General features: G+C 43.5%; 5 protein-coding genes across 7 annotated transcripts in view; 3 read left to right on the top strand and 2 right to left on the bottom strand.

The window, feature by feature from the left end:
- POGLUT2 (protein O-glucosyltransferase 2) overlaps positions 1-23,339 on the top strand; it is a 23,996-nt gene extending 657 nt beyond the window's left edge. Inside the window, exons 2-10 of the mRNA XM_056862042.1 lie at positions 5,355-5,560; positions 7,187-7,392; positions 10,602-10,679; positions 14,211-14,383; positions 16,879-17,116; positions 18,873-19,082; positions 19,852-19,941; positions 21,424-21,528; positions 23,264-23,339. Of these exons, the coding sequence (XP_056718020.1) occupies positions 5,355-5,560; positions 7,187-7,392; positions 10,602-10,679; positions 14,211-14,383; positions 16,879-17,116; positions 18,873-19,082; positions 19,852-19,941; positions 21,424-21,528; positions 23,264-23,281 (1,324 nt within the window). The 3' untranslated portion in view covers positions 23,282-23,339. The remainder of the gene's footprint in view (positions 1-5,354; positions 5,561-7,186; positions 7,393-10,601; positions 10,680-14,210; positions 14,384-16,878; positions 17,117-18,872; positions 19,083-19,851; positions 19,942-21,423; positions 21,529-23,263) is intronic.
- Positions 23,340-27,064: 3,725 nt separating this feature from the next.
- On the bottom strand, positions 27,065-31,903 carry TEX30 (testis expressed 30). Its single transcript, XM_056862044.1, has 5 exons — positions 31,886-31,903; positions 30,540-30,770; positions 29,774-29,822; positions 28,529-28,731; positions 27,065-27,357 (listed from the first exon to the last, which is right to left on the bottom strand). Exons 1-5 carry the CDS (start codon positions 31,901-31,903, stop codon positions 27,196-27,198), a joined length of 663 nt encoding a protein of 220 aa, XP_056718022.1. The 3' UTR covers positions 27,065-27,195.
- A 40,508-nt stretch (positions 31,904-72,411) lies between these two features.
- On the top strand, positions 72,412-78,060 carry METTL21C (methyltransferase 21C, AARS1 lysine). Its single transcript, XM_056862043.1, has 4 exons — positions 72,412-72,529; positions 74,126-74,265; positions 75,164-75,281; positions 77,656-78,060. Exons 1-4 carry the CDS (start codon positions 72,412-72,414, stop codon positions 78,048-78,050), a joined length of 771 nt encoding a protein of 256 aa, XP_056718021.1. The 3' UTR covers positions 78,051-78,060.
- A 1,735-nt stretch (positions 78,061-79,795) lies between these two features.
- TPP2 (tripeptidyl peptidase 2) lies at positions 79,796-126,529 on the bottom strand. Of its 2 annotated transcripts, XM_056862046.1 has the most exons (30): positions 126,358-126,529; positions 121,313-121,441; positions 119,576-119,671; positions 118,491-118,595; positions 115,923-116,047; positions 113,844-114,007; positions 113,064-113,218; positions 112,049-112,125; positions 109,830-109,957; positions 107,058-107,157; positions 104,973-105,121; positions 104,582-104,697; positions 102,601-102,769; positions 102,247-102,404; positions 100,344-100,420; positions 98,871-98,977; positions 98,009-98,163; positions 97,051-97,167; positions 95,380-95,480; positions 94,475-94,571; positions 93,626-93,763; positions 92,892-93,136; positions 91,771-91,849; positions 89,082-89,120; positions 86,627-86,778; positions 86,004-86,100; positions 84,288-84,418; positions 82,021-82,228; positions 80,898-81,017; positions 79,796-80,106 (listed from the first exon to the last, which is right to left on the bottom strand). In XM_056862046.1, the coding sequence occupies exons 1-30, from the start codon at positions 126,517-126,519 to the stop codon at positions 80,017-80,019; spliced, it is 3,786 nt and encodes a 1,261-aa protein (XP_056718024.1). In that variant the 5' UTR covers positions 126,520-126,529; the 3' UTR covers positions 79,796-80,016. The 2 variants fall into 2 exon arrangements, with proteins under 2 accessions (XP_056718024.1, XP_056718025.1); XM_056862047.1 differs by lacking the exon at positions 89,082-89,120.
- A 47,814-nt stretch (positions 126,530-174,343) lies between these two features.
- FGF14 (fibroblast growth factor 14) lies at positions 174,344-526,811 on the top strand. Of its 2 annotated transcripts, none has more exons than XM_056862112.1 (5): positions 174,344-174,754; positions 442,452-442,562; positions 449,723-449,826; positions 521,963-522,161; positions 526,009-526,811. In XM_056862112.1, the coding sequence occupies exons 1-5, from the start codon at positions 174,664-174,666 to the stop codon at positions 526,143-526,145; spliced, it is 642 nt and encodes a 213-aa protein (XP_056718090.1). In that variant the 5' UTR covers positions 174,344-174,663; the 3' UTR covers positions 526,146-526,811. The 2 variants fall into 2 exon arrangements, with proteins under 2 accessions (XP_056718090.1, XP_056718089.1); XM_056862111.1 differs by lacking the exon at positions 174,344-174,754 and adding an exon at positions 412,480-412,673.
- Positions 526,812-538,083: the final 11,272 nt, after the last annotated feature.

Below are 538,083 nucleotides of genomic sequence, written 5' to 3'. Positions count from 1 at the left end.
ATCAACTCACCCTGACCTGGATGGCCCAGGCTAGCCTGATCTCGTCAGATCTCAGAAGCTAAGCAGGGTCGGCCCTGGTTAGTATTTGGATGGGAGACCACCAAGGAAGTCCAGGGTTGCTGCGCAGAGGAAGGCCCTGGCAAACCACCTCTGTTCGTCTCTTGCCATGAAAACCCCAAAAAAGGGGTCGCCATAAGTCGGCTGCGACTTGATGGCACTTTACACACACACACATACATCTCCTATGTAACAATTCTCAGGTAAGTAACAATGCATAGGCAAGTGTTACAACGTTGAAACTACAAGTTCTATTTAGTATCCAAAAATATTAATTTAAATTTATGTTCATGGTCAGTAACATAAAGTCTGTAAGTATGACAGCGTTGAAACTACAAGTTCTATTTAGTATCCAAAAATATTAATTTAAATTTATGTTCATGGTCAGTAACATAAAGTCTGTAAGTATGACAGCATTGAAACTACAAGTTCTATTTAGTATCCAAAAATATTAATTTAGATTTATGTTCATGGTCTTTTCCAGATGTCAGGTAGAAGACCTCCGGATGTCAGTATTTTTTTTTTTATTAATACGGAATGGTTGTGCAGTATTGAACTGTGTTTCTGTGGTTTTTCGGCTGCAACTATTGTGTCTGTATTTGCTAACCTCCAGGTAGTAGCTGGAGATCTCCCGCTATTGCAACTGATCTCCAGCCGACAGAGATCAGCTCACCTGGAGAAAATGCCCGCTTTGGCCATTGGACTCTGTGGCATTGAAGTCCCTCCCCAGACCCCAGCGTCTTCAGGATCCACCCCCAAAATCTCCTGCCGGTGGCAAAGAGGGACCTGGCAGCCCTAGAAATGAAGGGCAACTCAGTTGCCTGATTTTATTTATCAAAATAGTCAGACCCCTGCTTTTCTCCCGCAAAGTGTGTTGCATTCTTTCCTCCTCGATTTTAGACTCACAGCAATCCTATAATGTAGGTAAGGCTGAGAGAGAGTGGTCGGTCCAAGTTCTCAAACACTGGTCTCTCAAATCCCAGTCCCCTATATGATGCTGCCTCTCTGATTTTGCAGATTTGAAGACCACACATTTCAATGCCCCCTATTAGCTGGGTCAATTTCCCCAAACAACTATTTTTGCCTTTGGAGGATGCCCCTGGTGACATTTTGTTACTGTGAATTGCTAGAGTTGCCCTTTTTCAGAAGTTTGCTCTTTCCTTCCTTAGGGTCCTTCCTTAAGTGAAATATCTGAATGAAGAACGGAGGCATCTTTTATCTTGCACATATTCATGTACATGTACACACATGACTAGTAAGGCGTTAAGCAATGCATACCCTTCAATTTCACAAACACTACCCACTGAGGTTTATTTTCAACTGTTGAAAATATTATCTTTAACCAAAAGAAGAAAGACCCCATTTGTCTATCCTAACACTATTTAAAACATTTTGCAGGAGAAACAAATACAGCAAACATTTTGCAGGAGAAACAAATACAGGAAGAGCCCTCAGCAATGTGGGACTTGGTTATGGGAAGAGTCTGGGTGGGGAGTTCAGATTCTTGAATTTGAGTGTTTTTACCATTGAAATGCTGAACATTATGAAAAATTCATTTTTATGACCCACCAGATTCTGGAGGAGGCCCTCAACGTTTTAAAAGTTGAAATAATGCTATTTTCCAAAACAACTTTGTTAAATAGAGAAGAAACTGAAAGCCATTCAGTCAGCAAGGAGTTGCAGCCAGTCACAGAAGTCTCCCTGTATTAAATACTTAAGAAGAGTCCTGCTGGATCAGACCAGTGGTCCATCTAGTTCAGCCTTCTGTTCCACATAGTGGCCAACTAGTTCTCCCAGAGGGCCATCAAACAGGGCATAAAGGCCCAGGCCGTCCCCTGATGTTCCCTCCTAGCACTGGTGCTCAGAGGTTTGTTGCCTCTGAATATGGAGGTTCTCTTTAGTCACAATTATATGTGATTTTTTGCAAATACACTTTTCTGAGTTTTCCCAGTTTACACTTCTAGTTGTACACATAAATATCCAGTGTGTACAGATAAAAAGGCAGTGTGTCAAGCTGTCATGAAACTTGCCTTCGTTTGGGGGAAATCTCAAGTGCAGCAACATGATTGTACCTCTTGTGCACTTGGAGCAAAACAAATCTGAAGTGCAGAGTTTCAAAGAGGAGACAAGATTCTGTTTCTGCATCTGTTACCCAGTCACTGAATGCTTTAGACCATGGGTGTCAAACATAAGGCCATGGGCCGGATCCGGCCCCTTGAGGGCTCTTATCCGGCCCGCAAGGCAGCCACCTCCCCTAGTCCCGAGGTGTCAATGATCAAAGACTGTTAAATAAAAGAAAATACTGTAAGAAAATTATTGTTTTAAACATGTTTGTATTTTAAGTAAAAAATAATATCATTAATCGACTTTGCCTGTGTCTTCTATAAAGTTTTATCTCCGGTACCTGGCATTCAATTTTATGGTACACATAACCAAGTGACATGTATGTAATATCCGGCCCTCGTAACAAATGAGTTTGACACCCGTGCTTTAGGCTGTCCTCGTCCTTTTTTGTGTGTGCCATCAAGTCACAACTGACTTATGGCAACAAAGGAAGGTTTTCATGGGGACATAGGAGGGTTTTCAAGGCAAGAGACCTGCGGAGGTGGAGTACCCTGGTATTCCTTGGAGGTTGTCCATCCAAATACTAACCAGAGCTGACCCTGCTTATCTTCTGAGATCTGAAAAGATCACGCTATCCAGGTCAGGGCTTCCTCCTACACAGTGTTTATGCCTCCCCTAACAAGCCCCGTGGTGCAGAGTGGTAAGCTGCAGTACTGCAGTCAAAAGCTCTGCTCACGATCTGAGTTCGATCCTGACAGGAGTCGGTTTCAGGTAGCCGGCTCAAGGTTGACTCAGCCTTCCATCCTTCCGAGGTCGGTCAAATGAGGACCCAGCTTGCTGGGGGTAAAGTGTAGACGACGGAGGAAGGCAGTGGCAAACCACCCCGTAAACATAGTCTGCCTAGTAAATGTCGGGATGTGACATCACCCCATGGGTCAGTAATGACCCAGTGATTGCACAGGGGACTACCTTTACCCTCAAGTCAATCCACATGTAGAAACCCAGTTCCCAACAAGGATGGTTGTAATTTCATTGTTTTGATTGTGCATAGCTTTGAATATATCAGTGTGTTAATGACACCTATACAATTCTTGCTTTTTAACCTTTTTTTTTTTTTTGCTACTTTCCCTAGTGCTGTTGGAGCCTACAAACATGTGTGTGATTTTCTAAACAACCAGTGTGGCTTAGTGGTTACAGTTACCAAAAAATCGGAACTGGGAGCTCTTGTTTCGAATTCCCACTCTGCCATGAAGGTTTGCTGAATGAATTTGGGCTAGTCACACACTCTTGGCTTAACCTACCTCATGGGGTTGCTGTGAGGATAAAATGGAGGAGAGAAAGATATAAGTTGTTTTGGGTTCTCATTTGGGAGAAGAGTCTTGGGCAGCCTGAATCCTTCTATGGAGTAATATGGTGACTGCAGTGCTGCCTAAGGAGCCTTAAATCGAACCTGCTTGCAGGTTTGGAGCCTTTATTATTTAAATAAGAATGTCATTTGGCTGAGACTGGGGGTTTTAGCTTTGCAAAGTGTACCATTCTTCATTTAAACTTTATATTTTGGGGTGGAGTTCTATGATGATTTTTTGTTCAATAAAATAATCAAAACCAAAAAGAAATAAGTCTGGAGTGGGGAAATGGGGTGGGAGGACTTCTTCAGTGAAGTGAGCAAAATCACTCCACTGGTTTTGTTACAGATCCTACAATTTTTCTTATCCATACAGTAAACTGGGCTAGAAAGTTTTCACAAGCTTCAGTAGGCATTTTAATTGTTCCACTCCCAATATAATTCTCCGCTAAAGTAAATAGTTTGGGAACTGTAATTTGATTTCTCACTTTTTCTCCTTTGGCAAAAAGTTGAGCCTTTAAATCAGTCTGTTTTCCAAGAAAACAAGGCTCCTATAAAACACTTAAATGTATGTTTTGCTTTTTGGATATCACAAAATATTTACATACTTCTGTGCCATGTTTTCAGTTAGATCATCCAGGTCTCAGACAGCAAAGAATAGTAGCTTCCATAGAGTGTTCTGGAAGATGCTGGGGTACCTGAGAAGCTTATTGGGGTTTCCACATTGAGGAACCCAGTTCACAAAGGTGAACCCGTTTGATTAGTGCTGCCAATGTTCTCAAGCAACAAGCTGCTGAAGGCACGTTGTACTGACTAGTTAGTTGTACTGTTGTTAGTTAATGCGGATGAGTACTAACAACTGTGACCAGCACCTCACATTAATTGAATAGGCATCCTATAACAGGCTCACAAATTCTTTACCATATGCATGAATTTCCTAAGATGTGGAGATAAAATGGAGTGCACTGCTTGAGAGCCAGTGTGGTGTAGTGGTTAAGAGCAGTGGTTTGGAGTGGTGGACTCTGATCTGGAGAACCGGGTTTGATTCCCCACTCCTCCACATGAGCAGCGGAGGCCAATCTGGGGAACTGGATTTGTTTCCCCACTCCTGCACATGAAGCCAGCTGGGTGACCTTGGGCTAGTCACTCTCAGCCCCACCTACCTCACAGGGTGTCTGCTGTGGGGAGGGGAAGAGATGGGGATTGTAAGCAGGTTTGATTCTCCCTTAAGTGGTAGAGAAAGTCGGCATATAAAAACCAACTCTTCTTTTTCTTGAACTCTTCAAAGGAAGGACAGCAGAAAAACACAATAATAACTAGAAAACAACAGAAAGTCAAATACAAACAGCCCAATCCTGAAGGCGGGGCAGTTCCATGGCAGCTGGGAAGGGCACAGCCACGATACCTCCTCCGAGGCTTCCTGGCCTGAAAAAGGTGGTGCGGCCCCACTGTCGCTCTAGGGGGTACTCCCAGGGCGAAAGGGCAGTGGAAGCTGCCTAAAGGCAGCACCACCCCTGTGAACACCCCGGGAATGCCCCCCACATGGGGCCAGCGGTGCCCAGACACTGGCATGTTCACCCCCACGGCGGTGTAGGTGCCACTGTATTCCATGATAAGGTGGCACTTATGCTGGCGCGGGGTCACGCTGGCACCAGAGGAGTTTCACTCCCCCCCCCTTTAGGAATGGCCTCAAAGTGGCATAGAGCATGATATGAGCATTTCAGCTTTAGATGAAAGTCATTCACTTCTGAGAAGCTTTTCAGCCCTGGGCTGGTACTGTAGTGCTAAGAAAACGTTTTAATTTTTCCCCCTTCAATATTGTCTTTGTTCCATATGCGGGAAGGCTGGTTTGAGCTGTACTTCACCACTGTGTTTGTCCTGTACATAGGTTCACTGTCTCTCCAGGTGAAAATGCATTCCAGGTGAAGATCACAGCTCCTGATGAGCAGTTCACACGGGTAGGAGTGCAAACGTTGGACAGGAAAGATGGCTCCTTCGTTGTGAGGTACAGAATGTATGCAAGCTACAAAAGCCTGAAGATTGAGGTCCAAGCCAAAGACAAACACATTGCCAAATCTCCATATATCTTAAAAGGTACAAAAATGGCATCTTACAATTGGACAGTGAGTTATTTCAAAATCACAAATCCCACATTTAAAGTCCCAGTGATTCACCAGTTACATGTTGGGGCACCCTGCTGTGTTGCTAGAGGGCTTGAAGCGTGTCTAGAGAAATAAAGAGGTGGGAACATAAGAACATAAGAAAGGCCATGCTGGATCAGACCAAGGTCCATCGAGTCCAGCAGTCTGTTCACACAGTGGCCAACCAGGTGCCTCTAGGAAGCCCCCAAACAAGACGACTGCAACAGTATTCTCCTGCCTGTGTTCCACAGCACCTAATATAGTAGGCATGCTCCTCTGATACTGGAGAGAATAGGTATATGCATCATGACTAGTATCCATTTTGACTAGTAGCCATGAATAGCCCTTTCCTCCATGAACATGTCCACTTCCTTCTTAAAGCCTTCCAAGCTGGCAGCCATCACCACACCCTGGGGCAGGGAGTTTCACAATTTAACTATGTTTTGAATCTCTCACCCTCTAGCTTCAGCAGATGACCCCACGTTCTAGTATTATGGGAGAGGGAGAAAAACTTCTCCCTGTCCACTCTCTCCATAACATGCATGATTTTACAGACCTCTATCATGTCTCCCCTTAACCACCTTCTTTCGGAGCTAAACAGCCCTAAGCGTTTTAACCGCTCCTCATAGGGCCGTTGCTCTAGTCCCCTGATCATTTTGGTTGCTCTTTTCTGCACCTTCTCAAGCTCTGCAATATCCTGTTTTAGGTGTGACCAGAACTGTACACGGTATTCCAAGTGGGCTGGATCCCTCCTTCTGTGCCCCCTAACTGGAGAGGTTCCATACAACACTGGTCTGCCAAGCACCGAGCAGCTTTATAGTTCTGTCTGCCAATGTATGGACAGTGACACACCATGGTATTGCTCATGCAATAGCTGATGTGCGAGGGAATCCCAAAAACCTAATATTAACCAGGGAAGCATAATCCAGCCCTAAACCTTGGCTGACAGGAGGACCTCAAGTTGCACCAGTGGGGAAAAAGTATCATCACATTGAGTGAAAGTGTTGAGTGAACCTCTAAGCTACCTAGATACCTGCTGCAGAACTTGTGCTGTAGGACAGTCTCCTCCATCTCTTCTTCAGCACCTTGGAGACTCACAGCCTTGTGAGAATACGGACAGCTACCGCCTTTTATTTGTTTTTTTAATTAATCTCTGTAATTTAGCTTCCAGCCACCAAATGTATTGGCCTCCCATTAACTGCTGAAATGCTTAGGACCAGGTTTTGGAGATCCTTCATAAAATGCATGTCACTTCATAAAATGCATGTCACCTGAAACATCTTTTTAGCTGTTAAGATCAGCAACTACATAACATCTTAGTAAGTATAATGTGGCGAGCTAGACTTTATTGTTTTCTTTGCCGGTTTGCTTATTTGACTATGTAACTTGTATTTTAATCTATTTTGAATTTTTTTCCTACTAATAAAGCTTTTTTGAGCTTTAAGGTTGTTGTGTTACTGGTCTAACCCAGTGCTTCAGTTACTCTACTGGTACAAGACTGGGGCTCAGTCTGCACACCAACCTAGGACAATAAAAAATGGCTTACTTTATACATTTTAAACCTGTTTATTGCGTACAGGTCCTGTTTATCATGAGAACTGTGACTGCCCTCAGGAAGACAGCGGTGCTTGGCTGGAAGAGATGAGCTGCCCTCGGGTCATTCCACAGATCCAGAGAGACCTGGCTCAGTTTCCTGCCGTAGACCTCGATAAGATTGCCAAAGAAATTCCGCAACGGTTTGGCCAGAGACAGAGCTTGTGCCATTACACCATAAAAGATAATAAGGTATGACCCAGAAGGTCAGATCACAACCAATGGGTTGAAATTAAATCAAAAGAGTTTTCGTCTAGACATTAGGAGGAATTTTCTAACAGAGCGGTTCCTCAGTGGAACAGGCTTTCTCAGGAGGTGGTAAGCTCTCCTTCCCTGGAAGGTTTTAAGCAGAGGCTAGCAGGCCAACTGTCAGCAATGCTGATTCTGTGACCTTAGGCAGTTGATGAGAGGGCATTTTGGCCATCTTCTGGGCATGGAGTAGGGGATCACTGGGGGTGTGGGGGGGGAGGTAGTTGTGAATTTCCTGCATTGTGCAGGGGGTTGGACTAGATGACCCTGGTGGTCCCTTCCAACTCTATTCTATGATTCTACGCTCTGTCCCAAGGCCTGTGCAACCTCTGATCAAGTGGCTGCTCTGCGAGTAAATGTGTGGTAAATTCCTTGGAGAATGACAGAAGGTAGTCCTTTTATGGGCCTTGTTTACAGCTAATTTGGGATTTCAGCAGGATAGAAGGGGCCAACAAGTGACAGCTAGTTGGAAGGAAGAATGAGGAAAAGTAGGAATGCAGGGAGTCAGGCAAAGAGGTAAGTTACATTAGCAAATGTCAGTGGGAGCATCTTCTCTTCTGCCAGTACTGCCAATAGGGAATTGGTTTGTTTATTTATTTAAAACATTTTTATGCCACCTTTCCACCAGATAAGGCTCACATTAAAACACTTGAACACTTAAAACCAACATTTAAAATTATAAAATATTATAAGATAATTCAATAAAAACGCATATACAAACAATTCCAGAACCAGGGAGGAGGGCCAATAACTATTATTGTGTGTGTGTTAAGTGCTGTCAAGTCATTTCTGACTTATGGTGACCCTATGAATCCATAGCAGTAGAAAAGAGCGAGAGTCCAGTAGCATCTTAAAGACAAACAAAATTTCCGGCAGGGTATGAGCTTTCGTGAGCCACAGCTCACTTCTTCATATACAACTAGATTGTGAGTCCATCTATCTTTAAGTAGAGAAGAGTGAATTAGACACACAATAGCAATGTAAATGTCAAAAGAAAGTAAATTACATTAGCAGGCATGATTGGATTAGGTATGATATGCAGAGGGATAGTAGGCATGGAGAAATTAGCATTGGTAATGCAACAGGAATCCCAGATCTCTGTTCAATCCAGGAGAATGCATAGTCTTGAGTTTCATTATTAGTTGTAATTCAGCAGTCTCTCTTTCTAATCTCCCTTTGAAATTCCTTTGTAAGAGAACTACGACTCTTAAATCAGCAACTGAATGTCCTGGGAGGTTAAAATGTTCCCCCACTGGTACCCAAAATGCCCTCTCGTTAACAGCCTTGCTCAGGTCTTGCAAACTGAAGGTCATGGCCTCCTTTATAGAGTCAATCCATTCCACGTTGTGTCTTCCTCTTTTCCTGCTGCCTTCCACTTTTCCTGGTATTATTGTCTTTTCCAGTGACTTTCTTCTCATAATGTGACCATAAGTATGATAACCTGACAGTGCATTCCTTACTCCAGTCTAAGCCCATTGAAATGAATGGCCTTACACTGGAGTAACTCTCCTTAGGAATGCACTGTTATTTTAGTAATTTTAAACTCTTGGGAGAGCTCAGGGTTGATTTGATCTAGAACCCACTGATTTGTCTTTTTGGCAGTCCGTGGTATCTGTAATCTCTCATCCAATACCACATTTCAAATGAATCAACTTTCTTGGACATGTGTTGTTGAAAGGGAGTGATTCACATGAATCAACCATTATTGGGGATTTGCCAAATGAAACAAAAAAATCTTCACCCACTGGCAGAAGACACCGAAAGAGGGAGACAGATGCATCTCCCTGGGAAGGGAGTTCCAGAGTTTTGGTGCCACAACTGAGAAAGCCCTTTCTCAGGTCACCGCCTGTCTAGCCTCAGATGGCGGGGGCAACCGAAGCAGGGCCTTCAAAGATTACCGGACTGGATAGGTAGATTCACATGGAAGAAAGTGGTTTCTCTAGTTTGAGATTAAAGAACCAATGTCTACTGATCCAGCCTTTCTTTTCAAAGACCAATCAGCTACATACCCCTAGAACCTCACAAAACGTTTATAAAGAAGATGATGGTTGTCCTCCTTTTGTGGTGTTCCCAACTACTGGACCTGGAGGTCTTATTTCAATATCATGGTTAAATAGCTGTTGATAAACCTATCCTCACTGAAGTTCCCTAATCCTTTGTGTGAAACCTGTCTTGGATTGCCCTGAATGTATAGTGGTTTGTGTCGTAAGAAAGGTTGTATTAATACTGCACAATAGGCAACATTACAGTCTGTCCAGGGCCTTTGGCACTCTGACTTGGTTTCGTTCCCAGGTGCCTGAACATCCTTCACAGTTTATGAAACCACTGACACTGTCATCCCAAAGATTGCTTGTTAATTTATTTTTATTTTTATTGATGTTATTAATCCCATAAATTCCAGCTAACGGTGCGAAACGTGCCAGTCCTGTGTGCTAAATCGTTCCTGGATCCTCCTAATTGGAACTAGATTTAGTGTGGTTGTTAGCCTAGTACTCTTGTTAAATAACAGTGGCTGACATCGCAGCAGTGGCAAAATTCTTGGTTGCCCATATATCCTGTGTTGTTCAGTTCCACAGACTTGTAGTTATTACTCTCCTGGAAGGCAGGTATCTCCGTACTCCCTTCTATCAAAGATTATGCCCATGCAAAACAGAGAAAGTGGAAACAATAGAACATGTTCTGCTGCAATGTCCCTTCTGAAATGACTTAAGATCGCAGTACATTCTCCCCATGTTGTCATCCTTTCTTGGGAGATTGGAAGAAGCTAAAGTTCCCCTTCTCTTAGCAGACTCCTCTCGGGAGATTACCATTCAAGTAGCCAAATTCTGCCTCCGGTCTAGTGGGATTCGTAAACGGCTAACTGAAAATGTTTCCCCATAGAAGGTCTTTCCTCCTCTTCTTCAAATCATCCCTCCTAGAATCATCAACTTTTTATTATTTTAACTTTTATTATTTTGTTATTTTAACCTGACTTTGATTTTTATTCAGAGCTGATGTTGTATCGAAATAAGATTTGATTCTGTTTGTAGTTATAAAAAGTAAATCTAGATAGTTCATTTGATTTGTTTGTTAGAAAACAGGAATGGTTGTAAGTCATATTTGTTTTTGAAAGGAAAAAGAAAACTAATTCGACATTTCCTGGTTTATTTTAGGTTTATATAAAGACCCACGGTGAACACGTCGGCTTTAGGATTTTCATGGATGCCATCCTACTTTCTTTGACTAGAAAAGTGAGTGTCTCTCAATTAGCTTCAAATACTTTCCGGTAACACATTCTGACATTTGTTTAATTTATTTAAAAATAAATAATCCACATTTTCTGTCACAAGGTTTGTTCGTATATATGTGTGTGTTGTACATACAACACAGTAAAATAACAAGAATATCAAAACAAATGATACAATTAAAGGCTAGAAACGCACATTAAAATTAATTAGCAGTATAGCGTAGCCCCCAAAAATTCAACATGAGAGCCAGCAAAAAACAAACATCCTTTCTCTGGCCACCATTAATTTGCAGAAAGGACTCTTTAGAAACTCCACATTTTAATTGAATGTGACAAAGGCGAAGAAGAAGAAGAAGAGTTGGTTTTTATTTGCCGACTTTCTCTACCACTTAAGGAAGAATCAAACCGGCTTACAATCACCTTCCCTTCCCCTCCCCACAACAGACACCCTGTGAGGTAGGTGGGGCTGAGAGAGCTGTGACTAGCCCAAGATTACCCAGCTGGCTTCACGTGGAGGAGTGGGGAAACCAACCCGGTTCACCAGATTAGCGTCCACCGCTCATGTGGAGGAGTGGGGAATGCAGATCAGAATTCTCCAGATCGGTTCTCCAGATCAGAGTCCACCGCTCCAAACCACCACTCTTAACCACCACACCACGCTGACTAAGATGTAGCCAGTCAGACTGCATTTGTCAGTGTTCCAGCGACTGGCTGCCATTTTAGGATTCTGGCCCAGTTCAAAATGCTGGCGATAACCTTCAAAACCCTCCATAGGAGACCATGGGTGAGATCCAAAGCATTTCCTCCATGTGTCAAAGACTTTTTCTGTTCACACATGGAGGGGTGGCCAGCTCTCCTCCTTGTTGCCCCAACTTGTTCCACCCTGACCGCTGCACCCTTGGCCTTCAGAAAAGATTTTTTTTCCCCCAGGGGTTGCAATGGGAATGGGGAGGGGTCTGAAAAATCACAGCACACACAAAACAAGCTGTACATGGTCGTTTTATGTCCTGGCACAAAAAATAGATGCCTGAAAGGTGTGTCATACATATAAGCGAAAACAAAACCAGATGACTCCAGCAAACTAACTGTGCTCATGAGATTAGGAAAAGCAGAAAAATCTCCAGGATGACTAGCATGAGTAATAATTCCTGCTTGATTCCAGACTAGAAGAGAGAAAGAGCTTCCATTTGCTGCAGGGATGTGGAAGGAGCAGAAGACGTTGCATGCACAGAGGAGGCAATTTAAAATCTGCCAGATCTTAGGCACTGCCTTCAAGACAACACACGGGTTACCCTTACATCCACCCCCAAATAAGGGAATCAGCAAGACGGTGTTTAAAACTCAGACCTATCTGCTTAACATTTTCCATCAAAAAATTCTTGGTGGCTGAAAGTGCTGTCAAGCTGCATCAGAGTTATGGCAACCCTCTAGGGTTTTCAAGGCAAAAGACAAACAGAGATGGTTTGCCATGGCCTCCCTTTGCATAGTAACTCCTTGTCAACCTTATCATCCTTGTCGCAAGGCCTCTTTCTTGGTCCCATATCAGTCCTCTGTCGACTTCACTGTCGCAGACCCAACAGCAATTTTCACTGGGACCTCTTCACATAAAAGTAAAATAAGCAGAAGGGAAAGCAAGGCAATCTAGGAGTCATAAGCAGCGATTCCACTTCCAAACTTGGCCGACAGATGAAAAGGATGAAGTAAAATATTTATCTTAATACCACAATGCAGGCAGGAGCAACACGCTGGTGTGTCTGCTCAGGATGCTCACAGTACAATCAGATCTGATAAGATTGGGCTAGTCTGGGCCATCCAGATCAGGATTCTTAGTAAATTCTTAGTATGCCAGAATCTACCCTGTCAACTATCCCATTTCTAGGTGGTGCCATCTCTGTACAACCTGCAATTATATCCTGAAGTTATAGTGGCACTTTTACATTGTGGGTCATAAACCAGCAGATGGCATTGTTCTCTTTAAAAGTTTGCTTCCGTTTACCTCAAGCATTTTAAAAACAGTAAAATATAGGGGCTAATCTGCTTCCCTGTGCCAGCAGCCCAAACCACTTCTCTGGGTAGCTTAGCAACATGGCTAATAAAACAAGCTGTGAGTTGGGAGTCTTTGTTCAAATGGTTACTCGGGTGCTTAAGCACGCCCCCCCCCCCCCAGCTTAAGTCACTCTGGTTTCAGTCCTAAGAATACTTTCCTGGGAGCAAGCACCAAGGAATAAAATGAGACTTTCATCTGAGTAGATCTGCTTAGGATTGCTCCCGCTGGCTCAGTTTCAGCCAGCCAGCAAAAATAAAGGGATAGCAATACCAGGTTGTTGTTAGACTAATATATGCAGAGAAGCAAATGCTGCATACATTAATATGCATAATAATTAAATACCTGTGGAAATTCAGAGATTTTTGTGTGTGCATGTATCTCGCTTGTAGCTGATGCTGCTTGAGTGGTCATGTGTATATGGATTTAGTCAACTCTCTCTCCCCTCGTGTTTTTCCTGCATTTTCAGGATGCTGTTTTACCCTGACTTTAAAGTCTGCCTCTCCCAAATTGAAAGTTGGTTCTGTGCATACTTGTCACTTCAGGTTTTTCTCCTCGTGCCCGTTCTTGTTTCTCCCTCCCACATGTCTGTCCCCCTCATCCAACCCCTTCCCTTGAAGCCATTATCGAGTGGACTAGCAAGAGTATAATGTTGGAATGCCATGAAGCTGCTTATTTGTTCAGTTTCACAGCAAGCATGGGTCAGTTTCACATCAAACAGTTGAAAGAAAGCTGAAACAATCACAAAGGACCTATGCTGCTGCTTATTTGGTCAATTTCACAGTGAGTGTGGGTCAATTTCAGTTCTTGACAGGATGGAACAGAGCCAGGCTGATTTGCTGCCCTCCCCTTATATGCGTCCTCTTATAGGCATGAAAGCCTCTCTTTTTTTGCAAGTGCAAGACTGCCGATGGAACGATAAATGTAACAAATGAGGCTGCAAGTGTTTTATGCGTTGAGTTATGCAGAAAAAATGCGGGGGGGGGGCATTGTCCAGACCTTTCTCTGTTTTGGCTGTAAAATGGCAACTCGGTTTAGATCAAATGAAAGAATCCTGTTGCGGGATTGGCAGGGGCTGGTGAAATATTTTTTAAAAATACACCACAGCCAATTACAAAGCAGCGCTTTTGCAGGCGGGGGGACTCACACGAGGTTCAGAAGCTCCACATTTTTGCTGGGCATGCATAATGGATCACAAGGTACTCCTGGAATTTCTTCAGGTCAAAAAGCCCCTGTGCATAGTGAACAGAGCAGGCGCAGAGCAGGGACATAGGAAGTGAGGGGGTAGCTGTGAATTTCCTACATTGTGCAGGAGGTTGGACTAGATGACCATTTTGGGTCTCTTCCAGCTCCACGTTTCTATGAATATGGGTTCAGGGGAGAGTTTTCCTTAAATTGTTTACCCTGTCTGTTCCATATGACCTGTTCATTGAAAACAGATGGCACTTTTGACAAAGTAGTTCAATGCAGTAATGTATCATGATGTCCTAGGTAAAAATGCCAGATGTAGAGTTTTTTGTCAATTTGGGAGACTGGCCTTTGGAGAAGAAGAAATCCTCTCAGGACATCCATCCTATATTTTCCTGGTGTGGATCCACCGATTCAAAAGATATCGTAATGCCCACCTATGACCTGACAGACTCTGTTTTAGAAACAATGGGCCGGTAAGAATTTTTCTACAGTTTTGATTCACTCAAATGTTAGTGATTTTTTTTACTTTTTTGAAATGATCCTTCTTATTGACAATGGGATGGATCCTGCAAATCTGTGTACATAAGGATCAGGGATTTTTCCTATGTTTCTCTCTCCCCAGCAGCCCTTTCCCTTCCCCGCTGCTGTCTCCCAAGCTGTGTGGCTCTTAGTCCACACGGGTCCCCACAACCCTGAAAGGACTGATGCGGGAGGGGAGCGTGGGAAAGATCCACGACTGTTTACACTTTCCACTGGGTCCAAGCTGATGATAATTGGTGCTGGGGCCAACAGTAACTGCTTTGCCGATGGAAATTGAGAGTCTGTGAGCGAGGGGAGAGCAGCAAGAGAAATGGGAGGGATGGGTGTCTTGGAGCTCCTCCTTGGAGGCGCTGGTGAAATGAAACAATGAACTCAATAAATCAGTGCATTTTAGTTTATGCAGTAAATGGCATTTCTAAAATTATTTTCCCCAAGAAATCAAAAAGTTGCACAATGCATGTTTACGGCAATGTATTATAAGCCTGTTTCAGGCCCCTTTCTTGGAAAACAGCTTCAACTTGCCACTTTTTGTTTGTTTTCCTGCTCCATTTTGTGTCTGTGACATTGATAACATCTGCCTTGAACACATGAAGCTGCCTTATACTAAATCAGACCCTTGGGTCATCAAAGTCAGTATTGTCTACTCAGACTGGCAGTGGCTCTCCAGGTTATCAGGTATAGGTCTTTCACATCATCTACTTGCCTAGTCCCTTTGACTGGAGATGCTGAGGATTGAACCTGGGACCTTCTGCATGCCCAGCAGATGCTCTACCACTAAGCCACACTCCCTTCTTTTTCTCTATGATGCCTGTACTTGTTCCATGTATCAAACAGAGCCATTCCAAATCCAGGTATCAATGGTCCAGTCCTATAGTCTGTTATGCCAAAAACTGAGTTTAATAGAACTGGGCAATATTCTTGTTCACACTGTATTGTCGACCAACATTGGATTGTATTGGATATACCGGACAGCTACTGCTATAATAGCCATGTTAGGCAGCTATTGATTGGCTACCAGAATAGAGACCCATGTCCCTCATACAGAAGATATTTGGGAGGAAGTAGTGAGGTCCCAAGAGAGCCTGAGTCATCTCCAAAATTCATGGTAGTGGAGCTTCAGCACCTCTGAATGCCGTTTGAGGAGCTGGCTGACCAGAGAGGCTTTGTAGAGCTGTACGGTTGCAGGTTCTGAGGGGACAAAGTGAAATAGCTTTAGGTTCCTCCCACTGATGCCATTTTCTCTGCTTGCCTTGGAGGAAGGGTGTGTGTGAAGTACTGAGACCGGAATAGACTTGAACCCATTCCACAATACTGAGCAGAGAGGGAATGGAATGAAGGTGGAGAGGAGGAAAGGCCCATCTCCCCAGTGTGCCAATTTAAGGCCATTCCAGCTCCTTCAGGAAAAGCTGTGGTGCAAAAGCCATGTTTTCAGTATGGATGGGAGTAGTATAGCAAACATCAGATCTAGAGGGTCCTTGTTCCCTTAGGTAAAGGTCCCCTTTGCAAGCACTGGTTCATTCCTGACCCATGGGGTGACGTCACATCCCGACGTTTCCTAGGCAGACTTTGTTTGCAGGGTGGTTTGCCAGTGCCTTCCCCAGTCATCTTCCCTTTACTCCCAGCAAGCTGGGTACTCATTTTACCAACCTCAGAAGGATGGAAGGCTGAGACAACCTTGAGCCGGCTACCTGAAACCGGCTTCTGTCGGGATCGAACTCAGGTCGTGAGCAGATCTTGGACTGCAGTACTGCAGCTTACCACTCTGCTCCACGGGGCTCCTGCCTCCTTCCCTTGCTACCTGTCAAATACAGCTTTGTATATGTCTTGATGTCCCTTAAAACAAGGAATGGACAAATTTCAATCTGGTTTTGTCTTTTTTTTTTCTTTGCCTCCCCACCAGTGTGTGTTAAATTTATTACTTAGAGTACATTCTCTAGACCAGTTCAGTTGTACCACAGCAAGCCTAGGTTAAGCAAACTTAAGTTCTCAAGAGTCGCCTTAAAAAAAAAAAGCTGCATTTTCCCCAAAACACAATAACAATGAAAACATTCTGGGCCGATCTCTTCTCATAGCCAGGCAAAATATCTTTCCAGGGAAATAGTCCAAGAAATGCATCTCTCTAGTTGGACATAATTAATGCTCTGGAAAAGAGAATTTCATTACATTCCATTGGAATAGGCAAGTTAAGAACAGAATAATTTTTTATGACTCAGTTGTGAAACAGACATAGCAGGCTTGAATGTATGCGTGAACTGTGATAAACTGCTGCTTTACAAGATCATTAAAAATCTGTTTTAAGACTAAACTGGCCAGAACAGAGAGCCACTGGCCAAGTTCTACAGAACTACTTAGTGCCTTCTGAGGTTCTGACCCAGAATATTTTTACACAAGATTGCATTCATAACATTTGCTCCATTTCCTCCTTTAGAGTAAGTCTGGACATGATGTCTGTTCAAGCAAACACTGGGCCACCGTGGGAAGAAAAGAATATTACGGCAATCTGGAGAGGTCGAGATAGCCGTAAAGAGAGGCTCGAACTTGTGAAGCTAAGCAGAAAATACCCAGATATCATCGATGCAGCATTTACCAATTTCTTCTTTTTCCAGCATGATGAAAGCCTGTATGGCCCTATTGTGAAGCATATATCCTTTTTTGATTTCTTCAAGGTACAATATTAATAAATATACAACAGTTTTATTTACATTTTTAGAGAATTTAGGTTTTGAAGTTGACCCAGGTGTTTGGCAGCTGTTCAGATCACAGAAATAGAGGGGTCGCAAGCCAAGGATGAATGGTATTTTTGTTGTTTTGCTTGGGCAATTGCTCCATTTCTGTATTCTGAGGCTATGCATAGAGTATGCTATTTCATAAGCTTCGAGGGTGAGACAGCCATTGTTGCTTGAGGTAAACACATTCATAAAATCATACAGTTGGAAGGGACCACCAGGGTCATCTAGTCCAACCTCCTTCACAATGCAGGAAATTCACAACTACCTCCCCCGCCACACCCCCAGTGACCCCTACTCCATGCCCAGAAGATGGCCAAGGTGCCCTCCCTCTCATCATCTGCCTAAGGTCATAGAATCTGCATTGCTGACAGATGGCCATCTAGCCTCTGTTTAAAAACCTCCAGGGAAGGAGAGCTCACCACCTCCCGAGGAAGCCTGTTCCACTGAGGAACCGCTCCAACTGTTAGAAAATTCATTTTTTTCTGACTTGCTATATCTGGTCAAGTGTATCAATAAAAATTTGCAGATGGGTTTTCCCCATACTTCTATACAGTTTTGTGACAAAAATGGAAGGAACAATACTAGTTAAAGTACATGTTTCTATCTATCACATTTCTGTCTGGCTCTCCACAGAACTCAGCGCAGCATCCGTGGTTCTCCATATCCTCTGTTTAGTAGTAGAAGTAGTAGTACAGATTTATTGCATATAGCCAAAGGCCGTTACAATCAAATAGGCACAAGATATCCTCTTTTTAAAATCATCACAGCCACCCTTATTGGCTTGGAGACAGCAGAGCTGGGTCAGAGCTGAGCTGCTGAGTGAAGAGGGCTTGTGGGACCGAGGTTCATTGCTGACCCCCCCTCTGCTGTTGGAGACAGTGGGTTGGCCCAAAGTCTTTTGGCGAGCTTCACAGCTGACTGTATATGTTTTAACCCTGCCTCTCCATTTCTAGTCTTCTACTCTTAACACCACACGACAGTAGCTCAAGGCTGGTTTATACATTATGCAAAGTTCATGCCTTCCTCTTGGTTGGTGGTCCTCTTGCAGGAAGAACATTTGGAATGGAACTACAGTATCTATGCCAGTTTAGCCTGCCCCGGATGGCGGCTAGGGCTGATGTGGAAATATTCCCTGCCCCTAAATTGGTTGATGCTGTAAGTCCATTATTAACGTTACAGCTGCTCTTGGCAGCCTTTCGGTTAGAGATTAATGTCTGAACCGCACTTCATCTGTGCTATTGACATGGTTGATTTAGATATTTTTCTCTGCCACTACAGACCACACTTATCAGCAAGGATTTTTTTGCAAAGACAACCTGGATTTTCTTTACACTTAAAAAAAAAAAAAAAACATAAAACGTGTCCACTTTTATAAGATTTAAGCTTTGATGAGTTTTAGCCTCAGAGTTATATAAGACAGCTGCAATTAATCGAAGTAGAAAAATAACCAGTATTTTTAAGATGTAGAAATCTTAAGAGAAAAGTAAATGAGGGAGTCAAGACTGGCTTCAACTCCCTGTCAAGTGTACGTTTGGTGGGAAACCAGGGTTGTTGTTATGTGTGAAATGACCACAGGGTTGTCTGAAACACGCAAATGCTTACTTTTGTCATAGTCTAATGCCATGTGGAGGAAAGCAGAATTAACAAAATCGACAAGCTGTGTGTGTATTAACCGTCATTCTTTATTTTGCAGTATAAATACCAAATTAATATTGACGGCACAGTGGCTGCGTACAGGATGCCTTATCTTCTAGCAGGGAACAGCGTAGTGCTGAAGCAGGATTCCATCTACTATGAGCATTTTTATAACGAGTTACAACCTTGGAAACACTACATTCCATTTAAAAGCGACCTGAGTGATCTCTTGGAGAAACTGCAGTGGGCCAAAGATCATGATGAGGAAGTAAGATATACTTTTTAAAAAAAAAACACTTAACAATCTGCAAATTGTCCACAAACTCTTATTTATTTGGGACTCAGGCAAGTGATTATTCACAAGTCAATAATGACCTTGAATGGCATTTTTAAGTCCAGACCTCATTCAGACACAGATTTCTCTGGGGGGCGTTCTCAGTGGTCGCGCATGGATTTTTAGAACATAAGAACATAACAAAGGCCATGCTGGATCAGACTAAGGTCCAGCAGTCTGTTCACACAGTGGCCAACCAGGTTCCCCAACCAGATTCCCCACTCATGCACTTGAGCGGTGGACGCTAATCTGGTGAACTGGATTTGTTTCCCCACTCCTACACATGAAGCCAGCTGGGTGACCTTGGGCTAGTCACAACTCTCTTAGAGCTATCTCAGCCCCACCTACCTCACAGGGTGTCTGTTGTGGGGAAGGGAAGGGAAGGTGATTGTAAGCTGGTTTGATTCTTCCTTAAGTGGTAGAGAAAGTCGGCATATAAAAACCAACTCTTCTTCTGGTCGGGCCAGATTTCAGCCACTTCTTCCCTCCCACTATGGAAGCCGCCTGTGCCGTTCCTGGGTAATCCTCTCACCTGCTCCGTCCCCAGAAGCAGGATTCCTGGAAGCACGGCAAAGATGCCGCAGTTAGGGGGATGTGGGGGGTTGCATTCTGCACATGCAGCTGCCCTTGTGGTACACAGGATCCCGCCTCTAGTCTTGAAATATTAAAATAGTTCTAATTTATTTTATTTTCTCCTTGCCAGGCAAAGAATATTGCGAAAACTGGGCAAGAGTTTGCAAGAAATAATCTCATGGGGGACCATATATTTTGTTACTACTTCAAACTTTTCCAGGTCAGTTCCTCTTTGACTACTTGAAATTTTCATGCCGCCTTTCTGCCCAGTCAAGGCCACCAAGGCAGCCAACAGTTAAAACATTATTTTTTAAAAAAACATAAAAGCAATTAAAACCAAAATTAAAATAACATTAAAAGCACATAAAATGATAATTAAAACATAGGGCAGGAAGAAGGGATCATTGTTGGAACGCTGGCCGAAACAAAAAAGGCTCCACTCACTTGCAGAAGGCAGTGACAGAATGGGACAGGCAAATATCCCTGGGGAGAGAATTCTATGGTTGTGGTGCCACGGCTGAGAAGGCCCTGCCTTGCTTCCCACCCTGGGAAGCTATATTTGGGGGACATTTGGGGCCACAGTGGGAGAAAGAAGGTGGGGAAGTTGCATGTCTGCTGGTGGAAATCCTTCCACCTCAAGAAATTTTCCATGGGATCCAAGCCAGGTGACGCAGGTAAAAGTGGAGTTGACACACAATGGCTGTGTTCAGTGGAGATCACCAGGCAAGGTAGGTGAACGTGTATATGTGAATGACTGCCATTGCTTTCTGTGAGTAAAAGCAAAGCACAACATAACATATAAGCCCCTCTATCTCCATCATATTTTAAAATGATGTAGATTTTGTTGTTCAGCAAAAGCAAACCCAAGACGGTGATTTGATAAGATGGTGGTTTGTTGGCTGAATTCACTCAGTGGTTTTATTTCTATACTACACAGGTATCCACACAACCCCCCAATTCCCTCTATATATGCACTATATCAGCCTACTCCTTGTTTAGCTACAACTTATTTTTTTAATATTACTTCATTTATACCCTTTCTCTCCAGTGGGGAGCCAAAGGACTTTAGATCCTTCTCCTTTATATTTCACTCTCCCAACCTTGTGAGGTAGATTAGGCTGCAAGTGCATGAATGGCCCAGCAAGGTCACCCAACAAACTTCATGGCAGAACGGGGATTCAAACCTGGGTATCCTGGATGTCCTAGCCTGACATTCTGATCACTACACCACGCTGGCTCACACCAGACAGTTCAGATTAAAGGGTAGCAATAATTAAATTTCTGTCAATGCAGTTTAATGGTCAACTCTGCAATTAGATTTGTAAGCTCTGTGAGAAAGGCATGCCCTAAAAATCAGGCTATCATTTTGCTAAAGATGCATTCCAGATTCCACAAATGCTTTTCTAATGTAGATGGATATGTTCCTCAAAGCAGCAATCAACAATGATCAAAGAGCGCAGCTGTAGAAAGCCACTCTGAAAACACAGCTGAAAATGTCTGTGCATTAACACTGAGACACTAATATTTCAGCAAGTCACCAGATGGGGCCATGTCTACTTACGGTCTCTGGGAGATTGTGTGTCATGTTCCTCAGGTTTCTTGCAGCTTGGGAAATTTCATCAGCTGCAGATTGGGCAATGTGAATGAGGCTGTAGATGTTACGTTTGCAAGATTAAAACAAAAACTCTTTATTTTCAAGTAGGAATATGCCAAGCTACAAATGAACGAGCCAAAAATTAGAGAAGGCATGGAGAAAGTGGAGCAACCCAGTGAGGACCTCTTTCCTTGTAACTGCCACAGAAAAAAGGTACAGAAAGGAGATTAGCTTCACAATGTAGGGTTGTCAGTTCCGTCTTGGGAAATTCCTGGAAAGCTAGGAGTGGAACTTGGGGAAAGTAGAGTTTATGGAGGGGAGGGAGCGCTGAGGGGGCACAGTTAGGGTTGCCAGGCCCCTCTTCGCCACCTGCGGGAGCCTGAGCAGGACAGGGTTTTGGGAGGGGAGGGACTTCAATGCCATAGAGTCCAATTGCCAAAGTGGCCATTTTCTCCAGGTGACCTGATCTCTATTGGCTCAAGATCAGTTGTAATAGCAGGTGATCTCCAGTTAGTACCTGGAGGTTGGCAGCCCTAGGCACAGTGCCATAGACTCTTCCCTCCAAAGCTGCTATTTCCTCCAGGTGAATTAATCCCTGTAGTCTGGAGATCAGTTTTTCAAAAGTGGGGCAGGGCCAGTTGCAACAACTGCCACCACAGCACAAGGATCTTCACTGTCGGGCAGAGCGATCCTAACAGGGGGTGGAGAAACAGGGAGGGGCAAATGGGATAGGTACCACCGTGACCCCTGCACCAGCGTTAGTGCCATTTTCACCAGATAAACTGGCACTAATGCTGGTGCGGGGCCACTAATGGCATCTCCAGGGAGCAGCGCAGCAGTGGGCGCTGGCACAGCCTTGCTGGCAGCATTTTTCCAGTGCAAGGGCTTGCACCGGCGTCAAAGGGGACGTTACTGGGGTGTTCCCGTGGGTGGCGCTCGGGAACACCCCTTTTTGCAGACGCCAAGTTTATGAATGAATGGTTTTATTTGCATTTAGCCATAGGCCATTACAAACATGTCAAGGATACCACAGATACATAATAAAAGGAAATACTAGGTTAATAAAATTCTGGATTAATAATAAATATGCATAATAAAACTATGCTAAGTCGATGCATACAAAAACAACAACAACAAATAATAATAACTAAAAATTGTGGTGGTGTCCCAATCGGCCAATGGGACCTAGCGACCGTTAAAATCAACTTGAAGGATCAGCTCCCTTAGCAACCATATTGGACCTTATTTTCTTTGCCGCCAGAGCACACAGGGCAGTCCTATAAGAAACAAACCCATTGGTATCTTTTAACAAAAATGCTAGTTTCTCAGCACTAGGACAAACGTTTAGGCCAGAAACCAACCCAGCAATAAATTTAGCCCTGGGTTCCACATATAGAGGGCATTCAAATAAGTAGTGGTATAAGTCCTCTAGAACAGATGTTCCATGGATGCAAAAATGTTGGGTCTTTTGGAATTTGGCAATAACGCCCGGTCAATACAGCCGTTGGCATTGTTTGAAACCATAGGGACATAAGGGCTGCTCTAAGCTTTGGGTTTCACATGCAAAAGGCAAGCGTAGCCCTGTGGAATTCAGTGGAGAGTTTCACGGGGTTTTCTTGAAAAAGGCTCAGGAGGAGGCATGGCTCGCTGTCTCTGCGCGCTTCTTAACCTTCCCCCCACCTTAGGATTGCGCAGTTAATGTATGTGTTCATTTCAAAAGGCATCTTGCTCTACAGAGCTTCTGCTTGACATGTTGAAGAGTTCCTGTTGGAGTCATGTTCCTTAACCTTGTTCCCTAACGTTTTGTGGTTGGCGCCACCTCCTGTAGCAGCCTTTTTGTAGTTGCGCCCAGAACAGCATGACTCAAACAATACTAAAATGAAGCAAAAAAGTATTTGTGGCTTTCTCAACAGTAGAAGCACCAGCTGAGTTTCCTTCTTTCTTACAGGTCAAAGAAGAACTTTAGCAGGGAGAAAGAAAACAGCTTCTCGTGATCCTTGGGTATCTTTGGATTTTAGATATCTGTAAAGGATAGCAGAAAGACTCGGGCGGGAAATAGTCTGAATGCTTCCTGTTGTGCAGTATTATGACTTTTTTAAAATAACTTTTTAAAAAAATAAATATACTTTCCATAAGTGTGGTAATGTTTGTTAGACCTCTCCAAAGCTTTGAGCCTTCTGTTTTCTTTGACAACCAAAATATCCAGTATGTGGATCTAGCAATCCAATCTTTACTCCTAAAAGATTTCTAGTTTCCAGTTGAAGTGGGTGCCATTACCATATGCACAAACCGTAAGTGGTCGCTTCAGGCAATCTTTTATAAATCTTCTGCAGTCCATGTCTTCACTAACATTGTGAAGCAGGACTTTCCTGCTACAGTCCCCTCAAATTTTGTTCCTGGGGTTAGGAGACCCTCAGGAACACTGTCATCTGAAAAAAGGGGGGGAAACTATAGTGGGAAGGAGGAAACTGGAAGAAATTTCATCTGGAAAGTGCCATTAAGATTCCAGAAATGTACAGCTGGATACATAGGGGAAAAATCAGCAGCGTAACCAGTAACCAGTTGGAGGAGAGTGTTATGGATACTGTAGACTGCCAAAAAAATCAGTGGGTTATAGATCAAATCAAGCCTGAACTGATCCCAGAAGCTAAAATGACTAAACAGGCTATCTCACTTTGGTCACATTATGAGAAGACGAGAGTCACTGGAAAAGACAGTCATGCTAGGAAAAATTGAGGGCAGCAGGAAAAGAGGAAGACCCAACAAGGAATGGATTTACTCTAGTATAAAGGAAGCCACAGCCCTCAGTTTGCAAGATCTGAGCAAGGCTGTTAAAGATGGGATGTTTTGGAAGAGATTGATTCATAGGGTTATTATGAGTTGAAAGTGACTTGACGGCACTTAACACACACACAACCAGTAAAAGCTATAGTAACAAGAACTATCTTAACCATTCAATGAACAGCCAACAAGGACAGGGATAAGGGAGCTTCCTTGGTGGGGGGAGTTCTCTGTATCAGTGTCCTGGTGTTGGAATTCCCTCTCCCTCATGGGAACCCACTGTACTGCCAGCGGTGTAGGGTACATGGGAAAAGGCCTGTGATGCTGACCACTGTGCCCAGATTATATAGGAAATGACAGTCCCTGAGATACTGTAGTCCTAGCTCACAGTCTTGTGAAAGGGACAAGGGAAAAACCTGGGAAAACATTTCCATTTCTAACCATCTGCAAGGCTGAGAAAAATTACAAGCGAAAGTGCTGTAAAATAACTGTTAAGATAATTGGCTGTAATGTAATGATAGTGTGCCAGCTCCTGGTTAGCGGGGTTAATAATAAGCTTGCTTAATTCTGTATTCTCTTTTAAGCCTCTTTTGTTTGGAACAGCTGTTCAAAGAAAGCCTCTTTCATAGGGATGGCAGACAAACTGCACTAGGCTTCTTCCAATTACCCGCCAGCTCTCAAGCACTTATGAGCAGGACCAGGAGTTGCTGGATATTTTTTTAATTTGAAGAAAAATTGTTCCTATAAGTCACAGCAAAGGCATTCTTTAATTTTCTTTGCAACTGAATTATTGTTCATATTTTCTATGTGTAGTGGGGAGGGGCTGTGGCTCAGTGGTAGAGCATCTGCTTGGCATGCAGAAGGTCCCAGGTTCAATTCCCAACATCTCCAGTTAAAAGAGCTAGGCAAATAGGCAATGTGAAATACCTTTGCCTGAGACCCTGAAGAGCTGCTGCCAGTCTGAGTAGACAATACTATGATGGACCAAGGGTTTGATTCAGTATAAGGCAGTTTCATGTGTAGTCCTAGCTAAAGGTAAAGGTCCCCTGTGCAAGCACCGGGTCATTCCTGACCCATGGGGTGACGTCACATCCCGACAATTACTAGGCAGACTATGTTTACGGGCAGGTTTGCCAGTACCTTCCCCAGTCATCTACACTTTACCCCCAGCAAGCTGGGTATTCATTTGACCGACCTCGGAAGGATGGAAGGCTGAGTCAACCTTGAGCTGGCTACCTGAAACTGATTCCCGTCGACATCGAACTAAGGTCATGAGCAGAGCTTGGACTGCAGTACTGCAGCTTACCACTCTGCTCCACAGGGCTCTATAGTCCTAGCTACACTTCAGCAAAAGCATGTGGTTTGATCCCTGTTCACAAGTTACAGTGAGCATGTGTACAATGTGCGTGCAGTGTAACTTCATTTTTCTTTATATGTGCGTTGACGAATTCTCATGTTACATTCAACGCACGTTCAGTTCAGTGGGATTGAAACCCTACGTTTATCCATGTAGTGGTCCCTGGTTTCATTTGCAAAGTGAATGTGTGTTGGCTTTTTCTTACAAAGAGATGTACGTAGAAGAGACACGTGTTCACTGTATCATGAACAAGGCTATATAGTCTTTTGGAAATGCAGATAACACGCTTGAACATTTCCTCCTGTCAGTACTCTCCACCTCCAGAGAAACTAGGCTGTTAGGGCAAAACTTAGATCTTTTCTCCATCCCAAGTTTCTATTGATATTTCATAGACCCAGAAGCAGAGTACCAGATGCTTTTCCTGAATATATTGATTCATTATAATGTAGCTGCCCCCACACATGTATCACCACCCCCATCTCACCTCCTTCTTTGTGTACTACTCTTTCTCCGGGTGGTAAATATGCTGACAGATTCTATTTAGCTCAGTAAGTGCAAAGTCCTTGCCTGAAACCCTACACTACTTGCAGAGTACAGGATCAAGCTGTTAATATAATTCTGATTTAACATAATTAAAAATACTTAACAGACTTTTCAGTGGAGAACTTAAGAAAGGCCCTTCTGGATCAGACCAAGGCCCATCAAGTCCAGCAGTCTGTTCACACAGTGGCCAACTAGGTGCCTCTAGAAAGCCACAAACAAGACAACTGCAGCAGCATTATCCTGCCTGTCTTCAAACATTCTCAGGATAAAACATGTACAGAAACACTTGAGAAATGTTCCACATGTATGGAAGTCTGTCCAGGTCTGCATCATTTCTGTTCACCCATGAAGTTTTGGGAGACATTTAAGTATCATTGTATTTTATTTCTTGTTCATTTTGCAAAGAACAATTGGGTAGAGAAATGCCAGATACAGGAAAGTAAAGACTAAAAAGCCTATCAGGAAGAAATCACTTAGCTGTGAAGTGCAAAGTAACTCTGAACCTTACCTACATCTTTCTTTATTCCCAATACAAGATACTTGGTTATCGAACAAAGAGAGTTTTACTACATACAAAGCATACATTTTATTCCAACAAAAGTGTTCAGGAGATAACTGTCCCTCTAACATCACATGACAATCTAAATTTAGAAAGCATTAGAAAACGAAAACATACACTGTTGTAAGTTTAATTTTTACAAATCTGCAGTTTTGTTGGAGAAGCTGAACAATATCTAAGTAATTTAGGAAAACATTCATACCTTAAGCACTGAACATTCAAGAGACCTTTTTCTGCATATGCAGTTAAAATGCTACACAATGGATATCCAGACACAGGAGAGTTATCAATGAAAATGCAATCAGGCTCATGAAAATTCGACTTAACTGACAGTTTTTGCAAAGAAACGCTGCTCTGCATAAAGTAAAATGCATGGAATGTGAACATTAGAATATCTTTAGTAAAAAATTAGAGCAAAATTTTTCTTAGCATGGAACATAAACTATTCAATACAGAAAAAGGCACTAAGGCAAAAAGTATACGCCATTACAATAGAATCATGACAACATCCAGGTTATTCATCAATACATTTTTGGGTTGCTGAAAGCTTTTACTCCTATTCAAAGCTGTTATTAATCACTCACATATACAGACTGTCACTGGGCAGATGCTGCATAGTAGGTAGTAATAGTATCAGTTCTTATGAAATGACTTCTTTGATCCAAGACAAAACCTGCATGTTTATTTCCAACAAGACATCTTCTGTAGTTCGTCCTTTTGCAGCCATGCTATGATTTGCATTTTCAATCCAATGGATTTTCTGAGGTGCTTTCATTTTGATGGCAACTTCTTCCAACAATGTCTATTTAAAACAAGGAAAGAACAAAATAAGAGTTATCTTTTTTATCCATGAAGAACTTGGATCCAACATAGATGAAGCAATCGGTAGCTCTGGACATAGGATAGATTCCCCTCTAAATGCTGCCATTAAAGATACTAACAAAAGCAAAATATATAGTGTTGTAGATAACGATGTACAATAGAAAATGACAACACCAGGCTAAAGAATCTAAACAGTTTATAAAAAGACTAACATCAAAAATTCTGAAGCTTACAACAACCTATATAAATCACCTAGATACATTCAAAAACTGTAACCCAACCCCACAGCAAGGTTAAGAAATAAGTCCAACAAAATGTGGTGAACTCCATGGGAGAACTTCAGCAAAGAAGAACACCAAAATAATTAGGTGAGTTTAGATTCCTTAGCCTGGTGCTGTCAGTTTCTGTGTGTGTAAAGTGCCGTCAAGTTGCAGCTGACTTATGGCGACCCCTTTTGGGGTTTTCATGGCAAGAGACTAACAGAGGTGGTTTGCCAGTGCCTTCCTCTGCACAGCAACCCTGGTATTCCTTGGTGGTCTCCCATCCAAATACTAACCAGGGCTGACCCTGCTTAGCTTCTGAGATCTGATGAGATCAGGCTAGCCTTGTACATTAAATATACTACAGCATTACTTCAAAAGGAAGCAGCATGCAATAAGGTATGGTTTGGGGAACAAAGAAACCCTTGAACACCAGCAAGATTAAAGACAGAGCCATGCAACACTGTCAAATTGCATTTTGGGGGACAAAACACAAGGAAGTATTCTGAAAAACTGCTTCCCCCCCCTCTGGAAAATATACTAACCACCTTAGTAATGAACATTCATAGCAGCCATAGTGGTAAAGAAGTAAAAGCATATGTTCTCTCAGTTAAAACTCTAAAGGGACAGTATGCCCTTAGAGAATTCCAAAGGAGGAAAATACACTTTTACATTATTGGCTACTCAATACTGAGAAATAAAACTTAGCATGAAAATAATGAAATTAAGTTTTCACCTCCCACTAATTTAACATGGTAACTCAAAATGCAATTTTTTTGGTCTAATTTTTCTTTCAGTTCAATATCTGGAAAACCTTTCTCAGTCTTCATTACTGCACAATTAACTAAGGCTTTTTCCTCCCCTTCAACTTTGATGCATAAAGGAACTCACTTTATCACACATCTCATCTGCGCCGCCTGACACAAAAAGCACAGGGGACTTGATCAAACACAAATCTTCATCTCGAAGTTCGGACTGAAGCTTTGGTCGGTGAAGTGGATAAGAAAGGCATATCAGGCCGAGAACGAAGCTGTCATTGCCTTGATCAGCGTGACGAGTCACAGAGGCTGCGGCACGGGAACCCATTGAACGGCCTAGATTCCACAAGGAAGGAAAATGGAGGTGGGAAGTTAGGAGAAAAAATTAGAGAGGAACAGTAGTACAAGCAAGCCGTCAAAGTCATATTCAAGAACATTCATTCATTTATTTAGATATTAGCAGAAAGATAAACAGGTTAATCTAGATCAGTGGTTCCCAAACATTTCGGGCCACCGCCCCTTGGTTCCACAAACTCAACCCCAGCGCCCCCTCCCCTATCCTATAAAAAGCATTATTCAAAACAGGGGTTTGCATGATTTACTAAAGATAATAACAATAACGTTTCAAAACAGTAATAATTAATTGCACATCTATTCAAAATCAAAATTAAAACTTTTTAGTTGAAAGTTATTCAACAAAACCGATGAACTTGATCCAGTGGTACCGGCTCTTCAAAGAAAAAAATTCTGATCGTTTCCATCAAATTTGCCAGCATGGTGCCACAGCTTGATCTATTGTAAATTAGTGAACAACACAGTTGAAGGGGCCCACCTCTAGCGCCCCCTTGCCTCTTAGTGCCCCCCTAGGTAATCCCACCGCCCCCCCAGGGGGTGGTACTGCCCACTTTGGGAACCATTGGTCTAGATCAAATCAAGCCTGAATTCTCCTCAGAAGCTAAAATGACTAATCTGAGGCTATTGTACTTTGGTCACATTATGAGAAGACGAGTCACTGGAAAAGTCAAGAATGCTAGGAAAAGCTGAAGGTAGATGGAAAAGAGGAAGACCCAACATGAGATGGATTGACTCCATCAAGGAAGCCATGGCTCTCAGTTTGCACAACCTGAGTAAGGCTGTTAACGATAGGGTGTTTGAAGGACACTGATTCATAGGGTCGCCATGAGTCGGAGGTGACTTGACAACACTTAACACATGAACACAGCGTATGTATGAAGTTTAAAGATTCTAATGGAAATCTTTCCACTTCAATTAAAAAAACTTCTCAACTCCTTATTTTCCTAGAACACAAAACAGCACACGGTGTAATTTTAATTTGTAACCCAGTAGAATTTTACAAAAGACTAAATGCATTTCTTACCTGCAAGAAAAACACCTGAAAGTTTATAGCCACTAGATCTTAAATATTCCTAAAAAACACAAATTGTTAATAGCTTCAACAATTAAAAAATTAAATTAATAGGACTATCAATAAGTAAGAATACAAGCAAGCCATAGCATGTTTCACCAGTAGATAGAGATCCCTCTAAAAGATGGGCTTTAGCAAGATACAAAACACAAAGTCTGCTTTACAAACCTTCAGCTTAACAAACGGAACAAGGACGTGCTTGCAGTACATTCACTTTCGTACATTCACTTTCTTATGCAGTGAAATCTGAAACAACTCAGATCAGACCATAGAACAGAAGGTCTGGCCAGTTTGCCTGAGTCTCTCTCAGTTATATGGGAAGTAGGTGGATGCTTTTAAGAACAAAAGTGGTATGCAGGTAAGGAGAGCTGACTACTGGATGACCTAAATCACACAGCAAGCTTCCATGGCAGAGTTGGAATTCAAACCTGCGTTTCCCGATCCTAGTCTAACCATTACACCACACCGCCTTTCTTATTAATATAACCATAACTGAAACAAAACCTGTTTATATTTATTCCTTATTAGTCGCGCCTATTTCTTCCCTTCTGTCAACATTTATATTTTAAGCTCCTTGAGATAGGGGCCTATTTGTTTGTTTGTTTTCTTGTTTCTTTGTAAGACATAATTTGGTCGGATGCTTATACAGAAGCAACAATCTGTACACCTGAAACCTCTGCTCATCTTGGACTGAAAACCAAACATGGGTCTTTCGTACCAGAACTGCTGTATATGCTCTGGTTCGATAGGCGAGGTTAAGGCCTTTGCAGGTAAACCTAAGGCACAGAAGTCCATGAGAGGCAAGGTAGTTCGCTAAAGATTTTAGATGAGAAAAATTCATATCGCCAGATGCTCCGTGAGTAAGAATCACAGAATATGGTAGTATCTTGCCAGGGATGGATAAAATAGCATCGAGATATTTGTTTCCGAAAGGTATTTTCACCACAGCCTAGAAATAAAAATACTGAAATCAATAAACAGATTTCTTTTCTTTTTTATTTAATTAAATTCAACACTAATACAAAAACAAAAGCCACCATCACAGCAGCAATCCATGAAAAACTAGTAGGCAACCGCCATCTGTCTGGCCCCACACAAACCACTGGGGCATCCAAACAATTCCCAAAATAGGCAAGAAAATGAATCCCAGCAAACGAAATAGAGAATCTTGTGGAAGAATGCTGGATTCAATTACCCCTCCATCCCACCCCCATGCAAAACAGCAATTGTTTCCCAGGCAGCCATAAGTCTTTGGGTGTACTGGCAGGCTGCCGGTGGCAAGATGAGAGAAAAGAAAGCTGAGGTCGGGGATATGAAATCAATAGATTTCTATTCAGACCACACAAACAGCAATATGGAAGGCTAGTCTAATCCTGAGCTTTGACATAGGAGAAAACTAATGTGAATGAATAAAAAATGTCAACAATGAAATGAAAGCATCTAAGAAATGGGTCTATTCAAGCTTTTGGTGGAATGGCAAAATGAAATTCTGTAAGTATTTCTGCAAAAATGCAATTGTGCAATTGAGACACATTACTACATGTAATAGTAAAGTGACTGTCCCCACACCAATCAGAAAAGCGGCAAAAGTACACATGAGATATACAGGAATGCAGAAAAATAAGTCTTAGTTAATCAAAAGAAAGACAAAACCCCAACTATAGCCAGAATATGCTCCTGAGGCACAGTACATTGAGAACAGTTAAAATTAGTTAAATAGGAAAAAGGGGTAGGAGGAGAAATTGGCTTGCTCAAACTCCTGAGATGTTATAAATTCCTGGAGAGTAATGTTTTTGGAATGGGGGGAAAAGATTTGCAGATTCTCCCCTCTGCAGATTCTTTTTTTAGTCTACTCAGAAGAACTAATTTTTCTCTGTTCCCGTCAATCACATACTTTTGCCACTTCCTGCTCTACAAATTATTAGTGTCTCTTGGCATGCATGAAAATACCAGCGAGTAAGAATTTTTATGTGCAACTAATTTTTGTAATTATTTTTATCAACACTGTTTTAAGTAGGGTCTTTACACTTAATATCATCTACATGAATGGTGTTATAAACATACCTCTGTACAGTCACCCATTTTTAGTTTTTATAAACTTGTAGCGCCCTAGAAACCACTATAATAAAAGAAACCAAAAGTTAAAATGACTATACATTTAACAAGACAGTTCTGTATGTGCATATGTGGCAGGTTGCCCCATTTCATATTATGGGAAGATGACATGATCCTCTTGCATTCCCTAATCATCCACAATTCAGAAGTATACTGTGCATGACAATCACAACCTGACAGTTATCACAGTCCTTTGTCTAGTTCTGTATGCAGCAGAGAAAGTTACTTATGGCACAATTAAAGAGCCCCAGGTGTCCTTAATTTTAAAGGGAAGGTTAAGCCCTGCTGTCCCAGCAGTCTAGCCCTGAGTAGCACCCCCCCTCAATGCTTTTAAATGAAATTGTAAATTTCTAAAGATTAGATCATGGACCTCCAGCTTATCTCAGAATCCCCAAAGGCTGAATTAATGCCTCTCCACCTGTCAGTATAGATTCTTCCTCTCCTATGCATAAGATTTTCCCCTTGGGGAATAAAAGGTCTTTCCTACACATCACAATAATGTAGTAAATGTATATATGCACTAAAACGCAAAACAAATGCATCTTTCACTACAGGTGAATTAGGCACACCTTCTAAAAGAAAGGTCTCTCAATATGAGCAGAACGCTACCTGCTCCCCCATCAGGCAGGCTGAGGTTGTAGGGTTGCCAACCTCCAGGTGGTGGCTGGAGATCTTTCACTATTACAACTGAACTCCAGGCAATAGAAACCAGTTCCCCTGGAGAAAATGGCTGCTTTGGCAATTGGACTCTATGGCACTGAAGTCCCCTCCCTCTCCAAACCCCAGACTCCACCCCCCAAAAATCTCCAGGTATTTCTCAACCTAGAGCTGGCAACCCTACCAAGGTGCCCAGATTCAATAATTAGGTGCTCCCTGAACAGTCACACATATCTCTGTGTTTGAGATTTTCTGTGCCTTCTGCATTTAGCTGAGGCTTCAGGCTTCATCGCACCTGAGGAAGCGGCCTCTAATCTATCGACAGCGCGAGACAATAAACTTGTTTAAGATGCTACAGGAGCCTACAACATGGTTTGGGTTTTTTTGCTGTTGCTGCACACCAAAGCAACTGTGCAATTTGTGCACTCAGTCTGCTACCATTTTGCTGTTGCTGCACACCAACGCAACTGTGCAATTTGTGCACTCAGTCTGCTACCATTTTGCTGTTGCTGCACACCAATGCAACTGTGCAATTTGTGCACTCAGTCTGCTACCATTTTGCTGTTGCTGCACACCAACGCAACTGTGCAATTTGTGCAGTCTGCTACCATTTTGCTGTTGCTGCACACCAATGCAACTGTGCAATTTGTGCACTCAGTCTGCTGCCATTTTGCTGTTGCTGCACACCAACGCAACTGTGCAATTTGTGAACACTCAGGCTGCTGCCATTTTGCTGTTGCTGCACACCAACGCAACTGTGCAATTTGTGCACTCAGTCTGCTACCATTTTGCTGTTGCTGCACACCAATGCAACTGTGCAATTTGTGCACTCAGTCTGCTACCATTTTGCTGTTGCTGCACACCAACGCAACTGTGCAATTTGTGAACACTCAGGCTGCTGCCATTTTGCTGTTGCTGCACACCAACGCGACCGTGCAATTTGTGCACATTTAGGCTGCTGCCATTTTGCTGTTGCTGCACACCAACGCAACCGTGCAATTTGTGCACACTCAGGCTGCAACCACTTTCATAACAAACTGACTTCTTTTCAAAACCCTTCCCCCCCCCTCCCATTTTAACTAAGCAAACTTCCCTGAGCAACGGCGACAACCACACCTTCCCCTCCGCCCTTGCATTCGCCTCTCCCTCCCGGGCTTCCTTTTCCTGCGCGGGGCTAAACAAGCCTACACCAAGTGCATGCTGGGAGTTGTAGTCCACACTTCCAATTGCAAGTGGTGCACTAGCAGCGCATGGTTAGAGCAGTTCCTCGGTGGAACAGGCATCCTCGGGAGGGGGTGGGCTCTCCATCCCTGGAGGTGTTTTTTATATATATATATATATATATATATATACATATATACATATTTTTATTGGTTTTCAATAATAAATAGGGGTACAAAAGGAAGAAAGGGAAAAAGGGAAAAAACATTACATAAATATTGTTTGACATTGATATGCCTAGTACTACCCCCTTGCAGAATATAGTAATATATTAACTTACTAGCAGAGTGGATTTAATCTCCAGTTTAATCCTGCTGTAGCTCATAGAGTTTAATTGCTATTTTTTTGGTTTTAAGATATTCACAGAAAGATTTCCATTTGTCTCTGTTTTGTTTTTGAGTATCCTTTTGTAATGTTTCAGTTAATTGTGCCATTGTTATGTATTCGTAAGCTTTATCAATCCAGGTCTCAGTTTTTGGTATTCTTGTTTGTTTTCCGCAAAGATGCTAAAACTACTCTTGCAGCTGTAATTAAATGTTTTAATATATCCTGTTGGTCCTTGTCAATGTTATCTGGAGTTTTACTCAGTAGAAATAGTTTGGGATCATATATTATAGTTTGACCGATAATCCTTCCCTGGAGGTTTTGAAGCAGAGGCTAGATGGCCACCTGTCAGCAATGCTGATTCTGTGACACACGCATGAATAAGCCGCTGCCTTATACTGAATCAGACCCTTGGTCCATCCAAGTCAGTATTGTCTACTCAGACCGGCAGCGGCTCTCCAGGGCCTCAGGTAGAGGTCTTTCACATCACCAACTTGCCTAGTCCCTTTCACTGGAGATGCCAGGGACTGAACCTGGGACCTTCTGCATGCCAAGCAGATACTCTACCACTGAGCCACGGCCCTCCCCTCCCTCCTTAGGCAGATCATGAAAGGGAGGTCAGGAAAGTTTGCATCAGTGGTTGGCTCTTGTGGCCCTTTCTTGCATGCCCAGGGTAGTGCCGATTGCCACTTTGGGGTCAGGAAGCAATTTTCCTCCAGGACAGATTGGCAAGGGATCCTGGAGGGTTTTTTTTCCTTTTTCTTTTGACATCTTCTGGGGTCACTGGGGGTGTGGGGGGGAGGTAGTTGGGAATTCCCTGCATTGTGCAGGGGGTTGGAGGGGTCTGCAAACCGGCTCCCGAGCCGCATGCGGCTCTTTGGCCCGTTGAGTGCGGCTCTCCAAACTTGGTTCGGAGCCCCTGCTCTCGCGCCCGCTCGCGCCGGCAGCCGGGCTGCAGAGCCGGCGCACCTGAGAGAGAGAGAGCAAGCAAGCGGGCGCGCTGTCTCTCCCCCCCTTCCCGCCTTGGAGAGTGGCCAGGTCCCCCTTTCCCTTGCCTTCAATGGTTGGGAGGCTAAAGCCTCCCCTCCCCTCTAGCCGCGCGATTGCTGGGCGGGCGGCTCAGCGGTTCCTGCCCCCCCCGCCTATCAGCTGTTGGGCAGGGCGGGCTTCCTTTGGTAGACCTGGCCTCTGGCTGAGTCCCATTGGGAGGCCATGTCTACCCACTGGCTTTCTTGGCGGTAGACCTGGACTCCGAGGAGGGGAAAAAGTCCCCCTTCAGAGGCCAGGTCTACCCATTGGCTTCTATGGGCCTCCGGAGGCCAGGTCTACTGCCAAGAAAGCCAATGGGTAGACCTGGCCTCCAGACGGGGGAGGGGGAAATGGCAGGGACTTACAATTTAATTTTTATCAATAAATAAGATCATTATTAAGTATGATATGAAGTTTTATTCAGTGTACCTATAGTTTAATTAAGACTTAAAACTTTAATTAAAGTTTATTAAGTTAATAAACAGTGTACCTACCTATATAGTTTAAGAAATTTGGCTCTCAAAAGGAATCTCAATCGTTGTCCTGTTGATATTTGGCTCTTTTGACTAATGAGTTTGCCGACCCCTGGAGATGACCCTGGCGGTCCCTTCCAACTCTGGTTCTGTCCCACCCTCCCGTTTCCCACAGCAGCTTCTACTGTTGCCACCATGGTGTGAGTTTTCTGGCCTGCTAAGGAGAATGGTGGTTGTCCAAAAAAAAAGGCCGTTACCTAAATCATGGCCATGCTGCTCCTTCGCACGCGCGGCTTTTTTTTTTTTGCTGTGCGTTGTGATTCGGGACACCCTTTTCCCGCCACAGAGCTTGCGATTGGACTAGTCGATATTGATCTTGAAGGGTGGGAATAGGCAGAGGGTACAAGAGCATTTTTAGTTACTGGTTGTGGAATGTATATCATTTCACTTTTGTATTATTTATGCACAGAAACCGCATGTACTTAATATCAAAAGTCATAATAAACGCAGTCAATAAACAGGGCTGCTAAGATTGGGGAATACTTGGAGATGTCCACCCTCCAAAGCAGCATTGTTGTTTTTTATTTTGCAGGGGAGCTGATCTCTATTGTCTGGGGATCAGTTGTAATAGTGGGAGATCTCTAGGAACCACCTGGAGGTTGGCTACCTTAGTTTTAGTTCTGGTAGGCTTCCAGGGCCCACCTGCAGGTCGTCAACTCTAATAAATATGAGTCCTTAATATCTAAAATTAGCAAGGTTTGTACAAAATAAATTGGGATCATACATTCTAAAACATATCTAACAGTTTTGCACGGTTTTGTTTTATTTCGATATTTAATAAATGGTTGTCAACTTTGAATATAAATCTCTTGAGACTGTTTCCTTTGCCATAAATATTCCTGTCTTAAGCTTATCCATGGGCATAGACAAATATATACTGAATCACATTTCTATCCCATATTTTATCAGAGAATCATATATGAACTCCTCTCCCAGTCTTTGAAATGCACAACAACCCAGGGAGGTTGGCTTGATCAAAAATGACTGCCCATTAAACTTTGATGGCTGAATCTGCAATCACACACAACCTCCCTGATCTCAGATATGCATTTACTAAGTTCGAAGAAGCTGGCTACTTGGGATGCATAGACCCTTTGTCAAACAGTGTTACATATATAGCATATGGATGTATGAAGTTGTCTTACATCAAGGGGTGTAGTAGTTAAGAGTGGTGGTTTGGAGCGGCGGACTCTGATCTGGAAAACCGGATTTGATTTCCCGCTCCCCCACATGAGCAGCAGACTCTAGTTTCCCCGCTCCTACACATGAAGCCAGCTGGGTGACCTTGGGCTAGTCACAGCTCTTTAGAGAGCTTTCAGCCCCACCTACCTCAAAGGATGTCTGTTGTAGGGAGAGGAAGGGAAGGTGATTATAAGCCACTTTGATTCTTCTTTAAGTGGTAGAGAAAGTCGGCATATAAAAACCAACTCCTCCTTTTCCTCCTCCTCCTTCTCCTCTTCTTCTTCTTCTTCTTCTAAGTCAGACCATTAGTGAATTTTGCTTGATACTATTTATTGTATTTGGCAACTCAGGACAAAAAGGTTTTCTACCTAAGATGCTGAGGATTGGACTGGGACCTTCTCCATGCAGAGCGTATGTTCTACCACTTAACCATAGTGCTCTCCCAAACATTTTTAATTCCTTGAAAAAAAACATAGTAAAGTTGATTAAATAGAAATCACAAATTGATCGACTTCATCAATAGGACGTTATTTATTTATATTATTTATTTATTTACATTATTTAAAGTCTTTCTTTCCCGCTGGAACTCACGGTGGACTACATACATGGTCAGTATGAACACCTTGAACTGAACAAGACTATTTTACTCCCTAGTGTAAACAATACATAACAATACAGAATACTTTACTGCTTCTTCTGGAGTAAACTAATGGTGTTTCGCAAAGCTTGTGCAAGCTAGGGGTAAAAAGAACCTTGCTGCTGACTCCAAGGGATGTAGATTGTGAAATTAGATGTAAAATGGGTGCATCGCTTTAAACCTTTTTAAAAAATGAAGGAATCTATTTTCTACACAAGAGGAAACCATTAGCACCCCGCCATCATGAGCTCCTCAAAGAGCTTGCAGAAATTGAAGTGGCATCTCAGAAGTTTTTTGTGAAGGGCCTGCTTAAAATAAATAGTGTTTTTCCAATCACCATTATAGGCATATGTGATAAACAAGGGTTTATAGATGCAGCTATTTACATATCTCGGAAAGTGTGCCTAGAATTTTCTGGAAGCTTTCTTTGTCAACATTTAAAAGGTAATAGGCCATGTGACGAATCAGCTATTTTGGGATGCGATCACCCATTGGAATTCTGCTTAGGTCATGGTTTAATGCCTGCTAGGAAATAAACTTGTCCAAAGATCTTCATGTCAACTGACTTCATAGTAGTGGAATTTGTCAAGACTGAGGGTTAAAGTCGAAAGTCCAATGGGAAGTTCATCCATAAGACCAACTCTGTTGCTATCAGTCTCTTTAAGATGATTTTTGCTAAATTAATGCGGCTGAAATATCAAAGAAAAGAATCTTGCCAGGGGGAAAAGAATTATTAGAAGACGTAATTATTTCTTATATGGAGAGAGACATATTGATATTGGAAAAATTGGAAAAATCCAATCTAGCCTTTAGTTGGCTTTTTATTTTTTAAATGGGGCATTTTGCCCCATTGAAAACAGCGAAACTGCACCAGCAAAAAGCTGGCGCAGCAACGCTGTTCTCAACAACGGCGTACCTGGTTGAAAGGGGACAGGAAGCTGCCTACTGGCAGCTCTGCCCCCCGGCATGCTCCGGGAACGCCCCCCGGCCCACTGGTGCAGGGCTTCGTGCCAGGGACACCGGCAGAAGGCGTCCAACAGAATGGCATCCGGGTCTCCCTGCCAGCATCCATGCCATCCTGGACGGCGTAAGTGGTACTGGAGCTGGCGGCTGTCCCACTTATGCTGGCGCTGCCCATTTCTGACCTCCAAAGGACTTTTGTCCTTTTAGGTCAGGGATGGGCTGTAACATGGCTACGCATCGTGATCTACATCTAAAATAAATATACTTCCCTCCCCAGAACAATTGTTGTACTGAGTAGTTCAGGATTTTTCTATCCAATATCATTATCTCTCCAAATAAGCAATAATTACATGTTTTGGGTCTCAAGAATTTAACCAACAATATTCCCCATTATTTTCACACTCTGGACATCCCAGCCCTCTGCAGAGGCTTCTCTCTCGCTAGGGTTAATGCCTTTCCTTCAAGGATGCTATATGGAAGGTATCAACAAATACCAATCCGGGAAAGGACTTGTCCCTGTGATACCCGTTCCCTGGACTCAATTGATTATATTCTGTTGGTCTGCCCTCTATATGAAGCACCCTGTGGGAAATGGTTAAAAAATTGGCTTCTTTCCAAATATCACCTATCTACCCAAGCAAAACGTCAATTTTTGTTAAATGATTCTGATCCGGAGGTTACTGTAGATGTGCCAGTTTTCTAGTGAATGTGATGAAAGTTCAAAAAGCCCAACGTTTGTAATTTCTATTTTTGGAATTTACTGGACTATGTTTTTATCTTAATGACTGCATATTTTATGTACCTTCTGTAACAACTGTAATATTACTTATGCCATTAAAGGTTTTTCATTTCATTCATTCAAATTACATGTTTTCTAATCATCCTTTTTTCCCCTGGCAAGATTCTTTTCTTTGATATTTCAGCCACATTAAATGGTATCTTTTACTTAGCAGACAACCTTTTAGGAAAATGTCTAAAATTTAACTTGGCACTCTTCGAATGTCTCGATAAACTACAATAATATGCTGCTAAAGGCCTGAGGGGGAAAGCAGCACTGACTTTTACAACTTCCGTTGATAATGAGCGTGATCCATCACTAATCTAATTTGTAATCCACTTTAAGTCTCAGTGAGAAAGGTGGACTATAAATAAAGGGAATCATCATCCCTTCATCAACTGGCAGTCATTATTTCATCAGATTCGGTCCATTCTGTATGAAAAACTGTGCTGGCAAAATTCTCTCTCTGCCTTGTATTGCATCACCCCGAAAGGATTTCAGTAAAGTCCCCTCCAAGAAACTGTAATCACTCTGCACGCTATCTATTTCGATCACCGATGTGTAGACTGCTCCCATGGTTATATTTAGTTCTAAGTGTTTATAAAATCCCTGAAGAGTTTCCAGGCTCTAGTCATAAAATAATGCACATTCTCACCTTTAAAGAATTATAATCCAAATACTAACATACCATACACAGCGGAAAAAAGAGATGGGCATAGAATACTAATCCAGATTTTTTTTCCTGGCTAAATAAAGATTGAAGAGTAACTTCTGGATTTTTTAGGTTAAAATAATAAGTATATTTTTATACATCTGAACGTAAGTGGTAGTTAGAGGGAATGAAGTGTTCGGATTTGTTGCTCCCTGTGGGAAAAAAATGTATCAATGAGAATGATTATTTATCTAATACCTCCATGCCACATCACTGAAAATTAGGGTTGCCAGGTCCCTTTTCGCCACCAGTGGGAGGTTTTTGGGGTGGAGCCTGGAGAGGGCGGGGGTTTGGAGAGGGGAGAGACTTCAACGCCATACAGTCTAGTTGCCAAAGCGGGCAGTCATTTTCTCCAGGGGAACTGATCTCTATCGGCTGGAGATCAGCTGTAATAGCAGGAGATCTCCAGCTAGTACCTGGAGGTTGGTAATCCTACTGAAAATTGATTTTCATGCAGTGGTCCCCAACATGCTTTCCTGCTGCCCACTTCCTTCTTCCCTAAATGTCTCTTCTCCAAAGCAAGTAGCCCCTCTTTGCTTTCCTCCACTTCATAGGACCAGAATGCGCTTCAGAAAATGAACCCTGCAGGGAACACCTATGCCTCCATCATAGGAGGATGCTTGGCTTGGAACCGCCTACGTTTTGTAGCTGGTTGAGCACTCCTAGCAGCTGGTGGCACCCACTCCTTAAAACCCCAAACTACTCACATAGTCAGCAAAGCTGACTCCTGCTTTAATGCACATATTTCTTATAGGGAATAAATTACCTAACAAAAATATTTAATAGTTGAGATTTTTAAAAAATTCACACACTAGATTTGACTTTCTGATATCAGATCTCTCTGACAGGCTTAATGGGCCAAAGACACACAAAGATGAAAAAGTGGCACTTTATTAAAGGATAACATTATTTGGGATTCTACATTTATTACTAGGCAAATAGTGTGCATGAAGACATCATGATAAATCAGCTGTGATGCAGAGAAAGATCTATGTCTGTCACTGAAGTAAGCTCAACTCAGTCGCTTAGGAAGTGACACATTTTGAACAAGCCTGCCAGTCTTGCAAGTACGTGACAACTTTACATGAGATAGTTTTGTTGGGGGGGGGGGGGAGATCTACCTGAGAGATGACAAGGGCAAAATAAAAAAGGTTGCTTGTTTAATTTCTGGAATTCCTTACAAAGCTTACCCCTGATCGAGGGGCTCATCCTAAAGACAGCTGTGTGTGTGTAAAGTGCCGTCACAAAACACCCTTCTAAATCCCATCAATCTCTGCACATATATCTGAGTTTGCAGGAAGCAAGCAAGTGTAAAGCTTACAGTTGCCAACTCCAGACTGGGAAATTCCTGGAGATCTGGGGGTGGAGCCTGAGGAGGGCAGGGTCTGGGGAGGGGAATCACCTCAGTGTAGTATAATGCCAAAGAGTCTGCCCTCCCTCTCATGATCTGCCTAAAGTCATAGAATCAGCATTGCTGACAGATGGCCACGGAGCAGCTGCCCACCACTGCATGAGCAGATGGGCAGGTGCGGAGACCGTAGCCACTCAAGCCGACCAGCCAGGTGGGCAGACAAAGAGGAGCGGAAGCTGCAGCAGCAACCCCCCCCCCACTGCCAGTGTCCCCCCACTGTTTCATTCCCTGCCCTGCCGCCGTCCCATGCGACCATATCCACATGGAACCAGGCTGGCAGAAGCAGCAGCATTGGAAATCAATGGGTTGGCTGGTACTTAACCAGCCAGGCGAGAGAGCAAGGAAGAGAAGGAAAGGACGGGATCCCCCCAACCCCGCCACCATCAGCCTTGTGGGTCCTCCACATGTTCATGAGAAAACAAGGACGATGACCAAGTGCCATCTTCTGTATACTTCAAAAATGCAATATCATATGAGAGTATTGTGTGTGTGTAAAGTGCCATCAAGTCGGAGCCGACTTGTGGCGACCTCTTTGGGGGTTTTCATGGCAACAGACTAACAGAGGTGTTTTGCCAGTGCCTTCCTCTGCACAGCAACCCTGGTATTACTTGGTGGTCTCCCATCCAAATACTAACCAGGGCTGACGCTGCTTAGCTTCCGAGATCTGATGAGATCGGGCTGTACCATACTGCCTTCCCTCGTATGAGAGTATTACCTAGGAACTAACCCCTACAAACTGCTGAGTTGCCTCAAGAACAGCACAGCTTCTGCTTGCGCAGGATATTCCTGTAGTACCAGAATGTAAAAAGGAGCTGAAGAGCAGATACAAATGCTTTGTGAAGGAAGCAAATTAGTTTTGCCTGGAGATTTTATCTTATCCATCGGATTTATTTCAGAGCAAGCAAGCCGGGGCGAGTACTTTTATTTCTTTAACTAGCCTGGGTGATGGATATGGTTCTGCGCTGCTTTTTTGCAAGGAGAGAGATTTCTTTTTGCTGCTATAAATTTGTCACTCCCCTATTTAAGGGTACTACATTCCTGTGGGGGGTATTATATGTCACGATGCACCCATTGGTGTGCCCGCAACAGCTGTTATAATTCACTGATACCATGCACTAAAGAGAAGCGAGAGTTGTTGGCAGCTCACAGCATTTCATGGCTGTTCCCTCTTGTACTCTGGGTGAGCTAATCGGAGAAAATGCCAGTAAACAAACCTCTCTGGATGGCTGCCTCTGCGAGATAAGTGGCAAAGGCTCAGGGATTTCCACATAATTCAAAAACAGAGTTATCCGCCCCATAACATTTTTGACTTGGGCCCTTGGTGCAACAGCACAGTTGGTGCAGTTGTATCCTCCTCCTCCTGTGAAGCTAATAAGAAGTGACAGCAATGTTGCTGGTGTCCTGCGGGAGTCGATGCCCCTCGTCAACCCAAAGTACAAAACCTTTAACATTTAATTGGACTCAGAAGCCTGATGACATCCATAGTCCTGCAGTGACTCACGGCCTGATGAGTAAGTCTCAAGAGGTGATTTGCCATTTATAATGTAAAAAGGAGTATAATGGCAAATAAATATCACCTTAAGAGCATCTAGTAACAGGAGGGTCAGTGTCCTTTTATGATTAAAAATTTAGAGCAAGGAGTCAACCTAAGGCCATTAGACAAAAGCCCAGTTGTATAACAGAAACAGTACAACTTAACATTACTGATAATCGACATGCTGATTAACAATCCATAAAGTTTCGACAACGTGTGTGTGTGTAAAGTGCCTTCACGTCACAACCAAGGACGATAACCAAGTGCCATCTTCCGTATAATTCAAAAATGCAATATCATATGAGAGTATTGTGTGTGTGTAAAGTGCCGTCAAGTCGCAGACGACTTATGGCGACCCCTTTGTGGGGTTTTCATGGCAAGAGACTAACAGAGGTGGTTTGCCAGTGCCTTCCTCTGCACAGCAACCCTGGTATTCCTTGGTGGTCTCCCATCCAAATACTAACCAGGGCTGACCCTGCTTAGCTTCTGAACTCTCACGAGATCAGGCTAGCCTGGGCCATCCAGGTCAGGGCTTCCACAACATAAACATTATTTATTGTGGGTCCTTTATTGAGAAGTAGCACACATGAGATCTTTATAAATATACACCCCATGTGATTGTTCTAGTACACTGGCGTAAATCCCTGCATGGTTTGAACTTGGATCACTGGCAATTGTTCACATCTATCATTTCCCTTTCTGTCACGTATCTTAATCCCATAAAAACCTTTCAGAATCCATCTTTGGTTCCACACTGAGCCATGTTAGTCTCTACAACCATAGATCACAGACCCCTGTTCTATAGGGTTGCCAGGTCCCTCTTCGCCACCGGCGGGAGGTTTTTTGGGTGGAGCCTGAGGAGGGTGGGGTTTGGGGAGGGGAGGGGCTTCAATGCCATAGAGTCCAATTGCCAAAGCGGCCATTTTCTCCAGGTGAATTGATCTCTATCGGCTAGAGATCAGTTTTACTAGCAGTTGTACTTGGCATGAGCGGTTGTACTTGGCATGAGCGGAGCCATCTTTATTGTCTGCTAGGTTTCTCTGGTTGAAAATGGGCCTTTGCACCCTGACAAGTTTTTATGCTGGCTTTGCTATTCTAAAAGGGCTATTGGCAAAGAAAACAAGGCCTCCGTCCTTGGGCACTGATAAGATGGTACAGAGTAGAATTTTGAGTTGTCCTCCCTGAAGCTATAAGAAGCTCGATACAATTTCTAAGCTGCATGAATGCGTCAATACTTTCTTATGCCTAATTGGATGGGATAATTCTTCTTTTGCCCTTAGTAACGCTGTCATGTCATTAAAACTATAAAAGTTGTATGCATAATGAGCTCATTAGAACTTCCTTGTCTTTAAGTGACTTAGACTAGGTGAACTTCTCAGCTCGAGCTCTTAATGAAGGATTACTTTAACGGCTCTGTTTTGTTTGGAGTGCATCATTGGGCAACCCTCCTTGGAACCTTCAATACATTCCCCGTCAGTGGGAATGTAAAGCCTGAAGATGGGATTGGGGATAGTGAGCTGCCATTCACCATTTTGAAAGCAGTGCTTCGTTTCACCGTGTTTCACTGCACCAGAATTGACTCTGCCGTCTGTCCAGGCTTAGAGTGTCACTACCATGGCTGCTACCATTAGTTCATAAGACTGGGCTGCTGGGAACTGCATGAATCATTTTAATTATTCTGTGTGATTCTGTTTCTGATTGCACTCTGTCTGAATTCTTCGTATTCCTTCCGACTTTGTGTAGGCTTCTTGTGACTTTGTCAGCAGATCCTGTAATGTCGGTGTTTCTCTGCCCAGGTTGGGAGGCCATTTATGCTTGGTTACTTAGCCTCACAATCCCCGCAGGTCCGCTCCAGGGCTTCGTTTGGATAATTCAAGATTTTTCCGACCTTCAGAAGTCACTTCGCAGCCACCACGCACTTGTCACGCGTTATCAGGAACCTGTTTTTATCACAAATTTAATTTTTTCCTCAATCCCAAAGCGAAGCTAATTAAGGCAATTTCTGTGAATATTCTTAATTTCGGGTTTCTCTTTCCCTGCCCACTCTCACTTGCCCCTCCCTCATCCAACCTTTCCCAAAAAGCCATTTTAGTCGGTTTTGGCAACAGCGAGTATAAAGATTTCAGGAATGGTGCTGGCTGTGTTTCCCCACACACACACACACACACCTCATAGGCTTCCTCTCTAGTCTCTCTGGTCAGTTTCAGCAGTGAGTGTAAAGATCTCAGAATGGAGCCAGCTGTTACCTCCCCCCATCCCGGCTTTATTTCCATTAACCATTTTAGCATTTTTTTATTTTTTTTGCTAAAATAAACTTTCAATCTTTGGAGCAAAAAGCCCCTATGCATACAGTTTTGAGAATTGGATCAGAAAACTGCACATCTGCAGAGCTACAAATTTTCTCTGCAAAAATGGCCGGAGTGATCTTTTAATTCGGATTAGCCAGCATCTCCTTTAACACAGGAGTAAAAGGCAGCAGCACCTGAAGGATTTTCTTCCTTATACTCAGAATATTTAGTTTGGGTTTGAGCTCAAACTGTAAAGTGGGTCACATTCTCACCGACTGTGTCTAAGGTACCTATTTTTTCTGTCTTCACACCTTCTATACAACTTTTATCTTATTTTCTGTTCTTTTAATTCATCTGCTTTCCTGTTCTATTATTTTTCCTTATGCAAAAAGAAGTTTACCTTTGCAATTTTTTCAGGTTTTTTGAAAGTATTGCATTTGACAACATGTTGTCTTGTCCTGGTCCATTTGATAATATCCCCCTAACGACTGCTTATTTCTTTGCTTATCAAGTTGGCTAAATGAGGTCAACTGTCAGGTGCTTAAGCCTCCATTTTAGGTGCCGTATATCACAACATCGCCCTTTATCTACAAGAGTTTGTTCGGTGCCAAGTCAAAAACCTGCCACAAGATGTTACATGGACAGCAGATTTTTGAAATACCCATGACAGCTTGGAGCATCAGACGTGTTTGGCACTCTTTTTCCTGTCCTTATAAATCAAAAGTTTATGACAAGCACGAGTTCATAAGAGGGTGGAAACTGGTCTTTTTCCAAAGAGGTATGCCACTCCAGATGGCTCACTATCACACCACTCTTATGTATGGGGGATAAAATATGTCCATTTTTAACCTTTGACTTCACCGGAATATCCTCGGTCTTCCCTAGATCACCTGGTTGATCTTATGCATCTCATATGTCTAACATTCACCTCTCGAGCAATTGAACGACATGCCAAAGAGGGGAAAAAAAGAGCTACCCTTTGGTTTCCTGGGCAGTTGCCATGCAAACTGATACTCCAACTCAGAAAACAGATAAAGCCTTCCCCCCCCCCGCCGCCCCTCGACTATGTCTGTAATTTTGACCAAGAAATTTTGAGCAAGTCGTTCCACAGAGAAGTCGATCTGAGCTTGATGTTAATGTCAGAGGGACACTAACTCAGCTAACTTTCTCACACATGTTCCACACTCCTTCGGCTTGAAGTAATGCATTTTATTTTGTCTGGTACTTTATGAATGATGGACAGCATGGGGAAGGTAGCTAGTGCCTTCTAGGGGAAAGCTACATTTTGTGAATGGATGATTTCACCATGATAGTAGTCTAGTAATTGCTGCACTAAGGTTTTTTTAATCTCAAAGTGATTATCTTTCACTGGGGTGTTTTATTTTGACATTGTGAGATTGTGGTCTTGTTTGGGAATCTTTTCACCAGGGTAATATATTTTAAAAGTTTTGAAAAAAAAATTTTTACTTAGTATACATGAACATGTGAGGCTGCCTTATACTTAATACACCAAAAGTTATAGTCAAATTACACCTAAATGCTCTTTTGCATACAAGCACTCTTTTTTTGCACTGGAACTGGAACTTATACTTAATCAGACCATTGGTCCATCAAAGTCAGTATTGTCTACTCGGAGTGATACTGGCTCTCCAGGGTCTCAACCTGGGACTTAGATGCTCTACCACTGAGCCACGCCCCCTCCCCACACCAAAGATAGTACTTCTAACTTCAAATATACTGATTTTTTTTTCAGCTGCACAGAACATTGACCACTCCAAAGAAGAAAACTTTCTTTCCCTCTATCTCCCTATTCTGTTTTTCGTCCAAAGAACTTGGGGATGCATCCAGGGAGCTCTCCTACCCTACCAAGAACCCTGTGAGGTCAGGAAAGCTGAGATACTGAGTTAGGTCTGAAGTGTTTCTTCTTCCAAGTGAGTGTCTTTCTGCAAAAGAACCAAATTTGACTTCAGTAATACCTTCAAAAACCAACAAAATGTTGGTATAAGCTTTCATGAGTCAAAAGCTCCCTTCATCAAATACAACTAACAAAGTGAGCTTTATCTGCGTGGTATAGTGGTTAAGAGCGGTGGACTCTAATCTAGAGAGCCGGGTTTGATTCCCCACTCCTCCACATGAAGCCTGCTGGGTGACCTTGGGCCAGTCACAGTTCTCTCAGAACTCTCTCAGCCTCCCCTACTTCACAAGGTTTTTGTTGAGGGGAGAGGAAGGGAAGGTAATTGTAAGCCGGTTAGATTCTCCTTAAAAGAGAAAATTAGCATATTAAAACCAACTCTTCTTCTACCCTGAAAACCTCTGTTGGTCTTTAATGTGCTTCTAGATTTGATTTTTGTTCCAGTACTGTAGTCTAACATGGCAGCCCCACCTGATATTTTCTTCTAAAGAGGAAGCCTTCCATGAAAGGACGATTTGCATACAAAGCAAGGGAGTCTTTAGATCCAACCAAATTAAGGTCACCCAATGGCTGAGTGGGATTTGAACTTCAGTCTCTTTAGTCCAACACTTTCAGCACAATCCTAAGTAACCTTCTATCTATCGACTACAATGGACCAAGAAGGGCGTAACTCTGTTTAGGATTGCACTGTGAATCTAGTACATCGTATTGGTTCTCACAGGTTTAGCGCTGATGAACTTTCAGGACAACACAGATTTTGATAGTTGCAGGAAATACCCATGTTACACTCGGAAAAGGCGAGTTGCTGTTAACGACATTCCTAATAAATGGGAATAATAGCAATCATAGTAGAAACAGAAGAAGAAGAAGAAGAAGAAGAAGAAGAAGAAGAAAAAGAAGAAGAAGAAGAAGAAGAAGAAGAAGAAGAGTTGGCTTCTATATGCCGACTTTGTCTGCCACTTAAGGGAGAATCAAACCGGCTTACAATCACCTTCCCTTCCCCTCCCGACAACAGACACCCTGTGAGGTAGGTGGGGCTGAGAGAGTGTGACTGGCCCAAGGTCACCCAGCTGGCTTTGTGTGTAGGAGTGGGGAAACAAATCCAGTTCACCAGATTAGCCTCCGCCGCTCATGTGGAGGAGTGGGGAATCAAACCCGGTTCTCCAGATCAGAGTCCACCGCTCCAAACCACCATTCTTAACCACTACACCACGCTGGCTCTTTTATAATATATAAAAATCAATAATAAGTAAATCAGAAACTACATATTTTATCAAACTGATAATCTAAAAGCTTCACAGTAGCAGCATATGAAAGGACCAGTATGTAACCAATCATTGTCTTACCATATGCAAGTTTTACTAACATTAAGCTCTTGGCATTTTTTACCTCCATAGTTGGAAATAAAAGAAAATGTGCAAATCAGAACTGGCTAATTTTGTCCCCCTTTCCTAAAGACTGGTGGCGTCTTTTATGCACATGATGAACTGAGAAAAACTCTTTTGGCAGACCTTAAGAAAGTTTCCAAAGACCTGATCAACTTACTGTCACAGCAGGAGGGCAGTACAGAATGCGACCAAGGTTGTGTTGCTCTTTCAAGGAGCTGCAGCTGATTGAACTGGGCTCAAGAACTGTCAGAGCAGACGTCGTCCACGTTTTAGCCATTTCTCTGCCCTGTGCAGGTCCTTCCTTTGCCTTTTTTTTCTTTTGGTGAATGCGTTTTAAAAGATCATAACAGAACAGGGTTGCCAACCTCCAGGTACTAGCTGGAGGTCTCCTGCTATTACAACTGATCTCCAGCTGATAGAGATCAGTTCCCCTGGAGAAAAATTGCCGCTTTGGCAACTGGACTCCATGGCATTGAAGTCCCTCTCCTCCCCAAACCCCACCCCCCTCAGGCTCTGCCCCAAAACCTCCCGCTGGTGGCGAATAGGGATCTGGCAACCCTATTCCTGAGCTGTTGGAAAGCTTGAAAACATTCCATCATGTGTGTCAGAGGCTACAAGTATGCACATGCTATATCTTTTAACATGCTATGCTTATTGCAGTTTCTACTACATTGCTCAATAGATGTCTCCTCATACTAATTGTATCGACCGACACTGTGCTTGTTAGATAGGGTGGCCAACCTCCAGGTGGTGACAGGAGATCTCTTGGTATTACAACTGATCTCCAGCCGATAGAGATCAGTACACCTGGAGAAAATGGCCACTTTGGCAATTGGATTCTATGGCATTGAAGTCCCTCCCCTCTCCAAACCCCACCCTCCTCAGGCTCCGCCCCAAAAACCTCCCGCCAGTGGCGAAGAGGGACCTGACAACCCTATTGTTAGATGTCTCTTTCTATGGAATATTATTGCATTTAACTGTGTAATCTGCCTTGAGTCTCAGTGGGAAAGGTGAATTAAAAAAACTGTAAATGTATGTATGTATGTATGTATGTATATATGTATGGATGTGAAAAGAAGAAGACCCAACAAGAGATGGATGGACTCAATAAAGGAAGCCACAGCCCTCAATTTGCAAGATCTGAGCAAGACTGTCAAAGATAGGACATTTTGGAGGACAATGATTCATAGGATCGCCATGAGTCGGAAACGACTTGACGGCACTTAACGGATGTATGTATGTATGTATGTATGTATGTATGTATGTATGTATGTATGTATGTATGTATGTATGTATTTGAGGGACATGCATACTGGATGGGGGATACACTTCTGGGTAACAGTGTGTGTGAACAATAGTCTTGGGGTACGGGTGGACCATAAGTTAATATGAGCAGCCAGTGTGATGCAGTGACAAATAAAGCTAATGCGACCTTGGGGTGCATCAACAGAGGCATAACATCCAAATCGCAAGATGTCATAGTTCCGCTGTGTACAGCATTGGTCAGGCCGCACCTGGAGTATTGTGTGCAGTTCTGGAGGCCTCACTTCAAAACCGATGTGGACAGAATGGAGAGGGTGCAGAGGAGAGCAATGAGGATGGTCAGGGGCCTGGAGACAAAGCCATGAGGAAAGGCTGATAATGCTCAGTCTGGAGAAGAGGAGGTTGAGGGGGGACATGATTGCTCTCTTTAAGTATTTGAAGGGCTGCCACTTAGAGGAGGGCAGGGAGCTGTTCCTGTTGGCAACAGAGGATAGGACTCGCAATAATGGGTTTAAATTACGAGCGGAAAAGTACCAGCTGCATATTAGGAAAAAGATTATTTGCAGTAAGAGTTGTTCGACAGTGGAATCAGCTTCCTAGGGAGGTGGTGAGCTCCCCCTCACTAGAAGTCTTTAAGCAACAGCTGGATGAACACTTGTCAGGGATGCCCTAGGCTGATCCTGCATTGAGCAGGGCTTTGGACTTGATGGCCTGTATGGCCCCTTCCAACTCTATGATTCCATGATTCATTTATACCAGTGGTTCCCAAACCTTTTGGGCCACTGCCCCCTTGGTTCCACAAACTCAACCTCAGCGGCCCCTACCCTATCCAACAACACAGTTGAAGGGGTCCACTTCTAGCACCCCCCCCCCCGCTGCCCCTTTCCCTCTTAGTTCCCCCCTAGGTAATCCCATTGCCCCTCCAAGGGGTGGTACAGCCCACTTTGGGAACCACTGATTTATACCACCACCTTTCTTCCCAGTGGGAATCCACTCTTTTATTCTGACAACAACCCTGTGAGGCTGGGGCATTCTGGGGGTCCTTAGGAGAAGGCTGGAGCTCAACTCGGATACATTTGGCACATGCTTAGGGTTGCCAGTTCTAGGTTGGGAAATACTTGGAGATTTTGGGGGTGGAGCCTGAGAAGGGCAGGGTTTGGAGAGGGGAGGGACTTCAATGCCATAGAGTCCAATTGGCAAAGTGGCCATTTTCTCCAGGGAAACTGATCTTTGTCGCCTGGAAATCAGTTGTAATAGCCACCACCTGGAGGTTGGCAACCCTACACATATTCAAGGATTCGCATAAAAAAGGTCAGGTTGGAGAAGGACAATAAAACACTTAAGATGAAGGAATGCAGACATCTTGTCTCTACAACTAGATAAGCTAACTCTAAATCCTTCTCTGACAGTTTGGCCTGTTTCAAGGAGAGACCTAGAATTTATGTATATGATTTCTTTCTCTTACTTGTTTGAAGTTTAAGCATAACTGGGCAACAAAGCCAATAGACCAGAGAGCACTAATGCAATGTGGCTACAGCTAACTTTTATTTACAACTTTAATAGAAGAAATAGTTTTCCCCTCAATGCAACATGGTAGTGATGTTTGACTGCTGTTGGAAAATCACAAGTTGGGGGATCTCCTAGGTCCATTGTGGCCACCTTGCCACTTCTCACCCTCTTTTACCACCCATTTACTACTTATCACCCCCTTTTCCTGCCCCCTTGCTGCATTCCCTTTTCCTCAATCTCCATTTTTCACCCCTTTCTAGGGTTGCCAGCCTCCAGGTGGTAACTGGAGATCTCTCGTGATTACAGTTGATCTCCAGGTGACAGAGATCAGTTCACCTGGAGAAAATGCCCATTATTTTTTTCTTTTATTTCTGCTCAGGACAACTTGGCATCCGTAAGGAATGTAAAAAAGTGCAGTGCTGACCCAGAATAAATCATGATTTACTCTATCGGCTGGAGATCAGTTGTAATAGCAGGAGATCTCCAGCTAGTACCTGGAGTAGGGTTGCCAGGTCCCTCTTCTCAACCGGCGGGAGATTTTGGGGGCGGAGCCTGAAGGGGGCGGGGTTTGGGGAGGGGAGGGACTTCAATGCCATAGAGTCCAATGGCCAAAGCGGCCATTTTTCTCCAGGTGATCTGATCTCTATTGGCTGGAGATCAGTTGAATTAGCAGGAGATCTCCTGCTACTACCTGGCAGTTGGCAACCCTAACCTGGAGGCTGGCAACCCTACTCAGGGAACAAAGCTAACAGAGCATTTGCAGTCCAGCTTCTATCAGGGAAGGGAGAATTGACAGTTTCTATCCTGTCTGACTCCCTTCCCCCTACACTAAATTTGCATTATCTGTCTTCTACTCGCAGCCTAGGCCAAGTTCTCAAATAAGCTAAATACTGCAGTAGGCCCAGGCAAATGTTACCCACCCTTAAAGGATGAACGTTATTAGTGAAATGAATTGCAATTCCTTGTTCCATTACCGAAATACTCGGTGTACTTGGAAATGGTCCAGGGAAACATATGCTCTCTTCTAGTCACACTCCCCAGATCACTTGCTCCTTGGTCTGCAGTATTTATTTTAACAACTATGGAGAGGCTGTGAGAGATGCCATGATACAAGCAAGTCCTGGCACGGTTGCTCCTGATCTGTAACATGGACTATAGAAGCATTGCAATTTGACCTCATTAAACTGGGTTTCAGTTTTCATGAGAAGAAGGCCGCCAAGGAGTTTTCCTGTTTCGGCCCCTCGTGGAAAATCAGAAATTCGTTGTTCCATCCTTATGACTTGGAGGTAAAGCGCCTGCTGATGCTGAACTAAAAGGACTTCCAAATGCAGAACGTATTTAGCTTCAGTTTTAGACTTTTGATGATGGCAATACATAAGGGCTGGTTCACACCGTCAGCCACGACTTCCCATGAGATCATGGGCTTCGTTTCATCCACATCAAGGCAAGCATGCAAGGACTCTTGTGGAGGATATCTCACACCATTTGAAGTGGAAGTAGTCATTTACACATAGGGTTGCCAGTTCCCTTTTTGCAACCGGCGGGAGGTTTCTTGGGGGGCGGAGCCTGAGGAGGGCGGGGTTTGGGGAGGGGAGGGACTTCAATGCCATAGAGTCCAATTGCCAGAGGGGGCATTTTCTCCAGGTGAACTGATCTTTATCGGCTGGAGGTTGCCCCAAAAATCTCCCGCCGGTTGCAAAGATGGACCTGGCAACCCTAAGCATAGTTGCCCTGCTTCTTCTTCTTCAATGCAAGTTGCATGTGAAACCTAGGATCGTTGACATGTCTGCTGCTCACCATTTCCTGTTACACATGTTTAAACATGGCTGAAAAGCAGCAAAGAAATTAACTGGACAAATATGGATTTTCAGTTCCCTGCAACTGTTGTATTATGGGAGCCCTTTCAGGGATGAAACCCAGGAATCCTCTGTGCTTGCCAGCCCTCGAGTGCCTCTAACCCAATAAAAAAAGAAATAATGCGAGCCCTTCTGGATGTCATCTACTTAAATATCATTCATGGGGTGACTTTCCTTGACAGTAAAAATTTCACTGCAAACTTGGCAAAGCGGGATCTACCATCTTAATCTTCCTTAGATTTAAAGAGATGCTCAGTGTAGTGATTAATGGGGAGAAGGAAGAAGAGAAGATTAAGACTATGACTACTATGACAAAGTCACCCTTATGATTTGTGTGTGTTGGGGGGGGGGGTTTGCGCACAGAGGGAAGTGAACACTCCTGGGCTTATTGCAGCTGCTGCTACCAAGAGATGACAGAGCAGCCAGGTTGCTTTGCAAGAAGCTCCTTCGGAACGGGGGTCTCACTTTCTTGACATAAACACACAGCTGCCAGTGAGTCTTCTCTGCTGCTCTGGGAAGTGTGTGAAGGTCTTGCCAGGGAAGAGATACCTACAGGTAGGCCTCTTAGCTTCTCCTCTCGTAGTGACGCTCTGCATGCACTGTACAGATTTATGGCGGGTCAGACTCACTGAGTTTCAGAATCATGCTGGAAAGAACTGCTAATAATCACAACGGGCTACAGTTTGAATGTAGTCCTGTTCTGAACACTGTCCTTGTGCTGAGCAAGACAGCAGACAAGCTACTGTTGGGGGCGGTGTCGGGGGGGGAGAGTGCATTTTACTACTGATTCATGCTGAGTCTACACCAGGGCCAGATCTACATTTTTGAAGGGGGGCAAAAGTACAAAATGATGCCCCACCGAAGAAGAAGAAGAAGAAGAAGAAGAAGAAGAGGAGGAGGAGGAGGAGGAGGAGGAGGAGGAGTTGGTTTCTATATGCCGATTTTCTCCACCTTTTAAGGAGAATCAAACTGGTTTACAATCTCCTTCCGTTCCTCTCCCCACAACACACACCTTGTAAGGTAGGTGAGGCTGAGAGAGTTCAGAGAGAGCTGTGACTAGCCCAAGGTCACCCAGCTGGCTTCATATGTAGGAGTGGGGAAACCAACCCAGTTCACCAGATCAGAGTCCGCCACTCATGTGGAAGAGTGGAGAATCAAATCCGGTTCTCCAGTTTAGAGTCCACCACTCTTAACCACTACACCACACTGGCTCTCCATAAATACATATTTTTTTCTTTAATCTACAACTCTTTTAAATTATATAAAAAATTATGTTGACCTCTACGATCTGTTAATGAATAATTACACTTTTTACATTATTTTATCTATCTATAAATAGATTTGAATATTCTCTCTACTCCTCTGCACATATAAAAACCCACTATATATGTAAACCACCCTGTAGAGAAAGAGTAAGCTAGACATGTGAATTAATATAATCACAAATGTGATTTAATAAAACGAGGGCTGCAAGATTGAATCAAGAAGACCTTTGGAACAATTCAAGTCTGGGCACCCAGAAGGGTTGCTCCTAGGGTTGCCAGGTTCCTCTTTGCCAACGGCAGGAGGTTTTTGGGGCGGAGCCTGAGGAGGGCGGGATTTGGGGAGGGGAGGGACTTCAATGCCATAGAGTCCAATTGTCAAAGCTGCCATTTTCTCCAGATGAACTGATCTCTATCGGCTGGAGACCACTTGTAATAGCAGATCTCCAGCCACCACCTGGAGGTTGGCAACCCTAGTTGCTCCGACTCCTGCGCTGCAAAAAGCAGCCTGAAACTCCACAGGTGATATTTTCCTAGCATCGCGATACAGTTATGAAAAAAGTGTCCACCTAGGCACGGGGCAAATCCAATAAAATAATATTTTGTTTTAAACTCTGTAACCAAAGCTATATGACATTTGCTGGAACTTCTCTTGCAAAGCAATCCCCAGCTGAGAATTATGAAGCACACAGTGATTAGATCATTACTTTCCACTTAGTTTGGATAGAAGGCAGTGAAGAATGAACTTGGAATGAGAGCCTGTGCTGGGCAAGAAAGGCGACTTTCTCCCACTCGAGGCCACGAAGTTATCTTTGCAATGTCAAACTTGGCTGCTCTGCTGAAATGAAAAACCAGCCCCCTCACTTTGTAAATATGCTATCACACTCTTTATATGAAATGTTGGATTGGGCTCCTAAGACTGTAATTTGAGCAGCTGATCATAAACTGTCTAAGCCATTCTTCTTTCCTGGGATTCACTTGCTCCGAATCTGAAGATTGACTTACAGACTGTTACATAGCCGAGGATACCCAGGACAGATAGAAAGGTGCTTCGTAAATTTTGGCAAATCTACTTTCTTTCAAAGAGAACGAACCTATATCTTATAAGAGGTGTGGGGAAAGTGCATCATTATTTCAGTTTACAATCACCAGATCTCATCAATCAATCAATCCCTTTATTGGCATATTGGTTACAAAAGCAATCGTATAATGGATGTGAGGGCGATCTGGCTGCGACGTCTGTCACCCCATTGATCGCAAGGGTTGATTCAACTGATCTGGCTGGCTAGGCGGGTGTCCCCTACCTCCCTCACCGCTCCATGTGCGTCCCTCCCAAAGCTGCGCACTCGGTGGAAGAGGACGACCATCCCAGATAGAAGGAGTGTACCGTTCTTCGGTCAAGGGTATACGATAGCTTCGCTCCCCTGCTTAGAACCACCAAATCACATATAACGTTCATTTAAAAAAAAAAATCTGTTGTGGGATTGGGATGAGATTGCCAGGTTTGTTTTAGATTTAGAAATGCATCCCTTTCATGCTAACAACCCCTGACAGTGGAATCAGTTCAGTAAAACATAAACTTATCATTAGGGTCAAGCAACACATTACAGGGGAGATCCACAGTTGGATTTCATGTTTATGGCAAGTCATGTTTGAGACAGTTTTCTGTTTGCGTTGTTTCCTAACTTCTGCAAGCCTTGCCTGATTGCATTGTTATGGGATGTCTTGTGCTGTCTGATTGAATTGTTTTCTATGGTCCTTTATGCATGGGTACTTGGACTCATGTTCACCTCCAGACAGGCTTGGTTGTTCCTTGGAGTTATGCATGAGTTATGAGAGATGGCCTCAAGGCCAGCCCTCACAAATCTCTGGTCTTCCCGTTCCTGTTAAAACCCAATTCTTCGATCTCCCCTGAGATCAGCCCGGGTGAAATCTCCATGCATAAGCCAAAGCGCGGGACAAGGAAGCTGGGTGTGTGCGAAGACATTTTTTTCACAGTAGGCACTACAGCCAATTACAAAGCAGTGTTTCAAGGGACACTCAAATGCTTTCTGATTTTTTCTCCCACCTGGAGTTCTTTCTGAGCAGACATTTGCCCCAGTACTGGGTTTTAAAACGACACTTGAGTTTCTCTCCCCCCACCCCACATTCTGTTCCTTTTAAAGAGCCCCATTTGTGGTTTTTAACACACCACTTGGGTTTCTGCTGGAGGGAGAGGGCACCCGGGAGTTTTTCTCACAGCAAGCACCACAGCCAATTACAAAGCAACATTTTCAAGGGGCAGGGACTCATGTTTCCAGATTTGAGCTGATGAATTTGCTGGTGCATAGAATTTTTTGAATTCGCAAAAGAAAAGTGTTGGTCAAGCAAGCATCGAACCCCTATTTTTTTTATTCTGGTTTGAGTCTCAGTGAAAAAAGGCAGGAAAGAAATGAAGCAAATAAAATAAAATACCTTTACAAAGAGATCAGGAGAGGGATGGAACCAGGTGCCACGATAAGAGAAGGTGGGAAAGGCCATGTGTGAGGGTTTGTCTTTCCTGAACCCCACAAATTTGCTGCCACCAATAAATGTGAGGGTTTTTAATATTTCTTAAACCCCACACCTTGTCACCTTGTTTGTGTGAGGAGAAAGCTTCCCTTTCCTTCCCCCTGATGAAATTGAGAGGCTTGGAGGCTGTAGCTGATTTTATAAGAATGAAGATAAATTGAAGTTTATTACTTACAGAGAGGTAGATAGATTGATTGCTTTACTTCAAGAGAGGCACAAAGCTTAGTTGTTCAGGAACAGTTTAAATCTTTTTTTTAATATAAATTTTTATTGAAATTTCAAAAAGGACAAAAACACGCATAACAACACGATCATTCCCATTCATACAATATAATCCATAATAATAAAAATGCTGCATTTCAGCAGAGCAAGGCGCTTCCTACCGATACAATGTTGGAGGTGTGCACCTTGCACTTATAGAATGTGCCATCCTTAACTGAGCAGAATGGCCTGGTACTATGTACCTTTTATAGGATTGGTTCAAAGTATTTTGCCACCCCATGCGGTGCCACAAGAGATAACTCAGTCCTGGCCAGCAGTGGTACAGATCCAGACAGTGACCACAGATCCAAGCCATGCCCACCACCTTTTTCTGCTGTTCACTTGGAGGAAGCCAAGTCCCACTGGTGCTAAGAGTCCCTTCAGAGTTCACTTGGACCTAGCCAACAATGGTACAGGTGTGAAAGGTGACATCAGGTGTAAGTCATACTTATTATCTCCTCCCATGTGCTTAAGTCATACTTATCTCCTCCCATGTGCTTAAGTCATACTTATCTCCTCCCATGTTGCTTTCTGGAAGCCCCAGGGGCACTGCAAGCAACCTTAGGGACTTGCTTCAGACCCAGCTATGGTGATTTTTACCATAGAGATCTGGAGGATTCGTAGAGTGTCACACAACATGTATTGGTTAAGAGTGGTGTAGTGGTTAAGAGTGGTGGTTTGGAGCAATGGACTCTAATCTGGAGAACCGGGTTCGATTCCCCACTCCTCCACATGAGCAATGGATGCTAATCTGGTGAACCGAGTTGGTTTTCCCACTCCTACACTTAAGGCCATCTGGGTGACCTTGGGCTAGTCACAGCTCTCTCAGTCCCACCTACCTCACAGGGTGTCTGCTGTGGGGAGGGTAAGGGAAGGTGATTGTAAGCCGGTTTGATTCTCCCTTAAGTGGTAGAGAAAGTCAGCATATAAAAACCAACTCTTCTTCTTCTTTAGCTGGAAGGTGCGTCGTGAGACACCATTTCCCCTCACCTTCAGCAGCATGTCAGCACCCTCTCATTATAAGAAATGGCCCTGATCTTTTTAAAAACCATATTTACCACTGACTTATTTTGTTCATTCTCTTGTGGAATATGAAAAAGGCTGTAAGAGGCTTTGTGTGTGTCCATACCACAGTCCTAAAAATGTTATGTAAATAGTAGTTAGCGTTATGATTTGACTTTGACTTTCTTAATGGGGATATGTGACTTCGAAGGAAATTCTGTTACAAGCTCGCTGTGTACGACGAGAGAAAAATGATATTTTGCTGCAGCCTGTGTAACCATTTATCTGGTAACCCTCTGGTAACGTGAATCACAAAGCTCTAACCTAAGAAGTCTTTACGGCTATCTTGAGAAAGGCTTTTCACTTTCCCTTTGCAGAATTTTGCTGCATATGCAACATGCCACACACTGTCTTATTTTTAAAAGCAGGTCTCTGGCAAAACAGGGAAGGGAGGAGGGAGTCTGCCAAACTGATAGTATTCCTTTGAATGGAAACGGGGCGTTGACACAGAAGAAGGGGCAAGGCAACTCAACACCTGATTAGTACAAGGGATTTTATGCCGCATTCCAAGAATGTCTCATCTCGTCTTTCTGGTTCATACTCCAGAAATACTTGCAGCCCTGTGAATCCTGTTTCGATTGCAGATCTGTTTATCCATGCAGAATTCATATAGCTTAGGCCATCTTCAGGTTTTTGTTGTGGTAGACATGATGAGGACCCAGCTTGCTGGGGGTAAAGGAAAGATGACTGGGGAAGGCACTGGCAAACCACCCCGTAAACAAAGTCTGCCTAAGAAATGTCGGGATGTGACGTCACCCCATAGGTCAGGAATGACCCGGTGCTTGCACAGGGGACCTTTACCTTTAGACATGATATATTCATTCTGGTTTATAAACATACTGTCCTGTTGGAATGCACCTGTCCAAAGGCTTTATATATAGCATGATATGAAGAAACTCACCTAGAAAGCCATGGGTAGTGGCAAGCCAAGAGACTAACGTGTGCTAAAGCTGTTCATTTTTCTTGGCTTATTTGAGGTGGGAAAGTCTGAAGAATCTGGGGTTTGACACAGCACCTTGTTTTGGAAATGAAACACCCTTGGAGGCTACCTTCGGTTTCTGTGCCTTTTGCAGGAACTGCTGGTACTTTCCAGACTCTGTACTGTCATGAAAGCTGTACATCTATTGTGTTATTAGGAAGTAAGTAAGTAAGTAAGTAAGTAAGGAAGGAAGGAAGGAAGGAAGGAAGGAAGGAAGGAAGAAAGAAAGAAAGAAAGAAAGAAAGAAAGAAAGGAAGGAAGGAAGGAAGGAAGGAAGGAAGAAAGAAAGAAAGAAAGAAAGAAAGAAAGAAAGAAAGAAAGAAAGAAAGAAAGAAAGAAAGAAAGAAAGAAAGAAAGAAAGAAAGAAAGAAAGAAAGAGAAAGTCTAAACTTTTGGTCCTCCTTAAGTTTTGCAGCTGCTTCATTCCAAACGGGGTACATATCAAGTGATGGATACATTATCACATTCCCAGCCCTAAGTCCAACCTATTTTCAACACTAGGAAAAGAGGAGTTTGCAATATGCAACACTTCATACTTTAAAACCTGTGAATGTGTTTCCATTTAATACTTTCCCACAACAGCTAGCCATATGTAAGACAAAATTCATAAATTCACCAGGCCCCAACACAGGCAGGGGATCATAGTGGGGCTGGCACAGGTACTGAGTAGCTTGTGCGGATCAGGTAGATTAAATAAGCGCACCCAAGTCCCCCCCCCCAAATCTCTATATGGAAGCCCCTTTCAATAGCTCAGAGGGCGTATGCATTTCAGTATTTGCACATGTGGTTGTTTCCTAGAATGCTTTACAAAACCGATGAAACTTGTTCAGACACTCTATCTTACAGTCCTTCACCTTGGGAGAAACTTGGTGGAGTCGTCGCTTCTGTTTATGCATTTTCATACTAATGCTGTAATTTAATTACCTCTCTGTGTTCCCCTTTTATCTGCCCAAACAGCTGTTGGGATAACAGGCCCGTTTTCCATAAGCTTTAAATACCATATTGATGCTCTTTGCCAGATTAGAAATACTAGGATCAAAGAACAGCATATCTGAAATGCACATTGGTTTACATTGTTAGCTCCATTGGTAATATTTCCACAGACGATGGGGGTTGGGGAGAAAGGGAGAGACACTAAGGTCTTTGTGAAACACCTTATCACACAACACCCAAAACCTTTTTAGGAGCCTAGGCTTACCTTATCACACAACACCCAGAACTTTTTAGGAGTGTGGCCTTCTTTTTATCTGGCAGGGCTCCATTGCCTTCTGTACCTGCAACAGGCCAAAATTCATCAGGTTCATCTTTTCATGTCAATGTATCTCTATGGCAGAGAAAGAGCCGTAGAGCATTGCGTGCTGGCAATTCTAAAAATTAGGCCTTAATTATATGGATCGTTTCTTCTGATGGGATTTCTGTAAGTAGGGTGGATTTTCCTCGCCTCTTTCCTTCTCCTTTCAATTTAGTACCTGAGGCTAGTAGGGCAGTATTGGAAGAGTGGTTTTGAAAGGCTTCCCTTAGAGACATTTCCCTGGTCTAAATCCCCTTCCACAGCTACTATTACTTCTGCTGAGGAGAAAAATGCACCTGTATCCGTGGGGGAGAACTTTAGGTCAGAGAAATGGCGCTAGAGGATTTTCGTCGATCAGATTAGCAGACCCAAACGACTCCTTGGAAATTAAGAAAATATGTCCTGTGATGTGATTATGGATCTTCCACACCACATACATTTGTCCCTAGGATAATTATAGGCAAACGTCTTCTGCTAGTTTGTGTCACAGCCTTCAATATCATTTGAAGGACATATCAGAGACATGGGATTACTATGAACCAGTCCAGACTTCATTTTGGCTATGAAAATCTGTATCCCAGAACAAATCTCTGACCTTCTGATCACAGATAGTAAGTTTTCTCACTCTGATCTATGTTACTGGTTGCCAGCAGTGGGGAAACTCATTATGTAATGTCCCTCAGTCATAGGGTAAGCCTTGTTTCATGATATGGCCATGAGATTGGAAACTTGCTGCAGGGGTGTTGAGCCCTGTGGTGAAAATAAAATCTAGATCAGTTTTATATCTGCCTATGGGAGAGACATTTCCAAATAATTCAATAATGTGGGATTATTCTGCCAGTCAGTTTTGTTTCCTATTCACATGCCTAAATAAGGAATTGCACTTGATCGACAGGAGATGTCTATTCACAGCCTTCAATCCATAAACACTGGCATTAATTCAGGAAACTTTTAAGGCTTTGATCTCAGGCATTTAACTCAGGCTCCGGTAATATGACTTGTTTATTAATTCATCCCCAGTGTAAATTTGCCATTGCAGTATCCGGCTGAGTAAAGGTCTAAAAAAGACTGCTTGTAGGAATCTAGTATATATGCAGCACAGCCTTCTTTCTATAAAGATTGGATCCAGATACAATATCATTCACCAATAACATCCCTGTTTTAGCTATTAAGATTCAGTCCTTGAAATGAATTCCCTGCATTTTGCCCGTGTTTTCAGAGACCTGTTTTATCTCGAATTTCAAAATGTGGATCGCTGGTATGCCACAGCAGGGCACCTTTGATGTCTTAAATATTCTTCTCCTAAAATAAGAATGTCGCCGATTGTTGCTGATTGCAATTTATCTGGTTGATAAGATGATCAACCAGACAATGTGAGTGTGTGGGTTATTGGTACTTGAATAGTCATTGGTCTTTTATGGAGGGCCACTGCCGGTCTGAGTAGACAATATTGACTTTGATGGACCAAGGGTCTGATTCAGTATAAGGCAGCTTCGTGAGTTCATGTGTTCATGCATGGCTGTTTCACTCACCGTCATCCCTCCGATGACTTCGGGTCTTTGTGTTGATTATGCACGCCGTTTCCAACCATCAGAACTCGCCTTGCTTTCCCCCTGTGTTTCCCTGTGTTTTGCTCGTGTTTTCAGAGACCTGTTTTGTCTCAAATTTCAAAATGTGGGGAAATGCAGGGGGAGAGAGAGGCAACCTCTGATAGTTGGAAACGGCATGCATAATCAACACAAAGACCTGAAGTTGTCAGAGGGTTGACGGCGAGTGAAACAGCCATGCATAAAAGACCCATTGAGAATGCATGATTCATTTCAAGGATTGAATCTTAACAGTTAAAACAGGGATGTTATTGGTGAATGATATTGTAGCTGGTCAAATTGTGTGGCTTGGAAAAGCTTTCTGGGAAATCCGTCTCCACCGCTCCTTTCCCCCAAAAGTTTTGGGGTCGTCCCCCCTTATCATTTCAGTTGTATTTATTCTGCATGGTACTGCAAAAAAAAAAAAAAATAGTATTCCTGGTGGGGATCAGGTGTGACTCGTGATTTGGCGGGTGACAGCACTGGACAGTCCCTCCTCTTTACTTTTTGCGCAGGCGCTTTAGTGCTTCTGCACAGTCACATTAAACTCCCAACTCAAAATGGATGCTCAAATCCAGAGCACCTACCTCCATATGTTTAGGAACACCAACATGTATTTAACACCAACACCAGCACTAAAATCTAGTAATACAAAATGCATGCTTAGACCTGAGCTTTTGCTCATTTTCTGATAGGCCATAGTCTCAATGACAGCCATTTTGTGGTTGGATACATCCCCGAGAACCATGGCAGCATTTTGTGGAGGTGCCCACTAACTGTTCTCAAAATACTACAATAATCCACAGCCTGTGGGTATTCCTGCCATAAATGAGTGCAGATATTCTGATCTTAACTCTGAATTATATTTAACTATTGTATTAAGAGAGTCAAACTGGTTTCCGATCAATGTCATGAGAGAATTCACACAGAACTTGAACATCCATACAGAGATGCAGGACAGAGATTAAATATCCATACATATCCATACTAGTGTTTTCCAGATTATGTAGTCGTGGCCTGTTTCATTCCTAGCATATTATGCTCATGTTCTTGCTTCATGCTCTAATAGCATGACAATGTGAGGCTTGCCAAGATCTGAGCTAAACCCTTGGGACATCTTTCCTGGGTGGTGTCTATCATCACCTCTAAAGAAATATGCTCCACAGAAAGCAAATATTTTTATAGGCAACAATAAAAGTAAATGTAGCGTGCATTTAGGTTGAAATAATCCCCAATAAAAGAATACTGACAGCATGATCCTGTGAAATGGATTTGCTGCCACTCAAGGTTTAAGTGACTTCCCATATGCAGGGTCAAGATTTTGTTTTCTCCCAGGATACAGAATGGGTTGTTTCCTCTATAGCAGTGGTTCCCAAAGTGGGCAGTACCACCCCCTGGGGGAACAGTGGGATTACCTAGGGGGGCACTAAGAAGCAAGGGGGCGCTAGAGGTGGGCCCCTTCAACTGTGGTGTTCACTAATTTACAATAGATCAAGCTATGGCACTGTGCTGGCAAATTTGGTGGAAACTATCAGAATTTTTTTCCAGTCTTTGAAGAGCCGGTACCACTGGTTCAAGTTCATCAGTTCTGTTGAACAAATTTCAACTAAAAAGTTTTAATTTGATTTTGAATAGATGTGCAATTAATTGTCACTGTTTTGAAATTTATTGTTCTTATCTTCTTTAGTCATGCATACCCCTATTTTGAATACCCCTCTTTTGAATAATGGATTTTTATAGGGTAGGGTAGGAGGCACTGAGGCTGAGTTTGTGGAACCAAGGGGGCGGTGGCCCGAAAGGTTTGGGAACCTCTGCTCTATAGCATGTGGATAATCTGGAGATATGTATTCAAGATGTTCTCTTTCTAGGCTTATGACAAATATTCAGGATGCTGATGAGTAGATAGGTTGGTTTCATGGCTAGGGAGTTAGACTAGACAATATGGTGCTTTGTTGTGTGATATCTTGGGAGCCCTGAGTGGGTGGAAAAGCAGCATAGAAGTATTTTAAATAAAATAAGACCAACAAACCCCTCTGCGGGCTTTAGTCAAGAGTCCAAAAAGGGACTCTGCTTCCAGAGCTGACAATAGAGACTTATTGCCTTTAAGCTAAAGAACAGTGTGGGGTGGTTCTGTTTTTTCACAGCCGGTATTGTTTTGTCTGTAAATCAAGAACCAGATATGGAAACCATGTATTACATTGGCTGGCTTACCTTGGTGGAAATTCTTGCCAAGTCCAATTTCTACGTACCCTACAGATGGTTGGTTTTCAGTGCAGTCCTAGGCAGAGTTGAAATTAGTGGGTTTAGGATTGCACTGCTAGCCTGTATTGATTGAGTTTATGGCCTTTTGCTCCTTGAGTACATAGGATGGGATCTAAGTCTCTTTCTACTGATTCAGCAACCCAAGTTACAGCATTGTAACTTCCCTTCCCCACAACAGACACCCTGTGAGGTAGGTGGGGCTGAGAGTGTGTGACTAGCCCAAGGTCACCCAGCTGACTTCAAGTGTAGGAGTGGGGAAACCAACCCGGTTCACCAGATTAGCCTCCACCACCCACGTGGAGGAGTGGGGAACCAAATCCGGTTCTCCAGATCAGAGTCCACCGCTCTTAACCACTACACCACGCTGGCTGGGTTCACTTTACAAATGAAACCAGGGACCAGTCCCCAGATAAACGTAGGGTATAAATCACACATTTAGCTGTACGTGCATTGAAAATAATATGAGAATTACTCAGTGCATATATAAAGAAAAATCAATTGTACGCTGTACACAGATTGCATCTGCATTCACTGTAATTTTTAAACAGGGCTGTAGAGAGCCACAGAGGAACAAATACTCTCCAGTGAGGATGTGAAGACAAGCTGCCATTCACTCAGATAATAGCTGTAGTGTTTGGGTGATATGTGCCCATTTCCTGGTGAAGCTCCAAGTGGTAATCCCTGGCTGAAGATCCTATACCCCACTATATGTGGAAAACGAAATGCACATTTGCTTGAGCTCTCCAGGAACATAACACTCTGCGGTCCAAAAAGCCAGCACACTCCCTGCTCCTTGTTTCAGTACACATTGTGCACCCCAGCATTAAAAGTGCCCCATTCTTTGTTCAAAGTAGACGAGATGAAGCCTTAAGGGCACTGTGCATCCAAACAAGGGCCATTACGACAGCCTTTGTTCATCATTATATTTTTAACTAAATGCCGTGGAAGGCAAAAGTTATAGTGCTATGAAGGTGGCCCTCTAGACTGGATTCCGGTTTCAGTGGCGTAAATGGAAACTTCAGGCTAGTACAGATTCCACTTTTTATTGAAGTTGGTTGAGTTCATGGAATTCCTGCACAAAATGCCAGAGGCCCACAGAGAACCTGGCACTAGGTCCAAAACTGGCCAAGCTAGGAGCCGTTTTGTTTCTACCCAGAAACAGTAGACTTAGGAAAACTATGTGATGGTCAAAGAGTAAGAAATGGCTGTCGTAGGTTACTTGCTTACATGTGGTATAGTGGTTTGGAGCGGCGGACTCTGATCTGGAGAACCAGGTTTGATTCCCCACTCCGCCACGGGCGCGGCGGATGATAATCTGTTGAACCGGGTTTGTTTCCCCGCTCCTCCACATGAAGCCAGCTGGGTGACCTTGGGCTAGTCACAGCTCTCTCAGCCCCACCTACCTCACAGGGTGTCTGTTGTGAGGAGGGGAAGGGAAGGTGATTGTAAACCGGTTTGATTCTCCCTGAAGTGGTAGAGAAAGTCGGCAAATAAAAACCAACTCTTCTTCCCACTTCCAATTCTTTCCATTGCTGCTAGAAGACATTTTTCTTTCTGCTTTTCTCCTTCGCCCACATACGGCTTTCCTCAGACTATCCTCCAGCATTCAGTTTCTACCCTCAAACTGTTACTTTCCAGAGATTTTGGAAATAAATTGGGTTATAGTCCCAGAAATTCTCCAGGTCCTCTTCATAGCCTACGGATTTCATCGATACTTATTTAATCCCAACTTTTCGTTGAGGAGATCAGGGCACCATTCACACACACACCTCAATTTCAAATCCCTTCCCTTGGATGCTATTGTATAACACACAACATTAATAGCACCATGAAGCAGAGTAACGTTTCTGGTAATAGTCCCACGTGAGGTTTTCCACTAATAAGGAGAAAACTATAACAACAAAGAGGCAGCTCAACTTCAGCAAAAGCATAAATCGCACGAATGCATTAAAAACGATGAAATGTCCTTACTTTATGTAGTTATAGAAAGGCAATCTGGAAACTACAACTGGTTAAGAATGGAGCAGCCCGATTAATATCAGGGGCAGTGTATGAGAACACATTTCACCAATTTCAAAAGAAGAAGAAGAGTTGGTTTTTATATGCCGACGTTTTCCACCACTTAAGGAAGAATCCAACCGGCTTACAATCACCTTCCCTTCCCCTCCCCACAACAGACACCCTGTGAGGTAGGTAGGGCTGAGAGAGTGCGACTAGCCCAAGGTTACCCAGCAGGCTTCATGTGTAGGAGTGGGGAAACCAATCCGGTTTACCAGATCAGTGTCCGACACTCATGTGGAAGAGTGGGAAATCAAATCCGGTTCTCCAGATCAGAGTCCACTGCTCCAAACCACCACTCTTAACCACTACACCATGCTGGCTCTACACTGGCTACTAGTTTGCTTCAGAGTTCATTTGGTTATGACTTTTAAAGCCCTGCATGCCCTGGGGCCCACATAACACATCTCTCCCTGTCTCTCCATGTATGTCCTTGTGAGCCAACTACAGTCTTCTGGTTTCCACCTCCACTCACGATGACCTACTTGGCATCTAATGGAGCTTGTTCCTAGAATATACACATGAACACATATGAAGCTGCCTTATAATGAATCAGACCCCTTGATCCATCAAGGTCAGTATTGTCTACTCAGACCGGCAGCGGCTCTCCAGGGTCTCTGGCAGGAGTCTTTCACATCCCCTACTTGCCTAGTCCCTTTAACTGGAGATGCCAGGGATGGAACCTGGGACCTTCTGCATGCCAAGCAGATGCTCTACCACTGAGCCACAGCCCCTCCCACCTTCTGAGGGGGTGCAGGAGACTGTCATTTTTAGGAGTTTTTTTTGGAAGTGTGTTAATGCTATTTTATTGGTGAGGGTTTTTATAATTGGGTTTGAACGGCGGGCATGTCTTTGGGGTTGGGTGAATGGGGGTTTCTTGTGTTTTGTGTGTTTTAATTTTTTTAATTATAAGCCACTTCGAGCCACAAAGGAAAGCCACGGCCCCATCACAGGCTGCTTTATGTGCATGAAATGGGCTACAAGAAGGAGGAGGAGGAGTTGGTTTTTATATGCCGACATTCTCTACCACTTAAGGAAGAATCGAACCAGCTTACAATCACCTTCCCTCCCCCTCCTCACAACAGACACCCTGTGAGTCAGGTGGGGCTGAGAGTATGTGACTAGCCCAAGATTACCCAGCTGGCTTCGTGTGTAGGAGTGAGGAAACAAATCTACTTCACCAGATTAGCCTCCACAACTCATGTGGAGGAGTGGGGAATCAAACCCGGTTCTCCAGATCAGAGTCCACCGCTCCAAACCACTGCTCTTAACCACTACCCCACCCTGGCTCTCTATCATTTTTTTATCCATACATTAAAACGTATGTATCTTACTTTATTTAACAACAGCATGCAGCATAATGGAACAGACCAGCATAAAATCTGTCCACTGTGAGTGAATAGGGTTATCCCTCTGATACATACACATCAAAGCAATATTGACTTTTTAAAAAGCTTAAATATAACCATGAAGATGATCCCATTTGTTCCCAACCGTTTGTATGCAGAGGGAGGAAATCACAGCTACTACTGTCTTTGCTTAAATGTTTTTTTTTAATCCCTACATGGTCTGAAGCCCACCCCCTTCTCCCAGTTCCCATCCCACTGTAGAGAACTGTTAGCACACCTTCTTTATAAAAGTCACCAAGCTGCTTGGAAATCTTTCAGTTTAGAAACTGGATCACTGGTGTCTGGATTTATTCACTTCCCAGGTAAAAATCTGTGATACTTTTTTCCCTCTTTGCAGACAAGCGGATACGCCGAGGCAGTAATCTGATGGGGACTTTAAAATGCATGCTTATTTTTAATGTGCATGATGTACCACGTTGAACAGGTGGTTGCAGGGTCAGGCAAGAAGTGTAACAAGCCAGTAATGTATCACTTGCGGCGCTAAGCTTAAATCCGAAGGGTCTGAAAGATACTCTTTCAAAAGATTTATGGAGAACCGGGCAATTCCGAAGGGTAGGCCTCGGATGATGGAAATAAGAGCTTCCGAGTATCAGAATGAAACAAACCACACTCGTGTGGACGTAAAGAAATCAAAAATGGAAGGCGAGAAGTCTGAACGGCGATTAAAAACAGATGAAGAGGCGAATCTACGGAGGATGGACAAAATCCACAGGGAGGTTTTTTTATCTTAGCCCTCTCCTGCACAGATTCCATTCATTTCCATGGATGTCCACAGCAAAACGACCAGGTGGATAGTAGCCAATGTTATTCATGCTTCCGTAGGGAGAAAGGTATGTTGCAGCCAAAATAAATAAATAAATAAATAAATAAAAAAGCCAAAGCATTGTAGAGCTTTAGTAAGGAGAGCCGGCGTGGTGTAGTGGTTAAGAGCTGTGGTTTGGAGCGGTGGGCTCTGATCTGGAGAACTGGGTTTGATTCCCCACTCCTCCACATGAGCGGCGGAGGCTAATCTGGTGAACTGGATTGGTTTCCCCACTCCTACCCATGAAGGGTGACCTTGAGCTAGTCACTCTCTCTCAGCCCCACCTACCTCATAGGGTGTCTGTTGTGGGGAAGGGAAGGTGATTGTAAGCCAGTTGGATTCTTCCTTAAGTGAGAAAGTCGGCATATAAAAACCAACTCTTCTTCTAACGAGCAACTGTATTTTAGTGTAAGTTACACACTGTACATTGGTCGACGTAGTTTCTGCTAGAATCAATCTAAGTTTCTGCAAGAATCAATAGGTGTTTCAGTTGATACCTTTTTGCTAGTTTATGCTTTTCTGTTCGGTATCACTGACAAAGGAGAAACTAAAGCCAACATGGTGGGGTGGTTAGAGTGTCAGACTACAATCCGGGGGACCCAGGTTCGAATCCCCACTCTGCCTTGGAAGCTCACTGGGTGACCTTGGGCCAGTCACACACACACTCTCTCAGCCTAGCCTACCTCACAGGGTTGTAGCTACGAGTTCAAAATCGAGGACGGAACAACGATGTTGTAAGCAGCTTGGGGTCCCTGTTGGTTTATCAGTGGAGACAGTTTTAAGAAATGGCAACATACATTCTGGGAACCAAAGCAAAAATTGATTTTTCAAGACTGTGCTTCAGTCTGGATAGCGAATAGATAAGTAATCCAATTGTGGAAGCAACTATGAATTCAATCCAGAAAGAAGTTGTGTTAGAAGCGTGTAACTCTGTTTAGGGTTGGGCTAATAGTTTGTTGTAGAATAGAAGATCAGAGTCCCATTGTGAGGCATTTTCAAGACTGATAGTTTTATTCTGGAATAAGCTTTTGAGGACATCTAGTGGTCATCACAGGAGATCAGAGGCTTAGAATCTGATAACCTAAAAAAGGTTTGTGTGTGTGTGTATGTGTGTGGGGGAGTGCCTGTGTTTTCCTTAAGGAATGGTTCTGAATATCCAAATTGTTTCCAGGGAGACCTCCCAAAGCTTTCATAAATGTGTTCATTATTACACCACCAATGTGTAGCGGTTAAGGGCTTAGGAAATATAAAAGTATACTTATCTGACTAGGAGCCAGCGTGGTATTGTGGTTAAGAGTAGTGGTTTGGAGCAGTGGACTCTGATCTGGAGAACTGGGTTTGATTCCCCACTCCTCCACATGAGCGGCCGATGCTAATCTGGTGAACTGGATTTGTGTCCCTACACATGAAGCTGGCTGGGTGACCTTCGGTAGTCACTCTCTCTCAGCCCCACCTACTAGTCATGATGCATACCTATTCTCTACAGTCTCAGAGGAGCATGCCTATTATATTGGGTGTGGTGGAACACGGGCAGGACTATGCTGCAGTCGTCTTGTTTGGGGGCTTCCTAGAGACACCTGGTTGGCCACTGTGTGAACAGACTGCTGGACTTGATGGGCCTTGGTCTGATCCAGCAGGGCCTTTCTTATGTTCTTATGAATGGCGCCATATGAGCACCATCCCCTGCTATTGGTGGCTTTTGAGGAGAAACCCACAATCATGAAGAAATATTGCCATTCTTTGTGTTATGGACTCTGCTCTCCTCAGTTTAAACCCATAAGGCGGAGGCCATTCAGAGAAACCAAACCCAGCTTCCTGCTCTAGTGAGGATTTGAACTATCAGCTAGGCTGATAGCGGAGCCCATTGGGGCTGCTATGCAAAGCTGCAGCATGAGAATCCTTAGGACAGGTATCCTCTAGCATAAATGGATAGTACAGAAAGGGTTTGGATGGTGATTTGTCATGTCTCCTTTTCTCAGGGAGGATCTTTTTATTATTTACATACTAAAAACCAAGAAGGACCAATTTAACTTCTTGATGTATGCACAGATACATGGCATCAAACACTCATGTATAAAGTGGAAAGCCGTTAACGCGTGGCCGTTGTGTCCTGCATTTCTCCCTCTCCTGTCCCATGCTTTTCTAGGCTGCCCAAATGCATTTCCCCACAAACCGGACTCCAGAAGCACCAGCCAGGCCTCCCGGACCACTGCTCTGTGGCTCTGGATGCTGAGCCCCACACAAAGCCGCAGGAGGGCCAGGCGTCCAGCCTCGGGAGACTAGAGTGGCATCTGGATCCAGAGGTGGAAAATTGCCACCGCTGCTGCTAAGGCTGGGCAGAGGCTTCTCCCGACCCCTTCCTGCTAGGCTCCCTGCTCCACGACTCTCAAAAGCCACCCATCACACTGAGGATGAGGGGAGAGGGGCGCGGGCTCCTGGGGGGGGCAGAAAGTTGCCGCCACTGCTGCCGCTGGGGCTGGGCAGAGGCTTCTCCTGGCAGGAAGTCGACCCGGGCACAAAAATGCACGGGCAAACACTGGCGGCAGCTGCGAGGCTTCAAATTAAACCAGGACAAAGCAGGACTTTGAAAACCTGGGGAAGTTGCGGAAGGAGGTGGGTTGATCCCGCATGTGGGAGATGAGCATGCATGTTGACAAGGGAAATTCGCTACAATTGCCGGAGAATCACAGGACAAAACAGCCATGTCTTTTTGACTTTTGATTCATCAAAGCTTAGTGGTGATAGTGGGTGTAAAGTAACAGTAGTTAGGGGCTGATAGGGACACGGAGAGGGGTAGATACTGATGCTCTGTCAGCGGCAACATCTTTGCATTCAGGATCTCACTCTTATGCTCTGATGGGACTGCCTCTTCGTTTCTACCTGTGCTCTATAGAAAATAAAACTGAGGCATAAATCTCCAGAGCCGTCTGATGCCGAGGAAACAAATCCAGGTAAGCGCTGACTTGGGAACTTCATTGCTCTGGAAATTCTTGCTCATGACCACACACATATATATCGCATACAGGAAGAGTAACATTAGTTAAACAGAGAGTTAAGGACATTGGACGACAATTAGACTTGGCTAGAACACCATCCTTTATTGCCTCAGTCACAACTAGATACCTGTTGGCTCCAGCCACATATTTGCTTTCCCTTGGAAGCAAATAGACATAGAAGAGTATTCACACTTGCCAGATGCTCAGCATTGCCCTCAGCCTTACAAGAGGGTCGTTATAAAAAAAAAACCAGGGCTCAAAGATTTTGTCTGTGTGGCAGTGGGCAAGTTGATACCACGGAACACATCTTACTATTCTCCCCTCTTCATGAAAATGCTCGTGCTGAAATGATTTCTCCGTTGTTGGTAAGATTCCCAGGCCAGGACTCAGCGGATAGGATCACAAAACTGTTAAAGAGGCGAGAACCCTCTGGTTACAACTCAGGTTGCCAAATTTTGTGCTGTCTCCATGAAGCTTCGTAGACTTCTTCTAGAATGATGCTATTGGCCCTTACAGCACTTTTTTCTACTCCATCCACTTTTATGTAAAGTGTTCTTAAAATTTATATAATTATGTCTCAGTTTTTAAACACTTTTAAAAATATTGTTCATGCGAGGTTTATTGTTGTATAGCTTTTACTGGTCTGATTGACTGTACCAATAAATAATATTATATTACAGGAAGAATAAAGGAAGCTGCTAAATATTCTTTAGCAAAGAATGCCTTACACTTTCATTGTTTCTTCCACAGCATTCCTATTATGCTTTCAACCCAGTACCAGTTGTTTCCCAAAGATACCCAAGTAACAATGGAAGAAGAGGAAGGCCTTGAAGAAGATTCTGATCTGTGCATCGACTGTTCTCCAACATCTGACTCAGGTTGTACTTGGTTTAAAACAAACAAAACCAGGAAAAGCACACATACACATCCTGCCTAGAGCATTTGTTCCCCCGTGTGTGTGTGTGGGACAACTCTTCATGCTTACATTAATGCGACCATGAAAATGAGCAGTCTTGGGTTTCTTGTCATCTTTATAATTATGTCTGAACTCGGGTCTTTTTTATATGCCAAGTAATGCCTTAAGCAATTTACAGCCCAAAATAATGCACTTTTCTGGGAGAGGGGGCTAGGATTCCAAACCAACTTTTGGCGAGCAAGGCTGAGTCCAACTCAAAGTAAGTAAAGTTCGTCTCATTAATTTAAACTGGACATCAAAGCATCCGTGTTGTAATCAGAGGAATTTTATGGGCTCCACTTTTCCTTGATCATTTTCTAGGGCTGGGATCCACCAGAGCTTTTCAGCGGCCAGAATTATTCCTACAAGCATAGCACAACTTTCTTGCCTCCCCTTCCCTGCTGAAACCCAAAATGCCCCCCTGAAATACTGTTTCTGGGGTCTCCTAAGCCAGAGGAGCCTCTTTTGGGAGACATTTTGGGTTTCAGAAGAGGTGGGCACAGGCAGGAAAGTCGCACCCCGTGGGTAGAAAACCTTCCACCTGTGGAAATGCTACAATGGATCCAAGCCATGACAGTTCCAAAAAGACATGTATTTAGGCTTTGAATTAAACTTGTCACACATGCAGAGACCACAAAAGAAATCTTTGCCACAATGCCACTGGAGCAGGCCACCCCGCAAATGTGCCAAATAAGTTGGAACAGGCAGTTTAAGAGAGGAGAACAACCAGATTACCGTCTCCATACTTGCACAAGCCCTTGCTGGAACCCTCCCTTACATTCTCCAGATTTAGCCCCCCTCCAGACGCCACGGATTGCCTAGCAATTCTCAGGATCTGAGAAAGAGCCATTTTTGTATGTACCATTATGTGGTATTCCACATAGGGACTCTCTCAATGCTAACCAAAAGACTTTGAAAATTTCATTAAGAACCAGTTTTCAAACCCTGCAAAGAAGTATTGTTGAAGGCTTTCACGGTCAGAGTTCATTGGTTCTTGTAGGTTATCCGGGCTGTGTAACCGTGGTCTTGGAATTTTCTTTCCTGACGTTTCGCCAGCAACTGTGGCAGGCATCTTCAGAGGAGAGACACTGTCCTTCAGTGTTACTCCTCTGAAGATGCCTGCCACAGTTGCTGGCGAAACGTCAGGAAAGAAAATTCCAAGACCACGGTTACACAGCCCGGATCACCTACAAGAACCTGCAAAGAAGGTTCACTTTTTTTCAACCAGGGGTGTACAATCTTTTGGCTTCCCTGTGCCACTTTGGAAGAAGAATTGTCTCGGGCCGCACATACTCTAATACACTAACACTAACCTGGGCAAAATACACTAACGATAGCTGATTCATAATGTTTTAAGTAAGTTTTATGATTTTGTGTTGGGCCGCATTCATAGCCTTCCTGGGCCGCATGCGGCCCATGGGCCGAAGTTTGGGCAAGCCTGGTTTAAACCCTCTTTTGTGAGCCAGTAACTGTACTGTTGCATCCATAGATGATAGATTGTTTCTTTCGGTCTCCCCAGGACCACGTATTTTTAAAATGTTGGAGAAATGGGTTCCCAAAGCATCTCATTATTTCGACAAAGAACATTACTTTTATGCTGGCAATCAGATCACCATTCAAGAGTCCATTGAAAACTTTGGAGCCATAGTATGGCCTGGGGTAAGTTTTGCATTGGAAAAGCAGCATCACCCCTAACAAACAAAAATCTCTAAGGTTGTTTATGCTTGGTAATTAGCAACGAGTTCCAGGCTCCGCATATTTTTTTATTTCTTCATGCTGAACCGTCATTCCAGCCAACTCTGCGACGCCAGCGCATACCTGCTTCGCATTTCTTAAGAGCCCCTTTAAGGTGACCTTTTGTGTCGATGCATTTACTGAAGGAACCATGAAAAATCACAGCCGCAGTTTAGCTATGCAAATGACCATTGCTAATGGCTATGCAAACGAAAGAACAGGCGAGTGGGGGGTGGTGGACTTTCTCCTCTTGCATTGGGACGGCGAATAGTCATTTGAAAGGGCGGATTTAAAAAAGCAGCTTTGAGCGAGCATCAAAATCAACCCTGCATAAATGGCCCAAGACAAGAAGTCTGATAGGGATCATGTGATTCCCTTTAATGCCTTGCTTTCCCTCCTCCTCATTGCAAGCTCTGTGACACCACAATCTCCGTGGCTGGCCTGCACATGTGCAGTTCCCACGTGGGACTGCACAGAAGCCACGAAGATGAACGTGGCCGTTTTTATCCCTGTTCATTTTGGGAGTTTTGAGTGCAACAAGCCAGTGGCTTTATCCATATCACAGTATACTGCCAGTCTGTGACTAAGGATGAGCACAGAAAGGAAGTCTGAGCGCAGATAAGTCTTTAAAAGATCCGTTTGGAAGTGATAGGCCTCTCATAACCCTCAATGATTTTTTGGACTTATACTAAAAGCCACCCCCTCTCCCAAGATTCATTACCAGCAATGTTGCCTATTAAAACCAGCACATTTGCTGCACGCCAAGTATTGTACAGCTGGATTTTTTAAATGTATTACTAAAACAGACATTTATTGTCTTTAGGCTCTTGCTCTGTGTCAGTACTTGGAATCAGATCAACAAGAAATCAGTCTCAAAGACAAGAAAGTGATTGAACTTGGAGCTGGGACAGGCTTGGTGTCCATAGTGGCAAGTATATTAGGTTGGTGATTTGTGACTGCATACCGGTGGTGCCCAAACATTTCGGGCCACCGCCCCCTTGGTTCCACAAACTCAACCCCAGCGCTCCCTACCCTATCATATAAAAAGCATTATTCAAAACAGGGGTTTGCATGACTCACTAAAGAAGATAATAAAATTTCAAGACAGTAACAATTAATTGCACATCTATTCAAAATCAAAGTAAAACTTTAGTTGAAATTTATTGAATAAAACTGATGAACTTGATCCAGTGGTACCAGCTCTTCAAAGTATGGGGAAAAATTCTGATAGTTTCTACCAAATTTGCGAGCATGGTGCCATTGCTTGATCTATTGTAAATTAGTGAACAACACAGTTGAAGGGCCCCACCCCGTGTCCCCCTGCTGCCCCCTTGCCTCTTAGTGCCCCCCTAGGTAATCCCACCGCCCCCCCCCCCAGGAGGTGGTACTGCCCACTTTAGGAAACACTGCTGTAGATCAAAAAAACATTCTGGTTTTTTTTTGGGGTGTGTGTGTTTTAGTACCTTCTGGGCCCATTCTTTCTGTCTCACGTATTTCCACTCAGTCATACAAATACCCTTTCTTATTCTCCCTGTCTGCATGCAATAAATATTCTGTCTTCATGTCAGCCAGCATGGTGTAATGGTTAAGAGTGATGGACTGTAATCTGGAGAGCTCTAATCTGGGTTTTGTTCCCCATTCCTACACATGAAGCCTGCTGGGCGACCTTGGACTAGTCACAGCTCTCTCAGAACTCTCTCAGCCCTGCCTACCTCACAAGGTATTTTGTGGGGAGAGGAAGGGAAGGTGATTGTAACTAACTCTTCTTCTGTTCCTCTGCACAATTATTCAGTTTCCCTCCGCTGAATCCCTTTCCACTAACAGTCCACTGATTTTAGGTAATGCATAGTGATGCTAACAATTGAAGGTTCTGAGCAACTGAAATTTTATAACACTCAGTTACACTTCAGTGGCTGTGTCTGCAGCTAAAGAGAGCTAATTTCAGTCATCTGAAACCAGAGCTCTTACAGACCATAGCTGCACAAAAGCTCCAAACCCCGCAACGCACATTAAGATTGGTTCTTTTTCTTCCTATTTTTACATCTTTACCTGACTAAATGGGCGAAATCATTTTTCTGCAAGTCTGTCTTGTTCTTTGATACCTTTTTCACCTCACAGTGACCACAGTAAATGCCATAAAATTACCCGAAGAAGGCTTTTACACCCCGAATAGATATGCTGGTTATGCCATTGAGAACCAAAACTCAGAATGCCTGCATTTATTAAACTTACAGGATTTAGCCAAGAAAGATCCTAATTTGTGACCCTGAAAATAAAACCTTTGAAAAATGTTACTCAAACAAAACTGCCAGCAGTCTTGAGCGGGAGGAAATTTTAATTAGAAAGTGCAAATTCACACGTAGACTAGTGGCTCATTACGATGCTAATAATTTTACTCAGCCCAGGGGCCTTCTGCAAACTCTTATCCAGAGGCTGCGGTATACTCATTTGAAGAATGATCCCTTATGAGTGGTTTGCTCCTGTCGTGGACAGTTAAGCAATTATTACAACCGACTTATAATCACCTTCCCACAACAGACACCCTGCGAGGTAGGTGGCGCTGAGAGAGCTCTAACAGAGCTGAGACTTGCCCAAGGTCACCCAGCTGGCTTCGTGTGGATACATGACAGGAAGCCAGTTTTCAGAGAAAGATGCACAGTGAGGCAATCCAAGTAATTTCATTAACTAAAGAAAAAAAGGGGGGAATTAAGTTTTCTTTTTACTTTTATATTCTGTGCTATTCTCCCTAAAAGAGATGCTAGAATCCTGTAAATCCATGAAAAATAACACCACACCAGAAGCTGGTAATATTAAACACATCCAATTTAATATAGCTCTAACTACTGGGGAAGGCACTGGCAAACCACCCCGTAAACAAAGTCTGCCTAGAAAATGTCGGGATGTGACATCACCCCACGGGTCAAGAATGACCCGGTGCTTGCACAGGGGACCTTTACCTTTAGAAGAAGAGTTGGTTTTTATATGCCAACTTTCTCTACCACTTAAGGGAGACTCAAACCAGCTTACAATCGCCTTCCCTTCCCCTCCCCACAACAGACACCCTGTGATGTAGGTGGGACTGAGAGTGACTAGCTCAGGGTCACCCAGCTGGCTTCATGTGTAGGAGTGGGGAAACAAATCCAGTTTACCAGATTAGCCTCCGCCGCTCATGTGGAGGAGTGGGGAATCAAACCCAGTTCTCCAGATCAGAGTCCACTGCTCCAAACCACCGCTCTTAACCACTACACAACACTGGCTCCCGTGCTTTGTTCAACCAGATGGTACAGTGAACAGCCTTCCGTTCTCCTCCTTCAGGTGCTTTTGTCACAGCCACTGACTTGCCTGAGGTCCTCGAAAACCTGGAATTCAACATTGCAAGAAACACACGGGGCATGAAAATCCACAAGCCCGAAGTACGGAAGCTGGCATGGGGAGAAGACCTCAACCGAGATTTCCCCAGGTCAACCCACCGTTACGATGTCATTGTGGCCACTGACGTTGTGTACCACCACACCGCTCTGGATCTCCTGTTAGCCACAATAGACTACTTGTGCCGGCCAGGGACAGTTTTGGTGTGGGCAAACAAATTCAGATTCAGCACAGATTATGATTTTTTTGACAGACTCAGCAACATATTCAATATCACACAGCTAGCTGAGTTCCCAGAGTCAAACGTCAAATTGTTCAAAGGCACAGTGCGAGAAAATTAAGATGGGAAGGCATACCAGAACTTTAATTCAGTGTTGGGCAATTTAAAATTTACAGAGCATTGCTTTTAGAAGTATCTTCTCTGCTTTACTATGGTCTAGTCCATTCAAAAAAACTTTGAAGCTCTGTTTCCTGACCTGAAGGAATGAGGAGGCAATTAGGCATTTATAACTACCCACATGAACACAGAACGCTTAATTGTGACTCCCTGTCCCCATGGTTTTGTACAACAGATTGGGCTGAGTACCAAGGGAGCAGATGCTTACGACTAGCAGGCATGCATGCTACCCAACTGCATCCTTCCATTACAAACATTGTCGCACTTCAAGCCTTGGACTGAACTAGCTCTAACCATTCATTGTTGCTGAAGAAAGACTGGAAAGGAGAGGCCTATTTTTACTCTATATAATGTCCCATCTGATGGCATAAAGACATTAATCCAAATTGGCTTAAGTACAGGGATGTGGGGAATGCCAAAACCTGCGTGCGCCATGTTTTTAAAACGCGAGGACAATCTAACTGCAGACAATGGGGACACTGTTATTTTTGTAGTTACTACCAAATAACCAACCTGTTGTTGTTGGAAGTGAACAATAAGTATTTACTCAGGGGTGTCAAGGTGGGAGGTGTGTGTGAGAATCAGAACAAGACCACAGTGTCCTACATGAGGGACTGCTCAAGTTTCAAGTTACTGTTGACCAGGTAACAGACTTCTCATGAACCACTATGGTGTACAAAATAAGCTGTCCCCCATTGTTTGCATCACTGCTTAAAACATTAATTTATACCTGACCTCCATGAAGTCAAATATGCTGCTAGATACAAGGCTGAATGCAGAAATTAGAGGGGGGGGTGGGTTTCCATAGGAATTTCCCACTTCATGTGGCAGCCTCCCCTTTGTTATCCTTTGCTGTTCTCCAGGGTCTCCCCCCAACCCTCAGAAGCACTGTTTTAGGTGGCTTTAGGAGACGGAGAAGAAACAAAGCAGACTTCTACTCTGGACTCCCCCACCCATGCCTTTGAGCCAGTTGCTATAAAATTAACAATGAACTTCTAATGTCTCCCTGACGTACTCTAAAAAACTAGGACAGGCCTCAGTTTTGTTCATTGCTTTATTTTAAAAGTGTTTTTTAAAATGAAATATGAGAAAGAAAGTTTTTGATGTTGAAATTTGCACGTTTATTCTGCAGTTTTACATTTTTTCAAACATTATTAAACATATATATATATATGTATAAGTTTACAATACCTGATTTAAGTGTTAACTGTCTGACACTTTATACACAACGTATCAGTTTATCCCGACACTGCTTCACATGGATATATTTGAGTATATCTCCAATTTGGAAGATATTCAAGAGCACCTTTGCATCAGCAATTCAGAATACACTCCTTGTGGATTTGACAGGTTTATTATTTTAAAAATTCAAATTGTAAACTCTTGCAAATGATAAGCTGCGTTACTGTTAAATCTAATAAATAAGGTTTTAGCTACTGTTGACGTAGCTTTTTTTTTTTAAGGCCTTCATACAATTGAAAACTTGTGTTTAAACATGTTAAAACCCCACTGCTCGTTGTAAAAAGAACAGCTAGTACAGGCTCGTGGTTAAAAATACAAACAGTTAAGAACCACATACACATGCAAGAAACTCATCCTAATTTCCTAATCTTTCATGCTGGCTATACTAAAACATCCATTGCCAGCAATGTGATGTACACAAAGGGTTTTTGGTTGGTATGCTTTTTAGTTCTAGGGTAACCCCAACAAATGATGCGTCAAAGTCTAAACAGACTCCCTGTCGTCAGGAGTCAAAGTAGCGCACACATATACTGCAATTCTTTGTCCTTTTGAGTAATACACACAATTTAAGCATTCAATAATGGATGAAAACATGCATTCCAGTAAGATCATCACATATCTTTATATCTGGCCAATAGGAGCACCTCAAATTTACAACTGCAGGTATTTCAAAACACACAATAATCAGGTGGATACATGACAGGAAGCCAGTTTTCAGAGAAAGATGCACAGTGAGTCCATCCAAGTAATTTCATTAGCTAAAGAAAAAGGAGGGGGGGGAAATTAAGTTTTCCTTTCACTTTCATATTCTGTGCTATTTTCCCTAAAAGAGATGTTAGAATCCTGTAAAACCATGAAAACTAACACCACACCAGAAGCTGGTAATATTAAACACATCCAATTTAATATAGCTCTAACTAGAAGAAGAGTTGGTTTTTATATGCCGACTTTCTCTACCACTTAAGGAAGAATCGAACCGGCTTACAATCACCTTCCCTTCCCCTCACCACAACAGACCCTCTGTGAGGTAGGTGGGGCTGAGAGAACTCTAAGAGAGCTGTGACTAGCCCAAGGTCACCCAGCTGGCTTCCTATGGAGGTGTGGGGAAACAAATCCAGTTCACCAGATTAGCGTCCGCCGCTCATGTGGAGGAGTGGGGAATCAAACCCGGTTCTCCAGGTCAGAGTTCACTGCTCCAAACCACCGCTCTTAACCACTACACCACCCTGGCTCTTAGTCAGATAAGTATACTTTTATAGTTCCTAAACCCTAATCTGGATAGTCCAGGCTAGCCTGATCTCATCAAATCTCGTAAGCTAAGCAGGGTCAGCCCTGGTCAGTATTTGGGTGGGAGACCACCAAGGAATTCCAGGGTTGCTATGCAGAGGCAGGCAATAGCCTGCCTCTGAATGTCTCTTGCCTTGAAAACCCTACGGGTTGTCATAAGTCAGCTGCGACTTGACGGCAAAAACGAACAAAATCATTTCTTTAAAAGTAAGTGAAACTGGCATGCAGCTTTATTTTAGAGGGTACAATGACAACCGCTTACCTGGATACAGTTCTTCAGGTTCTCTTTGGTTGGTTTCTCCTCGGCAAGTTTTGTGGCAAATTTGAGGCCCCTCCCATACATCTTATTTACCAGCGCATGTTTATACGCAAAAGGCAAAACCTATGGAGTGTGCAAAATAAAGAGGAGTCACAAGCTGAATCTCCTTCAGATACTATAGCACAAGGGGAAAAACCGGGAGCACAAGATTGTGGGTCTCGCAATGTCTCATGTAACACTAAGGTTCTCTCGTCTAATACTTAACGCTGTGGACCAGGTCTGCATAAAAAGTCAAAAACGGAAAGTGCTGTGCAATACTGTTATTTATGACCAACTCCAACATCACTACACTATGCAAACTTCTGAGCTCTCCATAACTCTTCATCGGGCTCGATGCCCAGCAGAACAAAAAAAAAGGGGGGGGGGAGGAGAAGAAACAGTAAGATATGCATTGGATATCCAAACACATTTTTTATAGTAATATAACCTGATGAAGTGTTCTTGACCCGGTGCTTGCACCTTTACCTTTTTACATTTAATATTTTGTTAGTCTCAACAGAAAAAAATATTGATACTGTAGAAGAGAAGAAGTGAAAACCACTGGGTCTCTTCCATGATTCCAAATTTTCTGCCAAGCAACCGTTTTAAGGATCATTCAGATGTGTTTTGTGGAACAGAGGGAATTCTAATACAGTTACAATTTTTTTGCTTTATGTTTATAGTACATGCACAAAGGCTGTGGCCTATAGCCTATCACTCTTGTCAGCAAAGTTTAAAGCCTCCCTCCAGCCTTCCTTCTGAAGAAGAGTTGGTTTTTATATGCCGACTTTCTCTACCACTTAGGGAAGAATCAAAGTGGCTTACAATCACCTTCCCTTCCCCTCCCCACAACAGACACCCTGTGAGGTAGGTGGGGCTGAGAGCTCTAAGAGAGCTGTGACTAGCCCAAGGTCACCCAGCTGGTTTCGTGTGGAGGAGTGGGGAATCAAATCCGGTTCTCCAGATTAGAGTCCACCACTCCAAACCACCACACCACAAGCAAAGCGGTTTATAAGCATAGCACACTAAGGATCCTTCTCAACTGTATAAAACTGCCACTCTGCTCCCTTCCATTCTTCCTACCTACCTTGGTGTCCAATAAGTCAGTCCATTTTGTTGTTTCCCAGAAAGTTTCCGTCAGAGCATCTAGGCAGCTCTCCTGGACGTCGTCTTTACTTTCCGTATCACCCGATTCTGCCCCGGCTTGGGCCTGCAACTGCAGAAGCTGGTCGGCCAATGCACTCCCTTTCCGACAGAGAGCATCTACCAGAGTCGATTTCTGCTTGTCCATCTCACTTAGTGGAAAAAACACAGAAAAAAGACCCATTGCATTTACACTGCAACAGAATCCCCTGTTCTCAGCAGACTTAAAACTCACAAACGGGGTCCCTCACGATGCAAATGCCAACCTGTGAGCGAATATACCATTTCCCTCCATCACTGCAAATGCAAACAGAACCTACAAGCCCAACAGAACCAATGTCAAACCAGAGAATCCCAGCAGAGCCCAGGGTTAATGTGGCAAGCCCCACATAACCGACAGCCCTTCATTGCTGGTATTCCTGCTCTCTCCCACCCCAGTAAAGAAGAAACAGCAATACAAGCATGCATGAGTTTCATTTTAGGTGGTTTTGTTCTTGTTTTAAACCGAGATACTCGTTAGGAAAGTAAATATTTCTTGATTCAATTATATTTGTAGGGTCTCCCCCCCCTTTATAAGAGAATAACACTTTTGGCACTGTTTTTATTTTCTGCATGTAATTTACCCCTTATCTCGTTCCGAGTGGCTTTCCCTTCCCCCTTGTTTTCCAGAAAATTTGTAAAATTGATTTTTAAAAAAAAAAACAGCCCTGGGAGCCCTCACATGCTAGCCCTGAATATTCTCGGATATTCCCAAATATTTCTGGATTTTTTGGGGGTACTGATACCCAGTATTCCTGAGAATCCCAAATATCACCCGGATACCCAAATACTGATAATGTCCCACCCCAGGTATCTGTTCAGAGCAGAAATATCCAAATGCATACCCTCAATGGAGAACTCTGAACGGGTGTGCACCACTGCTCAAAACAAGTCTTTTTCAACCTTAGAGAGTTTGCTTCAATGGCAAACGATAGCATCTTTGGAAAGACTCCCTCCACCCCGAATGGAGATTCTACATGGTCCAGCAAATGCCAAAGCAACCCCACTCATTCTAAGGACTTCCTTTCTTCAAAAGGACTTCCTTTCCACTGACTATCTCCAAGGAGATTGATCAGAGAGCTAGTAATAGTTGGAAGCGGCATTGTAGCCTTCTAGTCTGAACTCCTGTTCAGTGCAAGGAAATACAAGCTAGAGTATTCTGAATGGATAGTTTTATCTGCCTTCCCCAGTGAGGCGAACTCCCCACCCAGTTATTTATTCAACTGCCCTTAATTCTCTCCAAACACTCAATCGTAATCTACTCTGCAATTGCTTAAGCCCATTAGATCTGATTTTACCCTCTAGGGCAGCGGAGAACAAGTCCTTGCCCCAGTCAACAAGAATTTGATAGCTGGGTGATGGGAGCAAAGAGAGGAAATGCCTGCACATCCATATGCTGTGTGTTACTACTTGTAGAATACTGTTGTTTCATGAATGACATAGTATCTTGGGGAATTGCTGACTTAAATACTAGTACCATTTCATGTTTGCAATAAAGTACAAAAAAAATCCCAAACACCATTCCTAATGTGTGTGTGTGTATGTTAAGTGCTGTCAAGTCGCTTCTGACTCATGACGTCCCTATGAATCCATGTCCTCCAAAGCATCCTATCTTTAACAGCCTTGCTCATGTCTTGCAAATTTAGGGCTGTGGCTTCCTTTACAGAGCCAATCCATCTCTTGTTGGGTCTTCCTCTTTTCCTGCTGCCTTCAACTTTTCCTAGCATGATTGTCTTTTCCGGTGACTCTTGTCTTCTCATAATGTGACCAAAGTACAATAGCCTCAGTGAATGGAATATTCATGTTCTTAATCTCATCGTTCCACTATCCTTCTCAAATGTCTCCATTTCAGTAAGCATGAGAAACAGACGGTACAAAAACATCTTGCCAACCTCAATTCTGGACTGAAGACTTGCCAAACATCACCACCCATGTGAACACAACCCCAGTCTTCTGCCATTTCAGGTTGCCATCAAGAGCGGCAGCTTTGAACCAAAGCATTATCCATCTCTGGCTAGAAGCCGCACAAGATTAAATGTGTTTAAGCCCATTGTCAGGAATGGCTTTGAAGGCAGAATCGCTTTTAAAAATCTGGAAGCACAAGAGTAAGAGAGTCCAAGCAGATTGCAGAAATAAGATGCGAGGAAAAAAAAGTATTTACTGGTTAGGTACTTTTTTATAGTAGCAGCGTCAGGCCTGGGATCGGTCTTCATAGCAAGGTAAATTGCAAGCGCTGTTTGATCGATGTGCGAGATAACCATATTGGCAGCCTCAATAATTTCAGGCAGTCTTTTCATTCGTTCCTAATTGAAACAAGGTTACCATGAGTCTTGTCACACACATGTAACACAACATTAATGTCACAGAAGACATATAACACTTAAAACATAAACATGAACCATGCATAGAACAGCTGCTTTGAGCAGGTTCTCTTGGGAGATGGCACATCAATTTCCTAAACATGGTCTGATGCCCGCCTTTTGGCAGTACCCAAACCATATTACTACTCGTGTTCACAACTGCAGATTCTTCAATTGCAATCAGCTGAGATTTGAAGCCAAGGGGAGGGATGGTAAGCTAGCATAAACAAGGGCATCTCACAACCTGAACACAGAAAGCAGAAATTGAAAAAATTCCCTTAACAAATCTAGTTTCAGAGGGTAGCCGTGGTGGTCTGCAGTAAAAGAACAAGATTTAACTTCAACAGCACCTTAAAGACCAACAAGATTTTTGGGGCACAAGCTTCCGAGAATTTAAGCTCCCTGATGAAGGTGTCTGACAAAGGTAGCTTTGACTCTCGGAAGCTTATTCCCCGAAAACCTTGTTGGTGTCTAAGGTGCTACTGGACTCGAATCTAGCTCTTAACAAAGCTACCAACTGATTTTGCTGGAAGACATAGCGGGTTACCGCACTTGTATTCCCAGCAATGTATTAAGAGTTTGAAAACGTTATAAAAAATACTGTTCGCACTTTGTTTGGCCCCTTTAGCTGTGAAGACGTCTTCCAACTATTTATAAGCCGTGGCATCCAAAAACCCTTTTAAACCGATGTTTTTTAATAACATTTTCAAACTCTTAATACATCGCTGGGAATACAAAGTGCGGTAACCCCTGTACCCTACAAACCACAGCACCGTGCAGTTTTAGACCTTTTGCCTACAATGACATCAGTGATTTATTTATTTATTTTGTAATTTATAGCCCGCCCGAAGCCAGCTCAGGGCGGGTAACGTCATACAAAAACATTAATACATCAATAATAAAATTAACCACAAAACCTAAATTTAAAACAATACAATCCCAATTTAAAACTTAAAAACTACAAAACTACAGATATGGCGCCTAAATGCTATTCGTGTTGCCGGTATATGCAGCAGGTTACCCCTCCGTTGACATTAATAATATAACAGGAGGGGGGAGAATAGGGAGGCCAGCAGATGACATTTGCGGCTGTCCTCAACCATAGGCCTGGCGGAATAGCTCTGTCTTGCAGGCCCTGCGGAACTCTTTAAGGTCCCGCAGGGCCCTGATGTCACCAGACAGAGCATTCCACCAGGCCGGTGCCAGGGCCGAATTGATGACTGCTGAGGGAATGCAGCAGGCACTGTTCACCTCTAACAGGTACATTGCTTTGGGGCTTTGACCACCCTCAAACCTTGACAAACTCCATATGCAAAGTCTGAAAATCTAGCAACCAAAACCATCAAGTTATTTTCCGTCCAGGGTTGTAAGGGGAAAAATAAAAATAAAACTGTACCAAACTTCCAAAAGCACAAATTTCAAGGCAACGAAGGCTGAAGGATATAAAAGGAGTCATCTTCGGAGTCCAACTTGTTTGGCTGACTTAACTCTACAAGCCCGCTTAAAAACAAAAGAAGAGAGAGCTCACCTTTTCAGAATCCAACTGATGAAGTCTTGCGACATACAGAGGAAGGTGTTTAGGAAAGGCCTCTTTCAATTCATTATACATGTCACTGGTATCAAGCCTAGAGAAGAAGAGTGGTGGTAAAAATGCTGACCGAGCAATTCTAGAATGGGAGACGATGAGATACAATGTGCATTAATAATGCCTGGTGGAATAGCCTCGCTAGCGAGACCAGGGCCCTGCGGGACCTCAAAGAGTTCCACAGGGCCTGTAAAACAGAGCTATTCCGCCAGGCTTATGGTTGAGGCCAGCTACAGTTCCTATATATAGACTGGCCTCCCTAAGCTTCCCATTGTGGTTAACACCTTTTATTCCATCTGGTGCCTTCCATCTGCTCGCCTAGCTGGGTTGTTGTATTGTATGTTAGAGGCGCCTAGATAAATAAGTATGATTATGATTTTATAGGGCTATTTTAAAATGTTTTAATGCTTTTATTGATTAATATGACTTTTATATTCTGTAAGCTGCTCTGAGCCTGGCTTTGTCCGGGAAGAGCGGGGTAACAAATGGAAATAATAAATAAATAAATAATAGTATTTATTCTGTGAAGGATGCGATCCGACACTAGAAGAATTACAGAAACCTACTTAGTCATCCATTGAATCTTCAGGTCCCGTAAAGCTTCAGCAAATTCATCCTTTGCATCTTTTTCTTTTTCGGGCTCCTTCTCCTTTTCTTTGCTGCCGTTCTTATTTTTTATCGGTGATGGGATCAGATGATAATGAACTGAAATGACATCCTAGAAGGGGAAGAACGACAGCAATTTGGTTAATACCCCTGGCCGCATTCTATCATACTGCAAACATCCTAAAGTGTTAAAAGAGAGCAGTTATCTACGTAACAGCTCGCAGTATCTGCAGGGGGAAAAGATTAATTTTTTGCAGTCAAAGAACAGTCCAACTGAGCAGGTGTTTTCATCTAAGGATTTAAAATTGTGAGCAAGTAATTTCGAACTGTAGACTACGGATGAATTGTCAGACACTTCAAAAGGTCAAAGCCAGTTTAAAACATGCTCTTTTATACTTGGTTTGAGGATCATGCTTTCCTCCCAATCTCTGTTTTTAAAGAAACTGCAGAAAGAGCCATCTAAAGCAAAAAATTAAAGCAAACTCCTGCAGCATCCATACAGTAGTATTATATTCAGAGGACTGGATAGGGAGGGGAGTTAGCAGTCCATATTAAAACCCCTTCTTTATTGAAGGTCAACAGTGTAAGATATGCTTTTTGCTTATGGCTTCATAATGGACCCCCAAAGAAACAAAGAATCATAATTCTCTCCCTAACTTGTGCTACTGTGCACTCCATAGCATACTACAATTTAAAAAATAATTGTATGTGCCCTAGCCTGCAAAGAAACCTGCTTTAAAAAGTGAGCATTAAAAGCAGGTCTAACTGACAGCAATGAATGAACAGGGCAAATGAAAGCCTGAACATCTGAAGCAAGTGGATTCACCAAAAATGGTAAATAAGAGTATTCACAGCACTTTAGCTACTAACTTACTTTAGACAGCAAGTGTTAATTATTAGTTTGATTTTATTTATACCTCCAGAACATTTGAAGCCAAAGGGAGAAATTCACGAGAAAATCAGAGGTCTGTTTATGGTGCCCTTGTATCACAAACAATAATCTTAAAATTTGTGTACGTGAAAATGGAGTAACTGTGTTTTTTAAACTAACTTTCCCAATATACATTAGTACTTTTTACAAGCGCAGAAAAGATCAAAAACAACATATGGTTATACAAACTTCTGAATATTTGGTGAGCCAGAATGCTGCTACAAGGTTGACCGGATCTGCTACTGTGGCTTCGGGCTGGAAGTGTGCATTTTTAGCCCCAAGCCTCTCAGTCACCTGGGCTGCGTGCCCCACTCAGACTTCAGAGTCCAGGCAAACAGGGAGGGGCCGTGGCTCAGTGGTGGAGCATCTGGTTGGCATGCAGAAGGTCCCAGGTTCAGTCACCGGCACCTCTAGTTAAAGGGACCAGGCAAGTAGGTGATGTGAAAGACCTGCGACCCTGGAGAGGCACTGCCGGTCTGAGTAGACAATACTGGCTTTGGTGGACCAAGGGTCTGATTCAGTATAAGGCAGCTTCATGGGTTCAAGCTACTTTGCGGAAGTGCCTGCCCTAAGAATGGCTCTATGATTATCTTTTTTCACCTTAGGGCTACCCGTTGGTAAAAAATCACTGCAATGTGGCTACTTCGAAAGGACAGAAAAGCAGTGCTGGAAATGTGGGGGGTGGATCCATCTTTCCCTTCCATGCAGTTTCCCTGATGTAAATTCTACCTCCACTCTAGCTGCAATAGGTTTTTGTGGAAGATGACAGCCAGGTACAATATCTGTACCCCTCTATCCGTCCCAACTGAGCAGGCGAAGTAAAAACGCAGATACCAACTGACTAACACACAAACCCTCCACGTTAGTGGAAGTCCCAACCACAGAATGAACTCTATGCCTCTGAACTGATGATTTACACAGAAAGCACGAGACCTCAGCTCTTCATTCCACAATTAACCCACATTTCGCTACGCCCCTAATCGCCGAAATGTGGTCCCAAGATTCCACGTGGAGGACAATGCAAGGTTAAATAAATGATGGTACAAGAGAGGAACACAAGCCTCAGCACATGAGCACCCAACATACTACACCTGAGAACGGTAATCTTAACCTTTAAAAAATTGAAGGTGTTAAAACTACTGCAGTTAGGCCTGCCAAGTGGCTACCAACGGCACTACCTTTATGGTGAAGGTGAAGATAACCAGGCCCTGCTGAGTCCTACAACGGAACACATGACTGGCCACAGTGCACAGAGCATGCTCAGTCAGCACCCAAGAAGGGAGTGGGCACATGCGCACAAGGCATATGATCATCTGCTTAACCAAACACTAGTCTAACACAGAGGAACTGTTCAGGAGTAAAACACTGTTTGAGTTGCATTTCAAGACAACTGAGGACAAAGAAATTTGTTCTGTATAACACTTCCAAGTCATATGCAAAAAAATAATAATTAAGTACATCTTGCAAAAACTGACATTCAGTACCTTTTTAAACTTTCCTTGCCGCTTTGCTGAAGACTGCCCCTGGGAGTTAGAATAACACACTGTAAGAAAACATGCACAAACTCTACAGGACGGAGATGCCTCCTCCTCTCATGTTCCTGCTCCCCCATGAGGGGATTTTTAATCTAGCATCCCACTTAACAAAGCATGCTCGGAAAACACAAAAGTTTAGCTTTTTTAAAAATATGAAATATGGGTGGACCTATGAATATAGGTTGTTCTTTTTAAGAGAGCAGGCAAGTGGTAGTCACTCAGGTTACAAACTGAACAAAGTTACATTGACCATTTAACTTAAAGATGATGACAACTAAGTTAGTGTGGCAGTCTTGATATTTATAGCTAATTAGTAGGATTTATTGATGTATATTTTTTTTGCTCAAATTAACAATCACTAAATTGAAATGCTGGTTTTTTCTTCTTCCAGGGTCCATAGAATTCACTCCTGATTCGCACAAGAACACACCACTGTATGGTGATACTCAAACTGTACCTCAACATACTACAGCATCACTTGAAGCGTGACAAGCCAACCTGAGTTGAGTGGTTATTGGCAAGTGTGTGTGTGTGTGTGTGTGTGAGATTGCTTTAGTGCACAAAAATGGAACAGTGATCCAAAGAACAAAGTTCTGCTGTCAAAAAATGCTGTTTCTGAGTTGCAGGCGGAGTTTACACAGGGGATCCGCCTCCACAAATTTTTTAGCTTAGCTCTGCCCACTGATGGACCATGGGTCTTTCCCGCCTCCCCCTCCCTACAGTAGTGCCCTGTCCCCTTAGCTGTTCCTAATGGTCAGTGGGTGTTTGGAAATGGGTCGGATGTGACATGAAAGGCTGCAGCTGAAAGAGGGCATTCTGCAAAAAGAAGTGCCTTCTTTTTGCAACAGCAGCAGGTTAGATTCAGCCACTGGCATGGCATTGGTGGAACCCTTCACTTTGCCTTTGGCAAGCAGTATTGTACTCCATGGAAAAAAACAGTGGTGGAAGGCACCCCCCTGTTCCATCCATCGCTGACATTATTTTCTTCCCCATCTTGTCCCCCTGGGTTTTTTTTTTGGGGGGGGGGGCTACATGAATGGCTAGCAGAAATGACAAGTGGTTCGTTGCTACCTAAAGGATATTATGATGCTTTCCCCACTCCACACACACACACACACACACAATGGGGTTGGCCCTTTTGCACAGCAAATGCAGAAGTCTGGTATGAATTCGATAGAATTTTGGGATAGCTGATGGATTTTTGAAGTTATTGTTAGGCTCCTGAGCTCCTGACATAGACTCAAGCAAAACTCTGTGGCAATTCAACTATAATTCCTACAACCCTATAGTAATACATGCAGAATTTGGATGACCTAAGCAACAATTAAGCATGAAGGAATTTATAAGGACAACTTTGTCCTTGCTTGGCATTAACAGAGGTTTAAAGAATAACTGAACAGCTGTGGAAATCCCTCCAAAAATGTAGCATTAAGTGAAGAAATGAGAAACCATTTTGCCTTTTACAACCGCAGATCTGGGCAAAATCCAGATAGCACATCTCTTTCATGTTCAACATTTGCTTAAACTGGTTTTGTACCAAATTGGTAAGAACATTTGTTCAACAGCAGTGTTTAATAGTTCACATTTTGAATGCTGAAAATTCGGAACAGAATACATGAAGGGACCCAGGATCAATTTATGAAGCCTCTATTTAATATACAGCAGAAGAGATCTCATGCTGGTGCAGCATCAAACAAAAGGCATACTAGAGGCCAACTGCTGATATTTAAGAGATGAGAATATACTTTGTGTTCTGAGTATCTTCTATTGTTTTACTGGAAGCTGCCTGCTTACGCATCAAGGTAAGTGTTGACTACTCAGACTGGTAGCAGCTCTCCAGAATGAACACATGAAGCTGCCTTCTACTGAATCAGACCCTTGGTCCATCAAAGTCAGTATTGTCTACTCAGACCAGCAGCGGCTCTCCAGGGTTTCAGGCAGAGGTCCTTCACATCACCCTACTTGCCTAGCCCCTTTAACAGGAGATGCCAGGGATTGAACCTGGGAACTTCTGCATGCAAAGCAGAGGCTCTACCACTGAGCCAAGGCCCCTCCCCTGCGTTTTTCAGTTTTAACGGGAGGATGAGAAACATAGTGTGTGTGTGTGTGTGTGTGTGAAATGGGGCATTTTACCTAAGAATCTTAGGTAAAGGTCTTTTACAGTACCTACTACCTGGTCCTCTTAACCGGAGATGCCAGGGATTGTTGAACTTGGGACCTTCTGCATGCCAAACAGATGCTCTATCACTAAGCCATGGGTGACCCACAAAATATTTTTAAAGCAAGACACAAAACACGTGACGCAGTGACAAAAAAATATATAGCTGGACAACAGAAGAAGCCATGCATTAAGCTTGCCGTGTCAGTGCAGCTGCCGTCACTGTACTGAAAGTGTCGGGAGTGCTATAAAATGCAAAAATGCAAGTTCAAAATGAATTTGAAGGCTAAAACACCTAAAAAAACCAAAACCACACACACATGTATGGCAGTTGGCACTAGACCATCCTTACAAAGGTCTAGCAAAAGAAAGTCCTCCCAAAATCTTAACAGATATTAGTTTCACAAAGGATTTATAAAGAGGCATTTTCGTTTGGAGAAGAAAAACCCACAACATTGACCTTGATGTACTTTTACTCACCGCTTTCTTTCCAAGCTCTGTCTTTGAAAGCGTCAGTGATCCTGCAAGGTAGCACCCCGGGCTTGCTCCTTTAGGTACTCTAAGGGTCGGGAAAGCACAGAACAATGAGAACGTTACACGCTGTTCAGGTTAAATACCGAAATAATCATTTAGTATATTAGGGTACCGATACATAATTTAGTATATTAAACCCAAATAAACTGGTGCATTCTTCAATCCAACCATTTTACATTATAGTTCTAGACCTCCCACCCCCCCCCCCAAAAAATCAAACCATCACTTATGTGCATTCTTAAGAATTTGTCTCTGAAAGTGTCACTGCTCCTGCAAGGTATCTTAAAGGGAAGTGAGAGCATCTAAGACAGCTCAAAGGGGCTAAGCCACTGCCTCTTCCCTTTTTGCAAGAGGCAGATGACCAATCTGTGGTCCTGCTTGAGCCATGCTGGTGGAACTCCACTAGCCCAGGATGTCCTCATCATGGCTTATCACTAGGGTTGCCAGCCTCCAGGTGGTGGCTGGAGATCTCCCGCTATTACAACTGATCGAGGCGGTAAACATCAGTCCCCCCGGAGGAAATGGCCATTTTGGCGATTGGACTCTATGGCCTTTAAGTCCCTCCCCTCTCCAAACCCTGACCTCCTCAGGCTCTGCCCCCAAAAATCTCCAGGTATTTCCCAACCTGGACTGGCAACCCTACTCATCACCTAGTTTATGTGTGGACTGAGGGCTTGTTGGGTTTTACAGCTTCGTTTCCACGTGTTTTGTATTTGCATTTTACTTCGTAAACCACTTTGAGTCCCTAATGTGGGAAAAGAGCCGGATATAAAAAAATAACTAGGAGTGAAATAGCCACCTCCACCCACCCCCACAACTAAACTCAAGTATAAACTCAAGTATAAATTACCTTGCTCTTGCTAAGCAAGGATGGTTGCTTTCCTTTTATTAACATCTTCACTGGGGAAAAGCGTCATTTTTTGACTGTTAGCAGGTCACCATTATGAAATCTGAAAACCTACATTCTTTGTTCTTATTGCCTGATTTTTTTGAAGGTTTAGAACAGTTTACAACATTTAAAGAATGTTTTACACTGCAGATTTGAATACAGAACATGAGCAACTCACTTGTCGTCTGGCAAAGATGTAACAAAGAAAGGCTGGTTGTGTTTTGGCGGCAGGCACAGACTATTTGATTTCTTCTTCCCTAAGAGGGCCTGGCTGTGGTTTTCATAAATATCTAAACTCAGGGCACTAGTTAGTCTGTGGGAGATAATAAATGGAAGGTCTTTGATACGATCGAGTTCACTGCTCTGTTCATGACGAATCTGTAGCCGAACTGTATAATCTCCCTTCTCCAGCTTCACGGAATACTAAGGAAAGAAATTATTCATTATTGGAAAGACCCAATGAACAACAATATTCAGTTTCTACAAAGTTAGCATACCATTCCAGTTAGAAGAAGAGTTGGTTTTTAGACCCAAGTTTTCTCTACTTTTTAAGAAGCCTCAAACCAGTTTACAATCAACTTCCCTTCCTCTCCCCTTGTGAGGCAGGTCGGGCTGAGAGAGTTCTAAGGGAACAGTGACTAGCCCCAGGGTCACCCAGCAGGATGAATGTGGAGGAGCGGGGAAACTAACCCGGTTCACCAGATTAGAGTCCGCTGCTCATATGGAGGAGTGGGGAATCAAACCCGGCTCTCCAGATTAGAGTCCACCCCTCTTAAGAACTACACCACACTTGGAGGTGAGCAAATGGATACTGCCAGCCTGATACAATGCCAAATACCTAAAACCTGGTAGAGGAAATAGCATTTTCATGGACTAGAGAATCCATCTACAGTAGCAGACATCCTTGTGTACCTGGTGCGGATAGGCATCCCCTGACCCCGTGTGTCTTTTATTTTGGTCAAAGATCATCCATAACTGGCTGTCAAATTCCGATTCATACAAGAGTTCACAAAGCAAGGGACAGCTTGGAGTAACTTCCCCACTCTTTGGCTGGAAAAACAAAACCAGAGTGCATTTCAGGTATGCAGAAGAATTACTTTGAAAAAAGCCTGTAATTAACACACATTCACATTTTAAGTATTACTTCTTTAGCTAAAACCCATTCAAATCTAGTCTTAAACAACATACTATAGCCTTATCTAGGTTTGAGTGTAAGGATGCGTCACTGGACACCAAGATTAGGTTAATTCATCCCATCGTATTCCCTATTAGTACGTATGAGTGTGAAAGCTGGACAATGAAGAAAGCTTACAGGAAGAAAGTAGACTCCTTTGAAATGTGGTGTTGGAGGAGAGTGTTACGGATTCCGTGGACTGCCAAAAAAACAAACCAGTGGGTTCTAGATCAAATCGAGCCTGAACTGACCCTAGAAGCTAAAGTGACTAAACTGAGGCTGTCATATTTTGGTCATATTATGAGAAGGCGGGAGTCACTAGAAAAGACAGTCATGCTAGGAAAAGTTGAGGACAGCAGGAAAAGAGGAAGACCCAACAAGAGATGGATGGACTCAATAAAGGAAGCCACAGCCCTCAATTTGCAAGACCTGAGCAAGGCTGTCAAAGACAGGACATTTTGGAGAACACTGATTCATAGGGTCACCATGAGTCAGAAGCGACTTGACTGCACTTAACACACACACACAGGTTTGAGGACATGATTTGATTTTGTGGGGGGGATTCGAGTTTAAAAACACCAACTTACCTGATGAAAGTTGTATGTCAAAATCATCTCATACAACTGTCGATTATTTGGCAGAACATCTCTTGGTCCTAATGGTTTTATTTTAGCACTCAGAGGTCTGTAAATCAGCAACACAGTGATAAGCATTAAAGGTAGCTCAAGGTGTAAACATGGAAACACAAAAAAAAATCAGAAATGTCACAACATCAAGGTGTGTGCACATGTGAAGCCATTACGGTTTATGTCAAGTTAGAAAGTTCCCGATGTAGCCCTCACTGTCCAACAAGCAGCAACACTTTACAAGTGAAGGGAACTAGGATAAGCATCAGAACATTTACTGCATTCACAGACAGGGCCCTCGTACACATGTTCAATATTTATCCTTCCAATTTAAAAGACAAATAATTCTGATATGCCTTACTTTGCTAAAAAAGAAGAAGACACAATTCCATTAGCCTTCAATTTACAAGAGTCCCAAGGTTACTCGCACTTAACATTTCTGACAGAGTAGGATCCAAGGCCCGTTTCTGACAACAGAACACCAAGATGGTTTTTGCCAATTTCCCCTTTTAATTACACATGCACAATTAGCTCCTCATGTTGCTCCAGGATATCTCCTCTCCCCCCCACCCCTAAGGAACATTTCAGGAACATCATTAAAGCTGCAGTGAAGGGTGGTAGGCAAGAAAGTTCCACTGAGCTGACAGAAGCATCTTTTGATAGTACATTGAACCCAATCCCACGTCTGATAGTTTCTACCATTACCCACTTTAAGATGTATACGGCATGCATACAGAGCTCAAAAGTGCACCCTTTCTCAGGTATCTTTTTTTAAATACATATTTTTACTGTCACCCGAGGACTTGTTTTTGCCTGGACCAAACGACTACCTTTAAAAACAACAACAACAAAAACTAACACTGTACCTTAGTGTCTGAACCCAACTTTTAAGATTTATGCTCGGAGCAATGTCTTCGTACTTCAACGATGACTGGACATCAAAGCGGACTATGCCTTCTGAAGCGTGCTGAAAGAGAAAAGCATTTATGGTTTGTTTTCTGTTCAACAGAACTGTGAATTTTAGGTGACATATACACGATCATCTAGACAGAAAGGCATTTCAACTGAATAACAGACGGAAAGGCAAGTCTGATAAGGCATTAACCGTTGGGTAAAGTTACAAATCGCTACACAGTCATTTTAAAATCACATACATATTTCATATTTCTAGGGGCATTCAAGCCAACACCCAATTACCACTTATAAATATGTCATCTGTTTGTTCTGAAATTGAAAAATTTAGACTCGACAACTGATAATATATATGAAACAGCTAGAAAGATAAGGTCTTTGCAAGGAAAAGCTGGTATGGGGAGGAGTGGTGGCAGAACGCCGGCCCTGCATGCAGAAGGTGCAAGGTTCGTTCTCCAGCATTTCCAGTCAAAAGGATCAAGTTGCAGACGATGTGAAAGACTTCCATCCGCGTTACTGCCAGTCAAAGTAGACAGTGCTGACCAAAGTCTAAGGTAGCGTCATGTGCTAAGTCTAGAGCAGTGGTTCTCAACCTTTTTTGCTCCATTCCCCCCTTTCACCATTATTCAGGATATAATTCCCCCCTTCCCAAGATGGTCTAACAGTTATTAAAAACAAACTACAATTTTACAGTTGAAATAATCAGTGGTCCCAATTCCCCCCCTTGGAACCCTAAAATCCCTCCCCCCGAAAGAATTCCCCCCTTGTTGAGAACCCATGGTCTAGAGAATAGATTAAAAGTGGACATAACCATGTACACAATAAACAGCTTATACCCCACCTTCTGACAGAAGCTCAAAGAGGTTTCAGAAGAGGGGCTGTGGCTCAGTGGTAGAGCCTCTGCTTGGCATGCAGAAGGTTCCAGGTTCAATCCCCGGCATCAACAGTTAAAGTGACTAGACATGTAGGTAATGTGAAAGACCCCTGCCTGAGACCCTGGAGAGCCACTGGAGACAATACTGACTTTGATGGACCAAGGGTCTGATTCAGTATAAGGCAGTTTCCTGTGTTCAAGAGGGGCAAGGATTCAAATTACTTACGAAGCAAAGTTCAATGAGCCCCTTAAAAAAGGTAAAGGTCCCCTGTGCAACCACCAGGTCATTCCTGACCCATGGGGTGATGTCACATCCTGACGTATATTAGGCAGCCTTTTGTTTACGGGGTGGTTTGCCAGTGCCTTCCCCAGCCGTCTTCCCTTTACCCACAGCAAGCCAGGTACTCATTTTACCGACCTCGGAAGGATGGAAGGCTGAGTCAACTTTTCGTTGGGATCGAACTCAGGTCGTGAGCAGAGCATGGACTGCAGTACTGCAGCTTACCGCTCTGTGCCACAGGGCTCCCAATAAGCCCCTTGGGAAGGTGATATTTCGTTCTGCACCAGAGCAGGAAACTGGGTTTTACGAGCTGCTGCGGTTCCTCTACAACTCAGACTCTCTGAAATGTTTACTTCAAACACAGAGCTTGCACAGTAGCAAGTCACCGTTCTCCAAAGTACCTCCAACTACACCGTCCTTTAAACCAGCGCGTTTCCCAAAGCAAAATGGAAAGCAGGAAATGAGACTCACGATGTTCAGCTGAGAAGGAGCGCAAACTATGCCGTGGAAAGAAATGGTGTAGTCAATGCTGACATCATGGAGGCTCGCCCACCAACGGGCAATACAAAATTCAATAGTTCTTTCACCCTGTGGAGTACAGAAGGACACATACTTTGGCTGCCATTCCAAAAAAACATTTAAGGTTGGCACAGCTATTCTGGCAATGACTGAAATAAATAACTGAGGGCACTGGGCATTAGTCCAGAAAGGCTAACCTGCCTGGGGGCTCCGAGTGAGATAAATCATAATCTTTTCATGAAGTGCGGGCAAGACGAAAAATTATTTCAAAATGTTATTTAAAATAGAAGCAAGGAAACTGAGTTAAGTATGGTTGAAGGTCATCTGGAAAATACATCACACACAATGAGCCTTCTAAATTTTGATAATGTTTTCAAGTACTTATCGGGGAAACTGCCCTGTTGATCCCCATTTCAGTCCTCAGATACATGCTGGTTTCAGGGAGAGGAGACTCTATCTTCAAATAAACTTAAAGCATTTAACGGTACAATACTTTTTCAAAAAAAAATGTGAGACTATTAAGACTGTTAAGTGTAAGATCTTTGCAGAAACATCCTGACAATGTACCTAACTGTGTTTACTTGATTGGTCCTCCACAACTAACTTGCCGGTGGCCTATTATTAAAAGATAAAGGTCCCCTGTGCAAGCACCGGGTCATTCCTGACCCATGGGGTGACGTCACATCCTGACGTTTCCTAGGCAGACTTTGTTTATGGGGTGGTTGGCCAGTGCCTTCCCCAGTCATCTTCCCTTTATCCCATCCTTCCCAATATTCTCTGTAGCTAAGGAAAATTAAGACCACTGCTTATGTCCTAATCCCAAGCCAAGTATAGCATTTCAGTGAGTCAAACTAGCTTTCAGTGCTGCAGTCCTTATAACTGTTTCTATTCTCAATTCAAGGAAACTTACTAAGACAGGAAATGCTTCGGTTACTGATCCCTTTTCTGGTACAGAAGAGAATTTGTAGAACTCATAGCTTCGGTATGCCTTCTGTTTCACTAGCTGAACCGCATGGAGAACGAACTTGGCAGTCACGTCAGGTGAGGACGAACACACAGTTACTTCTAAATAGAAAGAGAGTCAAAACATTAGTACTCGAATTTTGTGGGACCCCTGGAAACAAGCCTAATTCATTAGAACCAATGGCATTTTATAGGCACTGTATGCTTAACACCTTGATTTGCTAATAGTTGTAAAGGTGAAGTGCAAACAAGCACTGAATTCATGATATCAAGAAATACAACATCAAGAGGAGGAGAGGGAGGAAGACAGGAAGGAGGAGGAGGAGAGGAAGGAAGACAGGAAGGAGGAGGAGGAGAGGAAGAGTTGGTTTTTATATGCCGACTTCCTCTTTTTAAAAAAAGGAGAATCAGACTGGCTTACAATCACCTCCCCCTTCACTCACACAACAGACACCTTGTGAGGTAGGCGGAGCTACGAGAGCTCTGAGAGAACTGTGACTAGCCCAAGGTCACCCAGCTGGCTTCATATGTAGGAGTGCGGAAACCAACCTATTTCATCAGATTAGCTTCCACCGCTCATGTGGAGGAGTGGGGAATCAAACCCAGTTCTCCAGATTAGAGTCCACCACTCCTAACTACCGCTCTTAACCACTACACCATGCTAGCTCTCTTTACAAGAATATATATACAAGAATATATGGAAAGCGTCCCATGAAGAGCTTAAATGTACACAAGAACCTTCCATAAAAAAACCATTTGTCTAGTCAAATTTTCAACTTCCATGAAATATGGCAGATTATTTTCCTTACCAGCCCATGTTGCTCCTGCAGGAACTTCAATAAAGTGCCTTTGAATCTGACCAGGTTTAAAATGAACATCAGTAAATTTCAGTTCATAGTGTGAAGCTTCATTTGTTCTGTGAACAGAAAGCATGTTTTAGAAACGGCAAGAAACTCTCATGGAGATCTACAGCGTTTCAGGACGCCTTTGTGAATGTGTGCGCCATTTTAAAGATACCGGAAGCTATCAATTTCATTTCACTTTAAATCACAACCATACGAAAAGCATGTTTTTAAACGGGCTTTGATTGTGACTACAGCAACTTCACGACACCAATTCACACTGAGAAGTCTCTATAACTGAAAAATAAGAAAGGAAATTGAATCTTTTACACCACAGGCTTTTGGCACTCTTCTAGAATATGAACAAAAACGTAAAGGTTTTCCTTCTTCTACTGAAAGTCAGATGCTGAGAAATGCACTGCTGTGAACTGAATGCTCATCTACTGTGGGAATGAAGTAGAAGAGTTGGTTTTTTATATGCCGACTTTCTTTACCACTTAAGGAAGAATGAAACTGGCTTACAATCACCTTCCCTTCCCAACAGACACCCTGTGAGGTAGGTGGGGCTGAGAAAGTGTGACTAGCTCAAGCTCAGCTGGCTTCATGTGGAGGAGTGGGGAATCAAACCCAGTTCTCCAGATTAGCGCCCGGCGCTCATGTGTAAGAGTGGGGAATCAAACCCGGTTCTCCAGATCAGAGTCCATCGCTCTTAACCACATTACGCTGGCTCTCTGAGATGTATGAGGTCACATCCAGCAAGATTCTTGTATATTGTTAATTAAGTGATTATTAAGTACTGTTAAGTAACTACATGTGATGTAGATTATTCTAAATTCACAGGTGGGGAAAAGGAGGCTGAGATGAAGTGACAAGCTGCCCTGTACGCTCTGGCAGCAAAGAAAATAAGGGCCAACACGGCTGCTAAGGGAGCTGATCCTTCAAGTTGATTTTAATGGTCGCTAGGTTCCATTGGCCGATTGGGACACCACCACAATTTTTAGTTATTATTTGTTGTTGTATGCATCGATTTAGCACAGTTTTATAATATGTATTTATTATTAATCCAGAATTTTATTAACCTAATATTTCCTTTTATTATATATCTGTGGTATCCTTGACATGTTTACAATGGCCTATGGCTAAATGCAAATAAAACCATCCATTCATGAAGCGATGTGCTCAAGTTCATATAACGAGCTTACGGAATCCTGTTCTCTTGCAAGCATGCTGAGCTCTTTGTTCTGGAAACCAGAGGGTTCCCACTCCTGTGGTGCAACTACTACTGGATGTAAGCAAGGACATTTCCCGTCTTCCCCGCTGACAGCGCCAGACATTTACAGACAGAAAACATACCACAGAGTATAGGAAGTCAGATGGAAGAGCAACCCCACAAGTTTTCATATGCTCACAAAGCATTCCAAGCAATCAGACCTCACTTACCTTCCTGGTACGACAACAGTGACTGGAACTCGAAACAAAGGTCCTGCGTTAGGCATCGATATTTCATAACCGCACACCTTTTTTAAAAAATTGAAAAATGCAGTAGAATTGATTATATTTAGAAAGCATGCTTCAAAACACTGTTAAGCTGCACCTGTCAAAACTATGAATTGAGAAGAAAATACATGAGATCTTCCCCCCTTTTTTCATTTTGCTGGACACACTAGGGGCTTTGGAAGGAAAAAAGGAGGGGAATAAAACCCAACCTAAAAACAAAAGCTGGGTACCCAAGGTTGGTTGAAAAGAAAATATATATAAGTATGTATAAATACTGAAAGTATAATTTATTAGAAGCGCTATATAAAAGTTAAAATTATTTAAAAGCATTAAAATAGCACAATGGCATTTCCTGTGGTTGATAACTATAACCACATACCAAACGCGTTTCGGCCTATGGGGCCTTCATCAGTGGTTAATTAAAACCCTTTGTAAACCTGCACACATTTACAGAAATACATTAATGAATACAAATACAGACAGTTCAAACCCAACCAGGCATGTGTATATGTTGTAAATTCTATTCTCAATTACTCAAACATCTGGTATAATAGGTTCTTGTTGTAATACTGGTTAGTATAAGTCTCTCAAATACTATGTGTGCAGGTATCAACCTAGTGGTTATAGTTATCAACCTCAGGAAATATATACTTATATACTTATATATATTTTCTTTTCACCCAACCTTGGGTACCCAGACCACTAGGGGCTTTGTCAGTTCACAGGGCTGTCATGATGCTTCCTCACCAATCTTTCCCCTTACAAAGATACAGAGATAATGAGGAATTGATGCATCTGCACACAAGCCCTTGAAGTGGTTGAACTGGAAGTATGAGATGTATAGTGAACAGATGACCTGCTGCATCAGAAGGTAAAGGTAAAGGTCCCCTGTGCAAGCACCGGGTCATTCCTGACCCATGCGGTGACCTCACATCCTGATGTTTCCTAGGCAGACTTTGTTTACGGGGTGGTTTGCCAGTGCCTTCCCCAGTCACCTTTCCTTTACCCCCAGCAAGCTGGGTACTTATTTGACCGACCTCGGAAGGATGGAAGTCTGAGTCAACCTTGAGCCGGCTACCTGAAACCAACTTCCGTTGGGATCGAACTCAGGTCGTGAGCAGAGCTCGGACTGCAGTACTGCAGCTTACCACTACAGGAGGGAGAAAGTGGCACAGAGAGTAAGCTGCTCTATCAAGAAGAAGAAGAGTTGGTTTTTATATGCCGACTTTCTCTACCACTTAAGGGAGACTCAAACCGGCTTACGATCACCATCCCTTCCTCTCCCCACAACAGACACCCTGTCAGGTAGGTGGGGCTGAAAGAGCTCTAAGAGAGCTGTGACTAGCCCACGGTCACCCAGCTGGCTTCATGCGTAGGAGTGGGGAAACAAACCCAGTTCACCAGATTAGCCTCCTCTGCTCATGTGGAGGAGTGGGGAATCAAACCCGGTTCTCCAGGTCAGAGTCCACCACTCCAAACCACTGCTCTTAACCACTACGCCACGCTGGCTGATAGCAGCTGACAGTTACAGTCCATGGTGCTTAGAAAATTTTAAGACAGACAGATATGAAGACCATGTGGTACAGAAAATCATGTGGCATAGAAGTTCCATCAACAAGACTAATAGAGCCAGTGCGAGTGTCAGGTATGAATCCCCCTATGCCACTGACGCTTGTTGGAGGACCTTGGGCTAGTCATGTGCTGTCAGCCTAGCCTACTTCACAGGACTGCTGCTGTGAGGATAAGATAGAGAGGATAACGATGTGAGCATATCTGGGTTTCCTTGTGGAGAAGCGCGGGACGTAAAATGAAGCAAATAAATGAAATAAGGTCAAAAGACAAGTACCTCTGTATAGTGAACTCCTTCACGCAGACCACGCGGGTCGACACGAATGTTAATATGTCTACACTGATTCATGAGCTCCAGGTGAGCAGGACACTGAACCCAGGGTGCACTTGAAGTTAAAGCTAAATGAAGCTGGAGAGATATCCTTTCGGTGTTTTCTGAAACAAGAATACGCAAATTTGGAATGTTAACCCATCAGTTCAACAACTGTCAGTTTAGAAACAGTTACTGAATTAATTGCACTTCAAAGTTCCTTAGTTCTCTTGCGCCGCGTGACAAATTTGTACATGAGCCCGCTCCAAATCCTCCTCACGCACTGCTGAAAATACATTATGCAAGCAGTTCCTTCCTTACCTGTATTCTCAGGAAAGAAGGGCTCTATGCCAACTCCATGGTCTGAAGGAGCAGCGACCTGCACAGGATCTCTAAGGTAAATTCCACGGTTGTTGCCAACAGTAACTGTGAAACCTATGCTGTTAGCGAACGATGAATTCTGAATGAGGTAGTCATAGGCTTTATCTACCTATATATATATATATATATAAAAAAACAGAAAGCAAGAGATAAGATCAAACTTTGGGAAGTTCAAATTCATCAAAACGATTCTTGTGTGTGTGATATCTGTATCCTAGCTGCACAGATGCCGCCCTCAACAAGTATTCATGATGATGATGAAGAACAGTTGGTTTTTATATGCCAACTTTCTCTAACACTTAAGGGAGAATCAAACCAGTTTAGCCTCCACCGCTCCTGTGGAGGAGTGGGAAATCAAACCCGGTTCTCCAGATTAGAGTCCACCGCTCCAAACCACCGCTCTTAACCACTACACCACGATGCAGCTCTATAGGAAAGTCTACCCAGGGAATGCCCCTTCTCCCAAGTCTTTTGGAAGTATTTCCTATTTGGGTCACTGTTTTCAGACTGTACAGACTGGATGCTTTGAAAGTGTTGGGATTTTGTCAGTTTTTGACTCTGCTTTTCATATCTTGTTTTTAGAGTAAAGTTTACACATGTACCACAACCTATTAACTGTCGGCACCTTTTAAGAGCCAAACCTTTGCTGCGGAAAGATTCTTTATTTAAAACAATTCTATGCTGCCTTTCCACCCAAACATGATCCCCAAGGAGGCAAACCACAAAACGTTAAAAGCATTTAAAATGGGTATAAATCAGTGAGTTATAGATCAAATCAAACATTAACTGACCCTAGAAGCTAAAATGACTAAACTAAGGCTGTCGTACTGTGGTCACATTATGAGAAGACGAGAGTCACTGGAAAAAGACAATCATGCTAGGAAAAGTTGAAGGCAGCAGGAAAAGACCCAACAAGAGATGGATTGACTCTATGAAGGAAGACACGGCCCTCGATTTGCAAGATCTGAGCAAGGAAGTTAAGGACAGGAGTTCTGGAGGACATTGATTCATAAGGTGGCCATGAGTCGGAGGCGACTTGACAGCACTTAACACACATAAAACATTTGAACTATTCAATAAAAACATACAGACTAGGGGTGCAAAAAAAAAAAAAAAAGGTAGTTTTTGGGTTCATTGGGCCCGATTTTTTCCGGGAAACCTGAAATAAGCCAAATACCCATACTGGTAAATATGGGCATTTGGCTTATTTTTGGGTTTCCCGTAAGAATTCAGTTCGGGGGGTGTCATTTTTCGTGGTAGAGCCCCCAAATTCCCAGCATAGCTTGAAGGGACTCTCCTTGCATGACCCCCAAAGTTTGGTGAAGATTGGGTCAGGGGGTCCTATTTTATGGGTTCTGGAAGGGGTTGCCCCCCCCTCCATAGAGGATCATTGCAAACTTATAACAGCCAAACCAACACGGTGAATTTGGAAACGTTGTGCAGAGCAGGGCTTCTTGAAACTTTTTCCACTCGCGATCCCTTTTCGCCCAAGAAATTTTTACGTGACCCCGGGTACGTAGGTATATAAAATAGGTATACAAATCAAACATTTACTGATAATAAATCATAAAGAAACCTTCTACTGTTGCCAAATTTTTCGCAACCCCCACCTTCCATACGGGGTCATGACCCACAGTTTAAGAAGCTTTGGTGTGGAGCACAGTTCAAACCATCATTTGTTGCGCTACTTATTCCAACACTGAGTTGAAAACTACCATTCCCAACTAAAGCCAGCTGAAAGAAAAAAAAAAACCAGGAAAAAGCTACAAGTTGTAACAAGACGTTTGCAGGTGCAGACGACAAAGGATCACAAAGCATGGAGGTAAACAGCAGGGGGAATATCTATTAATTATAAAAATAGATTTGTTAGCAACATGCCTTCGAAAGATACTATTCCCCCCCCCCGTTTCATTTTAAGTACCTGAATAATACCATGACCTTGAGCAAACACATGAATGTTTTCCACCTTCACTGCAGTATTTTCTAATGCTCTCCTGACTGAATGAACAGTGTAACGCATGTCGTTAGCTTTGAGTCCTGCAACAGAAAAAGGGTGGTCGAAGATGAAGTCACAGAGAGATCAGCTCATTACCACTTCCTTTAAATATTATGAAATGCACTTTCAGTGTGATGAATAGGGTTGCCGATAGAGATCAGTTCACCTGGGGAAAATGGCAGCTTTGGCAATTGGACTCTATGGCACTGAAGTCCCTCCCCGCCCTGCCCTCCTCAGGCTCCACCCCAAAAATCCTACTGATGAAACATAACTTCCTCCCACCTTGTGTACAGAGAACCATTTTTTAAAACATTACCTGACAGTACCAAAGCAATACCCCCACATGCATTGGGTGATGACATCGACGTGCCATTCATGAGCTGTGTTCCTCGTAAAGTCCAGTTAGGAACAGAGGCAATAGCCCCTCCGGGAGCACTGATGCTCACTCCTAGAGCTCCATCCGTACTGAAAATTGCAAAATGAAAAGGCAACTTAGTGCAGTAGAAAACCCCCAGCTGCCTCCCAAGCTACTCAATTAATTGTCTTTAGAACTAAGTGAAGAAAGCTGTCATTCAGGATCTTCATCTAACTCCCTTCAGGTACCACCTCCAAGTTGTTTCCTAAATGTATGAGCCAAATCCCCACTTGGCACGTCTAATCTTTTAATAAAGGATAATCTACGTTAAGTAGTAATTCACCGTGGTGTGCTTATAAGCCTTTGTCAAGCTAAGTATGAGGCGTAGCTTTACTTAATTTTGTAACAATCATAGATCAGCTACAGCAAAACAGCCAGCAACACATAAAAGGAAAGATGCGCATACAGTAAAATTTGCAACCTCATTATAAGCTAAACTCCATGTTACACTCACACAGCCCATTCCTGAGCCTTTGGGCGGCCGGCGATGCTGGGGCTGAGGTGCTGCTGCAGCGCCTCCAAAGAGGTTCCCCGGCCTCCAAAAGGCCTCTTTTAATTTAATTTTTTTTTAAATGGGGCATTTCCCCCCCACTGCGGCAGGCAACACTGTTCCTGGAGGGGTTGTTCCTGGTCTGGAAGGGCGGTGGAAGCTGACTAATGTCAGTTCCACCCCTGGGAACGCCCCCCCACACACACACACATACCAGCGCCCCATGTCTCTCCCGGGATTTACGTCCCGGAGAGACTGTGCCGCCATGGAAGCGGCGTACAGCTCAGCAGCACTCAGGCGCCGATGGAACTGCCCCTGCCGCCAGCATCAGTGCCTCTTATCCCAGAATAAGGGGCACTTACGCTGGCAGCGGGGTCACGCCGCCTCCTAAGCCCAATTGGCCCATAAGCTCAGAAATGAGCCCATAGTTAATAAAATAGTTAACTCTTCCAGGAAAATTGGATAGAACTGGAGTGACGTATAAGGAACAAACATCCTTATAAAATGAACAATACAATAGCACACCTTTAACCATTTCAACTGCTTTTGATTGGCAAACATGTTGAGAATTGGGTGTGTGTGTGTTAACATCTCCCTACTAGACAAGGGGAAAGCAAGACATTCCAGCAGGCCAAGGCGAAGGGCTCTCTGATATTTAGGGAATTCTTTTAGGGAATTTTTTTACTGTGATTCGCTACTGCTGGATAGCTTTGAGCCTGCGCTCAACCAGGCTGGAGGGCTGTATCCCAACTTTGTTGTTCATCATATTTTTGTTCCCTAAAACCCAAGACGCTGTAGGATTAAACCCATAAAATTGTACTCTGAGAAGGGCATTGGGAACGCAACATGGGATGCCAAATATGGATCTGAGAAATTTAGATTGAATTGCTTCCAGGGAATGAAAATCTTTATAGGGACACATCTGTGGGCCATATAGGAGTTGAGGTGTCGCCTTGCCCCGGAAGACTTTAATCATATATGGCATATGTGAGCCTCCATTAAAAAATAATAATCTCAGGGTAGCTGATAACACTTTTGGGCCGTTCTCAGTGACATGGGCCATCTGAGCTCTCCATGAGCTAGACGATTGAAAAGCTACACCTAAATATTTTAAGCCTTCGCCTGGTCAATATCATGGCCGGGTGAAGACAAGATATTAGCCTTTTTGAAAGTTTATTGTTAACTGTTCCACCTTGCAATATGCACTGAGAGCCCAACAGGTTCTTCTAAGGCCTTCTTCAGAGCGGGATGAAATGACCGTGCCATCCACATGGAAGTAACGTGGGAATACGTCTGTTTGCATGTCTAGGCGGGTGAAAGGCTGGCTTAAGCTAGTGCTTGTACCAATGAACTGATATACAAATTGAGTAACAGAGGGGCCAAGACACATCCCTGTTTCACACCCCTCCTGATGTTATGTCGCATTTACATTTCATTACTGCCTCCTGCGAGATAACATGATGCAAACCCCCCTCTAGTGAGCGCACATCACTTACCTAGGTCCTCGAGACGACCACGTGTACTGATTTGCAGGTAGCTTCTCTCGTAACGAGTACTCAGCAACCATCATTTCAGGCGACACATAAGCACCAACACCTGCAAATTTGGACAGGCTTCTAAGCATAAGCTACCAGTGTCTGCTACAGTCAGTTCAAGGATCTCTCTACATCGGGGTGTCGAGCTCATTTGTTACGAGGGCCGGATATGACATAAATGTCACTTGGTTGGGCCGGGCCATGCCTCACCAGCCCAGATCGGGAGCGGAGGCTGGCTGCCTTGGCTGGCGAACCCAAAGCAGGCTCGTCACCCCAGATCAGGACTGGGGGGGGGGGCGTGGGTGGCTGCCTCTGCTGGCTCATTGGCCACATAAAAGCTCTTAAGGGGCCAGCTCTGGCCTCCAGGCCGTACGTTTGGCACCCCTGCTCTACATAGATTCAAGAGAGTGTTTAGACGTTAAAGACCACTAACGGTTCTGACAACAGTGGCCTCCTTGAGAAGTCTCCAGTCTAATTTTATACATCAGCTATATAGAACAGCTTCTTTCTGCTCAAACAGTACAATGTGAAAAACCAACAATAGCAACATTACTAATGCAAAGATTCTTCACGTGTTTGGGCCCATTTGATACAGCCACTTCTTGGTCTTTTAAAAATGTACCTACACAGACTACCAAGGGGCACTACACTTCCATCTAGGCAAAAAACAACAACAACCACTTGTGAGATTCACCCATGCTTTAACAGCCTCGGAAAATGATTATTACAATGAGTCTTTTATGCCTGTTGGTTGGGTTTAGGTATAGAGAATATTACACAAAATTTGTCCAGCTACATTAGCTACCAGTTTGCTCCCAGGGACAACTAAAACTGCTTATCATGATTTATGAACAGCTTGACCCAATGTTATTAGGAAATCTCTTAAACCATGTAAGCGTTGATATTTATTCAAGCTTTCAATAGTTTTGCTGTAGATCTCTCATATAAGGCTGGATGGGGCAGGGCTTTGGCCGTGGTAGTGTGACTACTAAATTCATTTTCAAGGCATTACAGCCTTAGTGCATAATTTTATATGCTAAATTACGATTTGTATTCTGCCATGCCCTTAGCACTACATGCTTCTGGAATGAGTAGGCAGAACATTAAATATTTCACCTTTTTTATATTACCACTAAAGTCAGGGGTGGGGAACCTTTCTTCTGCCAAGGGCCATTTGGATATTTGTAACATCATTCGCGGGCCACACAAAATTATCAACTTAAAAATTAGCCTGCTATATTTGGTCGAACATTTGGCCAAGAGGCATGACTGGAGACTGCTCCGAGTGTCTGCCACATAGAGTGGCTCACTTTTGAGCTCTGCTGTCCCCAGCTGGGCCCAAGAGATTCAGGCAGGGCAGCATCCTTCTGAGCTAGAGATCTGCTAGGACCCATGAAGGGCCAGACCAAATTATTTCGCGGGCCTTATACGGCCCCCGGGCCTGACGTTCCCCACTCCTGACTTAAGTGATGCATGTGGTTATTTTATTCTGGCTGGATACGGTTGGAGGCCCTCTCCACGGAAAAGAGATTTAGAAAATAGTTTTAAAACATGCATCTTTTGTTCCATTCCTGAACATGTACTTCAATAATCTGGCGGCAGGCTCGTTCCAGAACTCTTGACAGTTCTGACAATACAATGCCTGATAACCAAAACTTCTCAGTTCATTCTACCAGGCTGCTAAAACTGACAAGTCAGGGAAGAACACTGGCATTCAGCAGCAACACTGGGGAATACTTAATTCCATGAGTACTACATGAGAAAGCCCATAGCTCCAGCCTTGGTTAAAAGTGAAAAAAAATAACCAAAGAATGGCAAGCTAGCACTGCAAAGGGAGCTTTGACTCTCAGAAGCTTATGCCCCCAAAATCTTTTTGGCCTCTAAGGTGCCACTGGACTCAAAATCCAATTGTTCTACTGCAGACCAACATAGCTACCCTTTGTAGCTATATATAGCGAATACAAGTGTAAGATGTTGGAGATCGACAACCAGGCGTCCCATCTCTAAGCTTCCATAAATAGCCACTGTGGAGGGACCCAGACAGCAGGGGTGAGCAAAGATCGTTTCTCTCAGTATCCTTCCCTATTCCCCCCCCCGCTATAAATTGCCCCCATGATAGTGCTGTTTGTCCCAGTAGTTAAAAAACTACAAAACCCCCCCCCCCACATTATTTCACTACCCGGACAAACAGTACCTCAAGGGGGCAACTTAAATCAAGAGAAGGGTTAAGGAGCAAGCCCCCGTCACAGCCCCTAATCTCCCCCACACTTTTAGAGAAGACACAGGTGTTCTGAGCGCAGAATTCCAACGACTGCAAGTTTCGTTTAAGCTTTCTATTAGAAAAATGTATCTTAAAAATTGCATCCTCTTCTGGTTAGTATAAGGGGAGGGGCTGTGGCTCAGCAGTAGACCATCTGCTTGGCATGCAGAAGGTCCCAGGTTCAATCCCTGGCATCTCTATTTAAAGGGACGAGGCAAGTAGGTGATGTGAAAGACCTCTGCCTGAGACCCTGGAGAGCCGCTGCCGGTCTGAGTAGACAATACTGACTTTGATGGACTGAGGGCCTGATTCAGTATAAGGCAGCTTCATGTGTTCTTGTGTATGCAGCTTAGATAAATATCTTCGACTCTCGAAAGCTTACACCCTGAAACTCCTGTTGGTCTCCAAGGTGGAACTCAAATCTAACTGTTCCACTGCAAACCAACATAGCTGCTCGCTGAAACGATACTTGCCTATGACACTTGATGTAGTCCCACCAGGGCACCCAACAGTAGATAAGCAAGGTCCATTATTCCCTGCACTTGAAACATAGATTACATTGTGTTTCCATACGGCTTCGTTAATCACTTCACATATTCTCCTAAACGAGAGAGAGAGAGAGAGAGAAAGAAAATGGTTCAATAATTCTATTATTCCTTCTCCACCTGTGAAGCAAAAGCATTTCTTGATTACTCCAGTTCACTCTAAGAGGCTGCTGTTTAACAGCAAAAAGAAAAAAAAAGCTTCAACTAGTTTTCTTCCATCCATACTGTCCTGCCAGGACAGCCTCTCTGCTGTGTCGCTTCTCTATGTGAAACAAGAATAATTATCGCAAGAGGGGTCCTTCTCTGTGTCGTTCATCCATCCCCCCACCCCCCTTCCCTGGTCTTCTTTTGGCAGCAGTGAAAACATGCGCCCATTAGGACAAGCATTCCACTATTTTTACTCTCCATCAGACACGAGCATACTGGAATGACTTTTGCCGCTGACTGCAGCTTTCAGCCACGCTGCAAAGAGGTGTGCCGTGCATATTTCAAACTAAGCGGATGACTTTAATCCCAGACTGTGCTGCGGCCTTCATAAACTTCCCTGCATGGAGCTACCGGCCTCCTTTGTACTTTGCAATATGCTGCCCACTTCTTGGCACTTAATGCCATCCGCTCAGCACTGCAGCATCACCATGTGGTGCACAAATGGGTAGGACTTCCCATGGAAAGCAGGCAAACTTTCAGGAAAATGATGCTAGACAGGTGGGCTGACCTATTAATCCAGAAGCATTTGGGAACACAGTTCAACCCTGTTCAGCGAGTTGTCCAACACTTATATATTTCTCAACCCAGAAGACACTGATTAGGAGTGGACCCAAAACTCTATGAATCAGCTACAGCAGTGGTTCTCAACAAGGGGGGAATTCCCCCCCCCCCGGGAGAAATTTTAGGGTTCCATGGAGGGATAATTGGGACCACTATTCAGCAAAGTATGATGTCCTGTAGATTATGTACAGAAGAGTTCCGGTTCGGGTTGAACTGAGAGCAGCACTGTGACTGAGCTCCGCTCTGCAGAGCGTTGATTATGTACAATCTGTAAAATTGTAGTTTGTTTTTTTGAGTTAGACTATCTTGGGAAGGGGGGAATTATATTCTGAACAATGGTGAAAGGGAGGAATGGAGCAAAAAAGGTTGAGAACCACTAAGCTACAGGATAAACTTCTATTGCCAAGAACCTTTTGAAGAATACACCAAGACAATATTTAAACACGATGTTATTTCCTACACAAAGCATTTCAAGCCAGAGGGCTACACTTTATGGGCTCAACTGTTGTACTGTCAGTTCAGTGTCACCGAACCAGGCCAATAACAATCCCGTAGACCAGGGATCCCCAACGCGGTGCCCTGACAGCCACGAACACCTTTCCTGGTGCCCGCCAAGTGCTTTGTAGAAAGTGGGTGGGGCCAGGTGGAGCTTTTGCCCAGCAAGGCTTCTGACTGGCCACTGGAGATTTAATTGGCTGTGCAGATTTTTTTAAAAAAACGTTGCTTGGGCAGCCACTGCCACCACACCACAAGGATCTTTACTGAAGGTAAGCTGCGGCAGCCATTTTTGTGGCTAGCTCCACCTCGAGCGTTTTGTGGCTGCGTTTTGTGGCTGCACTCATCAAGCCATGCCAGAATTCCAAAGGTGCCCCCACAGGCTCAAAAAGGTTAGGGAACCCTACAGTAGACCAAAAATCCTAAATTATATAAGCACAGGAGAGCCAGCGTGGTGTAGTGGTTAGGAGCGGCACACTCTAATCTGGAGAACCGGGTTTGATTCCTCACTCCTCATGAAGCCTGCTGTGTAACCTTGGGCTGGTCACGGTTCTCTCAGAACTCTCGCAGCCCCACCTACCTCACAAGGTGCCTATTGTGGGGTGGGGAAGGGAAGGTGACTAAGCCACTCTGAGACTCCTTAAAGGCAGTGAAAAGCAGGGTATAAAAGCCAACTCTTCTTCTTTTCAGGTATCTGCGGCCAGGTGACACACCTAGAAAACCCATGCCTCTCCTTACTGTTTTGCTGCAGCTCCTTCTTTCACTTACTACCTCACAGTCACCCAGAAGATGCACAGTGGGAGCTCAGTCCTATATCCCAGGCTGAACGATTTGGCGATCCCCTGGCAAAGCACATAACAGTAACAAGAACGAGATCTACTCACCCAGCATTCGGCCAGTGTGTCGCCTCTCCGTAACTGTAATTCACAAGGTCACACTTGTATTTTATTACTTCTATCATCTGTTTAAAAAGGGTAGACTTGATCAATCAACACCGCAGTGTGTTCCATGACATCACCTGCTTACAATGAGCCGCAATACCATTACCTTTAACAAGGTCAGAGATTACTCATTAAAGGAGCAGACAAGACCGTTTACCACTACTTTCCTAGAACGCTACTCGTTTAAAAAAAGAACTTGAATGCGCTCCTAGTAACGGTCAGCTAGTAAGAAATTAATTGCTCAAGTCAGTAATGCTCAGCCATTGACTCCCATGTTGTACACGGTTTTCCTTGTCTGTTTTTCTCTGCCACTCATGTGGAGGAGTGGGGAATCAAACCCGGTTCTCCAGATCGAAGTCCACCGCTCTTAACCACTTCACCATGCTGGCTCTCAGTGTGAGGGAACTGTGCGAGTAGCACCAGCAAGGCAAAGACTGCAGTACCAGCCTGCCTTTCCTCCTAGGTGGTTGGCACTTCTCTCAATTCTAAAAGAGCTATAGTGCTTGAGCCTGGGGTTCTAGATTCTCCCTGGCCAACGCACATGGTACAGAAACGAAGAGACAAAAGGGATGCATGCAGCCCTCTCCCTGAGCAGCTTGACTAGTTAAGTCCCTCCCCTGAGCCCCCACCACCACAACGGTCCCTCTGCAACCGAAGTTGGACATCTGTGCTTTAAACTACGATGGTAAAGATTTTTAATGCATTGCCATGTGTTGATGCTGGTCATTTGGCAGGAAACAGAGTTCAGAAAGCTGAGCGTGGCAGGGGACCCTCTGCACCTAGGGAGACTCTTCATGGCATTATACATGCAAGCGTGACCCTGAGTTGCTATTTTAATTCCAACGATAAACAGAGACATAATGAGGAACCTGGGAGCAAGCCACCACCCCGGAAATGGATTTAATCATCATGTGTCATATAGCTATATCTGTAATCGATGAACCCAGCCAGTACTTACGGCTCTAATGAGGCCAGTGCCCGTCTCCATTGTGCTCAGCCTTGTGTCACCGATCTTGATTGCAAGAATTTGCGCGCCAGGAGCCACCCCATTGCGTTCAGGGTCATCAGGAAAATAGCCAGCAGCTATACTAGCAACATGTGTTCCATGCGCGCCTAAAAGAACACATGCGTTAAGAAGAGCTCGACATATCACCTTGGAGAAAAGCAACTGCCCAATCTCATCTGCCGGCATATGAGTTCTCTTCCTATGCTTCAAACTCTTCTGAGCACTGAGTTTTCTGTGGAGAAATCCTCTCTTAAGGAGGTAACATAGTCCCAACATCTCCCTTTCACATTCACAAAGGCAGGTAGAAAGGCATTATTTGCAACTAGTAAAATATGAGTTTCTTAATTGCATATGATTTTCTTAATTGGACTGCTTACTGCAGCCATGGAAATGCTCTTAACACTAATGAGGGGAAACTTCCATATTTGAAGAAGCTTATAAGCAATTCCCCATTGTAGTCTGAACATATTTAACCACGGCCATGTAATGCATTGGTGTAGCCAAAAAGTGCCAGCACCATTTGTGAAACTGCCCTTGAACATGGCACCTCAGTTATGGACTGGGCCCATGAAGCCAAGAGTTAAGACAAATGTTTTTAACCGATTAACATATAATTGATTTTTTATTGTTACCTCATTCTTAAATGTTACCCACTGTAAACTTTCACAGTACGACAAGATATTTATTAACATGAGAAAATCAAGGTGACTTGAGAATGGTTTTTAGGCTTACCTCCACTGGTGACAATTGAGAGCAGGTTTCCTTCATCATAAATATTGACAGAGTAATTCAACATCTCCGATGTGCCAAAAGATCCATATTCCTGACCTTCTCTGTAGTTCCGTAAAACCGTACAGTTGGAGAGGTCATCAGATTCACTTGAATCTATGCACGCTCTATGGAAGAGAAGAGGCCCACCCGCTTCAATTACTAGTTTTTTCCCTAGAAGATCACAGACATTTGCATTCATCTTCTGCAATTCAGTTACAACGGTGGCTCCTAAAAAAAGCACCACCATTACTGGAATCACTTGGCAGGGATGCAAGTTGATCTAACACAAGTGTGCCGCTGCCCCTGGTACTTTCTTGGACCCCCCTAGTCCAACAGCCAATTACGTGTAAATCTTGTCCCCAAACTGCCGTTTGGAAACAAACACAGAACATGGCAATTATCACTTCCATGCACCTATCTGCACTTTGGCTAAAGAACAACAACGCTTCAGCAGGCCAACTGTAGCATAAAAGCAATCGGCATTCTGGTGAGTTCCTTGAACTGCAAGCAAGCAGCAAACTCAAGAAAAGATTCAGCAGTGTTCTCAAGCATATGGTGTAGTAAACAGAATATGCTCAGTAGACAAAGCAAAATATGCATGACAGCCTTAAACTAGAGGCTTACACAGTTTGGTGGGTGTAATCCAGTGGTTCCCAAACTTTTTGGGCCACCACTCCCTTGGTTCCACAAACTCAACCCCAGTGCCCCCTACCCTATCCAACAATACAGTTGAAGGGGCCCAGCTCTAGCGCCCCCTGCTGCCCCCTTGCCTCCTAGTGCCCCCTAGGCAATCCCAACCCCCCCAGGGGGTGGTACTGCCCACTTTGGGAACCTCTGGTCTAATCTAAAAACCCCTCTAGCTACCGTTCATCTTTATGGGCTCCCTGGCCCAGAATCCCTCACAAATTTCCTGTGAGTACTGAAGCCAAGCAGAGAGAGAACTCCTTCTTACTAACGGAGTAAAAGGGGACCCTTTTGTAGGGGAAAAAAACAACTGCCTGCAAACAGGAGGCAAACTGGTTATTCTTCCACAACCATAGATAACAATTAAAGTTTGATCCTGTGCACACTTGCTCAGATGCAAGTCTGATTAAATCAAGATGGATGTACTCTGCATAGGATTGCAGACTAAGGCTCCACTGAGCCTACTCCCGGATATAGATATATATATATGCATATGTGTGTCTGATCTCACTGGAAAAAACAACAGCTAAACAGGTATACATCTGGCAAAGAAAGAGAAAACACTGAAAACTGCTGCCTCACTTTTAGGCACAGCTCCTCCCCTTTCATTCCTTTTAATGGCTGTGGCTTTAATGCAGGAGTGTCAAACATTAGGTCCAGGGGCCGGATCCAGCCCCTTGAGAGCTCTTATCTGGCCCATTACCCAACTGAAACAGCTGCCTCCCCCACTCTCGATCAGGGCTGGCAAGGTATGGCCCGGCCCGACCAAGTGACATTTATGTCATATCCGGCCCTCGTAACAACTGAACTGTACACCCCTGCTTTAACACCTACGATTCTGAAAGAGAAACAGAACCGAGTGAGGCAACCTGGCAGGGTAAGAGTGAACATGGACACACTGGAGCGAGGCTACCCGGTGGTGCTCTACTAGCTGGGTCTCCAGAAGCAGGTTCTTAGCTTGCATTTTCCCTTCCCGCCCCCCCATCCAACACACACACCAAGACAGTGAGGAACCTTCTGCTATGCGTGGACGTCCAAGAGAGGAAGCTGGGACACATCCGCACTTCCAGGGCATAGAAATGGATTAACGCCCTCCCTCCTACTTTGTGACATGCAGGGAAGGCCAGGATTGCAAACCCGACCTTTTTACTTTTGCACACAGGGAATGGACTGAAGAAAGCAGCCTCCTCCTGCCTCATGCATCCTGTACATCCTGCCGCAAGGTGCTTTCTTTATGGCCTCCCACCGCTCAAGCGTGCGCTATTTATGGCAAGCCTCTACGGCCATAAGCACATCAGAAGGCAGATGTGCAAGTCCAAGTTTATTGTTTCACAGCGCTAATAAAGGACCACTTACCTCCAGGTTTCACCATCGTGCCACACCAAGCAGTCATAAACAGGACCAGGATCGTTGTATTTTTTCTCAAAAGAATTCAACAACTCCACTTGACTCTGGAGCTCTTCCTTCATTAATTTGCTTTCCTGAAAGATAACGGGCTCCATAAAGTAGGCTGCAAAGAGTTGCCCAGATCCAGCCAAGGAGAGCCATACGGCTATGATTTGCTTGACTAGCAAATACTGGCATAACTAATATGTAAGATTTCTAGACACTCTGAAAACATAGGAAAAAATTCCAGACTCTATCCCCCCCCTTTTGGGGAACACACATCAAACATTTAGGGGGGGAAGTGAAATTTATTTATTTTACTTATTAAAACATGTAGATCCCACCTTTCCACAAGGTTCAGGATGGCTTACAATAATAAGTTAAAAACATTTTCAGTTCAAAAGCAAACATAAACTAACGAATTCCAAATTTCTTCCCATTCCTCCCCTTAAAAGATGCCTGCTAATTCAGGCTCTCTCAAAAGCCCCTGGCAAACAGGCAGGATTTGCATCACCTCCTGAAGCTCTCCAAGGAGAAACACAGGAATCATTTTGAACAAGTAAAACTTTGTCTTAAAAACCATTTCACTCATTCCAAAGGCCAAGATATCACACTGAAGATCCCCCTGCCCCAATATTGCCAACAATTGTAATTTTTCTGCTGAAAAAAATTATTGGAAAAAAACCTGTTTCTCCCCCATGAAATATTCTGAGGTGTTTTTTTCTAGGCCTCATATTTCTAACAATGCACATCTAAATGAGGCAGTTTAACACTCCCTGCAGGCCTACGTTTTTTTGGGAAAGGTGAGTACAGGTCTTAAACATAGGAAACCAGTATCTACTTACATTGCCTCGAACAGCAGGCCATAAATAGAGCATACAGGATACCTTTACCTTTAAGAATGAAAAGATCCAAACCAAGGGATCTTATGATAGTTTTTTATGATACCAGGATCAAAGACTTGATTATGAAAATTCACTATGAGAATCCGATCATTGTAGGAGAGACTCCTTTGATACTTCTTAAAGATATACCTCGGCATCTCCTCTCTCAAAGAAACAACTACAAAGAATTTGTTACTGTTCTGAAAGCTAATGGTATCAAATACCATTGGATAATGCCACAAGGCTTGGCCTTCACATATAAAGAGATAAGAATGACAATTACATCACTGGCCGATGTGGGAAAATTCTTGAGAAGATACAAGAAAGAGTTAAAGGGATTAACTCTGGAACAGAAAGAAGAGGAAGGAAAAGATGAAGAAGTACAAGGTGCAGAAGGAGGTTCTGAATTATAAATTTAAGACTTTGTTTTAATTACAATATCGTCATGGCAAAGGTAATTTCATGGAATGTGAATGGTTTGAATGAAAAAATTAGAAGGGCTAGAATTTACAAATATTTACAGAAATACAAATACTCCCTAATTTGTTTACAAGAAACTCATATTGCAACAAAAGACAAGAAATATCTAGAAAAGCAAATGCTAGGACAAGTATCTGTCTCTTCAGCCAAAACGAAAACAAAGGGAGTAGTGATTTATGCTCATCCTAGCCTGAATCCAGAGTTATTATATAAAGATGATGAAGGCAGAATTATAATCATCAAAACAAAAATACTGGGACAAAATACAATTGTTGTAGGTATATATGCACCTAATGAAGGGAAGGCCAAATTTTATGGACAATTACATGACATGATTTCCCAATATGCTAATGACCAGATTTTATTAATGGGAGATTTTAATGGAAGGTTACTCTTTACTCTGATCCAAATGATAAAACTGATTTGGATATTACTTTTAAATTGTTGTTAAAAAGATGAAGATTTATATTTGAAAAACCAATAAAATTTATTAAAAAAAAAAACAGAGTGTGTCCCAACAGTCAAGGAGGAAGAGGGTTGGATGGTTTTGCTCTGGCAGAACCACACAGCCAGGGGAAGCTGAAGCCTATTTAAGAGACATCTGACCACATTTCTGAGGCCTCCGGAAAACCGCTGTTGAGGCAGAAACCACAACAGATGGACGGTGGGCGGGGGAGGCACAGGACACGCCTCACATATTAGGTGCAACTGGTAAGAGGCACTCCGGACCCAGGGCATGTAGGGGCGTAGCCAAAGCCAGGAGTATCACATATGCAAGAAAAAAAAATAAAACTGAAAAGTTGCTTAAACAATCTCATCAGAGCTCATTATATTACACAACCTATACTTTGTAACTGAAGAGATAAATTGTTCATGCGTCATAATTATGTCAAGAACTACCTAGTATTTAACTATGACTTAGTTTACTTAATATGATGCTAAATATGATACTACTACTAAATCATCCAAAGGACACACTGGCCATATCGAAGCGGACTACAGATCAAGGATTCAAAATGTATGTTTAAAATGAATAATGCTTAGTAAAACGTAACAGTCAATATACAAATGTATTCTTTTACTACAGAAGAGATTACGTAATAAGAAATGATGGTTACTACTGATGAACATTTTAAAATACAGCATTTACTTTAAAATGGTAACTAGTGCAAACCTGTGATGGTGAGTTGTGAGCAGCTTCAAATTCATCTTGTTTCCTACAGGCTTCTGCCAGTACCAGTCTCTGTACGGGATCCCAAAGCTTTTCCTTGCGCTCTTTCTAGAACAGATGATAAAGCGATTCTGAACATGAATACCTTGATGCATCTCCAGCACAGACAAGCATCCTGTGGAGGAAAGAAGACCCGCTTGCTCTTAAAATCCCCCTTGGAGAGCCAGCGTGGTGCAGCAGTTAAGAGGGGCGGACTCTAATCTGGTGAACCGGGGTTGGTTTCCCCACTCCTACGCATGAAGCCTGCTGGGCAACCTTGGGCTAGTCACAGTTCTCTCAGAACTCTCAGCCCCACCTACCTCACAAGGTGTCTGTTGTGGGGAGAGGAAGAAGAGATGATTTTTATATGCCAACTTTCTCTACCACTTAAGAATCAAACCGACTTACAATCACCTTCCCCTCCCCTCCCTTCAACAGACACCCTATGAGGTAGGTGGGGCTGAGAGAGCTCTAAGACAGCTGTGACTAGCCCAAGGTCACCTAGCTGGCTTCATGTGGACGAGTGGGGAAACCAACCCGGTTCACCAGATTAGCCTCCGCTGCTCGTGTGGAGGAGTGGGGAGTCAAACCCGGTTCTCCAGATTAGAGTCCACCACTCCTAACCACCTTACTACGCTGGAAGGGAAGAAGATTGTAAGCCGGTTTGATTCTCCCTAAAAGGTAGAGGAAGTCAGAATATAAAAAGCTAGTTGGATTCTCCTTAAAAGGTAAAGAAAGTCTGCATATAAAAACCAACTCTTCTTCTTCAACCCCCTTAATACCACTTTTTGCTAAGGAAAGTGGTGAAGCTCTAGAGCTTGCGGAAGGCTGCCATATTTGCACCTACATCCCTCTCTCCTACTCCTAGCACAAGGAAAGAACTTCTGGAACCAAGGCTAAGGGTTAAAGGCTACAAGGCACTAAGACAGTAGTGACAAAAGCACTACAGTGAAAACAAAGAAATCCCCCCGCAATGTATCAAGTGCACAGTTTGTGAACCCAGAATAAAAGAGCTAAGATGAGGCACTATCAAATAAAGGAGGTATTACCTGTATTCTCTCCTTAAGAGCTTTTGGATAGAAATCATAGCCGTTTTTCAAACCAATGTGATACTTCCCTGATGGATTTATCCAGTCAGCTGGGATCTGGAAAAAAAGATGCAATTTAGAAATCTCTATGTTTAGTCTTCTCCATCAAGTCACAGCTGGTTTATGACAACCTCAGCAAGGGGCTTTCAAGGCAAGTGAGAAGCAGAGGTGGTTGCCATTGCCTTCCTCATCTGTCTTCCTTGGAGGTTTCCCTTCCAAGTACTGACCCTGCTTAGCTTCTGAGATCTGACAAGATTAGGCTATACCATGTTGTATTAACAATGCACAATAGGTTTCAGAGGAGGGGTACTCCCTCTGGAGTTTGTGGAGAGCAACAGTTGCCATTAAAGTCAACCAAAAGAGCCACATGACTACTGTATACCCTGAACATCACCCCACAGACCCACACACAACATCATAAAACACAGCTGTCACTATCAGATATCTAACTATAACCTTTTCAATCACCAGATTACTTTTGAGAACGTAGAGTTGTCTCTCCCCACCATAGCTGACCCTTAGCCAGCCCTTTATCTGGCATGAGGGTACAGGGTTTCCCTCACTGCCTTCTACCCTCAGCATGACAAACAGCAGCTCAGGCGACAGCGCAAGACTGCCAAAGCTCCCAGAGCAGAGAAAGCAGTCTAGAAAGGGGAGTTAAAAACACCAGCATCCCATTGTGGCCAGCTTGTTCTTTGCCTGGGTGGCTGTACCTCTCTCTCCTCCCTCTGCAGCCGGATTTGCTCTCCTCCTGGAAGCTGCTGGGCTGAGAGCGCAGAGGCTGTGGAGATGTCTGGGAGTCGCTGGAGAGAACAGGTTCTTTACTTCCATCCCTGGTCTGAGGCCTACAGCTTACAGATGCTCCAGTCCCAGAAGCAGCAGTGGCTACAGGGTCATGCCCTTGCTCACTATCGTAGAACATGGGGGTGGATTCCACAAGGGGGAACAATATCCAAAGCAGCCACATATGGCTCCCAAGCCACTGAACATCACTGTTTTAGAGATTCTTATAAACGCACATACATTTCAGTCCTGTGCGCATTCATTCGAAAGCCCCAAGTACTCACTTCAATTTAAGAACTAAGTGAGGCTCACTTCAATTTAAGAACTATACAACTGCAGCCTTGGCGTATTTCTGAAGTGATCAGAAAATTAATGTTTATAGAATATGTATGCTGTGCTTGGTTTCAGCAAACACTGCTCACAAATCAGTACGAGAATGTGTATCTATATAAGACTATGCTACTTTGGTAATGTTACCTCTAATTTAGCAATAATATCTTTTGCTCATTGAAGATACTGCTTGAAATTGTTCTCTCAATTGCAATCCACTGCTTTGAGTTTTAATACTTTTTTTTGCCGTAAAGTCACAGCTGACCTATGGCAACCCCGTAGGGTTTTCAAAATAAGAGACATTCAGAGGCAATTTGCCATTGCTGGCCTCTGCATAGCAACCCTGTTATTCCTTGGTGGTCTTCCATCCAAACATAGACCAGGGCCAATGCTGCCCAGCTTCCTAGATGTGACAAGATCAGGCTAGCCTGGGCTTTTTAATAAATACATATCTACAAATAAATATTAGTGAAACTAAGAATTTTGAAGAGCTATGCCACTCCTGATCACTATATTTTAAATACATGTTTAAGTGGAGCAGGACACTGAAGTAGGTCACAAGGCTTAATTCCAAATATCCTTTACCTTAAAAGTTCTTCCTGAAAGGCCAATGATTTCGCCATCTTTCGGTTCTACAACAGTTGAGGTATTTACATCACCACTTCCGGTTGTATCTATTATATCAATTATCTTGGGTTTCCCATCAGTGGTAACCTAAAAAACAAAAACAAGGAAGATGCTACTAACAGAACTATGAATGGTATGAATGCACTAGAAGTCCTGACAGCCAGCTTTTCTGACCACTTCTGGTGGATTTGGGAAGAAAGCAGTCAACGACTGCATTCGGAAGTAATGACAAACCATGGTTTGTTGCTGCGAGAAAAAGGCTTGGAATACCTCCAGCTCATAGTTTAACTCTGGTTTGTAGGCAAGATGCAACCACAGTTTGTGATTCAGAAGTAACTACAAATTATTAATTGTTGTGAATCAGAAAGTCTCATTTCCAAGCCATATGTGGGGAGAAAAACCAGAGGGAACACTTCCGAAGCTAATTTCCCCCCCCCCCAAAAAAAGTTTGCCATTACATCTGAATGCAGCAAGTTTCTCACAGCAAAGTTAAGGTAGATTCAAAGTAGGAGGAAGATGGATCAAACAATACTCAAGAGTAATACCCATGCTGTATTTTCCCTGGAGTATTAATTAACAAAAATATTTTCCTCCTTCATGATCACCCAAGCATTTCTTAATAATGAGATGGCTACAGATATGGAACAAGTATTACATGTAAGTCAGATGGAATAGGAAGTGATGTAACATTCAGGGAAATAGGCAACTAGGACACTGTCACACATGTCAACATCAAGTGAGGACAAGTACCATGACATAGCAGGATCCTCGGCTGGGATATAAGAATAATAGGTAAATAAATAAAAATAATACCGTCACAAAGTTTTCTAAGATGGCAAGAGGATATAATGGACAACTGACTTAGATCAAATGGACCGTGGAAAATTTGAAGTTAGTGGTAAACTTCTCATCATTAGTTTCTGATCAGCCCAACATGTAGGTAGATAAAAGTTTATTTTGAAATAAATAGAAGTAAACCACAAAGAAAGAGAGCAAATTAGTTATATAACTGGGGCAAAGCTTAAATTCACTATGGAAAGTCAGAACATTTAACAATTTGAGCATCATACAGGGACTCACATATTTCCACCCAAATGACCACCACATATTTCTTTTACCTTATAAATGTTATTTAGAGAAGAGAATAAGAGGATACCTAGTTAAAGATTAACAATACTCTAATCTGGCTAGGAAGATTAAATCTTGTCTACCAATACGATAAGGAAAAATATGATATGATAGAAATTTTAATTTTGTGGGTTGCAACAGTGGATTTTCACCAAACCTTCACAGCAAATAAAGTTTACTAATTCCCTAAAAAAGTATATTAGGGAACCGCAAACTACCAAGGAGCCCTAAACTATTGAATAAAAATATGGAAGAAGAGGATTTTACAGAACATCAGTATTTCCCCTCATATAACTCAGATGCTTAGAAAAAAAATCATTTTTACCTGTGAGTAATTACAGCACACACAAAATCAGGCTGCTAGATTTGAATAAGAACTCATTAATTATCTGATAAGGAACAGGTTTTCCTCAAGGATAAGATTTAACAATACAGAATGACACTATGCCCAACCCACCTTCACTAGAAGCTCGCAATACTTGTTCAATGGTTATCGTTTAACTTGCTGGACTGGTAACTTTCACGTGCTAGTTTATTTACCAGTGATCTAGACTTAGGGAAAAGCATCCTTGGATTCTGGAACAATTATTACAGGGAAAATTCAATAGGAACACCAGAAGAGTTTTTGAATTAGATATAACCATGCTTCTGGTCCACAAAAAAAAAGAAAAAAGAAAATTCAATAGGAACACCAGAAGAGTTTTTGAATTAGATATAACCATGCTTCTGGTCCACAAAAAAAGAAAGAAAATTCAATAGGAACACCAGAAGAGTTTTAAAATTGGATATAACTATGCTTCTGGTCTACAAAAAGCAGAAGTCACACCCATATGCACAGTCAGTCACACCAGCAGCACAATTCCTACGGAGAGTTACTCCAACCTAAGTTCATTTATTTCAGTGGGCTTCAACAGGAGCAACTCGGCACAGGATCACCCAGCTGAACTCTGGGTTAAGTCAATGGGAACCTAATGCTGGGCTCCATTATGACCACTAGCTTTAATCTGATTTGTCAGAGACAAGAAATGTAATACACTCACAATTCACACAGAGCAAGGTCTTTCCTCTTCCTGCTTATTATGAATTAAGGTGTACCTCTAAGATGTAATTCTGATTAGCAGACACACTTCTGAATAAAGCTATTTAAACACAGTAAACAACACTATGTTATAGAATATTCCCCAATCTCTTGCAAAGCAGCACTGATTTCTTTATTCTTTATTCACTGATTTCGTTATTCTTATTCCTGGAATCTAAATCTAGCATTACCTTTATTCTTCTGAACCTTTGATTAGTTTTTAAAACACAAACAAATTCCTTTGAAATGCTGACATCCTTGAGCTTTGTTCTGTATCAAACCTAACCATTCAAGGAGTGGGGCATTTGTATGATTAAAGCCAGGACATGGAGAACTGCATTTCGTTCTCGTTGACATCTTATCCAGTTGCATCAACTACTTTTAATACTATGCCTTTAACGAAAATTATTCTGCACATATATGCAATTGCCTTCCATCCTCTAAGGCAAAGATTCACAATACTCCTTCCCTGAGACTGCTGTATGTTCCAGGTTCTTTCACTCTGAATTAATTCGACAGAGCCCTTCAAATGTTTATAAAATATACAGGGCATAGAATGCTACTCTCCAAACAAACATAAACCAGAAATACTTCAGGTTGTCTGACTCTATCAAGACAAACCACATAACCACGATTCTACTCTAATGTATTTCTGTATAGCCAGAAATTTCTATCTCTTCAACACTAACAAATGTTCAGAAGTGTTTGAAAGACACATTTAGTAAAATAAAATTAATGTGCCTCTATAGAAAGATACACCTCACCTTCCCTAGAAGAACAAAGTATAGAAATGTCTGATAATTTCCCCCTTGTCCCTCTCCTGCACTCCCCTCTGTTCTCCTCAATACCAAAATGAAGACTGTAAGCTCCATGGGGCAGGGTCCTGTGACCCCCTCCCCCCATGTTACTCAGAAAAAATTACCAGATAACATTTGCTGACCTGGGACTACAACAGTAGGGACGTTTTCACACATGCCAAATAACGGACTGTCAATCCATTTTCAATGCACTTTGCAGCTGGATTTTACTATGTGAAATGGCAAAACCCACTTGCAAACAGTTGTTAAAGTGCACTGAAAGTGCATTATTCAGCATGTGTGAAAGCACCCTAGTAGTCACTAACAACAAACTCTTACGACTCCAGTTCAAACCCGGCAGCGTTTGAAGCTGCTCTGCATCGAATTGCACCGCAAATCTGTTCACACTTCAAGGGGCTCCAAGGAATTCATTATGTTAGCTTGGATAATATGACTATGTTTTTTGCGAGAAGCACAGACTACACTCCCAACACAACCTTGCACAGTGACACCAGCCTAAACCCACAATAAAGCTGTTAGCCTTTTCAACGGTGCCACAAACGGTTCACTATTGTTTTTACTGAAAAGGGCAACTGCTTTGAGGACATTTTCTTCCCCCCCCATTCCATCACAATTTGTCAACCTTCCTTTCCAAAACGTCTTACACATCTACTCCCTCCCCGCAACCCTGTCACTTCATTCCCCTGTTCAACATTTTACACACAAATTGCCTTTCCTTCCAGGGACATTAGCCATTTACGCATGGGAGGTTTTGCCTTGGATTTGCTGCTCTCCAGATGCACATTTGTGTTTGTGTGTTAATTGCCGTCAAGTTGCTTCTGACTCATGGTGACCCTATGAATCAAAGTTCTCCAAAATGTCCTATCTGACAGCCTTGCTCAGATCTTGTGAATTGAGGGCACATTTGATGCACATTTCCCCCCCCTCCAAAAGCTCAAAACTCAACAATAAGACCCCATGCAGAGTTGTGAGAATTCGGATGGTGGGGGGGAACGGTAACTCTAGAAAGTACAACTAGAAAATAGAAAAATGTGCACCTACAGAGGGCATCTAGAAAATAGAAAAATGTGCACCTACAGAGGGCATCTAGAAAATAGAAAAATGTGCACCTACAGAGGGCATCTAGAAAATGGAAAAATGTGCACCTAGAGAGGGCATCTAGAAAATGGAAAAATGTGCACCCAGAGAGGGCATCTAGAAAATGGAAAAATGTGCACCTAGAAAATGGAAAAATGTGCACCTAGAGAGGGCATCTCGAAAATGGAAAAATGTGCACCTAGAAAATGGAAAAATGTGCACCTAGAAAACGAAAAATGTGCACCTAGAGAGGGCATCTAGAAAATGGAAAAATGTGCACCTAGAGAGTGGCAAATCCAAGGCAAAATCTCCCATGCATAAATGACCACTGACACCACCTCTCCCCGCATCTACCCTTTCCATCACCAATGGATCCTCCCTTCTCCCATTCCTTGTGTGTGTGTGCGTTAAGTGCCGTCAAGTCGCTTCCGACTCATGGCGACCTCCTCCAAAACGTCCCATCTTTGACAGCCTTAGCTCAGACCTTGCAAATTGGAAGGCTGTGGCTTCCTTCACTGAGTCCATCCCTTAACAACCCCAAACTCCCTACCCCACTAAAACAAGAGAATTTTAAAACAGGAGATGCCGTTTGCAAGATCTGAGCAAGGCTGTCAAAGACAGGGCGTCTTGGAGGACTTTATAATATGGCCATTTATTCATGGGAGGTTTTGCGTTGGATTTGCCACTCTCTAGATGCCCATTTCCCCCATCTGAATTCTCAAAACTCTGCAGGGGGGGGGGGCTTATTGTTGAGTTTTGAGAATACGGATGGGGGAAAAGTGCATCTAAAGAGTGGCAAATCCAAGGCAAAACCTTCCATGAATAAATGGCCACACAACAGGAGAAAGAAGCCAATGAAACGAGCCTGCATTCGCCCCGTGTCTCCCCCCCCCCGCTCTCACCTGCATGCCCGGCGCTCCAGGGTCCACCCCCGTGTCTAAGACGGCCAATAAGACTCCCCGTCCGTCATATTCGGGATAACGGGTCAGGAAGGAGGCAGCGCCGGTTTCCTTCTTGGGCAGGAGCCCTTGGAACGGGAACTGCTCGTCTCCGGCCGCCGCCATGTTGGGGAAAACAAGGCAGGAACGAGGAGGGGAAAGAGCGGCCGGTCCGTCGCACACGCGACGGGGGCGAGGGGCGGGGCCGGTGGGGGGGAGAAGGCGGCCGCGAACCAGAATGACGCAACGCTGCTCGGGGCTCTACGGAAAGGCGTCGCGCATGCGCCTCCGCGGAGAACGAAGCGCGAGGGCCGCTCTCCCACGGGCGACTCGCTTACCGGCCCAGGCGGAGGCTTAAAGAGGGAGAAGGGAGGGGAGGGTTAACGCCACGGCTCGGGGCGAAAGCGAAACCCCAGCGACCTATCAAGGTGCGGGCCGGCCGGGAGCTGAGATTCGATTGGTGCTCCGAAGATGGGCGGGGACTTCTGATTAGGTCCCTCCCCCCCCCTCGGTCCGCTCGCCGTCACAAACAAAAAAAACCCTTCCTGGAGCCTTCGTGCCTGCCCACGTGGCTGCCCACCCTCAAATAGCGCGAGATTTGGTTGTTTGCTCAGCGCTGCGTGTTTGAGACGAACGGGTGGGGCAGAGACTTAAAAGCAAATAGAGGAAGGGATAAGGAAAAAGGCGTTGGCGAAAAGTCCCTTCCAATAATAATAATAATAATAGAGGAAGGAATAAAGCTTGAAGGGTCAATGCATTGGTGGAAAGGATAAGGTGTGAAGGGTCAATGCAATGGTGGAAAGGAATAAAGCGTGGAGGGTCAATGCATTGGTGGAAAGGATAAGGCGTGAAGGGTCAATGCATTGGTGGAAAGGAATAAAGTGTGAAGAGTCAATGCATTGGTGGAAAGGATAAGGTTGAAGGGTCAATGCATTGGTGGAAAGGAATAAAGTGAAGGGTCAATGCATTGGTGGAAAGGATAAGGTTGAAGGGTCAATGCATTGGTGGAAAGGAATAAAGTGTGAAGGGTCAATGCATTGGTGGAAAGGATAAGGTTGAAGGGTCAATGCATTGGTGGAAAGGATAAAGTGAAGGGTCAATGCATTGGTGGAAAGGATAAGGTTGAAGGGTCAATGCATTGGTGGAAAGGAATAAAGTGTGAAGGGTCAATGCATTGGTGGAAAGGATAAGGTTGAAGGGTCAATGCATTGGTGGAAAGGATAAAGTGTGAAGGGTCAATGCATTGGTGGAAAGGATAAGGCTTGAAGGGTCAATGCATTGGTGGAAAGGATAAGGCGTGAAGGGTCAATGCATTGGTGGAAAGGATAAGGTGTGAAGGGTAAATGCATTGGTGGAAGTTCCTTCCAAAAAAAGTTAGAGGAAGTGTTAAGGTGTGAAGGGAAAATGCTCTGTTGGAAGCTCCTTCCAAAAACGGGTTGGGGGGCAGGGCCACCTTAACGCATGGGCCCGATGGGCACTTGCCCGGGGCCCCCTCGAGCATAGGGGCCCTATGCTAATCTGTGTATGTTAAGTGACTTGCCATAAATAAATACTACTACACAGTAGTCTAGACTGCTGTACAGCGTGCTTTTAATGTTTTAACACCAGTTTTGTTGAAGTGCCAATAAAATAAATATGTTTAATACTATCGACCATTTACGTTTTATTCCTGTGAGTGGTTGTTGTAGAGGCCCCAGCACACTGGTTTGCCCATGGGCCCATAATGCTGTTAAGACGGCCCTAGTTGGGGGGGCGGGGTAGTGGAAACTAATGGCAAAGGTGAAGCTTCTCTCCCCACCACCACCATAATACTTTTGGTGTAGTTTTGTCTCAGTAAAATAGGTCCTCACCACCTAAACGGTATAAACTATATGGTGAGCCAGTTGTCCTGCCCTGCGATCACAAACATAAAACATGCAGTATGCTTACAATAAGATATATCTGTCTACTTAGGAGTTTTGCATGCATGTGAAGTGCTGTCAAGTCGCTTCCCACTGATGGTGACCCTGTGAATCAATGTCCTATTGTTAACAGCCTTGCTCAGGTCTTGCAAACTGAAGGCTGTGGCTTCCTTTATAGAGTCAATCCATCTCATGTTGGGTCTTCCCCTTTTCCTGCTGCCTCCAGCTTTTCCTAGCATGATTGTCTTTTCCGATGACTCTTGTCTTCTCATAATGTCTTTCTGGTGACTCTTGTCTTCTTATAATGGGACCAAAGTACTCAGTTTGGTCATTTTAGCTTCTAGGGAGAGTTCAGACTTGATTTGATCTACAACCAACTTATTTTTCTTTTTGGTGGTCCACAGTATCCAAAACACTCTTTTCCAACACCACATTTCAAAGAAATCTACTTTCTTCCTATCAGCTTTCTTCATTGCCATTGCCAACTTTCACACCCATACATAGTAAAGGGAATACTATAGTATGAATTATCTTGACCTTGATTGCCAGCAACGCATCTTTTAACCTTAAGAATTTTTTTCTGGCTCCTTAAACTAGCAGAATATGCAGTGATGGCTAAGCTGACAAACATCAGGAATAGAAGATCGATGGAAGATTTTCAAAAGAATTGGAAACGATTATGACAATGTAGCAAAGTAATGTATGTGTAGAGGGCTTGGTAAAGGAAAAGCAATTGCAGATATAAGAAAAATGATAAGCAACTCTTTTCTTAGCTCAGAAAACCATATATTTTAGGTACAATAAAAAAGTATATTGTTTATGTTAGAAGATGTGCACAGGCATAGATATATATCCATAGACTTAATAACAGTACACATGTAGTGCTATACATTTTCTAGATATACTGGTTGAGAGGCTCAGTAACTGGTATTAGTACAATACAATAATAATTAAGTTTTACAATGCTACATACTTTGTATGTAGGCTTGACTATAAATTTGTATACTTTTTGTTCTGTAAATGATTTATCTATTTGTTAGACTTAAAGACTAGTACTAGACAGTATAAGATGATTTAGATCCGCTCCACGTGGTATTTGAGTAAGATCTTGCCACAGGCATGGAGTATTGATCATGTATGAGGAGTGTATGTTGCATGTTGTATACATTTTATGTTTTGAAAATAAAAATGTAATTTTTTTTTCTAACTCCTTCATGATTTCATGGTCTCAATCTCCTTCTGTTTTCTTGGCTGCAGTATCCCTTTTGGTTGATGATTGAGCTCAGGAATAGAAAATGCGTAACAGTTTTGATTTCTTCATTATCATCCTTAAAGCTGTGTAATTCCCCAGTAATCATTACTTTTATCTAGTTCAGCTGTTATCCTGCTTCGGCACTTTCTGCTTTAACCTTCATCAGGAGTAATTTCAAATCTTCACTATTTTCTGCCAATAATGTGGTATCATCTGCGTATCTCAAATTGGTAGTGTTCCACCAATTTTCACTCCACCTTCATCTAAATCTAATCCAGATTTCCTTATGATATGTTCTGCACATAGATTGAACAGATAAAGTGATTAATACAAGGACAATAATGACACTTACATCTTTTGGGGGCTTATGTAACAGAGCTCACAAAGCACAAAAAGGTCATAAAACTATAAAGAGGGAATAGTGTAGCCGCTTCCGTTTTTGTGCTGATGACTGATACACTGCCCCAGTAAATACTCCCTAATTTTGAATTCATAAAAGCACATGCAATTTTAAAGGTGTTTTAAAAACCACATCACAGCTCAGTGAAGCAAATCTCTGGCTGGCTTACTAATTCAAAAACGGGCTCTAGCTTGGTGTGTTTTTGGAAGGCACATTTAATTAAAGTATAATAGCAAAAATAAAATGAGTAAACATATAATTATACAGCAATTTAAATAGCCTGTTTACCTACTTGGTAAACCATTTTCTATGGTGATCAAATAAACCCTTAATTAGCCCTTAATTAAATACACCCTTAAATAAATATAGTTTATTAGTAATCATGTTTGCATCTTATAACAATGAGCTGCTATATTTTTATTCTGCCCTTCTTTTATGGATATTAAAATGGCATACATAATTCTCCCCTCCTCCAGCATATTCTCACATCAATCGTGTGGTGTAGTTTAAAATGAGCTTAAAGGTGAGCTGTCATTTTAGGACTATATATATTTTGTTTTGCAATCTGGAGGATGGGATTGAGGGTATGTGGATGAAAAAGGAGGCTGTCTACACTAGAGATTGTACAATATCTTAGTGGGGATATTATCCAGGGATTGTAATGTCCCTCCACACACCCGCACTTACCCACAGCCCTGGGCACGGCATGTTATCCGCAACAGTGGCAGAGCTGTTGGCACTGGCAACCCTAGTAAACGGTGACTCAATGCCATATAAAGGTAAAGGTCCCCTGTGCAAGCACTGGATCATTCCTGACCCATGGGGTGACGTCACATCCCGACATTTCCAAGGCAGACTGTTTACGGGGTGGTTTGCCAGTGCCTTCCCCAGTCATTTTCCCTTTACCCCCAGCAAGCTTGGGAGGGTGGAAGGCTGAGTCAACCTTGAGCCGGCAACCTGAAACCATCTGCCGTTGGGATCGAACTCAGGTCGTGAGCAGAGCTTTTGACGGCAGTACTGCAGCTTACCACTCTGCGCCACGGGGCTCCTACTCAATGCCATACAAAGCTGACAAAAATCAGACACAAATGATGAATGATAAGAATGTTGGTGTAAGATCTGGGAGGCCCAGGTTTAAATTTCCAATCTGCCATGGAAGCTTGTTAGGTAGGGTTGCCAGGTCCCTCTTCGCCACTGGCGGGAGGTTTTAGGAGTGGAGCCTGAGGAGGGGAGGGACTTCAATGCCATAGAGTCCAGTTGCCAAAGGCGGCCATTTTCTCCAGCTGAACTGATCTCTATTGGGTGAAGATCCGTTGTAATCCCAGGAGATCTCCAGCTACTATCTGGAGGTTGGCAACCCTATCTAGGTGTCCTGTAGGGCAAATCACACATACTAAACCTAATCTAAATAACAGATTTGTTGTTGCGGGGTTAAAGTGAAGGAAAGCTCTTTTGGGTCCCTAGTGCAGAGAAAAGAGAGGTAGAAATATTTAAATAAAAAAATTAATACAGCAGCAGCCCCTATATCCTCCGCAGATATAATCAGAGTGTGGTCCACTAATGGCTTCCTGAAATGGGCTGCCATGATACAGTGCCTGTGGAAGTAGACCAAAGAAAGTGCCCTCTTCATTTATTTCAGTAAATGATTCCTGAGAGGCCAAAGTGATGCTGTAAATGAGTTAGTAGTGGACTGGCGAATGACTCTGATGGGACTCTAATGAAAGACCTGATGAAAGTGGTGCTGGAAAGAGCTGGTCTCGTTACGTTTTTTATAAGAATGGGAAATGGCAGCCTCCAACTAGGGTTGCCAGGTCCCTCTTCACCACCAGCGGATTTTTTGGGGGAGAAGCCTGAGGAGGGCGGGGTTTGGGGAGGGGAGGGACTTCAATGCCATAGAGTCCAATGGCCAAAGCGGCCATTTTTCTCCAAGTGGACTCATTTCTATCGGCTGGAGATCAGTTGAATTGGCAGGAGATCTCCTGCTACTACCTGGCAGTTGGCAACCCTACCTCCAACTGAAAATATAGAACCATAGTGGCTGATCAAAATCTATACCAGTGTTTGGATTCTTCTTCAAAACCCTGTGAATATTGATGATGGACACACAGTGGATGAGGAGAAAACCCACTCTTTCAATATATAAACCACAGACATGTAGCACGCTGACATAGGAAATCTGTTAAAGAAGAAGGAGAGTTGGTTTTTATATGCCGACTTGGTAACGGGCAAATGCACAAATGCAGAAAGAATATAGAATTTTCCCATTTGAAATCCATATAGACTTCATATATAAGGAGAAAACAGGCTTTTCAGAAGCCTGACTCTCAAAGGAAATGACTCAGCTTAAATGTTTTTTGTCAAGGAGCTGCAGATCCGTCCTTGACTGCTTGCCCTCTTAGAAAGGCGCTTGTTTCTGAGGATATTCAGAGTGACCTTGAAGCCGGTAAGCCAGTCTGTTCTCCACTGAAACGCAGGCAGCATCAAGGTATTTCTAACTTTTGCTCTGTATTCTGACAACATTTGCTGACTGAGAGCTATGATGTAATGAAATTACACAATGTGATGTTATATGAAAGTTAAGAAGATCTATTAAAGGTAAGACAAGAGTAAAATAAACCGTATTCTTAACAAGAAGAGAATGATGGGAAAAGTTATATTTAAAGAAATGTCATAAAGCCATAAACTGACTGTTTAGTACATGGCCAGGTCAGCAAATGACTTAACAGGTAATCATTATAAGGTGAGAGCAACAACGCTGCTGCTCGAAGTTCCAAAAGTGCTGATGCACTGGAACAATCTTAAGATCATATCCTACCAAGTACTGTCAAGGGTAGGGAAGGATACTTATCGTGGAAGGTATAAAAGGAGGAGCTTCCTAGCTGAGAGTTAGAGTTCCTAACAGGTTGATACCCGTTGGCCTGAATGGATCTCTCCATCCCTTACCTGGGATGTAAAAGCTTTGAACCTTAATTCTTGAGGCTCTCAGGCCTTCCATATGGGTTAAGACTTTCTTGCTTAAAAATCTCTCTAAGTGTTTAGTCCTTGCGTGGACTGAATACTTACAGATTTCTGCAACATTTACAGATCTTCCTGTGAGGCTGGAGAACTCCCTAAAAGGGGATTATTTTCAAGATAGCCAGCCCTTGCTAGGACTGGATGTCTGAACTGAATGCCTGCAGTCTTCTCCATCTTATAAATAAGATGGAGATTCTTAGAATCCATCAACCTTTGTGTAGAGTCTAAGAGTTTAGATCTTTCCATATTTAATATGGAAACACTGAGATCTCATTTATTCTAGCGGGGATTGATGAGTTTTCACTATCTAGCCTTGTACAGGCCTCCCAGTCCTGACAGACATGGAGATTGTAAAACCTATAGCTGTGTTGGCGAACCTATGGCACTCTTGCCGTAGCCGGCACGCCGAGCCCTCTCTGTGGGCACATGCGGACCCATCGCGTCTGCCTAGGGCTGTGCCGTGTTGCAGTGGTGAGGGCACTGAGGGCGGTGCTCCTTCTCCCCAAGCCCATGCTCCCCAAGCCTGCGCTGGCGCCCTCCCTCTCTCAGCTGAGCTGCCGCTGCAGCTCAGCTGTTTGTCGGGGCCCCCGCCCTTCTTCAGTTTGGACCGGGAGGCTGTGGCCGAGCACCTTGCCACGCCCCCTCTCAGCTGAGCTGCGGGGCCCCGCCCATCTTCAGTTTGTCTGGGGCCCGCCCAAAGAACTGTCTTTCCCCCACTAGGGGGTAGGTCCATCATGAAGTCCATTGCAATCACTTCCCACGTTTTTGAGGGAGTCTCTAATGGTTGTAAAAGTCCGGGCTGCTTGCCCTGTGATCGTTTGGCCGCTGCACATATGGGGCAGCTGCGAATGAAGGAGTCCACATCTGATTGCATGCCTGCCCACCAAAACTGTCTCCGTAGCAAATGCAATGTTTTGAGGAATCCGAAATGTCTGGCAGTCTTGGCGCCATGGACCAAACCCAAAACCTCCCCCCGCAACGCTGCCGGAACATACAATTTAGAATCTTTGCACCAAAACTCCCCGCGTTTAAGTAAAGTAGCTAGGAGGGTTTGCGAGGACAGTTCTGCTTGATAACTGCGGAGGAGTGTCTCCTTAAAGGAATCAGACAGTCCTTCCAGCCCCTCCGGAGAGGAGGTGGCAGGCAGCTTGACCGGGGACGGAGCCGATACAGGTGCAGGGAGCAACTGAACGGGGCGCTGGGATCCCCGCACCTCGAGACCGTGGCTGGCAGTCGCTCAGGGGGAGGAGGAAGCAAGGCGGGTGATGCTGTCGGCTTAGCCGGGCGTGGGGCTAAGGCCGCAAAGGCGGCGGCGATGGGGATCGGGTCTGAGAACAGGTTTGCACGGCTAAAGTGGGCAACAGACCTCATTGGGCAGGGCTGAAGAGCGACTCTGTGGGCCGATCAACCTTGGTGGGATATTGGGGAAGTCTGGATAGAGTGTCAGCCAGAAGGTTTTGCTTCCCTGGTACATATTTTAGGACAAATCGAAACTGGGCAAAGAAGTCTGCTCAGCGCACGAGCTTCGTAGACAGCTTGCGAGCCCCCGTCGCTACGTTGGAAGCGTCTACATGCACTACAAATGGTTGATTGCAGTCCGGGTGCTGCAAAACAGGTTCGGATGTAAAAAGCTGCTTAAGACTATTGAAGGCGGCTTGGCATTGGGGGGTTTATTCCACCCGGGTGTTGGGTAAGGTGGCTGTACTACCCTTTCCCTTAGTCTTAAGAAGGTTCGTGATGGGTAGCGCAATTTGAGCGAAATGTGGGAGGAACGCTCTGTAAAAATTTGCGAACCCGAGGAATCTTTGGACCTGTTTACGAATAGAGGGTGGTTCCCAATTGAGCACTGCTTGCATCTTTTCAGGATCCATAGTCAGTCCCTGGTGTGAGATAATGTATCCCAGGAAAGTCAATTGTTTTTTATGGAACTCGCACTTAGATACTTTAGCATACAGCTGATTGTCTCTGAGACGTTGCTACACTTCCCGAACCAAGGCAATGTGCTCATCCATGGTTTTAGAGTAAATGAGAATATCATCTAAATAGACCACCACTCCTTTGAACAGTAGATCATGGAGGATCTCATTAATGAGTTGCATGAAGACCCCCGGGGCCCCTTTTAATCCAAAAGGCATTACCATAAATTCGAACATTCAGAGATTCATCCCCCTCCTGGATTCTGACTCTGCAATAAGCTTCAACTAAATCCAATTTGGTGAAAATGTGTCCCTCCTTCAACTGTCCCAAGAGATCAGAAATGAGGGGGATGGGATAAGCATTTGTTTGGGTAACCACATTGAGTTTTCGAAAGTCAATACACAAACGTAAATCTCCTGTTACGTACGAAGAAAGCCGGTGCCAAATAGTGGTGGAGGGTCGGATGAAACCGCGAGCCAAGTTCTTATCTAAGAATTCGCGGAGCACCGCCCGTTCCGTAGGATTCATCGGGTAGATTTTACTTTTGGGCAGTTTTTCATTCCCCACCATTTCAATAGCACAGTCCGTCCGGCGGTGGGGTGTGTGTAACACATCACACTCCTGCACATTAAATACATCTGCAAAGTCCTGGTAATTGAGTGGCAATTGGGTCGGACTGGAGGTGTCCGAGACCAGGGCAGGAGTTGGTTGGATTACGGTTTTAACGGCCACTTCGTATCGGTGCAATTTACATAGTGGGCTATTGAACGTTAAGGTCTCAGCTTCCCAGTCTATGGTGGGACTGTGCCCTTTGAGCCAATTTGCTCCCAACACCACAGCATATTGAACATTGGGTACAATAGGGAAGTTGATTTGTTCCCAATGGTGGCCAGTTCCCATTGCCACTCCGTGAGTGTGACAGTCGACTGGCCCCCCTTTGAAATCACTGCCATCCATTTGAGCAAAGTGAACAGGTGCCGGTAAAGGGACTGACTTCACTTGGAGCACCTTAAAGGTGGTTTAGTTAATTAACAAGCGGGCACACCCTGAGTCTATTAAGGCTTTAACTTGTAGTTGAGGACCTTTTCTATAATGTCGTAATATCACATCTACATACACAGTCTCTTCTACTTCACTCACCATGACAGGAGCCTCGGGTTTCACAGGAACACCTGCGGAGGAGCGGCAGGTTTGGGAGGGTTTTTCTGGCTTCCCCCCTCCCTGGCTTGCTGTCGGGCAAGAGAAATAAACTGGTGACAGCTTTCCACTTCTTCCGCCAGTAAGATTCACTCTTCCAAGGTGGCTGGGTTTCGCTGCATGTATGCCCAGTTTAGAATCTCAGGATGCAATGCCGCTCTGAAGTAGTGCACCCGGGTGGCTTCAGTCCAGTCCACTATTTTATTAGCGAGTCTTCGGAACTCGTCCGCAAATTCTCGGACTGAGGAGGATCCTTGACAGAGTTGTAGGAGGGCCGCTTTGGCCTTCTCTCCTTGAAACGGGTCCTCAAAACGCCTTCTCAACGCTCGCATGAATTCATTAAGCAACCGTATGGAGCGGGCCCAGGTATCAAACTGGAGGCTGCTGGCCGGGGGGTTGCTGGCCTGGGACCTGTGCCGGCGTAGGCGCCACTTGAGCTTGCTGTAGGCGACCGTACTCATGCATCAATATGTCCATTTCGTCCTGCATACGGGTTATACGATCCAACAGTTCTCGGTTTTGAAAACGCAAGGCATGGATCTCCTCCTCAGCCCCCCCAGTCCGTCGGGCTTGGCTGACTCGGTAGTTTGTATTCCAGTCGCCCTCTTCTGCATACAAGTCCTCCTCATCGGAATATTCCTGTATATCAGGAGCAAAAGTGAGCCGTTGCCTGCGCGCTACTTCCCGGGGTAGACCAAGTTCTGGGGAGCCCAAAGAAAATGGGGGCAACGACCAGTCCATTCCCCCGCTAACTTTAGATCGCGCTCCAGTTCCTGCTGCCGCCCGCACCCGAGCGGCGGCCGCATCTGCCAACAGTTGTTCCTGCGCCCGCCTCTGGTCAGCGAGCACTCGGTCCACCTTGAGTTTGGCGACTGCGGCAGCCATCACAATTGGTTCAGCCGCTTGTTCCAAAAGTGTTAGGATCTCCTTGTGTTGGCCCAACAGCAGTTGGACCTGTTGAGCAAGATCCGCGGAGGAAGGACCAAACTCAGAGTTTATTACCTTCTCCACATCAGCTGCCATTGCCATGGTTGGTGGTAAGTCCATGAGGGCCAGGACTGTCCGGGCGGCAACACTGTGCTTCCCGGTGGCATAAGGTGGGATCCGGAACAGTTTGTGGAACGTCTCCCTCTCGAGCCCCTGCCATTGGGAAACAGAGCCCCTGGACTGGGGCCATCGACTCCTGTTGTGCCCTGCGGAGCGTAAGCTCAGCCAATAACTGAGTTAGCAGAGCAAAGTCCTTCTGCGCCAACCGGGACTCCTCCAGTAAAGTATCCAGTCCCAAAAGGTCATCGCGGGCACGTAGATCAGCGTCCTGGGTCCTCCAGGGGGTCGTTGGTGCCAGGCGACGCCACTGATCAATCACCAGGCCAAGCAGCCAGGTGGCCTCCGCGTCAGTTCGCAGCGTCTCCTCCAATACGGCATGCAGTAAGTCGGGGTCCTCGGGGAGCTCGTCCTGCGCCCCAAGCAGAGGAGACGAGTGTCCAGGCGAACCCTCCAGGGCTCCAGCCAAGGGCAATAAGGAAGATGTCTAGTGTCCTAATGTGAGCTCTAGCCCTGCGGCAAAACCATAAACAGATTCCAGCAGACGGCAAGTCCACGAAAGCAGTTTTATTTGGTTAGAATCGACAGGTTTCAGAAGCCATATTCAAAAGGACACTAGTAAGGGGCAAAGGCAAGGTGCAGAGCATATATGGAAAAGCAGCAGGAGATAACTGGTAACCTAGGCAACCCCCCTCCCAGAGGCAGGAAGGAGCACTTGGCAATTCCCACACAATGGGAATTTATGAAGACTAAACACGGGGCACAGATTGGCCTTGGACAGAACAGCACCTGGGAGCAGCAGAACCGCATACCATCCTTCTGGCTTGCTCCTGACATGGTGCCCTTTCCCTGTCTTGAAAATTACCAAAGTATTCATAGGCTCCACAAGAGTGGGGACCTCTGAATTAAAGATTAAGAAGCAGTTGCAGTCTTTGATTTTCCATTCTTCTTTCTAGATCCTACATTCTGAGTCTCCAAACACTAGTCTCTGAAATACCTGTACAGTAGTTCAATTGTGCCCTCTTGTGTTTATTGATAAAACAGCACTCTTTGTTTTGTTTTTCTATTGTTAATGCCAATAAAGGTACTGTTTACTGATAAAACAGCAGTTCTTAGAAAGTTTGGGTTTTTTTTTTTTTTACGTTGTTTCTTTGATAAGGGCTGTGTTTTGGATGACTGGGGCAGTCGCATGCATGTATTCATAGGTACATCTGACCTGTTCAGTAATAAATCAAGATATAAATCAAGAGGTCAGGGTGGATGTCTGTGGGCTGGATCCAAACAAAGTACTCTGAGCAGAGTGAAGCTCACGTTTTCTCTCTCCTTCTGAGCCCTCCGCTCCTGGGGCCCAGGGACCCTCATTATAACAGAAAAGGGAACATAGTGGTGGGAGGGGGGTCTGAAGCGAGAGGGGGGATCAGCAAACATCAACCCAACTATGCCAATGGAAGGGACTGTAGCTCGCTGGTAGAGCATCTACTTGTCATGCAGAAGGTCCCATGTTCAATTGCCAGCATCTCCATGTGAAAGACACATGAAGCTGCCTTGTACTGAATCAGACCCTTGGTCCATCAAAGTCAGTACTGTCTACTCAGACCAGCAGTGGCTCTCCAGGGTCTCAGGCAGAGGTCTGGTCTGATTCAGTATAAAAGCAGCTGCGTGTGTTCATGTGCCATTCCCCCAGCGTTACCGTATGTGCCATTATGCCAGCTGAAGAATACCTTTGGAACTGACCGTTTTGGTGGGGGGGGGGTTTACATGAAAAGGAATGTGCAGGTGAGAGAAGCAAACCCTTTTGCTGTCGAATCTGGCTTGGCTCTGCTCCTTTGGGTTTATATTTTCCAGGCCAAATGCCTGGAACAGCGAACCTCTGCCCCCACCCAATCTAGAAATTAATTTGCTTCATATGGACAGCATTGTTTTTCCTATGTACAGGCTTTATTTCCCCTTTGTGGCTAAATACTGCAGAGTCTTGAATCAATAATAAACGTGTTAAAAAATGCCTGTACATGCTAAATCTCTCTCTCTCTCTCTCTCTCTCTCTCTCTCTCTCTCTCTCTCTCTCTCTCTCTCTCTCTCTCTCTCTCTCTCTCTCTCTCACTCACTCACTCACTCACTCAATTAACATGGTTTTAAATGGGCAAATTAGCCTGGATTGTAGTTTAACATTTGTATTGTTTAGTGGGAACAACACTTTCTCTTGCATACTTTTATTTTAACTGTTAGCCTGCATGTCACCATGAGGCTTTTCACATATTTGTCTTCTATGCAATCAGCGCAGCACATGGATGCTTCAGGATTTTCAAGACAACCCGCCGCTTCCCCTGTCTGTTTCTACATGCTGCTTTGATTGCACAACTGGTCTTGAAGATGTCATGCTTCCCCTGAGGAGCTCATGGTTCTTCTCTCCTCCATTACAACAACCCTGTGAGGTAGGGTAAGTCAGAGGGAGGGAGAGATTGACCCCAAATCATCCAGTGATCCACTTTGTGGCTTCGGGGGCATCTGAACCAGGGTCTCCCAACTCCTAGTCTAATAATCTCTATATCACACAGGATCTCTGACTTCATTTGAAATGGGTGGGTTGAGGCTCCCGTTCAGTTGAATCCTACAACTTTTGTCTGTTAAGGGAGGGGTTTTGCTCTTCTGGAAGGAGAAAGGTGTCTTTCATGGGTGGAAGAAGTTTGCTTCTCTAGAGGAAATCCTCCTTATTTTGTGGTAGGGAACTGTAGGTTAGAAGCCTCATCTCCATACAACAACAAAGAATAATAGAATAATGGAGTTGGAAGGGGCCATACAGGCCATCTAGTCCAAGCCCTCTGCAAACATCTAGGGAGATAATCACAGAAGTGACTGGATGCTCCATGGAATATCCTAAGTAATGGAGAATTGTTACCAAAATAATCCGAGCTCAGGATTTCTGGATCTTCTGTCTTCAGAGATGAGATCCAGAAGCTACCAGTAACAAATACCCTGAGATGAACAAATTTCAAGTCCATGCTCTTGATGAAATAGTATCTGGAGGATGGTAAACTTGGACAATATATTACTTCAAAGAAAACCTTTACACTCAGCAGCTGGAGGCATGGGAGAAAGATAATAAAAGGGCTAGAGAAATTTTTCCTTGAACAAAGAATTCAGAGTAGGGGACCTTGGGCTAGTCACAGTTCTCTGAACTCTCTCAACCCCACCTACTTCACAAGGGCCGTTTATGCTTGGTCATTAGCAGCGCATTCCAGGCTGAAGTGCCCCGCATATTTTTTTGATTTCTTCATGCTGAACCAACATTCCAGACATCACTGCAAAGCCGGTGTATACCTGCTTTGCGTTTCTTAAGAGCTCCTTTAACGAGACCTTTTGTATTTGCTCTGCCCCGTATTGAAGCATTCACTGAAGGAAGCATGCAGAATCCCAGCCTCAGCTTAGCTATGCAAACGACTATTGCTAATGGCTATGCAAACAAAGGAACGAAAGAGCAGGCAAGTGGGGGTGTGTGGAATTTGTTTGACTTTCTCCTCTTGCATCGTGACCGTGAATAGTCATTTTAAAGGTCAGATTTAAAAAATCAGCGTTGAGCGAGGAGCAGAATTGACCCTGCATAAATGGCCAAGGTGTCTGTTATGGGGAGAGGAAGGGAAGGAGATTGTAAACCGTTTTGATTCTCCTTAAAAGGTAGAGCAAATCAGCATATAAAAACCAACCCTTCTTCTTCTTCTTCTCTCATGCGTTTACATTTAATTAATTATACCAAAATGATTTCTGGCCTGCATCTCTCCAGGGATATAACTTCTCCTCTGTTATGAGCAGTGAAAGCAATAAATTCCTCATCAATTATTCAGGTGAGTTTGGAAACCTTTTAATATCTAATTTTGAAAGGAGGAAGCGCAGCACAGAGCAACATCAATCCTCAAACTCCAAACGCTGCATCTTTTATGCAGCAGTGTTAACACATTGAGCCACTGTGGAAGTAAACAAAGTTGACCAGTCCTCTGATATCCTGAGTGGTTTCAAGAGAAAGTTATGGTATAAGACTTACCATTGAACTTGTTTATGTCCCTGTCTCATATTCTTTTGGACTGCCAGCTTTATGATTCCCCAAGAGGAAACCTAATAAAACCCATAGTTTTGAACTTCTCACCAAATAAAACGAAAATACTTTACAAACTATTAGGTGATAATGATCCTGAGATAACCAAAAACGTGGCAAAATTTTTGACGATAGTAGTCAACCGATGGGAATCTAGTCGGAAGTAGAATCACAACATTAAGGAATGATTTATTTTAATTTAATTTTACTCTGACTTTTATCCTTTTATATACTGCAGATTGTACTATGTCAATAAAGGTATATGAAATTTGAATTTGAATTTGAACTTGTTTATGTGATGCTGAGATTCCTCATTCAGCGGTTAGATGAGTTAAGATAACCACCGAATGAGGCATCTCAGCATCACATCAACAAGTTAGATGAACTTAATACCCACAGTGGGTATAAATCACAGTCTTGTAGTCCTCTTGCTCACATTGCTTGAGATTCTTGAGTTGGACAATCAAGTAAGAAGAATCCTGGATCACATCTGAGGTCCATCTCACCCAGTGGCCAAAGCGCTGCTCGTGGAAGCAGAACTCCCTCCCCTACTTCTGTCTATGTTTGTCATCAACGGGGCGGGGCGGGGGAGGATGACTGCTTCTTCAGGCCACTACGGCGTTATGCGTTTAGGATGGGCACCACTTGTTTTTAATTGTTTAATTGGTTAGATATTGGGAACTGTTTTAACAAATTTAAAGTTATATTTATGGTTTTATTATTTGCATTTTCTGTTGATGTTAGCCGCCCTGAGCCCAGCCTCGGCTGGGGATTGAGGGTGGGGTATAAATTGAAATATAAAATAAAAAAGCTTGAAGCCAATAGCCCTTCTCCTGTGATGTTGCCCCCCAGTAGGTCTCATTCAATAGCATACTGTCTCAGACCATGGAAGCTCCCTTTAGCTATCATGACTAACAGCCATTGTTGGAATTATCCTCTATGACTATCCTTGTGAAGTTATCTAAGCTTGTAGCTACCACCTCCAAAAAAAGTATGGAATCCTGTCAATCAATCTGTAATGTGCCACCAGGCCAGTCTTTCTGGACTGAGATTTCAAAATGAGATGGTCGTAGGGAATCAAATATTTTCAGCTCTGCTGAGAGGGAATTGCTGTTCGCATGTTCTGCCTCTCTATCAAATATCCTCAAAGGGGTATAAATTTAGCAGCTCTTATAATCCTTTCAATTCCTGCCAGATTGTAAAACCAGGTCTGGCATCTATCTATCTATCTATCTATCTATCTATCTATCTATCTATCTATCTATCTATCTATCTATCTATCTATCTATCTATCATCTATCTATCTATCTATCTATCTATCTATCTATCTATCTATCTATCTATCTATCTATCTATCTATCTATCCATCCTTAAGGTCACCATGAGTCGGAAGCGCCTTGATGGCACTTAACACAACATAACACACACATATATATCTTAAAAAAAGATGTGGACAGAATTGAGCAGGTGCAGAGGAGAGCAGCGAGGATGATCAGGGGCCTGGAGACCAAGCCCTATGAGGAAAGGCCGAGGGAGTTGGGCATGTTTAGTCGGGAGAAGAGGAGGCTGAGGGGGGACATGATTGCTCTCTTTAAGTATTTGAAGGGCTGTCACTTAGACGAGGGCAGGGAGCTGTTCCTGTTGGCAGCAGAACATAGGACTTTCAATAATGGGTTTAAATTGAAGGTGGAAAGGTACCGGCTGGATATTAGGAAACATTTTTTACAGAAGAGTTGTTTGTGGCCCTTGATGGGTCAGTAGCCTTAACCTGGGTAGCACAGTCAGAGTAGCTGTGAACTCTGTTTCTCCGAGTTCATTAGACATCTTTGTGCTGCATATCTTTTTACCATTGATTTAAAAAGAGATCATTAAATGTAGAAATAAATGTCCTCAAAATAAAAAAGAGTACAGAAAAGCTCTAAAAATCTCCATGCTAACTGTGAACAGGAAGGGGGAAGTCAAGATTTTCTCATTCCATGAAAAATGCCTCTCATCGTAAAAAATTTTCTCCATTGAAGAGAGGGAATTGTTGGATCCAACCCATGAGTTCTTGATATCTGCAACAGTGTTATCTTCCTAAATTATACAGACAATGGCTAAATTGACTTCTGTAAAGAATATACATGATATAATTATTTTTTCCCCCAAAGAAATACTATCCCTCAAATCTGTTTTCACAATCTTTGTTGATAGATTCACCAACTTTTCTGTCACTCACAGTTTGACTATAGCTGATTCTGGCATGTGTCATCTGTTCCTAAAATGTGATTGACAGCTTGATTTTTCACAAAATTAACACCCAATCCCCCTTACAACCAAGATGATTATAAGAAGCAGTGTATAAAAGTAGTAAAAGAAATTTCACCGGCAATTTTTTCAAAGCCCTTCCATTTTAAATTCTGTAACTGGCTGTTGCAATGTGTATCTTTAAAACGGTTTGCATTTTATAGGAATTCCTTTACAGCTGCAGCAGGTAAAATGCTGTTAGAAACTTGTCTAGCACATAAGATTCCACTTGCGACGGAACATTGATACAGTTTTGTTTCTATAACCTACACTGGGCTGATTGTGCCTTTATTATGTGAGGTTCTAGGATGAATAATCTTTTCCTTAGACCACCTGGGCTGTAAATGTGAGGTGGGGTCTCTTTCACAGGTGGGTTGTGAGGCCAGCAGGACGAAACTGTGTATGTAGGAGGAAATACTGGAAGGTTTGTATTCTTCTGCTTCTATGGATTCTGTAGCAGACATGCTCCTGGAATGTCGTTTTTATGAGTATCTAAGATCAAGTTATATTATTCCTCTTCTTGCACATTGGACTAGTATCTCTGTGTCTGAGTTAATACTCTATTAAGTGTCAGAGATCCTAAGGTTACATTGGCAGTGGCAAAATTTTATCTCAGTCCTTATATCCCTTGAACAATAGATTTAGAATTACGCTGCTCAAGATATATGAATCAAGGAGATTCTAACGAGGAGAGGAGAGGAAGGTTTATTTGCAAATTTGGGTTTGCCTCTGGATAACATGTGAAATGGTCATGAATTACAATATGTTGTTCAATAATGCTATTGTGGTATCCCCTAGGGGGACATCATAGAACTGGGTCTTCATTTCACAGGAGCAGAAGTAACCAAGGTGATGTTGATCATCCTCACTTTATTTTTTTTTCTGAATACACACACACAATCCCAGTTAACACCACTGGGCTCTTCAGAGGATCAAGCCCCGTAATAGCCATGAAGCCTGCCACACTGGATACATCCTGTCCCAGGGATCTTTCTGTGACTCTCTTTTCTCCTCCTCCTCCTCCTCCCACTTTGACAATCTCTGTTCTGCTGCGCTTTCACTCCTTGTCTTGTCCCTGTGTAAGTGTTCATTCCCACCTCTGTGCTTATACAGGACTGGTAAACTCTTAAAGCATGGGATGAGTCTGGAAAAAGGATGTCCCTGGAGACATAGGGTGAAAGCACCAGGAACCAGGGTTGTTGCTACAGCATGGTAGAAGAAGGGAAGATTTTTATACCCCGCTTTTCTCTACCTTAAGGAGTCTCAAAATGGCTTACAATCACCTTCCCTTCCTCTCCTGAGAGAGTTCTGGGAGAACTGCGACTGGCCCAAGGTCACCCAGCAGGCTTCATGTGGAGGAGTGGGGAATCAAACCTGGTTCTCCACATTAGAGTCTGCCACTCTTAACCAGTACACCACACTGGCATGGTGTATTGGTAGGAACAAAAAGGAGGGCATTGAGTTGGCTTTGTGTGCATCACTATCCAAGGGGCTGGGAGGCACCCCCTACCTTCTTGCCAGAACAAGATCTGCAATTGTGGTCGGTGCAGATGATCACAACTGTGCATTTATGGACACTAATGGTAAGAAATGAGAAATACAATACAAACTTCTTCGAGATTCTTACATTTTATGTTAGCGACAAGGGAAATAGTGTAGAGTTACTTTGCCATCGAGTCCTGAAAAGTAAATTAAATTTGAGAACCCCAGTGGCTTAACAGGCTCCTCCATATGTCGTCACATGAGGTTTTGATCCGGACACCATCTTGTTCGATAATGCATTTTGGCAGTCCCTTAACACTGATTGTTTTTGGCTTCAGTAAAAATTGTATTTAGAAAAAGCAGGATAGAAATGATTTTAATAAATAAATGCCCTGGGACCTGGTCAAACCTCAAACCTATTTGAGCCTGGAGTCCTGATGCATCTGTTTCTATGTCTCCTTCTGCACCCAGTCCCGAAATTCTGTTTCATTTCCCAGGTTCTAGCCCTGGTCCCAAAACTACTTTCTATATTTTAATCCCTTTGTCATTCGTCACCCCTGAGTCATGTGCGCTACAATTCTGCTGGTGTACAGAAAACCCACAGAACGTGGTACAAGGTTTTACAATACATCGTCCTGAGAAATTGTAGGTTTCTGTGTAAACGAATGAACCTAAATAATTGTTTCTAGTAATTATGGCTGCAACAATACTCTTGGAAGTATGTGCTCAAATATTAGAATCCAGGGAGGTAGCAGAGAAGAATTTCAAGTGCTATGGGGCTAAAACTTCAGTTCTCTGCCTATTTCCTTGTTCTTCCAGTGCAAGCAGGAATAAATTATGTAAAAAAGTGGAAGATCATAATTATACAAGTATTCAGGGTGCAAAATCTAGCTTTTCACGGTGTAGAATTTGGCTACCTAGAATTTTATTTTATTTTTATTTAGTATGTACTACAGACAGTTCTGCCCTGAACCAGTCTTACAAATGCCTGATCAATGACAGAGTTTTTTTTTCCACATAGCCAAGTTGATTTTTGTAAAAGATAAATTTGAATTTGGGGTTGCACATGTCATGGATCTGGAGATAGTTGACTTCAAACATTTATCTCTGTGTCAAATTTTGTACCTAACTGACATGAGATTAGTGATTTTCTTTGAAAAATGCCTGCCTTTAAGGAACCCATCTCTTCAGACAAGATGAAGTATGGGAGAATCTTACCGTGGAAATGAAGATGGGCTGATAGATGAGCTAAGAAATCTTAGTCTCAAATTTTTGCTATTATATGAGCTTCAAAAATAATGAAAGGGCCACTAAGGACTGGAAATCCAAAAATAAACTGGGAATAGAACTTTCCATTTCAGTGGTTGGCATGGCTCCTTTTCCCTCTTCTTTGTGCAAGGCAGAATCAGGAAGATGTTATATTATGGACACCGTGACATCCATATATATCTAGGAACTACTGAGCTTTACAAACCTCTTCCCCATCTAACAAAGGCATCTTTCACTTAGCATCCCTTCTCTGTGTTATGTGCCATCAAGTTGCTTCCCACTTATGGTGACCCTATGGCCTAAAACGCATGGCCACTTACCGCGGTTTCTGCTCAGGCTCCTCCCTGTTGATTCCCAATTTCACCCAGGATCAAATCCTTGCAAACGAACGGCACTTGATTTGCTGCTGGCCGAGCAATGTGTCGACCCAAAACGAACCCGGATTTGCTCTCGAGGAGCCAAAACGTTATCCCTGGCTCATTCAACTTACCAGGAAGTGGGGCGTGGATACCAGAGGCTGTGGTTGGTCAGTGAGAGTGAATTGACCAATCACCAGGGGGAGGGGGCGTTGCTGGACGACCAGGAAGTTCGTTGCTCCCTCGTTTTCTGTTTGCACGGACGGAGCAGCGCACAGTTTCGCCATGGGTCATGCGTACAGATACTCCCCCGGCCCAGGTTCATTTAATCCTGGCTGGAACGGGGAGGGGCCTGGGCAGAAACCACAGTAAGTGGCTGTGCGTTTTAGGCTTATGAATCAGTGTCCTCCAAAACATCCTATCTTTAACAGGCTTGCTCAAATCCTGCAAACTGAGGGCTGTGGCTTTCTTTATGGAGTCAATTCACCTCATGTTGGATCTTCTTCTTTTCCTGCTGCCTTCCACTTTTCCTAGCGTTATTGTCTTTTCCAGTGAGTCTTGTCTTCTCAAAATGTGACCAAATTATGACAGCCTCAGTTTGTCATTTTAGCTTCTAGGGAGAGTTCAGCCTTGATGAACCCACCTATTTGTCTTTTTGGCGGTCCATGCATGGTATCCAAAAACTTTCTTCCAACACCACATTTCAAACAAATCAACTTTCTTCCTGTCAGCTTTCTTAATTGTCCAACTTCCACACCCATACATAGTAATGGGGAATACTAAAGTATGCATCTTAGTCACCAGCAACATATCCTTACACTTAAGGATCTTTCCTAGTTCCTTCATGGCCACCCTCCCCAGTCTCAATCTCCTTCTATCAATTGACCTCCAAAACATCCTATCGTTAACAGCCTTGCTTAGGTTTTGCAAACCGAAGGCCGTGGCTTTCTTGATTGAGTCAATCCATCTCATGTTGGGTGTTCCTCTTTTTTTATTGCTTTCTGTTTTTTTCCTGTCATTATTATCTTTTCCAGGGATTCTTGTCTCCTCATGTTGTTACCACAGCCTTTGTCACTTTAGTTTCTAGGGCTTTCGTTTAGCCACTTTAGCTTCTAGGGCATCCCTTAAAAGGGACAAATTAGGATGGATGTGCACATCAACAGAATGAGGTTATAGAATCCTAACTTGGTATCATGGATTATACCACTTCAAAATCTTAGTGGATGATTATATTTGTAAATATCCCTCCCCCCTCCCAATGCCACAAATAAAGCATTATCACCCAAGGGAGAAGCATAGGATAAAGATTTTTCCTGATGCCCTATATTTTCAGTGCAAGGTAATTTTTATGTGGGTAAGCATAAAGGTGATATTCTCCACCAGCACACTGAAATAGCACTGTTCAAGCTATTCCATGTAATTTATGCATGGGAGTTTTACCTCAGGTTCGTTGCTTGCTGGAACCACACCTTCCTATGTGGGAATCTCTGCACCAGCAGTCTCCAAGCTCAAATCAAGTCCCCGCCCCTTTAAATACTACTTTGTAATTGGCTTACTTTGTAGAGCTTACTGCAGCCAATTGCTGCATAAAAAAGCATTTTAAGATCATAAAACGGAGCAATCTGAAAGGGGGGGGAGAAATCCACGTTTTGGTTTTAAAAAGCCTTTCTTCTGCTCAGAAAGAGCTCCGAGGAAGCAAAGTATTTGAATCCCTGCCTCTTTACACCCTGCGTTGTAATTGGCTGTGAGGGAAACCATGCTTCTGTGTCCCGCACTTTGCCTTATGCACAGGGATTTCAAGCAGGCTGAGCTCAGGGGAGAGGGAAGAGTCGGGTTAACAGAGGAACGAGAAATCCCGGGATTTGTGAGGGCTGGCAGTGAGGTCATCTCTAATGGACGGAAAACTCATGCATAACTCCAAGGACAACCGAGACAGACCGGGGGCGAACATGAGTGAATGTACCCATGCATAAACAACCCCTAACTCAGTGTGCTGTTTGTGTTGATCTGGCCTATGACAGAGCCACAAGGGAGAATTTTCTATTTCTCTGCCTATCCTGCCCCAAATTAGAATGAAGGTATGGGCATCTGAAATTATAAAGCAAAGCAAAGAAATTTGCTTTCTCCTAGTCCTGCAGGGATTGTTCCTTGTCCAAATGATGGCAGTTGTGAGTCCTCACCAAAACTGACTTGCAATGTGGGTAGGGATATTTACTTGCCTGACTTTCTGTAATGTCAAGGAAACCATCTCTGTTCAGAAATGGTGGGCAAAAGTAAGCCAGCTCTTTAAACATAACTGAGAAAGAACACGAGGGTGGTTTATGTAACGAACGGTGAGACAAATACATTTTCAGAACGTAATTGTTGTCCGTCCTTGACTGACTATTTCACAGAATGTAACAGAACACTCTCGAAGAAAGAAATCATGATTTAGCATTGACAGTAGGGTGGGAAGAGAAAGGAGTTATAGGAGGGTTCTTGGCAATGAAGAAATAAGACTGTGTTCAGCTTAGCTCTGTCATTTCCATCTTTAAGGCTTTAACACTCATCATTCTCTCTAGTATCAGAGGAGCATGCCTATTATATTAGGTGCTGTGGAACACAGGCAGGATGGTGCTGCTGCTGCAGTTATCTTGTTTGTGGGCTTCCTAGAGGCACCTGGTTGGCCACTGTGGGAACAGACTGCTGGACTTGATGGGCCTTGGTCTGATCCAGCAGGGCCATTCTTATATTCTTATGTGTAATGAAAATCAGGACCTATTTCTTTACACAACACATAGTGGAACTCCCTGTCCCAGGATGTGATCGTTCCCAACTTGGAAGGCTTTAAGAGGGGAGTGGACATGTTCATGGAGGATAGGGCTATCCATGGCTACTAGTCAAAATGTATACTAGTTGTGATGCATACCTATTTTCGCCAGTATCAGAGGAGCATGCCTAATATATTAGGTGCTGTGCAACGCAGGCAGGATAATGCTGCTGCAGTGGTCTTGTTTGGGGGCTTCCTAGAGGCCCCTGGTTGGCCACTGTGTGAACAGACTGCTGGACTTGATGGGCCTTGGTCTGATGCAGCAGGGCCTTTCTTATGTTCTTATGACTATACTTGTAGTGAGCAAAAGTTAGGGACAAATATTATAGCAGTCACTGCCAGTATCACTGGCTGGTATGTGGAACTGACAGAATCTAGTGTTCCCTTCTCCGAGAAGCAAGAAATCCCCGAGGCAGTGCCTGCCTGGCTTGCCCTCCTTTGGAGGAAAGAGCCCTTTGAGACTTAGGGCATTGTGTGTTAGCTTGAGCTGTCTGTACGCAATTAAAGGGGAGGCTGCCTTAAAATAAAGGCCACAAGAGACTTGTTTTAAGGAAGGAAAGGATGTTCTTTATCGGTATAGAAATCCATACTGTGCTGCGACAGGCATTCTAATTCGCTGTACGTAGAGCTACCCTTGAAAACGCTTCCCTTTAAAATGCAGGTGGTCCAGAATGCCGCTGCAGGTTGCTGACCAGAGCATCACGGTCAGCTCACATTACTCCAATTTTGCGGCAGCTGCACTGGCTACCAATTAGTCTCCGGATCCAATTCAAAGTGATGGTGTTCACCTTTAATACCCTTAACGGTCCGGGACCCTCATACCTATGAGATCACCTCTCCCATTACAACCCCCTGTGCTCCCTTCGATCATCCTCTAGGGGCCTCTTGCAGGTCCCTCCCTGGCCCCAGGATGGTTCGGTTAGCTGTCACCGGGGAAGGGCCTTCTCAGTTGTGGCCCCTACCCTGTGGAATGAACTCTCTCATGACAACCATGCCCTGCTGGACTTGTTTGGTTTCCTCAGGGCATGCAAGGCTGAATAATTTACATTGGCCTTTGGACTGTAATCTACATATTTGGGTTGTTTTGTTAGTGGTATGGTGCTAGCCACATATTTTAATAGCTGAACATTTTAATGTTAATATTTTATCTCTGCTATCTGCTTTATATTGTTTTTAACCCATTTAAATTGTTTTAATGTTGTAAGTCACTGTGAGACCCTTTGAGTGAGCAACGACAAAAAAAATTCTAATCAATAAATCGCTAGGAAAGATGGCGAGTGCTTGCTGCGCTCTTGGAGGCTGGAGAGAGGGGCAGCTAGAAGGAAGAAAGTCCCTGAGATTAGCAGCCTGGGTAACAAAGTGATAGTGGCAAGAGGAAAGCGGGCAGAAGGATTTAACCTGTCTATCCCACAAGTTGTGTTGGCCACGTCCCATGGTACTGGTGTGCTTGCTGCATCGTCATTCACTTCCAACATTAAAAGTTGCATCTTCCTTCACCTCCACCGTTAAGTTCCCCCTGAAACTCTTTTCTCACCTTTTATTATCATTGCCAGGTGCAAACTCATATTTGCATCAACAAGTCCAGAACTCTACCTGGTGAGGTGAGAGTAGGGAGAGGTAGAAGTACATTCTTCCAAGGGTACTTTACAATGTAAACGCAGCTTTCGGGCTATTGTTGGCTGTGTGAAGACCAGGGCCTGGCAACCAAGAGGAGGACTTACTGGTGGTAGATGGGCGTAGCCAGCCTCACCTGCCAAAATGCCAGGTTTTTTTGCCAAATGGTTTAGAGCCGGAAGTGCCGTCTCGCAAGGGGCTTTATACCTCTTCATTTGAGTGGTAAAGCGCCCCTTTACCACTCAAACAAAGAGGTATAAGGCCCCTCACGAGGTGGAACGGCCGGTTCTAAACCGGAAGTGACGTGTGCGGTATGCACGTCAGGGGGTTGGCGGGCGGAGGGGTCAATGGCCGGGGGGTTTGCCCGCCAACCCCCTGACGGCGCCTGGCAACCCTATGCAGCAGCCATTTTGTGGCTGGCTCTGCCTCCTGCGGCAGCAATTTTGTGGGAACCCTTTTGTGGCTGCGCTAGGGTTGCCAACCTCCAGGTACTAAGCTAAGATAAAGATAGTACGAGGCTCTCAAGTAACTGCAAAAACATGTATTGACAAGTGAGACGATGAACATGCAAGCACGTATCAAAGGAAACTTAGCAAAGACACAGAGAACGGATCAAATACAAGAACTACACGAGTGTCAACGAACTGCTATGTACAAAAACCAACAGTAATAAATATGATAATAAATAGTGATAGTATAAATAGTGCAGTTCATATATCTCGAATATTACTGTTTATTACTGTTTTTGTATTTGATCCGTACTCTGTGTCTTTGCTAAGTTTCCTTTGATACGTGCTTGCATGTTCATCGTCTCACTTGTCAATACATGTTTTTGCAGTTACTTGAGAGCCTCGTACTATCTTTATCTTAGCTTGTCTATATTAGTACTTGTGCAACTTTGCTTCAGTTTAACCTCCAGGTACTAGCTGGACATCTCCTGCTATTACAACTGATCTCCAGCCGATAGAGGTCAGTTCGCCTGGAGAAAAGGGCCGCTTTGGCAATTGGATTTTATGGCCTTGAAGTCCCTCCCCTCCCCAAACCCCACCCTCTTCAGGCTCCACCCCCAAAACCTCCCAACGATGGCGAAGAGGGACCTGGCAACTCTAGGCTGTGCCCACCATGCTGTGTCAGAATTTCAAAGGTGCCTGCAGGCTCAAAAAGGTTGAGGACCGCTGGCCTAGCTCTTTGCTTTTGGGACACATTGTGGAGCATTTATAAACCAGATTGCACTTCTGAAGTAAGAAAACCATCAGCATATTAGCATCTCGTAGAAAGAAAGAAATGAAGCTTCAGCAAAAGCACTGCTAAGGAATAAAAGGGGAAAAAGTATTTTCAAACATATACAGACAAAACAATGATTTGAAAATAGATTTCTGGGAGAAAAAAATACAGAAAATATATACACTATGCATTTTTTCTGTTGTTAAATCCTTAGGGAGCCAATGAATGTTGTCTATCTACTTCTGCAGCAATGACAAACCAGCTTTTAAGTACAAAAAAACCCAAAATGCATTGGCTGAGGAACGCAGCCTCTGAACTGAATTATGGTGTTTCTGCCTCCTTACTTGCTTACAGAGAATAGTTCATAATACCAAGGAATACAGCTTGTACTTGCCTAGTGGTTTTCACAGCGTTGCAAGTAAAATTACCTCAAAAGAACACACAAACACCAATTTGTTTCATTCAGTGAAAGCCAAGAGTGGCAAAGGAGATCTTGATCCAGATTTATATGCAGAAATGGAATAAATAGCACAGATCTTGGCGAGTAGTGAATTCGATACAAGTTTTTCAACGCCAATGCAAAACACATTGGATCCCAACAAAGCTTTTATTATTTACGATTTTATTAAAAGAACCCTAGATTCAAGGGCAAGTTCAATGTGTGTGTGTGTGTGTGTGTGTGTGTGTATTTCAAAATTTGAATGGTAGAAAAAAGCAGAATTTTATTTTTAAACCAAACAATATAATGTCGTTGTGAGTAAAGATAGGGTTCCACAAATCATAGCAACTTCTAAATCATTTTCTGCTAAGCCACTAGTTTGGACTTGTCTTCTGCAATGCTGGAGGCAGATGTATGACTTTGTAGCTAGGGTTGCCAACTTTGGGTTGGGAAATGTCTGGAGATTTAGGGATGGAGCCTGACAAGGGCAGAATTTTGGGATGGGAAGGAACTCAGCAGTCTTATAGTCTTATAGCCTGCCCTCCCCAGCAAGAACCAGACTCAGGGCAGCTCATAATACATCAACATCTTATAAAACCAATGAATTAAAAACAGCCCTATAAAAACAGTAAAAATCACGTATCTACAATGGCACTTTGGATTGTAAGGTTGCCAACTTCCAGGTACTAGCTGGAGATCTCCTGCTATTACAACTGATCTCCAGTCAATAGAGATCAGTTCACCTGGAGAAAATGGCTGCTTCGGCAATTGGACTCTATGGCATTGAAGTCCCTCCCCTCCTCTTAAATGCAGAGGTATGCATTTAAACTGTTTTGATTTTTCTTTGCTAGTCTGTTGTGTTCGCCTACGCAGTTACTTATTAAATTCCTTTTCATTTTAAATACATTCTGTTTGGCCTCTGTAAACGACACTGAGCCCAGTTTGGTCCATACTTTCCAGGAGCATGAAAGGAGAGAGGGCAGCTGTCAGGCCCTACTTTCCTAGAGATCTTACTTAAGGAAGTTTGAGGACCCCTCTGCTGAAATTTGGAGAAAGATGGTAACAGTGTTGCAAAGATTTTTAAGAGACTACGGGAGCAACCCTAACCAGTTCTACTCAGAAGTCCAAGGTTATTCAATGGGACTTTCTCCCAGGATGGTCCTTTCGGTTGCAGCCTAAAGGCAAGAAGAATCTGGGTGCAGATCCTCTGGCTGGACAAAATGTCTGAGAATTGGTCTGCTGGTGGTGATGTATCCTGAGAAAAGTGGGGAGTGGAGGAAGAGAAGCCATGTTGGGGACCAATGCCTAGAAACCTGGAATGGCTCAGTAACTTCCTCCTGTAGTGCAGAAGCAGGTGCTGGTGAGGCCTCTTTCACCAGTCTCATCCCAAGTAAGCTTTACATATACTTTGCAGAACGAGTGTGATTGTTCAATATACTGTCATTTGAGCTTAGCAAACAACTAGTCATTACGTGTGACAAAAGTCAGGTTGGGGGTGCCCAACTTCATTTGCAGTCATATGCATGAACTGAAGAACTCACCTTAACGGTTGTTCATTGATCTGTTCCACTTAAGGTTGCCAGGTCCCTCTTCGCCACCGGCGGGAGGTTTTTGTGGTGGAGCCTGAGGAGGGTGGGGTTTGGGGAGGGGAGGGACTTCAATGCCATAGAGTCCAATTGCCAAAGCGGCCATTTTCTTCAGGTGAACTGATCTCTATCGGCTGGAGATGAGTTGTAATAGCAGGAGATCTCCAGCTAGTACTTGGAGGTGGGCAACCCTAGTTCTGCTCCACATTGGTTGGCCACTGTGTGAACAGACTGCTGGATTTGATGGGCCTTGGTCTGATCCAGCATGGCCTTTCTTAAGTTCTTATATTCCACAGCACTGTGGAGGCGGGACCCTGGGTTTCAGGCTTCCCTCTTGTTCCATTTTCACCACCAGAAATGGCCATGGAGGAAGTTGTTCACCCCTCTCTTTGGCTCTATATGTCACAGGATCCTTGGAAATGTGGAACTAGAGAAAGGGGCAAATAGCCCCCCCCATGGTGGTGGTGATCCCCCCCCCCTTGGCAAAAATGGCTTAGGGGGAAAGCTTGAAGCCTCTCCTCCCCCCCTTACAGCCATATGGAGTAATGGAGTACTTTCCAGGGTGAGTTCCCAGTTCGTACATGTGACTGTGAGTTGGGTCAGATCCCTTCTTTATGCATATCTTATATGTGGTCGTTGAACTAACCTTAAATGTCCCGGAGTGCTTTTCTTTCATAAGAGTCTATTTAAAGTTTATCTCCAAACTGTGTGTAAGTTAGGCTGTTTGCATGGTTGACAGCTTTTATTGTCCCTAAGAAAGTCTGATGGTAACTTGAACTTAATGCTAACTCTCCTACTACCAGGGTAAACAAATTGTTCTGTATTTCTGCCCAAATTGGTGTCAACTGTTCTGGGTCTTTATGCCAATATTGTGATTGCACCAGGAGATGACATTATTGATAAACTTGAGAGTTCTTTAATTGGAATCTTCCACTTTCTGCTGACATTTGTATTTTATTTAATGCGGTTTGGTGGCAAATTACTTTTCCCTAGAGAAATTCACCAAAAAAAAAATGTGTCCAGAGGGCAAAAATATTGCTGTAGCATGGAAACAAAAGTACGCATACACTATTTTGAAGAGCAATGTTCATTTTAAGAATGTCAACTTTCTCTCACAGATATCACTGTGAGACCTGTCTTTAAAAAAAAAAAAACTTGGTGAAACTTTTCCAATATTGTCTCTAGATTTAATATAGCCATATTTTTCAATTGGAGGAGTACTTAAAAATGCCTAAATAATAATAAATTTTATTTGCGGCTAATATGCCAGCTAAATCAGGTAAAACAGAAACTGACCATACAGAGTAGATGTTTACAACCAAGGCCAACAAAATTAGGGATCACCCAATTTTACATTTCCACAGATTAAGTGCACAATATCTATATAAATTTAATACAGGTTAAAATCTAATCCCACATATAACTCATATACAGCCCTGCCAGGGTTATCAGGTCCCTCTTCACCACTGGCAGGAGGTTTGGGGGGCAGAGCCTGAGGAGGGTGGGGTTTGGGGAGGGGAGGGACTTCAATGCCACAGAATCCAATTGCCAAAGCGGCCTCCTTCTTTTGGAGTGGTGGAGTCTGATCTGGAAAATCGGGTTTGATTCCCCACTCCTCCACATGAGCGGCGGAGGCTAATCTGGTGAACCGGGTTGGTTTCCCCACTCCTACACATGAAGCCAGCTGGGTGACCTTGGGCAAGTCATCTTTGTCGCCTGCTCCGAAAGGGGCTAGATACCTCCCACACGTCTGAGGACTGCGGGCACCGCCCGGCCCTTGGCCTACGCCGGCACACACACACAAGTCAGGGCTCTCCTGCCGGCACAAAGTTTCTCCCCGCCTGTTCCTCCCTTTCTCCTGCTGCCGGGGTGCATCCCTGCTCTCAAAAATTTTTTTTTAATGTGCTTGACCCAACGAAAAAATGCAAGATCGTTGGACCAACGCCCGAAAAGACAGCAGCTCTGTGATTAGCACTGTGCAAGGAACGGCTCATTTTGGTTTTTTTTTTGGGGGGGGGGAGAATGCCTGCATAGGTTGTGATTAGGGTTTCCCTGCCGTGCAAATGAGGCAATTCTTAATGGTATACAGCGCTCCTTTGGATCAATGATATTGCGCATGCGTGGAAAAAAAGGGGAGGGGAGGCGGGGAAGCATCGGCGACGTAGACATGACGCAGTGCTCCCCCACGCTCCTCCTTGCAATATGACAATATGACGATAAACTGTCTTGGGAGCAGTCTTAACAGGCACGGTGCAATCGGAAATGAAGAAGACGCATCCAAAACACACACCCCGAGCACGATGATAATATGCTGTAAATTGTTGGTGCGATAAGCCTCACTGTTGGCATATAAAAACCAACTCTTCTTCTTTTATTATTTGTTCTCTCAATTTTGATGCCATTTGGTGATGTAATAACCATGGAATATCTTTTCCTTCACCTTCAACTGTTTGCCAAGATTTTATTTTTCCTTGTTTATCCATCATATTCTCATAAATTATATAATCAGCTTTCATCCATGTATACTGTTATCATAATATACGTCAACTAGAGATGTCATTGGTGAGGTTGGTGGACTTATTCTACTTCTGCATTGAAACTTCTACTTCAGCATTCTTAACAGAACATCTCTCAACATACCGTATGTCTTCCATCTTGAGTTTGAATTGTTCTTAATGATGTCTTACTCCACAGATAATTGTGTATTCCTTCTTTAATATCAATTATTTCCAGTTTTACGTTCCTCTGTTTTGGGTCAGTAATCCAACCTGCCACCCAGACTACTGCTGCAACTTGATAATACAATTTGATATGTGGTACAGCTAGACCTCCTCCTATTTTTTCATCTTGTAATACTTTAAACGTGCGATACTGAAGGGAGGGGCGAATGCCCATAGGAGCCAGCAGGACCCCTAGGCCAGCACCTGTACCACCTGCACCATGCAAACTGGCATGGATGCCAGCGTAGAGTGACTTATTCCGGCCCTTTTGGACTGTGGCAGCAGCACAGCTTTCAGACGCTGGTGCAGCCTCCCACTGGCATTTCTCCCCATGCCACCATCCTAGGAGGTGTTACCACAACATTCCTGGGGGCAGAGCTACCTTTAGGCAGCTTCCTAACCCCTTTCACTCCAGGGATGCCCCCTTATGCCACGGCATTGGTACACCAGTTGTTTTGCTGGCGTAGCCTCGCTAAAGTGAAAGTGTATGGTCGCCAACCTCCAGGTACTAGCTGGAGCTTTCCTGCTATTACAACTGCTCTCCAGCCGATAGAGATCTGTTCACCTGGAAAAAATGGCCGCCTTTGGCAACTGGACTCTATGGCATTGAAGTCCCTCCCCTCCCCAAACCCCACCCTTCTCAGGCTCCCCCTCCAAAACCTCCCACCGGTGGCAAAGAGGGACTTGGCAACCCTATGAATAGGGCTTTTAAATGTTTTTTTTTATTCTTCAATCAATTTTCCTCTCTTTTTTCTGGCCAGGAAATCTTACAGGAACAGTGCGGCTGTGCTATCCACAGCTGCCAGTGTACCGTTTCCCTCCACCCCCAAGATTGCTCTGCCCATCTTACTCTTGGCTTCTTTCCATTCCATATAAAATTATTTATCATTCTCTGCCATTTTTAATGTCTTTTCATCTATATAAATTGCTAAGGTTTGGAGAAAGAAGATCAACCTTGGTAATATATTCATTTTGACAGATCTAGTGGGTTGCTGTTGGAAACAGGAGTGCTAGACTAGATAGACCTTTGGCCTGATCTAACTTGGACATACTTATTCATAGAAGTAGCCAGCCTCATGCTCAACTATACTAGTTGTCTAGGCCAGGATTCCTGTTTTTCTGGACAGGCAGGTGAACTTTCAGTTTGCACGACTGCTAGACATTTATTCATCTCCTGATCTATCAAATGGTAGAAACTGTCATGGGCCAATTTATACTAAATCATCTCAAAGAAATTGCACCTTCAAGAGGCTTATGCAGGAACTGACCTATGGAGGTTAGGGAGTCAGGAAACACTCTTTATGAGGCCGTGTGTGAAATGCTACTTGTCCTGCAGAAATTCTGCCATGAACCTGTGAGAAAGAAAAGCTGCTTGTACCTTCCTGTTTTTGCCATATACTCAAACTAAGCATCTTTACAGTTTTTGAACTGTATACTGATTGAACATTTTGTCCTTGGATTTCATGATAAAGAATATGTATGGGCTACTTTTTTTTTTTTTTTAAGTTTACCAGTTCCACATGCATACTTTCTCCTTTATAGTGCTCTTCAACTGACTGATTTATTAACTGTCTTGGATAAATTCCATTTCACTAAGTGAATGATGAATATTAAAATATGCTGGCTGACCCAGTATCCATATAAAACAGGTTAGGAGACATACAGGCATGATTTGCTTAGGGGAAATGTAAACAAAAGTGAAGAGCATTAACAGCCCATCTGTAGGGTTACCAGGTCCCTCTTCACCATTGACAGGAGGTTTTTGGGGTGGAGCCTGAGGAAGGTGGGGTTTGGGGAGGGGAGGAACTTCAATGCCATTGAACCCAATTGCCAAAGAGGCCATTTTCTCCAGGGGAACTGATCTCTATCAGCTGGAGATCTGTTGTAATAGCGGGAGATCTCCAGCTACTACCTGGAGGTTGGCAACCCTACCCATCTGAGGAGGTTTAAGGGCCTAAGTACATGTTAGGCTCTCCTTGGGTGTGCGCAATCAAATCTGTATTGCAAATTCCATGCTGGATATTTACTATTATGGGTTTGGCCTGTCAAGATAGCAAGTCATTGCATATCAGGAACTGTGAGGTTGGGAACACACTGCACTGTGGAAACTGGGTTCAGCTGGAGAGAGCAGGTGTTGCTCATGAGCTGATGCAAGAAGGTGCAATGACTAAGCTAAATGAGTCAGCTGTGTGCTGATTGGTTCCTGTACACCTGAAATGTATAAAAGTACTGGAAAATGTAACCAACGCGTGGGAGATAGTTGGTGGAGTGTCGAGAGTGTGTAAGTTGGATTTTATGCACTGTAAATAAACAATCACTGGCTGTTGTAGCTTGGCTGTATCTGAATTCTATTCTAAGGACTCTTTAACTAATCCGCCAAGCTCCTCGCGACATGGCCTTCTGTTGGAGTTTTTTTGGGGGGACTACTTTGGTCTTGAGAGGGAGCCATAGGAGGGTTGTGAGGAAAAAGAGAGTTCTGCGGGAAAACAGAGAGCTGGGAGGAGAAAAGTGAGACAGAACCCACAGGCGGACCCTGGAGATCTCCCAGGACGACAACTGATCCCATACTATAGGGATCAGTTCCCCTGAAGGCAATGGCTGCTTTGGAGGGTAGAGTCTGTAGTATTATACTCTTCTAAGGTCTCTCCCCAAACCCTGCCCTCCCAGGCTCCACCGTAAATCTCCAGGGATTTCCCAAACTGGAGCCAAACATACCTCAAAGGGTTGCTGTAGTGAGCATAAAATGGAAGAGGCGAGAATGATGCCGTAAGCTGTTTTTCTCTGCTACTGTGTTCTAGCCTCTCCCAAAGATGTAGCCCTCTTCCAGAGCCAAGTGGAGCACAAATAATCTCGTTGGACTTTGCCAAACTTTCTGGTCTGATAACAGATGGTGCTCCTTCCGTGGCTTGAGCAAAGGCTGGCATGGCAACATTTTTTCATTGCTCATCTTTGTGATTGCAGGGGGTGGGGGAAATGCAGTTTCACTGAAACACAGATCAGGAAAACCGTCTGGTAACGAATTAGCTCTGAATGCCGAATTGACAAGCCTTGTTATTAACTCTATCCAGGACTTCCCTCTATGTACAGTATCTTCAGCGAGACCTTAGAATTAACAGTTCTTACAAGCTAACTTTAAATAATAATATATCCCATTCCTGAGCGAGGCCATTTTTAATAGATGCCAGTGGATACATTCATGCCATGGCTCAGTGGTAGACAGAGTTGCCAACCTCCAGGTACTAGCTGGAGATCTGCTATTACAACTGATCTGCAGCCAATAGAGATAATCTACATCTGGAGAAAATGGCCGCTTTGAACTCTATGACATTGAAGTCCCTCCCCAAATCCCACCCGCCTCAGGCTCTTCCCCAAAAACCTCCCACCAGTAGTGAAGAGGGACCTGGCAACCCTAGTGGTAGAACCTGGAGTCCCTGGAGAGATGCTGCCAGTCTAATCTGGATGGCCCAAGGGTCTGATTCAGTATAAGGCAGCTTCATGTATTCAACCTGAGACCTGATATGCATCTTCACAAAATATGAAAGTTGCTGAAGTCAAATTAAACCACATCTATTTGAGCATTTGAGCTAAACAAGCATTTAGGTCACAAAACAAAACCATGACCTGAGGGGTGTGGCATAGCTCTGTGTTTCCTGTAAGGGCCCCCTTGCTCAAATTTGGGTATTGTGTCAAAAAAGCCTGTGTGCCCCCCCTCACACATGACCTTCCAGCAGTCTTCTTTTATTATGGGGTGTTGTAAAGACCCGTCCCCCCCGTACCGTTAGTTTATCCATGCCTGTGGTACTCTGTATGATGTTTTATTATGCTGCTGCTAATTTTTCTTAATTGTTTTATTTATTGTAGTCCCTTTTTTGGATATATTTGATTTCTGTATAACGATAGCTGCATTGAGCAGTAGCAAAAGGTGGAATATGAATATTGTAAGTAAACATTTTTTGGAAAGGAAGTGGTGCCTCCTTCTCCAAGGTTTAGGGAGAAAGACTATTCTTTCAGTCCTCCACCTACTTGATAGTCAGCAGCCTTAGGGGCACTAAATGATATGTGTTGCCACGAACTGTGTCAGCCACACTGATCTTCTCACAATGGCAGCTGCTGAGAACTACGTTCCCAAGACTGCCAGAACCCAGTTAGTATCAAAATCATGGCACCGGGGGGTGGGGAGATGCCCCTCCACCCATACCATTTTCCTGACCCAAAACAGTACGGTTGCTAGGGTTGCCAGGTCCCTCTTCGCCACAGGCGGGAGGTTTTTGGGGCGGTGCCTGAGGAGGGTGGGGTTTGGGGAGGGGCTTCAATGCCATAGAGTCCAATTGCCAAAGCGGCCATTTTCTCTAGGTGAACTGATCTCTATCGGCTGGAGATCAGTTGTAATAGCAGCAGATCTCCAGCAAGTACCTGGAGGTTGGCAACCCTACAAAACAGCTTCAGGGGCATTATTTGATTCATTGAGGGGCTGTACATGCAGTATCCAATGCACAGAGCACAAGATGTCCCTTGGAGCGATTTCAGGAAGGGAAAACACATGAGGAGGGAAACTGAAGTGCATTTTCTTCCTGTATGGTAATCCCAATACATATTGGGCCCCAGCACACTTGGAAAATTTGGTTCCCAGCATCTGCCGTCTGACTGAGAGGATCAGGGGTCCCCCCAAACTACCTTATGGCAAAATGTGTGTTTTGGTTTGATCTTTACAAGGTAATGTTTCTGTGGGCATCTCAATATATATCTTTGCAGAAAAAGATGAGTCAAACCAGTTTATTTTTATAAACATTGATGTGCGAAGGAGTTGTGGATCTGATCTGGGGATCATTTTTGCATTAGCCCTTTTTGTTTTAGGATTTCCATGGTGTTTTGTGATTTTCATGACTGTAAACCATTTCAAGTGCAGAGGGAATGGAAGACAGAAATATATTGAGTATATAAAAATTATGGGGGTTCTGGCCTCAGCACTTCCGAGAGTTCATTTTTAGTGAATACACTGACATATAATTCAAGTTATCTGTTTCCAGGACAATAACAATTAGCCACTGGATGTAGCATGAGAAGTAGGTCTCAGGTCAGAACAAAACATTATGGAACATGCCCGGCTGCCACTGAAAATGGCAGCTCTACATCTCTTTCTCCCTAGTAATACAAAATATGTGGGGCTGAAATCATTGTAGAGAAAGTGTCCATACCCCTATAAATAGGGTTGCCAACCTCCAGGTGGAGGCTGGAGATCTCCTGCTGTTACAACTGATCTCCAGCCAATAGAGATCAGTTCCCCTGGAAAAAATGGCAGCTTTGGCAATTGGACTTTATGGCATTGAAGTCCCTCCTCTCCCCTCCCCAAACCCCGCCCTCCTCAGGCTCCGCCCCCAAAACCTCCCTCTGGTGGCAAAGAGGGACCTGGCAACCCTACCTATAAACAATAACCTGTGTATGATGGAATCACATTTTATGTTACATGTTACTGAAGCAGAAAGGGTGGGTGAAACATGGGGCTTCTATGTAGGGTGGCAGCCATAAGTTGCCTATAACATCTAGTAATAGCCTACATCAGTTAAAATTTGCTAAAGATCGCGTGTATAAGCATTTACTCAGGGGCGTTAAACTCAATTGTTAACAAGGGCCAGATATGACATAAATGTCACTTGGTTGGGCAGGGCCATGCCTCGCCAGTTCAGATTGAGAGTGGGGTGTGTGGCTGCCTCACGGACCAGATAAGAACTCTCGAGCGGTCGAATCCAGCCCGTGGACCTTATGTTTGACACCCCTGCATTTACTGGTACCTTTAGAAATGCAGTGTAGTTTGTTTTACAGTTCTCTGCAGTTATACTCAACCCATCTTTACATAAAAATAAAACTAATTATAGCTTTTTATACAAACATTACTCTTCAGAGGAAGGCATAGCACCGTGCAAGTTACCAGTAGCATGAGTGTTATCCCTCATCTGGGAGCTTATTAAAATATTGATTAGTTATCTGCAAGTTAGATTGCCTTCTTGCAGACTTACTATCTGTTCAGCATGGTGACTGCAGTTATTGATCTTAAGTTTTTATATGGTTGTTATTACCATGGTATCTAGCATCTGAGAAAAAACTCTGTCGCAAAGAAGAAGAGACATTTTTCTCTCTGTTCTCCCAGGATGACAGAATGTGGCTTTGGACTGTGTGGGATACTTTCAATATCAATATATTATTTTTAGCAACAGAATCTAGGTCTAACCAGATTCACTACCAAGAGATGCTTCATTCTCAGTTTGTGATCCTAAATCTAGCTAAACAAATCATCTTTGTGAACCAGAGATGTTTTGAGGCAAGAACATTCCCTATGTACCGACCTATTCAGCTGGGGTCAGCTGACTTACAGGAAGCCCCACATGACTCAGCCAAGTGATCAAATGATCCATAGAAGCATTGTGTGGGTGGTTTTTGCACATGGTCAGGGCACTGAACTGAATCAAGTTTGTTTGTTTTTAAAAAAAGGAAAATCCTTTTCCCATTTAGGAGTTCTAATTCTGTCTGCCTTTGAAGAGAATAGAAACTGGGGTCTTGTTTCGAAGATTTTTGCTGCACAGAAAAAGTAAGACTTAGGCTTCGTTTCCAATTGCAATGTTGTTACTCAATGATTGCAAGATTTGCATGGATAGACTTGTCACATCAGTTCGGAATCAGTGCCTTTCAGTGGAATCAGTTCACACATGCAGGTATCAGTTATCGAGTTCTGGGACGTCAAATTATTTGCATGCATGTGTGAACCAGAAAACAAGGAATCCCAAGAAAAACATTTGGCCTGTAAAACGAATGGATTTAGTGGAATGTGTTCAATAAGGGCAGATTCCACCCAAATCACATCCAGAGAACTGGATCTTTTTGTACCTCTGAAGTGTAATAGAAGAAGAAGAGTTGCTTTTTATATGCCGACTTTCTCTACCACTTAAGGGAGACTCAAACCGGCTTACAATCACCTTCCCTTCCCCTCCCCACAACAGACACCCTGTGAGGTAGCAGCAGGTGACCCCTCAGGGTTATCAAGGCAAGAGATGTTCAGAGGTAGTTTGCCATTCCTGCCTCTGTATAGCAACCCTGGACTTCCTTGGTGATCTCCCATCCAAATACTAAGCAGGACTGACCCTGCTTAGCTTCTGACAAGATTGGGCTATCCTGGGCTATCCAGGTCAAGAGCAGGGTCCTGTGTGAAAATATCACAGGTTACATAGAGGCATGCTGGGATAGAAAAGCAATAGCAGTTTCTCTTTAGAAGCACCAGCGATTAACTGTTTTCTGCCTCTAGCACTACATGGAAGCCTTATAAGGCAGAGAATAAGCAAAATTGGGGGGGGGAATGTGGTGATCAATGTATCAGCAAAGCCAATTTTAGAAAACACGCTGTCCCCAAAGGTGTTAGAAATCAAATAGCACAGGGGGGACGGAGGCCTGGCTTGAACGGCTTCTAATGATCCGTGTACTTAAACACTTTGTGGACTCTCGGTGAAGGCTGAGCATCACACCCACTAAATGATGTGGTAGGATTACAAATGGAAAATTATGCTCCGTTTCACTGTACTTATTACCAAGCATCTCTAAGCCTGCATCATGTGAGCTTCGGGTGCTTATGCCTCATACAATGTCTGAACACAAGGATTATATTGTATTGTTTTTACACTTCAGGAGTCGGGAGCTTGAAGTCGCCTGTGCCTTGCTGCCGCACACGGTGCAAACCTTGTGTCCTGATCTACTTTGCCAAGTGCTATTTTTATTTTTCTGTGGAATATTCTTGGCGTTGTTTTCTAATACCGTGTTTCTCTTTTGGTTCCTGTGGGAAACTGCCTTCAGAGCCCTAACAGGGAGGGAAAGAGATATATAGAAACAAAATTAAGAAGAGTTGCATAGATGGTAGGGGATGCGCTGCTTTTTCCTGATCCACCCCACCCCAGCCAAATTCCACGTGGAGTTCGGCTGGGGCGGGGAAGAACAGAAGGTTGGGAGCCAGCAAAGTCTTCAGTTTTTTTGTCCCGCTGGGTCCGAAGCGGGCAGCGGACCTGGCCAGCAGCAGGAAAAGGAAGGAGGTTTTTTTGTTTTGTTTTTTCCGAAAGTGGTGGGGCCACTTTTAAGCTCCCTTTAATTGCTGTCATTTTTTTCAATACAACCTCCCCCCCCAAAAAAAATAATACTGAAAAAGTATTTTTCGGGGATGGGGGTTCAGTTCGGCATATTGATATGCACACCCATAGTAGATGGCCCTGTTGAAATGGTTCATAATGTAAGAAAGACTTATCTATCCCCTTTTCATATTCCTGGGTTTGTCTACCTTTTTCTTCTGGAAAACAAAGAAAATGGGCTTGTATCCTATGGGTTGGATCCAGACTAAATTTTCCATCAGTGGAATGGAACATTCTTGCCTTCTCTGCTCCCACTATAGCCCACAGAGCTCCATGAGGGGCCGTGGCTCAGTGGCAGAACATCTGCTTGGCTTGCAGAAGGTCCCAAGTTCAATCCCCGGCATCTCCAGTTAAAGGGACTAGGCAACCTGGAGGTTGGCAACCCTAGGTGAAGCTGACTGGCAAGCTCTGGGTCAGCCACTGCTACTCATCTTATCCTTCCTCACAGGGTGGCTGTGAGGACCAAACTCTGAGATCCTTGCAGGGAAACTTGGCTCATACAAATGTTTCAGACAGATCAGAAATTCTCCTTTTGAACCAGGCTAAATAATAATTTAATAAATACCGCTAATTGTGTGCAACTCTATCAACACGTATTTAAAGATCCTCCTGTTTCCAAGGGCTATAGCTGGGGCCACCAAAGTTCCTGGATCTAACTCGTATTCCCACCGATGTATTAAGAGTTTGAAACTGTATAAAAAAATACTGTTCGCACCTTGTTTGGCCCCTTTAGCTGTGAAGACGTCTTCCAGCCATTTTTTAGCAGTGGCATCCAAAAAACCTTTAAAGCGATGTTTTTTGTAACATTTCCAAACTCTTGATACATCGCTGGGAATACCTAGTGCGGTAACAGCCACAGACATAAACAGTTACATTGGTTTTAATGTCATTTGTCCTTTTTGTGGTTCTTGTGAGCTGCCAATTTGTCTGAAATGTTGCATAGAAATATAACATTATTATTATTATTATTAAATAACAACAACAACAACAACAGGCAAGGAGTCCTAATAGCCTTGGCAAAAGAGGCAGCCAAGGAATTTGGTAAGTCAAGAGCTAGTCACCAGCCACTTATGAGAGGAGCAGAAAGGAAAGGGATGATGGCCTTTTCTGCACAGTCTGTTTCTGCTGGATCTGCTGCTTTCTAACTGCACAGTACTTGCAGTCGAATTCTCGAAACACTATGCACAGGGACTTTCCCCCCCTGAAGAAATTCTAAGAGTACCATGTGAATAATTATGCATCCCCAGCGAAACCTGGATGGCCCAGGCTAGCCTGGTCTCGTCAGATCTCAGAAGCTAAGCAGGGTCAGCCCTGGTTAGTATTTGGATGGGAGACCACCAAGGAATACCAGGGTTGCTGTGCAGAGGAAGGCACTGGCAAACTACCTCTGTTAGTCTCTTGCCATGAAAACCCCAAAAGGGGTCGCCATAAATTGGCTGTGACTTGACGGCACTTTACACACACACACACACACACACACAGCGAAAATGCGGAGCTTCTGAACCACGGGTGGACTCTCCCCCCTGCTTTGTAATTGGCTGTGTATTTTTTTGAAATACGTCACCAGCATCTGCCAGCCACACAGCAGGATGCTTTCATTTGATCTGAACCGAATGGCCATTTTATAGCCAAAAGCAGAGAAGGGTCTGGCCAAATAACACACACACCCCGACAAATTTGTTTCTGCATAACTCAGTGCAGGGATCATAAGAAGATAAAAACACTCGCTGGGTCATTTGCGCCATTCATGTTTCCATGGGTAGTTTTGCACTCGCAAACAAAATAAAAGGCTTTCATTGCTTTAAGAGGACGCTTATAAGGGCAGGGCAGCAAATCAGCCCAGCTCTGTTCCATCCTGCCAAGAACTGAAACTGACCAAATAAGCAGCCGCATAGGTCCTTTGTGATTATTTCAGTGTTCTCTCAACTGTTCAATTTGAAACTGATCTACACTCACTGTGAAACTGACCAAGTAAGCAGCCTCATAGCATTCCAGCATTATTCTCTCACTAGTGCACTTGATAATGACTTCGAGGGGAAGGGTTAGATGAGGATGACAGACACATGGGAGGGAGAAGTGAGAATGGGCATGGGGAGAAAAACCCAAAGTAACAAGCATGCACAGGACTGGGTTTCGATTTGGGATAGAGGCAGACTTTAAACTCGGGGTAAAACGGCATCCTGAAAACATGGGGGAATTGCAAGGGGAGAGCAAGGCGACTTCTGAAGGTCAGAAAATACATGCATAATTTAGAAGAAGCCCCAAAGTAGTCAGGGGGTGACTGCGACAGGAAGACCCCGTGCACTAAAGGCTGATGCCCATACATGGAGAGCGTATAGCAGGCCTGTAATCCACCAGCCCAATCTCAGCCCATCATCTATGTAAGCTGTCATGCTAGGTCCTAGATAACTCTGTTTTGCAATCCTAGGAAGGTAATAAAACCAGTTTTTCAAGGCAGTACTGGGCTGCTGGGATTATTCTTTACTTTTTGGCGGCCCACCCATAAATGGATTTCAGCTTAGATATTCACTCAGGGTGTAACAAGCTCTATAGACAGAAAGGTGAAATTAAGAACTTTTTATAACCCAAAATTTCTATGAATAGGTCCAGCCAGCTACTACACACATACCCTTGTAAGAGCTCAATTTATGCAAAACATATCATGTGCGTAAACTTCCCTGTTTCTTTATCCCATAAAATCTAAATCCACTAATCACATGGGCTAGGGTTGCCAACCCTGGGCAGGAAAATTCCTGTAGTTTTGCAGGTGGAGCTGGGGAGGGGCGCGACCTCAGCGGAACATCATGCCCTAGATTCTACCCTCCAAAGCAGCCGTTTTCTCCAGGGGAACTGATTAGTGTAGTCTGGAGATCAGTTGTAATTTTGGGAGATCTCCAGGCCCGAAAGTAGCTAACGTCGAAAGTAGCTAACACTGCCTCTGAGGGTAGGGACAGATTTTCAATCTTCCTAATAAATTCCCTAGAGTCTTTAATGTAAGAGATAGTTTGCTTACTAAAAGGTTGTAAGAAAAAATCAATGAACCTGGATATAGGTTCAAGAATACTCCCTATAGCCGAAATAATTGGACGACCCGGAGGGTCAACGAGGGATTTATGTATTTTGGGGAGGGAATAGAAAATAGGAACACGGGGATATTGACCATAAGAAAATCTGCAATAGCCTTGTCTATATAGTTGAGAGATAAACCCTCATAAACCACGGTTTTAACAATGTTCATGACTCTCCTGGTAGGATCAGAAGCCAGTGGTTTATAAAAATTCTTATCACTTAATTGTCTTAAGTTCTCTCGGTCATAAGCTACAGAGTCCAAAATGACCAAGGCACCTCCCTTATCAGCAGGTCTGCATATGATTTTAGGATCAGAGGAAACATTCTCCAAAATTTGAAGTTGCTCCGTGTTAAGATTGATCCTGTTGCTCTGCCACCTTCTTCGTTTTTCTAGTCTGTCCACATCCCTTAACACTAAAGTTTGAAATGTATTAACCTGAAAGCCAGTGTTTTTAGGAATAAAGGAAGATTTAACCCGAAACTGACTGTATTCATTCTTAGTCCTATCTTGTCCTTTAAAAAACTCCTTCAGTTTAATATTACGAAGAAGCAATCGCGAAACGATAACGTGATCCGGAAGTATCGTTTCATTATTGGAACCACGGTGAAGCAACCGCTTATCATTTGATTTTTGAACTCATTACCTTATTTGGAACCACGGTGAAGTAACCTTTTATCACATTTCTTTGGAAACATACGGTGGAGCAACCGTCAGATCCCCTACTTTGCTTTACAGCACAACGACGGCAGAATATTGAACACGGACACTTATCTTGAACTTAGCCGCCTTCTTATGACTATTGGACTATTACCGGGGGGAACCGGTAATTTTGTGTGAATTGGACTGTATATGAGGTTCCAGACTTGTTTTCATACCTGCGTTGTATGTTTATAGATGTTTTGATTGATTGTAACAACCTTCAGTTGTAAATTACTAAACTGTTTCTAGTTATTATATTGAGCTGTGGTGCTGTTTGTTCTCTCAAGTACCTGGAGGTTGGCAACCCTGTACACACACAACTTACCTTCAGAAATGCAGTGAAGTTCCTTGTGCTCCAGTGGCAGCTGCTGCTTAAGCAATGTTTTGTTTTGCTTTTTAAAATCTGCACAGCCAATCAGAAGCCCTGCTGGGCAACAGCCCCACCTGACCCCATCCACTTTCTAAAAACAGTATTCGGGCACTAGGAAAGGTATCATCAGGCACCATGCCACCCACAGGCACCACACTGGGAACTCCTAGGTTATATTGCAACTCCCCCTCCCCAACACACACCTAGGGTTGCCAGCTCTGGGTTGGAAAATACCTTGAGGTTTTTGGGGCGGAGCCAAAGGAGGGTGGGGTTTGGAGATGGGAGGGACTTCAATGCCATAAGAGTCCAACTGCCAAAGCAGCCATTTTCTCCAAGGGAACTAATCTTTGTTACCTGTAGATCAGTTGTAATAGTGGGAGATCTCTAGCCTAGGGTTGCCAACCTCCAGGTACTAACTCAAAACAAGAAACAGCATGTAGCATCTTTAGAAAACCTGTTGAAGAAACCCTCTGTGTTCATATGGAATGCTATAGGCTGAAGAAGCCTTATGGTGAAACGTGCTAAACTACCTAGGATACACGTTCCTACGTTATTCGTCTGCTTTTGACCCATAATCCCAGTGCTAGTGATCCGGGCAGTATAGCAAGACACTTGATTTGCAAGCTGGATTCTGCTACACAGCATGGTGACAGCCGACGAGTCTTCTTGCATGTCACTGAAGACCTTGCTTGTTGGAAGCAAATTGTTTACAAATTTATTGACACAGACTATCTGGGAAGAGTATTATTGTAGTTGGTGTTATAGGGTTGCTGTGTTTCGTATGTATCGTGCACTTGGGAATTTGGTATCTGTTTCTGTCTGTACTGTATGTTGATAATATATTGCATATTTGAGCTACGTGCTGTTTCTTGTTTTGAGTTAGTCTCATTACAGCATAGGGTATTATTTTTGGGTTTCAATCTCCAGGTACTAGCTGGAGATCTCCTGCTATTACAATTGATCTCCAGCCAATAGAGATCAGTTCCCCTGGAGAAAATGGCTGCTTTGGCAATTGGACTCTATGGCATTGAAATCCCTCCCCAAACCCCACCCTCCTTGGGCTCTGCCCCAAAAACCTCCTGCCGGTTGCGAAGAGGGACCTGGCAACCCTATTAATGTGAGTTAGTCAATCCAGTCATTTGGCAATGATAGCACCTGGACTAATTAATAGATTTATTAAATTGCCATTTGCACTTGCACTTAAATTTATTTCTGTCAAGACTTTGATAAACTCATGTTCATTTTTTAAAGTGATACAATACAGACATCCAGTAAGGTATTATATTGATAGTAAAGATTTGGCCACACTTCACCTGTGTATTCGTGGTAAAGTTTGACTCTATGGGTTTGCTTATGCTCACAAATTGATCTAGAAAAAGTCACCTTTAAAACTTGTTCTGTGGATTTTTATTTTTGCAGCCTGACCTTAGCAGTAAGCAATAGGCACACAATGAAATAAGATTGCACTTAAATAATCATGTACAGTCAAGCTATAACTAGCTTGTCATCTGTCCAGTTCTTCTCTCTGTTTTGTTGACTGAATATAATTCCATTATAGATTTTGTATCCATTATAGATTTTGTATAATTCCTGACTATATATTTGTTTGTTTATTTTTTATTTTATTTAAAACATTTATTAGTCATCTTTCTTATAAGGTTGCCAGCTCTGAGTTGGGAAACACCTGGGGTTTTTTGGGGCGGAGCCTGAGGAGGGCAGGGTTTGAAGAGGGGAGGCCCCTCAATGCCATATAGTCCAATTTTCAAAGCGGCCATTTTCTCCAGGTGACCTGACCTCTATCGGCTGGAGTTCAGTTGTAATAGCAGGAGATCCCCAGCTAGTACCTGGAGATTGGCAACCCTACCTTTCTTCCTTAAGGAGCTTGAGGCAGTTTACAATGTCAATAAAGTACATAACATAGAATACATAAAATACATTTAAAACTTTAAAATCACAATTTAGGACTGCCAGTAAACCAAATGTTAAAATAAAAAACATATAAGATTGCCACATTATAAAACTGTTCATTGGATTAGGTTTGCAAATTATATGGACACTTATTTATGTAGGCTTAAATCCCATTGAATACAATGGGACTTTTTTCTGGGTAAACCATGTTTACGGATTCTGTTTCCAATTCTGGAAATTCCTATATTAATGGATGTGCAGGTAACCCCATGCAAATCTTATTTTGCTTATCTTATACTACCTCCAGATGTTACAAGAACTGTCAACATGCAGATGCATAAATTTGTCTTCAGTTTTTTGCCTTTGCAGTGCAATGCCCAAAGAGAATCAACTTGGGGAATACAAACACTTCAGTCAGTTCCATTTGAGCAAGCACCCCTACAGATATTAGTGAGAGCAGAAAAACAAAATGTAATAAGTGAGAGAAGGTTCAATGGAACATGACTCCAAAGGGCATCATTACCAATGGTGCTTCATCTGAAATAGTCCAAGGATTCTGTCCTTTTAGACAGGGGCGAACCAGCCAGATAGTCTCTATGCGTCTTGTCTTGATCAGAATACTTCCACCCTTCCTTTCTTTGTTTTGCCATTGATCTTGCCCTAAACACCAGGGGAAGGATATGTATGAATAATGATTTATGAGGAACAATTAGGATGCCAGTTACTTAAGAACATAAGAAAAGCCATGCTGGATCAGACCAAGGCCCATCAAGTCCAGCAGTCAGTTCACACAGTGGCCACCCAGGTGCCTCTAGGAACCCCCCAAACAAGATGACGGCAGCAGCATTGTCCTGCCTGTGTTCCACAGCACCTAATATATTCGGCACGCTCCTCTGATCCTGGAGAGAATAGGTATGCATCATGACTAGTATCCGTTTTAACTAGTAGCCATGAATACCCCTCTCCTCCATGAACATGTCCACTCCCCTCTTAAAGTCTTCCAAGTTGGCAGCCATCACCACATCCTGGGGCAGGAAGTTCCACAATTTAACTATGTGTTGCGTGAAGAAATACTTCCTTTTATCCGTTTTGAATCTCTCACCCTCCAGTGAGGACAGCGAGGGTTTTAGCTATTCCTGTTTTAAATATGGGAAAGGGTTGGACCAGTGACCAGTCGTGTAAGTGGAGAAACAAAGAAATTATAAAAAAACAAAAACAAACCCCAAACGCAGCATCCTCTAAATGTTTAATTCATACTATGATCTGTCCCCTTTATTTGTGTGTCTCTGTGTGTGAAGTGCTGTCAAGTCGCTTCCGACTCATGGTGACCTTATGAATGAAAGTCCTCCAAAATGTCCTATCTTTGACAACCTTGCTCAGATCTTGCAAATTGAAGGCTGTGGCTTCCTTTATTGAATCAATCCATCTCTTGTTGGGTCTTCCTCTTTTTCTACTGCCCTCAACTTTTCCTAGCATGACTGTCTTTTCCGGTGACTCTTGTCGTCTTATGACGTGACCAAAATACGATAGCCTCAGTTGAGTCATTTGAGCTTCTAGGGTCAGTTCAGGCTTGATTTGATCTAGAACCCACTGATTTTTTTTTTTTTTTTTTGGCAGTCCACAGTCCTTCATTTTTAGGGGTCTTTTAAAATTGTCAGGATGCGTTGCAATGTTAATCTTATTTATTTGTCACAATAACTCACTGAAAAGAAGTCCATTTTATTTCCATTATACCAGTCCTGCGAGTTCTCATGACAGTACAGAGCTTGGAAAGCAGCTCCAGATACAGACTCTTTTCTGCTGGGTGGACTGCTGGACCACACAGCAGGGACCTTTCACTGATTTGCAAGAATGCTTCTCTGCTTTTTGAGGCGAGAACAGGGAATGTGGCAGAGTTGTAAATTCTGCGCTTGAGACCAGCCTCTGCTTGTGTGGGCTGTTCCTCTCCTGGCATTTTCTCTCAGGATCTTTATGAAGAGGAAGCCTGGATGGTGGTAGGTATATTTTATTCTGTCTTGGGTTTTTTTGGGGGGAGGGGGGGTCCATTCCGTCTTTGAGCCTTCCAGTTTGGTCCTTGAATGACATGTTCTTCCAATCATTCCTTTAATCAAGAGGGTCAGCAGATGGATGTCTCACAATGCAATCCTAAACAGAGTTTACCCCCCCCCCCAAGCCCATCAGTTTCAGAGGATTTAGAAGGGTGTAAATGTTGGCTTCAGGATTGCACTTGTTAGACACCTGCCCTAGGGGGATGTTCCTTATCTCTCCGGTTAGCATGCAGGGAGGGCGCTTTCCCCTGGAGTATGCAAGTGGCAGGCTGGGTTCAGTATTTTAAGCTGCAGCACGCTAGGTGAGAGGAAGGGAGGGGGAGAAAGGGGAGGGGGATAGGCAGAGACCGCAGTGACACTGCCTTCCCTGGGCTGGCTTGAAGCATCTCACTGGTGACAGGCCTGGAAGCACGTGGCTACGTCATGGAAAGCCAGTCTCTCAATGCAAATCTCAACTCCTCCTACTCCCGTTGAATGCCTGTAACTCATATCCAAGGCTCCAGGAGCAAAATCCAGTGTGTGTGTGTGTGTGAGAGAGAGAGAGAGAGAGAGAGAAGGGGGAGGATATCTTTCTCCCCCCCCCCCATGCATGCCAGTGTTGGACGAAGCAGGCAGAGAGAGAGAAAGGGAGAGAGAAAAGGAGAAAAAGAAGAGACCTGCCTCTGTCGTGTGCACGTTTCCCTGCATGCTAAGGGCTAAGATTTGCATCGAGCTTCCTGGGAACTGCAGGTGCCACACTGTTACATACATCAGTGAGATGATTTGATGGTAAAAGCAGCACTTTCAGAGTGGAGCGTCTGCCTTCATCCATCAGACTTGAGCTGGGTGGTGGTGTTGGTGGATACGGGCTGTGTGTTCTCTTTTCCAGGGTCTGCGCTATGGCAGTCTTTTAGTAGGATGCATCCTCTCTTGGCTTTGTTCTGCAGATCCACCCATCTTCCTAACAATCAAGTAACAGGCTATGGTTTCCTCTTGGAGGATCTTTCGTGCTTTACTGTTGCCTCGGGTTAGTTTTTGGCCTTGGCTGGCATTTCTTCGCCTTATGTTTTGGTTGGTTTCTGTTTGAAAGGGGAGGACAATTGTTTTTTGTTTTTTTTAAACAAAGGAAGGATCTATGTATATTTTTTTTCTTCCACAGTTTTGGGTGATAATCCAGCGTCGGTCTGGAGTGGGGGGATAACCATTCACCCTGGCTGAAAAACGCATCCATTGAGAAGTCTGAAAGAAATTAACCACGTGAGGGAAAGGGGGGGGGAAACCCTGGGAGATCAGGATTTTATCTTCTTTTTTTGGTCTATGATAAAACTGGTGCCCCTCTTGAGGAGAACTGATCTCAATTTATTATTATGCAACAACCACAAGGATCTCATCTTTCTCAGGGTGTATAAGCGCTGGATTGCTTTTCGCCCAAATCAATGTGGTTTCTTTGGAACATTTTCAGCAAAGGATCGCATATGCTGCAGTGTCTTTGTGGCAAGAGTCTTAAGAAAAACAAGAACCCAACTGGTAAGCGATACATTGCATCACACTGTTTTCCTTTTTTGTGTTACTCTGTCTGTTGCTTGCTGGAGGTTGGTCTGCAGTCCTCTCCAGGGGAGAAAGGGGGGGAAAATGCAACCAGGCCATGCACAGATATGCATGCGGCGCCGTCTACAAATAAGCAAGGATCCATTCGGCTAAGATTTGGCAAGTCTGCTCTCTGTCTGTCGTTTTCAGGGGGGAAAAAAGAGGGAACTTAGATACGTGTTGACATTTTGTACAGTGAAAAGGAAATTGTACCAGGGTATTTAAACCCTGTTGCCCCTCCATCATCTCCAACTTCTCCCCCCCACCCCCACCCTCTCGCAGATGCAGTTAAGTCTCCGGGCCTTGTTGTTACTCCTGTGATCCTGCAGTTGGCAGGTGGACCTGATGGCTTTTCCAGTGTCCTGTGTGATACTTCTGGTTCAACTTACAAATGTGGGTGGCGCTTCCAAAGTGTTAAAGAAAAACCCCAAACAGACCCCACTACGAATCCGGTGGCATGTGCTCTTCAGTAGATTCTGTGTCAGCTGCCCTTCGCCATCCCTGCCCCACAAGCAAACCCTGGCGACAGGGGCAAGGGAGAGACTTTCATGGAACTTGTGGCTGGAAGGGAACTGAGGGAAAACCCACCTGCCCAAGAGCAGCAGAGGCGTGTGTCAGCATGTACAGGTTCATTTTTTTAGTGCCTGGCGGGCCCGGGGTGATCAGCTCCTCTGAGTGTGATTGTGTCTGCCTCTCTCCCTCTCTCTGTTGTTTCGGTGCAATGATCATGCGCCTCAATCCAAGCAGGCTCCGACGGGGAAACTTGCAGTACATTACATAAGGCAATGCAAATGCTGGGGCTTTGGGCTGCCCCAGCCCCTTAGGGATCACTTCCTCCTCGGACCTGCCTGTCCCCCCCCTTTCTCTTGTGTCAGGGCTGACACTGGGGGCAGCCCTGACAAATGGAGAAGGATGGGGGGGGGGAGGAGGAGGCCAGGGAGAACCCTGGAAGCCAACCAGACCCAAGAATGTAGAGTTGGATAGTTGGGGACCATCTGTGGCAGCAGGGTCTTGGCAGTCACTTGCGTGCTTTGTAGGGTGGGAGCCTGGGAAGGTGTGTGGTGAATCCAGAGAGAAGGGGAACAAGACTGTGTGTGTGTGTGTGTGATTGCATGTGTGTGGTGTTGTCGCCCCTGCAGTGGCAGCTTCTAAGCAGGAGGCTCCTGACGCTGGCACTGCAGTGTAGTAGATCATAGACTTCCGCTGACACCCCAGCATCAACAAGCTGCAGCAGGGTTGGCAGCTTGTGCTTCTCGTCTCTTTGGGTAGCCGTGCTCCCCCCCTGCTTTTTGGTTCAGCATCCAGAGAGAGAGAGAGAGAGAGAGAAAGAGAGGTTCCTCCGTCCACTGTGGGGTTTTGGCTCCCCCGGCTTCACCGCTGCAGCAGACTCTGCCTGCTTCCTGGAATACCAAAGAGGCTAGAATGCCCCAGCCCCACTAGAGGAGCAAGGTGGGCAGGCTTGGTGCTGTCTCCAAAAGCTTCCATGGGGGTGGGGATGGAGGGAGAGGGTTTGTGAATGAGGTTGGATTGGCCCTGATCCTTCCGGAAGGCACCCTTGACTTTCTCACTTCCATTAGCTGCAGTGGGGGGAGACCCTGCTCTTGCTGTGGGCGGCGTTGAGAAGGCGAAGCAGATTCCTGCGGAACGAACGAGCAAAACCCCGCACGGGTACTTGGAAACAAAGCAGTTTTTAGAAAATTCACCTCCTTGACAAGTTTGACACAGTGTTTTTGATGCCTGGAGGCTGAGGCGGGGAGGGTTCCAGCGGGTCATAAGTTGACCCAAATAGACCCTCTTCGGTCTCCAAAGATGTTGCAGTTTTGAGGGATCAGGGACAGTTTCAGTCACCTTTATTGGCACGATAAGGGCCAGGGACATAAAAGACTGCCCTTTTCTCTTCTTAAAACCAACAGAAATGCACCACTAACACGAATGTTTTAGATTCCTTAGACCTTTCCAGGCATAGCTGAGAGAGAGAGACACACACACACACCTTCTTGGGACAGTTGTCCAGGTTACTTTTTGACTCTTTCCAAGAAAACCGCCGTGTGGGGCTTCTTTCTAGATGTTCCAGCGGGTGTGGAGAGATTATGTTCTTCGGTACCCCCCAAATGCTGCAGATTCCTTATTGTTAGAGGCTTTGGAAGAGTCTGCAGCATAAAGCAGTGCTATCAAATGCCTCTCCCTCCCACTCCACCTCCCGCCCCCCGCATTTCATTATCCTCAGTTTGTTTAAGTGAATTTGGAATACTTTGCTGCTGTCTCGTTCCACACCGCGAAAGAAGTAATTCCGGGTCTGGCGAGGTGAAGCATAGTTCAGGAAAATGTTCTGTAGCAGGGCATGCACTTGGATAATGATGAAGCGTTTGACGGACGTGGAGGAAGGGAACGAATTAAGTGTGGCCAAGAACATCAGGTGTTCTGTTATCTTTCAGCCGTATTAGCAATGCAGTAGGCTGAACCGGGGGATTTTGGTATATACTCTCGAGCGATGTACTTTTCAAAAGTTGCTGAGTTTCACGTGCAAACCACACATAAACCCACAACATTCCTCCAGCCTCCAGCCTTTGGCCCTAAGGTCTCTTCCTCAGCCCTCAGCTAAAGCATTTAATCTGTGCCATTAAGTACTCTGTGGTCCTGAGGTACACAATGTCTGTGAAATTAATTGATCAATTAATGTGAAATATTGGCAAGCCCCTCTAAACCATAAAACATCCCAGAGGTACAGTCTGAACATGATAGATCATGCTTTCTTTGTTATGACTCAGAACCGAGACAAATAGGTTATACTTTTAAGACAAGAAAGGCTTGGCAATACATGCAGAAGCTATATTAGTGAATTCCTTAGACAGTGGCTCATGTACTATCTCAGGTCAGCGGCTGGATCCTGTTCGAAAGTTTTTCTGTGGCAACATTTGTACGTGATCTTGTGAGCGACTCTTGAAGAAAACAAACTATGCAGGAGGCACAGAGGTTGCCTTTTAGGAGAAAATAGTAGAGCTTTTTCCAGGTGTTTCCGGATAGGTTCTGTGTTGAGAACAGATTAATTATGCTTAGCCCTAAGTGCCAAGGAGTATACTTCATTCAGATTTATTTATGTATGTTGCAGTCTGTTGGTTGTGGTGCTAAAGACTTAAAGTGGTTTCCTATTTTTTATTATTTTTTTACGAAAGGCAGTCCTAAGCACATTTACTAGTAAGTCCCACTGAACTTCAAGGGGATTACTTCTGAGTAAATGGGATGAAGCACTCTCTGTACAAACTCCTATGTTGCATTAAGCCAAATGGAAATTATATGCCTTTGAAACAGTGTAATGAGATTAATTTTTTGGGGGGGGGAACCTACTAAATTAAATCCTCATAATGTCAATTAGATTTGTTAACAGGCCTTCTGAAAGAAAACAGTGAGACAACTTTTTTCCATTAAGGGATATGTTATTAAATCATATTTTGCCTTTGTTTCATTGTCCAGGTATCTGGTAGTCAACATACTCCTCTCACATACTGAAAATGAACCTGTAGTATAGGTAACACTCATTTTATAACCAGAGACAAGTCACTTTTGGTTTTTAAGTCTGTGGTACATCATGTTAAATATATAGTTTTGTTCTGTTTGACTGTCTAGACAAATGAATAGTCCATGGTAATAGCTGACGTATTCATCATGCTCTGAATGATGTACCAATTTGAAATATTGAAAATGGGTACAAAACAAGGAAAAAGTGAACGCTTCTTCTTGTAGCTGGTAACACTGATGTGTCTGAGCAGTTGAAACCATTGGTATGTTGATGTTTTCCCAACTTCTTTCAACTGATGTCATCTTCCTATCTCTGTTTTTCCTTCCTTTGCCTTATTTACTTCTGTGGACTCCCTAATTTCTCTTGTATTCATTTTCAAGAGGAAACGTTTTGAAATGTACTTGACTTGCTTTTTCTTTAATACGTTAAAACGAGCATAGTAAATTTTAGCTTAGAAGTGTGCTCATTATCTCTTCTCTAAAGTTGTTTTTCCTTGCTGCCTTGATTCCCCCCCCCCCTCACTAAATTGCTGTTCAGTCATTCTGAGTTTTTGCAAACTTGGGGGAGCGGTGGTGGATCTGATTCCTCTGTGGATCAGACATGTCCCGAGAACTGTATCCTGGATCTTTTCTAATAACACTGGGGAAACTGGACTGTAATTTATGGATCGTGTTTGACTGCACACAGCTCAAGAGAGTCCCGGCATCTTCTAGGGCCCTGTAAGGGCTCCCGGGAGTTGCCACTCAGATTGCTGCTTGCACCCCTGAAATCTTGTCATCCCAAATGTATGTTGGGTCTGCTTGAACTGTTGAGGCAACACTGGCTTGGATACATAAATGAATCAGAGCTGTATACAGTTGGAAACGGGTAAAAAGCAAGACTTGTATATCTCTCATCGATGATAAAACTCAAGTTTCTCATCTCCTGGCTTTGCTGGCCAGGGGAGCAGACAGAGGAAATCTTTTTGAGAAAGGGGGACTAATAATAATGCAAAATAAATAAGTTTGAGGAGCAACTCCTCACTTAAATGTTTTTTTTTTGTGTGAAAAGTGAAATCCTGGGGTGGGGTGGGGAAACACTTTTGAGGGGAGGGGGAAAGATAAACAGTAACAAGTTAAAAAATATTTTCACTTCAGTGGCAAAACTGACTACAACTTTGTAGAAACTCTGCAGCATACTGGAATTAGGAAATGTTATCTTCCATGCTCCGTAGGTCCAAGGACTAATCGCATGGGTATTTGTGAGGGGAAAGGCAGTCACTTGGCATGCCAGCCTCCAGGTGGGACCTGGGGATCCCCTGGAAATACAGCTCATCTCCAGACTACAAAGATCAGTTTCCCTGAAGAAAATGGAAGCTTTGGAAGGGGGACTCTAAGGCATTGTACCAGACTGAGGCCCCTGTCCTCCCCTCCATCCCCAACTCTCCAGGATCATGCAAACGTGGATCTGGAAGCCCTACCCGCCCCCCAATACCTCACCGGTGGCCGGGGGGACCTGGCAACCCTAGCTGTTACTGAATTTGCTGAAATACTTTATTTGATGCATGGAAAGTCAGTAAGCAACCTAATTGACAGTGGGTAGCCGTGTTAGTCTGTCTGCAGTAGTAGAAAAGAGCAAGAGTCCAGTAGCACCTTAAAGACTCACAAAAATATTTTCTGGCAGGGTATGCAACCTAGAAAGAGATCTCTGAGACCTTTCCTAGCAAGAGAATAGTAGCAGGTTTTTAGGCCCAAATCCAACTCCCAGGCCTGGACTCTCTGTTCTGGAGGAGGAGCGGGGCCATCAGCAGCTGTGTGCAGAGCCTTTGTACTCTATCACAGCTTCTGTTTGACTCCAGTAAAGAGCATAGAGACGGGGAAATATGTTTGCATAAAGATAGCCTGAAGTATGATCCTTTACACTTTGGTTTCAATTTTCCTTTCATGGTAACGGGCTTGCAGCAGCCCTCTCCCTAGTTTCCCTTGCCCCCTGAACTTTAGTCAATTATACCCATTTTTTCTCTGCCTTGACTTGTTCCTCTGCCCCCCCCCCATTTTAAAGTCTATTTATATGATTGTTCCTGTGATATTGTCAATTGCTTACTTCAGTTGAAAGCATTGCATATTTTGCTTGATTTTACTCTCAGGCTGCATATTTTGCTTGATTTTACTCTCAGGCTGCTCTCATTCTGGGTCTTCCTCCATCTCCAAGCAGACCTTGAGAGAGGGATGCTTGTCTCAAGGTTGGGGGGGGGGGGGAGAGCCAGTTTTCTCCTGAAATTACAACCAGGGCTCCAAGCCACAGGTCCTGTTACCTGCCACTGCTTCCAGCTTCTGGATAGCTCTAGGAATTGCCAGGAACTCTGCGGCAGGAACACCTGGCAAATATTTTTCTTTTTAATTTTTCTCCTTGGACACTAATTCCTTCCCCGCCCAACCCTCCCGCTGGTTGCCAGGTGACATCTAATCTCCAGACTAGAGAAATCAATTTCCCCACAGAAAATGGCAGTTTTGGAAGGTGAACTCTGTGTAGGGTTGCCAGGTCCCCTCTTCACAACCGATGGGAGGTTTTGTGGGCGGATCCTGAGGAGGGAGGGGCTTGGGGAGGGACCTCAGCGCCATACAGTCCAATGGCCAAAGCGGCCATTTCCTCCAGGTGAACCGATCTCTATCGGCTGGAGAACAGTTGTAATAGCAGGAGATCTCCAGCTATTACTTGGAAGTTACAACAAAGTAAAGACCAGCACGCTGCTCAGTAAAGAATACGCAAAAAGTGTATTACAATGGACAAGGCATGACAAGGCATAGAACAACAAAAAAAAACAACAACGACAAAGACAATAAGGTGTACAAAACAATCCTAGGGAACCTAGGAACAATGAAACCCACTTAATAATCAATGTCTGAAAAGACTTTGAGCATGGGTAAATTCTGAGTTCCACGGAGGTGGTATGGGAGAGAAAGCTTCTTGGTAGAGTGAAAATTCGAAAAAACCAAGCAAAGCCCCGAAGGGCGTTGGAACGGAATTGTCCAAGAGCCACAAGAGCGAGGAGGTAGAAGGGAAACGTCTTCTGGAATTGTAACGCTTTTCGCAAGTTACATTGCTTCTTCAGCCTAGGAAATATACATATCCGTATACATTTTACTCTCTCCATATATAACAAATATCACAAATACCTAATGATGTTACCTGGAAGTTGGCAACCTTAGGAGGGGAGGGACTTCAGTGGGTTATAATGCCATAGAGTCCACCTTCCAAAGCAGCTATTTTCTCCAGGGGAACCAATCTCTGTCCTCTGGAGATCAGTTGTAATAGTGAGAGATCTCCAGCCACTACCTGGAGGTTGGCAACCCTAACTCTGTGGCGTCCCATCCACTGCTGAGTTCCTTCCTCTCCCCACACTCTGCCCTCCCCAGGCTCCCCCCCATATCTCCAGGAATTTCTCAACCCAGAGTTGGCAGCTCTGGAGATCAGCACCATGGTTTGCCATTTTAGATCTCCTTTAGAGCTCATCACCAGCAACATGTAAGAGCTGAGAGGGGGCTCACAAGATTGCCAACTCCAGATTGGGAAATTATAGACTCATCGAATCACAGTGTTGGAAGGAGCCATACAGGCCATCTAGTCCAACCCACTGCTTAATGTAGGATCAGCCTAGAGCATCCCTAACAAGTGCTTGTCCAGCCTCTGCTTAAAGACTGCCAGTGAGGGGGAGCTCACCACCTCCCAGCTGATTCCACTGTTGGACAACTCTTACTGTAATTTTTTTTCTAATATCCATCCAGTACCTTTCCACCCACAATTTAAACCCATTATTGTGAGTCCTAGCCTCTGCTGCCAACAGGAACACCTCCCTGCCCTCCTCTAAGTGTCAGCCCTTCGAATATTTAAAGAGAGCAATCATGTCCCCCTTCAACCTCCTCTTCTCCAGACTGAACATTCCCAGCCTTTCCTCATGGCTTTGTCTCCAGGCCCCTGGTCATCCTCGTTGCTCTCCTCTGCACCCGCTCCATTCTGTACACAAAATACTCCAGGCGTTACTGGAGATTTGGGGGTGGAGCCTTGGAAGAGAAAGATTTGGGGAGGAACCTCAGTGGGGTATAATGCCATACAATCCATCCTCCAAAGCAGCCATTTTATCCAGGGAAACAGATCTCTGTAGTCTGGAGATACTTCTGGGAGATCTTCAGGCCTCACCAGGAGCTTGGCAGCCCTAAGTGTGAAAAATGGCTGTTGTGTTCAAACTGGGTTTGTGGAAATGGTGAAAAAGAATCCATGCACGGGCATGGAGGACAGTGTGGTAGGATGTGGCCATGAATTGCTATTTAGGTTAGGTGGTGGAACAGAGAGATAGTGGAGGTGGAAAAGATGGGCCATGTTGGTTAGCTATTGACTCTGGGATCTTATCACATATATTCAATCTGTCCTGGGTAAAATTAGAAATAAGGATACTATTGATCCAACATATTTTTAAGATTTTCTTTTGAAGAAATAAAAGCCTCTTAAGCATAGGTTAGGACAGGGTACGTAGTTGGGGTAAAATTGTTTGGGGCAGATAACAAGCCTAAGCAGGTCTACTCAGAAGTAAGTCCGCTTTATTCAGTGGGTCTTACTCCTAGGAAAGTGTTCTTAGTACTGCAGCCTTACTTACTATTTTTTTTAAACCTTTTCAATATATCAATAAAATTTAAGTAATAAAGGAAACAATGGTTTGTGACATCAGTGGTTCAATTTATTGCCATGCAGCCTATAGACTAACTGTTTTTTTAAAAAAGATTTTCCCCATCCATGCTAGACATATTAAAATATTTTTAATGCTAAATGAAAACCATATTGCATTTTTATAAATATTTCCCTTCAAACAAAAAACTAGGTCACTTGCATTAAAAATATGGGTTATTAGGTTTGGTGGGCATTTCAGTAAATGGGGGCAAATGCCTCAGATGCCTAGGGTGGAATCTGCATACTTGTTCAGGATCCAGCAGACAGTATGAATACAAAACTGTGTATGGATTTGTGCCCAAATCCATGTCCAAACCTGTCAATTCATATTGGCTTTTACACATGGTCTTTCTTAATGTACATTTCCAACATATCCAGATATCCTGGTACCTCAATTTCTATGTTTTCTATAGACCACTGTATTAATGAGATTATATGTATGTCATTTCTCTACAGCTAACTGCAGACTTAATGATATGTAGGATTTTATGCTGGTATCAGCAATAATGTGTCATCAGGTAAATAGTAAAAAAAGTATGAGTTGGTTCGGCCAACTGGCAATGAAACAGTGTTCTATTCCATGATTTTTGGTTCAGATCTAGTTCAAGATTATTGGCAACCATAACTGGGGTTATCCAGCCAGAAAATGTGGGATAGTTTTAGTTATATACATATGTGTGAGATCACTTACAGAGTGAGATATATGGGGCAAATATAGAAGTGATTCCAGTCCTTTTTCAAACAGTCGGGTGTCTTTATTACGAAGCATTCATCATCATCTTACAGTAGCTTCCATGACCTTCTGGTGCTCTATGTTAGTAAAAAGGATAGACAACAAGATGCATGCAGAACCTTCACATCTGGCTATTATCTTTGTTGGAGAAAGGAAAAAACGTTCATTGGATCTTGCAACATTTCTCTGACTGTACTTAGAAATTAATCTTGGATATGGGTTTGACAGCATATGATGCAGTAACCTTACCAATACCTGAACGTGAGATCACCTGGAGACCCTTGTATATACCACATTGAGTGCCAAGGAAGTAATAAATATTAAAAACTTCAGTGAAATCTTAATTTTGCTTATGTCATCTGTAACGAATGAAAGCTCAGAAAAAAACCCAGCAGGGAATGGGCAGAGTTAGGGAGCTCACTCTCTCTTTTCTGAAAACAGGGAGGGAGTCTGTTTTTGGTAACCTGCATGATCAGCAGCTGTTTTTGACTCTGGGAACCTGAGGGTTCACATTTGCCTAAGTGGTTGTGAAACAACTCCTGTGGAGTGACAGGCAGAGATTGGGAGGAAAGGGACCCTTTCTCAGGTCACTGAAAGGGAATAGGCTCTGGGAAGGAGATATTCCAGATAACGGGGTTTTGTTAAGGGATTACTGCCAAAAAAGTGGGGTAGATCTATAGAGAATTGGAAGAGAGATTTGAGGAACAATCTCCATACTTCTTTGTTCTCTGTGGGGAGAGAGATTGTATAATCTCCATACTTCCCTGTTAGCTAGGCAGCAGAGTCTGAATAGGAAAATCTGTAGGAAGTTCTGTGAACTGAATTTGGGAACTTATTTAAGAATTGTAATTCTGTACTAACTAAGCCATCCAAGATCTATGCCTTCTCTGTAGTAAAACTTATAAACTAGCTCTGGTACTATGCCTTTCCTACATACCATTTCCCCTCCAAGTCCATCCCTTGTACAGTGTTTAATAAATCTCTGTTACTTGGTTGTTAACTTAAAAAAATCCTCTGGTGTCTCATTTCTACTGAGGTAAAATAAGTAAAGGGACTAAGGAGAAAAATTAAAACTCCAGTCAAACATTTTGGAAAGCAGTCTCTCTCTCGCTCCGTACATACGGATCGTGATATCATCACCCTTACAAGCCTTGGTTTTAATAAATCAGAGTTCCCAGGTCCCTCTTCACCACCGGTGGGAAGTTTTGGTGGCGGAGCCTGAGGAGGGCGGGGTTTGGGGAGGGGAGGGGCTTCAATGCCATACAGTCCAATTGCCAAAGCGACCATTTTCTCCAGGTGAACTGATCTCTATCGGCTGGAGATTTCCAACTAGTACCTATGGCAACCCTATCTGCATGAGGTGCGATAGCCACTGTGGCATAGCAATCTCACGATTTTAATCACTGCATGAGTACTGCGAACTGACTTGCCATGCTACACTGGTGCTGCTGTGGGAGTCTATGCTATTGGGCTGGTAATAGCTGGCTTTTACCAGGTAGCAGGGCCCAGCGTAGCTGTTGCCTACATGCTGAAAATAAATGGGAATGAAGAGATAATGGGAACGGTACTGGGGACGAGTCTCCCAGTGTGCCACTCTGCAAACCTTGCAGCAAGCTTGGCTGACACAAAGTTTTGCACAATGTGTATTCCAGTAAGCTTTTACTGTTGGGTTGAAACTGACAGCATTGTAGGACCGCATTGACAAGCACTGTAGGATAGAGGACTGAATCCTCTGTTTGCCTGACATGAAACGCTGTGATGGGTACTCATCACATTTATGGCAGTCATGCACACACATACATAGATATAGATAGATTCTAGGGGTCTGGTGAGCTGCCTTTAGGCACACATTCTCTTTCTTTGCATTCTCTCTTCGCTGTGGTTATAAGTAGGAATGTAGGCCATTGGGTGGAGCAATGCAACTACTGGGTGTGTTGTGTAGCATTAGGGCTGGGTCATTCCTGAATTGAGAGGGGAAATGGTAAAGCTTTTAGGAGCCCGCGTTTGCTGTGACTGCCTTATTGCGGAAAGGTCTCAGCTTAGGAAGCAATAGTCAATCAGCTCCACGGGAAGAGACTGCTTTTCACAATTCAGAACTGCTTTTCACATATAAGACCTAGTTCTCAGCTTCCAGGACATTACCTACATGACTGCACCTACTATCTACCAAACCAAATTTCCCACATGACGCCACTTTAAAAACCAATGATACTAGCTCAGAGCTGCACACTTGTGTGTGTGTAAAGTGCCGTCAAGTCGCAGCCGACTTATGGCGACACCTTTTTGGGGGGTTTTCATGGCAAGAAACTAACAGAGGTGCTTTGCCAGAGCTGCACTCTTAAGCAACCATAACTAGGGTTGCCAGCTCTGGGTTGGGAAATACCTGGAGATTTTGGGGGTGGAGTCTGAGGAGGGCGGGGTTGGGAGAGGGGAGGGGAGGGACTTCAATGTCATAGAGTCCAATGGCCAAAGCGGCCATTTTCTCCTGGGACGCTGATTTCTATCGCCTGGAGATCAATTGTAATAGTGGGAGTTTGCCAGCCACCACCTGGAGGTTGGCAACCCTAACCATAATATCCTAACACCCTTGAACACATGAATCAGACCCTTGGTCCATCAAAATCTGTATTCTCTACTCAGACTGGCAGTGGCTTTCCAGAATCTCAGGCAGATTCACACCACGTTCTGCCTGGTCCTTTTAACTGGAGAGGCCGGAGATTGAACCTGGGACCTTCTGCATGCAAAGCAGAGGCTCTTTCACAGCCCCTTCTCTTGTGTTCATGTGAACATGTATTCATGAACATGTGTTCAACACCCTTACTTCACTTCAGACTCTGGACCTTTGGTTTGGGGAGTAAAAGGAGTTTGGGGAGTGGGGACTATCACATCCAATAATGCAAATTGCAATTACCTCCCTTACAATAAATACAGCTATTTTGCTTAAACCAAGGTGTGTGAGTTGAAAGGGAAGGCTTTAAGAAAGGAGACTCTGGACCTTGAACTTGCCCTTCCTTCTAACCTCTGGATTACATTTTCGAGCAGTTTAGGAAAGAGAGATTTCAGTAGATGTGGTTCCATTCATTCCTTCAACATTGGGAAAAGCTGTGCTCGGCATAAGTCTTTCTTCCATTCAAGGATATAGGAAACTCCCCAGGATCTGGGCCTAGTTGTTATACAGGCAAGATACATTCCCATCAAAGCACAACAGACTGTGATTGACTTTCATGCAAGAGTCTGTAACAGCCCCAAAATACCTATGCAGAAATTATACATGAATATACATGCGCAGTTTGTCTATCGCTTATGTAGCAAACACATGCCAGGCATTGGCACACTCCTTAAAGAACTCCAATAGAAATTATATCTCACCTACTGAAATACTTGTCCCCCACAGAATGTATTTTCCGAATTTATACAAATTAATTTTTTCCTTGATCATATTGAAAAGGATCTGCCTTTGCTAATAGAAGAAATGCTTTCCTGCTCATGACTTTTTCTGTTTGATACATGCGCTTATACCCATCTCAGTGTTAGCTGATTTTTTGAACATGTACAAATGAATTAATACTTTTCAGAAAACGATTGGCATTGGTGGGGCATAAGTAACATGCATGTTTAATTGTGACAATTTAATTTTTGTTTTTAAAAAAATCAGCCGACTGGGGGGAAATTGTTCAAAGCCAATAAATCATTAATTTGAAGTGTAGAAAAACCAGAACATCGACCTAATGCCTGAAAACAGAAAGAAACTGATTACATTTCTAAATGCATGAACTTGCAAAAAAGGTGTCCCCCCCCCACCAAAGGAAAAAAAAAACAATAAAATGAACCAAGAAGAAAAAATCTTGGAGGACTGTGTTGGTCTCATTTGTACTACAGGCTTGACTTGATTTCATTTCAGCACCACAGAGGTCTCATTCATACATGCATGAACACCATTGGCTATCTCTATGCTTCCTTTTGTGCATTTGAGGAATGTGACTTGAATGTGGGAACTGATTCCAACAAGCAACATTGTGTTTGAGGTGATATGCAAGTTATCTATGTCTATCTTTACAACCCACTTAACTCTACAAATCATGCATTTGAACCTGTGCAGATTACTACTTTTAAATTAGGAATTTTAAATTACACTCCTGATTGCCCTCTCTGTCATAAAACAAATGGATTCTGATTGCAGTGCAGGCAAAATCCCTCGAAGACTGGATATGCACGAGGGTTTATTGGAGCACAACAATATGTGCAGTAATGCTGACCTGAGAAAGTTCTTAAAGCTAATGTGGCCATAATTGTCCATATATATTACATAACTAGCATGTTGCATAATGTGCAATGTTGCTGTATTATTATGGCAGGCCGGGATTAATTGGGCTGATGGGTTGACATTTTGCCATGACTGAAAAAAGCTGAGGAATAAATTAATCCCTTCACCCAGAATTTCTGGAATGCATGCACAGGTAAATCCAGTTTTATTTATTTATTGAGATATTTATATTCTGCTTTTCTCTCCAGTGGAAACCCAAAGTGGCTTACAACATCATTCTCACATCCTCCAATTTTTTCTCACAACAACAAACCAGGGAAGTTTTAGATAGCTTTTTATAGTATATTTCAAGTTTCAGTAATTGGCAGATAGTTAGGGTTGCCAACTTCCAGGTACTAGCTGGAGCTCTCCTGCTACTACAACTGATCTCCAGTTCACCTGGAGAAAATGGCCACTTTGGCAATTGGACTCTATGGCATTGACGTCCCTGCCCTCCTCAGGCTCCGCCCCACAAACCTCCTGCTGGTGGCAAAAAGGGACCTGGCAACCCTACAGATAGTTAGCTATCAGTGGGAGAGGCCTACCTGCTTGCTTATGGTGCTTACATTTGTGGGCTCATGGGAAGAATGTTATTCATTGAGATATTAGTTGGAGGTGCATAGATAGCTAGCTGGTGCCTACGACCCCAGTGGCTGAACTTCTAATTGTAGATGTGACTGGGAATTTTTAAAATGTGGAATATGGCATCTGTCATTAAGAAAATGGTTCCAGTGGTGAGTTTTGCCACTAGTGTAGAAACTGTGAGGAATGTGGCTGTCCGAAGGGTATCCAAGATGTCATGGACTTTGTAGTTAATCCTTTCCTGCAAATTAAGTAGCACAGGATCCTTCACATAAATTGCTTCTAGCAGAATTTGACTGCTTCATGATCTCAAAAGTGAGTGAAATATGAGGATAACCGAACGCTGGAAACTGGTCATTGAAAGAATTCTGTATTTGAATAGTGGGGAGGGAGTGGGGAGACAAGAGAAAGGAAAATTCTCTTGTACTTATCCTGGTAACTTAATTAATGATGGTGTAGCAATTATACATACTGTCAGCTCATAACATAGTTTGTTCACACATGCTCATTTCTTGAAATATTGTCCCAGAAATGAGGGAAACAGGCCTACTCACCCACTGTCATCATGTAACAGGCAATGCAGGGTATATGCTCAATTCCAACCAAGATTTGACCTCACAAAAGGATGGAAGAATTTACAAGCATTTGGGTGTATACATATTTTGATGGTTATTTATTTATTTATTGGCTTAATTTATACCCTACTTTTGTCCCCAATGGGTACCCTAAGTGGCTTATAACATTTTCCCCATTCTCTCCATTTTTCCTCACAGCAACCCTGTGAGGAAAGTTAGGCTGACAGTGTGTGAACGGGCCAAGGTTACCCAGCAAGCTCCCATATCAATGCGTCCACCCCTTCTCATATTATTCATTATATGCCAGCGTGCACATTTACCTGCTGCTTCACCATGCATATGGTATTTCTGAGATTAAACAAATGCAAATGGATCTGAGAATCTGATCACAGCAAGGTACCAGGATCTGTTTGATCACTAATGTGAAGATTGAATGGGATATTATGACAGGCCAGGGAATGAAATTAACAATGACGTTTTGAGATACCGATGGTGCTACCTAATCTAGAAGTACTAAGTACTCTGTGAAAGGACGGAATAATATATTTGTATACAAAGAGACATCAGTATATCTACCAATAAACTAGTTGGCCCCTGTGCGAATGACAAAAAAAGCACAACGCCACCCACAGAAAAGCAAGGGGTTGATACCTGCTTATGGAACTCCGCAGGTATGCATGCAGAAAGAGGTTACTGTAAATTAGCCAAAAAGAAACAAACATTAAAAGTTAATCTGATGAGACTGGAAATGGTTGAGAAGAAACAAAAGATGGAAAAAGAGTGGAGGAGAGAAATCGACCAGTTCAAGCCACACAGACCCTGTAAATCCTGGAGTTGGCAGTTTGTGAAGCACAGGATTTCCAAATTGTCTCCCTCCATGATTCCTCTTGGACTGTATTTTTTTTATTAACTTTGGCAGTACCGTACCCTTTTGTGAGTTGGGGGGAGTGAGTCCCAGGTGACGGCTGAGCGCTCCAACTGGTCTAGCCGAATATAAACACAGCTGGCTGCAAATCGTGCAATACCACAGTGGATAGGTGGTGCCTGTCTCTGTGGTAGGGTTGCCAGGTCCCTCTTTGCCACCGGCGGGAGATTTTTGGGGTGAAGCCTGAAGAAGGCAGGGTTTGGGAGGGGAGGGACTTCAATGCCATAGAGTCCATTTGCCAAAGGCAGCTATTTTCTCCATGTGAACTGATCTCTATCAGATGGAGATCAGTTGTAATAGCAGGAGATCTCCAGCTACTACCTGGAGGTTGGCAACCCTACTCTGCAGCTCACCGCTCAAAAGAAGGTGGCGAGGGGATGTCAGGAGCTCAACAGAACTTGGCAGAGGACCTTCAGAGGCAACGTTGGCAGAGGACCTTCAGAGGCAACAACTTTGGAGGTTGTGTTTACCTTGTGGTAAGGCATCTGTCTGGAGAAAGGCACAGCAGCTGAGAAGGATAGAACTGGTGGAGGTGCGGCAATCACCAGGCAAACCTATACGAGAAAAGAAACAGTACTGTGAGAGCCAAGGAAGAAGCAAAGGGGGGTACCCACAAAGTCCACCAAGAGACCAAGGGCCCCAAATCTGAAGCTCCATTAATCCTAAGGACATCTATATATTTAAAGTTAAAGTTTTATTCACTAGGGCATCTTTTAATGTATTCACTGATAATGATATCTGTAGAATTCTAAGGCAGTATCAGTGAACTAGGTGATTCATAGAATCGTAGAGTTGGAAGGGGCCATACAGGCCATCTAGTCCAACCCCCTGCTCAATGCAGGATTAGCCTAGATTCCCTGTAATGTTTTTTGTTTTTTTTTAAATAAAGAATACATTTCACTATATGAGGCCTTTCAATTACTGTTGCTAAGGTCCAGGCAGTGGGTAATGTTCAGATTTATCCTTGAGTATATTAAGCAGATGTGAAAATACTGTATAGAATTCCCTAGTTACCAAGTCCATTGTTAGAAATACTACCTGTTTCTTATCGTAGGATTCGAGTCATGGTCCTGAATGTCAAGGCCTCATGCTCCCAATATATACCCCCTTGTTTCAGATTGTTCCTTTCCACTTCTGTCTATAAAAAGCACTGGTGTTTCTACAGAACTTCTTACCTTTTAAAGTTTGACATGATAACTACTGTTTCCAGAACTGATTTAGTGCAACGTTTAAATAGATGTTTAGCTTCGTAGAGGTAGTCCTGCTGAAGTGTGTTAGAAAGTCTCCTTGTATACAACATGTGGTTTTCGTGTTTTGTTGCAACTCATACAATTACTGAGCCATTATTTATTACAGAGAGAACTTGCTCGTCACAAGATTTGCAATGTGATGGTTAGGTCATATGAAGGTGTTAAAAATGACAGAGTGAGAGGGAGGTAAATTATTTTTATCTGAAAACGTGTAGTGCCACAGGGCTGGGAAGTTTATAGGAATTGGCCACAGTCCAACATGAAGTTAAACCCACGGAAAAGAATAGGATTAAGCACCTTAAATTCTGTTAGGTTGTGTCCATCCTCCATTTATTGGGTATTAATGAGCAACTTGCAGTGAATGTTTAAAAATTTCATTGGACCTATTCTTTGTACAAGCTTAACTAACTGAAAAGAAGGGATGTATCTCTTCACTGATCTCATAGAAATACAATGGCAGAAGAAAAAAGTATATGATAAAGAATGGCACAACCATTAATTAGAACTGGAGCACTCTCTAAAATGGAACTCATCCTTAAAAGGCATCCATTTTATAAAAAGTGCTTTGAAATAATAACTTTGAAGTAATGGGCACAATCCAGCCATAGTTATGTACTTCCTATTTCAGTTTTTAAATGCTACCACTGAAATCAATGGGGCTTTCAAGTGCTTCCCTTTGGGTCATGACCCATATTTACTGTTACGTTTACTGCCTTTAAAACGTTGATGGTCTAAACACTACCTTTCAAAAACTGGTATTGTGGAATCAGCATAGAAGTTTAATCTAATACAGTATTCTAAAATGTCAGGGACAGATTGTTGGATACAATAGATTTTTAAAAAAGAATGGAATGAAACACTGCTTATGGGACCAAAAATGTAGTGACAGAAACTGGAATTAGAAACTGTAACCACCTACATGTATGTTTGAATTTATTCCCCCTTTCAAATATTTTAATTTGGGGGAAGGGTGTGAGGGATTTGCATTGCGCTAGGTTAACATTTGCATATGAAAAGCAGTCTCTTGGAAATGATTTGACTTAATCAGTTTGTGAAGTTAAAATTAAAGAGGTCCCTCTTGACGTTAAAGTAGTTCCAAGGTTAAACACTTCAACCTTGTTGAAATTGCCTTTTGTTATTATTAGATTGGACACACAGGTGAGATGCTATGCTTTGAGAAAGCTTTTGTTTGAAAGAGATTCCAGGAAGATGGAGTTTCAAGGTAGAAGCATATCCTATTATTAGCTGTGTTATTTCAACTGTGCAGTATGGGAAAGAGCGCTTGGGAACTTGCTCTCATCAACGTGGAAACTATGATCATAATTCATTGGGAAGCCTGTCTTGCAAGCCTTGCTGAAATGATTGGAAACTGATCAGGAGTGTACTGAAACTCAGAAATACAGTAGAGCTCTTGTACATTCATTTCACCAGGTCTTGCTAAGGAGAATTCTCCAAAGGTTTGACTAGTGGTTCCCCCCACCCTTGGTGTGGCCCCTTCCTTCTTTGACTGTTCATGCTCACTGAGTTTTATCTTCCCGGACAACTGCAAAAATGCATTTCTGTGCTACAAAACTATGTAGGTTTAGATTCATAGAACTAGTAGCACCTTCCCCTAAGGAATTGTGGAAACTGTAGTTTGGTGAGAGTGTTCAAATAATCAAGAAAGGGGGAGATGGTTAGAGATGGTGTTAGTGATTTCTCAGGTCCTGTTGTTCCCAGGAGTGGATGGAGAGAATGAATTATACACATTTTTAATATTTTAGTACTGCACTAGTATTAGCCCCCAGTCCAACACCAGTAGTGAAATATTGCTTCCCTGCATTTGTTTTCGGGTACAATTCAAGTTTCTTACCTGTAATGCCCTAAATTGGGCCCCTGGGACCAAGGTCCTTGAAGGATAATCTCCTCCTGTATTGTCCAGACTGCCAGTTAAAATCCTCCTCACAAGGCCAAATTTTTGTGCCCCTGCCTGAAGAGTTGAGGTGGCTGGTGACCAGAGACAGGGCTTTTTCAGTGGTGGCCCCTCATCTGTGACATGCCCTTCCCCTTGAGGCTCAGCGGGTGTCAACTGCATTATCGTTGAGGCAGCAAACTACATTTTTTTTGCTTTTTGCCTCTGCGTTTAATTAGGGGGGTCGATCTTTCAAATTGTTTTACTCTGAGCTGTTTTATGTGACTCTTTTAAACACTTTATATTACGCTTTACACTCTGGCTTAGTTTTTGGCCAGGACCTCCCATCAGCCAACTGGAGCTCCTATTCTTCTGGGTGGCTTGGAGGAACAGAAGATAACAACAGCAGGCGCTGCTGCCCTAAGGTGAAGGAGAGGGTGAGCAAGTGATGATGGTAGCTGAGAGAAGGAGGATAAACTGAGAGGAAGGCCTGAGTGGGCCACCTGATATTTTAGTACAGTCAATTGTGATTCTTGGAGAAGCAGAAGAAGAAGTTGGTTTTATATGCCAACTTTCTTTACCTTTTAAGGAGACTCAAACCGGCCTAAAATTGCCTTCCCTTCCTCCCCCCACAACAGACACCTTGTGAGGTAGGTGAGTAGAGTAACCAGGTCTCTTTTCGCCACTGGTGGGAGGTTTTGGGGGCGGAGCCTGAGGAGGGCGGGGTTTGGGGAGGGGCTTCAATGCCATAGAGCCCAATTGCCAAGGTGGCCATTTTCTCCAGGTGAACTGATCTCTATCGGCTGGAGATAATAGCAGGAGATCTCCAGCTAGTACTTGGAGGTTGGCAATCCTATCGGTGAGGCTGAGAGAGTTCAGAGAGAACTGTGACTAGCCCAAGGTCACCCAGCTGGCTTCATGTGTAGGAGTGGAGAAACCAACCCGGTTCACAAGATTAGAGTCTGCTGCTCATGTGGAGGAGTGGGGAATCAAACCCGGTTTTCCACATTAGAGTCTGCTGCTCTTAACCACCTCACCACGCTGATGAGGATAGTCTTGCAGCCAGAGGATAATTTTCTCCACTGATTTTCCAGTGGGGAGGGAACGTGCATATCTGTGCAGAAGGGCCAGAGCATCATTTTTTTTTAAAGGAAATAAAGTATTCAATAGAAGAGCATTCTTGCAGGAAGAGGGGTAGCCTTGTCAGCATTCTCCACTTTTTAATTTTTTTATAAAGAACTCATGAGATTATTTTTGTGCTTTGGGGGCAGTTCTTGCCTTCTAAAGCCAAAGGAAGATATAAAACATATAAAAGGTCCCATAATGGTGCTGGCATAAGACTAAAAACAAAGCAAATAAATAAATAAAAACAGGCTACAGATTTCACAGATGTGAGCCAGTAGATAGCCAGGATACTTTCTAAATCAATGCAAACTGTATAAATAGCCACAGTAGACATGCTAGCTGTAAGGGAAAAGAGATCTCACTTTCTCAACAACAAATATTTTGAGGAAATAGAGAAAAAGGAACACCAAAACAGAATGGCTTCCTTTGGATAATTACTCATAAATGAATAATAATACACATTACCTGCTCCCGATGTTTAAAAAGGGTATTAAAAGCTTCTGCTCTAGCAATGAACAGTTAAATTTTAGATAGTTGACATTGCTTTATTATGAAGCTGATACCAGGTTAATTTATGATCAATATTGAAACAACATTGTAATCCATTTAGTGGCATCCTTTGCTCCTAGACTAATGGTGTACTACATATAGGGTTGCCAGCTCCAGGTTGGGAAAAACCTGGAGATTTCTGGGGCGGAGCCCAAGGAGGGCGGGGTTTGGGGGACGGACGTCAATGCCATCGAGTCCAATTGCCAAAGCGGCCGTTTTCTCCAGGTGAACTGATCGCTATCGGCTGGAGATCAGTTGTAATAGCAGGAGATCTCCAGCTAGTACCTGGAGGCTGGAGAGAATAAAGGCTCAGTGCTGTATAGATAATGGAAAAGATCCATGGACATGGACAGTGACATTGTTCCTAAGTGACTCATTGAACATTTTTTTCTGTCATATTGCATATTTTGCTGGACTGTTTTGCATACTGTATAGATATTGCTGTTTGTGTTTCCTTTGTATATAGTTTCACTTTTTTGCACTTCTGCACTTAGATAAACTTATTTCTGGTTAAAATTATTTTGTAGTGCTGTTTGGATCTTTTCCAGTACCTGGAGGCTGGCAACCCTAACTACACATGCAGTTGGACTATGGGTTGTGTATTAGGTACCAGCTAGCATCTTTTCCTACCTAATGTTCCTGTTGTAGGAATAATAGCGCCTGAGCCACACATCAACCATACAGCAATTGACACTATTGTAATCTGAAGAATTCTGCATATCTGCTCTGTGGAGATCAGGAATGAAAAAAGCAGAATTTCACGTTCCTTAAGTAAGTCATCTGGATGAATTCTGATCGTGCATCTGACTCAGCTTTGTTGTGATTTTTCCCACATGTACCTTGTCAAGCCAGGCATACTGTTGCCAGGCAATCAGAGCTCCAGCTACTGGCAGAACTTAATGGATGCCACATTGACTTGGAAGTGACATTGGATCTACGAAATTCCTTGTCTACCTGGGTGTTCTCACTCTGTGAAGCAGGTCCCTTAAGATCTTATGTGGACATCAATGCTCATAGATGAGTCTGTGGCTTCAGAAGGCAGACAGTCTCTAGGAACAGCATGGTTCTGAGCCAGATGGAGCCCAGTTCTCACTTAAAAATAGGCTATGGAAAATGGGTGAGAGACATCTACCATTACCAAAGAGGCTTACACAGCTTGTGACTAATGAATTCAGGAGGAGGAGGAGGAGTTGGTTCTTCTATGCCGACTTTCTCCACCACTTATGGAAGAATCGAACCAGCTGACAATCACCTGCCCTTCCCCTCCCCACAACAGACACCCTGTGAGGTTGGTGGGACTGGGAGAGTTCGGAGAGAGCTGTGACTAGGCCAAAGTCACCCAGCTGGCTTCATGTGTAGGAGTGGGGAAACCAACCCGGTTCATCAGATTAGCGTCCGCCGCTCGTGTGGAGGAGTGGGGAATCAAACCCGGTTCTCCAGATCAGAGTCCACCGCCCCAAACCACCGCTCTTAACCACTACACCACGCTGGCTCTCACATTATAAGTTCATCTATATACATTCCCATGGGTCAATTTTGTCCTGATCAGTTATATTTGGAAGTCACAATGGGCGAAAACACATGGTCGGTTTAGCCTCCTTTGTTCCCTGTTTCAGCCAGGATTTAGCCAGGATCGAACGCACGTTCGGGCGAAACACATGCATTTGATCCTAGCTGAATCTTGGCTGAAACAGGGAATAAAGGAGGCTAAACCGACCATGCGTTTTCGCCCAATGTTCAAAGCCTTCTGAACATATGTCATCACAGCAAATAGGTGTTAAAATTTCTTACAGGGTAGGGGTCTGGGTGCATTTTTTTCATACATGGGAAAAATATTCTGCATTTACTTAGCTTTATATGCTGGAACTGATATGAGTTGAGGCCATTTAAATCAAGCCTCACACAAGATTGGAATAATGATGTTAAGGAGGCTTTGTAATTTGGAGGGTATTCTAGGGGCATTCTCGTCCCTCCTCATCCTGCCACTTTTAAGGACTGCAGTAACATTACTGGATGCAATTATGTTCACAGCTCCCTCTTGGATTTGTGTTTACCTTTCTGGCTACGCTTTGGTGATTTATATTTTCCGATTACAGCTCCTCCTTGCCTTTTCTCAAAGAAAATACTAATCAGTTTTATTTTGTTCCTGGAAAATCAAGTGGGTTTTGTTTGTTTGTTTTTGTTTTTTGCTATTTCTTCCATGTCTAGGGTACAAATGCCACAAGGAGCGTCCCTTGTTGTACTTTGCTGCTAATGAAATTTAGAAAAAATTGTGTAGAACACCGAGGTAAACTGGGCCTTTTCTAATACTGCTTTCTACTGTGGCTGTAATGAATTCTCTCTTTTGCTGTAAATCAAACATAGCAATATCAGCAAGCCTTTAGGAAAAAAAAGGAAAGGCAATGTTCATTATTAGAAGAACCCATGCAAATGTCTTCTCTAGTTTAGAGAAAAAGGCTAACTTAATTATCCCATTCTGTACATTGCTCTTTGCTTATATAGGACACATTTACAGAGATCTGTTCTCTTTTGCTTCCTGGTTCTCCTTGGCTTCTCTGCTAAATCAGGACTCTTAGCTGAGATAGAAACAAAAAGGTCAGCTATGTTAAGAATTTCCAAAAGGCTTTGATTCGGGTTTTTTTTAAATCTTATATCAGAATATTATTTTGGAATGGGGTGTGGTCTTTAATTAGTTGTTTAATAATGCAAATTAGATAACGGCCAAAAACAAATAAAGGACTCAAAAAAATAATGAATAATTGTGTCATCCTAAACAGTCATGCTAGGAAAAATTGAGGGCAGCAGGAAAAGAGGAAGACCCAACAAGAGATGGATTGACTCAATAAAGGAAGCCACAGCCTTCAATTTGCAAGATCTGAGCAAGGCTGTCAAAGATAGGACATTTTGGAGGACTTTCATTCATAGGGTCGCCATGAGTGGGAAGCGACTTGACGGCACTTAACACACACAAATAGAGTTACAGCTTTCTAAAGCCCGCCGGCCTCAGTGGTCTTAGATGGGTGCAGCTCAGCACTTAGGGTTGCCAACCTCCAGGTAGTAGCTGGAGAGCTCCTGCTATTACAACTGATCTCCAGCCGATAAGAGATCAGTTCCCCTGGAGAAAATGGCCGCCTTTGGCAACTGGACTCTATTGGCTGGAGATCAGTTGTAATAGCAGGAGATCTCCAGACACCACCTGGAGGTTGGCAACCCTGCTACAAGGATAGGGTTGCAGGTCCCTCTTCACCACTGGCAGGAGGTTTTTGGGGTGGAGTCTGAGGAGGGCGGGCTTTGGGGAGGGGCAGGACTTCAGTGCAATAGAGTCCAATTGCCAAAGTGGCCATTTTCTCCACAGGAACTGATCTCTATTGGCTGGAGATCAGTTGTAATTGCAGGAGATCTCCAGCTAGTACCTGGAGGTTGGCAGCCCTATACAGGGATCGATGTAGATTGTGGCCTTAATTGTATATTAGATCCGGTATATATAGTTGGCTAGGTTTAATACCGCAGAATGGGATGGGAGGGAGAAGCATTGTTATTTAATTGCTTGAAACGTAATTGAATCAATGAGATATACCCATAGGGTTGCCAGCTCCATGCTGGGAAATACCTAAAGATTTTGGTGGTAGAGCCTGAGGAGGGCAGGGTTTAGAGAAGGGAGGGACTTCAATGCCATAGAATCCAATTGCCAAAGCGGCCATTTTCTCCAGGAGAACTGACCTCAGTTTAATAGCGGGAGATCTCCAGCCACCACCTGGAGATTGGCAAGCCTATATACCCATCAGAGTCACAGGTCCTCTGAGCTACTAGCCTTTATGCTATTCTTACTTTGTGCAAAACCAGGCTGGGAGTGGGATGTTTACGGAATAAGGTGGCACCTGTGTTTCTGCTGGGGCAAACATGCCAGCGTCTGGAAGGGAAAGCCCATGCCAATGTGTTGGGGGGGGCATTCCTGGAGCGTTCCCAGTGGTGGAGCTGCCTTTGGGCAGCTTCCCCAGCCCTTTCGCCCCAGGAATGCTCCCTTAAGTGGCGGCAGCACCACACTACCTTTTTTGGTGGCACAGTCTTACTGTTTTTAATTGGGCATTTCCCCCATTTTTTTCTTTTTTTAAAAAAAAACCCTGCTTTTTTAGGCTCTGCAGTGGCCGGGAAGCCTCTGAGATTCAGGATTGCTCTCTTAGAAACTGAGATGGATCTGGGGAGGGGCCGTGGCTCAGTGGTAGAGCATCTGCTTGGCATGAAGAAGTTCCCTGGTTCAATCCCTGGCATCTCCAGTTAAAGGAACCAGGCAAGTAGGTGATGTGAAAGACCTCTGCCTGAGACCCTGGACAGCCGCTGCCAGTCTGAGTAGACAATACTGACCTTGATGAACCAAGGGGTCTCATTCAGTATAAGGCAGCTTCGTGTGTTCATGCGCAAGGAGCAACACTCGAATGGTATTGATCTTATCTAGCTGAATGTAAGCAGAAGATGGTTGTTACTTATACCAAATCTCTTATTTGGGACTTATCTTGTGGGATCCCACTAGGATCAGTATTATTCCTGATGTGTTTTAATATCTATGTTTTCTCAGTGCTTCTTAATGCTTTTTAGATCAGTTGAAGCGTTGGAGTTGTGTGTCATCGGTCTCTATTTCTGAATTTATTTCTTTATATATTTCTTTGAATAAGCCTTCAGAAGCTGCCATCTGCATCCTGGGTCGATGCCTGGGTGCTGTAATCAAGCAGCTTAGGGAGAACAAGCTAAAACAGATAAGATGGAGGTGATTCTGGCAGGAGACACGGATGTCCCATAAGGGTTTGCATTGCCTCTTTTGGATGAGGCGAGCCTGATTTTAGGAGTTCAGGAGTATTTCTTAATCCAGAATAGCAAGAGTTCCCAGAGTTCCTCTTTTCAATTACATCTGGTGTGGAAACTGCGCTACCGTCTAAACTCAGTTGACCTGGCCACACTGATCCATGCTACTGTCATCTCAAGGTTGCCCAGGAGAGCAAGCGTGGTGTAGTGGTTAAGATCAGTAGTTTGGAGCGGTGGATTCTGATCTGGAGAACCGGGTTTGATTCCCCGCTCCTCCACATGAGCGGCGGAGGCTAATCTGGTGAACTGGATTTGTTTCCAAACTCCTACACACGAAGCCAGCTGGGTGACCTTGGGCCAGTCGCACTCTCTCAGCCCCACCCACCTCACCGGGTGTCTGTTGTGGGGAGGGGAAGAGAAGGTGATTGTAAGCCTGTTTGAGTCTCCCTTAAGTGGTAGAGAAAGTCGGCATATAAAAACCAACTCCTCCTCCTCCTCCTCCTCCTCCTCCTCCTCCTCCTCCTCTTCTTCTTCTTCTTCTTCTTCTTCTTCTTCTTCTTCTTCTTCTTCTTCTTCTTCTTCTTCTTCTTCTTCTTCAGTTTCTGACAGAAGCTAACTGATTTGCACACCCTGGGAAGAGAGATTCTTCCCCTGCAAATCAGGGGACTTAGAAACTATTGAGCATGCCCTCCTGAACTGCAATTTCTATACATTACCCCGTTCGAAGTTTATTGAGCCCCTCTTATCGAGACTGAGACCTGACAGGGCAGGTGAAAGGTTTGAGATGCTCCTACAAGGGGGTAATCCTTCAACCACTCTTCAGGTTGCGAAATTTTGTTTAGCAGCAATGAAAATTCGTCACCTTAGAACAGCGCAATTGACAGATGTGTCCCAGCTGTAATTCTTTTTAAATGTTTTAAGACTTGGAGTGTTATTCTTTGATTGTAAGAATCTATTAGTCCATGCTTTCCGTTTTATTATGTTTTGACTGGCTAAGTGCCGCAAATAAATTATCTATCTATCTATCTATCTATCTATCTATCTATCTATCTATCTATCTATCTATCTATCTATCTATCTATCTATCTATCCATCCATCCATCCATCCATCCATCCATCCATCCATCCATCCATCCATCCATCCATCCATCCATCCATCCATCCATCCATCCATCCATCCATCCATCTGATTTGAACACAGGACACCTATTTGGGAACAATGTTATTGGCTCTCATTCTGTTACTAAGTTCACTTTATGGTGCTAGTGTTTACCTTTACAGCCAGTAATGGCCTAGGTTCTATATTCTTGACATATCATCATTTTCTACTCATACAATAGCTATGCACTGCCCAAACACCATTTGCTAGAAGTATTCTCATGCAAGCTATGATTCAGCCAGTCGTGGGTTTTCTGCCTAGTCACTCCAGCAGGAAGCCTGCAGGTCTTGCTCCATGTTAATTTTTAGAAGGTTTTTAAGGATGGAAGTTGGTTTCAGGTAGCTGGCTCAAGGTTGACTCAGCCTTCCATCCTTCCGAGGTTGGTAAAATGAGTACCCAGCTTGCTCCTGGGGATAAAGGGAAGACGACTGGGGAAGGCATTGGCAAACCACCCCATAAAACAAAGTCTGCCTAGTAAACGTCGGGATGTGACGTCACCCCATGGGTCAGGAATGCTTGCACAGGGGACCTTTACCTTTATGATGGGCATAAGTGTCTTTGTTTTTGATTGTGTGGAGCCTGTTGATATTTTATTGTTTTATATTTCTGGACTATTGTGAGTTGAAGGCAGCATGGTATAGCCCGATCTCTTCAGATCACAGAAGTTAAGCAGGGCCGGTACTTGGAAGGGAGACCTCCAAGGAAGACTCTGCAGAGGAAGGCAATGGCAAACCACCTCTGGAAAGCCCCTCGCTGGGGTCTCCATAACTCTGCTGTGACTTGATGGCACTTCACACACACACACACACACACACACACACACTGTGAGTTGCCTTGAGAACTCCATTGAGTCCCCTCCAGGTAGAAAGTGTGGGATATAGGTTTTGAAAATAAAGACATAAAGAAAAATAATAATGGAAGGGAAGTTGATTTCATACAGGGAGCAAAAATTCCTTTCCAAAAGTAACACAGTATATGGGGAAATAACTACATGCCCCTCTCCGGATCTCTTTTAGGAATCGGAATAAGAATATATTGTGTTTGTCATCTCCTGCAGGTTTCAGCTGTTTCTGTTATTATATCTCAAGAGTTTTAGATAACGGGCTATTTTTAGCGCATTTAACTGATTCCCCAGTACAGAAGGTTCATGCTGAGTACTTTTTAAAAAGGTTTTCCGTAGCTCTTTCTCTGGCTCCTGAGCCAATTATTCTGTGGCTTTAAACGCACGCATCTTGATCCATTGACTCTCTGATGCACACATGGGGGCTCTGTGCAAGAAGCTCTGCGTGACTCAAAGCCTGCATGCCTTTCCAGTTCTTCTGTAGCTGCTGCATTCTTCCTTCTATTGCACGGGAGTGTTGTGTCTGCTCAGGCCTTAACTTGCAGTGCTTGACCATATTTTTCATACTAGGGATACTAATGCTTTAGTCTCTGTTTATGTGACCATCAGCCATAGGCGATGATCTCATTAATAAACACAATTTTGGTACCGTGGGAGGGGGTGGGGGAAAGCATTTAAAGTATAAGACTAAGGTGAATTGTGTAGTTCTATACTAAACTTCAAAGCTAAAAGAAAGAGGTTGCTCTAAACTTCTGCAACAAGGAGATCAAAAAATTGGGTTGCTTTTTGCTAGCAGGAAGGCACACTATCTCTTACTGTTGCCAACTTCTAGGTGGGGTAGGGTGGTCAACTGTCAGGTAGTAGCTGGAGATCTCCTGCTATTACAACTGATCTCCAGCCAATAGAGATCAATTCACCTGGAGAAAATGGCCGCTTTGGCAATTTGACTCTATGGCCTTGAAGTCCCTCCCCTCCCCAAACCCCGCCCTCCTCAGGCTCCGCCCCAAAAACCTCTTGCCAGTGGCGAAGTGGGACCTGTTAACCCTAAGGTGGGGCCAACTGCCAAAGCGGCCATTTTCTCCAGGTGAACTGATCTCTATTGGCTGGAGATTAGTTGCAATAGCAGGAGATATCCAGCTACTACCTGGAGGTTGGCAACCCTACCTGGAGATTTTCCTGGAATTACCACTGATCTCCAGAGGACAGAGATCAGTTCCCCTTGAGAAAATGGGAGGGGAAGGGAAGGTGATTGTAAGCCGGTTTGATTCTTCCTTAAGTGGTGGAGAAAGTTGGCATAGAAGAACCAACTCCTCCTCCTCCTTCTTCTTCCCCAGCTAAAGCCAAAGATAAAAATAACAGGCACAAATTTTTCCCCCTCCCCCCTTAAAAGGTGACTTTTGTTCAAACCCCCTCAGCTGCCCAGGAAACAGGCAGGCCTTGTGGCACCTTCTGAATATCTCCAAGGAGAGGGCCCCTCTCACCTCTTCAGGAAATGCATTCCACAGAGCTGGAGCCATGATGGTTGATGCCAGATAGGCCACGCAATGTGGTGGGATAACTAACAGATGGCTGCCTGATTACCATAGTTGGTGCACAAGGACACATGGAAAGAGACAGCCCTTCAAATATGTGCGTCCTAGGTCATGAAGGGCTTTAAAGGTCATAACCAGTGCCTTGAATTGAACTCAGAAACAGACTGGCAGCCGATGAAGCTGTTTCATAATAGACAACATAAGTTCCTGGGCGCTAGCCCCTGATAGCAGTCAGCCTGCTGCATACTGGAGCACTTGTAGTTTCCTAATTGTCTTCAAGGGCAGCCCCACGTAGAATGTGCTGCAGTAATCCAGCCATGAGGTTACAGAATCATGGATCAGCTTGTGTATGTGGACATCGCCATATGGCCAATACAGAAATCAAATAGGTTACATAATCGGAAGCAGAAGATACAAAAGCTCTATTCTCTCTGCTAAAACAAGACTAGGAGCTGATTGTGGGACAGACCATGAGTTGTTAATATTGAAAATTAGAATAAAGGTGAAGAAAAACACCATAATATTCATAGTGCCAAAATACAATCTAAACAACATTTCTGAAGACTTTAAAGACCATATAAAGAATACATTTGCATTATTAAGTTCAAGTGAACACAAACCAGAAGAACTATGGGTTGAAACGAGGGATGTTCTCAAGGAAAAAATACACAGACTATTCCAGTAACCAAAAGAAATGAAAAGTCTCAATGGATGACAAATGAAACTCTTAAAATTGCTAAAGATAGATAATAAGTAAAAGGTAACAGAAATAGAATCAGAAGTCTAAATTTAGCCTTCCAGTGACTGGCATGTAGAGACAAAGAGAACTTTTATAATAACCAGTGCAAAGAAATAGAAGCGAGCGACAAAAAAGGAAGAACAGGAGATCTGTACCACAAGATCCAAGGAATCAAAGTGAAATTTTTTAAAAGGTTAGGCGTACTGAAAGATCAACACAGAAATACATTAACTGAATAGGACAAGATACAGAAGAGATGGGAGCCGTACACTGAAGAACTGTGCAGACGACATGGGGTTTATGCAAGAGACCTTCTTGATATTCTTGTTTCTGAAATACTTAAAACAAAATATGAAAATATCCTGTTTTGTTCTGCTGCCTGATTCCAAAGTTAGAGTCATGAACTAGGGCTAAAACCTTTTCCATTTTAACTTTTGGATTCAGTTGTTCAGAATAACAGATTTGTGGAGGTATGCCTTCTCCGTTTAAGAATAATCCTGGCTCACTGTTTACTGCTAATAGCCTTGGCCCTGAGTAACTATCTACTCTCTGTATAGCTCTGGTTGTTAGCCATTTGACACAATGTTCCAGAGAAACATAGGAAACTCTCCTTTGTGTTTGGTATGCACAGAGTGTTCCCTTCCATTAAATAAAGAGGTCACCGAAATGCTGGAGAAATTACGGAAGGGGCGACACTAAATTTTTCGGCAAACCTAGCTTCACTTTTGAAACCAAGTCGGAACGTCGTCTCCCTGGATATTTCTCCTGCACTTTTTTAAAATGCCCAAAATAATCTTGGGCATAATGTCATTACTCAATAGAAGAGTGCCATTAGGATCTCAGATGGTCATTACTTCCTATCCTTACACCCCAGCAGCCAGTTACCGACCTAAAGTCAACTGCACACGCAAGGGATAATGCTCCATTTTAGGCTTTCTCTGCAGTTCTTCTGAATTGTTTCCATAATGTCTCCATTTAAGATTCAAATGCAGCACTAAAAATGCATGCGGATGGCCCCAGAGGCTTTTGATTAAATACCACAATTATCTGGTGTGTGCTAATTTTAAAACTGGACTACTCACTCGCACCATTGAGGGATAGATAATGCTCTGTTATACATAGGATTGCCAGGTCCCTCTTTGCCACCGGCAGGAGGTTTTTGGGGCGAAGCCTGAGGAGGGTGGGGTTTGGGGAGGGGAGAGACTTCAATGCCATAGAGTCCAATTGCCGAAGCGGCCATTTTCTCCCGGGGAACTGATCTCTATCGGCTGGAGATCACTTGTAATAGCAGGAGATCTCCAGCTAGTACCTGGTGGTTGGCCACCCTAGTTATACAAGAAACATGAACCTTGAGAACTTACATGCTGGTGTGGTCCTAACTACAATAACATTGCGGACATCCTGAAGTAATGAGGTCAGTACCAATTAGGTGAGGTGAGCTGGTGCATTCTGGAGTTCTCTAGTAATTAGGCTAGGGTTGCTAATCGCCAGGTGAGGCTTGGCAGTCTCCCCAAATTACAATTGATCTCCAGACTACAGAGATCAGTTCCCCTGGAGAAAATGGTAGCTTCCAAGGGTGGGCTGTATGGAATTATACCCTGCTGAGCCCCCCCTCTCCCCAAACTCCACCCACCCCCCAGACTCCACCCCCAAATATCCAGGAATTGCCCAAGCCACACTTGGCAGCCCTAGGCTGAAGCAGCTAGAGTAAACATGCAGTGAACTTGGAGCCCAGTTATGTTGTGCCTGGCTTCTTTGGTGGATGGCTTCCCTTGCTCATGGTTTGACGCTGTGTCATCAGGGTGGCCAACTCTGGGTTGGGAAAGGCCTGAAGATTTGGGGGTGGAGTCTGAGAAGGTTGGAATTAGGGGAGGGTCTTCAGTGAGGTATAATGCCATAGAGTGTAGCCTCCAGAGCAGCCATTTCTCCCAGGGCAACTGATCTCTATCGGCTGGAGATCAGTTGTAGTAGCAGGAGATCTCCAGCTAGTGCCTAGTTGCAACCCTGCGTGTCATACTGTTTGAGGATAAGAGGGCAATTAGCCCTTGACATAACCATGAATTTGGATCTCCCCAGATCCAATCTCAACCCACTTCCTCTGCAATACAGGGATGATAATACTGGCTTCTGTAATATTTACTGAGATTACATTAAAAGTGCTGTATAATTACTTAGTAAACAAGGATACAGGAAGTAACCCAAGAGTGAAGCTGGCCTCTGAATTTAAAGAAAGCATTATGAATAGTAATGGATAATGAAAAGAGGATGTTTTTGTGCCACTCCAGTAATATAGCAAACCTTGCTTCTCTCTTTCCTACTGCACCGTGGCAGCGGCTGTATTAGCTGAGAGAGAGAGACTCTGTGAATCATGCAATGTATGTTTTATGAGTTGGAGTGACCGCATCATTTAGAGCTGGAAGGGGAAAAAGAAGAAAACTGCAAACCTGTTATTAGCAACACCCAATGGGTGTGAATAAAATAGCTATTAATACCACAGGAGCTGATATTTTTTTAAAGAAGAATCTGTGAACAGGCTTTTAGTAATTATGGAAATTTACACTGTTAAGGTAGAAAGGACTTCATACTAGCATTAGTGGGGTTGCCAGGTCCGGGTTGGGAAATACCCGGAGATTTTGGGAGTGGAGCCTGAGGAGGCTGGGGCTTGGCGAGGGGATGGATTTCAATGCCATAGAGTCCAATTGCCAAAGCGGCCATTTTCTCCCGGGAAACTGATTTCTGTCTTCTGGAGATTAGTTGTAATAGCAGATCTTTTCTTTGTCACAAGTTCATGGCAGAATTTCTGCAGGACAAGTGTCATTTCACACAATGGCTCATAAAGAGTGTTTCCTGCCTCCCTAACATTAGGGTTGCCAACCTCCAGGTAGTAGCTGGAGATCTCCCACTATTACAACTGATCTCCAGCCAACAGAGATCAGTTCACCTGGAGAAAATGGCCACTTTGGCAATTGTACTCTATGGCATTGAAGCCCCTCCCTTCCCCAAACCCCGCCCTCCTCAGGCTCCACCCCAAAAACCTCCCACCAGTGGTGAAGAGGGACCAGGCAACCCTATAAGTTAGGGTTGCCAGCTCCAGGTTGGAAAATACCTGGATATTTTTGGGGTGGAGCCTGAGGAGGGCGGGTTTGGGGAGGGGAGAGACTTCAATGCCATAGAATCCAATTGCCAAAGCGGGTATCAGTTAAATATTTCATATTAATTTTCATTGCTTTAAGCCCTGCGTGGCAGTTTTGTTCTTTGGTGGGTGTGTCCAGCAACACGCCAGTTCATATAATTGGTTTCCCTTTGGAGTTGCATATATTAATTACCTAAGAAAATAAAAATTTTACTCCAATAGCTAATTCTGCTTTTTCATTTTGTATAAATGAGCCACGTGCTGCTTTTTCCATTAGACTGCCTGGAGGTTGGCAACCCTACCTTAAGTGGATTTTAATGTCTTTTTAACTGTCTGCTGCCTTGAAGGCCCTAAATGTGTGGAAAGGCAGGATACAATTATTTTACATGAACAAACACAAAGTAGTGTGTGTGGGAGGAGACCCTGAAAGCTGTAAGAACATAAAGGAAGTTACTGTAGTATGTTTTTAATTGCCCAGAGTTCCTCTGATGGCAAAACCTTTGAACAAAAGCATAAAGAAACTAAAGCCCCAGCTTCCGTTTCACTGTAGCTAAAATTGCAGGTCTCCTACTGATTTTTAATTGGAGTTGCAATGCACAACAACACACATTTGCTACTCGGATTGAGATGTCACTTCTATGCAGAAAATGGTACGCATCCCATCTGTACACTGCACTGTATTATGTCCGCAGAACTATATTAATTAATTAAACAATTTCACCTGCATATTAGTAAGCAGCGTCTCCAAAGTATAGCCAGTTACTGCATACAGTTTTCTTTGTGAAACAAAAGGCACTGGGGTATATAACAACTCCAGAAATCTATTGATGTTTCCATTGGAGTAAACAATGTCCCATGATATTCTTCAAAGGAAAGCTAACCCAGGGAACCATTGAAGTGTTACCGTTGTCAGTGGGTTGGTTAAAAGAATAGGCTTATGCTGGAGAACAGTGACATCACCACCAACACCAGCGAGAGACGAGGGTTGGGGACATGGAGGGCCATCATTGGTGACATCAGGTCTCTCTAGGAATTACCACAAACTCTGTGGTTTTACCTGGATTTCTAGAGAGGACTGACATCACTTCCAGGTTTTCCCTAGAAGTGATGTCACACAGTTGTGTTGACGACCTTTTTTGGTTTATTTTTCTCCAGTCTCCAGAGCAGTAGCTGAGGGTTGGGGGAATCATCCGCCTCCACTGGCGCCTTAGCAGCCCTACCGACCACACAAAAAGATGTTCTGGGGGTAGAAAATTATCCCCCACTGCAAAAAAAAGTTAGCGGTTTAAAATGTTTTCCATTTAAATGTATTGTCACATTATCCTGTAAACATAGTCTGCCTAGTAAACATCGTGATGAGACGTCACCCATGGGTCAGTAATGACCCAGTGCTTGCACAAGAGATTACCTTTACCTAGTTGTCTGGGTCCTTCATACCTTCGGGACTGCCTCTCCTGGTACATCGCCCAAAGGACATTACATTCTGCAGATAACAACTTGTTGGTGTTCCCTGGCCTTAGAAGTGTGCAGCTGTCCTCGCCGAGAGCCAGAACATCAGGACACTGTGGGACCTTAAAGAGTTCTGCAGGGCCTGTAATATGGAGCTATTCCACCAGGCCTCTAATTGAGGGCAGCCGTGGGTGCCATCTGTGTTGGCCTTCCTATCCCCCCCCCTTTTCGATTCTGTCTGGTTATATACCTCAGGGCGGGGGGTCTGTCTGGCTGGCAAGTGCTCAGCAGCTATTATGTTCCAACTGAGCACCATCTATTATGTTGATATTGTAGGGTAAGATTGTTTTATCTTGTTTTAATGACATTGGATGTGTATTGTTTTTAATGTATATATTATGGTTTTATATCTATGATTTTATTGTAGTTACCCTCCCTGAGCCTGGCCTTGCTTGGGGAGGGTGGGATAGAAATTTAAATAAAGAAATGAAGAAATAATCACAACTAAGGGCACCCAGTTGTTAGCTGAAGGCCCAGTTACCTAAGCATACTGTAAGCCTTTGATCTACTACAAAGGGGAGAATATTCATCTAGAATATTTGCTCCAAAGGGAAAAATTGGGTCCTTAGGCAACCGTGTCTTTCTACGTTTTATAAAGGTTAAGGATGATAGAAAAACATACAGCCATAATCAAGCATAGTTAGGCATGGTTAAAAGTATAAAATCTCTCTGTCCTCCAAACTCAATTCCCCCCTCCCTATTTGAATAGAAGAAAAACAGATTTATGTACTTTTGGGCAAATCTCTTTGTTCCAAATAGAAATTTCAAAACACGGGCAGTTGAGACTGTCAACTCCGTATCAAGAAGGAATGCAAAACCAATCAGTTCTGATCAGTAAACATGAATCCTCATGCAGACATATTAAGTCGGCTCACAGATATTCTTTAAATGGTCACAAAGCCAAGGAAGCAAGAAGAAGTTCATACTGGAATGTTCTGTAGGCCCATGAACGCATCAGCAACTTACCTCGCTATTTACACGCGTCCAGTACGAAAGCATCCAAGACGAGTTTAAATTTCTGCTCCCACCGCGCCGCCTTTGTCCGCTGCTTTTGATAAGCCCAGACCGGCACGCTCCCACGCATGCCCAGTCGGCTTCTCCAAGCAAGGATGGCGTTTGGTCCAGCGTGAGTAAGGGAGGCGGGGGGAGTGCGGGGGTTGGCTGGCAGCAGGAAATGGATCGAACACAGTTTGCATGTTCCCACTGTAAGGCACCGGGTGTGGAGGACGTTTTATTTTTTTAATTCGCCGTATAAGCGGATGCGCTTAACGCAGCGAAATTGCGCTCTGGAGACATCCTCGGAATCCTTCGGGTGAGTTGCAGTGGGAACGTGCAAGGAAAGCCCGTGGAAGTCGGCGCCGCAAATGGTAAGTGCGGACATGGCCTAGGAGGCATATCCATTTAGTTTCCTAATATCTTGGGTTCCCCAAATAGTTTTGTCAAGCCAGAGATTTGGCTCCTTGCCCACCCAGGTGACCAAGTGAGCCCAAGTTTTGCAAAAAAGGGTAGGGTGCTGGAAAATCCATAAACCTCCTATACAAGTCTACTGAGAATTTTGTACGTCTCAGACTTCCCTGCTATCCTGCTTGCTCTGTCCCCATGAAAGGACAAGTGTTTGAGGGAATTAAAGGGGAGGGGGAAGAAGACCTTTGGCTTCTCTAAGTGTAATAGTTCCTCAATTCTCCCAAAATACTGTAGATGGGGGCAGTGATCTACAAAACCTCCACCAATGCAGGGATGAAACGGAGTAGGTGGAAGGAGGTAGGGGGTATGAGAGGGTCCCAGGGCACTCCACTGCCCAAGAGACTCTATGGCTGACTTCTCCTACTCCAAGTACCATTCTGAATCATAAGAACATAAACCCTGCTGGATCAGACTAGTGGTCCAGCAACCTGTTTTACACAATGGCCAACCAGTTACTTTGGCCAACGAACTGGGCGTGGAGGCCTGATGTTGTCTCCCAGCACTGTTTTTAGCACTGCCTCTTAGGTTTGCCAGGTCCCCCTTTGCCACTGGCAGGAGGTTTTTGGGGCAGAGCCTGAAAAGGGTGGGGTTTGGGGAGGGGAGGGACTTCAATGCCATATTGTCCAATTGCCAAAGCGGCCATTTTCTCCAGGTGAACTGATCTCTATCAGCTGGAGATCAGTTGTAATAGCAGGAGATCTCCAGCTAGTACCTGGAGGTTGGCGACTCTACTGCCTCTGAATATAGAGGTTCCCTTTAGTCACCATGATTAGTAGCCACTGAAGAAATTATCCTGCACAAATGTGTTGAACTGCCTTTTAAAGCCATCCGTGCTTGAAAGGGATTAGACAGATTCAGGGAGGATAGCTTCCGCAAACACTTGTGCTTAACAGAGAACTATTCTCTCTCTTGAGGGGAGGTGTTAACCCTTCTTTTCTCACTAGCACCATCCTATGGTAAAAAACCTCTCAGAATTGATCCTTGCCGACCCTCCGTGAGAAAATAAATCCCAGTCCTGCTCAAGGGGCAGACACTTTGCAGCCTTTCGTAAAGCTTTCCTCCCTTACTTTGCACTGACTTCTTATGCGAGCTTTCCATCATTTTTGAACGGCTTTCTTCCCTGCAAAGTAACACCTTTTAGACCTTTTGCCTTTCTGTTAGAATGTGCTCGTTTAGCAAAAGCTTTTTAAAACTCTGCCAGAGTATAACACATCTCAGACTCGCCCACAATCCAGTGCAGCTCATCCTGCAATAAAGAACATGCTGCTATGGGGAAAAAGAGGGAGGGAAGAAGACCTCTGGTGTCTTCCAAATGAGTGTCTACCTAACAGCCACAGGTTGGTGAGAGCCTAAATACATGTTTAAGGGGTTTGTTTACATTTATGTACTGCTTCCCAGTCAAAAATTGGTCCCCAAAGCAGCTTACAATAAAAAAGAGAGAGAAAAAAACAGAAGTTAAATAACAAAATCAATGCAAACAGCAAAACATGGCTAGAACTCCGTAAGATGAATTGTACCAAGACTTAGAGCGAATGGAACTAGCAATTGCCAACCGTTAATCTTTCTCAATAGAGAATTGGGAAAGCTGATATTTGGGAAAGCTCATTGGAAAAGCTAGTGTTATTGTTTTCCCTTCACACATGCAAACCCCCCTCCCCCCCAAAAAAAGATTCTGTAATTGGAAAGAAATATTTCTGCAGAGAAATATTTTCTGCAAAGAGAAGTTCAAGTATGCTGAAAACTAAAATGGTAGTGTGTATGCTACCAATTTTGGAAGTTGTCATCCATTTCTAAGAAATATTATCAATTGGTTACTGTAAGCTGACAATCAAAGTAAGAAAGAAATGCTGGGAGAGACATTTTTCTAAATCATGGTGTATTTATTTTCAGCTGACTAAAATGAGGGCAGCTTACTGCCAGTTCCCAGTTCCTTATCTCAATAAAAATGTTCTATATTTGCTACGTTTTTTTTGTTCTGCCATAATAATAGGGTTACTCTACATGCCCTTCCCTATCAGATGTTCTACTATTTGCGACATACAGGTCTGCTCAAGTTGCACTTTCTCTAGCAAAGCGCAACAATTCTATTGAAGTCATCCTAGGCTCCTTAGTTGTTTAAATTTTACTAGAAATGTTCTCCACATGCTATTAACTGAAAAGGTGAGATTTGTCACTTGGTATATTATTCCCTTGGTGTGAAAGCTTTTACATATTGATTTTAACTGCAGCGTCTCACTTTACCCTTTATATCAAAAACCACTGGTTGGCTATAATCACAGGGTAGCATGCACATATACTGTGCGCCACTCAAGGGCTTTGTATATACCGTATTTTTGACCAATGCACCATTCTATTTTGCCCATGTAAAGAGATGCAATGATTTTTTTAAAATTGAAATGAAGATACCGCAATTTTATTATGAGTATAGGTGACAAATCATAGTAATGCTCAGCAAAGCACTCTTATCCTTTTCCGCAGGATTTCTTTTATTAACCTTTTATGGGCCAGCCAGAATATTTTTTTTTAATCATTGGTACCAAAAGAATCATGTTATGTTATGTTAATGGTATTGCAGTTCAGTCATGAGGCTCTTGCCAAGCATCTACGTCCTATTTGGTAAACAGAAAATCATAAACAAGTTAGAGTCTGATATTCAAAGAGTAAGGATAAGGGACCGCCTCTCAAGAACAGCCACAAAAAGTACTGATGAAAGAAGGTGACAAAATCGAAAACTGATTTAGACATGTTTGTAGAAGAGGCATATGAAGTTTTCTGGTTTTATGTTTTTAAATTGTATTGCGAACTGCTGCGGTGATTGGATATGATTGTACGGGGTGGGGGTGGGGTTTCAACCATTCTGCTAAAGAAAGAAAGAAGCCTCAATCTATAGTACTTCATTAGGTAGATACTTACTGAGGGCAGGAGAGAATTTGATCTCTAAGTTTTTACATAGGGCTATTCTATCTTTCCTCAGAATGATCAGGACTGGTTCATGCTCATTAATTAGTTGCTTATTTTCTCTGTGTGGTCCCTGCTGCTTGCTGACCACAGAATCTTGAACCCAGAACACCTTTCTCCTTTCTAGATTCACGTGTGTGCCAGGATCTGCATGCATGCTCTGCCGCCGGGAGCCACCAGCCTCTTTCCCCCTCCCTCTCGCTGCTCAACAGCTGCCAGTCGGCGAGAGGAGGTCCAAAGGGCGCCGCAGCACCGCTGTAAGCCATGGCGCCAGCAACACTCTCTGGGAGGGCCCCCCTGCGCCCCGCCTCTGCAGCAGGGCCCCGGAGCTCCCGAGGGCCACAAAAAATGTCCTCGGGGGCCGCATATGGCCCCGGGCCCGAGGTTCCCCACCCCTGATTTAATCCAACATATACAACCCAAAGAGCCACTTCTTAGAGTTGAGGAGGGGGCATGGCTTAGTGGTAGAGCATTTGTTTGGCATGTAGAAAGTCCTGGGTTTAATCCGTGGCAGCTCCAGTTAAAAGTATTGGGTTGTAGATGATGTAAAAGTTATCTACCTGAGACCTGGGGAGCTGCTGCCAGTCTGAGTAGACAATACTGATTTTGGTGGGGCAATAGTCTGACTCATTATAAGGCAGGTTCATGTGTACCTGATTAGAGTTTTTATTCTTATATGATAAACCCAGGAATGTTTTTGGAATAGTCCTAGTCAAGGTACATGAGATCATTCATTAACTTAATAGTATCAAAAGGAGAAAAGTTCTCAACCATACCTTGGTCTTGAACTGATGATTCTATCAGAAATTAATCTTAGCTTCCCACTAAATATTATTTTCTACTCCTTTGAGATGATTACATCAGCTGCAGCTGTGAGCCTGACTGACCTGTTAGCAAACTCTTGTGTGGGTGAAGTTTCTAATAGGGGATTTTAAAGTTTCAATAAAGATGATTCATCTTTCCAGAGCCTCACTGCCACATCAGCCTGTATGAATCTTTAATTTCATTATCTTAGGCCCTTACATTTTTCCTTAGGCTTTTATAATAATAAAACAGAAATAGTTTAATATGTTCTACAATGGCTAACCATTTACCTGAGGCAACATCCCCCTGGTAAGGAGAAATTTGTGTGGAGAAATTTCACTGAGAGTTGGACTGTACATGGATAGTTTTTAATGAACAATGGTCGGTTCCATAAATTCAGTAATTTGGAAAAATACCACATGATCATAGAATTTGCTGGCCACTGCGGGCTGTGTACTGTGTACTGTAAGTGGTGGCTTATATGTATGGATCAGCCATCAGCCACATTGAGTGATATTGAATAGATGAGAGTTGTATATTGTGAAAGTGTTGTAGGTCTTCATTTTATGATTGTAAAGAATTTCCCTCTAGTTCAAGAGATGACTATTTATTTATTTATTATTTAGGTTTGTATCCCACCCTCGGCTCAGGGTGGCTCAAAGCATATACTAATAGAAAACCATAGCTGTCCCCAACCACAGGCCTGGTGGAATAACTCCATCTTGTAGGCCCTGCAAAACTAGGAAGGGCCCTAGTTTCGGTGGAAAGGGAGTTCCGCCAGGCTGTAGCCAGGGCCGAAAAGAGCCTGGCCCTGTTGAGGACAGCCATGCACTCCTCAGACCGGGGTCCACCACGAGATTGTTATTTGCAGAACATAAAGCTCTCGGCCCTGGCTCTGGCAGGCCATGCAAAGTGGTGGGGTAGCCAACAGATGGCTGCCTGACAACTATAGTGGTCAAAGTAGGGTTGCCAGGTCCCTCTTCACCACTGGCAAGAGGTTTTTGGGGCAGAGCCTGAGGAGGGCGGGGATTGGGGAGAGGAGGAACTTCAATGCCATAGAGTCCAGTTGCCAAAGCGGCCATTTTCTCCAGGTGAACTGATCTGTATCGGCTGGAGATCAGTTGTAGTAGCAGGAGATCTCCAGCTAGTACCTGGAGGTTGGCAACCCTAGGTCAAAGGGATATATAATCTGATAAATCCAAAATTTTCACTTGTACAATGAAGACCTGAGTCTAGAGTTACAGATGATATATCCTCAGACTATGAAGTCACCTATCGTGTTGGGAAGTAAAATTTATTAGAGAGAGAAATGGACTACTGAGCTTTTCTCATTCAAGGTTTCTTTTTTTAAAAATCTGGCTAATTTACTCCCTCCATCTTAAATGATTTTTTAATTCTTCTTTATGGCATTATTCTGATGAAGCCCAAGGTGGAAGTGTATGTTACCTTTTCATCACTCTGCTGGAGAGCCTACTTTGACATACTTTCAGTACTCTTGGTTCATAGAATCATGGAGTTGGAACAAGGCATTTAGTTCTGTTTTACTCCATTTCTAGTGATGTGTCTGAAAAAACTCAAGGGTTTCTTGGACCAGTGGTTTACCCAGGATATCTTCAAACACCTTGTCAAATTGCTTTCGTGTGAGATATTCTACAGTTCAGTAACACAGTTTTGTTCTTCAGGGATTCCTATGGTTTTAGCAGGTAGGTTAGGGTTGCCAGGAGCCCGGTGGTGGTGGGCAAACGCCCGGCAATTTGCCCCTTTGCCCACCGACCAACTGACGGTCGGCTGGCAAATGTGCACGCGCATACACACCGCTGCAGGTCATTTCCGGTTTACAACCGGAAGTCCTGCCTCGCGAGGGGCCTTATGCCACTCAAACGTTTGAGTGGCATAAGGCCACATAAGACATAAGTCTCACAAGGCGGGACTTCCGGTTGTAAACAGGAAGGGATGCTCATGTGCGTTGACGCGTCCATGCGTTGCTGCGCGATCCCGAGATGTGCCTTAAAAGTCTCCCGCCAAAGGAGAGGTAGGACCTGGCAACCCTACAGTAGGTACAGTGCTTTAGTGCAGTTGGATGACCTAAACTGCTTTAAATGTTGCCTGTAGATTTTCATGTTTCTCATATGTAAAGAGGAAAGGAAGGGTAGGGAGAAAAGCTATTATGGGGTATACATAGTGGGTATTGTGTGTGTGGGTGCTTTTAAGATTCCTCTAGACGCTTTGTAAATCCGCTCTGTAAATCCTTTGGCTCCATCTATAGGGGACAGCATTTGGCGAAACTATAGGGGGAAATATATTTATAGTTTAAATGATAAAAACTGCATGCTGATTATATGCTTTTCATGCTTTGATTTTAAAGAGATATTTGAGCAAAGCCTATTTGCATTAGACATGATGATGAGGTATATTGATTCAGTCAAGAGATAAAAAAAATCATGATTCATGGGCCCCATCAAATTAGCTGTAATCGTGACTTGTGAATATTGAATATGAAAAACAGTCTTAGCAATCATTGTATCATGAGTTATATATGGATTGCAATATGTTGGCTGGTCAGGATCAGAACAGTGAGTATGTTAACAAATGAGGCATTACACAACCACAAAGCAGAAAAGAAATCTGTTGCCGTCTTATTTGCAAAACAAACAAATGGAGAACGGAGTAGTATCCCACTGCCTCCACTCTGTTCCCACACGGTACAGACGAGAAGAAGCTAATGGATGAGGATGCGTATCCCATTTGCAGTAACTAATTCAGCTATAAGAATGTAAGAAAAGCTCTGCAGAATAAGACCATGATTCACCAGCCTGGCAAGATGCCCCAGAAGGCTCACAGTGGGGGCACAAGACCCACAGCCTCCAGAACAACTGCGCAACCCCCCCCCCAGCAGCTGGCCATCAGTGGTATACTGTCTCTGAACCTGGAGGTTTCATTTAGCCATCATGGCTTATAATATGAGTTTTGAGGGGGCCAAATGACCATTATTATCAGCATTCACAACAGAAATCTCTCCCTTGCCAGATCTGAGAATGAAAAATTGACCACTAAACAGCATGATCCTAAACAAACTTTCTCAGGAGAAAGTGTCATTGAGTTCAATGGGGCACTCACAAATAAATATGCCTTTTTTGCAATGCAAATGATCCATATGTAGAGATGGATTGCATTTGCCTTAGGATTTACACATCCCAGTGGTGAGTTTCCAGTACTTTTATAATGTTTTTACAGGCCTCACCTTATGATTTACTAGCTGGAGATCTCCTGCTATTACAACTGATCTCCAGCTGATAGAGATCAGTTCACCTGGAGAAAATGGCCACTTTGGCAACTGGACTCTATGGCATTGACGTCCCTCCCTTCCCCAAACCCTGCCCTCCTCAGGCTCCTCCCCAAAAACCTCCTGCCGGTATCAAAGAGGGACCTGGCAACCCTATTTGGAAGAATCACACTGAGTTTTTCTGCCTCTGCTGCCAGCTACCAGTGATATAGAGCATGCTGAAGGAGGTCAGTTAACTATAATAAGGCCTGTTCACTTCGTACCCTAAGAACATTTTGTAACTGAGGGAAGGTTTACAGTTTAAAATAAATGTGGTCCCCCCAAACAATAAGAGGCTGTGTGGGTCCCCTCAGCTGGTAGAAAAGGCATGTCACAAGATTTTTTCCTTAAAAAAAAAATTCATTTCAGAATGCTATAAACATGTTAATGTATGTTTCAAGCATGAAATGCATAAGCCTTTCAAAATAGGCAACAAAGCTGTTTAGGCAGCTAGCAATTCCTGAGTAAACAAACAAGCGATAAAACAAACTACTAATTGCAAGGAGGTAGCCATCAATATGTCTCATTCTCAATGTCATCCCATCTGAAGATACTTAAATTTGGAGACGAGAGCCATGAACAAACCATGTGTGTGTGTGTGTGTGAAGTGCCGTCAAGTCGCTTCCGACTCATGGCGACCCTATGAATCAAAGTCCTCCAATATGTCCTATCTTTGACAGCCCTGCTCAGATCCTGCAAACTGAAGGCCGTGGCTTCCTTTATTGAGTCAATCCATCTCTTGTTGTGTCTTCCTCTTTTCCTGCTGCCCTCAACTTTTCCTAGCATGACTGTCTTTTCCAGTGACTCTTGTCGTCTCATGACGTGACCAAAATACGACAGCCTCAGTTTAGTCATTTTAGCTTCTAGGGTCAAACCATATCTTTTTACGAACCTGAGAAAAGCCCCAGGTTTGCAGGACATTCTGAAATCTAAAAAGAATACACTGGAAGCAGCTAGTGTACCTTTTGAGAAACAAATACCCTCTCAGTGGCTGCTCAGAGGCGGTTGCTATGCAACCACAACAGTATAGGCAGCCTTTAAGCCTTGCTTTCTGTAAATAAAAGGCAGGCGGTGGCCAAGGCCCTTTCCAAAACTGTTTCGGCATTTGAAGGAGGACTTGTCAAGGCCAGGCCCGCCAGCAACCACTAGGCGACTTGCTTCCGCATAATTTGCATGACTCAGTTAGGCCTGGCTGCTTGCTACTGCTCAACATGAAAACCAGAGTGGAGTAGTGGTTAGAGTTTCAGATTAGGGTCTGGAAGACCCAGATCCCATTCCTCACTCTGCGGTGGAAGCTCACTGGGCGACCTTGGTCCAGTCATACATTCTCAGCCTGACATACCTGACAGGACTGTTGTTATGAGGATAAAATGGAGAGGAGGAGAATGATGTAAGCTGATTTCAGTGTCCATTGGGGAGAGAGATGGAGTATAAATTAAGTAAATAAATAAAGGCCACTTTGCATACTGCAAAGAGTACATCTTCTTTTTACCTCTTCTAATAATGTATCAAGGAGCCCCAAAATCAGAATCTAAAAATTAATGGTAAAAACCCTGAAGTAACAAAATCCAAGATGGCTTCCTCAGGCCTCTTTCTGAATTTAGTAGCTAATTTAGCACAAGTGGGTATTGGTTGCATTAGAAAAAAACAATCTCTACAGAGCAGACAGCGTATTTGTCTAGATTGCTGTCTCTCTGTGTGTGTGTGTGTTAAGTGCCGTCAAGTCGCTTCCGACTCATGGCGACCCTATGAATGAAAGTCCTCCAAAATGTCCTAACTTTGACAGCCTTGCTCAGATCTTGCAAATTGAAGGCTGTGGCTTCCTTTATAGAGTCAATCCATCTCTTGTTGGGTCTTCCTCTTTTCCTGCTGCCCTCAACTTTTCCTAGCATGACTGTCTTTTCCAGTGACTCTTGTCGTCTCATGACGTGACCAAAAGATTGCTGTCTACTGTCTGAAAAGTCACCACATTTTCAGGCCTGTGGAACAGTGATTAAGTGAATAAAATAACAGAATAAACGGGAGACTTCACAAGTGCGGGGGTCCAACGACATGTTACACTCAGATGCTGACGATGGTAAAACACACAACTGGAACTCTGTACATGTGTGGGAGTTTCTCAGTGGGGACAGTGAAATATGAACTCTGCTGTGTGCTAAATTTCAGCCTCCTGTGAAGTGCTTTTCATTTACAAGAAACCTGTCAGAGTTTTCATTCATTTGTGTGCGTGATTTTGCCCCAGCTTCCATGCAAGAGAACTCCCATACTGGTAGGCCCAAGTATTCAACTGTTTTTCTTTTCTTTCTTTTGATTATACCTGGAAGTGATCATTTATTGCTGAAGTAACAAAGGGGGAATATAGATTCTCTCTGCTGCTTCCCAACTGCCGCTGTCCAATCTAACAGTGCTGACTAGTGTACATGGGTTATCTGTTCAGTACCATGTCTTGTTGCTGCACCTTATATTTTGTGTATCTCTTTTATATCTACTTTAGTGTTCCTGTGCTCATTCTCTCACTCTACAATATGTTCAATCAATCAATCTTTAATTTACAGTCATTTGACCAAATCAAAATAACATACGATCACCATAAAATAATATTAATTGCTCAACAAATCCATAGATAAAGATTACCGACATGATCCCAATAAAATCCCATTTATGAAATTGACCATATTCTAACTTCTAAAAGGTTTATCTAATAGCATTTACTATTTATGACTGACTTCTTTCCGTGCCTTATATATAGCGGCACAATGTTCAGCCACACATCTCGAGATTAATAGGTTACTATCTTCCAACATTACAAAATGTTCTTTTCCCAGGATTTCAGAATTAATAGTACGAGTTGGTGGCCTGTGAGGAACTGAGGGAGGGAAAAACAGTTTCTTTCCCATATTGATAATATTCCCATTATTGCATAAACTCTCAGGGGCTTTAGTAGGTTAATTTGACCACCCTTCTCCCAAACAGACTTGGATAGCCCCAGGCTACGCTGATCTTGTCAGATCTCAGAAGCTAAGCAAGGTCAGCCCTGGTTAGTGTTTGGATGGGCGATCTCCAAGGAATAACCAGGGTCATGATGTGGAGACAGGCGATGGCAAACCACCTCTGAATTTCTGTTGCCTTGAAAACCCTATGGGGTCACTATAAATCAACTGTGACTTGATGGCAAAAAAAAGGATCCAAATTGCATCCAGCTTTTGAGAGCCAGCATGGTGTAGTGGTTAAGAGCTACGGACTCTAATCTGGAGAACTGGGTTCGATTCCCAACTCTTCCACATGAAGCCTGCTGGGATGACCTTGGGCCAGTCACAGTTCTCTCAGAACTCTCTCAGCCTATGGAGTGGCAGGCAATGGAAAACCACCTCTGAATGTCTCTTGCCTCACAAACCCTACGGGGTCGCTATAAATCAGCCATGATTTGACGACATATACACACACACCCATACAGTTTCTGTGAGTCTGCTGGTGAAAATTTCTTCCGTCAATGGAGATTGAAGGCCATTTCATACATTATATTCTCAGATATACACCCAGATATATAAAATATGAACGAGACCAACACAGGTAATATGTTTTATACCAGTAGACTCATTTAAGACCTAAGATTGACCTCAGAACACACCTGGTGACAAACCTCGGTTTGCTGCCATGTTGTTTATGTAATGATCCTGAGAGTTTGCACCAATGCATCCTCGATTTAGGCCAGCCCAAATGTGTACCAGTGCTCAAAGCTACAAGAAAAGCTGCATGAAAGAAGTGTGTATGTGGGGGAACTACTTCAAAAACTGGAAAGAAAGCTCCTTATATACCCTTAAGTTCTAAAGGAAGTAATTACTCCAAATATACTTGATTATGTTTGCTATGTCGAATGGTGTGGTAAATAGGAAGGTTTTCAGATTTGCTATTTGTGGCTGGTGAGGCTGAACAAGAACCATGCACGCTTTCTATTAAATTTTATGTACCTGAGCATGCATACCTGCTGTTTTAACAGAAGTGAATGTAGTTTTAAACTAAAAGCTTTTTCTGTGATAGGTTGCTGTTTTCTCAAATAGAATACAGTGCTAAAGACTTTGATGAACATCATGTATGTCTGCCTTTGAAAGACATGCTCCTATGGGCAGAAGGATTCTACGTTTTGCCACTGTATTCAGTGCAATATGCTAGGACGTTTTGGATTGCTTCAAGCAACTGGTGGAGACAGTCAATTCTTAAATGTTAGTTAAATGAATGTAATTTCTTTGTATATCTTATGCCCATCTTTAAGCCTTTTACTAGCATTGAAACAATATTTCTAACCAATACGAGGCCCTGAAAAACCAGTACATTCCAGACTCTGTCATTAGGGTTGCCAGGTCCCTCTTTGCCACCGGTGGGAGGTTTTTGGAGCGGAGCCTGAGGAGGGCAGGGTTTGGGGAGGGGAGGGACTTCAATACCATAGAGCCCAATTGCCAAAGCGGCCATTTTCTCCAGGTGAACCGATCTCTATCAGCTGGAGATCAGTTGTAATAGCAGGAGATCTCCTGCTACCCCCGGAGGTTAGCAACCCTATCTGTCATAGATTAGCTATTGACCTATCCGATTTTGTTCCAGTTCTGCTATTGATCTTCTAGGGGAGGGGCTGCAGCTCAGTGGCACAATATTTGAGGTTCCAGGTTCCATCTCTAGCACCTGCAGTTAAAAGGATCAGTTAGTAGGTGATGTCCTCTTCCAACTAGCGGTCAGCTTTGGGAGGGATGCACATGGAGCGGTAAGGGAGGTAGGGGACACCCGCCTAGCCAGCCAGATCAACCGAATCAACCCTGGCGATGAATGGGGTGACAGATGTTGCAGCCAGACTGCCATCACATTCTAGTAGGTGATGTGAAAGACCTCCACCTGAGACCCTGGAGAGCTGCTGCCAGTCAGAATTCACCATGGTAAACTGGTGGCCTGATTCAGTATATGGCCGCTTTATGTATATGTATTGTGTTTGCCAGGTTCTTCCCTACTTTTGCCCCTGATGTTTCTGCACTGATTCTGTCAACTGGAGTAATGGGTAAAACTTGGCGTAACTACTTCACTCAAGCAGTTAACTTTGCGGAGATGTGTACATAGTTTGAGGCTACACACCTGTGGTACTATCACAATGATCATTGATTCCAGACCGGTACTAAGTGCTATTAATTCTGGATTTCTGGACTCCACTCAAACGAAAGTGGTAATGTAAATTTTTAAATCCCCAAAGCCACTTTGAAGATTATAAAGTTGGAAAATAACTACTGGGGGGGGGAATTGAGGATGCTACCTTTTAAAACACAAGAATGTATCTCATCTCTTTCTTTCACATTCAACAGCGAAGATGTAATAACTGTGAGGTCAGTTGTGACCAGCAGCACCGTGGCGCAGAGTGGTAAGCTGCAGGACTGCAGTCCAAGCTCTGCTCACGACCTGAGTTCAATCCTGACGGAAATTGGTTTCAGGTATTCGGCTCAAGATTGACTCAGCCTTCCATCGTTCAGAGATCTGTCAAATGAGTACCCAGCTTGCTGGGGGTAAAGGGAAGATGACTGGGGAAGGCACTGGCAAACCACCCCATAAACAAAGTCTGCCTAGGAAATGTCGGGATGTGACATCACCCCATGGGTCAGGAATGACCCAGTGCTTGCACAGGGGACCTTTACCTTTAAGTTGTGACCAGAAGCCATATAGGCTGCTTGAGAGAGAAGAACGGTGCCCCTGGAAAATAACTAATGAAAAAAAAATTGAGGATGCTACCTTTTAAAACACAAGAATGTATCTCATCTCTTTCTTTCGCTTTCAACAGTGAAGATGTAATAACTGTGAGATAAGTTGTGACCAGAAGCCATATACGCTGCTTGAGAGAGAAGAACAATGCCACTGAGATTTCTGAGCATTGCTTCTGTGTTCTGTGAAATCTGCTTCTGCACATACTGACAAGATAAATTTCTGTGACTAAATGTACAAGGGGAAACATGGCACGATGGGGGCGATATTGGAAATCTGCTGCCATTTCAAAAACAAACCATCCTCCATTGGCATCTTCATGCCAAATCAAGATAGTGAATTATGGATCTCATTCTGAAATAAAATGTGCCCTCATGGCCCTTTTTGTGACCCTAATCTTATTTTTATGAGAGTAATTTATAAATGTCACGATCCCCAGAAGAATGAAATTGCCTTGTCTATGCCTTGTTTATAGAAGGGGAAAATTGCAGACAGAGAACTCTACATATCATTATTTTTTAATTTCTTCTGGTGTGTTGAATCCTAAGTCTTTATAAAATAATTAAACCATGAGGCTTATATCCAGCACATGAATATGTAGGTCCTGGAAAAATACTTCAGCATGTACCCAAATGATTAAAAAAAAAAAACATGTGTAGTCCATACATGCTTCATAGATCATAAAGTTGGAAAGTTTCCAGATCGCTTAGTCAAAGCTTCTGCTTGAAAAAAAGAATAACCCACCTACCTGTTCCCTACTCTACAATTTGCATGACTCAGATCACATTGTAGGATTGACAGAACAGAAACCAGGGATAAGTGCCTGTAGATATCTCAAGCAAACAAGCTACATTGTTCTCTAGAAGTGGTAACTTTCTTTTCAAAGCTGAATATTTGAATAGATTCACACACAAACACACAAAGCTGCCTTCTTTTATTACAGACTATTAATATCTAGATTCTTTAGTGTAAGGATGTGTCACTGGCCACCAAGGTCAAGTTAATTCATGCCGTCGCATTCCCTATTACTATGTATGGGTGTGAAAGTGGGACAATGAAGAAAGCTGATAGGAAGAAAGTAGATTCCTTTGTAATGTGTGTTGGAGGAGAGTGTTACGGATATCGTGGACTGCCAAAAAAAGAAAAAAAAAGAAGAAGCAGTGGGTTATAGATCAAATCAAGCCTGAACTGACCCTAGAAGCTAAAATGACTAAACTGAGGCTATTATACTTTGGGCACTGGAAAAGACAATCATGCTAGGAAAAGTTGAAGGCAGCAGGAAAGAGGAAGACCCAAAAAGAGATGGATTGACTCAATAAAGGAAGCCACTGCCCTCAATTTGCAAGATCTGAGCAAGGCTGTTAAAGATAGGATATTTTGGAAGACATTGATTCATAGGGTCACCCTGAGTCGGAAGCGACTTGACCGCACTTAACACACACACACATTAATATCAACAGTCAGTACTCTGACTAGGGTTGTCAATTCCGAGTTGGGAAATTCTTGAAGATTTGGGGGTGGAACCTGGGAAGGGTGGAATTTGGAGAGGGCAGGAGCATGGCAGAGATGAAGCTGCCATTTTCTCGGGAATGGCAAGTCTTAACTCTCCAGGGTCTCAGACAGACATCTTACCCTGCTATTTGGTCCTGTTAACTGGAAAGGTCTGAATCTGGGACCTTTTGTGTGCAAAGCAGATGCTCTATCACAGAACCGTAGAGCCTCCCAGATGATCTGGCAAATAGCTCTGGCATGCTTCTCTGCGTTGATTTGCTATGTGTTTTCTTGGCTCAGGGCTATATTCTCTACCCATATATCAGTTCTGCTAGTACAGAATTTCAGCTGTACATGCAGTAGTCGAATTCTATATTTACCTGTAGTCCATATTCATGCATGCTATAGTCAAAGCAGTACAGTGATAATATCCTTGCAATTGTTTTCTTAAAGAGAAGACAGAGTCAAACAGACCCTCCAAGTTAGGATGCCATGGCAGCTGGACAAGACTGGACTCTAAGCCTGCCTTACTTTGACAGTTTATCTCAATTGTTTCCTTCAAATATAATGTTCATTATTGAACTAGAGTGTTGCTAAACACCAGACACTTGTGAGTAAGTAATACACATGAAGCCAGCTGGGTTACCTTGCGCTAGTCACACTCTCTCAGCCCTGTGATTGGTAGGGTTGCCAACCTCCAGGTACTAGCTGGAGATCTCCTGCTATTACAACTGAGAGATCAGTTCCCCTGGAGAAAATGGCCACTTTGGCAATTGGGCTCTATGGCATTGAAGTCCCTCCCCTCCCCAAACCCCGCCCTCCTAAGGCTTTGTCCCAAAACCTCCCGCTAGTGGCAAAGAGGGACCAGGCAACCCTAATGACAGAGTCTGGAAGATTTAGAATTAGATAATTTATTTGCGGCACTTAGCCAGTCAAAACATGATAAAACGGAAAGCATGGACTAATAGATTCTTACAATCATAGAATTACAGTCCGAGTCTTAAAACATTTTTAAAACATTTAAAAAGGAATTACAGCTGGGACACATCTGTCAATTGTGCTGTTCTAAGGCGACGAATTTTCATTGCTGCTAAACAAAATTTCGCAACCTGAAGAGTGGTTGAAGGATTACCCCCTTGTAGGAGCATCTCAAACCTTTCACCTGCCCTGTCAGGTCTCAGTCTCAATAAGAGGGGCTCAATAAACTTCGAACTGGGTAATGTATAGAAATTGCAGTTCAGGAGGGCATGCTCAACAGTTTCTAAGTCCCCTGATTTGCAGGGTGTCTTCTTATATTTCCCCTCAAGCAAAGCAGATGGTAAGGCTGCACATCTGGCCAGGGTAAAAGCCCTTCTATAATTGTTTATCTCTAAATAGTGGAGATAGGCTGCTGGTGCTAGGATGTATTTAGTACAGAGGGGTGCAGTGAATAGAGGCGCCCTTGCTAGATCTGTTTGTCTCTCGATGTCTTCGATCCTTTGGGATATAATTAACTTAGCTTGTTCCCACCCTAACTGAAGGAAAGCTAGGGGTGTAAAACCCAAGTTGTGTAATTTGACATCTATGGCTGTCACCCATCTGGATCTAAAGGAGTCACATAGGATCAGTGGGAGAAGACCATTAGGGTTGAAGTTAATTTTCAGCCAGAGAGAGATCGAGGACAGGACAATCCTTGCCTCCACCTTCATTATGCCAGTTTCTAAACGTATCAGAGCATTTGGAACACATCTTGGCAATTGCAGGGCACTCTAAGGAACTTAGATTGCACACGTTCAATGGGAGTAAGACTAGAGGATGAAGAGTCAAGTTGTGTTACAGAGTCTGGAATGTACTGGTTTTTCAGGGCCTCGTATTGGTTAGAAATATTGTTTCAATGCTGGCAGAAGGTTTAAAGATGGGCATAAAATATACAAAGAAATTACATTCATTTAACTAACATTTAAGAATTGACTGTCTCCACCAGTTACTTGAAGCAATCCAAAACGTCCTAGCATATTGCATTGAATACAGTGGTAAAGCGTAGAACCCACCTCACAAGGTGTCAGCTGTGGGGAGGGGAAAGGAAGATGATTGTAGGCCTCTTTGAGACTCCTTAAAGGTAGAGAAAAGCGGGTATAAAAACCAACTCCCTCCCTCCCTCCCTCCCTCCCTCCCTCCCTCCCTCCCTTCCTTCCTTCCTTCCTTCCTTCCTTCCTTCCTTCCTTCCTTCCTTCCTTCCTTCCTTCCTTCCTTCCTTCCTTCCTTCCTTCCTTCCTTCCTTCCTTCCTTCCTTCCTTCCTTCCTTCCCTATTCGGTACAATGCCTTTTAGTGAGTTTTTAAATGTTCCTGTCCCCAGTGCCCTTTTTATTCATAAGAAGCTGAGCTCTCAGCTTTGCGACGTGCCAATATTATTTAAAGTAATAACGTGAACCTTCAATGCAATACAAAGTTCTTGGCATGTTTTGAAAAGAAATTGCTTTCATTTTGACTTCTGAATTGAACTCACGCTAGGGAGATGGTTGGAAAAAGCCTTGCAACTTTTAGCCTGCTGTTGCTGTTTGCACTGTTCTCCCCTTTTACCGGTGTCATTTTATTTAAATCTAAACGTTGCCACAGGGTGTTCTGATTTGTGCTCACGCCTGTACACTATAAATAGCTTTCCTGCCAATATTTAGTAATCATGCAGATTTCAACCTCCTTTTTCCTTTTGCATGTCCAAACTTTTGTGCTAATCTTTCAATCTTTGTCTTTTGGGGGGGGGGGAAGGGAAACCTGACTTTCTGGCTCACTTTCTGATTGGGTTCCTGTGCCGATCAGAAAATAAGAGTTCAGCTCTGTTGCCGTGGATGAGTCAGCGCTTGCTGTTGAGAAAATGACCAGCAATTATGCAGTTGCAAAAACATTCCCTTCAGGGAGACATGATGGCCTGTAACTGAGAAGAGTGTTTGCTCCTGAGAAGCCTCAAAAATAAGACTAGGGCTCTATCCTAAATGTGCCTTATCTGTGGGAAACTAGAGAACTGTGTTCAGTTTTGGGCACCACAATTTAAGAAAGATGTAGACAAGCTGGAACGTGTCCAGAGAAGGGCAACAAAGATGGTGAGGGGTCTGGAGACCAAGTCCTATGAGGAAGGGTTGAAGGAGCTGGGTATGTTTAGCCTGAAGAGGAGACGACTGAGAGGGGATATGATAACCATGTTCAAGTACTTGAAGGGCTGTCATATAGAGGAGGGTGCCGAGTTGTTTTCTGTTGCCCCAGAAGGTCAGACCAGAACCAACGGGTTGAAATTAAATCAAAAGAGTTTCCGTCTAGACATCAGGAAGAATTTTCTAACAGTTAGAGCAGTTCCTCAGTGTAACAGACTTCCTCGGGAGGTGGTGAGCTGTCCTTCCCTGGAGGTTTTTAAGAAGAGGTTAGATGGCCATCTGTCAGCAATGCTGATTCTGTGACCTTAGGCAGATGATGAGAGGGAGGGCATCTTGGCCATCTTCTGGGCATGGAGTAGGGGTGGGGGGGGGAGGTAGTTGTGAATTTCCTGCATTGTGCAGGGGGTTGGACTTGATGGCCCTGGTGGTCCCTTCCAACTCTATGATTCTATGATTCTATGTCTGCACATTGAGTATACAGCAAAAGGCCAAATTGTGACATTTGTGGCATCACCTCTCTCAGATAGCTGGCTGTGTTTTGGGAATGGTTCCAGCCATGTGCGTTGCCAGCCAGTATGTGGAAAAGATAGTTGTCAGATTTAGTACTTCCAGTCTGAATCACTGGCACAGTTTTTTGATGTTCAGCTTTGCTCTGTTTGGTCTCCTAGCTTATTCCACATAGAAATCGAGAGTGCCAATATTTAATCTCCAAGATACTCGAAAAACAGGCCTACGAGCAAGCAAGCTAAATGGAGCCCACCATTCTTGGATGATATATGATGCTGCCTTATACTGAATCAGACCATCAGTCCATCAAAGTCAGTATTGCCTACTCTGACCAGCAGCGGCTCTCCAGGGTCTTAAGGCAGAGGTCTTTCACATCACCTGCTCGCCTGGTCCCTTTAACTGGAGATGCAGGGGGTTGAACCTGGGACCTTCTGCATGCCAAGCAGATAGGGTTGCCACCAGCTCTGGGTGAAGAAATACCTGCAGATTTTTGAGGTGGAGCTTGAGGAGGGCAGGGGTTGGGGAGGGGTGGGACTTCAATGCCATAGAGTCCACTGGCCAAAGCGGCCATTTTCTCCAGGCGAATTGATCTCTATCGGCCGGAGATCAGTTGTAATAGCAGGGGATCTCCAGCCACCACCTGGAGGTTGGCAGCCCTACAAGCAGATGCTCTACCACTGAGCCACAGCCCCTCCCCTGACAACTTTCATGCTTGTGCAGTCCTGGTTTATTTAGGTCCTGCTTGGCCACAATGCATAGGATGGTGGACTGTGTTCTGCTTGTTGGGTTGTGACAGGTTATGTAAGTCTGTGGTAAAATAATTTATTGGATTTGTATAGTCTAGGATTGGCAGCCTCCAGGTAGGGCCTGGACATCTCCCAGAATTACAACTGGTCTCCAGACTACATAGATCAGTTCCCATGGAGAAAATGGCTGCTGCAGAGGGTAGAGTCTGTGGCATTATATCCTACTGAACTCCCTCCTCAAACCCTGCCCTCTCCAAGGCTTCACCCCCAAATCTCCAGGAATTTTCCATCACAGAGTTGGCAACCCTAATATTAGGCTTTAAACTACACTGGATGGTTTTTGATAGTTTTGAATAGCCTAAAATTAGGTTTTAATTCTTAATGATGTGACTGGACTAAAGCCGAGAAGATGTTCAGTTTTTGACGTGAATGGATGTAAAAGGAAAGTCCAAAGCTGTGTTCAATGCATATAATAGGAACATGAAACGTGAGAAGCATGAATCAAGGTAAGCTTGAAACTGTAACACGAAAAATTGAATGTTTAAACGTTTTAATCCTGGGAGTGAGTGAACTAAAGTGGACTGCATTAGGACGTTTTTAGTCAGAAAATTACAAAGTGTTTTACTCAGGGAATGACAAAAACAGAAGAAATGGACGAGGAGCCAACTGTGGTACAGACCATGAATTGTTAATATCAAAAATTAGAATAAAGCCAAAGAAAAACACCAGAACTTTCATAGTGCCAAAGTACAATCTAAGCTACATTCCTGAAGAGTTTGAAGACCATGTAAAGAACAGATTTGCATTACTAAGTTCAAGTGAATGTAAACCAGAAGAACTGTAGGTTGAAACCAGAGATATTATCAAGGAAGAGTGCACAAAGACTATTCCTGTAATCAAAAGAAATGAAAAGCCTCGATGGATGACCCATGAAACTCTTAAAATTGCTGAAGATAGATAACAAGCGAAAGTAAAAGGCGGCAGAAACAGAATCAGTCTAAATGAAGCATTCCAGCGACTAGTATGTAAAGACAAAGAGAACTATTTATAATAACCAGTGTAAAGAAATAGAAGCAAACAACAACAAAAAGAACAAGAAATCTGGTGACAAACAAAGACTTTACTGAATTAAGAAACTAACGTTTTATTAGATGATAATTTGAAGTGATATACAAGATGTTTAAATGCTTGAAGTAACTGATAGAAGTTACGCCCAGGTGGTAAAACACTTACTTTTACTTTTTATTTTTTCTTTCTTCTTAGTTAATTTAAGATGTTGTATTGTTTAGGTCAAATGTTAGAATCTACGGCAATATTCTTCTTTACCTTTTTTTTTTTTATCTAAACCATGTTAAGGCTCAGAAGATGAAATTCGTACTTTATTCCCCCTTTCCCTTTTTTCTCTTTTCTGTATCCCCTTTATATAAATTTTTAAAAAAGAAAAAGAAAGAAAGAAATCGGTTCCACAAGCTCCAAGAGATGAAAGGGAAATTTGAAGTGTGGTTAGGCATGCTGAAAGATCATTGAAATACATTGACTAAACAGGAGAAAATAAAGAAAAAGTGGGAACAATACACTGAAGAACTGTTCAGACCAGATGATAGGATGACAGATCTTTGAAGAAGAACCTACAGTTTTAGAAAGTGGACAGAAAGCTGCACTGAGAGCAATTGGGAAAAACAAATCAGAAGCAGATAAGATATCAATAGAGCTATTCCAAGACACAGAAAATCTAACTAAGAATATGCCAACAAATATGGAAAACAAAACAGTGGCCTGAAGAATGGAAATGGTCAGTTTACATTCCAATTCCCAAAAAAGGAGACGTCAAAGACTGCAGCAAGTAAATTGGTGCTCAGGTTTCCCAGGTCTGTCTTCAACACCCTAACCAGTACACCACACTAGCTGCCTATGATAATCTGAAAGTGATACTTTCTGGGCAATCTCTTGCCAGACTGTAGACTCCCTAACACTTAACACTGAGACCTGACCATTTGTTCCCTCAGGGGGTGCTGTTCTATAGAATAATATCTTTGTGTAAATTGCTGTCAAGTCACAGCTGACTTATGGCGATTCCAGCAAGGGGCTTTCAAGCCAAGTGAGAAGCAGAGGTGGTTTGCCATTGCATTCCTCTGTAGAGTCTTTCTTGGAGGTCTCTCTTCCAAGTACCAACCCTGCTTAGCTTGTGAAATCTGACAAGATCGGGCTATACCATGCTGCCTTCCCTCCCCACATAATAATATAGGTAATAGAAAATAAGAAAGTATCACAGTGAAATAATTCAGTGCCCCTTAAACTGTCTTTTCCAGGAATAAACACAAGGTATGAAAGTGATTTAAGTGCTACAGGTAATCTAATTTCAGCATGGAAAAATACCAGATCCCTCCAAATCTGGTATAGCTGTACAAATGTCCCGTCATCCATACCTCTGCCTAAGGCTTATAAAAGCTAGGGATGTTTGAGAGATGCTGAAAGAATGCCTAAGGCAGCTCCTGTTAGGTGACTGGAGTTTTGTTTGTACATAATCTTTACTGTACATTTGAGTTAAAGCACAGGAATAGTTTCAGTAGAAGGGTAAATAAACATGGCAACAAATCAATTGTGTGGTGCTTACTACACTGTGACCACTAATTCAAAATGGCATCAAAGACACAGCTGTCTGAAAAGAGAATTGATCAGAGGCCATTATTGCAACAAGCTGTTTTAAATATGTCAAAGCTGCTCGGCACCATGTGTTTATTTCTGTGACAAGAACACTGACACCATTTATTGGGCAAATTTCTGTTGGCAAGAGATTGCAGCATTTGAAGAGCCACAGAGGTCTTTGACATTTGAAGCATTCAGAAGATTAATGAAAAGAAGTTCTGTTCCAGAAGCGAGGGAAAGAAGAGGTTAACAGTGGTTTATCTCCTGCGGTTTGTTGAGGGACATGTGAATTGTGTCCAGAGACTCCAGGGCATGTCTGAAGGTAGGCCCTAGCCTAATAAACTATCATAACTAGGGTTGCCAGGTCCCTCTTCACCACCGGCGGGAGGTTTCTGGAGCGGAGTCTGAGGAGGGCATGGTTTGGGGAGGGAAGGGACTTCAATGCCCTAGAGTCCAATTGCCAAAGCAGCCATTTTTCTCCAGGTGATCTGATCTCTGTCGGCTGGAGATCAGTTGAATTAGCAGGAGATCTCCTGCTACTACCTGGCAGTTGGCAACCCTACTGATCTTGCTTTTTCGACTCACAGGTCTTGAACAGATAGGAGCCCTTTTTAATGAGGCTGTCTAACCCCTGACCTGGGTGGCCCAGGCTAGTCTGGTGCCATGTTCAATCCCCAGTTTAAAGGATCGAGTAGTGAAATAAACACCTCTGCCTCAGACCCTGGAGGGCTTCTGCCAGAGTAAAAAATCCCGTCCTGGATAGACCCATGGTCTGACTCAATATAAGGCAGCTTGCTGTGTAATGTAATTCATTCCATTATAATCACAATCCTAATTTTGAAGAACTGGTGAGGGAGATGTTATGTGCTGAGTGATAGACTTCTGCCTAAGTGCCTATCTAAAGCTCAGATATCGTTAAGATCTTTAAAATGTAATGTGAAACCTATCCAAAGACAAGTTTGTGGAAAAGTTTGTCTGATGTTTGGAATCAGGTCTGCAGTTGAGCCAAACAAATGATAACAGTTGGATAATGTGCACAGTTCTATCTCTCCCCCGCCCAGCTTTTCTCAAAGAGTTCATCTATTTTCTGCTTTCCTTTCCCCCCCCCATCTTCTTGACTGCTAGTAAAGTCATTTTTCGCTGTAAGTTCTAAAAATAATCTCCAGTAAACGCTGAGTAAGTAGAAGTGTAATTCATATCGGCAAAAGGAAGGGACATTGTGCTAACTGAATGGATGGCATGAAATAAAGCGGTTTGTTAACAGCAGAGGGTGTTCTTTGATGCAGAACAGACATTTCCAAGAGGCGTTATCTTTCTGTAATTTGGGGTAGTGTAAACTGGTTGCAGGTTTCTCTGAACGGAACAGCAAATTTCCCATACAGAATGTGGAGAAAATGCTGTAGACTTTTTGTTTATTCTTCTCCTTTCTATCCCGTGTTGCTGCTCACATGGAGTGTCATAGTTTCAGAACATGCAAGTACATAAAACAATTAAAAACAATAATAAAATACAATAAAACTAATAATTAAACTGTAAGCATAATCACTCAACATATCTGTTGAATTTTAAACCTGTCCTTTATCCAAGGAGCCCGGGGTGCCTAAGTCCTAGTCTGAAACCACTTCACCAGCAATATGTATAGGTAGCTGCATCTTTTAGTCAATAAGATTCCCATGGATCCTCAGTGTAAAAAGACTGTCGGGATTAAGATTTCCCCCTGAAAATACTAAAGAGCTTGCTTTCTGGATATTCCTGGGGTGGGAAATTCAGAGGGAGGGGATTTGATTCTCCCTTAAGTGGTAGAGAAAGTTGGCATATAAAAACCAACTCTTCTTCTTAAAGTTTTGATTTGTTAGTTGTTGACTATGGGCCAGTTTACATATTCAAGTTTATCATTTGCTAGTTTTCATGTGTGAGTGAATCCTTTCTTTTTAATTCTAATGGAGATAATTTGGCTGAAAATAATTTAGCAGTGAACTATGGAGAACTGCACATCCCTACTTCAGTTTCAAAGGCAGATCTCTATTGGTTGTGCTGTTTTTGGAGTATCGATTGCACTATGGTATCGAGTGCACATGCTTCAGAGTCCCTCCTGAGAACTGTGAATCAATTTGGGTCAGTGGCGGGATCTCAAAATGTACAAGGGAACGAGAAATAGCCTAGGAGAGAAAACAGATGACTTTGAGTTGCTGAAGAAGAAAAAGAACAAGCAGTGGTCTCTTAAATGAAGAAGAAAGAGTTGGTTTTTATATGCCAACTTTCTCTACCACTTAAGGAAGAATCAAATCAGTTTACAATCACCTTCCCTTCACCTCCCCACAACAGATACCCAGTGAGGTAGGTGGGGCTGAGAGAGCTCTAATAGAGCAGTGACTAGCCCAAGGTCACCCAGCTGGCTTCATCTGTAGGTGTGGGTAAACCAACCCGGTTCACCAGATTAGCATCTGCTGCTCATGTGGAGGAGTGAGGAATCAAACCCGGTTCTCCAGATTAGAGTCCACTGCTCCAAACCACTGCTCTTAACAACTATACCATGCTGGTAGGTGTAGGTAGGGAATGGTAAAAAAGGTAAAGGTCCCCTGTGCTAGCACCAGGTCATTCCTGACCCATGGGGTGACATCCCATCCTGACGTTTTCTAGGCAGACTTTGTTTGCGGGGTGGTTTGCCAGTGCCTTCCCCAGTCATCTTCCCTTTACCCCCAGCCAGCTGGGTACTCATTTTACCGACCTCGGAAGGCTGGAAGGCTGAGTCGACCTTGAGCCGGCTACCTGAAACCAACTTCCGTTGGGATCGAACTCAGTTCGTGAGCAGAGCTTTTGATTGCAGTACTGCAGCTTGCTACATCTGGAAGATGAGTTGCTCAGCCACTTCAGTGAAGGAGGAAACAGATAACCAGTTGAGAGAACCAGGTTGGTCTAGTAGCTGAAGTGCTGGAAACAGATAACCAGTTGAGAGAACCAGGTTGGTCTAGTAGCTGAAGTGCTGGCCTACAGCTGGAAAGACCTCCTGAATTCAACTCCTCACTCTGCCAGGAAGTTCACTGGATTGCCCTGCCATTCTCCCTCTTCCAAATCTAACTGTCAGAGTTGTCGTGAAGATAAAATGCCCAGAGGGGAAACATGTGGCCTCCCTGACCTTTCTGGAGGAAGAGGACTGGATAAAAATGCGGTGGACAGATAAGACCGTATGGTGCAGAATGAAATATCATACCCATGAAAGGAAATATCAGGTATGATACAGACACTGGTGGCTCTGGGAGTAAAGCTCTAGCTTCCTGTCTACAAGGAGTTTCATTCAAGATTCTCAGCACCTGGTACTTCGTTGGGTGGTGACAATTGGCACAGATTGCAGCTGTTTTGATTGTACTCAAAGGTTGTTTTGTTGTTAATTTCTTAAGTACTTTTGTATTAACCATGGCTTAAGGATGATCTATTCAAATGATGTTAAGATGAAAATATTTCTGACACTGTGTTTCACCTACCAAATCCACATGTGAGAAAGCTTAAGGATAAGTAGAAAAGGTTTTTTAATGAATTATTACAAGTAAGATTTTTTTTAAGCTCAGAAAGATTTGTTTTATTCGTTGTCATCTTATTTACTTTACATCTGTTCGTGCAACAATCAAGTGTATACTGAATAACCCCCCGAGACTTTGCCTTCAAGACCTTGCCTTCAATACCTGAAAAGAGCTTACATGTATGGGTGTGCATTCGGTAAACTCGAACCAGGGGGTGGGGGCGGACCCAAAATACCTTTTTGGTATTTTTCAGGGCGGGGGTGTCCATTAAAAAAATGGTGGCAATAAAGGGGAGCTGAAAAAGCAGGTCCTAAATAATGCTGAATTTTTTTGTATTATTAGGGGCCGCTTTGGCCCTGCTGCTATTTTTCCGCCTCCCTTCTTTCCTCCTTCCCCCCTAACTTATCTGCTGGTTCTGTCTCCTACCTGCACAGATGTCAGAGACTGCAGTCAACCGGGATCTGACTCAAAACGCCCCGCCCTCGCCAAAGTGCACTTCTGCACATGCTGAATAATCCAGTTTCAATCCACTTTCAATGCACTTTAACAACAGTTTGCAAGTTGATTTTGCCGTTCCGCACAGTAAAATCCAGCTTCAAACTGCATTGAAACCGGATTGAAAGTGCATTACTCAGCATGTGCGGAAGTGCATGTAAATTTTGGAGGGGGGGTGCATTCAGAGTCAAATCCTGGCCTCCTACAGTCTCTGAAGTCCATGGACTCCAGAGACTGTAAGTGATGACCCTGCATTCCTCCATCTGAAGGTGTGAATAGCCCTTTTGAATTGTCTGGAGCCTAAAGAATAACTGTTCTATATACTCATCTTTTCTTAAAATTGCATTTATCTCCTGACTTTCTTCCCTCATCTAGACACTGACCAATCCAGACCTGCTTAGGATGAGGACAGTTGCTGTATCAGGAGCCTTCCAGTCATACTTTGGGATCTTGCCCCAAACCTCTGTCATTTGGGAACTGTAGACCTAATAAATTATTCTCAAGTACAAAGTTCATAAAGTTTTACCTGCTTGATTCCAAGCTCTGTGCTACTGAATATTAACTTTAATATAATTTGTATGCCGATGTAGGATTGTAGGAACCCCAAAGAGGGGTTGTTACTTTTATCATATTAGGCAGTAGTTCTCACATGGTGGGTCTCATCTCTCTCTTAGCTGGGCCAAGAGGCCAGGAGGGAGGAAAAGGGTGAACTAGGAGAGGAACCCTGGGAGGATCAATGGCAAATATGGGTTTGCTTCTGCATTACGTGCGAATTAATGACCATGAAATATAGTCTGTTGCTGATGCATGCTATATATTTTTAAACACTAAACATGAAAAGTAACATATAATTTGTTCATTGTTCACAGATATGAGATTCATGCGTTTTGTGTTGGGGAAGGGAAGAGTAGCAGTGGAGTTACTTTGTGAGTCCTGAAAGCCACCGTTGATTTAGAAATGAGTACTACTTCAGAAAGTTTGAGAAATGCTGGTAGAAGGCATTTATGATCTGGTGGTTTATCTTCTCCTTGACATTCAGAATTCAGACCAAACCTGGTATGAAGATAAAGCACAGGTTCTCCTGTCATCCATGCAGTTTAAGGTACTGTATTTTGAAAATTCTATCATCATTAAGTAGGCCATTACATCAGGCCTCATTATTAGCCGAAACAAGTATATCTCAAGAGATCCCTGTCAAGGCATCAAGGCTGAATACATACCATTGGACTGTTTCCACTGAGAAAGCCTGCCAGCTTAAGTTATATCAAGTAGGTTTCAGTGCAGTTGGAAAATGCCAGTATGTGGGGTCCCTCAGGGGGCAATCCTCTCCCCAATATTTAACATCTACATGCGTCCCCTCACCCAGCTGGTCCGGAGTTTCGAGCTGGGCTGTCATCACTACGCTGATGACACCCAGCTGTATCTGTTGATGGGCGGCCATCCGGATACCACCCCAAATATATTGGCCAGTTGTTTGGAGGCCATAGCGGGATGGCTGAAACAGAGTCGTCTGAAATTGAATCCATGGAAGATGGAAGTCCTGTGGCTGGGCCGCGGAGATATGGGGCTGGGGGGCCAGCTCCCTGCTCTTGATGGGGTGCAATTAACACCTGCATCTTCTGTCAAGAGCTTGGGCGTGGCCTTAGATGCCTTCCTTACGATGGAGGCACAGGTCATGGCAGTAGCCAGAGTGGTGTTTTATCATCTTTGCCAGGCAAAGCAACTGGTGCCCTACCACTCTCGCCCACACCTACTTACAGTGATCCATGCAACAGTCACCTCCAGACTATACTATTGTAACTCGAGCTCTGCAGGGCTGCCCTTAAGACTGCATTGGAAACTTCAACTGGTCCGGAATGCAGCGGCGCAGGTCCTTATGGGGACCCCTTGGAAAGCATATATTCAACCAGGGCTCCGCCAGTTGCACTGGCTTCAGATTGAAGACTGTACTGACTTTTAAAGCCCTTAATGGTCTGGGGCTGTCATTATCTGTGGGACCACCTCTCCTGTTATATCCCCCAAAGAGCACATCGCTCTGCTGGAGAAAATCTGCTGGTGGTCCGTGGACCGAAGGATGTCTGGCTGCCCTTGGCCCAGGGCCTTTTCGGCTCTGGCCCCAACCTGGTAGAACAGTCTCTCAAGTGAGATCCAGGCCCTGAGGGACTTAAATCAATTCCGCAAGGCCTGCAAAATGGAGTTGTTCCTCGTATGGTTGAGGACAGCAGTGGTTTCTATCCTGCTGGCCCCCTCCTCTTCTTTCCCCCTTTTCTTCTATTGCTGGATTAATATAAATGAAGGGTACGGTTGATTTTAACTGATGTTTTAGCTTAACTTATGTACTGTATTGGGTTTTAATTGTATAACAGTGTTGTAAGCTGCTCTGAGCCTGACTTGTCAGAATAGAGCGGCCTAAAAATTTAATCAATTATTATTTATTCATTTATTTAGAAAATTTCTTTGCATGAGATGGCTTACAAAATAAAATATAAAACCATAAACCTTCTTTAATACTTTAAAAACATTTTTGAAAGCACTAGAAATCCAACCAGAGCATTAAAACCGCTTAAAAGATAGACACTAATTTATAGAATTTGCTCGCCCCAAAATTTGACAAAGTGGAAGTAAATGAAAAATGATTAAACTCCAGAATTAATAAAAGGCAATTTATATTTATAACATGTTTGCATCGTGGAGCTTACAGTCTAAATTTAGACAATGTGGAAGAGATCTGAGGGAAAGCAATGGAGCAAGTGAAGAGACAATGTAAGAGGGGGAAATATGAGTACATCTCTATATACACTTCATTTCACTTTAGAAGGTTTGTTCAGGAAAATGATACTGGTACTTACTAGTGCTGGCAGTATTTGCATGTGTATATAAGCCCTTAGTACATGTAATTCTGATTGCTTTTTAAGCTAAATGAATCCCATCATTCATCTATCTATCTCATTTCTTTCAAAAGCAACATTGCAGGATTTTAACATAACAGCCCTTTGCTCCAGCCACTTTCTGATTGGATCCTGAAGATGAATTTAGATCATTTACAACAGTGCAATCTGTTTGCTCTGACATTTTGTATGCATAATACTAACCGAGATCAGCTTCCAGGAAACTGGCTAACCTGGGGAAAAACGATTCTTACCTTTTTGTTTATTTATTTATTTATTTGTTCAGGGCCAAAAGAATAGTCATCGTCTTCCTGGTGACGTGCGCACTCTCCTGCTAAATAGAGAAGAAGATATTGGTCTAATGCCTTAGAGAATTATTTTTGGACTTTTGCAATACCCATGAGGATCACTTATGGACTCTCTGATGTTGCATTGAGAGTATTTCTTGTGTGCCATGCATCATTTATGTTAGGCTATTATAAGAATTGAATTGTGAGACACAATATAGATGGTCAGTTGCATTTTTGCCAAACTGGGTTAACTTTTGATCAGCTACCTGGAGGTTGGCAACCCTAACTGCAGTACTACGGCGTACCACTCTGCACCGCAGGGCTCTATGTATATTTATTAGAACATGTTAAAATATGACACACATTGATGACACCAGGATCTATTCCTTTCTCAGTTGCTGCAGGGCAGGTGCTGGTTTGGCAAGACTTCTTGCACCCTCCTTTAAAGTTGCTGGTTATGACCAGCATTTAAACTGGTTCTAGGAGTCAATATTGCAAGAGGAACACTAGTTTGATTTGGTCTGATTTCTGTGGCCGCAATTTGCAATCCAGTTTCACTGTGTCGGAAGAAAAGCACCCTAACGCCCAGGCCCCTGGGTTGTTTATTTGATAGGAATTTAATTGCCGCAGCCTCACAAAAGCTCCTTGTGCTTCAGCTTAAAGAGAGCTGACTCAGCGCAAGACGAAATTGTTTGACATTATTGCAGTGGAGGAAAAAAGCTGCGACTTTTCAGATTACTTGGCCGGGTGTTTCTTTAATGAATGAAAAGGTTTCTAGAGGTGGCAGCGTACAACTGGCTCGCTCTGCAGCACTTTGAAAATCATATATCACCACAAAGCCACATCTTAAGAATCATATATAAAAGTCTTCAGGCTTTTTTTTAAGGATCATATCTCTAACCATTCACCAGGATCTGGCTAGAGTCCAGCATGCAGTTCTAATAAAACAGAGACCGAGGAGTGGCAAGATATTTTTTTAAAAGATGGAAAAAGAAAGCACCATCTGGGCATTAAGCATGTTTCTCGGAAGCAATTCATGCATTACATAGCAACATACTGGGATTTGCCTAGGGTTGCCAACCTCCAGGTACAAGCTGGAGATCTCCTGCTATTACAACTGATCTCCAGCCGATAGAGATCAGTTCACCTGAAGAAAATGGCAGCTCTGGCAATTGGATTTTATGGCACTGAAGTCCTTCCCCTCCCCAAACCCCGCCCACCTCAGGCTCCGCCCCAGAACCTCCTGCCGGTGGCAAAGACCTGGCAACCCTAGATGTGACTGACCACACATTCAACAAAAAAATCCTTTGACTTAGGGTTGCCAACCTCCAGGTACTAGCTGGAGATCTCCTGCTATTACAACAGATAACCAGCCAATAGAGATCCGTTCACCTGGAGAAAATGGCCACTTAGGCCATTGGGCTCTATGGCATTGAAGTCCCCCCTCCCCAAACCCCACCCTCCTCAGGCTCTGCCCCAGAAATCTCCAGGTATTTCCTAACCCGGAGTTGGCACCCTCCTTTGATTGTACCTGTAACCTGTAGATGTGTTTTAAAACAAGAGTTTGTTACATACTTTAAAATAGTTACTTACATTTCTAGGTGAACATCTAAACAAAATGATTTGTGAAGCAGCCTCTGCAGTGGTGCGGCAGGAGGGCTATAAGGGACCTCTGAGCACCAGCAGAGAGGGTACCAGACATACTGTATGTACAGAAGGAAAATTTGATCTATACTCCCCTCCACTTGGCCATCAACATGGTGTGTAGTCCAAGAGCTGTTTCACACCCTTTTTTGTGTGATATGGGTGATGCTTTATAATAGGTTATTCCAGATACATTTTTTACTTTCTAAACCTTTACGTAAATTAGTGGTTCCCAAACGTTTCTGGGCCACCGCCCTCTTGGCTCCACAAACTCAACCCCAGCGCCACCCAACCCTATTCTATAAAAAGCATTATTCAAAATAGGGGGTTGCATGACGCACTAAAGAAGATAATAACAATAAAATTTCAAAACAGTAACAATTAATTGCACATCTATTCAAAATCAAATTAAAACTTTTTATTTGAAATTTATTCAACAGAACTGATGGACTTGATCCAGTCGTACCAGCTCTTTAAAGTCTGGAAAAAAATGCTGATAGTTTCCACCAAATTTCCCAGCATGGTGCCGTAGCTTGATCTATTGTAAATAGATCAACACAGTAGCTTGATCTATTGTAAAGTAGTGAACAACACAGTTGAAGGGGCCCACCTCGAGCACCCCCTGCTGCCCCCTTCCCTCTTAGTGCCCCCCTAGGTAATCCCACTGCTCCCTAGGGGGTGATACCGCCAACTTTGGGAACCACTGATGTAAATAGTAACTGCATGTAATGCATGAAGCAGCAATCCGGTTTGACTCCAATATGTGCTGTAACAGGTTCATATGTTAATGTTCAGAAGCTGCATTTGCAATACAAACTGTATCCTGGATCCTAATAGTAACTTTTAGTTTGTTGATTGATATGCTACAATATATACCTCTTTTCTGTGAACCTCATTCTTAAATGAAAACCAAAAAAAAAACAACAACAACAAAAACCAACACAATTTGAGGTGTGTTTCAAAGGCTAATCTAATTTTGAAAAGCCCAACCTGAATGTTTTTTGGGCCAGGGTTGTCTCTTTGACCTGTGCAATTGTTCAGCTTGATACATATGAATGTTATTGCTTTCCTACGAAGAGCAAACCCTGATTTATTGCCCGGGGCAACATCACGCTGCTGACTAGCTTCTTTTAATTGGCCACAATTTTAGCTGCAGAAACAAAGGGCTGTGAGAATCCCTGTATCTTTGTCTTCCCTGGTTGCCTCCTGACAGTTCAGATCATTTTGCAGGATGCTGTTCATCCTAATGGCTTGATACATTTGGTGCGAACAGAGAGAGGAACGTTTTGTAAGTCATAACCACAGGATAATTTATTAATACGGAGAAGACATTGTATTTGATAACTGATGAATTTTGTTCCTGTGTTTTGTTCTATGGCAAAAGTGAGAGAGCAAGGAGCATGTAATATCAAGATCTCCTCTAGTATCTAAGAATATGCTTCCATTTTTAAAAGAGCAACCAGATGTTGCATGTTTCGCAGAGCTTAGGGTAGAATGATCCACAACGCTTTGGGGGATCCCGTCTTGTTCCCGGAAGCTAGATTCACACAAATGGACAAAATTGCCCATTTGAACTGGGAGAGAAATATCAGTTGAAAGATTAGGAGAGCTGTTTTCAGTTTTAGAAGGTAGCAGTGATTCCCAACATTTTATGTTTTCATACTCAGGTCCTTCAGAAAGTTCTGTCTGGTCCATGGATGGGAGAGTGGAAATGGGAATTAAAGTGTCTTCTGCAACTAGAGTATTCATTTCCAAAGTAGACAAAGCTTTAGTTCTAGAGTTCTTTTCAGAAGGATGGTGTGGAGAATGACCAATGGTTTGATTGTTCCTCGAGGTGGAAGTTTTGAGGAAGAAAATCTTCATTAGGGATGGTTACTAACGACTCGATTCGTTTTGGTGCAAATAGAGAGAGAGGAACGTTTTGTAAGTCATAACCACAGGATAATTTATTAATACGGAGAAGACATTGTATTCGATGATGGACGAATTTTGCTCCTGTGTTATGTTCTATGGCAAAAGTGAGAGAGCAAAGAGCAAGGATGCCGCTACTAGGTTAATAATATGGATGATGGCTGCTGTCGCCGATCCTAGCGATTGGCTTGAATGACCAAAGTTCAGACACTGACAGTGTGGTCCTGTGCACAGTTACTCCGGTCTAAGCCCTTCCCCCCTTTTTTAACGTTAGTAAAATTTTATTTGGCAAGTATCATCTCAATTTACCTAGCAGAGTGCATAGAGCATTATATCTTATATACATGACAGCATAAACAGCATTTATCCCCAAACAGGAAAAGAAAACCCATTGGGCCTCTGGAGATCACTCTCCCCCGCAGGGGCTTCGCCAGAGTAACCAAAAACGATACATCATGCACGAGCTTTCTAGCCGGTGATTCAACTCGGCCTGCCTTAGAGAAACCTTTTCCAGGTGGGACCACAGAAGAAGCTTGTTTTCTAGGCTTTTGTACCAAAGTTGTTCCTCCTGCCCACAAAGGATGGATGAACATGAAGGGGACAGCTGTGTGTGTGGGGGGAATCACAACCCTCCGTTGTCTCAGTGGAACGCGATTGCAGAGCTTCATAACTCGCTGGCTAAAATTTGTCCTATTAAAAAAGCCAGAACGAATCCAGCGCACATAGATGATTAAGAAGGAAAAACCTCCGAATCAGTTGTTGACGTTGCGTGCATCGATCAGGTGTGCCAAAAGAACTATTTGACGTAAAAGTGCTAGTAAATAAAGGGGGGGGGATGGTGAACAACTTTTGTTGTCCAAAATGGAGATTAGTGTTTTTTCGGTGGGCTTAGACTAGAGTAATTCTGCATAGGATTGAACTGTGACTATAGCTGCAGCATCAGGGTGGAATCACCCTTCCTGTAAGCAGGAAAGGGCCATCACATTCAGCTCCATAGGTTGGAATATGCATACAAAAATGGACAACTTATATCAAAATACAAATGCATTCCTACCTAGGGTGAAGGTGGGATTCGTGTATTTTCCAGTGAGATTTGAGTCCAGTAGCACCTTAGATAGCAATAAGAGTTTCAGGCTGTAGGTCTGTTTCACTCGCCGTCATCTCTCCGACAGCTTTGGGTCTTTGTTTGGATTATGTGTGCCGTTTCCGACTGTCAGAGGTCGCCTCGCTCTCCCCTGCCTTTCCCTGTGTTTTGCCCGTGTTTTTAGAGACCTGTTTTATCTCAAATTTGAAAACGCGGACAAAACACGGGGAAAGAGCAGGGGGAGAGCGAGGCGACCTCTGAAGGTTGGAAACGGCATGCATAATCAACAAAAAACCCCGAAGTCGTCGGAGGGGTGACGGCAAGGGAAACAGCCATGCATAAAAGACTGTAATCTTTCTAGAGTCAGAGCTCCTTTATTCAGACACAGTAGAATAGAAGTAGAGATCCTATTCCTTTTATCGCAGTCAGAAGGTGGGAGGGGTGTTGTAAAGAATGCTTGTGAAGGATGGAAAGATACTATGTATATTGTAATCACCTTGATTAGAGCAGACGGGAAATGCTTGGGGGCAGAAAATTAGCATCTGTAGTGAGATAAAAATCCTATGTCCCCATTCAGCGGGGGGTGGGGGATTTCCATTGTTCTGAGCTTGTGAATTAACTCGTGTTCAGCAATCTCACGCTGTAATTTCCCTTTGAAATTTCTTTGCTAGGGGACTGCTGTGTCTGACGAAGAGAGCTTTGACTCTCGAAAGCTTATACTCTGAAACTGGTTGGCCACTAATTTTCTGCCTTCAAGCATTTCCCCTCTGCTCTAATCAAGGTGATTACAGTATACATTGTATCTTTCCATCCTTTACAACAAGAAGAGTTGGTTTTTATATGCTGACTTTTTCTACCACTTTCCGCCTGGCGCAAAAAAAAAAAAAAAGTGCAACCCTCATAGAGTTGCACGGGAGATACACCACCTAAAAGGTGGCCTATCTCACGAAAAATAAAAAGAGGGCGTTCCCGAGCTGAAATGGCTCAGGAGGCCGCCTAATGGTGGGCCTGCCCCCCAGCCGGCACCAGAACAACCCAGGAACACCTCCTGGGGTGCTGGAACACCTCCAGGACGCTGCTGCAGCCTGTGCTGGCAGCCAGATGCCGGCAAGAGGCTCTAGCAGCGTCCGGGCCCAGTGCTGCCATGGCGGTGGCCGGGGATCGGCGGCCGGGCCTGCACACCGGCATTGGGGCCACTAACGCTGCTGTGTGCCTTCCAGGCACTGGCGCTGTGGGCCCTTGCGCCAGCGGAGGCCTTTGTCGGCCTCCTAAGGGCTTTGGTAAGTGCCGCCAGCGCTTCTCAGGAATGCGCTGTTAACCACTACACCACACTTGTTCTCTTGTGTAATAATTTAATGTGAAAGAACTGTGTGTTTTGCTTCAGTCAGCTTCTTCTCTCTTATAGTATCTGAAACCAAGCGTATGCATTAAAATGTAGCTTATGGTTGTAACATTTCTCATTCTGCAGTAAATAATCCTAACATGTTTTGTAGAAGACAATAATTGATATTTGGCACTAGACAAGAACCACCTGTATAAAAATGTGAAAATCTGGAACCTCACATTTATATGTAGCATACCAGTAACCATATACACCATCAGAAACATGTCTACTAAGTGGTAGAGAATACAAATATTTTTCCAAGTTTATTTTTAAACTACCTCCTTCCTTTGGAATGCCTTCCAAGGTTTTTTTTCTGGAGACAGAAGTGTATACATGATGCAATCATAGAAAGATTGATACATAGATTCATAAAATATAGTTGATATAATGCCTGTTTATTCTGTGCTTTGTCATGTATACTAGAGTACAAAATTATTATAAGAAGAGGACCAAAACATTCAGTCCTCTAACTTACTATTTATCTATTTAGAATCCTTTTTAAAACCTGCTCTTTTTCTATATAAATTGCTCTGTGTGGCTCACAACAGACCATTAAATGCGTATCAGTAAAATATCAAGTAAAAAATGAAATGTCTAGTATCTTGTTACAATAGATGCTAATTTTTGTACTTTGCTATGCAAACCCAAGCACAAATTAAATTAGCACAGCATCAAGTATATTTTATCTCTCTGTGCAAGAAAATAAATGGACGCATATCAGACATTAGAAATTGAAATCCTGAGAAATGGAAGTACTCCGAAACTTGGGGGGTGGGTGGGAGTATTTCAACCTCTAGGTATTCACAGATAGATTTAAAAGTTGCAGTACTTCATCAGAAGAGCCTCCAATGAGAAGCTGAGTTGGAAATTGGAATTCATTTGCACATTTGATACTGTCGGACCAAGGCTACATTCAAAATGACAGGCACCTTTTGTTCCTCTGGGCCAAAGTAGATGTTATGTATGACACCAGCCATGTTGGGGCTGCCTGGCCCAACTCACAGTTATGGGTATGAACTGGGCAACTCACCTCAGAAGTGCTTCATTGCTAGGGTTGCCAACCTCCAGGTACTGAGCCATAGCTATAGATAATCTGGAGAAACAACAGACCTATGCTGGATACTAAGTAATTGCAATTAACAATAACAGCACGAGGCTCACTCTATATATCACGTTACATTTACTGACTGAATTAATGGCAATGAGTTATAACAGAAATTATTACAAAAATTATAATATGACTACAGAAGTGTATATAAACAATTCCCAACAGGGTAATGTTACCCAAGTCCAAGGTGCTAAGTCCGGAAAATGGAGGGTACTTCACCTCGCAAGTCCAAGTCCAAATCAAAAAGGGTAGAGTCACCTCACTATGGTAAGTCCAAAGAAAAAACGGGTTGCTTCACCCCAAACGAAAAATAAAGTTGTATGGCACTGACGGAATCGACTCAGTCCGGGAGACAAAAGGAGTGGTAAGTCCAAGGAGAAAAAGGGTTGCTTCACCCCAAACGAAAAATCAAAAATGAAGTTGCGTGGCACTGGCGAAAACGCCTAACTCAGCCAGAGAGACGGAGAAAGGAGACAACCCCTCTAGATCGAAAGTAGTTTCGCAAAACGTTGCTTCTTCAGTCAGTCTTCTCAATGCATGTATTATTGGGCATGTAAGCCTCTGCAATAACATACACACACATATATATACAATTCTTACTGAAATAAATATTTATAATGAAAAAAATTTCCAAAAATGTTATATCTTACCACTACATGAGTTCTCACGACCCACACAGGTTCTCAATCCTACAGAGAGGTTATTGGCTTGCCGCATAGTCACTGATTAAATGCAAGTGCAAACGGTGGACCAGCTGTGCCGAGTTGTTCGTGGTCTTAAAGTCACAGAAAACACGCCAGATCAAACTTATTATTCAGGCCAGCAGGGGCCAATGTTTTAAATAAAAATATCATTTTCATTTCCTGTCTGTGAAGTATTTTGTTAATGTCCTGTACTTTGAGTGGTTGGTGTTTGTATTTCCACAAAACAAAGAATCTAATGTCATCAGCAGAATGTCCCTTTTCCAGAAAGTGCCCAGTTAAAGGGGCATCCATTATTTTTGCGAGGACGCCCGGCCTATGCTCCCCTATCCTCAATTTTAATTGTCTAGATGTTGACCCAATGTAAATTAAAGAGCATGGACAAGAAATAGCATAAACAACATTAGAAGATAAACAATTGCTAAAGAATTTAAGCTGATATTTAAAATTGAAAGCTGTAGAGCTGATTTCCTTAACAGGCAAGCTAAGTTTGCAGACGGAGCATGCGCCACATCTATGGTGGCCTGTAGTTGAAATAACAGGTTTCCTTTGAGGGTGATCAGTTTTAACCAGATAATTGCTGAGATACGTGGTTTTTTTAAGGCCAAAGAGCGGTAGCTGTTGGCAGCCGGGCACATCCTGGAGTATGTGCCAATGTCGTTTAATGATTTTCTTGATGTCCTCAGTTAAATGATTAAATTCTAAAGAAGAATAAATCCTAGAAGTTGGAACAGTGTTAACTTTATTTTTCACAAAAAGATCTTTTTCACAAAATGACTTCCGATCTAGAGGGTTCGTCTCCTTTCTCCATCTCTCTGGCTGAGTTAGGCATTTTCGCCAGTGCTACACAATTTCATTTTTGATTTTTCGTTTGGGGTGAAACAACCCTTTTTCTTCTTGGACTTACCACTCCTTTTGTCTCCAGGACTGAGTCGATTCCGTCAGTGCCATACAACTTTATTTTTCGTTTGGGGTGAAGCAACCCATTTTTTCTTTGGACTTACCATAGTGGGGTGACTCTACCCTTTTTGATTTGGATTTGGACTTGCGAGGTGAAGTACCCTCCATTTTCCGGACTTAGCACCTTGGACTTCGGTAACATTACCCTGTTGGGAATTGTTTATATACATTTCTGTATACACTTCTGTAGTCATATTATAATTTTTGTAATAATTTCTGTTATAACTCATCGCCATTAATTCAGTCAGTAAATGTAATGTGATATATAGAGTGAGCCTTGTGCTGTTATTGTTAGTTGCAACCTCCAGGTACTAGCTGGAGATCTCCAGCTATTACAACTTACCTCCCGCCGATAGAGATCAGTTCACCTGGAGAAAATGGCTGCTTTGGCAATTGGACTCTATGCCATAGAAAGTCCCTCCCCTTCCCAAACCTTGCCCTCTTCAGGCTCCACCCCAGAAACTTCCCGCTGGTGGCAAAGAGGGACCTGGCAACCCTATTCATTGCTCCGTTGGGTTCTGGAGTACTATGTGGGAGGGGAGCTTCTCTCCTGTGCCATTTGGTGAGCTGTTTGCTGCTTTCTTTCCACTTGTTACTAGTTATATGATCCCAAGTCATGTGGAGCCAGAGAAAGTGCAAACAGGCCCATTCTGTGGTCTCGAAACTGAGCCTTTAAATGTAGGAAGCAAAACACACTCAAGAAGCCACCTAATACCACCTCCATCTTGTCAGGTGTCAGCTTCAGTTTGTTCAACTTCATTGACCACAGCTACGAGACACTGTCCCAGGACAGAGATTTCAGCCTGTGGTATCTTTGATAATGAAATACACATTTGGGTCATATTAGTAAAATCCACTTGGGGAAAATGTAACATCCTAAATTTTCAAAATTCCTGGGTTTTGACGGCCTAGATTCTTATCAGACTTGTGTTTCTGACTTCAAGTCAACTTTTGTATATGTCAATTTAAGGTTAAGTCAGTGACAGGCCAGCTCTTATTGTAATGCAGGCTGGCATTAAACATAGATCCACAGACAGAAATTATATTGGAGGCTGGTCTGTTAAGTCACAGCTTTTAAAGCCCATATGCTCTAATTTGCTTTCTCTGTGAACATGTTTTTCAGGAGGCAGAAAATGACATGATTACTTATAAGATTCCAAAAACAGTTAGATAGGATGTCTTTCACTGCAGATTTAATCCAACTCATTTTGGTTGATTCTTCTTCTGATACACCTGAGAATTTTAATTCTGTAGATGAAAATGTCAGACAGATTTTTCATATAGATATAGACATGTATAGATATATAGTGTAGATACACCCTCACACTTTGCTGGTATAACTGGTAAGGTATATATGGTTTTGACTGAAAGATGATTAGTTTAGAAGCTCCACTCGATTTTGTGTTCTCTCCTTAGGTGGCTGCATGGTGCTTTCTGTAAACATTGTATAAAATTAAGTAATATCTTGCCTTAAAGCAGGATTCCCCAATATAGTGCCCATGGGTACCATGGCGCCCACCAGTACTTCTCTCGGTGCCTATCAAGATGTTCAGAAAGTGGCAGGGACCATTGTAAGGCAGGGCTTGTTATTAGCGTCCCTCATTCAAATGAAAGAGTTTACAACTGGAGGGTGAGGAGAACTGGGATGCAACTGGGCTTTCCTTAGTTATTGTGTGGTTCCATTCTGCCTTCAGGATTTCCCTCTTCCCAGAAGGTGCGAGGAGGGAGGTATTCTGTTTGGCTCTGCCCCCAGGGACAGCCGTTTTGTGTTTGTCTGTAGTAGCCACACTCTCTCCACCTTCCCAAGGCGCCCGCAGCCTCAAAAACATGAGACAGAAACAACAGGACGCTCATTTGTATTAGTGTAGTAACTACTGCCGTTATTCCTGCAAAGCAAAGTTGAAGACTAAAAAAAAACCCAACATTGCTCAGGTTTGTGAGCATAACTTTGAAGTCTGTGCATTGATAACTGCAGTGCGATATGTGGGTTTCAGAAGAATTCCGCTGCTTTTCATGATTGTATGGTTTCAGGAGAGGAGAAAAACAGATCAGCTACTTGAGGAAAATCAGATCAATCACTAATCTGATCTTGCCTGTATACAATTTGATTTCGTTTCGACTCTGAGGAAAACATTGGAGAACAGCAGCCACATCAGTCTCTGTTTGGTTTTTTTTAAAGAAAAAAAAATTAAATCCAGTTGAGGCAGCTTTCACAAAGGTACATTATAAAAGGGCAGCAGACAGTGGAAAGGCAAGTCAACAGCCTCTAAAGGATTTTAGTGTCTGACCAAGGCTGCCGATGTCTTGGCAGGTACAGCATCTAGGGGAGCCAACCTCCAGGTCCTAGGTGGAGATCTCCAGCTGACAGAGATCAGTTCACCTGGAGAAAATGGCTGCTTTGGCAATTGGACTCTACAGCATTGAAGTCCTTCCCCAAACCCTGCCCTCCTCAGGCTCCACCCCAAAAACCTCCCACCGGTGGCAAAGAGGAACCTGGCAACCCTAATAGCATTCAAATTATATAATGGGAAACACTCGGACGGTTTCTTATAGGAACAAATGCCAGTGGATTCTCAAGAGTGTTAAATGGTCAGGATCTGGATATAACAGGTTGCAACCACAATCCCGTGGGACTTTCAACTTGCTTTTCTTTGTTAAAAAAAATGCTTTCCCTTCCCCACCAAACAGCCCATTCAGGTAGAAATTTTACAACTCTTATGCTGTAAAATACTTTTCTATATTAGCCCTTTGACATAATTTAGACAGAGAAAGAGAGAACATGACCTTCCCACGTTCACCTAATGCTCTCCGTAGATGGAGAGGAAGAAGAAGAGTTGATTTTTATATGCTGATTTTCTCTACTTTTTAAAGGAGAATCAAACTGGCTTACAATCTCCTTCCCTTCCTCTCCCCTGAACAGACACCTTGTGAGGTAGGTGAGTCTGAGAGAGCTCGAAAAGAGCTGTGACTAGCCCAAGGTCACCCAGTTGGCTTCATGTGTAGGAGTGGGGAAACCAACCCGGTTCTCCAGATTAATGTCTGCTGCTCATGTGGAGGAGTGGGGAATCAAACCCTGTTCTCCACATTAGAGTCCACCGCTCCTAACCACTACACCATGCTGGCTCTGAACGTCAGTTTCTCACAGCCAAACCCAACATTAGTCCCATGCCACACCGATCTAATTGTTAGAAGATGGTTACTTGCAATTCTGCCATAGCTACATTCTAAAACTGTTAAACTTTCAGGCTTGAAGTTTGTATGAACAGAACTCTATTCTTGCAGTCTTTCAACTTTTCTAAGATTCAATATGCTGTATTGTATTGGGTGTTGTTGTTTTTTGCATCAAATTACTTTTCTGAAATTGTCCTTTTCATTCTGACAATGCAGTGCAAGCTTTAATTTCAATGTCTGCTAAGCAATGTTGCTTTTTTGATCGGCATATTAGATATTGGTGAAAAGACTTCCAAGCAAGTGGCAAAGCCCACACTAATGAACTAAGCAGTAGGGAGTTCTGTAGTTGTGATGAAATGGGCGGTTGTTGTAACAGATTGTTAGTGAGGTTTTCCAAACAATGCTCTGGGCTTCCAGGTGATCCTTTGGGATTAGTGACTAACGTATCTTTAGAGGGTGCGAGGTGACATGCAGCAACATTCTGCAGCATTTCTTTACCCCCTGGGAATGTGCTGAACTCTGATGTCTTACCAGTCATAATTTTTAACAAATGACATCCTGGCAGCTTCTCATTCCATCACAGAAAGATCAATCTGCCAAAGAAGTAAGCATCACTTCTCCCCCCCTCCCCCGCTGCAATGCCAATAAGATTTATATGATCAAATAAAACTAGCCAGCCAGACAGTTCTTTTTCTCTTACATTGACCTTATGGGAGCCTAATATCAGGAGTGCTGGGAAATGCTCCATTATTAGATAGAAATAATTCTGTAAAAAGAGTGTCTCCCTTCAAAAAGCAGCCCAGTTCTCCTTTGAAAGGCTAGCATGCTGCTGTCTTAGTGTGCCGGCGTAGGTCAAGGGCTGGGCGGTGCCCGCATTCCTCAGACGTGCGGGGGGGTATCTAGCCCCTTTCGGAGCAGGCAACAAAGATTATGCTATTTACCAAGGTCAGAAGTCAGAGGCGTCGTCAAAGCAGGCAGGAGTCCACGGCCAGAAAGATCAATCATGAGCGGTAGCAGGAACACAGAGAAACTGCACAGTTGCTTCCGCAAAGTGAAAGCATGCCTGCACTGCCCTTATCAGTCAGTGCACTTCCAAGCTAGGCTTCATCCTGAAACGACTCAGCACCAGTTCTCTGTCTGCTTAGCCTCTCCAAGCGAGCACTTCTCCTTTTACCCTGCAAAATCACATGCTGCCGAGTCCTGATATGCCTATCAGGTTCAGGTGAGCTTGGAGGGCTGCCATTCTCAGCTTCTGCTGCAGGGGTTGGGGGAAGAGTAGCGTCTGTCTGCCCTTGTTCCATCTCTCTGCCTAGCTGTGGTTCCTGCTGAGTTGTTTCAGGCTCCTATGCTACTGACTGCAATGAAGGTACTGGAGGCCCAGAGGCAACCTGTTCCTCCACTTCAGCTTCAGAGTCCTCCGAGTCCTTAGCTCCCAAGGCAGGGCCCATGACACTTAGATAGATAAATTGAACACTTAGGGCTGTTTAGCTTGGAAAGAAGGTGGTTAAGGGGAGACATGATAGAGGTCTATAAAATTATACATGGTTTGGAGAGAGTGGACAGGGAGAAGCTTTTCTCCCTCTCTCATAATACTAGAACACGGGGTCATCTGCTGAAGCTGGAGGGTGAGAGATTCAAAACTGATAAAAGGAAGTATTTCTTCACACAACACATATTTAAATTGTGTTCTTAGGTGCTGTGGAACACAGGCAGGACAATGCTGCTGCAGTTGTCTTGTTTGAGGACTTCCTAGAGGCACCTGGTTGGCCACTGAACTTGATGGGCCTTGGTCTGATCCAGCATGGCTTTTCTTATGTTCATATATCAACTAACTGTAGGGCAAATGAAAGCATGAGAAATCATGAAGAAATGGCTACAGAAGGGAAACGGAGAGGAACAGGTTTTTGCTAGGAATACGTTTTTGCTAGGTCAAATTGGCAGTATAGCATCAAGGAAAATCAAATTTCACTTCTCCCCCTTTTTTAAGTGTGAAATGGTAGATGAATAGCCAATGGCTGTTAAATCTAGGGAAAGGAATTTAAAAATGGCAGTATCTTGTTGCAATTAACTTCTAGCAATTCAGCCAGAAAATCCCTCTTGAGATGAAGGGGGCTGTGGCTTAGTGGCGGAGCACCTGCTTTGGATGCAGAATCAATCCCTGGGATTTCCCGTTTTCACAGGATGAGATAGTAGGTGATGTGGAGGGTCTCTGCCTGAGACCCTGGAGTGCCGCTGCCGGTCAGAGTACGCAATAACGACATTGGTAAGCAAATAGTCTCACTCTATATAAAGGAGTTCCATGTATGTCCCATGCGGTCAAATCCATTCAGTGAGTAGAAAGGAAACTTGAGAGGAATAAGATCATCAAGCAAACCCAAGAGTACTCTATCCAAGCTGAAGGGTCAAGCAGCTAAGGACCAAAGTACATGATACGTTTTTTAACAAGTTGGATTCAAGAACTTGTGCAACTTCAGAATGGGCAAAAACCCACCCACCCCGCCATTTCATGAAAACAGCACAAGCTTCTCCTTTCCCCCACACTGTGATCACAAGTAGGGTTGCTAGAAATACCTGGAGATTTTTGGGGCGGAGCCTGAGGAGGGCGGGGTTTGGAGAGGGGAGGGACTTCAATGTCATAGAGTCCAGTTGCCAAAGCGGCCATTTTCGCCAGATGAACTGATTTCTATCAGCTGGAGATCAGTTGTAATAGCAGGAGATCTCCAGCTAGTACCTGGAGGTACAGCCAAAAAAGTTAGTTTAAAAAGTTAGCAGCACAGTACCTGGAGGTTGGCAACCCTGGTCACAAGCCAAATCCATCCCACACAGACTTGGAGTCAGGTCCAGAAACATATTGCATACTTTGTCCCTTCGTAGACAAGGATGCGAAGGCAAAAACTGAGGAGAAGGGTGCCCAGAATCACACAGGTCACAAAGATAGATTCCAGGATCCCCTGAAAGTATGGTTCCCTTTTGTGAAGCAGTGCCCTGCTTTTTGTGTTAACCCTGGTCCTATATGCCTCTGTGGCACACCAGGTCGCTTAGGGCAGTTTGGGTGCCAACAGATTCATGTGCCAGTTACACTGTTAGGAAACTAATGCTTAAAATTACTGTCTTAAACGATCAGCTATGTTGACAGCGCTTTTGACTTGTAATGCATGTTGATAACGTGGCAGATTAGCATCAATATTACGCTATAGCTTTGCTGTAGGTCAATGATAGCCAGACATCAGCTGTCCTGCAGTGACAGAGTCCCTCCAGTTCCAATTTCCAGAAACATAATTTCAGTCCTAGACCTTTGTTTTAAACTAGAGAAATACAAAATATAACGGGGAGCCAATGCAGCTACATCTATTATTCGTACAATTCAGGAAAGTGCAGAAAATACTGCAGGATAATAGCCAAGTCTTTTGTTGTTGTGTCTGAACACTGTCTGGAGACCCACATTCCTTTTCTGTCCTTGGAGCAAGTTTCTGCTCTGCTTCATTGGCGCTCAATAAATGATATTAGCAGCTTAGGCGAAAGTTCCATTTGGAAGAGACTTTTGATGCAGGGCTTTCTATATTTTAATTGTGAACGGGGGAACTCAATCAGCAAAAATAGAAAGGATGAGATTTGTTCTATTATTTTGATTCCAAAAAGTGGGCGGAGGGGGCGGGTGGGGGGAGGAGAAACAAAAGGACAAATATAATGAAGCAATCCTGCCACATCTGTCTTGACCTACTTCCTGCCGGAGAAAGGTAGGTAAATATTTAAAGGCCTCTCTTAACAGACTCTCCAGCATGAACTATGTGTTTGAGATTAAAGCAAACATCCCAGCCACCAATCAGAATGGAGTGAGGCTGCAGTTACTGCTGTGTGCAATAGCCATGCAAGCGCCTTCGCTCTGCTTTTGAACATTGGAGTCAACATATGCGGCTGTGCGGTAGCGATTGCCAAATCTGGTTCAGTGGGTTTTGCGATGTCGTTGAATGCTAATCCGACTCTGTTCCCAGTTCACTAATTGTTTACTAACATCGTGCTTTCTTAGCTGTTTTAACCATCTAAGCTAAACTGGCAGCCAGTTCTGCTAATTTCCTTGAATAGGTTCACAGCCTGGGGTGAAAGATAGTTGCACTTGCTGTTGCAGTTGTGGTTATATATATATTTATTGATTTAATCAATCTTATAACCCCAGCAAGTTGGGCTTGGAACAGTTCACACAATCTACAAGCATACAATAAAACAATAAATAAAATCACATAAAACAATGCATTAAAACAGCCCTAAACAGATTAAAATAAATTCTAATTCCAATTCCTGATGGCGCATAGAGTTGCAATGTAAGGGCCACAGCAGGGCCTGCAGTAGGGTTGCCAACCTCCTGGTGGTGTGTACTGAAGTAGAAATTATGCAAAAATCCCTAAGGAAAAATTATCAGTACGCAGCCACTAGAATGCTAATTAGTTTTACTACTCTTGAGGTACTTTCTTATACAAAAACAATTATGCCAACATACAAAATAATGGTGCAGTGAGCTATTTCTCATACAACAAACAGGTATTGATTGTAAACAATACGCACAGAGTCCCCTGAGATCAACAAGATCCCATGGCATTGCAGTCCCGTGCCGTTTGCAGATCAAAATCTTAACTGTATTGTAATCCACTGTATAATAATGTGGTTTGCCAGGGGTTTTTAAACATTAAATTCAACGCGGCTGCGTGGATCCTTCGCGCCGCGAATGCCAAAGAGATGCACTTGCTCCTGTAGTCAGCTGATCATTGCTGGCCAATCAGGCAAGGTTCCTTAGAGATATCGCTGCTGTGCCCAGCTGAGCCTTGCTGTCGCTGCTGCGCACAGCTTGAGCGTTGCCAAATATAATATGACAAGACCCTGGTTTTTATCTTGTTTCGCTGGCTTCTTCAGATTATCTATTCCTTAATCTATAACAATAATAAAATAAAATAATATCTACATTCCCATCTCTCAACAATACTATGAAACTGACAGCAATATTTCTTCTTACAATTTCTACTCCTGGTAATAGCTGGAGATCTCCTGCTATTACAACTGATCTACAGCTGATAAGAGATCAGTTCACCTGGAGAAAATGGCCGCTTTGGCAATTGGACTCCATGGCATTGAAGTCCCTCCCCTCCCCAAACCCCCCCTCCTCAGGCTTCGCCCCAGAACCTCCTGCCGGTAGCAAAGAGGGACCTGGCAGCCCTACCAGTCCTAATTAACACTTTAACCAGCCCTAGGCCTTAATAATGGATCGGGTAAAATTGCTAAGTATCTAGATAACCTAGAGATACCTTCTCAACGCCGCACTTTTCTATTAGCTAGGGTTAATTCATTCCCATCTAGGATGCTCTTAGGCCGATACCTCCAGATCCCTAGGCATGAACGCCTATGCACATGCGGTTTAAACTTGTTAGATACAATTGACCACATCCTTTTAGATTGCCCCTTCTATGTGACTCTGCGGGATAAACTGCTATCTACTTTGCTCCAGTACAAGACATACAGGAGTAATGAAGTGAAATGCAAATTTCTTTTGAGTGACCATGATCCTAAAATTACGGCTACCGTGGCGGAATTTCTTACAGGAGTTCTTAAAGAACAAGAAAAGTTTTATTAACCCGACTGTAACTTATATGTATAGCCCTTTGGAGGTATATTGTTTTTTTTTTCTATCTCTGTCTTTTGGTATGCCAATAAAGGTTAATGAAATGAAATGAAAATGAAACACTTTAACCATTACATCAAACAGTCTCTCTCTCTCTCTCTCTCTCTCTCTCTCTCTCTCTCTCTCTCTCTCTCTCTCTCTCTCAGTTGGTACATGACAATTTTCTTCAAGGCTTCTTTAAAAAGTATCTTTGTTTTCATGTTTTTCTCTTCACCTTTTCAGTATTCTCCCATATGTATTTCCCTTTTTTGTTTAAAGGCCGTACAATCCATAACCTTCCTTCCTTTGCCCAGCAGCTAGTAGGTTTTAACAGTGCAAGATCATTGCTGTGGAGTACAAACCCCTATTAATTGCTGTCAATTTCATGTTTTATCAGAATTATATTTTAGCAGAAAATAAGCCTGTTTTATTAGGCTTATAACTTCCTAGAGACCAATAAAACCATTGGTAAAATTCCACACACACACCCAAATATGCATGCAGCCATTTTAACTCGCAAGCCAGTCAGTAGATAAGTGATGAACATACCTTTAGGGCTGTTTTCATACCACATTCCCTTCTTTTTTAACCTTGCTTTGTACCTTGATTTATGACTCTTTGTTCCTGGGCTGCTCTGCATGTTTGTAGAACACAGGTGCAAAGATCAATGCAGAAACAATAAAAACAGGACACAATGGGGGGGGGGGAATGAATGGCAAGCATATTTTTTTAAATCTCAAGTAGTCCTTCTTGTCAGTAAATGTTCTAGGTTGCCACTTCAAGTGACAGGCTGGGGTACATCCTTGTAAGAGCTCCTTGAACGGAGGCATTTCAATTGGCAAGCTAGTTGGGTACACTGAACCAAACATTGGTTGCACATCCTGGCAGCGCCATGCTCCAAAACTCATTTAGTGTTGGTGATGCTCAGAAAATGCGTCGTTCCCAAGTGCCTTGTGAATGTCAGGTAAACCGAAATAAGGGCCTTAAGCTCCAAAAGTCCTTGTCTAGAAGTACTCTTAGTGCCTCGTCAGTTAGATGCTGATTTTCCTAGCCATTTTTTTTTAAGCTACCATAAGTTCTAAAAAGAGAAACCTCCCAGGGCCAAAGGCAGATAAAAATCCTGGAATACATAATCCATATTAAACAATAAATACTAGAGGATAAAATACAGGAGTGATAGCTGGGAGAAGTAACATGGATAGTTCAACAGTTTTAATATAGTTGTTTAAGAAAGTTAAGTATACTAGGAAGTTTTATTAATACTACTGTGCTGAAGCCAAGATTTGTCAAGACAAGGCGGGTTTTGCTGATCATCTGCAAGCTTATTCCTGGCTTCACTCACCAAAATTATCCATGGTTTTGCGTTGCATCTGAACTGCCCATTGAGTCAAGATTTGTAAAGACTATTTTTTCTAGGGTTGCCAATCTCCAGGTAGAGTCTGGAATCCTCCAGGTATCACAACTGATCTCCAGGCTGGATGGACTCTGAGGCCTTAATCTCCACTGAGTTCCATCCCCTTGTTTCGCCAAGCACAGAGGGGGTCTCCTTTTATTTTGGGAAATTAGCTGGAGACTAAATAGAGCTTTGCAAGAGGCTGGCTTGGGGATCTTTCTAAACCAATTCTGTCCCTAGGTGAGCAAGCTAAAATGGAAAGCAACCCAATAACGAGGAGGCCTTTATGAATTTTAAGGGTTTTATTAAAAGTAATCAAATAGGGTAAAAAAACACACACACAAACAATTAATTCCCAACACACAGAGAGCGATCCAAGATGGAATTCAGGTCCCCTTCCCCTCTCCGGGTCCAGGTGTTGTGTGCCATTCGCAGGGCCCTGCTGGCTCCATACAGCGATTTCCTGTGGGGTGTCTGGGGTGCTCCTGTGTCTTGGAGTGTGGTGCTGTCTCTCTCCATGCCTTTCCTGCCATTCAGCAACAGTCCCAATGTACAGACACGAGAGTTCAAGGGTGTCCATATTACAGGGGGTACAGAAGGGTATCGTTACTCCCTCCCCAAACCATGCTGTCCCTGGGCTTCACCCCCAAATCGCCAGGAAATTTCCAACCCAGTTGGCAACCCTCACCTTTGCCCTGCTACTACCTACCTTTCATTCAACTTTACCAACCACTGAGAGAAGATATAGCCTGGACATAATGCTGGATATCATGCAGAATGTGTGGAATGAAGTTTGACAAGTGTGGAATGAAGTTTGCTGCATGACAAAGACAGTTCACAGGAGCTTTTAGAGATACTCGACCATTAAGGTTGTGGATTCAAGATGGCAAGGAGTCACTAACACTGTTCTCTGCACTTTGCAAGTTACTTTTATCTTGTTTTACTCACTTGATGGGTTGCTTCTGCTCTTTGTCACTGTCCTCCCTTATCGCTGGATGAGTCTGGACATTATGTTTAGACAGTGCTGGGAAGCAGTCTGTTGATTTTATTCTGTGGCGTTTTTCTTTTTCTTTCCCTGTGGCTGAGAGAGGCTGGAACGGGATGGCTACTGGATAGAAATGTTGCTCTCTACATTTTGCAAGCTATTCCCCCCCTTTTTTTGGTCCCACCGTGTGGCTAACTTATTTGATTTATCGTCTGCTGCTGCTCTCTTCCTCACTTGTGGACATTTGTGGATAAATGTTGATATTTTGTGCCTATTTCATTTAAACTTTGCTTTGAAGAGATACTCAATGAATGTACTGGCAAACATATTTGTGGTTTTTGGTAGGCACAAGGCTGCTTCATTGGTTGGGTGATTGAGGGTAATAGTGGATGTAAGTTTTATGTTTGTTTATATGCTACTGCTACTGCCAGCGTGGTGTAGTGGTTAATAGCGGTGGTTTGGAATGGTGGACTCTGATCTGGAGAACCGGGTTTGATTCCCCACTCCTCCATGTGAGCGGCGGGAGTTAATCTGTTGAACTGGATTTGTTTCCCCGCTCCTATACATAAAGATGGCTGGGTGACCTTAGGCTAGTCACAGCTCTCTCAGCCCCACCTACCTTACAGGGTGTCTGTTGTGGGGAGGGGAAGGCAAGGTGTTTGTAAGCTGGTTTGATTCTGCCTTAAGTGGCAGAGAAAGTTGGCATATAAAAACTAACTCTTCTTCTTCTTTAAGAGATAACCAAGTGGCATTCTGAACCACTTGCAAGTATTTGTATATCACACACCTGGTGAGTAGGGCTGCCAGGCCCCCTCTCTCCTCCGGTGGGAGACTTTTGGGGTAGAGCTGAGAGGATCTCTTTGCGCATGCACACGCATGTGTGCCGACGCATGTCACTTCCGGTTTACAACTGGAAGTACCACCTCACAAGGGGCCTTATACCACTCAAACTCCCAGTTTGAGTGGTAAAGGGCTGCTTGCGATGTGGCACTTCTGGGTGTAAACACATTGCAAGGGGCCTTTTACCACTCAAACTGGGAGTTTGAGTGGTATAAGGCCCCTCACGAGGTGGCACTTTCAGAAGTGACGTGCCGCGATGTGTATGCACGCGTGCACATTTGCCCACTGACCCTCAGTTGGTCGGCGGGCAGAGGGGTGAATTGCTGGAGGTTGGCCGCCACCACTGGGCACCTGGCAACCCTACTGATGAGGAAGGCCATTTCCTTGAATACTCATGTCACAACTAGTGTGACCACCGTTAAAGTACCTCAGGATGCCAACTGGTTTTGCTACAACAAAGTAGCACAGCTACTGCTCTCAGATGTGAACACTGATCAGTGTTTCTGTGTGTGAGGAAATGAGAATAGGAAAAAGACATATGGGCCCAGCAAGGAATACTACCAGAAGTCTTTTAAGGAACAAAAATATCCATGTGCTCGAATTAGGTCATGCCCCTCATCCTATTTCCGGCAAACAATTATCTGACCCTGGCACGCACGCCAGTGCCCCTAAGGGGAGACGATCTGCTAAGGCATCTGCTGTAGCATTTGAGGTTGAAGATGAAGGACTTTGTAGTTTGGGAGGGGGCATGACTTCTAGCAGCCTCACATGATCTTCACTGCCTGCCTCAAGGCAATTTACAGTTTCTGCTACATTTACAGTAATTATGAAGTGTTTTTTTTAAAAAGATTAAAAGAAAAGAAGCAGCAGCTTGATCTATGGTGTGAGAAAGTGGTTGGTTCCCCACCCCCCTTCTTAGGCTATATGTGAAAGCAGTGTATTGGGGAGAGGAGTTCCTCCTATAAAGACCAAGGGCTCCATTGCTACAACCTACTAGCTGTATAGATAAAGGAACTTTGGTGTGTACCAGCGATGAGAAAAGCCACATCAACCAAAGTTATTTCTCTACACAATTGTTGAAGATACAGGGAATCTCCTTTGAATCTGATCACTGAAGAAGAAGGAGGAGGAGGAGGAGGTTTCTTTATGCTGACTTTCTCTACCTTTTAAGGTGAGTCAAACCATCTTACTCCTTCTCTTCCTCTCCCCACAACAGATGAGGTAGGTAGGACAGAGAGTTTGGAGAAAACTGTGATTAGCCCACAGACACCCAGTTGGCTTCATGTGTAGGAGTGGAGAATCAAATCAGTTCACCAGATTAGAGTCCACCGCTCATAGGGTTGCCAGCCTCCAGTTTGTAGCTGAAGATCTGCTATTACAACTAATCTCCAGCTGATAGAGATCAGTTCACCTGGAGAAAATGGCTGCTTTGGCAACTAGACTCTATGTCATTGAAGTCCCTCTCCTCGCCAAACCCCGCCCTCCTCAGGTTCCACCCCCAAAATCCTCCTGTGGTGAAGAAGGACCTGGCAACCCTAGCCGCTCATGTGGAGGAGTAGGGAATCAAACCCGGTTCTCCAGATTAGAGTCCACCGCTCTTAACCACAAAACCACACTGGCTCTCTAGTGAAATGACCCAGAAAGCAGAGGGGATACTGAAGAAATGTTTCTGATGAGTTTGCCTCGATTGAGATGCATTTGGTCACCCACGCGGAGTCTGCTGGTCATAGCAGAAATCATAGCTACCCAATCAGGCAATCCCTTGGCAGTATCAGGCTGAGAATGGCTGACTTGCGTGCCTCTGTAGCCAGTGCGATTTTACCTGAGGCCATCAACAATGCATGAAATCCAATTGGGTCTATTAAGTTAACCTTATTAAAAGTTTGTCTTCCTCTTTCTCTTCTCCCTGTCCCGTTGTAGCCCCAGGCTGATTTGAGAGCTCTTTATTGGGAATAATTCACAGAAGTGTCTTTTTCTTTTTCCTGTTGCCGCAGTTTATGGTACTCACTTTGTCAGTTCTTTTTGCCCCATTAATCTTCTGGTTTCCATAGATCCAGATTTTTTTTAATGTACCCTTTGTTAGAATACTTCAAGGGAGCACAAGGGATGGCAAAGTCAGCGATGCTGCCTTTTTCCTCACGATTTAACTTACTCGGGGGGCCAAAATCCCATAAATTATTTACCATTCTTAGCGTTTATGTGCACCATGGAAGGACGCCTCACGTGTCAATTATTTACTAACACAGTAACATATTACATCCTTTAAAAAGATAAGTGAACGGTTTCATTTTTCTGTCAGCTGAGTAGCTTGAAGATAGGAATAATTTCTGAGCTCTTTGTAGTGTCAGGCTGTTTGTAATGGGAGCATGGCAGTTTTTTAAGTAGTGCACCGTGCTCTGTGAGGTTGGTGCAGTGCAGCAGACTTGTATAATATTAGTACTTCCTTCAAGCAAGGTCTGGATCTTAGCACCACTTGGAGACATGGAAAGCATCCAGGATTTCATGATGCTGGGGGGTGGGAGGGGACTTGCTTCAAGTACCAAGTTTGTAAGACAAGTTTCTTTTCTTCTTTTTTAAACATTTTTAATAGGATTTTTAGGGTACAGAATTAAAAAGGAAATGAGGAAGGGAAAAATGGGGAAAAGAGTTAAATTTCTGTGTCCATGTTTAGTCAATACATTCATAATATATCTCAAAAGTCAAATTGGGTTACAATGCACCCTATTGTTTCTCTAACATTAAAATATAACATTAAAATATATAGTATTCCATCTAATAATCATTACATAAACCCATACTAGTATTAGCTCTGGCGGTATCAATTATAAAACTTCCTTCCATTAAAAACTGTTCCTTAATATAAAGGTAAAGGTAGTCCCCTGTGCAAGCACCGGATCATTCCTGACCCATGGGGTGATGTCACATCCCGACGTTTACTAGGCAGACTTTGTTTATGGGGTGGTTTGCCAGTGCCTTCCCCAGTCATCTTCCCTTTACCCCCAGCAAGCTGGGTACTCATTTTACCGACCTCAGAAGGATGGAAAGCTGAATCAACCTTGAGCCAGCTACCCAAAACCAACTTCTGTGGGGATCGAACTCAGGTCGTGAGCAGAGCTTGGACTGCAGTACTGCTGCATCTTACCACTCTGTGCCACGGAGCTCCTAGTTCCTTAATATATCTAATGCTTATTTAGAATTTTAGTTATCCATTACATGCAGTTAGTTATATTCAATAATAAAGCATATTTATCATAAAATGGTTGGAGACATGGAAAGCATCCAGGATTTCATGATGCTGGGGGGAAAACTTGCTTCAAGTACCAAGTTTGTAAGACAAGTTTCTTGTTGGGAAAGTCTGTTGTTTCTTTCATTGGGAAATGCTTTAAGCTAACTGATCACAAATGATTGAGGGTACTTTGCAGTGAAAGCAGGAACAACTCAGTGGTTCAAGAAAGACACAGTGCAGAGTAGTGAACTGAAAAGATAAAATGGCCATGGAACAAAAGCATCAGGGTGCTCCCATGTATGTTTCTGGTCAAGTAAAGCAGGTCAAATGGTACAGAATGGATCTGGACCAAGCATTTTGTCTTCCATTTTCCATTCATGTTTTTTTTTTTAATCTCCCCCTTTCCACAAACAGACATACTTGTTGGTTTATATATGGTGGTCTTCATTTTTAAGTAGTGAAATGTCTATGAGGATAAGCAGGTTGTTCCTGGATTGGGGGTTCATACCATGGTTAGCCTGCAAAAGGGTTGTATAAAACGAGTTAACGTATTAAGAACATAAGAAAGGCCATGCTAGATCAGACCAAGGCCCATCAAGTCCAGCAGTCTGTTCACACAGTGGCCAACCAGGTGCCTCTAGGAAGCCCACAAACAAGACAATTACAGCCTGTGTTCCACAGCACCTACTATAATAGGCATGCTCCTCTGATCCTGGAGAGAACAGGTATGCATCATGACTAGTACCTATTTTTACTAGTTGCCATGAATACCTCTCTCTTCCATGAGTATGTCCATTCCCCTCTTAAAGCCTTCCAAGTTTGCAGCCATCACCACATCCTAGCTGAGGATTGGAAGTGGGGGGGAGAGGGTTGCCAGACCCAGGCTGGGAAACTCCTGGAGATTTGGGGGTGGAGCCTGGGGGGACAGGAACCTCAGTGGAGTACAATGCCATAGAGTTCAACCTCCCAAGCATCCATTTTCTCCAGGGAAACCGATCTCTTTAGTCTGGAAATGAGGTGTAATTCTAGGGAATCCCCAGGTCACACCTGGAGGCTGGCATCCCTACGAACAATCCAACCTGTAAATATAATCACATGACTTATGAAACAGAGCTTCTCTGTTGTTGTGGAGAAATGCCCTCCATCCTAGAATTCACCCCACTATTTCAATGACTGTGACTGCAGTCTATCTGCGAGGAGGCTGCCTTCAGCCTTGTAGGCTTGTGCAAAATTTTTTTTTTGGGGGGGTAAGTTTCAGGTTTGGACTTATTGGGCCCAAATTCTTTCAGGAAACCCGAAATAAGCCGAATACCAATACCAGTAAATATAGGTATTCGGCTTATTTTCGGGTTTCCTGAAAATATTTCAGCCATTCACTCCTATGGGGATTTTTTTCAAAGCTCCTGTGGGGGCATTTTTGGAGGTAGAGCCCCCAAATTTGCAACGTAGCTGCAAGGGACTCTCCTTGCATGAACCTCCAAGTTTGGTGAAGATTGGGTCAGGGGTCCGGTTTTATGGGGTCTGGGTGGCCCCATCCTCCTCCATAGAGAAAAATAGTGACGTGATTGGTCAGATTCTCTATTGCAAACTTCACTATGTTTCTCTATGGAGGAGCCTGGCCAACTTTCCCACCATTGAAAGCTTGGTTTTAATGGCCACCAGCAGCACTGTGGAAAAGAGCAGAGGAGGTGGCATACACTGTTCACAAGTGCACTTGAAGCATCAGATGTCATGTGAAACCATAGTTAAGGCTAACTGTTTTTAATAAGACAGCTTTAAACCGTGATTTCAAATTCTGATTTAATGTTCCCTAACTATACCTACTGGACTGGCTCGCTTTCAGATGGTCACACTAACCATGGTTTCCTGAGACATTTGAGTTGAAGTGTTGTTAAGGGCTAGTGTTGCAAGAAAGCCACTGTCCACAGCATTCCTAAGGAAAAGCAAAACTCTGATGCTAAACACAGTTACTGACAGGTAAGGGCTAGTTTCTACATGCTTGTTCATCAAACGTTTTCTATAGCAATAGCTATGACAATGGTGGGGAAAATGTGACATAAATTCCAGCATAGAAACATGTCCTACCCCCACCTCCCTGATTCTGGTGAATGAAGTCAGTGTTTTTCACAGCTTCCAGAGCCTGTTTCAAACATTCAAAGATTTAATAACACTTTCAGATGTGGAAGAATTTTTGGGGGGATGAGTATTAGATCCCCCCATTTTTGCATAACTCACACCAATTCTGTGAAATCTTATTAGGTCATCTTTCTATGTCATAAGGGAGAGGCTCGATCTCTTCAGAGTACTTAGCAATGTCTTCCTGGGCCAGTGTTTTCTGACAAAAACTCATGAGACTTGTACCCCCCCCCGATATCTTTGTATGGGTTAAAAAAACTACCCAAGTTGCAAAAATCAGCTGATTTTTCTGACTACTTGACTACTGTGACTTGCCGTACTCAGGTCTTTCCTTAAGGCTGGGTCAGAAACTTCAACTGGTTCAGAATGTGACAGCGTGAGCCCTTACAGTGAACCTCTTGGAGAGCACATATCCAACCAGTAGTCTGCCAGCAGCACTGGCTCCAGATTGAACACCAGGTCAGATTTACAGTTTTGATATTGACCTTTAAAGCCCTAAACGGTCTGAGACTGTTGTCCCTGTGGGACTGCCTCTTCCAATACAACCCTTGAAGAGCTCTTCACTCAGCTGGAGAAAATCTGTTGGTAATCCCTGGCCCGAAAAATATGTGGCTGTCCTCAACCACAGCCAGGGCCTTTTTGGCTCTGGCCCCGACCTGGTGGAATGCTATCCCTAGTGAGGTTCAGGCCCGGTGGGACTTGAAACAATTCCACAGGGCCTGTAAAACTGAGGTGTTCTGCCAGGCATATGGCTAAGGACAGCAATGGTTTCCATCGGACTGGCCTCCCCTCCTCCCTTTCCTGCCCCGCCTCTGTTGTGCTTCCTGCTATTGTTCTGCCTTGTTGTTTATTACTTGTTTGGTAGGGTATTGTTGCTGCTATGTTGAAGGTGCCTAGATTTTATTACTGTTGGTAATTTTATTGTAAAGGATGGCTGTTTAAATTGTTTAAAATGACTCTGAGCCGGACCCGGTCAGGAAGAGCGGCCCAGAAATCCAATAAAATAATAATAAAAATATCACAGGTTCATGTTGTTTTCAAAAAACAAATAAACAAACAGAAACAAATCCTTGTAAGCCATTAGTGGCTGTACTTTGGATATGATTCACCATTTGAGTCGAGGATATACCAGTCTTTGTTCAGTCAGTCTCATGTTTTGTGGATCTAGATTATCAGTGTTAGAATATTATAAGGAAATATTTTAAGGGATGGAAATGGGGAAGTAAATGACACATATGTGATAAACATCTACATATCAATGACCCTTAGTTTGCTCTGATTTCAGTTTTATTTTTATGAATGATGACCTTTCTTTGTTAGGCCAGGTATTCCTGATCAAAACTGAGTACCGCTTTCATAGACCGTGCTCTCTGTTAATCCCACACATTTGAGTTGCAATAGAGCCATACTCTATGCAATCAGATAACAATTGGTTTTAAATCACAATGCTGCACAGTATCAAAATGAACAATCACAATTCAGACAGTATTAGATGTACAAGTCCCGTTGAGAACTATAGCTGCTTCTCTGCTTCAAGTTCTGTTGATTTCTGTGAATAGGATTTATTGAACAAATGAATAGCAAATAATCCTAAAAAGTCCCCATCCTATTATGGAATGTCAATTTCATATCCAGATCTGCAGGCTTGAATTAAAAACAAACACAGCATTCAAACGAGCTCAAAATGTTTCAGCCGTTTATTCCACAGATATATTTATTCCCGTCCCCCATTCTTTAATGATTAAATATCTAAATGGTTAGTTTGCATATATTCCAGAAGTTTGTTCAATGTAGTTGGGAACCCTTTATATCACTGAAGTGCCACTCAAAAGTCCTTGAGAGTTCCCTACCATGCAAGTGGGCTTGGCCCAGTGGCCGGTGGAACACAACTGAGCCATAGTTAGGGTTGCCAGGTACCACTTCGCCACCACCAGGAGGTTTTTGGGGTGGAGCCTGAGGGGGCAGGGTTTGGGGAGGGGAGGGATTCCAATGCCATAGAGTCCAATTGCCAAAGTGGCAATTTTCTCCAGGGGAACTGATCTCTATCGGCTGGAGATAAGTTGTAATAGCAGGAGATCTGGAGGTCGGCAACCCTGACACAATTTTCCTAGGTAGGGGCTTCCAGGGGAGGAGGAGAGGGAAGCTTAATACAGAGATGCAGATAAAGGTAGGTTGGCTGTTGGGTGGGAAGGAGATAGGGTTGCCAACTCCAGGTTAGGAAATTCCTAGAGATTTGGGGGGTGAAGCCTGGGGAGGGTGGGGTTTGAGGAAGGGAGGGACCTCAGAAGGGTATAATGCCATAGACCTCATCATGCAAAGCAGGCATTTCCTCAAAGGGAACTAGGGTTGTCAACCTCCAGGAAATAGTGGGGGAAGGGGCAATGAGATGCCTCCCGGAAGTCCTTGTGGGTTCCCACTTGTCACAATCTATTTACGAAATGTCCAGATTGATCAGACGTTATAAGGGTGCAGGCAGAAATGCATCGGCAAGCATTGCCCCCTCATAAGTCTACCCAATCAGAAAAGAGAACTTGTTTTGATACAGCAGGAGGCATATACATAGAAATAAATACAAAGAGAAGACCACTAATAATTAGAAGAACTGGTAAAGACAAAGACATTTGGTAATCGATTTATAAAACCTTGGCATCAAGAGAGGTGGCCACCAAACATGCCAGCCCAGTCTGGGAACATTCCCCCCCCCCCGATCCTTGCAATAGCTGGGCGTGTAATTGTCTTATATCCAGGAAAAGAAAAAGGATACTGCTCCAAATTTTCCTGCAGAAGGATCACCTGGAATTCTCTTAACCTATCTACACTCTCTGAATCCAAAGAACGACCCTTCCAATCCACAAGGTTACAAGAAAGTACCCTCAAAACCCCATTCTCATTGTTCAGTAGTCAATTATTTAGTGATGGTGGTGGGCTGACTAACTTAGAAGAACACTTCAGAAAAAGGTTCAAGTTAGCTTTAGTTAGGCCTAAAGTATGCCAGAATGGAACAAAACCATTGAAAGGATAAACTTTCAAGGTAATCTGAGTTGGCTGCTTAACTGACAATTTCTCTTTGTTAGGACTCCTTCTACCTTGCAAGGCTATACCTTGCAAGGGCTTCATGCATCTGATAAGGCTGCCCATGGAAGTCTGCAATAAATATGTTGTCATTTAAGACGTCACAAGACCCCTTTTTTTGCTTCTGATAATTACCAGTATGATTTTAGGAGGGCTTGGGGGTATTCTATTGCATTTACCTATAGATCAGTTACAGAGCACTTAAATGTTGAACAGATCACAAGTATGCAAATCAGCTGCTATTTGTACATTAGCAATATGAGTTTGACATGTCAGTCTGACACTTTCAACTCATTAGTGTAGGAAAACGAGAAAAAAACAGTGTAAAATTAATGGTTAATGTGCAAATAAAACTGTAGCTAAGCCACCACGTCATATTTTGTAAAGAAAGAACAATGCGCCAATTATGTTCCTACTCCAGAAACATCTGGCTCCAGTCCTGATCTCATCATGTACAAATGTTTAAGTATGTTTAAAGTCCTCTTGATATTAGTGATAGAAGAGATCCCCTCATCTTCAGTCATTATTGACTCGTTTTTTTCGTGAGTTTTCTCTTTGAATTCTTTATGAGAGTTCTTTCCTGGTTCATAATGTTAGCACACACACACTGCATTGCTTTGCGCTTGCTACTACACTACCCCATGGGAAATCTGGTGCAGGGACTGACCTAGCACGGCACAGCCTGTCTGAGTACCCAGCAAGTCCAAGAACAAGATACCCTTTCCAGTCCGCTTTGTAATTACTGTTTCACTGGGGATACTGCTGGCAGATCTCAAAGAGATGCTCGCTGCAGTTGCTGCTGTATGTCTGGTTACTTTGACTTTTCCATCCTATTTTTAAAATGTGCTGTTTCAGGAACATATCAGTCTAATCCCCAACAGTTCTTAATCAAAAGTATTGTGTAGGCACAGTTGCAAATGCTGTGTGAAAATCATTATAATTATTTTCTCTATCCAGCTGTTACACAGGGTTTGAGTTTGCTTTATGAGGGAACAAGATTAGATAGATAGATAGATAGATAGATAGATAGATAGATAGATAGATAGAGAGAGAGAGAGAGAGACAGACAGACAGACAGACAGACAGACAGAGAGAGAGAGAGACAGAGAGAGACAGACAGACAGACAGACAGACAGACAGACCGATATAGGATGTAGGAGTGCTGGCAAATTCCTTCACTAAATGCATATTGTTAATGTTTAGGGTTGCCAACCTCCAGGTAGTAGCTGGAGATCTCCTGCTATTACAACTGATCTCCAGCTGATAGAGATCGGTTCACCTGGATAAAGTGGCCACTTTGGCAATTGGACTCTATAGCATTGAAGTCCCTCCCTAAACCCCTGCCCCTAAACCTCCCGCCATTGGTGAAGAGGGACCTGGCAACCCAACCTATGCAGGTCCCATGATCCTTAACATAGCCTTTTTAGGTGGTTAAAGAGAGTCCCTCTTTCCTTTTTTCAATGGAGGAAAAGCTAGCTGAATCTAACCAAATGAGAAGAAATGGCTACAGATACAGCCATAACAATGCCTTCCAAGGAAAAAACCACTTCATTTCAGATGGAAATTTAAATTTAAATAGTAAAGTTTTGTTTCCATGAGCACGTCTGTTGCATAGCCAACCTTTAAATAAGGTCCATTAAAAAAGGCATATATGATAATACGTTCCTTCAACATTATACCCAAAATTACATGTGTCAGTTGTTCACTGTATACATAGTTTTGTTTGAGCTGCTATTTTTAATGTCTTATGGCAGTATTATTATAAAAATATCTGATACAGACTATGAAACTTTCCCCATGACCTAGAAAATGATCTGTTTTCTTGGAAGAGGAATATTTGTATTCCAAAAAAAGCAATGTCTCTACCTCACCCTTTTTCTTTCATCACTTATCAACACTGGAATGACACATGTTAAAAAGACTGCTAAATTTAGAATTTATTTTATAAGAACAATAACATGAACAAACTTTTGATATCAGTTTTTTTAAAAGAAAAACCTCAAAATGTCTTGCCTGATGCTCCTGTTTATAAACAGAAAGTGGTGAATAAATAAATCATTGGTGGTGAAAACACACCAAGGAAGAAAGGGCAGCAACTTAGAAAATGGCAGAAAAAGTGAATAACTTGGATGAAGAAGAAGAGTTGGTTTTTATACCCTGATATTCTCTACCCCCTCTCCTTCTTTTTCCTGTGCCCCTCCCTGTTACCCATTGGTCCTTTATGCCTCTCCTTTTCCTTAATATGTTTTAATTTGTGGTCATAGAATCACAGAATCATAGAGCTGGAAGGGACCACCTGTCAGGCCTCAGCAAGTCGATGCGTTCCTGGCTTAGGTAGGATTTGGGAGAATCTTATCATTAGGGTTGCCAACCTCCACGTGCTAGCTAGAGATCTTCTACTATTACAGCTGATCTCCAGCCGATAGAGGTCAGTTCACCTGGAGAAAATGGCCACTTTGGCAATTGGACTTCAATTGGCAATTGGCAATTGGACTTCAATTGGCATTGAAGTCCCTCCCCTCCCCAAACCCCTCCCTCCTCAGCTCCACCTCAAAAACCTCCTGCTGGTGGCAAAGAGGGATCTGGCAGCCCTACTTATCATGTGGGTCAATGCATCACACATGCAAAAATCCCCTAAAAAGGACATGAGAAGGAATCCTAATAAAAGAAAGAAGATATTGTTGCCTGGTTAGCTGATGACTAGGGTTGCCAGCTTCGGGTTGGGAAATACCTGGAGATTTTGGGAGTGGAGCCTTAGGAGGGTGGGGTTTGGAGAGGGGAGGGACTTCAATGCCATAGGGTCCAATTGCCAAAGCGGCCATTTTCTCCAGGTGAACTGATGGCTATCGGATGGAGATCAGTTGTAATAGCAGGAGATCTCCAGCTACCACCTGGACATTGGCAACCCTACTGATGACATGTAAATAGGAGAAAACCCAAGGAGAAATCTTTTGCTGCAGATACATACATTTCTTCATCCTAGACTTTTGCTAAACTCAGCTAGATATAATTCATTTGTTTGCTGTAAATTGCAAGAGAGGATTATTGTGAAAACCCTGTATGCTTTGGGCATGTGATCTTTCAAACAGGGAATGGCACCTGACTGATGGTTAGTTAAATCATGGAGAACCAGTTGTTTTTTTGTAAATTATATGATACTTTCACAGAGGTGAGTTTCAATTCAACTTTCAACAGGAAGTTGACCTGGAGAAAATGTCCACTTTGGCAATTGGACTCAGTGGCATTGAAATCCCTCCCCTCCCCAAACCCTGCCCTCCTCAGGTTCCGCCCCAAAAACCTACTTCTGGGGGCAAAGCAGGACCTGGCAACCCTAACCTCAGCACTTTGCAACAATCCCTGTCCCTTCCCCCCTTCTGTTTTATCTAGAGGACACAGTATACACACTCACAGGCAGGCTCTGAATGGACTATCTGTGGATAAATACCTCTAGACAAAGTAACTGCTTTCATTAGGAACTTTTTAATTGCTCTGCACTGCATTTTTTGAATTGTCTAAAGCATCTTTTCATTTCTTTACACTGCATTTTTCAATGTGTCCCTCTTTCTTGCCTTTTCTCTCTACTGTTGAAGCTAGTAAAGATTGAATCAGTTAATTAGGACTCTCTCTTCTTTTCGCTCCTTAAATATCTCCCCAAATATGCTGTTGTGTGTACACTGACTTAGGATCTGAAAGGTATGCATGGAAGGAGATGTGTAGCTCCCATTCCCACAATATTCTGTAACTCCCTGATTAGTGTTTTCAAGGCTTCTTAACCACCCGCCCTCCAACCATACCTTATTGTGTAGCATTTGCCTCAGTTAGGGTTGCCAACCTCCAGGCAGTAGCTGGAGATCTCCTGTTATTACAACTGATCTCCAGTCAATAGAGATCACCTGGAGAAAATGGCCGCTTTGGCAATTGGACTCTATGGCATTGAAGTCCCTCCCCTCCCCAAACCACGCCCTCCTCAGGCTCCACCCCAAAAACCTTCTTCCTGTGGCAAAGAGGGTCCTGGCAACCCTACGTACTGTGGCACTGCTCAAGAATTTCTGATCAGTGTCTGAACTTGTCTCTCTTTCTTTACTTTTTCTTATTGGTTAAGTTGTTCAGTGCAGGTGATCTCAAAACATGCAGCTACAAAACATAAAAACACTTAGGGTTGAAGAAGAAGAAGAGTTGGTCTTTATATGCCAACTATCTCTACCTTTTTAACGAAAATCAAACCGGCTTACAATCTCCTTCCTCTCCCCACAACAGGCACCGTGTGAGGTAGGTGGAGCTGAGAGAGTTCAGAGAGAACTGTGAGTGGCCCAAGGTCACCCAGCTGGCTTCATGTGTAGGAGTAGAGAAACCAACTCAGTTCACCAGATTAGAGTCCGCCGCTCATGTGGAGGAGTGGGGAATCAAACCCGGTTCTCCAGTTTAGAGTCCATCGCTCTTAAGCACTACACCATTCTGGCTCTGTGGTTGGATCCCATAGATTCATTGCATTAATGGCACTGCCTTCCCCTGATACAAAGAACATCTCTTTGGCTAGCAGAAGAATGTCACTGTTAATGGAACAAATCTATAGGATTTGACCCAATATGCAAAACAAAGAAATCCATCAACATAAATGGAAGGAGATGAGCCAACAAAATAAAACAAAGACACATTCACTTCAGAGAGTCTGCATGCATAGATAAATATTTAAGGCCTTCTTTAAAAAATTGCAGAATGGCAAACCATACTTCAGAACTTGCTCTGTAGCTTCAGGGTTGTTACTGATAATGTCTATTCAGCAGCTGCTACCAAGTCGCCGTGTATTAAGATGGTAGCAACATTAACATGATCTCAGTAACAAATCTCAACTAGCTGCTTGATTCCTCAGTTCCTAGAGGTTGGCAACCTTACATATATCGTACACTCAGACCAAAAGAGTCAGCACAGGCATAGGCATCTTGAATGTAGCCTAAAATCATATTGGCAACCAAGGGACCTGAAACAAAATTGGTGTTATACCCTCCAGCTACACTTCCCCCATGTGATTTAAGCCCCGCACCAGCACAGACAGCTTGTATATTTGTAGGCTCTGTGCTGATATTAGGCAAAGTGTGAATCAGTAGGGGGTGAGCAGATTTGGAGCTAGCAGCAAGCATGATCCTGCCCTTCTCTGCACATATTGCCTGGACACACAAACACACACACACAGGCTATTCTGTGCTTTTTGTGTTGAATTGCCCTTTGACCCCAGTGTTTATAATTTTTGTCTGCATGTCTATGTGTTTTTAGAAGCCCTGTGGCGCAGAGTGGTAAGCTGCAGTACTGCAGTCCAAGCTCTGCTCATGACCTGAGTTTGATCCCGACGGAAGTTGGTTTCAGATAGCTGGCTCAAGCCTTCCATCCTTCCGATGTCGGTAAAATGAGTACTCCGCTTGCTGGGGGTAAAGAGAAGATGATTGGGGAAGGCACTGGCAAACCATCCCGTAAACATAGTCTGCCTAGTAAATGTCGGGATGTGATGTCACCCCATGGGTCAGGAATGACCCGGTGCTTGCACAGGGGACCTTTACCTTTACCAATGTGTTTTATGGCGTATCTGCCAACTCTGGATACACTTCATGTATCTCATGAAGGGGGACCTAGTCCATGGAAGCATAATCTGGAAAAAATGTGTTAGGTATTTACTATATCATGACAAGACTCTTTTTGTTTGTGCTCCAGCAGTCTAATATAGCTTCTCCTCTGGAATAAGCCTTAAAACGCTAGGTAGGCCAATCTCCAGGTTGTGGCTGGAGAGCTCCGGGGATTTCAATTACTCTCCAGGCAACAGAGCTCAATTAACCTGAAGAAAATGACCACTTTGGAAGGTGGACTTTAAGGCATTATACCTCATTGCAGTCCCTCCCCCCAAACCCACCTTCCCCAGGCTCCACCCCCAAAATCTGTTGGTATTTACCAACCTGGAGCTGGCAACCCTGTAAAACACTCAGCAGTTAATCGGTGCAAATAAGCAGTACACTATTGCAGATCCAGGGCTAAGATGTGGGGAAGCTCTAGTCACAAATTACCCTATATATATATATATATATATATATATATATATATATATATATATATATATATATATATATATATATATATAATTTTTTTGGAATATATAATTGGAATATAAACGGATATGATTATAAGATTGGAATGTAATTGGCCACAACTTTCTTGTAAACTGCAACAGCGGAGAAACATTGGCTTGGCATATGGGCTGGATCTGAGGACATCAGCCAACCCCGACGTGGCTTGATGTGTGAAACCTACTCCCAGTGGGCCCGCTGGGAGTGACTAGGAGTGGCAGCCCCAGGATTCTCCGGGTCGTGTGCCACTTGGTGATACCCCTGCCACCTGGGAAGGGCATTTGGAACCACCCATGAGCTGGGCCTATCCCGTAGCATGCCGCTTCCCAAATCCCTTCTTGGGATCCCTAAGCGGAGAATAGGGGGTTCGCAGACCACCTTTCTCCCAAATAGATCCAGCCCAAATGCTCTCCTAAGTTGTGACAAAGAACAGCAATAAACAACATGTATCCTCAGGGAGTGGTGGGTGGGAACAACGTCCCGTGGCGGTCTGAGCTGCCTCCAGAGCCGGCTTCCCTTATTTGCAGCCTGGGCGGACCGGAGTGAAAAGCTCTCTTCCCGGCCGCCCAGCTGCAGCCCACACACCCCTCGCTCCCATTGGCTCTTTTAAATAGCCAGAGCCAAGCTGATTGGGGGAGCTGCTCCCGGCCACCAGCACCTGTCTCGGAGCGTGGTGCAGCTCCGGGACCTGCTGCGTGCGCACGTGTCGGCTCCTTGACCTTTTGGGGAGACGCCCACGCTTCCCCCCGCCCGGCGCTGCAACAGGAGGCTCCGGGTAAGTTCCGGAGCCCATTGTTTTTAGCCAATTTGAGTTGTTTGCATGGGTTGTTTTCATTCTAATGAATAAAAAGTGTGCAGATGTTGAGGGAACTCAGTTTTCTTTTTTCTTCCCTAGAGGGTTGAGGTTCTTTTTTTGTGCTGTGCTATTGGGTACCTTCCACAGATATTAAAACAAACGAGTATTGCTTTTCCCCTTTATTGAATCACTTCTCTGCTGTTTAATAAACGTATACCGAAATCTACTCACATCATGATTTCAATTAGATTTTTCCTCACTGTCTTTTTTGTTAGGTTCAGTCGGTAATAATATGAAATTGTCTGATTTTAATAATACCATGAATTAATGCACAAGCAGCACTACTGGGAATTATACACCAGATATTAATTGCAGAAAAGTTCCCACTCAGATGCTTGGAAATGGGGAATGGTAGAACATTTTAACTCTTCCTTGGTTTCTCGTAGTTTACTCTAGTAGCAGAGTAAACAATATCCTCTGGCAAAGGTATATGCATCTCAATGTAACATCAGTAGAGTTGCCAGATCCCTCTTTGCCACCGGCGGGAGGTTTTGGGGGCAGAGCCTGAGGAGGGTAGGGTTTGGGGAGGGGAGGGACTTCAATGTCACATTCTCCATGAACAGGCTGACATCACAATTATATTTGATTTTAAAAATATTCTAAATGCCAGCTTTTGGGGGGTTTGAGTGCTAAAGCGGCCGTGGCAATGCGTCGCTTCCGGGGATAAATCCAAAAGTGACTTAATCATGTGTGTGGACGCGCATGAACGATCGCCCCAGCCCTGCCCCTAGGGTTGCCAACCTCCAGGCACTAGCTGGAGTTCTCCTACTATTGTAACTTATCTCCAGCCAATAGAGAAAATTGAGAAAATAGACGCTTTGGCAATTGGACTCTATGGCATTGAAGTCCCTCCTTTCCCCAAACCCCGCCCTCCTCCGGCCCCGTTCCAAAAACTTCCCACCGGTGGTGAAGAGGGACCTGGTGACCCTCCCTCCCCCCCAAATTTCCCACCAATGGAGAGGGGGAACCTGGCAACCCTACCTATTTGTGAGGAATACCTGAATGGATCTGAGAGAATGGAGAATCAGTTCTGGAGTCCTGGATAAAAGAATGAGAAACACACCTTGAGTGGGTAATATTTACTGTCTTTACTAAAGATATATTACTATATTTACTAAAGGTGAACTGGTGAGTTTTGTGGCTGGGATTTGAACCCAAGTCCCTCTGGTGCAGGTCCCATATTAACTTGTACAGCGGGCTATGGCTTTGACAAGTGCGCGACTCTTCCTGACTAGATGCACAGCAGTTTGTCTGCCACCGGCACCACAGCTTAATTTCAGAATGTAGATTCGTTTTATTTGATTCCTCCCCTTTCCCCGCTCCTGTATTCAGATCTCGTACGTCTCTTCAGGGGGGATAAGACACACGAAGCAATTGCGCTTCCTGACTTCCGTCCCGGCTGTGCCTCTCTCACGTCCATCGCCAGCCTGAGATGACATTTTCATACCGAGATGAATTTCTGTTTATAGGTTGTTTTCTTTGCTTTCTATTACTGTGTCAACGGATTAATGATTTCTTTATGCAATTTTCATCTTAAAGAGGCTTGCTGCTAATTTTCTTCCTGTAGCAGTACTGTTTAATTAGGCAATCACCCGTGTGTCTGCATGCTGGTAGGAAGAAAAGCGACAGAAATAACACAATGCATTCATTTAAAAACCGTGCGAAAGATACTCTTTAGCTAACAAATTAAACTAGGGAAAGAGAGCGTAAATAAAACACAGATGAAGCTTCTTATCGGAAGCTTCTTATTTAGAGGTAACGGGGAAATATATTGGTTAATGCGTACCTATTTTTAGAATTGTGCCTTCTGAGAAGTACCGGGTAGATTTTACACATGGCTTTTTATAAGCTAATTGAATACACTGTGCCGATTTCTTACCTTACTGTTCCTTGTCTTACTCATAAGGGAAGGGCACAGCCAGCCGTTCTTGTACTATCATTCTGTCGTTTTCACATGTCTAATTCATATATATTACTTTCTCAGTGTACTAAATGCATCAAATTGTTATTTTTACCTTGCCACAGGCTTTTATGTGACTACAGCTAGATTACGAAAACTCCTGTACCTTTCTGAGCAAAAGAGTATTTCCTTCAGATTTTACACTACTCACAACCAGGACTTTTTTTGTTTTTGTTTGGTGGTACTCACTTGTACAGAGATCTGGCACCTTTTTTGGTGTCCTGAGGGGGGAATTGCTGGAATCGGGTGCAACCTTATATATGAGTACCGACTAGAGTTGCCAACCTCCAGGTGACTTTGCAGTATCCTTAGGAAGATTAACTCCTTAGGAACTAAGATCCCTGCCCTCATCCCTCTTTTCTGCAAGTGCTTAGGTAGGATTTGGGAGAATCTTATGATTAGGGTTGCCAACTTCTAGGTACTAGCTGGCGATCTCCCGCTATTACAACTGATTTCCAGGCGATAGAAATCAGTTCCCCTGGAGAAAATGGCCACTTTGGCAATTGGACTCTATGGCTTTGAAGTCTCCCCCTCTCCAAACCCCGCCCTCCAAAATCTCCGCATATTTCCCAACACTTTTTTTTTTTTTACAACAATGGAAAAGCCACTGGACTGTGCTTCTAGCTAGTTGGGATCAGGGTTTGCATCCTATTGATTGGATATTGTTGCTGCCTTTCAATTAATAAAATACATAATATAATACGCTTATTCAAAGTACTGACCAAGGTTCTCTGTATTCCTAAGAGGCTTGACAGCATTAGCTGAGACTACTGTCACCTCTCCCCATATGAAACTATCTCAGAGCCTCCTGTGTACTTTATTTATTTTATTTAAAATACTAGCACCCTCCCCCCCCCCCCGGCTTATTCCACTCACCAAACCTATAGCTCACTGTGCTGGAAATATTGTTTTGTAGGTGCTCTGCCCCTGCATGTTTCATGGGCTAACCCCCAAAGTGGTGTTTGGCCATATAAAGTATTAGCATTTTCAATACATTTTCTTCCTGTAGAGCTTCCTCTAGAGTAATATTCTACAGCATCATCCTCAGGAAGACCTCTTAACCAGCAAAAGATTTGCAAGTTTATTTGCCAGTTTATTTTGTGAAGGAGGGGATATATTTAGGGTTGCCAGCCTCCAGGAAATAGCTGGAGATCAACTGCTATTACAACTGATCTCCAGCCGATAGAGATCAGTTCACCTGGAGATAATGGCCGCTTTGGCCATTGGACGCTATGGCATTGAAGTCCTTCCCCTCCCCAAACCCTGCCCTCCTCAGGCTCTGCTCTAAAAACCTACCGCCACTGGTGAAGAGGAACCTGGCAACCCTAGATATACTCCAGCCTCCCTATGTGTACTGCACTGCTGTCCCCACATTCCTGGCTTTTAGGGAGTAAACCATCAATAGGAGTAGGGTTTGGGGAGGGACTGCAGTGCCATAGAGTCCAATTGCCAAAGCAGCCATTTTCTACAGGTGAACTGATCTCTATCGGTTACAGAGTAGTTGTAATAGCAGGAGATTTCCAGCTAGTACCTGGAGGTTGGCAACCCTTCTTACATCGCATTGAATTTAGTGAGATTTTCTTCTCAACAAATAGACATGGGATCAGGCCTGGAAGCCCCTATTTCAAATCTTGCCTTGGCTGTGAACTGATTAGATACCCATAGGCAAGCCATTCTTCTTGTCCTACCTCACTCCCATCTGCAGTAGGGTGAGTAATAACACACAGTCTAGGATCATTTATTTATTTCAAGGTCTGTCTGTTTCACTCCTGGAGCTCAGGGCAGCTGAATGGAGTTTTGTGATATGTGTGGGTCCTTATCCAGATCACAATAAAAACAGAATGTCAGTAGGAGAGAAGTAGGAGCGGAGACAAAAGGAGGAGGAATAGGAGGGCGAATAGAATTTGAAAACATTGCAACTCAACAAAATTCCTCCCACATTTGGAGAAGTGTGAACATGAAGCAGGCAGCAGAAAGGGCCAAACTAATCCTGGAGCAGAAATGCAGTGGTGCCTTTGCCTCCCTCCTGCCCTCTCCAGGTTTTAAATTCTCAAGAGCATTTAATGCCGTAGTCCCATGTAGAGAGGACCCAGACAGTCCAGATGATCCAGGAACAATCATGTGATGGTGTACTTGGCTGTCTCCCTCCTCTCTGGACTCTCACTGGAGTTGCCAAACTCCAGGTGGTTATGGCAAAAAAAGCTGCTAAGCCAGTCACTAGATTATGCAATCTTTTATGTCCTTGAGTTTTTCAATAACTTATAAGGACAATTGGTAATATGCAGTGTATATAAAACTAGCAGGATATACCTTGCCACTTAACAATTTATAACCATGGTACAATCATTCCAAACTTCACCATTGTAACTTTCCAGTTTTGCAATACATAATTGAATATAATAAAGATTAAATGTCCATTCAGGCCGCCAACATTAAAATGGGCTTCCGGTACATGATCCCATTTCGCGGTGGCTTCTTCATTTGTGGCGATCCTATGATGATAGTTCTGACAGGAACTTTGTTCCGTTCCTTATAGGGCTGTCAAAAAAAAAAAATTCGGTACAGTTCGGATTCGGCCGAATTTGGCCCTTGTGGGTTCGGTACGTGCCGAAGTCCGAACTCCCCCACTTCGGATCCATTCAATTCGGCGGGAATTCAAAGTTCGGGAAAAAAATTCGGCCGAATAAAGCCATTAAAAACACAACCGCGCCTTTCCGCGGCTCTGGGGGGGGCATTTTTGGGCTTAGAGGTCCCAAACTTTCAGCAGAGCTTCAAAGGACGTATATTGAAAGACTCCCCAAGTTTTGTAAAGATTGGGTCAGGGGGGGCTGAGATATGGGCCCTGAAAGGGGTCCCCCCCCACCCTTAATGTGTATCTCTCCGCAGAGCTTGCGGCCCACGCACAAAGCTCCCGGCCCGACAAACAGCTGATGAGAGCAAGGGCGGGGCAGGTGCTAAGAACTTTGCAAAGCAACACAACGGCAGAGCAACCCCTTTGCAAACATGCAAAGGGCGGGGCAGGTGTGAAGAATTTTGCAAAACAATACAACTGCAAAGCAACACAAGCACGCAATGCAACACCTTTGCAACAGTGCATAGCAACACCTGATGCCTGGGAGTTTGCATACCATGGAAAGGGACAGAGGCAGCTAGCTATGCATAATGAGCAGGAGGGGGTGGAATTTCTCCTTTTGCATTGGACTTGGGACCAGGCAGATGCATTCTTTAAGTCACCATTTGAAAACCAGTTTTGAGCAAGCATCAAAATAACCTAACTGATCTTATGAATGAGGAAAAACCTGAAGAATAAAAATGAAGCCCCCCCTCAAACCAGGGAGAGAGAGACTGAAGGGGGAACGCACACCCCAGGCAGAACCGGCAAAAGCCCCCTTTGGCTTCCCCCCCCACAGAAACTGCTCCCTCCCCACACACACACACAGACTCTGCTTTCCCCCCCACACACACACAGAAAAGAAAAAATATAGATTAAAGCCCCCAAAGGGGTCTTACTGTGGCTGTCTTCTGTTCCAGCAGGAGGGGCTGGGAGGCTGGGTAATCCAATATGATTCCATTTGTATCCAATATAAGATCCATACGTATGCATCTCTCGAGGGTGATCCATTCATCCCAATAGGGGAAAGGGGAAAGCCCATATCTCGGGGGGCCCTGACCCAATGTTTACAAAACTTGGGTGGTATCTTAAAAAGCCTTGACTGAAGCTCCGCTGAAAGTCTGGGGTCGGCACACCCAAAAATGCGCCCCCTGCAGCCATGGAAAGAGAAAAGGGGGGGGAGCCAATATTTCAGCCCCCACTGAACCCATCTTTACAAAACATGGGTGGTCTCTTAAGAGGGATTCTCTGAAGCTATGACAAAAGTTTGGCGGCTGCACCCCCAAAAAAGCGCCCCCTGCAGCCACGAAAATGGAAAAGGGGGGAGAGGAAAAAGGGGTGGAGCCCATATCTCGGGGGGCCCTGACCCAATGTTTACAAAACTTGGGGGGTATCTTAAGAAGCCTAGTCTGATGCTCCGCTGAAAGTTTGGGGTCGGCACACCCAAAAATGCGCCCTCTGCAGCCATGGAAAGAAAAAGGGGGGGAGCCCATATCTCGGGACCCCCTGACCCAATGTTTACAAAACTTGGGTGGTCTCTTAAAAAAACCTGTCTGAATATCCCCTGAAAGTTTGGGGTCGGTACCCCAAAAAATGCGCCCCCTGCAGCCACGGAAAGGAGCGAATGTGCACAAGCACCCCCTCACACACACATGAGGATTTCCCTCTCTCTCTCTCTTTCCCCGGCCGGCCGCACATCAGCTGATTCCTCCAGTACTCAATCCTGACTGATTGGCCAGAAGAAGACCCAGCTTGGCCACCGATTGGCCGGGGGAGGAGAATGCTGCTTACTGAAGGTTATGCTGCTTACTGACGGCCCCGAATTGGCCGAATTTATTCGTGAACTCCCGAACTCGCTGAATTCGGCCCCCCCGGTTGCCCGCCAGTTTTGAGTTTGGTTCGTCCCGAACTAAAAACCGCCGAATCAAGAGAAATTCGGCTGATTTTCAGTTCGGGCCGAACCGAATTGACAGCCCTAGTTCCTTAGGTGTGTAACCTCCTGTTTCAATGAGAGCTGGATAACCTTGTCCTCCTCAGGCTCCACCCCCAAAATCTCCAGGTATTTCCCAACCTGGAGCTGGCCACCCTAACTCTCACACACAGGGTAGCTGGTCCTACTTGGCCTCCGTGATAGGTAAGGAGCCAGTCTAAGTGATCCAGGAGCAAGCATGTCAAAAAAAATTAAACCTTGCTGTATTTTACGGCAGTCTTATAGAGACTACTGCAGACATACCCGCATTTCACAAATGCAAGTAGTGCAACATCCTTGTTTTCACACTAACATAAAATATTTACTCTCATGACAGAATAGCAACAAATCAAATTCATTCATCCTTTACCATGTTGATTGGCATTTTGAGCATGATAAAAGGGAAACAATGCAATGGCGTTCAGTGCTCCTGTAAGCACACTCACTGCATTTGCAATATAATGAAGACGTTTCTCCCCCTTCCCTAGGGTTGCCAACTTCCAGGTAGTAGCTGGAGATCCCTTGCTATTACAACTGATCTCCAGCCGATAGAGATGAGTCCACCTGGAAAAAATGGCCGCTTTGGTAATTGGGCTCTATGGCATTGAAGTCCCTCCCCTCCCCAAACCCCACCCTACTTAGGCTCCACCCCAAAAACCTCCCACCGGTGGAGAAGAGGGACCTGGCAACCCTACCCTTCCCCAGGATTCAACTTTAAAAGACATGGGGAAAGGGGGAACTGATCAATCAAAAATGGGATCTCTAGCAACTCATACTAATATTATTTTTAAAGAGAATCTCCACAATCTCTTCAGAATTAAAAAAAATGGGGATAGAGTTTTCTCAAAGACAGATACGACAAGATAGGGAGGAGCTAGATTCAAGTCCCAAAGCACTTTAGAAACCAATGTGGTGTACTGGTTAAGAGCGATAGTTTGATTTCCCACTCCTCCACATGTGCGTCGAGAGAATTTATAATCTACCCTAGGGAGAATTCCTTCCCTCGGGATCATTCAGATCTTTCCCACAGGAAAGGAATACCTTCTAAAAAGTTGGCTGTCCCTGGGTGTCTCCTTCCAACAGAATATGGAGTGGTCCTGATTCAGCTAGAGCCATTAGCATAACCAAGAGCTTGAGTTACTGGAACAAACCTGTCGTTCCAACTTCTTCCTTCATCTGACAGCCCTATACAACTGTATTTGCTGAGGAGCCCACAATAATCCCAAAAGAATAATAGCTGGCAGTATATAGGTAAGGCAATTGTTTCGGTCTGTTCCCGTACCACACGACGGAATAAACTGCTGACTCAACGGTAATGAACTCCCACAAGAACTCGGGTACTAAAGAATGCAGCAGGCACATTAGGAGTTCGTGTGGCAATGAGGGAGTTCAAAGCCGAGCGATGTGGGAGGCACCAGAGAACAAGACAGAATGTGACAGGAGTCACACCTTGCGCTTTTGTGCGGAGGGTGTTCCTCTTAATCAGTGATTTTTCAATAGGAAAACCATTTCACTGCCAAGGTGCTTCTGTTTTTTTTAAAAAAAACAAAAAACAAAAAACAGCCAAGGTGTTCCCTTAGCCTGCAGCCATCTGACTGGCTTCAAGAAGTCAACCCACCTCTATCTGGTGTTGTTTATTGATTATTCAGTAGTACCACCGCACATGGTGCTTTACAGTTCAAGTTTCTTCCACCTTCACAAAATTTAAAATCTGAAGCATGACTGACGAAGTAAACCTAGGAGGGTAGAACCCATAAATACATAAAGTTGCATGGGATTGAATTTGGGATCTTCTGCATGCTAACCAGATACTCTACTGCTGAGTCACAGCCCCTTGCCTAGTGGTAGGGTTTCCAGGTCCCTCTTCATCACCGGTGGGAGGTTTTTGGGGTGAAGCCTGAGGAGGGCGGGATTTGGGGAGGGGAGGGACTTCAATGCCGTAGAGTCCAACTGCCAAAGCAGCCATTTTTTCCAGGTGAACTGATCTCTGTCGGCTGGAGATCAGTTGTAATAGCAGGAGATCTCCAGGTACTACCTGGAAGTTGGCAACTCTATCAAGTGGTGGTGGTCAGGAAATAAGGATTTCAAGGAATGAAAGTGAACTAATGTAGGCACACATATTAAATTGTTGAAGTTGAGTATGTAGATGTGGGAGAAGGTTTAATGAGATTAATGGGGGAGGCGGAATAGGCGTTGAGGAAGGATTTAAAATAGAGTGGGCAACTGGCACCCTTTCAGTTGGCTGTTTGCATGTCCTCTGATCCTCAGGACACATTTGTCTTCGCTTCAAACTTTTTCTAAGAGCCCTTGGCTTTGGAGGGGCTGGAATGCATTCATTAGTAGAAGGTTCTTTGGATGTTTTGTGGCCACATTGGCTATAAATAATAGAGTTGGAAGCATACCAGCTTGGATCCAGAAATGCAGAAGGGGAAACATAAATGGATTTAGAGCAGTTCTGCTTGTGCAAGATCGTATACAACACCTAGTATTTTCTATATATTATAGACCCCAGATACGGGTTGCACAACTTCTTATGCATTGGGGATACAAACTGTGGTCTTTTTCTTGTTTTTCTACTTGCAAAAGAGCTCTAGCAGAATTGAACATTTTGCGCTAGATTCAGCCCACAGCCTGATGGGACAGGAAACAGCATACATAGGGCTGCCAACAAGGGATTAGGAAATTCCTGGAAATTTGGGGGTGGAGCCTGGGTTTTGGTCAATGCCTGGCAGGGAAATTTCCTGGGAACCCTCAGCACTCTGTCTCAGATTCCATGATGAAAGAAAAGTGGGATAAAAATGAAATACATTAATTAATGTATTTCATTTTTATCCCACTTTTCTTTCATCATGGATCCTGAGGCAGTGTACTGAGGGTTCCCAGGAAATTTCTCTGCCAGGCATTGACCAAACCTCAGGCTCTACCCCCAAATTTCCGCCCCCAAGACTCAAAAAATGACAACTGTCAGAAATGTCAGAAAATGTCAGAAATTAGCCACCATCTAGGAATTTAAAGGAAATGGCGGACAAACTAGACATTATGGCATCCATGGGTGTGACCCGTGGATGCTGACACCATTTTAGAGGTGAAGTCAGCCATTGTAAACAGGTTGTGAGGGCGTGACCATGGTGTGGTGGGACCAGGTGATCTTGCTCCCCCCCGCCCCCGGTGTCTTTTCAAGTGCCAAACCTGCCAGGGGGGCTGTTTTGGCACTTAACGGGAGCATGGGGGGGAGCAAGCAAGATCACTTGGTCCCACGGCACTGTTAAATAAGCGAATTCATCTCTAAAATGGACCCAAGGACCCCCTCACATCTAGTTTGGCCCTGAGTCAGCTGGTAACCATATGGGGCTTCTCACCAAAAAGCATTCTCAAAGGTCTTTTATGCATGGCTGTTTCCCTCGCTGTCACCCCTCTGATGAGTTTGGGTCTTTGTTTAGATTATGCATGCCATTTCCGGCCATCAGAGGTCGCCTCGCTCTCCCCCTGCCTTTTCCCGCATTTTGCCCGCGTTTTGAGGGACCTGTATTATCCTGAATTTCAAAACCAGGGCAAAACACGGGGAAAGGTAGAGGGAGAGCAAGGCAACCTCTGACAATCAGAAATATAATCCAAACAATGACCCGAAGTTGTCGGAGGGGTGATGGCAAGGGAATAGGGTTACCAACCTCCAGGTACTAGCTGGAGAACTCCTGTTATTACAACTGATCTCCAGCTGACAGAGATCAGTTCACCTGTAGAAAATGGCTGCTTTGGCAATTGGACTCTATGGCACTGCAGTCCCTCCCCAAACCCCCTTCTTCTCAGGCTCCGTCCCAAAAACCTCCCGCTGGTATTGAAGAGGGACCTGGCAACCGAACGAGTGAAACAGCCATGCATAAAAGACCAAAATTACCAAAACAGGTTAAGCATTCATCTTATTTCTCTTATACTGAAGATTTGTTTTCTTTTCTTGAAAATTTTTTAACTGTTCTGACAGCTTTTGCCTTTTTTGCTCAGTTTGGGGCATCATATTGCACGGTATATTGACTCAAGGGCTGCTCCTATCAAGCTGTTATTAACATCTGATGGGGGAAAATCCATTTAGTACTTCAAAGCATGCAAATGGGCACTTCAAAGCAGAAGACACAGAAGCTTTCTAGAAATTGTTTTCTCTTTCTTAAGCATTCTACTGTTCCCTCCCTGGACACCTCCAGCAGGTAAAACAAAAGGAGAGTGTACTGGGAAATGATTTTTGTGTGTGTGGCATAAATGCTGCTATTCATTTCATATGTGCGTGAGAGATAAAATGAATTACTGCATTGCAGCTAATAATGCATAAAGGTTATCCTTTGAATCATGGCTCTTCTGTTCATTTTGGTGTTATTTCCATGCGTCGAAGAAAAACTGTGGATTTTATTTGTACAGAGTGCAGTATGCTGCTCTCCCCAGGGCACTGTCCTGCAAAAAAAGAAGAAGCCCCAAACAAAAACAAATAGTAGTAACCAGCTAATGCTGCAGAATTTCTCTGCCTCTGCAAAAAGAAAAAAAGAAAAGAAAGAAAAGAAACCCACCTTTTCCTGGTTAAACAATCACCCTATAACATAGTTTCCTTATCCTACAAATGTGCAAATTGGTAGAACTGAGAACACCTTTTAAGAGGTCATGGTGAGGCTATGTGCTTGACCAAATTTTATTGAATTACTCTGTAATGCAGAAGCTCTTCTTGTTGTTGTTTTTCCCCTTTAGGATGCTGATGAATATTTTCATACACTGCTTAACAGAATCCTGCAGAGGATGAGGTAGCACAGACTGACCCAAATACTCATCTATGTTCACGTACACTCTTAATTTACCCGTAAAGTAGATCCAGGATGCCTACGGTGGCCAACTTGTGGTTTTAAAAGGACATGGCCAGTGGGTAGGCAAGAAACTGGTTTGGGCAGTTGAAGTGTGTCAGGAGGTGGAATCTGATGGGTCAGTGGCAGGAGCTGAGGGACTTTGGCAGGTACAGAAATGGGATTTTTGGTGCATCAGGGAACGAAGCCTTAGTTTTTCCTCCATTAGAGATGACCTCGCTGCCAGCCCTCACAAATCCCAGACCTCCCTGTTCCTCTGTTAACCCGATTCTTCCCTCTCCCCTGAGTTCAGCCCGGGTGAAATCCCTGTGCATAAGGCAAAGTGTGGGACGCACAAGCTTAGTTTCGCTCACAGCCAATTAGAAAGCAGCATGTCCAAAGGCGTGGATTCACATACTTCCTGCTTCCTGGGAGCGCATGTATGGATAGTTTGCATTGTTTGGACATAAGTATTTTGAATATTATAATTGTACGCTTGGAATTATAAATCACGTTTGTGAAATTATATAATTGATCACATTCAGGTGTATGGTGGTATTTTTTTCCTGTATATATGTACCATCTGGAGGTTGGCAACCCTACCATTGCAGCTGAGCTCTCATGAGGCATCAAGGCCGTACAAGACTGACCAGTAGAGCTGCCAGGCCTCCTGCTACGGTGGCAGCCCTCAGTCCCTGCCATGGCTTGGTAGGGCTAGATAAAAGGTAAAGGCAAAGGTCCCCTGTGCAAGCACCGGGTCATTCCTGACCCATGGGGTGACATCACATCCCGACGTTTACTAGGCAGACTATGTTTACGGGGTGGTGTGCCGGTGCCTTCCCCAGTCATCTTCCCTTTACCTCCAGCAAGCTGGGTACTCATTTCACCGACCTCGGAAGGATGGAAGGCCGAGTCAACCTTGAGCCGGCTACCTGAAACTGACTTCCGTCGGGATCGAACTCAGGTCGTGAGCAGAGCTTTTGACTGCAGTACTGCAGCTTAACACTCTGGGCCACGGGGCTCCTAGGTAGGGCTAGAGAGGGGGGAAAATAAGCTGAAAATTGTTGTCACATCAACATCACCCTGGAAATGACATCATGCTGTTGACACAATGCCTTCTCTCCGTATCCCCAACCCCAGTCTCCCACTGGGTGCCAGGCAACCCTGCTGACCAGTATTGCCAGGTCCCTCTTTGCCATCGGCAGGAGGTTTTTGGGACAGAGCTTGAGGAGGGTGGGGTTTGGGGAGGGGACTTCAACGCCATATAGTCCAATTGCCGAAGCAGCCATGTTCGCCAGGTGAACTGATCTCTTTCGGCTGGAGATCAGTTGTAATAGCAGGAGATCTCCAGCTAGTACCTGGAGGTTGGCATCCCTAGGGCAGGGTCACAACCATGGATATAAGCCCGGTCAACCCCTCCCGCACTTGCAACAAGCCCAGGAAGTGAGGCAAGAGCTGGCAGGAGGGAAGGGGGAGGTGCTGCAAACCCTTCCTCTTCCCAAGCTGACACCTAGTAGAGGGGTGGGGGGGGGGGGAGGAGAGGAATCACTGAGGTCAGGAGTCTGTCCTTGTCACAAGGATGAACCGTACACACTACAGTCAGCTCCTGGAAAGAAAGCTGAGATAAAAAATTTATCACATAGATAACCAGCAGTGAGTGACACTGAATTTTGCCTGAAATAGAAACTGAAGTGAATTTGAAAGATTCTGTTCAAGCCAAACATCTGAAGGAAATTAAAAGTATCACAATAACCCCCACTCCAAAAGATCAGTTTCCAGTTATCATTACATGTTGCTTAACGGTCTACACAGCATCTAGCCGCTAGACCTACGGTTGCCAACCTCCAGGTACTAGCTGGAGATCTCCCGCTGTTACAACTGATCTCCAGCCAATAGAGATCAGTTCCCCTGGAGAAAATGACCCCTTTGACAATTGGACTCTGTGGCATTGAAGTCCCTCCCCAAACCCCGCCCTCCTCAGGCTCCGCCCCAAAAATCTCCAGGTATTTCCCAAGCTGGAGCTGGCAACCCTAGCTTGACCAGAAAATGATCCTCCTTGGATCAAGCTCCTTGGATCAAGGCCATCTGCTTCAGGATCTTGCTTCCGGAAGTGGTGAGTCCATTACCTTTGGGAGGCTTGCTAGGAAAGCATGAGCGCAACGCTCCTTTCCAGCATCTGGTATTTAGAGGTATACTGCCTTTGAACCCAGGAGTTCCATTTAAATATAGCAGCCATTGATAGGGTTGGCAGGTCCCTCTTTGCCACTGGCGGGAGGTTTTTGGGGCGGAGGGGAACCCGATCTCTACAGTCTGGAGATTAGCTGTAATTCCAGGGGATCCCCAGGTCCCACCTGAAGGTTGGCACCCCTAGCTGTCTTGTTTCTTATCTATCTCTTAGCAACACTCTTGTTAGCTAGATGTGACCCACATTTTTTCTAGATATCAGAGGGCTTAAAAATTTGTCCAGTAGCTCTCTCTGCACTCTCTTTTGTCCTGTTGCACTCTAGATACATATATAGAGAGAGCTCCACAGCTGATAAAATAGCTGACCAAAAATAGCATCTGCATGACTCATGTAAAACCAACAGTTTACGGGCTAGACGATGAGGGTCAAAGTGTGACCTAGAGAGGACAAACAGCAGAATGTCCCCTGTTTGCTGAGCAATAGCTGTATCCCCAGCAACACAGCAGGTTCAGTTATCTTTGGGGCTAGCCCTCGTTCTACTGGACTTCTAATTCTCTCCCCATCGGTCTTTCTAAGGTCAGTACAAACAGGACATTTATGAACTGCAAGCAGTTAAATAGCAGCTTCCAAAATTAAATTTCAGATCAGTGCTGTATTAAAATCACAGAACGTCAGCTGTTGTAGCAGATCTGTTATGCACGCAACCATCTATGTGAAACCTAGATATAATTTTATTTTTCATTGTGCAAAGTCATGTTTCCAGGCTGTTGTCTGGAATTAATTCCCAGTGCTGGCTTCAGACACAAATTGCCCTTTTGTGATTAAACTGTCACATCATGTTGGCTATTTTCTCTAGATCAGTTTCTGCATCTCATGCTAAACAGAGTCAGTTTTTCTGTAAGTGACCAGTTTTGTTTGGGATTCCTTTAAGAATGGGTTGGTCTTTTGTGATGACTGAACGCGCAGGAATTTTGTAGCTGTCTTATGAATCATTTCTGAATCTTGAGCTATGGAAGCCAGAACTGGGGTTGCCAACCTCCAAGTGGTGGCTAAAGATCTCCTGGGATTACAATTGATCTCTGGGCGTCAAGAGATCAGGTTTCCTGAATAAAATGGCTGCTTTGGAAGGTGGATTCTATGGCATTATAGCCCATTGAAGTCCCTCCCCTTCCCAAACCCTGTCCTCTTCAGCCTTCACCCCTTAAATCTCCAGATATTTCCCAATCCGGTGCTGGTGACCCTAATCCAAACAAGCCCAAGCGCTATAAACATGCAAGATGTAATCTCCAATAGCTGTCAACCCAAGCAAAATGCTATCAGAAAGGAAAATCTGTTGCCTCTAGCTTGTAGTTTCATACAATCTTGATTTCTTTCTTTTAAAATAATGAACTCAAACAGTGTTTTCTGATGCTTCAACAGTTTGTGAGAAGTGGCTACAGAACACATGTCCTCCTCCTGTTCAGTGTGGGTTGAGTTCTGCTAACTGACACATGCAGGAGAATAAAGTTTTTGAGATGCTAAACTGGATTGCACCAGGTCAAAAACAGAAAGTGAATGTTTTAATGCTTCCATGTAACTAAAAAAACAAAAAACCCAATGCTGATAGAAAACTACTATGGCAGGTAGAAGTAGAGGAGCCCCGTGGCGCAGAGTGGTAAGCTGCAGTACTGCAGTCAAAAGCTCTGCTCAGACCTGAGTTCGATCCCAACGGAAGTCGGTTTCAGGTAGCCGGCTCAAGGTTGACTCAGCCTGCCATCCTTCCGAGTAAAATGAGGACCCAGCTTGCTGGGGGTAAAGGGAAGATGACTGGGGAAGGCAGTGGCAAACCACCCCGTAAACAAAGTCTGCCTAGAAAACGTCAGGATGTGACGTCACCCCATGGGTCAGGAATGACCCGGTGCTTGCACAGGGGACCTTTACCTTTAGGTAGAAGTAGAGCTAGCTTTCTGTTTGAATGGAGCATTTCAATTTTTTAATAGTAATGCTCACCTAAAATTTGAAGTCCAGTTTACCATTTCAGAACTGTACTATTCTCTTCAGCTATATCTGTAGGCCACACCTAGGGTTGCCAGCTCCAGATTGGGAAATACCTGGAGATTTCGAGAGTGGAGCCTGAGGAGGGTGGGGTTTGGAGAGAGGAGGGACTTTGATGCCATAGAGTCCAATTGCCAAAGCGGCCATTTTCTCCAGGGGAACTGATCTTTGTCGCCTGGAGATCAGTTGTAATAGTGGGAGATCTCTACCTGCCACCTGGAGGTTGGCAACCCTGTCATTGCAGCTGAGGTCTTGTGAAGCTTCAAGGCCCAACAAGGTAAGGTTGCCAGGTCCCTCTTTGCTACCGGCGGGAGGTTTCTGCAGCAGAGCCTTAGGAGGGCGGGGTTTGGGGAGGGACTTCAATGCCATAAAGTCCAGTTGCCAAAGCAGCCATTTTTGCCAGGTGATCTGATCTCTATCAGCTGGAGATTAGTTGTAATAGCAGGTGATCTCCAGCTATTACCTGGAGGTTAAATACGGTTAGTTGAGAGAGGAAGACTCTTAAGGTGGAGCTGATGAAGAATTCGAAACGGCCGTCTGATGTACTGATCTTCCTTCAGCCATAAAAGGACTATTTACACTTTACTGTGAACAATATGGACTATTAGAAGGGATCCTATGCATAGAGATCCTTGTACCATACAAATACCTACATTTGAAGCATTGTTATTTCTTGGCATTTTGGCCTTGGAGCCAGGATGTCCACATGTTTTTTGTTTATTTGGGATAAAATCAACACTATATATTGTATGGCTACATTATTTTGTGTTTAGCCGCATATGATAGCCTTCTGGGTCAGAACTGGTTCAATTACCTGGAGATTGGCAACCCTATCAGTAGGGCTGCCAGGCATCCTGCTACGGTGACAGCCCTCAATCCCAGCCATTGCTTGGTAGGACGGGGGGCGGGGAGGATAAGCTGAAAATTGCTGACACATCAACATCACCCTGGAAATGACATCCTGCTATTGACACAATGAATCCTCAACATCTGGAGGTTGCCAATCCTAGCCACACCTTCAATGTTATCCATGGTGAAAGGGGACAACGTTAATAATCTGCAATATATATATTTTTGACAAAGCGGGAAATAATTTTACAAATATTTTCTTCACAATAGTGGGAAGGAAGAGAATGTCTTGAGATATAATGGGAGAGAGCAGCATTCATAATTGTATTCAGTTACATTTTCATCCATTAAATGATGTTTGTATTTGTAATTGGATAAAATTATGGCTTGCGTGGGCAAACAAACACGTTCCCTCTCACATCCAGGTGTACACAGAGAATACCAGCGATGTGATCTGAGCTGTCGTCATCTTTGTTTCTGCCCTGTCTTAAAGCATAGGGAGGGGGGGGAATCAAATCCCAGGGAATCCTTCCTTGTTTCATTATTGTCACCAACAGGATGTGAAAGGACAATCAACATACCAAGAGGAGTGGATAGCTGATACTCCCTTTGGACAGTTAACATTAATAGATAAACACTCAGTGGTGGGGAAAAGTATTTGGCGTGGGGCCACTTAACACTATCAGGTTGCTAAAACACTCGCTCGGCAATGTTTTGATACACTTGGCCTCCCTCAGTCAATTGAAACCTGGTGTATTTATGAAGCCAGCTGCCTGAATGATTAAGAAGGGAATTAGATTTATGCTGCAGGCATGCCAGTTTGTATCTAGCAGATAGATGCCTGTCAGAAAATGTGCTCTCACGTTAAGAGTGCTGTAACCACAGAAACAATTATTTATTTTTGCTTTGCTTTGGTGCCAGTCAGTCTAGCACATCCTTCCCCTGTGTTCATCGGCAAGGCTTTCCAGAGGCCTCTTGGGCCTCCAAGGCAAAGAGGTCTTGCTCACCTGGCCGCCTCCAGGGATCCCTGTAGCTAAGGAAATGACCTTCAGAAAGAGCCAAGGATCACGGGACAGTGGCTGGTTTTGCTTTGGGGGATGGCCACATTGTGGAGCCAAGAAATGGTGTGAGAATGAGAGAGAGACAGCCTTCGAGCGAGCTGAATTCTCCGATGGGATATGCTGCCAGAAGGAATGGGAGGGGTGGTGTTACCTTTTCAGAAACTGTGTAAAAGGCCTACCTCCAACTGTAATTCTCACCCCAGATTTCCTTCAGAATACCTGCAAATTGCCTTGAGAAGACCTTGTTGCTGATCCTTGAATACCTTCCTTTTCTGCCATTCTGCTTCTGTCCTCAGTCCTTAGAACATTACTGATATGCTGCTAATGGTGATATCTTCTACTTTGTGGGAAATCACTTAGAAGAGTTGCTGTTTCTTCATAAACGCAGCTGAAGGCAAATATGGCATGGGATGGCTTCTTCTGCTGCAGAAGAACTTGGAGGCTTAAGAGAATTAGCTGGAGCAAATATTGGCTATCACTTGGCCAGATCCCAGCATTTCTTTCCAGACTTATTTTGTGCTGCAATAACACAGATGTTTCCAGTGCTGAAGATACAAATCCACTGCACATTAAAGCTGCATAAATTTAGCTCCAGCCTTCAATAAGGTACTAATGCAGGCAAGCCCACAAATTAAGACAAATGATATTGGACACAGTTCTGTTGTTTTAAAGGCAAATTCTCATTGACATTTTGCACAGAAACGTGGATGCCCAAATACATAAGAGTAGACAATTCTTTAATCAAGGTTGCACCCGTGTACATTTCATACACATCCCTTTTAAAACACTCAGTTGGGAAAGGAACTTGTGTCTGCTTCCATGATTGAGTGGGGATTTGAACCTGAGTCTTCCAGATCCTAATCTTACACTGTTACCATTATACCACACTGGTGCTCAAGCCTTTGCAGGTCCTCTGCTTATTTATTATATTACCAGGGACCATCGTTCCACTCTGGAGCTGTCATTGCTGTCCTGGAGCACTCAGTCCAGTTCCAGGGGGATTCTGGGGGACTGTCATTCCAGTCCCCGGAGTAGGGTTGTGCATATTGATAAACCCCTAAATTAGCCATTTTGGTAAATTTCAGGATTCGGGTTTACCGGATACCAAAACCTGGGATAAAGCCAAAGCCAAATAGGGGCATCCTGAAAAAGCCAAATAGTTATTTGGCTTTTTCGGGTTCGGCTATTCGCCTTTGTTCAGAGGCACGGCTCTGTGTTTTCTCCCATTTTTCTATCTTTTTTTGACTGGTTTTGTTAGGACCCTATAGTTGGGGCCCTTTTGAATTCAGGGTCATGTAATCGGAGCCAACTTTGATGTAGGCCACCCTAAGCCTCGCTTGTCAATAGGGTTGCCAACTCTGGGTTGGGAAATACCTGGAGATTTTTGTGGTGGAACCTGAGGAGGGTGGGGTTTAGGGAGGGGAGGGACTTCAATGCCATAGAGTCCAATTGCCAAAGCAGCCATTTTCTCCAGGTGAACTGATCTCTATCGGCTGGAGATCAGTTGTAATAGCGGGAGATCTCCAGCTAGTACCTGGAGGTTGGCAACCCTACTTCTCAAGAGAGAGGTGGGGTATAAATTTGATAAAATAAAATAAATAAAAGTGATTGGGCATGAACCATCCAAAGGGAGGCACATTTAAACCCCGTTGACTCTGACATGAAAGATTTAAACGCATGCTTAAAATGTTTCTATAGACATTTTATGGGACTTCAACATGCTTTGTGTAAATGGTTTCCATTGTTAAGAATATTTTTAGCCATAACGAAAATTAGTGTATCTGGATGGGGGCAGTAATTGTTTAATTTAATTTTGCTATCAAAATGCTTCCATTAGGAAAGTAAGAGTAACATCTGTTCTTCAGGAAGCAAACAAGATTAAATTCAGGAAATGTAGTTATGGGTAAACTTAAAGCCTGGATAACATTCTCAGCATATTGCTGTTGTTTTTAGTCCCATGTTTGGTGTCTGTTTATTGTCTAACTAAAGCTCCCCAGCTTTTCCTAGCATCTAAAGTTCCCTCAGACATCAGTACTCTCACTTTTCATAATCTGTTCTATGAGGGAAAAAAATCATCATTATCATCATCACCACCACTTTTATCCTGCCTTTCACCAAGAAACCCAGGAATATGTGCATTTTATCCCCTCCTTCATTTTATGCCCTTCCATTATGCCTTAAATTGACCTCCTTGGGATGGCAAATGACCTTACCTCAACCCCAATTTGCCACCTCTGAGGAACTGAAGAGTAGGAGAAAAAAATGGCTTCCACAAAGTGACACCCTGAGATTTTCCCCTACTCTTTATGCTAAATACAAAGAGACAAAGAGAAGTAGCCTAGAACTTCACCCACAAGGGACATCACAGCCTCCCCAAACTGCCATCTCCAGGCACTGCCCTCAAAATCTTCTGGCATTTGTTGAGGCAGTGTTGAGAACCCTACCTCTAATTAAGTAGGCTACGATGAGAGAGAATGAGTAGCCAGTGGATAACTAGGCTTCCCAGGAAATGCCTAGCAACAGGTGGGCAGGTTGTGGGGAGCAGCATCCCATAATGCTGTCTGTCCAAGCCACAAGGGGAGTTCCACTTGGCTTGCTCCTGGGCCATTTCAGCTTCCCAGCCCACTCCTGCATGTTTTTATTGTAAGACAGGCAGGCAGGCAGGCAGGCAGACAGACAGGGTTGCCAACCTCCAAGTACTAGCTGGAGATCTGCTATTACAACTGATCTCCAGCCGATAGAGATCAGATCACCTGGAGAAAATGGCTGCTTTGGCAATTGGCCTCTATGGCATTGCAGTCCCTCCCCTCGCCAAACCCCACCCTCCTCAGGCTCCATCCTCAAAATCTACAGGTATTTCCGAACCTGGAGGTGGCAACCCTACCTGAGATATGGCCACTCCCCATGCTTGTTTAATGTGACCAGAAGGAGCTCTCAAGATAGATCTTAGCCAGGAAGGTCTATTCTATCCCCATAACTTGGCTGGCATCTTCTTCATGCAAATTATGTGTTGTTGTTTTTTCAGTGCTGTTTGCCCCTCCCTATCATTTTCACTGCTGAACCAGAATGCGCTTCAACAGAGATCTTATTACCTTGTGATCTGCTCCAAAATATGCCAGTATCAAACTAAGAATTACACAAATGGTGGCAAAAGAACAGCAACAGATCCTGGTGTCTGTCATCTAAATGCAAATTGTATGCAAATTCTTAATCATAATATTTTCTCTAAATTATGATATGGAAATGAGTACCAGTGCTCTAGCTTATGCTACAGTAGTTTTCTGCTTGGAACAGTTGTCCAACTTAGCTTAAAATTATGTAAAATAATGTAGTTCACTTCTATTATTTTAATTAAATATCACACAACTGCTACAATAAGTGTTTCAGACACAAAGAAAAGGGTAGTTGCTCAGAGGATGGAGGGGGTGGAAAGACTATGGATTCAGTAAAGTTTGAATTATTTTCAAAGATATCTGTGCTCAACCTTCCTGGGTGTGACAGACTGTTTAACTAGGGTTGCCAGGTCCCCCCTCTCCTCCAGCGGGAGGTTTTTGGGGTGGAGCCGAGGCAGAGATCGTGTGCGTGCAGCCGCGCTGACACGATCGTGCCACCTCCGGTTTACACCCAGAAGTGCCGCATAGCAACGGGCCTTTTACCACTCAAACTGGGAGGGGCCGCGCGCAAACGCGATCCAGGCTTTCGAGCCGGACAAAAGATTGGTGGCCCACCAATCAAAGCGACCTGGCAACCCTATGTCTAACCTTCCCGCCCCAAAGCAAAATGGGTTCCCCACAATGTAGCTCTATCTAAAGCAGATTCCTAATGCTGTTCTTCCAAAAACAACTTAAGGGCCCTCCTGAGCCTGTGTACATCAGCGCTTTTTGGACAAGATGGGTAGTAGTGAATGTAATTTTGGAATTTACAATCCTGGACCAGGGGAAAGCTGTACGTAGTCAGACATATAGGTTTGACTTTAGGAAAGCAAATTTTAACAAACTTCAAGTTATGCTGGGTTGAATCCCAGAGTCAGAAATGTTTAAGGAGAAGGGAGCTCAATAGGTCTGGGAGTTTCTTAAAAGCGAAATATTGAAGGCACAATCACAGATTATTCCTGTGAGAAGGAAAAATGGGAAGAGCCTAAAGAAGAACAATACACAATAATTCTACTGGTATAGAATTAAGAGTTCATACACAATCCTTGAGCTTGTTGTTCCATATGTTGTGGATATCTCTTCAATGATGCAACACCCGTAGATCAGTTTGTCAGATTATGTATCATTTTGGACAAATAAGACTGTTTGGAAATGCCATAAAGGCATGGAGGCTGGGTATGGGTAGGGTTGCCAACTCTGGTTTGGGAAATTCCTGGGTCGAGCCTGGGGAAGGGAGGGACTTCAGCAGGGTCTAATGCCATAGAGTTCACTCTTCAAAGCAGCCATTTTCTCCAGGGGAATTGATCTCTGTAGTCTGGACATCAGTTGTAATTCTGGAAGATCTCCAGGCCTGGCCTGGAGGTTGCCAGTCCTAGGTACAGGAAACCAAAATCAACACCTCTGCACTAATATCAAGGATAAGGAAAGTAGTGCAGGAATCTTAGGCTATAGTTACTACAACACAAATGAGTGAAACATCAAAGTGTAATCAATGCATACAATAGTGGAAAGGGACAAACATACAACTATATACAATGGTATTTCAATAGTCCACAAAGGTATGTATAAATGTGTTTTTTTCAATAGTCCATAAGGGTACATAGATCCAAGAAGATTCCAATAGTTGGTCACAAGACCTCAGCAGACGTGTAAAAGACTATTATGAAAGGAAGACGATTGTTTCATTCTTCATCAGTTCCATTCAATTCATGCAGTTCAAAAGGTATACAAGGTTCAAAAATTCATTTCTTCCCCTTAGGGATAAATCTTATAACTATATCCATTGGCAAATGTAATAGTCCATATGACTTAAAATCTATAGAGGATATAGTTGGAATAAACAGAAGTCATTGCAAATGTAAGTTCCACAAGGGATACACAAAGAAGAAAAGAACACAAAGAAGAAACAGTAACTAGTTGATCTGGATGAGAGTTTGTGGCTTGGTCACTGCGGAAAAGTGACCAGGGAATTGATAACATAATTGATGTTTCTTAATCACTGATGTTTCTTAATTCTGGATGCAGTGTGGCTGAGTGCTACTGTGGGCTCCCAGACCAAGATTGCCTCTAGACCCTTCCTCATACCTCCTACACCCATCCTAAACATCACATTAAAACAATTCATGTATCTTGACCAGCTTCCTGTGCCCCTAGGATGAGAAAGGACACTGGAAGTTTCTCCCCTTAATCTGCCCCTCTTGGTAGCCCTGTCAGTGGGGAAATGATACCTTAAAGCAGGGGTGTCAAACTATATTGTTACAAGGGCCAGATATGACATAAATGTCCCTTAGTTGGGCCGGGCCATGCCTTGGCAGCCCAAATCAAGAGTGTGTGTGGGGGTGGCTGTCTAGGCTGGCTCACGGGCCGGATAAGAGCTCTCAAGGGGCTGGATCCGGCCCACGGGCCTTATGTTTGACACCCCTGCCTTAAAGTCCACCCTTATTAGCTGCCATTTCCTCCAGAGGAACTGATCTCTGTAGTTTGGAGATCAATTGAAATTCCAGGAGAATTCCAGGCCTGACCTTGAGGTGAGTAACCTAGTCTGAGACAAATTTGGGCATGTCTTTTTTAATGAGGCGAGTTTAATTTGGATAGAATATGATGAGAGTTTTTAACTTGTACGTGTGCTGAAGGTGAATCATCCTCAGGGTGCTAGACTCGGTCTCCCTGGGGATTTTTGCCCATTGGTGGTATGATTCCAGGATGCACTATTCATATATGTATGAAGAAAGTAAATATTACAAGGGTACTCTAACAGTGCAATCTTATGCAGAGTTACGCCAGTCTAAACCCATTGAAATGAATGAGCTTAGACTGGAATAACTCTACTTAGAATTGCACTGTTAAGTCTCCACTGCTCTCATACAACGAAAACTATAATAGTTAACTTTATGACACTTGACAAAGTGTGTGGGGGTAGTATGTAGAATTGCTAGCCCCCCACCTCCCTTTTCTTGCTGCCAGTCTGAGCAGTAGCTGGGGGTGGGGGAGGCAGTGGGACTGACAGTGTGGTGTTACTTCTAGGGGGGAAACCCAGACATGATATCAGTCCACTCTAATAATTGCCGAAAACTCTATTGTTTTTACCATAGATTTCCCTTCCATTCTTAGAGAAGCGTTGACCTCCCAGGTTCTCCCTGGAAGTGACATCATGCCATTGCCAACAGCTGCCTTCCTTGTCCCCCAGCCAGACTTGCTCTGGTTGCCAGGCCAAACCTGGCAACCATAGGAGTGCATAAAAATATCTTAGTCGGAGCCTTTGTGTTCAGTGGGATTGTGATATTGTGTTGAAAAATTTGTTTTTCATCCTAAGCACCAGCATAGGGCTAGACTAGATGAAGTGCTAACAGTTCAGGATCCTGACCATAGGGTTGCCAACCTCCAGGTGACACTTGGAGATCTCCCGCTACTACAATTGATTTCCAAATGACCAAGATCAGTTCCTCTGGAGAAAGTGGCTGCTTTCGAGTGTGGGCACTATGGCATTATACCCTACTGATGGCTGGGTTTGGGGAAGGGAAGGACTTCAGTAGGGTACAATGTCATGGGCCCATCTGAGGATTATACAGGTCAGGGTGATGATGACCAGTATAGGTTTTCTTCCTCATTGCCTTCTTCCACACTGCTGGAAGTATACTGAGCTCACCTTGGTTGCTTGGGCAGACAGCCGAACCTAGGTACTGAGAGAAGAAGAAGAGGAGGAGGAGGAGGAGGAGGAGGAGGGGAGGGGCTGTGGCTCAGTGGTAGAACATCTGCCTGGCATGCAGAAGGTCCCAGGTTCAATCCCCGGCATCTCCAGTTAAAGGGACTAGGCCAGTAGGTGATGTGAAAGACCTCTTCCTGAGACCCTGGAGAGCCGCTGCCAGTCAGAGTAGACAATACTGACTTTGATGGACCAAGGGTCTGATTCAGTATAAGGCAGATTCATGTGTTCATGTGTGAAGAGGAGAAGGAGGAGGAGGGGGGTTATATGCCGACTTTCTCTACCACTTAAGGGAGACTCAAACCGGCTTACAATCCCCTTCCCCTCCCCACAGCAGACACCCTGTGATGTAGGTTGGGCTGAGAGAGCTCTAACAGAGCTGTGACTAGCCCAAGGACACCCAGCTGGCTTCATGTGTAGGAGTGGGGAAACATATCCAGTTCACCAGATTAGCCTCCGCTGCTCATGTGGAGGCATGGGGAATCAAGCCCAGTTCTCCAGATCAGAGTCCACCGCTCCAAACCACCACTCTTAACCACTACGCCATGCTGGCCACTCTGGTGTGCTGCTGGTCGGTGCGCATGCTGCTGGTTACTGACCCCTGATCTAGGCTGTGTACTTTGCTCTTCCATTTTCTTACTGCATTTAACAAATTGTTTTATCAGTTGAAGTTTTGAAAGCATGGGGTCTGATTTGATGATATTCAGGTTGATCATTTGGTAGAGCGGTGCAAACCTTTGATGTGAGACGATGGCCCTGCCATACCTTCTCCATCTGCCCTCCTGTGCCAAGCAAAAATCTCAGTGTCATTGATCCTTACCCCAGTTTATCTTGCCTTACTGTTATTTGCAGTGAGCTTAAGAAATATTGTCTAATTATGCTGGGAATTGACTCATAAATACAGAAGAAATGTTATGACAATGGAAATTAAGTCTTCATAAATATTGATCTGGATTTGAACATTATCCTTATTGGCATTATTCATGTCTACCACTACTGTCTGTGAAGGGCAGTGCTCTATTTCCCCAGGTAGTTTCCATCATTAAATGGACACTGATATTTAAATTGCAAGGAAGGCTGTCTGAATGCAGAGTGCAAAATTGCTTGCTTGGCGGGATTTCTTTAGTGCCTTTCCCTACAAAATCACTGGCTTCGTCAATATTTCTTTCAAAGCCTTTAATAATTCAAGGAAAACTGGCATTGCTAACTGACAGCTTGCAGCAATAATCTGGGGGAAAAAATAGCGTCCTTTCTTTCTTTCTTGGAAATGCACGGAGGTTTGCAATACATGGAGAAAAGCCATTTAAGAGTCTTTGGGTTTCCAGAGGACACATTTAAAACAGTGGGCATTGTCTCGGTAGTGCTGTTAACAAATGAAATTCTAACCTAATGTGATAAACTAAAAACAGAGTCTGGTCTTCTCAAATGTTGTCCACTTCCTGAAGGGTTGCCAGGTCCCTCTTTGCCACCGGCGAGAGGATTTTGGGGTGGAGCCTGAGGAGGACGGGGTTTGGGGAGGGGAGGGACTTCTATGCCATAGAGTCCAGTTGCCAAAGCGGCCATTTTCTCCAGGCGAACTGATCTCTATCTGCTGGAGATCAGTTGTAATAGCAGGAGATCTCCAGCTACTACCTGGAAGTTGGCATCCCAAACTTTCTGCCAGTATATTGCTTGCCATTAAAACAGACCAGGACTGCGTAACTTGGGGCTGACAAGGGGGAGGGGTATCAAACAGCTGGAAGGGCCCTGGTGGGCTGAATCTGATGGGTCCCATGTAAGTCTGAAGTATATTATGGCCTGCTTCAAAATTAAAATTGCAAACAGGGTTTAGGATTGGCCCATGATGTGTGTTTTCCTTCTGCCTGTTCCTGTTTACATATGAATCCAATTTAGACAACTCCCTACTGCTTGCAATGAAACAGATGTACTCTCAGTCTTTGTGAACTTACTGTTATTCTAAATATTTATTTACTTATTTATTTATTTGACTTCTAGCCCGCCCTTCCCTGGCATGCCAGGCTCAGATCAGCGTTAGGTGGGGCTCCCTAGAACAGAAAGCAATGTTTATGTGTTGATTTCAACAAGAAGATGGATGTTAAAGGATGTTCCTGATTAAATACTGCCAAATAATATTAATTTGGATCTGAAAACACTCACATTTTTAATTAAGACTAGGTTTACCAGGTCCCCCAGGCGACCACTGGAGGATGAGAGGGTAGGGTTGTCAGATTCAGGTTGGGAAACTCCTGGAGATTTGGGGATGGAGCCTGGGGAGGACAGGGACCTTAGTGGGGTACAATGGCATATAGAGCCCACCCTCCTCAGCGTTCATTTTCTCCAGGGAACCTGACCGTTGTAGTCTGGAGATGAGCTGCAATTCAGGGGGGTTCCCAGGCCCCACCCAGAGGCTAGCATCCCTAGTTAAGATTATCATCAACCTAAGGAGGTGAGCAGTGTGGAGTGATCAAATATTAAAAGGTTAACAGTGCAACCCAATGCAAAGTTACTCCAGTCTAAGCCTAGTGGTCTTAGACTGGAGTAATTCTGCATAGGATTGCACTGCATTTAAGAAATAATGGGGGTACTTCAGAGAAATGGGAGTATCCACTTACATTTTCTATATTTATATAGGATTGGAAGAGGAGAGCGATAATATTCCCAGGAACCTACATTAAGGGAAGTCTCAGATGTTCATTGTCCCCAGATGATCTCAAAAATATTTAAACTGTGACTTTTATGGGTTTTATTATTGTTGTTTTTATTGTGTTTCTAATAATGTTTTATTTATAGTGTAAACTGGCTTAAGTTCCACAAGAGAGAAAGGCGGCTAATGAATATTTAAAATAAAACAAATAAAACTCAATTCCGGTGGAAAGACAGAATATTCTTGGTGTTCCTGTGACTGTTGAAGGTACAGGAGTGTTATGTAATCAACATTTCCTAGATTAAAGGAAACAGCAAATTAAGCCATGGACCTGCTCTGTCATTTCTTTTAAGCAAGAAAGTGAATTTTTCTAAGTTGATTAGATCTAAAAATATCTAATGACATTTTTGTTTGATTGTTCTATTAATGATGAAACTGGGGCTTCTGGCTTTTACAAATTCATACCTGTGGACTAATTTGCTAAGGTCTTCCACAATTGTTCAGTGAAGCCCAATTTCCTTTTAACAGTGAGTGGCAGCTTTTATTTATTATAAATTATCGTATCTGAGCAATCCTAAACAGAACTACTCAGAATCCTACTCACACCTATTCAGTGGGGCTTGCTACCAGGAAAATGTCCTAGGATTGCGCTGTATATGTCCTTCTGTCATTCAAGGATGAATTGATTTGGAAGTTTTGGCAATATGCCCTTTAAAAAAACCCTCTAACTGATTATGATTAATCAACTAAAAGTTCCTTAATCACATGATGACTCTTACTAAAATATTAAAAAACACTATCTCTAATGCACTGAACTGTTTAAAACATGTGTGTGATGTTTACTGCAGAAGAATGACAACTATTTTCCAAATCAGCACCACCACAATGTCTGTTCGGTCTTCTTAACTGTCTGGAACTGTATCATTCAGATATATTGGGACAATGAATAATATCCTACCAGCTTTTCCATTTGGTCTCACTGAATTCTCCTTGCTGACCCAGGGTTAATTAGAAGGAACGTCGCTGTTCAATAAATTCAGAAACATTTTAACAGTTAACATTTTATTAAAACACAACTTTATTAAACAACAACATTATTAACATTTAATTGTAAGGAATTGGAATGAATTTTGGAATAAATTGGCCACAGCTTGGAATTGGCAAACAGCTGCGACCCTTGTGGCGCAGCATGCGTGATGTGTCAAGTGCCCAGGCCGTTTCCACAACGGCCATGAAGTAACCTCCGCCCACAGCGCTCCCGCTGTGGGCAACCGGGATGGCAGTACCAGGATGACACCAGGACGAACGCCACTGGGTGTTATCCCCCACCACTTGGGAAGAGGCGGACACCTGCCCTGCCGCCAGGGCATGTCCCTGAAGCCTGTCCCCAAAACCCCTAGGATAGGGTTCCCAAAAACAGGGAAGCGACCAATTCCTATGGCGCTTCCCCCCCAAAGTGACACATCCACATGCTGAACCGCCCCAAGCTGTGACTATAAGCACAATAAACAATAGGGAGGGTAGGTGGGTTCACAAAGAAAACAGAGTGAGCTGTGGGCGGGCCCGTTCCCCTTTATATATCTTCGGGCCGAGGCTAGCCACGCCCCCACCCAGCTCCCGCCTTCCGCCCCCATTGGCTGAGGCCCCTCCTTGCCCCAGCCAATGAGAAGGCTGTATCTGGGCAGATCGGGTCCGGCACGAGCCCGCGTCGCGCGCAAACGCACATGTCGGCCGGCTGGACCCGATCTCCCACTACCTCTGCAGCGATCGCTCCTTCCTCCCCCCGGGGCAGCAAATATGGCTCCCGAGAAGGCGGGAACCCTAGCTTCTCACTGCAGCCACTGTTCTGCATAGATTTGGTACTTATAGATCCCATGATGATCTATAGCCTTTACAGTGCTTAGCCTTTACAGTGGTCAAAAGAGCTGCTGTGCCCTCGTTCGCCAAAGAAAAATCTGGTAGGATACCAGTAAGGTTGCCAGGTCCCCCCTCTCCATTGGTGGGAAGATTTGGGGGGTGGGGCTGGGGCGATTGCAATTGCTGCCAAAACCACCCACCTGTCAACCCTAGTAACTATAATCTCTGGGACTGTCATTTTCTACAATTAGGGTCACAAATTCAAAATATGGGATGTTCCTTACAATGGACTTGGAAATCGCCACTTACTTAGCTTCCAAGCGACAAAGCACAGTCCGGCGTTACCAGACTGGTGTTGTTTCTTTTAAACTGAAATTGATACAGATGTGTGAAAAGGCAAGTAAGTAATTTCCGAAGGCTTATATATAATTATTTCGCTCAGTACAAAATAGATTCCATTAGCCTCCATCTTGGCCCAGTTTCTAGTCCATGTGTGAAAGCAGAGAAACATGCAAGCCCGAGTCCATCTCATCTTGAAAAGTGAGGTAAACTTTACAACTCTGATAACACCTACACCAAACTAAAAACAGAAACATGTTTTTAATCTTTAAAAAGTCTCTGCCATTAGCAAACACAGAGCTACTTCACAATGCCAATGAAACTTCCATCTGTGATAACAAAATAATGGTGACATTAATACTGATCAGCCCCTTGTCTCAATGTGCCGTTCCACAGATTCATCACGGTGCTATTGTGATCTAATAATATCCATTTTTGCATCCCAATTCGGAATTATAAATAGATCAGAGCGTGTGGAGGGAGAATGATGGTTCGGGACAGTCACACTCTCAAACACCTTCTTTCAAAAAGCTAAGAAGTATGGCTTGAGAACAAAGGTGCTTCAGGATTGTTGAAGGGGAAAATTTGTTATAGGCATGATAGATTAGTTATCAAGGAGTGCAGGGAAATGCCAGAATGTTAAGCTGTGTACTTGCTGTGTATATAAAAGGGATGTGGTGCTAGTGGGGAAGAGACGTGCTTGAGAACACAAATTGCTCCAAGATTTTAAAACTGGATAGGGTCTCCAGTGGAAACCATAGAACATGTCTTGCTGCATTGCTCTTTTTACAACGATATTAGATAGCAGGTTATTGTTCCCATTCTGTCAACCTTTCCCTGAAGATCTGAAGAATTGCATGTTTCCCTTCTCCTCACAGACACTTCTCGGGAGATAACCACCCAAGCAGCCATATTCTGTCTCTGAATGAGTGAGATACTAGGGTTGCCAGGTCCCTCTTCGAAACTGGCGGGAGGTTTTTGGGGCGGAGCCTGAGGAGGGCGGGGTTTGGGGAGGGGAGGGACTTCAATGCCATAGAGTCCAAGTGCCAAAGCGACCATTTTCTCCAGGTGAACTGATCTCTATCAGTTGTAATAGCAGGAGATCTCCAGCTAGTACCTGGAGGTTGGCAACCCTAATATGGGAACATCTGAGGAGCTAGTTAACGTACTTTGGGGGCTTAGCATGGTAAAACAGTCCCCTTGTAATGCTGCTTTGTAATTGGCTGTAGTTCTTTCTGTGAAAGAAAGGTCACTCTCCCAAGCTTTCGTGTCCTGCACCTTGCCTTATACATGAGGATTTCAAGTGGGCCAAGCTCAAGGGGGATAGAGGAATCATGTTAATAGAGGGATGGGAAGTCCCAGGATTTGTGAGGGCTGGCAGCGAGGTCATCTCTAATGGAGGGAAAACTCATACATAACTCCAAGACAGATGGGGGGGGGGAATGTGAGTGAAAGTACCTATGCATAAACACCAATGTAAGCTGCTTTGAATCCCCATTGGGGAGAAAGGAGAGGAAAAAATGAATCAAATAAATACATATGGTGGGCAAATTCCAGCTTTAGTTTCTCTTCCCCGCTGGCTTTGGTCCATGTTTCTTTCTCTTACCTTCTGCTTCCTCCCATCTTGATGCCTTATAAGCTTTGCCCCTGTCGATTGCCTTGTTTTTATTCCAACCTTAGCTGCTACAGTACCTCCTGCTCTTCCCTCCAGTCAAATTCAGCTGGGGCCCATCCATGTGGCCAGACTGGTGAGAAGCCTAATTCTTGTCCAAGCTTGTATCTACTTCTTCAAGCCCTTGCGTGTCAATTGGAGGGTCTAATTAAAAATAGTGCATCTCAGTCCACCACAAGGACTTTTTCAGTCAGATATGAGTTGTGTGTTTCTTTCCGGAAACTTCATTTCCACGTGTGCAGGGGCCGATTTGGATGAGATCTGCAATGAGAGGAGGATTATGCCTTTTCCTCTGGACCATTTTCCCTACCTGCAACAGCCTAGTGTGTGAGGGTGTTAGTTGCCTCATTTGTAGAGTTGCCAGCTCCCATTTGGGAAAAACCTGGAGATTTAGTGGAGTGGAGCCTGAGGAGGGTGGGTTTGAAGAGAGGAGGGACATAAACGGGGGGTTTAATTCCATAGGATTCACCTTCCAAAGTGGCCATTTTCTTCAGGCGAACTGTTCTCTGTTGCCTGGAGATCAGTTGTAATCTCAGGAGACCTCCAGCCACCACCTGGAGGTTGGGAACCTTACTTATTTGGAAGCTCCATGTATGTTGGTGGAGTACATGTAGGTTTCCCCAATGGGGCAAATAGCATGAGTGTGTGGGGGAAATGGTGTGTGTGTGTGTGTGTTGGGAGTGAGATGTAAGTCCTGATCCAAATCTAGGAATTGCCATTTCTGTGAGGAAATGGTTTTATTGGGGTAACTTTTAACAAGAAGAAGGTTGTAAGCTCCCCCCCTCCCCCCCCCCTTTTCAGGCAGCATCTCTGCCGCCTGCACTGGCAAAGGAAGACGAAACGGGCAGACGGAAAGATAGATTCATAGAGGGGTGAGACATTATTACATGAGATAAATGAATCATTTATTGTGGTGTTTAAATCTTTTCCTGTCAAAGTTTTCAGCAGGACGCAATCAATCAAAAATACCGCAGCCTTCTGCAAATACAAATGGGCAAATGTGCTGCATTATCCCTTTTGATGTGCAAAATCTGAATTCATTTTTATTTTGTTTGGCTGTATTTATTCCTTTGGGCATAATACCGGTAATTATGTCACAATCTACAGTGATCTATAAATTATATTTATTCAATTTATTCCATAGAAGGTCTCCTTGGCCACCAGGCGAGGCATACTTCATTTCAAAATAATCTCAATGATTGCTTTACTGATGAAATCGAACCTGATAGTCATTCCATAGGAAAGATATTTTGACAGGAAGGGTTAGAGTGCCCACTGGTGAGCTGGGCATGGTTTCAATGCCAGAATGGTTACCAGGGTGACGGCTTAATCTCCTGCACTAGGGTCATGAAAATGTGGTAAAAGTCCTGCATTTTAGGTTGCATGTGTATACGTTGCATGGATCTGAATTAGGGTTGCCAGCTCCAGGTTGGGAAACACCTGGATATTTTGGGGGTGGAGCTTTAGGAGGGCAGGGTTTGGAGAGGGGAGGGACTTCAATGCCCCTAATTTGTATCTATTTGGCTACTGCGTGCCTGGGATAATTTTCCTCCCTCTCTGTGCCAGATATAGGATTGCCAAATCCCTCTTCACCACCAGTGGGAGGTTCTTTGGGCGGAGCCTAAGGAGGGTGGGATTTGGGGAGGAGAGGGATTTCAATGCCATAGAGTCCAAGTGCCAAAGTGGCCATTTTCTCCAGGTGAACTGGTCTCTATCGGCTGGAGATCAGTTGTAATAGCAGGAGATCTCCAGCCACCACCTGGAGGATGGCAACCCTACATCATGACCACTGCCCAGGTGAGTCTGGCAGACCTTGAGACCCAAACAAGAGAACAAAGAGACAGAGGAAGCTGCATCTAGTATTAAGAAAGTTCAGTGTTTAAGAATGGAGTAAAGATATGCCCCTCTGTTCCAAATAAAAATTAGCCTGGGAGAGGACAAGGAATACCTTTATGTACTAGTGCTCACTTTTTAAACTTTGGGCATGATCTAGCCAAGGTAGTAAGAGGACTTTTAAGCCCATGGAGGTCCTTATTTATTTATTTATTTATTTATTTAAATTTATAACCCACCCTCATCCCCAGCGAGCCAGGCTCAGGGCGGATAACAATAATTAAAAACAGATTACATCTAAAACATCCTTAAAACCATAATCATTAAAACCATTAAAAACCCTACCATTAGAAACCTCATGTTTACCTGCTATATGTACAATGGAGCAGTTCAGAGGTTTTCAATCTGTGGGCGGGGCCGACTGGAGGGTCCCAGAGCCCTGATAGAGCCAGCACATTGTGTTTTGTTTTTTCCACTGTTTTCGGAATGGCCTGTTTCTAGTGCACATGCGTAGAAAGCAAGGATATCATGCCTTCTGCCTCTTTGCATGGGCGCTCAGAAGAGCAGCAGGAGAGTGCGATGATGTCGCAAAAAAGGCGAAGAGCATTCCTCCATCATTCTGACCCTTGGCATCTTCCTCCTTGTGACACAACTCCTGGCGTGTGGTTTGTATTTCCCGTCCCCAGCCCTCTTGGTCTGCTGCCTGTGGTCTTGAAACTGGAGAGATCACAAATCTGCCTTCCCCTTGCTGGAAGGAGGAGGAGGAGGAGGAGTTGGTTTTTATTTGCCGACTTTCTCTACCACTTAAGGAAGAATCAAACCAGCTTACAATCTCCTTCCCTTCCCCTCCCCACAACAGACATTCTGAGAGGTAGGTGGGGCTGAGAGAGTGTGACTCGCCCAAGGTCACCCAGCTTGCTTCATGTGTAGGAGTGGGGAAACAAATCCAGTTCACCTGATTAGCCTCCACCGCTCATGTGGAGGCGTGGGAAATCAAGGCCAGTTGTCCAGATCAGAGTCCACTGCTGTTACATGTTTACAGCTCAGTGAGCCTATTGCTTCTGCCTGGGGGTGAAAGTAGGCGCTAGGTTTGGAAAAACTGAAGGCTGTTGGATAAGATCGTAACCCATGTGTGTTGAAATGGATCACAGAAAGGAAGGTGATAAACTGGGAACAAAGTTAATAGAAAGCCACCAGCCTGCCAGATTCTTGCAGGGCACAGCAGTTATCTATGCACTGATTTGACGGTTGGAGTGGTGATTGAGTAAAAATAAGAGTCAGGCTGTGGGCTGTGTGTTTCCCTTTGTTTGGAATCTCTGTATGGGGGTTGAAAAAGAAGGGTGATTCACTAGTGATAATAATTCTGGGGCAGAGGTGTGGGGAGCAGAAGCAGCCGTAAAAACGGTGACTCAGTAAATGTTCCCAGGAGTGACCAAGGCAAGAGCTGCAAACAAATAAAAAAAATAAAAAAAAGGTTGTGAAGAGATGTTACAGAGGGCGGTAATAAAACTGGACATTTACCACCTACAGGCATAATGGAGGTATTTCCCAATGTAGTCATACACAATTCTACCAGAGTGCAAAATAAAAGCAAATAAGCAAATGCAATCAGTTGTTCTAAATGATAAATGCTAGGGCACCCCCCCCTCCACAGAAGACCTACTCCAGCAGATGAATCAGTGCTGCCACCATATCCAGGTAATTCTTGCTCTGCAGGAACCACGCCAACCACTGTTCTGTAGATTGTAACAGGACAATCTGAAAGCACATTTTACTGCTGGGGGTGGGCAGGTTATAAGTCTAATAAACTAAACTAAACTAAACTAAACTAAACTAAAGAAAATACCAAGACCACGGTTACACAGCCCGGATAAACGACAAGAACCAATAAACTAAACTTACTTGAAAATGTGTTCTGTTTAAATCAACTACTTTTTATTTCCAAGTAAATGTTCATATGGATCCGAATATTGGAAAGCAGTTGTCCTAATTTCATGGTTGACAGCTAGGACTGCCAGCTCTGGGCTGGGAAATACCTGGAGATTTTGGGGGTGAAGCCTGAGGAGGGTGGGGTTTGGGGAGGGGAGGGACTTCAATGCCATAGAGTCCAATTGCCAAAGCGACCATTTTCTCCAGGTGAACTGATCTCTGTTGGCTGGAGAGCAGATGTAATAGCAGGAGATCTGCAGCTAGTACCTGGAGATTGGCAACCCTTTTAGGCCTCTTAGTAGGGCTGTGAGCTCTGGGTTGGGAAATACCTGGAGATTTTGGGGGTGGAGCCTGAGTTGGTCAGGGTTTGGGGAGGGGAGGGATTTCAGCAGGGTATAGTGTCATAGAGTCCACCTTCCAAAGTGGCTTTTTTGTCCAGGTGAACTTTTCTCTGTCACCTGGAGATTAGTCGTAATCCCAGGAGACCTCCAGCCACCACCTGGAGGCTGGCAACCACACCTCTTATAGAGTTAGACCAAAAGAGGCACCTTTGCAAGCTGACCAAACAGGGCAGCAGTTCAAATTTTTAGGAGAGCCTAACTGGAATATCTGTATTACATGGGGTTGCCAACCTCCAGGTACTAGCTGGAGATCTGCTATTACAGCTGATCTCCAGCTGGTAAGAGATGAGTTCACCTGGAGAAAATGGCCGCTTTGGCAATTAGACTCTATGACATTGAAGTCCCTCCCCTCCCCAAACCCCGCCCTCCTCAGGCTCCGCCCCAAAAACCTCCCGCCAGTGGTGAAGAGGGACCTGGCAACCCTAGTATTACAGGATGATGAGCAAAACAGAAACTGAAAGAAGATTTCCTCGTGCGCTTGACTCCTTGTACAAGCAGAAGTGTTAAAAACACCCTTGAGTTTAATATAGTGTACCCCAACAAGTGGATTTCCCCCTTTATACAAGATATTGTTCCCGCAATCCCTGGGCACTATAACAGATAGGAAATAAGGTGCTAAGTGTGGTACATAGGGTTGCCAGGAGGGTGTTTTTGGCAGGCAATTGCCCGCCAATCCACCCAGCCGCTCCGGAGCACAGTCGTGTGCACATGCGATGACGCCACGTCTGGATTTACCCCCGGAACTGCTGCATCACCACAGCTGCTTTACCAAATTTGGGGATTTGAGTGCTACATCAGCCATGGCGATCCAGCGCTTCTGGAAGTCAACCCGGAAGTGACATCATCACGTCCCTGCGACCGCCCCAACCCCGCCCCCTAAAACCTCCCTCCGATTGAGAGTGGGGGACCTGGTGACTCTAGTTGTACAAGATCTTGCACAGGCAGGGCTGCCCTAACTTGCTTAAATTGCTGCTTGCCCTTTACTGGATTTAAGTCATAAGACCCACATGGGTGAGATGTGTATGTAGCTGGTTTGCAAAACATTGTGGAGAATCGTTTAGAGAAAATGTGGTCACACCATTAAATTTGCTTGATTAATACATTCATATTAATCACACCACTTGAAGACAATAACATCTCTACTACGTGTCCCTCCCACCCCCAAAGAAACGACTTGGTGTTTCATAAAGGCTGTTTTTCAGTTGACTTGACAGGCGATTTCTCCCCATTCTCTGTCTTTATTTCCATACCTCGGTCTTGAAAGGTTGGTGCCAAACTCAGGCGGTTCACACTGCCAGCTATGCGGCTCGTCTTTTACTGTGCTAAAATTAATAGTTCAACGAAGCCTAGAGATATTAGTAATTTAAACAGGTGAGTCAATTAAAAGCCACTCAGGGCTGTCTCAAAGCCTTACATAAGCACAGAGTGATAAAAAAGATCTTAACAAGTGGAGGGAAGCTGAAATGTATTCATTGTCAAATGAATACAAATCTCTACCATTTGACAGATGGGTGTAGGTTCACTTGTCTTAGATTAATGGCGCATGTGACTCATAGCCTGTTTGTCCAATTGGGACTACGCCTGCAGAAAGGATCATAAGCTCTCGTACGGTGCGAACAACCCCCTGGCACCAGTATAGTCCTGATGTTCAGTAATCTGCTGGGTTGTCCTTCTCATATATATTTTAGAATAGATGTTTTGGGCAGGGAGTTGACACAGTTGGCGCTCGGCTGGATTTTTTTCATTTCTATGTACTAATTAGTTTACTGATGGGCTATTTTTAATTCAAAAGGATTTATCATGGCTAGAACAGTGCCACGTCGACTACAAAAGTTGTAACCTACTGGTCAGCTAAATAGTAGTTGTAACCTACTGGTCAGTTAATAAGACTTCTATAAGTCTATGCATAACACATAACAGAAAAACCAGCTATAGGTCCATTACCTAGTACAGTAGGGTTGCCAAGCTCCAGGTACCAGCTGGAGATCTCCTGCTACTACAACTGCTCTCCAGCCGATAGAGATCAGTTTCCCTGAAAAAAATGGCTGCTTTGGCAATAGGACTCTATGGCATTGAAGTCCCTCCCCCCCAAACGCCAACCTCCTCAAGCTCTGCCCAAAAAGCTCTCGCCGGTGGCGAAAACGGACCTGGCAACCCTACTTCCCACTGTACTCAGAAGGGCATTTCCAGGGGTGAACATTAATATCTCCAACTCCTTTACACTTCCACTCAGTGGCTCCTTCTCAATCAATCAATCAGTCAATCAATCAATCAATCAATCAATCAATATTTATTTTGATACAGAATCAGCTCCATATATAAGTAAAAGGTAATAAAATTAAAATTAGGTTTAGAGTGTTAATAGTAGCTTAACAATATTGATAATAATAAATTCAATTAAAAATAAGCTATAAAAGGGAAGGTGGTGTCATCTAAGGGGTAAGATTATTGATCTCAGTCAGCCGTTTACGTATCCCACACATCTGGAGGCAGAATTTGGCTACTTGGGTGGTTATCTCCCGAGAAGAGTCTGTGAGGAGAAGGGAAACATAGAATTCTTCAGATCTTCAGGGAAAGGTTGACAGAATGGGGACAATATACTGCTATCTTATATCATTGTAATAAGGGCAATGCAGCAAGACATGTTCTGTGGTTTCCACTTCCCCTGTTCTGCATGGACAGAGTCGTTGGGAAAGAGGAATGTGGTGATATCTGCCACCCAGGAGGGCTGAAGGTAAAACACTGAAACGTTCAAGGGTAAAAGTCCCCCCACATTTGGGAATTTCAAAGGATTTGAGATAGTCTGCAGATTGAACATATTTGCTGTATTGCAGGATGGAAGAATATTTGTGTATCTGAGCCCTATCTGACTGAAGGGCGTGATTAGGGTTGCCAGACTCCTCTTCACCATGGGCGGGAGGTTTTTGGGGCGGAGCCTGAGGGCAGGTTTGGGGAGGGGAGGGGCTTCAATGCCATAGAATCCAATTGCCGAAGTGGCCGTTTCCTCCAGGTGAACTGATCTCTATCGGCTGGAGATCAGTGGTAATAGCAGGAGATCTCCAGCTAGTACCTGGAGGTTGGCAACCCTAGGAGTGATCCTTCTCACATTGTGTTGCCTTATCATATTGTTTTCATGACTTGGGTACCATTAAGTAAATGCGTTAATGTGAAGTTAATGTGAGGTGTCCTGGGTAGTATGGGAGATGTGACTAGGGTTGCCGGGCACATGCCTGCCACCCCTGGGAGACTTGGGGGGAGGGGTATGGAGAAAAAAAGATTTGTGTATGCATTGACATCACTTCCAGCTAAAAGCCGGCTAGAGATCGGACAAATCCTAGGACACTGGTGATGTCACTTCGAGATTTTAGCCGGACACGGTGGGCGAAAACGCATGGTCGCTTTAGCCTCCTTTATTCCCTGTTTCAGCCAGGATTTAGCCAGGATCGAACGCACGTTCGGCAAAAACGCATGCATTCGATCCTGGCTGAATCCTGGCTGAAACGGAATAAAGGAAGCTAAAGTGACCATGCCTCCTTGCCCATGTCAACTTATACAAAATGTCTTTTTTCTTCCTACTTTCTTCCCCTTCCCCATTTGAGCAGAGCAGGGGCTGAGAGGCAGCAGTGGGAGGTGACCTACCGTAGTGTGTGAGCTGGCAAGCCTGGCTGTGACCCCTTTCTTAATGTAGCCCCAGTTTCTGAGAGGGCTGGGTGGAAAGGAACAGCACTAGGAGTGTCACATGTTATATGGCTTCTCCTATTACCTCAGTGGCAGGGGAAGCGTCACTCCACTGCAGCAGTTTCTTCCCACAAATGTCATATGCTCAGAATCACCTGTTACAGTCTCCTAGCTTATCCGCTGCTACAGATCACACATCATGATTTGGAACAAAATACGAATGCTGATACTTCGTAGGAGATATCAATGTGTGAAAGGTGGAAGACAATCGAGGTTTTGCGGCTCCATGCACTGCTAGGCTTTCCTGCGCAGAGTTTTCCTTCTTATGCACAGCTTTGACACCAATGAAGCTTGTTTGCTTTACAGGAAATTAATACTAATAGAGAGCCAGCATGGTTTAGTGGTTAAGAGCGGTGGACTCTAATCTGGAGAACTGATTTCGATTTCCCCACTCCTCCACATGAAGCCTGCTGGGTGATCTGGGGCCAGTCACAGCTCTCTCAGAACTCTCTCAGCCCTCGTGGAGGCAGATAATGGCAAACCACTTCTGAACGTCACTTGCCTTGAAAACCCTACAGGCTCACCATAAGTCAGATGTGACTTGACAGCACGCACGCATAATAAATATAAATGTGAATTAATCTCAGTAATTATAAATGTAATTATTTAGGTTACATTGGTTTTTTTTTGACAGGAATGCCCTTAGGAGCTGGTGTGACCCCATCACCGGCATCCTTGCCACTTGGCACCGTGCAAACTGGCACAGACGCCGGCGTTGGGGCACTTACGCTGGGCCCCTTGGACTGCGGTGGCAGCACAGCCCTCGGACGCCGGCACGGCCTCATGCCAGGATTCTCCTGGTGTATGTCCCTGCCCTACCGTCCTGGGAGGCGTTCTGGGGGCAGAGCTGCCATTAGGCAGCCTCCTAACCCCTTTCATGCTGGGAACGGTCCCTAGAGCAACGGTGTTGCTGCGACACCACTATTAAAATGTGATCAAATCAGTGTAATACATTTCAGGATATGAATGACTACCACCCAGCTTTCTCTGCTTGTGTAGTATTGGCGGAAGGATATGATCTAACCAGTCAGGGCAAGCTCTTACAAGATCTTAGGGAAGGGCAGTATTGTAGGGTGTTTGTTCCTTGCCAGAGCGGTGTGGGAAGCTTCCATCTAAAAGCGATAACAATATCATTAACTCATTAAATGTAAGTGACAGCCCTTTGAAAGTATAGATATGGAGATTCTATCTTAGGTTGGAAAAGGACAATAGCTTCTTTTTCAGAGTACTGGAACGTGTTGTGACAGAAGAATATTTACTCTGGTATACACACTCATTTCTTTTGTCGCACAATTGTCTTTGGACAAAGAGGCTATTCAAATTTTGCAAGCTCCATTACAAAAAATACCCTATGAGCAATGACAATAGAATGAGAGTGCACATCATAGTCCACAAGACCCCTGTTATTACCTGTATCCATGATTTAGGTGGGGAAAGCCCTGTTTTCCTTCACCAGAAAGCTTGAAGGGAATAGATAATTCGTTCAAATCCTTCAACTCTGTAGTGTTTAACAAACTTGTATCACAGTAAAACCAAGAGTAAAAACTGCTGGGTTTGCCTCAGCTTTAGAAGACCTTATGAGCCTGTTCTTGTAGGGCCTTTTATGCATGGCTGTTTCCCTCACCGTCACCCGTCTGACAACTTTGGGTCTTTGTGTTGAGTATGCATGCCGTTTCCGACCATCAGAGGTCGCCTCGCTCTCCCCCTGCCTTTCCCCGTGTTTTGCCCGCATTTTCAGGGACCTGTTTTATCTTGAATTTGAAAACCTAGGGGAAATGCGGGGAAAGGCAGGAGGAGAGCGAGGCGACCTCTGACAGTCGGAAACGGCATGCATAATCAACACAAAGACCCGAATTTCGGAGCGGTGACGGTGAGGGAAACAGCTATGCATAAAAGGCATTCATGTATTCTGTTCCCCAAAGGAACAGCAGTGAGGAGATGGGTCAGTGTTTGTCATATTGCACACCTTGTTTAAAACCCAGTCTTTATCTATTTGTTTGTTCAGGAAGAGGGCTGAGAGAAAAAGAGAAGGGAGTGGGGCACATGCCCACCCTTATGTGGCCTTCATTCCCCCCCCCCCCACCGCCACCGCCAATGCATCACAAAGGAGGCAGCATCATGACATCTGGCTCTCCCCTCTGCCTGCTGATGTAAATCAGCTCCTTCCCAAATCTTCTGTGGGTCGAGGGTTCAGGAGCATTTTTCTCCCAAAACGTATGGCACTGCCTAGCTAAGAATTCCAGAAAAAATGCAGTTTAAAATGCTGCAGCCGGCATTTGACCCAGTCAGAAGCATAATCGCAGATGAAGAGATGGCACTCGACAGGGAAATGTATAATTCTCTTCTATGACTGCCAAGAAGATGGGATACCAAAACTAAAAGGGCCTATACTACTTTCAGCAGTGTATGCAGCCTAGATAGGCTTGCATTTTTGAAATCTCTCTGTGGAGGATAATGAATGAAGTAATCAGAGGCATAGCTGTGCTCTGCAGTTAACATTTGCATTGGACCCCCCCCCTCCGCCCGTTCTCTTTATATTTCTATACTCTTCCGTTTTCCACTCAGTGTCTTGAATTTCAGAGTAAATTCTTATGGTGAAAGTATTTTAGGGACTGTATTTGGGAACTGTCAGTATTATTGTCTGTTTTTGGTGTACTTCTACTGTAGGCTGCACTCTTATCCCGCAAGATCACGAAATGAGGGGCAAAGTAATATTATAAACAATATTATGAAAATATTTTAAAATGCCGCTACTGAAATATTTTGAAAGCACTTGATCAGGAAGACATGTGTATGCCAGACATGCATCTATATGAATAAGGTCCATTTCTCAGTTGGGTCCAAATTCACTGCAGGGCAGCCAAACACGGGAAACAGTCATTTCTTCCACCATTTCCGTTCCTTCAGGTTTGTCATCAAAATATAACACCAAGCACATAACTTCACCATAAATGCTGACCCATAGATGTAAATATTCCAAATGCCCACACATACTAGGCAATGTACGGGAGAGATTTTCTACTGCTCCTTATCTAACATCCATTACCTTTTCCAAATTTCGATGGGCTTTTTCAAGAGCTCGTTTTAATGCCTTTCTGTCAGCTCTGCTTAGAGAGAGATTCCAGCATTTACCTTTGGAGGCCAGACGGTGTCCTTGTAATTTTGATGTAATTGAGATAATTACCCATATTTTATTGCATTGTGAATTTTATAGGGATGTCAGAAATAGGCTGTTATTTTCCTTTGTTGACTAGAGGAAATCGTGTGGGAAGGGGATGCCAGGGAAAGTGAGGTGCCACCCCACTAGTCCTTGAGGGTTCCCCATGAGGCAAGTGGGTAGGGTTGCCAACCTCCAGGTAATAGCTGGGGATCCCCCGTTATTACAGCTGATCTCCAGCCAATAAAGATCAGTTCACCTGGAGAAAATGGCCACTTTGGCAATTGGATTCTATGGCATTGAAGTCCGTCTTCTCTCAAACCCCGCCCTCCTTAGGCTCCACCCCAAAAATCTCCCGCCGGTAGCGAAGAGGGACCTGGCAACCCTACAAGTGGGCCTGGCCCAGTGACTGGCACCACACAACTGGGCCACAATTTCCCTAGGTAAAGGTTGCCGGGGTGGGGAGAGAGGGAAAGATGAAAACAGAGGGGCAGATAAAGGTAGGTTGGCTGTTGGGTAGGAAGGAGACAGGGTTGCCAACTCCAGGTTGGGAAATACCTGGAAATTTGGGAGTAGAGTCTGTAGAGGGTGGGGGTTGAGCAAACCTCACCCTCCCAAGGCTTCTTCCCCAATATCTCCAGTAATTTCCCAACCTGGGGCTGGCAACCCCAAGAGGAAGCTGATGTTTGTAGTTGGGAGACTAGTTGTGATTCCAGGAGATCTCCACACCCCACCTGGAGGTTAACAAAGAAGGAAGCAGGAAAAAGGGAGAGGATGTGGGGGATTTTAGGAAAGGGAAAGAAGAAATAGTGTGGGGGGGAGTGAAATGAGATGCCTCCCGCAAGTCCTTGCGGCTTCCCACTTGTTAGATATATTGAGGTAGATGCAAAAGAAAGAAGTGACAGTGATGAACAATACATGAAATATATATATATATATATATATATATATATATATATATATATATATATATATATATATATATATATATATATATATCTGCGAGGCACTTTGCTAATGTAACAGACGGAGAAAAGCAGATTTGTAATCTAGACCTGTTTAATATACATACATGTTTTACTCTTTACTCTTTTACTTTACTCTTCTCTAACTTCCAAGGTAGTTGCCTAGAAGAAAATCCAGGGCTGTGCTCTTTAGTTCACTGAATTATTGTTATTAATGTAGTTCTTCTATTCTTGCAAATTAGCCATGCCTACAACTTGCTCTAAAAACCTCAATGGAAGCCTCACATAGATGGGTCAGATTAGTTCACTAGACTGAAGTATTTTTTCTTGTTGTTTGGTACCCCGAAGGGACGTACCCACCATCCTTTTATCTGTCTCCCCATCTTCACCAATATTTATTATTATTATTTACTTCATTTATACCCCACCTTTCTCCCCAATGGGAACCCAAAAGAGCTTACAGCAAATCTCTTCTCCTCTGTTTTATCCTCACAGCAGCCTTGTGAGATAGGTTAGGCTGAGAATGAGTGACTGTCCAAGGTCACCCAGTGAGCTTCCATGGCAGAATGGGGATTCAAATCAGGGTCATCCAGATCCTAATCTGAAACTTTAACCAGTACACTGCACTGGCTTTCACGAGGTGGCTGCTGTTCAACAGTAGCAAGAAGCTGGACCTGGATGAGTCATGCAAGTCACATGGTAAGGTACCCAGTGGTTGTTATCAGGCCTGGCCCCTTGAGTCCTCTTTCAGAGACCAAAGCATCCCTGGAAAGAGTCCTGCCCACTTACCCTCCACCTTTTTATGGCAGAAGGCAAGGCTGGAAGGCTGGCAATACTGTTGTGGTTTCCTGCAAACCTGGGGCATTTTCTCAGGTTTGTAGAAAGATCTGTCTTGTCTGTCCATGGCTCAGATCTCTGGATTTAAGTATCCACAGATGGGGCCATATTGAGGATTAGATATAGCTCAACAAAGGCAGGTTTGGCCAGGAATATTACTAACTATGAATGCTAGTCCCATCCAACTCTTTTCCAGAAGTCAAAATTCAAGTCCAAACCATACTCTTTAGAACTGTGACTAACAGTGAAAATGTCCAGGGTACAGTGACTTTTATGCTTTAGGTCAATAGGCAGCCTTGGGCTGTTGGTTAGATGCCAGAATGATAGCAGACTTTTTATTTTATTTAGCTGAAAAGAAATCTTGCAGCCAAATGGTTCCTGAGGCAGCTTCCATGTTCAAGCAAAACAACCATAAATTATCATTAATAACAAAGAGTATCTTGCAGGACCAAAAACACTTAAAATGCCATCAATCAATTTAAAATGCCAGGGGAACAGCCAGCCAATACAGAACTACCTTGCAGCAACAACACAAACAAACCGTCAAGGAAATCAGCCTGAAAACAACCTTTTAACCTGATGCTGATAACTAAATAATCTACCCGCCACATGAACAGCTTCGGGAATGCAGTTTCAGAGTCGAGGTGCCGCTGTGTTCCTAGGAACCACCCACTTTGTTTCTCAAGTGTGGAACCCACAGAACAGGGTCTCTTCAGACCTGCCTGGGTGGGCAGGTTCATGTGGGCGCAAGCAATTCTTTAAATATCCCACTTCAGACATTTTAGGACTTTAACAATAAATGAATAGCGCTTTGAATTGCGCCTGGAAGCAAATAAGCAGCCAGAGCAGCTCTTTCATGAATGGGGAGATATCTTCTCACAAGCTTTTGACAGTCATTCCTCTTGCCTGCAGCTTCTGAAGAGCCGTCTAAGCCTGCTGCACATAGACCATGTTGCGGTAGTCCACTCTGAATGTGATTAAAATGGGTGATAACCATGGCCAGATCCAGCATCAGAGGAGCATGCCTATTATATTAGGTGCTGTGGAACACAGGCAGGATAATGCTGCTGCAGTCGTCCTGTTTGTGGGCTTCCTAGAGGCACCTGGTTGGCCACTGTGTGAACAGACTGCTGAACTTGATGGACCTTGGTCTGATCCAGCCTGGCTTTTCTTATGTTCTTCTGCCTCTCAAGGAAAAGCAGCAGACAGCACATCAACCAAAACTCATAAAAGGCACACAGGAGGACAGCATCTTCATCCATAAATACAGACTTACTAGAACAGCTAATATGCATATATGTTCTTTTAGGCTGAGTACATCAGATGCTTGATTGCTGATTGGTAGTACTGTCAATGTGAAGCCCTTCTGTTTTATCTGGACTGAGATTCCGTCTATTGACCTCCAGCCTATTACCAAACAGTAGTTCAGAACATCTGCTGATTATACTGGAAACAAGAAATTGAGCTCGATATCATCTGCATATTTATGAAACCCCATTCCAGTTGTAAATGTTAAATGTGTGTGTTAAGTGCTGTCAAGTCGCTTACAACTCATGGTGACCCTATGAATCGATTACCCGCTCCAAAATGTCCTATCTTTTACAGTTTTGCTCAGGTCTTGCAAATTGAGGGCTGTGGCTTCCTTTATGGAGTCAATCCATTTCTTGTGGGGTCTTCCTCTTTTCCTGCTGCCCTCAACTTTTCCTAGCATGATTGTCTTTTCCAGTGACTCTTGTCTTCTCATGATGTGACCAAAGTACGACAACCTCAGTTTAGTCATTTTAACTCTAGGGTCAGTTCAGGCTTGGTTTGATCTATAACCCACTGATTTGTTTTTGTTTTTTGGGCAGTCTACTGTTAAATAGCATGGTGGAAAGATGGAACCCTGCAGATCTCCACAACACTTGCTGGGGTCCAACTGGTTGCTCCTCCCTCAGCACCACCTTCTGACCCAATCTTGCCAGTTAGGACCAGAGCCACCTGAGTGTTGTGCTCCTGAGTTTCATCTCTTTCAGCTGGGTCAGGAGGATATTATGCTTGGAAGCCACCAAGAGATCTAGAAGTAGCATCTTGCCTGTCTTTCTCCTGGTAAAGATTTCTGGCATGATGACCAGAACTAAGTCAGTCATCGGATTGAAATGGGTCTGGGTAATCCATTCAATAATTCCACTTGGTCCTGAGTAACTAAAGTACCCGACATAATTGAATACATGAACACATGAAGCTGCCTTATACTGAATCAGACCCTTGATCCATCAAAGTCAATATTGTCTACTCAGAATGGCAGCGGCTCTCCAGGGTCTCAGGCAGAGGTCTTTCACATCACCTACCTGCCCAGTCCCTTTAACTGGAGCTGCCAGGGATTGAACCTGGGACCTTCTGCATGCCAAGCAGAGGCTCTACCGTTGAGCCACGGCATGACTCTGCTAACAGTTCTGGTCAAATACTTTCTACAGTAGCACTTTGGACTTCTCATCAGTGGCTGATGTTTTGAGTTCTTTTGTTCCACTGGTGTTGTCCCTCAGAAACCTCATTAGCCCAGAGCAAGAGACACATCACAATTTCCTTACATTAAAACTCTTGCTCTTTGGGGGCTTAGCTGTGCTAATGCACCCATCCTTCCTCAATGGAAGTGGCTTGCGCCTAACCGAGGCATGGCTTTAGCGCTTAATATTTAATGTGTCTTCAGTCTTTTATGTAGGTCAAGAGAAGAAATTAAATAATGATGCTGAACCACTTACACTGCCACCCTCCAGGTGCCCCACTGCTTGCCCTGAATCATTAATCAAAGGACAACCGCTCTGTCCAGCCCACAAAGATGCATAACGCATCAATGATGGTGCACCCAGGAGAATGCTTAATTGTCCCGACGAGTGCCCTTCTTTTCACAGTTGGCAAAAATTGTGCTTGTGACATCTAAAAATACTGTTAAGTGATGCAGCTTTTGGCTTCTTCTGTCTACTGTTTTTCCTTTTTTGAGTTCTTCCGCCTAGAAGAGACAGCTGTTTGCTATGAAAACAAATTTGTCTCCTTTCCTTTTTCTTCCTTGCCTCCTGTTTCAGAGATGCAGTGGGATGCTCACAGTTGGTTGTCAATGTTCATTCACAGTTTTAGCATTTCCTTGTTTTGTATTGGGGTGGGGGGTGCATTTTAAGGCCTCTCTCTTTCCATAAACTGTTTATTTCACTATGGCTACTCTGTTCACAAGTCTGGTTTTCAAGTGCTTTAAATTTCCCAAGATAAAATTATGACTTTTTTGGGCTTTTAGAACAGAGGGTATATAGAACATTGCCAAGGAGAAAAAGGAAAGAGAATACAGGTCACTAGTTAATATATTTCAGTTCATTGTTAATATAAATACAGCCTGTGGCTGGGATCATGGAAAATAGACAGTAGGACAAAGGAATTAGCCGCCTAAGCAGAGACATTTGGGTATATGTAGCCAGGAAGCGAGACAGAATTTCAACTTGGCCCTTTCCCTGTGGCACCCAGATAGGGTTGATAACCTTCAGGTACTATCTGGAGATCTCCTGCTATTACAACTGATCTCCAGCTGGTAGAGCTCAGTTCATCTGGAGAAAATGGCCACTTTGGCAATTGGACTCTATGGCATTGAAGTCCCTCCCCTTCCCAAACCCTGTCCTCCTCAGGCTCTGCCCCAAAAACCTCCTGCCGGTGGTGAAGAGGGACCTGGCAACCCTACATCCGGATCCATCTGGCAACATCAATGTCTCTCCCCCCACCCCCGAAAATGTGTAAGGAGTCCCGTGGAATCTGTGTATGTGGAGGGCAATGAGATGGGAAGTACAGTTAGCAGTGACCAGTGATCACCAAGCAGTGGCCAGAGCCCCTGTGCCAGGGCCAACCAGTATAGAGTGGATTCAGGAACTGGGCGACTTCATGAGGTCATTAGTTGACAATGGGTTGGGCAAAACAAGGGCTGGTTGTTGGGACGAGTGGTCCTGGAAGGAGAGAGTAGTATAAAAGGGGAAATCAGGCATCTATGGTAACAAAAAAACACACACACAAATAATGGAATTCCATAATTCCAGAGACATCTGACAAGTGCTGAGAGTACTGATTTTAGGCACAAAGTTAATCAATCTATCTACAGTCTTACCCTTTTCCCAAGGAGCCCAGAGCGTGTACATGGTTCTTTCACCATTTGATGTTCACAGCAAATCTAAGGAAATTTGAACTTGGGTCTCCTAGATCGTGGTCCACTATGCTAGTCACTACACCAAACTAGCCTTCTGTTTTTATTCACCATTTGATGACTTATTTGTGTGTGTTTTTTACTGCTGCTTCTGCAATGTTATTGGTATATACAGAGCCGCTGCCAGTCTGAGTAGACAATACTGACTTTGATGGACCAAGGGTCTGATTCAGTATAAGGCAGATTCTTATGTTCATGTTTTCATGTGACCTCAGACACATATTCAGTGTGACTTTTGTACTGGTGGCAATCCGCCAACTCCTTAATGTTAGATTCCTGTTTGCTGTATGCCACTTTTTAAAATGGCTGATGGAGAATCTGATGGAGAATTAAAAATCGCTGTTGGGTGATGGCATGATGACACTTCCACAGAAAACCAAGAAGAGGTCATTCAACTCTAGGAATCACTAGAAACTACTGCCGTAGAGTTTCTGGCAATTCTTAAAGAGGTGTGATGTCACTTCCATGTTTTCCCTGGGAGTGATGTCATGCTATTACCCAATGGCGCCCCCACTGTCTCCCTCAGACTCCCACTGGTTTCTGGTAGGTAGTCTACTGCTGGTAGGCTGATGACCCTATGGTGGGCTGTTAGAAGCCATTGCAAATGAGGAAATGGAACTGCTTAACATCCTGAATGCCCCCAGACATTCTGAATGCCCCACAAGTTTTGTAGCTCACCTGGACAAAGGTCATATGGACCTGAAGAATCACTTCCCTTTCCTCTACTCTAGTCTTCAACAAATGGACATACACAAATACACGTGGACACACATACACCCCGGCTCACACAAGTACACGTGGACACACGCACATCCCGGGTCACATTTAGTTATTCTTCCAAGTTGTTTTACTGTACTGTTGTGACGTTAATTTTTGATTCAAATATTCTTTTAATTCAATGTGAGTTGTGTTGGAGGCTTTCAGCAGAAAGCTGAGAAAGTTAAGCACACCCTGTGCTCTGTCCCTAATTCTTTGCAATGCACATAAAAATCAGTGACAGGCTGGGAGCTTCCTTCATGTTTGTCCCCAGAAAGGTCAGAGAAGCGGAAGAGGGATTTATGCTGCCTCTTTCTTTCATGGAAAAGCAGCATAAATGGAAAAGGTGGATGTAAGATGAAGAGAGTCTTCCATATCTCATACATTCCATATCCCTTTGGCTCTGAGTAACTCCCAAACAAACTTCGGAAATTGGCCATGGGTAAAATGATTTGATCCTTGTTCCTCCCTCTCAACATGAAGGAAGGGAGCAAAATTAATTTTAGTGGGGGAGAGATGCTGACAAAAATGCATTGGAAATGGTAGGCTTGATATGGATTTTAATTTGTGTTTGTGATGGGGAGCTAGAACTGTTAGAAGGCTAGTTCATCTGCACTGATGCATGTAAGTGCAAGGATGTGCTCTTGAGTTATGGTTCAGTTACAGCAATCCTAAAAGTACGTTCCTGGGAATGAAACCCATTGAATATGCCTTAATAGGATTCTGAATGGGTTTGTTTTGGATTGCTTTTTAAGTCTGGTTATGTTGATGCCCTGAAAGAATGGTTACACATGGTAGATACATGGAGTGCATTTTACTACTGCTCTGTGAGCAGTGGTTGGTGTAAGAATGCAATTTGTGTATGTTGCCTTAAATATCTTGAATCACAGAGAAGAGGGGCTTGTCTTGAAGAATTCTTGCAAGCCTGTAATTTTACTGAATGGGCTGTTATTACTTCATAAACTGCAAGAATAAAACTCAATCAGGTTTGTGTATTAAATCCAAAAGGTTACATTACAGACTCTGCAGTACATTGGTATATATAGTTATATATATAACTGCTGACAGTGGATAAAGCTATCACTTAGCTTTAGTTTTGCCTATTGTGAACCTAAATATTGAGATTCAAGGTATACTATGCTTGGACATAAGACTTCTTGGAAGCTCCACAAAGAAGTATATCCTCCTAAGTATCTAGGGAGCATGGCTGTAGCAAAAACAAGTTTTCCCTTAATCTATTTATTGCACAGTATCATCAAATTATATTTTATGTTTGCTGTTCATTTTGTTAGAATTGCCAGAACAAGCATGAAACCCTGCTGTGGTACTGAATTAATATAATTTTTTTAAAAATCCATAGAACAATTATCGCTCTTATTTGTTGATTCCCTCTAGTGTGGAAGCTTGAAAAGGAGATGTGATAGTTGTTGAAGCATAAGCCACTTCTAAGAGTCGATTATTTTAATGCCAGATTCATGGCACAGTGTTTTGGGTTTTTTGTTGTTTTGAATCCTGAAAAGCCAAGCTAGCTGTCACAAGGGGCCATAGTGCTGTAGGCGGGGTGGATTAATGGCATATCTGAACAAAAAAGTGTGTGCACTGACCCCTCTATGGTGACTTGAAGGCCTCAAGGTTGGACTCTAACTTTGCATGAGAAGTTGGCAATACAGTAGGCAGAACATGAGCCAGATTTTTGCCCTTACCTGACATGCAGGTGCCATTGAAGGGCACCTCCCTAGACAATAGCACAGTCAAATCCCTGTAGGGTACAAATTGTAGTATCCTCTGAAGTGGATGGATACCTATCAGTTCACTCTTCAGTCCTGCTCAGTAGCCAGCACTCAGGAGACTGGTAACTTCAGTTAGAAGAAGGGGAGTTGGTTTTTATATGCCGATTTTCTCTACCTTTTAAGGAGAATCAAATCAGCTTACAATCTCCTTCCCTTCCCCTCCCCACAACAGACAGTTTGTGAGGTAGGTAAAGCTGAGAGAGCTCTAAGAGAACTGTGACTAGCCCAAGGTCACCCAGCTGGGTTCATGTGTAGGTAGGGTTACCAGGTCCCTCTTCACTACCAGTGGGAGGTTTTTTTCCTATTAAAACAACAAAATCCTATCTCCTTCGTAGTCGACATAGAAAACATTAAGTTACATTACCAATTAAGGCGTACAGGTGCTGAGCAGAGTGCGGCACACACACACTCTCAAGTCAGGCTTTCGCTCACTAGCACAGTGAAAATAATCAGCTATATACCTAACTTTCCAGAAAATAAAGCTCATTAACCGGCTCAAACAGAATGATGTAAACTTACGTTAACCCTATAATGACTGAATTTAGATCTTGACTATCTCAACATATACATCACAGAAATGACCCCATTTTAAAGTTTTCTTAACCTCTTATTTATACTAAACAAATTCTACTTATCAATTTGTTATTTTACAGGAAAAGTGTCCATGCATCTGCCACACATTAGTCCCTGGCACAGAATGTATTGCAACAATTAAAGTTCCCAGAGACACTGTCCTTTTTAAGCTGGTACATTGTGTTGTAAGCACAATTTCACTAGACAAGTAATGGCGAATTCTTGCAGAACGGCATCCTTCAAAGAATAAGCTCAGCTGCTTAAGGATGAGGAGAATAAGGCACTGTTGGGTTCTCGGGAAAGCTAAGCTACTAATCATGACTAAATAAATAGCAGGATTCCCCTGTTTCACTTCACTAACAGTATATGCTGCTGCAATGGCATACGTGCATTGGAGTTTATATCACTGGTTGTCAATAAGGTGAGAGTTGAGGATTGGGGAGAAGAACAATTTTTGTTAATATTCGAGTGGTGCCGATTTGCCTAATTACTTCTCTACCTGGTTTAGTCTCTCTTCTCTTGCTGGAAACCTCGCCAAGACACAACCACCTCCAGAACAGGATGCCATACTCCTAACGTTCTCCCTTTTGCATTTTCAGCTTGCTTTCCTAAAGACTTCAGTGTTTTAAAAAATTGGCATGGGATACGGCTCTGCGATTCATTCCGTTGAAACAGATTTCATAATAGTTCCTGATGTTGCTCAAGGAGGCAGATTAAGATCTGGCTTGGAAAGTGGCAGGCTTGATGAGAAGAAGAAGAGTTGGGTTTTTATACCCCACTTTTCTCTACCTTAAGGAGTCTCAAAGCAGCTTACAATCACAATCCCTTCCTCTTCCTCTGTCGGTAGAGCCATAAAGGTAAGGTAAAGGTCCCCTGTGCAAGCACCGGGTCATTCCTGACCCATGGGGTGATGTCACATCCCGACATTTCCTAAGCAGACTTTGTTTACCGGGTGGTTTGCCAGTGCCTTCCCCAGTCATCTCCCCTTTACCCCCAGCAAGCTGGGTACTCATTTGACCGACCTCGGAAGGATGGAAGGCTGAGTCAACCTTGAGCCGGCTACCTGAAACCAACTTCCGTTGGGATCGAACTCAGTTCATGAGCAGACCTAGACCCATACTTTTCTATATTAGCACTGTAAAGTCAACAGCCCTTTGAAATCATTTAGACGGAGAAAGAGAACACGACCTTCCCACGGTCACCTAATGCTTTTCATAGATGGAGAAGAAGAGTTGATTTTTATATGCTGATTTTCTCTACCTTTTTCAGGAGAATCAAACTGGCTTACAACCTCCTTCCCTTTCTCTCCCCACAACAGGTGCCTTGTGAGGTAGGTGGGGCTGAGAGAGCTCCAAGAGAACTGTGACTGGCCCAAGGTCACCCAGCAGGTTTCATCTGGAGGAGAGGGGAATCAAACCCAGTTTTCCAGATTAGAGTCCACCGCTCTTAACCGCTACGCCACACTGCCTCAATGGCACTGTCTCACCACACTGTCTCTTTAAGCCCTTTTTTTGCATCGAAAGACTTGTATCTTCTAGTTAAAAAGTGTGATATCCTTCCACATTCTGAACTTGCACTGACAGACTGTCGTGGGTTTTTTCCTTTTCTGAGATACGCTAAAGTAAGATGATTAGCATCTCAAAGGTGTTTTCAGTGATGTAGCAATGATGTGCTAGTTGGCCAGAACGGCAGGCATCTCAGACAGCAGCACAAAGGATCTTATTTATTTACTTGCAACGTTTTTGATCTGCCTTTCTTCAAAGAGGACTCAAAGCAGATCACAAAGTTATTTTAAACCCTAATGAAACTGGGTTGAAAGTTCTAACAGTACCGATATCTGTTCATAAAACGTCGGAGAGCCCAAGTCCACATAAATGCCCATCTGAACGACTGAGTTTTGGACTGCCTTTGATGCAGGGGCCTTCTACAATGCTCGTGAAGTCTGTAGCCATATATGCAGGGTCGGTTTTGATGCTTGCTCAAAGCTCTTTTTAAAAATGTGACCTTTAAAATGCTTATTCACGGTCCCAAGAAATTACACACACACAAACACACACCCCACTCGCCTACTCCTTTGTTCTTCCTGTCATTTTGCATGGTTCCTTCAGAAGATTCTTCGGTGTGGAGGTGGAGCAAACACAAAAAGTCGCGTTAAAGGGGCTCTTAAGAAATGCGAAGTAGGTATGTGCCAGCTTCGCAGTCACTTCCTAAATGACGGTTCAGCGTGCAAAATTCAAAAAAAAAATGCCTGGAATGTGCTGCTAATTAGCAAGCATAAATGGCCTGTTCTGCCGTGTAGGGGTCGTTACTGAAAAGGCTCTGGAATGAGCAGACGCTTTCTAACCTACATGCAAGACAGAACCTGCAGCAAACATCAATCCACAGAGCACAGCTGTTACAGCAGAGCATATCAGGAGAGGCACTTCTGTGGATAAGTGGATCTGAGGGCATGAAGGGCTTTATAGGTAATCATCAGCACCTTAAACTCAACTAATAGGTCACCAGCAAAGCATTTTCCAAACAGGTATATGTACATTGTGGTTTGCACAGGACAATAGGGCTGCCACATTTTGTACCTGATGAAGTTTCTGAGTTGTCTTCAACCTCAACCCCATGTACAGTGCATTAAAGCAGTTTGACCTTAAGGTTACTACTGCCTGAGTCAGTGTGGATGGATTAACTGAGTTGAGGTAGAATGCCAACATCTGTGCCAGATTGTGATGGAAGGAGGCATTCTTAGCAGCTAAGTTCACTGATTTTTCTTATAACAATCCTTGATCCACTATAACATCCAGAATCCTCATTAGGTCAGACAGTCAGTTGAACCCCATAGAATACTGGGAATGCAATCTTATATCCTAATAATGAAGTTGGCCAAATTTTTGCATACTTGAATCCGGTGACTGGAGCTATAAACGGGCAAGACAGATCTTTTGACAAACCTGAACAATGTCCCAGGTTTACAGAAAAATGTGAAATCTTTAAAAAAATACATTTTTTAAGAAATCCAAAAATGATAAAAGGAGCACCTGTAGCTTTAAGCCACAGATGCCCTCAGTGGCTGTTGCTAGGCAACCACAGCATTTCAAGGCTTGGTTGTCAGTAAAAGGCAGTGGGAGGGGGCAGAGCTCTTTCCAGGCCTATTTTGGCCTTTCAATGAGGGCAACTTGGGGCCAGGCCTGACTAAGGTTGCCAGCTTCAGGCTGGGAAATTCCTGGAGATTTTGTGGTGGAGCCTGAGGAAGTCAGAATTTGAGGAGGGGAGGGGCCACACTGAATATAATGCCATAGAGTCTATCCTCCAGAGCAGTTATTTTCTTCAGGGGGACAGATCTCTGTCATCTGAAGTTCAGTTGTAATTTTGGGGGATACAGGGGAAAGTGAAGTGCCACCCCACAGGTCCTTGAGGGTTCCCTACCATGCAAGTAGGCCCGGCCCAGTGGCTGGCACCACAGAACTGGGCCACAGTTTTCCTAGGCAGATGCTGCCGGGGGGTGCAGAGGTAGGTAGGCTGTTGGGTGGGAAGGAGGTAGGGTTGCCAGCTCCAGATTAAGAAAAACCTGGAGATTTGTGGGGTAGAGTCTGAGAAGGGTGGTGTTTGAGGACAGGAGGGACCTCAGAGGGGTATAATGCCATAGCCTTCACTCTCCAAAGCAGCCATGATATCCTCCAGGGTAACTAGGAGCCCCGTGGTGCAGAGTGGTAAACTGCAGTACTGCAGTCCAAGCTCTGCTCATGACCTGGGTTCGATCCCAACAGAAGTCGGTTTCAGGTAGCCGGCTCAAGGTTGACTCAGCCTTCCATCCTTCTGAGGTCGGTCAAATGAGTACCCAGCTTGCTGGGGGTAAAGGGAAGATGACTGGGGAAGGCACTGACAAACCACCCCGTAAACAAAGTCTGCCTGGGAAACATCGGGATGTGACATCACCCCATGGGTCAGGAATGACCCGGTGCTTGCACAGGGGACCTTTACCTTTAACTAGGGTTTCCAACCTCCAGGTGTGAGCTGGAATTACACCTGATCTCCAGATGACAGAGATCAGTTCCCCTGGAGAAAATGGCTGCTTCAGAGGGTGGACTCTATGGTAAAAAACGCATGGTCGCTTTATTCCCTGTTTCAGCCAGGATTCAGCCAGGATCGAATGCACTTTCGGCGAAAATGCATGCATTTGATCCTGACTGAATCCTGGCTGAAACAGGGAATAAAGGAGGCTAAACGACCATGTGTTTTCGCCCTATGATACTATACCCTATGGCCTATGAGGTCGCTTCCTTCCCCAAACCTCGCCTTCCCAATGCTCCACCCCAAAATCTCTTGGAATTTCCCAACCTGGAGTTGGCAACCCTAAGGGGCAACTGATCTCTGTAGTTCGGAGATCTGCTGTGATTCCAGGAGATCTCCAGGCCCCTCCTGGAGGTTGACAAACCTAGATAGAGAGAAGGAAGCAGGAAAAGGAGAGAGGCTATGGGGGTTTTCTGCAATGGGAAGGAGGAAATAGCGGGGCTGGCAGAAATGAGATTCCTCCCTCAAGTCCTTGCATCTTCCCACTTGTACCTTCTAATACCTCAGCCCTTTTACCAATGCAGCCCTTTATCCCTGAAGGACACAGTGTAAAAAGGCAGCAATTTTGAAACAGAAATGGTGGTTAAGCCATGGTATGTGGTATCACAGGTCTCCACAAATGCTTTTTTGACAAAAAAAAAAATGGCATGCTGATCTATATAAAAATGTCAAATGCTGAAGATTGGATTTTGTTTTTGCCCTAGAGAACTGAAAGTGGTCATTAATAAAATTGTTACCCACAGAGTTCACACTTATCCTGCTAATGTATCTGTTCACAGGTTTTTGTGCAATGTACCAAACCCAATTGATCAAAGACGGCAATAGGACAAATGAGTTTGTTTACTGCACAAAATGATTCTCCTAGAAGAAGAAGAGTTGGTTTTTATATGCCGACTTTCTCTTCCACTTAAGGCAGAATCAAACCGACTTACGATCACCTTCCCCTCCCCTCCCACAACAGACACCCTGTGAGGTAGGTGGGGCTGAGAGAGCTCTACCAGAGCTGTAACTTGCCCAAGGTCACCAAGCTGGCTTCGTGTGGAGGAGTGAGGAAACAAATCCAGTTCACCAGATTAGCCTCCACTACTCATGTGGAGGAGAGGGGAATAAAACTAGTTCTCCAGATCAGACTCCATCACTCCAAACCACTGCTCTTAACCACTACACCATGCTGGCTCTCCTACTGTAGTGTGTGTTTGTGTAAAGTGCCGTCAAGTCGCAGCCAACTTATGGCTACCCCTTTTGGGGTTTTCATGGCAAGAGACTAACAGAGGTGGTTTGCCAGTGCATTCCTCTGCGCAGCAACCCTGGTATTCCTTGGTAGTCTCCCATCCAAATACTAACCAGGGCTGACCCTCCTACTGTAGTATCTTCTCATAAACCTGATTTTTTTTCTTTAAAAGACCAAAGCAAAAACTAATGGTTGCTAGAATTTATCTGTAATAAAATAACATAATCAATGTTTGAAAAATGGGATTAAAGGCCAAACACTTTTGTACAGGAACACTTGTATATGAGGAACTGTTTTGTATTCTAAAACCTAATTAACACCAGAAATACAATTACCTACTGGCAGTATGAATAGCATCAGTGCAACACATATTGAGAAATAAACAGGAGAACTTTTGAGTTTATTCTGTAACAAATGCTTAGAGGCCTGTTCACAGCTTCATGCATGCGCTTGCTTTTAATCTTCCACGGACTGTGGATTTTCAGGCAGCATCTCTGAGAAAAATCCTTAGCCTATCAAGATTGATGATCTTTCTCCTTTCTCTGTTTTCCTTATGAAGAGCAGCCAATAAGAACAGCCTAAGTGTTGGTTTTAGGATTAGTTTTTGAGAATGTATTCCACCAGGTTGATTTGGTTCGGTTGCAGAGCAGGGGTTTTATTTTGTTTGCAATACACTCAGGGAGAGGACGAGTATCTGGCTTGGACTCCAACGTAGGGTTGCCAGGTCCCTCTTTGCCACCGGTGGGAGGTTTTTGGGGTGGAGCCTGAGGAGGGCGGGGTTTGGGGAGGGGAGGGACTTCAGTGCCATAGAATCCAGTGGCCAAAGCAGCCAATTTCTCCAGGTGAACTGATCTCTATCTGCTGGAGATCAGTTGTAATAGCAGGAGATCTCCAGCTAGTACCTGGAGGTTGGCAACCCTACTCCAAAATGAGCAGCAATACAGGAGGGAGAGCAAGGGCGGGGCAGGTGCTAAGAAGTTTGCAAAGCAACACAACTGCAAAGCAACACTGCAAAGCAACACAACTGCAAAGCAACCCCTTTGCAACCATGCAAATTAACACCTGACACCTGGGAGTTTGCAAACCATGGAAAGGGACAGAGGCAGCTAGCTATGCATAATAAGCAGGAGGGGGTGGAATTTCCCCTTTTGCATGGGACTCGGGACCAGGAAAATGCATTCTTTAAGTCACCATTTGAAAACCAGTTTTGAGCAAGCATCAAAATAGACCTAACCGATCTTATGAATGAGGAAAAACCTGAGGACACACAACTGAAGCCCCCCCCTCAAACCAGGGAGAGAGAGACTCGAGGGGGCACACACACCCCAGGTAGAACGGGCGAAAGCCCCCTTTGGCTCCCCCCCCACCCACAGAAACTGCTCCCTCCCCACACACACAGAGACTCTGCTCCCCCCCCACACACACACACAGGAGAAAAATTATAGATTAAACCCCCAAAGGGGTCTTACTGTGGCTGTCTTCTGTTCCATCAGGAGGGGCTGGGAGGACTGGGTAATCCAATATGATTCCATTTAAGCATGGAAGGTTTTGCCGCTCTGGAGATGCATACAGTATCGGGTGATCCATTCATCCCAATAGAGAAAAGGGGAAAGCCCATATCTTGGGACCCCCTGACCCAATGTTTACAAAACTTGGGGGGTCTCTTACGAAGGCTTGTCTGAAGCTATGCTGAATGTTTGGGGGCTGCACCCCAAAAAATGCACCCCCTGCAGCCACAGAAAGATAAAAGGTGGGGAGCCCATATTTCTGCCCCCACTGAACCCATCTTTACAAAACTTGGGGGGTCTCTTAAGAAGGCTCGTCTGAAGCTATGCTGAAAGTTTGGGGGCTGCACCCCCAAAAAAGCACCCCTGCAGCCACGGAAATGGAAAAGGGGGGTGAGGGAAAAGGGGTGGAGCCTATATCTCAGGACCCCCTGACCCAATGTTTACAAAACTTGGGGGGGTCTCTTAAGAAGGCTCATCTGAAGCTCCGCTGAAAGTTTGGGGTCTCTACCCCAAAAAATGCGCCCCCTGCAGCCACGGAAAGGAGCGAATGTGCACAAGCACCCCCCCCACGAGGATTTCTCTCACTCTCTCTCTCTCCCCAGCCGGGCCGCGCAGCAGCTGATTCCTCCAGTACTCAATCCTGACTGATTGGCCAGAAGAAGACCCAGCTTGGCGACCGATTGGCCGGGGGAGGAGAATGCTGCTTACTGACGGTTATGCTGCTGACTGACTCCCCGAATGTGCCGAATTTATTCGTGAAGTCCCGAACTCACTGAATTCGGCTCCCCCGTTTTCCCGCCATTTTTGAGTTTGGTTCGTCCTGAACTAAAAACCGCCAAATCAGGGGAAATTCGGCTGTTTTTCGGTTCGGGCTGAACCGAATCGACAGCCCTAGGCAGAATGAAAGGCTGTACGTTGCTAAACAGCTATTTCTATAATTAATAAGCATATAATTAATAAGCAATTAAGTGTTGTTTTCTGTTGCATTTCTCAGTACTCATCCACGTGCTTCTTGCTTCTTACTATATTTTCATCCCATATTGAGAACTTAGAGAAATTAATAACCATTTAATATTTATAAAAGCGGCACATGAATTAAATAGGTCCTTGTTGGCAGGCTCACAGTTTAAAAATCAATGAAGCAGTTGCTTTGTTGTTCTTATGCCCAAAATTTCACTCTTTAAAGGGATTATCTTTGTTTCTAAGGGGGAAAACAAACCAAAAAAAACAGATCTAGGAGGAACTGTAATTCATTTACTTTTCAGTTAACATAATTTAAAGATGCCATTCTTTCTTAGAATCATAGAATCATAGAGTTGGAAGGAGCCATACAGGCCATCTGGAGCAACTCCCTGCTTAATGCAGGATCACCCTAGAGCATCCCTGACAAGTGTTTGTCCAGCCTCTGCTTAAAGACCTCCAGTGAGGGGGAGCTCACCACCTCCCTAGGTAGCTGATTCCACTGTCAAACAACTCTTACTGTAAAAAAAAATTCCCTAATATCCAGCCGGTACCTTTCTGCCCCCAATTTAAACCCGTTATTGCGAGAGGTTTGGGCCCTGCTTCTTCTGGTGTTGATTATGTTTTGGGTGCTGGTTGGGACTCAAGTTCTTTAAACTTTCCTCTTCCTTATTGAATTTCTAAAGATATTACAAACAGAGGTATAAACCCTCGTTGGTTTTTTGCATTTTCCTGGCGCTTTGTTTATGTGTGTTTTTTAGTTTGCGACACTTCCAACTGTGGAATGGGTTCTCACCTATGTCTCCCTCTATTCATGAAGTTTCACAAGGTTAGATTACCTGATGTCCTGGTCAGGATTCCCTACCTGGGATTGTCTCACAGTCCTCATGTCTCACAACACTATTCATACTCTTGATTCTGATACTAAACATCTGTGCGCTTCTTACACTTAGGGTTGCCAGGTCCCTCTTCACCAATGGCGGGAGGTTTTGGGGGCGGAGCCTGAGGGGGGCGGCATTTGGGGAGGGGAGGGACTTCAATGCCGTAGAGTTCAATTGCCAAAGCTGCCATTTTCTCCAGGTGAACTGATCTTTATCAGCTGGAGATCAGTTGTAATAGCAAGAGATCTCCAGCTAGTAACTGGAGGTTGGCAACCCTACTTACATTCCTTGAATGTGACTTTTCTTGAGATTTGCTCTGCTAGGGACCCAACACTACTTTGTATTGGTCTCTCAGGCTCCCAGAAGGACTGATCAGCATCCTCAAACAACTTGTCATTGTGGGTTGATAGAGGCTATCACACTCTGTCTTGAGTTCATGGGTGTTCAATGCCACTTTACGTATCATGGCTCTCTCCAACAGAAAGTCCCATGGAATTGTGTGGGGGTCATGGCTCCATGCTTGACATGCAGAAGATCCCAGGTTCAATCCTTGGCCTCTCCAGCTGAAAAGTCTAGGTAATAGGTGATGTCAAAGACCTCTGCCTGAGATCATAAGGAGCTGCTGCTAGTGTGAGTTAACAATACTGAACTTAAGAACATAAGAACATAAGAAAGGCCCTGCTGGATCAGACCAAGGCCCATCAAGTCCAGAAGTCTGTTCACACAGTGGCCAACCAGGTGCCTCTAGGAAGGCACAAACAACCTAGGAAGCCACAAACTTGATGGACCAAGGGTCTAGGAAGCCACGAACCTGATGGACCAAGGGTCTGGTTCAGTGTAAGGCTGTTTCATGTATGTCGAAATACTTGCTCGTAGGTAAATGTTCATAGGTCTGTAGCCTTATAGCTTGATTGTCTGCTAATTCTGATAATTTAGGGTTGTTGTACATGTTACTAATTTGGTAACGGTTGTATCACTGAACAATGTCAGTTACCATACAGTGCAGCAATTGACAGGCTGAGCTCGGGCTTGTGCTTGCTCAGGAGTAACCTCACCAAGATAAAAAGGGACTGATTCCCAAAGAGTATGTAAGAATGTCGCCTTAATTGTACTTGCTATTCTTAGATAATTACTAAGCAATGTGAGAGCCTTTTGTACTTCCTCAGGTTTGATGCTGGGGGGGGGGACACTCTCCTGCCCCTCCCTTTTTTGGGCTAAAGTTCAAGGTTAGTGAGCTTCTCCTCCTCAATAAAAAAAGGACCAATTTGTTCCTGGTAAATTATTTAAAACCACAGGGAAAAGTTGACCTTTGCCTGAGAAATAACCTTTGTTTACATCTCTCATTGGAGGTGTAGCTGCCCTGCTGTGTGAAGAGAGGAGGGGCCACAGGTGCACTCCTTCTGATGGGAACTAGGAAAGAGGGAATGAAAGGAGAAACAGCTGGGGACAATTATGCCTCTCTTGCTAAATAAAGAAGAAAAAGCACCTGGGCTGAGGGCTGCACTCCATGAAGAGGGGAACACATTCAACTCTCGATGCAGCGAGCGATTGAATTGAAACAGTAGGCGAAGGTAGTGCTTGCTGGACGACTATTGTTGCAATGAAGCAGCTGCAGACATATCAACACTACAAATATAGAGTGGTTTCATGGCAGTTTGGCTTTTCCAGACTCTCCTGGGAATTGTAGTCCAGTAAGCATGGTGACTGCTGTAAGAGATAGGCTTGCCAGGCCCCGTAGCAACACCGGAGCTATGAGTTTTGGCCAAGATCGCTAGAACATCCGCATCGCTTCCGGGTAAACCTGGAAGTGATGTAGGTGCATCGCGTGCCGCGGCCACGGCCCCGGAAAGCTCCTACTGGTGGAGCTATGGGTTTCCATAGAGTTTTATCCAAGATTGTGAGAGTCTGCATCACTTTTGGGTTTACCCAAAAGTGATGCATGTATGCTCGTGTGTCCACAGTGCCCACCGGCCATCAGCTGGCCGGTGGGCAGCCCGGTGGATCGGCGGGATTTTACCCACCACCACTGGGCACTTGGCAACCCTAGTAAGAGACCTAGGGTTGCCAGGTCCCTCTTCGCCACTGGTGGGAGGTTTTGGGGCGGAGCCTGAGGAAGGCAGGGTTTGGGGAGGGGAGGGACTTCAGTGCCATAGAGTCCAATGGCCAAAGCGGCCACTTTCTCCAGGTGAACTGATCTCTATCGGCTGGAGATAAGTTGTAATAGCAGGAGATCTCCAGCCACCACCTGGTGGTTGGCAACCCTAAAGAGACCCCTTGTTGTTTAGGTACACATCCCTGTTTGCTTTTTGTATGTTTGACTGACTTCAGTCTCTCTCGCTGAATATGTTGATGAATAACTGACTTCAGTCTCACGAGCGCACCGAATATATTGATAAATAACAGGAGGATAGTTTGTGGCAGTCCGGGGCAAAAAGAGAAACCTCTGGCAGTGTGGATTCCCTGGTACAATTCAATTTTGAAATGTCCGTTTTTGGAGATACACCTCAAACAACAAGCTGTGAAATCTGTTCAAGAAGATTCTGAAAATTTTCCACTCTTCAAGAAGGGAGGCTTTAGAGGACACTGAATGTGAAGAAGGATCCCCTCTCTGACAAGTGCATCTTCTGCCCTTTGGAAATGTCCCAGTACTTTCCAGTGCATGTATGCTAGATCATGATGGGTAGCCATGTTAGTCTCTCTGTAGCAGTAGAAAAGAGCAAGAGTCCAGTAGAACCTTAGACTAACAAAATTTTCTGGCAGGGTATGAGCTCTCGTGAGTCACAGGTCACTTCTTCAGATAGCTTCAGGTATTTGAAGAAGTGAGCTGTGACTCATGAAAGCTCATACCCCGTCAGAAATGTTGTTAGTCTTTAAGGTACCACTGGACTCTCTTGCTCTTTTCCCCTGTGTGTATGCTGTTTATGGTCTCCCCTTACCCAAGCATGCTACAAAGAGACCATCAGTGAGGATAAGGCCCAAGAAAACAAGTGTTTTGAACCAAAAGCCATAGGATCAGGCTACAAGAATGACCCCTTTCTAAAACACATCATGAAATACGGGGTGGTTGGGTGTACTTACAGGTTACTCTAGTAGGCAAATGGGGACCAATGTTTGGGAGTGCAGGGTTGGCTTTCCAAGGTGTTCCATCACAAAGATACACTTAAGGGCAATATGTTCCTTACAGGCTTGGACCACTGACCAGTTAGAGTGATCCTTGTGACTCTAAGATGGATTCTGGCCTTGAAGTTTAAATTCAAGGCACATAGAGCATAATCTATGTAAGTCTATTCAGAAGTATCTCATTAAGTTCCAGGGGCTTGCTGCAAGGAAACAGTGTATATGATTGCAGCCTTAGAATCCTACAGCTTGAGCCAGTCCAACATCCTTGTAAAAATATAGCCATTCCATTGGCTAGATAAGCCTTGCCAGCATCAGCCATGATGTGACTCAAAAAGAAAGCAGGTGCATCATCACACAAGTTGCTTGCCAGTCAAATTTGCTCCAGATCACTCAAGTGGAAGAACCAAGTTACATACTAAAAGCCTATTCCAGATACACATAATCCTGAATGAAGTGGTCGAAATCTGTGTTGTACTGCAGGTCGTATTTTTTTTTTTAGCCCTCCCTTATGTAGAGCCAGTGTGGTGTAGTAGTTAAAAGCGGTGGTTTGGAGCGGTGGACTCTGATCTGGAGAACTGGGTTTGATTCCCCACTCCTCCACATGAGTGGCGGAGGCTAATCTGGTGAACTGGATTTGTTTCCCCACTCCTGCACATGAAGCCAGCTGGGTGACCTTGGGCAAGTTACAGCTCTGTTAGCACTCTCTCAGCCCCACCTACCTCAAAGGGTGTCTGTTGTGGGCAGGAAAAGGGAAAGTGATTGAAAGCCGGTTTGAGTCTCTCTTAAGTGGTAGAGAAAGTCAGCATATAAAAACCAACTCTTCTTCCTCTTCTTCTTCCTCCTCCTCCTCCTCCTCCTCCTCGTCTTCCTCCTCCATGTAGCATAACTGCCTCACACGTCTGCTATTGCACTAAGCTTCTCTCTTGGACACACTACGTGGAGAGATTTTTAAAAAACATTTGGGAACTATTTATAAACAGGTACCCCCCCCCCCAGTATGGTGCAGTCCAGAATGCTGCGTAGCATGACTAATTCAGATGGTACTTGTAGTGCTTCAGTATCACTGGTCTTGATGCAGCATCAACAGTATGGGATTATTCCCAACTAGTGCCCTGTTATGTAGCTTGCATATAAAAGTGACTTGCTTAACCTTTGGCACTGATGGCATTCGCTGGGCGTTCCCAGTCTTGTTGAATGTTTCAAAGGAAAGAAAACCACACGGTTACAGACAGCGAGGAAAGGATTCCCCCGACAAAAGAGTAATAAGCTCTAAGGCCCATGCATTTTACTTCCTTTACCCACAGAATATTCGCTGCAAAATAAGGCCCTTTTTTGTTCGTTTTAAAGACAAGGTTTTGCTTTTACCCCACTGAGTGACCTTAATTAAAGATGAATGCAACCTTCCAGTACAATCTGCCTAACAACCCTTTTTAAAGTAGTTCAGAGTTGTTACACTCTAGTGGACTTGAAAGTAATTTTATACTTGCATCCCCCAATTTGTAAAGACAATCTGCTCTTAAGAAGTGTGACTGGCGCTTATGAGCATGTTTCTCTGTTTACGCAAAATTTAAGGTTGGCTTGTCCAAAATGGACTAAGGTTTTTCAAAGTTTCAAATGCATTTTTCGCCAGAGTTTTCCCAAAGACTTGTTTTATTTCATTGGTTGACTAGATCCCTGCTTTGAGTATCTGACTTGGATTCTCATTCTCTCTCTTTCCATACATACATACATACATACATACATACATACATACATACATACATACATACATACATACACACACAATACTAAATATATACTATAAAGGTAAAGGTAGTCCCCTGTGCAAGCACCAGGTCATTCCTGACCCATGGGGTGATATCACACCCCGACGTTTCCTAGGCAGACTTTGTTTACGGGGTGGTTTGCCAGTGCCTTCCCCAGTCGTCTTCCCTTCACCCCCAGCAAGCTGGGTACTCATTTTACTGACTTCGGAAGGATGGAAGGCTGAGTCAACCTTAATCTGGCTACCTGAAACCGACTTCTGTTGGGATCGAACCCAGGTTGTGAGCAGAGCTTTTGACTGCAGTACTCCAGCTTACCACTCTGCGCCATGGGGCTCCTACATATACACACTATATAGGAGGTTATTTACCAGCTGCTTTTATTTACCTCCATGCCATGAAAAGCTTCAGTTGCCCATTTCCACACATTAATCCTCTGTTAAGGGACAGAAGATTGTCTTCAGATCTGGTGGCAACTCTAGTTGTAACAGTAGTGTGTCGTGGTTAAGGGCAATGGTTTGGAGTGGTGGACTCTGATCTGGAGAAACGGGTTTGATTCCCCACTCCTCCACATGAGCGGTGGAGGCTAATCTGGTGAACTGGATTGGTTTCCCCACTCCTACACATGAAGCCAGCTGGGTGACCTTGGGCTAGTCACACTCTCTTAGAGCTCTCTCAGCCCCACCTACCTCACAGGGTGTCTGTTGTGGGGAGGGGGAGGGAAGATGATTGTAAGCCAGTTTGATTCTCCCTTAAATGGCAGAGAAAGTCAGCATATAAAAACCAACTCTTCTTCTTCTTCTTAGATTGAATTTACACACACTGCTCAAAATACTTTTCAGCCTCTCTTCTGTTGTCAGTGTGCAGATGTAAAATAAGCCAGCAAGGTAGTTGTAACTATGTTTGCATTACATGTCTGAATCCATGGGATATGAAGTAGGAAGGTTGTTTTACAATTGTTTTTCAGCCTTCCTGTGCTGTCTGATTTGGGTCTTTGCTTCCACCGAAGTAAGTCATGAAATGATGTAGAAATGAATATCAACTGCTTGCGTTTTGATTTGATTTGACTATCTTAGCTTTTAAAAATGCAAAATGATATAAAAAGATCACTACATAGATCACGCAGGGGTAAAAAAGGCAATTATAGTGTCATGATGCAGCAACGTGATTTTCTGGTTGGATTGAATACAGCTCATACCCTGGTTAATATGGTTCTCTGAGAATCTTTTATCTTAAATATTTAGCTACCTTCTGCAAATGGACTGTGTAGTGAATCACACAGTGCTTCATAATGCTTTTAATGAAAAAAAATCATGAATTGATTCACACAGAAAAAAAAATTGGAAGAATCACTCCACAAAATATTGGAGCTGCTGTACTGCCCTCCAGAGTACTGTACGTGTAATACACACAAAATCTTTTGTCAAAACGTCTGCAATACTCAATATTTTTTCTCCAGGGGCCTTCGCATCACTAATTTTGCATCATTCACTAGCTCTACAAGGAGGAAGCTTGGTTGTGCTACAACCTAAGTGAAAGCAGATATAACTATGCTTTTAGTAACTTGCCAGTATTATTAATGTTCTATAACTCATAGGTGTGGAGAACAGCAATTACTGTCATCAGGGAACATTCATTTAGAGAACATGGGTAAAATGAAATTAATACATTGCACCCCCCCTAAAAAAAACCCCTCAGAAAATAATTTCTTGAGTTCAAAAGCTGCTGTCTACATTTGTGTGTGTGTGTGTGTGTGAAGTGCCGTCAAGTCGTTTCCGACTCATGGCGACCCTATGAATCAATGTCCTCCAAAGTGTCCCATCCTTAGCAGCCTTGCTCAGATCTTGCAAATTGAGCGCCGTGGCTTCCTTTATAGAGTCAATCTATCTCTTGTTAGGTCTTCCTCTTTTCCTGCTGCCTTCAACTTTTCCAAGCATGATTGTCTTTTCCAGTGACTCTTGTCTTCTCAACATTTCTGGGTACAAAAGTCTTATGAATAGATTTCACAGACAGGGATTGAAAATTACTGCTGTGGAGCACGTTCAATATAAACTGGACTGTATTTTGAGATTGCCCTGACTTGCATGGCCTGATCTCATCAGATCTTAGAAGTTATGCAGGGCCAACCCTCGTTAGCACTTGGATGGGAGACCACCAAGGAAGTCCAGAGTCACTACACAAAGGAAGGCAATGGCAAACCACTTCTGAATATTTCTTCCCTTGAAAACCCCATCAAGGGTCACCATAAGCCAGCTGTGACCACCACATTTTGAAATTTGTGCCATACCATAAGTAGTTTACATTACCACAGAGCCCAGATATCGAAATGTGTTTTGATTAGGAAAATTTGAACAAGGATTGCCGTTATTTGGTTTAAGATATTGAGCATTCCAGATTTTACCTTATTATTGTTAAATATGTGCTGAAACAAGTGCTGACACTTTTTTCAGTGACACCAGTGGTGTAAGAAATCATGAGAAAAGTACGTTGCTATCTAGTACCATATATACTCGTGTATAAGCCGAGTTTTTCAGCCCAAAAAAAGGGCTGAAAAAACCAAACTCGGCTTATACACGGGTCAATACGGTGGGAGGGGGGAGGGGGGAGGGGGAGGAGGGAAGGAGGGAAGGAGGGAAGAGGAACTTACCGCCGCCACCGCCGCCGCTGGCCCGCATGACTTCTGGGTGGCCTGGAAGCGGCCAGCGGGGCCTGCCTGCGCGCAGGCAGGGCCCCGCCGCCGCCCCCGCCGCCGGCCGGCGCGCTCTCTGGCCGCCTGGAAGCGGCCAGCGGGGCCTGCCTGCGCGCAGGCTGGGCCCCGCCGCCGCCTCCGCCGCCGGCTGGCGCGCTCTCTGGGCGCCTGGAAGTGGCCAGCGGGGAAGTGGCCAGCGCCTGGAAGTGGCCAGCCGCCGCCACCGGCTCCAGCGCTGGAAGGGCTCTGCTGCCGCCTCCAGCTGATCAGCGGGCCTCCTCCTCCCACCTCTCCCGGTAAGTTGGGGGTTCAGGGGCTCTTCCTCCTCCCCCCCCCAGGGTGGCGCTGGGGTCGGGGTGGGTCTGGAGGGCCCGGGAGGAGGTGGCACTGGGGTTGGTCTGGAGGGCCCGGGAGGCCGGGCGGGAGGGCGACCCGTTGTATAAGCCGACCCTCGGCTTATACACGGGTGCCTAATTTTTCCCCATTTTTGGGGTGAAATTAGGCACCTCGGCTTATATGCGGGTCGGCTTATACACGAGTATATACGGTACATCTTTATTTCAGCCCTTCTTCCAAGGAGCTCTGTGTGGTTCTACCATCTCCATTTTAGCTTCACAACCATCCTGTGAGGTAGGTTAGGTTGAAAGAGAGTGACGGACTTAAGATCACCCAGTGGAACCCTCCTAATTCATACTCCAACACACTACCCTCTTCCTCACAGTGGCTCACTCACACTCTAAAATGCTCATAGACATTCTCTTATTTGACAAATGGAGAAGGGCAGCATTTCATGTTGGGTGGTGGGTAGCATAGAACAAGGGAAGAGACTTGTGTGTGTGTTAAGTGCCGTCAAGTCGCTTCCGACTCATGGCGACCCTATGAATCAATGCCCTCCAAAACATCCTACCTTTAACAGCGTTGCTCAGGTCTTGCAAACTGAGGGCAGTGGCTTCCTTTATGGAGTCAATCCATCTCTTGTGGGGTCTTCCTTTTTTCCTGCTGCCCTCAACTGTTCCTAGCATGATTGTCTTTTCCACTGACTCTTGGCTTCTGATAATGTGACCATTATTGTTAAATACTGTAGTGATTGAATAGAATATTATACACCTAGGCTGGAGGCCCCCTAGATTTTCATGCCTATAGGCAAATCTGGCACTAGACCTGTGATAAATCATTGTGGGTGAAGGGGAGAAGGCGAAGGGACAAAACACCCTTCTGCTTTTTCCACTATGATACAGTCATTCCTTGGGTCCAGCCAAGTCTGAGAAAAACAGCTAGCAGATTCACCTTATCAGGTGACCTAAGACATTCCATTTCCATTTCCTCTTTTCTCAATAATCTGTGACCGCTGAGCCACTGTAGTATCATAGTTCACTTTTTGCTAGGGATGACACTGAATTTCAAAAACTTTCTGGTTTGAGTCAAATATACCTATTTCAGGTTGGGTTTTTGTGTGTGTGTGTGAGAAATGAACAAACCCATGATTCTTTTTATTTTCACACCCGTTTCTCCTTCTTCACCCTGTTTCTCACACATCACACACTTTTCAAACTCTTTTTTAAAAAGATGCCAACTGTGTACAAACGGTGAAAAAGAAGCCAAACGGCAGTATAGAAAATGGGATGAACTCAAACCAGTATTAAAAAGAAACTTAACTGGTCATATCGATTAATCCCTAATTTATGTTAACATGAGACTCTGTTCTAGGAAATGAAATGAGAAGAATTGTGCTTGGCCTTTTCTGCATGCATCAGTTACCCCAGATTTTCCATGTGGTCGATTTGGGAGGCTTGGAATCATATTCCACGATTATTATTTTTGTGCACACACATCTAGTTGGGGACCACAGCACCAAGGGCCACATGTCCTTTCATACATGTGTGGCAGTGTAGTCTGATGGAATGGTATACAGAATTGGTTCCCTTAGAATCCTGTGAACAGAACTATTACAGAAGCGCTTGCAGCTCCAAGACTAGTCTAGGGGACAGCTTCATGCAATACTTAGGGCTGCCAGGCCCCCTCTTTCCTCCGGCGCGAGGCTAAAGGGCTGCGGTCGGGATTGCACGGCACTTCCGGTTTACAACCGGAGGTACCGCCTCGCAAGGGGCCTTTTCCTCTTAGTTTGAGTGGTAAAGCGTACGTGCACGTTTGCCCGCCGACCGTCAGGTGGTCGGCTGGCAGAGGGGCGAATTGCTGGGGGTTTGCCCGCCACCACCGGGCACCTGGCAACCCTAATAATACTTCACCCCGCCACCATCGGGCACCTGGCAACCCTAGTGATACTTCACCCAATAGTGGTTAGCATCTAAAGAGGTATTTAGGTGAGCCCTAGGACTTCTGAGCATCCAGTGGGATTTTGACTTGGCATAACTTCTAATGTCAAAAAATGGTATTCCTGTCCTATGTGCTTTTTCTGTCTTCCATAAGGTGTGGCAACAGCTATTCTGTGATGTGATGTCATCGAATTGTATATTTTATTCCACCCCTCTCAGTGTCAGCCAATGATGGGAGCAGGAATCAGAAAGCAAATTGTGATTACATTACAGCATTAGTGTGTTCCTAAATATTATTGGGGAGAAGCCGCGGGAGTTGACATGGGAATTTAATTTTGGCGGCATCTCTACAATGTGTAGTTCTGCTCTCATTTATTTGTCTCATGGCATAAGGAATATCCATGCCAAAGACAGAAATCCAAAGGCTCTTTGTGAATGTAGAGCTAGCTGGTTGGTGTTTTAATCACTGGGCAATGCTTTTATGCATGCATGCAGATGTATGAATGATTTGGGGCAGTTACTGGAAAATGGATCTTCTAGAGCAGGGGTGTCAAACATAAGGCCTCTGGGCCTGATCCGGCCCCTTGAGAGCTTTTCTCCAGCACACGAAGCAGCTGAGGCAGCCGCCACCCCCACTCTCGATCTGGGCTGGCGTGGCATGGCCCGGCCCAACCAAGTGACATTTATGTCATATCCAGCCCTCGTAACAATTGAGTTTGACACCCCTGTTATAGAGCATCTGTAAGTAAGCAGTGCTATTCAAGAACAGTTTGTATGAGCTCCTGACTTCAGTTTGTGATAATGAAAAGACTCTTCTTTTAATCTGTGGAAAGGGATTTTGAAATAATCATCTTCCAAAATGTTAATTTGTGGCTGATCTGATTACAATGGTACAAGGTGACTATTATCTAGCCCCTGCTGCTGTAATGAAAATGTTCATAGAGAGGCCAGCCAGACTTTGTTTTCTTCCCTAACCAGTTGTTTAATTTAGGTGTCCAGAATCATTAGAACAAATTGAGCTCGGCAGGGTGATGGTTTCAGAATAAATTTATGATCCCGCACCATGTCTCATTGCATTAGCTGTCGGGTATCTTGTCACAAAGTTTTGTGTTAATATCAGTGTCACAGGCCAGGGAGAAATGAAAGAATTTGTCATGCTCAGTCATGCTCCAAGTTTCTGATGGGGGCTCTGGGAAAATGGCATCAATGTTGTACTGACAGCTCACAGATCCTTCAAGCAGGTCTAAAAAGTATTAGGCAGTATTAATATCTGTATTATAGATCAAATCAAGCCTGAACTGACCCTAGAAGCTAAAATGACTAAACTGAGGCTATCGTATTTTGGTCACAATATGAGAAGGCAAGAGTCACTAGAAAAGACAGTTATGATAGGAAAAGTTGAGGGCAGCAGGAAAAGAGGAAGACCCAACAAGAGATGGATGGACTCAATCAAGGAAGCCACAGCCCTCAATTTGCAAGATCTGAGCAAGGCTGTCAAAGACAGGACATTTTGAAGGACTTTGATTCATAGGATCGCCATGAGTCGGAAACGACTTGATGGCACTTAACACACACACACACACACACACACACACACACAATATCTGTATATGTGTTGCATTGTTCAGGCATTCAGACCCCCAAATACAAATCAAAGGGAACCTTTTATAACCCCATTCTTGTACTTTGTCACTGCAGTGTGCTTCCTAAACCACTTCATAGAGTCTGCCATCTTTGTTTATATATGGCAGCCATTTTAATGCTCACCTATGTACAGTAAAACCAGAACATGGTAGTAATAGCACATTTGAGAAACTTATCTAGGGAAACCTTATTAGTACGAACCGGCCCAGAGTGAGCACTGGGGGCTGTGTATCGGTTTAGCCAAAGTGGGTCAGAAGGGTGGTGTTCTTGCACGGGCTGTTGCTTACCAGCCTAGGGCAAAGGTTGCCATCTGGAATGCAAGATTTCCCCCTTGTAAAATGAGGGCAGCATTGTTTTGCCCAAAGGCCATCTTCACAAATTCACACAATAAAATTGATCACTGAATCGGTTCTTGTAGGTTATCTGGGCTGTGTGACTGTGGTCTTGGTATTTTCTTTCCTGACGTTTCGCCAGCAGCTGTGGCAGGCATCTTCAGAGGAGTAACACTGAAGGAGACATACAGTCCAATTGCCAAAGCGGCCATTTTCTCCAGGTGAACTGATCTATATCTGCTGGAGACTAGTTGTAAAAGCAGGAGATCTCCAGCTATTACCTGGATGTTGTAGAACAAGACCAGCAGTTATAGCCCAAGCAAATTACAACAATTATTCTATGCAAAATAAATGCTTATAATTCAAATCAAGTTGAAGTTGTCATGATATTCAAAGTCATATCATATAATAATGAAAAAACATTTTCCAACAAAGTCTACAAATTCAGTTACCACTGTAACATAGACGCTTGAGTAAAGTTCCTATTTTTTTGGAACGTATCACGTGATCGCGATGCTCTTCGGCGTCTGTAACTTTGTGGTTCCGATGATGCCCCTTGTAGATTGGGGGTGTAGCTTTACAGGGGTCCGGTTATCGCCCTGTTTCGACCCTTTGGGTCTTCCTCAGCACGAACCACTACAATATATATTGCAATATTAAAATCTTACAATATTGCTATGTGTTGTAACATATTCCAAGTCTTACAGGCAAATTGGCATACATTAAAGGATAAGCATTCTATTCATTAATCCTTCTCCTAGTCTTTTTAAAGGAAGGGTACACAAATTACTGTTACCACTTTCTTTTCAAGCCTACAGTGCCTTACAAAGAATCTGCCCAAAGGCATTTAATTTAAACAACAACCACAGCTGCATAATTTAAACAACTAAAATGGAATTCCAATCACAAATCAAATCCAGAAAAGGCCCCAAACCCAGTTCCCAACAACAACAACAACAACAAAAGAATCGCCCAAATGCCTTTGAGAGTTGCCTTATGCTCCTTTCAAAAATCTGTCAAAAGTCAGAGCCATTCTCCTTTTTTTCCACAGTGGCCATTCTGCAAGAGGGAACCAACAACAGAAAAAAGCACAAGAGTAGGTAGTTACAAGCAGCCTTAAGAACAGCGAGGACAGTTGGACGTGCAGGTTCATATAAGGATTGTCTCTCCCTAGGCTTGCCAACCTCCAGGTACTAAAAAAAAAGCAAAACAAGCATTGATGGCTAACTAATAATCTTATTGAATCATGAAATTTACAAAGCACAATAAGGCGACAATATTTGCACATTAAGAAGATGGCTAACGTCCCAAATGATTAGTTGCTCAAAGTTCTTAATTTCCAACAAAAGTACTGAAGCAATGTCAGCCAATTGTGTGCTTGGGGTGCCGGGATGTCTACCCGAGCAAAATCGGGAATTCTTAATGCAATTGATAAACATCATATTGCGCAGTATAGCTTCACAAACACTTCAGCAGGATGGCTAGAATTCCCGATAGACAAAGCTTCTGCGAAATGGGCTCAGCACCGGGCTCCCATCTTGGGGACTGACAATCTTCTGAATATTGGCGCCCTCATTTTTCTTCACTACCAGAATGGGCGTCTCTGCCTAAGAAGATTTCGCTTGGGTAGATATCCCTGCACCCCAAGCACACAATTGGCTGACATTGCCTCAGTACTTTTGTTGGAAATTAAGAACTTTGAGCGATGGTAATCATTTGGGACGTTAGTCATCTTTGCATGTGCAAATATTGTTGCCTATTGTGCTTTGTAAATTTCATGATTCAGTAAGATTATTAGTTAGCCATCAGTGCTTGTGTTGCTTTTTTATAACCATATCTTAGCACGAGGTTTTATTTGATTACAAAACCTCCAGGTACTGGCTGGAGATCTCCTGCTATTACAACTGATCTCCTGACGATAGAGATCAGTTTACTTGGAGAAAATGGCTGCTTTGGCAATTGGACTCTAAGGCATTGAAGTCCCTCCCCTTCCCAAACCCTCTCCTCCTCAGGCTCTGCCCCAAAAATCTCCAGGTATTTCCCAACCCGGAGCTGGAAAACCTAGCTTGTCCTATGCTTTCACTGTAAGGATGCCAGGACACTGCCTGATACCCCCAGGAGGATTTGGGAGGTAGGGACAGGCCTGCTGGTGTTCTGCTGGCATGCAATGTCACTGGAAGTGAGGTAATGGCATTGTGGGGCAACTCTGGGAGTTTCCAAAACTGTATAGATAAACTGTAGAGTTGTTGGCAAATCCTAGAGTGTCACTCCTGACATCAGGACATCACTTACATTTTTTTTTTCTTGTAAGTGATGTGGCTTGTCAGTGCCACACTAGTACACCCACCCCATTTACACCCATTTTCTACCTGCTGGTGTTTGAGGCACCAGCAGGCAATGTTGGAGATTGCTCGGAAGTCTCCTCACTATAGCGGGACACTTGCCAAACCTAATTCATTTTAAAAATCAAGCATGGCCTTAAATGTTGCTGAAACTCATGGTAACTTTCTGTCAAAAGTCAATCTTGGCATAAAAATCAGGCTACGGAAATGAACCCTGTAGTTAAATCCAGTTTCCCTCTTATTTTCACTGAAGCAGCTGAGAGCTGCTCTGTTTAAATAGCATCACTATTTGAATTCAACACTATTAACAAGAGAGGCTGATTCCTCATTGTCTTGCTGATCGTACAGGCACTGAAGAAAGTGTTGAATGGCTGTACGCTGACAAATGCATCACTGAAATGTTGCCAGTGAAATTTTCTCTAGATGTTTGGTGGAGAGACATGAAACATGGGTTATGATGGCATGAAAATGGTCCAAGAAAATGTTTGTAAGCAGAATACCTATGGATACCCATTGCTGAAGGCTACAATAGGGGGAGGCTTGGTTTCCATGCCAGGCTTGTAGCCCTTCCAGGGACAGCTGGTTGGCCTCTGTGGGAAACAGAATGCTTCACGAGATGGACCATTGGATTGTTCGGGCAGAGCTGCTAGTATGCTTGCATGTTATATTCTCCATGTGATATGGGTGACTCATTGGCCACTGCATGAAAAAGTATGGACCACTGGTCCAATTCAGTAGTTCTTATGTTTTGTCAAGCTATAAAGTGCCACCAGAAGAAGCATAGGCTCTGAACAAATGGTCAATATTCCAGATACAATCTAGGAAGATGTGGGCCCTGTGTTGTTCCACATATTTATAAATGATTTAGATGAAGGAACTGAGGGGATAACATTTGCAGATGATACTAAATTGGGAGGGGTAGCAAATACGGTAGAAGACAGAGCCAGGATACTGGATGATCTTGTCAAGCTGGAAAGGTGGGCTAAAACTAATGAATGTGTTAACGGAGATAAATGTAAAGTTCTGCATTTGGATAGGAAAAATCAAATGCATAATAATAGAATGGAGGAGACTTGTCTTAGCAGTTGTATGTGCGAAAAGGATCTAGGGGTCTTAGTAGTAGTAGGTGACATGAAAGGCCACCACCTGAGACCCTGGAGAGATTCTGCCAGCCAGAGTAAGCAGTACTGACCCTGATAGACCAATGGTTTTATCCAGCATAAGGCAGTTTCATATTTCAGCGCCAGTCACAATACAGATTTCTGGGGGACCTTACAACATACTTCCCTCCAGTGTGAAAACTGTCCATTTATTTCTATATGCTCTATTAACTGGTTACCAATCCATCATACAAGCGGTGCTTTTATCCTATAGCTTCTGAATTTGCTCAAATAGTTGTATCTCAGTCCAGGTATATAATAATATCTACTGGATTACTATTACTCACGTGCTTGCTATCCCTCAGAAATAATTTTGAAGTGAAAGGAACATGCTTCCTTTCACTTTTATGACCAATCTCCAACACACGTAATATATACAGCTCGAATTTTTAAAATATATAATACACATTTTCCTATATAGCTTTTTTTTTAATGAGCACAGTCAGTTACATTCCAAGCTAGCATCCAGTGTCTATAATTTTAAGATGCATCCTTCCCCTGTTGACTCGGAGAAAATAGTTATAGTTCTGAGCAGGGTCATTCGAGGACTCCAGTGTTTCTAGAAAAGGTGATTAATCATCCGTTTTTGTGCCAGCGAAAAATGAGGATTTGCGGTAGAAATATGATAATTAAATGGAATATGGCATGCCAAAAAATACCACGAGACCCTTGCCAACAATTAAAAATACATCTCCATCCCTGCTTCTTCTCATCCGATCCATACTGTACCTCTGAGACAAGGTTTCAGAGCGGCACGGCATGATACATTTGGCTACAGATGGGATTTATGGCTCTCTGGAGGAGGCAAAAAATGATTTTAAACACGAAACAGATGCTGTGCCCAAAACTGTGTCGCAATCCCTGTAAACAGATAATTGACCGGCCCCAGGCTTTGGCCCTCCTGCACAATATCTCGCTTGGTTGCACATGATGAAAAATAGCTTTAGCCATGCAAAGCAGCCTCTTGCTCATACTTTCTGCTCCATGGCTACATCAGATTGTGACTGCGTGTGGAGGTGTGGATGTACTTCAAGAGGCCCCAGTACTGGGGGCTCACACCTGTGCCATCACCAATTTGCCATTCATAGCCCACTAGTTTCTGACTCTTAGAGGATTGGTTAGCAGGAAGCAGAGGGGGAAAAAAGATGCATCCACAGTGTTAATTTGATGTTTGTTTGTTTGTTTATTTGTTTGTTTGAAAAAAATCCACAATTTGCTTTATCTCTGATATAGCATCCACAAACTATTGATTGACCAGTCTTATTATCTCTCTAGTACAGGGGTCCCTAATATAGTGCCCACTGACACCTTTTATGGTGCCCGCCAAGTGTTTTTTTGAAAATTGGTGGGGTGAGGTGGGGCTTTTACCCAGCAGGGCATCTGGTTGGCCATTTGAGATTTTGATTGGCTCTGCAGATTTTTTAAAAAAATGTTATTTTGGCAGCAGCTGCTACTGCAGCGCAATGATCTTCACTGCATGACTGAAGATAAACTTTCAGGACTGGCTCCACCCCTGCAGCTGCCATTTTTTTGACCAGGCCCACTGTGCTGAGAAAGAATCCCAAAGGTGCCTGCAGGCTTAAAAAGGTTGAGGATCCCTGATCTAGTACATAGTTATCCCCTTCCTGTCCTCCCAGAAGCTTCGCAGCCCATTCTTGACCTTTCGGCAGCCCGGGACAGCGTGGCCGAGGCGCCGCCACAATGTCTCCAAAGCCATTTCACGGCCACCGAAAGGCTTTAAAAAGCCTTTCACCAGCTTTTAAAATTGTAAATGGGGCATTTTGCCCCACTGGGAACAGCGAGGCTGTGCTTGCAAAAAAGCAGGCTCAGCGACATCGTTCTCCCCGCCGGTGTGCTGGGCCAAAAGGGAACAGGAAGCTGCCTACTGGCAGTTCTGCCCCCACCCCCCGGCATGCCCTGGGAAGCGGGGGTTTGGGCCAGTGGGTAGGTTTGGGCCAGTGGGTAGGGTTGCCAGGTCCCTCTTCGAAACCAGCAGGAGGATTTTGGGGCAGAGCCTGAGGAGGGCGAGGTTTGGGGAGGGGAGGGACTTCAATGCCATAGAGTCCAATTGCCAAAGCGGCCATTTTCTCCAGGTGAACTGGAAGTTAGCAACCCTACCGGTGGGACACCGGCGGTAGGCCCAGCCGGCGTCCCTAGGCAGTGCCGGGAGACCAGCATCCAGGCCTCCCCGCCAGCATTGGGGCCACTCTGCATGGTGTAAGTAGCCTGGGCACTGGCGCAGGGAGCCCCAATGCAGCGCAGCACTTTTTTGGCCTCCGAAGGACTTTCATCCTTGGAAGTCAGGAATGGGCTGCCCAGCAGTGGTCGATGGCTCTCTCTTCTTCATTTTATCTTGATAATTAGCTTGTGAGGTAGATTATGCCAAGATTCAGTGTTGTAGAGCGGTCAGGGTGTCAGACTAAGACCCAGGCTCACGTCCTCCTATCTCTGCCTTGGAAGCTTGTGCAATGACTTTGGGCTAGTCAAACGTTCTCAGCCTAACCTCACTAGGGAGAACAAGCAGGGTATAAATGGAAACAATAAATAAATAGATGAGTGAGAATCTGAACCCAGATCCTAGTCCCACCACAACACCGGTTGATTCATTTATAGACTAGCATTTTAGAAAGTCTTATACTTTTTAAATACTATATACTTCCTTTCACTTTAACAGCAGTGTGGCTTTACATTTGCAGAATCAGTTTGGATGCCATTAGGGTATGCGGTCTTCATCTTCCGTTTGCTTTGGAAAATATGATTGCTCTGAGGCCTTGTTTTGGTCAATAAAGGGAAGTAGTGGATGTGATCCCATTAATGGGCAGTTCAATATCTGATGAGAAGTTTTTCTAGTTTTATTAGATGCTATATGCAGGCAGAATCCCATTAATTTGCCTTGAAAGTTTACATTATGCAAATCTCATTGGCAACTCAAGGCTGTGTGGAAACCTCTGAGATACGCTTTGTTTTTGGTCTCAGAATTTCTCAGATGTTATACACCTGCAGGGTTTATTGATTTATCTTCAAATTTTAGGCAGCATCCAGTGGCAATTCTAGCATTTCATTCAGAGGATGAAGTGTGAACTGCAGGGACATTCCTCTCTTTCTCTTACACCAACAAGATGTGCATTCTTTACCTTCTCACTCTACCCCATCATGGGAAATATCTACCACACATAGCAGACCTCCTTGATAAAGACTGAGGTCCAATTTAAATGTAATGTTGATGAGGAGGAAGAACTTAGCTTTGCAACATTGCACATGCCCAACATCTCATTTAAATTGGACCCTCGTGTTAGGATGCCAAGTCTGCACTTGCATCCCTGGGAGCTGTTTGGAGGCGGGTGCTGGGAGGGGAAAGCATTGTGATGATGTGATGTACCATCTAGGTGAAAACCTGGATGGGACATCACTGCACCCCCCCCCCCACACACAACACTCTAGGAGTCCCCAAAAATTCCATTGTAAAAATAATAGTGTTGGTCAGTTCCTAGAGTATTCCAGGAGTGCAGTGATGTCATTTATGGGTTTTCTCTTGCAAGAGACATCAAAACTGCTCACCAGACCAAGGGCAGGCAAGAGTGGGGAGGGACAGGAGTTACCCTGCCCTCAGCAGGCACCTGGCAAACCTACCCTCAAGTAATGGTAGCATGTCAGTGACCTAGATGGGCATCACAGTGGTGTATTAATCCTGCAAATATAGTGGCATTGCATGCATAGAGACCCAGCTTGGGCAATGGCCCCTGTTTGGACTACTCAGAAGAAGAGCCTCACACTGCCAGTAAGAAGCTCCCCCAGTCATCCAGGGCAACCAGAAAGCCAATCTCAAAACTCACAAAAGCGGAAGAGATCAAAATCAGGGCAGCTAAATTTCCATCAAAGGAATGCCCAGAATAGTCTGCCGGTTGGGACGGAATGCTCTGATCTACCATGCCTGGCAGAATCGACAGGTGACCTCACTCTAGACAAATATAAACTACTTACCAAAATATGTAATAGTCCTAAAAGGAAAGAAGAGACCGCTGTTTCCTGCCATTCAGTGCAGGTTAGGAACAAATCTTTAATCTTGAGGAACTCCTGCAACAGCACAGGGCAGGACTCGGCGGACCCGACTAATTCTAATCAGGTGTTAGAAAACATTGGCTTACCGGACCATCTAGAGAACCAACTCAGTGAAATTCTTAAATGTCAACTTGAGGTTCCACATGAGGAAATAAACCATATGGAAGAGATTGGAGAGGAGGAGATGGAGTTGATCTCTAAGCATCTGCAGGACTTGTTAGATCGTATGGCTAAAGTCTGGACCAACATTGATTAGAGCGCAGCTCTAGGATCCCTTCCTCTCCCTGAATTCTTCTGTCCACACTTTTCCTGATGGCCTCTGGAATGACAACTACTGTTCTGGTCTGTTCACCTGGATGTGGGAGTGGGTGCTGAAGGTTTAGAGGAAAGGATTCCCTGAATTTTGTAGTGAATCCCACACCATAAGAGAGCATAGCGGAGACAGCAGTTGTGGGTTTCGACTACTCAACCATGGTTTGTGGATTCTGACCATTTGATTATTCTGACTGTGCCTTCACATGAGATCTGGAAGTGCTATGGTTCATCGGTAGTGTCAGTCCATTTCATGCTGGAACCTTCCTTGTGGATTGCCTGTCTCCCCCCCACCCCGGGGCCAGAGCCAAATTGTTTTGATTTTTTAATTAATTGTAGTGTCTGGCTGTTGTAGGGCTCCTGCCGTTTTTTTCCCCCCTTTTCCTGTTGCTGTAGGCTTAGTTTTGTGTGTTTTTGCTGCAATTTCCATTGTTATTTGATTTTGTTGAGACCCACATACAAACTGCTTGCGGTCCTGACGAGACATTACCTATTAGGGTACTCATATTTATCATTGATACAGGTAGCTGATGAAGCCATAAGCGAAACGTGGTCCCGATCTAGACAACACGTCCGGTCATCTTCCCTTCGTGGCTTTGCATCAAATGCATCATATTCAGCCTTTTGGAACCTGAAAACAAAAACTTTGAAATTACTTTAAACCTTATTTCAAAAATATACACCAGTGACTCTAAATATTATACTTACCTGTTTATTAGGACTTGAGATATCCTTCTATTGGTCAATTTCAGCTGGATTGCATATTGTAAATATTGTATCTTGCCGTACTTCCATTTTGTACTACTCTTGTGTATATATGTTTCATTTTTGCACTTCTTCACTTTTATAAAATTCACCTAGTTTTTGCATTTGTATTTGAATTTATCATAGTGCTGTTTCGGGTTGATCTAAATAAGATTCTGGGCACATACACTGCCATATGGATATGTACTCTTTTCCTTCTCTGGCATCATGTTTAATTCGGTTTCTCCACCAGCGTGGAAAAGCATAATCGGATAGATTGGTGTAGAAAACAATTGCCTTTGTCATATCAGAGCAGTTTCTACTGGCACACACATTGCTGCAGCCACATCTGAATTGGTTCATATTTCATATGCTTGATTCCTCATAGCCAGCCTGTCGATAATGGTTTTCTAATGATTTTTACCTAATTGGCACGGACGCCTGCTTTAACTGGGTTACCATGGGAACAAACACATTTTTACCGAGGAGTCTTATAAATGCCCTGAGGAGAACTAAAATGTGGTATCGCCAGATAACTTTCTTTGCAGCATCTCCTGTGCCCTCTCTCATTTTCAGCTCCTCTCACAAATAAACTGGCTGTCTCCTATTTTAATTCCAAACTTTGGTTTACTAGACTCAGGAAGCCTTTAACAGTGTCTGTTATCAAACGATCTAAATATCATTATCGAGGACAAAATACATTAAACCAATTTAAATGTTTTTAAGCAAGTTGGCCGATGTATTTATTGCTTTCTGATGTGAATTTCAGCATTTTCATTTGAATCTCAGTAAGAGAATACTAAAATTGCTAGGATTTTTTTATGGTTCCAGGGATGGCAGAGGTTTAAAATTACACTAGAATTGGCAGCAAGAAATTCTTTTATTATTGTTATTTTGGCTCATGCCTGATCAGAATTGGTGCTCTGCTCATGTTCCATAACTGGAGTGACAAAACATTTTAGATCTCTAAGCATGCAATCCTAAGCATGCAATCCTAATAGACCCTTTTAAGTCTATTAAAGTCAATGTGCTTAGAAGGGTATAGTTCTGCTTAGGATTGCACAACCCTGTAAAATGTCCATTGAAAAAGGTATGATATTTTCTGGGGAACTGGCTGAGAAGCAGATACCTGCCAGGTAGGGTTGCCAGGTCCCTCTTTGCCACCGGCGGGAGGTTTTTGGGGAGGAGCCTGAGGAGGGTGGGGTTTGGGGAGGGGAGGGACTTCAATGCCATAGAGTCCAGTTGCCAAAGGGGCCATTTTCTCCAGCTGAACTGATCTCTATTGGCTGGAGATCAGTTGTAATAGCAGGAGATCGCCAGCTAGTACCTGGAGGTTGGGAACCCTACTGCCAGGGTTTGCTGGCATTGACCATAATACACAGTTAAAAATACATGGGCAGCCCGATCCTGAAGGGAGGGGTAGTTTGGCGACTGCTGGGGACTACGCAGCTGTGCCACCTCCTGAGAGGCTTCCCCGGCCGTAAATACATTTTAAAAATAAACTTTACAACAAATCCCTATGATACTCTCCCATTGAGTTTCACAGGGCTACGCCATCTATTTTGTAGGTGTGACTTCCCACCATCAAAATGGCGCGTTCCCGGGGGGAAAGGGCTTTGGAAGCTGCCTAAAGGCAGCTCTGCACCTGGGAACACCCCCCCCCCCCGGATGCTGGTGCAAGCACTCACACTGGCAAAAACACTGCCAGGGCCCCTGCGATGGTGCACGAGGCTCGCGCTGCAGTGCAGTGTCCCTACACCAGTGTAAATGCCCTTATGCCAGTGCCTCTGCCCTCTTAGCTAGCGCAAGTGGCACTCATGCCGGTGTAGGGGTCACCTTGCCTCCTTAGCAGCTTTGCCCCCCCTTCAGGGTTGCACAGTTAATCCACAATTTCTTTCTTTCTTTCTTTCTTTTTTTTTTGGAAAGTTTTATTTTATCAAATGAGGGATACAGAAAGGAAAGAGGGAAAGGGATAAAAAAGGATCCGTCTGATATAAACAAGCACAATTTTGTTCTCGGGAATTCAAAAACAATCAACATATTCAACCTTTGATTATCAAACATATTCATTAAGTTGATTTAAGTTAAGTCTTGGGAGAACGTTCATCTTTACGGTGGATATTCTTCCACAATTTCTTATGCATCTGTGTATGTATGTATTTGTGGAGACAGAAATAGCTGTAGCAGTAAAAGTGGCATTTGTGAGCTAACAATTATTTTTTACAAAATAGCTCTAAAATACTTTCCAATTCCCCCCAAGTATGAGTGTTTGCAAAATTAGAGTGCTATTAAGAAACAAAATAAAACAGAATATTTAATTGAAAATGCTACCCAGCCATGAATATTAAATTGGACAAACACTGTAAAATGTTAATATTCTGCACTACCCAGACAACAAAATATAATGGGATGAAAATGACTAAAGGTTTCAGTTCCTGGTTTGAAGGAGCTTGATTGCCTTCACAGCCACACGCCAGTAAGCCTGGGGCTCGATTCTTAATTTTGGTGAACTAATGAGATGAGTTTAGCTCACAGAATGTCCCTGGTGATGCACACACTGTTTTTTATAAGATTATGACAGTTTCGTTGAATAAAGTATAGGGTTGCCAGGCCACCGGCGGGAGGTTTTGGGGTAGAGCCAGAGGAGGGTGGGGTTTGGGGAGGAGAGGGACTTCAATGCCATAGTCTCCAATGGCCAAAGCGGCCATTTTCTCCAGGGGAACTGATCTCTATCGGCTGGAAATCGGTTGTAATAGCAGGAGATCTGAAGCTACCATCTGGTGGCTGGCAACCCTAATGAAGTGTCTGTGCAGCTTGGAAAAGGGACTATATGTGGAAGGGCCCATGCATTTTTTACATATAGTGTTTTATGGATAAATAGACAGAAGATCCACATTTTCTGTGTTATCTTTCATAGTTAGGATTCACAGGACAAAATGGCTTGGCATTAGGGTTGCCAGCCCCCAGGTAATGCAAAAACAATCCACACAAGGCTCAGTTCTATACATATATTCAAAAGGAGATAGTCAATACAAAACATAGTGCAAGCAATATCTATAGGTGAGTGACAGTCAAACAAGAGAACATTATACAAAAATATCAAAAGACAAGTCAAAGAACAATATACACAACAAACCTATGTCTAATGTTTCTCTTTGAGTCTTAAAGACTTTCCAGGACAATTTCAGTCTTTGTAAGAGCTGGTCCCAAAAGTAGAAAGAATTCCTACAGATTTTCCAAGAGTCCAAGTGGGAAATCAGACTTTTATATCCACTGGCTATGTGCTGCAGGTGTTTCAAAAGGAGACCAAGCTGGCACTTATAGTTGTATGTGCGAAAATAATCTAGGGGTCTTAGTAGTAGTAGGTGACATGAAAGGCCTCCACTCAGAAAAGCGTAAGCTACCACTACACAGGCAAACTTCAACCACCAGACTACTATGTAGCATTAAGAAAACAACAAGGTAATACAACTTATTTTAATTACTTACCACTGTGTGTTTGGCAATAGACATTTTACTAATTTTTAACACATTGGGCACTCAGGCTGAAGAAGCCATCATGGACATTTCCATTCTACTATAAGTGCCAGCTTGGTCTCCTTTTGAAACACCTGCAGCACATAGCCAGTGGATATAAAAGTCTGATTTCCCACTTGGACTCTTGGAAAATCTGTAGGAATTCTTTCTACTTTCGGGACCAGCTCTTACAAAGACTGAAATTATACTGGAAAGTCTTTAAGACTCAAAGAGAAACATTAGACATAGATTTGTTGTATATATTGTTCTTTGACTTGTCTTTTGATATTTTTTGTATAATGTTCTCTTATTTGACTGTCGCTCACCTATAGATATTGCTTGCACTACGTTTGGTATTGACTATCTCCTTTTGAATATATGTATAGAACTGAGCCTTGTGTGGATTGTTTTTGCACAGCCTGTTAGCATCGCACTGTGAATTGTTTTGATAAGCCTCCAGGTAGTAGCTGGAGATCTCCTGCTATTACAACTGATCTCCGGCCGATAATCAGTTCCCCTGGAGAAAAAGGCCACGTTGGCAATTGGACTCTATGCCATTGAAGTCCCTCCCCTTCCCAAACCCTGCCCTCCTCAGGCTTTACTCCCAAAATCTCCCACCGGTGGCGAAGAGGGACCTGGCTACCCTACTTGGTGTGGACTTGGACATGGCTTAGAAAATCTATGAATAGGATTGCAGGATTTCTTTCTGGAGATCACAGTGATCTTGTGATGGATAGTAGGACTTTTCCTGGCTGACAGCACTGCAGGCAGCTGGTCCTCTTCCACTTTTTGTAGTTTGTAGGATTTCAGCTTTCACTACAAGAGGGAAGATCCAAGAAGATCCTTATCACACCATATTTGAAAAACTGGGCCAGCCAGTCATATCGATATGATCTTTATGCCACAAAATTCCTAATCCCTATTAGTAGGGTTGCCAACCCCCGGGAACTAGCTGGAGATCTCCTGCTATTACAACTCATATCCAGCTGATAGAGATCAGGTCACCTGGAGAAAATGGCCACTTTGGCGATTGGACTCTATGGCATCAAAGTCCCGCCCCTCCCCAAACCCTGCCCTCATCAGGCTCCGCCCCAAAAATCTCCAGGTATTTCCCAACCTGGAGCTGGCAACCCTACCTATTAAAGAATTCAAGACAAGTCAAAACCTGCCCCATATATCCCACCCAAGGCAGTGAGAAATAACATAGATATTTTCTACAGCCAGTGTCAACCTTCATTGCATGATAATAGCAGCAACAGCATGACCACCTTTGGAACAAGGAGGGGGAATCGTTGGAGGAATGTCTTGCTGGCTGCATGGCATCTTAGCTGTGTTTTTGTCTCCTTCCTGTTTGTGGTTGTGGGGTGGTATGTGGCCAGAGAGTTCTTGAGCAGGAAGGAAAATTTTGGGGAAACATCTTCCAGTTGCCCTTGGCTCACAGTCTGGGGGACTATGACAGCCAGCCTAGTGAAGCACGACTTGCCCCAGATGCATTTAGTTTTGTTTGTTTGGGTTGATTATTTTGAATTATGTTGCTTAATTTGATTTGGAAATTTCTGCAAGCTGCTTTGGTTGCCTCGGGACAAAGAGCAGCACAGAAAGGCCCAAGTAAAGAAATAAAGAAAAAATAATGACTGTATGTCAGAGAGACGTTCAGTAGGCCAGCAAGCCATGCCAGGCAAAGCATCACCTGTAAAATGTTTGCCTAATTCAGCTTTGAAAGGGCTTGGAGGACTGTCAGTAAACTGTGCCATCCCTGCATGTACTTGGACTGCAGGCATAAGAGAAGCTGAGATTCTTTCTTCTCCTAAAGGATCATTAAAGGCCTTTGGTTATTTTGTCAATTGAACAATTAGATGATAAATGCAAAGAGCAGGAGGATGCTTAACATTCTGCTGGCACCAAATCATTTGAGGAGGAGAGAGAAAGATTATAGACAAACACCAATGCAATCCTAAATCGTGGTAAAGCTTTCTAAGCTCATTGACTTCAATGAATGTTAAAGGGTGTAATGTTGTGTAAGCTCAATGGGAAACCAGAAGGGTAAAAACCACTGGAGCCCTGACCTGGATGGCCCAGGCTAGCCTGATCTCGTCAGATCTCAGAAGCTAAGCAGGGTCAGCCCTGGTTAGTATTTGGATGGGAGACCACCAAGGAATACCAGGGTTGCTGTGCAGAGGAAGGCACTGGCAAACCACCTCTGTTAGTCTCTTGCCATGAAAACCCCAAAAGGGGTAGCCATAAGTTGGCTGTGACTTGACGGCACTTTACACACACACAAAAACCACTGGAGTTGCAGCAATCTAGGGGGCCATTCAAGTGGAACATAGCCCCCACAACCCAGTATTGTTCCTTTGCTTCTTGTCTTCTTTGATTAACCCAATAAAGGTTATTGACATACTTCCCATTCATCATTTGATGACTGCTTCATAAACGGTAACTTAAACAACTGATAATATATGTGTTAATTGCAGCAGAAAAATTGATAGGTTTAAAAGATCTGCCCTCAATACACAATTTGGAATATCTGTATGGATGAATAAGATGATTGCAGACAAACAGATTTAGAAGCTATGGATGTAGTGTTTAGAAGAAGATGGTAAGCGATATCTTGGGTACTGGAACAGTCTCAAACCCAAACCATAGTTAGAAAGGAGATTCTTGCTTTATTTTTTAATGACGAGGACATGTTTTTAATTGATTTCAGAGTGTTGGTTATTTTGGGTTTCCCCCCATCCTTCTTGTTATGGAATTTTTTGATTGAAGATGTTGTTGTAGAACAAGCCTTTCTTTTCGGGACATTCTGGTTTGTAAACATTTTAAATTAAAGATGGTAGTTTGAGTCATTGAATGAGCCCTTGCAGAACAAATAGCACAGATACCGCCTCAAGTTGCTTCAGTTGTGATGCCTTGATCACGCTGCCATAGATGGCTTTAAAAGGGAATTAGACATATTCATGCAGAAATAGGTCAATCGGTGGTTCCAGCCATGGTGTTTGAAGGGGACCTCCATAGTCAGAGGCAACAAACCTTTGAATTCCAGTGCTAGGGGATGATATCAGGGAAAGATCTCAGCCTCAGGGCTATGTCTGTTAGTAAGACAGGAAATGAAACGGCCATTTTAGGATGCTGGAATAGATGGACCACTGGTGTGATCCAAAAGGGCACATCATTATGACTTTATGCATTTCAGTAAAACCAGCTTACATATTCAGCTATGAATCATCAAGTACTGAGTAATCAGCTGTGCTGGTTCTATGAACTCAGGCAGTTCATGAGAAGGAGGGCATCTTGGCCATCTTCTGGGCATGGAGTAGGGGTCACTGGGTGTGTGTGGGGGAGGTAGTTGTGAAATTCCTGCATTGTGCAGGGGGTTGGACTAGATGACCCTGGTGGTCCCTTCCAACTCTGTGGGTCTATGATTCTAATCATGTATGTGATTAAGTACTGCAACTATGGCACGTCCACATTCTGATTTGTCCCAGTTACTTGTGATCTAGTGCCAAGCCACGTTTTGCCAATATAAAAATGAGCCTTGTGCTTGCACATTCCTTTGTCCTCTCACACCCTTTCATTCCATTAGTGACTTTTACTTCAGTACAAAATTGTAGTTTATTGTGGCATACAAACTGACAAAGTGTAGATTCCCTTGGCCTTGCTCTCAAAATTGCATACTATTGGTTTGAAAGGTTAGAACAAACCATGGGTTGGATGTAACAGCAAGCTGTGGCTTGTATGAAACAGGAATCGTTTGTTGAATTGGAGTGGATGGTGGAGGAGGGGATGCATGCAGATGGTTAAATCAGAGCACAGCTATATGTACAAAATAGTTTTGCATTTATATTAATTTTTATTAGACTCTTGAGAGCCAGTGTGGTGTAGTGGTTAAGAGCGGTGGTTTGGAGCGGTGGACTCTGATCTGGAGAACCGGGTTTGATTCCCCCCTCCTCCACATGAGCGGTGGAGGCTAATCTGGTGAACTGGATCTGTTTTCCCACTCCTACACATGAAGCCAGCTGGGTGACCTTAGGTAAGTCACAGCTTTTAGAGCTCTCTCAGCCCCACCTACCTCACAGGGTGCCTGTTGTGAGGAGGGGAAGGGAAGGTGATTGTAAGCCGGTTTGATTCTTCCTTATATGGTAGAGAAAGCTGACATATAAAAACCAAATCTTCTTCTTCTTCTTCTTCTTCTTCTTCTTCTTCTTCTTCTTCTTCTTCTTCTTCTTCTTCTTCTTCTTCTTCTTCTTCTTCTTCGCTGCTCATCCTCCAAGGAGCTCAGAACAGCATACATGGCCCCCATTCCTCCATCTAATATTTACAGCAACCCTGTGAAGTAGATTAGGAGGAGAGAGAGTCTGGCCCTAACGTCACCCAGTGAGGTTCATGGTAGAGTTCATGGCAGATTTGAACTCTTAAGGCCCCAGGGAGCTCACAGAATCAGCAATATTGCAGACACTTTTGGAGGGGGTGGGGAGAACAAATTACATTAGCCACAGCTGGGTTTTGTGCAATAGATCTTAAAGTCCGCCTTTCAAAGGTTTCCACAAAGATGAGTTCAATTTTAAATTAGGGAGAAAAGTAAAACTCAAATTGATGGATTTGTACTGTATTTTTGTACTTCGTACTTGTTTTTAAATTAATTTATAATTGTGACATGTAAATAGTTTACTAAGCTTTTTAGAAAGACAATGCCGCAATAAAAACTTGTCTGTCTATCTGAACTCTTAAGTACTTGACCATACTTGCTCACATGATGAAAGCAAACAAGTCCGTTGCAGTAGAATGACAGGGCCATGTAGTTAAAAGCATGTAGTTAAAAGCATGGATTAAACAGATTGATACCACCAATTGCGCATAATGTGCATAGAGGCTGTAGTTCTCCCTTGCACTCTGCTCTGAAATAAATGTGGCTGGCACAGCAGCTGTGCTCGGATCCAACTTCCCTGTGTTTTTCTTTGCCAAGGTCAACTCTCCTTTGATCTAACCTGCGTTCTTCTTTTACCTAATGCTAGAGGGCTGCCTGTCAGCGAAGCCGGGGGGCGGGGGCGGGGAACAGCCACTGAAATTATGGTAAAAACTAAGCTATAATCTCTCTTTGATTTATTAACACCTCGGTAGATGGTTCTCTCGGGATGTGAAATACTGTATTCTTCTTAATGTTCTCTGGCAGATGTTTGGTGAGCGCAGACGGCGGCACTCCAATTTACATTTGTTTTATCACTGAGCCCAATTTATCAAAATGTATTGCCACTGCAAGTTTGAGGGAGGGGAAATTAACGGTGATAAATGTGCGCATGAATATTCATAGCAGGATGAATAAGCTTGGTGTTTACTGTAGCAACCTCAGCGTTTCTCTGTGTCTTTATTTGATGCCTAATGGTATTGTTGTTTGTCTGAATATGTGCGTGCCAACAAGTGTATGAAACTCCATGAAAACTCCGCAGTCCTTTCCGTTATCTCTGGATTGCAACCAGCGCAGAAATACATAACACATAATTGCTTGTGGGGCAGCTGCTTTGCGTAGAGTCCACTTAGTAATTGATGTCACTGTATGCCAAGGAAAGCGACGTAGTAATGCTGATATTGTGATATTATGATCTAGCTCTTCTACCAGTCCATCCTTATTCGGTGTATTTGGCCTCCTGTTAATTTGCATAACCCCGTGTTTGATGTTTAATCTCTTGAAATGCTACAAACCTATTCCATCCATTGAAACAAACTTTGATTTATAAAGCGATATAGAATTGTGGTCTCTCGGGAAAGAAGGTGCTCTGAAGGACAGGATGTTCAGGAAACTGATAATAGGATACAGAACCTTTTTTAATTTTAATTTTAGTCTCCCAGCTTTGCTGACTAAAAGAAAAATAATTAAGAAAAAAGAGCCACATATAGGGTTGCTAATCTCCAGGTGGTATCGAACTCTCACAAGAGGAAGTAGTCTTGTGAAAGTTCCGGAAGCCTGTTTTTAAAGAGAAAGGCGGCAGAAAATAGCCAAAGAGGGTTACCTCCTCTGGTTCTTGAGCAAGGACAGTGGGGAGGGGCCGTGGCTCAGTGGTAGAGCATTTGCTTGGCATGCAGAAGGTCTCAGGTTTGATCCCCTGCATCTCCAGTTAAAGCAGGGGTGGGGAACCTTTTTCCTGCCAAGAGCCATTTGCACATTTATGACATCATTCAGGGGCCATACCAGGTGTAGATCTCCCGGTGGGGGGGAAGAGGCTAGGGTTGCCAGGTCTCCAGCCACCACCTGGCGGTTGGCAACCCCAGGGGAAGCCACACAGAGAAGGCCTGCAGGGTGCCTCCCCTCCCCCCTCCCAGGCGGAAGGGCAGCCAGCAGTGCACCCGAGCAAATGAGGTGCCAGGGGGGCACAGCCCACAGTCGATTGGCAAGGGAGGAAGGAAAACAGAGAAAGAGGAAAAGGGAGGAAGGGAGAGAAAGGGAGAAAGAAATGGAGAGAGAGGGAGAAAGAAAGAAAAGGATGAAGGGAGACAAAGAAAAGGATGGAGGGAGACAAAGAAAGAGACAGAAAAAGAGGGAGAGAAAGGGGAAAGAGTGACAGAAAAAGGAAGAAAAGAGAAAAAAGCCTTCCCCCCACACACATCCCCGCTGGCCCCACGTGACCGGGCCCCAGCCTCCCCTGCCCACACACACACCCGGCGGCGCACAGAGCCCCACGCGACCGGGCCCCAGTCTCCATGCCCTTTCCTCCCCAGAGTCCACAAAGCCCCCCCCCCCGAAGCCCAATTGGCTCCTGCATGCATGCTCTGCCGCCGGGAGCCACCAGCCTCTTTCCCCCTCCCTCTTGCTGCTCAACAGCCAACAGTCAGCGAGAGGAGGTCCAAAGGGCGCCGCAGCACCACTGTAAGCCGTGGCGCCAGGAACACCCTCTGGGAGGGCCGCCCTGCGCCCCGCCTCTGCAGCAGGGCCCCGGAGCTCCCGAGGGCCGCAAAAAATGTCCTCGGGGGCCGCATACGGCCCCCGGGCCTGAGGTTCCCCACCCCTGAGTTAAAGGGACTAGGCAAGTAGGTGTTGTGAAAGACCTCCGCCTGAGACCCTGGAGAGCCGCTGCCGGTCAGAGTAGACAATACTGACTTTGATGGACCAAGGGTCTGATTCAGTATAAGGCAGTGTCATGTGTTCATGTGTTCAGGAGCAACTCCCTACAGTGCCAACTCCCGTGCTAACTCCCGGCTCTTGATGGCATGCAACTAACACCTGCACCCGCTGCCAGGAGCCTGAGTGTGATCCTTGATGCTTTCTTATCGATGGAGACTCAGGACACAGCCATGGCCAAGGCAACCTTTTCCCATCTTCGCTGGGCCTGGCAGCTGGTGCCTTACCTCTTCTGCCTCGACCTAGCCACGGTGATCCATGTGACGGTCCAGGCTAGATTACTGTAACTTGCTCTATGTAGGGCTGCCCTCATGGCTGATCTGGAAGCTCCAGCTGGTACAGAACATGGCAGCGAGGGTCCTTACGGGGGCCCTGCTGAGGGCGCGTATTCAGCCAGTGCTCTGCCAACTGCACTGGCTCCAGATGGAGCACAGTGGCACCAGCGATGAGGCATGGGGAGCAGAGAGAGTCTGTGTCATGTCAGCATAACAGAAGTCATAAAGCCCACAGATGCACCGAGGCCACGTGCTTGCTGCAAAGCCTCTGCTCTGCCCCTGACTCCTGTTTTCCAGATAACATAAGAGAGCCAGTGTGGTGTAGTGGTTAAGAGCAGTGGTTTGGAGCGGTGGAGTCTGATCTGGAGAACCGGGTTTGGCTCCCTACTCCTCCACATGAGTGGCGGATGCTAATCTGGTGAACTGGATTTGTTTCCCCACTCTTCCACATGAAGCCAGCTGGGTGACCTTGGGCTAGTCACACTCTCTCAGCCTACCTCATAAAGCGTCTGTTGTGGGGAGGGGAAGGGAAGGAAATTGTAAGCCAGTTTGAGTCTTCCTTAAGTGATGGAGAAAGTCAGCATATAAAAACCAGCTGAGAGAGTGTGACTAGCCCAAGGTCATCCAGCTGGCTCAATGCCATAGAGTCCAGTTGCCAAAGTGGCCCTTTTCTCCAGGTGATCTGCTCTCTATCTTCTTCTTCTTCTAATTTGTAGACTCACAATTTGTGCTCTGAAAATCCTTAGGCAGACCAATAACTGCCAGTGAATGTCTCGTGCTTTGATTAAACTTCCCACAATGTTTTGCCTCTCTCTGAAATGCTCTACTAAATCTGCTTGTTTTATCTGTTAAGGACCATGCCCTATTCTTCTCCCCTCTGACGAAGCAGAATTCCATACAGCAAGCCTTCTCACACAACCCGCAGAGTAGAACTGGCCCCTAAGAAACTATACTGCTAGTTTGTTCCCTGTCTGTTCTCTTGCTTACTGGTCTGTGTTATTTGCGTTCCTGCTTCCTTATCGACCAACTTTATGCAGAAATATTTGGGGAAGCTACCATCCCGAAGGGAAAAGTAATCATATTTGATACCTCAGCTGACGCTGTCATCCTTTAGCTTTCAATGAGGTCTTACTTCTGTAGATGCTGGTTTTTAAAGGTTTAATCTATGAGAGAGATATAAAACCATGGACAGTTATTAAGCACCAATTAAAATAATTAAGGTAGGTTCAGAACAGTATGTTCTGTGAGTGTGTGCACTGCGTAGCAAGCAGCTCCGCTCTCTTACTGCTTTATTCTATGGCCCTTACAATGGTGTCCCCATGGGTCATTGGATCCGCAGGAAAGCCATGTGGGTCAAACTGGGGGGGGGCAGCAGTTAAAAGGGGGAATCTGTAAGAATTGCTCTCCCCACTTTTGCGAGCAGCAGTAACCGGTGGAAAGGGAATGTAAATAGTGTGAATGGAAAGAGTGGATAAGGACACAAGCTAAAGGCTTTTGGGTGCAGTCCCAACTGTGTCCCAAAAGTGGACATTTTTTCCCTCTGCTCTGTAGCTCAAACTGCTGGTTTTTGGATCATCCACCCACCATCGTCCTACCCATTCTTGGCATGCTTCTTATCAAACCTGCTTTACTCTGATCTTTTTCTTTAAAAATACAGTTCAAGTCTGGACAGGCAGGCACACATCCCCATTGGTGTCATGTTCCTTATATCAGTCCCTCATGACTGCCATTTTCTCTAGAGTTGCCAACTTTGGGTTGGGAACTTTCTGGAAATTTGGGGGTAGAAGAAGAAGCAGAAGAGTTGGTTTTTATATGCCGACTTTCTCTGCCACTTAAGGAAGGCGCAAACCAGCTTACAACCCCCTTCCCTTCCCCACAACAGACACCCAGTGAGGTAGGTGGGGCTGAGAGAGTGTGACTAGCCCAAGGTCGTCCAGCTGGCTCAATGCCATAGAGTCCAATTGCCAAAGTGGCCATTTTCTCCAGGTGATCTGCTCTCTATCAGCTGGAGATCAGTTGTAATGGCAGGAAATCTCCAGCTAGTACCTGGAGGTTGGCAATCCTATCAATTACCATTTCCACTCCCCTGGTCTGATATTTATCTGTATGTCCATATTCCATTTATTACAGCCACTAAAAAGATACCTCTATATTTTCAACCAAAAGGGCATTATCAATAGATCTTCCAAATATATTATCTGTACTGACTATCACCTTGAACAAGGTTTTAGATCTTAAATCACTATAGTTTCCTACTAGAATATTAAGCATATGTCCAATTTGAAAAATTGAAACAAAGGGGGTCTCTTGCCCAATTGAAACGTAATTTCCTCATAGCTCAAAACCTGCTCATTTCTAACTAGATCTTCTATACTGGCTAAAACTTTATTTCTCCATAGTTTATAATCACCTTGAACCTGGATTTGGTGTGATTGCTCATTACAGAAAACAGATCAACAGAAAAAGTCCAGGGTTTCACCTTATATCATTCAAGGAGTACTGCTTTTAAGATAGGATTATCCACATTTGAATTTCCTTGCTAAAACAAAATTAGATTTTTTTCTTTTTAAAGTTTAGTTTCCTACCCCTCCCAGGATGATTGCATCCCCTCTCCCTTGGCCCCGGTGTCCACCCGCCATCAGTTGAACATCAGTGGGCACGAGCTGCAATTGGCAGGAGTTCTCCCACCAGAAGCAGGCAAATGGGAACCCTACTTGGGAGTGATTTGCAAAATGACACCAGGCTATGAAAATAGGAAGGAAGGGTAGATATTATGTCCTGGTGTCTGAAATCTCTGGTAGATTATAACACTCTGATTCGGTGCGCGAACCGCCCCTGCAAAATGAAGCATCTCACTCCTTTCCGCAGCCTGGATTGAAGGTTCACAGGGTTGCTGTTTCCATTTTAAACAAGGGTGGGAACATTCGTATTACTATTATCTGCTGCCAAGGAGCAATGCAAAGGACCCTGTATGTGGTAGTCATTCACACACATTAGCCCTCAAAGGCTTCAGCATTTTGGAAACTTAATTGTTCATGGCTCTGCTCTGATTAGCTGACCACTTTTCCTATTTATAGAACAATTTATATACAAGCTTGATTATTTCCCAGCTATAATAAATGTAGCCCTGCCCTAAGTATTTATTGAAAGATCTTTAGAGAACTGGCTGCCTTCTTCCTTATTTTTAGCCTGTTCTCTGACTTGCTGTATGGTTTCTGATTTGTGAGGGGGGAAATGTACACAAACGCAGTACTGAAAATGGTAGATGCTCACAGTTGTTCTTTCACTTTCCTCATGCTGCTCAAAAGCCGTTAGATCTCTTCCTTGTAGCAGTCACTTTTTGATCAAATAATTATAATTATTTATGTGTATAATTATAATTATTGCCTGCTAATTGCTAGAAATCACAGGCTCGTTTCCAATGGCCGAGAGAGGAGAAGAGAGGAAGCATTGCTACATAGATACAGAATCCTCCTTTAAACTAGATTTTTGACCACTCATTTCCTAGTAGGTAGAGCTATAACGCTTGCTGTATGGAATCTTGTTTTCTAGGGTGGAAGAAGGAGAAGGACCCCCAACAAACACAAATAGTGGTATGTAATTTCCCCTTGTTTTATCGATCTTTCTCTTCATTCATGTTTTAATCCTCCTTTTTTCTTTAGCCTCATGATGATATGTTGAATACCTTCACTATTTCGTTTCTCCCAAGTTCTGTTTTCTGTAACTGATACTGTTGGTTGTGCGGTAACTGTAAAGCAACAATTCAGTAAAGCATTGGTGGAAGTACAGCGAATGAAAAATGTCAACCAACCAAAAAGCATGCTGCCTGTGACCTTTGCTTACCGTTATGCCAGGATTAATTTGGGCCAAAGAACTAAAGCAGAGTTTATGTATCCTGTTATCAGGGAAGTGAGCTATCCAGTCCTTAGACAGAGCTTTAAAGTCTCCTTCCGTCATATTTGTGAAGTTCAGATGTATATGCATGGGGTAATTACCTCTTTAAAGTTTTTACATGGATTGACATTATGGTAGTCAGGTAGAGTTAAAGAGTGGTGACAGTACAAAATTTTCCCATACTTTAAATGTTTATGGACAAAAAGAGAAATTTCGCTAATTATTATGACTATAAAATGAGGATCTAGCATTTATTCTAGATAAGTTGATGTGTGCTTCAGTGGTCTAGTTGAAGAATGAAGTCATCTTCTGGATTAATTAACAAGGAACACCGAAGTCTTGTGAACACTCCATTAGAAGGGTATTCAGTATGGTTTTCATCCCCAGAGATGTCCATGAAAAGTGATGTCCATTCCAATGGTCTTTGTCTTACGTAGTCCTATAGTTAACATTTTCATTTAAACGCTGCACGAAGTTACAAAGTAAAAGAAAAGAAAGTGGATTCAATGTTATTTTCAGGATAAGTGAAGCTATTGAACCTGTGATTCATCTGGCAGACTTTGCAAAGTATTTGATGCTCAAGTCTCTGGATTGAAAAAAATTAGATGATACAATTTATGTAACTGGTAAGACAGTCATTGCCTAGTGTATCTGTAGTTTATAGTTTCACGGATCTCTGAAGAAATCAAAGCACTTGATTTATAATCAAAACTGTCATTGGAGTCTCACCTGCCCGTGATTTTGAGTTGTATTCAATCTTGTTACGATGCACTGTAAAACAAATCCCTTGACCAGTGCGATTTTAGCAGAAAAATGATACTCTCTGATAATAGGCCGTGCCTTTTTGTGTCATAACAAATTCTTTCTGTTGTTGTTCTATCCTAAACATGTAATGCCAGAGAAAAGTCTGGTTGGGATTTTACCCATTTGAAATGAAATGCCCTGATTGGAACCAGATATCCTCTGGGTGGAGAGATGATTTGCCACACGTGGTGAAACAGTGACAGACTCGTGTTCAAGTGACAGACACTGAGAAGCCAGGTTTTATGGAAATGTTGCTGTGAGTGATAAAGGTGCATCTGTCCTGAGTGGGAAGCATGTATGCGCACTATGCTCACTGCTCATAACATGATACATCTGAAGCTTTGGGAACACAATCTTATGGTTTTGAAGAGTTTTTTCTTTCTTTCTCCACTTTAGTTCTACATCTGGTTGGGGGCACAGTAACCAACTATGTCACTGGAAGCCCATTCCTGAGCCTTGCAGCGGCCAGGGACAGTGTGGCCCAGGCACCGCTGAGGCCCCTCCAAAGAGGTCTTTAACGAAAGGTCTTTGAAACAAAAAAAAATCAAAATGCGGGGGAAAGCCCCATTGAAAACAGCAATGATGCGCCGAGAAAAACCTGGTGCGGCAACGCTGTTCCTGGAGGCAGCGTTCCCGGGCTGGAGGGGCTTAAGAAGCTGATTATAGTTGGTTTCACCCCTGGGAATGCCCCCCCCCATGCCGACGCCACATTTCTATTCTGGGATTTAGGTCCCGGAGAACCTGTGGTGTCGGAGGAGCACTGTGCAGCTCGGCGATGGCCAGGCACCGACAGAACTTTCCCCACCGCCAGCGTAAGTGCCTCTTATTTCGTAATAAGAGGGCACTTCCACTGGCAATGGGGTCATGCCACCTCCTCTTCACTTTCAGCCCAATCCTCAGAGTTTCCGTCTAGACATTAGGAAGAATTTTCTAACAGTAGAACAGGCTTCGTCAGGAGGTGGTGAGCTCTCCTTCCCTGAAGGTTTTTAAGAAGAGGTTAGATGGCCATCTGTCAGCAGTGCTGATTCTATGACCTTAAGCAGATGATGAGAGGGAGGGCATCTTGGCCATCTTCTGGGCATGGAGTAGGAGTCATTGGGGTTGTGGGGGGGAGGTAGTTGTGAAATTCCTGCATTGTGCAAAGGGTTGGACTAGATGACCCCGGTGGTCCCTTCCAACTCTATGATTCTATGAACCTGCTTGACTATAGTATAATCTTACTACTACAAAATGTAAATCACTATTCAAAGAAGGAGATTAAAATAAAACAAATTAATTTCATAAATACTAAGACAGCTGGTATATCTTGTGTTACTCAGGAACTGCTAAATTAGTTGCAAAATCACTCTGATCATGAGACTTAATGCGGGCAATTGCACTTCAGAGTGCCTTTTCTATATAGTCCTAGCTTCTGCTTGTACATCGTATTTCCCTCCAGTTGTAATTGGGATGGGGCGACAGGGAGGGATGGTGAATGGTTGTTAAATCAATGTAATCCAAGTAGACTGAAGCTCTTTTTTTTACAATTGTGTGCTCTTTTTCTTTTACAATTGTGTGTGTGTAAAGTGTGGTCAAATCACAGCTGACTTACGGTGACCCCATGGGGTTGTCAAGACAAAAGACTAACAAAGGTGGTTTGCCATTGATTTCTCCTGTATAACAACCTGTGACTTCCTTAGTGGTCTCCCATCCAAATACTAACCAGGGCCCACCCTGCTTAGCATCTGAGATCCACAACATTGGGCTAGCCTCAGCCACCCAAGTCAGCTAACAAAAAATTGAGTGATCGCTGAGCCCCTGCTGGTGGCCATTTTCTACCATGAAACACAGTTTGCTCTTTCAAAACTATTTTGTTTTATTGCCTGTTCTTTTGATTCACGAATGTTCCAGTAAGAAGTGGATATGAGGGGAACAGGAAGAGGCAATGGCCTTTTTAAAATGTTACCTGCACAAGTCTCTCTCTAAAAAAAAAGAAACAAACATTTAAACAAATTAACACATCACACCTGTTTGGTAATGTGTATGATCAAAGAACAGGATGGAGGGGTTTTAGCCAAGGATTACAGCACTGCTTAGAAGATTACTCTGTCCACTCTAAAGGCCTGATTTGTTCAGGGGTGCTGAACACATTAAGCTGCCTTAAACTGAGTCAGACGATTGGTCTATCATTGTCTACTCTGACCGGCAGTCGCTGTCGATGGTCTTGGATAGAAATCTTTCACTTCACTCACTGACTACCTTAGCCTTTTAACTGGAGATACTGTGGGGGGCGCAACCGGAGGCTTCGCGCACGCCAATTAGATCCTCTACCATTGCCCCATGTCCTCACCCTGACCACCTTGAGTGTATGTTGACTTAAATGCAATCGCCAACATGTTTTCCCTTGGAAAACGAGGCTACTTCAACTGTTTTGTATTTCTCAGCAGCACTTCTACCGACGCAACAAAACTTCTAGTGCCAGATGGTGGTTGGAAGCTTGCATACGCCAAAATACATATTGAAGGATGTGAGCTGTGTTGCTATGACAATGGGGGGGGGGGAGCAAAACATATCAGCGTATATTATGTTCAAGTTTACTATAAATATGGGCTGCGTTCTTTAAAAAAAAGCAAAAATCTGCTCTGTGATCTTATAACATTTTCCCGTCCCAGCGGGCATGTCTTCCACCCTCCACGCTTGTCAGAAAGCACAACGTTGTTTTTCCTTCTGTGCATTTAGGAGGCCCAGGAATGTTTGCAGGGCTTAGACACAGACATAGATTAAAGGTGTCATTCAGGTGCTAGAAGAGCTCCCTTTCAGCAAAGTAAGGGAGCAGCTCTACATGCGCAGACTCCTTGCGAAAGCTCTCTCTGTTAAGGATGCTACAAACATCCATGGTTTTCCTGCTCCAGCCACGGTTCAGCTGTGACAGATAAATATCCCAATCAGGCAGCATATTTGGGAACATTATAGTTGGATGTGCAGGGAAAAGTAGTAGAAGCATAAGCCAATGAGTCACAGCTGCAAAATGCTGTTATCTTTGTTTTCAAATTAAAAATATGATATATAAATAAGCTAAAATGCACAGTATCCTGCATTGATTTGATTGTGCATTACAAAAAAAAATGCTTTTGCATATGAGTGTTCCCAATATACATTGCCAGTACGTGGGAAGGTGGAAACATCTATGGAAACAAAGGGATGGTTAAATGTTTCTGCTCTGCACCACAATGATAATGAAACAGGGGGGAAATATAGATGAATGTCCAGATGAATATGAACATTCTGTACAATTTTACAATTTTACATAGCTTTCTCCTCTGTACAATGGCTGTGTTCTTGCATACATGTGAATTTTGAGCCTGTTCACACATGCATTTAGATAATTTTGATCTTTGATGAGCTACTCAATGTACACATGTGATTTGCTTCTCTTCTTTACAAAATATTCATGAATTCAGCTGTGTATAATTCTAGTAATATAAGTGTTCATGAAAAGTCAACAAAGAGCCCTTTGTGATATAAAATAACCACTGTGTGCTGAAGCTATCACCTGTCTTTTATGTGAAATAGCTTGGTTCCTCAATTTTGGACCTGGTAGTGGCATTTATGGATACAGGCAATCAAGATAACCACATTTCTTTGGGAATCCAGTGGTCTGGAGACTGCTATGTATGCTTATTGTCTAGGGCCCAAATCCTACAAGTCCTACCACAGAGCCTTCTGGAGACATCCTTAGCATCAGCTTGGATTGCAAAAACCACCTTGGGAAATTCCTAGATATTTGGGGGTAGCATCAGGGGAGGGTGGGGTATAGGGAGGGGAGGGACTTCAGCATGGATATGATGCCATAGAGTTCACAGAGCTGCCATTTCCTCTAGGGGAACTGATCTTTGTAGTCTGGAGATCAACCGTAATTCCTGGAGAACTCTAGGCCACACCTGGAGGCTGGTCACTGGCTTGGGAAGGGACAGGGGCAGGGAGGAGGACTCCAGGGTGGCATGAGCAAAATCAATTTCCTTTGCAATCAGCCTGCACATTAGAGGGGTCTTGGTCTCATCATAAATGATTTGAACTGACTTGGAGTATGGGTTTTGTTTGATTGCTCATTTAATTGTATTATTTGGGAAACTGTGTTGTTGTTGTTTTGTACGCTGCTTTGGATCTGTTCAGAAAGAAAAGCTGCAAACAAATCTCATAGATAAATGAATTAGGGATGCTTGATGAACTTTAGGAGTGGGTGGATACTCTCCCAGTTCTGTCCCATCACTAAAAATAAAATTAAGCTGTTCCTTCAATTATACTGACAGCACTGCAGTAAACCATCCTATTCACTCCTGCTCTGTGTTCATGCTACACACTAGTTTGGTATCTGGAGGTTACCCAACATGGTCCTGGGGCACATTTTGCCCTGTTTGGGGGGTGGGGGAGGCTGCATGTGCAGGTTGAGAAAATGTTGAGATCTGAGTCGGGGCCAGTGGTCCTTGGGGAAATAAATTTCTCACAGATGACATCTAGATGCTGGTAATGCAAGCTAGGAGAGCCCTGCCTTGACCTGTGGACAAACACCTGAGGTAGTTTGGGCCTTAGAAGGACAGGGAATTGATATTTACAGCCATGGCACCTCCTAAGCTGTTCCCCGGCCTCCAAAAAGCTTTACAAAGGCTTTATGAAGAAGTGCTGTGGCAGCACCAGGAGACCGGCGTCCAGGCATCCCCGCTATCATTGGAACCACTCACCACAGCATAAGTAGCCCGGGCGCCAGCACAGGGGCCCCCAATGCCGACGCAGCCCCTCTTTGGCCTCCTGAGGACTTTCGTCCTCAGAGGTCAGGAATGGGCTGTTAGTGTAAATGTGGGCTCGTGTATGTAGGAGGATGCCTACATCTCAGTTGTTGAACATAGACATGTCTGCATGACCTGTAACTCACAGACCTTGTGCAGAAGGTCAGACCAGAACCAAGGGGTTAAAATTAAATCAGAAGAGTTTCCATCTAGACATTAGGAAGAATTTTCTAACTGTTAGAGTGGTTCCTCAGTGGAACAGGCTTCCTCGGGAGGTGGTAAGCGCTCCTTCCCTAGAGGTTTTTAAGAAGAGGTTAGATGACCATCTGTCATCAATGCTGATTCTATGAACTTAGGCAGTTCATGAGAGGGAGGGAATCTTGGCCATCTTCTGGTCACACACTGGGCGTGTGTGGGGGAGGTTGTTGTGAATTTCCTGCATTGTGTAGATGTTGGACTAGATGACCCCAGTGGTCCCTTCCAACTCTATGATTCTATGATTCTAGTGGCTTATGGCAACCTTCGTACCTGGAACTGCAATTTTTTTAAAAAAAACCTGTGTGTTATTATCAACCACCTGTCAGCCCGTGGAAGTCTGTAGTCAGCTTGGTAGATGATGCTAAATGGTCTTCAGACATATTCCTGAAACTTGTTATTCTCTGAGTACTTATACTAAGGTAGCCATTGCTCTAAGCAAGGATTTGGGATGGCATTCTAATACTGGAGATGAATCATTCTGCAACACACCCTTTCCCTCTCTAATCCTTTTCACAGAGAACCTTAAATTGAATTCACCTTTTGATGATGCATCCATACCATTGATTCCATCATTTTCCAAAAATGCTGAAGTGTTTTAAGTAAGGTTTACCCCATGTTTTAAATAAAAGGAAGCATGTCAAACGGGGGTGGGGGACTATTGAATACTGTCATTTCATGGAGTGGGAAATGGAATGAGAGACGCTTTTTAAATAGTTTTTGTTTTGTTGAAATAAATGCCAACCAGGAAATGACTTAAATAAACATAAGATTTGTGCATGACAGATTGCAACATATGCATATTTCATGACCACACATGCACACAGAGACATATTTATATACAGTGAATCATATTTTGTTAGAATTTAAAGCTTGGTTCCTATTCCAAAACAAATCTCTGAAGGAAGCAGTGTTTTACATCATAAGTGGAATTGTGAATATTAAAATATTTAATATTCATTTGGTTCAAAAATGTTCCTGAAGAAACTAAAATCCTGAGTTGCAGGGAAATAACCCATCAGAAATAATAGCGAAGTACGGCATTAAACTGTGAGTTATTCTTTGTTATGTCTATATAGGTAAACTTTCAGTCATTCAAAAAAAAAATTAGCTCTTTCTCTGACTATTCAAACAAATCATATAATGTTTAAGGCATTTAAGCATATAGCAGTTTCCGAGAAGTATATTGACACAGTTTAAAGTTATTTTATAGTAATGACATTTTTTAATCCTTATAACATTATGAATTATGAAGGAAAGGTGTTGGAGATTTGAGCTACTGCATTGTTACAGCTGCTCCTCTGCATTAATTTTTAACCCACAAAACTGATTGTGCTCTGCAGTGTCTCGCTGTGAAAAGATCCATATGCTTCTTAATGCATTCCGTATAATCCGCTGTAACAGAGAGAATGGGTAGCATGCCTTTCCATCACAGCTGTGTATTCAAACCCACTTCAAGCCATTAGGGAGAAAGACTTCCAAGGAAGATAATATGCTTCTCAGGCACACGCTGATCCAAAGGCGTCTCTAATTTCAGAAATTAAAGGCTGTGGGTTGGATCCAGACTACAGTGGCAATTTCTGCCGATTCCTCTTTCTGCCGCGGACTCCCCCATGTCATTCTTCAAGGTCCCCTTTCCCCCAGGAACAGCCTTTCATGGAAATCTGTGGGCTGCAGTGGGAGGCGAGAGGCAGGAAAGTTCCATTCTGCCATTGGAAAACAGCCGGCACAATCCTAAGCAGAGCTATATACCCTACTATTTATTCATTTATTTACTTATTTAAAACATTTTATGCCGTTTTCCCACCTGATCAGGGTCCACAAGGTGGTGAATATTAAAAAAAAACCATTACAACATTTGAGTAATTACAAATACAGTTGAAATTATAAAACAATTCAATTAAAATACATAAACTGCGAGGTTTACATTGTTGCTGGCCTCCCCATCTCCCCACACTTTCTGCTACCTGTTGAGGTTCAATCTGCAGGACTGGTTCCACAGTGGCTACTACTATTTTATGAAAATGCCATCTGATTTTATAGTTATTGTGATTGGTGTGTTTTAATGTTGAATTTTTAAGGTTTTATGTGATTTTAGATGTTGTTATCCGCCCTGAGCCCGGTTTGACTGGGAATGAGAGCGGGCTATACATTTTTTAAATAAAAAATAAACAAACAATACAAGAAGAATAAGAATAAGAATAAGAAGAAGAATTGTTTTTTATATGCTGACTTCCTCTACCACTTAAGGAAGAATCAAACCGGCTTACAATCACCTTCCCTTCCCCTCCCCACAACAGACACCCTGTGAGGTAGGTGGGGCTGAGGGAGCTCTAACAGAGTTGTGACTAGCCCAAGGTCACCCAGCTGTAGGAGTGGGGAAACAGATCCAGTTCATCAGATAAGCCTCCACTAATCATGTGGAGGAGTGGGGAATCAAACCCAGTTCTCATGATCAGACTCCACCGCTCCAAACCACTGCTCTTAACCACTACACCATGCTGGAAAGACAATAACTGTTATTGGGATATGCCAGATGAAACAAAAAAGCCTTCACCTGCTGCAGAAAGACACCATCAAAGGAAGGCAGATGATTCTCTGTGGGGAAGGAGTTTCAAAGTGTTGGTACCAGGAAAGAAAAGACCCTTTCTCAGGTCACCACCTGTGTAGCTACTAAGGCCATTGACTTCAGTGGATTTAGAGAAACCTCTGATAGACGAGACAGCATGGTGTAGTGGATAAGAGTGGTGGTTTGGAGCAATGGAGTCTGAACTGGAGAACCGAGTTTGATTCCCCACTCCTCCACATGAGCGGCAGAGGCTAATCTGGTGAACTGGATTTGTTTCCCCACTCCTACACACAAAGCCAGCTGGGTGACCTTGGGCTAGTCACATTCTCTCAGCCCCACCTACCTCACAGGGTGTCTGTTGTGGGGAGGGAAAGGGAAGGTGATTGTAAGCGAGTTTGATTCTCCCATAAGTGGCAAAGAAAGTCAGCATATAAAAACCAACTCTTCTTCTTCTTCTTCTTCTTCTTCTTCTTCTTCTTCTTCTTCTTCTTCTTCTTCTTCTTCTTCTTCTTCTAGAAGACAGAAAAAATGCAGAGCAACAGAGGTTGAAAGGCGTTTATCTAACAACTTGTATCTACTCTAAAATTATACAAAATAGTAGTAACAAAAGTATAAAGAAATCACAAAACATGTATTGCAGTCTACATATAATGAACAAAAACAAAAACAACAGTGTAGATACTGTAACAACAACAGTGACAGGTCTGCTGGCTAGTATCTTGTTTTGAAATCTTTTCTTCAGACTGTAACTGCAGCTATCATCAGAAATGAAGCAATTCTCCTTTATGAAATAGAGGTAGTATAAGACAATGAAGCCATAAGTTCAATAAGCATGCAGTGTAGAAGGCTATAGGCCTCCCCGTTCATGGCAATCCCTGAAAAAATGGTTGAGAGTGGACATGTTTTGATGCTTGAGAAAGTCTTTGAAAAAATGATTCCGACGTCTCCACCTTCAACACAGCCCTAACTGAGGTTGGAATAAAGGGCCGTTGCTAAAGGAGTACTTCTTAACAGTTTTTGCACTCACGTTGGATTGCTGAACTGCTGTGAACTGTAAAATAAAACGTGTTTCCTTTCTCTTATTTAGATCAGAGCAGCCTAAGATATCATATCCCTGTGGGTATCATTCTGGCAGCAGGAGAATGGTTAGGCGTGCTCCAACTGACATGTTGTTTGTTGTTCTGCCAGATCTCATAGTTGGTTCTAAGTATATTCTGCAGAGCTCATTTTAAGGTCAGACTTCAACGCCTGTCATCCTCACAGGGCATTTGAAAACAGAAACAATGTAAGCTGCTTACATGTCAAGTTAAATAGGCTTTCCTTATTAATTCTGGAAGAAAATAAAATGAAAATCAAGTTAATGTCTGATGGAGATGAGAAAATTAGATTAACTCTGGTTGCGAATCGATTTATTTTATTCTCTTTTTTCTTTTGCACATATATACACAGGAGCAGACATTCAGGGGTTTTTTGGTGTGTTCTTTCCAGGCAACCTCTTTCTCCTTTGTTGACAGGTCGAGGAACTTAGGTCAGCTCTTCAAGTTTGAAGAACAAATTTCATTATCTCTTTTGGTTCAATAAGTTAAATTTAAACAAGTGATATCACAGGAATAGGTGGACTCCAAGTAAATGTGCATTGTTTTAGAGGTGTGTTTAGGAAATTCAGTGTAATCATTAGTTATTGCCTTTTACTATCAAAGAGATTATGACCTTGCTTTAAAGGTATAAACAATTGAGATTGTTTTTTGAAGAATGAGTCATCTTAAAAATATCAACGTTTACAGGTTCCATTGCGTTATATAAAGTAGGTTCCAGTCGACTCGTGTTCATGCCATAATAAATACATCTTTAAGACTAGCAGCCCAGGCTCTGGGGGGGGGGCAGCTTTCGAGGAGGATGAACTACACACAGTCTATGTTGGAAGAAATTAGGCCACAGCTTTTGTTGAGTACAACCACAGGAGCAGTGGCACAGTGTGGGGTCAGATCCCTGCATCAGGTTCCATTGTTCCATGGAACTATAACAACTTTAGGTTAGAATTGAAATTTTATATTGTCATAGATGTTGTATAATGCAATGGAAAATTTTTAGTATAAAATCCAATAAAATCTATATAAAAAAAAAAAAGATCCCTGCATCAGGTGACCCATCTGCCGTCCAATATCACCCCATCTCTTCAGCCCACCTGCCAGGGGAAAAACCATGGAGTGGCAGACCCAGGATCCACCTGGCCATGAACCTCTGCGTGGTTCCCTTGCCACCTGGTGGTGAGAGCCACCCCCTCCCCGAGCTGGGTCTGCTGCTGATCAGGCCCCAACACCAAGACCTCTTGTGGGGGTCCCCAAACAGGGGAGGTTGATGTGCAGGCATGGCTTCCCCCAAACGGCATCCACCCCAATGACCAAACTGCCAACCCAGCTGTGACAAAGTAGACAGAGCAATATACTATAAGCAAGGGTAAAACAAAACAGTGCTATAGTGATATACTGAGGAAACCCTTAACCGCACCATGGGGAGGGTGGGCAGGAAAGCTGTCACTGGAGAGAGGTGGCTCCCCTCTATATAGGAGGAGGGGGCCCGATGTGGTGCACCCAAGCCAGAGGTCCAGGCAGTCCCCTGCCTCTTCTGATGCCCTGGTGGGGTGGCAAAAACTCCACATGGCATTATGAACCCATCCCCTTTCAAGAGGAGAGGTAGTGGGATTCAGTTTGAGCTGCTTCATCCACCCACACAGAAGTCTTCTATACTGAAGCCACTCCGTGAAACACTGAAAGTTGTTTATTGGACTCCAGCTCCAGCTTCATGACGGGCTGGACCTAAGCTCAGAACTGGCACCAACACAACTACAGCAGTAGTTGCTTCTGAGCAGAAAAGTCCTTTGCTCAATGGCTCTCTTCAAGAAATCTGGGCTTCTAGAGATGAAGAATAGTTGGCGCAACCCACCATGCGGCTTTAGCTTGTGGGAGTTCAGTTCTTATGAGTTTATAAAATTGAGGAATGTTGGTTCAGTGGTTAGAGCACCTGCTTTGTATGTAGAAGGTCCCAGGTTCAATGCCTTGCATCTCTAGTTAAAAGGATCAGGTAGTAGGTGATGTGAAAGACCTCCAGTGTGGCGTAGCATAGTGGTTAAGAACGGTGGACTTTAATCTGGAGAACTGGGTTTGATTCCCAGCTCCTCCACATGAGTGGCAGACTCTCATCTGGTGAATTAGGTTGGTTTCCCCACTCCTCCACATGAAGCCTGCTGGGTGACCTTGGGCTAGTTACAGTTCTCTTAGAACTCTCTCAGCCCCACCAACCTCACAAGGTGTCTGTTGTGGAGAAGGGAAAGGAAGGTGATTGTAAGCCGTTTTGAGACTCCTTAAAGGTAGAGGAAAAGTGGGGTATAAAAACCCAATTCTTCTTCTTCTTCTTCCACCTGAGATTCTGGAGATCCGCTGCCAGTCCTGACCTTGATAGACCAATGATCAAACCAAGGCAGTGTCAAGGTACAGAAAAGAGCAACAAAAATGATCAGGGGACTAAAGCAACTGCCCTATGAGGAGCAGTTTAAATGCTTAGGGCTGTTTAGCTTGGAAAGAAGGCGGTTAAGGGGAGACATGATAGAGGCCTATAAAATGATCCATGATATGGAGAGAGTTGACGGGGAGAAGCTTTTCTCCCTCTCTCAAAATACTAGAACATGGGGTCAGCTGCTGAAGCTGGAGGGTGAGAGATTCAAAACTGATAAAAGGAAGTATTTCTTCACACAACACATAGTTAAATTGTGGAACTTCCTGCCCCAGGATGTGGTGATGGCTGCCAACTTGGAAGGCTTTAAGAGGGGAGTGGACATGTTCATGGAGGAGAAAGGTATCCATGGTTACTAGTAAAAATGGATACTAGTCATGATGATGCATACCTGTTCTTTCCAGTCTCAGAGGAGCATGCCTATTATATTAGGTGCTTTGGAACACAGGCAGGATAATGCTGCTGCAGTCGTCTTGTTTGGGGGCTTCCTAGAGGCACCTGGTTGGCCACTGTGTTGAACAGACTGCTGGACTTGATAGGCCTTGGTCTGACCCAGCATGGCTTTTCTTATGTTCATGCGTGTTCAAGCTTAGCTTGAAAATCTGGATTGTTGTTCCTATATTTGAAAGTGGGGACATTTACAGGGCAAAGGCATACCCTCCCCTGTCCCACTTCCTCTTCTTGTGGACTGAGCTGGTCCAATATTCAGTCTCCAAAGTAAGTGGAATGGAAATACGTTTGAGTGGCTACAGGGTGGTCTGAAGATGGATCAAATCTTGATAACGCCTGTCTGTTTAAATTAACCTGTAGACCTCAATTATCTAATGCAGCAGATAATGGATGGTTGATGCATGAGGCAAACCGTCTTGTCAATGGCTCATTAATACTGACATATTTAAAAGATAGGGTTTTTTTTTTAAAAAAAGGGTTCTTATCTGTACAGTGTGGATTTCCTGTCTCTTGTATGTTGTTTACCAAAGAAATGGCTCTTAAAATCTTGTGTTCCTTCATTTTGACATGTCAGAATTGTGAACCAAAGATGACTGGAAAAGAAATGAAATAGACAGGAAGAGACGTTACAGGGGTCTTTTCATTCCTCGCACAGGATAAACGGCTGTGGTTGCAACTTGTGAAATAAAATTATACCCACTGAAAATTCAGCAGTGTTTCATCTTCAGTTACATTTGCATATTCATAGGATCAGCGGATTACAGCTACTCTGCATAATCTTTTAATTAGCACCCCTTTTACCTACAACAAGGTATGTGTGGGTGGGGGGAAGCTAACAGTGCAAACCTAAGCAGAGTTAAGTCCATTGACTTAGAAAGGTGTAACCATGTTTAGGATCTCACTGTGAATGTCTTTCATCGAAAGTGGAGCGTGACATCAGAACCTACTAGAGTTTGGACAGTGGGGCTTTACTCCCACAGAAGAATGCATATCAGAGAGGCTTTGTTTCATGCGTTCATGAAGCACACGTATATTCCTTTATGTACAGCATCAAACTGTCTTTTGCAGTCCTTTTTAGAAACAGTCCCTGATTTTAAAACATTAACTTTCAGCTGGGTGCATTTCCACTGCAGTTCAGTGAATATTGCTATTCTGCACATGCTTAAATTAAAGCATAAATTTAACAGCTGTACAGTGTGTGTGTGTGTGTGTGTGTGTGTGTGTTAAGTGCTGTCAAGTCGCTTCCGACTCATGGCGACCCTATGAATGAAAGTCCTCCAAAATGTCCTATCTTTGACAGCCCTGCTCAGATCCTGCAAATTGAAGGCCGTGGCTTCCTTTATTGAGTCAATCCATCTCTTGTTGGGTCTTCCTCTTTTCCTGCTGCCCTCAACTTTTCCTAGCATGACTGTCTTTTCCAGTGACTCTTGTCATCTCATGACGTGACCAAAATAGGACAGCCTCAGTTTAGTCATTTTAGCTTCTAGGGTCAGTTCAGGCTTGATTTGATCTAGAACCCACTGATTTGTTTTTTTGGCAGTCCACAGAATCCGTAACACTCTCCTCCAACACCACATTTCAAAGGAATCTATTTACTTCCTATCAGCTTTCTTCACTGTCCATCTTTCACACCCATACATAGTAATAGGGAATACGATGGCATGAATTAATCTAGTCTTGGTGGCCAGTGACACATCCTTACACTTCAAAATCTTTTCTAGCTCCTTCACGGCTGCCCTTCCCAGTCTCAATCTCCTTTTGATTTCTTGGCTGCAGTCTCCCTTTTGGTTGATGGTGAAGCTGAGGAATAGAAAGTCTTGAACAATTTCAATTTCCTCATTGTCAACCTTAAAGTTGTGTAATTCTCCTGTAGTCATTACTTTTGTTTTCTTGATGTTCAATTGTACTCCTGCTTTGGCACTTTCTCTTTTAACTTTTAGCAGTAGTCATTTCAAATCTTCACTGTTTTCTGCCAAAAATGTAGTGTCATCAGCATATCTCAAATTATTAATATTCCTCCAATTTTCACCCCACCTTCATGTAAATCTAATCCTGCTTTCCTAATTATATGTTCTGCATATTGATTGAAGAGATAGGGAGATAAAATACATCCTTGTCTGACACCTTTGCCAATTGGAAACCATTCCATTTCTCCACATACTGTTTTAACTGTGGCCTCTTGTTCAGAGTACAGGTTGCGCATTAAAACGATCAGATGTAGTGGCACACCCATTTCCTTTAAAACCAGCCATAGCTTTTCATGATCCACACAGTCAAAAGCTTTGCTGTAATCTATGAAACACAAGCTGATTTTCTTCTGAAATTCTCTCATATGCTCCAGTAACCAGTGTATATTTGCAATATGATCTCTAGTGCCTCTTCCTTTTCTGAAACCAGCTTGAACATCAGGCATTTCTCGTTCCATATATGGTAACAGCCTTTGCTGTACAGTACTTGCCAGAAACCCTCCCTTCCATCTCCCCAGCTGATGCCATCTTCTATCCTCAGCATAGCAGGAGAGTCCAGTTTGTGCTGTTCATGAGTCCCAAGTCCCTGGGAAACCACCTTCCCTGCAGCCTCTTGGTTTGAGGCTCAACCCTCCAATAGCCACTACTACCATCAGGGAATCCAGTGTTCCTTTTGCCCCCTTAGGCATTCCTGGGCCTCCAGAGAATCAGGATGCATACATGACACACACACACACACACACACACACACACACAGAGAGAGAGAGAGAGAGAGAGAGAGAGAGAGAGAGAGAGAGATGTGGCACTGGGTCCTTTTCATACACTCTTTCCTTGTTCCAACGCTCTTACTCCCTTTGAGTAACTTGGAGCTGTCCTTTCAGCACCAGCTTTACCTTAGCAAGTCTTTAAGTAGTCACCAGGCAGGTGAGCCTCCTAAATGGTCACACATCACACAGTTGTGGCTATTGGAGGGTTGAGCCCCCAAAAGGATTTTAATATCGAAGCATGCCTTATTGGGAAATTACTCAGAGGCAGTGTGTACAGTCAGAGCGCCAAGAAAATAATAAAGTTATAATGCTACGACCAAGCTTGCACTGGCAATCAATGACAATTAATTCACAGTGGGTAGCCGTGTTAGTCTGTCTGCAGTAGTAGAAAAGGGCAAGAGTCCAGTAGCACCTTAAAGACTAACAAAAATATTTTCTGGTAGGGTATGAGCTTGCTGAAGAAGTGAGCTGTGGCTCACGAAAGCTCATACCCTACCAGAAAATATTTTTGTTAGTCTTTAAGGTGCTACTGGACTCTTGCCCTTTTCTACTAATGACGATTATCTAAAACTACCTGGAAATGGTGCATCATTCAATACTCTGGTGAAGTGTTCACTGACTTCAGGGCTCCTGACGTGAGACAGGCAGAAATTAAAGCATGTCCCATTATGGTATCTCCATTTTGCTGGATTCTTACATTTCATGGAGCTGTTAAAAATACAGACACTGCCAGCAAATGAAATGATGCATTCCACTGTGTTCCATCTGAGTAGCTCACAGTGCCCTAGGTAATTTTCAGTATTCTAGTAGGTCCAAATGTGAGGGGGGAGCCCTCGACACTCAGGGGCTGACAGTCTACCTCTGTTTTGGTTCGACTCCTGCGGACCTCATGGGGGAACTTTGGGGGCCTCAGTAGCAATGGGGTATGCCATTATGTGTCACCTTATTCCTCCTCCAGTTGCTGGCTGTCTCTCCTTCACAGTGTCCTTATTGATAATCTTTCCTGCCCCTTTTAAGGGCAGCACAAGAGGTCTCTTGCAAGGTGAAAGGCTCTTGAGATAGGGCAGAACAGGTTCTGGCCCTTCCTGTGGTCTCGCGATGCCTCCATTTTCTTGTGTCCACTCAGGGCCATCACCAGCTGCTGAGACAGGGGCAACCCTTTCCAGGGACATGGCTCTGAGAATTCCCCTGCTCCTGGACACACAGATTACCAGTTAGATTTACAAAGGAGTACTGGTTTATTGATCTATCATAGTTCCTCATATTTCCAGAAACCCATGGGGCATGAGACCCTCATGGTCATCTTGGCTAGTCGGATTGCAAATTTACTAGCTTATCTCTTGCTTTCAGATCCTTACCCAGAAGGTCTTCCTGTCGGAGTTGCAAGGCTGTCAGATTAGTTTGACAGACAACATTTAGATCAAGTGGATCTGTAATGATGCAACAGGTGTGGAAACTCCCTGGAGAGCCTGAGGGAGCTGGCCAGAACTGGTTATGGCTAGAAGACTGATGCAATGTATTGAAACGTCTGTATGACTAGGCAAACTACTGTGATTGGTGCCTGAGACAGCATTGTGTATATAACTGAATGAAACTAGAGCCCATGTGTTGGGATATAAGCAGAGGAGGAGTGTGTAAGGATTTGTATTATATCTGTGCACTGTAAAATAAACGAGCACTGCTTTTCTAGTAGCAAGGAGTTCTGGTGGTGGTTTCCTGGACCAACTGCTTAATCCGCTGGCACCCACGTCACTTCCAATAACTGGCTTTCTCTAGCTTACCACAATACAGCAAATCTTTTAAAGCCTAGGGCCTCTTCTACAGATGGCAACTTCTCATTGCAGCTCCGATCCTTTAATTCCTTAGCCAAATTTCCACTTGATTCTGGGATGGGTGCCATTGGACTTCTAAATTCTGGGATTCCCAGGTAACAAGCGAGAGAACTTTCCTCTTTGAGTAATGACTTCTTCGGACAAGGCCAAACTGAAGCAAAATTAGAATTTCCACAGCGAAACAGGTTTTTTTTTTTTAAAAGAGAGCAAAACTATTTTTGACAAAATGAAAACAAATTGCAATAATGCTGATGGGCACACTGTAAGTACAGAAGCATCAATTCCCCTGCTGTAAAGACTAGAGCCACCAGACACCTTCAATTTCACGCCTGAAGGTAATGGTAAATAGCCATTCACTGAGCTGTAGCGTGTCCTTGTGAGAACTTATGTCATCACATACAGGGTGGAGGAGAGAGGAACCAGTTGTGAGTATTGTCAGTGGTCCCTGAACAACTTGGATTTCATTCAAGTAATCTGATCATTTTGATTGATCTTTCTGTTTCCTATTTGTTTGGCCTCTCTTTCAATATGTGGTGGTGGTGGAAAGTGCCGTCAAGTTGCTGCTGACTTATGGCGACCTCATAGGGTTTTCAAGGCAAGAGACTTCAGAGGTGGTTCACCCTCATCTGCTTCTGCGTAGTGACCTTGGACTTCCTCGGTGGTCTCCCTTTCAAGTGCTAACCAGGGCTGACTGTGCATAGCCTCTGAGATCTGATGAGATCAGTCTAGTCTGGTCCATTCAGTTCAGGGTCTCTTTCACTATATCTGTGAAGAAATATATTTATCATTTGAATCTCATCAGGATTCAGAGTGGGAGGGCCAGCTTTCCACAAAGCATTCTCTGTCTCTCCACTTAGATTTGGCTCTGTGCTCTAGAATTCAATTCCAGATTTTCCAAGAAAATGAAGTACTTCCTTAGTGCTTGCTTTCTCCAAATCCTGGATTGGGAGACCTCATAATGGAGGATTTACTTTGCATCTCTAAACGCTTTCAACAGAAGCACTTGATGTACCAAATAAGTATCTGCAGCCTTCCAGGGCTATGGGTATAGTGCACAGTTGGTCGTGCTGTGTGCACAAAATACTAAGCCATAAATACACTAAAACCTGGTCTCAAATGCTGAATGTGGGTTTTGTTAGATATTATTTTGCTTCCCAGGCTGTAGGAAGTTCATCCTTTTGGGGGTCATTTAATACAAAGAAAAGCAGTTTCCTGCAAAGAAATTGAGTCATACTTATTTGGAACCAGTGTGGTACAGTTAGAGATGTGAAAAACAAACAAACAAACAAGACCAATCCTAATAAAACAAGAAAATAAAAATATAACATCCTGAAGTGCAAAGGAAGGCGTACAGCAGGATGCAGTTTAGTGTTGGATCATTTACGCACTGCATAAAATAATACTTAGTAGGCTGCTGAAGACCAACAGAACTTTGGTTAATGAAAATGGGGAAATGGGCAGGGCCAATGGGGGATGGCCAGAAGGTCATTCGGCTTGGGCCTCATGTTAAAAGAAGGCCTTAAAATAAAGTACTTGTAAATATTTTGGCATTTAATAAGCTTCACAATTTGTTTTTTATGCACATCATGTACTGTCATTTTTTCCTAAATTATGGCTAGGGGCCTCAAAAAACTGAAAGAGGCTTGGATCCCTCTGGACCTCTGAAAGGGTCTGGGGACAAGTGGAAAAAAATGGCCAGGGGAAACAACTAATCTAAACTCCCAGAAAAATTGTCTTTAATGGGAGAGTAAAAAGACAGAGAAGTAGGTGCCAGCTGAGCTTCTGAGACAGAGAGCGTTCCATCACCAATGCCCTCAGTCTGGTTGCTACCCATCTCATTTCCCAAGGTGGGAGTACACAGAGAAGCCTCGAGCTGAAGACCTTAACTGGTGGTGGGATGGTATTAGGGTTGCCAGTTCCAGGTTGGGAAATACCTGGAGATTTTGGGGGTGGAGCTTGAGAAGGGCAGGGTTTGGGGACGGAAAAGACATCAATGGGATATAATGCCATAGAGTCCACCTTCCAATGAGGCCATTTTCTCCAGGTGAACTGATCTGTGTCACCTGGCGATCAGTTGTCATAGTGGGATGTCTCCAGCCACCACCTGGAGGTGTGCAGAACTATAAGAGACTGTTAATTTTGCATACTGTGATACTTACCATTGTATTATACACGTTGCATTACTAACCTGGGCAGCGCATGCATCCCAGCTGTAAGTTGGTTACGCTGTATGTATTGCTACAGCTATCGTCTATGAAATTGTAGCACTTCATACAAGTTTATATGGTGGAGAAAAATTCTTGTGTACAGCACATATAACTGTGTGGTGAACATTGGTCAATTTGTTGTGTCAGATTTCAGCCATAACTTCGTTGTACACACTGGTGCCAGTTTTTTAGGCCACCTGGAGGTTGGCAACCCTAACTAGCCCCTCTATTCCTGAAAAAAGTTAGTCCTTCAGGTTTCCTAGCTCAAAGTTGTTTAAGGCTAAAGAGCAGAGCTTTAGACTGTACCTAGAACCGAACAGGCAGCTAGTGTTGATCTTGTTTTCTATTACCTACTCCTAGCCTTTTTGCACAAGTTGAAGCCTCTCATTAGTCTTCAAATAATGCATTATAGTAATATATCATGAATGGGATCAGATCATGGATCACAATGGCCAAATCTTACTTCTTTAGGAACAACTGCAACTGTGATACCAAATAAAGTTGCTAAAAAGTATTATGTGCCATGCAGGAAATCTGAGCTTCCAGTTGTGGAACTGGATAGAGTTGCACCCTCATGCTGCGAATCTGCAGCAGGGCAACCCACTTCAGAATAGGCCAACTCCTTATACCCTGATTTGCTGTATAATCAACAGTAGTACCTCTCTCTTATCTGGATTGAGATTTAGTTTCATTGGCCCTCATCCAGCCCATTTTCCAGACACTTGTTCAGGACTTCAGTTGGCCATCCTGATCCAACTGTTAAAGAGAAATAGAGCTTGGCATTATCAGTTTATTACTGCTACCTTACTTCAAATCCCCAGTCTCACCCAATGATTTCATGTTGATAAACAGTGCTGAGGATGGACAAAAACCCTGTGGGATGCCATACCATACGTTCCAGGGATTCAAGCAGTTGTCCCTCACACTCCAGCACCACCTTCTGGAATTAATAGGTTAAGTAGGAGCAAAACCACCAGAAGCCCCCCCCCCCCATACACACAACCTTGGCCAATCTATCCAGAAGAATCCCATGGTTGGTAGTACTGTAAACTACTGAGAGATCCTGGTTCAGATCAATAGGGTCTACCTCCCCCCTGTCATTCCCAATGAAGATAATGATGATGAAGAAGAGTTGGTTTTTATATGCCAATTTTCTCTACCTTTTAAGGAGAATCAAACCAGCTTACAATCTCTTTCCCTTCCCCTCCCCACAACAGACACCTTGTTAGGTAGGTGAGGCTGAGAGAGCTTGAAGAGAACTGTGACTAGCCCACAGTCACCCAGCTGGCTTCATGTGTAGGAGTGGGGGAAATGAACCCAGTTCACCAGATTAGAGTCCGCAACTCATGTGGAGGAGTGAGGAATCAAACCCCATTCTCCAGACTAGAACCATTCTCCGCTCTTAACCACTACACCACGCTGGCTCTCTTTGATCATCAGTCAGGGCAACCAAGGCCATTTTGTACTCAGTCAGTACTGAGTCTGAATTAAAATGGGTCTAGGTGGGTCAAAACTGTATGAAGTTGTGTGGCTACCAATGTTTTGACACTGAGGAGCATGATGCATTAGTCTCACTGTTGGTTAGCGACACTGTTGTGGTCCAAAGGATTTCTGGTCCCAGCCTAGTCTTTATCTTATGTTCCTCTTTCTGTCCACAGACAGATTGGAATGATGGCCAAGGGCCTCTGGTACCATCAAGTTCTAGCTGTGTTCTGCATGCACAAAATTTGATGATGATGTATATATCAGGAAAATGATTACACTGTTGCACTAATGTTTGCCATTATGTTCCTTTGGATAAGCCTTCCAGAGTAAACTTCACCAACTTTGTTTCTCTGGTAGTTCTGAATTTTTTTGGTTAGCATCCATTTAAAAATTATGTTCAAATAAAATGAAGATGTAATTCAGTGCTTTTCAAATCTCATATAGCGTAAGGCTGAGATAGCTTTTAAAAAAACCATTTCACTTTTTTGGCCGTTTTTCCCCCCCTTTAGTGTTTGGAAAGAACTTAGAATTAGCTATTAGAAAATAATTGCAGTGGCAGCAAGGGGAGAAGATAAAACGCTTTGATTTTACAAAGCAACTTTATTATTTTAAATTGCCTGGCTTCTTGCTTTTGCTCCCTCAAGGATTTTCAGTTGCGGAAGGCACATTCTTTATCTGGAATCTTCCAAATCCCCAAAGACAGAAGAAGTGAGTCTTTGTACACAACGATATTTTTCAAGGATGGCTATAAAGAGCATTTCTTCACTTCTGCCTTTCCACGCTGGTTGAGGTCTTTGCTTGATTTGCATAATTAGATTATAAAAAATAAATGAGTTAGGGCTAACTTGTGTGATGAATTGCGCAGCCAACCTGCCTTCAATATAAGATTTTATTAAGCAAGGGGTGGATGTTTCTTGGACTATTTTTAGCACGGTGCTTTTGTTTTGTGGCAGTATTTTTTTTTTAATTGTGAACGTCAAACTTTTTTCTTTAGTCTGGCATTATAAAAGTAGTTGACATAAAACAGCATGGCTTATCCTTTCAAAGCATGTTGACATGGCTAGCCCCTCAGGAAATCAAGTAAGTTCTTAGACTGTTGAAAAGGTTCAGAAAGGGTTGAAAAAGTTCAGAAAGGGCAAGTGGACCAATATGCTGTGTCACAAAGAATGAAACAGTCACAACATCATCTTTAAATAGTCTAGCTGTTTTCTTTGGGCTGAGTTAGATGTAATGAGGCAGTCACATTCCATATTGTGTGTGTATGTAAAGTGCCGTCAAGTCGCAGCTGACTGATGGAGACCCCTTTTGGGGTTTTCATGGCAAGAGACTAACAGAGGTGGTTTGCCAGTGCCTTCCTCTGCACAGCAACCCTGGTCTTCCTTGGTGGTCTCCCATCCAAATACTAACCAGGGCTGACCCTGCTTAGCTTCTGAGATCTGATGAGATCAGGCTAGCCTGGGCCATCCAGGTCAGGGTCATTCCATATTAACACGTTGCTTTATCGTGTATATCGGGGAGGGGGAAGACGTCGGAGACGTTTGCTCAGTTAGATGGTGATCGTGATCAAAAAGTGCATTTGGCAAGTCAGTCCATGGGCGGTGATGGGTTTCACTTGGTAAAGGAGCAGAATGGATGCTCCTCATCCCCATCACACACTTATGTAACACATGGTATGCAATAAGTCCTTTCATTAAATACTTTCAGTGGCGGCTGGTGAGGCACTGTTGGGAATTGCCTGGCACTACTTAAAGGTGATTGAGGGGGCAGGGACAAGCAAATTCTTGCTGTCAGCCCTTGGGAAGTGGCCACTGCATACTCCCATGGTGCTGACTAAGCCAGCTCTGCTTCCACCACCACCACCACCTATTTGTTGCTAGTATGGATTTGCTTCTCCCCACCAGACCTTCATCACAGAGTTGTTGCAAGGACAGGCGGGGGGTCATCTGCTGAAGCTGAAGGGCGAGAGATTCAAATCACACAAAAGGAAGTATTTCTTCACACAATGCATAGTTAAATTGTAGGCCTCCCTGCCCCAGGATGTGGTGTTGGCTGCCAACTTGGAAGGCTTTAAGAGAGGAGTGGACATGTTCATGGAGGAGAGGGTTATCCATGGCTACTAGTCAGAATGGATACTAGTCATGATGCATACTTATTCTCTCCAGTCTCAGAGGAGCATGCCTATTATATTAGGTGCTGTGAAACACAGGCAGGATGCTGCTGCACTCATCTTGTTGGTGGGCTTCTTAGAGGCACCTGGTTGGCCACTGTGTGAACAGACTGCTGGACTTGATGGTCCTTTGTCTGATCCAGCATGGCTTTTCTTATGTTCTTATGAACTCCTTGGAGGATTTCAAGAAGCTAACATAAATAAGAAGCAAAGGGGCATACATGTCGCTTTGCTCCTACTCATGCTAGAAGTAATTAATTGGTCGATTGTGCTTAGAACTCTTCTTAATAATATCGTGGGCACTGACGTCTTTTTTTCAAAATGATCTTGGCCCATTTGGCTTTGTACATGTTAATCCAGGACTAAAACCAGGGGCAGATGGTCATAATAATGGAGGACGCCAGCATCACATTTGTATTCCATTCACTTCGATGAAATACCCGGAGGTTAGGAGGGGGGGCAGCAGTGACAAAATGGCAGAGCCACCATGGTTATGGTGAATCACTGACTCAAAAAGTCTGTACAGAACATTGTGAAACTTTGTTGTTTCTAATGAAGGCCTTGTTTGCTGTTGTGGTGAGATTTATTCAGGATCCTTTTGGAGGGGGGGGGAAACAAAGCCTCAGATGGCTGCAATGATGCGGCAAATCAAGTGTTAGGATCCTTTACTGTAAGCAGCAAATACAAGAAATTAGCTGCACGTTTGCAGACTTATTTCCAATTTTTGAGACGATAACTAGGGTAACAGTGTCCACTGCTGGCAATTCAGGTAATTGCACTGCACATAATAGAACAAGACTGGCAGGCTGTTTTACTAAGGTAACAAATTAGCAGCTTTCTAAACTAGGCATGGTGGGTTATGGTGTAAGTCTTCTAGAAGCACTGCAGTGACACTTTCTGCTAATACTAATATAACTAGAAAATCAAATTAGTTACCTGTAGAGGTCCAATAACTCTAGTTTTGTACCGTCTGTTTTAAGATACCTGGGGGATGATTTTGGTTTTTGTTGTTGTTGTTGAAGAGCACAAAATCATTTATTATAGTCCATGATTATTAGTTTTCCTTGCAGCTAAGTCTTAAAGGCCCCGCACAGACAGGCTCTTATCTATCCTGTCCAAAGTAAAAGCAAGATTTGACATTCAGCTTTTTAATGACATTTTGTGTGTGTTCCATTTACACTTCCCATGTAGTGAAAATGTCAAAAGCCTCCTGCATCAGGCTAGGAATTCGAACAAGAATTGTCTTGCGGGTCAAGGCACAAGACCATCTGGTCCAAAAATTCTGTCTCTATCAAGTGAGTTTCCTCTAGGGAACTCACAAATACGCCATGATGACAGGGGCTCATCTCTTATTCTTTGCCCCTCTTAACACAGTGTTCCAATTTACTTGTTATAGCTAATAAGTACTGGTATACCTATATTACGTGAGTTTAACTTATTAAAAATGCTATCTAAGCTATTATACCATAACCACATCTTGAATGACTAATTTATTGCATGTGTGTGTTAAGTGCTGTCAAGTCTCTTCCGACTCACGGCGACCCTATGAATCAATGTCCTCCAAAATGTCCTATCTTTGACAGCCTTGCTCAGATCTTGCAAACTAAGGGCTGTGATAGAGTCAATCCATCTCTTGTTGGGTCTTCCTCTTTTCCTGCTGCCCTAGCATGACTGTCTTTTCCAGTGACTCTCGCCTTCTCATAATGTGACCAAAATACGAAAGCCTCAGTTTAGTCATTTTAGCTTCTAGGGTCAGTTCAGGCTTGATTTGATCTATAACCCACTGATTTGTTTTTTATAGGTCAGTTATACATTGACCGCTTCCTTTTGTTTCTCCTGAGTCTACCTCCAGTCAGTTTGATGATCTGGAAATGTATTATTTTAAGGGGTGGGAGGCAATCTGCCTCTTAACAGAGACTTTGATCCAGTGGTGATTTCTTTCCATGGGGTACAAAGGCTGCTCCTGGGGAACAGGGAATGTCCAGCAACAGCAGCTTTAGGGAGGGAGTTGGAGGAGTATGACTGGGGAAAGGCCATGGCTCAGTGGTAGAACATCTGCTTCAGGATGCAGAAGGTTCCAGGTCCAATCCCTGGCATCTCCTGTTAAAAAGATCAGGTAGTAAGTGATGTGAGAGACTGCTGCCTGAGACCCTGGAGAGCTGCTGAGAGTCCGAGTAGACAATACCAACCTTGATGGACCAACGGTCTGTTTTAGTTCCAGGTTCAATCCCCGGCATCTCCTGTTAAAAAGATCAGGTAGTAAGTGATGTGAAAGACCGCCGCCTGAGACCCTGGAGAGTTGCTGCCGGTCCGAGTAGACAATACCGACCTTGATGGACCAACGGTCTGATTTAGTATAAGGAATATTGTCGAAGGCTTTCACGGTCAGAGTTCATTGGTTCTTGTAGGTTATCCGGGCTGTGTAACCGTGGTCTTGGAATTTTCTTTCCTGACGTTTCGCCAGCAACTGTGGCAGGCATCTTCAGAGTAGTAACACTGAAGGACAGTGTCTCTCAGTGTCAAGGGTGTAGGAAGAGTAATATATAGTCAGAAAGGGGTTGGGTTTGAGCTGAGTATTGTCCTGCAAAAGTATTGTCCTGTAAATATCAAGATAATGTGCTAATGAGGGTATGGTATGTTAATATGGAACCATTGTATCCTGAAGTGATCTGTTAATGTGTGTAATCCAAAACTAATCTGTATGGCTATTGTTGAATGTTGTCTTTGTCTGGAGGTTTTTCAGGCTTGGCTTCCTGCCCTGAAAAACCTCCAGACAAAGACAACATTCAACAATAGCCATACAGATTAGTTTTGGATTACACACATTAACAGATCACTTCAGGATACAATGGTTCCATATTAACATACCATACCCTCATTAGCACATTATCTTGATACTTACAGGACAATACTTTTGCAGGACAATACTCAGCTCAAACCCAACCCCTTTCTGACTATATATTACTCTTCCTACACCCTTGACACTGAGAGACACTGTCCTTCAGTGTTACTCCTCTGAAGATGCCTGCCACAGTTGCTGGCGAAACGTCAGGAAAGAAAATTCCAAGACCACTGTTACACAGCCCGGATAACCTACAAGAACCAATAGTATAAGGAAGCTTCACACATTCATGTGAGGAAGAAATAGTCAAAAATTGCCCATTTATGTACTTCTATTATGCCTCCTGTTAACTAACTATGAATTTGCACTTTTTACTGCCTCAGCACACTGAGGCTGGGTGGATGGCAGCAACTCTCTTTTCTGGGCCTCTGAGGTAACCTGAGCATCCCCAGACCACAGCGCAGCTCCTCCTTTCACCAGCATTAACCCCCGAGAAACTAGATTACCACTAAAATAAGGAGGAGATGCAGCAGGGTCTCTTTTCTTCATGGTCCTCTGGCCTTCTTAAGTTATTCTAGTGCTGCAAGGAGAAACGGTGCTGCGGTGGTGTCCCAAGGAGGGCAACAAAGATGGTGAGGGGTCTGGAGACCAGGTCCTATGAGGAAAGGTTGAAGGAGCTTGGTATGTTTAGCCTGAAGAGGAGAAGACTGAGAGGGGATATGATAACCATCTTCAAGTACTTGAAGGGCTGTCCTATGGAGGATGGCGCTGTTTTCTGTTGCCCCAGAAGGTCGGACCAGAACCAATGGGTTGAAATTAAATCAAAAGAGTTTCTGTCTAGACACTAGGAAGAATTTTCTAACAGTTAGAGCGGTTCCTTAGTGGAACAGACCTCCTCGGGAGGTGGTAAGTGCTCCTTCCCTGGAGGTTTTTAAGAAGAGGTTAGATGGCCATCAGCAATGCTGATTCTAAGACCTTAGGCAGTTCATGGGAGGGAGGGCATCTTCTGGGCATGGAGTAGGGATCACTGGGAGTGTATGGGGGGAGATAGTTGTGAATTTCCTGCATTGTGCAGGGGGTTGGACTAGATGACCCTGGTGGTCCCTTCCAACTCTATGATTCTATTCTAGGGTAACAGGAGCTGAGCATTTTCAGCAATCTTCAGCACAGTCCTAAGCTGAGTTATGACCTTGTACGCCCCTTGACATAGAAGAGTGTAAATGAGTTTAGGATCGCACTTGCTTATCATTGTGACCCCAAGACCCCCAAGACCCCAGAGGAAGGCACTGGCAAACCACCTCTGTTAGTCTCTTGCCAGGAAAACCCCAAAAAGGGGTCACCATAAGTCAGCTGTGACTTGACAGCACTTTACACACACACACAACTGAAAATGGGACTTAAAAGCAATTAATATTGGCCGGATCATTTCCACACTTAGTAATGCAGGAAAGACAAGACTACATGTTGTGGTATTGAATTAGTATATGTTGTGGTATTACTGGTTGTAATTCTTCCCACATCCCTGAATAAGCCTTGAATGATAGCCAGACCTTAGCTTAGGAATGGAAGTGTGAAACTATTTCAGCAACTTGCTGTATTTTTAAAAAAAAAACTTTCAAGGGAATAAAACAACAGCTTTCTTGGAAAACTCATTTAAAGGCCATTTCAGAATTTGGCATTCCCTTTCTGCAGAACTCTGTTGGGTGTATATTATAAATGACTTTCCCCCTCTCATTCTAGCAAGGAAATTGGATATTTCCCTGGGTTTGGGGGGAGGAATGGTTGAGCGGAGGTGACTGGCTAACACTTTGCCAGGCAGAGTTAATTAACATACATACCCTCAGTTGTTAGAAAAGGTAACAGTTTTAGTTCTGTGTGACCCGGATTCATGAAACAGCCTCAAATGAATTCAGCTTTATCCGGTGAGATGTGGAAATATATTCAGTCACAGCTCTCTTAATGCAAACACATGGAGAACCCAACTTGTGCCGACATCTTCCTTTTTAATTCTGTTATCAGGAATAATTTTCACATTAGATAAAAAATTCACTGACAGTAAAAAAGCCTCCATTATATGCAGAAGGCATAAGACTGAGGCCATTTAAATGCCGAAAAAGCAATACAATATGAGAATAATAAATGCCTCCTCTGAATAGCCAGCACAGGAGCTGTAACTGCATCAGGAGGGAGTGGGCAATCCCAGGTGCCATTTGTTAACCACACTCTATTAGGGCTGTGCCAAAAAACCAGTAAATTTCGGGTTCAGGTTTATTGGACTCGATTTTTTTTCAGGAAACCCGAAATAAGACGAATACTCATACCAGTAAATGGGTATTCAGGCTTTGAAAGGTTTTCCCGTGACTATGGAGAAGGGGGTGACTTTTAAAAGTCACCCCCTTCTCCATAGAAAAGCATAGAAAACTCTACTCCTAAAAATGCCCCCACAGGAGCTTAAAAAAAATCCCATAAGCCATTTATGTAGGGTCAATTTTGATGCTCGCTCAAAGCTCTTTATTTAAATGCGACCTTTAAAATGCCCATTCACAGTCCCAATGCAAAAGGAGAAATTCCACACAACCCACTCACCTGCTCATTCGTTCCTTTGTTTCCATAGCCATTATCGGTGTTTGCATAGCTAACACATGGCTGTGATTTTGCATGCTTCCTTGAGGGGATTCTTCAAGGCGGGGGCGGAGCAAACACAAAAGGTCACGTTAAAGGGGCTCTTAAGAAATGCGAAGCGGGTATGTGCTGGCTTCTCAATCACTTCCTGAATGACGGTTCAGCGTAATTTTTTTTAAAAAAATATGCAGGGTACTTCAGCCAGGAACGCGCTGCTAATTGCCAAGCATAAATGGCCATAGAGAAAAGCCTTGGGACAGCCGAAGGCCAAATCAGCCAAATTAGTGCAGATGAAAGAAAAGGAACTTCTTAGCCCTTTTCTTCCGTTGCCATTTTCCTCCCAAGTTACTTTTACCCCAGTGGAATTTTTTCTGAAAGATGCTCTATAAGGTGTGTGTGTGTGTGTGTGTGTGTGTGTAAGAGAGAGAAAGTTACTGATTTATTGAAAAATGCTAACTTGCTTCTGAAGGTGGACCAGTGTAGCATTTTTCCATCTCCCCCCCTCTGCTGTGTACAATACCATTGGTAGTCCAGTAGATGCAAGCAAAACATTTGCCTGTGTCTAGCAAATGGCGCTAAAGAACACAATAGCTAGAGGAAACAAATCAAAGACTCTTCAAAGCCAATGAGTCACCGATGTGATTGGTGTGAAAAAGTCAGAAAGATCTATCAATATAATCCTCTTGAGTGGCAAGATCTGCGCTACTGCAGATTAGAAAGCATATCTGTCAATTACGCTATCAGCAGACTCATTGTTTCCCTTCTCTTCCCCTATTCCTCTGATCTCCATAAATTCTAAGGCAGGCAGCCAAGTTACAGAATAATAGCGAGATCCAAAAAGTTTAAATGCTATAACAATGCTGGCAACAAAAATAACTTTTCATTTAAATATTTTATTAGTTAATATTCAAATGCACATGCCTGATACATGTTTTTATGGCCTGCTGTGAGTAGATATGTTAAGGATGGCTTCAACAGCACATATTAAACGACAGCCTAGACATTCCAACGTAAGCTGCACGCTACATGGCTGCAAATGAGCTTAGTTTTCTGTTGTCCGTTTTCTTTGTTTACTGGGGTTTGTTTTGTCAAGGTTTGTAACCTTCCCTTTAATGGTCGACTCATTTGACCTGAGGTCTCAAGTCAGGCTAGACTAAATTATGTTCCCCCCATTATTATTAGTAGTATTATAAGTATAAATGACTGTATCTAGTTTGTTATATGCTCCCAGAGGGTTCCCTTCCCCCCGAGGAGTTCATAATGAATGATGATGTGTGCTTTTGCCATTATGTGGTCTGCATGGAGACTTTTTCAATATTATGTGAAGTGCTCGTCGCATTTGTTCATCCCAGTTCTTTGGAATACCACCACCACGTGGTTTGCCTGCTTATACATATTATTTGGCAACTCCTCGTCTTTCTAGAGCTTTTTGTTTAGCTAGATAGAATGCTAACCCCTCTATGGTTATGCAGGGCAGAATTTTGAATATACCATATTTAGACAGGACCTGTCCTTGCTCTTCTGGCTGTATCGATTCATTAGCTCATGCCCTCTTGGAATGCCACTTTTATGAGGAACTTCGATCACATTATATTTCCCCCCTTTTAACATACAAATCTAATGCCTCTGTGTCTGACATAATGCCTTTTCTGCTAAGCGATAGGGATCCCAAGGCTACATTGTCAGTGGCAAGATTTGTTTCAGTCCTTATATGCCCCAAACACTAGATAGATGCTGCTTAAAATCAATGGAGTTTCTTGATCAAGATCAAGGAGTTTCTAAGGGATAAAAGAAAAAAAAGAAAGAATATTACGTGAATGTAATTCTTAGTGCAATCCCAAACTGAATCACACACTTCTAAGAGCATCAGTTTCACTGGATTCAGAAGGGTGTCACGCCGTTTAGGATTGCATTGTCTGCGGGGTGAAGGACGTTTGCTGTATTACCACAGTTTGTTTGCTATGCTGGTTTTCTTCTGTGGATAGTTAAGTTGCAAATATACATGGAGAGTTATGTCTCAACAGTCCATGGTGCAAAATTCACCTTTAGGGTTTGGTTTCCTCCAGGTGGTGGCTGGAGATCTCCCGCTATTATAATTGATCTCCCCTGGAGAACATGGCCGCTTTGGCAATTGGACTCTATGGCATTGAAGTCCTTCCCCTCTCCAAACCCCGCCCTCCTTGGGCTCCACCCCCAAAGATCTCCAGGAATTTACCATCCCCAAACTGGCAACTCTGTTCAAAGAGGAGGCATCATTTGCACTGTAGACTTCCTGGATCATAGCTGACACCATTGTGCATGTCTAAAGTGCCGGCAAGTTGCAGCAGACTTATGGCAATCCAGTAGGGATTTTACGACAAGAGACTAACAGAGGTGGCTGCCATTGCCTTCTTCTGTATAGCAACCCGGGTATTTCTTGGTGGCCTCCCATTCAAGTACTAACCAGGGCTGACCCTACTTAGCTTCTGACACCTGACAAGATTAGTTAGCCTGGGCCATCCAGATCAGGGTGCTGACAGCACTAGCCACTACCTTAAAGCAGTTTACCAGAAAGTTAACATAGTATATCCCATAAAGTTTCTACAACTTTGGGCTATCTACAGGTAAAGTGGAAGAAGCTATGGAGCAGTGATAAGTTGGAAAAGGTCAGAAGCAACTACTCTGTTCCCACCTAAAGCAAATGTGGTGGTTCTGAGTGCATGTGCCTTTCACCAGCAACTGCTCTTCAGGGATCCTTGAAAGACGTCCCATGTCAGCCAACACTATGCTTTATCCTAACGGAGCGGTGACTGAGTTTTCCTCTAAGCACACATCATTTGGGACTGGTCCAGTAGACCCATCCCAGATGTACACATAAATTTCATTTGGGTAATTTTCAGTTCTCTTTTGTTAGCTAATTCTTTTTTACTTGTTTTCTTTTTTTATGATTGTTCCATTTGTTCAGATCTTTTTTATGCTGTTCTGTATTTGTTGCCATTGGTTTCAAGAAGAAAGACACCTATAGCATTTTTTGTTCGCTACCCAGTTGGGACGAATCTTTCAGGACTGTATCTCCTTCTGTCTGTGGAATCCTTGTAAGTAAAATTATATAGCATATTGGCAAAATAAACTATATGCTGTTTCCTCCTGTTACTCAAATTTGATAGTCTCTGGGGATTAACGCATGGCCAATTTGTCTCGCCTTTGTGCCCCAAAAGTAGCGAATTCCCGTGGTCTAAATGCATGACCGTTCATGGGCTGAGCATCGGACCCACCTTAGGTGCGAATTTCAAACGGGTTAAGCAATCCCTGGTTTATAGCGATATTTTTGGTGCTAAACCGCTACTTTTCTTTATTTCGCTACATTACCGGAACGCCGGCGTGCTTGTAAGCACATGACTAGCCCGCTACTAACCTCCTTTCGTTCAAGGACACGCCCTTTACTGGTCTCCCCCGTCCCGCCCCATTTTCTGTGTGTGCAATTGCCGCCTTTCCCACCATTTCCCGTCATTCCCTGCATTTCCCGTCATTCCCCGCATTCCGTCACTCTATCAGTGACGCATAACGGACGATGGTATACGCTGGTGTCCCAAGAAAAAAAGGGGAGAATCGGCTTTTGATTGGATAACCCCTCAGTCAATCCTTGGGCAATGACACGGCGGTCACTCCCCTACCGTCCGACATTATATGGGTGGCTCAAATGCACAGGGAGCCTCCAGCAGCTACTTGCTTTGGACTTATAGTGGGATCGACTAGTGTCATGCATTTGACTATCCAGTCTCGGATTAAAATATTGTGAGATAAAGGAGGAGCAAACCAAGAACATTCTGCCCATGCGTTAATCCCCTCTGTTTTGATTGGGGGAATTAGCATTGGAGACTAACAGCCCATTCCTGAAGGAGGGGCAAAACCGCACAGGAGCCAGCATGACGTCCACGCTGGTGCCCTTGCCACTTGCACCATGCAAACTGGCAAACCACCCCATAAACAAAGTCTGCCTAGTAAACATCGGGATGTGACGTCACCCCATGGGTCAGGAATGACCCAGTACTTGCACAGGGGACCTTTATCTTTTTACCTTTATAACATAGGTACACCAGGAGAAACACTTAATAAACCGCCTGGACTATTTAATGGATCATTTTGACCCAGTTTCCATGATGGATGTTGACAAGATCCTGGAATCTGTGAAGGCTGCTACTTGTACTCTGGATCCTTGCCCATCCTGGCTGATAAAATCATGTAAGGACTACATCAACAAACACTTAGCATCTATTATAAATCAGTCATTAACTCATGACACCTTCCCTTGGCCATTCAAAGAAACAGTTATTCATCCACAACTTTAAAAAAACCATCCCTTCCAAAAAACGATGTGGGCATTTATTGCCCGTTCTCTAATCTACCCTTTCTGGGCAAAGTGATTGAGACAGTGGTAGCGAACCAACTCCAAGTCTTCTTGGATAACTCATCTGCCCTAGACCCTTCTCAGTTTGGCTTCAGGCCAGGTTAAGGGACTGAGACGGCTCTGCTAGCTTTAGTTGACGACCTCTGTCTGAGTGTAAGCAAAGACTAGACTAGACACCTCTGTTGCTGTTACTGGATTTATCTGCAGCCGTTGATACAGTAGATAATGCCATCTTGTTGAGGTGCCTGGAGATAGAAGTAGGTATCAGGGAACGTGCGTTGAACTGGTTCAAATCATTCCTCATGTATTGGACTCAAAGGGTTGCTGTTGGAAATTAGTTGTCTTGGGTGGGGCCCCTATATTTTGGGGTTCCACGGGATGCAGTTCTATTCCCCATGTATTTCAATCTCTATATAAAGCCCTTAGGACAAATCATTTGTAGCATTTGGGTTGGTTGTCATCAATATGCTGATGATACTCAGCTGAATATATCCTTATTCAAAAACCCTTCAGCTACTCACTCTCGCACCCCTGTTTTTCTTGTCTGCCCTGCCTTCCCTCTCAAACACCCATGCTTCCCTATGCCTGATACAAAAGGAAGGGACATGATCAGTTGTTAACTGCTGTCCTATCTGAAAGCGGCGGTTAATTTGGATTTAAACATTAAAATTCTCATGAACACACTCCAAAGCCTCCTTCCTGCTTTGTGTCTTCAAGAGAGCCTGTGTGGCATAGTGGTTAAGAGTGTCAGACTGGTATCTGGAAGACCCAGGTTCAAATCCCCACTTGTGCCATGGAATCTTGCTGGGTGACCTTGGGCCAGTTGCACACTCTCAGCTTAGCCTACCTCACAGGGTTGTTGTGAGGATAAAATGGAGGAGAGGAGAATGATGTAAGCCACTTTGGGTCCCCATTGGAGAGAAAGACAGGGTAAAAATGAATTAAGTAAATAAAAGGTTGATTTTAGACTCTTGAAACGTTTTAGAAGACTCCCACTTTTAAAAAGACCACATATTGATTAACGACAGGTTATATCTTTGATATATCATTGATAGTGTATCAAGCGAGTTTTAAAAAAATAGGTAGTGCAAAAAGGAGAGAGAGAGAGGAGAAAGAGAGAGAGAGAAAGAGAGAGAGACCATTTTATAAACCAGATTCATCTCTGGATATATTTCATCTGTCTACCTGGTTTTTCAAATCTGTCCCACCTTATGGTACAAATTCCATTTGAGAAAATGTTCATTTTACAAAGCATATTTTGGGCTCACCGTCTGTCAATGCTTCTTTTGCAATCTCCCCCACAAAATGTTATGATCTGTAGTCTACATATATTGACCTGCATACGTTAATCTTTACTTATTGTTGATTACTGTTATTTATTAATACAAGACTCCTTGATACTTCAAAAATACTTAGTAAATTTAGTTTTTATACATTAGGATTTTAAGATTGCCATTGTATTCCTTCGCTGTAGTCTCTTTTGTGCATTTGCATTGGTAAGGTCTGTGTAAAATAAAATAATTTGTTTTTTATCTTCAATATATTTAGCCCTTGTCATGGTACACAAGCAAAACACATAATTATACTGTTCAATTTAAGATGACAATTTTTGATAGTTCAACAATAACTTAGCGGGAGGCTTCCCCCCAGGTTTACAATTGTGTGTATCAGCAGCTAAAAGTAATTTCAAGTGTATTCAAACATTATTGCACAATTGAGATTTCAGAATTATTCTGAGCATTATTATTAATGCTCAAATGGATTTGCTGAGGGATCGCTCATCTTCAGTTTCACAGTTGCAGACGGACTTATTTCTGTGAAACACAAATGTTCTAAAATGATTGATACAGTTTCTCCTGACTCTGTATAACACTTTATCAAGAGTAAATAATGGGCCTCGTTCTTAAAGTTCTACAGGCAGGTGAATCAATAACATTTACAGTGCCGCCCTGTTCAGAGTTACATCTTTCTAAGCATTGAATGAGCTTAGAAGGAAGTAACTCTACCTAGGATGGCCCTGCTAGTTACTATCTGAGCCACTGGAGATACTGTGAGGAGTTTGGTCTTGGTTGCAAAAAACGGACCTATTTCTGGGCAATTAATGTGTGATAAGTTACTTTAAAAACTTGAACATTCCTTGATAGCTGTAAATCCTTTTTCCTTGCCTTTGACAGGTGACCTTTTTTGGATAGTGGGAGGAGCAGAAAACAATTTGGAGCAAGATTGAATTTGGACAGGGAATTTGTTAGCAGAAGGAATTAATACCTCTGTAATAAATCAGAAATCTAATCCATAAATCAAACAGGGTTATTTTGGCAGTGGGGGGTTAGTGGGGGTAGGGGGTTTAAGCTTTATGTTGAGAGAGGGAAGAAGAGTTCTGGAAATCTATAGAGAAGGGACACAGGAAGTAGGAGAGATAAGGAATGGGGAGGGGAGATGTGCCTAGTTTTTCTTACTGCACATGGAGTGTACTTTCTTGGATTGCGCAAACTGGGTGACAGATGAAAACATTAAGGACTAACTTTTCCTTAGTGTTTGGTCATTTATGCATGGGTACTTTCACTCATGTTCACCCCTGGTCTGTCTCGGTTGTTCCTTGGAGTTGTGCATGAGTTTTCCGTCCATTAGAGAAGACCTCGCTGCCAGCCCTCACAAATCCTGGGACTTCCCATTCCTTGGTTAACCCAATTCTTCCATCTTCCATGAGGACAGCCCGGGTGAAATCCCCATGCATAAGGCAAAGTGTGTGACATGGAAGCTTGAGAGAGTGACGTTTCTCTCACAGACAGCACTACAACCAGTTACAAAACTGCATGTCAAGGGGCAAGCATTAAAATGCTTCCTGCTTCCTCTGAGTTCTTTCTGAGTGGAAGAAAGGGTTTTAGAAATGAGGTCTTGGTTTCCCTCCCATTTCCCTTTCCTTTTAGAGAGCTCGGTTTTTTAAAATGCTTTTTTATGTGGCATTTGGGTTTCCGGCGTGTAGGGACTTTTCTCTCACAGTAAGCACTACAGCCAATTGCAAAGCCGCATTTCACGGAATGGGGGCTCAAATGCTTCTTGATTTGAGTTTGGAGATTGCTGGTGCATAGATTCCCAACAGGAAAGTGCGGGTCCAGCGAGCAACGAACTTCAGGTAAAACTCCCATGCATAAACGACTTGTTTATGTGTAGAACATTCGTTTGAGAAAAAAGATCATTTGGTCTCAGGAGCTCCTGCCAGGCACAGGTTTTATCAAAGTGAGAGAATGATGGCAGAACTATTGAAGGGAAGGTACTGAATGGACAAGAAGATGAGAAGTTAGAACCTGAGGGAAAGAAGACTTAGAAGACTGAGAAAAAGAGGGCTAGTATGAAAGGAATAAATGCCTCAGTTAGGCCTTGGGATAGGTGAGACTTGGCTGGGAAGAGGAACAGGCAGATAACTAGTAAGGTACAAACACAACAGGCCAAGTTGGCAGTTGAGCAGAGATGCCAAAAAACGGGAGAGGGTGCGTGCACATGCAACTGAATATTCATCTGCAGTAACATCCAAATCTTTGGCAGTAGATTGCTAGTGTAATATTTAATATAAAATGTTATTAATTAGCATTTTGAATAATGAGTGCAATTAATTATCATGGTTTACTTACTGGGCATGATTCAGCATATTAGATGCTTTAGTTAACAGATAGCCTCAAAACACATTTTAATTGATGGCGAATAGACTCCTTAGAAGTTAGAACTGCACATTCAGAAACTGTGTGCTAAGAATGGCTACTCCTGTGTATTTTCAGGCCATGGGAGTATTCCTGCCAGTCACAGTCCTGTGACAGTCCTGTGTCTATATTTACTTATTTAATAGTGTAAATCCATTGAAGTCAATGGGTTTGAACAAGTGTAACTCTGCTTAAGATGGCACTGTAAATTTGCTCTCTGGCCTGTAGTAAATCTCATGACAATATTCCAAAAACTAAACACCCACAAATTCCATTGTTAAAAAAGCTCTAAAAGACTGGCAATCCCATGCATAAAGAAATACCCCCCAAAGTCCCAGAACAGCCTATCTAACACCCCAAAAGGATTCATGTACACAATTAATTCTGTGTAGGTACCCTCAAGTCATGCCTGGATTTTATTGATTCTTGCATCTTTTCTAATGATAGTCCCATCAGATTTTTTCAGTTACTAGATCAATTTCCATATTGTCAGAGAATGTAAAGGTTCATACCAATGGCACATAATAGTTATGTTTCTTTGCTGAATAGAATATGTAAGCTTTGTAGGGTTGCTGTTTTATTATTTTTATAGCACTTTGCACAAAACATGCAAAATTGCTGTACAGTGCCATTATTCATAAAATGAGACATTTTGATTACAACATGACTGTACATTTTTTGGAGATTCTCCTGGTATAATCCCTAGGAATTTCCCTGTACCTCTTTTTGTGCAGGTCGTGGACTGTAATAAAGTTTTAATGTACGTAATCCCTAGGAATTAATTGATGGGAAGTTACACATAGCTGAGAATCTAAGAGTGCTTTTCTCTCTGAAGGTTTCCTGTTACATACAGATTGCCTTTAAGAGGCAGCATGGTGTAGTGGTTAAGAGTGGTGGTTTGGAGTGGTGGATGCTAATCTGGAGAACTGGGATGGTTTTCTCACTCCTACACATGAAGCTAGTTGGGTGACTTTGGGCTAGTCACAGCTCTCTTAGAGCGCTCTCAGCCACACCTACCTCACAAGGTGTCTGTTGTGGGGAGGGGGAGGGAAGGTGATTGTAAGCCGGTTTGAGTCTTCCTTAACTGGTTGAGAAAGTTGGCATGTAAAAACCAGCTCTTCCTCTTCTTTAATCAGAAATAGATAAGCATTTTAATGCAGAGCGTTTGCACTTGCCCTAAACCTGTAATCATAGATAGTTACTTGTCATATAGGCAATCACTGTCTGCACATTCAGAAAACCCATCTGCTTTCAAAAACCTGGCTCCGGCTGGAAGTGCATATATTTCATCCCAGATTTAAGACAGCAGATGGCTCTCTTGAGTTTCCCTGCAGCACCCAACACTGTAAACAACTATCCTACATTTCCAGATTGCAAGTAGAGAGAGTTTATGTTCTCCAGGGTAAAAAAAAAAATCACATATCCTTTGATTATATTATGATGTTACCTTCCAGTCCTTTCTGCCCCATGACATCCTTTCTCCCTATTCTCTGCATCCCAGTCAAATAAGTTTATAAAATATACAATATGAAGTATCGGGATGAGACTGTGTGAATTACCATTTAGAATAAAGGTGAAAATTCATGTCAGTGGCAACTACAGCCATATGTATTGCAAATAATATTTGCTGGTTATGTAGCCTTCTAGAGTTGTTTATGTTATCTTACAAAAACAAAACCCAATCTGTTCACCTAACCATAATGGCACATTAAGAATCCTTGGGATTTGCTCTTATTTTCTGTCTTGTACATCAGATTTCTGTAATAAAGGCAACATTGGTAGATAAATGCTGTTAGTTTCAGACTTTCACCTTAATATTGGTAAGCAAAGTGCATCAATGTAGTGGCTTATCTATGATATTGCAGGGGCACATTAATTGGGCATTGCCGAGAAAAGGGAAACAAGTTTTCAATTCTCTCCCTTTAAAATCAATGGGATTTAAGTGTTTGATTAACAGTGTAATCATAAAAACAGGTACAGGCTGAAGACAATTAATTTAGAAAAGTGTAACTGTTTAGGATTGCACTGTAAATTCGGCTTCATCATGCTTGTTAAAATCCTGTGTACAAATTGAAAGTTTTTGTGTGTGTAGACAAAGTACTTTTCAGTAGTTATCTCAGCCTTTATCACCACAGCTCGCTTATTTAAGTTATTCAGATTTACTTTAATAGATGAACAACTGATAAGAAATTATTCAAAGGTCTACAGAGAATCCTTTTCTGGGGTGGGTTTTTTTTAAAAAATGTGGTACACCTTAGGTATAAAATAATGGATAATATCTTTATTTTCTTTTGAATGGCATTGGTTATACTACATTTCTTAACTTGAAGTATCCAGAATTCTTCCTTTGTAGAGTTTTTCATTTCATTTTGGCATCTCCTACTGTGGGTGGCTGTTTCAGATCTTTGTTTTGCACTGTCCATGGTCCTGGACAGAGAATAGATTTTGCAGAGCAGCATAAGAGGAACTTCCCACTCCTTGAAAAAGCCACTCCTTGAAAAAAAGTCTATCCATGCAGAAAACATTACGCTTTGATAAGGAATACATTGTGGTGTAGGTTGAAGAAAGTGTCTGAATTAGTAAAATACTGATTAAACAACTACTGCTAAATGGCAGTAAATCGTATTGTGAATTGTAGCAATTCACAAGTATAGCAAGTGGAGAATTCCTTGTCCTGTGAGAATACTCAGGACAAGCACAGGCCGCTGAACTTATTTAGGGTCACTGCAAAACCCCATCATAAATATATTTGCCAGTTCTAGCTGAAAATGTGCTTCCCATCTCAGTCTAACTATTTTTCACACAAAAAAATAGAGGATGGAATGGAAACTAAAACATCTTCCATGTAAATGTTATACTTCATGAATTAAAGAACTTGGGAGGATACTGACTGCTATTTTTAGAACCACAAAAGAGCCAGCTAAACAACGGAATGTGTTGAAGTTCATATTCAGAAAATTCCAATGGATGTGCTTTAATTTCATAAAGCAATGTAAGCGCTTGCCTGTTCCACTATTTTTCAAACGCATTGAATAAACTCTCCCAAACTGGATACTTCGAGCTTTAGCTCTGTAAATATTTCAATGGGCATTTTTGCACATGAGGCTTAAAAGAGTATTTAAAAAACTATGAACTTGCATGGCTGACTGGGAAATCTTGGGATCAGCCCAAATATGAAGTCCAAAGAAGGGATTTGCTTCCCACACCTATGGTGCTTGTATGTGTTAATGGCCAAAATGAACTATACTGCATATATTCAGTGTCAAATGGGTAGCAGCTTTTGCCTGTATGAGCCACCACCTTCGTTTCAGTAGTAAACAGGCAGAGGGCAACTAAAGTGTGCACTAATAATACTTACCACTTGAAGGCTTGGCAGACAAATTAATCACAGACCACTTGCAAACCCCCCCCCCAGCTCAAGAATCACTAGCTAAAGCCAAACCACAGTCAGACAGGGTAATGTCTGCCAGGGTGGTGTAGTGGTTAAGAGCAGTGGTTTGGAGCAGTGGACTCTGGAGAACTGGATTTGTTTCCCCACGCCTACACATGAAGCCAGCTGGGTGACCTTGGGCTAGTCACAGCTCTCTCAGCCCCACCTACCTCACAGGGTGTTTGTTGTGGGGAGCGGAAGGTGATTGTAAGCCAGTTTGAGTCTCCCTTAAGTGGTACAGAAAGTTGGCATATAAAAACCAACTCTTCTTCTTCTTCTGTCTAATGTGAAACCTGTTCATGCTGCCACCACTCCAAAGACCAATGATTCCACTCTTCCCCCATTCCAACAGTTGAATCTACAACTGTGTGTGGGTTCATTACTCTTTGTTTGATTTTTTAATAGCTTGGACTCAGTCCTATCCCCCTCCAAGTACTATATTTTTTATTTCTCTTCTTGAGAGCCCAGGGCTTTGTTGTGTCTCTCCCTGTGCCTGTTGTGTCTCCACTCGGGAGTGTGTGTCAGCTCGTGGTTTTGTTCTGTGCCAACTCCATCCATGCTTACTTGTCAGGCGATAATTTTTACAACACACCTCTTCGCCCCCCCCCCCCCAATCTCCCATGGAAGCCAGCTCGCCATGATCACAAGCCAAGGTTGCTCTGTGCGGTCTCCTGGGCAAACCCAGGAAGCCACTGAAAACCGTGAAGCTGCGGTGCGCACTGGAAGCCAGAGCAGCATCTCTCCCCCCCCCCACTTGCTTTCCCGGCTCGGGAATTACTCCCATTCACCTAAAGGAGCAGCGTGTCCAATTCAGAATGGAGAGAGGGAGGACGAGGCTGCCGCCCAGATGGAGCGGTGGCGCTTTGGGATGGTGGCAGTTGCCTTCCTCCGTCCCCGATTGATAGGTGAGCTAGGTGGGATGGCCGTGCCTAATTTGGGCATTTCCAACACTGTTTTATTCCCAGAAAAGTTACTCTGCTGTCCTGAAAATCTCTCTCCCTCTGTTCCATTTTTATCCCTCACCTTTCCTCCGTCAGCTGCCTTATTCTGAATCAGACCCTTGGTCCATCCAAGTCAATATTGTCTACTCAGACCAGCATTGGCTCTCCAGCGGAGGTCTTTCACATCACCTATTTACCTAGTCCCTTTAACTGGAGATGCCGGGGATGGAACCTGGGACCTTCTGCGTGCCAAGCGGATGCTCTACCACTGAGCCACAGCCCCTCCCCAAAGTTAATGAACACTAATGAACACATGAGGCTGCCTTATACTGAACCAGACCCTCAGTCCATCCAAGTCAGTATTGTCTACTCAGACCAGCAGCGGTGCCAATTGAACCCGGGACCTTCTGCACGCCAAGCTGATGCTCTACCACTAAGCCACGGCCCCTCCCCAAGGGGTCGCCGTGAGTCGGGATCGACTTGAGGACACTGAACACCCCCCCACACACACACTGGTCAGGGGCTCTCCCTTTTGTCTTCGCAACAACCCAGCCAGGTTGGCTAGGCTGAGAAAGCGCGCCACGGGTCGCAAAGTCTCCCAGCAGGGTCCGCGGCAGTGCGTGCTTGTGGGGGAAGAACACTTGAACCCAGGTTCTAGAGCGACACTCGCACCCCATTGGTCAAAAGAGAGAAACAAAGGGGGTCGGAGAGAGCCGCCGCAACGAGGCGCTGAGCTTTGCCGCGGCGCGGGAACATCGGTCCCCTTTAATCTGATGATGGGGGAAATGTGCATCTAGAGAGTGGCAAACCCACCTTGGGTTTGCCACTCTCTAGATGCACATTTTCCCCATCCAAATTCTCAAAACTCTGCATGGGGGGGGGGCTTATTGTTGAGTTTTGAACATCTGGATGGGGGGGGGAAGTGCGACTAAAGAGTGGCAAACCCAAGGCAAAACCTCCCGCGCACCAATGGCCCGAGGAGGCGAGCGGCGGCCCACGAAGGCAACCGCCCGGCCAGAAATGCCGTTCGGCCTCAAGGCGTCCCCGGACTCTTTTGCGCTCCGAGCCCCCCTTTAACGCGCGGCGTTAACTCCGCTCCTCCCCCGCCCAGAAGGTGAACCTGGCGAAGCCCCCGACCGAAGCAACCCGTCCCCTGCAGAAAGTGGTCGGGAAAGGGCAGCCCGGCTGCTCCCCCTTCCCTCCCAGAGCGGAGGCTTCCCAGGGCGGCGCAGCCCGTTCCGGCGACCACTTCTCCCCGGCGCGCGCCGCACGCGCCCCCCGCCTCGCGCTTTCCCTCCGCCCTCGCGCAGCCCCGGCGCGCAGCTTTTTGGGTTTGGCCTCCCTCGCGGTGCCAGTCTCCCCCCCACCCCCCAACAAACCCGCCCCCCGCGCGCACAAAAGCCCCGCTGGGAGCCGAGGGGCGGCAGCGGCAGCTCTCGCGCAGTCTCTGGGCGACAGGCCATTCCCTCCTGCACATTGCAGGGCGCTTCCCTTCCTTCTCCCCCCAACCCTCCTCCTCCTCCTCCTCCTCCTCCCCCCAGCCGACCTCCCGCCTCGCCTCTTCCCCCTCCCCTCCCCCTTGGACGGGTATCCTTTTGTCGCGCCAACCCCACCCCAAGGACGAACCCCCTCCCTCAGCCGTCTCGGGGAAGGGAGGAGGGGCGGCGCGCGTGCCAAGCGGGGAGGGGGCGGGCGGGTAGGTGTGGGCGACAGGGTGGGACTGAAGGGCCGCGGCTAAGGCTCCCTCTCCCTCTCTCCAGATGCGGCTTTCCCAGCCGCTGGGCGGCCGCCCCGACGAGGAGGAGGAGGAGGAGGAGGCGGCAGCCATGGCATGAGCCGCGGGGAGGAGGTGGTGGTGGTGGCGGCTGCTTGTTGCTGCTCGGGTGGTGAGGGGCCGGCCCGCGGAGGCTGGGGGCCGGCGGCCATGGGTCCGCGCCTGGGCTGAGCGCCGCCCCGCGCCCCTCTCCGGCCGGCCATGGCTGCGGCCATCGCCAGCGGCTTGATCCGGCAGAAGCGCCAGGCGCGCGAGCAGCACTGGGACCGGCCCTCGGCCAGCAGGAGGCGCAGCAGCCCCAGCAAGAAGCGCGGGCTGTGCAATGGCAACCTGGTGGACATCTTCTCCAAGGTCCGCATCTTCGGCCTCAAGAAGAGGAGGTTGCGGCGCCAAGGTGTGTTGCGGGGTGTGTGTGTGTGTGCCTGGGCTTGGTGGGTCCGGCTGGGGCCGGGGGGCGCCCGAGGGGCAGCTGGAGCCGGCCAACGGGGCTGGCCATTTAAAAAACCCCAAGCCACCTTCTCTTTCAAGAAAAGGGCAAGAGTCCAGTAGCACCTTGTGTGTGTGTGTGTGTGTGTGTGTGTGTGTAAAGTGCCTTCACGTCACAGCCGAGGACGATAACCAAGTGCCATCTTCCATATAATTCAAAAATGCAATATCATATGAGAGTGCTGTGTGTGTGTAAAGTGGCGTCAAGCCTCAGCCAACTTATGGCGACCCCTTTGGGGGGTTTTCATGGCAAGAGACTAACAGAGGTGGTTTGCCGGTGCCTTCCTCTGCACAGCAACCCTGGTCTTCCTTGGGGGTCTCCCATCCAAATACTAACCAGGGCTGACCCTGCTGAGCTTCTGAGATCTGACGAGATCAGGCTCGCCTGGGCCATCCAGGTCAGGGCCAGAGCACCTTACAGACTAACAAAAATATTTTCTGGTAGGGTGTGAGCTTTCGTGAGCCACAGCTCACTTCTTCAGATATCTTCAGATTTCTTCAGATATATTCTTCAGATATCTGAAGAAGTGAGCTGTGGCTCACGAAAGCTCACACCCTACCAGAAAATATTTTTGTTAGTCTGTAAGGTGCGACTGGACTCTTGCCCTTTTCTACTGCTGCAGACAGACTAACACGGCGACCCACTGTGAATTATTTTCTTTAAAGAGCCAGCGTGGTGTAGTGGTTAAGAGTGGTGGTTTGGAGCAGTGGAGTCTGATCTGGAGAACCGGGTTTGATTCCCCTCTCAAGTGGCAGAGGCTAATCGAATGAACTGGGTTGGTTTCCCCAGTCCTACACACAAAGACAGCTGGGTGACCTTGGGCAAGTCACATTCTCTCAGCCCCACCTCCCTCACAGGGTGTCTGTTGTGGGGAGGGGAAGGGAAGGCGATTGCAAGCCGGTTTGAGTCTCCCTTAAGTGGTAGAGAAAGCCGGCATATAAGAACCAACTCTTCCTCTTCTTCTTTTTCTGTAATGGGAGATCCGGTCCTCGCTGTGACTGGTAGGTCATTGGGATGCCGATTTTGCAGATAGGGATCTGGGACAGCCAAAAGGGGGCTTGACTTATCTGAAAAACCCACTCATCCCAAATCACTAAAATCACTGATGCAACGTTTAGCTGGCTGGGGGAGCTTACTTTCACCAGATGTGATGACCACTGAGTTTAAAGGGGAGTTGGACAGATTTATGGGAAGGTCTTCCAGCAGTATTAGTCGAATGGGACCTCCACTTTCAGAGGCTGAGGGATCAGGCAGCAGGTGAAGGCTGTTGTCTAGGGGCCAAGCTTGTTAGCTTCCGTGTGGCTTCAGACTGGCCGCTGTTGGAATCCGTGCTCCTTTTTCAGCACGGTCTGTTCTTGTGTTCTTACTTTTTTTTCCTGTACATAAATATGCACTGACCTGGTAGAAGAAGCCCCACTGTTTAACTGGTGGGGAGGGGAACTAACCACACTAAACGAAACTGGGTAGGTAGGGTCAGTGTGCAAGCCCCCCCCCCTGTAAGTCTGTTCTTTTTTTGCCCATTTTACAGAAAGGAGACGGTTTGCCCAAGACTTACTGACCGTGCTAGTTACGTTGATAGATATATTAAAACTTGATTCACAATCCCTGTGCACATGGGTAAGGTAACGGACAAGCAGTTGCTCCTTTTTTCCTGTCCATTGGCAATTGCAGGTGTTCGCGGGTGGTTGGGGAAATGGTGAAAGTCCTTTTCCCGTCATTCCAGTGGATATTTAGAATAGAAATCCCTTTCTAATTTTCTGATTTGTTAGCAGAGAGGTTTTTTCAGATTAAACATTTCTGGGTGTGTGGCCTCATTTATGCAACTTTTCATTCAGACCTAAGTGTCTTTCCAGTGCAGTCCTAAGCAATGTTACACCCTTCTCCGTCCATTGAAGTCAAATGGGTTCAGAAGGGTGTAACACAGCTTAGGATGGCACTGTTATCCAGTGCTCCTACAAATACTTGGGTTGAACTGTGTGGGTTGTGAACGGTCTGTAAGTACAACAAAATCTGTTGCCCTTCAGATCTGCTAACTAGATTCTTCCCTCTCTCCCATCCAATTCTCTGAAACTAAGGAGCCGCAGATTTAGATCCTTTCATCTCCACTCTAGAGCACAGGGTTGTAGATGCTAATAGACAAGAGCAGCCCTAGAAGAAAAAATATGCTGTAACAGTACTCTGCGAATCCCTTGACACACTCTGTCATTCACCATTTCTTCCCCCATTGGATATTGTCAATTAAAAAAACAATTCTCAGAAACCTCAATGTCATTGAAGCTCATAGAGACTCTGTTCTTATTTGCAATAATCGGTTGCCATTGAAAGCCACTGAAGCACAGTAAAGATAAATTTATGAAGTGTGAAAAATAATTTGCCAAAATGCATCAAGCAGAGGAAACAATTCTTGCTAGTGTCGATAATTTAAATGGAGGGAAGTTGTTTTTGCAAGAAAGGAGCCCAGGGAATTATCACCACAGGACAAATTGAGAAAAATCAGTCAACTTCCTTGCAAGGTTTAATGAAAACGTACATTGAAACAAGTTTCCTATGAATGAATGGTGAAATTTATATATGTGTGTCTGTGTGTATTATACACACACACACACACACACACACACACACACACACACTGTGTTTTGAAGACCAATAACCGCACCATCAGTGAGCTTTATCTTTTACAATCCAGTTTGTTGTTTCAGGATTAAAAAAAAACTAGGTAACATAAGATAATGTAGGTGTTTCAGTGTTCTGTTTCTTTAAGAATCTGTAGAGGTGGAGAATCCCAGGGATATGAATGTGGGGGAACCCCATTCCCCTTTCTCCTATTAAACCCTGTTCTCGCAAACAGGCTCATTCATTTTACGTTGACTTATAATAGTTATCTTCCTTTCTTCTCATCTATCCTTTGGGAACCCTCTCTCCACTTTCTCTTCAGTATTATCACCAATTGCACCCTATTTCTTCTTTATCTGGGCAATCAAGCTTTATGTGCTTCCTTCAGTTTGTCTTTTCAGACAGCTCCCTATGACCATCAGTAGTGTGATCCTCACCAAGCAAAGGCAGTTTATGTAATAACTATCTAAGGATTCTTTACTGTGTTTGAACAAGTTAATACACCAGATGTACTGTGCATTTGTGTGTTTACATTTCTGTTATTCCCCTCCCTCCCTCTCTCTGTACGCATAGTGTAATATATACTCATGCAGAAAAAATGGTGGTTCTCTTCTGCTCCAGGTGGATTCGATCAAAGCAAAACACACTATAAAATCAGTCCTAGCTGTTCCATCTTTTGCTTCTGAGAATATCTATTTGGTGATATTTTGAATTTTTGTTTGGTGTGGAGAGCTATTATCTTCTCTGCTTTAACAGTAACTAGGATCTCTCTAAAACCTGCGTTCCCCTCTCCTACCCCCTAAAGGTTCAATTCATTCTATCCTTCATGCTTACAAGGTCCTTTCATTAACAAAATTCAGCAGGGGCAATATAGAAGTTATTGTTTTAGCTAAGGAAGCTGTAGTCTTCTTTCTAGGATGTAACTTAACGCAACACCTGTAAAGTTAGCAATGACTTATATAAAAAAAGATCTTTTGGATCTATTGAACTGAATATGCAAGGTGTGAAGATACTTTAAAAAAATGAAGCGGTGTCATAGCTAAACAAATTACCCAACAACATCAACTTGTGAGTCTAATAATGGTACTAATGATATTGGTTGCCACAGACTATTAATCTTTTTTCCCCCTTTTCTTTTTGGAAGTGCAGACAGCACAATGATGTTTATGGTTGCTAAATACTGTGACTGGCCAGCAGCAGCCTCAGCAAGGCAATATTAATGACTCCATTAGTTATCCTGATTCCTTAGCCTTTTATACAGTCCTTTGGAACTCTTGTTTTTGTTTTCAGTGTAATGACAAAAGGTAATTTTCTGATTCGGTGTTTTTGAAAGAATTCCTTGTGTTATTTTTTCTATGAAATATGGTGGTTGCTTAAATTATATATACTTGCCTTCCGAAGGGGCCTGCTGCAGGTTAGCATTCCCAATGAAAATGGCAAGGAATTCTGTAATTGAGTAATCCCCCACCCCATGGATTACATTGTTGTAAATATGGACAAATAACCACAAAGTAGTACTAATATCATGCTTCTTGCCAGTTCTTTAACATGTCAGCAAAGAAGGATAAAGTATGCCTAGAAGCTGAATAATATATAATTCTTGCAGTTATGTAGAGGAAAAAATAAATTAGTGATCTTCTTATACCTTGTTAAAATATAAGGGTTGGTGTATGAGAAAAGATAGCTTTCAACTAGTTATTTAAAGACTAAGGAGGATCCATAAAGAATCTAGTAAAAGTAAGCATGTTAAGATTGATTCCCCATTTGGAAAATGTTCCTTTGGTCCTATGTTATCTTTTCATTATATGGAAAAGCTATACATATCTAGGCAGGGTAAGTGTAAGAGATAATTAAAGTATATAATTGGTTGCTTTTACCCATAATATTCAGTATTTTTCTTTCTTTTTTGAACCTCATATTTAAAATATTGTCATTTATATTATAAGTCTGTAGAGGTCTTTCTTTTTTCTTTTAGAATTATTATCCTTAACTATTCTGTTTTCAGGTAAAGAAAGGATACCTCCAGCAGTTAGTAAGTCTAGTTGACTTAGCCCGCTGTTGAATATAAACTCAATTGTTGCCATCATCTTCATACAATAAAGTGGAATGGAATCTACCAGTCTTTTCATTTTTCTTTTTTTTTTGTAAATTTCTTCCCCAAAATATGTTTTTTAAAGAATAGTGCACGATTCATAAAATACAAATGTATTTTAGGATTTTGTCTTTGAATATTCCTTGTGTATTGTATTTAAATAAATATGCCTAGGTATAATTTTCAGATAGTGTAATCCTTCATATTTTAAATTTTAAGCTGTACTAACAGTGCATTCCTAAAGAGAGTTACTCCAGTCTAAGCCCATTGAAATGAATGGGCTTAGAGTAGAGTAACTCACCTTAGGAATGCACTGTAATATGATAAATATTTGTTGCTAGTGACTTTCCTCTAGTGTCATTGAAAGATCATTGGCCTGCTGGAAACAGGAAGTGGTTCTGGGGAAGTTTTGAATGAAGGGGGCAAACCAGATTAAATAGAACTCAGTGGAGTTAATGGATCATGACCCAGTTAATATACTGACCTTTTTTCATGTAGGGATGATCCTGCAACCAGCCTTGATGGCACTAAGATGAAAATCTAAAACTGAAATTCTCTGTGTAGTTAAAGTGTGTTCAACTAAAGTGCTCTTTGCAATGTTATTGTTTTTGTTCAATCTTTTCATCAAATCCAGGCATGCTCATAAGAATTAACATTAAAACAAACTTCTCTTCCTTAAAACAACAAAGGCAGAGATATGAATCATTTATTGATACATATAAAACATTATCATGAATTCTCACTGTATGTTTAGAAATACTTAGGATTCAATCCCAACATTCCTCCACTTCTAAGATAGATCTACTGATTTCCGTTGGCTTTACTGCTGAGAAAACATGTACCCACTTGGATTGTAAAATTATTTTCAAGTGGGTTTTCATTATTTTTATTTATACCTTCCTTTCCTTCTTAATTGGGCCCCAAAGTGGTTTATCACATTGTCACCTCCTTCTCCACTTTATCCTCACAATAACAACCTTGTGAATTAGGTTAGACTGGGAGATTGTGATGGGCCCAAGGTCACCCAATAAGCTTCCATGGCAGAGCTGTTTCAAACCCAGTTGCCCCAGATCCTAGTCCAACATTCTCTACGCCATGCCAGGTCTCAAGTGCCCCTCCTCTTCCATTTGTTGATTAATATGGTTGCCAACCTCCAGGTACTAGCTAGAGCTCTTCTGCTATTATAACTGATCTCCAGCCAACAGAGATCAGTTCACCTGGAGAAAATGGCCGCTTTGGCAATTGGACTCTATGGCATTGAAATCCCTCCCCTCCCCAAATTCTGCCCTCTTCAGGCTCCACCCCCAAACTTCCCGCTGGTGGCAAAGAGGGACTTGGGCAACTCTACTGATTAATTCATATGTGAATGATAGTACATGATTCTTTTCGAAGATAGATTATAGGGTAGTAGGTGGAAAAGGGTAAACCTAGTTTTACATTACTACCCCAAACAGAGTTACACCCTTTTAAGCCCACTGAAGTCAATGGGCTCTGAAGATATAATGCTGCCATGGCACTGTTAATCGCTTGAACCTTTTATTAAAGTCCAAATCAGATGTAAAATAAGGAAGGTGACGCAGAAGCGCGGTGGAACTATTTTAATAGATGTTTTCTATTAATGCATTAAAAAGTTAGAGCATTGATGTTTAACTGCTTTCAGTCTGTTATTTTCCTAAACTGAGCAATTAATCTTTAGTTAGTTCCTTCAAAAAATAGTAGGGAATATTGAAAACACAAATTTTTTTTGGTTAAACGAAATGTATGATTCTGAAGTAGGGTTTATGATATTATTTTTTGCTTAATCAATATGATCTACATAATGATCGTAGTGCCACAAGCCAGCAAAAAGACTGGGGTTTTTTTTGTTAATCATTTTGAGAGCTTTTAAAGTTAAACAAAATGTATACAATATTTTTTTAATGCACCAAAGGAATCTTAATCTTTTCATGCATTTCTGTGTTGTTTATGTTTCAAATAAAACTTCTAGGCATGGATTCAGAGATTCTTACATGCAGCAGTAAATTTTACAAGCATTGTGGCGTGTAAGAATTTTCTCTGATAAAAACTGAAAATTTGTTTTGAAGGAGTGGAACCCCCTGGGACCCCCTCACCCCAAGAACTGATTCTTGTTGCCACCTCTTTGGCACTACACACATAATGCAGTCCCATGCGTATCCCCCTTTTTACTGGTCTACCTGAGTACACATACCTATGTAAAGTCATTCGTGGTCTAAGCGAAACAAACAGAAGACTTTTGTGAAACTTCCCTGATGGATCACCTGGAAGCACGTCTTCCTCATCATGCGCCACTAGGAAAATGGGTTATTAACAAACCTTTTCTTGTCTGTCTAAATTGTGTAGTTAAGTTTTCATGTCAATATTGAGCTAGTGTATTTAGCTATATGCACTTTCCAATTTTATGTTCATGTATAATTTTTTGTGAAGAAAAATGGGCTTGCTGTAAAAATGTCTTGTGGCAAATCATGCGTTCTTCAATAATTGCTTTCTGCAGTGTACACTATGTATTTCATGCATTATAATTTTATTTATTTAGCATCCTGATGTTTGCAATGAGGTTTATTGTTTTGCCCGAAACCTTTGCATATTGTAAAAATGGCCACCAGGAGCATTCGTTTTTACTAACATTTCATAACATCCCATGGCAATGCAGTGGGTTGTGTAAAGAGTACTAATAGTCATACAGAATGACAGTGTAATCCTAAACGGTTACATTCAGAAAAGTCCACCATAGTCAATGGGCGTAGAAGGGTGAGACTCTGTTTAGGATTGCATTGTAAGTGCTCAGATTTCAGGGGAAATAATTCAGTGAGTTGGAGCCTGCCAGGTTTGTTTTGTTTTTTTTGCTCAGTCTTACTCAGTTATCTTCCCTAACGTAGCCCTCATTCTATGTGGCTTTTTTCCTATGCAGATCCCATGATCCCTAGCATTGCCTTTTTGGTTAGTCAGAGAAGGCTGCTCCTCCCTTCTTCACCACCAGAAAAGCTGGTTAGATCTAACCCAGAGATTTTCCAGTTTTAAGTCCAGGTTATCCTGGGATCTTACAAATGTTTTCTAAGGGTTTCTCCATGAGATCTGCAGTGGTGAACAAGATTCCCTGAAAGACACTTTGCCACTGTTATTACCAAAAGTGTTGGATGTGTCCAATCTCATGCCAGTGTGGTGTAGTGATTAAGAACGGTGGTTTGGAGCAGTGGACTCTGATCTGAAGATCCGGGTTTGATTCCCTACTCCTCCACATGAGCGGTGAACGCTTATCTGGTGAACTGGGTTGGTTCCCCACTCCTACGCATGAAGCCAGCTGGGTGACCTTGGGCTAGTCACAGCTCTGTTAGAGCTCTCTCAGCCTCACCTACCTCACAGAGTGTCTGTTGTGGGGAGGGGAAGGGAAGGTGATTGTAAGCCAGTTTGATTCTTCCTTAAGTGGTAGAGAAAGTCAGTATATAAAAACCAACTCTTCTTCTTCTTCTTGTGGTTGATGTAAAGCAACAGTGAGTCCAGTGTGCCTCACCAGTCACATGGACACGTGAAGCTGCCTAACACTGAATCAGGTCCATCAATGTCAGTAATGTTTATTCAGACAGGCAGTAACTCAGGGTCTCATACAGAGGTCTTCACCTGCTGCTTGATCCTTTTCACTGGCGATGCCAGGGATTGAACCTGGAACCTTCTGCATGCCAAGCAGATGCTCTACCACTGAGCCATGACCTCTCACATGTACATTCTAATAATGTCCCAGATGCTATTATAATATGCTGATTTCTATATACTTGTTCCTCGGCTGACAAGCAGAGTGGTTTTCCTGAAAACAGAAAGGCTGAAAGCCACTCAAGTAATTTATATGTAGTAGTAGCAGCAGTAGTAGAAGTAGTAGTAGTGGTAGTAGTAATAGTAGTAGTGAAAATAAAATACCTTCCCATTATATATGAAATTTTAATACTATTTTATTCACTCATCATCAGTATTCCATTTTCTCAACAATCATATTTATGACACTATAAAATTGTGCTTTGCCAAGGCAGCTCTGTGCCTGGGTCTTCATATTCAGGTGGAGTTGACTGTGAATTTACACATACAAGCATCTAAGGTCACAGCAGAGATATTAAGAGAATTTGGTTCTCAAAGCAGATGGGAGAGGAGATATTTGCAATACTTTTGAATAATAGTCGTGTCATCAGTCTGACGGCATAAAACTTCTAAATATAGACTTTAGAAAATGAAGAAAATTATTGCTTGATTTTAAGATTGCATGCCTTAGTGTCTCTTTTTACCACCTATGGTTGTTATGCAGCCCATAGTTCTGCATGATTAAGCCCTATCTGAAGTTAATAGGTCTTAAATGCACCCAGTTGTAGGTAGCTAATCTCTGTACAGTACTGTAAATACAGCATAGGTTAATATACAAGATTTAGGCACATAGACTTAATCCTGCTATAATCAGACATGTCAAGGGATTGTGTATGACAGTTGGCTTCTGGACTAATGGATACAGATATACATTTTAATCTGCTCTGCAAGAAATGTAGGAAGGTCAACAGTACACATGGGGATTACACCAAATGACTTAACATATATTGATTTATTTTTTAGTCTTTTTGCCACGGCAGTTCAAGAAGTGAACAACACCTTCCCACTTTGACTCTTTTGACTACAGTATCTTGTAAATGAGCTGGTTCTAGCATTTCAAACCCTTTGGAGTCTAGAGGTTGGATCCTATGGATTTGTTCCACTAATGGTAGCACCTTTCTCGGACTCAAACTGCTGTCCACTGATATGAGAGACCCTTCCACCCTTGGAAGACCCTCTCAGATCAAAGAAAGGTACCTTTCAATGGAGGAAGGTGTTACTATTAGCATAACAAATACATAGAAGAAGAGGAGGAGTTGGTTTTTATATGCTTATTTTCTCTACCTTATAAGGGGAATCAAACTAGCTTACAATCTCCTTCCCTTCCTCTCCTCACAACAGACACCTTGTGAGGTAGGTGAGGCTGAGAGAGCTCTAAGAGAGCTGTGACTAGCCCAAGGTCTCACAGCTGGCTTCATGTGGAGGAGTGGGGAAACCAACCCAGTTCACCAGATTAGAGTTCTCTGCTCATGTGGAGGAGTGGGGGATCAAACCTGGTTCTCCAGGTTAGAGTCCACTGCTCCTAACCACTATGCCCCTATATTCTTCCACCTTTGTGACATATTACATAGGTCTTGTTCTTGTGAAGCATTTTATTATTGATGAATTGTTTGTTATTTTTGTACCAAATTGTAGGCAATTAAGCCTGATTCATATACAACCATTTTTCTCCAATACATGACCAGCCTGAGTCATTTTTGACTCACCCACATAGAGAAACGGCAATGGGAACTAGATCTTACACAGGTGCAGCTTATAGAAACCAACAGTATTTCTCTTGACTAAGGAAAAATACTGCCACAATTAGAGCAAAAGCAGCTTACTACCATTGGAAGGCTTTGTGCAGAGCCTACTTTACCATGGGGCTTTTAAATATTGATGCTTGGCATGAATTTAGCCAAGAATGGCTTGTACTGCTAGTGTACAGGATAGACAGTGCTGTGTGAACTGTGCCTTTACGCTATGTATATGTCCTCTGTGAAAATAGAGAAGCAATACTGTTGATAAATAGTGTGTAACTTTAACTCTGAAATCAGTTGGAACAAGTTGGGAGCCTGTGAGAAATGGTGAGCTAGGTGAACAACTTGGATATCTATCACCCTTCCCCCCCCCCCAATTCCATCCAGGATTCTATAAGTTCTCAGGTACTTTTCTGTCCATCCTTTCCCCTTCAGTTAATTCTCAATATTCCAACATTTTATGCCTCCTGGAGCATATCCAGTTCTTTTTGTTGTCTCCCCCTTTTCTTGTGGTTAGTTTACTGTCATAATTTTCGGCATTCCGGAAAGTATGTAGAAAGTATGCCAACCAGGGGTGTCAAACATATGGCCCACTGGCCTGATCAGGCCCCTTGAGAGCTCTTATCTGGCTTGCAAGTACCTGGGGAAAAGGCTGGAGGCTGCTGGGATTAAGGATGGGTGAGCTTTTTACCAGCTGAGGCTCCTTGCTCAAAACCCAGTTGGCCAATCCAGAATAACCTTGGGCCAGCTGGGGGGCAGGAAGTGACCCAGGCTTACCATCGGCAGAGAGAGACTTCCCCCTGGTTTGCAGCCTGCTTTTCAATGGAGAGCGCACCAAACTGCACTCTCCTTTACAGCATGTGCAGTTGGCCTTCCTTTCCCTGACTTTTGTTTGCGTTTTTAAATTTGAGATAAAACAGGCCTCGGAAAACACGGGCAAAACGTGGGGAAAGGCAGGAGGAGAGCGAGACGACCTCAGACTATAGGATACGGCATGCATAATCAACACAAAGATCCAAAGTCTTCGGAGGGGTGACGGTGACTGAAACAGCCATGCATAAAAGACCTATGCGACCTTGTCCATGCCCTGCTGTTCCTCTATATGTGCATGCAAAGAGAGGCAGGAGGTATAGGCTCCTTGCTTTTTATGTATGCATGCTAGCAGTAAAAAAATATAACTATGTAGGCGATCATAATTCAGCAGGTGGGTTCTATGACCAACCTAAGCCTCCATCCCATGGGCTGAATCTAGATTAAGAATGCAGTGTAGAAGGAAAGGGAGAAAAGAAATCAGGGAAAGAGCCTTTGGAATGACTCTTGTGTTTAAACTAGAGAAAGTGCAGAAGTCTAAATAAAGCAATCATTCGGCATTTGAGAAGGAATGGCTGGACATAAAATAATTTGCTTGTGGCATAGTTGTCAGAAGGTTCATGAAAGTCTGTTTCTGCACCTTGTGCTTGTTTTTTTGCTGATGTACTTGGGGCTTCATCGGAATTTTTGTTCTTCTTTATGAGTTCATGTCTAGACAGCCCTGTTTCGTGCATAAAGGTGGCACCATCGGTACATATTCTGAGTTCCAGAGATAGTTTATTTAGGATGGCAGATGAATAATGGATCTCTCCCCCTTTCCTCTTCTTCCTCATGCGCTTCCTGAAAAGTGGCTCATGAGAGCTGGGGAACCTTCAGGAACTTAGTGGGATGCTGTTTGGGAGGCTGAAGAACAAAAGGGTATTTGGCACCCCTAATCTTGTGTGAGCTCTTGCTCATTTGCAGAAGAGGAGAGGGTGATGATTTCACCTGATCTTCCCTGAAATGGCAACCTATCATACTTCATCCCACTCTCCTCGGTCCACAGGTGTAAATTTGCAGTGAGGCATAGCATGGAGAAGGAAGATGGGAGAGATTTGTCATATGACCTTCTTCCATTCATGGATCATGGAATCCAAGTCAATGGGTTGGATCCAGGCAGCTTTTTTGTTCACTCTCCTTAAATTCTCTTCCTTACTATAGCTTGCCGTCCCATGTTGCTTTGGTCCATGCAGATCTCATGATCTTAAGCATAACATTTTTGGGGGTCAAAGGGGACCCCCTCATCCCTTTTTCCATACAGAAAAGCTGACTGGATTTAACCCAGTACGCTTTGTTGCAAGTTATGTTGGTGAATGTGGTTAATTCAGAAAATAAGTTATTCTCCCTTTAATTCACCCATTATTCTAGGTATTGATTTTGAAATAAAAATGCACACATTATTCTCTGTGACAATGTTAAATATGAAAACATGTAGCAAAATGCAATTTATACATTGCATAAAAAGCTTCTGCTGTAACAGCAGTTCAGTACAAAATCAATCTCTTTTCTATCCACTGCCATGACAACAATGAACAAAAGAATGGACCTGTTCTAACTAAAGTCAGCCATTCTTTAAGTCAAAGCAGCTGAAATTAGTTGTGTCTTACTTGTTTTCAATGGGACCTGTTATTATACCATTCATAGAATATGCAGGACCTGATCCAGTAACTTTTACTTGCACTACTACATCAGGGTCTGTATATTCTGTGAGTGGTACAACAACATGAGTGAGAATTGTATAACAGTGAAGTGGTGCATGTATAATCCTGTTCACCTAGAAACCTTATTAATTTTGTCTACCAATAGGCAGCTGTTGTTCTTGGTTATGTCACAATCTAATTTTCACGTTTTCACCACCAGTTGTTTTATGGCAGACTGCATCAACATTATCAGTGTGTCTGTTAGTGTGTGGGTGCCTGGATGGAAGCCCCAAAATTCAGTGTTAATTTAAAAAAAAAACTATAATAAAGTCCAAGCTGCAGTTTTGGAAGGACGGAACAGGTATATATGGGTCATGTATGAAGACAAGGCATTGAGGAATGAAAGTAACATGAAATTGAATAAGATAACTCTTGGTGAAGCTATGGAGTAGTGTGGTGAAAATTTAGATTTATAGGTTTTAGTGAACTGAAGGGTGAGTTGTATCATTTATATAGGAAATATTTGGCTAGGAGCTTAACCAACCATGCCATCCTAAGCAGAGTTGCACCCTTCCAGGTTCACTGACTTCAGTGGACTTAGAAGAATGTAACTCTTCATAGAATCATAGAGTTGGAAGGTACCACTAGGGTCATCTAGTCCAACCCCCTGCACAATGCAGGAAATTCACAACTACCTCCTCCCCACAACCCCAGTGACCCCGATTCCATGCCCAGAAGAGGGCCAAGATGTCCTCCCCTCTCATCATCTGCTTAAGGTCATAGAATCAGCATTACTGACAGATGGCCATCTAACCTCTTCTTAAAAACCTCCAAGGAAGGAGCGCTCTCCACCTCCCGAGGAAGCCAGTTCCACTGAGGAACCACTCTAACTGTTAGAAAATTCTTCCTAATGTCTAGACGGAAACTCTTTTGATTTAATTTCAACTCGTTGGTTCTAGTCCGACCTTCTTTAGGACCGCACTGCAAGTAACCAAATTAGACGTGGCCTGTGCCTGGATACAACAGGGTTGTACTCTCACTTCACTATTTTTCTTTTTTTTAATACAAGCAAACAAACTTGTATTAAGAAATTACTCATGAATGAACAGCAAATCACCCCAACTACCAGGGAGCACCAGAACAATCAGACCATAGCATAGGAATTTGTCAAATGGAAAAGGAGCGACTAGGTACAGAAATCATCAACAGCTTGTATCTTTTCCAGAAAGATACAAAATAGATATGCATATGCAAATAGGAAAGGTGGGATCTAAAGATTTAAATAAATGAGTGCAAAAATCATATCCTTTAATTTGTTTGGAAAAACCGAGACAGACCGGGGGCAAACATGAGTGAAAGTACCCCATGCATAAACGACCAAAGTGTCAGCACATTGTCCATTTCTCCTCCATCTTTGGATGCCATTGATGAGGACAGGAAAACACAGAATATGATGATGTCATGACAAACAACCCTATATGGTGCCGAGTTGTTTTCTGTTGCCCCAGGAGGTCGGACCAGAACCAACGGGTTGAAATTAAATCAAAACAGTTTCCGTCTTGACATTAGGAAGAATTTTCTAACAGTTAGAGTGGTTCCTCAGTGGAACAGGCTTCCTCGGGAGGTGGTAAGCTCTCCTTCCCTGGAGGTTTTTAAGAAGAGGTTAGATGGCCATTTGTCAGCAATGCTGATTCTGTGACCTTAGGCAGATGATGAGAGGGAGGGCATCTTGACCATCTTCTGGTCACTGGGAGTGTGTGGGGGGAAGGTAGTTGTAAATGTCCTGCATTGTGCAGGGGGTTGGACTAGATGACCCTGGTGGTCCCTTCCAACTCTATGATTCTATGTTCAGCGGCGGGGGGGGGGAGCGGGACTTGACATGGGTTTGTTGTTTTCAGTGGCAGCCTGAGTCTGGCATAATATAATTTTCACACAGCTTTTGCTAAGTGATCTTTCTTATGTGCTAAGAAAGCAAAGGGATAGAAGGGGGGAAGCCAGTAGAAAGGTGTTGTTGTTTTTTTGTCAAGACTGACAATTAGTGCAGTTTTGCTAAATTGACAAATGCTGGGTGGGGGGTGGGGAGCTGAATCTCCAATTCATGGCATTCCTTTGACAGTTGAAACTGCAGTTTCAGATGGTGAATGGCTAATGCTTTATTACAGCTGTCTTTTCTTTTTGACATACACTAACATTTAATATATAATTTTCCTTCCTCCTACCCAAATTTCTTTTAACAACTGCATTTTCTGACCACAGCACAGAAAATTCTGTATTTTATTTACAAACTCTAGAATCACTTTGGAATGTGTGGAACTCAGGGCAATTCATGAATTTTACATTTAAATTGTAACAAAGGTCTACAGCTATAAGTCTGTTCTTTGACTTAACCTATGTTTTAAAATTGATTTGCTGCAAAATCACTTCACTACCCATAAACTCACTTCAGTGCTGATTTACTCACACATTGAAGGGTTCATTCTAGAGGGTTAGTAGGGCTGCCAGGTCCCTCTTCGCCATCAGTATGAGGTTTTTGGGGCGGAGCCTGAGGAGGGCGGGGTTTGGGGAGGGGAGGGACTTCAATGCCACAGAGCCCAATTGCCAAAGCAGCCGTTTTCTCCAGGGGAACTGATCTCTATTGGCTGGAGATCAGTTGTAATAGCAGGAGGTCTCCAGCTAGTACCTGGAGGTTGGCATCCCTAAGGGTTAGCCCTGTTGATCAGTTGGAGCAAAAAGGTGCAAAATGCAGCAGGACTCTTGTGCCTAGCTAACAAAACTTTATTCCAACATAAACTGTTGTGGACTAGAGGGCACCTCTTCAGATGCAGTGAGCAGATCCTCTCTATGCTGCCGTTTTATGTAGAAGGTATGGGGAGAAAAAGCAGTGTGTCAAGGGGTGATGAAATGCAGAAAGTACAGGATGATTTGTAATTATGTAAAATTAAACCCAGTCAAGAAAACTATAATGAAGGGATGAATCAGAGAGGCCAGAACCCCTGAGAAAAATCAGTTAAGCGTTTATTGGCTCCCCATTATTTTATTATTGTTGTTGTCATTGTCATCCCTTTCATTAAAACACCATGACACTTTACTGAACACAAAGACAGGTGGCTCCTGACTTTTGATGATGATGATGAGGAGGAGGATAAGCAAGTATAAACTGGAAGAAGATGAACAAATGCAACATAGTTTGGGTGAGGTGTTGAAGGAGAGCTTTCTTCAGAAAATGAGATTTGAGGAGAGATTTTTAAGGAAAGCACAACGTCAAGTAGAATGGATAAGCTCTTTAGGTCTCATGTCAACAATAGCAAGAGAGCCAGCCATGGTGTAGTAGTTAAGAGCAGCAGACTCTAATCTGGAGAACCAGGTTCAATTCTCCACTCCTCTACATGAAGCCTGCTGGGTGACCTTGGGCCAGTCACAGTTCTCTCAGAACTCTTTCAGCCCACGCAGTGGCAGGCAATGGCAAACCACCTCTGAACGTCTCTTCCTTTGAAAACCCCTACAGGGTCGCCATAAGTCAGCTTGACAGTGCGTGCACGCACACGCACACACACACACACACACACACACACAAACAATAGCGAGATTATATCTGATGGGGGAACTTTTTTTTTTTATTTCAAACTGATCTGTGGAGCTGTGTGGCTGAAATGTCTTACCATTCAACATTTAACATTAACCGAAATGTTCCCTACAGGAGTCTTGAAATAACAGTCTTCATAAATCTGTGTTCTTCTGTATGTTACTCATCTCTTCTATCCCTTCCTTATATCCCAATGACAGGATATATGCTAGGCAAGATAGAAAGATCACCTGACCGAGATGTTCAGGTTCTTTCTCAAGTCACAATCCAAACTTGAAAACAAACGTCCCCTCCCTTTAACTCTGACTATTAAAAAAAAACACCTAGTATGTATCCAACCTTTTTTTTAGACAAGTGTTTTACCCCCAAGGCAGAATTTCATGTTTAAAATTAATATAATACAATATGTGTGTACCCTTGCTTTTGACCTCTATCCAGTTCCAGTTTGATTTTTTTTCCTGGAGCACAGCCCAATGTAAACAATCTATAATCTTGCCTCTTCCCATTTCCAAACTGCAGTTTCTATGTCCCCTTAGCTGATCTTATAGTTTATGTCTCATATGTTACTTTTTTTGAAACCTTTTATTGATTTTCTTTCACATTACATAGAAATAAGTTAGTATTGAATTGTTCTATTATTAACTGATATAGCCTCAGGGATACTCACAAATCAGACAACACCTTATGGGTGTGCCAGAATGTAACTCTCTTAAGGCATATGGGAGCTCGCAGCTTTGTTTCTGGCGTGCACACTTACTGTGCAATCCTGAAGGGGGCGGGGGTCTAAGACCATTCCTGATTTTATTACCTTTTTGGGGGGGGGGGGTCTTGCTTCAGATTAAATGGTTGGTTGATGGATTTAATTTAAACCATTTATAAGTCTGCCGTTTCTGCCAGAAAAACAATAGTAAAATAAGATAGGTAAAAGGTAAAGGTAGTTCCCTGTGCAAGCACCCGGTCATTAATGACCCGTGGGGTGATGTCACATCCTGACATTTACCTTGCAGGCTGTGTTTACAGGGTGGTTTGCCATTGCCTTCCCCAGTCATCTACATTTTACCCCAAGCAAGCTGCTGCACCATGAGGCTCCTCCAAAATAAGATAACAGGAACCTAAAAAAACCCACGCACACTAGAATTAAAACAACCAGTAGAAAAACGTTAAAAACTAAGCCCTTTTATGCAGGTACGTTTCTCTGCTGTCACCCCCGCCAACTGCTTCGGGGCGTCCTTTTGGTTATGCATGGCTTTTCCACCCGTCAGAGGTCGCCTTGCTCTCTCCACATGTTTTGACCGTGTTTTCCAGATGCTGTTTTAGCCAGAATCTGGAAAATGCGGGCATAATGTGCGGGGAGAGCGAGACGACCTTTGACGGGCGGAAAAGGCATGCATAATCAAAAGGAAGCCCCAAAGCAGTCGGTGGGGGTGACCATGGGGAACCATTAGGTTCCTGTTATCCTGCATAAAAGGCCAAAGTGTCTTATCAGCTAGTGCGGCTACCTACAACCTCTGTCATTTATAATGAAACACCTAGGTTTGTCACCTAGAATGACAAACATACTTTAAAATGTTGTGATTCTTGGCTAGTTTTAGATCAGTGTCCTCCTGGGTTTGCTTGCATGTTTAAAATAGTTGAATAAACTTGAAAGACAAACATTCGTCTCTATGATATCATTGACCTGGAGTCTGCATGAGAGGGCACGCTAATTCATTAAACTGCAGAAGCATGTTACAAATGAATGCTGATAGCAATTCAGACCTTCGTTGGTATCTATTAGTGCTCTAATTACATATCATTTCTTCTCAGGGGGCAAGAATGCACTTGATTAAAATATAATATTAATTGTTCCCTTTGAGAGTTTGGCTGTTTAGTTGATGACATAAATGCAGAGTCCATGCCTTTTCTTGCTTATGATGTTGACATGGCAGGTTGTCAGTCACTAACCTTGCCTGTTTCCTTTTTAAAACAATAAACTATGATGACTGAAGCAAAAGAGCAGATAAGGTTTAACATTAGTCACGTGGTTGAACTGAAAAAAAAAACACAGCTGACTTATGGCGACCCCATAGGGTTTTCAAGGCAAGAGATGTTCAGAGGTGGGTTGCCACTGCCTGTCTGCGTGGGCTGAGAGAGTTCTGAAAACTGTGACTGGCCCAAGTTCACCCAGCAGGCTTCATGTGGAGGAGTGGGGAATCACACCCTGTACTCCACATTAGAGTCTGCTGCTCTTAACCACTACACCAGGCGGGCCCTGTTTTTTAGACACTACAAAATGAAAAAATGTCTAGTACACACAGAACAAGGAATGTTCTTCCTTATTTTTCAATGTAAGGTTAATTGTTAAAAATTTCATTTGCTGCACCATGATTAAGAAAACTTTATCTCTTAAGCCTATGATGAAGTGAAATATCGGGAGGGACTTCACAACTTTTTTGTATTGCGTATTTTAATATTGGAGATTGCATGTAGATACTTCAGTGGCACATATTCTAAAGGGCAAGGTTGTCCATTGAGAGTTGTTTTATTATGAGTTTGACTGGCTTGAATATTTTGAGTGAGTTTACCTCTATGGTTTTGCATTACTTGGCACTTGACAAAATAACTTAATGGTCTTTAACGGCAGGAGACCTCTCTACATCCTTTGGAATGTGATGGGAGGGAAAAGGAAATGCTTGAAGGGGGTTGAATTTAGGCCAACTCAGAAAGCATGGTTATGTGGGTTCATGTGTATTTTTGTATATACATGTATATATTTGAAATGCAACCGGATAAAGTCACGTCCTTATGTCTCAACCTGAAAGGCCATCTGTCCCCTAATACAATAAATTTATTTTCCATCTAATGTAGGGTGTAAGCCCTTCTGGCCAAGAACACCCTCACCTCCGAACACCTCACCTCCATATTCTGTACAATACCTAGCACAATTAAATGCTGAGTAGTAGTATTAATAGTAGTAGTACTTAACAGCAGAACTTCACATTTTTCTGGTTCGGTGAGGCCAATAATAACATTGTATGAAGAAGTCTTTATACCATGCAAGTCATTTTTTAGCAGTTCATTAACAGCTCAAATGTTAGTGACATCTATAGATAAAATTCTGTGAAATTGCTAACTGTGTGGGAAGCATTCTAAGGAAGGGAGATGCATGTGGTAGAAAATAAGATGAAGGCCAGGCAGTGGTTTTTTACACTACGCCGAGTCAGCAGTGTTCAAGTGCACATGTCAGTATGTTACTGTGCTGATGGTTCAAATACCAATCATCCTGCCCTAGCAGATTTACCCTACCAAGGAAGTGTTATCCATCGGTGACTGAGAACACGGTGCTTAACATCTGAGCCACAAAGCTTTACAAAACAGAGTTCTCTCTTGCCCCCCACAGTGAATGCAATCAATACAATCATACTTCTGAAAAAAAATTAATCCCTGTCCTCACAGAATGTGGGATTACGAAGGCACAAAGTAATGTAGCACCCACTCCCATATGAAAGTGGACCATTCTATCCCACTGCAGTTCTAATTCCATTACAAGAATGCCCTCTTGTACATTCGTGTTTTACACATTTTGTGGAATGATAATATTTTGGGAGCCTTCCTGACCTTCTCAAGCGGGCTATTCCACAAAGTGGAAACCAGCACAGAGAATGAGTGTGAGCGGGCAGTTGCTGATCTTACCAATATTTAGGGAGGACCCTTCAGACAGTGTTCACTGTCCTTGGTTGAGGAGGCTGTGTGAAAACTGCTTAGGTCAACACACAAGATGACATACCATTAATGTTTAATGCTCACAGTGTATAGTGGATTCATTTATTTCATCTAAGAAATGTTTCTTTTGATGGGCAAGGATAAAAAGCTCGCTGGAAATGAGTAACCGCAGAAGTCAAATGGGAGGTCACATAAAAAGAGGCAATGGGTGATATCAAGGTAAAGCAAAGAACTGTAGTTGTCACCACATATTACATTATGGTACCAGGGAAGCAAACCCATCTGAACGTTAACATGTGATAGTATTTTTCCTGCTGAAAGTTACTATTTCAAAAAAGTATTTAGAAAGAAAGAGCACAACTTTACAGCTAATGCACCTCGTTCCCTTGTCACAATTTTTTATTCGTTTGCTACCCTCCCACTTAATATGTGACATTTGTCATAGCTGATCTGCTGGAAGGTGATCCTTTTAGTTATTCTGATGTATATCACTCTCATTTACATTAGTGAGACTGGTGGATAGGGTTGCTAGCTCCGGGTTGGGAAATACCTGGAGATTTTGGAGGCGGAGCCTGAGGAGGGTGGGGGGTGGGGAGGGGAGGAACATCAATGTCATATTTCAGCAAAAGACAAGGTATCTAAAGGGTTCTATAGTAGATGACTGTTGGAGCTGAGACATGGGGGAGATTATAGGATCTCTCTGTTCTCTCAGGCCTCTCAGCTGGGGAAATAGTATGCATTTTTGATGAGCTCCACCACCAACAAGAGAAGTATTGTCCTCTCTACACCTTTTCAACTATGTATTGCTTCTTCTTCCTCTTTTTAAGGTAGTATTTTTTCTTTTCCTGCTTTCCTGTCTCTAAGACTGTAGATTTTCTTGTTCTTCCCATTTAGGGTGACAGATAGTGTTGCATCAGACAGAAATATTAAAATAGTTTTGTTCACAATACCTTTGGCCTGTGCAGACCAGATATTCTCTTTGTGTACAGCCTTTTCATTTGAAAAGGGCAACCTATTCTTATTTTATTGTGCAAGTTTTTTTTTAAAAAGGACACAAACAGCAAAAGGTTTTATATTGGCACAATATATGATTATTAAATTATAGAACTGTAGGTTTTGTGAGGACTTGGCAGTCATTTGATTCAGTTCCTTATATTAATACCAGAAATCTAAATAAAATATCCAAATCCCCAAGGGATTAGCCTATATTATTGTTGTTAAAAGCGGCCTTATCCAATCTTCCATTGAACAGCCTGCAGAAATGGGAGGTGTCCTTTATGGCATTCCTAAACGGAGCTGCACCCTTTTAAATCCACTGATTTCGGTTGGCTTAGGAGGGTGTAACTCAGTTTAGGATTGCACTGTAATTCATTTAATCGATGCTATTGGCATCAAGTTTCATATTTTGAACATTTATTTGTATAGCCCTATTCTTACAGCGCAACCTCACTTAAAGTTTCCCTTGCCAAAGGGTTTCTGGCAGACATTCTAAGTTGATTGCAAAAGGGTAGCCATGATAGTTTGCTGTATCAAAATGAAACAAAAATCTGATTTTGTTTTATTCTAAATTGAGTCTTAGATATTAAATCTACATCATATCAAAGCTCTTCAAAGCTCCTAAAAGGAAATGTGATTTCAGCAGAAAGTGTGGATCTTAAATTTCCAACAGTAGCTCTAAATATGTTGGGTGGGTAGGGAAGATGCAGTGCCAAAGATTGATTCCTTAGCTGCAGCGATGTATTAAATCTTAGTGTGAGGTTCTCCAGCCAACCTCGGCAATCCCAAAAAGTCACTCGCTCAGACAGGCAGATCTAAAGCAGGTAAACGTTTATTCAGGAGCCGCAGGTACAGCATAAGCAATCCTCAGGTTCAAAGCTGCTAATGACCATCCAGTCTACAAAGCATAACTTTAAGCACAAAGCAATCCCAGGTGCAAGATGAAGCAGGCCTGGGAATTGAGAGATAACAGTGCCTGGTGGGAAGCAGGGAGTGAGCAAGCCATAATACTGAAGTTGCCTGCTTGTGACTCAAGGTCAGAGCAGCGGGGGGAGGCAGGGAGCGGGGATAGTTTGAACAGCTCAGGGAAACAAAACCGAAAGATGCTCTTGAACAGAAACGGGCCTAACTCATGTCAAGAGCCTGCCTGGACCGCACGACTCCTGACTCCTGACACTTAGTTTGCTTTCAATATATTTCTGCAGGAGGGGATCCCTCTTGATTAATCTCTCTCACTGATCCACTCCTACGAGGAGCCAAAAAGCTAATCATCCATGTGAACCCAACATAACTAAAACAAAAAATAATTTGGTTGATTTGCAATTCCACACCACTGAAGTGATGGTAAAATAGCAATGTTTTGGATGTATCAAAATCCTCTTTAGGATTAATCCAGAGCAGCTGGATCAGTTCCCCCGACAGCCTATGGATGCCTAGAAAATTGATCTGGACTGGGTCCAAACTGAACCCCTTTGTTCTGTTTCACTCTCCTCTTGATTATCCATTCAGTCCATTACAGGAATAGAATTCCTCTGTTGCCCTCCATCATTACTTTCTCAATACTTTCCCGCCCTGTGCCTGGCTTCAGCCAGGGAGGGCGGGATAGAAATTGAAAATAATAAATAATAATAATAATACGGGTGGGTGAGTGGTATGGTTCAGTTTCCTACAATGAATATTACACTGGTGCTTGTGTGGTATATTCAGGAACAGAGGGACTAGTTAGGGTTGCCAGTCTTCAGGTAGTAAAAATACAAAAACGAATAGCGCTGTATATATGAAAAGTCAATTCCAAAAGAACAGCACAAGCTCAATAATTAGCAAAAGACAAATGCTATATTCAAAGGCAATGGGTGTAAAACAACACACTACCATAAACACAAAATGAAAACTACACCGAAGGCATGCAGACAAAAACAATGCATAACGACAGCTGAATAGATGGAATTCAACAAGGTAAGTAAGCTGTAATGTTCATTCCCAAAGTTGGTAAGCGCCATGGTTGATCCTGCTGAAAACAATCGAGAACGGAAGCTGATAGACATGTGCAGAAAGTTGGTTGTCAAAGTAAAGTTGCTCATGCGCAGTAGCACAATTGAAGGTAAAGGAAAGCTGGAAAAAATGGACATGCGCAGTGGACAAGCTAGCCGAAAACTGGAGTTGCACAACTTTTAAATTGATAATAATAACTTGATAGCTGTCTGGAAATTCAAACTGATGCCTCGGTGTAAGGAGAAAGGTGAACGGAATGTGGTCTACAATCATAGAATCATAGAGTTGGAAGGGACCACCAGGGCCATCAAGTCCAACCCCCTGCACAATGCGGGAAATTAACAACTGCCTCCCCCCTCCACACCCCTAGTGACCAGAAGATGGCCAAGATGCCCTCCCTCTCATCATCTGCCTAAGGTCACAGAATCAGCATTGCTGACAGATGGCCATCTAAACTCTTCTTAAAAACCTCCAGGGAAGGAGAGCTTACCACCTCCCGAGGAAGCCTGTTCCACTGAGGAACCGCTCTAACTGTTAGAAAATGCTTCCTAATGTCTAGACGGAAACTCTTTTGATTTATTTCAACCCGTTGGTTCTGGTCCGACCCTCTTGAGCAACAGAAAACAACTCGGCACCCTACTCCATATGACAGCCCTTCAAGTACTTGAAGATGGTTATCATATCCCCTCTCAGTCTTCTTCTCTTCAGGCTAAACATACCCAGCTCCTTCAACCTTTCCTCATAGGACTTGGTCTCCAGACCCCTCACCATCTTTGTTGCCCTTCTCTGGACACGTTCCAGCTTGTCTACATCTTTCTTAAATTGTGGTGCCCAAAACTGAACACAGTACTCTAGCTGAGGTCTAACCATAGCAGAGTAAAGCGATACCATCACTTCGTGTGATCTGGACACTATACTTCTGTTGATGCAGCCCAAGACTGCATTTGCCTTTTTAGTTACATCATCACACTGCTGACTCATGTTCAGTGTTTGGTCTACTAAGACCCCAAGATCCTTTTCACACACACTACTGCTCAAACAAGTCTCCCCCATCCTATAATTATGCAGTTGATTTTTCCTACCTAAATGCAGAACTTTACATTTATCTTTGTTGAAGTGCATTTTATTAGTTCTAGCCCATTTCTTCAGCCTGTCAAGATCATCCTGCATCTTGGCTCTGTCTTCTACCATATTTTCTACCCCTCCCAATTTAGTATCATCTGTAAATTTAATAAGCATCCCCTCTATTCCTTCATCCAAATCATTTATAAAGATGTTGAACAACACAGGGCCCAGCACGGTTTCTAGTTTATAATCACGTTTCGCTGGAAGGCTTCGTCAGCCTGGGGAAGGGAGTGTGGGAGAAAATTTGGTAATGTTCCAATATAGACATACATAAATACATTTTAAAAAGTTAAGAATTCCATAACAAAGGCCAACTACAGATAAATAAGATCAGGTTTAAACTTACCAATAATAGAATATGTTGAACAGACAGTGCAGTATTTAGAGACCAGCAGGTTCGTTTTTCAATGATAGAATCTCTATGTCAAAATGGCTAACCTTTGCTTATATAGTAACTCATTTAAGGGACATTACAGCTTACTTACCTTGTTGAATTCCATCTATTCAGCTGTCGTTATGTATTGTTTTTGTCTGCATGCCTTCGGTGTAGTTTTCATTTTGTATTTATGGTAGTGTGTTGTTTTACACCCATTGCCTTTGAATATAGCATTTGTCTTTTGCTAGTCTTCAGGTGGTGGCTGGAGTTCTCCTGCTATTGCAATTGTTCTCCAGGCGACAGAGATCAGTTCCCCTGGAGAAAATGGCTGCTTTGGCAATTGGACTCTATGACATTGAAGTCCCTCCCCTCTCCAAACTCTGCCCTCCTCACGCTCCACCCCCGAATTATCCAGGTAATTCCCAACCTGGAGCTGGCAACTCTAGAACTAGTGCCAACTACCTCGCCTTGATCCTCAGCATTAGGGTTTCCAACCTCCAGGTAATAGCTGGAGATCCGCTGCTATTACAACTGATCGCCAACTGATAGAGATCAGTTCACCTGGAGAAAATGACCACTTTGACAATTGGACTCTATAGCATTAAAGTCCCTCACCAAATCCCGCCCTCCTCAGGCTCTGCCCCCCAAATCTCCCGCCGGTGGTGAAGAGGGACCTGGCAACCCTACTCAGCATCTCTGGAGATACCAGACATGTGGATATGACAAGAACATGCAGATACAGGCCCAGGTGAGGCATTCATAGCACCGAATCGTGTTCCTATCACTCTTTCCATTATTGTTGGCCAACAACTGAGACATGGTACAAAGTGAAGAAGGAAGTGGTAGAAGGTCCCCACTACTGACACATGCAAGCTATAGCAGGGTCTCGTGCCCCCAGAGTGTCGTTGATGCTAGTGTACTAGAACCCAGAGCCTCAAATGCATTTGAAAACTATTTTGGACATGTTGAAGCTTGATCGAAATTGATCAATTGAAGATTGATCAATTTGGATCAAGATCTGCTGTCCAAACACCACATTATAGATTTTTCTCTCTGTCTGTGAGACATCCATATAAATTGCCCTCACTTGCATACAAATAGCATCAACTGGAATTTGCAGAAAAGGTTTCATATCTATTCCATTTATCTTTTTGTCCCTGGACAGGCATCTTCTGCATTATTACCAGAATATTAGGAACAGTGTTTTAAAATCACTCAATAACATAATAACTGCACTTAGGTAAAGTTCTTTTTTTCTTTACATTATTAAGTCTACTCAGAATCAAACTAATAGATAGAGATAAAGCATATAGGGGAAATAGCGGGCCTTCTCCAATTGGAAATATATTTGAATGATCAAAAAGAAATGAGAAACGTTTTAAAATATGCAGCCTTCGTTTACAGATCTCTCAAAATCAAATTTAATTGAGTGAAAACAATTACCATTGGTAATATGACCATCATAGTGAGAGAGGTGTGCATCTCCCCCCCCCCCTATTTTTGCATATGCTGGTATGCAGCCTGGCTTCAGTCCTATGTGCATTACGTTGCCAGGTCCCTCTTTGCAACCGGCGGGAGGTTTTTGGGGCAGAGCCTGAGGAGGGCAAGGTTTGGGGAGGGGAGGGACTTCAATGCCATAGAATCCAATTGCCAAAGTGGCCGTTTTCTCCAGGTGAACTGATCTCTATCGGCTGGATATCAGTTGTAATAGCAGGAGATCTCCAGCTAGTGCCTGGAAGGTTGGCAACCCTATATGTGCACTTACTTTGAGTAAGCTCGATTGAACTCCGTGAGACTTACTTGTGAGCAAACATACATAGGACTGAGTGGCACATCCCTCTTGCAATATATAAGTGAAAACATAGGCCAGGCCTTTTGTCTGTGCTTGGCAATGCCTTATAATTTGATTTCAATTGGTTGCTTTACACATAGTGCTAGCAGCAGGAGATGAAGAAAGGTAGGTGTTCATTGCCAAAATATGCTGTCAGACAAACTGGAAAAGCCTTGCATTTTGGCAGATTCCACAAATTAAAATAAAATGCTGACCCTGTTTGCCCCATAATGCCTCTTTGTGACAGATATTGCAGATTCCTGGTTAAAGCGGTTTGTGTCCCCACCCCCATCAATATGAGCAAATATAAAATTCTACACAAGTAATGTGAGTGGTTCCTTTCCATATTTCATGCAATTGACATATTAACAAGGAATAGGACCACATACAGTGTGAATATGCCAGCAGCATTTTGGAGTGATGCTTTTGCATATCTAAATAGAAAGAACATACCACTTCATTTCATATGCTTTTATGCATTCTGGCAAGGAGTAAATGAAGTTAATAACAAGTTAAGGAACCCTGCCACTCTGTATTATAGAAGAAGCTTCCTGTACATAACAATATAAAATTGGCTATGGCTCAAAATTTTATACTTAGCATTGCAAATTAGTCTGCTGTCCTTTCTATACTGAGCTGCTCACTAGTAATCTGGAATACTTTATTTTTCTGTGGAATTTTCCCAGGTGCTTTCCAAATTGTTATTCTGAAGGGACTTCTGAAAGGCTATAGCCAAAATGATTTACATGGGTCCTTAATACAGGTAGAATTGCCAAGTGCAAAAACCTTTGCCAATGTTCTGCATACTACAGATTTTCCTAGTCACAAACAGCCTGAAGCTTTGGGATAAAGCCATGATTTATTGGAGGCTGAGGTCAAGCTGACATGGAGATGAATGACATATTAAAAAGGTGACAGTCACTAGCTTATATAAAAGAGTGAACCAATTGAATCACCTTTCCTAAGTCTGCTATTAGTGCTCTTGCATATGGAGATCTCTTTTCTCATTTGATTGTACCTATTTTCAGCCACCTTTGCTGAGGAAGATTTGTAACCTACAAAAGTTCATTGATTCACAGATCCTTCTGAGTTTAGTAATCATGCTGATGTAGATCGGCTAAAATTCTGTGCATGCTATAAGCAGGTTGACAAATGGTCTGTCACTCTGTTATGTCTCTGTACTTTCTGGATGAGGCTAAATTATAATGGATTACATGATTTAATGTTCATGGAGGGTTTGTTCATGCATGACAGTTTTGGAATTAACGGCATTCCATGACTGATAGAGGTGTTCAGCTACTTATTGGTTATGCCTTTGGTAGAAAACTATAGTATATTAGATCCTTTGGTGAGGAGGGGTTGCAGGGGCTACCCAGACAGTTCCTTAGAGGCTGGAAGTGTGACGTTTTCATCTTCCAAGCTTAATACGCAGAAAAATATAGCAACGAGGGAGATGAGCAGCAGTGAGTTATTCATTCGGAAGGGTTTGCACATGGATTGTGAATATGCATTTTACCATGCAAAATATGGCCTTTTAAAAATTGCTTGAAAATTAAGTAATTGCTGCAAGGCCTCCGGTTTGTGCTTAGCTACTTTATACAATTATAAAATCAAACTTTTTTTAAAAAAGGTCTTATTGGGTTTACATTCCACAGTTGCAAATGTTTATTATTGTATTGTCTTGAGTCTGTAAGGTGGAGAAAGGGGGGTTAAAATGCAATAATAACGTAAACAATTTCCCAAAGATGGAAAACAAGACAACTGCAAATGGTAGAACTGAAGCCCCTTTTAGAATAGGGGGATACTGTTGTGCATAGCCCTACTTCTGAACATAGCACGATGCTGCTACAGGTAGGGTTGCCAGCTCCAGGTTGGGAAATGCAGATTTTTGGGGTGTAGCCTAAGGAGGGCTGGGTATAGACAGGGGATGGACTTCAATGGGGTATAATGGCACAGACTCCACCTTCCATAGTGGCTATTTTCTACAGGTGAACTGATCTCTGTCACCTGGAGATCAATTGGAGGTTGGCAACCCTACCTACAGGGCCAAGACTGGCCTAGTTTGTTCCCCACCCAGAGGGAAGGGGCAATACAACAACTGCATAAACCAATTCTTCCTCTCATTTTCAAGCCCTTGCTGCAGGCTGGCTTTCCCCCCTCTCCCTACTGAATCATGTGAGATTAGCTGGTTTACTTGGGGGTGGAGGTGGATGCATTTCTTTGGGCTTTTTTTCAGATTGGCTCAGAAGGAGACTTTCCTCTTTTTATATCACATAGTCCAGTGGGTTTGAGTCATCATAATTAGGCCTATTCTTTTGACTTATGGCTTAACTAGGGTTGCCAACCTCCAGGTACTCAAACCAAAGAACATGCCAGACATGTGTATTATAACACAATCACATAATTGCTGCCTTGGCAATTGGGCTCTATGGCATTGAAGCCCCTTCCCTCCACAGACCCTGCTCTCCTTAGGCTTTGCCCCCAAAATCTCCAGGTATTTCCCAGCCCAGAGCTGGCAAGCCTATATGGGCCTGATTTACTGTGTTTGTTTGTTTTATGTTAGGACAACATTATAAAGTTGGTCACAGGTAGGGTAGCCAGGGTCCCTCTTCGCCACTAGTGGGAGGTTTTTGGGGCGGAGCCTGAGGAGGGTGGGGTTTGGGGTGGGGAGAAACTTCAATGCCAATTCCAAAGCAGCCATTATCTCCAGGTGAACAGCTCTCTATCAGCTGGAGATCAGTTGTAATAGCAGGAGATCTCCAGCTAGTACCTTGAAGTTAGCAATCAAAAATCAACACCTCTGCACCATTACCTAAGGTTAGAAAATTAGTACAGAAACAGGCTGATAACAATGTGTAATGACAATAGTATATTAAATATAACAATGTGCTACCAAGCCAATTGCATGTATACAACAAAGTATTTCTCAGTCCTGAGTGTATAACAACGTGCTAACAAGCCCATTACATATGTACAACAAAGTATTACTCAGTCCTGGTACAGTAACAATCAATCCGAGGTCGATGTCTTCAAGTGAAGAAGGGTAGAAAGGGATACGATCGTTTCAATTCTTCCTCAGTCCCGTTTCTGTACAAATATGTATATATTAAAATAAACAGTCTCTCATAAATGTTCTCTCAATGACTTAAACAATATAAATATATACTTACATATATTGATGTCAAAATGTACTCATTTTAATATAAGCTTCTGTAGCTTCAAAAATTTCCATAGACCTTGAAGTTGGCAACCCTAGTCACAAGTAACCCCTTCTAAACTCAGCATTGGCTTGTTTGGTTTCTCTTTCTAATTCTGTGGGGATGGCATACACTAGAATAATAGTGATATTTGGAAATTTGTTTTCTCTCTGTAGTAATTTGGAGGCAGATGTTAAGGGTAGCTATTATGGCTACCGCAATAATTTCCTTCCCAAATGAGGGACGTAGGAGATATCTCTTGAAATGGCTTTTGAGGCTAGTGACAAAATATGTTTGTCTTTCAGATCCCCAGCTCAAGGGTATAGTGACCAGGTTATATTGCAGGCAAGGCTACTACTTGCAAATGCACCCCGATGGAAGTCTCGATGGAACCAAGGATGACAGCAGTAATTCTAGTAAGTGATTGCTTTAGGAAACAATGTTCTCCTAACACACACATTATGGATATAACAATTCCAAGCTGTATGGGCAAACATGATTTTCTAATAGCTTGTTGAATTCTGATGAATCTTTTGGTAAAAGGGTTATTTTGCGGGGGGAGGGACATTTTTGCAATTTAAAACACCAGAATATATTTTAAAGAGCTAACTTTTTCGCATTTATGGATGAGAGGAGGAAAGTAATAGAAATACTTAAGGGAAGTCTCTGAGCCCTGTTTCATGTTGGATGGAACTGATTTCTAAATACATCCAGGATAATTGCTAATTTAGCAAAAATTCTGTTCCTGCTACCTGGGCTGTCTTAACGCATGGGCACGCTGGGCAGTTGCCCGGGGGGCCCATGAGCATTGGGGCCCCATGCTATCTATGTGTGTCATGGCTTGCATATTTAGCATGTGTTTTACTAAGTATAATGAACAATATTAATGTTAATTTGGGTTTGGGTTAAGAATAAATACTGAAATATAATGTAAGAAAGGACTTGTTCATTATAGAAGCATCAATAAATATATATTTAATTTTATCGACCATTTACATTTTTATTTCTGTGAGGGGTTGTGTTGAAGAGGAAGAGTTGGTTTTTATATGCCGACTTTCTCTGCCACTTAAGGGAGAAGCAAACCGGCTTACAATCCCCTTCCCTTCCACTCCCCACAACAGACACCCTGTGAGGTGGGTGGGGCTGAGAGAGTGTGACTAGCCCAATGTCACCTAGCTGGCTTCATGTGTAGGAGTGGGGAAACCAATCCAGTTCACCAGATTAGCCTCCGCTGCTCATGTGGAGGAGGAGTGGGGAACCAAACCCAGTTCTCCAGATCAGACTCCACCACTTCAAAACACCGCTCTTAACCACTACACCATGCTAGCTCTTGTTTAGGTAGGGGCCTCAGTGCGCTGCTTTGCCCTGGGGCCTTTAATGCTGTAAAGACAGCCCTGCCTGCTACCTGGTTTCAGCAGCTTTATCAGGTGACAGACAGCTCTGCTGAACTCTTGTTAAGTATAGCTGCTTTTCATTTTTATGGTAATACAATTTTTATGGTAAAACAAATTTTTATGGTAATAAAATGAGCCCGGCCTTGGCCAGGGATTGAGAGTGAGGTAAAAATCAACATAAATAAAATAATAATAGGAAATGCTTATGAAAAAAATCACAATATTACAAAAGGCTGTTTTAATAATATGTCATGTACACTGCTGAATATAGTCTGCTAGACTTTGCAGACGGATTTGTGAATTTGTACATTTGGAAATATAATGTGCAGTTCTGGTCACCACATCTTTAAAAGGACATCTCAGAGCTGGAAAAAGTACAGAAGAGGACAGTCAAGGTGATCAGGGGGTTGGAGCATCTTTCCCATGACAAAAGGCTGAAGAGTCTGGAACGTTTCCATTTAGAAAAAAGACGACTAAGGGGGGACGTGATAGATTTTTATAAAATTATGCCATGGTGACTAAAGGGAACATCCACATGCAGAGGCAATAACCTCTGAATACCAGTGCCAGGAGCAACATCAGGGGAAGGCCTCGGCCTCTGTGCTCTGTTGTTAGACCCCCGGAGGAAATGGTTGGCCACTGTGTGAGACAGGATGATGGACTAGGCCAGTGCTTCCCAAACTTTTCGGGCCACTGCCCCCTTGGTCCCACAAAGTCAACCCCAGCGCCCCTCTACCCTGTCCTATAAAAAGCATTATTCAAAATAGGGGTTTGCATGACTCACTGAAGAAGATGATAACAATAAAATTTCAAAACAGGAACAATTAATTGCACATCTATTCAAAATCAAATTAAAACTTTTTAGTTGGAATTCGTTCAACAAAACTGATGAACTTGATCCAGTGGTACCGGTTCTTTAAAGTATGGGGAAAAAATTCTGATAGTTTCCACCAGATTTGCCAGCATGGTGCCATAGCTTGATCTATTGTCAATTAGTGAACAACACAGTTGAAGGGGCCCACCTCTAGTGCCCCCCTGCTGCCCCCTTGCCTCTTAGTGCCCCCCTAGGTAATCCCACTGCCCCCCAGGGGGTGGTACTTCCCACTTTGGGAACCACTGGACTAGACAAACCACTGGTCTGATCCAACAGGGCTCTGCTTGTGTTCTTACATGTGGAACTGGCAGCAAAATACTGACAGTGATTCACTGAAATCTTCTGCTTTTCTGCAAAATTTGGGTATGGGGAAGTTCTTGGCCTTGAAGCTTACTTTATACTCAAGGAAGGTACCTGGCCTAGAGTAACAAAGAGCTGAGCCAACTGAACAAGAGCTGAGCCAACTGAACAAGAACTGAGCCAGACTCTATTAATAGCCATAAACTCCCTTTCCGTAACCACTGTTGCCTTTGTGGCCTTGGCTGCAGAACACTATAGACTCTCCCATCCCTGAGGCTAGGCTTGCCAATTGCCTGGTATTGGTGAGCAAATGCCGCCAATCAACTGGGCTGCATGCCAACCCTCAGCTGCTCGGTGGGCAGAAGAAGACCAACTGAAGGGGGGAGCGATTGTCACTTCCAGGCAAAGCCAGAAGTGATGCAGGCGGTCCAGCTCTCTCCCCTAGGGTTGTCAGGTCCCTCTTTTCCTGCGGCGGGAGGCTTTCGTGTTTAAGCGTGTGTGTGTGCGCATGCCGCCTTGCAAAGGGCCTTTATCTCTTAGTTTGAGTCAAACTAAGAGGTAAAGGCCCCTCGCAAGGCGGGACTTCCGGTTCTAAACCAGAAGTGCCGTGCGCTGTATGCATGCACGAGTGCACGTTTGCCCGCTGACCCTCAGGTGGTCGGCGGGCAGAGGGGGGCAATTGCCGGGGGTTTGGCCACCACCAGCAGGCCCCGGCAACCCTACTCTCCCCCCAAAACTCCAGAGAGCCTCAGAGAGCTCCTGCCAGTTGCCAGGGGGGACCTGGCAACACTACCTGAGGCTGAGGTAGAGTTGCCAGCTCTGGGTTTGGAAATGCCTGGAGATTTTGGGGGTGAAGTCTGGGGATGGTGGGGTTTAGAGAGGGGAGGGGCTTCAGTGGGGTGCAGTGCCATAGATTCCACCTTCCAAAGTGGACATTTTCTCCAGGTGAACAGATCTCTGTCACCTGGAGCTCGGTTGCACTCCCAGAAGATCTCCAGCCATCACCTGGAGGTTGGCAACCCTAGGTTGAGGAGATTTCCACATTTCTGAGCTTCAGGCAAGCATCAAAACAAGTCCTTAATTTAAAATGCTTTTGCAGCTCTGGTTGAAAGCTTTTAGCCTGAATGATGGGGTTTTACTTCTTTGGCCCTGCATATGTTCATGATGTGCTTTTGCAAAAAAGCCTAAGGATGGCCCACAGCTTAAGATGGAGTCCAATGCCCCAAATGTTTGTGTGTGTGTGTTGTTTTGGGGAATTCTGGGGGTTTCTCTGGTTTTGCTCTCATCTTTTCATGAACAATCCATCCTTTGTTTTATCCTTCTGCTCTAATTTTGATATCTGCCTCAAAATTAGTACATCTGATACAGCCAAACAAATTGCCAAAAAAATCTTCTTGCCAAAATTTGCATTATTTTTGGTGCTGTATGATCTACCCTTCTTCACCCTGACTCTCTCAGCCTCATTCACCCATACTACCATTTAATCCAATTGACTGTTGTCAAGCCTTGTGATTTCATTTGTAAGCACTGTGATATCGCCACAGCATCACAAAGAACATCATGTGGATCACCACAGCCAATCAGGTTAAATGGTACTGAAGGTAGATAAAGTATGGGAAAAGAAGAATAGAAATGGTGCAAACACACCGGAACAATATAAAAGAGTTGTGAAGCAGATGCCACAAAGTCCTGATAATAGGAGGCATTCTCAAAGACTAATGAAAATGAACCTGAAATGAGGTAAGTGGTTTCAGATCAGATGGGAAGGCTGGATCCTAGAATCCACTAAGCGCAGTGATCCTCACAGATATTAGCTGCCTTCCCCCTCTCCCATCATCTCTCTTTGAAAAACTGAGGGAATCTACAAGAAGATGGAAGGTCACCTGATTTCACCTGATTCTCTCATCTCACTGCAGCCCCCTGTGCCGTATGACAATTTGTTCACAAGTCTAGCCTGATCCCCCATAGGGTCAGTCTTGAGGTGGGGCCTGGAGATCTCCAAGAATTACAACTGATTTCCAAGTGACAGATCAGTTCCCCTGGAGAAAATGGCTACGTTGGAGGGTGGACTCTATGGCATTACACCTTGCTGAGGTCCCACCTCTCCCCAAATCCCACCCTCCCCATGCTCTACCCCCAGAACGCCAGGAATTTCCTAACCCAGAGCTGGCAACCCTACTCCCAGCACCAGGCTTTTTTGGGAGAAAGATCCACATCTACAAATGCCTTCTGGTCATGTTTCATAGGATCCTATCCAAAATGCTTTAACGTAAAGAACATCTCTTAAAATAAGACATGCTGGCAAACAGTAGATCTTTGAGTTGTAGTTCCTACCATTTTTCTTTCTTCTGTCCCCTAAAATATTTGCTGCCATAATAAGACATAATAAGACAAGCACTTTGCTTCTTTATAAAGAAGAATAAGAAGAGTTAGTTTTCTCTACCTTTTGAAGAGAATCAAACCGGCTAACAATCTCCTTCCCTTCCTCTCCCCACAACAGACACCTTGTGAGGTAGATGAGGCTGAGAGAGCTTGGGAAGAACTGTGACTAGCCCAAGGTCACCCAGCTGGCTTCATGTGTAGGAGTGGAGAAACCAACCTGGTTCACCAGATTAGAGTCCGCCACTCATGTGGAGGAGTGGGGAATCAAACCCGGTTCTCCAGATTAGAGTCCACTGCTCCAAACCACTACTCTTAACCACTAAACCACGCTGGCTCCCTTTATAGCTCCTACAATTTTACATTCTTCTGTCCCCTAAAATATTTGCTGCCATAATAAGACAAGTGCCTTGCTTTTCTATAAAGAGATGACCTACTGCATTTACTGAGGTACAAGAGGGGTATCTGCCTTCAGAAGCATCCTATCTCAGGCAAACAGCGCATAGTTAAACAATAGTGCTTTATTTGCCACAAAATATAAGCAATACCTTTTACAGCAGCCCCTTCTTGGTGTAAGGTTGCTCCAGAGCTAAAACCTGGAGGCTGGCTGGTCTCCCCTTAGGAGAGGTAGGGGAGCCCCCTCATGTTCCATCAAAGCCCTCGGATGGTGTTCTGTGTGCCAAAGGATGTTTCTCCAGTTCCACCCAAGAATTGTTATTGCTTCTTCTTACGTCCTCTAGAAAGACTGCCTTGCCTTGTGCTCTCTCAGTCTGGAATGTGAATACACATGAAGGAGAACGATCCATTAGCTTGGCAAAATGACAGGATGAGGGAGAAGAGTGTACTCAGGGTCGCCTTTTCTGAGATGATGCTTTCTTCTCATCTGGGTTGCCACTGCTAAAATGGTGCATGGCACTGTTGCCTGGTAACCGGAAGGGAGCAAAGGAAGGACCGTCCTTGCTTCCACCAGCACAGGTCAGCAGATGCATGGGCCTCTTGCCACAGAGCTACCCCATGGCACATACACAGATGAGTCGCTAAAAGTTCATGAGCATGTAGGAGTCACATACCAAGCCAGAGCAGTTTAATATTTTACTAAGCTGACAGTGTTTTCTAGTGGTGCTTGTGTGATGGCTCTCTGAAATTATTTAGCTCTTCTCAAGTAAATGCAATCTGTTCATACATCTAACTTCTGGTACAGACACAAGGTTGACTAATCCCCAAAGCGAAAGCCAAGTACTACTAACGGTAATATTAACAACAACCAAAATAACAGTGTAGAATTTTGCTCAATATACAGTTTGTTAGCAGTGTGTGTGGTGTTATTTTGGTTGATATTAATAAAACATATACATAATTTTTTTATTTTGGATTTTGCTGTAAATGAATACAGCTGTCTACTTTTTAAGCGTTGTTAATGTTTAATAATTCATTTGTTGAGGTTCAACAAACAGCTTCATTGTATATCAGCATCATTAATCTAAATCCAGTAGTGTAGCAGATTTTAAACTTCAAACAAAAACAAACCCCAAAGAAACCCAAAATAAACACCTATTCCCTTGCAAAGCTATAACTTTTTTTATTGTCTTCACCCCCCAAGAATGAAGGATAACCTCTAATTTTCTCCAGATACTTTCCTGCGACTTTCATTGGTTTGTCCTCTATTCCTCTTGGACATATATGTTGAGTTCTGTTCATCCCTCATGGAAGGCAAGAATGAACAAGTTGTATATATTCGATGTTGGTGTGTTGGTCTATGTTGTGGTTTTGATTTCAGGTCTTATTTTCTATGACTGCCTTCTTTTCAACTTAAATGGCTAAAGCACCAGTTGGGTATTGCATTGGGTATATTGCATTGACTGCATGATCTCTAGGCCATCATACCTGGTATTATGTGTAAATGCCAAAGATGGCAGCCACATGAGTCGCTCCCTGGTTGTCTCCAAGCAGTGAGCTGATAGCGATTAAGAGTTTTCCCTCCACTTTACCACAAACCCATGAGGAAAGCAACTGGTGTGGTAGTGGCATGGAAAAAATCCCCATCTGCACAGAGGTCTGAATTGCAACATAAATGGCTTGCAGTATGGATTCAGCTGCCATGGAGAGCAGTTACAAGCAGCTATTTCGATGCATTGATGGTGGTAAAGAGGGATGCTCCATTGCAGTTTGTATAAAAACTTATTGTTGTAGGTTTAGGAACATTTGAGGAACAGAATTAATCAGGAAAGGGTTTGATGCTGCTAGCATGCTGTATTATGTTTGGATGTTCTCGCTTATGACAAAACAGACCTTGGATTTAGCTGAAATGGGTACTGATTGTTTGGGGTGGGTTCCATGGCAGAACCAGTTTTTGTACCCTTCTGAAATAATAAAAACTGCTACTACTACCTCTGTTGCAATTTTTAATACAGTGGTTGAACTTCACTGCATTCAGTCTACAGTCTTAAAATATATCCACTATATACAGGATTTCAGCTTCTAATATAAAGACCTCTCTATTGGCTATATTTTAAACAACAAATGGAATACATGTAAATGCTATAAGCAGTATTTGTATGTCACCAAAAGCATTTGTATATCACTGATTTTTTCTTTGCTTACCTGTGACAGATCTTCTTTATTTTTACAGCATTGTTCAACCTTATACCAGTTGGACTTCGAGTTGTTGCCATCCAGGGTGTAAAAACAGGATTGTATATAGCCCTAAATGGAGAAGGGTTCCTTTATACATCAGTAAGTAACATGCCACAGCTGTTGGCTAAAAGTCTTTCATAATAAGGTAGATCCAATTCCGATAAAATCATATAAGATTTAAGAGGCTGAAAGATCATAGTTCTAATTAACTGTTGGTTGAACAAATTATAAATATTGGATTTAATAGATGGAGCTTTCCTATAGAGGTTTTGAGGCTATTGTTATGAAACCAACCTAGGCTTTGCGCAGGCCCCCTTTCCATGATATGTTCTTAGCCTGGGAACTGCTGCAGTTCAGCTCTTTCCTACACTATGATGGTCATGCTGGAAACTCGAGGCCAGGGGTCTCCAACGTGGTGCCTGTGGATGCCATGGTGTCTGCCAGCACCTATTCTGGTGACCGCCAAGTGTTTTTAGGAAGTAGGTGGGGCCTGGTAGGGCTTTTGCCCAGCAAGGCTTCTGATTAGACTATTGGACATTTGATTGGCTGTGCAGATTTTTTAAAATGTTGCTTTGGCAGCAGCTGCCACCATAGCACAGGAATCTACACTGTGTTACTGAAATTAAGCCATTGCATGCATTTTGTGGCAGGCTTTGCCTCCTGCGGCAGCCATTTTGTAGCAGCCATTTTGTTGCGCCCACTATGCCGTGTTAGAATTCCAGATGTGTCCACAGGCTCAAAAAGGTTGGGGACCCCTGCTCTAGGCTGACTGGGAGGAGTCCATGCTGTAATCCTTTCCGCACTAATGTTGCTCTTGCTAGAGACGGGGCCAATGCTGATGTAGGAAGCAGTCACATCATGGGCTACTTCCTTGTGGTCTGGGGTCTCCTCTGCCTCTGGGGGCATGGAAAGGAGCTGTGCTTCAGTGGCTCCTAATCCATCAACACGACATGAAAAGAAGCTACCTGTGGGCTTAGACTGGTATAACCTTTCATAGGGTTGCACTGCTAATCACGTCAATTAAATGAGTTGCTACTAATTAGTAAAATATTTTCAAGGACTAGCTAGAGGACTTGACTCAGTAAGGATGTATAGGTACTAAGATTACAGCTATTCAGTCTGAGAACCAAATTTTGCTGATATTCTGATTTTATGTGCTATATTAAAAATTCTCATTTAGATAATCTGCAAGGTATTCAAAGCATTCGAGTCATTAGAGATGTAGATAAATATGAATGTTGTTTAGATAAAGTTAACATGAGCTCCAGTGAGAATGTAAAGTAAATTCAGATAATGATGTATTTGATGGATAATGCTGAGTGTACATTATTCTACATTATTTTAACTACATAATAACATGATGGGTTTCCCCTGTGGATGTCATTATCATGATTAAAGGCAAGAAGACCTTTAAAAAATGGGCAAAAGCGTCCATCCAAGCAGAAGCACATTGAAGTCCTATTGATTTGAATAAGAAAGATGTAATTACACACGTAACTCTTCCTCTGAAATTAATGAGAATGAAAAATGCTGGATCATTAGTAATTTGTAAGGGTGGGGGGAGAATCACTAAATAAGAAATTTACAGAATATAATAATATGGTTCAGAAATAAATCAGGTTTGGGCCCCATAACAAATTAAAAAATAGGAACGGTTGTGTATGTTTGTCACATGAATATCTTTTGTATCGTTATGCTGAATCTTTTATTCCTGAGAAAGGAAGTGGTGATACAGCTACGGCAAATATTCAGATGCCAGTTAATGTCTTAAAAGATCAAAGAAGTCACTCCCGGCCGTTATTATCTAGGGCTACGATCCACAAGAGGATGAGCACATTTAATTCCCACAAATTTCAGTGGAAGAGATTTGAAGGTGTACTTAACTCTCTCCCTGGATTCAAAGTGCTTCTATGTTATATCAACAATAGCCTGATGAAGATGAAGTTCAGTTAGGAGTCTTCTGCTGGATGGGGTCAGACATAATACACATGGCACTTTTTAAAGTTTGCATTCCTTATCTAGCTAGGGATAAATTCACAGAAGGCTCTTTCTGGCTAACCCTAGTTGGATGGTAGTGCTTGTCTTTAAGAACGTTCTTTATTACAGGAAGTGCTTGATATTTCATTATGATGCTTTTACACATGTCTTATCCAAAAGCAACCTTGACATTTATACATTTATTAATGTATTCAGTTTGAAGGAATGCTAGTCACATCATCAAGCTCTCGGTACCCTGAAGGAGGAGGGAATCCTCTGTTTGTTTTAAATAGAAATTAGAAGGAAATGTTCTAATAACTGAAATGTCATCAAGATAAAAATGAGTATTATACAGCACCTCTCTCTCATACATTGAAGCATGGCATATGGAAGATCTGCATCCTCTAGAAAAACACTGGAGGTTTGTCATAGAAGTATTGCACTATAAACATATACAACATCTCAAGGCTAAAGAAGACCTGAGCTACTGCTATAATTATTGGCTTTTCTGGTTCTTTATATTTTGTGTACCTGTTTGTAGGCATGTGTGTGTATATAATTAAATAATTTATTTATCCAGAGTGGCAGCAATACACTGTAGAATGGGCAGCATTATGTCCATATTTTTGCAAAGTACAAAATTCCAAACGTTATATATGCTTGTATACATAAATTGGACTGGCAGACTGCAAAAGCAGAGACTAGAAATGTAGAGACTACCTCAATCTCTGTATTATTCATAACAGTTCATTGCAGTTAGTCCTTTTGAAATCATTGCAACTACTGGCATAGTGGATTAATACTGGAACATACAATCTGAGCATGTGTGCACAAGCTTTGTACCTTAAAAGAGGTTAGTGTGCTAGGCTAGCTCTCCTTAGGGAGAATGGTTCAATCTGTTATTTTGCTTCAGTAACTTAAGGAAAAATGCATATTGTTACAGGAAAGAACAGTGCAGCATAGTTACATTTACAAAAACAAGACACCATAACAGAGCCTGCAGGTAAAACTCTTCTCAAAACTTACCTTTAAATTGGCTTTTTTATTTTCTTTATTTGAGGCTGACCATTCAAGGTAAAGATAAAGGGTCCCCTGTGCAAGCACCGGGTCATTTCTGACCCATGGGGTGACGTCACATCCCGACGTTTTCTAGGCAGACTTTGTTTACGGGGTGGTTTGCCAGTGCCTTCCCCAGTCGTCTTCCCTTTACCCCCAGCAAGCTGGGTACTCATTTGACCAACCTTGGAAGGATGGAAGGCTGAGTCAACCTTGAGCAGGCTGCCTGAAACCGACTTCCGTCAGGATCGAACTTAGGTCATGAGCAGAGCTTGGACTGCGGTACTGCAGCTTACCACTCTGCGGCATGGGGCTCCATTCAACAGAGGCCTAAAATAATTGATTGCTTACTCAGGTTATTGTTAAAGATTTGTGTACAGATTGGGGGATTTGAGTGCAGAATTTAATATTAAGAGTTTAATGTGCAGAAAGCGTAGGTGGATTTACCCAGGCATTAGCTGTTGGAGTGTACCTCCCCCAGTACAATATACGAAGTGCTCCTACCTAATCTTATGTGTCTGTAGTGATCCGGTACTTCAGGTGAGTCATTTAACAGGCAGCAGAGAATCTAGTCACTGAGAGTTTATCCTTGATCTGGATGGATATTTCAATGTGAAGCATACCAAAGGCGCAGAACCTTACAAACAATAAACATCAAGATTAAGAGATGTTGAATGAATTGAAACATTCCTCTTTTTTTTCCATTTTGGTGCCTGTTCTGCCCTTTATCTGTCTGCAGTTCAAAAGGGAAATATACCAGGCTGGATGCATCAATCACCATTTCCACACAGCTCCCCTTTGTCTCAGGATGGTGAGATCTGAAGGAGCACCAAATCCACAGTACTAAGAAACTGTGAAATATTGGTTTCAGGGGTGGGGGTGGGGAATTCATTACTCTAAATACATTAATATAGTGAATAGTCTTGTCCGTAAGGTTTCTACACCTTTTGCAGTGCTTTGAACTTACTTTTTTATATTATCGGCACTTTTAAATTTATATACACTTTTTCATCTATTGCTGAAAGCTACCTAAAAAGTTTAAGGATATGATTATCACCTATGTGATAAGTAAACAATTTAAAAACCAAGAAATTAATTATTTATTACAAGAAAATGTTCAGTGAGATTTAAGATGTTTAACTGCTCAGGATAAAAGATGGGTGAGTTGGTAGGAGTGCACTTCTCTTTGGATATATATACCATATGTATACCATACAATTCAACCTAACAGCCTCCAGTTGCAGAAACAGGTACTCTGCAAGATGCAGGCAAAATTTGGATTTTTCACACTGGCAGGGCCATTTGGCTCTTCAGAGATATGTGAAAAATATAGGACTAGAAGGGTTGACATAGTTTGAGAGCAGTGGCTTTCAATTAGGACCAGAGGTGAAAAGGCTTAAATTCCAATGGGAAATCTTGTCCTCCAAAGCTGTTGCACTAAAACAGGCACATGTTGGCTGTGTTACATGCACAAACAGTCTATAGTTGACATGATTTGATTTTAGCCAAGCAAGTACAGACTCTGCTGCTTGCCTGTCATATTCTAGCATTTTGTCATAGCCCTTGGAGTTCCCCTTTAGGGAAAAAAAATCTCACCCTTTGTATTGCCGTACTTCGATGTTCCCAGCAAATATTAAATAAACAAAGGTTTTTGTAGTGCAGTGGCTGGATATTACCCTGTACTTGTTAAGTAGCAAGAGCATGAACTCACTAGGTGGCCTTAGGCAAGTGCTAATATCTTAGCCATCCTTATCTCATCAGTATGGGATCAGAAATAAGGGGAACTTGCTCTACCTATTCACCACACATCTATGCCATTCTGAATTAAATCTAACAGAAAAGTTCACAGAGGAGCAAATGACTAAGGACAACACAAGTAGAAGCAAAGTAAGACAAAGCAGGAAATTTCAAGCAGAAATCCTGTTGTGTGTACTGAGAAAGCAGACTTCACATAATCATCTCAGTACACACAACTGCCATGTTTTCCAACAATATTGCAGCTTTATTATGCGCTACCTGAACACTGGATTTGAGGGTGGGGTATGCATTTGCCAAAGGTACAAAATACATGTTATCCCTTTCAAACACAATGGCAATAGTGTGTATTGAGATGATTGTGTATAGCATGCTCTCCTGCAGGAGCTTTAGGGATGGAGACATGAGGGGGCACAGCATTACTTGCAATGCAGTGTCACTTCTGGTGAAAACACAGAAGTGATGTTGGGTAGCTCTAGGAGTAGCTAGGAAATCTATGGTAAATCTTAGAATTTTCGGTGATTCCTAGAGCTACCCAATGTCATTTCCAGGTTTTCCCCAGAAGTGATGTTGTGGCACATATGATGCCAGTGGTTTTTTTTTCTCCCCCTAGGGTTGCCAGGTCCCTCTTCGCCATCGGTGGGAGATTTTGGGGGCAGAGCCTGAGGAGGGCGGGGTTTGGGAGGGGTGGGACCTCAATGCCATAGAGTCCAATTGCCAAAGTGGCCCTTTTCTCCTGGTGAACTGATCTTTATTGGCTGGAGATCAGTTGTAATAGCAGGAGATCTTCTGCTATTACCTGGAGGTTGGCAACCCTATATCTCCCCCCACTCCACTCTGAGGACTGCTGACGGGAGGTCTCCAACCATAGACGGAGGCCTGGCATCTCTACTCTCCTGGTTCACAGGATAGGTGGGCCAGAATTGTAACACCTGAAAAGGACTTTGGGGGGGCCTTGTGTTTCAGAGTGTTCATCCTTTTTATTATAAAACGTCACAGCCATATCCCAGAGACCTTGTACAACTATACAAGCCCACACCGGCATTCTGGGTGTGTTTCTCAAAACAGTAGCCCACTTCACAGCAAACATCTTTTGCAAATTGGTGAAACTTTAAAAACAACTTGTAATACAGCAGGAGATGCTGCTGTTTCAAGGGGGAAAATGTCAGGAACTTCCACTTCACACACACAAGCTTTTGGATGTGCCTAAAACAGGATTGTTGCATAAACCTCCAGGGTATAGAGACTGCATATTTTAAGACTAAACCAAGGCAGAACTAAGACATTCTTTTTTAGAGCTTGCAGACAATCTCTTGTTCAAGAGAAACACCAAAAATTATTGTAATGGATCTTGTTGAAGAAAAAGTCATTGTATCTACAGATTTTGCTGTACAAGTACATGCTTTATATGCAAAAATTTCCAGGCCACATCTGGAATCTGCAGTTCAAAGTATTTCAGAAATTTTGCCTGAAAAAAGCCTTTGTCACTTTATCATGGGATCAGTGGATCGCAGTCAAAGTAGACTATGCTGGGCTAGACAGAAAGCATCCGAGAGCATGCAAGGTGGCTCCATGTAATAATATTTTGGCTCAGTTCTTCCATTCTTCCTTCAAAGGAATGTCAGAAGTTTATTTTTCCAAATCTTTTCTCCCTGTTCTTCATCTGTGCATTTTATACACGATACTAGGAGCTGTTCTACTTGGAACACAGATTAATATTTGCTTTGTACCTTCACACGCACCCCCCCTTAAGGCAACTCAACACTATGCTCAATAGCAAATAAGTATGCCAGCTCTTCCATGAAGACTGAGCGGGCAGAGACAGTGTCATGCAATGACATGCCATGATGTCACTTCCAGCTGCCTAGTGGGGGAAAAACAGAGTTTCAGGTGAATCCTAGAGTGTCCTCTAATGCAGTGATGTCACATGAAGATATACTGGAAGTGAAACTGGACAAGATTTCAGTCCCATCGTATCAAGCGGTGGCAGGAGACCAAGCGGTGGCAGGAGGCCAAGGGTAGGAAATTGCCCACCAAAGGTGGCAACCTATCTGGCCTAATAACAATTCTGTCTTCCTAGATTATGCAGTTTTATGTAGATATCTATCAATCTTAATATGTAATCATCAGGGAACCCTGGGAACTGTAGTTGTTTAAGGTGGGACAAGAATAGGGATCTTCAAGGGAATTCTTACAATTCTCTGTTCTTTGGACAAAACTGTGAGTGTTACTGTTATAAAAGTGATAGATTTACAGGGGCAGACTGGCCATTTAATTTACTGGGAAAGTTCCCAGTGGGCCACTGCATTGGTAGGGTTACCAGATCTCCCTCTTTGCCACCAGCAGGAGGTTTTTGAGGTGGAGCCTGAGGAGGGCAGTATTTGGGGAGGGACTTCAATGCCATAGAGTCCAATTGCCAAAGCAGCCATTTTCTCCAGGTGAACTGATCTCTGTTGGCTGGAGAACAGTTGTAATAGCAGGAGATCTCCAGCTAGCACCTGGAGGTTGACAACCCTATGCATTGGAAGGCCACTGGCCGCCAGGAACAAGCAAAGCTGTTGGCCGGGTCTCAGCCCCCCACAATGCTGTCTGGCCAAGCCACAAGGGGAGTTCCACTTGGCTTGCTCCTGGGCCGTTTCAGCTTCCCAACCCACACCTGAATGTTTGTATTATAAGATAGACAGACAGACAGGGTTGCCAACCTCCAGATACTAGCTGGAGATCTCCTGCTATTACAACTGATCTCCAGCCGATAGAAATCAGTTCACCTGGAGAAAATGGCTGCTTTGGCAATTGGACTCTGTGACATTGATTCTCTCCCCTCCCCAAACCTCACCATCCTCAGGCTCCACCCCAAAAATCTCCAGGTATTTCCTAACCTGGAGCTGGCAACCCTGTAGATAGATGCACTCTAAATGAGTAGTAACTGTAATCTACCATTCAGGTTTGCCCAGTGCCTTCTTTTGGGGGAAGGTATGATTGTTTTCATTTTATTTTCCTTTTGCCCATTTCCTTCTTGTAACAATAAGGGTGGTCTTGGAAAAGCAGAAGGCCCTTCACAATCACAATTTGTTGTGGTAGTTAGGATTTGAAGAAGATGAGGTATTTTTGTAACAAGAAGAGGCGCAAGAAGTAATATCCTTTGTTATGCATGCTAAAATAATGGTAATCTGATCGCACGCTTCAGAAGTGATTGCCAAAGGCACTGAGAGAGAATGCTTTCCTTGTTAAATAGCATTTCATATTTCAAAAAGTACATTACAGATTTTCTTTTTCTTCCTCTGAAGCCCTAAGCAAGAATCTGCACATATCTTGATGGATCAGTGGCTTGATCTGGTCTGGCAAATTTTTGATTCCTGACTCTTCTCCTTTGGTATTTCCTGCAACCTGTATTGCACTTTTAGCCTTTTGTGGACCAGTTACATAAGCATAGCTGCACAGGCTTCACAGATATAATTTAGTTTCCTCTATTTTGTTGTCGTTTCAGTTGCATGTACAACAAAAATTGGGATAGCTTTCTATGTGGCATTTCGGCAGTCCTTTGCAAAAAAAAAATGGAATTTTGGTGGTTTTATGGATATAGACAATATGTGTCTCTTAAGTTTCTTTTTTGGAATGCGATACTTACATGCATTTATGCAAAGAGTCCTTTTGTTCTCTTGAAAGACTATGGCTGCATTACCTGCCACTTTCCTGGCAGTAAGCCCCACTGCATAAACCTGTTTAGGATTACTTCCTCGGGATGTTATTACAAATACAGGAAAGGGCTGGTTTAGCACATTACTCAGATGGAAAAGCTGGGAGTGGGAAGAGAAGGGCAAGACAGTTGTAGTCCCCTTTTAAACTTTACACCTGCTGTACAAAAAGAGGGAGTCATGGGATAGGTAGGTGTTCATGCTGCTTCTACTTTTGGTGTTTGTTCATCTGGAAAACCGGGTTTGATTCCTCACTCCTCCACATCAGCGGCGGAAGCTGATCTGGAGAACCAGGTTGGTTTCCCTGCTCCTCCACATGAAGCCAGCTGCGTGACCTTGGGCTAGTCACAGTTCTCTTAGAGCTCTCTCAGCCCCACCTATCTCACAGGGTGTCTGTTGTGGGAAGGGGAAGGGACGGCGATTGTAAGCTGGTTTGATTCTTCCTTAACTGGTAGAGAAAGTCAGCATATAAAAACCAACTCTTCTTCTTCGGCTTCTTCGGCTTCTTCTGCTGCTGCTTCTTCCTCTTCTTCATATGAGGTTACTTTTGAAAAGTTAGCATCAGTTGCAAAACTCAGGAAAGTGAAACTTGTACCTTCTCTCTACATTCCAGTAACATGGGAAGCTGCTCCAAAGAGAGTTCCCCCATTCTCAGATCATCACAATTTTGTTTTTTTAAAGATTGGTTTCTGTCCAAGAGTCAATTTTCTTTCTAAGTCAAATGTTTTATACAAATGCCCCAGTTTAAACCACTTAGAGTGTCCCAGGCAGCGTTAACATCCTTCTGAGACAATAGGGTTGCCAGGTCCCTCTTCACCAGTGGGAGGTTTTTGGGGCAGAGCCTGAGGAGGGTGGGGTTTGGGGAGGGAAGGGACTTCAATGCCATAGAGTCCAATTGCCAAAGCGGTCATTTTCTCCAGGTGAACTGATATCTATCGGCTGGAGATCAGTTGTAATAGCAGGAGATCTCCAGCTAGTACCTGGAGGATGGAAACCCTTTGAGAAATCTTACTTAGAGTGTTGATATAGAAGGATGTTAACACTGTTTAGGGATACACTGAAATGCTCTTTCTTAATTTACAAATAATTTTCAAATTATGCATCAATTCTTCTAAATAAATAAATTTAGCTTGTATGCCAGATAAAACAGGTAAAACAGAAACTGTAGACGTTTATCAATTCTTCTATCTATGTGTCCCTAACCCCCCCCCCCCACTGGCATTCTGAGAACAAAGGCCCACGGTTTTGTAAGTAATCTAATTAATAGTAGACAATTTACTGAGAATATACAAAGCCATCTCTTCCCATAGGAAATTTCAGTAGCTGTAGTGATTTTTAGCAGTCATTTGGTTGGCACCCTCCCTCCAAAGCTATCTGTCAGCTTTCCCCAGGTCTCCATCCACTATGCAGTATCCAGCCGCTTGTGATTCAGTGACTGCTGATCAGCTGAAGAAGACTGAAGCCATATTTTCTAGGTCATCGCTGTGTAGCAGGCTTCGTCCTTCCTGCATGCCAGTGCTGAAGATATGTAGATTTCCTATAATCTGCTCTCCATGTTCCTGCTTAGCCAGCCACTTTGGACCCAATCTGGGACATGCTGCTGTCTGGACTTCATTCTTTTTACACCCTGTTTCCTTGCATGAATTGGGTTGCCAACCTCCAGGTACTAGCTGGAGATCTCCCACTATTACAACTGTTCTCCAGCCGATAGAGATATGTTCCCCTGGAGAAAATGGACGCTTTGGCAATTCTCTATAGCATTGAAGTCCCTCCCCTCTCCAAACCCTGCCCTCCTCAGGCTCTGTCCCAAAAATCCCCAGTTATTTCCCAACCTGGAGTTGGCACCCCTACGCATGAAATACTTACACAAGCGATCAGATTTCAAGTTTAAGAGTCTTTTCTTAAAAATAAAACTTTAGCATTGCACTGTGACTGTAAAATTCCAATACCTAAACAGAGTTATAACTTTCTCAGTCCATTGAAATCAATGGGTTCAGAAGGGTGTAATTGTGTTTAAGATTGCAAGATTGTGTATGGTTGTAGGAGCAATGATCAATCCAGGGAAGTAGGTGAAAACTGCTATAAACACAGCAGATGAAATAAGTAACAGACTTGTAATAAATATACAACACTGGTATGGTATATGTGGTGATGAAGTTTTCAAGCTGTTTGCAAATAATTCTATTTACTTTGCCAATAATATGCCCCATCTAAACAATATTGCTCAAAGTATTTTCAAGCATACAGTGAGTCATTATGTTCCATATTTATTTAGAACATGGGGCATTTTCAAAATAAACAGCCTTTAAAGTAGGAACTTTCCTCAATGCAATTAGTATTTCCTGTGTGTGTGTGTGTTAAGTGCCGTCAAGTCGCTTCCGACTCATGGCGACCGTATGAATCATTGTCCTCCAAAATGTCCTATCTTTGACAGCCTTGCTCAGATCTTGGAAATTGAGGGCTGTGGCTTCCTTTATTGAGTCCATCCATCTCTTCACTAGTATTTCCTTGTGAATAACTATAATACTACAAGTGAATGGATGTGGTACAGAAAATAAGAAAAATAATGTGGACTCCAGTGACTAATCAGCTTTGCGTAACTGCTTTTTCCCAGTTGTGACTAGTCAAGGACAAAGTTGCAGCATTCAAAGGAAATATCTTTATCCAAGGCCCAAAGCAGATCATGTGATGAAACTGTCATTCATGATGGAGCATGATGGAGCTGTCATTCATGAGCTTGCTATTCGTGCCATTCGCATACAAAGCAAGGGGGTGAAGAGATTTTCTTCAATAGCAACAGGGTGCACTATCCTTTGGAATTGAACCTTACCCCTTCCCATGCTACTCCCCTCTGTCTGTGGCTATGCCCCCTTTTGTCTACTCCTGGCTCACTTCCAGTAACAAAATAGAGAGAAGTGGCCAGAACAAAAGACTGAGGGATGTAAAGCTCAGGAGCAGATTTCTTATGCTTATTTTAAGATGTCTTGTCTGGCCCTTGGTAGCACAATCACTGAGTTACAAGCAGCAGGTATTGTCTGTATATTTAGAGGGATGCGACTTGAAGGCACTTTACACACACACACAAATCTTAGCAAGGAAGATTAAAATTCAAACTTGGGTTGTTGGTTGTTGTTGGTTTTTTTGTTTTTGGTGAAGGGAGGACTTAAAGGTAAACAGGTGAGGTGGGCAAACATGGCCGAAATTCATGTAGAAGTAAAGAGGACCAATGTGTCAATTGCATGTTCTTCAATGATGGGAAAAGATGCCTGCAGGCCCAGCACTTTCGAACAGGATGCACACCCTCTTCAAAGAAGCCCACCTAACAGGAAAGAGCCATTTCACCATGAACATAAAACAAATGTTGATGCCTTCCTACAACTTAAGTGGCTCTTCCTCCCAGTATAGGCGAAGAGGCGGACTTGAAGATATGAGGGTCCATGGCCCTGAAGGGCTTTGTATGTGACTAGGGTTGACGGACCCCTGTCAGGGATGGGGGATACCCCGATTTGAGCTCCCTCCCCCAGCACCATCCAGCTGGCCGGCAGGGATCTTACCAGGCTTAAACTGAGGCCCTGGCCCCATTGGCGAATTGGTGCCACTTTAGGGTTGCCAGGTCCCTCTTTGCCACCAGTGGGAGGTTTTTGGGGCGGAGCCTGAGGAAGGTGGGGTTTGGGGAGGGGAGGGACTTCAATGCCGTAAAGTCCAATTGCCAAAGCGGCCATTTTCTCCAGGGGAACTGATCTCTATCAGCTGGAGATCAGTTGTAATAGCAGGAGATCTCCAGCTAGTACCTGGAGGTTGGCAACCCTATGTCACTTCCATAAGGGATGTCATCACATCAGTGACATCAATACCAAATAATTTGGTATTTGGGGAACACTCTATGGTGAAAACAGCTACTACCATAGAATTTTTGCCCAAATACCAGAGTGTCTCCTTCAACATAGCCAACGTGATGACGTCACTTCCAGAAGGGACATCATCACGTTATAAGTGACGTCATCACATTCTGGAAGTGATGTGGCATCGGTGCCGGCCTCCCTCCACAGCTGGTAAGTCCGTCCACTCCCCACAAGTTGCCAGGGGGGACCTAGCAACCCTATATGTGACAGCCAATCCCTTAAATTGAGCCCGGCAACTGATAAGCAACCAATGGAATGATTGCACAATGGGAGTAATATCCGTGCTCTGTTTAGAGGTGAATAATAGCTGAGTCATGGCACTCTGCACCAACTGGAGTTTCCGAATTGATTCTGAGGGGAGACCAACATGCAGTGCATTACAGTAGTCTAGTCTCAATGTTACTGTGGTGTGGATCCAGGTAGCCAGATCAGCTGAATCAAGGTAAGGGGCCATTTTCTGAGCTAGGCTGAGTTGGAAGAAAGCTTTTCATTTGGTGCTTTATTAACTTGCTTCTCCAGCAATAATGTTGGCTCTAGTATAACTGTATCAAAAGCTGCAGACAAATCCGATAAGAGCAACAAAGCAGCTGCAGCTCTCCTCTCAAACCTCTCCAGCTTCTTTCTCCGATGTTTCCCTCTTGTCTGCTGTTCAGCAACTCATGAGTTGCTTCAGTAAATAAAAATTTAGGGTGGAGCCAGTGGAGAGTGATTGCTGTGGGCCTGTTAAAGAAACAGGGCTTCCAGCTCCAGGTTGGGAAATACCTGGAGGTTTTTGGGGCAGAGCCTGAGGAGGGTGGGGTTTGGGGAGGGGAGGGACTTCAATGCCATAGAGTCCAATTGCCAAAGCGGCCATTTTCTCCAGGTGAACTGATCTCTATCGGCTGGCGATCAGTTGTAATAGCAGATCTCCAGCTAGAACCTGGAGGTTGGCAACCCTATAAGGAAACGGGTTGCGCAATCCCTAACGGGAAAGTAAGCAAATACAGTTTTCAACAAACGTGAAATGTGCTATGCTATGCTTCTCCTTTGCAGGTGCAGAACTATCGAAGAGGAAAGAAAGCATTCTCCAGGTTGTGCCCTAGCACACCTATTTGTCACGGAATTGTTTCCTTTTGTAAGCATGTCTAATAGGTGTTTTTTGTTTTCAATTAACGGGGTTGATGTTGCTAGTGCAAAACAAATGCAATCAACGTGCAAGAATAATCCAATGTGAAGTCTGTTTGTTTTCCTCTGTCCCTTTTTGGCCAGTGTCTGGTTTTAACATGACTCAAGTCCCCTAAGCTAGTTATGTACCGTCACATCAAGATTTAGGCCGCTGGCCAAAATCAAGGCTCTGGGGGGGAAAAGAGAGCCAACAGTGACACAAACTTGTTTTTGAAAAGATTGGAAGTGATGACCAGATTGTAAATTTGTTTACGCTTTGTCCTCCACGGTGACATTAAATAATGACCCATATTACTCCTGTCAACACATTTGCCTTGTGGGAAACACTATAGGCCACACGGGGTGTGTGGTTTGGTCCTACACCAGTTTCTTAGCTAGCATTTGGTGTGCAGACAAGGCCTGTGTTTCGATGGACAAATATAATAAGAAATGAAGTTTTTAGACGTTAGTGTTTCCTTGTGGAACTTGCCATTGGAAAGACCTTTGCAGTAGGAGTGCTGATATATTGGCAGAAATGTTTGGGCTCACCTCATTAATTTTCCTCACAGCAACTTTATAAGGTTATTATAATCTTCGCATTACTGATTGGAGGAGGGGAAAGAGAAGCTGAAAGTAAGACTGTCTTATATAAGACCCTCTCCCATTGAGTTCATTACTGAGCTGAGAGACATCACGTTAAAATTTCTAATGGTTATTATCTGTAAATGCAGTAGTTATATCATCTGTGTACATTTTTTTCTCTAGAAAACCTTCACACTTCAGAAAATAGCTAAACCCACCTTTCTCTGCCTACATAAGTAAGGAAGCACACAGTATTCTGAATGAAACAGAGTTAAGGCAAGATTTCTCCTTTTATTCTTTTAAAAAGGACAAATATGGATGCAATGACTTTTTTTTTTAATTTGAGGGTAAGCTAGGGTTGCCAACCTCCAGGTACTAGCTGGAGATCTCCGGCTATTACAACTGATCTCCAGCTGATAGGGATGAGTTCACCTGGAGAAAATGGCCGCTTTGGCAATTGGACTCTATGGCATTGAAGTCCCTCCCCAAACCTCTCCCTTCTCTGGCTCCACCCCAAAAACCTCCCACCAGTGGCAAAGAGGGACCTGGCAACCCTAGGGTAAGCTTTTGATTTCAAGGTAATTCACTTCTCAGTTTGTTTAGAAAGATTACAGCCCAACTGAATAGCTCAGTTTATACTCCAGTTTCACAAAATACTATTGCAGCTAAAATCTAATCCTACTCTTCACTTGCTCATCATTACATTTTTAATACTGTCATGTCTTCAGGTCTTATGCCCACAGGGGCTCAAAGAGGTGACTCTCTTATCATCCCTTCCCATCTTGGTACTCAGTTTGCCATTAGAGTTGTACAGCCGCTTTTGGCTGGTATAAGGATTATGTTTGCAGGAAAGGGAAGAAGGTCCTGGCTTGAGGTTTTAGCACCCAATGCAACAAGCTGCTGTGATGTCACAGCTTTTGCTAGCACTGCCTTCCTGTGTGTAAATTCTCATATCGTCCAAATTTATAGGTCTAGTATAAGAGCCAAACTACCTGTCATTTAGGACATCCGTAACTGAGCCTCTTTTTAAAGTTTAAAAGCAGCTTCCAGGTGACCAAATTGGCTTGGGTTAGTGGGGCTGAAAGGGGAGGGGGAAGAGGAGGAAGAAGAGTTGGTTTTTATAACCCACTTTTCTCTACCTTGAAGAAGTCTCAGATCAGCTTACAATTGTCTTCCCTTCCCCTCCTCACAACAGACACCTTGGGAAGTAGGTGGAGCTGAGAGTTCAGAGAGAACTGTGACTAGCCCAAGGTCACCCCACAGGCTTCATGTGTAGGTGTGGGGAATCAAACTCAGTTCTCCAAATTAGAGTTCACTGCTCCTAACCACTACACCATGCTGGCTCTTAACCTTTCCCCCTCTGTCATTTTTCCAGCTGAAATCACTCCCTGAAGCTTCCATTTGGCCCACTTGGGAAAAAAGATAGGTGCCCATACTGTGCCTGTCTTTTCCCCCAGGCAAGGCTTTTAGCACCCTGACCTAGATGGCCCAGGCTAGCCTGATCTTATCAAATCTCAGAAGCTAAGCAGTGTTGGCCCTGGTTAATAGTTGGATGGGAGACCCCCAAGGAATACCAGGGTTGTTATGAAGAGGAAGGCAATGGCAAATCACCTCCATAAGACTGTTGCCTTGAAAGCCCTATGGTAAAAGAAGGTAAAGGTTCCCTGTGCAAGCATGGGGTCATTCCTGACCAATGGGGTGACTTCACATCCCGATGTTTACTAGGCAGACTTTGTTTACGGCAGGGGTGGGGAACCTCAGGCCCGAGGGCCGTATGTGGCCCCCGAGGACATTTTTTGTGGCCCTCGGGAGCTCTGGGAACCCTGCCTCGGAGGCGGGGCGCAGGGCAGCCCTCCCCGAGGGTGTTCCTGGGGCCACGGCTTACAGTGCCCTTCTAGGGCCCTTTGGACCTCCTCTCACCGACTGTCGGTTGTTGGTTGGCGAGAGGGGAGGGGGAGGGACGCTTTCCCCAAGGCTGCCCCCTACAGCTGCGGCGTGCAGGAATGCTGCGGCACATTGTAAGCCCCTCTCGCTGCCTGTCGACTGTTGAGCAGCGGAGGGGGGGGAGAGGCCGGTGGCTCCTGGCGGCAGAGCATGCATGCGGGAGCCGATTGGGCTGGGAGGGGGGCTTTTATGGACTCTGGGGGGGAGGGCATGGAGACTGGGGCCCGGTTGCTTGGGGCTCTGTGCGCCGCCGGGTGTGTGTGTGTGGGCGGGGGAGGTGGGGAGGCTGGGGCCCGGTCGTGCAGGCCGGCATGCGCGGGTGTGTGTGTGTGTGTGGGGGGGGAGGCTTTTCTTTCTTCCTCTTTTTCTGTCACTCTTTCTCCTTTCTCTCCCTCTTTCTCCCTCTTTTTCTGTCTCTTTCTTTGTCTCCCTCCGTCCTTTTCTTTCTTTCTTCCCCTCTCCATTTCTTTCTCCCTTTCTATCGCTTTCTCCCTCCCTCCCTTTTCCTCTTTCTCTGTTTTCCTTCCTCTCTTGCCAATCGACTGTGGGCTGCACCCCCCTGGCGCCTCGTTTTCTGGGGCCCACCACTGGCTGCCCTCCCACCTGGGAGGGGGGAGCGGGGGCGCCCTGCAGGCCTTCTCTGTGTGGCCTCCCCTGGGGTTGCCAACCTCCAGGTGGTGGCTGGAGACCTGGCAACCCTAGCCTCTTCCCCCCCACCGGGAGATCTACACCTGGTATGGCCCCCGAAAGATGTTATAAATGTTCGAATGGCCCTTGGCAGGAAAAAGTTTCCCCACCCCTGGTTTACGGGGTGGTTTTCCAGTGCCTTCCCCAGTCATCTTCCCTTTACCCCCAGCAAGCTGGGCACTCATTTGACCAACCTCAGAAGGTTGGAAGGCTGAGCCAACCTTGAGCCGGCTACCTGAAACCGACTTCCGTCGGGATCGAACTCAGGTCATGAGCAGAGCTTTTGACTGCAGTACTGCAGCTTACCACTCTGCGCCACGGGGCTCCTAAAGCCCTATGGGGTCGCCATAAATCAGCTGTGACTTGATGGCACTTTCTACACACACACACACAAGGCTATTAGCAGGGGGGTTTTGATCAGAAAAATGGCAGTGCCACAACCCCATGCCAATTCATGTCCCTGATGGCTGCTTTTTAGTTTTAGAAAAGATGTTAGGAGAACTGGTCACAGATCTTCCTGTCATGGGGAATTTGGCTCTAACTGGGTATGTATTGCCTATTCATTCTGGTTTTACATTAATAAGTATAAAAGCTAATTATTTGTTTTAATTGCCTTGGGATTTGGGACTATATCATTTTGTGATACTACCAAAGTTTGTACTTCCCTGGTTTAATCTAAGGTGTGTTCTTCTCCAGTTTAGATTATAGTCCAAGCCGTAGATAAACTCCGTTCAGATAATGAAAACAATTTATTGAAAATAATAGGTAGGCTTCCTTGGGAGGTGGTAAGCTCTCCTTCCATGGAGGTTTTAAAGAAGAGGCTAGATGACCATCTGTCAGCAATGCTGATTCTGTGACCTTAGGCAGATGATGAGAGAGAGGGCATCATGGCCATCTTCTGGTCACTGGGGGTTTGGGGGGGGGGAAGTAGTTGTGAATTTCCTGCATTCTGCAGGGGGTTGGACTAGATGACCCTGGTGGTCCCTTCCAAATCTATGATTGTATGATTCTATGATTCTATTCTATGAATACTTCTTTTCTGATAATGTTATATGTAATCCTTGTTGACATACTATGGTTATTTTTTTAAAAAGTAAAGATTACAAAGCAACAGCTGCATAGTTTGAACTTTCACAATGGCAGTGTTTGTTAAATGATTTCAAAACAAGGTTACAATATAAATTATATATGTGGAGAAAATGAAATAAAGATGGCTAATGTGGTTTCTTTGTTAGCGGCAAACCCCCCCCCCCAAAAAAAAAACCTTGACCATTGAGATGTCTTAATGTACCAGTTACATGGTCACCCCTCATGATTTGGACTTTTATACCTTGACCATTTTATGAAATCAGTCAATTTATCTAATTCTCAAAATTGCCCCATCTGTGGATACTTAAATCTAAAGATTAGAGCCATGAACAGCCAGACAGATCTTTCTGCAAACCTGAAAAAAGCTCCAGGTTTGCAGAAAACTTGTTAACCTCCCCACAAATAATAGAAGAAGCACCTATAGCTTTAAGAAACAAATGCCCTCAATGGCCACTGCTAGGTAACCACAATATTCCCAGCTGAAGCACTGGTTTCTGTCAGTAAAAGACAGGGAAAGGGTATAGGGCTTTTTCCAGAGCTGTTCCATCCTTTGAGGGAGGATGTAAGGGGCAAACCTGGCAGCAACCAGCAGGCAACTTGCTACCATGTGATTTGCATAATTCACCCAAGCCCAGCTGCTTGCTACTATTCAGCAGTCACCATGAAAGCCAATGTTGTGTAGTGGTAAGTGTTTCAGACTAGGATCTGGGAGACCCAAGGTTCAAATCACCAATTTGCCATGGAAGCTCACTGAGTAACCTTGGTCCTAGGGTTGCCAAATTCCTGCTGGGGTTGGGGGATCTCTTGCCCCTAGTGGGCCCTTTCCACTGCTGCTCACTTGGTTAGTGGGAGAAAAATGGTTGTGAAATGGAAGGGGGCAACCAGTGACCAGACATGCTGACATCACTTCTTGTGTACCCAGAAGTTACACCAGCATATTGCTGACTATGCTGTAGCATTCGGTCAGAACTCTATGATTAAACCCTAGATGCTAGAGTGTTGCACTGATATCACTGCTAGGCACACAGGGAGTGACATCAATGCACGCAGGTGATGCTGTAGCATTTGATCAAAACTCTGTATTAAAACCAAGACAGAATGCTTTGGGTCGCCATTATGGTGAAAGGTGGGGTATATATGAAGTAAATAAATAGTAAATATAGCTGAAGATAGGGGACCGATAAAAGTGGGTTGGGTGATGGGTGGCAATGAGAGAAGGAAGCAGGGAAAGGTGAAGATATGGGGGTTACCAGGAGGGCAGGAAGAGAAAGTAGTGCAGGGAAGGGGATACAGGGGAAAATGAGACTCCCCCTGCATATACATGTGAGTTATACTCCACCACACAACTAGGCCTGGCCTAGTGGCCAGCACCATGCAACTGGGCAGAGTTTTCCCAGGTGGAGGCTGCCATGGGGAGAGAAGTAGGGAAAGCTGAAGATAGAATAGGTTGGTAGATTGGCTGGTGGGTGAGAAGGAAAGAAGGAAACAAAAAAAGGAGAGAGGCTATGGGGCCTGCAGGGAAAGGAAAGTAGAAATAGTGGGGGAATGGAAAATGAGATGCCCCTGCAAGTAATTGCTGGGCTCCCACTTGTAATGTACATAATAATGTGAATGCTTACCCGGGAGCTTAAGGAAAGGGTGGAGAGAAAAGGCAGGTAATCAATTGTTTTGAATAATAAGGCTCATTTGGCCTGATTTTTTTTTTTTACTATAATTCCCCCTTTCCCCCCACTTGGTCCATATTTTTCTTTGTTAATTAGAAAAACATTTCCCCTAAAAACACACACCAGTGCTCATGCATACACACAAACCCACACTTATATGCTACATTGGTCATCCAGTTAGCTCTTTTAGTTGGCAAGAAACATTTGGGAACATTAAATAAAGAGTTTTTTTTAAAAAAAAAACCTTTAGATTTAAGTATCTCAATTCAGGGCAGTGAAGAAACTTTCGAACAATCAAAAAGGATTAGTTTTCATGGCTGAAAGTGTTCTTGTTAATAAAAAGGGAACACAATTTCTCTATCTTCCTTTTGATGAATTGGGATTAGCAGTTCTGTTTTGCCTGAGGTAAACCATCATATTGACACATTTTGGGCTGAATCCAAATGGTTCCATATTAATGATCCTCATCTTTTAATACTGAAATAATAAGGTATTATCAGTTTGAAGGATGAAATACTAAATAAATATGACGCTTCAACAATGTCTAGATCTTGACTCTCAACCTCTGACCTTGAAATTAGGCACAACTATGCCTTTCACTATCCGGGACAATGCAGTTTCAAATCAGGGACTGTTCTGCCTGCTGGGCTGGTGTCAGGTTACAGCGTCTCTCTCAGTCTCGAGGTTTACAAGCTAGAGGAATGTCCGAAAGCACAATCAAACAGTCTGGAGTCAAAAGGGAGCCAGAAAGATTTGCAGAATGGTTTGCCGGTTCAAGGTCAGGTCACAGGAGATAAATCAGGTAGAGTGTCAGCCAGTTCAACATCTATCAGACGTGTTGAGTCCATGCCCAACAGCTCCTGTCCAGAGGCTTTATAGCCATGTGCTGGGGGTGTGCTGCCTGCCTCTCAAGAATAGTCCTGCAAAGATGCATCTTTGCTGTCGCATTCCATCTGCAGCTGACGCTGAGCAGCCAGGCGTGCACTATGCCTTCAGGTCTGTAGTTCTGATCTCAGTTGTCTTCGGTGGGATTCCAAGGGTTCTGGTGACCCTGAAGAGCTGCGATCCTGGGGCTGGGCTACTGCCTTAGGGTCAGGGGGTGGAGGTGCCTCTGAGCTGACTATCAGCTGCACCTCTGGGAACGCCTCCACTTGGTCTCCTTCCTGGTTGTCTGTTGTCATCTGTGGGTTTGCTGTACTGGGTCCCCTCTGCACAGTCCTCACTGTCGCTGAGCTCAGGCTGGGCCGTGACAGGGACATAATGAGAAACATTAGAACTTTTACTTCATAAACTATGCTATAATAATGGCCACAGCGAAGAATTAGGTTCTCTAGTCCAGGGCTTCTTAAACTTTTTTCACTCGCGACCCCTTTTCGCCTGAGACATTTTTACATGACCCCGGGTATATAGGTATATAAAATAGGTATACAAATCAAACATTTACTGATAATAAATCATAAAGAAACCTTTTACTGTTGTGAAATTTTTTGCAACCCCCACATTAAGAACATAAGAAAGGCGATGCTGGGTCAGACCAAGGTCCATCAAGTCCAGCAATCTGTTCACACAGTGGCCAACCAGGTGCCTCTAGGAAGCCACAAACAAGACAACTGCAGCAGCTCCATCCTGCCTGTGTTCCACAGCACCTAATATATTCAACATGCTCCTCTGATCTTGAAGAGAATAGGTATGCATAATGACTAGTATTCATTTTAACTAGTAGCTCCTCCATAAACATGTCCATTACCCTCTTAAAACCTTCCAAGTTGGCAGCTATCACCACATCCTGGGGCAGGAAGTTCCACAATTTAACTATGCATTGTGCGAAGAAATACTTCCTTTTATCAGTTTTGAAACTCTCACCCTCCAGCTTCAGCAGATGACCCCATGTTCTAGTATTATGAGAGAGGGAGAAAAGCTTCTCCCTATCCACTCTCTCCAAACCATGCAATTACTCGACCCCATGTGGGGTTGCGACCCACAGTTTAAGAAGCTTTGCTCTAGTCCACCATACTGGGAAGTACTGCAAATCACCCCAAACCAGTGGATCAGTCAGGGTGCAGAAAAGGACTGGTAGCTTTTGCTATGCGTTGGCTGTGTGGTGGTGGAAAGTGCCAACAAGTCATAGCTGTCTTATGGCTACCCCATAGGGTTTTCAAGGCAAGAGATGCTCAGAGGTGGTTTGCCATTGCCTGTGTCTGTGGTAGCAACCCTGGGCTTCCTTGGTGGTTTCCCATCCAAATACTAACCAGGACCATCCCGCTTAGCTTTCGAGATCGGACAAGATTGGGCTGGCCTGGGCCATCCAGGTCAGGGCTGTGTGGGCTATGGAGTACGTAAAAAGATCACATTCAGATCTGTTAATCTTGGTATCTAAACCAAGAACTACTGAACAGAGTATGCTCTGTAGGTATGTTCTTGAAGCTGAATTTGCTAGAAGTGTACTATTTGATGTGTGTTCAAGGAGACAACTGGAAGATGGCTTTCCGTATCAAATATGAACACTTTGAGCAGTGTTAGTCATACTTTTGAGTCCGAACAAATCACTGGACCTCTTCCAGCACTTCATGTCCTTCATGGTTTCCCTAGTCATCATGTCATTGTTTATTAAAATGACAGACTGGTATTTTGTCACAACCAACCCATGCATGATGCCCACATCTAAAAAGTCCTATCCCAATTATATCAACATGCAGAATTTCCATTGCTGAAATCTAAAACTTCATCGTATTATCAGAAGGGCTCAGGATGGATCCCAGCAAGGAGACACCAGTGTGAGATTGGGCAAGTAAAAAGGCCACAGAGGATGTACAGTGGTGATGGAATCTAGCTACTTCTAAAAAAGGTTCTTAACACCTTTCTGAAATAAGGCATGGTATATATTTCTTAATAAATAAAGTGACATATTTTGCACCAGGTATAGGTTTGATCGAGGGGTCCACCCAGGGCCGTTTTAATGCATGGGCATGCTGGGCAGTTGTCTGGGGGCCCCACGAACATAGGGGCCCCATGCTAATCTATGTTTATTGTGACTTGCTGCCAATAAATAAATAAATACTATACTAAACTATGAATATTTCTTATTGGAAAATGCATATTTAGCTTATGTTTTACTAAAGATGATGAACAATATTAATGTTAATTTGGGTTTGGATTAAGAATAAATTCTGAAGTATAATGTAAGAAAGGACTTGTTCATTATGGAAGCACCAATAAATATATCTTTAATTTTAGCAACCATTTACATTTTTAGTCCTGTGAGTTGTTGTGTAGGTAAGGGCCCCAGTACACTGCAATCTCTGACTTTTGTCTTCTGGGTTTCTGGGGTTTTTCCTGTTGTTATTCTGTCTCTCACAGCTACAATAAACCTACCATTAAAATTATGGACTGGTCATTTCTTCGTCAGAGGGCAAATGGGCAAATTCAGCAGGAGATCAAATACTTTCCCCCCTCACTGTATGTAATGAAAGAACACCACGAACATTTCTTGTACTGCTGCTAGTGGTCAAGGCAGAGGTCCCCAACCTTTTTGAGCCTGCGGGCACCTTTGGAATTCTGATATAGCATGGTGAGCGCAGCCACAAAATGTAGGGTTGCCAGGTCACCCTTTTCCATCGGCGGAAGGTTTTGGGGGCGAAGCTGGGGTGATCCACACACATGCGCAGCCATGCACAATGTGATCATGTCACTCCCGGGTTTACCCCTGGAAGCACCACATGGCCGTAGCCCCTTTAGCACTCAAACCCCCCAAATACTGCCGTTTTGGGGGTTTGAGTGCTAAAGCGGTGGCGGTGATGCAGCACTTCTAGGGGTAAATCTGGAAGTGACGTGATTGCGTCGCATGCGCATGCGATCCCCATTCTTGAGCAGCTGGGTGGATTGGCAGGGAATTGCCTGCCGAAACCACCCTCCTGGCAATCCTAACAAAATGGCTTTCACACAATGGCTGTTGCAGGAGGTCGACCCAGCTACAAAATGGCTGCCTCAGATTACTTTCAGTCACATGGTGAAGATCCTTGGGCAGTGGTGGCAGCTGCTGCCAAAGCAAAGTTTTAAAAAAAAATCTGCACTGCCAATCAAATCTCCAATGGCTAATAGCCACTGGCCTTGCCCACTTTCTAAAAACGCAGGGCACAAGGAAAGGTATTGGCGGGCACCCAGGCACCCATGGGCATTACTTTGGGGACCCCTGGCTCAAACTGTCTTCTTTCTAATGATGTAAGTAAAGACACTTGTGACTATTGTTTTTCATGACCTCAAAAAGGAAAATGATAAGATGGAATGATCTTCATTCTTCAGAAGTTAAATAATGTCTCTTTCTCTCTTATTATCACCCGTGGTGCTGACATTTCCTTGATTTTACTCTGTGTTTGAGCACTACAAAATGCCTATCCCATCTCAGAGGTTAAAAATAGCATGCTAATATTGCTTTGATGAAAGTCATTTCATTCCCTGTTGTTAATTTATTAAATAAGCTGAGTAACTGCACATGTTGACTTTGATTTTCATAGCATTATCCTGATATTGTCCCTGTGGCTTTGTTTCTGGGAGGCAATCACTTCTGTAGGATTTCTAGAAAAGATGTTACAATTTCAGTCAAAGATCTGGATGATGGTTTAGCTGGTTTGTATAATAAATACCCAAGAACTGGTTTTTACTGTTTTTTCAAATGTTCAAAACATAGAGAAAGCCTGTTAACATTGTAACAATATCAATATATTTCTGCCCCCATAAAAAATAGCAGCAGCTTGGCAGAATGACACCTATAGAACGGGAGCCTTTAAAATTTGTGAACTTGTCCCTGGGATAGGATCTATTTTAGTGCTTTAAAAGGACACAATCCATTCTACAGAATACTAATCTTGCCTCTCTCAAATAAATGGGAAACAGGTAGCACTCTCAAATAGCACTGTGAGAGGTAGCACTGTTAACCTTTTAACTTTCACTTGGTTTTGCTCTTTGAAACTTGGTTCCTTGCTTTTTTTAATTAACACTTTAAAGGGGAAAAACATTTTAAAGGGACATCGCCTTTCCTCTATAAGATCCTAATCAGTGGAGTGGGAGGGCTGATTTTTTTTCCAAATATTTTATTGGTTTATAATATTAAATAGGGATACAGGAAATAAGAGAAGGGAGGGGGAAAACATCCACAAGAAAATACATATTTCCACCCCCTTATAAAATTCAAATGGGAGGGCTGATTTTGAATTGCAAAAATGAGCAAAAGTTGAAGGATTACACCCACACCTTCCTGTCAACTTCTGAGTCCTGAATCAACTTAAGGTTGCAAGAATCTGCAATTTGCATTTTATGGATGGAGAAAGATCCATGATCTTTACCCTATCTGTTTGGTCCCTAACCCGATACCTTCCAGTCTCCCCTGTCTACAACTTTGGAAATTCTAATCTAGTTAGGGATAATGTCCAGGTCTCAAGGCATAGTACTTAGCCCAGATGAAATAATTTTGAGCACAACTGTGCTATTAATGTGACTCATTAAAAAAAAACCTCAAAATAATACCTTGGTAATTCTTGATGGTTTGTTGTGGTATTCTTATCCATGCTCAGCATATGATAAGAAACGAAAAAGGATAACAAAATATGAATTCACCTAAGAGAGCAAAAAAACTGGCTATAGTCCTGACTCATGCTTACAAGACTTCCTCTTATTAATTAACCTCTCTTTTTAGGTCATCACATTCGAGTAATTGCTCCCAAAGTAACTCCAGCTTTATTTGTACATCGTTTCCCCCACCCCTTCCTGTAATTAATAACACAGGCCTGTGCTTCTGCTTCCGTAATACTAGTAGAACTTCCTAATGCTTTCATTCCAAGTAAATTCAAAGAAACATTGAACACACTGAACACATGAAGCTGCCTTATACTGAATCAGACCCTTGGTCCATCAAAGTCAGTATTGTCTACTCAGACCGGCAGCGGCTCTCCAGGGTCTCAGGCCGAAGTCTTTCACATCACCTACTTACCTAGTCCCTTTAACTGAAGGTGCCGGGGATTGAACCTGGGACCTTCTGCATGCCAAGCAGATGCTCTACCACTGAGCCATATCCCCTTCCCATTCTGTGAGCACGAACCATTCTCTGTCTCCGATAAGCACTGAGTTAATGCAGATGTCCCCATCCCGTCCATGTTTATTTCTTAAATTTAACATTTTCCCCAAATCGACTCAATTCAGAACAGTGATTAAAACGCCCACAACTAATACCAGGGGTTATTCAGTGATTAAGAGATTGTTCGGCTAAACATCTGTGACCCCTCACTTTGAAACTAAGTAGGAAAAGGGTTATGATTGAAGTTACCTTCATGTGCTTAAACCAGCCCAAATAGCCTAGCATAGTCTGAGCCCATCAGAACTTGGATGCTAAGCAGGGGTCAGCCCTGGTTAATGCTTAGGTGGGAGACCACCAAGGAAGTCCAGGGTTGCTAGGCAGAGGAAGGCAATGACAAACCACTGGTGCTTGTCTCTTGCCTGGAATGCACCATGAATCAGTTGCAACTGGATGGCATGTAGTGGTTGTTGTTGTGTGCTTAAAGGTAGTTTATATCTTCCTCTACCTTCTCTTCCCCCCCCCTTTCCCCGGAATTTTTATGGTTTTCTAGACAGTGCTCTGGGCATTTGTCTTAGGAGTCATTTCTAATTATGAGAAAAGCAAACAGGATTGGCAGAGGGAAAGTCTTGAAGTCTAGATGACAGTTCAGAAGAAGAGCCTTCTTAGTGATGCTCATGGTGCATTTCAGAGCTTTAGGGTTAAAAAAAATGTTGAGGAATACAATCTCTTGCAGTTGACTGAACACCGGCTAGAAATGCCTATGCTTAAAAGCAAGGTCAATCACAAGTTTTGTTTTTTAAATCGTCTCAGTGAACTGAACTGTACCCAACTAGATTATAAAGCAAAGCAATCACAGTTAACAAAGAGATTAATATCCACAAAACTATATCTGAACATAATTCTGGTGATTATCATCTTCCATATGGTTATGAAGGTGTCATGATTTAGTTTGAGTGTGTTTTTTCCCCTTTGGCACTATTGACTTGCTGGGGGGGCGGGGATTATAATCTTGACAGAGAAAGAGAAGATACACAGAAAGACAGCGAAGGTGAAGCTTTGCCCTCTATTGGTACTCCTTTTTATTTAGCCCTCAAGCCACCAACTTTATGCTGAAGATATTTGTGGGATTAAAATTTGGCAGTGTGATCATACAGTTCTGCTATAAATAGACAATACCTTGAGTTTTGCTGTCAAACCTGAGGGATTTATTCCATACCTTTCCTGGTACATTTTATAAAAGCATCTTGGCTACCAAGTTGACCGCAAGAAACGTGAGATTTGCACCCGCACATTTAGGCTCCAAATCATGTCAGGTTCATCAGGCATACTAATCCTGACAGAAATGAGAAATTGCCCAAACTGCTCTGATTGCAGTACCTAACTGGACATGCTCGGGGGGGGGGAGTATAGAATCAGTACTTGAAGGGCTGTCATATAGAGGATGGTGCCGAGTTGTTTTCTGTTGCCCCAGAAGGTCGAACCAGAAACAACGGGTTGAAATTAAATCAAAAGAGTTTCCGTCTAGACATTAGGAAGAATTTTCTAACAGAGCGGTTCCTCAGTGGAACAGGCTTCCTCGGGAGGTGGTAAGCTCTCCTTCCCTGGAGGTTTTTACGAAGAGGTTAGACGGCCATCTGTCAGCAGTGCTGATTCTATAACCTTAGGCAGATGATGAAAGGGAGGGCATCTTGGCCATCTTCTGAGCATGGAGTAGGGGGTCACTGGGGGTTTGGGGGAGAGGTAGTAGTGAATTTTCTGCATTGTGCAGTGGGTTGGACTAGATGACCCTGGTGGTCCCTTCCAACTCTATGATTCTATAATTAAAAATGAATCAGATCCCTTGCTCATTATAAGGTTTTACAATAATATAGCATGGTTTAATGAGTATGTATCATCCAACTAGTATTGGATGAGTAGATAATATGCCCAGAATAAAGTACAGAAAATTACCCTTCCTCTTGAGAGATGAAGGAAGGTTTGACATCTAAAAAGCTATACATGGGTTTTAAATTGTTTGTTGCTGATGGAAGCCAAAAGGTTGACCTAGCTCAATTTTTTCTACAATATAAAGCAGATGCTCTGATATTGCACATCATGAGATATTTCAGTCTCATTGGCAAAGTTTAAGAATTTTTTTCTGTCAATTTGACTGTATAATCCCTATACCACTGGAAATGTAGCACAAGGCATGTGTTTCCATTAAGATTAAATTACCCTTCATATGACATTTATAATATGTTATCTATATAACCAGAAATAATCCCAATTTTCAAGATAAGTTGCCTTGCTAGCAGTTTGGGTCACATTGATTATATTTTACAGTACAGGTTGAGTATCCCTTAACTGGACATCCAAAAACTGGAATGACAAGAAAACCAGACATTTTGAGCTGAAATGCAGGCATTACTCACAGGTCCTCAGCAGCACGCCAAATCTCTCTCTCTCTCTCTCTCTCTCTCTCTCTCTCTGTTGTATAAAGTTACATTCAGTCTATGTGTATAAAGTGTGTATAAAACATATATCCAGCATAAATGAATTTCATGTTTAGACTTGGGTCCCATCCCCAAGATATCTCGTGATGCATATGCAAATATTCCAAAATATGGAACATTTCTGGTCCCAAGCATTCTGGATAAGGGATACTCAACCTATATACCACATGTTCACCTATTTAGTTTTTTCTAGGCCAAACTAGTGCTGCCCCCCCCCCAAAATATTCCCATGCCTGAAATGATGCAAATGTATCTATTTTCTGCATTTTCACATCAATTGTTTCTATCTGTTACCAATTCCATGACATTTTTAAAACTGGGTCTCATTTTTCTGTGGAATCATAGGGGGAACAGAGTAAAGCTCAAGATATAGTTAGACAGGGTTGGCTATATGCATGCCCTTCACTCTCAGTAGAGGACATTTTCTCCTTTTTTCATGCAATGCACAAATAAATGATTTAAAGCTGTAGTGGGGCATTTTTAGTTGCTATCCAAAATGTTTGTGAAAATTAACCCCCCTCCTTTTAGGTTCAGTACTATTTGAAAATGTATAGGCTCTGACAAAATGCATGTAGTAATAGGGATGCCAGGGCACCACCTGGTACCCCAGAAGCGTTGGGGACAGGGCAAGCGGTAGACATGACTAGGTGCAACACACCCATGTCACATCCAAGTGAAAACCTAGATGTGGTATCAGTGTGTCTGCCAACATTCTGGAAACTTTTATGCCATGGAGTTTCCTGAGCAATCACCTGACATCACATCTGGGTTTTCACCTGAATGTGACATTGATGTGTTGTGCCTCATCATTTCCACCTTCTATTGCTTCTCCCACCAACCAGAAAGCAAAGACGGTTGTCAGAAAAATGGGCACCTGAACCAGGCAAACGGCATCCCTACGTAGGAATCATGTCAGTATATACCAAGTAAAGGTGAATGGGGAGCTATGATTTTTCTGTACCTGTTGAATAAATATTTGAATGTACATTCACTGTGCTAGCGAAATACTGTGGTGATACGATAAAGCAATATAACACAATAATAGACTTTGTCAGGAATCAGTTCTGTAAATAGAGCTGTCACACAAGTGACAAATTGCATAGCGGCTCAGTCTGTCCGCAGGCAGTACAGATTACAAATTCTACTGTCCCATTCAGTTCTCCTGTTGGACAAACAATATCTGAAAATATTTCAAACTCAATGGTAACATGTCTATAGCCATACGTGTTTTCTCGTCAGATTAGCAAAAACAACAACAACAGCAAAACCCTAAACCCAAACCAAGTATTCCAGGAGTTGCTTACTTTCACTCAGGAAGTTTGTAACAGTTTCTTTTCTTGTTTTTGTTACTACAAAATGTAATGAAGCCGTGTCCATCTATCCTTTCTCCCTGCCCTCTTCCCCAAACCCCTATTTCCTTCCCTCTTCTGTGGACCCTTCTTTCTGGAGCTGCGTCTCCACAGCAAGAGATTTTAGTAACAATTACCAAAAGAAATGCAGCCTTGTAAATTCCACCGACAGGACCGTTGGTCAGCTGCATTATTAATTTATTTACTTCATTTATATCCCACCTTTCCACCATGGCAACCCAAAGGAGCTGATGGCGTTCTCCTGTCTCCCAGTTTATCCTCACAACTAGGTTTGCCTGCACTACCTTGACAAATGGTTGGAAATTTTGAGGGCAGCGCTGGGGGAGACTGGAGTTGGAGAATGTGATATCACTTCTGCGTGACGCTCTAGGAATTTCCCCTAATCTCTGTGGTTAAGACTGTGGAAGCTGTTTTCTAGTCATTCCCGCCCCTCAACAGTTTCTTGAGGAAGAGGGGTGGGGCTGAGAGTGGACACATAACAAGCCTGTTCACAACAACCTTGTAAGGGAGGTTTTGCTAAGAGTATGATGGGCCCCAACTTTCCTGATGGAGTGGGTATTCAAGCCTGGGCCCTGGCAGCTGCCTCTGTAATTTATTTACATCCTAATGTACTGGTTGTAGGGTCGATTACAGATTTGGTGTGGCCCTGGGCATAGAGTCTCCACAGCCTCACTCCTCTCATCTTCTTACCACCAGCATCAAGCCTCCCTTCCCACCTGCTGACCCCTGTATCCTCCCCCCCACACCCTCATAAGTAGGGTTGCCAACCTCCTGGTACTAGCGGGAGATCTTCCACTATTACAACTGATCTCCAGCCGATAGAGATCACCTGGAGAAAATGGCTGCTTTGGCAATGGGACTCTACGTCATTGAAGTCCCTCCCCTCCCCAAATCTTGCCCTCCTCAGACTCCAGGTATTTCCCAACCTGGAGCTGGCAACGCTAGCCTGTCACCACCTGTATTCACAGATGCCTGCACCACCCACATGCTCATTCCCTGATAGGGTTGCCAGCTCTGGGTTGGGAAAGACCTGGAGATTTTTGGGGTGGAGCCTGAAGAGGGCAGGGTTTGGGGAGGGGAGGGACTTCAATGCCATAGAGTCCAATTGCCATAGCGGCCATTTTCTCCAGGTGATCGCTATCAGCTGGAGATTAGTTGTAATAGCAGGAGATCTCCAGCTAGTACCTGGAGGCTGGCAACCCTATTCCCTGTTGATGCTGGGCATTGCATATGGCTGGGAGTATGGACGGTAGACTGCTTGAATGCATGTGGGTGAGCAGCAGGGGAGGCACATGGTCAGTGGCAGTGGAGCCTGGCAGCCTCCCCACCTCAAGCTAGGCTGTAGGGTTGCCAACCTCCAGGTGGCGATCTCCTGCTACTACAACTGATCTCCAGCCTGCTGTTCACCCACGTGCATTCAAGCAGTCTGCCATCCATACTCCCAGCCATATGCAATGCCCAACATCATCAGGGAATAGGGTTGCCAGCCTCCATGTACTAGCTGGAGTTCTTCTGCTATTACAACTGATCTCCAGCCAACAGAGATCAGTTCACCTGGAAAAAAGGCCGCTTTGGCAATTGGACTCTATGGCATTGATGTCCCTCCCCTCTCCAAACCCTGCCCTCCTCAGGCTCTGCCCCCAAAACCTCCCACTGGTAACAAAGAGGGACCTGGCAACCCTAGTATGCTGAAAAAAACAACAAAAGAGGGGGGAGGAAATCCTGATGGAACTCAACCAAAATAATGATTGCAAACCAAAGAGGTTGAGCTGAAAAATGCTAAAATTACAAATATATAAATTTTAATAAGGTGCACATGTAGATTAAAAGCATAAAACTCCTTGGTCCTTTTTGGATCTCATATTGGTCAAAGAAAGATTGTACATCACAGTTGTTTATGTTTGTATATACTGAATGTGTAAGTTTTTGCCTTTACTAGGAGTTTTATGCTTTTAATCTACATGTGCACCTTATTAAAAATTTATATATTTGTAATTTTAGCATTTTTCAGCTCAACCTCTTTGGTTTGCAACCCTAGTATGCTGCCACCAGCCATGACTGGTTGTGTGTCTGCCTGTATTGTACATGCCATAGTTTAACAAAGTAGTACAACTAGTCTTGGTGAAGGTTGCAGGTTAATACAACTAGCTCTGGGGCTTTGTGCAACACAGCATTTGTAAGAGAAGGAAGAGTAAGATCAAGGCTGTAGCTGTTCTTGTGTACGTGATTAGATGTAACGTTCAGTTCTTTTATCACTTTGTCCTGTCCTTGTGTTTTTTTCCTTAATCTGTGCTTCCCTGTTTTAAAAAGCTAATTTGTTTCCTGCCAGTTGTCAGCAAGGGTTTTCCTTTCACATTAATTGGAACAGAAGCTATATTTCATTGAAGTCTTGATAATATACAGATAAGCGCAATGAGTTCTAACGGGTCACTGCTTTCACTTACGGATATGCACACACACACACAAAAAACCAATTCATTTTTTAATGGTTGTAATTTTTAAAATGTTGCAAACCTTGATTTTTAAAAAAACAGTTATTACTCCTCTTTTCTTTGTTACATTAGCCTTTCATTCCTATGGGTTCCAGTGGGATACATATTTCCACCCGTAACTCTCCTCCCCCATCCAACTGGGGTAAAATTCTCAGGGAGTGTAAAGCTAGGGTTGCCAGATCCCTCTTGGCAACCGGCGGGAGGTTTTACGGGCTGAGCCTGAGGAGGGTGGGGTTTGGGGAGGGGAGGGACTTCAATGCCATAGAGTCCAATTGCCAAAGCGGGCATTTTTCTCCAGGGGAACTGATCTCTATCAGCTGGAGATCAGTTGTAATAGCAGGAAATCTCCATATAGTACCTGGAGGTTGGCAACCCAATGTAAATCCCTGCTCATACGTCCTTCCACATTTCAGACACGTAACCACCCCTGCCTTCTTTCACTGTGGCCAGTTGGTTTCATCCCTTTCTCTCTGGAAGTGTTGACTTCAAGAGCTGTTCTGGAACAAGAATGCTGAACCAAGCACAGTGATATAAAGTCTAGGTGAAAGAACAAGGGTTAATGTCCTTTGCCAAGTGCACAGACTCCATTTTTTTGTTTTTAAACAGACACTTCCTTCCCAGCTTGCTTATCCCTAAACAGGCAGTTTCATGAATTAATTACAGAAGGATAATCCAATTTACCCTGAACAAATACTAGCACTGTAGTCCTAATGGAAATCCTTCCAGATTTATTTATTTATCATCTTATTCTTCCTCTGGAAGCTCAGGGCAGAATACTTGACTTCCCCCAATTGTATCCTTGCAACAGACTAAGGTTGCCAACCTCCAGGTACTAGCTGGAGAACTCCTGCTATTACAACTGATCTCCAGCCCACAGAGATCAGTTCCCGTGGAGGAAATGGCCACTTTGGCGATTGGACTCTATGGCATTGAAGTCCCTCCCCTCCCCAAGCCCCGTCCTCCTCAGTCTTCACCCCAAAAACCTCCCGCCAGTGACGAAGAGGGACCTGGCAACCCTACAACAGACCCATGAGGTGGGTTACACTGTGTGAGAGTGACTGGCTCAAAGGACTCAGTTAGTTTCATGGCAAATGAGTGGCTTTCAGACTAGGTCTCCCCAGAACCTAGTCCATCGCAATCCCCTTAGTGATTAGTCACCACAAGATTGTGTTTAGTCACCACAAGGATGACAGACCGGCTGTCATTATGCTTAACAATAATATTAGATATATTAAAAGTATTTTTTAAATTGGGGTGATTCAATTAGAATTTTGATTAATTTCTGGGTGCACATTCCTGTTTTCAAATCTATATATCTTATTCTCACCTCTGCCCCCTCCCTGTGGATACTTAAATCTGCAGATAGGGGCAGGCTGACCCCCCAACAGGGTTTTCTGCAGTCTCAGGAGGCCCCTTGGGTCTGCAGAAAAATCTGAAAATTGGGAAAAAATATATATACTGTGGGGTTTAAACCCCCCCTGATTTTTGAGAAAGTGTTGTCTGTGCATGCACAGACAGTGCTCTTTCAAACGGCAGTGGCAACTGCTGTCGCTGAGAGCTGGGCACAGCCGAGGGATTCCCCCCCCCCATGTGAGGGGAGGAAGCCGTGGGCTGCTCCAGGGGCAGCCGGGCCTGGCTCTCTGCGGTGGCAGCCGGGCTTTTAGGTAAATGGGGGGAGGGGAGGCCTGGCGCAGCACTGGGCGAGCTGGCGAGAAAGCGGGACTGGGGGCGAGGAGGATGAGGAAGAGGCCTGGAGCAATGGGGGGGGGAATGAGAATTCCCCCCCACGGGTTTCGTGGATACCCACTTGTGTTACGCTGATTGTACAAAATTCTTAAGTGAATTGTAAATCTTTCCCCTTCTATCACTGCCTTCTCCCAGTGGGTGAAGACTTTTTAAAATTTCATTTGGTGTTACCTCAATAATCCCTCTTTCCTGCCCCATGTTTTAAATTGTTGTTTCTCTGTTTTTTATATATCTAGGTTATTTTAGTTAATTAAAAACATAGGGCAGGGAAGAAGGATATATCTCTATAATTTTAGTTGTATTTTAACTCATTTTATTTCGTATTGTTATACTGCTCCGTTTTTAGTTGTTAGCCACCTTGGTGGCCCTGATGGGCTGAAAGGCAGGATATAAATCTTACCGATAAACAAACAAACAAATCTTGTATGGAACAATTAAATCAGTTCATATACGAAACAATCCCCCCTCCCACGGCAGCAGCACAATTGCCTTGGAAATACATGGGCTGTTGTCAGGCTCCAGCTTGGCCAGAGATCCATTTGTGGAAAACACTTTTTAGTGCTGTCGTCAGAAATGGGAATTGGGGTGGGCGTGTGTGATTATTCATGTGGAGTTGCCAGTTCAAACACATAGTACCTCCATATTTGGTGGGTCTGGTTCAAGAAACAGCTTTGTGAGCTCACCAGATAATGGTCCTGGGTCTATCAACCAACCCACAGATATTTATCCTTTCAGTTTTTTTTTTTTTTAAATGAAATATTATAAGAAATTTCATTTTCTTCACATATTATTATTGCAAATTGATCGGTTCTTTTGCAGAAGCTAGGGAAGGTGCAGTTCTGTCTGAAAAATACATTTTATCAACAAACTTCCCTCTGTTGTATTACTGCTGTGGAATGTAGTTGTGGGAGATATTACAGGGCACATTGTCAGCGACTTATACTTTTGTGTGAGTCATTTAAAAAAAATAATGTGAAAAAATTATTTTCAGAGCTGCAAAAGAGGGAGATTATCCTACTCACGCTTGAGAGAGCCAGTTCATGTTAAATGATAATACCACCAAATCTGCTTTTAAAAATCTACAACATACATTTCGGTGGCTTGTTTCTGTAATCTACTAGGATTTTAACATCAGAAATCATCATTCAGTCTTCAACCGCATACACTAAGGTTCATAAAACTAAGTAAGGGCTGAAATTCTAAATACACTTAGGAATTACTTCTATGAAGCACTTATAAAAATGTGGGGAAACAAATAGTTGAAAACACAGAAAGTATTCTGAATAAGAACCTTACACCTACACTTGCGGTATTGCCTGCTTAAATGATCTACAATTCCATCTCCAGCTTTCAAGGTAAAGTCAAACAATTTAAGATGTTGATAATTCAGTGGGTGATTCCATTTGAATTATGCCTTTTGTCCAAGGAACTTAGACTAGGTGGAATTCCCAGGTACTGTCCCATTTAGCTATTAGACAGGTTAAGCAGACTTGGAAACCTTCAGAGATGGAGGTAGATTAGGTAGTCTTAAACAAAGCTGCCTCAGGAGCTCTTAATAGGGTTGCTAGCTCTGGGTTGGGAAATACCTGGAGATTTTGGGGGAGGAGCCTGAGGAGGGTGGGGTTTGGAGAGGGGAGGGACTTCAAGGCCATAGAGTCCACCTGCCAAAGCAGCCATTTTCTCCAGAGGAACTGATCTCTGTTGCCTGGAGGTCAATTGTAGTAGCAGGAGATCTCCAGCCACCATCTGAAGGCTGGCAACCCTAGTTCTTAAGGGCCCACACTGGTTTAATGAAGTAGCCATATAAGGCACCCAGTCACTGGTTTTTCATGGATCAAAATTCTGAACCTGTACTTATTCATTGTTGTAAGTTCCCATGGCCCTGACCTGGATGGCCCAGGCTAGCCTGATCTCGTCAGATCTCAGAAGCTAAGCAGGGTCAGCCCTGTATTTGGATGGGAGACCACCAAGGAATACCAGGGTTGCTGTGCAGAGGAAGGCACTGGCAAACCACCTCTGTTAGTCTCTTGCCATGAAAACCCCAAAAGGGGTAGCCATAAGTCGGTTGCGACTTGAAGGCACTTTACACACAAACACAAGTTCCCATGGGGGAAGCATCTGACAGGTTCTCCACAAATAGTGTTCCCAACCTCCAAGTGGGGGCTGGACATCTCCCAGAATTACAACTGATCTCCAGATGAACAGACTAGTTTCCCTGGAGGAAATGGCTGCTTTGGAGGGTGGACACTATGGCATTATAGCCAGCCGAGGTTTCTCCTACTCTTCTCCCTAGGCGCTTTCCACAAATTTCCAGGTATTTTCCAACTCAGAACTGGCAACCCTATGCAGAAACTTCTGCCTTCCACTCTTTTGTGAATTTTTGCCTTTATTTCTCCAATATGATCGTTCCATTTTTTTTAACCTGAAAGGGCATCTTCACTAGATGATTCCAGCCAGTCAGGGGAATGGGTAGTGAAGATGATAGTGTAGTGCTATGTAGCAAAGGAGGTTTGGCTTTGTGATGACATCAACAAGAGAAAACAAAGTTCTCCTATTGCTATATCTCTGAATGGGGAGGGGGGTTATATCTGCAGGCAATAGGGTTGCCAGTTCCCTCTTCGCCACCGGCAGGAGGTTTTTGGGGTGGAGCCTTAGGAGGGTGGGGTTTGGGGAGGGGAGGGACTTCAATGCCATATCCAATTACCAAAGCAGCCATTTTCTCCTGGGGAACTGATTTCTATCAGCTGGAGATCAGTTGTAATAGCAGGAGATCTCCAGCTAATTCCTGGAGGTTGGCAACCCTAGCAGGCAACCAGTATGATAATTACTATGCTGCAATTGCACTTTCATTACCAGATGCAGATTTTTTTAGGCCAAACAACATTATTTTGAAATTAATGTGCATTTGCCCCAAAGTTACAGGTAACTGGATCAGAGTGAGGGAGCTTTGGCCCTGTTGCCTTATCTGAAACGTTTCATTCCTCCCTCTCCCCCGATACGCACCTGCTAGCAAACAGTTTTTTATCTTTTTGCAAAGTGCTGTGTAATCACAACTTTGGGCTACATCTCGTTAGGATACATCGTCAAAAATGTACTTCTCTGTATCCACTCAAAGCAAAGTATAAATAATTTAAAATAGGAGTTTTGTTCAACATTATATCATATATAAATAGGATTGCCAGATCCCTCTTTGCCACCCGTGTGAGTTTTTTTGGAGTGGGGCCTGAGGAGGGCAGGGTTTGGGGAGGGAAGGGATTTCTTTTTTTAAAAAAATATATATTTTTATTAAGTTTTTAGAGGATACATAAAGGAAAAAAGGGAAAGGGATAAAATGTCCATCTACAATAAACATATGATGTTGTTATTCATTGCGTGTTACATTACATGTTATATAAGTCATAAAAAAATTTCATGAAATAGTTATCTGTCATGTTTACATAATCCAATATCTAGGTTTGTTTCTTCTCATGATCTTACTGGAGAGGTAAAAATTAATCAGTCAATTCTAATATATTTATCATAATCCTCTTGTGATATTCCAAGTGAAAGCTCAGAAATGAAAAGAAAAAGAAAATCTAAGAAATGTAAGTGTACCATGGTAGCAGGAGGTTTTACTGGCAGAGCCTGAGGAGGGCGGGTTTTTTGGAGGGGAGGGATTTCAATGCCATAGAGTCCAATTTCCCAAGCTGCCATTTTCTCCAGGTGAACGGATCTCTATCAGCTGGAGAGCAGTTGCAATAACGGGAGATCTCCGGCTAGTACCTGGAGCTTGGCAACCCTATATATAAAATGCTAACTAAGAGGTTGTGATGCCCTTTCTCACTCACAAGGAGTGTCTACCAGCATAAATGGCCTATGTATTTTAATGTTTTTATTGATTGCTGCCTTAGGGACCCTAAGTTGGCTAAGTTTTAAATGAATAAATGAGTGCTCCAGTCCAGATCTGAGACCCACCTTTACCATGCAGAAGGTAAAATGGGAACCTACTGAGTTGCAACCACATAACAGGAAATCATGTGACATCAGAGCTACATGACAGAAAGCAGAAGAGCCCAGTGGGGATGGCGGCTCCCTACTGCAAGCATGCCCAGTGACTAGGATGAAGGATGGAAGGAAGGCAAGTGAAAGCTTTTGCAGGGAAGGTGTTTGAAGCTGTCGGTGTGAAAGAGGAAGCTTCACCACCACTATCCTGCTGCTCCTCTTAGTGTGCATGCAAAGAGAGGTCACGGGTTCGACGCCTGTGCTCTTTGTTCATGCACACAACTCTTTCAAAAAGCAGCAAAAATGGTGGCTCTGTAGGGGCTTTCTGATACAGCAGGAGGAGCTCTGTGATCCTCCTGAGGCTGCCAACTTATGGTACCAGTGAATTAAACTTTCTCTTTGTTGTGCAAGTACGCTTAGAATTTTAGAGAGTTAGGTTCTACTTCTCCCTAAGAGTGACGAATGGGAGCTGATGAAATGTTAGTAAGAGGGACAGCTGAAAACAGCAGTTAAGATTAGAAGACAGCGGTTAGGGAGTTGGACGAGAATCTGGAAGAGTGAAACTGTGGAGAAGAGCTGCTTAAAGCTGACTGAAAATAATACATTTGTAACAAAGGATCCCAAATGCTGGTATAGGGAAACAGTTCAAAGGTTTAATTGAAAAGAAACTTTGTCACCTCTACCTGACTCTCTTCAGTGTTATTTTCAAACCACAGATAAACGTTAACTCCTTGTTTATTTAACCCTGTGCGCTGGTTGTCGCAGGGAAAGAAACACATACACACAAGCTAAGACGTCCGTCTATGGAACAGTGTTTGAGTCCCCAACCCCAATAGTTCTGTGCAGTATTTGAGTGAGGGGCAATTATTAAAGGGGGCTGGGCTACCCTATCTGCTGATATCTGTGTGAGTGCGAGGACCTGAGACGTAACATGGTCATAGCTCTCCAAATATTTTAAAAGAAGCAAGGAGGGTAGCAACAAGAGACAGCCTGATCTACTTGTAGCCTTAAACCTGTGGGTAGGGCTGTTGAAAAAAAAATTCGGTACAGTTTGGCTTCGGCAAAGTTCGGCCCTTTTAAATTCAGGCCGTGCCGAAGTCCGAACTGCCCCGCTTCGGATCCCCGAAATTCGGGTGAGATCCGGAGTTCGGGGGAAAATTCGGCCCCCCCGCGGGCCTTCATGGGGCTTCCCTGAAGGCACGCGGGGGGGGGGGGCCTTTAAACAGATCTGCGCCTCCCAGAAGGGCCCCCCGCGCGCCTTCAGGGAAGCCCCCTGAAAGCACGCGGTGGGTGGTGGAACGAACCGAATTGACAGCCCTACCTGTGGGAATTAAAAAAGAGGTGGAATATTGGCTAGCATATATGTCACTCTCATTCCACTTTGCGATAAATAGAAGAAACAAACAGAGCAATGTATATTCAACTCAGTCATAATTCAAATGTCTTTCCTCTATATAACATGTGCTATTTTATCTCCGGATTGCCAACACAATAGAACAGTAAACAGAATATGGGGAAAGATAGCTTAAGCCACAAATTCAGGTTACAGAAGTAGCAGCATAAGAGTTATTATGGAGCTAATCTAAAAATCAATGTTAGCTCTGGGGACATATGGAAATCACTTTGCTGCAAATAGAGTTTTGTGTAAAGAAAAGCCCTTTTGATCTAGAATCTTCATGATAACATTCATTATTAAGCAAGCTTAGCAAACATTGACTATGCTTGGGAATTTTGTCATTCCTCTCTGTCACCCTTTAAACTGCAGATGTGTTAAGTTGTTTGAAATGGTTGCTGGAATTGCTCGCTGTCTAATAAATGCAATAAGGTGTGGGGATTGTGAAAACTCACTTATTACCTGTTGTGGGCATGCTCGTTTCCAAGATCTGAAGGCAGAATCCAGTGCCTAACCCAGTGAGCAGAATTTGCAAACTAGATGTAAAAATAAATTTTACCCTCTCCTCATGGTTGTTTTATCCAGCCAATGAATCTGTTTCCTACAAAGGTATCTATTACAGGCTAAACTTCCTAAGCTATCAGAAGAAGAACAAGAAAGCCTCAACCAAAAGATGACAACACAAGAAGTTGTAGATGCCATAAATAACTTGAAACCTGACAAAGCACCATGCCCGGATGGAATTACTCCTAAGTTTTATAAGCTCTATGAGCAGCAACTTACACCTGTTCTGCTATCATTGTTTAATGACGTAATAGAAAATGGAAAGATTCCAACATCCTGGCAGGATGCAAACATATCCTTGTTACCGAAGGAAGGCACTGATCCATACCTTCCCCAGGCTTATGGACCAATCTCCTTGCTGAACGTTGATTACAAATTATTTGTTTCTATACTAACTAAAAGACTTCAAAGGTGCATCACCAAGTTGGTACATCCTGACCAAACTGGGTTCATCCCCAAGAGACTTCTGAGAGACAACATCAGACTGTTTCTCAGTGCAATTAAACATATTAAGTCAAAGTCATTGAAGACAGCTATGATTTTCTTCGATTCAGAAAAAGCGTTTGACAACGTTTCCTGCCGCTTTATCTCAAAGACATTGGAACAAATGGGTTGTGGAGATACCTTTCTCAAAGTATTTAATACAATATATTCAGCCCAAAAGGCACGACTTTTGGTCAACGGTTGTCTATTTGCAGAATTTAACATTTCAAAAGGCATCAGACAATGCTGTCCTCTTTCGCCGCTTCTATTTGACTTATCAATGGAGGTTTTAGCGAATTACATAAAAAATGATTTTAACATCAAGGGACTTAAATTTGGAAAAGAGGAACATAAAATCAAAAGCTATCCAGACGATGTTGTATTAATCTGTCAAAACCCAAAGGGTACTACTCTTTCATATGTGCAACATCATATTATGGAATTTGCAAAGTACTCGGGATACAAACTAAACAAAACAAAGACGAAGATACTGACGTTTAATACTACAAAAATTGATGACATGTATATCAAAGAATCCACAAGATGTCAAATAACGAAAGATTCACTCAAGTACTTAGGCATCAACATATCATAACAAAACAAGGCACTTTTTAGAACGAACTATGCCAAAAACTGGGGAGAAATAGAAAAAGATCTGAGCCGATGGTCCAAGATGAATATTTCCTGGCTAGGAAGAATATCTACTATAAAGATGAATGTACTTCCAAGATTAAATTTTTTATTTCAGTATACTACCAATAAGTATACCTGACAAGAAGATAGACAATTGGCAGAAGCGAATAAACCGCTTTGTATGGAGTGGCAGGAATCCAAGAATTAGATTCAAAGTACTACAGGATGAGAAAAAGAGAGGTGGGCTTGCGCTACCAAACTTCAAATTATACTACCACACAGCTTGCTTGACTTGGGTTGCAGATTGGATCAAACATCCCAAGAACAGAAACATTACTTTGGAAAGAGCGGACCTCTTGAGGAGCATGCACACTGTAAGTGGCGAATGATGACACACGAGTGCTTCCGTGAACTGCAAATGCTGCAGTCTGATGGAGTTTATATGTGTTACATGTTTCTGAAGAAGGATACAAAACAAGTTTAACCGGTGCTTGTCATTTCACATGCATACGGATCAACATTACCGATCCTATCCAAGGCTCATACATTCCAGGCTTCGTTGTAGCCTTGGACACCCAGCCAGTTGTGGGGTGTAAGGACGGTTTTCACCATTTCTCTACTTTTGTCTGCACAAAAATTGCTGTGTATAACTATACTTATCAAGCCTCCAGCCAAGACGCAGGGTCGCGATTCGCCTCATCCTTTAACCACTTACAGTGTGCATGCTCCTCATTGCTATTGCAGGACTTTTTTTCGACCCTGCTCTTGGAAGCTTTCCAGCTTGGCTTTTGGATACTGTATTCCTGTCTTGTTATATTGTTGTAGAGAATTTGTGTACTGTTTGGTGCATACATATTGATGCAATTACGCATGTTTAAGTTACATATGTTGCTTTAGCATCATTATCTTGAATATACTCAGCTTTGAATCACAGACTTTTGTTGCTTGTGTGCTTGTTACAATTACTCTTCCTTGCTCAGCCCAGTAACAGCACACATCTTTACCTAACTATTACCTGGAGATTGGCAACCCTACGGCTACCTGAAACTGACTTCCGTCAGGATTGAACTCAGGTCCCTGAGCAGAGCTTTTGACTGCAGTACTGCAGCTTATCACTCTGTTCCACAGGGCTCCAACTCAATAGCTCTTCCATTCGAGGAAGAGCCACTTAGATTGGATGTTGGCTCCTTTAGACTTCTACTTTTATTGAAGCTGATTAAAAAAAAAACAATCAGCAGCAGATGTGTTCATGGTTTGCAATTTAAACACACACACACACTTCTAGCATTTGTAGTCCTGCTTCATAAGCAAAATTGTTTTGTTTTCCTTTTGCGCTCCTCATACTAAATACAACATTTTTATTGGTATAATGTGCTGTGCCAAGCTTCAGAAGCACTAGGTTTACTGATATATTGCTCCTGCTGTTTTTCTGACATACTCTCCCATGGGATGAATGAGAAACTCACACAGGCATGTGTCCCTCGATAACTTTGTATCATTGCAATTAATTCTCATGTTAAATCCCGTCACATACTGTCAGGATAGAAATAGTGAGGAGGTGGGACCATACCAGGCATTCCAAAGGGTTAGAGGGAACTTAGATAACATTTTTCAGTCATTGTTTTGCTAAATTAAAACCGGCATCTTTATTTCTGAGTGTAATAAACTATAAACATCACTACCTGGTCCAAAGTATGCCCTACGGTCAAACATCATTCATATTAAATGATGAGATCCTTAAAAGTACACCAGTACATTATGGATCTCAAAATGAGAAAGAAACAATTCTACTGTATCCAAAAGATTACATGAACAGAAGAGCTAGGAAAGGATCAGTGATGAGATGGTTGTCTGTATTTTTCTGTTGTATGTAAGGCTCCTAGCCATTTAGCTAGAGGTAACTGAAAAGATGCCCTGACATGGATGGCTCCGGCTAGCCCTAACCTTGTTAAATCCCGAAAGCTAAGCAGGGTCAGCCCTGGTTAGTATTTGGAGACCACCAAGGAAATGTAGGGTTGCTATGCAGAGCCAGGCAGTGGCAAACTACCTTTGTCTATTGCCTTGAAAACCCCACCAGGGGTTGTCATATTAGCTGCTCTTTGATGGGACTTTCCACGAAGGCTGTCGATTCGGTTCCATCCGACAAGAAAAACAGCTGAATTTTCCCTGATTCGGCGGTTTCTACTTCGGATAGAGCCGAAGTCAAAAAAGGTGGGAAAACAACAAACCGAACTCGATGAGTTCAGGCGGACGCCGGATAAATTCGTACAAGTTCGGCGCCCCCAAAGCAGCATTCTCCCACGGCCAATCGGTGGCCAAGCTGGCTCTTCTTCTGGCCAATCAGTCGTGGATGAGTTCGTGACCCCGGCCGCTGCGCGGCCCGGTGAGAGAAAGACTGGGAGTGTCTGTTTGTGTGTGAGAGAGATCCCCGTGGGGGGGTGCACATTCACGGCTTTCCAGGGCTCCAGGGGGGCATTTTTGGAGGTAGAGGTCCTAAACCTTCAGTGTAGCTTGAGGGGACCCTTCTTGCAAGAACCCCCACGTTTTGTAAAGATTGGGTCAGGGGGTCCCAAGATATGGGGCCCGGAAGGGGTCCCCCCCAAATCGCCCATTGGAATAAAGCCATTAAAAACACATTCGCAGCTTTCCACAGCTCCGGAGGGGGGCATTTTTGGAGGTGGAGGTCCCAAACTTTCAGTGTAACTTGAGGGGGCCCTTCTTGCGAGAACCCCCAAGTTTTGTAAAGATTGGGTTAGGGGGTCCTGAGATATGCGCCCCCCATCTGCCCATTGGAATGAATGGGAGCAGGCGATCCTTAATGTGCATCTAGAGAGGGGCAAATCCAAGGCAAAACCTCCCGTGCATAAATGGCCAGAGAGAGTCTGTGTGTGTGAGTCTGCTAGAATCGTATTGGATTACTTCTGAGTCCTGACTCCCAGTCCCTGCTCCTGATGGAAGAGAAGAAGACATCCACAGTATGACCCATTTTGGGGCTTTTCTCTATAACTTTTTCCCTGTGTGTGTGTGTGGGGGGGGAGATTCTCTGTGTGTGTGAGAGCGAGATAGAGAGAGAGGGGGGAAGCCAAAGGGGGTGGGTTTACCTGTTCTGCTGGGTGGTGGGCTTGATTGCCTCTGTGTGGGACTGTGCTTTCTGCTGTTTTCACTGGTTGCCAACTTCGTCTGGAGTTAACTGTGGGTTAACAGAGTCTCTTTCTGGCTGGCTCCTATTGTTTCCAATGGGCTGTGCAGCCACTCCTGTTGTTTATAATGGGCTAGCCTGTCATTAACTTTAGTACATCCCATGTCAGTGAGTCTCTCTCTGTCTGGCCCGTTCTTCTCCTTCGTTTGGAATTTGCGTCTTCTGGTTCGGGGGAGGGGGGCTGTTCTGCTGGGGGGGTTGATTGTGGAGTCTGATTTGGGGGGGTTACCTGTCCTGGGGGGGGAGCTTGATCTCTTTGTGAGTGTGATTGTTGCTGTGGAAGATTTGAATCCAGCAGCATGAAATCTATCAATACTGAAGATACGCAATATGCGCAGATCGCACTTACGCAAGTAGCGTTATAAGATGCACTTTGGCTGTGTTGAAATGAAAAGATACATACGTTACCAATGCTAGTTACGCTATTTACTTACGCTTTGAGCGGCATGCACTTTCGGCGTAGTTACATTGGCTCTTAGAAGCCAACGACTGGCTTCTACTGTGTGTGTGTGTGGGGGGGAAGCCAAAGGGGGGGTGACCTGTCCTGGTGGGGGGGGGCTTGATCTCTTTGCGAGTGTGATTGTTGCTGTTTTCACTGGTTGCCACCTTTGCCTGGAGGTCAGTGTGGGTCGGTGGTGAGTCTCTCTCTGGCTGCCCCAGAAACAATGGGAGGTTTTGCCTTGGATTTGCCGCTCTCTAGATGCACATTACGGATTGCCTGCTCCCTTTCATTCCAATGGGCAGATGGGGGGGACCGCATATCTCGGGACCCCCTGACCCAATCTTCACAAAACTTGGGGGTTCTCGCAAAAAGGGTCCCCTCAAGCTTCACTGAAAGTTTGGGGCCTCTACCTCCAAAAATGCCCCCCTTGGAGCTGTGGAAAGCCGCGAATGTGATTTTTATGGCTTTATTCCAATGGGCAATTTTGGGAGGGACCCCTTCCGGGCCCCATATCTTGGGACCCCTGAACCAATCTTCACAAAACTTGGGGGTTCTTGCAAGAAGGGTCCCCTCAAGCTACACTGAAAGTTTGGGACCTCTACCTCCAGAAATGTCCCCCCTGGAGCCGTGGAAAGCCGCAAATGTGTTTTTAATGGCTTTATTCCAATGGGCGATTTGGGGGGTCCCCTTCCGGGCCCCAAATCTCGGGACCCCCTGACCCAATCTTTACAAAACTTGGGGGTTCTCACAAGAAGGGTCCCCTCAAGCTACACTGAAAGTTTGGGACCTCTACCTCCAAACATGCCCCCCAGGAGCTGCGGAAAGGCGCGAATGTGTTTTTAATGGCTTTAAATGGCCGAATTTATTTGCGAACTCCGAATTGCGTACTGAATTCCACGGATCCAAATCGGGGGAGTTCGGACTTTGGCATTTCCCGAATAAAAACAGGCCAAATTTTGCCGGATCCAAATTTTTTTTTCCAACAGCCCTACTTTCCACCACCAATTGAAAAGAGATGTTACCTTTAACCAGTGCTACTTGGGAGCACACCAGGAAAATAACTTACTATATATAGTATCTCTCACTCCATACCTCCCAAAAAGAAATAACACAATTAAGCCTAAGCTTACCTCAACAAGGAGCAGGCATAGTTTGGTCATTCCCAAGCTGCTATTAAGTCTCAGTCTCTTTTGATGACCTTTTTATTATGCAGATATTTCTTCCTGAGGAGTATTTGAGCATTGTGGTACCATTAAGAGAACCAATGTGATGCAGTACAGGGATTTTACCAGAGATAACTAGCTTTAAATCCCCACACAGCCGTAATACTTACTGGGTGCCCCTGGGCCAATCACTGTTTCTCAGCCTAGTCTATTAGCCATTTATTTTATTTTATTTTATTAAACTTATATCCCGCCCTCCCCAGCAAAGCCGGGCCACGGTTGTTGTGAAGATAAAATGGAAGGGGGTGAACAATGAGCATCCTTAGAAGAACAGTGGAAAAAAAGTGAGATGGATGGGTAAAGAAAATCATAAATCTTTCTTGGTAGCTAGCACTGTGGCTCTAGTTCTGATGGTCAGGTTTCAATGAATACAACACAGCTACTCTCAAGACTCACAGCACATGTATAAAGTGTGCTTGAAAGTGTCTGGTATTTATAGAAAAAGTTCGGAAGACTTCCACTTTATCGTTCCTCTTTCAGTGAGAAGTCATTACAACATTTCTTCCATGCAGGATAATTTGTTCTTTGGAGGTAGAGCTATTAATATGGCACCTGATTTATATTTACCTATTTATTTTTAACACTACATAGTGGAATCTGGATCTGCTTTGTTTTTTAGGGTTCCTTTAAAAATAAGAGTTAAATGAAAAGAAAAAAGTGAAGGGCAATTTCATATAAAATAACAGTAAGAAGACAATTTTCAAGACAGATTAATGGTATTATGGAAATTCTCTGTTCTGCCAAATAACTGAATAAATGCTAGAAACCCAACAGTGGTTTGCATTGCTAATTCTGACATTCTGATTCAAACCTGTTATCAACAGTTATACATTCGGCTCTTTGGACTGAGTGTGTAACGGAAGCTTAATGATATCAATTATTATTCATCATATATGAGAATGTTAGGCATGTCCATTGCTTGAGCAGGACGGCATCAAAATCTGCATTAGTTCTTGCTTGAGGGGAGCTTTGTGCTGTGTATAGTTGTTGTGAATGCATGCTGAGTCGCCTGTCAAAAGGTTTATTGATTGTGATTTCTTGACGATGATGATGATTACATAGGACCATCAATGTATATGGGTTGAAGAATGCACGGGTAAACAATAACATGGGGGATCCTTGCCCCAAGGAACTTACAGTCTATGTTATCATTTATTATTATGATAAGTAATGCTAATGATTGCTGCGATTTAAATTTTCATCTGGATCTTCCATATGTTTTTTTGTAAACAAATAGTTCCTAGTGAAAAATGTCTCAGATCATGTCTGTTGTTTCCCCAATACAATATGTTTTGCTTTGAATTTTGTCATGAAAGGATCTTGGAATAAATTGAGGTGTTGTAGAGAATCTCCTTCCACCACTTCCTTTCTATAATGTACTTGGTGGTGGAAAGTGTCGTCAAGTCGCAGCTGACTTATGGCAACCTCGTAGGGTTTTCAAGGCAAGAGGCATTTGGAGGTGGTTTGCCATTGCCTGCCTCCGCGTGGGCTGAAAGAGTTCTGAGAGAACTGTGACTGGCCCAAGGTCACCCAGCAGGCTGCATGTGGAGGAAGGAGAATCAAACCCAGTTCTCCAGATTAGAGTCTGCTGCTCATGTGGAGGAGTGAGGAATCGAAACCAGTTCTCCAGATTAGAGTCTGCTGCTCTTAACCACTATACCATGCTGGCTCAATAATGCACTTACTATGGGTTAAATATTTTTTGGGGGAGGGAGTACTGCATGATTTTTATTTAATAAATGTGCAATTGCTGATTTGGTTCTGTCTTCCACATTTTCCATTGCCCCTTGCATTATCATTATGTGCATAATTATATTAACTTTATAAAGAATGGTCTCTGATATCTTATTTCTGTTTGCCTGTTGAACAATATGTTCTTTCCACCTCTAACATTGCTGCAAGGCGGTCCTATTGAGCGAACTTCATTTAAACCCTGCAGGGGGAGATAGTAGTCTTAGCAAGCATCACATCAATGTCACATAGAGACGCTGATGTGAATTTTCTGCCCTTTAGTCTTTCAAGCTCCATATAAATTAAATTTTGAGAGACACACAAGACAGATTTAAGGAAAGAACAGGAATTCTGAATGTACGTTTCAAAATGGAAACATCAAAAGGAAAGATTAAATCCTGTTTTCCGTATATTATGTCTTGAGGCATTTAAATCAAATTGTATACGTTAGTGCTTATAAATTGTTTTAGTAATTCTCCTTAAAGATGTAGAGAACTTCTAATAATTGACAGTCTTGAGCTCTCTTTAACTGCATTGCTGAATAACATCTGCCATTAAGTGAACTGATTGAATTAAAAATGTCATCCTTGATGAGTTTTTTATCTTCTGTTTCATGAACATGCCTATTATATTCTATGAAGACAATGTATTCTGATCCTTAGGATTTGCTTTGTTGTGATTTATTGGAAAACATATCTTTTTAATGTCAACATTCTTATGAGGCAGGCAAAGTGAAGGGTTGCTTAACAAATCATATATGCAAAGCAGGGGAATAAAGGCCAGCACTTCCAGACTAGACCTACTATGAGCCTGCGGAAAACTTATTTATATATGCAAACCCCCAATAACAACATTGTACAGAGCCTAGCAATCTATAGTAACATCTGGGTTTTCTAATGTCATCGAATAGATTACAATGCATTGCTAAAGCCATTTGAAGACAACATGGTTGTTTCTCAGGTGGTTTTACACTTTTGATGGGCTTTTTAAAAAAAAAACAACAACAGATTTTTAAAACCAGGCTTTTAATATGTTGTTTTAAAGGTAATATCCCTTTCATTGTATTCTTGAGTATTCTAAAATAATATCTTTACAGCTGCCCTAAATCCCTTCTATTCTATGCAATCACTTGGTTCTCTGTTGCTCTGATTCTATACCTTGAAACTATATATATAAATCGAGGATTCTAGCTATGATTCCAGTATTTTTTTCGCAAGTAACCTGAATGACATTTCCCCTCCCTTTTAAAATATCTTCCCTTTCCCACTGAGTTCCATTCAATCTTATTATATTCCGCACAGCCAAAACTGGTACCAGTTTGTGGGCAAACAGATTGATCGCTTTGGGATGTGACAGGTTGGTATATTTCTGGTGCATTTGAGGTTTAGTTTAGATGATGCTTTACTTTCAGCCCTATGATTGTGTGACCCCAGTACCTTTGGTTATAAAAAGATTCCTCTGGGAATTGCAGCATGATTCAGTATAGTGCAAACTAAGATAAGATATGGTGTTTGGTGGTACTTCTAACAATATAATAAAATATAATTGCATATATAAGGCCTCTGTCTCCTTATTGTATGGTTAAGTAAGTGACAGAAATGTGTCCTTTCTTTCTTGATAGAGTAATCATTTTTTCATGATATGTGCAAGGCTTTCAAACACTTTTTATTTGCACTGAGTTAATTACAAATGTAAAGAATATGCAGATGGGCACGATTAGAGAAATCAGTGTAGTAGTACCAGTGACAGTTAAACAGAACCTCATTGTGAGTAAAAGTAATGTACCTCATTACCATTTGTTGGATGATGAACAATTGATAAAATGAAGAACTATTGACTTCAAGCTTTGTTTGTGGGTTTCTTGGCAAGATCTGGGTAGCCACTGTTGTAAAGTGGATACTGGACTAGATGGACCCCTAGGCTGATCCCCCAGAGCCCTTTTCATGATCTTATGTTAGAACTGCCTGTTATCTAAAGAATATGTTCAGTGAAATCCCGAGCAGAGTTGCACCCTTCTAAGCCCATTAACTTCAGTGGCCTTAGAAGGGTGTTTCTCTGTTCAGGAATGCAGTTAATTGGGTGGTTCCCCAGCAGTTTTCAAACAACTCTGTTTCCTAAATTACTGTGGAGTTACAGTGACATCCAGTGGCCGGTTATTTAAACACTGTAAAATCATTCCATTTTCTGAGGGTAGCCCAAGTGTCAGTTCTAAAAAAGGATCCGTCTATTTTAGATAAAATTTTAATTTGCCATCCCCCACCCCAGCAGTTATTGCATGGTAGGAGATATAAAGAAATGTGGTTTTCTGTATGACTTTATTTTATGAAGCTGCACATTCTTTTCAAACCCAAATGCGAAATTACTACCAATTATAAGTTGGTAGTCGCCTTTTTTTGTAGCTGATCTGGCTGAAGTCCATTCCATGGTCAGGGAAAGGAAACTCCAGAGAAAAAACATATTTCAAAGCAATAATTAGCAAAGATGGAATCAGAACCATATGCACAATAAATTCATTCTTCTCCCCTGTTGTCTTCTTAATATTTGGAATCAGTATCTATATGTGTGTGTGTGTATCAGAAGAACTACAGTATCAGCAATGAATAATTTTTCAGTGCTTACTGAACTATTTCTCCCAGAAATAACCAGGGTTCCTCACCTGGATGGGTTATTTTAAAATTTTGCCAGTGTGGGGTGTGGTTGACCATCTGTTATTACATGTTGACCATCTGTTATTACATTAACTGCGCCTGTTTTGAATTGTTTTTCTTTTAGTTGGTTTCCAGCTAGGCCCCAAGCTGTGGCTCCTTTTCAGTACACCTTTAGAGACATAATTTCCTCAAGATGATGGGAGTCTTTAGCTTCATGCTGAGAGCCTTTAGCTTTATGCTAAGCCTATCCTGTAAAACCACAAGGTGTCATGTTTTGGGAGGCTGTAGCTTATCATTGGCCATTAACGCATGGCTGATTTGTCTTGCGATTCTCCCTGTCATGTCTCACGCTTTTTTATCCCGGGAGCCAAAAATTGAACGCATGGTGAACTCCATCCTGCATGCGTTTAGACAATGGAGATTCGCTACATTGGTGGGACAATTGCAAGACAAAACAGCCATGTGTCAATGGCCATTGATTCTAACATGGACCTGATATTGGGAGCTTTGTGCTGATATGTATGTGATATAATAGGCAGCTTACCCAGGCAGCTGCCATAATGAGACTCCTTCAGATTCTTCTAAACGATTATATTCAAGATGTGTTATTATTTGCCATATCTGACCGGGATGAACAATCTGTTCATTTTCACATTGTTTTCATCATTACCCATCTTCATCTTTATTATTTATACAGCTCCTTAAAACAAGACTTTGCTCAGCAGCTATGATTAAGAACAAACCCCATTTGGAGGTTTGCAGTCTAGTTCATGGATGATTTTAATCCCATATATAACTTCTTTTTGCCTTTCAGTGCTTTTATTGAGTGGGTCACCCCAATCATAGGCAGATGTAAACATTGGGTTGGGTTCCATCTAAAATTTGTTTGTATGGAAGGGAGAGATACTTTTCACCAATCTCATCCTCCTGCAATAGATCTCTGATTGCCCCCTAAGCTATTCCTGAGGGGGTCTATTCTCCCCCAGGATGTTTCCCTAGAGATTCCATATTGTAGTGGGAAGGGAACCTGGAAAGGCATGATTCCTTTTGTCCCAGGAAATTTTAAGACTTAGGATCCAAGCCATTAATGTATGAGTGATTTAATAAGAGTTTTAAATATTATTTTTAAAATCCTCTCCCATATGAAAGTAGGCAAGCATTACAGCATTAACTGCAGAATGTTAAAAATATCTCAGAAGTCTGAGAAACGTGAAAAAAACCTGTATCCAGAATCATCTTTGCAAAGACATATGTAACGTGTAAACTGAAAACTAATTTCATTTTTAATATGGGGCATTTTTGTAACAGGCTTTAGATATTTCAGTACTAGGGTTTCTTATATTTCACAGCTTTGACACCAAGTTCTGAGTGGTTACGATGTTTATTTTATGTTATTTAAATTCCGGATAACCTTGAATGTCAAACTTTTACTAATGATCTTTGTTCAGTTTTCTGATAAATTACGAGTGGTTAGAGTAACAAATCCCATGAGTTTAAATTTGTTGCTAAAGTCTAACTTTTATCAATGATTTATTTTTTTAAATTATGTTTAACTCTTGTAACGGTAGATTTGCTAAGTGCCCAGTGGTGGCGGGCAAAATCCTGCCAATCCACATGGCTGCCCACCAACCAGCTGAGGGTTGGCGGACAATGCATGCACGCGCGCCTGCACGCTGAGCCCACATCACTTTGAAAACTATAGAGTTTCGGCGAAGCTTGCTAGAGCGTCCACGTTGCTTCCGGAAGTGAAGTAGGCGCTGGGTACGTGCACGCATCATGCCAGGCATGCACGTGCATCATGCACCCCGGTTACACTCCCGAAAAGCTCCCGCCGGTGGAGCTAAGGGACCTGGCAACCCTATGTAATGGCCTTTGGCCATATGCAATAAACTGAAGCAGTAACCAGTAATATGGGACATTTTTCAATCATTTTACATGATGGAACTCTATGCCTGTATCCTTGCATGATATCTTTGCATTTACAGCTTTTGGAAATCTGCTCGCACCCCAATTTGAGGACTGTTCAATCAGCTGACATGGAAACAATTTCATCCTTCCATTTTGTGGCATGGTTTTTAGAACATCCATCCCTGGCCATCTCTGGATTGTTGAAGTGTTTGGAGGGTGGGAGTATCCGTCATGGGTGAGCTTGTCCTACTGCTTCTGGTGTCCAGTTGTGCTTTTGTACAGTAGGCCTAGAGTTGCCAGGTCCCTCTTCACCACCGGCAGGAGTATTTGGGGGGGGGAGCCTGAGGAGAGCGGGTTTTGGGGAGGGGAGGGACTTCAATGCCATAGACTCCCAATTGCTAATTGCAATCATGGAATACTGTTTAGTTAAGGTTCCAGAGAAGTGGCGAAGGGCTGGGAGGAAGCCGTGGCTCAGTGGTAGAGCCTCTGCTTGGCATGCAGAAGGTCCCAGGTTCAATCCCCAGATTCTCCAGTTAAAGGGACTAGGCAAGTAGGTGACGTGAAAGACCTCAGCCTGAGACCCTGGAGAGCTGTTGCTGGTCTGAGTAGACAATACTGACTGATGGATCAAGGATCTGATTCAGTATAAGGCAGCTTCATGTGCCAAAGTAACCATTTTTTCCAGGGGAACTGATCTCTATCGGCTGGAGATCAGTTGTAATAGCGGGAGATCTCCAGCTAGTACCTGGAGGTTGGCAACCCTAAGTAGACCTCGTGTTGAAAGTTTTAGGCAGGCTGAGGAAAGCTGTCCTAGTTTCAGACTCTCTCTGTTTATAAGGATATATTTTATTTTGTGCACCCTAAAATATGTATGATTTTATCCACTGGGGGAATCATAATATCAATGTGGATAGTCCTGTGAGTTAAGGAAGCCCAAATCTCTCTCTGTCTCTCTCTCTCTCTGAAATATGTATACACACAGTGATGTTTCCTGCATTCTTCCAGCTTAGTGAAGATAATTAAAAGTCACTGAGGTAGATAAACTTCTGAGGAGACACACTTGAAAGCATACTTCTAATTTATTTTCCAGAACAAAAGTAGAAAATAGATGCTGGCTCAGTTGCTTCAATACCTTAACCATTGATGGAGACATCTGGTTAATGAAATTGCTCACTCTAAAGACTACTCGGAGGTTTCTTTTAAAAATACTTTGCAACCTATGAAGGTTAGCAGCTGCATGCACATAGCTGCTAAAATACGTCACCAAACTATGAAGCTTAGCAGGTACATGCATGCACAGAGCTGCTAAACTCAAAGTAAGATTTATTGCTTGACATGTTATTCTCATTTAAGTATTCTTTATTATTCAATTTGCCAGTCAAGTTAACAGTTTGTTCAATTTTCCAACTTCCTTTATCCCCACAAATTATCTTTGTTATCCAAATATATACCTTAGGTAATAAACAGTTCCCTAATTAGTTCAACTGCTAGCAAAATATGCATTATCTAGGACTTTTCACTGAAGCAAGCAATTGACAATATTAAAGAATAGGCATATTTTCTTATGAAATCTATTGCATGGTCCCTTGCTGAAAAGGATTTCAGCCTGTGTATTTTACACACGTAAATCTGACCAATTGCTACTTTTCATTAGGATTAGGAAGGGATTTTCACACCATCAGATTGATTAATGGCCTGCAGCACTTTCGAAATTGTTTGCCTTCCTCTGTAGAGTAGCTACATTTACCTTCCTAGAGGAAGGCAGCAAACTTAGATCTTGATAGCATAATGTTGATGAATGGGTGGAATAGATGGGATTCGGCATGATGACTTTTTCTTTCCATCCTACTCTATTGTCTATTAATAGATTACTAGGGTTGCCAGGTCCCTCTTTGCCACCGGTGGGAGGATTTTGGGACAGAGCCTGAGGACGATGGGGTTTGGGGAGGGACTTCAATACCATAGAGTCCAATTGCCAAAGCAGCCATTTTCTCCAGGTGAACTGATCTCTATCAGCTGGGGATCAGTTGTAATAGCAGGAGATCTCCAGCTAGTACCTGGAGGTTGGCAACCCTATAGATTACATACAAGGTTGACAATTTTTCAGAGATCCCACTAGTGAACTGTCCTTACCGAGTGCCTAGAGATAGCCTTGGCAGTCATGAGAATTTGAAACATAAGCTCTGCAAATGCTCTCAATTTATCTTAATTTAAACAGCCAATTTAAACTGTCCTTCAGTGATATTAATATTAACATTATGGATCAATAGGAGGGTGTTAGCAATTGTTCTTAATTCGTGCGTTTAAAGAGAAAATAGTTTGGAGTCCAATGCAGTTGTTGAAGTCTAACATTCTCATTGAGGCATCAGAATTAGCAGAGCAGATTCCACTTTGCAGACTAACTTGGCTACACCTCTCGAATTAAAGATTGTTTTCTGCAAAGTTGATTATGGTGTTTTATGCATGGTCGCTTAACCTTCCTTTATTCCCTGTTTCAGCCAGGAACAAATTTTTCAGTGTGCATGCTACCTCATTCCTTGTAAGCTCAACGCTGCTTCAACGCAAAATGAACCCGGCTTTCCCCATTCCTCTTCTTGCCTGAATTAAACCGTGGATCCTGGCTCATTCCAGAATCACTGAGCGAGTGTACAACTTTCTCGGGTTGAGCTTCGCCCCACCCTTTTCCAAACCCCTCTTCAAGGCAGCATGCCGATAGCCAAACAGGGGAAGCACAGAAGATTGGCTTCACTCACAGCCAATCACAAAGCAGTGTGTAAAGAGGCAGGGATTCAAGTGCTTCTTGCTACCTCAGAGCTCTTTCTGAGCAAAAGAAAGGCTATTTTAAAACGAGGCTTGGATTTCTCCCCATTCCCTTCTTTCAGATTGCTCCGTTTTTTGTTTTTTGTTTTTTGTTCTTAAAATGCTTTTTTATGCGGCAGTTGGGTTTGGGGGGGAAGGAAATAATCTCTCACTAGGTTAGCCAATTACAGAGCAGCATTTAAAGGGGTGGGACTTGATTTGAACTTGGGAGGCTGCTTTTCTGTATTCATGGCTCGATTAGCACACAGTTTCGTCCCTGATCATTCCAGCCAATGCATACGGTTTCCTGCAACCCAGGTTACTTTGATCCTGGCTGAAACGGAGAATAAAGGAGGTTAAAGCGACCATGCATAAATGACCAATGTTACATTAAAATTAAAACTCTGCAGGCAGTGCAGTGGGATTTTCTTTTGCTGTCATCATTGAAGAAATATCAAATATTCCTTCCTTCCTTGATTTTAACCTTGAGATTTGATCTTTAGTGGCAGTTCTGATTCAGAATCCCCATCTACCATACCAGATAATGAGAGTAACTGAAGGGAGATTGGAATTCAAGCTGTTTACTCATTTATCTGTCAAAACGTTTTCCTTTGAAGGAATCATTTCAATTTGCTTTATCAAACCAGAATGACAGCGCAGACCAGCCTTGAGCTTTTATACATGAGCGTCAGTTAAATAAATTCAAATGTCAGACATGTTTTTTTTTAATTGCATCTCATCCATGTGCCATGGATGAATTGTTTGAAAAGATATTGAAAATACAGCCTTGTGCATGGCTGATTCACTTCTTTCACCCCTCTGACAACTTTGTGTTGATTATGCAAGCCGTTTCCAACTGTCAGCGGTTGCCTCACTTTCCCCCTGCCTTTCCTTTCATTTTGCCCGCGTTTTCAAATTCAAGATAAAACAGGTCTTTGAAAATGCGGGCAAAACATGGAGAAATGCAGGGGGAGAGTGAGGCGACCTCTGGTGGTTGGAAACGGCATGCATAATCAACATAAAGACCCAAAGTCATTGGAGGGGTGACAGTGAGTGAAACAGCCATACATAAAAGACCATAGAAATCCCAAATGCAGAAAGTCAGGGATCGATTAGAAACTCTTGATCGTTCATGAACATATGAAGCATGTAAAAGTAAGGATATACATTCCCTTGCTCTAGAGCCATCAGATGTAAACAAAAATGTTCTCTTTTGTATCATTTGATGGTGAGGAATGTATAGGGTCTCGAGATCTCCCTTTATTACAATTGACCTCCAGGCAACAGAGAGATCAGTTCCCCTGGAGAAAATGGCCGCTTTGGAAGATGGATTCAATGGCATTATACCCCACGGTAGTGGGGAGGGAAGGGAGGCCAGCCACGATGGAAACTGTAGCTGTCCTCAACCATCGGCCTGGCGGAACATCTCCATCTTACTGACCCTGTGGAACTGGACCATGTCCCTCAGGAACCCGGTCTCACTAGGCAGAGAGTTCCACCAGGCCAAAAGGGTTGCCAGGTCCCTCTTTGCCACTGGCGGGAGGTTTTGGGGTGGAGCCTGAGGAGGGCAGAGTTTGGGGAGGGGAGGGACCAATCACCATAGAGTCCAATTGCAAAAGCAGCCATTTTCTCCAGGGGAACTGATCTCTATTAGCTGGAGATCAGTTGTAATAGCAGGATATCTCTATTGTCTATTTATAGATTACTAGGGTTGCCAAGTCCCTCTTTGCCACCGGTGGGAGGATTTTGGGACAGAGCCTGAGGAGGATGGGGTTTGGGGAGGGGAGGGACTTCATCCACCATAGAGTCCAATTGCAAAAGTGGCCATTTTCTCCAGGGGAACTGATCTCTATCAGCTGGAGATCAGTTGTAATAGCAGGAGATCTCCAGCTAGAGGTTGGCAACCCTACAAGACTGGGTCAGAGCCAAAAATGCCCTGGCCCTGTTTGAGGACAGCGGGATAGATCTTGGACCAGGGCCTACCAGCTAGGAGGGGCACGAGTCTAAGAGGCATGTGGTGGGCTTCACTGCTGTCAGGATCCTGTCTACATTGGGCTGGGAGAGTTAGCTGAATTTGTCCAATATTGGACCAGAAGATGGCCAAGGGGCCTTCAGTTTGCTCACTGTATCAGTATTGGTGGGGAGGTCATAAATGAATACTGCAGAGCTAGGTCTCAGTGTTCAGAATCTATGGGCAAGGCCACTCTCACAAAGCATTTCTACGAATCAAACTAAATTTTCCTGCCTACCCCTTCTGCTGCAGCCCACTGTTTTGCATGAAACACTGCTCCTGGGTGGGACAGGGGACCCTCAGGAACAACATGAAAGGCATATCAGGGATCTGCAGAGAGAGACTTGGTGGAAATTACCCTTCTCCTTCCATTAGTGGAAAATTCAGTCTAAATCCAACCCACTAGAGTTGCCAACTCTGGGCTGGGAAATTCCTGGAGAATTTGAGAGTGGAGCCTGGGGAGGGTGGGGTTTGGGGAAGAGAAGGACCTTATCAGGGTAGCAGACCAGTTATAATTCCAGAAGATCTCCAAGATGCACCTGGAGGCTGGGAAGACCTGGAGGCTCCAGACCCATAGACCCAGAGGTATCCTCCAGTAATAATTTCAGCAGGATTACTACTTCCACCTGCTCCATACACACACCACTCTCCCCCTGCTGTCAAGTTCCTGCTTTCCTCACCACCACCACCCCATAGGATTTGTACCATCTGTCTCCCTCCTCACACTGTCAATATTTGTTGATGAAGTACAGGCACACAGTGAGGTATGCAGTTCTCTCTCTCTCTCTCTCTCTTTAAATGGCCATAACAATATACAGAATCCTGCACATTTAGCTATCAATACCTTCATGGTTTGCAAGCCAATTATTCAGACTTTTCACTTCCAAAATAATATTTATTTCAAGTTGATGTTTAGAGAAAAACAGTTCAGAAAAAAAGGAAATTTCAGAAGCATTTTCTCAGACTTGCAATGGGTATTTGTTTAGTAACATTGTTGGCTGCTTGCCTGCTGCTCCATTATTGCTCACATTCACTGCATTTATCCTGGAATATAATTGCCGTAAGGATTTATGAAAATGTAGGTGCTAAGTGTTATGTCGTACGAAACTGGGGAATACTGCAGTCGCATCACAGCAGGCAAATGTGAGTTGTTATGGTAATTTGCTGCACAGAGTTATACTCTCTGATCAGCTTGCATATGCTGTAGAATTTGCACACAGGAAAAGCAACCCTTAAGAATCAGTAGTACAATTTTGCTCCCCAATCATTCCTGAATACAGTAGAACTAATTGGACACACATGAATGCATGAAGCTGCCTTATACTGAATCAGACTATTGGTCCACAGAGGTCAGTATTGTCTCCTCAGACTGGCAGCGGCTCTCCCAAGTCTCAGGTAGAGGTGTTTCCCGTTACCTACCACATGATCCTTTTCACTGGAGATGCTGGGGATTGAACCTGGAACCTTCTGCATGCAAAGCTCTACCACAACTGTGCCACAGTGTCTTCAGTATGGCCCTTGTGAAAATGCAACCCCAGACTTCTCTGCTGTTTGGGGTTCTAGAACAACATTGGCTACTTGTTCTTTAAGTTGATGAAAGATCTACACCACCGACTAGGGCTGTGCATTCGGAAAAACCCAAACTGGAAAAAAGCTGGGAAAATGCCATTTCGGCTTTTTCCAGTTTGGCTTTTACCGAATGCAAAAAAAAAGGCAGGGAAAAGCCAAGCCGAAATCGCCGATTCTTGAATAAGCCGAAAATATTCGGCTTATTCGGGATTTGGCCACTTCCCACCTGGGAGGGAAGAGCTTCCTAAAAATCCATGCTGTCAAAGCTGCCAAAGCTGCTTTGGCAGGACTTTTGTCGGTATTGTTTGGGTTCAGATTTATTGACCTGAAAAAAATCAGAAAATCCGGGTTTTCCGAGCATTTTCAGGTTCAATAAACCCGAACCTGAAAAAATTGGTCGCCAGCCCTACCACCAACAGTTATCATTTTAACAGGTTTCAAACCTGTGCAAAGTTAAATACCATTGGTACAAGACTTCTAGAAAATTCTGTTTCAGACAGACAGAAGATTTTCTATACAAATAATTCCAAATCTAGTTCCATATTGGCTCAGAAATAACCATATTTATGTTCTTTCCCCATTTTTAAAGGATGTTAAATGTCCTGTCCCATTTAATTTGCAAAGTATAGCCGTGTTTCTCTGTCACAGTAGGGAGTAATCCTAGCAGGTCTATTCAGAACTAAGTCCCATGTTATTCAATAGGGCTCACTTCCAGGAAAGTATTGTTAGGATTGCAGCATTACACTTTGAGGTGCCACAAGAATCCTGTTAATTTTTGCTGACCTGTTTCAGTAATATTTGATACATATCTGTAATTAAGCCCTTTTCTCTGGTATTAATGATTATTAGTAAATACTAGATTCTTCTTTGCAGCATGTGTCTCTGGCCTGTAGCCATATAATTTTGATACACCCATTTAATACACCCACTTAATACTAATTAAATCTAATTGTGATTAACAATTTATTGTTATTTAAGCATGCAATAGTCTTATTTCTATACTCTTATTAGTCACTGACATATTTGCAAGTCCTCTCAAATTCGTGTCATTGCAGTTCTACAAGTATATGCTATTTCCCCCCCCCCCCCAATTTGCTGCTTGGTCACTTTTAGAAATGACCACGCAACAAGTTAGAGATGCTTATATCTCATAGCCAGGAGGGACTGCTGTCCAGATCTAAACAGCCACATAGGCCACAAAGCTAGGATATAGGTTTCTGCAAACCCACTGGAACCCCCAACTTTGCAGAAAAATATGCATTATTTTAAAAAAAACAACCAAAGTTGTGTGGACCCCCTCCACATACACACACAAAGGTAAAGGTTGTTTGTACATACATGGACATTGCAAAAAGAGAGAGATACAGTTCATATGGCCTATTAGATTACTATAGCAATCCAAAATGCCGTGCAAAGATGTGGTGGCAGTGGCCACCTCAAGCAGGTTAAGAGGGGAAGCTAGAGCCAGCTATGGCTTGCCTCCCCCACCTGTCTGCTTCTCCCCACTCCCATGCCACAAGAGGATAGGTGGAAGAGAGAGTAGAAGCCTGAGGGAGGTGGGGTTTGGGGAGGGAAGGGACTTCAATGGGGTATAATGCCATAGAATCTACCTTCCGAAGCAGCCATTTTCCCCAGGTGAACTGATTTCTGTCGCCTGGAGATCAGTTGTAATTAATACCAGGATCAGAGGAGCATGCCTATTGTATTAGGTGCTTTGGAACACAGGCAGGATAATGCTGCTGCAGTTGTCTTGTTTGTGGGCTTCCTAGAGGCACCTGGTTGCCCACTATGTGAACAGACTGCTGGACTTGATGGTCTGATCCAGCATGGCCTTTCTTATGTTTTTATGAGATCTCCAGCCATCACCTGGAGGTTGGCAACCCTATCCAACAGTGAAATATTGGTTAGCAGTGCTCCCCTATCATACCGGGTTGTTTAAGAACGGCTGAGATAATGTATGCTTTGAGCCTTTGGGAGAATTATTATGTAAGTACTATGAGTTATGATTGCTGTATAAATTGCTAGTAAAATCTAAACAGGCTCCATTACTACTGCTTTCTGTTCTGCAGGTAGCTTAAGTACATATCTGCCATCTGCTACCACAGGCAAGTAGCTCTGAGCAGAACGTAGATGATGGCTTTGACAAAAACAGGAACACTATATATCTGTTTCAACCTTTTTTTTTAACGGACAAAAGCCATCGCCTCTGGTCTTAAAGTACTTTGGGCTTGGTTGCTTTTTTTTTTTTTTTAAGCCAGACTTGTGTGTTCCAAAACCCCTCTTGAAAAGTTAACAGCCAGGGACTGGTGGTTCAATACATGTCTGACAGTTAACACTACCTTGAAAGATACTCCCCGCAGCTGTCGTAGCAAGCCTGCCATAATGTAGGTCACTCTGGAAAGAAACTGCTCTTCAGGGTGTCTGAGAGAAAAAATGACAGTGAGGGGGAAAGAAAATTGGTTGCTGCACATGTGCTTTGGAAAAAAAAATCTGACATTTGCAATTAACTGTAGTTGAATTAAACTGGGACCATTTGGGAACTCCCAGCTGGTCTGCTGTACTGATTTTGCCTACAATGGAAAGCAGCCACTTAACGGTTTGGAATTTTCTTGTGCGATCATCCATTGAAAATAACCTAGTGAGTTCAGATCCACTCTTCTAAAACAATTCTAAAACAATCTACTGGTCTTGTACAGTGCAATGCTAAGAAGAGTTACACCCTTCTAAGCCTACTGGCTTCAATGGACTTAGAACAGTGCAAATCTGTTTTTAATTGCACTGTTAATGGTGAATTCTTCACCCATTTAGTTAGCATTTGGTTGAAAAAAGGCTGTACATTAGGTGTATTTCACTAACATACTTTTTAATTAATATTCCTGGGAATCACAAAACTTCTTATAATGTACCAGCATGGATCAGCAATAGAGTTGCCAGCTCCAGGTTGGGAAATACCTGGAGATTTTTGGGACAGAGCCTGAGGAGGGCAGGGTTTGGGGAGGGGAGGGACTTCAATGCCATAGAGTCCAATGGCCAAAGCGGCCATTTTCTCCAGTTGAATTGATCTCTGTCGGCTGGAAATCAGTTGTAATAGCAGGAGATCTCAAGCTAGAAAATGGAGGTTGGCAACCCTAATCAGAAAAAAATATATTCTTGTGCTGTTTACAAAACAAATATTAAATTAGTTTTACAATCAAAGTTATAATTTCATTGGGCACACTCACCATTCCCCAAGTCCTGCACACAAAAGGATGTTTAATCTGATTGAAATCAATAAGCGCTTTGCTATACATTGGAGTCAAATAGCCCTGAAGGGTTTTAATGTTATGAATAGAGAGGGAAATGATATAAAGATGAATCGAAAACTCGTGTAGCATAATAGCTAGTGGTGTAAACAATGAGGCCAGAAATTCGTGTTTAAATTCTCATCTCAACTATAAACTCACTAGTTAGTCTCAGGTAACACACCATCATTTACCTCTGCCTCAACTCTCATCTGCTCCATGGAGTTTATAATACTGGTCTACCTTATAAGTGCAAAGTTTTATTACAGAGAGTGATATTCCTGTCTTATCTACCAGTGATTGAACGTACTTTTTTAGGGTGGAGACACTGTATAAAGGCAGGTCAAGGGAACTTTTATGCAGAAATTTATGTCCAAGACCGTATGCTACGCAACATGTCGCTTGATTGCCTTGGTAGCTTCTTTGGAAGACCAACTTTATAATATGTCCTGGTCTAGAATATGATCTCTTTGCTTGGACTCTTGACTCACGTTATATTCTTGTATACTATTGTACTTTGCTTTGTATAGTCATGGTATTATACTTTGACTATTTGAATTTCTTCAATAACGTATACTCTTTTGCATATATTTAGCAGTTTGCCTCTCTGTTGTTAATTGTTGACTACCTGGAGGTTGGCAACCCTACCTCACACAGAACAGCAAGGACGTTTCCCGTCCAGCCTGGGGATTCTTATATAACCTCGGTGACATGGGAAGAAGCTGCCCTGTATGAGTTCCTATGGCACCGTATAATTAAAGAAGCTGTCCTTATTGGGAGTACCACAAATACAGATATCCTGACATCTGATGAAGGCTTTTTTTAGAAGCAATGAAAGTATTTCTTCTTTATGCTTGCTATAACTTTGAAGATAATGTGAGGCACTTTAGTTCATAAAGTATTTATAGGTATTTTATATTTTAGTACGTATTCAGTATGTCTGTTTTATCTAGCTTAATTTTATGTGATAGGTTAAGGCAAAATCATGCTCTTTTGCCCTGGATAGAATAGCACAAGGGCTTTCCCATGTGTCAAGGAAGGAAAGACAACGGGGACAGAAACTGGGCGGGAAAGATCAAGTAGGTAGAGGACAAAGTGGGGAGGACTTAAACCCCACCATTATGCTACACCCACTGTTTTATTGTGGCACTAGGGCAAGGACCTTATTCTCAATCCAGACTTGTTTTTAAAAAAATCTAATTTCAGGGTGGGAAGCACTGATATCATATAAGCATCTCAACATTCAGTGCCAAGTCTTAGAGGATTTGTACCAATTTTGATGCTGAATACAGTGTTGATATGGATACTTGAAGTTTCTTCCTCCATCGCCCACAAGTTGAAAATCATCAGTCTGGAATACCTTTTCAGTAGACTTAGGAGAACAAAAGAAGCAGAATATCTTGTTGCCTTCAGTTCTCCGCTATTCAAATGATAGTAAACAGACTGAGCATCCAGGATAGCAGATAACTAAAAATGTCCTTGCATTAGGCACCTTTCAGAAAAACACCGAAAGATGGCATCAGAATGCACAACTGTCTCCCAATCACACTTTCTGAGTAAGGATGAAGGTCTTTTGGTACCCGCACCGTATGTGAATCGGGGTGATTGTAACTTAATTAGCACAATGCAATTAAATGTGTGTGAGAAGAGGATCATGGGAGGGCTTTTTCCATCTTGGCTCAAAGTTATGTATAGAACACTCCCCTGATACCAATTATATATAAAAAAGAAAGCCTAGAATTTCATTAGCATTTGATGATGCCACTCAGAATTTATTCAAATTATAAGCTCATCACATGAATAATCTTTTATCATCTGATTAGATGGAGCAATTCATGTGTCTAATGATACCTGCTAATCAATCAGGAGTGGGGGGAAGCTTCGAAACTAAATCTGTAAGTGAGCAATTTGGCTCTGAGAAGCATCAGCTTCGGTTTAGCAGGGATCCGCTCCTTTCCGCGGCTCTGGGGGGGGCATTTTTGGGGGTAGAGGTCCCAAACTTTCAGAGGAGCTTCAAAGGACCCTTCTTGCCAGACCCCCCAAGTTTTGTAAAGATTGGGTCAGGGGGGGCTGAGATATGGGCCCCGAAAGGGGTCCCCCCACCCTTAATGTGCATCTCTGAGCAGAGCTTGCCGCCCATGCACAAAGCTCCCAGCCCCGACAAACAGCTGATGAGAGCAAGGGCGGGGCAGCTGCTAAGAACTTTGCAAAGCAACACAACTGCAAAGCAACACCTTTGCAAACATGCAAAGGGCGGGGCAGGTGTGAAGAATTTTGCATACAATACAACTGCAAAGCAACACAAGCACGCAATGCAACACCTTTGCAACAGTGCAAAGCAACACCTGACACCTGGGAGTTTGCAAACCATGGAAAGGGACAGAGGCAGCTAGCTATGCATAATGAGCAGGAGGGGGTGGAATTTTTCCTTTTGCATTGGACTTGGGACCAGGCAGATGCAATCTTTAAGTCACCATTTGAAAACCAGTTTTGAGCAAGCATCAAAATAACCTAACTGATCTTATGAATGAGGGAAAACCTGAAGAATAAAAATGAAGCCCCCCCTCAAACCAGGGTGAGAGAGACTGGAGGGGGAACACACACCCCAGGCAGAACTGGCAAAAGCCCCCTTTGGCTTCCCCCCCACCCACAGAAACTGCTCCCTCCCCACACACACACAGACTCTGCTTTCCCCACACACACACAGAGAGAAAAGAAAAATTACAGATTAAAGCCCCCAAAGGGGTCTTACTGTGGCTGTCTTCTGTTCCATCAGGAGGGGCTGGGAGGCTGGGTAATCCAATATGATTCCATTTGTATCCAATATGAGATCCATATGTATGCATCTCTCGAGGGTGATCCATTCATCCCAATAGGGAAAAGGGGAAAGCCCATATCTCGGGGGGCCCTGACCCAATGTTTACAAAACTTGGGTGGTCCCTTAAGAAGCCTTGTCTGAAGCTCCGCTGAAAGTTTGGGGTCGGCACACCCAAAAATGCGCCCCCTGCAGCCACTGAAAGAGAAAAGGGGGGAGCCGATATTTCTGCCCCCACTGAACCCATCTTTACAAAACTTGGGTGGTCTCTTAAGAAGGATTGTCTGAAGCTATGATAAAAGTTTGGGGGCTGCACCCCCCAAAAAGCGCCCCCTGCAGCCACGGAAATGGAAAAGGGGGGAGAGGAAAAAGGGGTGGAGCCCATATCTCGAGACCCCCTGACCCAATGTTTACAAAACTTGGGGGGTCTCTTAAGAAGCCTTGTCTGATGCTCCGCTGAAAGTTTGGGGTCGGCACACCCAAAAATGCGCCCCCTGCAGCCATGGAAAGAAAAAGGGGGGGAGCCCATATCTCGGGACCCCCTGACCCAATGTTTACAAAACTTGGGTGGTCTCTTAAGAAGGCTTGTCTGAATATCCCCTGAAAGTTTGGGATTTGTACCCCAAAAAATGCACCCCCTGCAGCCACGGAAAGGAGCGAATGTGCACAAGCACCCCCGCACACACACACGAGGATTTCCCCCTCTCTCTCTTTCCCCGGCGGGGCCGCACATCAGCTGATTCCTCCAGTACTCAATCCTGACTGATTGGCTAGAAGAAGACCCAGCTTGGCCACCGATTGGCCAGGGGAGGAGAATGCTGCTTACTGAAGGTTATGCTGCTTACTGACGGCCCCGAATTGGCCGGATTTATTCGTGAACTCCCGAACTCGCTGAATTCGCCCCCCCCCCCGGTTGCCCACCATTTTTTAGTTCGGTTCGTCCCGAACTAAAAACCACCGAATCAAGGGAAATTCGGCTGATTTTCAGTTCGGGCCGAACCGAATCAACAGCCCTAGAGCTAGATCCTACATCTTAGATGAGGCGGTGATATAAGGAGACAATGACTGGTTATGGCTGAGGCTATGGGACACCAACAAAATACCCTCTGATCTGTGAAATTGTTCACTTTGTCTAATATTAGGGTTCCCAACCTCCAGGTAATAGCAGAAGATCTCCTGCTATTACAATTGATCTCCAGCCAATAGAGGGTGAACTGTATGACATGATATACCCAGTGTGCTCCCTCCCCTTCTCAAGCCCTGCTCTTTTCAAGCTCTACACTGAAATCTCCAGGAATTTCCCAAGCCAGAGTTGGCAACTGTACCCGCATGCTAACCCTGGGCGCACATAGAAGCACACTGTCTAGAAGGGCCTCAGTCTTATTTGCCCTAAATTGCTCATTTCCAAAAATGGGAATCAAATTAATTTGTGCAACTACACTGTGCAGTCACAAAAAAACAACACCCCCCCAAATAATGTAACATATAGCTAAAATATGATTAAAGTAGTTTCTCGGTCTGCAACAACGAGCAGTTGATTGCATACATTTTGAAATGGGCACATATAACTTATTGCTAAGTAAAGGTGCTAACAAAGATGTATTTATGTGTGCATTTGTGCTATGTACATATAGGTACATATAAATGTAGATATATTCTCAAAGTACAAAACGTCAGTAGAAATTTATTCCATTGAATGAAATTCACAGGTATTTCTGAAGAATCATATTTTCAAAAACAGCCTAACTACTAGGCTAATAAAGTGATGCAGAGAAAGCCATTAACAATTATACATAGCTATGATTGTTCACCAAGCTATAAAATGGTCTTCTAGCAAGACCATTATCTCTTCCATTTATTGAACTAGCTGCTGTCTCTGGCACATATATCATTAGTGGGTAATTTGTTCCTGTAGCGTAGATGTTCTGTGAATGAAGAAGACTGTGGGCGTAACATTTCAAACTGGGGGAAAGATAGCAGATATATTGCTATCATTTTGTTAAGCAGGAATTGCAAAATGTTCATGTCCATTCTGGGTGCATATTCAGACTTCTGGGTGGTCAAGCTACAGGATCATAGCCTGGCTCACTGCCATTTAAAATCCTTGCTATTATAAGCCTCCCCCATTTTGACCATCCCATGCAGCCTATGTAAATAGATGCCTGGGCAAGGGTGAAGGGTTGCCAACCTCCAGGTACTAGCTGGAGATCTCCCGCTATTACAACTCCAGGTGACCGAGATCAGTTCCCCTAGAGAAAATGGCCGCTTTGGCAATTGGACTCTATGGCCTTGAAGCCCCTCCCCTCCCCAAACCCTGTCTTCCTCAGGCTCTGCCCCAAAAAATCTGCAGGTGTTTCCCAACCTGGAGCTGGCAACCCTATAAGGGGGCGAGGAGGGCACTTTCTTTTCCTCCGGTGTTTTTCATAATATAGCAAGCGCATCAGAAGGATCAGTGTGAGCTTTACTAAAATGAGAGGGCTTCTCTTTCCTAATTCTCACTAAAGCCAACAGCTTGGCACTAAGTTCGCTTTGGTAGAAGTCACTTGGGAGGAACTAATATTTGGCAGCAAATAGAGGCTCTCCAAAAACAACAGCAGTGTAATACCTTTTTATTAGGTCTGACCAAAATGTCATAAAATAGCGGTGCAGTCTTCAACGTTCCCTAGAACTTTCATCAAGCTAAGTCCAAAAAAGTAGGGACGTGATGGGGGACAAAGGAAAAGCAGTTTCAGGGCATATTGGAAGATCCTCAAAGCCTGCAGTTGGCAGACCCTGATGGGTCAAATCAGATTTCAAGATGCCCCAGAGACTTTTGGGATGAGGAAGCAAAAATGGAGTCATTCTCTGAGACTATAAAAACCACGAGTTAAAAAGCATTTGCCCAAACTTCAGAAAGGTCTCCTTAATGCACTGCAGCAACATACAAGCTCACAGTCACAAGAAATATTTTGTTCTGATACTATTGCAGAAAAATATCTGCTGATCTTCTAAGCTGCGTTTAGTAGAAATCTAAATTGAGAACTCAGAAGAACTTTAAAGTGAGAGGTAAGCAGACTGTGGGTGTTTCTAAGAAGCCGCTGAGTCAACAAAGTGGTACAAATAGACAATGTGTGGGCTGATAATGTTTCCTTAACATTTGCACTTGGTTATTGTTGACTGGAGCAGAAGATGAAAATCCTTGCTTCGGGATTTGTGGTGTTATATTCAATTGTATGGGATTTCCAGATGAAAGAGAGAAAAACACTCTAAAAAAAATCTATTATCACTAAAGAATAAGCACTATCTACTTGATATATTTTTATACCACGCTTCATCCAAGGAGCTCAGGGTGTCATATGTTGTTTCTTCCCTTCCTCTTCCATGTTATCTTCATAACAACCCTGTGAGGTAGGTTAGGCTGAGAGAGGGTGACTGACCCAAAGTCACCCCAGTGTCACTGCTTCATGGCAGAGTCGGCATTTGAACTCTTGTTTCCAGAATTGTAGTCCAACACTCTAACCCAGCGTTTCTCAACCTTTTTACCCTTGCAGAACCCTTGAACTAATATTCATGTGTCAGAGAACCCCACATATTATTTACATATTATTTACATATGATTAGCCTCTTCATCACTATTTCACGTTGAACCCCTAGCAATTTCTCGCGGAACCCTAGGGTTCGAGGGAACCCTAGTTGAAAAACGTTGAGAGTCTAACTACTATATTAAACTAGCTCACTTATCTAGAGCTAGACCAGTGTGGGTTAGTAGTAGCACAATAAGTTGTCCATACATTACTGGTAGAGATTTGAGTAACTTTGCTAACAGAGGGAAGAGCAGTATTGCAGGGAGATCGCCTGTTAGAGTTTGTGTGTGTGCGTGTGTGCGCACATGCGTGTTAAATAGGATAGGAGAGGAACCAATTGTCTAGACGGGCATTTGTAAAGGGAGGAGTTAATGGCTGGTTAAGAATAATAGATTTATAAAATCTACTCCCCCGATCCATGATAGCCAGCAAATTGTGAATGCATTTTTCTTCATATTGTAACACTTGTCTTATGAGGTGATCAACAAATGGTAGCTAATACGGATCATTCAATGCAACTGATCATTCAATGCAAATGAAAAATAGGGTCATGAATAGCCCTCCTGGTATAAACTCCTGCATCCAGAAGCCTGATTGGATTCTTCTCAGCCTGTGCATACAGAACTCTGGTGTTTTGTTCACTATACAAAGAGTTGATGGGCCATAGTTTTACAAAAGCAAAGAACTAATTGTGTAGCCTATTGTAACTTTTACAAGTGCAAGCAGCACACACTTTCATTTTATTTGTACTAAGCACCACTGAATTAAACTGTGATTAGACTAGAGCCTCCGTGTGTGTGTGCGTGCGCGTGCGTGCCACAATCCATCTAAAACTAAGAACATTGGAGCCTCATTGATTTCAACTGCAGAGTTAAGCATATGCTTACATCATTTCCACCGAACTGAATAAAACTTAAACTGCTTAAATTTGGTTGGACTATATCCATATTGTTTAATATGCATATTAAATAAAAAAATTACAATTCAATGGACTGCATCAGCATACTGGAAATGACTAACAAGGTATAAAAATGTTTTTTAAAAAATTACCCTGGTGACTTAGTGGTTCATTAATTCTAATTCATTTATTTTCATGACTTCTTTGAACTATATCATGACTCATATTTTTTTTTGCAAATAAATAGACAAATTAAGCAGATGTTATCTCTCCTTTGCCCTTACCTGACTGTGATATATATGTCCCGACTTTGTAACTTGCTTCGATGAAAAGTTCCATGAGCCAGGAGCACCCGGACATTTACTTTGGCGCTTGTGCTACACCGTGTCTATCACGCCTTTCAGTGAAGCAAACCTCTTTATTTGCATTTGTGATATCTAAAATGTGTAGCATTACAGGATCTTATATTAATTAATACTAGAACGTGGGGTCATCTGCTGAAGCTGGAGGATGAGAGATTCAAAAACAGATAAAAAGAAGTTTTTCTTCACACAATGCATAGTTAAATTGTGGAACTTCCTGCCCCAGGATGTGGTGATGGCTGCCAACTTGGAAGGCTTTAAGAGGGGAATGGACATGTTCATGGAGGAGAGGGCTATCCACGGCTACTAGTCATGATGCATACCCATTCTCACCAGTATCAGATGAGCATGCCTATTATATTAGGTGCTGTAGGCAGGATGCTGCTGCAGTCGTCTTGTTTGTGGGCTTCCTAGAGGCACCTGGTTGGCCACTGTGTGAACAGACTGCTGGACTTGATGGCCCTTGGTCTTATCCAGCAGGGCTTTTCTTATGTTCTTAATCTGGCCCATGCCCATGTGAACAGGCTTTTGTTTTCAGAAGCGGCACATAATTAGATTGCCTCCAACGAAAATGAGTATTCTTCAAAGGGTGTGGCAACGAAGAGACCCCAGGAAACTGCACCGAGGCTTTATCCAATACAGAACATAATATTCCAATATTCTCCACTATTCTCTAAAATAATGGTTGAAAGAACTTACTGCAAAACTATAATGACAAACGTTGCCATCTTGGAAATCAAAATAATTAGCAGCTCTTTCTTGGTCAGCTTTCCATTTATATTGGTTTTGGAGAAAGCAGCAGTGCACTGAGCAAATGATGCCAGAGAATGTGCTTACTCTAAAGCAGTGTTGATGCCTGCAGCTTTTTCAGTATCTCTAAAGGCTTTTAACTTAACTCTAGGTTAGATTAAGTGATCCCAGATTCTCTTATTCCTAGTCAAAAGTAAACTGCGGCCTTTTATGCAGGGACATTTCCTTGCAGTCACCCCCGCCGACTGCTTCAGGGCTTCCTTTTGATTATGCATGCCTTTTCCACCCATCAGAGGTCGCCTTATTCTCCCCATGTGTTTTGCCCGTGTTTTGCAGTTGCGGTTTTAGCCAGACTCTGCATAGTCAAAATGATGCCCCAAAGCAGTCACGGGGGTGACAGCTGGAAAACGTCCCTACACCTGTGATTTTTATGTGTTTTATCATTGTTGTTTTTAGTGTGTTTTTAAAATGTTTTATTTGCATTGTAAGCTGCCCAGAGTTTTGCAAGGGAGAAAGGTGGCTAATAAATGTTTTAAATATGTAAATAAACAAAATAAAGGACGGTCACCATTAGAAGCAGTAATCATGTAAGTGAATTAGACTGCCGCCTTAAAATTAATTTAATTGTCTGTCCCTTGAGGATACCCAGAGGCAGGTCAGCTTTTGGTGCTTGTGCTGGTGACTTTACAGATGGTTCTGCTTTGCACAGGGTATGTTTCTTCTAATATCTGGTTGCTGAGTAGCCAAATATAATCAAACAAGATGATGAGCTGTGTTTGCAAAGCTTTCCTTTTAGCCACAGGAATTGTTTGACCAAGTTCACTGTAACCTTTCAAAGGGTTTTTTGTTGTTGTTTGTTGGGGGGGGGGGTGTTACCTGTACAATCGTGTATACAAGTCTTTGTTTATCAATGTAACTATCAGTTCAATCCTAAAGAAAGTTACTCCAGTCTAAGCCCACTCGTTGCAATGGGATTAGACAGGAGTAACTCTGTTTAGGATGGTACTGTGTATCTATCTATCTATCTATCTATCTATCTATCTATCTATCTATCTATCAGCAACATTATACACACCTATGCAGCATTTTACATCTCTAATTTACAAACTACTTTTCGTGATCAATTACTTAGAAGGGCATGCTTATGCCTGTGTAGCCTCCAAGAAGGAGAATAGAACAATGATTACAAAAGACTGATTTCTTTTCCAACATTTCTGTCGATGTGGTTCTTCAAACCTTTATCTTGTAAATCCATCTTAACTACAGTCCTGGTTAGCCTACTAAAGCCATCATTAAAGAATTTTATCTGCTGTATTTTGCTTTTTAAAACTGTGGCTTGGGTTTTATGAATTAGTTCCAAGCATGCTAGATAGTCTCTCGCAAACTTCCTCTTCTGCTAAAACTTCCATTTGTGCAAGATCAATACTTGGTAATGCACAGAGCTTGTTCAAAGGATACAAGACTGAGCGTTTTCTTTACTTCACAGATGTGCCAAATGCATAATAGTCAAAGTCAAGGGTCACCAGGCACAAAACTGGAAATTTAAACTGAGTTTTTTTTAAAAAAACCTTCAGCCTTACATGGTACCTGGGTTCAAAACCAGATATAGTGTCAATTCCCCTTTTCAGAACCTGAATTATGGCAACCCCATAGAGTTTTCAAAGTAAAAGACATTCAAAGGTGGTTTGCTGTTGCCTGCCTTTGTGTGGGCTGAGAGAGTTCTGAGAGAGCTGCTAGCGGCCCAGGGTCACCCAGCAGGCTTCAGGTGGAGGAGTGGGGAATTGATAGGGTTGCCAGGTCCCTCTTGGCAACGGGCAGGAGGTTTTATAGGAGGAACCTGAGGACAGCAGGGTTTGGGGAGGGGAGGGACTTCAATGCTATAGAGTCCAATTGCCAGTGGCCATTTTCTCCAGGTTAATTGATCTCTATCAACTGGAGATCAGTTGTAATGGCAGGTAGAGTTGCCAACTTCCAGGTTGTAGCTGGAGATCTCCTGCTATTACAACTGATTTCCAAGTGATAGTGATCGGTTCACCTGGAGAAAATAGCTGTTTTGGCAATTGGACTCTATCACTGAAGTCCCTCCCCTCCCCAAACCCCCCCTATGCAGGCTCCACCCCAAATACCTCCCGCCAGTAGTGTAGAAGGACCTGGCAACCCTTATAGCAGGAGAACTCCAGCTATTACCTGGAGGTTGGCAACCCTAGGAATTGAACCCAGTTTTCCAGATTAGAGTCCACCACTCTTAACTACTATGCCAGACTAGCTCTTTCCAAAACCTCCTTGGTATTATTCTTTAACATTTTCTCTTTCTGTTGCAGGAACTTTTTACGCCAGAATGCAAATTTAAGGAGTCTGTTTTTGAAAACTATTATGTAATCTACTCATCGATGCTCTATAGACAACAAGAGTCAGGTAGGGCCTGGTTCCTGGGGCTCAATAAAGAAGGGCAAGTCATGAAAGGAAACAGAGTGAAGAAGACAAAACCAGCAGCTCATTTTCTACCGAAGCCATTGGAAGGTAAGATTTCTGTGGCAGAACAGACAGAAGGCCCAAACTACACTTTATATCGGAAGATCCATGATAGGTTAGGGAGGCACGATGGTTTAATGGTAGAGCATCTGCTTAGCGTGCAGAAGATACTTTTTTTAAAGGATCAGGTAGTAGGTGATGTGAAAGAGCTCTGCCTGAGACCCCAGAGAGTTGCTGCCAGTCTAGGGTTGCCAGGTCCCTCTTCACCACCGGCAGTAGGCATTTGGGGCAGAGCCTGAGGAGGGCGGAGTTTGGGGAGGGGAGGGACTTCAATGCCATAGAGTCCAATTGCCAAAGCGGCCATTTTCTCCAGGTTAACTGATCTCTATCGGGTGGGGATCAGTTGTAGTAGCAGGAGATCTCCAGCTAGTACCTGGAGGTTGGCAACCCTATGCCAGTCAGAGTAGACAAAACTCACCTTGATAGACCAATGGTCTTACTCAGTGTAAGAAAGCGTTGTGTGTTACGTGTTATCCCCCAACTTCTTGTTTTTGTTTTGATTTTTTTTTTTTACTGTGGATGAGAGCCTGCTAACTTGATTGGGAAAGGGATGCAGGAACTTGGGGCATTTAACCCTTTCTCACATGCTGATGTCCCCATCTAAATTACCATCACTGTAGCTGCTAGTTGCTTTGCAGGAGAGCATGTGAGTTACAGCAGACATGCTTACCTTTTAAAATGAATTATGTCTGATAAACATGAAGCCTAGGTATTCTTCTTGAGAAGGCAAAAGGTCAGTCAAAGTTAAGTAAAGAGTTTGACAGAGCTGCTGATGTCTGACATTCATTAATCTCAAGCTGGTTCTGTATACAGCAAAACCCAGCTCAGAATCCAGTACTAGGGCTGTTGAAAAAAAAATTCGGTATAGTTTGGCTTCGGCAAAATTCGGCCCTTTTAAATTCAGTCTGTGCTGAAGTCCGAAGTCCCCCGCTTCGGATCCCCGAAATTCGGGCGAGATCCGGAGTTCGGGGGAAAATTCGCCCCCCCGTGAGCCTTCCCGGGGCTTCCATGAAGGCGCGCGGGGGGGCTCTTTAGACAGATCTGCGCCTTCCAGATGGGAGGCGCAGATCTGTTTAAAGGGGCCCCCGTGCGCCTTCAGCGAAGCCCCGTGAAGGCGCGCGGGGGGAGGAGAGCCGAACCCCGAATTTATTTGCCGGACACCCCGAAGTCGGGGAATTCGGCTCCTCCCGTTTCCCACCTTTTTTGAATTCGGTTCGTCCCGAACCGGAAACTGCCGAATCAGGGGAAATTTGGCGGTTTTCCGGTTCGGGACGAACCGAATCGACAGCCCTATCCAGCACAGCAAAATTTCTAAATAAAATATCCAGGAGGCAATCTCACAATGTGAAATCCAAATGTCAGTTTCCCCGAGAGTAATTGAACCCTGTCCTTCAGTGTCAATATTTAGTCGAATTGTTCTGTTGTACATGCCTTTTCCTAGAACTTTAACATTAACTGTTAGTTAACTCAGGGTAGGTTTTATGGGGTTGTTTTTGTTAAAATTCAGTAATACATGCTTGCTATATCATCAAAACCATGTTGTTGGATATGGATCATATTTGACTCCTGTAAGGCTTGCTGATGCCAACATAAACTTTTACAAAGAGCACAGTGGGCAAGAGAGTTGTGGCAAGGGATGTGACGGGCACAGGAGGAGGCGTTAGCTCAGCGCAAGATAAATTAGATTTCAGCAGCAAGCCCTTGGCCTCACCTTGTGAAAGCCCCTTGGATGTTACTTTTAATCCTGACCAAACATTTAAGCCAGTTTGACACTCTTCATGGTTCCCTCCTTAGGGGTTATAGTCTTTGAAAGTGCTGAGTGTTTTCTTATGCAGACCTCCGACCCCTACACAGGACTGCAGCTTCCAGTGTCCCTTCCTTAAAAGTTGTTATCTTTAACTTAATAACTTGAACTGAACTGCATCCACCATAGAGGTGTGCCTTTAGGCTGTGATAGACTAGCATCATCGATTCCCCTCGCCAGCTACTGTGAATAGGGTTGCCAGGTCCATCTTCACCACTGGCAGGAGGTTTTTGGGGTGGAGCCTAAGGAGGGTGGGGTTTGGGGATGGGAGGGACTTCAATGCCATAGAGTCCAATTTCCAAAGCAGCCATTTTCTCCAGGTGAACTGATCTCTATTGGCTGGAGATCAGTTGTAATAGCAGGAGATCTCCGGCTACTACCTGGAGGTTGGAGCATTCAGCTGCTGAAGAAATAAACTGATGTCTCATGCTGGCTGCCATCCAGATCTATACAGGGGAGGCAACAACAAAACAGACAATTCAGAAAGTAAAGGGAAAAATACTTCTCATTTCTCTGTTCTGACTCTTGGTGGTATTGGTGTTCGTTTTGTGGAGAGCCAGTACTCAATACTCAAAAGGTTTCTAAGTTAAGTTTATATTAAAGAATACAAATAGCTCATTCGTGAGCCTTGCGGCAGCCGGGGTCAATATTGCCAAGGCACTGCTGCGGCGCCTCCAAAGACGTTTCCCAGCTGCTGCAGGGCTAAAAAAAGGCCTTTTAAAAAACAAAAAAGTGAAAATGGGGGGAATAACCCCATTGAAAACAACTATGCTGCACCAAGAAAAACCTGGCGCAGCAACACTGTTGCTGGAGGGGGGGTTCCTGGGCTGGAGGGGCTTAGGAAGCTGAGTATAGTCAGCTCCACCCCTGGGAACCCCCCCCCCATGCCGGCGCCACATTTCTCTTCTGGGATTTAGGTCTCAGAGAGGCTGCAGTGTTGGAGGAGTACCATGTAGCCCCGCAGCGCCCAGGCGCTGACGAAACTGCACCGCCGCCAGAATAAGTCCCTCTTTCCGTGATAAGAGGCCGCTTATGCTGGCAGTGGGGTCACGATGCCTCCACTACACTTTCAGCCCAATCCTCAGGAATGGGCTGTAAGTATTCTTATATCTGTATTGAAAATGTGGACAGCAATTCTGTGGATGGTCAAAGTTTGACCAACTCTCCATAAACAGATAGCCTCTCTTTTCAGAGATCACTGCTTGTTGGCAGATTGGTCATTTGGAACCTTTCACCAATTAGGCTTGAAGGCAAACTTGGATCCAGCCAATGGGGAATTTATCTTTGAAGCTGGTCTCCAGCTGTGGTTGTTAATTGCAAGTGGCAATTGGACTGGGAAAAGTATTATCTCCTATCAAGGTGTTGTTCTTGATCAGTGTGTGCTATTTAACTTTGGTGCATATTTATCAGGTTAAAGTAGTCTTATACTTAATGTTTGGTGGGGGGAACCTTGTTAATCTTAAAGGTACCATAAGACTCCTGCTTATCTTTGCCTCAACAGACTACTGCAGCAACTCCTCTGGCTATAATCCAGTTATCACTTGGATCGACATGACTTGGCTTTGGGGAAACAATAAGGGTGTGACACGTCCCTGGGGGCACCTTGGCTGTTTCCTGATCTAGGATTTGTCTGCTCTCAGAGCATTTGGGGATCAGTTTTATAGACGATGCGTTTTCCCCGCATTTTAAAATTTGAGATAAAATAGGTCTCTGAAAATGCGGGGGAAATGCAGGGAAATGCAGGGGGAGAGAGAGGCGACCTCTGATGGTCAGAAGCGGCATGCATAATCAACACAAAGACCCAAAGTCGTCGGAGGGGTGATGGCGAGGGAGACAGCCATGCCATTTTAATACCATTTTAAAATTATTTCATTAAAACCTCTTCTGCAACTCTGTTACATATACAAGAACTGCAATGATTGAAATATTGAAAGAAGGGTGTGTTTTTTTTGTATGACTATGTGCTTGTTATTTTTACTTACCCACTCTTTTCTCTTTCTCGTACACTTCTCTGCCCCTCTTCCTGTTTAGTTGCCATGTATCGAGAACCATCTTTGCATGACGTTGGAGAAACAGTGCCAAAGGCTGGGGTGACTCCCAGTAAAAGCACAAGTGCATCGGCAATAATGAATGGAGGCAAACCAGTTAACAAGAGTAAGACGACATAGCTAGATCCGCATGGGTATCGTGACTGATTGAGCTCTCTAAGTACGGCTGAGCACTTTATCCTTGCAAGACTGTCTCACGCTGGCATCTGCGGATCAGCTGGAGACGAGCGAACGCTTGCTCTCTGCTCGTTCCAAACTAGGTTGTTGCAAGCGGATAAATCTCAACCCGTTTAAGTCCTCCCACAGCAAAGAAGACACCTGGATAAACCAGCTGAACTCAGACCATGGAATGCCCTACCAGATACGGAATGCCTTTTTAATATTTTTTCTGTGACTGTGACACCTCATGTGAATGACATACTTCACAAGTACACTTGATATCCTGCCTGCTGACAGTTACCCATAATCCCCCCTTTTGAGTCCAGGAAACCCATGTGTTTTAAGTTCAATTTTGTAGCACACAGAATAATATCAAGTAATTTCTAGATAGATGCTGTAAACCTGTTCTATTATGGATTTTCTCTTCTTCCCGCCCCTTTTTTTTACGAGGCTGCTCGCTCCGCTGTCTGTGTGACTCCTTTGCAGGGACTGTGTTTCTCTCAGATTTAAATGTTGCTGGTGGCTTAGTTTTGAAAGAAAAAAAAGCAATCAGGGAATCAGGGGAGCCTTCAGAACCCTATTAGGAATTATATCTGTCAAAGAATAGATCATTGTCTCAGAGTTACAAATGGGGAACTGATGTGACTTTAGTGCACTCCTGAGGTTGGCATTACTGTGGAGGGGGAAAGCATCAAATAAGGCCGGTCAGCAATCTCTTGAGGCCAATGTTTGAAATTCCCTGGTAGTTTCTTTTTGTGTGTGTGTTTTATACATATCACAGGCTTACTGGTAATGGTAACATTTGCCTTGCCCAGCGAGCAAGACCCACATGTTTTTGGGAAAGTGGGTCTAAAGAACTCTGTAGGCCTTGTAGGCCTGAATTAAGGCTCATTTTTTTTCATCGACTAGTCTTCATTATTTGAAAGTCAAAATAATAATTCAGACGAATGAGAACTGCGCTACCTAAATCCATTCTCCTCCCACCCCTCCCCCTCCCAAAAAAGTATCCTTTTCTCGTTTTTAATGAATGGAGCATAATCCCATCCTTATTTTTTGGCTGAAACCATCCTCTTATTCAGTAAAGCATGGGCAAGGAAATTTTGTGTTCTTTTTTTTGCAGCTCCAATGCAAAGGGTAGTTACAAAATATACTTTAATATTTTCAGTGTTTTAAAAAAAAGAGGGATCTTTTTAAACAGGACGTATTTAAAGAATTCCTTTGTGTTTATTTTTTAAAATGCTCAGCATGCAGAATTCAATGCTCTGTGTATTATTTCACCAGTACCCCAGTACCACATCTTTCCAGGCCAGCTTCTTAGGATAAATATATGCCCACCAAATTGCTAGGTTTACGGTGCCTTGCCTTGATCTCAGTATTGTTTCCATTGTACTATTACATGAACCTAGGAAATTCTAACACGATCATCTGGCCAAGATCTTTTGTTATTCGTTTGGGGGGTTTTCCCCTCTTAAAAAATGAAACCCTACTGTGGATATTTCCTTGTTATCAGTTTAGAATGATGCAGTCAGTTTAGAATTCCAAGAATAATGGTCACGAGTCTTAGAAGGCATGGTAAAATGCTGTGAGACATTGAATAAACAGGTAGGGAGTTTGACAGTATTTATGAGTAGACTTCATAAAAACAGAAAGTTTGATATGGACCAAAATGTACCTCAATTCTGGAAAACCATGTATGAGACTACTGGGGGTTCATATTTAATGGTAAATTATTTCTCGTTCCATTTCAAGACAGTATTTCAGAAAGGTTTTCAAAGTTCCATCCTGCTTAAGTGGCTACAGGTTGACCATTGATTAAACTCTTGATGCATATATTATTTTCATATTGGCCTCTGTTTTATTATGATTTAATGTGTCCAGCTAGGTTATGTATTAGGAATATATGAAATTATCATTTGCCTGTTTATTTTTTTGTTTTGTTTCCATTCAAGATAAGAGACTGTTTAAAGTTGGTTCTTATTAACTCGATGAAAGAAGCACATTAAAAGACATTCAGTTTCCAAGCACTCAAAATGACAAAAAGAGAGAGACAAAACTATACAGTTATATTAAAGCAAAGAAAATCATCTGCACAAACATAAATCCTGGCTATCCTTTCACCCAGTGGTTTCTATAGAAGATATTTCTGTGAAGAACCCCCTTTCATTTTGTTGGGATTCTTCCCCACCACAATGAAAGAGGCGACTACGGCTAGTGCTTTCTCACCTTATTGTGTGCTTAAGGGGATCATCAGGTGATCTGGCCTATTCGAAGAGGCCCTCTTCGTGCAGAAAAAGCTGTGTGGTAATGCTGAAACTGAAGGTCTTTGGCCAGGTCTGTCAACTTTCCTTGTTTTAATCTCAATCGTGAATTGTTTTGTGTTTCACCTGTAACACCCCAATTCATACAGCCTGCTTACATAATTTTAAATTATGTTTCTGTACTGTGCAACTGGAAACCAATAATTCTGGACAGCTCTGAAATGGGAAAGCAAAATAAAGAGATCTGAAGCGTATCTTTTTCAAAATTTTGAAACCAATTTCACACTGTTGTTTCGGAGAGGGGAGAGGAGCTTTCTCAGGGCTTATAAGCTTGCTTTCAGCATCAAGAAGGGAGCTGTGGATAATGGTGGCTGAGATATTATCAGCTCATGCAACGACTTTTGTAAGGGCATCCAAGAAAACACTTATTGCCCTCCTGCATCTAATCCAGACGGCACTTGCTTCAGCATAGTCCTCTGGGCTCTATCTTACAAGGTACATGACTGTAAGGCAAATATTCAGTGGTGGAGGCTACTCCTTACCTTCCTACACATGGAGGAGTTTTACAGGCTCAGTTGGGCTCTCTGAAAGGGGACTGATGACCATTCCACATACACTTAATTTCCAACAATCAAACTCACACCCTGCGGTTTTTATTGCCATGCCAACCCGGTGACTAGTTAATATATTAAGGCTGACTTTATTTTTGTACATGATTGGTACTGTATTGTAAATAGAATACACATCCCTTTGAGTCGTCCACATCGATTGCCTATATGGGTGTTTACTTGTCTGACTGACTGGGTCTTAAATTAGTTTCTTTAAGAATTTGATACAGCATAAGAGGAGAGGGTTCCTTGTGCTTTGGTCACTCCTTTAAGTTTGTCTCTTGTCTCATATGTTGCATGGGAAGAGGACGGTAATGATGAACTGCATGTAGTAGGCTATATGTATCAGACCTGATGGTATGTACTACTAAACTGACATACATATAAACAACGAGTTTGTCTGCATTGTACAGTTTGTGTTTATTACCATTTTGTTGTATACACAGATGCAACGTATTGAATAAAATATTTATATGAAGGCATACTGGACAAAAAAAATTAAATTTAAAAAAGAGATTGTGCAAAGTAACATTGCATTGGCTGCAGTATAACAAAACCACCTTGTAAATAGTTTGGCAAAACTCTTATTTTCTCTCCCCTTGACCATGCCAAAGAAAATCTTATCTCCTCAATATATTACCTCTCTTGCTGTTTTCCGGGACAAGATGTCGCCATTTTATTCCCTCTCAAATTAATTTCACTGTCAAGTAAAATCTTCTGTCTGTTACTTACTAAAGAACTGTACAGTAAATCTGATGGAATCAATTTGTATTTACAGATTGTGTTTGTTGTACTTCCATGTCGTTCTTATTTTTTAGTCTCAGCCATCTCCCATAGCTTGCATGTTCTGTTCTCTTTGTTCTGTTGGCTATAGCTTAATCTTCAGGTAGTTGTCGTGTTCTCCAAAGAAAACAGTTTTGTCAGCAATGTGCAAATATGCTTGTGATGAAGGGTGTTTGTTTCAAGAAGTTTGTTTCAACTTCAGTGGGGAATCAGATATATATTCGCCAGATATATATTTGCAGAGATCTGTGTGAATTTATGAATTCCGTGTAAATGTTGAGTTCCGTATTCATATCAAGAGGGAGCTTCTTCTACTGAGAAAATGGAAAAGATAGATTGAAAAGCTCCATGCATTCATTAGAACTTGCATACTTCACTGGGTGATGGGTTGTCATGGAGTTAATACTGCAACCAAGTCCTTTGAGCGATTAAAATGAAAAGTTTACTTTTACTTTGGCTACAGTTTATTAGGCAATATGTTGTCAAAAGGCATGAAAAACACATCCCTTACTAACAATACTGAATTATGATTTTTGTTAATTCTAGAAAACATCCCATAGGTGCACAAGAATTTATATTGGTCCACCAATACTTACAGTGACCTAATGACATAATACATGAAAGTTTGTGTTATCACTTTACACGTCTGCATGTCCTGTTCTTACAGTTGTTTTCAAATTGACAAATGGTTGGTATTAAATTATTTTTCCATATGTTCCATTAGAATTATAGTATCCTATAACAAAATATCAATACAAAAAAGCAAATGACTTCTTGTAATATTGATTTGGGCTGGGGGGGGAACACTTCCTTCTTATGCATACAAGTCAAAATTTTCATTAACTTAAACGTGCCTAGCAAGACAATAAATTGATATAATTTTTTTTAAAAGAAGGGCATATACTTATGATGCTTTTCAAAATATGTGTATTTTATGCCAGGATGATTAATGCCAACTTTCAGAGCCAATTAAAGCATTAAAAAAGCACACAGTTTAGTCTTTTAGCAGGCTGGTGAGAGATTGCCAGTGGAATTTAAAGCAGAGTTACACCCTTGTAAGTCAATTGACTTAGAAAGACATGATTCTGCTTAGGATTGCACTGAAAATGTAGGGATGGATAACTGCCCCCAATTCTGGCCAAAACCAATGTGGACCTGAGCAAGTTATTTTGCTACTATATGGTCAGAAATAATCCAGAAAGTTCTCATTATTTCCAGACTGAGAACCCCTTTGCGCCCCTGGATTTTGACAAATTGCTACAACAGCATGCTAAGGCCTTGGTCTGGGGCTAGAGAGAGCAGGAAGTGGCTCTGCACCCTTTCAGGATCATGTCCCCTGGACTGAGCACAGAATCCCTTTAAACTGATTTTGGCAGCATTTCCAAATGCCTATATGAATGCTCCTCCTTATTCTTTTTTTAAAAGGCTTTTATCATGCAAAGTTACAATGTCAGGAAAAGGGGGTGGCTTGTCAAATCCCAGAAGCTAAGCAGGGTCAGCCATGGTTTGGATGGGAGACCACCAAGGAAGTCTAAGGTTGCTATGCAGAGGCAGGCAGTGGCAAACCACTTCTGAATGTCTCTTGCCTTGAAAACACAATGGGTTGCCAAATGTTGGCTGCAACTTGATGGCAAAAAAACCCAAAACCTGTCTCTTTGGTGTGTTACCTCTCCAGGTGCAGGGAATTTTCTCATGAAGGAGCATTCCTTTCCTTCTTTGCTCCTATGACCCATAGGTCCTGAGCAGTTATTTCTTAGAGGAAAATAGGATGGAGAGATATTTGGCCACGTCCAGCAAAAAGGGGACTGTTTTGTCTCTTGTTATGGGGGCAGGAATTTTTGCCAATATGGGGGTCATCCATTTTATCTCGGTGGTGTTTAAAGAGGGGGCATTCCGTCATCTTATGAGATAATGTGTCAATTTTGTTTGAATTGCATGGGCAAAGTCTGTCAGAATATGGTAGATTTCTATATCTTCCGTTTAATACCACTGAGGGTGCAGCATTTAAATGGGCGAGCATAAAGGCTCTTCGGAAGGAAGGGACTGTCAGGTTGTAAAAGTATAGTGGAGTTAGCAAAGGGGGAGGAATGCCAAAGAATTGAGTCGAACATACTCTTCGGGCAAGCATTGTGGATGAAGGAGCATTCAAATACTCAGTCTTCTATTTGTCCTTTCAAGTAGCACAGTCACAGAAAGACTGTACTACTAATTTTCCCCAAACAGCTTAATCAGCTCTAAGACCCATTTTTTTTGAAATAGTTAGGTTATTCCATAATGTTGCAGCGTAGATGTCAAGGAAGCACCTCTGCCAGAATGAAGATGCTAGTACATTAAAAATCAAGCCATGCTCTGTATGCATGATTTCTCAAAATATAAGCCAAGGACAATGTAAATGGTGAAATGGGAGCTAGTAATCCACTGTGGTGAGGTAAGTTCCTAGAAGAGGAGTGAAGATGACAAAGTGTTTCACCATTCATCTCCCCGCCCCCCATATGCTACCAAATGAAGTCCAGCTGGGAAACTGTTTCTGCCATTCCTTCCTGGATTTACTGTGCTCTTCATCTGGCAAGTGATGCTTGAAGAGCCTGTTTTGAACAAACAAACATAGCATACCTCAAAGTGTCCATTTTTCACACCATTTGTGTTTGCGCACTTTCATTTGTTTGCTCAAAGGGGAGCACTCCTTACTCTTCCCACTTGTCTGATGAAAAGGAAGCACATCTTATGTTATATATGGTTTTGCAGATGGTCTATCAAAAAAAAATTCCCCCTTACAGATGACCCACCGAGTGGGGTTTGCCACTTCTAACTTGATAGTTTAGGGTTGGGACAAATGTGAAGAGCAAGGTTTGGATATTGTGCGGCTGCATCTCATGTTCTTTTATGGTCAGAATAAGTGTGCTGTTATGAGATGCTAGAGAGTGAGCTGTGGGGTAAGAGAGGTGAGGTAATGATACCTAGAACTGGGTGAGAAAATGTCACTGCCATAGGTGGGTTTTTAGGGAATACTGCTCTTCATACTACTTGTAAATTCATCGGTTCTTGTAGGTTATCTGGGCTGTGTGACTGTGGTCTTGGTATTTTCTTTCCTGACATTTTGCCAGCAGCTGTGGCAGGCATCTTCAGAGGAGGAACACTGAAGGACAGTGTCTCTCAGTGTCAAAGTGTGTTGGAAGAGTAATATATATATATAGTCAGAAGGGGGTTGGGTTTGAGCTGATTCACCCAACCCCCTTCTGACTATATATATTACTCTTCCAACACACTTTGACACTGAGATACACTGTCCTTCAGTGTTACTCCTCTGAAGATGCCTGCCACAGCTGCTGGCGAAAAATCAGGAAAGAAAATACCAAGACCACAGTCACACAGCCCAGATAACCTACAAGAACCGATTAACTCTGACCATGAAAGCCTTCAACAATACTTGTAAATTGCTGTGAGATCCCTATGATGAGAGATCCCTTTATGATGACATGAAGAGACTCGGCTACACACAGGATTGCATTGTTGGATATGAAGCTAGTGAATACAATACACAGGGTGAAGCTGAGCGACATTTCTGATGAGTTATAATATCAGTTCCTGCCTAAAGTGTTTTTATAATCAAGCCTTACTAGCGGTATTAGCAAGGGCAATCCTTTCTGTAGTACAGTCTGCCCACAACTAAGAACATCTACACAGATGACTGAACATCAAGGAGTGTAAGGAATTCAGCGCGATGTAAGAATCTACATAGCATTGACTGCTGTCTTTCTAGAAGAGTCCTTTCTATCAGTGGAAACAGTGATTTTTGCTCTCAGCTTCAAAAGGTTAAGCATATTAATCAGCAATACAAAGACAATTAAAATGAGAAGAAGAAAACAAAAGAATAGTGTTGTAGCACCTTTGGCACTGGTTGTGTTGTGTTTGCAAATACTCATATGCAAAATGCAGGTATCATGCTGAGACAGCAGTGCATTCATGAACCAAGGTACCAAGATGACCATTGAGTAAATGGTACTTCACCTCCCAAAAATAAGCAATTATCCCTCCCCTAGTCAATGTTGGGCATCTGAGAAAATCAATTGTGGGGGGGATTCAATCTAAATGAACTGGTGGTTTGCACCACTATAAATAAATGCAAAAAATAAGTCTCCAATGCTATTCTTTTTCACCAATGGTAGCTCACCATTCATATGAGTGATCTGAATGGAGGCAAAAGCTTGACCCCATGGGATTTATGAACATGTCCCCGTCCCTACCACAAATGGAGGGAACATTCAACGGAGGCCCTATGTGAGTCTGCACATATTTCAGACTCTCTCTTGTCTATTACTTTTCTGCTGTGAATATGTTAGGGGAGGAAACAAATATGTTAGGGGAGGTCACCAAGGGAGGCTCTGCAGAGGAAGACCACACCACCTCTGCTTCTCACTTGCCTTGAAAGCCCCTTGCTGGGGTTGCCATAAGTTGGTTGCAACTTGACAGCACTTACATACATAAATATGTTAGACCCTGAAGAAAAGAAAATAGCATCAAGTGAGCTCAAGGCTTCCTCCACACACAATTATGATATAAACTCAGAGGCTGCACTCCAGTGGGTCCAATGGAAGTGTATGGAAGTATATACAGGAGCTTTTCCAGTCTTTGCTATAATTAGGAGATTGACTTGATCTGTGCAATATCACTCCATGTACATGCAGGGAGCATTTGCCTATATAGACAATAATGAGAGGCCACAACCCATATAGGGGATTTGCATCAGGGCCGATCTTGACAAGATATAATATTATCAATAAGGAATGGTTTATTTTCAGACCCAGTTGTCAACTGCCATTTCACAAGGAGATGCAGTGCTCTTGTGGTAACTTCCCATTTATTTATTTATTTCCTTGTGTTTATAGCCTGCCCTCATTCCCAGCATGCTGGGCTCAGAGCAGTTTCCCATGCAGATTCTGTCATTGAAATGTAACTTATATGGCTTCGATCTGACCATAAGGAAAGGCTGACCATGCTCCCTTTGTCACCTATGAACTAGGTTGCGACCATTCCATTTTGAAACTCTTCTTCTACGTAACAAAAAACCAGCACGTGTTTCAACAACCAATCACAGAGGGTTCATAAAATCACATGTGTTAAGGATATGAAGATTCGTTGTGATAGTCTTTAATCAAGCCAAAAAGGGCTGTTTTAAAGTATTGTTTTCACCATAACAATTCTGATACGACTCGGTCAGTATATATTTAAAGAGTTATACTTGGAATTTAAAGATGGCGTATGACAGCTTTGGGGCATATCTGTCTGATTATGCATGCACATCATTCCTATCAACAAATTATGCACAGACATTTAGAAGTCACTGTGCCCCCGTGCGTGCAGGCACTGATTAGAGGTATGTCATGCTTTTAAGGAATGAAAGAAATCGCGTCGCAGGAAGAGTTAACGATATTGTGCTGGGGGAGAATGGACGCAAGGAAATACTGACCTCCAATAGCAGTTTCGCGCTTGAAATATTTGGCATTATTTACAGTAGCATTTTCCTATTTGTGCTCTTTCTACAAAAAAACACTCACCAAGTTTCTAGTGTAATTATGGAAATATCTTTTGCAATTGGTCTTTCCTTATTTCTGGGGTTACAGCTCGATCCAGCCGCTGGATATTGATACTGACGTTGCAACAGAATAATATATTAAACTTTTATATTTGAATACAGTGTTTTCCCAAACATTGAAGAGATGTGCTTTGCCACCATTTTCACAAATGTATGCATTTTTGAAAAGGAAATGTATGTAATTTTTTCTCTCTGAGGAAATAAAGGGCTGCCAAATCTCCATGTATTTAAAACGTGATTCTATGTAAATAAAGCAGGGAATTCCCCAAAAGCTGTGCAATTTTCCCCCACTGTGCACTCAACACTCAATGGCATTTCACCTCTGAAAAATAAAATAAAAATTTTGTTCCTAACATTGATCTGTTTGTATTTGTTGTAAGTGCACAGTTTCAATTTGTTACATTGGATTTTTAATGACTCTGCACACAGTTACTGTACAGATGAACTGACCTCTCTCTTTTCTTTGGTTGACCTCATTTCTTATTTAAAAAAATAAGATTTGTTGCATATGATGGGCAATGATATAACCTGAGCTAAAATGATTTATGTCCTGGGCCTAGAGCTGCCAGGTCCCTCTTCACCACCGGTGAGAGGTTTTTGGGGTGGAGCCTGAGGAGGGCGGGGTTTGGGGAGGGACAGGACTTCAATGCCAAAGAGTCCAATGGCCAAAGAGGCCATTTTCTCCAGGTGAACTGATCTCTATTGGCTGGAGATCAGTTGTAATAGCAGGAGATCTCCAGCTACTACCTGGAGGATAACAACCTTAGTTAAAAAGGTTTGTGACTTTGCTTTGTCTCGGCATCTGTACTCTTTCTTTCTCCTCGAGGACTTTCACTCTATTAAGGGGGCAGTTTCAAACATCTCAGAACTGTGCCAGTCGCAGCTTTGCCCCATGCATCTGCTCCCTGCTGGTTGCACACAGTAGACTGACTGATTGCATAGACTGATCAGTAGGAAGCTGATGAGAGTGGAGGCCTGGCAGGAAGCTGGACCGGATGGCCTTTCAGGCTTTTTTCAGCTCTTTACTTCTATTTGTCCATAAAATAGTCACCATCTAAAGGTTGCGTTGAAATGGCTCTTAAATGATCTACTTGGCAAAGTTGTTATGAATACTTGAGCTTGCTAGGGTTGCCAACCCCCAGGTACTAGCTGGAGGTCTCCTGCTATTACAACTGATCTCCAGCTGACAGAGATCAGGTCACCTGGAGAAAAAGGCCACTTTGGCAATTGGAGGACTCTATCGCATTGAACTCCCTCCCCTCCCCAAACCCTGCCCTCCTCAGGCTCTACTCCAAAAACCTCCAGGTATTTCCCAACCCAGAGCTGGCAACCTTACCCTTAAAAGTAAAAGTCTTCTTGTGGCAGCTCCGTTGTGCACAAATCAAGCACCTTTTTCTTTTCCAGGTCTGCTGGCATTGAGAAACACTGGTGGATGTCTATATTTATTAGGCCTCTAGAGACCTGCTCATCACTAAGAACCACTGTACCTCACTAGTAGGGTTGCCAGGTCCCTCTTTACCACCAGCGGGAGATTTTTGCGGCGGAGCCTGAGGAGGGAGGGGCTTGGGGAGGGGAGGGACTTCGATGCCATATAGTCCAATGGCCAAAGCGGCCATTTTCTCCAGGGGAACTGATCTCTATCGGCTGGAGAACAGTTGTAATGGCAGGAGATCTTCTGCTATTACCTGGAGGTTACTAAAAAAAAGCAAAGCAAGCACTGATAGTTAACTGGTGAGTATATTATCTACAAGAAATAGATCTACAGAAGATGGTATGCATGGAACAATAAGGCAATATAGATACAATTACAAAAATGAAACTTCTGAGTCCCGAACTGAGTCATCCAGAATACTTGGACCGTAGCCCAAACAAGGTGCTGATAACAATGGGGCGCAGTGATATGCTCCGGGTGCACAAATGTCTACCCGAACGAAACGTTCCTGGATGAAGATGCCTGATCTCACTGTAGCTGGAGATGGGGGCTGGATCATGGGGCAACCTGTGATCAAAGCTGTTAATACCCAAGATGGGAACCTGGTACAAATCCCACTTCGCCGATGCTTTATCTATTGGGAATTCTTAGTTGCAATGGATGAACATCTATCCTACTGCAAAGTGAAACTTCACAAAGATTCAAGCGGAAGGCTAGTAGCCAATTACCTGGAGGTTGGCAACCCAACTCACTAGCTATGGGGACCAAAGAGAATTCCCATATTCAGAGGCAACACCAGCAGAAAGCCTTGTCCTGTGTGCTCTAGTTGGTTGACCTTCCATGGCACCTACCGGTAGTTGTCTCCTGTGTGAAAACAGGATGCTGGACTAGATGGGCCTCTGGTCTGATCCAGCAGGCCTCTTCTCACATTCTTATGCTTTAAAAAGGTTTTCTGACAGCTGAGGAAAGCAGGTCATTCTCACAGGCACACCCCTATCTCATGAAAACCATGAAATAACTTATAACAGCACAAGCAAAATAACACAAAGACATGTGCAAGCTCTGAAGTTCTCAAGGAGGGAGAGGGACAAAAGAAGTTTAATCAGGCTCTGATCCTAAGGCCCAAGCAGGCATGCAGATTTAAAATGGTGCATGTGTCAGCAATCCGCACAGGGGTCTTACAAGATGAGCCTGAAACATCATCAGGGCCTGAAACATCTTCTCT

Source organism: Euleptes europaea, chromosome 16 (genome assembly GCF_029931775.1).
Source record: "Euleptes europaea isolate rEulEur1 chromosome 16, rEulEur1.hap1, whole genome shotgun sequence".
NCBI classification, from domain to species: Eukaryota; Metazoa; Chordata; class Lepidosauria; order Squamata; family Sphaerodactylidae; genus Euleptes; species Euleptes europaea.
Note: the sequence above shows the minus strand (reverse complement) of the source record. Positions and strands in the feature narration are given on the sequence as shown.

What these genes read in the sequence shown, in the direction of transcription:
- TEX30 (XM_056862044.1), bottom strand. An exon ending in TTCAGGTGTTTTTCTTGCAG is followed by an intron (nt 28,732 to 29,773) that starts GTAAGAAATGCA and finishes TGTGGAATCTAG; the next exon opens with GCCGTTCAATGGGTTCCCGT. An exon ending in CAGATGAGATGTGTGATAAA is followed by an intron (nt 27,358 to 28,528) that starts GTGAGTTCCTTT and finishes TGTTTTAAATAG; the next exon opens with ACATTGTTGGAAGAAGTTGC.
- METTL21C (XM_056862043.1), top strand. Translation starts at nt 72,412, where the DNA reads ATGCTTTCAACCCAGTACCAGTTGTTTCCCAAAGATACCCAAGTAACA. An exon ending in TTCTCCAACATCTGACTCAG is followed by an intron (nt 72,530 to 74,125) that starts GTTGTACTTGGT and finishes CGGTCTCCCCAG; the next exon opens with GACCACGTATTTTTAAAATG. An exon ending in CATAGTGGCAAGTATATTAG is followed by an intron (nt 75,282 to 77,655) that starts GTTGGTGATTTG and finishes CTCCTCCTTCAG; the next exon opens with GTGCTTTTGTCACAGCCACT.
- TPP2 (XM_056862046.1), bottom strand. Translation starts at nt 126,519, where the DNA reads ATGGCGGCGGCCGGAGACGAGCAGTTCCCGTTCCAAGGGCTCCTGCCC. An exon ending in CTCCTTCTCAGCTGAACATC is followed by an intron (nt 95,481 to 97,050) that starts GTGAGTCTCATT and finishes TTTCTCTTTCAG; the next exon opens with CACGCTTCAGAAGGCATAGT. An exon ending in CAGAGCTTGGAAAGAAAGCG is followed by an intron (nt 89,121 to 91,770) that starts GTGAGTAAAAGT and finishes TCTAACTCCCAG; the next exon opens with GGGCAGTCTTCAGCAAAGCG.
- FGF14 (XM_056862111.1), top strand. Translation starts at nt 412,481, where the DNA reads ATGGCTGCGGCCATCGCCAGCGGCTTGATCCGGCAGAAGCGCCAGGCG. An exon ending in GAGGAGGTTGCGGCGCCAAG is followed by an intron (nt 412,674 to 442,451) that starts GTGTGTTGCGGG and finishes TTTGTCTTTCAG; the next exon opens with ATCCCCAGCTCAAGGGTATA. An exon ending in AAGGGTTCCTTTATACATCA is followed by an intron (nt 449,827 to 521,962) that starts GTAAGTAACATG and finishes TTTCTGTTGCAG; the next exon opens with GAACTTTTTACGCCAGAATG.